Source organism: Bubalus kerabau, chromosome 3 (genome assembly GCF_029407905.1).
Source record: "Bubalus kerabau isolate K-KA32 ecotype Philippines breed swamp buffalo chromosome 3, PCC_UOA_SB_1v2, whole genome shotgun sequence".
NCBI classification, from domain to species: domain Eukaryota; kingdom Metazoa; phylum Chordata; class Mammalia; order Artiodactyla; family Bovidae; genus Bubalus; species Bubalus kerabau.
The window spans coordinates 70,597,176-71,156,503 of record NC_073626.1 but is presented as its reverse complement, the minus strand read 5'-3'; the positions used below and the strand labels follow the sequence as shown (position 1 = coordinate 71,156,503).

Here is a 559,328-nt window from a genome sequence, read left to right as displayed (position 1 = left end):
AAGTGGTTTATGTTAATCATATATAGAAACAAAATTGGATTAATAATGCTTCTATCGCAACCTCAAAGGAGAACTGGACCAAGTAATTAGCGATTTTCCATCAAAGAAGTAAAATTTCTACACAAATGCAGAATTTAATAAGGCACATGGACCTAGCTTTAATCAAACCCAATTAGGAATGTCTAGATTCCCACAAAGGAGACTGCAGAGTGATTGCTGACTTTACTGGCGAATACATGCTTGTATCTCTTTGTTCAACATGCTCAGTGAGTGCATTTAAAGTATAATTTGGTTTGCAAACAGCTTTCCCACAATTTAGCACATAAAATGAAGAACTGTAAGATGATACAAAAGCATCTATGAAATTTTCATCCACCCACTCTCGCCCATGCACACTGAAAAGCACAAGTTGAAACTAAAAGAATATTATCATCTGGTTCTTACTTCAAAACCATCAGTGGAACCCTTAAAGGCCTCTAGCTACCACCTTACAAAGATATTTCTCCAAGTGTCAGAGAAGCCATTGGTATCCATGAAGCAGAGTTGACCTTTCAACAGCATAGGGGTTAGAGGTGCAGACTCTCTGCCCACTCGAAAATCCAAGTGCAATTTATAGTCTGCCCTCCTTATCTGTGGGTTCGATCAACTGTGAATTATATAATTGTACCCACTAATGGTAAATGTAGTGCCTACTAATGGAAAAAAGAACCCTCATGTAAGTGGGCCCATGCCGTCCAAACTCGTGTCGTTCAAGGCTCAATTGTACACTGAATTTTCAAATTTATAAAATTTAAAAATGGTAGAAAACAACCCTTTTAGTCATTACTCTGGAGTCTGTCTTCTTGACCAGCCTTTCCTCTCTTCTGTACTCTGCTTCAGCCATTGTTTAACTCAAAAATCTCTTGAGCATGGTTTGAACTACAAACCAGGGGCTGAACTTCAAACCATGGATGGTTTATTTGCTCCCTTTACCTCTGGGAACTTAAGGTTTGCAGCAGCCTCTAGACACCACATGTGGGTGCTTGCTAAGAACTAGATGCTTTCTCAGTGGTGGCAAAATCTTGGCTCCTCTTTTATGATTTTACCATGAATTGTAAAGTGGAAACTCCTATACATATTAAGTGTGAGTATAAAGTGACTAGTTTGAATTTGGGCTGGGCTCCACATGTTCCTATGTGGTAAAGGAGCCATTAGGTGTGACTTGGTGGTTTTGGAGTCAAAAAATCTTGAGTTTAATTCTAGTGGAAAAATCTCAAACATCATAAATTTCCTTGCATGCTTCCAATTAGATATTTTGTATTTGCTTTGTTGAGTCTAATTGTTTCAATTCTCTTCGTTTCTGGCTTAGCTATGACTAGGATCATGCCAATAAAAAACTGATCTAGTCTCCAGTGGGATATTAATTTCCTTTCTAAAGGAAAGTTAGATTTAAAATTCCAGATTTCCATAGTTTTCCACAAAACACTTTATCGGACACTGAAGCTTACCTTTATTAAAGTCCTTACTGGCAAATAATTTTACAGATGTGCAATGTATCACAGGAAAATAAAGTAACTTTCCTAAAAGTTGTCAGGGAAACATAGGTTCCTTGAATTTGAATATTTTGCTTATTCCTTTGAGTTTTTCCCCATTTAGATTTTAAAAATCACTTTAAATTATTGTTAAGTTAAATAGATTTTCCTTAAGGCTGAGTCTAATCTCTCTGGACATTACAGAACATTTCAAAAACACTGCTATAAATAGTAGAAATTTTTTTCCTCTTTAAGTTTTATACTAAATTTTCATCTTTTACCTTAAAGGATATCCTCTTAAGTATAGTTTCCTCAATTGGAATTTGACTATTTTCCTCTTATCTTCTATTTAAAATGATATTTCAGATGGTTTTGGAAATGTTCACCATTACATCAACTATTCAACAGGAGTCACTTTTCATTTTTCAGATGAAGTCAATTATACAGCATGAGCTTCAGAAACAGACTTAAAAGTCAGTTCTTATACTCAAAGCTTAGATCACTGAACCATATAGTCCTGTAAAGAATATAGAAAATGATGTACATAGTAAAGTAGTTTCCTTAAATACTTCTGATATTTCTCTAATGCCTGTATAAAAGACAAAGTTCTCAATTTTTAATTCATAAATTAGCACTAGTATTAATATTCAAATATATCTCCAGATTCACAAAATGATTAGATATTAAGCCTCTTACTAGATCAAGGATAAGAGAATTTGATACACAGATACCTAACTTTACAAAACTTAGGGAAGAGAGGAAACTGTTATGTAGAACTAACCAAAGAAACATGGAGATGAGCAACATGACCTAAAATATTAGTGTTAATCTGAAGACTAAACCAGTGAAAGGCAGGCAAGAACTAGATTTGTGAGTCCTAACTGCAGTGTGTTTTTCTAAGTAGCAAACTGAACAGCAACCATTCTATTTCTTCTTTCCATCAAGAAATAAGGATTTCTTGGACATCTACCCTGAGCGAGGCACTGGAATTTCAGAGTCACATGTTGCCCTTCATGGGCTCATGACTAAACGAGAGCTCCTAATCTATAAGAACAAGGCATCTCCTACCATTTGTAATGAAATACTTCTTATTGCCCAATTCAAAGTTTCAAAAGATTTCTTAACCATATTAACAAAAACATATCAAGTGTTCATAGCAGTTGCTTTGGGTGTGGTATAAAATGACAACTTTCCAGTCTCAGTGGTTAAGGGTAAGATGCTTTACTGCATTCAGATGTGCCAGTTACTGCACCTAGGACTAGAAAACTGTTGAGATGTACTGAGGTAAATTCAAGGAGGAGAAATGTATGTCTTGCCTGACAATAAAAATATTGGCTATCATTTCTGGATCCATCACGGAAGCATTCTACTTGGGCTCTTGATGCTTCAGTTTCCTCTTCTATAAACAATATAATTGGACTAAATATTTAAAATCTCTAGAATTTAGTTCAAGAATTTTAAAATGGGAAGAAGTTGGTTTATTCACCTGCCTGATATGAACTGAATAACAACAAGTTCTAGGGTGAAAATAATCAAGGAACTATGATAAGCAGAAAGAAAGGAAATGGCATAGAGCATTTGCTGCCAAGAATTAGAAGCCAGACAGAAGGCATAAATAGCAATCCATAGCAACTTGGCTGCACTATGCTTGAGTTGAGTTTGTAGGACATGCATTTTAACCAAACCAAACCAAACCAAAAACTCTTGACTATACAATCCCTTCCTGCCTAATCTTTCATCTAGTCCTGCCCAGTTCTACCTCCAAAATATATCCCAAATTCATTGATGTCCCTTCATCTTCACTATGACCATACTTTTAATGTTCAAGCCACCTCATCTTTCACATGGGATAAGGAATAACCCAACTGGTTTCCCTGCTTCTATACTTATCAATCCAAGTAATTGTTTTTTCATTGAAAAGTTCAAATTTTTATTAGTTTCTTGAACTGTGGGTCATACTCAACATATTTTAATTCCTCCATGTCTTATTGCCAAGAAATAAGTTATTAATATGTCAACTTAAAAAATTTATTTTGAAATACTTTATTTACAGATGAGTTGCAAAAAGAGTAGACAGAGTTCCTCTACACTTCACTCAGCATTTCCTAATGTCAGCATCTTATACATAACCCTAATACATTTATCAAAACTGAGAAATCAACCTTGATGCAAGACTATTTTACTAAACTACAGACTTTACTCAGATTTCACCAGTTTCTATTCCAGGCTCCTATCCAGAGTATCACCCTGTATTTAGTCATCACATCACCTCAGTCTCCTCAAATCTTTTCTGACATATATCTGAGACATATTTTCACAGTCCTGTCTGACTTTTAATGACTTTGACACTTTTAAAGAATGTTAGTCAGGTGTTGGATCATTGGAAAAGTGAGAGAGTTCCAGAAAAACATCTATTTCTGCTTTACTGACTATGCCAAAGCCTTTGAGTGTGTGGATCACAACAAACTGTAGGAAATTCTAAAGAGACGGGAATACCAGAACATCTGACCTGCCTCTTGAGAAATCTGTATGCAGGTCAAGAAGCAACAGTTAGAACTGGATGTGGAACAACAGACTGGTTCCAAATAGGAAAAAGAGTACGTCAAGGCTGTATATTGTCACCTGATTATTTAAGTTATATGCAAATCACATCATGAGAAATGCTGGACTGGATGAAGCACAAGCTGGAATCAAGATTGCTGGGAGAAATATCAATAAACTCAGATATGCAGATGACCCCATCCTTATGACAGAAAGTGAAGAACCAAAGAGCCTCTTGATGAAAGTGAAAGTGGAGAGTGAAAAAGTTGGCTTAAAACTTAAGATTCAGAAAACTAAGATCACGGCATCTGGTCCCATCACTTCATGGCAAATAGATGGGGAAACAGTAGAAACAGTGACAGACTTTATTTTGGGGGGGTCCAAAATCACTGCAGATGGTGACTGCAGCCATGAAATTAAAAGGTGCTTGCTCCTTGGAAGAAAAGTTATGACCAACCTAGAAAGCATATTAACAAGCAGAAACATTGCTTTGTCAACAAAGTCCGTCTAGTCAAAGCTATGGTTTTTTCCAGTAGTCATATATGGATATGAGAGTTGGACCATAAAGAAAAGTGAATGCTGAAGAATTGATGCTCTTGAACTGTGGTGTTGGAGAAGACTCTTGAAAGTCCCTTGGACTGCAAGGAGATCCAACCAGTACATCCTAAAGGAAATCAGTCCTGAATATTCATTGGAAGGACTGATGCTGAAGCTGAAACTCCAATACTTTGGCCACCTGATGTGAAGAACTGACTCATTTGAAAAGACCCTAATGCTGGGAAAGATTGAAGGTGGGAGGAGAAGGGGACGACAGAGGATGAGATGGTTGGATGGCATCACCGACTCAATAGACATGCTGCTGCTACTGCTGCTAAGTCGCTTGTTGAGTCTGACTCTGTGCGACCCCATAGATGGCAGCCCACCAGGCTCTGCCATCCCTGGGATTCTCCAGGCAAGAACACTGGAGTGGGTTGCCATTTCCTTCTCCAATGCATGAAAGTGAAAAGTGAAAGTGAAGTCACTCTGTCGTGTCCGACTCTTTGCAACCCCATGGACTGCAGCCTACCAGGCTCCTCCATCCATGGGATTTTCCAGGCAAGACTACTACGTGAGTTTGAGTAAACTCTGGGAGTTAGTGAAGGACAGGGATGCCTGGTGTGTTGCAGTCCATGGGGTCACAAACAGTCAGACACGACTGGGCAAGTGAACTAAGTCAGCTGTTTGGTGAAATGTCCCATGGCCCTCAATTTGAGTGTTTCATATTTCTCATGATTAGACTGGAGTTCTATGAATTTGGAGGAAGGCTATCACGGGAGTGAAGCACACTTGGTCTTCTTATTCTCCAAATATACTAAGCTCAGTTCTACTCAGGGCTTACGTACTAGCTGCTTGTTCAGCCTAGAGTGTTTATTCCCTTAAGTATATGTATGGCTGACTCTGGCTTGTCATTGGTATAACTGCTCAAGTGTCATTGCCTGTATAGTTTATCCCTTATTTCTCTCAGATTACCTTCCATTCACCTTGCAGTTGACAAGAACAACAGGGGTTTAAATTGTGAGTTCTTACTTACACAGAATTTTTTTCAATAGTAAATAGAACAGTACCACACAATGCCTGGTTGGTTGAATCTGCAGATGCAGAGGAACCCAGGATACAAAGGAACTATGGATCCAGAGGGCCAACTATACATTATGCGCAGATTTTCAACTGTGAGGAGGGTCAGCACTTCTAACCCACAGGTTGTTCAAGGGTCAACTGTATTTTATTTTTCTTTTCCTTTCATCTTACCTGTTACTATTTTCAATTATATATATTTAACTTGTTTATTGTTGATTTCTCCTTCTAGAATGTAACTCAACAACTTGTTCCTTATTATAATCCATATCTTAAACAGTGTTTGGCACATATTGATAATTAATAGTTGTTAAGTAAATAAATGAATATCACAAAGACACATAGATCTCAGACTTTGGAGTTTTAAGAGACTTTAATCATTTCTACTTCTGCATATTATAGATGGGTTAAGTTCCGGAGAAGGCAATGGCACCCTACTCCAGTATTCTTGCCTGGAAAATCCCATGGACGGAGGAGCCTGGTAGGCTGCAGTCCATGGGGTCGCTAAGAGTTGGAACGACTGAGCGACTTCACTTTCACTTTTCACTTTCATGCATTGGAGAAGGAAATGGCAACCCACTCCAGTGTTCTTGCCTGGAGAATCCCAGGGATGGGGGAGCCTGGTGGGCTGCCGTCTATGGGGTCTCACAGAGTCAGACACGACTGAAGTGACTTACCTTACCTTACCTTAAGTTCCAGAAAGGTGAAGGGCAGGCAAGCTAGTCACTTAACCTAGTCAGTCACATAGCTAGTTAGTGGCAGAGTCAGTGATAGAATCCAGGTTACCTGATTTATAGTTTAAAGTATACTCCATACTTCTTTGATATTTTTGAATAGAATTTTAGTTTTGACTTTGGCTGTAACTGGTTTCCAATCCATTTTTTTAAAATTATTTTTTATTTGATTTGGCTGTGCTGGGTTTTTCTTGCTGCAGGAATAGGAGCTGCTCTTCAGTGCGGTGGATGGGCTTCTCTCACTGCCATGGTTTCTCTTGCTGCGGACCACGGGCTCTAGGGCACATGGGCTTCAGTAGTTGTAGTTCTGGGCTCTAGAGCACAGGCTCTGTAGTTACGGAGCATGGGCTTAGTTGCTCCGTGGCATGTGGGATCTTCCCAGACTAGGGATTGAACCTGTGTCTCCTACACTGGCAGGCAGATTCTTTACCACTGGGCCATCAGGGAAGCCCCTTCAATCCATTTTTTGAAGTCAGTGTGTTATAAGTAAGGATGAATTCATTCTGATCTTTGCCTGTTGTGTGCCCCCGAGCTGTTAGAGAAATTGGTGTAGCAACATAATTGGTGCCACTGCAATTTGTCTCTAGCCTTACCTGGGTTTCAAAGCTCTCTAAAATATTTCTGCTTATTCCTACTTGTCTCTTTTTTTCCATCTGCACTGCAGCTGTCCCAAGCTTTCATAATTCAGCCCAGATCAGATCAGATCAGTCGCTCAGTCATGTCCGACTCTTTGCGACCCCATGAATCGCAGCACGCCAGGCCTCCCTGTCCATCACCAACTCCTGGAGTTCACCCAGACTCACGACCATCGAGTCAGTGATGCCATCCAGCCATCTCATCCTCTGTCATCCCCTTCTCCTCCTGCCTCCAATCCCTCCCAGCATCAGAGTCTTTTCCAATGAGTCAACTCTTTGCATGAGGTGGCCAAAGTACTGGAGTTTCAGCTTTAGCATCATTCCTTCCAAAGAAATCCCAGGGCTGATCTCCTTCAGAATGGACTGGTTGGATCTCCTTGCAGTCCAAGGGACTCTCAAGAGTCTTCTCCAACGCCACAGTTCAAAAGCATCAATTCTTCGGTGCTCAGCCTTCTTCACAGTCCAGCTCTCACATCCATACATGACCACAGGGAAAACCATAGCCTTGACTAGATGAACCTTTGTTGGAAAAGTAATGCCTCTGCTTTTGAATATGCTATCTAGGTTGGTCATAACTTTCCTTCCAAGGAGTAAGCGTCTTTTAATTTCATGGCTGCAGTCACCATCTGTAATGATTTTGGAGCCCAGAAAAATAAAGTCTGACACTGTTTCCACTGTTTCCCCATCTATTTCCCACGAAGTGGTGGGACCAGATGCTTTAAGCCAACTTTTTCACTCTCCTCTTTCACTTTCATAAAGAGGCTTATGAGTTCCTCTTCACTTTCTGCCATAAGGGTGGTGTCATCTGCATATCTGAGGTTATTGATATTTCTCCTGCAATCTTGATTCCAGTTTGTGTTTCTTCCAGTCCAGCGTTTCTCATGATGTACTCTGCATATAAGTTAAATAAACAGGGTGACAATATACAGCCTTGACGTACTCCTTTTCCTATTTGGAACCAGTCTGTTGTTCCATGTCCAGTTCTAACTGTTGCTTCCTGACCTGCATACAAATTTCTCAAGAGGCAGATCAAGTGTTCTGGTATTCCCATCTCTTTCAGAATTTTCCACAGTTTATTGTGATCCACACAGTCAAAGGCTTTGGCATAGTCCATAAAGCAGAAATAGATGTTTTTCTGGAACTCTCTTGCTTTTTCCATGATCCAGCAGATGTTAGCAATTTGATCTCTGGTTCCTCTGCCTTTTCTAAAACCGGCTTGAACATCAGGAAGTTCACGGTTCACATACAGCTGAAGCCTGGCTTGGAGAATTTTGAGCATTACTTTACTAGTGTGTGAGATGAGTGCAATTGTGTGGTAGTTTGAGCATTCTTTGGCATTGCCTTTCTTTGGGACTGGAATGAAAACTGACCTTTTCCAGTCCTGTGGTCACTGCTGAGTTTTCCAAATTTGCTGGCATATTGAGTGCAGCACTTTCACAGCATCATCTTTCAGGATTTGGAATAGCTCAACTGGAATTCCATCACCTCCACTAGCTTTGTTCATAGTGATGCTTTCTAAGGCCCACTTGACTTCACATTCCAGGATGGCTGGCTCTAGGTCAGTGATCACACCATCGTGATTATCTGGGTCATGAAGATCTTTTTTGTACAGTTCTTCTGTGTATTCTTGCCATCTCTTCTTAATATCTTCTGCTTCTGTTAAGTCCATACCATTTCTATCCTTTGGACCACAGCCTTGTCTAACTCAATGAAACTAAGCCATGCTGTGGGGCAACCCAAGACGGGCGGGTCATGGTGGAGAGATTTGACAGAATGTGGTCCACTGGAGAAGGGAATTGCAAACCACTTCAGTATTCTTGCCTTGAGAACCCCATGAACAGTATGAAAAGGCAAAATGATAGGATAATGAAAGAGGAACTCCCCAGGTCAGTAGGTGCCCAATATGCTATTGGAGATCATTGGAGAAATAACTCCAGAAAGAATGAAGGGATGGAGCCAAAGCAAAATGAATACTCAGCTGTGGATGTGACTGGTGATAGAAGCAAGGTCTGATGCTGTAAAGAGCAATATTGCATAGGAACCTGGAATGTCAGGTCCATGAATCAAGGCAAATTGGAAGTGGTCAAACAGGAGATGGCAAGAGTGAATGTCGACATTCTAGGAATCAGCGAACTGAAATGGACTGGAATGGGTGAATTTAACTCAGATGACCATTATATCTACTACTGCGGGCAGGAATCCCTCAGAAGAAATGGAGTAGCCATCATGGTCAACAAAAGAGTCTGAGATGCAGTACTTGGATGCACCTCAAAAACAACAGAATGATCTCTGTTTGTTTCCAAGGCAAACCATTCAATATTACAGTAATCCAAGTCTATGCCCTAACCAGTAATGCTGAAGAAGCTGAAGTTGAATGGTTCTATGAAGACCTACAAGACCTTTTAGAACTAACACCCAAAAAAGATGTCCTTTTCATTATAGGGGACTGGAATGAAAAGTAGGAAGTCAAGAAACACCTGAAGTAACAGGCAAATTTGGCCTTGGAATATGGAATGAAGCAGGGCAAAGACTAATAGAATTTTGCCAAGAAAATGCACTGGTCATAACAAACACCCTCTTCCAACAACACAAGAGAAGACTCTGTACATGGACATCACCAGATGGTCAACACCGAAATCAGATTGATTATATTCTTTGCAGCCAAAGATGGACAAGCTCTGTACAGTCAGCAAAAATAAGACCAGGAGCTGACTGTGGCTCAGACCATGAACTCCTTATTGCCAAATTCAGACTTAAATTGAAGAAAGTAGGGAAAACCACTAGACCATTCAGGTATGACCTAAATCAAATCCCTTATGATTATACAGTGGACGTGAGAAATAGATTTAAGGGCCTAGATCTGATAGATAGAGTGCCTGATGAACTATGGAATGAGGTTCGTGACACTGTACAGGAGACAGGGATTAAGACCATTCCCATAGAAAAGAAATGCAAAAAGCAAAATGGCTGTCTGGGGAGGCCTTACAAATAGCTGTGAAAAGAAGAGAAGCGAAAAGCAAAGGAGAAAAGGAAAGATAAAAACGTCTGAATTCACCCCAAGAATATTTATTAAATGACTTTACCTTCAATTTCTCATGAAAATGGATGCATTGCAATAAATAATTTCTCAGCTTCCCACAATTCTAACTATAAGTGTCCCTATTTTCTTTGGTATTTCCTTTCTTTATAGTCTCAATTTGAGCCTGTTATACATTAAGTTTTCTATTAAAAAGATGTTTTCATAGGGTGAGTCCCTTTCTCCTTCTTGGAACTCTTTTTCCCTTGAGTTCCCTTTCTCCATTGCCTACAGCCTTTCTTCTTACCTCTCAGACCACGTCTCAGACTCTTTCTCTGAGCTAATCTACCGATGAAAACATTTCACTCTGAGATGACGATGTTGCCATTTCCCAATGTTTAACATACACACACTCTCTCTGTCTTCAATCTTACTCATTCTATATCTTAGCATAATACTTATAGGTGTGGTCCATATCTCCTGCAGGGATGTGAAGGTGATCAAGCTATACTTTCAGCTCTCATATTTCTATCTGAACTTCATATTTAGATTTCCAACCACATAGTTACAGGACAGGTCTGCTTATCACATGGTAATTGGCCACTCAAAGCACTATTTTGACCACATCTTACTGAGATTTTCCTGGATATACATCTTTTACTTAAATAAGCTACAGGATATATTATACAACACAAAGAATATAGCCAACATATAGTACATAAGTATACATGAAGTATAACCTTTAAAAATTGTGAATCACTATGTTGTACACTTGAAATTTATATAATATTGTAAATCAACCATACCCCAATAAAAATAAGAAGGAAAGGAAGGAAACAAGGAAGAAAGGAGGAAAGAAGGGAAGAAAAAACAAAGGGAGAAAAATCAAATCAATAAAATTAGAAATGAAAATGCGGAGATCACAACAGACAACACAGAAATACAAAGGATCATAATAGACTACTATCAACAATTATATGCCAATAAAATGGACAACGTGGAAGAAATGGACAAATTCTTAGAAAAGTACAACTTTCCAAAACTGCACCAGGAAGAAATAGAAAATCTTAACAGACCCATCACAAGCACGGAAATTGAAACTGTAATCAAAAATCTTCCAGCAAACAAAAGCCCAGGTCCAGACGGCTTCACAGCTGAATTCTACCAAAAATTTAGAGAAGAGCTAACACCTATCCTACTCAAACTCTTCCAGAAAATTGCAGAGGAAGGTAAACTTCCAAACTCATTCTATGAGGCCACCATCACCCTCATACCAAAACCTGACAAAGATGCCACAAAAAAAGAAAACTACAGGCCAATATCACTGATGAACATAGATGCAAAAATCCTTAACAAAATTCTAGCAATCAGAATCCAACAACACATTAAAAAAATCATACACCATGACCAAGTGGGCTTTATCCCAGGGATGCAAGGATTCTTCAATATCTGCAAATCAATCAATGTAATACACCACATTAACAAATTGAAAAATAAAAACCATATGATTATCTCAATAGATGCAGAGAAAGCCTTTGACAAAATTCAACATCCATATATGATAAAAACTCTCCAGAAAGCAGGAATAGAAGGAACATATCTCAACATAATAAAAGCTATATATGATAAACCCACAGCAAACATTATCCTCAATGGTGAAAAATTGAAAGCATTTCCTCTAAAGTCAGGAACAAGACAAGGGTGCCCACTTTCACCATTACTATTCAACATAGTTTTAGAAGTTTTGGCCACAGCAATCAGAGCAGAAAAAGAAATAAAAGGAATCCAAATTGGAAAAGAAGAAGTAAAACTCTCACTATTTGCAGATGACATGATCCTCTATGTAGAAAACCCTAAAGACGCCACCAGAAAATTACTAGAGCTAATCAATGAATATAGTAAAGTTGCAGGATATAAAATCAACACCCAGAAATCCCTTGCATTCCTATACACTAATAATGAGAAAACAGAAAGAGAAATTAAGGAAACAATTCCATTCCCATTGCAACGAAAAGAATAAAATACTTAGGAATATATATACCTAAAGAAACTAAAGACCTTTATATAGAAAACTATAAAACACTGGTGAAAGAAATCAAAGAGGACACTAATCAGATCAGATCAGATCAGTCACTCAGTCATGTCCGACTCTTTGCGACCCCATGAATTGCAGCACGCCAGGCCTCCCTGTCCATCACCAACTCCTGGAGTTCACCCAGACTCACCTCCATCAAGTCAGTGATGCCATCCAGCCATCTCATCCTCTGTCATCCCCTTCTCCTCTTGCCCCCAGTCCCTCCCAGCATCAGAGTCTTTTCCAATGTGTCAACTCTTTGCATGAGGTGGCCAAAGTACTGGAGTTTCAGCTTCAGCATCATTCCTTCCAAAGAAATCCCAGGGCTGATCTCCTTCAGAATGGACTGGTTGGATCTCCTTGCAGTCCAAGGGACTCTCAAGAGTCTTCTCCAACACCACAGTTCAAAAGCATCAATTCTCTGGTGCTCAGCTTTCTTCACAGTCCAACTCTCACATCCATACATGACCACAGGAAAAAGCATAGCCTTGACTAGATGAACCTTTGTTGGCAAAGTAACATCTCTGCTTTTGAATATGCTATCTAGGTTGGTCATAACTTTCCTTCCAAGGAGTAAGCGTCTTTTAATTCCATGGCTGCAGTCACCATCTGTAGCTGCAGTCACCATCTGTAATGATTTTGGAGCCCAGAAAAATAAAGTCTGACACTGTTTCCACTGTTTCCCCATCTATTTCCCAAATAGATGGAGAAATATACCATATTCATAGATTGGAAGAATCAATATAGTGAAAATGAATATACTACCCAAAGCAATTTATAGATTCAATGCAATCCCTATCAAGCTACAACGGTATTCTTCACAGAGCTAGAACAAATAATTTCACAATTTGTATGGAAATACAAAAAACCTCGAATAACCAAAGCTATCTTGAGAAAGAAGAAAGGAACTGGAGGAATCAACCTGCCTTACTTCAGGCTCTACTACAAAGCCACAGTCATCAAGACAGTATGGTACTGGCACAAAGACAGAAATATAGATCAATGGAACAAAATAGAAAGCCCAGAGATAAATCCACGCACCTATGGACACCTTATCTTTGACAAAGGAGGCAAGAATATACAATGGATTAAAGACAGTCTCTTTAACAAGTGGTGCTGGGAAAACTGGTCAACCACTTGTACAAGAATGAAACTAGAACACTTTCTAACACCATACACAAAAATAAACTCAAAATGGATTAAAGATCTCAACGTAAGACCAGAAACTATAAAACTCCTAGAGGAGAACATAGGCAAAACACTCTCTGACATACATCACAGCAGGATCCTCTATGACCCACCTCCCAGAATATTGGAAATAAAAGCAAAAATAAACAAATGGGACCCAATTAAACTTAAAAGCTTCTGCACAACAAAGGAAACTATAAGCAAGGTGAAAAGACAGCCTTCAGAATGGGAGAAAATAATAGCAAATGAAGCAACAAACAACTAATCTCAAAAATATACAAGCAACTCCTACAGCTCAATTCCAGAAAAATAAATGACCCAATCAAAAAATGGGCCAAAGAACTAAATAGACATTTCTCCAAAGAAGACATACAGATAGCTAACAAACACATGAAAAGATGCTCAACATCACTCATTATCAGAGAAATGCAAATCAAAACCACTATGAGGTACCATTTCACACCAGTCAGAATGGCTGCGATCCAAAAGTCTACAAGCAATAAATGCTGGAGAGGGTGTGGAGAAAAGGGAACCCTCTTACATTGTTGGTGGGAATGCAAACTAGTACAGCCACTATGGAGAACAGTGTGGAGATTCCTTTAAAAACTGGAAATAGAACTGCCTTATGATCCAGCAATCCCACTGCTGGGCATACACACTGAGGAAACGAGAAATGAAAGAGACATGTGTACCCCAATGTTCATCACAGCACTGTTTATAATAGCCAGGACATGGAAGCAACCTAGATGTCCATCAGCAGATGAATGGATAAGAAAGCTGTGGTACATATACACAATGGAGTATTACTCAGCCATTAAAAAGAATACATTTGAATCAGTTCTAATGAGGTGGATGAAACTGGAGCCTATTATACAGAGTGAAGTAAGCCAGAAAGAAAAACACCAATACAGTACACTAATGCATATATATGGAATTTAGAAAGATGGTAACAATAACCCTGTATACGAGACAGCCAAAGAGACACTGATGTATAGAACAGTCTTTTGGACTCTGTGGGAGAGGGAGAGGGTGGGATGATTTGGGAGAATGGCATTGAAACATGTATAATATCATATATAAAATGAGTCACCAATCCAGGTTCAATGCATGATACTGGATGCTTGGGGCTGGTGCACTGGGACGACCCAGAGGGATGGTATGGGGAGGGAGGAGGGAGGAGGGTTCAGGGCGGGGAACATGTGTATACCTGTGGCGGATTCATTTTGATATATGGCAAAACCAATACAATATTGTAAAGTTAAAAAATAAAATAAAATTTAAAAAATAAAAAAGAAGGGAAGAAAAGAATCAGCAACAATTCCAGTAGGATCTGCTGGACTTTGCCAAAATTAATAAAACTAGTTGGAACTTTGATAAAATTGATGTAGAGGAAAAGAACACATATAAAACTCCAAATTAAGTGCTGGAAATATTTGTCCTTTTCCCACCACAATTTGTTATGAGGGAAAATTTACATGGTTTGCATCATTGCTAAATGAACTCTGAAGAAGTTTCCATATATTCTGACCTGAGCAATGAGCACATTATAAGAACATCAGAGGGACAGTGATTCGATTGCTTTCAAAATGTTCTAAGAATGCATGAATCAGGTACATACAAAGGATAGAAAGATCTAAGACTGCATGTTTACCTTGTACTTCTCATTCCATGTTTTCACTTACAAAATTCTTAGATTAAACTTTTGCCCATTCCTTTCAAGGTGCAAAACAAACCACAAGACTAGAATTTCTATTGGAAATTCCATGAAGGAATCCTCTTTGTCCTAGTAAATGAATATTACTTTGTAATTCAGGAGAAAATATATTAAGGCAGGAGACATTTGATCAGGTAGAGAAGGAATACTAAAACAATTTAGTCAAGAAGACAGTACTTAGAAAAATTATAGAAATGGAAGGGGATAGATTAACGTCTAGTATAGATTGGCAAAAAGATTTATGCTGAGATTGCTTTAGTAGCAGATGCTGTTTTGTGGCATTGAATTCCAAGTTTAAAAACAGGCTGAACAGGAAGGATCAATGAGTGATGCTTGCTTTGGGTGTGGAGCTGAGGATTGATAGCACCCACCCATGTATTTACCAACCTGAGTTTAAGGGCATCATCATGCTGAAAGGCAGTCTGGTGCTTGGGATGTAAACATGATTCCTGAAAATGGAAGGAAAAAGACTTATTTTACAACCCCCACAAAATAGGTAAAACATTGATTAGATAAAAGACAATGTCTGCCATGGAAAGAGATAATTAATAGCCCTTGAAGGAAATGCTACATTTTAGTAATGGCTGGGATTTGTGAACATTGATATTGTTGAAATAGAATGATATAAGAGGTAAATTATCAAATAAGGAACAGAGAATCTAGGTATCAAAACAAGGAAAATGCACATTCCTATCATCCAGAGATGCATGACCTAAACATCACTGATTCGTTCCACTAAACCTAACATTCAAAACATAAGCCCAAAGTTTAAACAAATACTTGATGTTCAGGTTCTTCTTCTAGTTTGTCTTTATTTTAATGCTGATTCAAAGTAGAGCTTTTCTCCCAACTTGTCAATCAGGCTATCTCTCTACTTTTCTCTTTCAGTTTAATTAGGTTTATTTTATATACAACTCTGAGATGAAATGTAATAGAAAACAAAGAAAAGACAAAGGAAATTAAATGACTAGTCACCTACTTAAAGGCTTATCTCCTATCTCTTTCCTTCTAGTTGGCTGGCACCTTTGCAAAACAATAATGCCACAATTAAGCTATTCCGTTTATTTCACTGCTGGCTAAGTAGAAGCATCTAGGAAATAGATGTCTCCTACCACATTTTATGTGGCTTAATTTACGCATTTGAACTGGCTATTTTCTTAAAATGGGGAAAAGAAAATGTCTATTTTCTTAAAACTTTTTTTTTCTTAAAGGGTTTTAATGCGCCATTTTGATAAATAAAATTTCAAGTCTTTTCTAGAACTCAGACATAATCTATTCTTTTCATTCCATGAAACTTTCTAAAAAGTCAATTAACTAAAGAGTCAAGCTTAGTAAAATTAACTCTGTGCTCAACCTTTCTCTACATCATTGATTTGTGCCTTCTCTCTTCTTTAAGGAAGAAGGTAGAAATCCAACTTTTGAGAAGGCAGGTTTGTTTCAGAAAGGGCAGGGTCTTTGCCTCTTGAAGCAAATCCTCAAGGGACAAGTGAAAACACAGCTCTGAGATGATACTTCTTAGGGAAGATATGGAAAAGTCTCCCCAAATTACTTGATTAGTTCTCATAATACCAACATGCTGTGATTAACCATTTGGGGAAAAGAAGTATATTAACGAATGTGATTAAATAAATATTTATTGAATACCTACTTCAGTGTGCGCAAGATACTATAGAGAAATACCTGGATAAATAAAAGAAAGACTTTGTTATCAAAGAAATCATGGCTAGTGGGAGACTTAACCATTCACATAGATTTATCCATCTCTATCAAAACTTTGATAAGGATAAACAAAATATACCCAGAGGCATAAGGTCAGAGAATTATCTTCCTTAAGGTGATTTATTTGGCGCGTGGTAGAGGTGGGTGTTGACTCCAGATTTACTAATTGTAAAGGCACCTCTTCACAACTTAAAAAATACTCATTAGGCATGCATGTATTGGAAAGAACCCCATTAAATGGTAGCAGGGAGATGGGAGTGGAGGTGTGGGGGAGGGAAACAATGAAATTAGATGACACTGTTATGTGATTTACTTGGAACAATAATTAGGGGGGGAAAATCCCAGTTTGTAAGCAAGAGAATGGTAGTACATTATACACGTGTGTATATTTACTATGTGTGCTAAGTGGCTTCAGGAGTGTCTGACTCTTTGCTACCCTATGGACAGCAGCCAGCCAGGCTCCTCTGTCCAAGGGATTCTGCAGGCAAGAATACTGGAGTGGGTTGCCATGTCCTACTCCAGGGATATATACATGTGTGTGTATATATATGTATATATATATATGCATATATATATATATATATATATACACTCATATATATATTTGGCTTTCCTGGTGGCTCAGACAGTAAAGAATCTGCCTGCAATGTGGGAGACCTGGGTTCTTTCCCTGAGTTGGGAAGATCTCCTGGAAGAGGGCATGTCAATCCACTCCAGTTTTCTTGCCTGGAGAATCCCCATGGACAGAGGAGCCTGGCTGGCTCCAGTCCATGGGGTCTCAAAGAGTCAGACACAACTGAGCGTCTAAGTACACACATATGTGTAGTATTTTCTTGGTTCTAATCTGCATGTTTTTCCAGTTTAATATTTCTGAATTCAAGATTCATCTTCCAGTTATCATCTACACTTAAGCTGTTATTAAGTTGACGTTACTTCTCATAATCAATGACATCGTTGATGAAGAAACCTTGGTTCTGCTCCCACTAAGCATATGATCTGGGCTCCCTGAGTTTCATCTCAGCTTCCTCATCTACACAACAGGAGTGATTGTATCTCATCGAGTTTATGGAGATTTACCAGATAATGTATATCAGTCACTGAGCAGTGCCTGGCACACAATAGGCCCACAGCTGAAGTCACAGTTATTGCCATTTTTATTGTTGCTGATGTATATCAATTCACAGACTGAGCATCATTCATGGTGAAGCATCTACAAAATAACTTCACTTTCTGTCAGAATGGAATCACTGTACACAAAACATGACCATACTCTAGCCACAAACCTACTTATTGAAAGAAAGGGATTATGAGAGGGGTTGTAAAGAGGAGGCAGATTAGAGAGGGAGGGTTGCCAAGTGCTGAAAGCCTTCGTTTGGAGCGTGACCTCTAAGAGAGGAACTCTTTCTCTGAAAGCACACAGATGCATCATAAGAACATGTCAATTTTCTATTCTGTGGAAGGATGAGCAAATTGTGGCTTCTCATCACTGAATTCAATAGTGAGAATAACAGGATGACAGTTATCCGATGACAATGGCAGCCAGGAATGGGAAAAAAGTTTCAGAAGAAAAGCAATTATATTTTGACCACAAGAAGGAAGCGGGAAGAATGATGAAAGTAGAGGGCTACATACAAAATTGCCAAGGTTACCTAGCAACAGAGTAACATTGTTCTTGTTAGAAAATGGCAAAATAGAATAGCAAGAATAGGATGTGACACTGATCTCAGGAGGGCTAAAATGCATGACTGTTATCAATGAGTTTATAATTACATCAGTATAAAATGGTGCTTTATGGCACACCCTTCAGGGGATTGATTGCATGAACAGGTGTGTGTGAATGTGTGTTAAAATTTTACAGGCAAGTCTATAGGAAGCATTGAAAGTGAAACTTGCTCAGTCACGTCCGACTCTTTGCAACCCCATGGACTATACAGGCCATAGAATTCTCCAGGCCAGAATACTGGAGTGGGTTGCCATGCCCTCCTCCAGGGGATCTTCCCAACCCAGGGATTGAACCCAGATCTCCCATATTTCAGGGAGATTCTTTACCTGCTGTGCCACAAGGGAAGCCCATAGGAAGGAGGAACAACTCAAATATAAAGAATTCAGATAGAATGGGGGAAAAAAAATCTTAGGTACCACCCCCAGATGGAATGTGTAACACAACAAATGAAAACTCGAGACATTCTATATAAACCAGATGTGAGTTGGCTAAATATAAGAATTTTGCTAGTAATATTTGCATTTTAGAAGGCAACTCTTAGAAGTTGCCTTCATTTTCTTAAAAGAAAATTAATTCTTCTAAGCTGTGAGGTATGCTACTGCTAAGTCATTTCACTCATGTCCAATGTCCAACTCTGTGCGACCCCACAGACAGCAGCCCACCAGGCTCCCCCGTCCCTGGGATTCTCCAGGCAAGAACACTGGAGTGGGTTTCCATTTCCTTCTCCAATGCATGAAAGTGAAAAGTGAAAGTGAAGTCACTCAGTCGTGTCCGACTCTTAGAGACGCTATGGACTGCAGCCTACCAGGCTCCTCCGTCCATGGGATTTTCCAGGCAAGAGTACTGGAGTGGGGTGCCATTGCCTTCTCCAAAGCTGTGAGGAATATGGGTAGTGATTTTAGCACCTGCAAGGCAGGCATTTTTGAAGTAGAGAATCTCTGCAACAGCTGAGATGAATTTACAGCCCAGTCTATTCTTCTGTCAAAGGTCAGGGTGTCAGGTGAAAAACTGACTTCTTTCAGAAAAGGCTGCTGCTTCTGCTAAGTCGCTTCAGTTGTGTCCGACTCTGTGTGACCACATGGACAGCAGCGCACCAGGCTCCTCTGTCCACAGGATTTTCTAGGCAAGAATACTGGAGTGGGTTGCCATTTCCTTTTCTTTCAGAGAAGGCTAATACGGTTTAAAGCAGCAGCTACAGAATAGCATGTGCTGTCAATATGAACCAGCATGATGAAGATTATTCAAATCAATCAATTAAAAACAAACTCACATACATAATGCATTTGCCACCCAACTTTGTCCTGTTTTTCTGGCTGAGTTCATAATCAAGGGAGTTAACATTCTTTAAAATGCAAAAACTCATGTCTTTAATCTTTGGAGACCTTGCTAAATAGACAATAAATTTCTACCAGGTGTAGTTCACGGAAGACTTTAGAAGGAGAGCATTGGCCAGATTTCAGTGTAAGTCAAAAGGAGATCTTTCACAAAAGTGAAATATTCTCCATCTCCCCCTGCTTTCATGCATTGGAGGAGGAAATGGCGACCCACTCCAGAATTCTTGCCTGGAGAATCCCAGGGACGGGGGAGCCTGGTGGGCTGCCGTTTATGGGGTCGCACAGAGTTGGACATGACTGAAGCGACTTAGCAGCAGCAGCAGCAGCCCCCTGTTATCGAGTCCAGGGTCTCCTGAGTCTTAAAAACTTCACCTTTATTATTCTTTAGTTTTCTTCACTGTGCTAAAGCAAATACAAACCAAATCCTCTCACTCACGTCTAGAAGGGCTCCAGCCACATATGTATGCTCTTTAGTCAGCAGCAATAGACAGCTACTCTATAGTCCCCATGCAAATCTCTAAGCACACTGAATCTCTACATCTGGAAAATATTGCTTGCTGCTTGAAGCATCACTCCAGCTGTGCACTGCTGGGAGGCTTCCTGCTGCTCCGACTTTGCTATTTCATTGGGAAAGCCCCAGGTATGGGTGCAAGGATGCCCAGAGGGAGTCCTGGAGATTCCTTTGCAGCTCCCCAGCTGGGCTCCCTTTTCAGGCTGTACAGCTGGTATATGTGGGCAGTGTGCCTTAGCTTCTGTCTGTGGGGATGAGAAGCCAGCCCCCTGTGCTGTCCTAAGACTGTCAAACTCTTCAGCACCCACCTGCTGTCTTCATGAGAATTCTTGAGTTTACTGGTTCTCAAATGCTTTCAAATTGCTCATTAACACATAGTTCTAAGTATAGTAGATTTCACTAAAAAAAAATACTATAGCTTAAATTGGTATTATTTAACTCTGAGAAAATGGAATTGTTAAATTTAAGATGATTTTATTATATACCAGCTATGGAAAGAGAATTAAAACTAAACTTTCTTGACTAGTCACCGAAATTTGAGTGGACCTAAAATTCATTCCTGAAACTCTTCCAGAAGCCAAAGTTCAGGAAGCTTGTTAGATCTTATAAAGAATACCAAAGTTGTCTTCCAAACATCCTCCCTGGCTCCCTTAATACTATTCTGCCTCAGTAGGCTTGACTCCTGGGTTTCCCTGTTGGTTCAGATGGTAAAGAATCTGCCTACAATGCAAAAGACCAGGTTCAATCCCTGGGTCAGGAAGATCCCCTGGAAAAGGGGATGTCTACCCACTCCAGTATTCCTGCCTGGAGAATTCCATGGACGGAGGAATCTGGCGGGCTACCGTCCATGGGATTGCAAAGAGTCAGAAACAGTTGAGCGACTTTCACTTTTCTCTTTCAGGCTTGACTCCATTTCCAGGTACAGGGCTTAGACCTGATATAGCTAAACCAATTTGGAGAAGGCAATGGCACCCCACTCCAGTACTCTTGCCTGGAAAATCCATGGACAGAGGAGCCTGGTAGGTTGCAGTCCATGGGGTCGCTAAGAGTCGGAACGACTGAGCAACTTCACTTTCACTTTTCACTTTCATGCATTGGAGAAGGAAATGGCAACCCACTCCAGTGTTCTTGCCTGGAGAATCCCAGGGACGGGGGAGCCTGGTGGGCTGCCATCTATGGGGTCGCACAGAGTCGGACACGACTGAAGCGACTCAGCAGCAGCAGCAGCAGCAGCTAAACCAATTGGAGTAATCTTGTTCCCTTGACACCTTTATTAGTTCACGTAACTCAGGCCTAGGTGATCAGCACATGACCTTTGTCTTGTTAAGTGGCTGGGGAAGCCTGCCTCTTCCCTTACCTTGGGTGTGAACGAGGAGCAGCAGCTGAGGCTGGCAGCCAACCTGAAGGAAGGCAGGAACTTGAAGAACCATCTCGCGAAAGTTCCTGTACCCTGAATCTTGCCTCAACCCCCACACAATCTCTGGATGAAGATTTAGCCTTTTGAGCTCCAAATTCCCATTTACTGTTTAATTCAGTTTGGGTTGGGGTTTTTTGCTGTCTCCATCCAAAAGCATTTCAGCTGACACAATTTAGGGTGCAATCGGAGTGCACACAAACTTCTCCTACCTTCTGGAGGCATTCTTTCCTTTAATACATAATTCCCGCCCTCGTCCGGGAGGCTGCTAGAAGTGCCGAATGCTCTGAGGATGGCTAGGAAATGGTTCTCTGTGGGGTGCTCTCGTCACTGTCTCTCTCATGGTTGGGGCCCCTCTCATTATCTAAATTTTCTTTCCCTCTTTAGTTTCACGATGACAACTCTGTTTCTAGGACAACTACAACCCCAGCCAGGAAGTTCCAAATTAGTTACTATAACAATCTTTACATTTGTGGAAGACAGCCTTTTATTTAATTACAGAGAGAATTACTGTCTCTCCGTAATACCTCATTACCTGAATACACCCACGACCTCAAAAGTACCACATTAGCACCAAGTTTTGGGCCTTATCTTGCATAACCAGAGATCCATTAAAATATTTCTCTAAAGAAATGGACAATTTTCCCCAAAGAAGTTGCACTCACCCTCATTAATAGAGAATACACTTCAGTTTTTTACGCTATTACATACATTAAAATTATGCAAAAAATAGTGATTATGGCAGAACGTTTTCTAATGCCTAAAACTTCTCAGGCATTTTAATTTAAAATGAATAAAATTTGCAAAAACTAATAGAGGGTATGACCTATGTCTTGTTGACTAACTTACAGAACATTGCAATGAAATGCAGAAATTTAATAAATATTATTTAATGTTTAGATATAAAGAGCAAAACAACTTATTTTACTGTCATATTCTTTTGAATGTAATTTAGTAGGTACAATTCTTTTTGTACTTTCTATTACATTATTTTTTCATTAAGAAAGGCTTTTGTTAAATCTCCCTACTCACCTAAATGCCTTTATCCAATTTTATTTTTGCATTTCATCAGCTAAGTTCTAGACAAGTAAACATCATTGAGGAAGTATTTGAGTCTGGAAGATAGTCTTATGATTAATATTATGCTTTAATTAAGTTACATTGACATTCATAATAGATCTCTATCTGGCTAACAAAAACTAATATTTTCTTGGATAAAGAGCAATGCAAATTACAGATAGACAGTGATCAACTACTTGTGTTTGATTTTAGCACTTCAGATAAAATGGATCATATTCTATGGGGAAATTATAGAACTAATTATGAAGAGTAATGATGCTCTGAAAAAATACAGATTTTCAGCAGAAGCTAATTATAACAGTTACTGATAGGTCTCAAAAATTTAATATCCAAAACTTTTCATGGGTGGGTTGGAATTTTATATTGCAGTTTTCTCTTTAAGAGCCACCATGATTGAGCAGCTTCCAAAATAACTCAGTGTGCAAAGTAACAACATAAATTGATAGGATAAGACACCAGTGCGGCTCATGATGAAGACTATTCCAATAGGTCCACTTCTGAGCATCAACAAAATTCAAGTCAACCCAGGTCCAATAATGCAAAGCATCTTTATTTCCCTACAACCACTAATTAAGCACAGGAGTATGAACAAGTAGAATCACAGCAGAGCCTGGGCTTTCTGGGCTCATTACACTGTGCTATCAAGTATCTCCACATTCCCTATACCCTCCACTATACATAAATGTATCTGTTCATTGAACTTTCGTGAGTATATTTTTATACATACCACTCGACCTTAATCGATTTGATACAGACATAGTTTGATATTCTTTTTCTTCCTCAAACATGCTGAACAGGATCTTCTTGCCTTGGGAATTCTTTGTAGCTGATTTCTACTAGGAGACTCTTCCAGCAAGGCTTGCTCTGCTAACTCCCATTCCAGTCTTGGAGCAAATGTCACATTCTCAGAGTCTTTGCCTGTTGGTTCATTCTAAGTTTGCACATGTTCCACACATACAATCACATTACCCCGCTTTTCCTTCTTCTGTAACTAATAGAATTAATCTTTGTTCCTTTGGCTGTTGTCTCTCTCCTCTTTCGCATTCTAGATGTCAGTTTCCCCAGAGCAGAGACTTTGTCTTTTTTGTTCTATATCCCTAGCATTTAGCAGGTACTCAAAAATATTTGTTGAATGAATGAGTGGATGAATGCAAAAATGAAATGAAAGAAAAATCACAGGGTTGCAGCTTTAGAAAGGAGGAAGGGGTACCACATTGCTGTTGCTACTGCTGCTAAGTCGCTTCAGTTGTGTCCGACTATGTGCAACCCCATAGACGGCAGCCCACCAGGTTCCTCCATCCATGGGATTTTCCAGGCAAGAGTACTGGAGTGGGGTGCCATTGCCTTCTCCGGTACCACATTACTTAGGCTTTAATAGTAGGGACAGTTTTATGCACTGGTTTTATGGTTGGGGTTATGAAAACCTCCCTCTTGAGTTGCTGGCTAGTTACTCTGTAAAGTTTCAAGGATGGAGCTTGGGAGTTTCACCTCAGTCCAGGAATAACCCCATCAATTAGACTTCTCTTTCCTCTCAATATATTCTGGCACCAGAACTAATGGAGAAACCATTCAACTGTAAATTGATTTGTAGTGGGTGAATGATTGGAAAACACACAAAGCCTATAGAGGCAAGAGGCCTTATATTTTAGACTTTTTGAAGCATTCTACTGCTTTCTCAATATCCTGCACTTGTACCTATTAAAAGGGAAAATACTGAAAGTATTCTTTTAGTATTTTACTAAAAGCTCTACTCCCCAAAGTATACAAGTCATTTTTAATATTTTTCTGGAATAACCTATTGATTTTTAGGCAAGGAAACACAAGTGGGTTTTATTCTTTTACTTCAATTTCCCTAAGGCCTAGATGGTCTGAAACCTATAACATGATCAGAATGTGAACCCTTTCTTTCAAACTCTACTTGTCTCAAGCTGTACATGGCTTGCACACCCAGGGTCTTATATTAGCAGGAGCAGATATCAGAATATGGAGGAAAGCCCTGGGAAAGCTCATCCGAATGTGCCAGAAACCTTTGAACAGATATGTGTACATGTGGGAACATTTACTTCCTGTCTCATTACAAAAAGATATAAAGCAGTTGACACTAAAATACACAAATAAACCCTCATCTTCCATTAAACTGACAAAATAAAGGATGGCAGGAACACAGAAACACTGTTAGGAAATATGATTTCTCTGTGTCTGAATGGTTTATTCATTTATCCATCCATTTGTTGAGCATCTGTTCATTAAAGAAATGTTATAAGTATTGGAAATGCAGTTTTTCACCCAAATGCTACTGTGAGAGAAGGAACTGAGATTCAAACATAAATAATCTGACAACATCATAGTAGACTCCATAGCAAATGTACTTCTTCAAAATTATAGCCAGGTCAGCCCTGTTCCACAGCAGGAAGAGTAGCCAAAAGAGACCCAAAACTGAGCCAAAGTCAGTACTTTTCAAACTCTAATGTGCATAAAGAAGGCTGAGTGCCAAAGAATCCATGCTTTTAAATTGTGGTGTTGGAGAAGACTCTTGAGAGTCCCTTGCACTGCAAGGAAATCAAACAAGTCAATTCTAAAGGAAATTAACCCTGAATGTTCTTTGGAAGGACTGATGTCGAAGCTGAAGCTCCAATACTTTGGCCACTTGATGCGAAGAGCTGACTCATTGGAAAAGACCCTGAGGCAGGGAAAGATTGAAGCCAGAAGAGGGGGATGACAGGAAGAGATGGTTGGATGGCTTCACCAATTCGATGGGCATGAATGTGAACAAGCTCCAGGAGTTGGTGATGGACAGGGAAGTCTGGCGTGCTGCAGCCCATGGGGTTGCAGAGTTGGACACAACAGAGCAACTGAACTGAACTGAATGTGCATAAGAATTAAGTAGGAATCTCATTAGAATGCATAGCTGATTCAGTAGTCCAGGGATGAGGCCAGAGACACTACCTTTCCAATAAGCTCTCAGGTGATGTTTATGCTGCTGGTCTGTGGACCACACTTTGAGGAACAAGGGCTTGGGTAAGGAAGACATACTGACCAAACTGGCTTTATAGCCACTGATCCACTGCCCTCTTGTGGCTCCTGAAGTAATTACCCTCTGTGCTAGCAATTTCTTCAGTCTTGAATTTAAATTATTCTTGTAATCATTCCTAGTTACTGCAGGTAAATGCTTTTCAAGCTTTAGTCTTCTCAAAACACTTTCATATTTTTTCCTTATTCGTATACCACTACATATTGCCTCATAATTTTTAACATCCATGCATAATCCTTTCTCCAAACTAATTACTCTTTGGCTTGATTTTGTTTTCTTTAAATAGATTTGCTTTCAAAGGAAATTTCATATTATTTCCTAATTATCATTACCTAAAATGGAAAGACCAATTTTTAAAAAATCAATTAGTTCATTTTTGGCTGTGCTGGGTCTCCATTGCTGCACAGGCTTTTCTTTAGTTATTGAAAGCAGAGGTTACTCTCCAGTTTCAGTGAATGGGCTTCTCATTGCAGAGGCTTCTCTTGTTGCAGAGCACAGGCTTTAGGACTTCAGCGATTGTAGCACGTGGGCTCAGTAGTTGCGACTCCCAGACTCTAGAACACAAGTTCAGTAGTTGTGGCACATGAGTTTAGTTGCTTCATGGCATGTGGGATCTCGAACGAACCCCAGATCAGGAACGAACCCCTGTCTCCTGTATTGGCAGGTGGTTTCTTTACCACTGAGCCACCAGGGAAGCCCCAGGACCAATATTGTTTATCACAAATACAAAGTAACTGAAAAACTATTTGAAAGGAAGACAAAACAATGTTTAAAAGTCCAGGTGATGTCCTTCAAAGCTCTAAGCCTGTCTTTGTTAAAGGGAGATTTACTCCTGTTAGAAAGTGTTGAAGACTCAGAGCATTAAACTGGCTTTTGCTCTGATAGTATCAGAAGGATTCAGTCCTCTGTAACTCAATGTTATTTAAGGCGGTAAATGTGTACCACCTAAATCATCTTGTGGGGAACCAGCTATAGATAATGTGTTAAGGGTACTGTTTTTCGTCTGTGTCATCCGTCCTTGAGAAGTATATTTAGAGGTCTAAGTTAATCAGTATCACAACAGAATTGATCTAAAGCAAAAATGTGTTAAAGAGCTCATTCTTACCACTCCTTTCTGCATAACCAATGGCATGGAGGCATTTTGGGCTCTGAAATCAAATAGACTTAGTTTACTTCTGTGACAATTCACCATCTCTTTTCTGGATATTACTAGAGTTTCCACCTGTACTCATAAATAAGCTTGTTCTTTCACTCACTGAGATTTACAGTATAAAATTTGGGGAGGGGAGTGGACAAATTCTACTTCCCTTCAGGTGATAAATCAAATCAATCCTGAAAATTCACCTCCCTTTACCAGTGACTGGTTCAGCAAGGAAAGATTAGCTGATTGACGGCTGTAGAACCATAGTGAGATGGCCTTTCTTTCCTCTCAGATATAAATGAAATGTGATTACTTCTGGGTACTGTAGGCAACCATAGGCCTTTTCACCAGGGAGGGTAACAAGCCTTAGGGTGAAGCAGATTCTGTCCATCTTGGAGCAGAAAGATACCAGCTCTTTAATGACATTGTCAACTGTTGAATCAGCCAGCCCTCAAGGCTGCCCTGACCATCCACCTATGTGAGGTAATTGATTTCCTTCCTGTTTAACTCAGCATAAATTTAGTTTCCAGAACATGTAATCAATAGCATGCTGACACAAGGAGGTTATAAAGGAATATGAGCCATAGATTTTTTTTTTTTTGGGTGGGGGAACTAGAACACATATAAAGAATTTTATTTTTTTAAGAATTTTAATACTGGAGCATTTTAGTGTAAGTAAAGGATGATATGGCCATATTCTTATACTTATTAAGCAACTAGTATGAGCCAGATACTGGCTCATGTTTTAAATATATTATCTCATTTAATGGTTTTAACATTAGGTAGGCATTGTTATCCATATTTTAGACCTGAGGAAATTAAAGCCTGGACAGCTGTGTACCATCACCAGTTATACAGTGAATGATTAAGGAATACAGCTCCAAACTTTACACTTTTTCCATAGAATGAGTGCAAGTAGGAAGTTAGACAGAGATCAGTGTAGCAGATTAGCCAGCCAAACAGTGGAAATAGAGTGGCTTTGAGTTCAGCTAGGCCAGGCATCCATTTCTACTGTCTCGTAATTTTAGACAAATTACCTAACTTTTATGAGCCTCAGTTTTCCTATTGGAAATATGGGATAATTATACCTACCTCATATGGTTCTAACCAGGATGGGTAAGATAATATATTTATAATGAGACCATGTACTCAAATGGTAGCTGTGTGATGATTTGGATACGGGAAGGGTTTGAAACGGAGAAGGCAATGGCACCCCACTCCAGTACTCTCGCCTGGAAAATCCATGGACGGAGGAGCCTGGTAGGCTGCAGTCCATGAGGTCTCTAAGAGTCGGACAAGACTGAGCGACTTCACTTTCACTTTTCACTTTCATGCATTGGAGAAGGAAATGGCAACCCACTCCAGTGTTCTTGCCTGGAGAATCCCAGGGACAGGGGAGCCTGGTAGGAGGCCGTATCTAGGGTCGCACAGAATTGGACTCGACTGAAGCGACTTAGCAACAGCAGCAGCATCAAGGTTTGAAAAGGAGGCTGTGGAAATATCACACACATTACTGTATGGGAAGCCACCCTGAGTTTGGGTAGGGCTAATAATCATTTTTAAACTGTTTTTATTTTGTGATATTTTTGATTCACAAGAAATTGCCATCAGTCTCCATTTTAAAAGCTTTATAGTGTCAGAATTTTCCTGTATATCCTGCCCATTTCATTCTCAAACAGTTTAATTCAGTAGCCTTTGAGAAATACAAAATAAAAAGTTCAAATGTACCTAGACTGATTTTGAAGCAGTGGATATTTGAAGATCAACAGTCAAATCCAGGTGTCCCAAAACTCAGAACTCCCATACACTCAGTCTGTCGGTACCCTTCTCTTGCAGTAGGAGCAGAGGTCATCTTCCCATTGAACTGGTGAAAAACTGAAAGGCAGAGCCCAGGAAGGAAGGCTAAGAACTCAAGAGAACTCTCTGAAATCCCAGCCCAGGGCTGATGCACTACCCCGCTGCTGCAAAATAAAAGAATTTTCCACTCACACCTTTTTCATTTATGAAAGATGATCTTCCACAGACTATGTGAAAAGGACTTTGTACCTTTCACCCTGAACAGACTTCTTGCCCACTTTTCGAATTTGCTCACTCTTTAAGTCCTGGGAAATGATTGTTTTCTCAGTTGACTACTGCTGCCCACAGAATGTCTCTTCCTCCCTTCAGTGACTCAGCACTTTAGAGAGGAAAAATTGTTCTGGAGAGAATGTTAAGACAGGCCACACTGCTGTTTACAGGAAAGAAAGAGATCAAGTGCTGCCTCCAGGGGAAGGTGAAACACCTTACTTAAAGACTGAATGGAAAAAAACAACAGATGATGGAAATCCTGCGAGGACAAGGTAATGGGGAAAGCAACTGCAGAAGCTCTCTCACGTGTGAGCAGGTAAATTTATTGGTACCGGGAGCAAGAGTGCTCTGCTCAAGTGATCAGACTGTTGTTGTGGGGAAGGCAGAGCCTGCACGCCTTTGTTCTCATTTGGGGCTTTGTGTTCGCTTTTCTGAAGTTGAAAGTTTGTAAGTACAGGAGCTTGTGAAACAACTGGATGCAATGTAGAATTTGAGCTTGTAAAATTACAGAGGAACAAGTCATTCCTACCTGCCTTTCTGATTTGTCCACTTGAGATCAAAGCAGTTGGCCTGTTTCCTGAGAAAACAGTTCATGTTAGGGTGTTCCCAGTGTCACAGTGGATCTTGTCAGAGCAGTACATCAACCCGGGACTTGACCTCTGTCATTTTTCTTTAAAACAAATAGCAGTGGGGAAAATCTTCCATTTTCCATGTCATCATCATGTCACCAACTCTTGAATCTCTGTAAATTGTTCTAGGAAAACAGATGAAGGAATAAAACTCTCATGCTCATTGTGCTGATTTGAAATCATAGCCTTAAGTTTCCAACACAAATTTGCTTTAATTCATTTATCTATCCATTTATTTCTACTCTCCCCTTCCTCATATGGTTTGAAGGAGCACATAAAAATGAAAAAAAAAAAAAAAAAAGGAGAAAGTCAATGCCAGAAGAAAATCAGAGATCAGTTCAACAAACAAGCATCTGGACATTTGTTGGAGGAACACCATGTATCTGGCCCAGGACTTTACAGCAGCTAAGACAGAGGGTTATTTGTGATCTGTAATTTTTAAGTTGATGATACACATTATAGTGTCCATAAGATTAAAACAAATCTATTGCTTAGAAAGATCATGATGACTTTTGACTTGGGAAAAATTCCCTTTTATAGTGTAATGATATGGTGAACAACTGTTTCAACAGTTCTTCTACATTTAATGCAATAGGGCTCTTACTTATAAGATTCTTCACTGCAAGCTCATGGTTTTGGGGCTAAACTCAGCTCAGCAAACATAATTTTGTGAGGAGCTCGGCAAGGTGGTTGTAGGATACAGATGTAAGGATCAATGATAAAATGTTAAGTCCCAGAGAAATAGACAATATGGCCATCTGGGAGTTTTATCTGAATATATAATATATATTCAGATATAATAATACACATGAATATAATATATAAACATATATAAAGTAATCAAGCTCTCTGGGACAGCAGAGTTCAAGGTTATCCTCTGTGGAGAGATGCTCGAGTATAGATAATCTATGAGGACAATGAAGGACACATCTATCAGTGTCAGCTGAGCTGGTGGTAGAATTGACATTTTCTTATGAAAATTAAGGAGTCTAATCCAGTCAAAGGTCTGGATAAGAGGCCACATACGTCTGGGTACAGGTGGACATCACTGTCTCAGACAAAACAGAAACAGACTCCTTTTTCTTCAATGCTAGAAATTAGAAGAAGTGAATTTCAGACATTTTCATGCTTCACTATACCTTAATTTTTGGAATTTAAGGTAATATATGGCCACTTCCACGGGGTTGGGAAGATCCCCTGGAGAAGGAGTGGCTACCCACTCCAGTTTCTGGTCTGGAGAATTCCATGGACTGTATAGTCCATGGGGTTGCAAAGAGTCAGACATGACTGAACTCACTTTCCTGATGATGGCCACTTCCAAAAATTTAGAAGATACAGAGAAGCATAAAGAAAAAACTAAAATCACCTTTCATCCAATTTCTAGAGATAATCAACATTGGCGTTCTATTATCTATTTTTCTTAAGTACAAAATTGAGATTTTACTGTGCAGCACTTTTTCATTTAATGTTACATTTTAGCATTTTCTCATACCATTGCATATTCATAAAACTATTATTTTGTTTTATTATTACCTGATATTTCATTGCATGGGTAAACCATAATTTATTCAGTCATCCTACTACTTGGAGCATTTAATTTTTTCCCAGACATTCTGGTCAGGGGATTACACCTTACTTGACTTTTACAGAGATACAGTTTCTGCAGTTACACTGCTTGGGTTCAAGTCTCAGTTCAACCACTGTGTGACCTTGGGATAGTAACTTAATCTCTCTGATTCTGTTTAATCATCTGTATAGTGGGGCTAATGTCAGTGCCTGTCTCCCAGAATTTCTGTGACAAATGATGTCTGTAAAAGAGCTACCACATAGGAAGAGCTCACCGAATGCTAGTTATTATTATGATCATCTTCCAGAGGAGTCTACCAAGAGTTGCGACATCAAAAATCGAAGTTCAGGTTGCAATGTAACTAATGTAACTACAAATTAAATTGGCTGATCTATTCTGAAAATTGGAGAAGGAAATGGCAACCCACTCCAGTGTTCTTGCCTGGAGAATCCCAGGGACGGGGGAGCCTGGTGGGCTGCCGTCTATGGGGTCGCACAGAGTCGGACACAACTGAAGCGACTTAGCAGCAGCATTCTGAAAATAGATCATGTAAAGGATTCAAATGTTTCAGGAATATAAACAACTGAGGGTTGAGGGCCACAGAAGTCCAATGGATCCGCAATAACTGACAAATATCCTTGGGAGACTCAACTTTACTGAGTCTATTCTATTCGTAGTCATTCTTCTTAACTACCAAGTAATAGGGTCATGATTCAGGTTAAATCATCCACGGATTTACAGAACTGCAGAATCTAAAGGGGCGTTCATTAATTGTGGAAACAGCAAGCAAAGAACTACTGAAAATGCGCTCAGAGCTGAGTTCTCGCATCTTTGAAGATGGTTAGGCACTGATAGGAGTTAGGCACTCAGCCTCTAGTGTTCTTGCTTTAATTCCCAGTCTTAAAGCTCATGGACTCTGAAACAATGACAGACCTAAAAGCCGCTCCTGCGGATCAGATTCCTGACTTCACTTGCAGCAGTTGTCCACAGGCTAGTGTCTAGGATCTCCCTGGTCTGGGCAAGAATTCAGCTCGTTACAATAGTCACGGAAGCATTTCCCCTGAAACAGTGGCCAGCATTCTCCAGAAGCAGATTGAAAAACTGAAGTACTTGCAGAAAGCACAGGAAACTGGAAGCAGGACAGCACTTGAGAGCATGTTTGTCTCAGTGGCTTTTGGTGGGTTGTCAGATGTTGTGGAAATTTCCAGTTTGAGCAGTTTTAATGTTTTCTAGCCTCTTTGGTTGAAATATAGTTTCCTTCTTTTTTAAACATCAAAGGATGAGGTCACCAGCCTTCTAAGCCATTTAGGATCAAGGCTGAGAAGTAGGTTTTCGGAAATGTTTCACCCAGAGTTTGATAGACATGGATGGCAGCAAATTGTAGTTCTTCCTGAGAAATGTTTGCTTTTGTATTTGGCTTCCAAACTGCCATCAATTCTGATGTATGCAAACATGGAGGCTGTTGGAGAATCATATTGCTTCTAAAACAAACTTCTTCTTGGTTTAGTAATAAGCCAAATACACAGATACCATCTCTTAGCCTTTGAAATGATATTTATAAATACCTCATGATTTATCTCAAATGCAAAAAAAATTAGTAGATGGGCAATTTAAATTTCCTCACCAGAAGACTCAAATGCAGAGGGATCTACTCGAATTTTAGTTTCACGTCTGTGATAGAAACACACACAGAAGGCTATATAAACAAATGGGCATGAGTAATTCCATGCCATAAATATTTTATTCTCACATTTATATTTCTCTCTCCATCACATACACTTGTGGTATATGGCTGAAATATGTTCAGATGCATGGACACGACTTAGCAACTGAATAGCAACAAATGCATCTGAACAAACCCTTCTAGCAGGTGCTTGATCTGAGTAGTGAAAATGGCTTGCTGAGTTAGTTTAGTTTTTGTTAGTTTTTTTGGTAAGGTATCAAAAAAAAACTAATTAAAAAATTAGTTTGAACAAAAAAGGATTCAGACTTTGATTACTGAAAAACTGGTCACTGCATTCTTAATATATTTAAGAAAAATAAGTTAGCTATTGCCTCTTGCTTGAAAATCAACTTTACAATGTCTTTCCCCTAGTAATTTGTATCATCCTATGATGATGTATCAGAGAAGGCAATGGCACCCCACTCCAGTACTCTTGCCTGGAAAATCCCATGGACAGATGAGCCTGGTAGGCTGCAGTCCATGGGGTTGCTAAGAGTTGGACACGACCGAGCGACTTCACTTTGACTTTTCACTTTCATGCATTGGAGGAGGAAATGGCAACCCACTCCAGTGTTCTTGCCTGGAGAATCCCATGGACAGAGGAGCCTGGTGGGCTGCCATCTATGGGGTCGCACAGAGTCGGACACGACTGAAGCGACTTAGCAGCAGAAGCAGCAGCAGCAGCATGATGATGTATCATCCTAAATAGTATTTGCTAATAATATTAAGAAAGAACTGACCTACTTCCTCTTTTTAACCAAGAGATAAAAAGTAGCTGACTTTCCAATTACTGAGTACTGCTCTCGCTATCAGCTTGTCTTGTTTCATAAATACGTAGAAAGAATTTACATTCTAAATCTAGGGGGAAAAACAGGTAGAATTAAAATTCCCTGTATTTTCTTATCAGGATGAGCAGGAAAGTATGTCTACTACTATAACCGGCTCCTTGGCATTATAACTCCAGAGGAAATATGTGGATGTTTTCAATTAAAACCTAACAAAAAATAAATTGCAGCATGAATGACAGAGAAAATCAAATGCCAGTTTTATTAGAAGGATCCCATTAGGAAGATCCATCAAAACTAGGAACTTCTGGCAACTTATGGTTCTAGGGAGACAGGAAGTAGGTCTATTGTCACTTGGAAAATATTTCACAGCCATATAAAATTAATTCGACAAGCACAGATAATGCAATTAGACATCTCCGTTCTTTGGATTGCTAGTGAAACAAGCTGTACTGATCAGTTGTTTCACACTGGGGTTCATACCTTCGTTCTGTGCACTGTGAGCTCCCCAAGGGCAAGAGGTAGATTTCTGAAGTTCCAGAGGAAAGAAATATATCCTTTTTTTTGTGAAAATTCAAGAACAGGACAGAAAGCCTGGAAGTAAACCCACATACTCACCATCAATTAATCTATGACAAAGGAGGTGAGAATATACAATGGAAAAAAACAGTCTCTGGTTCAGATGGTAAAGAATGCCTGCAATGAACGAGGCCTGGGTTTGATACCTGGGTCAGGAAGACCTTTGGAGAAGGGCATGGCTACCCACTCCAGTATTCTTGCCTGGAGAATTCCATGGACAGAGGAGCCTGGCAGGCAATACACTCCATAGGGTCAAAAAGTCGGATGTGACTGAGTGACTAACACTGAGTAAGTGGTGCTGGAAAAACTGGATAACCACATGTAACAGAATGAAATCTGAGCATTCTCTGACACCATACACAAAAATAAACTCAAAATGCATTAAAGGCCTAAATGTAAGACTTGATACTATAAAGCCATTAGAGAAAAACATGGGCAGCTACTCTTTGACATTAATTGCAGCAATGTTTTTTGAATCCACCTCCTAGAGTAACGAAAATAAAAGCAAAAATAAACAAATGGGACCTAATTAAACTTAGAAGCTTTTACAGGGCAAAGGAAATCATAAACAAAACAAAAGCATAACCCACAGAATGGGAAAAAATATTTGCAAATGAGGCAATTGACAAGGGATTAATCTCTAATATACACAAACAGCTCATGCCACTCAATATCAAAAAAGCAAACAACTCAATCAACAAATGGATACAAGAGCTAAATAAACATTTCTCCAGAGAAGACATATTGATGGCCAAAAATCACATGAAAAGATGCCTAAGACCTTAATTAATGACTGAGTTGAAAGGTGAACCCTTAAAGTGATTGGCCAAGATGTGATACACAGAGAATAGGGAAGAACTGCTCTGTGTGAGACAAGAAGAGGAGTTCTTTTTTCATTTAAACATTGGCAGAGGGAAGAGTGGAGAAGAAATAATCAGGAGGAAATAAATGAGGGGGAGGAGAAAGGAGACTGTGAGAATGTACGAGGAGGAGTTAAGAGAATCCATGGTGCTGAGGTACCAAGAAGCACAGAGACCAGGGTCTCTCATGGGGGCTTCATGTCATTTGTATGCAGTGGTGATGCCACCTCTTCCATGACCCCCAGTGGTATAGTAAAGATTGTTAGATCCACAGAATGCTTGGTGTGAATCAGCTTTCCTTGTGAGAATAGGTCCTGGGGCTGAGTGTCAAAGCCATGTTGAGGCTAGGTAGAGGGAGTCCAATGGCAAGCCACTCCAGTACTCTTGCCTAGAAAATCCCATGGACAGAGGAGCCTGGTAGGCTGCAGTCCATGGAGTTGCAAAGAGTCGGACACGACTGAGCGACTTCACTTTCACTTTTCACTTTCATGCATTGGAGAAGGAAATGGCAACCCACTCCAGTGTTCTTGCCTGGAGAATCCCAGGGATGGGGGAGCCTGGTGGGCTGCCGTCTATGGGGTCACACAGAGTCGGACACGACTGAAGCGGCTTAGCAGCAGCAGCAGAGGGAATCCCCACTAGAGGGAGCCATGAGTTGTAAGTCCCTTCTTTCCTGCCTTATCCCCTTGAATTCACAGAACCTTTGGGACAGTTTTGAAATCTACCGGACTTGACATTGAAGCTGGGTGTTGAACCATCTTTAAAGGTCAGAAAGACCCAAGATAATATCTGGATTAAAATTATTCTAATCCAAACCCTGATGGTGGGACCTCTCCCCAAGTTTCTCAGTGATGAAGAAGAATCTCCTGCAAAGACTGTTTCTCATATGTTTCTAATGGTTTTCGGTACCTAACATCTTCTAAGGAACATGTCCCTGAGGTTCTTCCCTTCTGGTCCTCTCTTCCTGTTAAACTGCCCCTCTTTGCTCTGGAGATGAAACTCACCATCTTTACTCCACAGGACATGGGAGCTCTTTGGCAGTTACCACTGTCCACTAGCATGGACACAGCCTCTCCAATAATTTTTCTTCAGCCTGCTGACCTTATAGAAGGACAGGGACAAATGGAAGGGAAGTCCGATATGAAAAATAAATTGCTGCTACAGCTCGTGTCCAGCCTTCTTTGGGTCCTCTATGGGTTGAACCACCTTCCTAAGTGAAGTGAAGTGAAGTGAAGTTGCTCAGCTGTGTCTGACTCTTTGTGATCCCATGGACTGTAGCCTATCAGGCTTCTCTGTCTATGGGATTTTCCAGGCAAAAGTACTAGAGTGGGTTGCCATTTCCTTCTCCAGGGGATCTTCCTGACCCAGGGATCGAACCCAGGTCTCCCACATTGCAGGCAGATGCTTTACCCTCTGAGGCACCAGAGAAGACACCTTCCTAACTTGTCATCAAATTGTCTCCATATGATAGAGCAGAGGGCAGGGCTCCTAGTCTGGCAATTCTCAAGCCCAGAGAAAGGAGGAAAATCTTTTCCTTATCTCAGTCGAATTAATTCTTGCTCACTATGTCCCCATTTTCTGTCCCTGGATGAATCAATCTCTTCCTAGTATGATTGACAGCAGAGAATATTCATTGCTTACAGGAAACCCAACTCATAGGTACAAGAGTGCAATCTGACTCCATATTTCCAAGAAGACAATCACAAAGGTGATTTTTCTATCATATAGTTTAGATAGACTTACCCTTGGTTAACTGGATGTATCATTATTTTATAAAAGAAATATATAAAACAACTATAATGCAATTTCCACTTCTATTTCTTCATTTCACTTCACAATGCATTTTGTACATCATTCCAAGTAGCAACACTCTATGCAGTCAAAAATCCACATGTAACTTATATTTGGCCCTCATGAGTCTCAGTGAACTCCGGGAGTTGGTGATGGACAGGGAGGCCTGGCGTGCTGCGATTCATGGGGTCGCAAAGAGTCGGACACGACTGAGCCACTGATCTGATCTGATATTCAAGTTTCCTCCATATTGCCATTTCACATCCACAGATTTAACCAACCGCAGATCATGCAGTACTGCAGTATTTACTACTGAAAAAAAATTCATGTATAAATGGACCCTGCTACTGCTGCTAAGTCACTTCAGTCGTGTCCGACTCTGTGTGACCCCATAGACGGCAGCTACCAGGCTCCCCCGTCCCTGGGATTCTCCAGGCAAGAACACTGGAGTGGGTTGCCATTTCCTTCTCCAATGAAGGAAAGTGAAAAGTGAAAGTGAAGTCGCTCAGTCGTGTCCGACTCTTCGCGACCCCATGGACTGCAGCCTACCAGGCTCCTCTGTCCATGGGATTTTCCAGGCAAGAGTACTGGAGTGGGGTGCCATTGCCTTCTCTGATAAATGGACCCAGGCAATTCAAATCTGTGTTGTTCAGGGTCAAACTGTAATATATTTTATTTATCCATTCACAGATGGACACTTGGATTGTTTTTACCTTTGGCAGTTGAGAATAATGCTTGAACATGTGTGTACAAGCATCTGAGTCCCTGCTTTCATGTTTTTTTTGGGTATATGCCCAGAAGTGGAATTGCTAGATCATGTGAAATTACCATGTTATATTAAGTTACTATGTTTATTTATTTATCTTTAGGAGGGCATGCTATACTTTCTTCCACAGTGGTATTTGGGTCATTTTTTAATAATATAAAGACAGCTTTATACATATATCTCTGAATATTCATGTGAAGTATTTCTGTAGAATAAAGTCCTAAAATTGTAGAAGTGAAATAACTGAGTCAGAAACATTGTAATAAATATTGCCAACTTTACCCCCCAAAATATTATATTAATTTACATTCCTACCTACAGTGTCGAAATTCACTACGTTAAACATTCTGTATTACCAACTCTTTTCATCTTTTCCCAGTTGATCAGACGAGATTGTTAAGCTTATTTAGATTTCTGTTTCTGTATTCATTAGTGAGGTGGTGCAAGATTTTTCATTGATTTCTGTTCATTTATATTTGTTCATCTGTGGTTTTCTGATTTACATACTTTGCCAATTTTTCTATTGGGTTTTCTTTCTCTTAGTAACATAAGAGAGCTCTTTGTAAATTAGAAAATTAGCACTTTGTCTTCACAAACATTAATGTTTCTCCAGTTTTGGACTTCTGACTATAATTATGAAATATTTTAATGAATAAGTCCAACATTTAAATATATGCAGTAGTATATTTACAGATATTTTTCTTTATGGTCTCTGGGTTTCACATGCTTATAAATGCCTTCCTAACTCCAAGACTTACTAACATACTAATTCTTATTTATTTCTAGTATTTTGTCTTTCAAAATTTAACTCATAGATCTAACGGGAATATATTTTGATGTGAAGAGAAAAGAAGGAAGATTTTGTAGTTTTTCTCCAAATAGTTGTTTTAATCCTTCTTTGTTCACCGATTCAAAATGTCAGTATTAGCATTTACTAAAATATCACTGTTTGTTTTCCTATTCCACTGATACACGTCTCTTTTAGCAGGCTCATAACATGCTTTTTTTTATTACAGCTTCATATCGTATTCAAACACATTAAATCTAGTCCTTCCCTCTAGTATCTTTATTTTAATTTTGCTCTTCTTGGCTATTTTCATTTGCATATTCTTTCAGATAAACTTTAGAAACATACATAAATACTTTGGTCAAAATATACTTTGATCAAAGTATATTAACATTCTACTGGATTGTCAATTAATTTATGGATTAATCTAGGAAAATTGATATCTAAAAATACTGAGTCTTTTTTATCCAGAAACAAGACATTTTTATCTATTTATTAAAGTCATTTTAATTTATGGTTATCTCTTGATTACTCTCAGTTGCAGACAACTCTTAATTTCAAGTTTTTGTTGAGAACCACCTATTCGGCTTGTCTCCTTTATTTTTCTTAACTGTCTTTATTCTCATCATCTATATACAGACTGTAACTGATTAGGAATTTGAAAGCAAGAAGTTTAGAAGAAAATACCTAATTAAATTTTTACCTGAGAAGAATGTAGACAGAGACATAGCAACAATCTTGGCAGATGTTCTTTCAAAATGTGTATTTATCCTCAATTTAAAAAATGTTCCCTTGTCCGTCTTGGGGTGGAGAAGGCAGAGTGAAAAAGGAAGGAGTGACAAATTCCTAGTTCCTGTAGAATCAGAAGTTCCATGGGTGGCTTCCTTATTTTATTTCAAATGTTGTGAATTCTTAGAAAATGAGATGTACTCATGACTAAGTATGAGTAAAGAAGGACTCTAAACCAAAATATAATGACATTTTGGGATATGTAGAAGTCTATATATACTTCCTCCAGTGGTGTGAATAACTGCTTACTGACTATTCCAAATGGAAGAGAAGAATAAGACATATTTTTAAAATTGGAATAAAACTGCAGTATATGAAATGTGAGGAAAATGGATCAATCTATAAACCTATTTGTGATGTATTTATAAACACTAAATGTAATGCAAATGATTTACATTTTTTGTATCTTGACAGGGGAGCCTGGTGGGCTGCTGTCTATGGGGTCTCACAGAGTCAGATATGACTGAAGTGACTTAGCAGCAGCAGCATAGATTGATAAATTTCTTTTATACTGTACAATTTACAGTATAAAGTCAAAGAATCATATACATATATTTTAAAGTAAATGTATAGCAAGTTTATAGGAAAAGGCCAAAGAATGCAATAAAAATATTTTTAAGAATGTCACAATCACCACTAGAGGGTATAATAAGCAACCTTTCTTCCATATAGTGGAGCAGAAGCATATTACCAAGAAATAAAAGGCAATTTAGAATCTCAGTACTGGAAGCAACCTCCATAGGTCATTTGAAAGAGAAATGGCTTTTAGAAATGTTCATCAGATTTGACTTCTAACCAAGGGCAAAAGGTATCAAGTGATTTTCAAGGGCAGTGTTTATCTTAGGTAAAAGTGAAGTCAGTATATCAAGGCATACAGAACTATTTCTAAGGTAATTAAACAGGAAAAAAAAGCCCTTTTATATTTACATGTAACTGAGCATCCATCTCACTTGGCAAGCCTGTTGATTAAAGCTTCTTCTAGAATGATATTACCTTGAAAAAATACTCTATGAGGACTTAGAAAACAAAACAATTACACAGACTTTCAGAACCTCAGCAAGCTCCACGTTGTCAATAAAAAGAAAGGAGAGGCAGCATTTTCAAACTAGCTAGTGATGACTGGCATGAGCCAGATGCAGAGCATGAATTCCTTACTTCAAATAGTTCACTAGGCTAGTGGAGCCTATGTTGTGAAAGATAAACACATTTCTGCTTAGAATTCCAAGTGCAGTTTTTTAAGCTGGACCATCTCATCCAGTAAACCACCTAATCTGCTGTAATGGGTCTTTGAAAAAACAATCCCTTCTTTAATATAGGATTTCCCTATCTCCCATTGTAAACATGTCCCCAACCTTAAATTTTTTACAAATTTATTTTTCATTGGAGGATAATTATTTTACAATATTGTGTTGGCTTCTTCCATACAACAATGAGAATCAGCCATAATACATATATTTCCTCCCTCTTGAACCTCTCCTCACCTCTCACCGCAACCCACCCCATCAGGCTGTTGCAAACTTCCCACTAGCTATCTATTTTGTTGTTGTTGTGTAGTTGCTAATTCATGTGCAACTCTTTGCAACCCTGTGAACTGCAGCATGCCAGGCTTCTTTGCCCTTCAATATCTCCTGGGGTTTGCTCAAATTCATGTCCATTGAATCAGTGATGACATCCAACCATCTTATCCTCTGTTGTCCCCTTCTCCTCATGCCCTCAATCTTTCCCAGCAACAGGGTCTTTTCTAATGAGTCAGCTTTTCCCATCAGGTGGCCAAAGTTTTGGAGCTTCAGCATCAGTCATTCCAATAAGTATTCAGGACTGATTTCCTTTAGGATTGACTGTCTTGATTTCCTTGCAGTCCAAGGGACTCTCAACTCTTTTCCAGCACCACAGTTCAAAATCATCAATTCCTCAGTGCTTAGCCTTCTTTATGGTCCAACTCTCACATCTGTACATGACTACTGGAAAAATCATAGCTTTGACTACATGGACCTTTGTCAGTAAAGTGATGTCTTTGCTTTTCAATGCACTGTGTAGGTTTGTCATAGTTTTCTTTCCAAGGAGCAACCATCTTTTAATTTCATGGCTGCACTCACTGCAGGGGTGATTTTGGGAACCAAAATCTGTCTCTGTTTCTACTTTTTCCCCTTCTGCTTTTCCATGACATGATGGGACCAGATGCCATGATCTTAGGTTTTCAAATGTTGAGTTTTAAACCAGCATTTTCACTCTCCTCTTTCACCCTCATCAAGAGGCTCTTCAGTTCCTCTTTGCTTTCTGCCAGTGGACTGGTATCATCTGCATATCTGAGGTTGTTGGTATTTTTCCTGGCAATCTTGATTCCAGCTTGTAATTCATCCAGTCTGGCCTTTCATATGATGTACTCTGCATATAAGTTAAATCAACAGGGTGACGAGATACAGCCTTGTCTTACTCCTCTCCCAATTTTGAGCCAGTCCTCTGTTCTATGTCTGGTTCTGTTGCTTTTTGACCCGCATACAGGTTTCTCAGTTCAGTTCAGTTCAGTCACTCATTCGTGTCCTACTCTTTGTGACCCCATGGACTGCAGCATGCCGGACTTCCCTGTCCGCCACCAACTCCCGGAGCTTACTCAAACTCATGTCCATCGAGTCGGTGATGCCATCCAGCCATCTCATCCTCTATTGTCCCTTCTCCTACTGCCTTCAATCTTTCCCAGCATCAGGGTCTTTTCCAGTGAGTCAGTTCTTCACATCAGGTGGCCAAAGTATTGGAGTTTCAGCTTCAGCACCAGTCCTTCCAATGAATATTCAGAACTAATTTCCTTTAGGATGGACTGGTTGGATCTCCTTGCAGTCCAAGGGACAGTCAAGAGTCTTCTCCATCACCACAGTTCAAAAGCATCAATTCTTTGGCGCTCAGCTTTAGGAGACATGTAAGGTGGTGTGGTATTCCCATCACTTTAACAATGTTCCGCAGTTTGTTATGATCTGCACAGTCAAAAGCTGTTGCCTACTTTACATATGATAACGTATAAGCTTCAATGCTACTCTCCCAACTTTCAAATTTTGAATGCTATTCTGTGTTCCAGAATAATTGCCCTTCTTAAAAGAAATACACCAATAGGAGAAAGTAAGGCAAGTAAAGCTCATTATAAGGAAGAAAATGTAAGCCTTCTTTTAAACTATTTTTCTTTTTTTTTTTATAACATTGCTTAGCAGGTAGCACATCACAATGTAAAATGAACCTTAACAATAATCTTTTGACCTAAGCATGTAGATATTTTTATTCATGGCTTCTGATACAATGAAATGGAGACTTCGGATGATGAAAGCTTTACCCAAAGACTCTCAATAGAGGATAGAACTAGGAGAATAGAATCAGGACTGCTTCTTAATCCGGTCCTATGCCACTATACTCTGGCCCCCATGCATCTATAAGTATTCAGTGTCAGAAATCCCCTTAATGGCACATTTCAGTCTGAAGGATATTCAGACTTAATATGAGAAGGATATTCTATTTGGCTGAGAATGTTCCTGTGGTTTGTGTTCAGAGAGTTTGGTAACTAACCATTTTGATTTCTTGGTCATTTTAGTTTCCCAGATCCATTTCATCATTTGAGTATGACACACCAGGCATACCACTGAAGGATTATTATATTTCTTTAGAAGTTGAAGTCCCTTGACCTTCATTATAACATTAGTTAGTTAGTTAGTTCAGTCGCTCAGTCATGTCCAACTCTTTACGATCCCATGAATCGCAGTACGCCAGGCCTCCCTGTCCATCACCAACTCCCGGAGTTCACTCAGACTCATGTCCATTGAGTCAGTGATGCCATCCAGCCATCTCATCCTCTGTCGTCCCCTTCTCCTCCTGCCTCCAATCCCTCCCAGCATCAGAGTCTTTTCCAATGAGTCAACTCTTCGCATGAGGTGGCCAAAGTACTGGAGTTTCAGCTTTAGCATCATTCCTTCCAAAGAAATCCCAGGGCTGATCGCCTTCAGAATGGACTGGTTGGATCTTCTTGTAGTCCAAGGGACTCTCAAGAGTCTTCTCCAACACCACAGTTCAAAAGCATCAATTCTTTGGTGCTCAGCCTTCTTCACAGTCCAACTCTCACATCCATACATGACCACAGGAAAAAGCATAGCCTTGACTAGATGGACCTTTGTTGGCAAAGTGATGTCTCTGCTTTTGAATATGCTATCTAGGTTGGTCATAACTTTCCTTCCAAGGAGTAAGCGTCTTTTAATTTCATGGCTGCAATCACCATCTGTAGTGATTTTAGAGCCCCCAAAAATAAAGTCTGACACTGTTTCCACTGTTTCCCTGTCTATTTCCCATGAAGTGATGGGACCGGATGCCATGATCTTTGTTTTCTGAATGTTGAGCTTTAAGCCAACTTTTTCACTCTCCACTTTCACTTTCATCAAGAGGCTTTTGAGTTCCTCTTCACTTTCTGCCATAAGGGTGGTGTCATCTGCATATCTGAGGTTATTGATATTTCTCCCAGCAATCTTGATTCCAGCTTGTGTTTCTTCCAGTCCAGCGTTTCTCATGATGTACTCTGCATCTAAGTTAAATAAGCAGGGTGACAATATACAGCCTTGATGTACTCCTTTTCCTATTTGGAACCAGTCTGTTGTTCCCTGTCCAGTTCTAACTGTTGTTTCCTGATCTGCATACAGATTTCTCAAGAGGCAGGTCAGGTGGTCTGGTATTCCCATCTCTTTCAGAATTTTCCACAGTTTATTGTGATCCACACAGCCAAAGGCTTTGGCATAGGCAATAAAGCAGAAATAGATGTTTTTCTGGAACTCTCTTGCTTTTTCCATGATCCAGCGGATGTTAGCAATTTGATCTCTGGTTCCTTTGCCTTTTCTAAAACCAGCTTGAACATGAGGAAGTTCATGTATACGGTTCACGTATTGCTGAAGACTGGCTTGGAGAATTTTGAGCATTACTTTACTAGTGTGTGAGATGAGTGCAATTGTGTGGTAGTTTGAGCATTCTTTGGCATTGCCTTTCTTTGGGATTGGAATGAAAACTGACCTTTTCCAGTCCTGTGGCCACTGCTGAGTTTTCCAAATTTGCTGACATATTGAGTGCAGCACTTTCACAGCATCATCTTTCAGGATTTGAAATAGCTCAACTGGAATTCCATCACCTCCACTAGCTTTGTTTGTAGTGATGCTTTCTAAGGTCCACTTGACTTCACATTCCAGGATGTCTGGCTCTAGGTCAGTGATCACACCATCGTGATTATCTGGGACATGAAGATCTTTTTTGTACAGTTCTTCTGTGTATTCTTGCCACCTCTTCTTGACATCTTCTGCTTCTGTTAGGTCCACACCATTTCTGTCCTTTATCGAGCCCATCTTTGCATGAAATGTTCCCTCGGTATCTCTAATTTTCTTGAAGAGATCTCTAGTCTTTCCCATTCTGTTGTTTTCCTCTATTTCTTTGCATTGAATGCTGAGGAAGGCTTTCTTATCTCTTCTTGCTATTCTTTGGAACTCTGCATTCAGATGCTTGTATCTTTCCTTTTCTCCTTTGCTTTTCGCTTCTCTTCTTTTCACAGCTATTTGTAAGGCTGTCCCCAGACAGCCATTTTGCTTTTTTGCATTTCTTTTCCATGGGGATGGTCTTGATCTCTGTCTCCTGTACAATGTCACGAAGCTCCCTGTCTTATCATTTACCTGGAAACCCTTCTCAAAATGTTCAAAGTTGTTGAGTGTATGCTTAAGTGTTTTTAATATCTGCTAAAACTTTAGAACAGTTTATAATGTTTGCTTATATTATTACTCAAAAATTTTGATGCACATGTATTAGATGCAGAGAAATATTGTATTTTTATATTTTAATATCTTCAATAGCAATGACACTAATGAAATTTTGAAAAAAATGCAACAATGCTTTCTATACATGAACCATTTCAACATAATATGGAGACAGACTTCTTTCCTGACATATTTAGTTTACATCCAGATCTGAATTTAATATGGCCACTGGATCACTTTTGAATGGATTTTCAAGATGTTTATAATTTCACAGGAACTTGATATGAACTTGATGAAAGTTTGAAATTTCAATCATCTCTCTAAGATTTTTGTCATATCTACATGCCATCTGTACTATTATTTACTATATACATGTATATATATATATATTCACTAAGATCTGATTCTAATTATTTTTCTAATATATTAAAGTAACTGTGTAACTTTATAAAATATTTATTCATAATATATTTAAAATAATCTTGGATAGCATATATTTAATCAACGTACTGTATTTTGTGAGTCACTCATCTCGTTGAAAAAGTTTTGAACTAAGAAATAGAGACGTAGATTACAATGTAAACATTAACATTTTCTAACTTGGATCATTGAACAAGCCAATAGACCTCCCTGAGTCTGAACCTTACAAAGTCGTGAGGACTAAAGAACTAATGATGTAAAGATCTTTGCACATGCAATTGTACTTAATTGTTAGTTTCCATTCCTTAAAGGGAGTTCAACTGATTAAAGACAATATTTGCTCAAGTTAAAACAGTGTGATTTGAGTTCAAATACCTTCTTCTCTGTGTAATTCTTATCCACAAGAAAAGCAACAAAATGTGGATAAAAGGCCCAGGAGATAGGTCAGAGAGGCCAGGCTATTCATGAAGCAGAGTAAAGTGGCAGATTCCCATTGTAAATAGTTTGTAACACAATTATTCATCATATTCTGTAAGGGACCCTATTTTTCTTTTCCAGGTTGTAAGAACAGAGACCCAATAAATAGCTCACATCAAAGGAACAAAAGGGGAATGGGGCTACTCAGAGGTCTCATGGAATACAAGAACACCTACTGGCATTCAGCCGGGTCTCATGTCAACTAGCGCTAGAAAATCAACCTAAGTCTTTCAGAGACTTTGTGGTCTCTTCTCTGTCTCTATCTCATGTCTGCTCTCTTGGGGCTTTTTCTCATTGCAGTTTCTTCTGCTCACTCATTTTTCTCGTGACCCCAAATTGGCACTAAGTACAATCTGTTCGAGCTTATGTATATCCATGAAGCCAGAGATTTTTGGCTAACCAACGGATCAACACTTCCGGGAATCCACTTCAGTAACAATGAGTTTGGGAGGGAAGAGAAATCTACTTCATTTATTCAGTCATGAATATATAAATTCCTTTCACTATGCACCCCTGCTGCCCAAAGAATTAATAACATCTTGCCAGGAGTCATGGGGCATGATAAAAAGACCTATAGGGGAGCATGGCTTTTAAGATTGGTGTTTTTATATGATACCTCACATGTCTGGAAAAATATCCTGTCAGTATATCATACTTTACTCTTTTTAATGATGTTACCCCAGGTTGTTTTGGATCTCAAGTTAAATCAAGAATCCTTTCCTGGGTCAGGACACATTCCTACTTTAAAAGGAAAAAAAAAGTTTTCCAGAGGAACCATATTTGTGAATCAGATTTCTCTGTCTAGAGAAACACACCCCCACCAAACTCTTCTAAAGGGAACTGAAGAAATAGTATTAAAACCCACCATGATGGCTCCTGGCTTTGCCAAATGTTATAATGAAATATTTTATTTCTTAAGCAAAGAATCAGTAGTTGTTTCCCTCTGCCAAATGTTGATGTTCCATCGTGTAAACATAGCTAATAACACTCAGTATTGTTACCAAACCGAGGTCTGGCTGCTTGTTGCTTGAAAATCAATATCCTAGAGGCAAGTGCTAGTGAAAACAGAAACCACTGCTCTTAATCATAAAGCCAGCAGTTTGGAAAGAAGGTGTTCCAAAGAAGGAGGACTCCATGTTCCTCAAAATGAACTCCAGATAATCTGCTCAGTCATGAACGTTTTTAAAGAGAAAAGAGAAGTAATCTCAGTGAATCATTGCAATAAGGGGTCAAAGTCATCACCATCCTTTACTGTGTGCAAGCTTGTCAGTCTTTTATGATGTTTCTTTAGCTGCCATCTTGTCCACACAATTTGTGAGGTAACTGAAGGGGAAGCTAGGGAAGAGGTCTGATTATCTGTTAATTACTTATTCTTCATTTCTACTTCTTTGATCAATGAAAAGTCAGGCAAGGTATTGTATGATTGAAAGATTTGGAAGATGTGCGTGGGTTAGAGATGAGTGAAACATGGCGGTGCCTGTAACTAAGCTGAAGGTTAGTTACAATTCAGCTTTGCTAAAGTCACAAAACAAATGGTTCTCCTGCAGAGAACTCTTTCCCATAAAGAGCTCTTTCCTGCTAAATGTTGCTTTCAAGGGGCTTCCCAGGTGGCGCTAGTGGTGAAGAATCTGCAAGAGGCATAAGAGACATAGGAGACTCAGGTTTGATCCCTGGGTTGGGAAGATCCCCTGGAGTAGGAAATGGGAACCCACTCCTCCAGTATTCTTGCCTGGAAAATCCCATGGACAGAGGAGTCTGTTACAGTCCATGGGGTTGCAAACACAACTGAGCACGCACACGCACACTCCTTACAAATCCCCACTTGTCAGCACCATCCCATTACTATGGGGCTATGGACAAAGATTCATCTTCCATAATTTCTTCACGCTGACATATAGCGCCTTACTTTTAGACTGGAAGATGCTGTGATATGGGTCTGTAGCATCTCTTTGCTGGCAGTTTTAGTTGCCCGTTTACATATATAGGCAGAGCAACTTAGAGTTATTTTGATGCTCAAAAAAGACAGAAATTATTATGGGCAATAGTGTTAATCTCATTCTGTAAAACCCAGTTCTTGGAACTGTTCTAGCTGTAGATTCAGTACAGCTCAAGATGAGCAGCTGATGTCATGGCTGCAGTCTGGTCATCATGCAGTTATTTTTCTCCCTCTGGTGGCACTTATAATATCTGTAAAACAGCTCAGGAATGTGCATCAGGCAGAGACTGTGACTCTATTGTCCTAATTATTAATTGCTTGAGTCTACTCTTTTGGGACTCAGGAGGCCTGGGAGACTTCAGCTTTTCTACAAACAAGAGGCAGGGGACACAAAAGGCCTTCATATGAGGGTGGGGTGGGAGGGTGGGAGCGCTGTGCTGCGGGGTTCTAATACCATTAGTTAAAGAAGCAAATATTCATTTTTTCAGTATTATTTTATATATATTGAGTGAATTCAATGCAAAATAAGTAACTTTCTTATGCAACTTTTTTCTGGACTTTTGACATTAAGATATGGGTCTTAAACTTTAACATGCCTAAGAATCAACTTAAATATACCTATCCACTAGGTCTGAGACAGCACAAAAGAAACTTTTAATAAAGTCTTGCACCCAGATTTTATGAGTGCAAGTGGTCTGAGAACCAGACTTTGAGAAACATTTTTGAGGAATCTAGATGAACTCTTTGGAGCATGATCGGGTTTCTGCTTTCTGCAGAGATCATCACATCATGTACTTTGTATTTGGGACACTCAAGTACTAGTTTTATTTGCATAAGTCCCACTTACCTACTTTGAAATCATTATATAACAACTGATTTTTCAAAAACAGGGTTTCTTGGTGCCTAGGGAGAGATCCTGGATCCTACTAGTTAAGCATAACCAGGCCAACCTGGTTGCAGTGGGTTTCTGGTGTTGGTTCTGTGTTAGTCCACAACCCTTTATCATATACCACTTCAGGGATATTCCATGCTTTCAGAATATGCTGTGAAGAAAGAAGCTTTGTTCCACTTTGAAACAGGTGTTTTGCCAAGGGAAATGTGTCTTTTGAAATCAAGTACATTTTCTTGGGTGTTAGAATACATCACTGCAGCAAATGATTATAAAAATGTGATGATAGTCTTTGGGCCTATTTAAAAATGTCATACCATATGATTTTCGAATCATAAAAATGTACTAGTGATACCACTTCAAATTGAATATTGTATGACTAAAGTCCTTAAGATATTCTGAAGTCCACAGGGGGTTTTTTGTATCTCTAAAGGGAAAATGTGAGGAAATTGAAGGCATGTGATAGCATAAGAGGCTTTAGGTTGTTTATCATAAAGATCCCCTGGGTTCTAAGTGGAATTTTAAAAATGATTGTTCCAACCTGAAAAAGAATTTAACAACAACAAAGGCAAACTTATTTTCCAGAGTTAAACCTGTGCTTTTACATCTAATGCTTCCTACATGCTGGTTGCAATGCTCCTTTATTCTGTACCCTTACATTTAATGCTGGTTTGGGGTCCTTAAAAAGATTTAAAGCGTTTTAATGCAATGCTTTAAATCTCTTCTTAGCCATATCCTATATTGTTTTCATGCTTTTTATTTCTCTAGACCATGAAGAAAGTTCGATTCTGAACTTCTTTTCCTTGATTTTCTCCTTGGAGATATATATTATCAGCCATACTTTTTCCAAACAAAATTTCAGAAGCCTGTAATGACTTTAGATATGATTTAAGTCCTAATTGTTCCATATACTATTAAAAGAAATCACAATTTATTTTCCAAAACTAATTAGATTTGTACACCAACTATGCTTTTTCATGGTGTCCCTGCTATGAAGTCTGTTACTCTCCAGCATCCAGTCTAAAATATTTCTACTTAGCCATACAGTTTCATCCCGGAGCTCTTTTCTTTTAAATTCTCTCCTGTGACTGAATTTTAAATTCTTTGCTGACTTCAGTGTTCCTTGTCCTGTTTTCCAGTATCTAGTCCTACAATTATCCTATGGTAATGTGATTGTTGACCAGTCTATCTCCAAGTTAGATAGTAGCTCGGAGAAGGCAGTGAACTTACTTTGAAATCCCCAGTGCCTAGGACATTGCCTATTGCATATAAAATGCCAAATAAATACATGAAAAAAATATATCTTAATGAATCAGACTCAAACCCACCCGTTTCAATCGACATAAACATTTAAACTTTTGTTTTGTACAAGAAACATTTCTCTTCAAAGGTAAGAAGTTATATTTGCTTGAGAAATGTATTGCCAACCACTTTTTCAATGTAATCGCCTGTGGTATCTTAGAACACAATTCTTGAGCTCTGGGACTATTGACAATTTGGGCTTGAAAATTCTGTGTTACGGGGGACTGGTCCTGTGCATCTTAAGATGTTTAGTAGCATCCCTAGTCTCTACCCACTAGAAGCCAATAGCACCCCTAAGCCCAGTTGTGACAATAAACATATCTCTAGACATGGCCAAGTGTCCTCTGGAGGGCAAATAGCCCTTAGTTGAGATGTACCACCCTAGAATGATGAGTTTACCAACTTCAGAGACTTCAAATATTATTGGAAATGTAACCCTATAATCTTATTAACTTCGCAAAATATTCATTTTTAAGTTTTAATTGCCCCTTTAAACTTCCAACTCACAATGTAAACAATGGTTCCTTAGCTTATATGACTGGTGTATGGGCTGGTATGGAGAAGAAAATGGCAACCCACTCCAGTATTCTTGTCTGGACAATCCCATGGACAGAAGAGCCTGGCAAGCCCCAGTCCATGGGGTTGCAAAGAGTCAGACACAACTGAGCAACTAACACTTCATGGGCTGGTATGGCTGGAAGCGGGTGGATGGCTGGGCATCTGTCTCTACATGAGGCCAGTGTGTGCCTCCTTACAGCATGAGAATCTTGGAGTAGCCAGACGTTTTACATTTTCCCCAGAGCAGGTATTTCAAGAGACCTGAACAGAAGCTGTAACACTTATTATGACCTAGTCTTAGAAGTACTGGAATGTCATTTTTGCGGCACTTTTCTTTTTTATATTTGTTTTTTAAAACTTCTTATTTTGTATTGGGGTATAGCCAATTCACAATGTTGTAAAATTTCAAGTGAGTAGCAAAGGAACTCAGCCATACATGCACAATTATTTATTTATTTGGCTGTGTCAGGTCTTAGGTGAAGCATTTGGGATATAGTTCCCTGACCTGGGATTAAACTTTGTCCCCCTGCTTTGGGAGTCCAGAGTCTTAGCCATTGGAAACCAGGGAGGTCCCTGTTGCATTTTTCTATAAAAGAATTCAGTAAGTTCAGCTCAGACTCAAGGGGGAGGGTAGAAAAAGAGGAATAGACACCACTTCCCTTGCGAGCAGTGAAATAGGAGCAGTGAAATACGTATACAGGGAGGGAAGAAATTGATGGCAGCCCTCTTAGAAACAAGTTTACAAAATCTGCCTAGGTTAAAGCAAAATGCTCTCTTCTTTTCCATCCTTCCAGGATAGGTTTTTCTACTCTTCACAGGTTTGTGGCAATTCGATTTTGTGAAAAGACAAATGCTCCATTTGGATTCCTAGGATATTCCTTCACTCTGGACAATGGCTCTTTCTTTTCCCTCTGCCTTTTGATGACAAGTAAAATTTGGGGTCCTACTGTAGAGACATCTAATTTAGGGGAGGCATGCTAAATTCATTTATAAAGTTTTGGTTTAGTTCTTCTGAAGTATCTTTCAGGAAATAGTGTTTGTCATCCTGGGGAACATGGTAAACCGATATAAATTTTCCTCTGGAAGAATTCAATCATGACTTTTGGCTTGTCATAAACATTGACCATAATCAGGCATGGGTCTTGGGAGTGGTTTGATAGGCAGAAGGCATGGAAGGAGTCAGGTTTGGGTATAAATTCTAACTGTACCACTGTGGGGCCTAGTGTGAATTCCTTCGCTTCTTTGACCCTGACTTTAATTCTCTGGAAAGTGAATGAAATGTGCCTATCTTGAAGGTTTGTTTTTCAGTCAAGTACTGATTATTGGTCCACAGTCCACTATGGGTTCCACGTTGTTATACATCTTTGTACATCTGGGATAGTAAGACAATGTTTATCTCCTGGGTGAAGGTCAGACAGGTCCAGTGTCCATTATAAAGGATTCTGGTTTCCTAAGCTTGGAAGCACAGTCAATTACATTGCTGGAATGAGGTGGCCATTCCTGTCACACTGTGGGCATTCAGGCTTGAGGTGTTTATGCAAATACCGAAATTTTGGTTAATGCTATTGCTGTGATTAATAAGTCCTTTTCTTCTAATCTAGGGGTCTGTGAGGCAGGGAGGGTGTCAGGCTTGATGCTTCTCGCTCCCTCTTCTTCCTACTGTCTACAGTACTTCTGATCAGCCAGGTCTAGAATGGGTTTGTTTTCTCCATCTTCCTCTCCTTGTGTTGATGGCAACTCCATTATACAAAACACCATGACTAGGATTATCAATCTTGGCTTTCTAAAAGAGGAGATAAAGCAGTGTAGAGACTGTTTGCACTAAAAAATCTTGCTGAATTTTGGTGTCAAAAACTGAATAGTAACACTATTTTTTCCTCTTTCCATTTCTGTTTTAACAATTCTAAATCTCCCCTAGGCAAATTTTTGGCAGAATGGAAGCAAGATTAGGACAAGAAAATCAAAACAGAAAATCTCATGAATATTTTTTGTAAGTTCCCATTATTACTAGCTCTCAAGAATTGCAATGGAGTGAATCTCACTTCCTAGTAACACAGTCATTCAGTACATTGTGGTTAAATTTGGTAGCAGCCCCTGTACTTTTTTTTTTTTTTGGCAGTTGGCTATTTCAAATCTTACATTTCCACCCTTTAAAAAATCTCAGTGTCTTCCATGCCATATAAAGGAACTCAACTTGTAGAAACTTATTGAGCATTACAAAGGCATTCCACATAGGTGGTCTCTCCTGCTGTATCTGAGAGCTGGAAGAGAAATCTTACCTAAATTCTCAATGCCATGGTAAGTTTCCTTAAGCACAGCTTAGACTGGTTGAAAAGCAGTTGAAAGAGAAAGGAAACTCTCTGGCAAAGTGATAAAGTACATTTTATTTCTGGTTTCAGAAAGGCGTCACCTCAGATTTTCATCAGGATGAAGTTAGACTCATTCTCCCCATTTCATGTGTATCATTCAAACTAGAAGTCACATCACCTGGGACTGAAATTTTTTTTATGGGCTCCACACTGCATCCTTTCCCTAGACCTAAAGCAAATCAATGCATTTTTTCACAAGGTGAAAATAAGGGCGGTTCAGTCAGTATGTCTACCGACAACATTGAATCACTTTCTCCCTTCACTGAAAGTCATTTGAGTAGTTATTATTGTTCTCAATTTATCTCAGTTCAAAATATTGATCATTTACTAGCCAATTAGCATGGTCTGAGCATGGTGTAGAATATTAAATAAATACCTGGAGCTTATAACCTTGTTGCGTCAACTTGACACTTGAATGGAAAACAATACAAATTAACAATTGTAGTGAAACATATAGTAAACCAAAAGAAATGAAAAAAATATATATATATCTGGAGGAGGAAAATGGCAACTTACTGCAGTATTCTTGCCCAGATAATCCCATAGACAGAGGAGCCAGGAGGGCTATAGTTTATGGGGTCACAAAGAGTCACACATGACTGAGCACAAGCTCACATATATATGTATATACACACACAAATGCTTCTATACAAATATTCATAGCAGCTTGACTTGCAATAGCCCCAAGGCTGAAACAACTTATATTAGTTTCCTGTTGCTATGTAACAGAGTACCCATAATTTTAGTGACTTCAAACAACAAACATTTATTGTCTCACAGTTTATGTGGGTCAGGAATTTGGGAGCAGCTTCACCAGGTAGTTCTGGTTCTGGGTCACCTGTGAGGTTGCAGCCAAAGTGTCAAGGGGTTACAGTCATCTGAAGTCTGGGCTGAAATTGGATTAGCTTCCAACATGGCTTACTTATGGCTGTTGTCAGAAGACTACAGTTTCTTATTACATAGGTTTCTCTATAGGGCTGTTTGAGTTGCTTCACAGCATGGCAACTGGCTTCCCCCAGAGCAGGTGATCCAAGAGAGAGGAAGGTGGAAGTCCAAAATTCTTATAAAACCCAGTTTCCAAAGCTATAGGCCATTACTTCTGCTTTATTCTATTAAATAGAAATGAGTCACTAAATTCAGTTCACGTTGGAAAGGAAAGTGAAATTAGGCTCTATGTCTTGAAGACAACAGTGTCAAAGAATTTGTGGACATATTTTAAAACCATCACACAACCTAAGTGTCCATCAACAAGAGAATCTATAAATTGTGTGCATATCACACAATGAAATACTGCACAGCAATAAAAATAAGTGAAGTTTTGATACATGCAACATGGGTAAATGTCAAAGAAGTAAGACACAAAAGAGGACATACTGTAGGATTTTATTTACATAAAATTCTAAAAGCTGCACTGAATTCTAAAAGTTGCTCTATATAGAGAAAGTAAATCAGTGGTTGCCTGGGGACTGGGTTTGGGGGGATGGAGTGATGAAGTCGGGGAGGGAGGGATTTCAATGGAATCAAAGAAACTTTTGGAGGAGATGGGTATACTCATCTTATTTGTGGTGACAATTTTACAGATGTATAAATATCTCTAAACACATCAAATTGTAGATTTTAAATTTGTGCAATTTATTGTATGTCAATTATACCTTAATAAAGCTCAAAAAATCTATTGCGGTGGTGCTGCTGCTAAGTCACTTCAGTCATGTCCGACTCTGTGCGACCCCATAGACAGCAGCCCACCAGGCTCCCCTGTCCCTGGGATTCTCCAGGCAAGAACTCTGGAGTGGGTTGCCATTTCCTTCTTCAATGCATGAAAGTGAAAAGTGAAAGTGAAGTCACTCAGTCGTGTCCGACTCTTTGCAACCCCACGGATTGCAGCCCACCAGGCTCCTCCGCCCATGGGATTTTCCAGGCAAGAGTACTGGAGTGGGGTGCCATTGCCTTCTCCAATCTATTATAAAGATAAGAAAAATTTTTCATTCATAAGCCAGTTATATTTTCCATTACTTTTCAATTCTGATGCTTTAGTAACCAAATATAATAAATAAGTCTGGAACTTTTATCTACTGCAAGATAGTTCTCAGCAAGGAAGGAACTTATTAACTTCTTTTAACATATGGTAATACTTTTGGGACTCTGGGTTCTTATATGGCTAATCAACACACTTCAGGTTATTTTCATCTTTAAAATACTCCTTGAAGAATTTTTATAAAGCCAAGAGTAACTATTTTGCTTTGTGCATTTGTCCAAAATCAAACTAATTTCTTCCTCCAAAAATATGCTCCTTTAGCTGAGTTTATTAAGTCACCATTTACCCAACACCATGACCTAGAAGTATCTGCTTCTCCTTCATTGATATCCTCCCCAACCCATTTCTCACAATTTGTTTATTCACTCAACTAACATTCATTGAGGAACTACCACATGCCAGATATTGTACTAGTGTTAGGTGTACAGTGCTGGGTAGTTACACCCGACTCCTTGCCTTACGCATCCTCCATATTTTAGTGGAGGATACAGTCTCTGAGTCTGGTCGTTCTATGCTGGACATGTATCTTGTGTCCCTTATGTCTTCCATTCTCATTGCTACTGATTCAGTTTACGCAGTCATCATTTCTTGCTTCAACTGATGTTCTAATTGGTCGCTGTCCTTTTCTTTCCTCAGACTAGTTTGTTCTCCATATGGCTGCCAGAATCTCCCTTTTGAAACTCAGATCTGATTATGGTATTCTCTGACTCAAATAATTTTTGATGGATCCATAGTACCAGCTGCATAAAGTCCAGGCTTTTTCATGACTTGACTGCTGCCATCTGACAACCTCAATTTCACCCACTCAGTTCACTCTAGCATACTGCAGTGCTCAAAGTTCCCCATCATGCTGCGTGTGCCCACATCTGCCTGCACATTTTGCTTCTGCTTGGAAATGACCTCTGACCTCTCTTTTACCAAGTAAATTCCTGTGCATCCTTCAAGACCCTGTTCACATTAACCACTTTTCTCAAGAACATCCATTTGCAAGCAGAATTTATCAGTCTTTTAACTCCCACATCTGTATATTCTTCTCAAGTTTAGCACTTATCGAGGCATAGTGTAAGTTAGTAATGAGAAAGAAAAAAACCAGCCTTATCCCCCAGCAGGCCATGGTGTTTTCCTGCTGAACATAACTTTTGCACAGAACACCCGGATGGTTTGAGGTTACTTTGTGGCGAATCCACTTAATGGGTTGAAACAAAAACATGATCCCTCCATAAGCACATCTAAGCACAAACAAAAACAACACCACCATGTTAAACACAAAAATGGCCACATCTCTCTCTTTCCCAGCTACTGTGACTTGCTGCTGCTTCTTAACTAATTATAGGTTTAATCTCATTCCATTCCTCTCTGCTCCTAAAGAGTATGAAGATAACCAACCATAGAATTGCTCCCTTTTTTGGCAGCATGCAATCCAGAACAATCACCTGATTCCCTGAGTCTTCCCCTCAATGAACATGGCCAACATCCTATATCTAGTCTCCCTAACATCCTGTAAGACTCTCCTTTGTTACACATGGTGTGAGGTTGAGATCTCCCTTGCTGCGGTAAATAATACACTCCATTTTGTTTAAATGTAGGTATATTCCTGGTAGTGTTTTGCATGTAGAGTTGTGATTATGAAATGAAGTAGCATATAAAAATCTTTCTTGGCACATAAAATTTTAGCTCAAAAAGTATAGTTGTAAATGTAAAGATCATTTACATATTTGATCTTTATACTAGACTCTAAAGATTTAAAGATCTCAGACTTTTATCTATGTCTTTCTAGGCATCCTTGTACAAAGTATAGTACCTATCTAGATACTAAGTACATGTTTACAGGCTAAACAAATGAATGTGTATTTTATGGTTGAAGGCATACATTTTAACAAACAGTAGAAGCTGCTTTAATAAAACATACTATTTCTCATCAAAGTACACTGCTAGTCTGCTACTGACTGAGTTTGCTTTTACATGTGAAGGCGCTCCTGTGGCTTTGATGTTATTGCCTTTGGTTAGTTCCCACCATCAGCAGAGCTGATGTCTTCGTTTTGAAGCGATGATGGCTTGTGTTCTACCTCCAAAGTTCCTCATGATCCTTACTATTCCCAGCATGCACTGCTACACAGCCCACTAGGTGTGAGGATGCTGTTATTCCAACTGTACATTACCAGAAATAAGTCACAGTAGGAGAGCAGATTAGGATACTTTAAAGTATGGGGAAAGAGAAACTATGAAAAACTAGAAGGAAAATTGATTTCTAACTACAGTTAGCCCTCATACTTGTTTTGACTTCATGGATGATTCAAGGTACAGTATAGCTGTCCTCTCTCTCCAGGATTTATTTCTATCTATAGATTTCCAGAACTCTCTCAACCTTAATCTTACAGATCTTTCTATTTTGTGCTTTAGTAACATATTTTTCAAAATGGAATAAAAAGTACTAGTTCTGTTCAAGGTATTTACCTCATTTTTGTCCCATATAGCAGAGTGTTTAAGAACTCAGGTTTTTGCATCAGAAAGATACAGATTGGAATCCAGGGTCACCAGCTTCCTGAATATGTGACTTTCATGTCACTTAACCTTTCTCAACCTTAATTTTCTCATCTATAAAATAGAGATATCAATAGTAAGTAACATGCAGAGTTGTGATTATGAAATGAGATACCATATAAAAATCTTTCTGGGCACATAAAATTTTAGCTCAAAAAGTATAGCTGTAAGTATACAGCTTATGAGTAAGTAATAATGAGTAAGTAACTTATTATTCTTCGTTAGCAGAGTTTACATTTATAAATCCAAGGTAGATGTTGGATACTTAATACCATGCAAAGTTAAATTATGTAATACACTATTTTACATATTATTGATATGTTATATATTATGAATATTAAATAACAAACTAAAATAGAGCAGTTTGTATTTCAGGGTTTAGTCAAACTCATTATGTCAGTGAAAAAGAAAACAACTGCAAAACTGACTTGTGCATAGTGTATCTTGCCTGAAATAAACTTTTAAATTTAGAAAAATAAAATAAGCTCTTTATAATACCTATCACAATGGGAATTTTAGTGATTGAATTGGATGACTTTTAAGGTTCCCTGTTGTCAGAGAGAGAACAGTGAATTTGATAAACAGCAGGACAGACTAGACCAAGTAGGAAAAAAAGCAGAAACTAGACTGGCCTTTGGGAAGGATAAGCATTATTATCATATTTAGCTGCAAATGACAAAAGGAAGTTCAATCAAGCTGGAGGTGTTGGTGAGAATGATGATAGGTAATTGGTCTAAGTAGGCAGATAGTAGCTAAGAAATCAAGAGAGTTGGAACACAGCAAAACAACTGGGGGAAATATGTAAATAAGATATATTATGCTGTCAGAGAGGAAGAAATTTTCCTCTATCTTTCTAGGTTCTTATAGATGGATGAAGAATTAAATTGACCTGAGACAGATTAACAGGAAAAAAACAAGTTTAATAATATGTATACATGGGAAAGACCCAGGAAAACTGAGAAACTTGCCCTTGCCAACATGGCCAAAGCCCTCACCTTAAAGACCATCTTCAGCTAAAGACAAAAACGCTGGGGTAGTGGTTTAAGACTTTAAAGGTGAGGAAGGTAATTCACATGGAGATGGAAATGCAAATGTTTGGTAAACAAATGTTCACTATGCCATGTAGAGACAATGGGACACAGAGTGGACCTTGCCAAGTTTTTCTCCCAACCACATCTAGTCCATATCTTTCGTAGCTCTCTCTGATGATAACTCTATTCCTAGAAGGGACTCTTTAAATTCTTTTAGGCAGTTAAGGGGGAGGTAACAAGAAAAACTTTCTGAGTCTTCTGTTTTTTAAAAATAATCAGTCTAAATTAATCCTCATGCCAGAGCGAAACACTTTGAGGTGGCAAATTTTGCTCCCCTACACTATTATTAGTAGCTAATATTAATGAGTTATTTTTAGATGGGAAGGGTTGCTTTGAGTTACATTTATTAGCTCACTTAATTGTTAAAACACTCAATATAGTGGATACTACTAATGGGCACATTATGAGGAAATGGAGTTAATGTGGAGAATGGTGGAAACTGATTCCATATAAAGGTATTATTTGTCACATTACTTTGGGTTGCAATTTCTTTCAGGTATGTTTAATCTCTGATGCTGTATTGTTTATATCTAAAAGATCGGTTTGGCTCATTGTAATGTCTTTCATGTTTTTCCTTAACATATTTATGTTTTCTCTACATTTGTGACAGCATATTAAAAAGCAGAGACATTACTTTGCCAACAAAGGTCCGTCTAGTCAAGGCTATGGTTTTTCCAGCGGTCATGTATAGATGTGAGAGTTGGACTGTGAAGAAAGCTGAGTGCCGAAGAATTGATGCTTTTGAACTGTGGTGTTGGAGAAGACTCTTGAGAGTCCCTTGGACTGCAAGGAGATCCAACCACTCCATCCTAAAGGAGATGAGTCCTAGGTGTTCATTGGTAGGACTGATGTTGAAGCTGAAACTCCAATACTTTGGCCACCTAATGCGAAGAGCTGACTCATTTGAAAAGACCCTTATGCTGGGAAAGATTGAGGGCAGGAGGAGAAGGGGATGACAGAGGATGAGATGGTTAGACGGCATCACCAACTCAATGGACATGGGTTTGTGTGGACTCTGGGAGTTGGTGATGGACAGGGAGGCCTGGTGTACTACGGTTCATGGGGTTGCAAAGAGTCAGAGACAACTGAACGACTGAACTGAACTACATTTGTGAACAAATGGAATATAGCTGTGATGTGCTCTGCTTAGTCATCAGTTGTGTCTGACTCTTTGTGACCCTTTGGCCTATAGCCCACAAGCCTCCTCTGTTCGTGGGATTTTCCAGGCAAAAATACTGGCATGGAAATACTGGCCATTTCCTTCTCCAGGGTGTCTTCCCAACCCCGGGATTGAACCTGTGTCTCTTGTGTCTCCTGCATTGCAGGTGGATTCTTTACCCACTGAGCCACCAGGGAAGCTCATAGATGTGACAGTCATTTTCACGTTCATGTTTACTAATTCTATCATTTGTGACATTTCTGTTTCCATTTTGATTGATTTCTTGATTTTCTGTTTATTAAAGGTCCTATTCCTGCTTCTCTGAATGAAATTTTACTTTGCTGGCTGCTGAATATTCATATATATATAGTTAAAAATATTCTTGATTTTACTGGGTCAGGTTAATTTTTAATAGATGAACGTTGTAACACTGTCATCTTCAGAGGCTTGTTTTTAAACTCTATTAGGTAGAAACAGATTAGCATGTAATTCAGGGCTAAATTTTTCCCACTAGTGGGTCAGGGTTTTTTTGAGTATTATGTCTGATGCCCCATGCGTTTTGCCGTTTGTCTGCTCTGACTGGAGGAGACACCAGCTCTTCTTGGTGCAAGGTCCTATCACTGGGTCTACTTGCTCCCTTAAGGTTTTTTTTTTTTCTTTTTTCAGGACATTAGGGAATTTCCTCATATACATATAATGATCAGGACTCAGGTGAAGTTTTGGTATCAGGGGGGAGCTCTTTTTTAATTGCAGTTCTCCTTATCTCCAATGCTCTGCCAAAACTCGAGCTTCCTTGGCCTCTGAGAACCCCGTTTTGGGTTTCTAACTCAGGAGAATGCTGGGTTCTTCTCCCTCTCCACAGCGCATCCTGGAAACTCTCTCTAGGCAGTATACCACAGCAGCCTTACAATTTACTTCACTGAGTTTTTTTTTCTTTTGGAATTACTATCCTCTGTTGCCTGCTGTTCAAGGCATGAAACGTATTGTTTCTTTTCTTATTTTTCATTTATATGAGGCAAGAGGACAATTCCAGTGTACAGTATTTCATTGTGGCCAGAAGCAGAAGTCCCAGGTATCTTTTTTACAAAGGTCCCAGAAGCTACAGCCTGGGTAAGCACATGATTTATATCCCCAAACAAAACGCACACAAGTTTAATCAACTGTTTCATGACCACATATCATTGCACCTGGACTCAGTCAACTCCTCAATTTAAGGCCTATTGCCTGCCACATTCCATTTTCATGTACAAATTTATGTATTAGCCATGGCTGTTTCCGTGACAGTAAAAGAAATTCCACTCAAACCATAGAAGGGAAAAATTCTTTTAGGTTATTTAGCTAAAAGTCCATAGAACAAGAATAATTTTAGGCATGATAAGATAGGAAATTTCAATGATATTATAAAGGTTCTATATTTCTAGTTTTTGGAAATTTTCTCTCAAATGACTCTCAAAGGCAGGCAGAATGTCCGTCAGCATTAGAAAACTTATATCCTAGCTGTTAACTACTTCACAACACATATCTTATGAGTTTAAAACCTCTCAAAGAAAGACAATATCTTTTTTTTTTTTGGTAGCACTTTTATTAATAGAAAAGCTTTCATGTTGGGTTAGATTAACCAACCTTGGGTCACTTAATCATTTTTGATCCAAGCACTTTTTCCTGGGGCAAGAGTTTTTTTCATTGGCCAGGACAAGTCATGTGGCCTCCAGTTATCATATATAATGGGTTATCCATAGGAAAGTGGGTTCTATTTTCAGAAGAAATTGATGAGACCATGTGTAAGACAAGGATGCCCATGAGCTGGGGGATAAAGCAGCAGTTTCATTTTGGGAATGATGTAGAAACCCAATACTACATCTAGTACACAACATAGAGATTTGCCTCAAGGTGAATGTATCAATTGAACTATTGAATTAAAGCTTAAATCTCTTGGACTGAGAATAGATAGGTCAAAGAATCTTGGGTGTGGTGAAGTCTACTAATTGAAGTCAGGAAATCTCATCTATGAAAAGAGCAGGAATAGCATATTTTCACTTTTAATACTAAGACTCTATAATTCTGTTACAACAAAATATAGAAATACTACTTTCATTAGCAAACTAGGGCATATAAATTCTCATAGGTGAAATGTTATTACTGATTTTCAAATGAGAGAAAGACATCATTCTCGTCTTGCAATATGAGTTGATTTACATCAAATAAATTGGTTATTAAAAATAATTTTAAATATTAAAATGAGTTAGAAATCTCACCCTTAGGAATGGGGTTAATAATTGTATTCCTTATTATTCAACAGAACTTTCTGATCAAATATAGCTTTTCTTTAAAAACTCTAAGAAATTAGCAGTGAATGCCTGATGTATTGAGTAAAAGGATTCTGAGGTTGTGTTTGGACTATGCTGGAAAGAATGACTCTTCCACTGTGACGTTTTGTTGTAGTACTAGCTCTTGTGAGTATTAACATGACATGTTCTGAATTGAGTTTCTCCAGTAGCTCAGTGCTAAAGAATCTGCCTGCAATGCAGGAGACACAGGGAACACGGCTTTGATCACTGAGTCGGGAAGATCCTCTGGAGGAGGGCATGACAACTCATTCCAGTATTTTTGCCTGGAGAATCCCCGGGACAGAGGAGCCTGAGGGACTATGATCCATAGGGTCGCAAAGTGTTGGACACAATTGAAGCGACTGAGCACACGTGTACACATGTTCTGAATCAAGAAAGAGTAACTATATTTGGCCCTGGTTTCAGTTGGTTTTCTTGGCCTTGGGTAAATCATACAGTCACCTAACTTGCTATTTCTACGAAGGAAAATGGCTTATAATACTCCCATATCCCACAGAGATCGACTAAATATTAAATAATATGTTGTTTAGGGATATATATGTATATGATAAAGCTAGTTTTTTAATCAAGGGAAAAATTAAATTTGGGATAGTAATCATCAGTAGGGAGAGGGTAAGTCAGGATAATGACAGAGGGGGGATCTCAGTTATTATAGATGCAAAAATATTAATAACCATATAGTTCTTAAACTGGGTGGAGGACACATGAGTATTTATTTTCTTCATAAATTCTAACATATAAATAATACAATTACATATACCTTTTGATTGAATCAAGTATTGAATAAAAACAAAATAATAATGAAATAAATTTGGAAAAAACACTCCAGCACTTTAAATAAAGGACATTCATAAGAGAAACACGATTCAATTCAATTTCCAAACCCTATATATTTGAACTCTAAACAAGACTCTTTTTTAGTTTAATATCTACTAAAGAGGTTGCACAAGGTACCATTGGAGATGGCTGACACAAGCTGACTGACTTTCTTGTGGACACAATTTATTTAAAACACAAAATGCACATATGTCTGGATCCTCAAGTAGAGGGATATGAAAGCCAGAGCAAACAGGATTTCTATACTTACTGTTTCTGCTTTCTTACTATTCCATTCTAACTTCTTAGTCTGAATTCCCCACCACTCCACTGAGTAACTCATATCAAGATCACAATTTCCATCTTGCCAAGTTCAATGGTTGTTTCTCTGATTTCATGGTATTTGATCTCTCCGTGGCTCCTACCACAGATGAACATCACTTCTTTCTGGAAATACTTTGTTTTTGGAATTTTTTTTCCACCTTAATTGTTGCTATTTCTGAATGCCTTTAGCTGGCCCAGCTTCTTCTCCTCTTGATTTCTAAAAGTGGAGTGACTTAAGCCTTGTCCTCAGTTCTCTTCTTTTTATATAGTTTTTTCAGTAGGCAATCTCCAAATGTGCTAGTTACCCTAAATCTCTTTCTCTAACTGGGGCCTCTCTCATCAGCTCCAAACTTGCATATCCAACTACTAAACTGATATACTCATCTGGGCATTGGGCAACTTCTAAAAGGCTGCTCATCCACCAGATTTTCCCCACTCAGAAAATGCTACCTCCATCATGCCAGTATGTCAGGCCACAAACATTTCTGAATCCTGGTTTTCTTTCATGTCTCACAACCCATCCTTTATCAAGTACTATAAGCTCTATCTGTAAAATATATTCTAAACATGATCACTTCTCATCTATTCCAATGATACAATTGTGGTCTAGGCTTTCATCATATCTCACTTGGACCCTGCTGGTCTCACACAGCAGCCAGAGTTGATTTTTTAAAGCATAAATCTGATTATACCACAACTTTCTACTGGTTTCCTGTTGGAATGACTGTAATTTTCAAGTGCCTTGCCATGGCCAAAGAGGCCTCCTTGCTAGCTCTTAGACTCATCTCATACCACTCTTCCTCTCTTCCCCTGCCACCAATCACATTGGCCTTTGCTATACCCCACAAATGCACATGGCTCTATCCCCTCCTGGGGTTTCTGCATTTGCTCTTCCCTTTGTTTGGAATATCTCCCTTATCTCTAACCCATTCCACACTGTCACATGGTTTTTCCTTTGGTATTTCAAGTCTAAACTCAAATGCCAACTCTTCAGAGAGGACTTTCCTGAGGAGCCAGCCAAAGTAGAACTTCCTCTCATCCCTACCACCAGTCACTTTCTGTCTCACTGCACTGTTATATCTTCTTCATGGCACTTAACACTATCTGCAGTGATCTTAGGAGAAGGCAATGGCATCCCACTCCAGAACTCTTGCCTGGAAAATCCCATGGACGGAGGAGCCTGGAACACTGCAGTCCATGGGGTTGCTAAGAGTTGGACTCGACTGAGCGACTTCACTTTCATTTTTCACTTTCATGCATTGGAGAAAGAAATGGCAACCCACTCCAGTGTTCTTGCCTGAAGAATCCCAGGGACGGGGGAACCTGGTGGGCTGCCGTCTATGGGGTCGCACAGAGTCGGACACGACTGAAGCGACTTAGCAGCAGCAGCAGTGATCTTATTTATTTGTTTCCCTATGTGAGTATTTTCTGCATATCTCCTCATTATTATGTCAACTACGTGAACACAAAGAATCTGACAGCCTGTTTTATTTTGCCTTATTCCCAGGACCTTGAGTAGAGCCCAGCATAAGCTAGGTGATCAATAAATACTTATTGATTGAATTGTTGGTTGTTGAATGAATAAATGAGTAAATAGCTTCAAGTCACATAGGCCTTGTCTGTCACCCAGACTCAGATTATATTACGTATTATGTAATTTGATAAGATAAGTCTCAGAGTATGATTATTTTAAATAAACATTGACTGAAAGTGAAAGTTGCTCAGTTGTATCTGACTCTTTGTGACCCCATAGACTATACAGTCCATGGAATTTTCCAGGCCAGAATACTGGAGTGGGTAGCCTTTCCTTTCTCCAGGGGATCTTCCCAACCCAGGAATCGAACCCAGTTCTTCCGCACTGCGGGTGGATTCTTTACCAGCTGAGCCACCAGGGAAGCCCTGAGTACATGCATAATTTTTATTTCATGTAGAACAGGTAGGTTTCACCAGAAATCTACCAGTCTTGGTCCTTCACTTTTTCATGCTATTTAATCTCACTTTGATGAGATTTCCTACAAGATATTTAGTGAAGTGAAAGTCACTCAGTCATGTCCGATTCTTTGCTACTGCATGAACTGTAGCCTGCCAGGCTCCTCTGTCCATGGGGATTTTCCAGGCAAGAATACAGGAGTGGGTTGCCATGCCCTCTTCCAGGGGCTCTTCCCAACCCAGGGATTCAACCCAGGTCTCTCGCATTGCAGGTGGAATCTTTACCGTCTGAGCCACCAGGGAAGCTCAAGAATACTGGAGTGGGTAGCCTATCCCTTCCCCAGGGGATCTTCCTGACCCAGGGACCAAACCAGGGTCTTATTCTTTACAGGTGAATTCTTTACCAGCTGCGCTATCAGGAAAGCCTAAACCAAAAGAAGGAATTCTGCTTCCAGCCAGATTTATTCTCTGTTTGAAACAACTGAAAAAAAAAAAAAAAAAAAAAAAAAAAAGGGTGGGGTGGGGGGGGAGTAAAGAAGGAAGAAAGAACAAATCAAAGAAAAACAGACAAACAATTTATAAAAACCAGGTTTCAGTTTCCAAGATGTTAGAGATGAGGCACTGAAACTCAGTGATCCCTGAGACAGAAAATAAAAGTTGTCCAGCCCTTTGACCACCCAGCTTCTGCCCTGAGAATGCTAGGCTAGGGTGCAGAGAAGCAGAATCTGGCAGATTCCCTGAGAAATGCCAGATTACTCCTTAGAAATATTTTGGTTTATCTGTTTAACAACTGGGTTATGCTGAAGATTTAATGTGAATAATCTACTGTTAGATAAAGTGTGTTTGTTTTTTTTTTTTATAAGAAGATCCCTTTTTCTGACCTTGGGCAGAGAGGATGGGCACACAGAAGGGTGTGAATGATTTACCCATGAGGAATGTAAAGTATACCCCATCACCAAAGAGTTGAAGGTAAAAAGATAAAAAGTTTCAATCTCATAACCTTTTTGGCTAAATCTTTTTGGTCTGTTTTTTCTACCCAAGGCAACTGGATATTTCTGCAGAGGCTTTGGAGGAGCCTTGAAAGGGGCCAGGGTAATGGAAAGGAATCAGCAGTTTTGTGTTTTCCCAGAGATATAATGTATCATAGATGGACTTGCTCTCCCCAGGAGGGTAGCATCATGGCAGGAATTTGCCAAGCTAATATACTTTTGCCATGTAATCCTCAGATTTAAATACATCACCTCTCTTCAGACCCTCCAAAGAAACCTAAAAGATTTATAGCTTTTTCTGTCTGAGGGATTTGGAGTATTTTCTGACCTAAATTCCTGGTCTATGGGAGATTACTTTGACAATTTCTTACATTTAGGATTTGTGAGTCTAAAAACCCACAAGACTTCAAGGAGCTAACAAATTCTCAGGGCCTCATAACTGTGGGGTACCAAGTGCTTTGCTAACAGAGCCAGCAGCTGTACAAATCTTATATTACAATCCTGTCATAGACACTCAGTAAAGGACCAGAGGAAATTAAGTGAGACATAAATAGATTACGCTGATGGAATCAACAGAAGCATCTTGTCTTTAAATAGTATTTTGCTTGCTTAGCCATAAACCAAAGGAGTCCGACAACATGGCTTATCTCCAGAACACTAGTAAACAAATGAAGCTCAAGTTAGCAAGATAGGTATCAAAAGATCTGGGCATCATTTTGCTTTAAAACCTTGTTATTTTAAAAATATTTACTGAGAAAGTCAAAATCAATAATATATGCAGTTGGTTTAAAAATAAAAAAAGTACCATTAAACTTGAAAAGTAAGACCCTGGCCAACATTCATTATTTGCTACTCAAATATAATCTTTTGACTTTTTAAGCTGTTTCTTCTGTTCTTAAGTCCATATTTCTACATGACACACTTATGCTCCTGTTTCTTCAAGTCATTAATTTTAGGCATCCTGTTGTGACAGATGTTATACTACCTTCCTCCTACCCATCTTCTCTTACAAGCTACTATTTTAAATTAAATCAATATTTAGTGTAAAATCATTATAACCTTATAAATACCATTTACTGTAGAGCTAAAACATATGCTGTGATTCATTTCCCCATTTTGCAGCAGTTTTTTTTCCCTGTCAAATTTTTCACTTGTAGCACTTGCTACCTATGTATCTGCCCCAAACCAAAATGCTCCATAGCAAAAACTAAGCTATTGAATAGTTTTTTCCAGAAGACATTTGATTGCAGTCTCTATTCTCTCACGCCAGTATGTGCTGAAGGGTCAGTTACCTGGGAGTCCTCTTTGATGCTTTATTGATTGTTTCCATTTCCCTGCATAGCTCATATTTTCTTCTTTTTCATTTTGTCCCCCCAGCCCCCCTTTTTTTTTTTGGCTGGGTATCATTCTTCAGTGACTCATTTTTGAAAGAGAGCATGGAAGGTAAAATGCCTTGTCCTCTGTATATCCGAATTTGTCTTTATTCTTATTCTCATTTTTGAATGATAATTTGAGACTGAAAATTATTTTGCTTCATCACTGAAGGTGTTGCTCCATTGTCTTTTAATTTAGGATGCTATCTATTGAGAAGTCAATGCCACTCTTGGCCCCAGTCTTTTATATGTGACTCCAAGACTTTTCACTTTCATGCATTGGAGAAGGAAATGGCAACCCGCTCCAGTGTTTTTGCCTGGAGAATCCCAGGAATGGGGGAGCCTGGTGGGCTGCCGTCTATGGGGTCACACAGAGTCGGACACGACTGAAGTGACTTGGCAGCAAAGTTTGTACATTGAAAACTTTTACTATCTTCTCTATTCCTGGTGCATTGTTGTGAGTCATTTTCCATTTAATGTGCCATGTGTTTGGTGACCTCTTTAAAATGAAGACTCATATCCTTCCATTGCAGGAAATACTCTTATATTGTTTCTTAGAGTATTTCTTTCACAGTTTCCTCTGATCTCTCAGGAATTTATCTCTGTTGGATATAGACATTTCTAGCTTGAACTGCTGTATTTACTTCTTTTTAAAATGTTTTCAGTGTTTTTGCTTGTTTAAGGTTCTGAGAGTTTTCAATTACTTTATATTTCTCTTCCTCAAATTTTGATAATAATATTTATAATTTCCAGTATTTTTGTCTTTGTTTCTTTTTTCTTATGATTCTTTGTTGTTTTACGCGTGTCTTGATTTCTTATTTTTGGAAGATTCTAATTACAGTTGTTGTTTTTGTTGTCGTTGTTCTCTGCATACTGTTTTCTTTATACAATTAAAAAAATGTTTTATTTTAATTTAATTTTTTTTTGTTTTACTTTGGAGATGTCTTAACCATCTGGTTATCTTTTAGTTTACATTCCTATTTAAGAGTGAAACATTACAAAATCTGACTAAAAGATTCTAAAATTGTGGGCATTATCTTTTGGCAGGTTTTTATCAAACAATCCAATCAAAAATGGGCCAAACACCTAAATAGACATGGATCCAAAGAAAACATAGAAGACCAAAAGCACATGAAAAGATATTCAATGTTACTAATTACTAGAGAAATGCAAATCAAAACTACAATAATGGTTGCCTCACACCAGTGAGAATGGCCATCATCAAAAATTGTACAAGCAGTAAATGCTAGAGAGGGTGTGGAGAAAAGTGAACGCTCTTATGCTGTTGATGGTAATGTAAATTGGTACAATCATAGTAGAGAATATCATGCAGTTTCCTTACAAAACTAAAAATAGAACTACCCTATGATCCAGCAGTCCTACTCTTGGGCATATATTCAGAGAAAACTATGATTCAAAAATACACATGTACCCCAATGTTTATTGCAGCATTATTTACAATAGCCAAGACATGGATGCAACCTAAATGTCCATTGCCAGAGGAATGGGTAGGGAAGATGTGGCACATATATACAATGGAAAGAATGGGTAAGGAAGATGTGGTACATATATACAATGAGATATTACCCGGCCATAAAAGGAATGACATAATGCCATCTTCAGCAACATGCCTGGACCTAGAGATATCATACTAAGTGAAGTAAGTCATATGGAGGAAGACAAATATCATGTGATCGGTGGAATCTAAAGAGAATGATATGAATGAACTTATTTACAAAACAGAAAAAGACTGACAGGCTTAGGAAACAAATGTATGTTTACCAAAGGGGGAAAGTGAGGAGGAGGGATAATTTAGGAATTTGGGTTAACACAGACACACTACTATATATAAAATAGATAATTACCAAGGACCTACTGTATAGAATAGTGAACTCCATTCAGTACTCTGTATTGACCTACAAGGGAAAAGACTGAAAAAGAATGGGGGTGTGTGTATATATACATAACTGAATTACTTTGCTGTACACTTGAAACTAACACAGCATCGTGAATCAACTATGCATGTGTGACTGCTTAGTTGCTCAGTTGTGTCTAGCTCTTTGTGACCCCATGGACTGTAGTCCACCAGGCTTCTCTCTGTCCGTGGGATTCTCCAGGCAACAATACTGCAGTGGGTTATCATGCCTTCCTCCCAGGGATCTTCCCGACCCAGGGATCGAAACTACATCTCCTGTGGCTCCTGCATTGGCAGTTGGATTCTTTTTACCCCTGAGTCACCTTGGAAGCCCTATTCCAATACAAAATAAAAATTAAACAACAGCAAAAAAGAAAGTGTTGATAAAGTAGTAGAAAGAAGAAAGCAATGGCAAAAAGTAGAAATGCTGGGCCAATGGAACTTTCATGCTGAAGGAAAATGAATTTTGAGTAGAGAATAAAGATAGGTCATTCTTTCTTTGACTTGTGTCTAGGCCATATTTTGAATGTAGACAATGCTTTGATTAAGGTTAATTTCTTTTATAAGATGCTTCTCTTACCTGCCAAGAAATGAATAGTGAAGGGAATTTTTATTTGCTGGTCTATCCAAGGGGCATACACAAGAATGATGGCTACTTGGGGAATTGAGATCTAAACCACACTTTATTTGTAATAGAGAAAGGAAATATATTCTTTGAAAGAAAGGGGTGAATATTTTCAGTGCTCTGGAAATAGAGTTCTAATTAATTTACAGATTTAAAAGGCCACTCTGACTTAGCCTCATAATTTGAGCAATAAAACTCTTCTAACGGCTTTACAACAGATTTATAAAATAAAAGAGCAAATTTAATCAAGCCACAGTGCTTGGCCAGTACAAATGTTTCTTTTGTCAGCAATTTACTCTATCAATTGAGAGGTTTAGCCATGAATTTGGGTGGCTACATGCCTCATGTTCCATGAATACACTTGTTAGATCTTTATAAATGCATTCTCTATAGTAAGTTAAAAGGCATACACTTAGTAATCAGCTGAAGTTTAAAAAATTTTCTATAATATTAAATAATTTATTTGAAATTCCATATATATATATATATATATATATATATATAAAATTATTAAAAAAAAAAACCCTAAGGGGACTTCCCTGGTGGTCCAGTGGTTAAGACTCTACACTCCCAATGCAGAGGTTTGATCCCTGGTCATTATACATGCCACAGTGAAGATCCTGTATGCAGCAATGACGATCCCACATGCCACAACTAAGACCTGGGGCAGCAAAAAATTAAATTAATTAAAAAAGTAAAAAAAAAAAATCTCCAGAACATTATATTTAAAGGAGTTAATGTTTCACCATTTATAATCATGTCAGTTGACTAGAGGAAGCATATAGAAGTGTCCATTTATTAGATATTTTATGTATCTGTGGTTTTTACCAGAAAACTGACAAAGGCAGACAAGGTTATTAATTTATAATTTACATTTAAAATTATAGAGCAGAAATATGTTTCATTTATGTTCTATAGTTGTTTATGGCCGAAAGTGAAGAGGAACTAAAAAGCCTCTTGATGAAAGTGAAAGAGGAGAGTGAAAAAGTTGGCTTAAAGCTCAACATTCAGAAAACGAAGATCATGGCATTGGGTCCCATCACTTCATGGGAAATATATGGGGAAACAGTGGAAACAGTGTCAGACTTTATTTTTGGGGGCTCCAAAATCACTGCAGATGGTGACTGCAGCCATGAAATTAAAAGACGCTTACTCCTTGGAAGAAAGTTATGACCAACCTAGATAGCATATTCAAAAGCAGAGACATTACTTTGCCAAGAAAGGTCCATCTAGTCAAGGCTATGATTTTTCCAGTGGTCTTGTATGGATTAGAGAGTTGGACTGTGAAGAAGGCTGAGCACCGAAGAATTGATGCTTTTGAACTGTGGTGTTGGAGAAGACTCTTGAGTCCCTTGGTCTGCAAGGAGATCCAACCAGTCCATTCCGAAGGCAATCAGCCCTGGGATTTCTTTGGAAGGAATGATGCTAAAGCTGAAACTCCAGTACTTTGGCCACCTCATGTGAAGAGTTGACTCATTGGAAAAGACTCTGATGCTGGGAGGGATTGGGGGCAGGAGGAGAAGGGGATGACAGAGGATGAGATGGCTGGATGGCATCACTGACTTGATGGATGTGAGTCTGGGTGAACTCCAGGAGTTGGTGATGGACAGGGAGGCCTGGCGTGCTGCGATTCATGGGGTCACAAAGAGTTGCACACGACTGAGCGACTGATCTGATCTGATCTGAGACTGAACTGAATTTAAAGGAACAAAGAAAAGCATGTGAACAGCCAGCATAAATTCATGAAAGGGGTTTCCTCTGGGAGGGAGGAAGGATATTCCATCAGTGATAAGTGCACAGGTAGCTTCTGCTTTATTAGTAGTTTTTTCTTAAGATGAAGAGTGGGTACATTTTGGTTTGTTGTATCAGTCTTTGTTCCTTTATCTATTCATTACTTATTTTGTAAGGAAAATTAAAGATAAACTAGCAGCACCATAAGAATGAATGAGAATTAAAAAGGAAAAAAAGAAAAAAAATGGAATTCTTTGGTGATATTTTTAACAACTTTGTGGACTAAGTTAACATAGACAAGTCACCATAATATAACTCATAAAAAGGTACATTTTAAGAATTTGTGAGTATATAATCAAGCTCAACACAAAGAAAAGGAAGTCTTCAGGTGCCAGACATGAAGGGAAAAAAAATACAAGTTAAAGCAGTGAGCAAAGGCTGGAGTGAAACTGGAGCCTTCAGCTGGCTTCTACTGACCTGTTGGAACATGAGTGGCCTCAGTCCTGAGAACATACAGAAAATGCAACTGAGACTGCGGGGTAAAGTTTGGACCTTGGATAAACGGATCCATTTGTGAAAAGAAGATCAAACTGCTGCCCACTGATTGAGGTGAAATAGTAAAGGTGTTTCTAACTGTCCAGTACCTCAAGTGGAAAAGAAAAGGCATACATGAGAAATGATAATTCTAAGCTTGTACCACACCCAGACATGGAATATAAATTATAATACTTCATGGTTCAGGAACTCACAAATAGAAATGCCATAACATTGTATTTAGGATCTTTGAAACCCGTTGGATTTCAGGAGAACCAGATATAAAACTATTTTGTAAGATACTTTCATGACAAAAGAAACTCCAAAATAACAATAAAAATTTCTCTGGAAATTAATTCACAATAAGAAATGCACATCACACAGAAAATAAGCTGAGTAAACATCAACAAATGAGAATTGCAGACAACATAGAACAATCTAAAAAATTAAAATAGAATTATTCAAATTGTATAAAGAGATTTTAAAAAAAGGAATTGGAACTATCATGAATACGGGTATCATGAAAAAGAGAAGAGGTTGTAATTTAAAAAAAGAACCAATTTGGACATCTAGAAATTAAAAACATAGCCATATAAATGGAAAACTCAAAACATGGATTAAAATATCAGGTTAGACACAAGTGAAGTGATAATGGTAATCTGGAGATGAAACGTAAGGAAATTTTTCAAATAGAAGCAGAAAGGGAGAAAAGTATCAAATGGAAACTAAGGTAAATAGAGAATAGAATAAAGTACAACTATATTGAATTTTGGGCTTCCCTTGTGGCTCAGCTGGTAAAGAATCCGCCTGCAATGTGGGATACCTGGGTCCAATCCCTGGGTTGGGAAAATCCCCTGGAGAAGGGAAAGGCTACCCACTCCGGTATTCTGGCCTGGACAATTCCATGGACTGTAAAGTCCATGGGGTTGCAAAGAGTTGGACATGACTGAGCAACCTGCATTTTCACTTTCATATTGAATATTAAAAATTATTCTGAAGTGATAAAAAACATGATATCCCAAGATTAAATATACCCAGGTTGTGAGCAGAATAGAACAAATTCATTTAAACACATCTTGAAACTACAGAATACAAACAGAAAATTCAGCTGAGAGAAGACAGATTATTCATAAAGAGATAAAAAGTTGACAGCAGGTTCTCATCAGTAATAAAAAATGATAGAAGATGAAACAATACTTTCAAAGTTCTGAGGAGAACTGTCAGCCTAGAATTCCACACTCAGCTAAACTACCATTCAAGAGAAATAAATACATAGAAAATCTATTTCAAGAGAAAGAAATTAAACTCAAAAAGGAGTGGAATGAAGAAGCAATGGTTAGCAAATACAGTAGTAATTCTAAAACATCTTCAGCTAGAAATCAACAATGAAAAGAATAATTTAAATACTAGATAACAACAAAATGGAGGGGCAGTTATCAGTGTGACAGTATTTCTTTTCTTTGCAAGAAAGAAATTTTGAGAGAGAGAAGAAACAAACAAAAAGAAACCAAAAACTAAAAAACATGAGTAACAGAAAAAATAAGATGGCAGAAGTAAATTCAAATGTATCTGTTAATGCAAGAACTGTATAGCATAACTTTTAAGAAGCTGCTGCTGCTGCTAAGTTGCTTCAGTTGTGTCTGACTCTGTGCAACCCCATAGATGGCAGCCTACCAGGCTCCCCAGTCCCTGGGATTCTCCAGGCAAGAACACTGGAGTGGGTTGCCATTTCCTTCTCCAATGCATGAAAGCGAAAAGTGAAAGTGAAGTCGCTCAGTCGTGTCCGACTCCCAGCGACCCCATGGACTGCAGCCCACCAGGCTCCTCCATCCATGGGATTTTCCAGGCAAGAGTACTGGAGTGGGGTGCCATCGCCTTCTCCATTTAAGAAGCTAGAGCTCTTTATTTAGTTTTAAAATGTATTCTCTTATAAGAGACACATCTGAGGCAAAATAAAACAGGGAAGCTGAAAGTAAATAGATGGAAAAAAATACACCAAATAAATCCAGAAGGAAAGGACACTAGTGATATCAGCATCACACTCTGTTGTTGTCGTTCAGTTGCTAAATCATGGTGGACTCTTTGCCACCCCATGGACTGCAGCCCTGTCCTTCAGTGTCTCCTGGAGTTTACTCAAACTCATGTCCATTGAGTTGGTGATACCATCCAACCATCTCATCCTCTGTCACTCTCTTCTCCCACCTTCAATCTTCCCCAACATCAGGGTCTTTTCCAATGAGTCAGGTCTTTACATCAGGTGGCCAAAGGACTGGAGCTTCAGCATCAGTCCTTCCAGTGACTATTCAGGGTTGATTTTCTTTAGGATTGCCTGGTTCGATCTCCTTGCTGTCCAAAGGACTCTCAAAAGTCTTCTCCAGCACCACAGTTCAAAAGTATCAATTCTTCAGTGCTCAGCTTTCTTCATGGTCCAACTGTCACATCCGTACATGACTACTGGAAAAACCATAGCTTTGACTAGACAGACCTTTATTGGCAAAGTGATGTCTCTGCTTTTTGATTTGCTGTCTAGGTTTGTCATAGCTTTTCTTCCAAGGAGCAAGTGTCTTTTAATTCCATGTCTGCAGTCACTATCCACAGTGATTTTGGAGCCTAAGAAAATAAAATCTGCCACCGTTTCCACTTTTTTCCCATCTCTTTACTGTGAAGTAATGGGGTCACACTAAATAAACTAAGACCAAAATCTATTTTTAGGGCCAATAGGGTTATTAGTTAAAAAAAAATAATTTTATCTATGTGTTTGGTTGTACAATATGATTTTTAAAGGTATAAAATGTGATGATTTAATATGCATATACAATGTGAAATGATTACCACGAATTAGCACATTTATCACCTCACATAGTATCATTTTGTATGTGTTTAAGATTCATAAAAGAAGGTTACTATTTTATAATAAAAGGAAGATTTTCTCAAGAAGTTATAAGATACCTAAGAAGACTGTGTGGACCTAGGAATGCCACTCTACTTTGGTATACTTTTCACGTTGGAGAAGACTCTTGAGAGTCCCATGGACTGCAAGGAGATCCAACCAGTCCATTCTAAAGGAGATCAGTCCTGGGATTTCTTTGGAAGGACTGATGCTAAAGCTGAAACTCCAGTACTTTGGCCACCTCATGCGAAGAGTTGACTCATTGGAAAAGACTCTGATGCTGGGAGGGATTGGGGGCAGGAGGAAAAGGGGATGACAGAGGATGAGATGGCTGGATGGCATGACTGACTCGATGGATGTGAGTCTGAGTGAACTCTGGGAGTTGGTGATGGACAGGGAGGCCTGGCGTGCTGCGATTCATGGGGTCGCAAAGAGTCAGACACAACTGAGTGACTGAACTGAACTGAACTGAACTGATGCTTAATTACTTTTTATTTCCTAACTATTTACTTGAATGTAACATTGCATCTTGACTGCTTTTCCTTGGGATCCTTGATTTATTTGTACTACATTTTAAAAGCTCTCATCTGAGATTTTGGACTTAGGCTGCCCTTTGGATTAAAATCATTACTGAATCCCAAAGCAAGAATACAATTTCACTGTGTCTATCTTAATTACCTTTCACATTCAAGTCTTTAATTCATTTTAATGGATTTTTGTGTGCACTGAGAGGTAGAGATAAAATTTCTTTTATAGTGGATATCCAGTCATCCTAGTACCATTTACTGAATGGTTTATTCCTTCCCCAGTCATCTGCAGTTCTAACTCTGTCACATCACTTTCAAATATATGTTAGAGGTCTCTTTCTGGGCTCTTCTCTGTTACATTGTCAATTTGCCAATCATTCTTTGGCTTCCTGATAAATTTTGAAATGGCAAGTCTTCTACTGCCTCCCTTTCTCCTCCTTTCCTTAGAACATCTAGGTGATCCCTGGTTTGACTTATCCTTGGAATTTTAAGATTTGAAAACTTTCTAGAAAAATCTTTAGGGAAATTTGTAATGAATGGAATCTATACATTAGTTAGATACTGTTGGGACTTTAGGATTTGAGTTTTCCTATCTACTAAGGTATCCTCTTTACTTATTTAGATGTTCTTTAATGATTTGTAATAAAGTTTTATAATTTTCTCCATGAAAGTTTTAAACATACTTTATTAGATTAATTACTAGGTACTTAATTGCTTAAAGGTCTAATATGTTTGAAAGACTAATTGCTACAAAAATTAGTCTCTTCTAAAAATGCACACTTTCTAAAATTTTGGTTTTTGGTGGCATACAGAAAAACAATTGATTCTTTATCCATTCATTTTGCTATATTCTTATTAATTTGAATGATTTAAGAACTTCTTATATTTTAATATCATCTGTGAATAAATAGGTTTCTTCTTTTGCAGTCCTTATCTTTTAATTTTTTACCTTTACTTGCTGACTGGGATAAACAAAATACGTGTGGGCTAGGATGGGGTATGCCAATGTGCAAGAACAGAAGTACCACGTTGAATGTAAGTAGTTATAGTTGTCTTTTTCCCAATGCTGATTTTTCAAGGAAAATTTCTAAAATTTCTCCATTAAGAATGACATTGCTGTAGTTTTGGGTAGATACCCTGTATCAGATAAGGGAGAACAATTTTTTAAATAAGAATTTTCTAGTATCTGGTTTATTCTAGTGGTGTAGAGGGTGGGCTTTAGTCAAAACACTTGGATATTCATTTTTTTATTACCCAAACACCACCATCCAGTTCTTAAGGGAGTCATTCGTGTAAGGGTTAAGGAGGTCAGCGACTGAACTGCTCTTGTAATGTGAAGTCTCTGGCCAGTCTCACTGCTGAGGACAGGATCCTCTAGACCCTCAGTGGTTGCTGTTGTCCCCAGTAATTGCTGCTCAGAAATTTTTGCAAGTAGCTTGCCAGGGACTAGAGAGTTGGTCTTTCTGTGGGCAATAGAAACGTCAATAAAAAACATGGTGGTAGAAAACCCTGATGATTAAGATACATTGACAGATAAGTGAGAGTCTAAACTGCCCAATTTACAGCAAAATACTTTACTGCTCTAGAGAGAGTATATATGTTAGGGTGGTCATTTACTGAGATTCGTATATCAAATGAATATCCAAGCTCAGAGAATACCCGACCTAGGTGTTAGCAAGGAGAAACTGTTACATCGTCATCCACCAGGGGGCAATAGTGTGATATTTGGAGTTCTGAAGTTTCTGAATGCCTATGAGGAAAACTGGAACTGGGATCCAAACAACAGTGCACTCTGGAGCACAAATAAGGCTGGTTTTCCTTCCCTCCACTTGACATGACAGGGAAGCCTGGCGTGCTGCGTTGCATGGGGTCACAAAGAGTCGAGCATGACTGAGCGACTGAAAAACAGCAACACTTGACATGAGGCTCCCAGAAAATAGTGTCAGCCTCCATCAGGCTGACAGTGGGGCAAGATGGGTCACTGGGGATCGTAAATTTCCTCTCCACTCCTTACGAGGCATCTTTCAAACCCTCGTGAGGGTGGAACAGATTCATTAACCACTCAGGCTGCCCAGAACTTTGGAGATGGGAAAACAGTCCCACGCTGGTTTTAACTGTGAAGAGAAACATGACCTATAAGTGAAAGTGTTAGTCGCTCAGTCATGTCCTACTCTTTGTGACCCCATGACCTGTAGCCCGCCAGGCTCCTCTGTCCATGGGATTCTCCAGGCAAGAATACTGGACTGGGTAGCCATTCCCTTCTCTAGGGGATCTTCCTGACCCAGGGATTGAACCTGGGTCTGCCACATTGCAGGCAGATTCTCTACAGCCTGAGCCACCAGGGAAGCACAACAACTCTAAGGAAACAACCAAATAACTTTCTAGACAGGGCTTGTAGGGCACCAGGATTGCAGCTTCATGACTGCTTCCTGGGAAGTTCCTTTTCTCCCAGCTCCAAAGTTTGTGAGTTGGTGGGGTGTACTGGAGAAGAATCCTGAAAGAATTCAAGAAACCTGAGGAAGAAAAAAGAGAGGAACATAAACATATAGGTTGAACGTCCCTTTCTGAAAAGAACCACAATTTAACTGGGACACAGTATTTAATTCACCAGATGTTAGTTTTAGACTGAGAGTTCTGAAGGTTGTTTCTCTGTTAATCCCTGCACTAGGTGTGAAGCAGGACACACCTGTAGATGGGGTGGGATGGCACACCCCAAAGGGCAGAAACAGAAGCACCCCAAGTATTTTGTTTATCTTTCAAGTGTACTATGGGTACGAGATCAAAGGGTCTGTTCATATTCTTGTTAGAATAATCTTAAAATGTAAATGTGAAGGCATTTAACAAACTCATTCTTTAAAACATGTCAATTACTTTAGCATTTTGAAATTAATTTTGTGTTATAATGTCTACTCCAGTATTCTGGCCTGGAGAATTCCATGGACTCGCAAAGAGTGGGACACAACTGAGAGACTTTCATTTTCACTTGGTTATGAATATTCCTTCTGTCTTTTTCAGTTCATCAGTAACAAGTTGAAACTGGGTGATTGTAGAAGGATAAAGAACCCTGGATTAGTAAATAAATAAGGAAAAAAGGCTTAGTGCAACATGAAAATCTAGATCCTGTTGTTCATAAAGGAGGAAAAAAGTGTAAGAAAGTACTGATATAAAAGCTTTCCCTTTTAAAAAGTATTTTATTACTTATTTGACATAATAGGGATAATCATCATTCTAAGTAAAAAATAAAAATTTTTATTTATTAGCATGAATTTTATCATTAATCATTATATTGTACAGTGCCAATTTTTATGTTTTAAACTCATATGTGGAATCATATTTTATAGTTCATACTTAAATATGTATTTTGTTCTTTCATGAACAATTGAAATCACAAACTGCTTAATTCATTTCTTATTACCCACACATTATATCAATACTCACTGTCTTTCATTCACTAATTAGTAAGGAAGACTTGAAAGGAAAAGGGACTCTGGGTTGTCTTAGACTTTCTTTTCTTGTATGTTGTAGCTTCTAGTTAAGTGGCATGAATAAGAATGTAATAGGTCTTTTTAAAATATATATATATATATTTGTGTCTCCTAGAATCCCATTACTTTCTTTCTCTGAACCAAGTTCTGGTTCAAATGAAAAGCATGAACTCTTGGGGCTGTCAAAGTACCCACTTATTCAGTCTTGGATGTATGAAGATAAAACGAGCATGCAATTCTAGTGGACTTAGGATGCATGGGAGTTGAGTGAGAGCCAAAGTCAGTACATGTTAAATCTGTTGTGAAAGGTTAATAATAGTTACTAATACTATATGGAAATGGTTGGCAAAGTACTGTGGACCCACTTGTATCTATCTCCTCTGCTCCAGTGTCTCTTTGAACTTCACTTGCAAAGTACAAATTCAAAGATAAAATTGCTAAGAATTCAGAGCTTTTCAGCAAGTGCAGGGCACTTCTGAGCGTGGGGCTCTGTGTAACTGCATTTGTTGCATGTCTGAACTGGCCCTGGAAGCTACAGGTCCAGGCCCCATGTCGTCCTTTCCTTATCTGATGCCTATGGATTCCATCCTGGCTTTACTATGTATGCATGCTAAGTCGTTTCAGTTGAGTCTAACTATTTGTGACTCTATGGACTGTAACCCTCCAGGCTCCTCTATCCATGAAATTCTCCAGGCAAGAATACTGGAGTGGGTTGCCATTTCCTGCTTCAGGGCCTCTTCCCAGGTTTCAAACCCACGTCTCTTATGTCTCCTGCATTGGCAGGTGGGTTCTTTACCAGTTGCACCACCTGGGAAGTTCCTATGTATGTGGGCTACTAAAAGTTAAGCTGCTTTCAGACCTGGCTCTTGGCATTGGTGTCCTTAGGGCGAGCACAGATGAAGAAAGCCCGTAGACCAGATTCTTCCTGGAATTTGGGGGATGCTCCACTTAGGGGTGCCTTGCTTCTCTCAGCCCAGAAAAAGGTCTAAAACATGGAAGAGGTCTTATAGATAACCCATTGTCCCCTGTGCACAATTGATGTCCTCCATTTACCAGGAACTGCCTGCCAATGAGACAGAGCTGAACTTTTCTGGAATATCATACAAGTCTCACCGAAGATTTGGAACTTTTGTGACCTTGACTATCATTTTTATGATGACTTCTAATTCTGTATCTCAAGCCAAGGGACTTTCTGTTTGAACTTCAAACCCACAATTCTAACCACATATGTGACTCTCCATTGGAATGCTTCACTGACACCTCAGACTCAAAATATCCAACTCAGTTTATTGTGTGTGTGTGTGTTCAGTCACTAAGTCGTGTCCAACTCTTTGTGACCCCATGGACTGTAGCCTGCCAGGCTTCTCTGTCCATGGGATTTCCCAGGAAAGAACATTGGAGTGTTTGTCATTTCCTTCTCCTGAACCAGGAGGGCATCTTTCTGAACCAGGGATCCAATCCACATCTACTGCACTGGTAGTCAGATTCTTTACCACTGAGGCACTAGGGAAGTCCCAATTTATTGCACTATTCCCCAAATGTTCTCCGGCTCCTTCTTCAGAAATTCCCATTTTGGTAGCAGCTACACAATCCCATTCAATATCACAGTAATCCAAGTCTATGCCCCAACCAGTAACGCTGAAGAAGCTGAAGTTGAAAGGTTCTATGAAGACCTACAAGACCTTTTAGAACTAACACCCAAAAAAGATGTCCTTTTCATTATAGGGGACTGGAATGCAAAAGTAGGAAGTCAACAAACACCTGGAGTAACAGGCAAATTTGGCCTTGGAATATGGAATGAAGCAGGGCAAAGACTAATAGAGTTTTGCCAAGAAAATGCACTGGTCATAGGAAACACCCTCTTCCAACAACACAAGAGAAGACTCTATACATGGACATCACCAGATGGTCAACACCGAAATCAGATTGATTATATTCTTTGCAGCCAAAAATGGAGAAGCGCTATACAGTCAACCAAAACAAGACCAGGAGCTGACTGTGGCTCAGACCATGAACTCCTTATTGCCAAATTCAGACTTAAATTGAAGAAAGTAGGGAAAACCACTTGACCATTCAGGTATGACCTAAATCAAATCCCTTATGATTATACAGTGGACGTGAGAAATAGATTTAAGGGCCTAGATCTGATAGATAGAGTGCCTGATGAACTATGAATGGAGGTTCGTGACATTGTACAGGAGACAGGGATCAAGACCATCCCCATGGAAAAGAAATGCAAAAAAGCAAAATGGCTGTCTAGGGAGGCCTTACAAATAGCTGTGAAAAGAAGAGAAGTGAAGAGCAAAGGAGAAAAGGAAAGATATAAGCATCTGTATGCAGAGTTCCAAAGAATAGCAAGAAGAGATAAGAAAGCCTTCCTCAGCGATCAATGCAAAGAAATAGAGGAAAACAACAGAATGGGAAAGACTAGAGATCTCTTCAGGAGAATTAGAGACACCAAGGAAACATTTCATGCAAAGATGGGCTCGATAAAGAACAGAAATGGTATGGACCTAACAGAAGCAGAAGAGATTAAGAAGAGATGGCAAGAATACACAGAAGAACTGTACAAAAAAGATCTTCACGACCAAGATAATCACGATGGTGTGATCACTCACCTAGAGGCAGACATCCTGGAATGTAAAGTCAAGTGGGCCTTAGAAAGCATCACTACAAACAAAGCTAGTGGAGGTGATGGAATTCCAGTTGAGCTATTTCAAATCCTGAAAGATGATGCTGTGAAAGTGCTGCACTCAATATGCCAGCAAATTTGGAAAACTTTGCAGTGGCCACAGGACTGGAAAAGGTCAGTTTTCATTCCAATCCCAAAGAAAGGCAATGCCAAAGAATGCTCAAACTATCACACAATTGCACTCATCTCACACGCTAGTAAAGTAATACTCAAAATTCTCCAAGCCAGGCTTCAGCAATATGTGAACTGTGAACTTCCTGATGTTCAAGCTGGTTTTAGAAAAGGCAGAGGAACCAGAGATCAAATTGCTAACATCTACTGGATCATGGAAAAAGCAAGAGAGTTCCAGAAAAACATCTATTTCTGCTTTATTGACTATGCCAAAGTCTTTGACTGTGTGGATCACAATAAACTGTGGAAATTTCTGAAAGAGATGGGGATACCAGACCACCTGACCTGCCTCTTGAGAAACCTATATGCAGGTCAGGAAGCAACAGTTAGAACTGGGCATAGGACAACAGACTGGTTCCAAATAGGAAAAGGAGTATGTCAAGGCTGTATAATGTCACCCTGCTTATTTAACTTATATGCAGAGTACATCCTGAGAAATGCTGGACTGGAAGAAACACAAGCTGGAATCAAGATTGCCAGGAGAAATATCAATAACCTCAGATATGCAGATGCCACCACCCTTATGGCAGAAAGTGAAGAGGAACTAAAAAGCCTCTTGATGAAAGTGAAAGTGGAGAGTGAAAAAGTTGGCTTAAAGCTCAACATTCAGAAAACAAAGATAATGGCATCCGGTCCCATCACTTCATGGGAAATAGATAGGGAAACAGTGGAAACAGTGTCAGACTTCATTTTTTGGGACTCCAAAATCACTGCAGATGGTGATTGCAGCCATGTAATTAAAAAACGCTTACTCCTTGGAAGGAAAGTTATGACCAACCTAGATAGCATATTCAAAAGCAGAGACATCACTTTGCCAACAAAGGTCCATCTAGTCAAGGCTATGCTTTTTCCTGTGGTCATGTATGGATGTGAGAGTTGGACTGTGAAGAAGGCTGAGCACCGAAGAATTGATGCTTTTGAACTGTGGTGTTGGAGAAGACTCTTGAGAGTCCCTTGGACTGCAAGCAGATCCAACCAGTCCATTCTAAAGGAGATCAGCCCTAGGATTTCTTTGGAAGGAATGATGCTGAAGCTGAAACTCCAGTCCTTTGGCCACCTCATGTGAAGAGTTGACTCATTGGAAAAGACTCTGATGCTGGGAGGGACTGGGAGCAGGAGGAGAAGGGGACGACAGAGGATGAGATGGCTGGATGGCATCACTGACTGGATGGACACGAGTCTGAGTGAACTCCAGGAGTTGGTGATCGACAGGGAGTCTTGGTGTGCTGCGATTCATGGGGTCGCAAAGAGTCGGACATGACTGAGCAACTGAACTGAATGGACACAATCCCAAGCTATGGTGGAGGTAATGAAAATAATGGTGACCTCCCTCAAAAGATCCCATGCATGTAGTGCTATAGACTGTGCCCCCAACCCTGCAGCAGGTCACCACTGACCCACACATTCACCAGAGACTCCTGGACACCCGCAGGCAAGTCTCCTGTGGGGTCACTGTTCCTTCCTCCTTGGTCCTAGTGCACAAGGTTCTGTTGCGTCCTCCAAGAGTCTATTTCCCAGGCCTATGTAAGTTCTGGCAGCTCTATGGTGGGGTTAATGGTGGCCTCCTCCAAGAGGACTTATGCCATACCCACACCCAGAGCCCCTGTCCCTGCAGCAGACCACTGCTGACCCATACCAGATGGAGAAACAGTGTCAGACTTTATTTATTTATTTATTTTTGGCTCCAAAATCACTGCAGATGGTGATTGCAGCCATTAAATTAAAAGATGCTTACTCCTTGGAATAAAAGTTGTGACCAACCTAGACAGCATATTCAAAAGCAGAGACATTACTTTGCCAACAAAGGTCCGTGTAGTCAAGGCTATGGTTTTTCCAGTGGTCATGTATGGATGTGAGAGTTGGACTGTGAAGAAAGCTGAGTGCTGAAGAATTGATACTTTTGAACTGTGGTGTTGGAGAAGACTGTTGAGAGTCCCTTGGACTGCAAGGATATCCAACCAGTCTATCCTAAAGGAAATCAGTCCTAAATGTTCATTGGAAGGACTGATGATGAAGCTGAAACTCCAATATTTTGGCCACCTGATGCTAAGAGCTGACTTATTGGAAAAGACCATAATGCTGGTAAAGATTGAGGGCAGGAGGAGAAGAGGACGACAGAGGATGAGATGGTTGGATGACATCACCGACTGAATGGACATGAGTTTGAGTAAACTCTGGGAGTTGGTGAGGGACAGGGAAGCCTGGCATGCTGCAGTCCATGGGGTTGCAAAGAGTCAGACATGACTGAGCAACTGAACTGAACTGAACACAATCCCAGTATCCCCTCTGTCTTTACAGCACTCATATTCAGTTGGTCACCAAGTATATTGTAACCAGCTTAAAAAGTTTATTTTTATTGAAGGATAATTGCTTTACAAAATTTTGTTGTTTTTGTCAAACCTCAACATGAATCAACCATATATATATATATATATATATATATATATATATATATATATGTATATCCCCTCTTTTGAACCTCCCTCCCATCTCCCTCCCCATCCCACCCCTCTAGGTTGATACAGAGCCCCTGTTTGAGTTTCCGGAGCCATAGAACAAGTTCCTGTTGGCTATCTATTTTAAATATGGTAATATAAGTTTCCAGGTTACTCTTTCCATACATCTCATTCTCTCCTCCCCTCTCCCTGGGTCCATAAGTCTATTCTTTATGTCTGTTTCTCCATTGTTGCCTTGTAAATAAATTTTTTAGTACCATTTTTCTAAATTCCATATATATGCATTAGAATATGATATTTACCTTTCTCTTTCTGACTTACTTCACTCTGTCTAATAGGTTCTAGGTTCATCCACCTCATTAGAACCGACTTGAATGAGTTCCTTTTTATGGCTGAGCAATATTCCATTATGTATATGTACCACAAGTTCTTTATCCATTCATCTGTTGATGGTCATCTAGGTTGCTTCCACGTTCTAGCTATTGTAAATAGGGCTGCAATGAACAATTTTGGTGAAACCAGCTTTTAATCATCTCTTGCATCCAGGATCTGCTCTCCATTTTCAATGCCCCAGCATAATTCAGTTCTTCCTTAGCTTTCTCCCTGCCTCCAGACTCATCCCTTCCCAAATATCCCCTAGACTTCCAGAAGAATTTATCTTAGAAAAATATAAAATTTATGAATCGGTTTAAACATTGAAGAATTCTAAAGTAGTTTATAGTATAACCTATATACTTTCACTTTTCACTTTCATGCATCGGAGAAGGAAATGGCAACCCACTCCAGTGTTCTTGCCTGGAGAATCCCAGGGATGGGGGAGCCTGGTGGGCTGCCGTTTATGGGGTCACACAGAGTCGGACACGACTGAAGTGACTTAGCAGCAGCAGCATATACCCATCAAGCTTTGCTAAATCTTAACTTGTCAAATTTGCTATTTTTAAAAAAGAAATAAAGCTTTGCAAATATGGTAGTAGTCACTTTGTACTTCCTTCTACTCCAGTCCTGTCCATTCCACCTCCCCCCACCGCCAATGATCACTACATTTGGTGCTTATCCTTCCTGTTTTGGTTTTCATATGTTTATTGTAAATGGATTTTTTTCTGTAACACATTATGGTGGTTGTTCAGTTGCTCGGTCGTGTCCACAGTCCATGTGGCCCCATGGACTACAGCATGCCAGGCTTCCCTGACCTTCACTATCTCTTGGAGCTTGCTCACACTTAGGTCCGTGGAGTTGATGACCCTAGCCAACTGTCTCATCCTGTCACCTCCTTCTCCTGCTGCCCTCATTCTTTCCCGGAATCAAGGTCATTTCCAATGAGTTGATTCTTTGCATCAAGTGGCCATAACATATTAACATAAATTTAAAAAATTATACATAGATGTTATCGTACTGTACATATTCAACTTTCATATTTCATTGACTATTGTATTTTTTAATTTAATCATATCAAAGCTTCCCTTTCAGTCATTATTTCAGCATTTCAATTTCAATTTTTGTCACTTAGTATTTCATTATCTGAATGTACCAAAATTTGGTTATCCAGAATTTATGGTCATATTCAGGTTAGTTTTCACTTTTACTAGTGATATGACAGTTCTTGTATTCTGACCCATATTTTCTTGTGGAAATTTAAGAATTTTTCTAAAGTACAGTCCTAAAAATGGAACTAAATGTTTCACTTTACCCCATGTTGCCAAATTGCTCTTTAAAGTAATTGCACTCCAAAGTAATTGCACTGATACACATTTTTCTTTAGCACTTTTCACTCCTTTCCTCAACATTTCTGTTTATAAGTAGAACTGTCGAGTTACATTTCTTTTTGTCAAAGTGTATATTATTGACATTTTAATTATTTTCTCTGATTATTAAATATATACCTTCTTTTCTTATGCTTATGGATCATTCAAGTGTTATTTTCTCTAAACTACCTGTTTAGTGGCATTGCTTTTTTTAAACTTATTGGTTTGTAGAAATTTGTAAGGTTTTTTTTTTTAGGTGTATGCATTGCAAGTATCTTCTGTCTTTGTCTTTTCATTTTGTTTAAGGTTTTGAGTTATTCCACATCCTTGTCAATATTTGATATTGTCAGTCTTTTCAATTTTGGCCATTCTAAGGACTGTAATCAAGTGGGTTTTATATTTACTTTGTCTTATTCAGAACTTGCTGGGCTTTTTCAATCTGAAGACAAACCTTTCATCAATTGTGCAAATTTTGTCCTTAGCTCTTCAAATATTGTTTCTTTCCTACCTCCCACAGCTTTCCTTTGGGACCCTTAGATGTATGTTGACATTTTTTATCCTATTCCACAAGTATAAATGTTTTCTTCACATTTTCAAATTCTTTATATCTCTATACTATGTTCTAGGAAATGTCCTGAAATCTATCTTCTAGTTAACTAGTTTTTTATTCAACTGTATCTAATTTGTTATGTAACTTATCCATTCAGTTTTCTCTTATTTTGACTCCTTTTCTTCTGCTTTCTGTATTCAAAAAGTCTATCTTTCTGAGGGTGTCTATTTTTAAGTCTCTACCTATCCTTAAATTTGTTTGCTGAATCTCACTCAGGGTCTGTTGTTACTCTGTTTATAAGTTTGGATCGTGATCTATACCACAAAACCTTAACTGCAAGAATTCTATATAACTTGGTTTATTTACTTTTCCTTTTATAGAGGTTTTATAACTTTTAATGCCAGATTCCTCAGGATGTTACTGGGTAGGGACCACTTTTGTTTTCAAACTCCTTGTCTGGGTGTCTGAACATTACAGAGAATATGTGTTTAACCTCAAATTCATATTAGGGCTGGCCTGAAGTTAAAAACTCTTGGGAGAGATTTTATTCCTTGGAGATACTAGGAAGAGACAATAAACCCACTTTGCCATCCTCTTAGAGGATGGGTATCTTCCGGTCTATCCTGAGAGTGAAGCCCTTCAGGAATCACAGCTTTCTGTGGGATCTCACTTGCAACTCCCTACCTTGATGAAACTCAGACATTATCTCCTATGTTCATGTTGTTATCAGACCCAACAAGCTCCATGTTGCTGGGACTCATTATTCCTTTCCCCTATGGCACTAGAATCATTACAGTACTTTTCAGTACCTTCCTTATTTTTGGCCTCTAGGGTTTCAATACTTTGTAGAGAGCTCAGATCATTATTTAATAGATGTTTCTTATATATTACTATGTATTTCTAGGTATTTATAGTAATTAAGAGAGTTTTTAAAATGTTATTGTGGCACATAGCCTCCAAATACAGCAGGCTACAATTCCTCCCATTCTTGCATGCTCATGCTGCCTCTTACATCAATAAGCTGAGTTTATTTTCCCTCTCTTGAATCTTACCAGTAGGATGTTGTAGGAAGAATATTCTGGGACCTCTGAGCCAAGGTCTTAAGTGTTCTGGCAACTTTTACTTTCTTTTTCTTGGAGTCCGGCCACCATGTTACAAGGACATCTAGGCTAGACTAATGAATGACTAGTGACCACAGTCAGAGAAGCCCTGGGGAAGGAGAGCGCATCTCTGGATGTTCCAACTCTGGCCCAGTTCCCAGCTAAACGCAGGTACATTAGTAACCCTAACTGACATCATGTGAAGCAGAACAAAATAACTAAGCCATGCCAAATTCTTGACTCACAGGATCATGAAAAATAAATTCTTGCTTTAAGCCATTAAATTTTAAGGTCATTTGTTCCACAACAATGGATAATGAGACAGAGCTACTTACCAGAAAATATGAAGGATCATTCTAACATGCAAATCTAACATATTATGTTTTGATGCATTTCATACCCATAGTATAGTGGAAAAGACAGACATGAGCACATGTAATTTAAATATGAGTCAATAAATACTATAATAAAAGCACGCACAATACTACTATGAGGCTCATCCAAGCCAGCTCTGGCAGAGGGGAAAAGGGGGTCATTTATATATAGTTATTAACAATCTCATGTTAGACTAATTTTCCTGTTCTTTTTGGACAAATTACTATGTTGCATCATTTTTGAATGTCTACAGCCTATTATAGTTTTGGTCACATAGTTGGCATATAATTGGTGAGTGAACTAATGTGGTCTAATTTGGAAAAGCATGTAAATCACATTGTTCCTAATCTCAATTTACTAAGGGTATACAATTGATAGAGCATTAAAAGAAATTTTCCATGACTCAGAGCCTGACCAGCCATAACTGAATAGTGACATGGTGTGATGTCAAGTGCCTTATGAAATTAAACCCCTTGCACTCGTTCTCATCCTCTGGCTGGAGGCTCAGATTACAATGTAAGTATGCTATTCCTTTAGCTAAGTTCTTTCAGGCTAGCTGAAATCTACCCCTCTATTGCCAGGGGGAGAGTGTCACTCACATTAAACTATGATGAGTTATCTTCCCCCAGTATGAATGGGTTTTATATCTTTCCAGAGAGGTTACTTGAATGGAAAAAAGAGGCAGAGGAAATTTTAGGATCTAAAGGGAACTACTAAAAATGATCATTGCCCACTTACCATTAAGCTGAGAAAATGGTCTGCTCCTCTTTTTAAAAATAAAACAGAAAAATAATAGAAAGGCAATGTATATTGTCACACTGTATATACCCACACATTTGTCCAAACAAAGGACAGAATACTCATTTCTCCTAGGTGTTAAAATCTACTATTTTGTTAAAAAGTACTCCCTATACTCTTTCATAGTTCTTGGTAGGCTAATTTTTCAAAAAATTTTAAATGAATTAATGTTTTAAAGAAATTGTGATAAAACATACAACATAAAACTTACCATTTTAAGTGTACAGTTTGTTGGCATTAAGTACATTCACATTATTGTGCAACCATCAACACCGTTCATTTCCAGAACCTTTTTCATCTTGCAGAACCGAAACTCTGCACCCTTTATATAATGATTCCTGGTTTTCCCTCTCCTAGCCCCTTCCAACCACCATTCTAATTTCTGTCTCTGAATTTTACTACTCTAAATACCTTATGAGTAGCATCATACAGTATTTGTCCTTTTATGACAGGTTTGAAAAAACAGGAAGTCAAGAGATACCTGGAGTTAACAGGCCAAGTTTGGCCTTGGAGTAAAAAATAAAGCAGGGCAAAGGCTAAGAGAGTCGTGCCAAGAGAAACGCACTGGTCATAGCAAACATTCTTTTCCAACAACACAAGAGATGACTCTACACATGGACATCACCAGATGGTCAATACTGAAATCAGGTTGATTATATATTTTTTGCAGACAAAGATGGAGGAGCTCTATAGAGTCAGCAAAAACAAGACTGGGAGATGACTGGCTCAGATCATGAACTCCTTATTGCTAAATTCAGACTTAAATTGAAGAAAGTAGGTAAAGCCACTAGACAATTAGTTCAGTTCAGTTAGATGCATAGTCGTGTCCAACTCTTTGTCCCATGAACTGCAGCATGCCAGGCCTCCCTATACATCACCAACTCCCAGAGTTTACCCAAACTCATGTCCATTGAGTTGGTGATGCCATCCAACCATCTCATCCTCTGTCATCCCCTTCTCCATCTCATCCTCTGTTATCCCCTTCTCCTCCTGCCCTCAATCTTTCCCAGCATAAGGGTCTTTTCAAATGAGTCAGTTCTTTGCATCAGGTGGCCAAAGTATTGGAGTTTCAGCTTCAACATCAGTCCTTCCAATGAACACCCAGGACTGATCTCTAGGATGGACTGGTTGGATCTCCTTGCAGTCCAAGGGACTCTCAAGAGTCTTCTCCAACACCACAGTTCAAAAGCATCAATTCTTTAGCACTCAGCTTTCTTTTTTTTTTAATTTTTTAATTTTTTAAATTTTATTTTATTTTTAAACTTTACAATATTGTATTAGTTTTGCCAAATATCAAATGAATCTGCCACAGGTACACATGTGTTCCCCATCCTGAACCCTCCTCCCTCCTCCCTCCCCATTCCATCCCTCTGGGTCGTCCCAGTGCACCAGCCCCAAGCATCCAGCATTGTGCATCGAACCTGGACTGGCAACTTGTTTCATACATGATATTTTACATGTTTCAATGCCATTCTCCCAAATCTTCCCACCCTCTCCCTTTCCCACAGAGTCCATAAGACTGTTCTATACATCAGTGTCTCTTTTGCTGTCTCGTACACAGGGTTATTGTTACCATCTTTCTAAATTCCATATATATGCGTTAGTATACTGTATTGGTGTTTTTCTTTCTGGCTTACTTCACTCTGTATAATAGGCTCCAGTTTCATCCACCTCATTAGAACTGATTCAAATGTATTCTTTTTAATGGCTGAGTAATACTCCATTGTGTATACGTACCACAGCTTTCTTATCCATTCATCTGCTGATGGACATCTAGGTTGCTTCCATGTCCTGGCTATTATAAACAAGCACTCAGCTTTCTTTACAGTCCAATTGTCACATCCATACACGACCACTGGAAAAACCATAGCCTTGACTAGACGGACCTTTATTGGCAAAGTAATGTCTCCGCTTTTTAATATGCAGTGTAGGTTGGTCATAATTTTGCTTCCAAGGAGTAAGCATCTTATAATTTCATGGCTGCAGTCACCATTTGCAGTGATTTTGGAGCCCCCCAAAATAAAGTCAGCCACTGTTTCCCCATCTATTTGCCATGAAGTGATGGGACTGGATGCCATGATCTTAGTTTTCTGAATGTTGAGCTTTAAGCCAACTTTTTCACTCTCCTCTTTCACTTTCATCAAGAGGCTCTTTAGTTCTTCACTTTCTTCCGTAAGGGTGGTATCATCTGCATATCTGAGGTTATTGATATTTCTCCTGGCAATCTTGATTCCAGCTTGTGCTTCATCCAGCCCAGCATTTCTCATGATGTACTCTGCATAGAAGTTAAATAAGCAGGATGACAATATACAGCCTTGACATACTCCTTTTCCTATTTGGAACCAGTCTTGTTCCATGTCCAGTTCTAACTGTTGCTTCCTGATCTGCATATAGGTTTCTCAAGAGGCAGGTCAGGTGGTCTGGTATACCCATCTCTTTAAGAATTTTCCACAGTTTCTTGTGATCCACATAGTCAAACTCTTTGGCATAGTCAATAAAGCAGAAATAGATATTTTTCTGAAACTCTCTTGCCTTTTTGATGATCCATCAGATGTTGGCAATTTGATCTCTGGTTCCTCTGCCTTTCTAAAACCAGCTTGAACATCAGGAAGTTCACAGTTCACATATTGCTGAAGCCAGGCTTGGAGAATTTTGAGCATTATTTTACTAGTGTGTGAGATGAGTGCAATTGTGTGGTAGTTTGAGCATTCTTTGGCATTGCCCTTCTTTGGGATTGGAATGAAAACTGACCTTTTCCAGTCCTGTGGCCACTGCTGAGTTTTCCAAATTTGCTGGCATATTGAGTGCAGCACTTTCACAGCATCATCTTTTAGGATTTGGAATAGCTCAACTGGAATTCCATCACCTCCACTAGCTTTGTTTGTAGTGATGCTTCCTAAGGCCCACTTGACTTCAGGTATGAACCTATTCAGGTATGACCTAAATCAAATCCCTTACAATTATACAGTGGAAGTGACAAATAGATTCAAAGGATTAGATCTAATAGAGTGCCTGAAGAACTATGGATGGAGGTTCATGACATTATACAGGAGGCAGTGATCAAGACCATTCCCAAGATAAAGAAATGCAAAAATGGCAAAATGGTTGTCTGAGGAGGCTTTGCAAATAGCTGAGAAAAGAAGAGAAGCTAAAGGCAAAGGAGAAAAGAAAAGATGTATCCATCTGAATGCAGAATTCCAAAGAACAGCAAGGAGACTTAAGAAAGCCTTCCTCAGTGATCAATGCAAAGAAATAGAGAAAAACAATAGAATGGGCAAGACTAGAGATCCCTTCAAGAAATTTAGTAATACCAAGGGAACATTTCATGTAGAGATGGGCACAATAAATGACAGAAAACATATGGATCTAACAGAAGCAAAAGATACTAAGAAGAGGTGACAAGAATACACAGAAAAGAAGAAAGAAAGAAAGTTAAGTCACTCAGTCGTGTCCAACTCTTTGTGACCCCGTGGACTATAGCCTGCCAAGCTTCTCAGTCCATGGAATTTTCCAGGCAAGGATATTGGAGTGGGTTGCCATTTCTTTCTCCGGGGGATCTTCCCAACCCAGGGATTGAACCCAGGTCTCCCACACTGCAAGCTGGCTCTTTACCATCAGGGAATACACAGAAGAACTATACAAAAAAGACCTTCATGAGCCAGATAACCAAGGTGGTGTGATCACTCACCTAGAGCCAGACAACCTGGAATGTGAAGTCAAGTGGGCCTTAGGAAGCATCACTATGAACAAAGCTAGTGGAGGTGATGGAGTTCCAGTTGAGCTATTGCAAATCCTAAAAGATGATGCTGTGAATGTGCTGCATTCAATATGCCAACAAATTTGGAAAACTCAGCAGTGACCACAGGACTGGAAAAGGTCAGTTTTCATTCCAATCCCAAAGAAAGGCAATGCCAAAGAATGTTCAAACTACCACACAATGGCACTCATTTCACATGCTAGCAAGGTAATGCTCAAAATTCTCCAAGCCAGATTTCAACAGTCCGTGAACCAAGAACATCCAGATGTTCAAGCTGGATTTAGAAAAGGCAGAGATCAAATTTCCAACATCCATTGGATCATAGAAAAAGCAAGAGAATTCCAGAAAAACATCTACTTCTGCTTTATTAACTACAAACTGTTTATTAACTATTAACTGTTGGTCAAGGAACAACAGTTAGAACCGGACATGCTACAACAGACTGGTTCCAAATTGAGAAAGGAGTACAGTAAGGCTGTATAGTGTCAATCTGCTTCTTTAACTTATATGCAGAGTACATCATGCAAAATGCCCAGCTGGATGAAGCACAAGCTGGAATCAAGATTGCTGGGAGAAATATCAGTAGCCTCAGATACACAGATGACACCATCCTTATGGTAGAAAGTGAAGAAGAACTAAAGAGCCTCTTGATGAAAGTGAAAAAGGAGAATGAAAAAGCTGGCTTAAAATTCAACATTCAAAAAACTAAGATCATGGCATCTGGTCTCATCACTTCATGCCAAATAGATGGGCAAACAACAGAAACAGTGAGAGACTTTATTTTGTGGGGCTCCAAAATCACTGCAGATGGTGACTGCTGCCATGAAATTAAAAGACGCTTGATCCTTGGAAGAAAAGCTATGACCAACCTAGACAGCATATTAAAAAGCAGAGACATTACTTTGCCAACAAAGGTCCGTTAGTCAATTTGTGGTTTTTCCAGTAGTCGTGTATAGATGTGAGAGTTGGACTATAAAGAAAGCTGAGTGCTGAAGAATCGATGCTTTGAACTGTGGTTTTGGAGGAGACTCTTGAGAGACTCTTCCCTTGGACAGCAAGGAGATCCAACCAGTCAATCCTAAGGGACGTTAGTCCTGAATATTCATTGGAAGGACTGATGCTGAAGCTGAAACTCCAATACTTTGGTCACCTGATGCGAAGAACTGACTCATTGGAAAAGACCGTGATGCTGGGAAAGATTGAAGGCAGGAGGAGTAGGGGACGATAGAGGATGAGATGGCTGGATGGTATCACCGACTTTACGGACATGAATTTGAATAAGCTCCAGGATTTGGTGATGGACAGCGAAGCCTGGCATGCTGCAGTCCATGGGGCCACAAAGAGTCAGACACGACTGTGACTGAACTGAATGACTAGTTTATTTCACTTTGCATGTCTTCAAATTTCATCCATGCTGTGGCATGTGTCAGAATTGCCTATAGTTTTTGGGAGAGAACAAGATGGTGAAGGAGCAGGTGGACATGGAGTACATTGTTCTCCATGGATACATCAGGAATACAGCTTCAAACAAAGAAGTGCATGCAGAACACCAGCTGAGAGCAGACAGGAGTACCTGACCAATAGAAAAGAATATATAGCATCACTCAAAACTTGTAGGATGACGGAACTAGGGGGAAAAACAGGAGTGTTAGGACTGGGCCTGCCCTCTGTGGGTAGGGGAACTGAATGAGGGGGTATGATCCCCACATCAGGGCGGTTGTCTGAGTCAGAGGAGAAACATTTAAGGCTGAGAGTGAAACAGCTGATCTGTGGCAGCCTAAATGGAATGAGAATCAGATAGTTGCCGCAGCCATACATACCTGGGACAGGAATGCTGGTCCCCTGGAAGGCACAGTGTCTGGGAGCTGGGGTTTAGGGATAGTGGAACAATCCCAGAGCAAGGACTGCTGTTGACTGCAGAGAGAGGGACTGAGGGGATGTGGGGAGGAGATTCTGGGGGGAAATGCCTGTGGAGAACACCAGGCAGCCATGGAAGCAAGGCAATGCTGCTGAGTCATGCGTAGGGGGTGGATCCATCACCATAGCCTCTCTCCCCACATGCCAGCATAGGCAGCTGAACAATAGAGAGGCTGGCCCATCAAAAGTCTGACGCACTGAACTACAGAGTAGGACCCCACCCAGGGTTCTCCGTTAAGTGACTGACACACTGAACTACAGAGTAGGGTCCCACCCAGGGTGCTCCTTTAAAGGTCTGATGTGCCAATCTACACAGTAGGACCCCAGCCAGGGGGCCCCTCTGTGTGCCTGATACACCGAACAACAGAGAAGGACCCCAGGCAAGGGAACCCTCTAAGTGCCTGAATGGACAGAGCTAAAGAGAAAGACTGGCCCAAGAGGCCTTCTGATTGCCAGGTACAAGAAGCTGGAAAAAAGACTGATAGGGCCATAATTCCTGCAACAGAGGCAGTCCATGTCCCTGCACACTTGGTGCCACTAGGGTGCCCACATGCCAAGCAGCTGTGCCACCTTCATGCTCAACTGTCACTGGAGCAGAGCTGCCACAGGCAAACAATGTCTTGTGTCTATGTGTGCAGGGTCACTTTGGTCATGTCCAACTCTTTGTGACCCTGTAGGTTGTGGCCTTCCAGGCTTGTCTGTCAGGGAGGAGGGTTCTCCAAGCAAGAATACTGGAGCATATTGACCAATGCTGGTTGCCATACCCTCTAGAGCGCTATATTTCCTGCTGCCCTGGCCACCAACTCCCCTGAGTACCTGGTGCTGCCAGAACCCCTATGACCCAAGCAGCTGCACCACCTCCACACCTGCCTCACAGGGGCAAACCCAAGTCCTCCAGGGCAGCCCCAGGAGCAAACCCCAGTGGACGACCCATATTGTAGAGATGGAAATAAAACCACAATTGAAACCCAGGGGCAGTTTGGCTAAGGAAGAAGACCTCAAACCTTTCCACCAGCTGTATAAGTTGCAGATTAAATCCACAAGATCAACTAGGCAGACTCTGTGTCTGTGGAATATATAAAAGGTCATTGAGAGCGCCCACAAAAGAGAAAGCACTAGTCATGATAGCTGTGGACATTGGAGGCAAGAACACACAGGAGTAGGACCAGATTAGAATCTGAGCTGCCCCCACAGCAGGTCCTGAGATCAGCAGAGTGTTGGAGGGCATCCTAGGGAGGTGAGGTGGACTGTGACTCCCAGCGAGGGAAAGGACTCTGACAGCAGTGACTCAAGAAAAACATTTACTATTCCTATTTTTTGACTTGTCCTGTAGAATCTTTAGGATTTTTCTTTTCTTTTTTCCTTTTCCCCTCCTCTAGTTGTCGATTTTATTGGCACTATGAAATCCGATTAAGTTTTTCTTTTTTTTTTCCTCAGTCACATTTTTTATTTTTGTTAGAAACCTGTCTCTACAATGGGCTTTTGCAGTTATGTGGAGTTTTCCTCTTTTTTTTTTTTTCTCTTTAAGTTTTAAAACCTATTATTTTTTTCTACATTTATTCCTTTGTTTGCTTTTCATACTGTTCTTTCCCCTTGCAGTTAATCTTTAATGTATATAAATCTTCTGCATCTACCTCAAATATTTAACTTTGCATATCTATTTTTTTCTTTCTTTTCTTTCTCTCCTTTCCTCTCAACATATTTGTTAGTTTTATTTTCTTTGCTTTATTTCCCAATTGACACTTTGCTTTAGTTTTGTTTTCCAGTTTGTGCTTTAGTTAGTTTTGTTCTGGTAGATATTAATTTTTGGTTTCCTTTGTTTTCCAGGTCAATCCATTGTACTTTATTTTTGTTGGACTGTTTTGATTTGCTTATGGGTGTATATGTATATGTAAATATTCCATTATTTTAATTATTATTTGCCTGATTTTGTAACTGCCATTTTTCTGGGATTCATCTTTGGTTTCTCACTTTGGATATTTGTTTAAATCTCACTTAATGCCATAACAAACCACTTGTGGAATCTTTGTTCCTGACCAGAGATCAGGCCCCGAGGCTTTGGAGTGGGAGCACTGACTCCAAGACCCTAGACTACCAGAGAACTAACTCTAGGGAGTAGAGAGAACTCACACAAACAAAACCACCTGAATATAAGACCAAGCCACATCCAACTACCAGTAGCACCCTGGTGCAACCAAAAAACAAAAATACAAATCCAATCACCAGCAGACAGGTTTACCACCTCATTCAGCCTTGTACATCAGAGGAAAAACAAACAAACAAACAAAAACTCACCACAAATCTCACCCTATATGAAGCTTACACAGAACACTGGACCAACCTTAGGAGGACAGAAACCAGAAGGAAGAAATAGTTCAACCTTCTTCACAGGAAGAATTCAATCTTTCCTTGAAGGCTGGAAAAAGGAGAACTCAAACATAAGTTTAAAAAAATAATGAAAAGGCAGAGAAACACTACACAAATGAAGGAACAAACTAGAAATACAGAAGTCCAAATAAATGAAGAGGAAATACGCAAACTACCTGAAAAAGAGTTCAGAATAATGATAGTAAAGATGATAAAAAAAAAAAAAAAAACCTTGAAAACATAATGGAGAAAATGCAAGAATCAATTAAAAAACACCTAGAAGAATTAAAGAATAAACATACAGAGACAAACAACACAGTTACTGAAGTTAAAAATACTCTAGAAGGAATCAATAGCAGAATATCTGAAGCAGATGAACAAATTAGTGAGCTGGAAGACAAAATGGTGGAAATAACTTCTGAAGAACAGAATAAAGTAAAAAGAATGAAAAGAACTCAGGACAGTCTCAGAGACCTCTGGGACCATATCAAATGAACCAACATTCAACTTATAGGGGTCCCAGAAGAAGAAGAAAAAAGGCAAGGGTATGAAAAAAATTTTGAGGAGATTGTAGGTGAAAATTTCTCCAACATGGAAAAGGAAATAGTCAATCAAGTCCAAGAGGCACAAAGAGTCCCATACAAGATAAACCCAAGGAGAAACATGCAAGACACCTACTAATCAAACTGACAAAGACTAAACACAAAGAAAGAATATTAAAAGCAGCAAGGGAGAAGCAGCAAGTAACATACAAGGGAAACCCCATATGCTTAACAGCTGATCTTTCAGCAGAAGCTCTGCAGGCCAGAAGGGAATGGCAGGATATATTTAAAGTACTGAAAAGGAAAAATCTACAACCAAGATTACTGTACCTGGCAAGGATCTCATTCAAAATTTATAGAAAAATAAAAAGCTTTCCAAACAAGCAAAAGTTAAGAGAATTCAGTACCACCAAATAAGCTTTACAACAAATGTTAAAGGGACTTATATAGTCAAGAAATACAACAGAAAAAAAAGAAAAAGATCTACAAAATCAACCCCAAACAGTTACAAAAATGGCAGTAGGAACATATACATCAATAATTACTTTAAATGTAAATAGACTGAATGCTCCAACCAAAAGACAGAGAGTGGCTGAATGAATACAAAAACAAGACCCATATATATGCTGTCTACAAGAAACCCACTTCAGACCTCAAGACACATATAGACTGAAAGTGAGAGGATCGAAAAACATATTCCATGCAAATGGGAAGCAAAAGAAAGCTGGAGTAGCAATCCTCATGTCAGACAAAAGAGACCTTAAAATTTCATGTTGATGTATGGCAAAACCAATACAATATTGTAAAGTAATTAGCCTCTAATTAAAATAAATAAATTTAAATTTAAAAAAAAAGATTACAAGAGATAAGGAAGGACACTACATAATGATCAAGGGATCAATCCAAGAGGAAGATATAACAATTGTAAATATCTATGCACCCAACATAGGAGCACCTCAATACATAAGACAAACACTAACAGACATAAAAGAAGAAATTGACAGTCACACAATAATAGTAGGAAACTTTAACATCCCACTCACACCAATGGACAGATCATCAAAACAGAAAATTAATAAGGAAACACAAGTCTTAAATGATACATGAGATGAGATGGATCTTATTGATATCTTCAGGAAATTCCATCCAAATGCAGAAGAATACACCTTCTTCTCAAGTGCACATGGAACATTCTCCCAGATAGACCCAATTTTGGGTCACAAATCAAACCTCAGTAAATTTAAGAAAACTGAAATCGTATCAAGCATCTTCTTTGACCACAATGCTATGAGACTAGATATCAATTAAAAGGAAAAAACTGTAAGAAACACACACACATGGAGATTAAATAACACATTTCTAAATAACCAACGGGTTACTGAAGAAGTCAATAGGGAAATCAAAAAATTTCTAGAAACAAATGACAATCAAAACCTATGGGATGCAGAAAAAGCAGTTCTAAAAGGAAAGTTTATAGCAATACAATCCTACCTCACAAAACAAGAAAAACATTGAATAGACAACCTAACTTTACACCTAAAACAACTGGAAAAAGAAGAACAAAAAACCCCCAAAATTAGTAGAAGGAAAGAAATCATAATGATCCAAGCAGAAGTAAATGAAAAAGAAATGAAAGAAACAATAGTAAAGATTAATAAAACTAAAAGCTGGTTCTTTGAGAAGATAAACAAAATTGACAAGCCTTTAGCCAGACTCATCAAGAAAAAAAGAAAGAAGAATCAAATCAACAAAATTAGAAATGAAAAAGGAGATGTTACAACAGACATGCAGAAATACAAAGGATTATAAGAGACTATTATGAACAACTATATGGCAATAAAATAGATAACCTGGAAGAAATGGCAGATTCTTAGAAAAGTTCAATCTTCCAAAACTGAACCAGGAAGAAATAGAAATTATGACCAACCCAATTACAAGCACTGAATGTGAAGCTGTGATTAAAATCTCCCAAAAAACAAAAGCCTGGGACCAGATGGCTTCACAGGAGAATTCTATCAAACATTTAAGGAAGAGCTTAATGCTTATCCTTCTAAAACACTTTCAAAAAATTTCAGAGGGAGGAACAATCCAAACTCATTCTATGAGGCCACCATCATCCTGATACCAAAACCAGACAAAGACAACACACAAAAAGAAAAGTACAGGTCAATACCACTGATGAATATAGATGCAAAAGTCCTCAACAAAATTTTAGCAAACAGAATTCAGCAACACATCAAAAAGCTCATACACCATGATCAAGTTGGGTTTATTCCAGGGATGCAAGGATTCTTCAATATATGCAAATCAATCAATGTGATACTCCATATTAACAAACTGATAGATAAAAACCACATGATAATCTTATTAGATGCAGAAAAAGCCTTTGACAAAATTCAGCACCCATTTATGATTAAAACACTTTGAAAAATGGGCATATAAGGAATCTACCTCAACACAGTAAAGGCCAGGTATGATAAGCCTACAGCAAACATTATTCTCAATGGTGAAAAACTGAAAGCCTTCCCTCTAAGATCAGGAACAAGACAAGGGTGTCCATTTTCACCACTATTATGCAACATAGTTCTGGAAATCCTAGCTATCGCAATCAGAGAAGAAAAAGAAATAAAAGGAATCCAGATCAGAAAAGAAGTAAAGCGCTCACTGTTTGCAGACAACATGATACTGTACATATAAAACCCTATAAAACATATAAAATAGTCTCAAAAAATTACTAGAGCTAATCAGTGAATTTAGCAAAGTTGCAAGATACAAAATCAATGCACAGAAATCACTTGCATTTCTATATAGTAACAATGAAACATCAGAAAGAGAAATTCAGGAATCAATCCCATTCATCATTGCAACAAAAAGAATTAGATATCTAGGAATAAACCTACCTACGGAGACAAAAGAACTGTACACAGAAAACTATATGACACTAATGAAAGAAAGAATTGATGCTTTTGAACTGTGGTGTTGGAGAAGACCCTTGAGAGTCCCTTGAACTGCAAGGAGATCCAACTAGTCCATCCTAAACAAAATCAGTCCTGGGTGTTCTTTGGAAGGACTGATGTTGAAGCTGAAACTTCAATACGTTGGCCACCTGATGCAAAGAGCTGACTCATTTGAAAAGACCCTGATGCTGGGAAGGATTGAAGGCAGGAGGAGAAGGGGACAACAGAGGATGAGATGGTTGGATGGCATCACCGACTGAATGCACATGAGTTTGAGTAAACTCTGGGAGTTGGTGATGGACAGGGAGGCCCGGCGTGCTGTGGTTCATGGGGTCACAAAGAGTTGGACATGATTGAGCAACTGAACTGAACTGAATGAAAGAAATCAAAGACAGCATAAACAGATGGAGAGGTATTCCATATTCCTGGGTAGGAAGAATCAATATTGTAAAAATGACTGTACTACCAAAGGCAATCTACAGATTCAATGTGATCCCTATCAAATCACCAATGCCATTTTTCACAGACCTAGATAAAAAAAATTAACAATTCATATGGAAACACAAAAGACTCTGAATAGCTAAAGGAGTCTTGAGAAAGAAGAATGGAGCTGGAGGAATCAACCTTCCTGACTTCAGATTATACTACAAAGCTACAGTCATTAAGACAGTATGGTACTGGCACAAAAACAGAAACATAGATCAATGGAACAAGATAGAAAGCCCATAAATAAACTTTAAATAAACACATGCACCTATGGGTACCGTATTTTTGACAAAGGAGGTAAGAATATACAATGGGGCAAAGACAGCCTCTTCAATAAATGGTGCTGGGAAAGCTGGACAGTTATATGTAAAAGAATGAAACTATAACACTTCCTGACATTAAACACAAAGATAAACTCAAAATGGATTAAAGACCTAAATGTAAGACCAGAAACTATAAAACTTAGAGGAAAACATAGGCAGAACACTTGATGACATAAATCAAAGCAAGATCTACTATGACCCATCTCCTAGAGTAACAGAAATAAAAACAAAAGTAAACAAGTGGGACCGGATTAAACTTAAAAGCTTATGCACAGCAAAGGAATGGGAGAAAATAACAGCAAATGAAACAACTGACAAAGCATTAATTTCCAAAATATATAAGCAGCTCATACAACTCAATACCAGAGAAACAAACAACTTATTCAAAAAGTGGGAAAAAGACCTAAACAGATGTTTCTCCAAATAAGACATACAGATGGCTAACAAACACATGAAAATATGCTCAACATTGCTCATTATTAGACAAATGCAAATTAAAACTACAATGAGATATCACCTCACACTGGTCAGAACAGGCATCATTGAAAAGTCTACAAACAATAAATGCTGCAGAGGGTATGGAGAAAAGGGAACATTCTAGCACTGTTGGTGGGAATGTAAATTGATACAGTCACTATGGAAGAAGGTATGGAGATTCTTTGAAAAACTAGAAATAAAACCACATCATGACCCAAGAATCCCACCCCTAGGCATATACCCTGAGAATCAAACCAAAACTGAAAGACACATGTATCCCATTGTTCACCCTATTTACAATAGCTAGAACATGGAAGCAACCTAGATGACCAACAACGGATGAATGGATAAAGAACTTGTGGTACATATACATAATGGAATATTACTCAGCCATAAAAAGGAACTCATTCAATTCAGTTCTAATGAGGTGGATGAACCTAGAACTTATTATACAGAGTGAAGTAAGTCAGAAGATAAAGATAAATATTGTATTCTAATGCATTTGTATGGAATCTAGAAAAATGGTACTGAAGAATTTATTTACAAGGCAACAATGGAGAAACAGACATAGAGAATAGGCTTATGGAGACATGGGGTGAGGGGAGGAGAGGGTGAGATGTATGGAAAGAGTAACACGGAATCTTATATTACCATATGTAAAATAGATAGCCAACGAGAATTTGCTGCATGGCTCAGGAAACTCAAACAGGGGCTCTGTATCAAACTAGAGGGCTGGGATGGGGAGGGAGATGGGAGGGAGGTTCAAAAGGGAGGGGTTATATGTATACCTATGGCTGATTCATGTTGAGGTTTGACAGAAAACAACAAAATTCTGTAAAGCAATTATTATTCAATAAAAAATAAATAAATTAAAAAAAAGAATTGCCTATATTTTTAAGTTTGAATAATGTTCCATTATATTATATAACACATTTTATTTACTGATTTACTCATTGATGGACATTTAGGTTGTTTCAACCTTTTGGCTATTGTTAATAATGCTGCTATAGAGGCATGGGTGTGCAGATATTTGTTCAAGTTCCTGCTTTCAGTTCTTTGGGTATATACCCAGAAGTATAATTGCTGGATCACATGATAATGCTATATGCAGTTTTTTGAAGAAAAACCATTTTCCATAGTGGCTGTACCCTTTTACATTCTTACCAGCAATGCACTAGGGTTCCAATTTCTCCATATCCTTACCAACACTAGTTATTCTGTGTTTATTTATGTTTTTAAAATATAGTAGCCATCCTAAAGGGCTTCCCTGGTAGCTCAGCTGTAAAGAATCTGCCTGCAATGCAGGAGACCCCAGTTCAATTCTTGCGTCAGCAAGATCCCTGGAGAAGGGGTAGACTACCAAATCCAGAAATCTTCGGCTTTCCTGGTGGATCAGATGGCAAAGAATCTGCCTGCAATGTGGAAGACCTGGGTTAGATCCCTAGGTTGAGAGGATCCCCTGGAGGAGGGCATGGCAACCCACTCCCGTATTCCTGCCTGGATAATTTCATGGACAGAGGAGCATGGTTGGCTACAGTCCATAGAGTTGTGCAAGACTTGGACATGTCTGAGTGACTAAGTATGCATTCATGCCATCCTAAAAATCTGAAGTGTTAACTTGTGATTCTGATTTGCATTTCCCTGGTAGTTGGTTTTTATGACCTTCTTTCTAATATTTAACATTATTCTTTTAAAGGAGTCAGACATCTCAAGGCAGAGAAAGTTAATGAGCATAGAAAGATAATGCCTCTATATGAGAAAAGCAAAATGGATGTTGGTGTCTGATGGTGAACACTAGACATATATATATATATCTATCTAACACAAGTAAGAGCGAGGCTCTGAGTTTCTCTTTATAGCCCTTCAGAGATTAAAGATCCTTGCATGAAGAAGTATGCTACTGGCAGCCTCCAGAGAACACCAGAAGGCTGTGGGTTTGATTGTCTCAGGCCCTGGTCTGCCATCCTTGGCAGTGGGTTCAGGAATAGTAGGCTATCTGGGTTCTGCTTTTGGTCTCATTGATTCTCATTACTACATAAAACTCGAAGCTGGGGAATTTGAGTTAAAAAACAGTTTCAGAGAATCCTGTTAATTCTGCTAGGATGTTTGGGGGCAGCAACCAAAATTATAACTCTCTTATATTATGTGAACTCAGTTTAACCCTCAAGAAAATGACATGAAAAACTGAGGACTCTTGAATCACATCAAAGCTATCTGAGTTTTCACCACAGGGCCATAGGAGAAGAAATATTTAATAAGTGCTAGGCATTGGGCAGCCCTACTCCAGTACTCTTGCTTGGAAAATCCCATGGATGGAAGAGCCTGGAAGGCTGCAGTCCATGGGGTCGCTGAGGGTCATACATGACTGAGCAACTTCACTTTCACTTTTTACTTTCATGCATTGGAGAAGGAAATGGTAACCCACTCCAGTGTTCTTGCCTGGAGAAGCCCAGGGACAGGGGAGCCTGGTGGGCTGCCGTCTATGGGGTCACACAGAGTCGGACACGACTGAAGTGACTCAGCAGCAGCAGCAGGTATTGGGTGGAGAAGGCAATGGCACCCCACTCCAGTACTCCTGCCTGGAAAACCCCATGGACGGAGGAGCCTGGTAGGCTGCAGTCCATGGGGTCGCTGAGTCGGATACAACTGAGAGTCTTCACTTTCACTTTTCACTTTCATGCACTGGAGAAGGAAATGGCAACCCACTCCAGTGTTCTTGCCTGGAGAATCCCAGGGACAGGGGAGCCTGGTGGGCTGCCGTCTATGGGGTCGCGCAGAGTTGGACATGACTGAAGCGACTTAGCAGCAGCAGCAGCAGGCATTGGGTTAGATTCTTTTCACATAATATCTTATAAATTGTATATTACTATATTTTACAAGCAAACAAACAAAAACCCAAAAACAGGTTAGTGATTTGCTAAGGTCACATACTTAGTGCTAGAAACAGAACTAAAATCCAGGTGTAGTTCTAAACCAATCTACCTCTGGAAATACCTATTACACATTGGACATATTATGGTTATTTTTATATTTCCTTTAGTGACTAAAGTAGGTTATCTTTGCAATTCACAGATTAGGTTTGGTATCCTTGGAAGTATTATGGAATTTTGGAAAGTGAAAGTAAAAGTGTTAGTTGCTCAGTCGTGTCTGATTCTTTGAGACCCCATGGACTTTAGCCCACCAGGCTCATCTGTCCATGGGATTTTCTAGGCAAGAATACTAGAGTGACTAGCCACTCCTTTCTCTAAAGGACCGTCACAACCCAGGGACTGAACTCAGGTCTCCTGCATTGCAGGCAGTTTCTTTACTGTCTGAGCCACCAGGGAAGCCCACGGAATTCTGAAATACTCTAAAAATGGCTCAGTTGAGAAAAGATGCTGATTCTAGCTCGATGCTTATTAAAAAGTGAATAGCTGTGAATAGATATTCTATGATTTACTTACAAATGCTTGAGCTTATCCAAGTCACAGAAAAGATTTGGCATGGCCTTGTTTATCAGAGTCAGATTCCAGAAAATGTAAACCCAGAAAAATTAGGTTTTTTATCTTTCAAACTCTTTGGGCGGTGAATTGCATATAAAGAGGTAGCGCAAGCCAAGAGGTGATTATACCACTGTTTCTGAGTTTCTGTTCTAACACCACTTTGTTTACCTCACTCCTGTTGACCAAAAAACCATTTAAAATATATTAAAAATATAAAACCTGCCCTATAATAACACTCAATTGCCTGCCATGTGATAGCAATGCTCAGGGGCACCTTTTATCTAAGGACTTCACAGGGCTTTATAGACTCATCAACTCACAACCCATCTGTTTTACTTCATTTTATAGCAGAGAAACAGAGGCATCATGGAAATCACACAATATGTTGTACAGCAGCTTAATAGGGAATTCTTCAGATTCTGAGTCTTTGGCCTGTTCATTCCTGACTTAGTAAGAATTCCCCAGAGAGGGAGAGCAAGAAACATCATAGCTAGTATTATTGAGAGTTTATTAAGTTCTCAACTCTGTACTAAATGCTTTGTATGTATCAGTTTGAATGTATGTTTCACCTTACAAATTCTATGAGGTGGAAGCTGTTTTTATCAGGTAGAACAACTGAGGACCAGAGAGGTTGTTATTGCTGTCAATTTATAGTAAATGATGGAAACAGGATTCAAACCAGCCAGAGTCCATGTGCTAGGTCCTTGCATGACATTGCCTCTCAACATAACAGAAGGTCTTGTGTTTTAAACATATTAAAGCTTAGTGGTTTCAGAGAAAGCAGCCATTTTGCTCTGAAACATACAAAAGTGTGTATCAGTGTATTAATTGATATTCTGCAGAGAAATAGAACCAACAGGATGTGCATGACTATAAATCTATAAATATTAATAAAAAATTAAAAAAATATATAAAGAGATTGGTTTTAAGGAAACTGGCTTACATGATTGTGGAGGCTTTTGGTCTTTGGTAAGTCCCATATCTTTAATCTGGCAGGCTGGAGGCCAGGAAAAAGCTGCAATCTGAGTCCAAAGGCAGTGTTTTGGCAGAATTCCTTCTTGGTGAGGGAGGTCAGTCTTTGTTCTATTAAGGCCTTCAACTCACCAGATGAGGTTGACCTACTTTAGGGAGAGTAATCTGCTTTAACAAAATCTACCAATTTAAATGTTGCTGTTGTCCAAAAAACACATTCACTGAAACATCCAGAGGGTTTGATCAGGTGTCTGGGTACCGTGATCTAGCCAAGTCGACATGCAAGACTAATCATGACAGACAGTATCAGGGAAGTTTTTCTGATGATTAATAAGCTGTTATCTGATCCTCTAGTCAGAAGGGGACAGAGATTTCAGTTTCTGTATAAATCAGTACCTAGAACCTCCTTTTATAACCTTGTGGGCTGTGTGAGATACAGGGCAGGTGCCAGGACACACTGTCCGCTGTTGACTTTGCTATCTTGAGTGGACTGGAGATCTGACCCTGAAGTCAGGGTCCACCCTCCCTCGACTCTTCTTCTGTCATAGCTCTGGGTTACTGAAGACCTTCATTGTGGACTATCTTCGTCATCAGAATCATGTATTGATACCTTCCTTCATCTGAACTCCCCTCTGAAACTCACCTGTCTTTGGTTTCCTGATCTCCATAGTTGGTTCTCTGTACTTTTCAAAGTAACTAATGCAGCACATCCTGAAATTCTAAATGCAATTCCTAACTTCCAAGGAAGCAAAGCTAAATTGTTAGCTCTTTTAAATTTAGGTCTTCTATTTTAAGTCCCTCTGGAGATCATACTGGTTACTTATAGTTGCTCAGCAAATTGATGGCAAACTTTCTTAGCTTCTCTGTTTCCACCTTTGTAACATTGTGATAATACTACCATGTTCTATGTCGGGTTAGGGTGTGGGTTAGGGTGTGGGTTAGGGGTTAGGGTTAGGAGATACACATGAGAACATTTATATTAAAATGCCTTGAAAAGTAAACTTACACTGTGTGTGAGATATTTGTAACTTCTAGAAGTAGTTCTTCTCTTGTGGCTCCAAAGAGTGACTTATACCTTGTTCATCAAAACAGCCACGGTAGGTATTTCAGACCATGCAGAAGGAAACACTGACCCTGGCAAGAGGATGAGGTGGTTAGAGGTTATAGGTGGTTAGTTATTTTCAGGTAGGACTCTTAGTACCTCCTAAATGTTACTTTATAAGTGCTCAGCAATTTCATTTTCATGGAAGAGTGACTTTGTTCTATGTATATGCTGATCTATTGGCTGGATTCTATTTATGAGCAAAATAAACTACTTAAGATATTATGGACATTTGAGTGGTATAAATGGGACAAAAGAACAGTTGCAAATGATATCACAATAAGTATCAGCTTCAAATTATCTCTCAGCCCTTAGCTAAAGATGCAATTAAGCTGGCTATTACAAACTCAAATTTATTAGCCATATTAAATAATTACACAAGTGATAAAATAGAGCCCTCAAGAGAAGGATAATAAAACAGTAAAGGAAAGAAATAAAACTAAAAATTAAAAGGAGGCACTGACCCAGTTATGGATTAAATTTAAAAATAAATACAATTAACACTATATTCATTGAGCAGTTATGCTATACCAAACAAACATGGTTTTAAGCTTATTATATGTGACAAATCATTTAATCGTCATAGCAGTCATATGAAGAATTATCATTTCTATTTTACAGATGAAGAAAGATGCACAGAGAGGTTACTACTTTGCCCTAGGTCACACAGCTGGTAAAAGGTACAGCCAAAAGTTGAACCCAAGCAGGCAGTCTGATTCCAGAGCCTGTGTTCTTATTGATCAGGCTAGATTAAATGAGAGAAAGCAATTATCAAAGATCCATACAGTGTGACTATCAAAGATCCATATAAAATTCAAAGTATTATAGTCATGACTATGGTTAGAAGGTTCATTTAAGATAATCTATCAGAGCCCCTCCTCTTGCATCTGAGGGAACAGGCCTGGTTAACTACTCTGTTCAAGTTCACAGGTGAACTCAAGCAGAAGCTAAATTTGCTCTATTTTAGACATCAATACTGTCAGCACCCTGCATCACCCTTCCCCATTACTTTGAGAGTGTGGATTCTAATAATTGGGTTGCAATTCTGGCTTTGCCAATGCTATCTTAAGATAGTTCAGTGCATTGAAAGAAAAAAATGATGACAAACTGGAGTAGGGAGTTAAATAAATTAAAATAGTAGCAAAAAGACAATAACATCTCAATTACACTCTTTTAGGGGCAGATTTATTCCTAAGATTCAGTAAGTCCCCATGACTTTCTGACACTTGAATGAATGTCTGCATATTAAGTGACTGCCTCTCCAACTTTCACCACTTACACACCTATGTGTCCAATCCCACACAGAATTCTGGAGTTGAAAACATTCATCTATCTCACCACAGATCTCCTTCCTGAGAGTTGTGTTCAAAGATGTCTCCTTCAAAGATTGCCTTCAATACTTATTTTAATCATTTTGACAGTATTAAATATGCAAGCACTAAAAATAAATTAGTTCAATAAAGTGGGGTTTTGAAAGCTTCCCTTTACTCCAGAAATGTTCCTGTCTTTTAGACTCACATTTTCCAGGAACAAACCCCAAATAATAATTTAAGGAATGTAATTATTAGGTATAACTTGAAGGTTCCCAGCCTCACCAGCCTGTGGGAACAAATGAGATCACTGAAGTGTTTATACCCACTTTTCACTGGTGTGGTGCTTGAGTCCCAGTTCCTAAGGCTTTTGCCACCAGAAAAGCCTATTAACAATATTTAAGGAATAAAGATAAAGCCTAACCTTTTTTCCCTTTATGCTTAGCCTAGTTTCACTTGCTCCTAGGGTGCTGTGTGCAGAGGCCATGCACACAGCTCTCTTCAGACCAGAGTTCTTAGTGGGAAATGATTGTGCCTGACACTTCAGCTTAGTGGGCCGTGTGCAGAAGGGCTGCAGCAATTCAAGATGGCGGTGGCATAACTATGTGTAGACAGCTTAGGGGTTCCCTGGGGGTGGACGGGTTTCTCTGCATCTGGATCTGTAGCTGTGATCTAATAGTTAGGTCTCTATATGAAAAGTTGAAAGGAAAGATGATGATCCTTTTGAATAGAATTCAGAATGCAGAGGAGTCTTTTAAGAATTGAAAAAGCAATTACTTCAGGTCCCTGCCCTGGCATCCCCAGATTTAGCTAAACCCTTTGACCTTTATATTCAAGACAGAAGGGTATTAGCCTTGAGGTATATCGCCCTTGAGGTATTAGCTCAAAAACTGGGGCTGCTTACTTGAGTGGTGCTTATTTCTTTAAACACTTAGGTCAAACTGCTAAAGGATGGCCTCCTTGCCTATGGGAAGTAGCTGCTACTATAGCCCTGATAAAAGAGGCTGAAAAGTTAACATCTGGTTAGCCAGTCACTATATGGACTCCCCACCAGGTTCAGGCTTTAGTGAGTTCTAAGGGAGCAGGATGGCTATTTTCCATAATGTTGATTCAAGCTCAGGTTATGCTTTTAGACAACCTAGAGGCAACTATAAACACCTGTCACAAGATAAATCTTGCCACCCCTCTGCCCATAGAAATGGGGGTCCCAAGAGTATGATTGTATAGAAACCATCGACGTGATCTATTCCAATTGCCCCAGCCTAAGAAATGAGCCTCTCCGAAATACTGAATAGGAATGATTCACAGATGGAACCAGTTTTGTGAGAGCAAAAAAGGCTGGCAGGATATACAGTCACCTCCCAGGCCCAAGTCGTTGAAGCACGTGACCTAATCCCAGGGACTTCTGTTCAAAAGGCCAAGCTTACAGCCCTCACCCAAGCCTTGTAGCTGATTGCAGGGAAGATCTTAAATGCTTATAAAGACTCCTGGTATGCCATTCTACATATACATAGGGCTATTTGAAAGGACAGAGGTATGCTTACTGTGAAAATAAACAGGTGAAACATGGCTTGAGCACATTGAAGTTCTTAGAAGCAGCACAGCTTCCAAAAAAGGTGGCAGTGATTAATTGTAAGGATCACCAAAAGGGGGATGGCAGAGTTAATAAAGGGAAACAAAGCCCTAGAATGGCTAACCTGGCAACTATCCCTCATACCTTGAAGGCTAGACCATCCAGTTGTTCAAAGTCCCCAAACGGGGCTTCAGTAGAGATCTAGGAGGTCATGTGTGGCTAGTTAGTTAACATGAGCCATGCTTCTTTCCCCAAACTGTGTCTTATCAAGCCATCAGGAAAACTCATCAAGGAACTCACTAAGGGAGTGAAGCCTTACATAATTGGTTAGTTGATGTCATGGTAACTCCTGGCATTAAAAGTATCATCAGTCAGAGAGTTGACACAGTCCCCATCTACACAATGAATAACCCTAACACCAGGCCCCCAGAAGCCCCCAGACAAGGCCCAATCATACCAGAGGGACATATACCGGGGAAGATAGGCTGATTTCACTGTCATGCCTGGATCATCAGGCAGCTTCAGGTAGAAAGATGCTGCCCCTGCATATGTTTTCAGGTTGAGTAGAAACACTCCCCCTAGAACTGAAATTGCAGCCAAAGTGGCTAAGGCCATTACTAAAAGAGATCATATCCAACTGTGGGCTCCTAGGAGCTCTGCAAAGTGATAATGGCCCAGCATTGTGTCCCAACTGACCAAGGAGATAACAAGTGCCCTGGGCATAAAATGGACCTTGCACTTAGCCTAGTAGAGAGATATGATCAGACCTTAAAATGAACCTTAGCCAAGCTATACCAGGAGACTCAAGAAAACTGAATTAAGTTACCCGCAGTTTGCCCTACTCTGCATGTAGTTAGCTCGAAGAGATAAGTTAAAGTTAAGTGTGGTGGGATGAGCTAGGAGATGGAAGGGAGGCTCAAGAGAGAGGGGACATATGTATATCTATGGCTCATCCATGTTGACGTATGGAAGAAACCAACACGATATTGTAATTATCCTTCAATTAAAAATAAAGAAAGAAAAAACAATAAAAGCTAAAAGTGTAGGGGGTAACGCAGAGGCATTAGGCCCATATTTGAGCTTCTAAAAGTCACATAAAATACTGCCTTGCTCAATGTGGGAATGCAGGTAATAACTTGCATAAAGTTTTGATTCCTAAAAAAAAAATATCAAAAGTAAAGTGTATATGAACTTATGTATGGTAGATTCATGCCCCAAGCAGAAAACCAGTAAAAGTGTGACCAGGGATATTTAAGGATGGAACTTCACTGATTATTGGATCTATCACTTCCAACCTGAAACAGGAAAGGACCATCAGATGAACTGTATTTAAGACGAACCTCAAAAACTGAAAATAAAGCACTAAATACTACTCTCCTCCTAGCAGGCAATCCCAATATAAACCCAACCACAGCAGTGAGCCTCAGCATCAGGGCACACCTAGATACCTTCAATTTTAGGAAAAATTTGCAGGTCTTTAAAGCCACTCAATAATTGTTGCATACCCTGGTGTCAATCCTACCTGATAGGCAACGTTACCCTTACAACTGGACAGTACAACTTGCAACCTGCAATGGAAACCATGTCCAAGTTCCAAACTGTAAATAGACTGATGTCAAAAGTGGCCCCAGTTATGACACTTAGACAGTCCAAAAGAGAAAAACACAGCTAAGTAGGATATCTAGATGTCCCAGTAAGACCCCAGATATGTAGTTAGAATGCCAGAATACGAGTCCTTCAAGAACTCAAGTTAATGGCACAGGGTTGGTGGGTTTATAAGAAGGTTACATGTTCTTCGGAGAAGGCAATGGCAGCCCACTCCAGTACTCTTGCCTGGAAAATCCCATGGATGGAGGAGCCTGGAAGACTGCAGTCCATGAGGTCGCTGAGGGCCGGACATGACTGAGTGACTTCACTTTCACTTTTCACTTTCATGTATTGGAGAAGGAAATGGCAACCCACTCCAGTATTCTTGCCTGGAGAATCCCAGGGATGGGGGAGCCTGGTGGGCTGCCGTCTATGGGGTTGCGTAGAGTTGGACACCACTGAAGTGGCTTAGTAGTAGTACATGTTCTTAGGTAAGCACCCAAACTCAACAGGAGGCTGGGTATCCCAATGCTTGGACAATACCAAGGAAAGGGGCTATATCACCATTGGAACAGTGGGGCCAGATCCGAGGCTGACTGAAGTTTACAATCAGACCATTAACAAAAAGGGGAAGCCACAATGTTCCAAAAGAGCAGCAGTACTCCTTTCAGGAATCACTGTACTCATGGGCATGCTAGTGACCTTGGCCCAGGAAAACAAATATAACACGTGTCACCATAAAAAGGTAACAGCCCCCATGGAGACAATGGCCAATTAGTCTTGATTTCAATCCGTTATAAAAGTCTGTTGACTCACTGTTCAGGATTGTCATGGAAAACAAAATTGCCCTAGATCAGCTGACCAGATGAGGATCTATACATTAGCCAATACAAAGTGCTGTTTGTACTTCAATGAAACTGGCCCGTCTTGCTGTATCTCACTGTTGGCAGAACCCAGGATAGGCAAGGCGAGAGTGTGGAAGCTGGAAGAAGATGTGAGGAGACGTAGAAACTGCAGATATTCTTTATTCACAGCAGCAAGGCAGACATGCTTTACTCTCTATGGCTGACAGAGCAGAAACAACAATTAGGCAACCGGACTTAAGGCGACTCGCCTAAACTTGATTACAAGAGCTTTTCAGGTGGTGCTTATTTAGGTTATGCGCAGTGCTACAAATGATCTCAGCTGTTACATAATCATTATTTACAAAACGTGGGTCAAGAGCTGAGCGGATAGGGACCCAGAGAGCCTGACCACTGCCATATTGGCTAATTTGCTCTTTCCTTACATGGCCTAATTAAATAAAGTACCGACTACTGGAAGAAGCCACTTATCTAGCAGAAATCCGGCAGCCTAATCTGGCTGGATAAATCTGGAGCGGGGCAAAACAGGCCCTCCCTAGCGTCACTTTGTTTCTACTCTTCCTGGGCCCCTTAATGACCATTATTCTCTTGATAATATTTGGGCGATGCATGCTAAATGGTCTCCAAAAGCTTAGAATCCATAAAACTCCAAATGGTGGTTGCTCAGGGATGTGAACAGTTAGGGCTGAGGCCTGATGACAATCAAACACATCTAAAGGAAGCTGGGGAGAAGTTTTGCTCCTCTACCCGGGGACTATTATTACCCACAAATCAGCAAGGAGTAGTTACTGAAGAAGGACCTGTGCCACTCGGCGCCCCTCAAAAATCAGGAGCAGGACAAGATAACCAGTAAAGCAGCATTAACAATTCTCAGGGAATACAAATTGAATCTGGGTAATAAAATAAGAGTCTAACCTTTTTTCCCTTTGTGCTTAATTTAGTTTCAGTTGCTCACGAGGTGCTGCATGCAGAGGCCTTGCCCCAAGAACTTTGGGCTAAAGTTCCCAGTGTGAAAAAGACACCCACTATACCTCAATTCAAGATGTTGGTGACCTGCCCTCTGCTGAGACCTGGACCCAACTGCACAGCTGTGCCTGTCTCTCGAGAGCTCCGTCACCTCACGAGAACTCTGCTAGCCCTGCGAGAACTCTGCTGGCCCGGCGAGAACTCTGCTAGTACCGCGAGAACTCTCCCCACTGCCTGCCCAGATCAGATCAGATCAGTCACTCAGTCGTGTCCGACTCTTTGCGACCCCATGAATAGCAGCACGCCAGGCCTCCCTGTCTGTCCATCACCAACTCCCGGAGTTCACTCAGACTCACGTCCATCGAGTAGGTGATGCCATCCAGCCATCTCATCCTCTGTTGTCCCCTTCTCCTCTTTGCCCCCAAATACCTCCCAGCATCAGAGTCTTTCCAATGAGTCAACTCTTCGCATGAGCTGGCCAAAGTACTGGAGTTTCAGCTTTAGCATCATTCCTTCCAAAGAAATCCCAGGGCTGATCTCCTTCAGAATGGACTGGTTGGATCTCCTTGCAGTCCAAGGGACTCTCAAGAGTCTTCTCCAACACCACAGTTCAAAAGCATCAATTCTTCAGCGCTCAGCCTTCTTCACAGTCCAACTCTCACATCCATACATGAACACAGGAAAAACCATAGCCTTGACTAGACGAACCTTTGTTGGCAAAGTAATGTCTCTGCTTTTGAATATGCTATCTAGGTTGGTCATAACTTTCCTTCCAAGGAGTAAACGTCTTTTCATTTCATGGCTGCAGTCACCATCTGCAGTGATTTTGGAGCCCCCCAAAATAAAGTCTGACACTGTTTCCACTGTTTCCCCATCTATTTCCCATGAAGTGATGGGACCGGATACCATGATCTTCATTTTCTGAATGTTGAGCTTAAAGCCAACTTTTTCACTCTCCTCTTCCACTTTCATCAAGAGGCTTTTGAGTTCCTCTTCACTTTCTGCCATAAGGCTGGTGTCATCTGCATATCTGAGGTTACTGATATTTCTCTCGGCAATCTTGATTCCAGCTTGTGTTTCTTCCAGTCCAGCGTTTCTCATGATGTACTCTGCATATAAGTTAAATAAACAGGGTGACAATATACAGCCTTGACGTACTCCTTTTCCTATTTGGAACCAGTCTGTTGTTCCATGTCCAGTTCTAACTGTTGCTTCCTGATCTGCATATAGGTTTCTCAAGAGGCAGGTCAGGTGGTCTGGTATTCCCATCTCTTTCATAATTTTCCACAGTTTATTGTGATCCACACAGTCAAAGGCTTTGGCATAGTCAATAAAGCAGAAATAGATGTTTTTCTGGAACTCTCTTGCTTTTTCCATGATCCAGTGGATGTTGGCAATTTGATCTCTGGTTCCTCTGCCTTTTCTAAAATCAGCTTGAACATCAGGAAGTTCACGGTTCACATATTACTGAAGCCTGGCTTGGAGAATTTTGAGCATTACTTTACTAGCGTGTGAGATGAGTGCAATTGTGCGGTAATTTGAGCATTCTTTGGCATTGCCTTTCTTTGGGATTGGAATGAAAACTGACCTTTTCCAGTCCTGTGGCCACTGCTGAGTTTTCCAAATTTGCTGGCATATTGAGTGCAGCACTTTCACAGCATCATCTTTCAGGATTTGGAATAGCTCAACTGGAATTCTATCACCTCCACTAGCTTTGTTCGTAGTGATGCTTTCTAAGGCCCACTTGACTTCACATTCCAGGATGTCTGGCTCTAGGTCAGTGATCACACCATTGTGATTATCTGGGTCATGAAGATCTTTTTTGTACAGTTCTTCTGTGTATTCTTGCCATCTCTTCTTAATATCTTCTGCTTCTGTTAGATCCATACCATTTCTGTCCTTTATCGAGCCCATCTTTGCATGAAATGTTCCTTTGGTATCTCTGATTTTCTTGAAGAGATCTCTAGTCTTTCCCATTCTGTTGTTTTCCTCTATTTCTTTGCATTGATCACTGAAGAAGGCTTTCTTATCTCTTCTTGCTATTCTTTGGAACTCTGCATACAGATGCTTATATCTTTCCTTTTCTCCTTTGCTTTTCGCTTCTCTTCTTTTCACAGCTATTTGTAAGGCCTCCCCAGACAGCCATTTTGCTTTTTTGCATTTCTTTTCCATGGGGATGGTCTTGATCCCTGTCTCCTGTACAATGTCATGAACCTCATTCCATAGTTCATCAGGCACTCTATTTATCAGATCTAGGCCCTTAAATCTATTTCTCACTTCCACTGTATAACCATAAGGGATTTGATTTAGGTCATACCTGAATGGTCAAGTGGTTTTCCCTACTTTCTTCAATTTAAGTCTGAATTTGGCAATAAGGAGTTCATGGTCTGAGCCACAGTCAGCTCCTGGTCTTGTTTTTGCTGACTGTATAGAGCTTCTCCATTTTTGGCTGCAAAGAATATAATCAATCTGATTTCAGTGTTGGCCATCTGGCAATGTCCATGTATAGAGTCTTCTCTTGTGTTGTTGGAAGAGAGTGTTTCCTATGACCAGTGCATTTTCTTGGCAAAACTCTATTAGTCTTTCCCTGCTTCATTCCATATTCTAAGGCCAAATTTGCCTGTTACTCCAGGTGTTTGTTGACTTCCTACTTTTGCATTCCAGTCTCCTATAATGAAAAGGACATCTTTTTGGGGTGTTAGTTCTAAAAGGTCTTGTAGGTTTTCATAGAACCTTTCAACTTCAGCTTCTTCAGCATTACTGGTTGGGGCATAGACTTGGATTACTGTGATATTGAATGGTTTGCCTTGGAAACGAACAGAGATCATTCTGTCGTTTTTGAGATTGCATCCAAATACTGCATTTCGGACTCTTTTGTTGGCCATGATGGCTACTCCACTTCTTCTGAGGGATTCCTGCCGCAGTAGAAGATATAATGGTCATCTGAGTTAAATTCACCCATTCCAGATCCCTATAAAGCAGCCCTATCCATGTCCTGTCAGGAAAGCCTTTGCTCATACCTTTCTATTCTTTGATTAATGAGTAAATCTGTCCTGTGCTTCTGAACCAAACTGCATCTGGTTCTATTGATGCAAGTGACACTGAGGAGGAGGCCCCCTGTTAGGGCTGGACTTGGGAGGGCCAATAACACTTTGGTAGGCACTCTCATGGGTGGCACTTCCATAGCATCTCTGCTGGGCACAGAGTCCAGTGCTCGTGGCTGTCCTTCAAGTGCCTAGGGTGGAGTGGGTGAAACACTTTCCCCTTGGAATGAAATACAGACACAGGAAGTCAAAGCAGGGTCACTTGATGGCCAGCATGTTACAGAATTGAGGATGGTTAGCCTCCTCTGCTCAAGAGCAGGCCTACATCCAGTGCATAGGGTATTGGGTGCAGTGCCATTTTTGGTCAATTCTCAAGAAGCAGGAATTTTAAGGAATGCCTCCCCGAGTCCATGAAATCATAGATAGGTTTTCAGGACTCTGAGAATGCCTCTGGAATGGTGTAAGAAATTGAGTGTTGTAGGGGCAAATGGAATTTTTTCTATGGAGAGGGTCCAGTACTTTCAGCAGATCCTCAAAGGGGTCCAGAAGCTGAAAGACTAAGAACTATCTCCCTCGTCCAAACTTTGTTATAAGGTTATACTCCTTACCCCATTGCTCTGTCCTCTTTCCCAGAAGACTCTTTTTTTTTCCCTTTATTTTTTTAATTGAAGGATAATTGCTTTACATAATTTTGTGTGTTTTTTGCCATACATCAACAAGAATCAGCCATAGGTACACCCATGTCCCCTCCCTCCTGAAACTTCCTCCCATCTCCCTCCCCATCCCACCCTTCTAGAGTGTCATAGAGCCTCCCAGGGGACTCTTTAGGCCCCCTCCACTTGAGGCAGGCTGCAGGGAGAGAAGTCTGTTTGCTCTGCTCTGCAAATAGACTTTTCTCACGCCTCACCCCCTGCAAAACTCTCTAAACACGCTCAAATATGAGATATGACTATGTTCAAGACTATGGTTCTGAAAGACATCCTTGCTACATGAGTTTAATTAAATTTAGAAAAGGTAAGTTTGCACATCTTATTGCCAGTCCTCCTGCATTTGTAGTAGAGGTTGTATTACCATTTTAAAACAGCCTTGGGGGTGAAAAACCTCTTAGAGAGAGTGACAACTTATTCTGGGGAAATAGTAGGAGTGGTAATGGAGAGTGTTGATTTAATTAATTTTACTGCCTATCTGCATTGCTCAGGAAGAGGTAAAATAACCAAATAAAATGGCAACATTTCATTTTCATGATCCCTGCAGTTAAGTTCAGGGGGAACTTACTAAACTGCAGAAGCTGCAGTGGAAGGCATGGTTCAAAGAATACGAATGAGATGGGGAGGTCCCAGCATTCAGAGGCAACTTGGGTCTCCTAAAACTGAGCTCAAGTGGGATTGTGTGCACTGGCTTAAAGCAAGGGAATGGCCCTCACCTAGGAGAGGGTACCCTCAGGTTAAGCATGGTGGCGGGAGGGGACCAGGGTAGCCAGTAGGGCATTTGGGAGGAGGTTTTATCTCCAGGGGAACCTCATACTTCTTTAACATGTGTTGATTCACACTTTATTCCATACGTTTCCTTTTTTTTTTTTTTTCTTTTTGCTCCAAAGTGGTTCAATTAATTAACAAGTGGCCTGTATATCTTTCCTAGAACATTCCATTTTCTTCTAAGTGTCTTTGGGGATAGCTCCCACTTACTTGTGGGAGCAGCAAAACTGCAGACTTTCTTCTTCCTTTGCATCAGTTTGTTGTCATGGTTCCCCTCTGCTCCCCAGAGAAGGAAGTTAAAAACTGCGCTGCGCTGGGCACACGGTGGGTCAGTGTTTCCCACTGCGCTTTCGAATGGAGCCGAGCATGTCTGCAGTCACTCCAGACTGCTCCCGTTCTTGACAGAAGTGCCCTGAAAATGGGGCTGTGTGGACTGGGCAGGCTTCCCAGCCTTGGAGCCCTTGCAGCTGAAGCAGCATTTGCTCCTCAGACTTCACTTCTGGCCCCCCTAAATGCCAGATTGCTCCTGTCCTTAAGGGTTTTGACTCATTCTAAACTATCAAGTTTCCGCATTGCCTAAGAGCTTGGCTCCACTCGCTCTGTTTGCTTGTAACAAGCAGCATTTTACCTACTTTCTGAGATGCTGAGAAGGGGTAAGCAGGCCACGAGAATTGAACTCCAAGTGTGGAGGGCTGTGGGCCACTACTTCAGGCCTCAGAAGTCAGTCCCAGAGCTGCAGCTCTACCCAGCTGGTCACACCCACTGACCTTATTGTGCAAACCCGGTTCACCTCCTCCACACTCACAGATGGCAGGGCTTAGTTTCCAGGTGTGCAGCAATGAAAACATGTGCAGGAGGCCTTCCATTACCTGCTGGTTTCTCTCTTCAATGGCTAATTGAGGCAGAGCTACGCAATGGGAAATTTGGTGAACACGATTGCTTTTCTGCCTGTAATGGAAGTTTTCCAGCTTTGCTCTGGTAAGTGTTGTAAAAGATGCAGAAAAGGGAGCTATGCTTTTTTCTCTGAGATGTTCATGGTTGGAGCACATGCTAGTATTCATCAATGGCACCCCTAAATAAGAAAGCCACACCACTTGGCTAGCAAAGTGGGGCAAAATTCAAAAGGAGGAAAGAGAAATTAGAGAGAGCCTCTCTTCTTTTCTCTCTGTCATGGAAAATATGATTCTGGTTCTGTTGCCGTCTTCAGCTGTAGCAGGAGCACTTGACTCTGTGAGGATCCCCATCTGGCTCAGTTTACAGATTCTGATCATAATGACATATGAGATCTCAGAGGGGAAATTAGATGACATTAGCACACGGAAGAGCCTGGTGGGCTGCCCTCGATGGGTCGGACACGACTGAAGCCATTTAGCAGCAGCAGCAGCCAAAGATGAAGGCCGGCAAAATTCAAGCTTGTAGCAGATAAAGATCATTTATAACCTTCTAAACACTGTTCAACATATGCCATGGTTCTGAAGCATCCAAGACTTTTCAAGCATTCATGTCTCTAGCTATTATTTATTGTTATTATTTATTAAGTATGTGGGATCATCTTTCCCCACCCTCATTATCATCATGATATAGCCCAATATCCTACATGGATTTTTGGAGTCAGTCATACAGGAATTTGTGTAGATTGTGGGCAATTAAGTAATTAATATTATTTACTCTAGCATGAACGGTCTAACAGATTATTCTGTGTCTCTTAAGGAATTTCTAATGTAGATAAATAATTTTAGGAAGTTTACTTCCAGAGTTTAATTCTTTTCCATCAGAAGTTTGGCAGTAAATGATAACAGTTTTCTCCCCAAATCTCCATGAACATAGTGCCAGATGACAGCTCAAACGCTCCGTAGGTCCATACCTAAGTGGGTTAGATGATGGTTTGATTAAGGAAAAAAATACATCACTTAACCAAATATTCTTCCATCCCCCACTTAGAAAGCTGGTTTTTTTGTTTGTTGTTCCTCAGACGTACAAAATACATTTGCCTTCAGTAGTGATCAGGACACTAATTTCCTCTCACAGTCATAGGTGTGGTCCCTCTTTAGCTTTAAATAATTAGTAATCAATTAATGTATCTAATAATAACAAGTAATTAATAATAGTGTACCTACACCTGGCTTCTCATTCAGGTCACCTAGAGAGTTTGTTTTCCTGTCAATGCCCAGGGCTCATCACCTACATTCTGCTTCAGTTGATGTAAGGCTTTGCTATTTTTGAAAGCTCCTCAGGTGATCCTCCTTGCCTGGAGAATCCCAGGGACGGGTCATGATGTCATGGCTTTGCTATTTTTTGAATGCTCCTCAGGTGATCCTCCTTGCCTGGAAAATCCCAGGGACGGGGGAGCCTGGTGGGCTGCCGTCTATGGGGTCACATAGAGTCAGACACGACTGAAGCGACTTAGCATAGCATAGCATAGCAGGTGATCCTCAGCCTGATTCATTTCAGTATTATCAGAAACAAAATAAATCAAGTTAAAATAAATAGGCACATGTGAAAAGGAATCTACTACCCAATTTTTACTTTCCTTGAAGGGCTTAATAAGCTCCTTTAGGGCCTGGTGAGAGTCTCTTTATTTTAGTATTCTTAGCACTAGTATCTGGCACCTCATGGCTTGTAGAATGAAGATGATTATTTATTCCTATTGTGCAATAGTGGTTTATATGTTTCAGAAGTCATTTCTTGACAACCTCAACTTATAAGCACTATGGAACATCTGAAAGTAAAAAAAAAGAAAAATGAAAAAAAATGCTGCAGTTGAGCAGCTAAAACATATGTCAAAAAACTAAAAATGGTTCTAATACACTTTATTCCTGGGAGCATTCTTCAGGCTGCTCGGTGAGCTCTGTTCTTATTTTACACACAGTTCTACTGGTCTTGCTTCTCTGGTTCTTCATTCACAGAAACTTAGAGGAGTGACTAAGGAAAATGACACATCACAAAAGTAAACAATGGAATTCAGAGGATATGATAGTTGGGGGACTATTAGGATGAAGGCAAATAGCTTTACATATCCAGCAGCCCTGACCAGCCCTGACTTGGTGCCCCTCATTCATGTGTTTATTGGGATTCACTAGTACCAGGTACCATGCTGGATGTATGGGGATGACAAAGGTGAACCCTTTCATTGAGTAGGAGTGAGTATTTACCTTGGCTGCAGCTTCATTATTCTTGCTCTTGAGTTGCTTAAAACACAGGAGTGTCAAGCTGCCGCTGCTTAGTTTTCACATAGCATTTTTTGCTGTCCAGAGCATTTCATAATTTTTTATTACTGAGGCCCTAGTTCAGGTCATCCTGTGGCCGCATAACTGTCTCTCTGGTCTACATAGCCTTCTCTAACCCATACTTTATATTTCTACCAAAAAGATCTCTCTAAATGCAAATCTGATCATACGACTCCCAGTTAAAATCCTCGAATGATACCACAGGCCACACAACTTCACTGAGACTTCTGCATGAGGCTCTTCATGACTGATCCACAACTGTCTCCCAGCTATTACCCGGTTTTTAGTAATAGTAATAGTATTACTATTACCATGTTTCTCATGTTCAGGTTCTATGACCTGCTCACGATTCCCTCCATACACTGTATTTCCCACTTGTGTGCCTTTGCTCACACCATTCCTTCTTTTCGGAAAGCTTTTTCTTTTCCCCACTTTAGCTATCCTGTTCTCCAGAAAGTCTTCCTTGACATCTACTCACTCTGCATATGTGCCACTCCCACCCACTGGGCTCATTGTCTTCCATGTGCTTTTATTATACACTGAAATAATGTTCACGAGTGTTGTCTTCAAAACCAACTCCTCCCTCTACCGTCCCCCGGCTTCCCAGCATTTTAAGTAACCTGAAGTCAGGAACTGTTCTTATAATTTCACTGTCTTTCCAGAGTCTGACATCAGCAATAAATGACTGCTACAGGAGATTAAACTGAAAGATCTTTCCCATCCATTTCCCCATTTTTATTACTCGGATGTCATGTCTCAGCAGGAACTTCTGTAAGTAGTTCACAAGCCCTGTGTTGCTACATATGGTTCCCAGGATTTAGATGAGGAGTCTAAAGCTCTGAAAGTAGTGAGCAATCTTGGAGGCTGTCTGGGATGAATGTGTGAGTTACTTCATCTCTGGAGCTTTGTTTCCTCATCTGTTTCCTGGGTGTGTGCAGTGGTTATCATGTCAACAATATATTAGCTAAAAATTCATTGAGCATTTATTATTTATTGTTTTTATCAGGTCTTCACAATACATTTTGATATTTGCAGGGCAAGTAGTATCATCTTCATTTTATAGATGAGGTTATTGAGTCTCAAAGTTGCTTAAGATAAAGTGCCAGTAAGGGTAGGCTCTGGGGACTGGAATTTGGAGATTCTGATTTTTGTCCATTTTTCTTTCCATAACTATATGACATCTTCTGCATATGTGCCACAAATGATGGCTTTAATGATGCGCTTGAATCATCAAGGAAATATTACAGACAATATATCATGTTTAAGAAGGCAGGACAATAGATTATAACTTTTAGAAAAGGTTCTATCCAAAAGTTCAAACCTGTGGCAGATTCATTTTGATATTTGGCAAATCTAATACAGTTATGTTAAGATTAAAAATAAAATAAAATTAAAAAAAAAAAAAAAAGAAAATGTGGTTCTGAAGGGACTAAGATTTGCATATGTAAAAAATAAATTTATTTGGACATCTTATCCCCTGGTTTATAAGTCAAGCATTATATTAGCTAAATTTTAGTATCAAGGGATAGAGTTTCCTTGAGATGTATCCTAGAGTATTCCCCTATGTTTGCTTAAAGCCATGCTTTTCCTAGTCCACAACAATAATGGATAAATTTTAGAGATAGTTCTTTAAAAGCCACCTTAAAATATCCTCTTACTTTTCTAGAATTGCTACTGAAGATCTAGGAACAATCTTCCATAAACACCTAAAACCTCTTTTCTCTTATTTCTCTTCTTAAATCAGAAGTAACTTGGTTCCTTTATTTGTCTTGAATCGCTAGGTCCTCTTCCATATTACAAATGACTTCTGTTTTGTTTTGCTTTTTTGTTTGCAAGGAGAAAAACAAGTGAATTGACTCCTAGGGCATTTAAAATCTTTGTTTCATTAAAAGTATTTGATTGTTTGAAGATGGTCCTCTTGGAGTCTTAATCTGAAGTCTGGTCTGAAAAGAAGTGGAAGTGTTAGTCAGTCATGTTCAACTCTTTGTAACCCTATGGGCTGTAGCCCACCAGGCTCCTCTGGTCCATGGGATTCTCCAGGCAATACTGGAGTGGGTAGCCATTCCCTTCTCTAGGGTATCTACCCAACCTAGGGATCAAATCCAGGTCTCCTGTATTGCAGACAGATTCTTTACCGTCCAAGCCACCAGGGAAGCCACAGGTCTGGTCTACTCAGTGTAATCTTTGGAAATATTTATTGCTTTAATCTGGCTCAGATGGTAAAGAATCACCTGTGATGCAGGAGACCAAGGTTTGAACTCTGGGTTGGGAAGATCCCCTGGAGAAGGAAATAGCAACCCACTCCTGTATTCCTGCCTGGGAAATTCCATGGACAGAGGAGGCTGGAAGACTGAAGTCCAAAGAGTCACAAAGAGTTGGACAAGACCGAGTGATTAACACTTACTTTTCTGGACTTGATATGCAACACTGCCTAGATCCATGAGTCATATATGTATGCTGAGGCCAATAATGCTTTTCTCAGTGTTATGAACCTGTCTGTCTTCTATCTTCTCCATGTTACACTGGGGGTGAGGTGGGAGTGGGTACCTGTTAAGATGCAGATTACTGGGCATCACTCCTGCCCTCTGGAATAATAATCTCTAGAGGGAGGGGTGTGGTGCCCAGGAATATGCATTTTAACAAACTCTCCAGGTGATTCTTCTAACATTACTCTTTGAGGATCCATGATCCAGGTGGTCCTTTGTACCTCAGTGAAGGCTCAGCAGTCAGTTCAAATTTTTTTCCTACAGACAAAGCAAAGTGGCCATGAAATTAAAAGACACTTGCTTTTTGGAAGAAAAGTTTGATAAACCTAGACAGTGTATTAAAAAGCAGAGACATCACTTTGCCGGCAAAGGTCCATCTAGTCAAAGCTATGGTCTTTCCAGTAGTCATGTACAGATGTGAGAGTTGGACCATAAAGCTGAGTACCGAAGAATTGATGCTTTTGAACTGTGGTGTTGGCAAAGACTCTTGAGAGTCCCTTGGACTGCAAGGAGATCAAACAAGTTGATCCTAAAGGAAGTCAACCCTGAATATTCATTGGAAGAACTGATGCTGAAGCTCCAATACTTTGGCCACCTGATGCAAAGAGCTGACTCATTGGAAAAGACCCTAATGCTGGGAAAGATTGAAGGCAGGAGGAGAAGGGGATGACAAAAAATGAGATGGTTGGATGACATCACCGACTCAATGGACATGGGTGTGAGCAAACGCCAGGAGATGGTGATGGACAGGGAAGCCTGGCGTGCTGCAGTTCATGGGGTTGCAAAGGGTCGGACATGACTGAGTGACTGAACAACAACAAAAGAAAGCAACCACCCTATTACAAAAGCACTGCTTTCTGGCTTGAGACCAGTGCTACTTTTCTACTCTTGCTTGGTGTTCTGTATTCAAGCCAATTTCAGTGCTTAACTGCTCAATATATTGATTTAAAATGGCCTCAGCCATGTTGTGAATTGTGAGTGAGAATTAAAGCCAGCGTTTTGTTTTAAAGAAGGTGTGAACTTGACTCCGAGCTATCAGTAATGACAATGCACCTCAGGAGAGCCTTCTATTACCTGGAGCTACACAGAGAAGCCTACTGATCTTTATCTTAGAAAGACAGAAATCAAAGTGCAACGTGTTCCTTCACTACATGGTTTTCCTATTTATCATGCAAGCTTTGATTTTTAACGTTTAGTCCCATACGTGCCATGAGTTTATATGCAGTGGAAAGTGAAATGGTTTTGGCATCCAAATAATGAATTCTCTTAAGGGAAGTGCCTGCATGGGATTCCAACCGCCTGACAGGAAGGAGAGTTTGTGTTTTACATTATCCTTTTATCATTTAAAACTTCTGGGTTCTGTAGGTTAAATGCTGTCAGCTGCTCTTCAAGGAAATTTTACTAGCTCTTTGCTCTTAGTTCTTACGTAGTTTGCGCTTTTTATGCATTTGATTCTTCCCCTCTGCCTAAGTTATAGAAGATGAAACATCAGATGATATGCCTAAAACGGCTGTCATCTCAGAGAAGGAAAAAGGAGACTGCCTTTTTTCAGTTGGTGGCCTATTGACTAGATTATGTATTTTATAATAAAAATGCACTTCCAGTCAACAGTGAAAGGTGAATTCATTTTGATCTTATAATAATGTCATGGAGTTGTATGAATCTGCTGCTGCTGCTGCTGCTAAGTCGCTTCAGTCATGTCCGACTCTGCGCGACCCCATAGACGGCAGCCCACCAGGCTCCCCCATCTCTGGGATTCTCTAGGCAAGAACACTGGAGTGGGTTGCCATTTCCTTCTCCAATGCATGAAAGTGAAAAGTGAAAGTGAAGTCGTTCAGTCATGTCCAACTCTTAGCGACCCCATGGACTGCAGCCCACCAGGCTCCTCCATCCATGGGATTTTCCAGGCAAGAGTACTGGAGTGGGGTGCCATGAATCTAGGCATTGTTTATGCAATTGCCGTAGAATTGGTGTTTAGTAATAAAAGACAGAATTGGTTGAACAACAGAACTTAGAACATGAGATAGATGAGAAGAATCTATATGAGAGGCATTGAGAATCATAGATCTGAAGAGGCTATTTACATTATTTAAATTAACAAGCAACTAATCTCAAAAATATACAAGCAACTCCTACAGCTCAACTCCAGAAAAATAAATGACCCAATCAAAAAAATGGGCCAAAGAACTAAATAGACATTTCTCCAAAGAAGACATCCAGATGGCTAACAAACACATGAAAAGATGCTCAACATCACTCATTATCAGAGAAATGCAAATCAAAACCACTATGAGGTACCATTTCACGCCAGTCAGATTGGCTGCAATCCAAAGGTCTACAAGCAATAAATGCTGGAGAGGGTGTGGAGAAAAGGGAACCCTCTTACACTGTTGGTGGGAATCCAAACTAGTACAGCCACTATGGAGAACAGTGTGGAGATTCCTTAAAAAACTGGAAATAGAACTGCCTTATGATCCAGCAATCCCACTGCTGGGCATACACACTGAGGAAACCAGAAGGGAAAGAGACACATGTACCCCAATGTTCATCGCAGCACTGTTTATAATAGCCAGGACATGGAAGCAACCTAGATGCCCATCAGCAGATGAATGGATAAGAAAGCTGTGGTACATATACACAATGGAGTATTACTCAGCCATTAAAAAGAATACATTTGAATCAGTTCTAATGAGGTGGATGAAACTGGAGCCTATTATACAGAGTGAAGTAAGCCAGAAAGAAAAACACCAATACAGTATACTAACGCATATATATGGAATTTAGAAAGATGGTAACAATAACCCTGTGTACGAGACAGCAAAAGAGACACTGATGTATAGATCAGTCTTATGGACTCTGCGGGAGAGGGAGAAGGTGGGGAGATTTGGGAGAATGGCATTGAAACATGTATAATATCATATATGAAACGAGTTGCCAGTCCAGGTTCGATGCACGATACTGGATGCTTGGGGCTGGTGCACTGGGACGACCCAGGGGGAGGGTGTAGGGAGGGGGGAGGGAGGGGGGTTCAGGATGGGGGCACGGGTGTACCTATGGCGGATTCATTTTGATGTTTGGCAGAGCTAATACAATATTGTAAAGTTTAAAAATAAAATAAAATTAAAAAAATTATTGGGTGTTTCCTTTTTTAAAGTAATCTTATTACAGTTTCTCAATATGTCAGCAAAATAGTCTTTCTCAAGGCAGAAAAGAAATCTGAAGTAACGGTAAAACTCCTTTTTTGCTTTTTATCATTATTTTTATTTGACATTTATTATGCATTTATTCTCCAATTATAATTTCTTGGGGTCTTTTAAAATTGTCCCTCTGTCGTTATATAGTGGAGGTCTATTTTGGTTGTAACAGGGTAACTGATTATATTTACATGATCCTGAAATAGCAACATGTGTTCCTTGTAAAAAAAAGTGCAAAAATTTACCAAAACTTATGAATAAAATATAAATTCACATGAAAATCTACAACTCAGGGGTAATGTCTATCAGTCTGGATAACTCTTTTATCAGACATTTCTCCAAGTATATATACAAATGAACAGATAGTTTTAAAGTTTAATGCAAATGTGATAAACTCAACATGTTGTTCTAACCTTTTATTTCCCCCATTAGGACACATATCATCAACATCTTTTCATAAGTATAGAATTATGTCATTATGCGGTTTCCCACTCTGTAAGTTCTGTAATTTATTTACTCGTCTCTATAAATGAACTTTTTTCCGCTATTTTGAAACATACTTCCAGACTCATAGCACCACTCTCTATATATCAGGTAGCTGAAAAAAGAATTTCAATGCTATTTAAAGAACTCAGCATCAGATTAGCAAACCGAGTCTCAGAAAGGCTAAGTTACAAAAAAGGCACAGAGTAATGGAAATGCCTATACAAAAAAAAAAAAAGAACTCTGCATCAGATTTAGATGTAAGCCTTAACCAACAGTTACAGTAACATTAAGCACTATGACACATGCTATTTCTTCAGCTATTTTTAATAGTCTTCTATTTTCAGCCTTGATAAATAAGGTTGTAAATTTGTGTTGAACCAGACTTAAACTATCATTATCCCATTATTTTTCATCTGAGTGAAATTACTGAGGCAGATATTTTGAGGAGATGAAGAAGGCTGGTATCTTTCAGAGCGCAAAGTGTTTTTGAAATGTAAAGAATTTCCTTGAGTTGAGTTTCACTGAAGTTTGTAACTTACCCATGTTCCTGAACTATGAAACTATGAATATCTTTCTCTTGATAAACAAACAATTAAGAAACACTGTAGACACAAATCTTCTTAAATTTACAGGGTTAATGTCCTAAAATAAAGCCTTGGACATGGAATTCCTGGGCCCAAGATTATGGGTAATTGACATAATGATACATATAATTCCAGAAAAGTCAAAGCAATTTTTATTACTACAAACAGTGCATGAATGCATCTGTTTCCCCACTCTCACTGACATAAGGTTTAGAGAATTTATAATTTGTCAATATGCTAGATCAAAAAAATGTTGATGTAATTTTCATTTTTTAATGATGATAAACATCTCTTCATATTTAATAAGCATTGGTATATATTTTGCCTTTTCTGGGTTGCCTTATTGCCTGTTTTGCTATTGAACTTCTCATCTTTCTTCTCTGAAAGAGTTTCCTCACTTCATTTTATGATTTCTCTGTATAATAAAGATATGAAATTATATGTCACATTTATTATAAATATTTTAATTTGTCTTGCATGTTTAAATCCTCCTTATAGTGTCTTTTAATTTTCTATATCAGAAATAAGCTTATTTTTGTAACAGTAGTAATTTTTTAATAAATTTTCTACAACCTGAAATTCTGTTTTTGTTATACGGAATACAAGATTTATAAACTTCAAGCTCTGTGATATATAAACACTTTGCATTTATTTTGGCTCTATTATTTTAGTACTATTTCTATTTGCATTATACTCTTGTGAATAAAAGCATCAACTTACAATGAATGGATTTGCTATTCTCCATTACAGATGTATTTTCCTCTGAGTCTAGGTTAACACTAAAAACTCAAAAATTGGCTAATTTGAGAAAATCTTAATTAAAATTTAGAAATTTAAAGTGAAAAAATTAATTTCATTTATCTACTTACTATGAAACCTTGTTTAGCAAACTGTAATTTACAGAAACATTTTTACATGTTTAATTTTATTTGCTTCTCAGAATTACCCTGTGAGTTGGTTATCATTATGTCTGTTTTATATATGTGAAATACTGAGGTGTTGGGAAATTACTTAAGATAATTTTCTGACATAAGGTCATAGAACTAACGAGTGCATGAAATGACCAGAGCTTCAGTTCAGGTCTTTTGAGTGCAGAATATGTATTATTCTTTTTAATTCTCCTCTAGTCTAACTTTACTTTTCTACTATAATAAAAATGAAAAACAGGTGCTTAATGACAAGCTTGTCCAATCATCTGTAGATAAGTGACTTCTTTAAAATGAATAATGTGACATAAAGATATTTTCATTGCATCCACAGAAGGGATTGATCTGACAACCTGAGGTTTGATATAGTCTGAGCATTTAGTGAGGAGTAGAAGAACACATTATATTTTCATTCTGGCTTTAGAAATTTTAGCCAAAGAAACCGGGGCAGTTCCCGACAGTCCCTTTTCATAGTTGCTGAAAACCTGCATCATATCCCTGATGAATGCTCCTGGGGAGCTAATTACCTGGAGGAAGGAAGGAGGCAAAGATGAGCATCCCCTGTGGACTTTTCTCTTGCAATACTCATATTCTCCTCAACCCACCAAGGTACCAGAAACTGGCATTTTCTCAGAGAGGCCATGTCACCTGTAATATTAATTGAGAGCCAACAGATTAACAAAATAAATATCTGGTAGAAAGAAAACTATCAGCAGAGACCAGAATCCACACAGCAGACCTAGAGAGGTGAAATGAAATTCTTCTGCCTGTTACCTGAAGATGCTTGTGATTATCAAGGGGGTATATCTTTATGTGAGTTTCTTTGGTTGCTCTTTGTTTTGGGTGCCATGCCATGCGCCATGCAGGATCCTAGTTCCCCAACCAGGGATCGAATCCATGTCCCTGCTTTGGAAGCTCAGAAAGTGTCAACTACTGGACCACCAGGAAGTCCCAAACGTGTATGTCTTGATGCTGACTTATCTATTAAGAGTTCCTGCTCATCTTCCCTCTCTTGCCATGATCCCTTTCTCTGATGGCAGCTCAGGCAGTGGGCACCCATTCCTCAAAACACCCCCCCCCGGACTCATTCTCCTCAGTTAATCTATTTAGACTCCCAAAAGGAGACAGCACAACAGGATTTTTACCTGATGTTCTATCAGTTCTTTCTCCTTCCCCCCCCCCCCCCTCAATGGGAATCCCTTGGTTCTCTGTCTCAGCTACATTAACTGTAGTGTAATTTGCCTTAAAGCACTTTCTGAGAGAAATATTTACACCACCACAACCATTTCTGCTTCAGAAAATAAGAATTCTCTTAGGGCAGAGAAGGAACAACTCAAGGGTGATATGTTTTGTGCATAATATAAAAGGATTTTTTTGTTTGTTTTCATAATACTTTAATTTTGTTAAACAGGTATCAAAACAGCTTTAAGTTAGAGGCATCTGCAGCTACATATTCCCCTGTCCTGGACCTATCAATGTCAATATATCATTGACATTTACTTACCGCAAGTTCCTTCCTCTGTCTATTTGTGACTGTGTTTCACAGTGTGCCTTTAAGAATCTCACCATTTAGCTTTTAACACCCAGGAGGTCACTTCTCTCCTGAACAATTATGGTACTTGAGAAGAAGAGGAATACTCCTGAGACAAGTGTTGCCAGATTTAGCAAATAAAAATACAAGCTGTCCACTTAAATATGAGTTTCAGATAGACAACAAATATTGTTTGGTATACATATGTTCCAGATACTTATTTGTGGAACATACTAGTCTATGTGTAATGTCATAATAAAAATTATAAAAATTTATGCTAAAAATTATTCATTACCTATCTGAAAATTTAATGAGGTATTTTTATATTTTATCTGGCAATCCTATGTGAGACCAGTTTTTAGATTCTATAGAGACCAGAGGTGGACCATGTCAGAGTAAGCAGCACATTTTTTAACTTTCTGAATAAGTAGGGGGTAGAATAGTAGTCTTTTCCCACTAGAAATGGCATAGGAAGGGGTACTAGTTCAAATTAATATACCCCTCAGGATTGATCCATTCTGCCACCTCAGAATCAGGGTGGATGATAAGATATATCTGCTTGATAGTGTTTTATAAATCATTGCTTGAAGCTATCCTTGGCTTCTTTTGCATTTAAATTAATTATTATGCTTTCATACTTCCTGCCTGAGGTGATTTTTAAAAACTTAGACTCTATAATAATCAGTAAATTCCTAGGTCTATTTGTATGTAGATATTTAAAATTTTTTGAGGATTGGTAAGATTTAATGAGATTTAGAATGATACAAGAGAAATGAAATGTAATTGTCAATGGTGTCTATTAAAAAAAAAAGCTTCTCTAGACTTGAACTAAAACACAGTTCCTTCAAAATATGTCTGAGGGTCCAACAAAGGTTTAATGCAACTACCATGGTGAGAATTCGAAAAAGTCATATTGAAAATGGGCTTCCCTGTGGCTCAGCGGGTGAAGAATCTGCCTGCAATGCGGGAGACCTGGGTTTGATCCTTGGGTTGGATAGATCGCCTGGAGAAGGGAAAGGCTACCCACTCCAGTATTCTGGACTGGAGAATTCCAGGGACTGTATAGTCCATGTGATAGTAAAGAGTCTGACACGACTGAGCAACTTTCATTTTCACTTTCAAATTCTGAATGTAAAACTGGAATCTTAATAGACACTAACACTGACCTGATTTTAAGTCTAGAATATTGAGGTCAACAATTTTCAAACAGTGGAGTAACTCTTTGATAGAGGAAGTCTGTTGCCACATTTCAGAGCCGCACAGTCATCCACTGGCCTTAATATCTTAGAAATGAGAATTTAGCTCCTACTTCAACCCCTATTTTTCTCAACTTAAAAAACTGATACAGTCTGGACTTAAGATGGAGGAAAACAGAATCTATAATAGCCACAATGTGGCATTAGTGGTAAAGAATCCACCAATGCAGAAGGCACAAGAGATGCGGTTTCAATCCCTGGGTTGGGAAGATCCCTTGGTAGGAAGTGGCAACCCATTCCAGTATTCTTGCCTAGAAAATTTCATGGACAGAGGAGCCTGGCGGGCTACAGTCCATGGGGCCGCAGAGAGTCGGACATGACTGAGCACAATAGCTATAAAGCTACTACCAGTTCAGTTCAGTTCAGTCGCTCAGTTGTGTCCGACTCTTTGTGACCCCATGAACTGCAGCACTCCAGGCCTCCCTGTCCATCACCAACTCCCTGAGTTTACCCAAACTCATGTCCATTGAGTCGGTGATGCCATCTAACCATCGCATCCTCTGTCGTCCTCTTCTCCTCCTGCCTTCAATCTTTCCCAACATCAGGGTCTTTTCAAATGAGTCAGCTCTTCGCATCAGGTGGCCAAAGTATTGGAGTTTCAGCTTCAACATCAGTCCTTCCAATGAACAACCAGGACTGATTTCCTTTAGGATGGACTGGTTGGATCACCATGCTACTACCACTTCCCTCAAAATTCTATAACAGATTAGTAGATTAAAGATGGCCAAAAATTCTTTTCTCAAAGTGAATAATCTCCTTCCCTTTGAATCTAGATTGATCTCAGGGACTTGCTTGATCAATAGAATGCAGCATAAGTGACATGCTGGGAATTTTGAGACAATTTTATAAGAAGCCTTTTGACTTCCACCTAGAACTTCTTCAAATGCTCTCTCTGGGAGCCCTGAATTACTAGATAACTACCTGAGACCACTTAGCTGGGAAGATCACCCAAAGGCCCTTGAACTGTTCCAGTAGAGTCTAGCTTCCCAGTCCCTCCATCTAGGCAGACATACAAGCAAAGCTATTTTGGCCTCCATACCAGCCCATCTACCAGCCAAATACTACCCAGGGATCTTTTATTGAGGACTCAGGAACAGAACAGCCCAGCTGAGCCTTGATAGAATTACTGACCCCCGAGACTGTGATATGATAAAACGGTTTTATCTTAAGCCACTATGTATTAGAGTAGCTCATTAAGCAGATAGCCAGAAAAAACAAGGATGTATTGCTCTTTACACTTAAAAACAGAATGAAGTGGAAGAAAAGAAGGGTTGGCTGATTAGAGAAGGTCAAAGGGGAGACTGGAATCAGTTGCTCTAAAAGGAGATCATTATTGTGTTGGACTTGAATAAAAGATGAGTTTGGGATTTAGAAGACTCAGGGAATGTTTAAAAACTATGTCAAAATTTTTGGCAGGCTGCTACTGTGATTTTGGGTCACATTTACAACTCTGGTCCAACTTCTTAGAGATTCAGAGGGAAAACAGCAGTAAAGTCTCACTTCATGCAGATGCTGTGAACAGTAATGAATAAACATGACAAATAAATATGCTGAAAATAAGAAGTGAAAATGCTAAATACGTTAGAGGCAATCTTTACACCTACTGAAAATCCTTCATCAGATGAGTTCAAATTGGAGGTGTCTCAGGAGAAAATAACTTTGAAAATACAAACAGATTTTATTTTTTGTACTTTTATTGAAAAGGTACATTTAAAAAAATACACAGACATTTTACCATTTACAGATTGCAGATATAGATGCTCTAAAAGAGTTCATTTTATTTTGCTGTCTTATACCTCTTGCCCCTGATATCACAAACATTCCAGTCTTGTTGATATCAGCTTAGAAACGGGGGCATGGGAGCATAACCTGCAACAGATTCAGTGAACAGAAATACAGATTGTTCAATTATAAATTTTTTTTTATCGTCTGTACATTATTGCATTAGGGAGCCACAAAATTATGTAGCATCATTACAAATGAAAACAGGTTAAAAATGAAGATAATGACATAGAAATACATAGATTTATTGTCTTCTTGCAGAGTGCACGAGAGGTGCAAAAATGTGCAATTTAGGAAGCTCTTTTTCTGTTTGTATACATTTGCTTAGCAACTCAAAACTGGTGAGGAAGCTCCAAAATAAGTTAAACAAAAATAGCAGACAGGTAGTAATCAGAGCTATGTTATATGGCTTTCTATTTTGTTTAAATATCACGAAATAAAATGTAAAACAAAGAAAATACATTATCTTTTGTTCTCTCAAAGAGAAAATTCAAAGCTACTTTGCCTCCTAACATTTACACAGCAACTAAAAGTGTTAATTCAGACAAGAAATACAGATCTAGTACTACACAGGATACAACAGCACTTGGGTCTAAAACAGTACACGATCCCTGTCAACAAGAGTACACCAGAAGGAAAACGCGGTGATCCGTTGGTAAGATGGTATCCACAAGCAAGCACTTGTGTTCATCTATTTTTGTTCCACACTAGAATGTGCCCAGTTGGATTCCAGGATTATTTACAGACGTGTGAGGAAGACCCTAGTTTTTCAAGTCTGTCAGGAAAATATTCCATATTGTTTCTAAGCCAGATCACACCCATGGAAAAATTGTCAGAGAATGATATATATATGCACATATATATTTTTTTCTGACAAACACATTTGCAAGAAACTCAGTATTTCAGATACACAAATTGAATGGGTTAGGGCAGGGGGAGGAAAGAGGGAGACAAAGCTTGTGCTGCTCAGATTCCGAAATTACAGGAGCGCCCCCCAAAAAACAATTTTGAATCTCAGTGACTTTCTCTTTGGAGTCAGATGCTGCCTTTTGCAGCTGGGTGCGGCACTGCAACTCAAAATGCTCGAATTGCTGAATCCTTTTTTGGGTTTCCTGCTCTACTTCCCTACTGCCTCAACCGTCTGGGGGCTTGCGGAACATCAGGAACATCAGTATGGGGCGAAGAGGATGGAGGCGGGGGTCGCGCGGATGGGGCCGTGGCCCGGCCTCAGCAGAGCGGGAGGGATGGCTGCAGCCTGGAAGAGCGAGGCTGACGGCCGGGGCGGCAGAGACAGCGCAGAGGACACGGCCGCCGCCGCCGCCAGGGGCGAGGACAGGAAGGCCGGGGCCAGGGGCTTCATCATATCCTTCTGGAATGCAAGTTTTGCCTAGGAGAGGGAGAAAACCAGGAGTGGGGTGGGGAGAGAGTTTTGAATGATGGCAGCGCTGATATATTTTCGTAAGTAAAAACCAGCATTCAGAAGTCAAAATTTAAAAATCTTGACCTGTCTAGATTATTTTCACAAAGCTGGTTTCAAAGTCTCTTGGCATACCTTAACTATAATTTGTTTACATTTCAACTTTTGTCTGGTGGTCCTTGCCCCTGGGCACTAGGTTGGGGGGTGGTGGGAAGCCTCTATGAATAGATACTGAAGCTATTTTATGCTGCTGCTCACAAGGAAAAACCAAACATGCCCAGAAGGTTTCCTGTGTAGAGTGTGGAGGAGCTCCATTCAAAATTCTGGTTTGTCTTAACCCACAATGAGGCTTTTAAGAGAATGTGCCTTACCCTTCACCTCACATTAAAAAAGCTGCACTGGGTTTAGGTAACTGGAGTTCGGGACACTGGGGACCCATGAGGAGTCAAGAAGATACAGTCAGTTTATACCTCTCTGGCTACTTAAAAACTATTCCCTGAAAATCTGCCGCTAACTCAGAGTTGTCATTGGTAATGATTGTAAGTGGGCTAGAAACTCTATTTAAAAGGAATCCCAGGTGGACTCTTCTGTGAAGTAAGAAATCAATTCTTAATCTCTCTCTTTTGCAATCAGGAGGAGCTTTGCAAGCTGGATTTGCTTAATGCTCATAACACCTGCTTGCAGCATCCATGGAGCTTTGGAAAAGCTGGGGGTAATGTCAGTATCACCTCCAGCTGGCCAATCCCAGCTTTCAGCCTCAGACGGAACACCACATTGGGCTAAGTCCCAGGGAGACTAGGAAATCCTTCCATCTGGGTATTTATATGACATCTATTGGTGGAACCCATGGATATTTTTGCAAAGAAACTGAAAATAGCACATATTGAGAGCAGGTAAGACAGGCTGACTCTCAACATGCCTGCTAGACAGGGAAAGAGAGAGGAATATACACAACCCGTGTGCTTTCTGGAAAAAGAGAAAAACACCCCAGAAAGGAGGAGGATATTAAATAGATGCACTTCGTTTTTGGAAAGCAGTCCCTTTCCCCTAACATGCTCCAAGATTCCTCAGGCATCACTGCCCTTCTTCCCAAGACTTGACTTTTCTAAATATGCTAAAGGAGGGAATCTTCAGAAAAGGTCCCGTGAACAGTAAGGTACTGGCCCTTATACAGGTTCAGTTTCTTTCTTCTAAGCAATCTATCTTCAAGGTGTCCTACAGAAGGGACTGAGTTCCTTCTAAATTTCCTCTCTATGAGGGCTATTTAAAGTCAAAACGCTTTCAGGACCAATTAGTCCCTAGACCCTCCTTACCCAGCAAGGCTGCCCCACAAGACAGGTGAGCAGGCAAGGTGAACTTACTGCTAAAATGCTTGGGCTCCGCTGGAGTTTGTTGTAAGGGCTGTATTTCGGCTTTAATGGCTTCCCAGCAACTCGATCCTTATGCCTTCGGCTAGAAATGTGCTGAAAAAAGTTTGATGCATTAGCTGAATCGATGTGTGAATCTTATGCTATGTAAAATGTATTGCCTAGACAGAAAAATATGTCTGGTTCCTGGAAATAGGACATGCTGAGATCAGGTGAAGAGCTGGTTCCTCCATTCCCAGTTCCAGGTCCCTGGTTCTGTGGTGGTGTGGGTAAGATCACCACACTCTCTGAATTAAGATTTGCTCCCCATTATATTGCAACGCCTCTCTCCCTTTCCTTTCTCTGTGGCACTCCTTGAACTTTGCCTGGTATTACCACTGTGACTAGGGGTTTCCCAGGTGGCACTAGTGGTAAAGAATATGCCTGCCAATGTAGGTGATGTAAGAGACACAGGTTTGATCCCTGGGTTGGGAAGATCCCCTGGAGGAGGACATGGCAACCCACTCCAGTTTTCTTGCCTGGAGAATCCCATGGACAGAGGAGCCTGGCAGGCTACAGTCCATAGGGTTGCAAAGAGTTGGATGGGACTGAACAGGCATGCATGCACCACAGTGACTGATGAATCTGTCTCCCTAAGCAGATTTTGGGTCCTTGGAAGACAGACTGAACCTTTACTATCTTCGAAGTCCCTGTTCAGCTGTAAGCTCCAAGTGACCGCGGTGCTCCTTGGTCTCTAACACCAAGCCTGGAATCTGACATGTGGTAATAGTAAGTGAAAAGTAAAAGCGTTAGTTGCTCAGTTGTGTCCGACTCTTGGCGACCCCATGGACTGTAACCCACCAGGCTCCTCTGTCCACAGGATTCTTCTGGCAAGAATATTGGAATGGGTTCCCATGCCCTCCTCTAGGGGATCTTCCCAAGAGAGAGATCAAACTTGGGTCTCCCTCATTGCAGGAAGATTATTTACCATCTGAGCCACCGGGGAAGCCTGTAGTATTAGTAGGCACAGATATTTAGTACTAACTTTTTCTTCCACATAGCACTTGCATGTTGTATATCATAGGCATCCTATAAGGTCAGGAAATTTAACTGTGAGCACAGTGAGAACCATTAATATAGACTAGGGATACAGTCAAAAGGATACCCAAGCGACAGTGACTACTAATTCAGGGTACGTTACCTGTTTGAGTTGAATTTCTGAATTAACGTGAACATCACAGATTTCACAATGAAATGTCTTGTTCTGTAGTCCTGACCCCTTACTGCCATTCTGCATCTTTAATCTTGATCCAGGTCTTGGATAGGACTTAATTGGACCAGCCCCATTACGAGCTTCAACCATAGTCTTGTGTTTTGATCCTAAGACAGAAAGAAACATATAGTAAATAGCTATTTAAGAACTATATGAAGCTCTTGAAAAGTTTATCTTTAGGTTGCATTTCCCAAAACTTTTTGAAATGACCTTTTTAATGCTAATCTGGTGCTTCCCAGGTGGTGCTAGCGGTAAAGAAACTGCCTGCCAATGCAGGAGATGCAGGAGACTCAGGTTCCATCCCTGGGTTGGGAAGATCCCCTGGAGGAGGGCATGGCAACCCATTCCAGTATTCTTGCCTGGAGAATCCCATGGACAGAGGAGCCTCATGGGCTAGGTCCCTACGGTCGCAAAGAGTTGGACACGACTGAAGCGACTTAGCATGCACGTAGATTTAACATATTTTCATTGAAAAAAAAAAAAAGGAAACCATGAGTATATAATAAAGAGAATATGAAAATATAGAGAAGTATAAGAAAATAAACATTACCTCTATTTTCACCACCCAGAGATAACCACTGTTATAATTTTAGTGTATTTCTTTTCAGTTTCTTTTTTTAGTATACTAAAAAAAATATATTTTCAAAATTGGGATCATGCAAATTAAATATCCTGAAAACTTCACACATCAAATCATATTTTCTTGTAATTTTACTGTAATGGCTGAGTAATATATTCTATCATCCTGGGTTACTATAATTCGTTCAGCATTTCCCTGCTGAGGGACTTTTAGGTTGCTTCCATTTTTTTTTTTCCTCTTAGGAGTGTGTTGCAGTGAAGCTTGTGCATAGAGAGAGATTTGTCTTCATTTCTGTCATTTCATCATAATGAGTTTGGGGAAGTACTAGATGCTTTTGAGAAAGTAAAGAAGAGAACAGATTTTATCTCCAAGCTGCTTCTGCCTTGCTGTTTCTAAAGTTGTTATACCATACTTTCTTAAAATCACTCCTTGGAATCAAAAAAGTAGAGAAGACCGAACAAACCTAATGTCTGAACAACAAAGGGTAAGGTGTTCTGATGGGAACAGCTGGATCTTGTTATGAACATTATTTACATTCAAACAGTAGCTGCTAACCTGTGTTGTGTGCCTCTAGCTGTGACAGGGAGTTCACAGCCACTTTGCACAGTGAACAATAAAGCAGTTTTTTGGCTTTTTCTTCTTCTGATTCAGAAACAGTACCAGGCGCGCCATTCGTGCTCTTGGAGGGAGAAGTGGCTGCTGCAGGTGGCAGGGCTGCTGTGCCAGGCTTGGGAAGAAATGAGCCACTTTCAGAGCTTGATACTTGATTGGAAACGCTGCCTTTTAACTTCCCTTTTTCTTCTAAGAGAGACACACAGAGACAATGTTAAGGCCTCATATACCATAAGGACAGACAAATTGACATAAAGGAATTAAAAATAAAAATCTGATTTCTGCAAGTAGTTTTTGAAAAAATTTTATTTTATATTGGAGTATAGTTGATTTACAATGTTGTTTTCGTTTCAAGTATATAGCAAGTGGCACCCCACTCCAGTACTCTTGCCTGGAAAATCCCATGGATGGAGGAGCCTGGTGGGCCGCAGTCCATGGGGTCACTGAGGGTCAGACATGACTGAGCGACTTCACTTTCAGTTTTCACTTTCATGCACTGGAGAAGGAAATGGCAACCCACTCCAGTGTTCTTGCCTGGAGAATCCCAGGGACGGGGGAGCCTGGTGGGCTGCCGTCTGTGGGGTCGCACAGAGTCGGACACGACTGAAGTGACTTAGCAGCAGCAGCAGCAGCAGCATACAGCAAAGTGATTCAGTTATACATATACATATATCCATTCTTTTTCAGGTTCTTTTCCATATAGGTTATTACAGAATACTGAGTAGAGTTTCCTGTGCCATACAGTAGATCCTTGTTGTTTATCTCTTTTATCTATGGTAGTTTGTGTATATGTTAATCCCAAACTCCTAATTTATTCTTCCCTACCCCCCACCTTTCCCTTTGGCAGGCAGAAGTTTGTTTTCTATATGTAGTTTGTGTGTGTGTGTGGTGCAGATTTTCGTTGAGATTGATTGAAGAAAGAACTCCATGGCTTCAGTTCCCATATCAGATCACTGCAAGGTCATGATGACTCCTGAAACATGACTTTGTTCTCTCACTTGCAGCAGGTAACTTTCTGTCTGATACCCCTGAGTTATAAATTTTGTCCCTTTAATATATAGGGAAACCAGCTACCTTCCAATCTGATTAAATGATGTGATGGTAACATGAAATAAGACATGCAATAGCAGTTTCATTTGACTACTCATGTTTTAATTATGACATGGAGAACATAAAGTTAAAATTCAATTTTTATACCAAGTTAAAATTTTAACCTTAGGGAATAGGGCAGAGGGGAGGGAAGAAACATAGTTAATTTTGGTTATGATTGGTTAAGTTTTTGCTGCTCTTTGAATAGCAATGCAGTTTACCCAAAATAAAAGATTCAAAGATTCTACTCATTATACTTATTAACTACTGCCAGTCTGAATCATAAGTTTTAAATAATGACATTAACCACAAGCACAGTATGAGGATTAGCCAAATCATTTATAGATGTCTTGGAATTTTGATCATGTAGCTACTTAATGTTTATAATCCTCAAGGCCCACGTGCAGGCTATAAGAGGGGTCAAAGTGACTTTAACAGAGTCTGACACTTTGGGGTTCATTTGTTATTCAAGACAGACTCTGTTCAGTGGCTCCTTTGAGAAAGAAGGTGGAGCTTCTAAGGCAAATACAAAATTCATCACAAGTTTAATCCTAGTAGAGCCTTGCTCTTAGAAAATGTCTGTAGATATGCTGATAAACTCTTATTAAGAGAGAAAGGGAATTAAAACTGAAAATTTATGTAATTGCCCTAACCATGTACCACGGACTTGGATGACCAAGAAGGAAGGAAGGAAGGATGAAGGAATGATAAGGTTCTGGGTGTCTCTTCTGTATTTGGGGCAAACCAACACTTCCACACACATCAAAAATGAGGGGAGATGGTATTTCTGCTTAATTGATTTAGGGATCAGCAGTTGATTTCCATCCCTTTTCCCGAGTTGGATTCATCAAGGTCAAGACTAGACACAGCAGGGATACTGTAGATAAATTTCAACACCTGGGTGGTGTTTGGAATAAAGGAATGCTCAGATCCCTTTTAATCCTTCGTTTCCACAATCTCTAGTCCTTTTTAGAAAGTTTATTAAAACTTCAGGATACCATGAAGTATGATGGAAAAGATCTCAGGCTTTTACTAAACTGACCTCAAATAGTATGAGTGAAGGAAGTAAATCAGTCTTCCTAAATGGTAATAGTAAGTAAGTTAGATTGAAGATTACTTCAAGTCTGGTATTCTCTTGTCTATAAGGATCCCTCAGATTGAATTTGCAATTTTCTAGAACTCACAAAGCAGATATGCAGATAATAATGGCAGAAAGCAAAGAGGAACTAAAGAGCCTCTTGATGAATGTGAAAGAGAATGAAAAAACCTGGCTTAAAACGCAACATTCAAAAAACTAAGATCATAGCATCCAGTCCCATCACTTCATGGCAAATGGATGGGGAAACAGTGACAGACTTTATTTTCCTGGACTCCAAAATCAATGTGGATGGTTACTGAAGCCATGAAATTAAAAGATGCTTGCTCTTTGGAAGAAAAGCTATGACAAACCTTGGCCAGCATATGAATATGACCAGCATATGACATTACTTTGCCAACAAAGGTCCATCGAGTCAAAGCTATGCTTTTTCCAGTAGTCATGTATCAGTGTGAGAGTTGGGGCATAAAGAAGGCTGAGTGCCAAAGAATCAATGCTTTTGAACCGTGGTATTGGAGAAGATTCTTGAGAGTCCCTTGGACAGCAAGGAGATCAACCAGTCAATCCTAAAGGAAATCAGGACTAAATATTCACTGGAAGGACTGATGCTGAAGCTCCAATACTTTGGTCACCTGATGTGAAGAGCAGAGTCATTGGAAAAGACACTGATGCTGGGAAAGATTGAAGGCAGGAGGAGAAGGGGGCAACAAAGGATGAGATGGTCGGCTGGCTTCATCAACTCAATGGACATGAGCTGGAGCAAACTCCAGGAGATAGTGAAGGACGGGGAAGCCTGGTGTGCTGCAGTCCATGGGGCTGCATAGAGTCAGACATGACTTAGTGACTGAATGATACAAAGCAGTGAAATAATTCAGTAATCTTTTAAGATTTGTTCCTATGGTATTACTCAGTTTCTTGTGATGGGAGCTTAAGTTATTGCGTGTAGCAAAATCCTTCTTGGCTTCAAGCAATTCATAAAATATTTATATGAATTCCTAAAGAATCTGACGTGTTTTAGTCATTTAGTCGTCACTCATTCTGTCTTTTATTCATATTATTTTAATTTCCCTTATGTTGACTTCCCTCCTATATTCTTACATAGAACTTTATAATTTACTAAGTACAATCACTTACATTATCTTTTAATCTCTTACAACAAACTTGTGAAAAATGTAAGGCTAAAGATTATTTCTACCTTAAAAATGTGGCAATGGGGGCTCATTAATATTCAAAAATGCCCCACAGATTAGTAGGTAGCATCAATGAGCATGATCTTTTCTGTAACTATTCACCATGTAATGTATTAATCTTCCTGCACAGAGAGGACTTCACGTGGCATTAACATTATAAGAGGCATACATTAGTCACCTGGACATGTGAAAAAGCTGTTTCTTTGTTTTACAATTATAGGTTAGTTTTAAAGCATGTTTGCCTTAAAAATATTTATGGTATTCAACAATCATCTGATTCAAGGTACATTGAGAAGATGGACAAAACTATATCTTTTTCCTCTGTGTCCCTATTTCTTTAAGAAAAAAGTACACAGATTTCCTTTTTACATCTCCTTTTCAAAAGAGGTCATTTACTCATTAACAAGTGCATATTTATAATATGCTAACTGCTGACAATGTGCTAGTTACTGAAGAGCATAGTTCTGTAAATAAAGTAGGTACAGACTTTAAAAAGGGCTTCCCTGGTAGCTCAGCTGGTAAAGAATCTGCCTGCAATGCAGAAGACCCTGGTTTGATTCCTGGGTTGGGAAGATTCCCTGGAGGAGGTCATGGCAACCCACTCCAGTATTCTTGCCTGGAGAATCCCCCTGAACAGAGGAGCCTGGTGGGCTACAGTCCATGGAGTCAAAAAGAGTCAGACCTGACTGAGCAACTGAACTTCAAGCATAGCACAGACTTTAAAAAAGTAATAGCTTAGCAGAGGATATAAGAAATTCACTCAGAGATCTCTAATTTATGACAGAAACTGGCAAGAGGCATGAGAATCTAGAATTGAAAGTAATTATGTTTGGTTAATTGGAGAAGGAAATGGCAACCCACTCCAGCGTTCTTGCCTGAAGAATCCCAGGGACAGGGGAGCCTGGTGGGCTGCCGTCTATGGGGTCTCACAGAGTCGGACACGACTGAAGTGACTTAACAGCAGCAGCATGTTTGGTTAGGAATGAATTTTTCATTAAGGAAGTGGCATTCTGTCTAGGTTTTGAAGATGAGTTTTGAAGATCAGATTTAGATAAGCATGGAATGGAGTGGAAAGGAGCAGGGAGTGAATGGTTAGAAGTGGAATTGTGAGTGAATGTTTAGCTGTTGGAAAGCGTGGAGTTTCCTGGTGAGTACCTGGTAGGTCAGTACAGAAAAGGGCAACAGGTGTAATGGGAGATATAAGGATGGATTGAGTCAGAAGGCAGAGAATATTTTAAAACTATTAAAGTAGATACTGCTGCTAAGTCGCGTCAGTTGTCTCTGACTCTGTGCAACCCCATAGACGGCAGCCCACCAGACTCCCCAGTCCCTGGGATTCTCCAGGCAAGAACACTGGAGTGGGTTGCCATTTCCCTCTCCAATGCATGAAAGTGGAAAGTCAAGTCGCTCAGTCGGGTCCGACTCTTAGCGACCCCATGACTGCAGCCCACCAGGCTCCTCTGTCCATGGGATTCTCCAGGCAAGAGTACTGGAGTGGGGTGCCATCACCTTCTCCGAAAGTAGATACTATGGATAGCTGTTTCCCTTTTAAAAAGTTATGGAGTGTTTAAGATTTACACGGTTCACATTTAGATAATTTATGTTTTAGTTTGCATGCCCTAGATAGATCAGAGTCTTAAACTTTGAGAATATTAGGAACATATTGACTTTGGAAATGTGTAAATGGTGTCATCATATTCAGGGGATTCTGCGGCAGGAAAGTCTCTGATGCAATAGTTTAAATTCTGACTTTCTTTTTGGATATGTATACTTATAAGCATCAAAGCCTAATTTTATTATTCTCATTTTAATTGTTAGATATTTTTATCAAAGTGTGTTATTTCTCTTCCCTTACTGACATTTTTACAGCCTTCTTATTTTGTGTATTTGAAAGTTTAATTAATGAACTGTTTACTTCTGTTTCTTTTAATAAAGATGCATGTCATCTGGAACTTCTGGTTAATATGAATTCCAGTTTCAAGTATTCCCTCACCTAATGTTAATTAGCAGGTTTTCTGACTGTCTTAATTATTTCCTGATTACTCAAACTCCTTTCTTAAGGTTTTATCCTGCAGGATTTTGAAGTAAAATTTGCTGAGCTGCATCAGAATTGCCCTTTATAACAAATATCCATAATTTATGCATCCAAATGAATTTAGTTTTTCAAAGTAGCTTTATTGAAAGGTCCCACTCTGATTTACTTATTTTCCAAAGCTCAAAACATTTTGGAAATCTCTCTTTTTGGAATGTTTTAATTTCCAGTTGATAAACCAGGTGAAAGAAATCAGTTTTCAATATTTATGTATCACTATTTTTTTTACTCCAAAAATTTTACTCGAATTGACCCAGCTTAACACTATTTTACTTATATACAGCCTCAGAGCACAAATACTCTGACATGGAAGATGAAAAGAACATGTAAGAATTCTGAAATTAAAAAAAAAAAAGTTTTCAGAAACTAATACTGTTGAAGATATTAGAAGAGTCATGTCCATTTACAGGTCTTGATTTTAAAAACAAAATAATATTCTAACTATATTGTAGATCTTATTTTGAAGTAGAACTTTGGAAGCTATAATCAACTTTTGATTTCACACAAGGTTTACTCTTGAGTTTAATGTTATAAATAAAAGTTTTTTTCTAATCAGGTGTCAATGGCTTCAATAACAGATAGTAGATAGCAATAACAGGTACATGCAGTATTTTATATGATAAATGCTTGAAGAAAATAAAGAAGAAAAAAGGCTATAGAAAATAAAGTTAGACAAACATTTAAAAAAATTAAAATCGCCCATGATTCTATTATCTAAAATAAAAGTCAACAAACTTTTTTCTGTAAAGCACCGGATAATAAACATAGTGGGCTTTTAGGCCACACAGTCTCTGTTTCAACTTGTGCTAAACTTTGCTGTAATAGCAGGAAAGTAGCCACCTGAACATGTGATTATGGCAACCCACTCCAGTGTTCTTGCCTGGAGAATCCCAGGGACAGGGGAACCTGGTGGGCTGCCGTCTGTGGGGTCGCACAGAGTCGGATACGACTGATGTGACTTAGCAGCAGCAGCATGTGTGATTGAACAAACTCAGAAAAAGAGGCAGCAGGCTAGATTTAGCCTGCAGGTAGCAGTTTGCTGATCCTTGACTTGGATGGTTATACTTCGATATCTATTACTCCATATTATTGTATATAATAGTGTATATGAATAGACAGCAGAGAAGGCAATGGCACCTCACTCCAGTACTCTTGCCTGGAAAATCCCATGGACGGAGGAGCCTGGTAGGCTGCAGTCCATGGGGTCGCTAAGAGTCGGACACGACTGAGCGACTTCACTTTCACTTTTCACTTTCATGTGTTGGAGAAGGAAATGGCAACCCACTCCAGTGTTCTTGCCTGGAGAATCCCAGGGATGGGGGAGCCTGGTGAGATGCCGTCTATGGGGCCGCACAGAGTCGGACACGACTGAAGTGACGCAGCAGCAGCAGCAGCATGAATAGACAGAAACATAATGTTCTATTATTAACATTTGTTGCTTAGCAATGTATCAATAATATCTTTCCATTTCAATAAATATAGATAGAATTAGATTATGATTTATAACACCAAATGATGTATACTTACATGGATATACTATATTTAACAAATCTTTTGATATTTAGGTTATTTCTGGTTTGCACTTTTACTATTGTTAAAAAGATACTGAGTAGGAATTCTTTTACCTGGGAATGAAGCCCACAACCCCAAACTGAAAGCAATTGGTATCAAGTAATTCAGTACCTTAGAGAAAGTCCTCAAAGAACCCCCAGACACATACTGGTAGCATTTGAAAAAAAGATAGTAGACTTATCCTGTTACCAACACCCTATCACCTACCACTTGGACTCTATAAGGATTGGAGGACTTGCTGGCATTGTAAGTTTCTTGTCTGGTTGGAGGCTTCTGAATCCAGACAAATAAGTAGAGCTAGATATGCATGTAACAAGGGGACACTGGTATTTCATTCCCCCATCAAACGACTTTAGGCCTTGGTGATCTGTCCCTCATGCCAAGTGAGGTAGAGGAAAGGAAGGCTGGACAGAGATGAAGCTGAGAAAAGGTGGCCAGGCTTGAGCCTTGCTATTGGTACAGACACAAGAGGGCTGATCGTTAGGACCCTGGCAGTAAGAGCCTGAGGAGTGGACCGTTAGTGGTCAGGACTGAGGAAGAATTGAACCACATGGAGACCTTATTCATGGTCTTTAAGAAGCATCTGGATACCTACCATGCAGAAGGCATCAATATTTGTCCTTAAGTAACAGAGTATGCCCTCCCTTCCATTCCTTCTCCCATCCCTAAAGATTGGAAAGGGCAAGAATCAGAAATGATATGATGGGGAAGAAGGAAAGGGCAAGCTATGCCTCTTCCCATGGTCCAATCTGAGCCAGGTGAAGGCAGTGTTCAGTTGGATAAGAGCCTAAAGTTGCAGGTAAGACCAGACTTTCTTCTGATATCTGACAGTGCCTTTGAGGAATGAGAAAGGAAGAGTCAACAGAGTATATAGGCAATCATGTTTGTATGCCACTGAATTCGCATATACTCAATAAATAGCACTGTGTACAGACAGCTCTGTATACTAGTATTATAGTTTCCTCAGGACCTAAACTTTGAAGAGAAATTGTTGAGACAAAAAGCTTCTGATGCACATTGCCAAATTGCCCTCCAGATGGTTATACAAATTAATACTCTTAGAGCTTTGTAAGAAATTGCTGGCTTCCCTGTACCTTTACCAGCCTAAGCATCCATTGTTTTTTGCCAATATGACAGATGTAATACAGTACCTCATTGTCAATTTGATTTTCATTTCTTTTTATACTAAACAGGTTGAATATGTTTTCATAAAATTAATGATTTGCATTGCAAAGTAATTTTTTAAAAAATTCTTAATTCTAAAAGGGAACAAAACTCTTGAGCTAAATGCATTTTTAGGAGTTAAAATTTTTACACTAAATAAGTAAACTTTACCATAATAACAAGCCTCCTTTTATATACAACCAATATATATACATATCTGTGTGCTCAGTCGCTGATTCATGTCTAACTCTTTGCAACGCTATGGACTATAGCCTGCCAGGTCCCGCTGTCCTGGAATTTTCCAGGCAAGAATACTGAAGTGGGTTGTCATTTCCTACTCCAGGGGATCTTCCTGACCCAGGGATCGAACCCAGGTCTCCTAGGTCTCCTGCACTGGCAGGCAGATACTTTTACCTCTGGGTAGCATATATATATATATAGGCTATATATATATATTATATAATATATATATATATAATTTATATATATATATATATATATATATATATATATATATATATAGAAGCTTGTTGATTTACAAGGTTGTGTTAGTTTCAGGTGTATAGCAAAGTGATTTAGTTATACTTACATATATATCTATTCTTTTTCAGATTCTTTTCCCTTATAGGATGTTACAAAATATTGAGCATAGTTCCCTGTGTTAGACAGTAGGTCCTTGTTGGTTGTCTATTTTACATGTAGTAGTGTGTATGTGTTAATCTCAAACTCCTCATTTATCCCCCCACCTTTCTTTCCACTTTGGTAGCCATTAGTTTGTTTCCTATGTCTGTATACGTAACTAATATTGTTAAGTTGGTTGGAGCAGTGTTCTTAGAAGCTGAATTCAGAGGCTCAATCCTTATTTCAAGAAGTTTACTTTTATGTAAAACAAACAAAAAATGATCTAGTAGATGTTCCTGGCAGTTATAGCTTAGAGTGATAGCAAAAGCAGCCATAATAATCACAAATTAATAGCCAATACTAGTTGAATACTCTCTATAGACCAAGCAGTATGGTAAGAACTTATGTTCATTATCTCGTTTATTTTTCATATCCTCTAATGAGGTACTGGTAACTATCTGTACCTTTTTATTTCTTTTTTATTGAGGTATAACTTATACACTGTAAAGTACACAAAGTTTAATGAATTTATACCTATGTATAAATTTGTGTCCCCTTCATGGATCACAGCCTTGTCGTGGTGAAGGGGCTTGCATAACTCAATGAAGCTATGAGCCATGCTGTGCAGGGCCACCTAAGACGCATGGGTCGTGGTGGAGAGTTCTGACAAAACGTGGTCCACTGGGGGAGGGAATGGCAAACCACTCCGGTTTTCTTGCCGTGAGAACCCCATCAACTGTATAAAAAAGCAAAAAGATATGACACAGAAAGATGAGCCCCTGGGTTGGCAGGTGTCCAATATACTATGGGGGAAGAGCAGAGGAGAGTTACTAATAGCTCCAGAAAGAGTAAAAGAAGAGGGAGGCAGAGGATGAGATGGTTGGATAGCACCACCGACTCAATGGACATGAATCTGGGCAAACTTGGGGAGTCAGTACAGGGAGGCCTGGTGTGCTACAGTCCACGGGGTCACATAGTCAGATATGACTTAGTGACTGAACAACAAGAACAAATACATTTATGTTAACCTAAGATATACACAAGATATAAGATATTAATATATAAGATATAGAGATATAGGATGTTTCCACCACCGTGGAAAGGTCCATTGAATCCCCAATTAGTTGATACTCCCCTTGCCTTCAAAGATAACCACCATTCTCATCTCTATCAACTTAGATCTGTTTTGCCTGTTTTCGAACTTCATATAAATGGAATTGCCCAATACATATTATTTTATACTTGTCTTCTTTCATACAACATTATGTCTGAGATTCACCCATATTGTTGCACATATTATAGAAGTTTGTACTTTTTCTGATGGTTGGATAGTATTCATTGTATGACTATGCCATAGTTTATTTATCTATGTTAGTATTAATGAGCATTTGAAATGTTTCAATTTTTGGCTATTTTGAGTAATGCTACAATAAACATTCTTAGACATGTTTTTGGTAGCCAAAAATACTCATTTATGTTTTCTATCTATCTCTCTACATATATATTTATCTTTAGTAGATTCTTAAGAGTTTTCCAAAATGGCAGTACTGATTTATATTTCTACCAGCAATGTATGAGAATTCCAATTGTTCTACATTCTCTCTAAGAAATAGTATCACTGTTTTCAGTCCTTTTGACTTTAGCTGTACTGGTGGGTGACTAATAATGTGGAACATCTTTGCATATTATAGGCTAATTGTATATCTTCTTTTGTGAATTGCTTGGTCAAATATTTCCCTCATTAAAAAAAATAGATTGTAAGCTTTTTTCTTAATGATTTATAGGAACAGGAGTCCTTTTTCAGATACATATATTATAGATTATCTCCCCAGAGAGTGGTATGCTTCCCTGTCTCTAATGTTGTGTTATAATTACAATTGTTCATAAATAAAAAATAACCAAGTCTTAGACAGACTAAATAACTTCCCACATTCATCCAGTTACTAAAATGGTAGAGCATGGATTCAACTACAGGCTTCTGAATCCTAAGCCAGTGCTTCTTATTGCTCTTCTGTTTTGAGGGAGTAGAGATTAAGAATGTTCAGTCTCAGTAATACTTTTTTGAAGGCCTGACATTGTTGAATAAAGGTAAGTGAGTGGATGGAAATATCTTTGTATATCTTAGTTACATGATACCATATAAGCATAGCACATTATAGGCAAAATTTGCTGAGAACCAGACAAATAAGTCTGTTTTAATAAAGTTTCTTTAAGGTTGCAAATTTGCATGAAACCTAGGAAACCTTCTTAAAGGCATATCTTTTGCTCCTGTGTTTTCTTCTCTGAGTTCTACTTCTTGACTAATTTCCCAGAAGGGTTAATGGACTGCCACAAGAAGGTTCTGAGGCTCTATGTGAAGTAAAAATGTCCTTGCATTTTTGTTTTTGATAACACATGTGTTGGTTTATCAAGTTGCACAAATAACAACTAAAAATATTTTCTGCCACTGAGAAATGGCAAAGATTTAAAGATTATCGGAGAGGGAAAGATAAGATATAATACCTGCTTGACTGAAATGTGGAGCAGCAGAACCATTCTGAGACAGACGTGAAGTTCACACCACTCTACAAGTGAGTCCCACCTAAGAATACATCATAAGGAAATAACCATCTACCCATCCACCTAATTTAATAATTATTGACTACCTGTGACATTATCCTAGGCACTAAAGTTAGAGGTAAAAAGACCAGATCTTTGAATCAATAAAATTAATTATCTAGTGGTGGAGCCAGAAAAGTGTATGTGTATATATATATATATATATATATTTATACAAATACACATATACTTTTATTACATGTGTATATATTTATAAAATGTATGTTAAATACATATAAGCAGGTATACAGCGTGTTTATATTATATATATAAGCATATATAAAAATGTGTATAATATATACATATATATGCATATATATGTATAATGTGTGTGTGTGTGTGTGTATATATATATGTATATATATATATATATATATGAAAAATAAAGCATGGCATGGTAATAGAGTCATTTCAAGCCTGTCTAAAGAGGTAATATTGACAGACCCTTGAATAAAATAGCAGGAATTCTGGGAAGAAGAGCATTCCAGGAAGAAAGAATAGCAAGTACAAAAACCTTGAAATGAGCAAGATCAAGGTGAATGAGAAGAGTGAATGCAGGCTGTGAGGTGAAGGAGCTGATCAGAGGCCATATAGTCTGATAGAGCATGAGAGAAATTTGGATGTGATCTAAGTGTGATTTCTGAGTCTCCTGAGGGGTGATCCGAGCCATGTTTTCCTAGGCTCATTCTCACTGCTATGTGGAGAAGAATTTATGAAATGATAACACGGGGAGGTGAGTTAGGAGACTACTGGAGCTGTCCAAAAGGGAGCCGATGGTTGCTTGGACCAGGGTGGTAGTAGAGAATTGAGCAGTATGTTTAGGATATATTTATGGGTAGAAACAACCAGACTTACTGGCTGATTAGATGTAGGGTATCAGAGAAAGGAATCAAGGATTACTACCAAGATTTCAGCATGAACACTTGGTGAATGGTGGGTAGTATCATTCACTGAGATTAGAGATAATGGTATTTAGGAGGGTGACCAAACTTCCTGGTCTCTCAGCCAGGAAAACTTGGGTATTTTTAGTTCTGTTTACTGATGAATAAACCTAAAGCAAGTGACTTAAGTGATTGGTGCCTTAATCTGAACATGTGCAAAATACCATCATTTTCTCCTTGGGCTCTAAGAAACAATAAGATTGTAAAGGCAAGGCAAGGGCTTCAGGCGGAAGACACGATGAAGAGTTAATAGTTTTGGGGCCTATGCTCAAGTGATTCACAGTTAATGAGATCAAGGTCATGCTCTGTTTCACATTTAAGGGCTGTGGATATCTAAATCTGTGTCTTGTGTTGAGTACCGAAAAAATGAGTACTGAAAAAAAATGTGAACCAGTCTTTGGAAGTAAAGCACTGCAAGTGGACAATGCCAGCTCACACCCCAGACCCCAAAGCAATGAGTTTTTAGGAGCAATAGTATTCATTCAGTTACATAGTATTTTTATCATTATGGCTTCAAAAGACTTAAATTTTGGATAGAATTTTAATATATGAATTTTGCTTTCAGTGAAAATGCAACAGGTTCTCTGTTTATTGTGCAGTCATTTACCATTTGTCAGAGAGTTTTTGAAAAACTATGAGCCTTGCTCACTCACACCTACCAATGTCTTTCCAAGCCAAGCTTTCCAGAATAGCAAAGGAGTTCCAAATTCAGAAAAGTGCTCAGGAAAAGAAGACTACAATTTCAATAGAATCATACTTTGTGCTTTCTGAGGTCACTGAAGGATACTGCTTGTCAGTTTTTACAATAATTTCCCTTTTAACACTTGATTCTGCACAAAAAAGATTAGGCACCAGAAGCATGCAGTGAAAGGATGGCTGGTCATACTGTTTCCTGTTTTCACAAGTGCCTTGTCCAACATCTCATTTTTATTTCAAAAAACAAAAAACAAAATAAATGCCCGGATTATAGCTTAACACTCATGAAAGCAAATTAGTTCACTTTGAAACAGAATTCTGAAATCATTCTCTTCATTTTATCCATTTCTCAATGATGAGAAATGAATGGGTGTCAGTCAGAGGACCTACTTTCTTCTTGTGGTCTTGTGAGGAATGAAACTGAAAAGCCCATGGGACTCTGCACCAGACAAAGAAACATGGCGGACCGTATGTATGTCAACTCGTGTGCTGCAGAAGACTTCTTAAGCCTCTGCCCCACTTGTCCACTTCTTATCTATGCTCTGACACAGTACAGATGATAGAAACCACCAACTGATGACACGTTTTAAAGTTTAAGATAGAATTCCATTAAGACAGTTAATGGATGTGTGAGGGAGGGGAGGAAGCAGCAGCATATGAACTGCAAGATGAAGAAGCCAATTTGTTACCTTGGAGTTCTTTGCAAAACAAAATGTAATTAGAGATGTACAGATGCTGGAGCATCATCACTGTATCGGTAGATGCACAAAGAAATGAGGATTCATTTGTAGTCTAACAGGACTGCAGCTGTTAAAAGAGCAGGAAGAGAAGACCTACATTGTAGATAATGTTTGGATATAACAGTTTGCCTCTATTTATTAGATGTTTTCTTAGAAGGTGACGTGCAAAAAGATCTTGGAAAATCTAGTAATAATTTGAATGCACTATTTAAAAGATTTTTTTTTTTTAAGTAGAGCTCTTTTGGTAATGGAATAACCACACACACATTTTTAAATTCTGTAAACTTACAGATTGCTGCTGCTGCTGCTGCTGCTAAGTCGCTTCAGTTGTGTCTGATTCTGTGCAACCCCATAGACGGCAGCCCACCAGGCTCTGCCGTCCCTGGGATTCCCCAGGCAAGAACACTGGAGTGGGTTGCCGTTTCCTTCTCCAATGCATGAAAGTAAAACGTGAAAATGAAGTCACTCAGTCGTGTCCGACTAGTAGTGACCCCATGGACTGCAGCCTACCAAGCTCCTCCATCCATGAGATTTTCTAGGCAAGAGTACTGGAGTGGCTTGCCATTGCCTTCTCCGAACTTACAGATTAGATTTGCTTAACTAGAAACATATATAGTAGAAAAGTTATATACCTGGAGAACATGTCAATAAATCAGACAAGTGGGAAAACAAGTGATTCTACAAAGGAAATATACACAACCAGTCAGCTTGCCCAAGGCAGCTTTACCCTTTTTCTTAAGTCCTCTATCAATACTGCAAATCTCTCATGAGCAAATGTCTGGCCTTCCATTCCTGAGAAAAATGGCCCAGCTGGATGAATTTCCCACTGATGTTACAGTTTCTTCCCTCTGTACCTATTTTGTTTGCATCTCTGAGGAAAGGTAAGTGCTTTCCACCTGGACTATCTATCTTTTAAATCTCTTCTCTCTTTCCTATAGCTCTATTTTGTTTCTGTTAGGTTCTTTCTGTTTACAAAATGCTAACATTTTCATGTTCCAAAGCCATTCTCTGACTTGGTTCACTCATGGCGCTTTCCATTTATCTTTTCTTTGGCACTGAACTTGCAGTGGTCCTGTGCAGTTGCTCTTTCCCATTCCTTTCTCCCTGGCCATCCTTACCCACCTGCAAAAGCCAATGGTCTCTCTGTAGTATTCTCTTGCACTGGGCATACAAGTTCCTTCCTGAAATGCTCTACCCACTTGATGTCCACTACCCTGCCCTTGCCTGGTTCTCCTTCAGCCTCAACAAAAGCTCATTCCAGGGCTTGTTCATCAGTTCCTATTCTTCTGCCTGCCTCTAAGTGTTGGCATTATTCAAGGTCATTTATTGTCCTCTTTGTGCATTATGTAATCTAATTCACTCCAATGACTTCCTCTACCACACTGATAGAGATTCCTAAAACCACAGGTGAAAGTTCTACAGGTTCATGAACCGCCCCCCCTCCCTTTCCCTAATAGTCTGTGGACATATATTTCTGGGTATTTCCAACTCAACATGCCAGATACTGAATGAATGAGCTGCTCCACATAGGGACCCTTCCAAGAAGTGCCCACATCAACTGATGACCTTACAGTTGTATATTAGAATTGTCAGCAAAGACTCCTGAATTCTTCCCTCTTTTATCCTCTACATTTAATGAATGACCAAAATTTATTGATACTACCTCCTAAATACCTCTTCTGTCAGCCTTATTCACCTTTTCATCCCATAGACATTTATTCAGCATCTACCATCTGCCACTGTCTCATTTCAGGCCCCCATTTATCCTCCTTGGATCATCATAAAACTTCTTTAGAGATATTGTTACTTCCACTCTACTCTCCAAGTCTTTCCCTCTCAACCCCTGCTCTATGTTCTCATAATCCTCTTCATATAATTATATTTTGATCTCACACTAACTGCAATGTTTTACACTTAAATTCATTACCAGGATAGAGATATTCTTATGCTCTAGAACAATGTTTTAATTAATCTTTGTGTCCAATATTCAGAAAATCATAGGTGGACAATAAGTTTGTTGAGGTAAGGAATATTTAACTCATTGCAGTGTTTTCTAGCCTCACAAGTAAAAATACTAGAAAAATCCACAGTTAACAGCCAAATCATAACTAGTGAAATGAATATAGATAGAATGGATAAATACATTTTAGCCATTGATTATGTAAAGTACTTGAATAATTATTTCCAAAGGTTATATATATATGTTTATATATGCATATCAAATATCAATGCATATATATCTTTACAAATCCTACACAAACTTACATATAAATAATAAGCAGGTACCTTTGCCAGAAAATCTAAAGTACATGTGAAAACACAAATATCACAAAAATATAGCCAGACCTCTTTGCAACTTAACTGGTGTCTGGGTCTCAGGAAGGTTTCTCATGGGCTCTTTGTGTTTGGAAACTCATCAGAGGTTTGTAGCCCAACAACCCACCTGACCAATCAGTAACCGTAAGGAGTCAGTAACAAATTACATCATCTCACTATACTCATCTAACTCAATAGAGGAACTAAAAAGCCTCTTGATGAAAGTGAAAGTGGAGAGTGAAAAAGTTGTCTTAAAGCTCAACATTCAGAAAATGAAGATCATGGCATCCAGTCCCATCACTTCATGGGAAATAGATGGGGAAACAGTGGAAACAGTGTCAGATTTCATTTTTTGGGGCTCCAAAATCACTGCAGATGGTGACTGCAGCCATGAAATTAAAAAACGCTTACTCCTTGGAAGGAAAGTTATGACCAACCTAGACAGCATTCTAAAAAGCAGAGACATTACTTTGCCAACAAAGGTCCGTCTAGTCCAGGCTATGGTTTTTCCAGTGGTCATGTATGGATGTGAGAGCTGGACTGTGAAGAGAGCTGAGCACCAAAGAATTGATGCTTTTGAGCTGTGGTGTTGGAGAAGACTCTTAAGAGTCCCTTGGACTGCAAGGAGATCCAACCAGTCCATTCTAAAGGAATCAGTCCTGGGTGTTCATTGGAAAGGCTGATGTTGAAGGTGAAACTCCAATACTTTGGCCACCTTATGTGAAGAGCTGACCCATTTGAAAAGATCCTGATGCTGGGAAAGATTGAGGTCAGGAGGAGAAGGGGACGACAGAGGATGAGATGGCATCACTGACTCAATGGATATGAGTTTGGGTGGACTCCGGGAGTTGGTGATGGACAGGGAGGCCTGGCGTGCTGCGATTCATGGGGTCACAAAGAATCTGGCATGACTGAGTGACTGAACTGAACTGATACTCATCTGAGTTATCAACAATTAAATGATTGATAAACTTATGCAACAATGCTCTTTAAGAAATTCCAAGTACTATGTCTTGTGGTATTATTTAACTTTCCTCGCCCTTTTAGATATCAGATGTAGGTTTTGTATCCTAGTGAGGATACCACTCATGACCAACCCAAACCCCTAAGACACATCATCTTTAGCAGGTGGCCTGAGACTGACCCAGTATATTCTGAGTCCTATAGTCGCCCATTTGTGCCTCCTCCACCTAGGAGCCTCATTTGGACTTGATCTAATTCCAAATGTCCACAAGGGTTACCCATGTAGTATAGTATTGTCCAACTTATTTCACAACACCTGCCAGTTAGCTCACCTGCTTAGACAGTCACAAGACTTCTCGTTGGAAAATGTTGATCTCAGTGCTCCACTTGAGGGTGAATCGCTGGACCACTTTGAAAGTGGAAAGAATAAGCCATATAGAATTTTCCATATGGCTTATGATATGTAAAACGAAGTAAAGGACTTGCATGACAAGCTCAGAAACACCAAAAAGCTAAGTACCAACATGGAAATGAAAGCTAGTTTATGAAATTCTCATAGCACTAAAATATTATACAGTGGGTCAATATGATGCTTGTGGGCCCTTTCCACCTAATGCCATGTTACCATGGCTCTAGCTAAATTCCAGAAATCTTGTCTCTTCAAGCATGGTTTATCACTGTGATGCTTGCTAATTCCTAATTAACTGTGTTTATGTCTAATTTTCATATCTTGGCCTTTAGACTAATCCTGGAAGCACGGGAAATTAGCTATAAATAAAAGTGACTCTACTGAATTGGAATGTGCATGCACTTACGATTAAAAAACAAAAAAGCGTATTTAAGTAACTTAGGACCCATCAGTCAGGTGGCTAATTTTATAAGTTCAAAACAGGTCCTGTGATGTAATTTTCTGCCAGGCTCAATAGTGACTGAGGACATCCCTGCCCTTTCCATTTGAAAGCCTGTGTCAATCAGGTTCTGGCCAATGGGCTACACCCCCCTCAGTGATTTTGTGACCCAGTGAAATGATAGTCACTGCCCTCCTTGTCTGAGCACCATATGACACCTGCTCCATCGTCCCTTGTGCCACTTTGTTTGAGAGCAGAAGCTGCCAATCTCGCACTCAGATAAAACAGTGGCATCTCCAAATATCTCCATGTTGGAAGCTGGCAGCTTACACTCTGTATCAATGAGCTGGCACTGATATAGTGAACTTGTCACTTCTAAGTGAGCACAAAAGAGGGCTTATTTGCTAGACCTTGAATCTAATGAACAGCTTTCTCCTATTTTGTATAGTTTCCCAGTCATTTGACTTATACAAGAGAGAAATCATATTTCGACTTCTTCAGGTTGAAAAATTGCCCCTTTTCTGATTTGTCACCAAGAGATGTGACACAGTTATTTCTGAGGCAGCTTTATTATGGAAAACAGAATAAGTAACTCATGTCACTCAAATCAAATCCCTCGGGGAATAGGTCCAGTAGCGATTTAAAAGCCAGGAGTAAGATTAAAAACTAATTTTCTAGGTGGGATGAGGAACAGGTTCTTTTTCTTCTAAACTAATGGCCCTTCACAGAGGAAACATTCACAAGGTACAAAGGGGATATTTGAATTCTCCTCCCCCCATCTTCTTCCTTTCTAGATGCAGACTTTAGGCTTAGCTTTGAGGCTCCAGGCAGGGTGAGGAGCACGCTGATGATGGAAAGGTCAGCCTGAGAGGTACTGAGGAAACTGAGTCCTCACCTAAAATGTATATCTTTACCTAATAGAGAATGTATAAAACATTGTCAGCCAACAAGTTTATTGCCTTAGGCTGTTCCAAGAGATAGGTACAGGCTTTTACTCTTCATGGACTTAACTGGGTACTGCCTGCCCTAAGGAGACTGTGTAGACTTTCAGGGGCTGGACTGCCCAGGTATAAGAAAACTACCAACCCCTTAAAAATACATCGCTAAAAGGCAATCATACTTCTCCATTTCAAATCTAGCATTTGTACCTAAATTCAATCTGCTGCTTTATTGCAAAGTTGTCAAAACCAGCTTTATACTTCAGACATACAGGTTGCAGGAAAAAGTCTGTCGACCAAAGAAAGTCTCCTTTAAAAAGGTGAGATTGATTTAAGAAGCCTGATCTCTAAAGGGGTTTGTCTAGGGTGTCTCATCATGCTTAGGGGTACTGCAACATGGGGGCTTATGACTGTGACCATGATGAAATTGAGCAAGAGATATGACATTGTACTGCAGACTGTGAGCTTCCCAACTATAATACAAAACAAATGGCTAAGAGTTTCTTTCTTGCCCAGCTTTGCCCCAAGGTATATAAACCTCATTAAGTCATTGGTTGTGGTGGTGGTTTAGCTCTAAGTTGCATCCTACTCTTGCAACCCCATGGACTGTAGTCCACCAGGCTCCTCTGTCCATGGGATTTCCCAAGCAAGAATAGTGGAATAAGTTGCCATTTCCTTCCCCAGGGCATCTTCCCCATCCAGGGTTTGAACCAGCATCTTAAACCCGCGTCTCCTGCACTGCAGGCAGATTCTTTACTACTGAGCCACCAAGGACGCTGCATCAACTCATTAGAAGAAATTCTTTTGCAAGGAATATGGTATGTGAAGAACAGAGAGAGAGAGAGGAAAAAAAAAAAAAAACCCACAATCCTCTTAAACACTAAACAGGAGTTTTTAACCTGGAGTCTGTGGACTTCCAAGGGGTCCATGAGTTCTCAGGATCCATGAACTTGGATGACAAAAAGATATAGATATTTTCATTTATCTCTAACTGAAATTCACCATATCCTTCAATTATAAATGAAGGCAACAAACTACAGCAGTCTGGGTAATACATTTACCTTTGTCACCCACACATGTCAGGTATTTTTAAATGAGATATTACAGTTGTCATAGAAAGGTTAAATACTGTTTAGCAACACTTCAAAATTATGGCAGATATGAGACCAGCTGTTAGATCTTATTTAATGCATTATTGGTATACTACTGTATCATAACAAACATTGACAATGGTATTTTAATACAAGTGGTTTCCTTTGTAAAACTATCAATTTCATTTTATGGATTTAAAAACACCATTCAGAGAATAGGCTTCACTAGTCAGCCACAGGAATACAGTGGCTAAGACTCTGCACTCCCAATGCAGGGAGCCCGGGTTCAACCCCTGATAAGGGAACTAGATCCCACATGCTACAACTAAGAGTTTGCATACTGCAACTAAAGATCCTGCATGCCACACTAAGCCTGAAAGCAGCCAAATAAATAAGTTAATAATAAAATAAAAAATTAAAAGATTAGAAAAAGAACCATTGTGTCTAGGCCCATGACTTCATTATGCCCATACCACCTTCATTTCTGTCCCTAGCCATCATTGCAACTACTTTCTCACCAACATCCTGAATTCCTTCTCTTGTCCCCAAGTGTTCTTTCATTGTCTCAGATGTTTACATAGGGCAGTCTTTCACATCTTCCATTGTATGCAGTACTGGTCCTTTTTCTGAGAATCCTCTTCCCTCCACCCCTAACCAGAGCCTCTGTGTCTCTCCCAACAGACAGAGACAGCTTCTGCTGCTGCTGCTAAGTCGCTTCAGTCGTGTCCGACTCTGTGCGACCCCATGGACTGCAGCCCACCAGGCTCCTCTGTCCATGGGATCCTCCAGGCAAGAACAATAGGGTGGGTTGCCATTTCCTTCTCCAATGCATGAAAGTGAAAAGTCAAAGTGAAGTCGCTCAGTCCTGTCTGACTCTTAGTGACCACATGGACTGCAGCCTACCAGGCTCCTCCGTCCATGGGATTTTCCAGGCAAGAGTACTGGAGTGGGGTGCCATTGCCTTCTCCAAGAGACAGCTTCAGTCTCCTGCTTAAGCTCTTCCTTCATTCCTAGACTAGATCAGATCCCTTTCTTTCTATCAACCTTGTCATCATCTGTTCAGTATTACCCTTCCAGCTGATATGCTCTAATGAGGGCAAAGCCCACAGTGGCCTGGTTCACTATCATGTATCCAGTGTGTACTGTCAGGCTGGGTACCTATGGGAGCTCAATAAATATGTGTAAATACATGCCCCAGAAAACCATTCTGTAACTTATGCTTTAATATATTTTGTAACTTTTTGATTTAATGTATTGTACTCTTGTTTCATGTTGTTACTTTTATTTACTTTAAAGCGGCATAATGTTCTATGGGGTGTAAGTACTTTTTAAAAATTATTTCCCTAGCTGATCATCCTGTTTTCAATTTTTACTAATGCTGTGATGAATGTCTTCATGTGTATCATTTTATTTTTCTTGCTTTGTATGTAGGATTATTTCCTTAGTATAAATTACAGGAAGAGGAGTTAATTCACCTATTGGAATTAACATTTTTATGGTTCTTGATTTATTCTATGACATTGCTTTCCAAAAGGATTCTCTCAATTTAAAATGCCATAAATAACATAAATAGAACATCTGCTAATGATTTTTCAAAGTACTTAAAATAACATTTGCTAGATAGTCATCACTGGATTGGTTAATAATGGGGTAAAATTTTTGTTGAAAAGGATAACATAAAAAACTTTAACTCAAAATGTAGTACACTAATTTCCACATTGAGGAAAATATTTTATTTGTTAACAGAGAACTAAGGACAAAGATATTGTGCTAGGGAAGACAAATTGTTTTACCTTAGACATGGCCATTTTGTTAGTTAAATGGGCAAAATTCATTGAAGACTCTATCTGAAGTTCAAATATTTGAAAGCAAGGAATAAAATAATCTCTATTATGACAAGAATTATGTCATTTCATATTGAAAAGAAAAAGAACATAATTTCTAGAGGCTTAGTAATTAATATATTAACAGCTTACAAGAAACAAAAAATTAAATACTAAGAATATTATGCAAGCTGTTAGAAATAAAATGTATGGACTGACAAATTTCTCCTTATTTACGGACATACATGCCATCAGGGACTTGTCAGGCAGGGCCATGTTTCTCCTTCTGATTACATGTTCCCTCCTACTCCTGTCATCTCAGTAGCCAACCTGGGCTTCAGGCTGGGCTGCTGCTTCACGAGTAGTACCCAATTTCTCCCTCAATAAATGAAGTTGTTTTGGGTTGTCCCTTGTTTTAATACCCTAGCTACACACAGAACAGACTGTTGACTTAGGAGGTGGGGCATCCGTCTTATTGAATATGAAGAGAGAGAGCTAGCCAGTGTTTTGCTGCCCTGTTCATATTCTAGGGAGGGTACCAGAGCTTACCCCATTAAATTCTTCTTAATGATAGTAGTCTAATATATGCTGACTGTGTGACTGCTGTGTGCAGGATGCAATGCCAGCATCCGCAGGGAACATAATGGATGATACGTTAACCAGTGGGAGACAAGTAGGAAGACATTTCCTGCATTACACAAATATGCACAGAAGAGCAAGACGGGTCCTTCCACAGCTTTAAATGTCCCACTGGGAGAGTTCAGGTTCATCAGACCCTAATGTCCTGGAATGAAGACAAAAATGCAAATAATTGAACTGAGCTAATAAATCAAGTGCTTTGCTGTGGCTTAGTGGTAAAGAATCTGCCTGCAGTGAGACTCGGGTTTGATCCCTAGGTTGGGAAGATCCCCTGGAGAAGGAAATGGCAACCCACTCCAGTATTCTTGCTTGGGAAATCCCATGGACAGAGGAGCCTGGTGGGCTACAGTCCATGGGGTTGCAAAGAGTCAGACTAAACAATAACAACAATAAAAGAAGCACATGAACGGATGTAAGTGTAGGTCACTGTTGCATGGCGTGAAGTGGTCATAAACTCAAAAGGACAGTGTCTTCAGTGAGCCAGGCACATTTATTGACTCAGTATTCTGACAACAATCATGGGAGGTAGATATCAGCTCCCCCATTTTATAGATGGGGAAAGAGAAGGTCAATGAACATTACTTAGTCAGAGTAAAACATTCAGTGAGAGGTGGAAATAATCAAGCCTATGCTCTTTCTACTACATGCTAGGTAGGTAAAAGCACTCAAGAATCATACCTTGGTTAATATATCTTTATCCAAAGCTACTCAAAAATTGATTTTTAAAAAACAGTTGTAAAATAGAATGGGGAAAGAAATAATACACATTTCTGAGATGTCAGACCCAGTGAAAAAGAATTTCAAGCAGTCTTCAAAAAGCATGTACAGGAAAGTTCATGAACCTTCATCTAAAGGCAGTGTATCATGGTAGCGAATTTGAGGGATCACCTGGGTGAGACCTTGAAACTACTTTTCATCTGAATGACTCTGAGCCATTATTTCCCCTCTCTAGGCCTCATGTTCTAGTATCCCTCAAAGGATTTTTTATAATTAAATAAGATAATCTATATAAAATGTTTAGACATTGGTACTTTGTGCAGATCACAACAAACTGTGGAAAATTCTTTTCTTTTCTTTTTTTTTAGTTTTTTAAAAAATTTTATTGTATAGTTGATATATAATTTTTTTTTAAACTTTAAAAAGTTGTATTAGTTTTGCCAAATATCAAAATGAATCCGCCACAGGTATACATGTGTTCCTCATCCTGAACCCTCCTCCCTCCTCCCTCCCCATACCATCCCTCTGGGTCGTCCCAGTGCACCAGCCCCAAGCATCCAGTATTGTGCATTGAACCTGGACTGGCAACTCGTTTCATACATGATATTTTACATGTTTCAATGCCATTCTCCCAAATCTTCCCACCCTCTCCCTCTCCCACAGAGTCCATAAGACTGTTCTATACATCAGTGTCTCTTTTGCTGTCTCGTACACAGGGTTATTGTTACCATCTTTCTAAATTCCATATATATGTGTTAGTATACTGTATTGGTGTTTTTCTTTCTGGCTTACTTCACTCTGTATAATAGGCTCCAGTTTCATTCTTAAAGAGATGAAAAAGTTGGCTTAAAACTCAACATTCAGAAAACTAAGATCATGGCATCTGGTCCCATCACTTCATGGCAAATGATGGGGAAGCAATGGAAACAGTGAGAGACTATTTTTTTTGGCTCCAAAATTACTGCAGATGGTGACTGCAGCCATGAAATTAAAAGACGCTTGCTCCTTGGAAGAAAAACTATAACCAACCTAGACAGCATTTTAAAAAGCAGAGATACTACTTTGCCGACCAAGGCCCATCTAGTCAAAGCTACGGTTTTTCCAGTAGTCATGTATGGATGTGAGAGTTGGACTATAAAGAAAGCTGAGCATCAAAGAATTGATGCTTTTGAACTGTGGTGTTGGAGAAGACTCTTGAGAGGCCCTTGGACTGCAAGGAGATCCAAACAGTCCATCCTAAAGGAAGTTAGTCCTGAAGATTCATTGGAAAGACTGATGCTAAAGCTGAAACTCCAATATTTTGGCCACTGATGTGAAGAACTGACTCATTGGAAAAGACCCTGATGCTAGGAAAGATTGAAGGCAGGAGGAGAAGGAGATGACACAGGATGAGATTGTTGGATGGCATCACTGACTCAATGGACATGAGTTTAGCAGGCTCTGGGAGTTGGTGATGGACGGAGAAGCCTGGTGCTCTGTAGTCCATGGGGTCGCAAAGAGTCAGATACGACTGAGTGACTGAACTGAATTGAACCAGGCATATAATGATATACATTAATTATCAGTTGTACTGCTGTTAAAGTTATTTTTTGCATATAAGTCTAATAAGCTTGGATCTGTTTTATCTGTTTTCTAGAATATACTATATTAGGTGCAGCATATAAAAGATGATGAAAGCTGACTACCACAAGGGCCAGCTGTCACCTCATTGAAAGTAGCTGAAATAAGACCCCACAGGAGGACCAAAAACAAACGAACAACCCCTCCAAAACTGTAAGAACACCAATAATAGTTTTAATTATGCTTTACACTTTGCAAAGTCCTTTTGCAATCATTTCCTTTGATTCACACAACGCTACTGATTGTAGGGAGGGCATTACTCCCACTTTACCAATGAGAAAAAAGAGTCTCAGAGAATGGAATGCCTTCTCTAGAATCATAGCTAGTCAAAAGAGTAAAGAGTACCACAGTCTATAGATGTGCTGTGCAATATGGTAGCCATATGTGGCTACTTAAATAAAATTAAATATGCAGCTCCTCAGGAGCACAAACCACATTTCAAGAGCTGAATAGTTCATGGCACTCGTGTTGGACAACCCAGATTACAGATCATCTTCTTCACCATAGAAGGTTTTATTGAGTTATACTGGTCTATAGAAATGAGAGCACCAAACCATTACTGCATAATACTATGCCCAGTGTCCATGAGAGTGAACCTGATTCTCAGAGAAAGATGTCAGGGAAAAGGAAAATACTTTAGAAATGTTTTTATGAAAAACACTAAACTTTTAACTCTAGAGTTAAATTTGTGTGGCACTAGGCTATAAGCCGGAGAAGGCAATGGCACCCCACTCCAGTACTCTTGCCTGGAAAATCCCGTGGACGGAGGAGCCTGGTAGGCTGCAGTCCATGGGGTCGCAAAGAGTCTGACACGACTGAGTGACTTCACTTTCCCTTTTCACTTTCATGCATTGGAGAAGGAAACGGGAACCCACTCCAGTGTTCTTGCCTGGAGAATCCCAGGGATGGGAGAGCCTGGTGGGCTGCCGTCTATGGGGTCACACAGAGTCGGACACGACTGAAGTGACTTAGCAGCAGCAGCAGCAGCAGCAGCAGGCTATAAGCATCATCAGAACTGCCCAGAATCCGCCAAAGTACCTAGAACCAGTGCTCTGCACACAGAATCTACAAATAGTTATTTAGTAGTTCTATTTCATGATTGACTCATTTCAGGAAAATATGTCAGTGTAAGAGAATTCTTCCCGAAACAAATAAATTGAATGTCATAAAAATGTAATAATCTTTGTTAAAATCTCGAAGGAATTTATGTTTGTACATTTATAAAATTTAGTGTCCATACAAAGTTGTTTTATATTTCAATATCTATTTGATGCAGAAAAGTTGTAAATAAATGTAATCAAAAGAGATGATGCCAGTTAAAATAAATGTCTGAAGATGAGAAAAATTTTTAATAATGATATAAGCCTTAAAATAATGGTTTATAACATATCCCCAGTAAGTCATAAGTTAACAGATCCTCAGTAAATCATAAGTTGGTCTTAACTTTTGGTTCATTTTCTTAGAGCAACACTAGGAAATAACTTTCATAAGTGGAGAGCCTGACAATAAGTGCTCAGTATTGCTTCAAAGCAATATAAAATGCTCAGAAGTTTCAGAAGTTAGTTTCCAGAGGATGACTAATACTTGACTACACAAGAGTCATCAGCCTTGCCTGGCAGGATGGTGCTGTCAAATTCAAGGTGCGCAGACAAAGATGGAGGCAGTTTCATTTTTTAAATTGACTTTGAACGTCTTAATGATATATGTACATTTCATGGAAATATGAGCTTTAGTATAATGGTCTGTTCTCTTTAGACAGATGGGACTCAATTTATGTTCTACATGATTGTATCCCAGAATTTCAGCCTTAAGATGTTTGTCATAATATAGTTAATCTATTATTTTATGAGGGCTACTAAATCTTGGCCTCCTGAATTTGGGTAGATGCATGCCAAATTTATGATGGCGCTTGTCTAAAAATGACAGATGCTGCCAAAGCAGAAAACTATCATTTTCTTCTACTCAACAGCACAAGGTCTTGGTGCGAGAGACAGAAATGGGGGAAAGAGGCATTTACAAAGACCTTGCTGGCTAATCAATGGAGTCCTGCAGCAGTCAGTGGAAATGAGAAGCTGTCAGTTGGGAAACTTAGCCCCATTTGTAACAACACATAAAAATTGTGAAACACACAGGGGAACCCATAAAAATGACGAGGCGAGGGTCTCCATTTGTATCTTTGGCAGAAAAACTCTTCGGCAAAATTGAAAAATGCAGTTTCATAAGGTAATGGGATGACCATAAAAAGCTGAACTGTAGCCTTTCCAGGCAAATCGTACTGATGTACTAGTTGATAACTGCTCTGGGTTCACACCTGAGGAATTCCCACCATGCAAAAGCACATTATGCTGGAAACTAAAACAGGTTTTGAGATGTCCTCACTTCTTTCCTTCCTTCTTAGGTATTTTCTGGTACTGTCATCTCTATCTCCATGTTATGGTCATGGGTATAGGATAAACAGGGCTTCCCAGGTGGCGCTGGTGGTAAGGAATCGGCCTGCCAATGCAGGAGACATAAGAGACGTGGGTTCAGTCCCTGGGTTGGGAAGATCCCATGGAGGAGGGCATGGCAACCCACTCCACTATTCTTGCCTGGAGAACCCCATGGACAGAGGAGGCTGGTGGGCTATGGTCCATAGGATTGCAAAGAGTCAGACAGGACTGAAGTGACTTGCACACACGCATACACATAGGGGATAAACAAAACAGTGTTTCTGTGCCCAGTGGAAATCTTTTAGAGGGGTGATCCAAATGCTACTGAAATTGTGGACAACATTCAGGAAAATCCACTGGACCTCTGAGGAGGCAGCCAAGGCTCTGCCATATTGGTGATGCTCTTGCCCTCTGCTGACCTCTATCTCAAGGAGTGTGTCTGCCTCCAGTTACATAAAGTCAACATCTGTCAAGCAGGAGCTTTGAGAACAACTTGTCATTTACGTGAAATGAGTGTTTCCATTCAAACTTGTCCTTGAAAAAATCTCTAACTCCTAAAGCTTTGGTCTCTTGCAGTTAAATGAAACAGACAACATATTGCACAGAAACGAAGGATTATCAATAAAACAAAGCCTTAATGGCCCTTTCACTGCCACATCTCCTACTGAAAAATACCGCGAGATAGCAAACAATTTAAAAGTAATACATAATCCTACTCAATAGTCCTTAAAAAAATGGGTTAGTGGTTTCTGACATTGCCCACTGGGACACTTGTATTAATTTTTCCAAGTAAGGAAAGTTTAGAAGTAATGGGAACAGTGGAATCTGCATGGGACCAGAAGCCCCAAGTTCCTGCTCTGACTCTACTGGGATATGAGTGGTGCAAGCTCACAAAGCCATTTCATTTTTCTAAGACCCAGGTCCTTCAATGCTGCCATATTTTTGGGAGCAGCTTGAAGGTGGCTACTGTATGCTATTTTTCTCTGTAGTCCTAAGAGACAATACAGTAAAACGAACAAAACCCCACTACTTTGGAAGCTCCTTGGGAGCAAGAAAGTGTCTTTCTGTTCATTGCTGTACCCTAGAAATGGCAAATGTTATAGATGCACTACGCTAGTTAGCATAGATAATAAATACTTGCTGAGTGAATAAGCGGATATAGAGTTTATTGTGTGCATGTATGAAAGAGGGATACTAGTCTCAGCCTGACCAGTCACAGGGTTGTTGAGGGGGTCATACAAAAATAGTTATGTGACTGGATTTTACAAACTGAACAAACCCAAGGTATTCCTATTGTTACATTTTAAGCAGAACATGTTGGTTCCATCATCTTTTGCTCTTAATTGCATTTATAAATATATCTATAGCATTTTGAATCATTCTATCTGCTATCATCTTTTTAGACAGCAACTGATTAAAAGCTGTTTAGCTTTAAATAGCTTTATATACTTTGAGTTAGACGTGTATTTTCCCCATCTTGATACCTAATTAATTAAAAAAATCTTGTGCTAAAGACTAGACATATGGACCATTAGGTTGATCTATCACAATATTTTATCTCTAGGTTAATTATCAAAATATTTCATTATTTTCACGAAATAAGGTTTTCCAAAGGCTCTGTTTTTTGAGTCTGATTCGAGTGGTTAAATGCTGTCACAAAGAGCATTCAACATGATGTATGGGGCATATTATCACAGGGAAGGGTACTGTCATATGGCATTATGACACTTGAACTCCAGGGAGAAATTTGGGTAGAGTGTCTGGCCAATATGTTCTAGCCATCTTCCTGAAGCTGCCTAATGCTTGCTGTGTCTTGACCCCAATTTTCCCAAAGCACATTTATCCTCCCTCCTGCAAAGTTTTGAACTCCCACTGATACATCATGAAAAGTGGGGATAGATCCTAGACGACTAGAAAGCTATTTCTTTGGATTTTATGTTTAATTCTATTCTAACTTCTAAAACGTGAATAGGACAGCTATCCTTGCCTGAAATAAAACATATTTAGTTTTTTTCAATCATGTGGTCAGAGCTTCTTATAATAAATGAAATTCCTGTTACTGTAGTTTAAACTCATTTTCTTTACAGATTTGAAAGAAAAAAAGGAGAGAGAGAAAGCTTCCAATAATACCCTGAACTTTTTATATCTGATAGTTTCATTATAACAAATCTCAGATCCAGACACAACATGATCAAATTATGTCTCCAAATGCATCATAAAAAATGGTTGCCCCAGTTGTTAAAATAGCAGGTAAAAAGGCTTTTCTAGCTCTTAGAAGATTGTTAGGTCACTGCTTAGAATAAATAATCTGTGTTCTCAGGGAGTAAAGTGAGATCATCTGTCAGTCCCATACTTGTCAGATTCTTTGAAATGACATTTTTTTCTCGACTGATTTTCAGTGAATCCCCAGATGCTGTACTCCCAGAAGCTCCCTCCCTTAAAAGTTGGCTATTTCCTCTTCCTCAGGATTTGCCCTCATTGGACAATACTCTATTGCTAAGTTATTGATGCTAAAATATGAGAAAGGAAATTGAATTACTAAATCTTTTGGATGCTCTGAATGCCTGGATTTTGAAATGCTAGCTGAGATACCATGTTACTAGCATATTCCCTTTTTACTCAAATATCTCAGAATCACATAGACACTGCTTAAACTCACTTGATAGGAACTCTTCATTCAAAACAAAAAGATCAATGCTAGTGAATTTCAGTCTTGTAAGAATTATCAGTCAACCATGACTTCTCACTGTGACTGTTACTCTCCTTTTTGGCTGACTCCTTAGAGGCAGCGTTGTCTGAAATAAAACACTTCAGTTAATTAAGTACCACACTCCTTCCTATTCCCTCCCCCTTCCCTCTGTGACCCACTTAGACTGTTTATGAAGGTGTGGTCCCTGTGTCTCCTATTCTCCTAAAGTAAGTGGGGTTTTAAACAAAATCAAAACCAGTTACCAAAATGTCATGACCATCTCTCATAATAATGTTATGACAAAAGGAACTTTTTAAGGATTTAGAAATAGGTGGTCAACAATAGGTTTTGTATTACATTATTTAGACCAGATTTCCCATCTGGGCAAACTTTCTAATTTTCTAACTTGAAAATTGTACAAAACATATGTGTAAATTCTTGCTTAGAAGCCAACATTTAGTTGAAGGTGGAAAAAAAAAAACCATATATCTATTTAGCAAATATAACCTTTATTTTTAAATAGTGCCATTTTCCAACAGCTTTGGTATTGCTTTTATAGATATAATAGGACAAATTAAATGTTTCACTAGTATTAATATTTAAAACATGGAGAAACAAAAAAGTAATTTGAATGACCTAACCAATGACTTGCCTACTAATTTATGAAGATTTTGAGTACAAAGAACATGGAAAAGTGAGGTAACCCTCAAATACATATAGCTTCCATGATTTCTAATCCAAGTCTGGACAATGACATGGTGAGTGAGGTCAATACTGCTGGACCACAGGTATTTTGGGGGGTACATAGGGGAGTGGCAGAAGCAGCAGAGGATATAGGATTAAAGACAACCACATAGCTACTGGAGAAGAGACTCTGGGCTTGAGATTTGTTTTTCTCTCCCCACTGTCATCTCCTAGGGTTCTTCTAGATCCCAGTTCTCTTTCCTTGTTTGTACCACTACTGTACTTGATCTTGGTGTGTACCTATTACCTGCTAGGCAAACATGATTATTTGTAAAGTCTTAAATAAGCTGAAGGAATGGAGTGACAATAACCTCCACTGCTTTTTATCATTTTGCTTATAAGGACTTCTGTGCATATGTAGCACAAGTCAGGTAAGAAAACCTTTCTCAGAATATTATTTCATAGAGGCAACAATATCCTGTAGAAAATGAAACCAGGCAGGAAGTCAGAGATGACGGATCCTGGTCTTCCAAACACTGGGTAACATTGGGCAGATAGCGGATGCAATGTGGACCTCACTGTGGCTTGCTGTTTTATAAACGGGAGATAATATTTGACTCTAACAACTGATAAGTCTGGGTTAAAGATTAACTTGCTAAAAGCAGAAAAAGGTTTTGTTCTTTGGAAGGGGAGAAGTGTGATGTAGTAATTTAGTATTTATTATCTGTTCATCAGGTATCACGATTTAGTGATCCTATCAAACAGAGAACAAAAGTCTTTTATCACCAAGTTTGAATCAGCTCATTCATTCCAGGCTTCAGAGCTTTGGGCACCAGCAGCTATGGGACCTCACCAATAATGGTCACTTTTTACATAGTCTCTTTGTCCGACGAGGGTTTTCTGAATCCTCCTTTTACAAATGGATTTGTTTTTCTCCCAAGCCCCTGGGCAACCACAGGAAAGCATTCTTAAGTCTCCTCCTCAAATTCTATAATGATTTGGAGAGGAGAAGAAAATCAGAAGAGCAGTGTGTGTCTGTGTGCTTCCAACAACAGAGAGGTGCCTAAAGAGAGAGTCGAACATAGGAGAAAAGGACCTCTCTCTCAGCTTTCCTTCATAGACGGTCACTGCAACAAGGAGACTCCTCCATCTTGGGTGCTGACGGGTGGCTGTGAACGTGTGGAAGCCTATTCAACATCCCATTTCATGGCATACCCACTAGAAATACAATTTTTTTCTCCTCTTCCTGAGTCATTCAGTTTGAACCTACTCAGAAAAACTGCTGAGTCACTGGGACTATGAAATAGAGACTCTTCTTAAGAGGCCCTTCCATGAGTAGCCCATTTCCGATTATATAAAGTTCTTTTAGTCAGCTCATAACTGTAAAGAGTTCCTTTAAAATCTTTGAGTTCATTTATAACTCTGAGGGGAAGTCTGCAAAGACCTTAAAAAATCAATAGCTTTTATTATTGGACACATTTCTAGATTCACTTAATAGTGTTACTCTCTCAAAAAACTTTACTCTCTTGCCCTTCATCTCCTCTTCACTGGGGTAAGAAAATATAAAAATGTCTGTTAATAAACAAGTTTAAGAATTCCTTGACTGAAAGATCCATTGCAAAAACCAAACATAAAAAGAATAGAGGGGAATAATAAACTTAGTATTTTAGACCCATTTCTTGATTTTTGTATAAACACAATGTGATCAAGAAGCTTCCACTTATTTTCATGCATATATTATATATATATATATTTTTTATACACACACATATATACTTAAAGGTATATATTTAACAACATGGAATGGTAACATATCAAATGCTTAGATTCCGTGCAAACACATAACCTTTCCTGTGAAGGAAATATATTCATAATATAAAAACGAATCATGGAGAGTAACATGCAACAGTGGAGGGGAAGAGAACGAGGTAGGGACAGAGGACCAGGAGGAACACAAAGAATGTAAAGAACAAAAAGTGTCATTGACCTGATTTGTCAGAGTTGTTGCCTGGGATTGGAGTGATGGAGCAGCTGGGATTAGCCTTTGCGCTGTCCTTGGAAGAAACCATTTTGGGTTTATTTTTCGTTGCCTCTAGTGCTTTGACCTTCTTGGCATGTTTACTTCCTTTGTAGTGGGCCTCGGCCTGGCTCTACAAAGGAGAACAAATCAGGCTCATTGTTTTGCTACTTACAAACACCACAATGGATGATCATGCAGGAAAAAGTACATTCAGTCATAGGCACCACAGACATTTATAGCTCAGCACTCAACTACGTTTTTGGCATTTAATGAGTAGCAGACCAGTATCTAAGAGATTTCTGCATACTGAGACCTTTTTTTATACAACACAGAGGACCTGTGTTTTTCAAAACCAGACATTATACAAGTGGACAAAAGGGTTAGGGCAAAACTGGGATGAAGGTGAACTTTGTCATTAATGTCTTCCCACCACTGCCCATCGGGGTTACTTGTCGAATGTTTGGCCGGAAACAAGCACCTTGAGTGTCCTACCCGGGTAAGACCTTACACGACCACTTCATTTAGTTTCCTTTTAGCTACAAATCTGTCTTCCCTGCACCTATATTTCTCTTGGCTCTGCTCTGAGAGCAAGTGATGTGACAAAGCAACCAGCTAGAGAGTGGAAATGGCAATACATGGTGGAGTCATCTCTATGTGCTTAACGTGTCATTCTGATGACCCCAATTCTAAGAATAGACAATAGAAGCCACAAAGGAATTAGGGACAATGCTTGCTTCTGATCTCAGATGTGATTCTGAAGTCAAAGCAGTTAGTACTACATTCACGTATACTCAAAGCATAGGTGAAACTGTGACTTCAATACTAGATCAAAAAAAAAAAAAAAGAAGAAGAGTGATCAAGGCAAGTGATTATTAAAAATTTTCAAAAGACAAAAAACAAGTTATGGAAAAACAAGAAAACATTTAGTGAATTTGCTGATTTTTGGAAAATTTTCCTCTACCTAAAGAACAAGGATTTTATCTTTTTGGCTTCTAGTATAATGCACATGTTAACTGAAGAATTAAGTATATTTGCTCCAATTTCAGAGAAAGCAATGGCACCCCACTCCAGTACTCTTGCCTGGAAAATCCCATGGACGGAGGAGCCTGGTGGGCTGCAGTCCACGGGGTTGCTAGGAGTCAGACACGACTGAGCGACTTCACTTTCCCTTTTCACTTTCATGCATTGGAGAAGGAAATGGCAACCCACTCCAATGTTCTTGCCTGGAGAATCCCAGGGACAGCGGAGCCTGGTGGGCTGCCGTCTATGGGGTCGCACAGAGTTGGACATGACTGACGCGACTTAGCAGCAGCAGCTCTAATTTCATTTAAAACAGACCCCCAAAATATAAACAAACTAAAACATATATTATATGGTGTATTAGCTTGGTTAGAAAGGTAAAGATGCTGATAAGCCTGTTATATAAAATAAGAAGCGAAAGCAAAAGTTTCTGTTCGAAGATTCCTAAAATAATAACTTTTTTAACTTCAGTTTTCCTTATATACACTTGTGTGTGTTTGAAGATGGTAATACTCATGTTTTCATCCATTTTCCTCAGCAAGCAGAATATAGGTAGTGTGTGTGTGTGTGTGTGTGTGTGTATGTGTGTGTGTGTAGGTAGATGTGGCAATGGACAGGAGTCAGGTTTTACTTCTACATTTCAACTAAATACATGTGATTTTCCTAGCACATAACCTGGATCCCCCAAGGTCAACAGATTTGAATTGACTATACTTAGTCCCTAACTTTCTGAATATGTTTTCATAAATATTATTTTAGACTATCATTGACTTATCATTGTTCTTAGTTGGTTTGCTCAAGGACTTCTCATGCTGTTCTCTGTCAAGTTGAAAAAAATCCAATCCTAAGGGAGGAAAAAGTGTAATATTAAGTTTTATTAACATCTGAGAATGGTTAAATCCAGCAAATACTGTTGGGTGGGCATAAATTAAGAAAATACACAAATAAAACTAAAAATTGATAACATGAAGAAATAACAACAATGACCAATATTATTGAGCCTCTGCCAAGAACATTTCTAAATGTATTATGTGTGTTTGCTCATATAATTATCATAATACCCTGTAAGGTAGGTACAATTATTGATCAAGACTTTACAAATAGAACACTGGGCACAAGAAGTTAAATACTTTATCAAAAGTCACACAGGTTGGTACAGAAGGCACTTTGTGGATCTGAAATGCGTCCACATGTACCCCTATTTAACTATACATTATTGTTGTTGCTTCAGTCACTAAGTCTTGTCCAACTCTTTTGCCCACCAGGCTCCTCTGCCATGGCATTTGCCAGGCAAGAATACTGGAATGGGTTGCCATTTTCTTCTCCAGGGGATCTTCCTGACCCAGGGATCAAACCCACATCTCCTGGTTGGCAGGTAGATTCTTTAATGGTGAGCCACCAAAGGAGCCCAAATAACTATGTATCCTCATTTTAAACATACACATACACTAAATTAACAATATAATTTTATTAGAAGTAAAAAAATTACATACAAAGCCCACTGCTTTTAATGACTAAGTGAAGGATTATACTTTAGTAGAAGTTTCTATGAGTAGGGACTATCTTCTTAATTCATGGAAATAAATTTATTGGATTGAAAAAGTTCATTTGGACTTTTATGTATGATGCTATGGAAAAACTCAAACGAACTTTTTGGCCAAACCAACACTAACATAGTACGTTAGGCCTGAACCTTCTGTTGAGTAGCTAAGAAAGGCCTGCTTCTTTGGTATATAACAATTTCTACAAGACATCAGGAGACTGCCTAGTTAATTCATCTTTCCAAGTATACTAAATAGTGAGATGTTACTTTAGTGTCCTTTGGCTAAAGAAACATCAAGTTCTCTAAATAAAACCTCCTAGCACAAGATAAGTGGAGTGTCACTTCCTCATTATTATTTCCTGGCACCCTTGCAGAAAGCTAACAGCATCAATTAGCACTTGGGATTAAAGAGCCAGCTAAGTGACACCTCACTGGATGCCAAGATAGAAAGAGCTCTCTTGAGCCGTGATTCACCTTCCTTTTGAGTTCTGGGGCCTTGAGAAAAGCGAAACAAGCCTTCTTAGCCTCTGCTTGCTGCTGTTTGTGAAAGAACCTGAGTTAAGACAGTGGCAGACACCACTCACTCATGCTTGGCATCTTTCCAATTCCCTGTGATATTCTTGGTAGTAGCACTTTGCTGTCCTCAGTACTGTATCTGAGGTGTCAACAGCTTCTAAATCGTGGGCAAATCTTCAAGTGAAACTGAGACATTGTTAAATAGCAACATGATTAACCTGACTTCATTATCTGGGAATCGCCTTAATTGAGGAATGAAAGCAACAAGGACAAGAGCCAGAGAACCTATGAATGAGGCAAGACGATTAAGCCTGATCAGCGATGGTTCTTGTATCATTTCTGAGAGACTTGGCTAACCAAATGAACTTATTTTATACCTCAGCGAGTAATCAGCAACCTATTTGTCTAGCACTAATGGCTTGCTTTCCGATTCCCTTCCAAAAGTACTTCTATACACCCTAAACTGGCAGTAATCAAATAAACCCCTTGCCAAGAATTGTCAAAATCAGAGAGTTACTCAGAGCATCATACTGACTTTCACACAGGAATTCACTGATATCTAGGCTCTTACAGAGGTCACTCCAGTAGCTACCTGACCACCCAATGGTAGAGGAATAGCTTGGACAGGAGATGACATCCTGGGATGTTTTTTTCCTTCCATTCATCTCTGTCTTTATTACTAAGGCCCCTCACTTTCTGAAATCTCCACTTCTCTTAGGACCCTACTGGTCCAAAGAAAAAAGATAAATAATGAGATAATGCATTACTTTACAAATAAAAATGCTATAATGAGAAATTCGGTAATTCGCTGAGCTCCCATATCTGTTTTTTACCTTATTTCTAGTTTGGACTTCAGAGAGGTAGATAGGATCTTGAAAGAAGACACTGAACTATGTTTTATTTGGGCAGAACGAACAGCCCAAACACAAACTGGCAGGTGGCTGGAGCAGAGTAAAGTCACTGGAGGAAGTCCTCAACTATTTATTTACTAAGAGACCCAATTGTTTTGCATCTTAAAATGTAATTGGAACTGTTCCCTTAATTACAGAAAGTGTATCATTAAAACTGTTGGCATCTGATTTTTCTGAGACCTTAGATTTCAATGCATCAAGCAGTGTTAGCTGGGAAGTAGCAGAGGCCAGTTACTTTTCAGAAAAAAAATGTATATACTCTATATACGAAAATGCCAAATAAAACAGATGTCAAACAAACTACCATAAAACAGCCTAAACTAACAAGGGGAAAAAAAAAAACCCTGATTATTCCACAGGGAATTACACCTGCCATATGCTAGACATTGTGAAAGATTAAAAACAAAGGCCCCTTGCTCACAAGAATGGTAGTTGGAAGAAAAGACGGACGTATAAATAACTATAACCCAAACAGAGAGTGAAACCATAAAATGGAAGATAAACTGGAACAAAGAAGTCTGGGAACCAGAGGAGAGGTAAATCTCTTTGGACTGGAGGAGGACTGTGGAGGCTTCAAGGAGAAGGAATATCAGAGCTGTGCCCTACTTCTAGGGTGGAGCTCTGAAGAGGCAGTGTGGAGGCAGAGGCATTTCAGGTAGAGGGACCAGCATGTGCTGGGGAAGTGAAGTCCTGTGAATTGTGCAGCGTTTCCTGGGCATAGCTGCTTTTCAGTATCACTAGAACACAGACATATAAAAGGAACAACAGGGAAAGGCTGCCGCATCCAACATTATTATCCAGTGTAAAACAGAAAATGTAGCATAGTGTTCTACAAGTAAAAAACAATGTTCTACTTGTAGGCATCTTTTATATAGATGGCTATAAGAACGTTGTTGCTTTTACATCACAGATTTTATCCTCTGGGGCAAACTATAATCCTATACTCAAAGCACAACTAAATTATTTATATAGAAGATTTAATAATTTGAGATAAAAGCATGACACTTAAAATACCATAGTTAGATATATTAGAGTTTACTGAATAGTAGCTACATAATTCAGAGAAGGCAATAGCACCTCACTCCAGTACTCTTGCCTGGAAAATCCCATGGATGGAGGAGCCTGGTAGGCTGCAGCCCATGGGGTCGCTAAAAGTAGGACACGACTGAGCGACTTCACTTTCACTTTTCACTTTCACGCATTGGAGCAGGAAATGGCAACCCACTCCTGTTCTTGCCTGGAGAATCCCAGGGACAGGGGAGCCTTGTGGGCTTCCGTTGGTGGGGTTGCACAGAGTCGGACACGACTGAAGCGACTTAGCAGCAGTAGCAGCAGGAGCAGCTAGATAATTACCTGAATCTTTGCTTTAACATAATGCTACATTCAACTCTAAAAATGCTTTATTTTTTTGCACATTTGTTGCATTGATAAGATCACGTCCTCTCAGAGACAATGATACAACATAAGAAACATAAAATACACCCAAGAGAAAGGCTTACTTAATCCAAAGATAAGTCTTTCTGCTGATATTTGCAATTTTAAGGCCTGCAATATCAGTAATGATGTACTACTGGCTTTGATATTCACTTTGTTTAGTCCTCATCTACATTCTACTTTGTTGAAAACAAAGTCCAAACACAATTATAACCATTAGGAGATTTTCAGCTTAAAAAGATGCAATGACTTAGCTAATTCATAAGTTATAGCTAAGTGAAACACTCCAGGGGGCTATAGCCTGTCCAGGGTCGCCACGCTGTGCACTGTGTATGCTGGTGGGGTGAGGGGGGCTACCGTCACACAGACTTTAATGTGAATAGGGTCCTCTGGGTTCCTTCAAGGCCAGAACTCTGGCTATGGTGTTTCATATTTACTGGCTTTGTAGTATATATGTATAAAGGCCATCAACTCCAAATATTTCTATATTATTAAACAGAAAAGTGGTTACTCCAGGAAGAAAATAATGTACACTCTAGATTGCTGATTCCCTGTGGGCCTAATTCAGATTCTTTCAAAATATCACGAAACAGAAGTAGAGATGCTGGATTATAGCTGCTTTTAATGCCACTATGTGAATATATGAGCATTATACATGTATTTGTTTATGTTTTCCAAACTTTTCCATATAGGTAAATTAAGCCATTTCTTAAAAATGCTAAGATTTTTGGTGGGCTTCAAGGTAGTTTTTCAAATGCACTCTCTTAGCTAAGAGTACTGATGTTCAGGCTTCTGGTGCATAATTCACTGGTGGAATTACTTTACACATTGAAATATGGAGAAGCTATAAATGGACCTAACAGCCACAACAGAATTTACATGATGAATTAAAAAAAAAAGTTTGAGTTTAAAATTACCTAGAATATAGTGAAAAGTGGCTTTTTAAAGAAGGGGCTTTAATCTTTTAAATAAAATTGTTTATGTACAATTCCAAGTGAACAAAAATTGGCCTCATCTTTCCAGTGAGTTTTATATTTCAACTATGTGAAGGCAGATTATTACATTTAGATGATCCCCGCAATCCAAAGTTCTGCCCCTGATTATCCAACTATACTCTGTATTTCCAGTTTAGAGTTGAGTAGAATGGGGCATAAAAGAGACAGTTATTGGAGACTGACTATATCAATTGTGATCTGAGCTCCAAATCCTTTCATTTGCTGAATTCTGCTCTCTTCCTGTTATTTCCTTTCTTTCAAAGTAGGCCAAAATTAAAAATAATCTCCTTTTGAAAACAATTTAATCATATATATGGGTCAAGGTAAAGTTCATCCCAGAAAATTAATTTCTTAATTCTATCATGAATACTGTAAATTATAGAGACTATATTTTTTAAATTTATTTATTTTAATTGGAGGCTAATTACTTTATAGTAATTAGGAAAAGGAGTACATCAAGGCTGTATATTGTCACCCGGCTTATTTAACTTATATGCAGAGTACATCATGAAAAATGCTGGGCTGGAAGAAGCAGAAGCTGGAATCAAGATTGCCGGGAGAAATATCAATAACCTCAGATATGCAGATGACACCACCCAAATGGCAGAAAGTGAAGAGGAACTAAAAAGCTTTCTGTTGAAAGTGAAAGAAGAGAGTGAAAAAGTTGGCTTAAAGCTCAACACTCAGAAAACTAAGATCATGGCATCTGGTCCCATCACTTCATGGCAAATAGATGGGGAAACAGTGGAAACAGTGGCTGACTTTATTTTTGGGGGCTCCAAAATCACTGCAGATGGTGACTGCAGCCATGAAATTAAAAGATGCTTACTCCTTGGAAGGAAAGTCATGACCAACCTAGATAGCATATTCAAAAGCAGAGACATTACTTTGCCAACAAAGGTCTATCTAGTCGAGGTTATGGTTTTTCCAGTAGTCATGTATGGATGTGCGAGTTGGACTGTGAAGAAAGCTGAGCGCCAAAAAATTGATGCTTTTGAACTGTGGTGTTGGAGAAGACTCTTGAGAGTCCCTTGGACTGCAAGGAGATCCAACCAGTCCATTCTAAAGGAGATCAGCCCTGGGTGTTCATTGGAAGGACTGATGTTGAAGCTGAAACTCCAATACTTTGGCCGCCTGATGCAAAGAACTGACTCATTTGAAAAGACCCTGATGCTGGGAAAGATTGAAGGCAGGAGGAGAAGGGGACGACAGAGGATGAGATGGCTGGATGGCATCACCGACTCAATGGACATGGGTTTGGGTAGACTCCGGCAGTTGTTGATGGACAGGGAGGCCTGGCATGCTGCGGTTCACGGGGTCGCAAAGAATCGGACACGACTGAGCAACTGAACTGAACTGAACTGAATTACCTTATAATATTGTGGTGGTTTTTGCCATACATTCACACGAATCAGTCATGGGTGTACATGTGTTCCCCATCCTGAACCCCCCGCCTACCTCCCTCCCCATCCCATGCCTCTGGGTCATCCCAGTGCACCAGCCCTGAGCACCCTGTCTCATGCATCAAGTCTGGACTGGCAATCTATTTCACATATGATAATATACATGTTTCAATGCTATTCTCTCAAATCATCCCACCCCCGCCTTCTCCCACAGAGTCCAAAAGTCTGTTCTTTACATCTGTGTCTCTTTCGCTGTCTCGCATATAGGGTCATCATTACCATCTTTCTAAATTCCATATATATGTGTTAGTATACTGTATTGGTATATTTCTTTCTGACTTACTTAGCTCTGTAATAATAGGCTCCAGTTTCATCCACTTCATTAGAACTGATTCAAATGCATTCTTCTTAATAGCTGAGTAATATTTCTGCTTTATTGACTATGCCAAAGCCTTTGACTGTGTGGATCACAATAAACTGTGGAAAATTATGAAAGAGATGGGACTACCAGACCACCTGACCTGCCTCTTGAGAAACCTATATGCAGGTCAGGAAGCAACAGTTAGAACTGGACATGGAACAACGGACTGGTTCCAAATAGGAAAAGGAGTACGTCAAGGCTATATATTGTCACCCTACTTATTTAACTTAGATGCAGAGTACATCATGAGAAACGCTGGGCTGGAAGAAGCACAAGCTGGAATCAAGACTGCCGGGATAAATATCAATAACCTTAGATATGCAGATGACACCACCCTTATGGCAGAAAGTGAAGAGGAACTAAAAAGCCTCTTGATGAAAGTGAAAGAGGAGAGTGGAAAAGTTGGCTTAAAGCTCAACATTCAGAAAACGAAGATCATGGCATCTGGTCCCATCACTTCATGGCAAATAGATGGGGAAACAGTGTCAGACTTTTTTGGGGGGGGCTTCAAAATCACTGCAGATGGTGATTGCAGCCATGAAATTAAAAGCCGCTTACTCCTTGGAAGGAAAGTTATGACCAACCTAGATAGCATATTCAAAAGCAGAGACATTACTTTGCCAACAAAGGTCCATCTGGTCAAGGCTATGGTTTTTCCAGTTGTTGTGTATGGATGTGAAACTTGGACTATGAAGAAAGCTGAGCACTGAAGAATTGATGCTTTTGAACTGTGGTGTTGGAGAAGACTACTGAGAGTCCCTTGGACTGCAAGGAGATCCAACCAGTCCATCCTAAAGGAGATCAGTCCTGGGCCTTATTCTTTGGAAGGACTGATGCTAAAGCTGAAACTGTAATACTTTGGCCACCTCATGTGAAGAGTTGCCCCATTGGAAAAGACTCTGATGCTGGGAGGGATTGGGGGCAGGAGGAGAAGGGGACGACAGAGGATGAGATGGTTGGATGGCATCACCGATTCGATGGACTTGAGTTTGGGTGAACTCCGGGAGTTGGTGATGGACAGGGAGGCCTGGCATGTTGCAGTTCATGGGGTCGCAAAGAGTCGGACACAACTGAGCGACTGAACCGAACTGAACCAAATATTCCATTGTGTATATGTACCACAGCTTTCTTATCCATTTGTCTGCTGATGGACAGCTAGGTTGCTTCCTGTCCTGGCTACTGTAAACAGTGCTGCAGTGAACACTGGGGTACACTTGTAGAGACTGTATTTTGAAAAAGATTTTTTTCCCTCCATCAACCTAATGGAAATAGGTTTTAAGTGAAAATGAAAGTGTTAGTTGCTCAGTTGTGTCTCACTCTTTGTGACCCCAATGGACTGTAGTCTGCCAGGCTCCTCTGTCCATGGGATTCTCCAGGCAATAATACTAGACTGGGTTGCTGTTTCCTTCTCCTGGGATCTTCCCAACCCAGGGATTGAACCCAGGTCTCCTGCATTGCAGGTGGATTCTTTACTGTCTGAGACACCAGGAAGCCCTGGAAGTAGGTTTAGGTAATTTTTTTTTCAATATAGATAATGGATAATAAAATGAGTCTTATTTAATGTCACGATTTCTTTAACATCATCACAATTTAGTTAAGAATTAAGCAAAAAGTATCCGAGATGCTTACCCTAAGAAAATAAGGCTGCTTACCTCTCTGATTCATTTACATTACTATTTTGAAAGGTTTATTTACTTTGTATTTTGGGCTGGGGGTCAATATTTGAGTCAATTTAATGATAAGGTGTGTGCCAACTCCTAGTATGTACACTAGGGTTTAACTAAGGCAAGATGGAAGTAAATGAACACAGGCAAAATATGCCTTTAACCTCTCTTCCAAATTGTAAGGGGAGTAAATCATGAACTTCACACAGAATACTGATGAAGCATATTCTCTGAGTTATTATACTCAAATGAGAAAATTAGCTCTCTATATATGAACATAATCTTGAATATGTAATAACAGGAACATTTATAACTTATGAAAATACCTAATTGTCTCAAAGACTTTTGCATAGAGGACCTCATCTGTTAGAACTTCTAAATATTAGAATTTTTATGAAATACATGGATATCATCTTCTATCTTTATAATACAATATAAAACATTAAGGATTTACTAATAATTACTTAATATTCTTGAGTATCTTATTTTATGATTTACCCCAAAGCTCTCAAAATTATCCACTTCTCTCAAACTAATTTCAAATTCTATATTAAACTGGCACATTTTAGTTAATAATTTTCTACTACCTTGAAATATAAAGAAGAGTTTACAGTGATTTCAGAGTTACATCCCAAGTTCCTAAAGGGTTTGAGAGTGCTGCTATCTTTCACTGAGGAAATGGATTGCCACTGTGTGCTTTCTAAGAGTGATTTTTGTTACTCAATAATAAGTAATGCAATATAATTCAAGTCTCCACATTAAAGCTGTGACTCTACAGCTAACTAATTCAAGTCTTCTGATGGTCCTTTAAATTAGGCTCCCAGGCTTCCACACATTAATTTTTAATCAGTCTAGAAGGTATTACATTTACTTCCATTTACATATTAAATAAATTTACATAAATGATACAAAATAAATTTAAAATTAGGATTTGCAATGTGTCTCCTTATATTTGGTATATAATATCCTTAATGTAGACAAAAGTGGGAAAATAAGTTTGAAAGTGCTATGCTTGGAAAATTGGCTGAAGAATGGCTTTAGTGATGTTTTATAATATGTTTCATATATTATTTATTTAGCAAGCATTAGTCATTGAAAACCTCTTTTGCAAAATAGGTTTTTGTAAAACCCCTATCTCAAAGCACTAAACCAATTTTTAAAGCCCAGTAGACATTTTATAATTTAAAATTAAGTAAAATATGTAAATATTAAGATTAATACCATACCCTTTTCAAAACATACAAATACAAGTAAGAGAAAATAATAAAACTGTACATCTTTAGTAGTCACTTAGCTAACCTGAGTCATGTTAATGCTATTTTTACATTAAAGTATCAGATTGCGCTAGAAGTTGCTACTCCAGATTAAGCTGGTCAACCTTCCTCACATATAAGAAACTGGTTTGCCAGAGGAAAAACTAAAATAAAAATGCCCATACTTTTGATTCATTGATAAATACCAAAATATTTCAATATAATCAATGAATGCTAAGTGGCCTTTCATTTCTGATGCCATGCAATATTGTTTTAAAAGTTCTGCTCACCAATAAGAATCACAACAAAAGTCGTTCATATATGATAAGATCAACGTGAACCGTGTCTTACTCATCTTTGAATCTTCTGAAGCACCTATTACATGATATCAGTTCAGTTCAGTCGCTCAGTTGTGTCCAACTCTTTGCGACCCCATGAACCGCAGCACACCAGGCCTCCCTGTCCATCACCAACTCCCAGAATCCACCCAAACCCATGTCCATTGAATAGGTGATGCCATCCAACCATCTCATCCTCTGTCATTCCCTTCTCTTCCTGCCCTCAATCTTTCCCTGCATCAGGGTCTTTTCAAATGAGTCAGCTCTTTGCATCAGGTGGCCAAAGTATTGGAGTTTCAGCTTCAACATCAGTCCTTCCAGTGAACACCAAGGACTGATTTCCCTTAGGATGGACTGATTGGATCTTCTTGCAGTTCAAGGGACTCTCAAGAGTCTTCTCCAACACCACAGTTCAAAAGCATCAATTCTTCTGCTCTCAGCCCTCTTTATAGTCCAACTCTCACATCCATACATAACCACTGGAAAAACCATAGCCTTGACTAGATGGACCTTTGTTGACAAAGTAATGTCTCTGCTTTTGAATATGCTGTCTACATAGTATAGACTCAATAAAAAGTTCTGAATTGAATATTATATATATATATATATATATATATATATATATATATAGTATCAGAAAGGCTTTAAAAGGATGATTTTCTATTCTTTTCAATCCTTTGAACTTGAATCAGCCATGATTTCTACTGAATTTCATTTTTGTCCAATTAGCTATTACTTTATTTTTTTATATTTAAATTGTATCTATTTTTTATCCAAGTAATATAATCACACAGTTGAAAAGTATAAAACAAAAGAACCTACACAGTGAAAAGTCTACCTTTCAGACTTAGCAATTAATTGCTGTCACTTTGTGTATCCTGCCAGAGATAACTGACATGCCTATCAAGAAAATATATATGTATGTATTTTTCCTTTCTTCTATTTTTAGACAAATGCCTACACACCACATATGTTGTTTTGCATTTTGTTTTTTCTATTTAGCAATATATCTTAGAGATTTTTTAAAAAGTCATTAATTAGAAAGTTTTCTAATTTTTAAAATAAGTGTGTATATTTACCCCCTTATATGAATGAACCATAATATATCTCAACTGATATTTGGCCTTCCCTTTCTTTGGGATTGGGATGAAAACTGACCTTTTCCAGTCCTATGGCCACTGTTGAGTTTTCTAAATTTGCTGGTATATTGAGTGCAGCACTTTCACAGCATCATCTTTTAGGATTTGACATAGCTCAGCTGGAATTCCATCACCTCCACTAGCTTTGTTCGTAGTGATGCTTCCTAAGGCCCACTTGACTTCTCATTCCAGGATGTCTGTCTCTAAGGGAGTTATCACACCACTGTGGTTATTTGGGTCATGAAGATCTTTTTTGTATAGTTCTTCTGTTTATTCTTGCCACCTCTTCTTAATAACCCTGCTTCTGGTAGGTCCATACCATTTCTGTCCTTCATTGTGCCCAACTTTGCATGAAATGTTCCCTTGGAATCATTAATTTTCTTGAAGAGATCTCTAGTCTATCCCTTTCTATTGTTTTCCTCTATTTCTTTGCACTGATCACTGAGGAAGTCTTTCTTATCTCTCCTGGCTATTCTTTGGAACTCTGCATTCAGATGGGTATATCTTTCCTTTTTTCCTTTGCCTTTTGCTTCTCTTCTTTCCACAGCTATTTGTAAGGCCTCCTCAGACAACCATTTTGCCTTTTTGCATTTCTTTATCTTGGGGATGGTCTTGATCACTTCCTCTTGAGCAAAGTCAAGAACCTCTGTCCATAATTCTTCAGGCATTCTATCAGATCTAATCCCTTGAATCTACTTGTTACTTCCACTGTATAATCGTAGGGGATTTGATTTAGGTCATACAAGAATGGTCTTGTGGTTTTCCCCACTTTCTTCAATTTAAGTCTGAATTTGGCAATAAGGAGTTCATGATCTGAGCCACAGTCATCTCCAGGTCTTGTTTTTGCTGACTGTATAGAGCTTCTCCATCTGTGGCTGCAAAGAATATAATCAATCTGATTTCAGTGTTGACCATCTGGTGATGTCCATGTGTAGAGTCTTCTCTTGTGTTGTTGCAACAGGGTGTTTGCTATGGCATTCTCTTGGCAAAACTCTGTTAGGCTTTGCCATGCTTCATTTTGTACTCCAAGGCCAAATTTGCCTGTTACTCCAGGTATCTCTTGATTTCCTACTTTTGAATTCTGGTCCCCTATAATGAAAAGGATATCCTTTTTGGGTATTAGTTCTAGAAGGTCTGTAGGTCTTCAAGAATTGTTCAGCTTCAGCTTCTTCGGCATTAGTCGTTGGGGAATAGACTTGGATTAGGGGGTGACAGAGGATGAGATGGCTGGATGGCATCACCGACTCGATGGACATGAGTTTGAGTAAACTCCGGGAGTTGGTGACAGACAGGGAGGCCTGGCATGCTGTGATTCATAGGGTCACAAAGAGTTGGACACGACTGAGTGACTGAACGGAACTGAACTGAACTGTGATACTGAATGGCTTGCTTTGGAAATGAACAGAGATCATTCTGTTGTTTCTGTGACTGCACGCAAGTATTGCATTTTGGACTCTTTTGTTGACTATGAGGGCTACTCCATTTCTTCTAAGGGATTCCTGCCACAGTAGTAGATATAATGGTCATCTGAGTTAAATTCACCCATGCCAGTTCATTTTAGTTTACTAATTCCCAAAGAAAGGCAATGCCAAAGAATGTTCAAACTACTGCACAATTGCATTCATCTCACATGCTAGCAAAGTAATGCTCAAAATTCTCCAAGCCAGGCTTCAACAGTACATGAATCATGAACTTCCAGATGTTCAAGCTGGATTTAGAAAAGGCAGAGGAACCAGAGAGCAAATTGCCAACATTGGTTGGATCATCAAAAAAGCAAGAGAGTTCCAAAAAAATATCTACTTCTGCTTTATTGACTACACCAAGGCCTTTGACTGTGTAGATCACAACAAACTGTGGGAAGTGATAGGAATACCAGATCACCTTACCTGCCTCCTGAGAAATCTGTATGTGGGTCAAGAAGCAACAGTTAGAACTGGACATAGAACAACAGACTGGTTCCAAATCAGGAAAGGAGTATGTCAAGCCTGTATATTGTCACCCTACTTATTTAACTTATATGAAGAGTATATCATGTGAAATGTTGGGCTGGATGAAGCACAAGCTGGAATCAAGACTGCCAGGAGAAATATCAATAACCTCAGATATGCAGATGACCCCACCCTTATGACAGAAAGTGAAGAGGAACTAAAGAGCCTCTTGATGAAAGTGAAAGAAGAGAGTGAAAAAGCTGGCTAAAACTCAACATTCAGAAAACTAAAATCATGGCATCTGGTCCTGTCACTTTATGGCAAATATATGGGGACACAATGGAAACAGTGACAAACTTTATGTTTTGGGGTTCCAAAATCAATGCAGATGGTGACTGTAGCCATGAAATTAAAAGACACTTGCTCCTTGGAAGAAAAGTTATGATCAACCTAGACAGCATATTAAAAAGCAGAGACATTACTTTGCTGACAAAGGTCTGTCTAGTCAAGGCTATGGTTTTTCCTGTGGTCATGTATGGATGTGACAGTTGGACTATAAAGAAAGCTGAGCACTGAAGAATTGATGCTTTTGAACTGTGGTGTTGGACAAGACTCTTGAGAGTCCCTTGGACTGCAAGGAGATCCAGCCAGTCCATTCTAAAGGAAATCAGTCCTGAATATTCATTGGAAGGACTGATGCTGAAACTGAAACTCCAATACTTTGACCAGGTGATGCAAAGAACTGACTCACTGGAAAAGACCCCGATGCTCAGAAAGATTGAGGGCAGGAGGGGAAGGGGACGATAGAGGATGAGATGGCTAGATGGCATCACTGACTTGATGGATGAGTTTGAGCAAGCTTCATGAGTTGGTGATGGACAGGGAAGCCTGGGTTGCTGCAGTCCACAGGTCTCAAAGAGTCGGACACCACTGAGTGATTGAACTGAACTGATATCTCAACTGTACCTTATTTATAGATATATAGGTTGCTTTTCAAAGTTGTCCTGTCACTCATGATGCAAAAACAGGCATTAGATGCTTCAAAAGATTATTTTTCTTCTTTTTATAACTAGAAATGATTTTAAAATGCTTTAATTCAATCAAACCAGACATTTAAAAATTTCCTAATTATTTTCTATACCCTAATTTGTCATTATGGATATATTATAATTATCTGTTTTCCTAAACCTATTTCTGGGAATCAGGCAACAAAATGTGCACATACCTTTTCCTGGGGCTTAATAAAATGGTATTAAAGTTTGCAAAAAGAAAGAGTTTTGAGATGGGCCTTCAATAATGGAAAGAATTCCAAAGACAAGAGATATATACTACTAATAATAAAGCTATAAGGAAAGAAATATATGGAAAATCAATTTTTGTTTAGGGAAATGTGAATAATTCAGTTTGAGTGCAATGTGTGTGGAACAGGAATGGAAAATTATTAGAAAGACAAGTGCCTTATTATTTGGGTCTTAAATACTAGATAGTAGGAAGGTAGCTAACAAACACCATACTTAATTAGGTAGCTAATGAGAAGCCATTGAGGGCTTTTGTTCTAGCACAATCTGATCCAGCTAAGACCTAGGAAAAGAAAAAAAAACAAACACAGTAGAGTAACTAGAAGGTTCTTATCACAGCAAGTCAAAGACAAATGGGGTTCCTAAACACACAGATTTCAAATCTCAGGAGGTTCTATAAACCAACAGTCAGAGCTTTAACAGAGAAGGAGCTATTTCTCCTATCAAGGCAAGTCTCTGTCTAGATATTCTGTTTCCTTTTGCCTTCCTCAATGTCTATCACCCCTTCTCTTTTTTAATATTTATACTGTACTCCCCCTTCCCAAACCAAATCCTTATCATTGCCATCCATATTTTTAAACAAGGCCTGATCTCTCCAACCCAGAAGAGACTGTCCCTCAACTGACTTTCAACATGAGCTTTTCAAACTTTCAGCTTCCTTTCGCAGACAAATCTGTTCAATTAATTGTAGGTGCATCTCCAATTTCTCTTCTCTAATCTAGTCCACCTCAATCCACTGAAACAGACATCACGAAGACACCAGTGCCCTGAGTCCTAAACCAAGAACATTGTTTATTCCTCACCTGGCTTGATCAACCAGTGATCCATGACCCTCCTGATCTCTCACTTCTGGAAGGCACTTTTGACTTAGCTCTTTCTTTGTTTGGTGTTCCCTCATCTACATTTGGGAACAATTTGCAGGCTCATCTTCCCCTGTCCAGTCATTCAATTGTTATTATACCCCAAAGCTCAGTTTTAAGCCTTCTTGTCTTCTCATTCCAAACTTTACTGTCTAATTCCATTCAGTTTTACCCATACAACTTTCCCAGGCATCTAGATCTACACCAATAATTTCCTGGTTTCTACGTTTCTGGTCCAGATTGCTCTCCTGAGCTCTAGATTAATCATATCCACCATCATATCTCAAAGCACTTTAGACATAAGTTCAAAATCAAACTCCTTGTATCATTTGTTTCTGCTTTATTGCCAAAATCACCTACTCCTTCTAGCATTCCTTTTCTGCTAATGGCATCACTCTACATGTTTTGTAGGAGCCAAACCTAGGGATCATTCTCATTGTCACACTCTATCTCCACTCCACGTTTAATCACTAAGTCCTATAGATTTTACCTCCTTGATACTTGTCTAATCAAGACAATTCTTAATATCTCAAATACAATCACACCACAACTTGGTAGAAAAGCAATGACAAACCTATAAAGTGCATTAAAAACCAGAGACATTACTTTGCCTACAAAAGTCCGTATAATCAAAGCTATGGTTTTTCCAGTAGTCAAGTATGGATGTAAGAGTTGGACAATAACAAAGGCTGAGCACTGAAGAATTGATGCTTTTGAATTGTGGTGTTGGAGAAGACTCTTGAGAGTCCCTTGGACAGCAAGGAGATCCAACCAGTCCATTCTAAAGGACATCAGTCCTGAATATTCATTGGAAGGACTGATGCTGAAGCTGAAGTTCCAATACTTTGGCCACCTGATGCAAAGAGCAAACTCATAGAAAAAGACCCTGAAGCTGGGAAAGGCTGAAGGCAAGAGGAGAAGGGGGCAACAGAAGATGAGATGGTTGGATGGCATCACCTACCCAATGGACATGAGATTGAGCAAATTCCGAGAGATGTGAAGGACAGGGAAGCCTGGCATGCTGCAGTCCATGGGGTCGCAAAGAGTCGGGCATGACTGAGTGACTGAACAAGGACAACCACCTTGGTCCCAACTGCCATTATCTTTTACCTGGACTGCTGCAACAGCCTCTTTAGTGATCGCCCAAAGGCCCCTTCCTGCGCACTTACGATCTGTTCTCCACACGGCGGCCAAAGTGTTATTTTAAAAATGCAAATCTTAACATGTCATTCCTCTGTTTAAAATTCTTGACATCTTTTCACTGTTCTTGGTTGAAAATCTAAAATCATCATATTCAAGACCTATATGTCCTACTCCCTACCTACCTCTAGTTTCATTTGACAGCAGGCTCTTTGTTTTTCTCAGAGGAACTGAAAGAGTGTGTGGCTGGAGTAGAAGCATAGTATTGTCTTTTGCACATGCCTATAATCTTATCTCTTTTCCTAGTTAATCCCTATTTACCTTTCAGAACACAGCCCAAATACTATATTCTTAAGGAGCCTTCCATGATCCCCCAGATTAGGTCACATCTTAACTTTCTGGATGGTCTTCTCTATAGTACTGCTCATAATTTAAAAATTATTAAATTTTATAATAATTGTTTTCCACCACTAGACAACAACTTTCATTAAGATTAGGCCAAAAGGGAGGGCAAAGACGTAGCTTTGCAGCTTTAACAAAATAAAAGAAAGCCATTGTGGCTGAAGCCTGGCCAACAATGGGGTGAGTGATAAGAGCTGGACTAAAGATGTGAATACTGGTTAGAAACCTGAATTCTGAGGATGTTAAGTGACTAAGAGAGTAAAGATTTTTGGTATCAGGAGTGGTCATAATCAAATAAGTATCTCCTACTTACTTCAATTAAAACTGAACATTCAGAAAATTAAGATCATGGCATCTGGTCCCACCACTTCATGGCAAATAGATGAGGAAACAATGGAACCAGTGACAGACTTTATTTTTTTGAACTCCAAAATCACTGCAGATGGTGACTGCAGCCATGAAATTAAAAGATGCTTGCTCCTTGGAAGAAAAGCTATGACCAACCTAGATAGCATATTAAAAAGCAGAGACATTACTTTGCCATAAAAGGTCCGTCTAGTCAAGGCTATGGTTTTTCCAGTGGTCATGTATGGATGCGAGAGTTGGACTATAAAGAAAGCTGAACGCCGAAGAGTTGATGCTTTTGAACTGGTGTTGAAGAAGACTCTTGAGAGTCCCTTGGACTGCAAGGAGATCCAGCCAGTTCATCCTAAAGGAAATCAGTCCTGAATATTCATTGGAAGGACTGATGCTGAAGCTGAAACTACAATCCTTTGGCCACCTGATGTGAAGAACTGACTCATTGGTAAAGACCCTGATCCTGGGAAAGATTGAAGGCGGGAGGAGAAGAAAGATTGATGCTTTTGAACTGTGGTGTTGAAGAAGACTCTTGAGAGTCCCTTGGACTGCAAGGAGATCCAGCCAGTTCATCCTAAAGGAAATCAGTCCTGAATATTCATTGGAAGGACTGATGCTGAAGCTGAAACTACAATCCTTTGGCCACCTGATGTGAAGAACTGACTCATTGGTAAAGACCCTGATCCTGGGAAAGATTGAAGGCGAGATTGAAGAAGGAAGGAGAAGAGGATGAGATGGTTGGATGGCATCACCGAATCAATGGACATGAGTTTAGCAGGCTCTGGGAGTTGGTGTTAGACAGGGAGGCCTGGTGTGCTGCCGTCTATGGGGTCGCAAAGAGTTGGACACGACTGAGCGGCTGAACTGAACCGAACTTACTTCAAATTCCTGACTGACTTCTGCCTATGGTGAGAAACTGTGGACTGAAGCAGGGGTTACCAGTTGGTATGATTTTTGGGATCTGGCTGCTTGATGAACAGATTCCTAACAGAGTAATTCCACAATTATTGTAAAGACAATTCTTATATACAGTGGCTCACTTGCTTGTTTATCAAGATTGCCCCAGGTCAGAACATAAAATCAGTGACTTATGGATCATTCAGTCAATTTGATCAGTGCAGGTAACTAAACTGGATAAGTCATCCTTCAAAACAATGCTTGTTTGGTCTGAACTATAAAACCTAGATAGCATGTAAGTTCAAACACTTGACTCAAAAGAGTTCCTGGGAAAATACTAACCAAGTCATAGAACTATCATTTGCTTTTTAAAAAAGAGAATGGGATTAGGTATTACTAGATGATTATAATTTTGGAAAAACCTCAACAATGTGGAATAATCTGGGTAAGGGCATAATGAATGGTAAAAAAAAAATAGAAAAGTTGAACATTTTGGAAGAAATGCTGTTAGCTACCAGAGATTCTTAGGTGATGTGTTAAAGTATATAAGAATTATTTTAAATTATATCATTGTTTGCATTTTAATCAGTGCCCTTAAAGTGCTTACATAATCACGAAAGAATTGGTTCTATTGGTATTCTAAATCTCTATGCTTCATCCTTCTTTGTAATACTCAATTGCATTATCTTTGAAGAACAAATTTGGACCAAACAAAAGTACAATTTAGCCCATACCTGAATTATCACAAATCCCTAATTAGTGTTGTCCAAATTAATAAGAATTTACTGCATTTATAAAAATGGAAATTTATGCAAAAAAAATTATTCAATGTCTAGATCTTCAGAAAACTAGCTTGAAAAGAATGCCTTTCAGATATTCAAATTTTGTATTTTTTAATCTATATCTGCACATTCAGTAATTCTTTTTGACATTGTACAAATAGAGACATCCATCATTTCCTAAACATTTACAGATGTTAGTGAATACCCCTTTCTATGACCATCTGTATAAATTAGATCTTTAAAAGAGATTGTTGGTATTTTTAGTTTAAAAGTGCATATAGGTTATTTTTTTGGCGTACGCGATTTAATTTACAAAACTAATTAATAACCTAAGTCCCCTTTAATAAATCTAGTCTTTCCCATTCCTCTCAAATGGTATAAGAAAAAGCCAAAAATTCATGACATGAACAAATAAATCATCACAAAAAAAGGATTCCATACGTGTTTTTCAAATAATATAGAATGTTATTTCTTTCCAGAGCAAAAACCAGGTCGCCTCAAGTTCACAGGTCAGAGATTATGAAAGCTACATGTCAGAGAATATGCAGTGGGCACTGTTAAAGATAAAAAAGGAAACTATTTGGAGATTACAAGTATAAATCAGCACAACTTTATCTCCATGCTAAGTTTAACTAGAGTCTGTGCTTCCCAGGTGGCGCTAGCGGTAAAGAATCCGCCTGCCAATGCAGGAGACATAAAAGACACTGGTTTGATCCCTGCGTTGGGCATGGCAACCCACTCCATATTCTTGCCTGGACAATCCCATGGACAGAGGAGCCTGGTGGCTATGGTCCCTAGGGTGCAAAAAGTCAGACATGACTGAAGCAACTTAGCACACACGCCATACATGGTATATTGGAGGGGAGAGAGGAGATGTCCATTTCAGCACAGGAAATATGGAGTTGAACTGTGTGTAGAAAATTTGAAAACAGTAATAAAACTAACTGAAAACAGGTCTGCTTTTTATTATCATTACAGGTGGTAATTCTAAACAGTAATAAAATACTCTACCCTGAAAAGAAAAGTGTTGGTCTGTTTTAAACAATTGTTGTGATTATAGCTGAATTATAGTAATATGTATGTAAACTTAAAAGTAGCACATATTTTTACTTGTCTTTTAATTAACTACATGGAGTTAATATACAGAACTTGTAGTTATATTATCAAATACCCAATTCACAATGGCTCTGCTATACTTACTCATTTTGAAAGTAAATTCCTAATCCTTAAGAATTAAGTTTGCAAGCTCTGTGCCACTCATATTTTAGCATTTCAATAACTGATTTTGAAGTAAACAATGATAGCACAGTGATTACTAAAGATAAAGAAAACAGAACTTGAAATTCTTCAATTCTCTCATTTTCCATGACTGATTAGAATTTTTATTTGTGTTTGAACTTTAAGGATGAGACAGTGCTAACTATGACATGTACTACTGTTTGGTAAATAAAAATTTTTGCTTTTATGTGATGGATTTTACTGACTTTTGTTAATATCTTTGAAATAAAAATTCATGCTTCTTTTTAGGTTCTTCTGTGCTTTAAAACTAAGGAATGAAGAAGAAAATATCAGTGGTACAAGTCAGTGGGTACATAAATTGTACTTTTTATATAATTTTTATTTTATTAAAATTTACTTGTTACTATAATGTTATGATCATTTCTGTGATAGAATAATATATAGGCTTATGTTTCTCTCATTTAAAAACACATGAATATACTTAAAAAGGATCAATCCTTTACTTTTCTTCCCTTTTTATACTGTTATATTTGTGGTATAATAATGTATTGAAACTTTAATAAAAAGTCTCTGAGTTTCTTTCCTGGTTTTTCTTACTATTCATGTAATTTCACAATTATTTCTGAAAATGACTTTGTCCTATAGAGGAGATGTTAAAAATGATCTGCTCTTGGTGTCAGAAATATTAGGTATGCCACTGATAAGAGCTGAAATACATTATACCTGAAGGAAATACACATAAATAAAAGCTGAATCATATTCTCAGTCCCCCCAAATCAGAACCTAAACAGAATGAAGAATTCTTGGGAGTTCTTGTTCATGAGATCTATTTTCTGAGTAGTGAATACCACATTTGTTTCCCATGTACCCTAGAAGACAGAACGAAAGTGAGAGGGGAAAAAGACCATGGTTCTTTTTCTCTTTCTTTTTTTTTTTTTTTTTAAATAAAGATTTAGGTAAGACGAAATACTAAAAATGATTAAATACTAGAACATGTTGCCAAAGGAAGCTGTGGAACATTTCTCTCAGGAAATGGAAGATTCAATCACTTCAACATCTTTCTAAGTGATTACGGTTTCAGATACACAGACAGACAAAATTGTGCATAATTTTACACAGTTCATGGACCCCCTGCAGCCTATCCGTAGACCACATCCTCAAGAAGCCCTATTTGTTTCAGCTCTACTACTTAGTAATTCTTCAATTCTCTCCTTGTCAAATGCTGACCATCTCTCAAGCCTTTCAGTTTCATTTCCTCCTTGAACCTCACTCGGTACAAATACAGAAATAATATATGTGGAAAGAATCTGATATAGAGCCTGGTGGAAGAAGAGGCATCTGTCAAATGCTAGCTTTCTGCCCATGATACTTCTAGCCTATGTGCTGTCTGCTTTCCTAAATTTATATTAATATCACCTTACAGCAGTTAACACCACACAGTTCAATAAGGTTTCTAAGTATATTTGTTTTGTTTCCCTAGCTAATCAGGTCTATGAGAGAGGGAACCTGTCTTATATTTCTTGAATTTTCCTTTCTAGGCATGAACTATTTTGACCCTCTTCTTCTGTCTCTGGCTAATTTGACAGCTTCTTTACTCTCCTTGAAGAACTAAATTGAGTAGCAACACTATTTTTTCTCAACAAAAATTCCTAGCTTGAAATCTTAGACATTGGCTAGAGCAATACTTCTTCATATGCTATCTTCTCCCCAGCGACTAGCCATGCTTCATAAAGCTCCTTATAGCTGGTCAGGCACTCCTGCCTACCCTACCCCCGACACTCCAAAAAATTATCTTAATGCTGACCTATCATATCTAGAGGGCTTCCCTTGTGGCTTAGCTGGTAAAGAATCCGCCTGTGATGCAGAAGACCTGGGTTTGATCCTTGGTTGGGAAGATCCCCTGGAGAAGGGAAAGGCTACCCACTCCAGTATTCTGGCCTGGAGAATTCCATGGACTGTATATCTATGGGGTCCCAAAGAGTCGGACACGACTAAGCGACTTTCACTTTCACCATATCTAAAATTCTCTAGCCTCCAGGGCAAATGTTGTCACTTTATTTAAAAAGTTGCTTGAGAAGTAAAAGTGGCTAAAAGTTATCCCTTTCACACAATGTTTTGAATTGTATTAATTCATCCACTTGCTTGAAAGCAATAGAGTAGGCAAGATTATTTCTTGTTACATCCAGCTTTTCTGCTTCTGTCTTACATAAGTAATGCTTTTTTTCCTTGTTGTAAAGACTGTGAAAATTATAGCCAATTGCCCACTCAAGCATACAAATGATAAGCTATGGGAAATCAAACACATACTAAATAACACCTGAATATAAACTTTAAACCAGGAATTAAATCATTCAGGAACCCTACAGGTATTCAGCCAAGAAATTCTATCTGATTTCCAATTGTATGCTGCATATATTTTTTAGCTTAAGAATCTAAACAACAAAAATTGAGTGAAACATTATCTTATTGTTAAGGATTCCACACCCAATCTTAACTAAAGAAATCTGTACCAAAAAAAGAGAAAAATACACAAGCCTTCAAAGTTTTCCCCAACCCCAAAGTGGGAAGATGACAAAAATCAGCAATAAAATGCTTTGGAAATTGTTTCAGAAATCTTTTACTTTTGTCAAAATAGTTATTAACAAAGGAATTTTACACAGGGAAAAAAGAAGACCCATAATATTTTTTAAAAGGTGTTATTAATGTTTGATCAGCTAAGCAACATTTAATGAATCCCTTAGAGAAATGGAGTAGCCCTCAAAGTCAACAAAAGAGTCCAAAATGCAGCATTGGGTGCAATTTCTAAAATGGCAGAATGATCTCTGTTCGTTTCCAAGGCAAGCCATTTAGTATCACAGTAATACAAGTCTATGCCCTAACCACTAATGCCAAAGAAGGTAAAGTTGAACACTTCTATGAAGACCTACAGGATCTTCTAGAACTAATGCCAAAAAAAGATGTCCTTTTCATCATAGGAGACTGGAATGCAAAAGTAGGAAATCAAGAGATACCTGGAGTCCAGGAAAGTCTGGCCTTGGAGTACAAAATGAAGCAGGGCAAAGGCTCACAGAGTTTTGCCAAGAGAACGCACTGGTCATAGCAAACACCCTCTTCCAACAACGCAAGAGAAGACTCTACACATGGACATCACCAGATGGTCAATACCATCTGAAATCAGATTGATTATATTCTATGCAGCCAAAGATGGAGAAACTCCACATAGTCAGCAAAAACAAGACTGGGAGCTGACTGTGGCTTAGATCACAAACTTATTGCAAAGTTCAGACTTAAGTTGAAGAAAGTAGGGAAAATGACTAGGCCATTCAGGTATAACCTGAATTAAATCCCTTAAAATTATACAGTAGAAGTAATAAATAAATTCAAGGGATTAGATCTGATAGAGTGCTTGAAGAACTATAACAGAGGTTTGTAATATTGTACAGGAGGTGGTGATCAAAACCATCCCCAAGAAAAAAAATGCAAAAAGGCAAAATGGTTATCTGAGGAGGGCTAAGAACAGAAGTGAAAGGCAAAGGAGAAAAGGAAAGATATACACATCTGAATGCATATTTCCAAAGAATAGCAAAGAGCTAAGAAAGCCTTCCTAAGTGATCAATGCAAAGAAATAGAGGAAAACAATAAAATGGGAAAGACAAGAGATCTTTTCAATAAAATCAGAGATACCAAGGGAACATTTCATGCAAAGACAGGCACAATAAAGGATAGAAATGGTATAGACCTAACAGAAGCAGGGTTATTAAGAAGAGGTGGCAAGAATACACAGAAGAACTATACAAAAAAGATCTTCATGACCCAGATAACCATGATGGTGTGATCACTCACCTAGAGACAGACATCCTGGAATGCGAAGTCAAGTGGGCCTTAGGAAGCATCACTATGAACAAAGCTAGTGGAGGTGTGGAGGTGATGGAATTCCAGTTGAGCTATTTCAAATCCTAAAAGATGATGCTGTGAAAGTGCTGCACTCAATATGCCAGAAAATTTGGAAAACTCAGCAATGGCCACAGGACTGGAAATGGTCAGTCTTCATTCCAATCCCAAAGAAGGGAAATGCTAAAATATGTGCAAACTACTGTACAATTGCACTCATTTCACATGCTAGCAAAGTAATGCTCAAAATTCTCTAAGCTAGGCTTCAGTAGTATGTGAACCAAGAATTTGCAGATGTTCAAACTGGATTTAGAAAAGGCAGAGGAACCAGAGATCAAATTGCCAACATCCATTGGATCATAGAAAAAGAAAGAGAATTCCAGAAAAACTTCTACTTCTGCTTCATTGACTACATTAAAGCCTTTGGCTGTGTGGATCACAACAAACTGTGGAAAATTCTTAAAGAGGTGAGAATACTAGACCACTTTATCTGCCTCCTGAGAAACCCATATGCTGGTCAAGAAGCAACAGTTAGAACCGGACATGGAACAATGAACTGGTTCCAAATTGGGAAAGGAGTATGTCAAGGCTGTATATTGTCACTCTGCTCATTTAACTTATATGCAAAATACATCATGCAAAATGCCAGGCTGGATGAAGCACAAGCTGGAATCGAGATTGTTAGGAGAAATATTAATAACCTCAGATATGCAGATAATTAACTTATATGCAGAGTACATCATGAGAAACACTGGACTGGAAGAAACACAAACTGGAATCAAGATTGCCGGGAGAAATATCAATAACCTCAGATACGCAGATGACACCACCCTTATGGCATAAAGTGAAGAGGAACTAAAGAGCCTCTTGATGAAAGTGAAAGAGGAGAGTGAAAAAGTTGGCTTAAAACTCAACATTCAGAAAACGAAGATCATGGCATCCAGTCCAGTCACTTCATCGGAAATAGAGGGGAAACAGTGGAAACAGTGTCAGACTTTATTTTTTGGGGCTCCAAAATCACTGCAGATGGTGACTGCGGCCATGAAATTAAAAGACGCTTACTCCTTGGAAGGAAAGTTATGACCAACCTAGATAGCATATTCAAAAGCAGAGACAGTACTTTGCCAACAAAGGTCCGTCTAGTCAAGGCTATGGTTTTTCCTGTGGTCATGTATGGATGTGAGAGTTGGACTGTGAAGAAGGCTGAGTGCCGAAGAATTGATGCTTTTGAACTGTGGTGTTGGAGAAGACTCTTGAGAGTCCCTTGGACTGCAAGGAGATCCAACCAGTCCATTCTGAAGGAGATCAGCCCCGGGATTTCTTTGGAGGAAATGATGCTAAAGCTGAAACTCCAATACTTTGGCCACCTTATGTGAAGAGTTGACTCATTGGAAAAGACCCTGATGCTGGGAGGGATTGTGGGCAGGAGAAAAAGGGGATGACAGAGGATGAGATGGCTGGATGGCATCACTGACTCGATGGACGTGAGTCTCAGTGAACTCTGGGAGTTGGTGATGGACAGGGAGGCCTGGTGTGCTGCAATTCATGGGGTCACAAAGAGTTGGACATGACTGAGCGACTGATCTGATCTGATGGCAGAAAATGAAGAGGAACTAAAGAGCCTCTTGATGAAAGTGAAAGAGGAGAGTGAAAAAGCTGGCTTAAAATTCAGCATTCAGAAAACTAAGATCATGACATCTGGTCTCATCACTTCATGTCAAATAGACGGGGAAACAATGGAAACAGTGACAGATTTTACTTTCTTGTTTTCCAAAATCACTGCAGATGGTGACTGTAGCCATGAAATTAAAAGATGCTTGCTCCCTGGAAGAAAAGCTATGATAAACCTAGACAGTATTCAAAACATAGAGACACACTTTTCTGGCAAAGGTCCATACAGTCAAAACTGGTTTTTCCAGTAGTCATGTATGGATGTGAGAGTTGGACCATGAAAAAGGCTGAGTGCTGAAGAATTGAAGATTTTGAGCTTTGATGATGGAGAAGACTCTTGAGAGTCCCTTGGACAGCATGAGATTAAACTAGTCAATCCTAAAGGAAATCAACCCTGATTTTTCACTGGAAGGTATAATGCTGAAACTGAAGCTCCAATACTTTGGTCCATCTGATATGAAGAGCCGACTCATAGGAAAAGACCCTGATTCTGGGAAAGATTGAAGGCAGGATAAGGAGATGACAGAGGATGAGATGGTTGCATGGCATCACTGACTCAATGGACATGAGTTTGAGCAATCTCTGGGAGATGGTGAAGGTACAGGGAAGCCTGGCATGTTGCAGTTCATGAGGTTGCAAAGAGTTGGACTGAACAACAAGCAACAGAAGCTTAATGTTTTTCTGTTGAAAACTTTTTCTTATGTGGGACAGTGAGTTTTGGTACTTTCCTTGTCAAAACTTTCATATTTTCTGTTCTTCACATCATATTAAGTAGGTCATCAGAACTTTGAATATTATTAAACACATACAAATCTCTAAAGTAACATGTCATACAAGGCACCTATATGTTCTTAGAGCACCCCAAATGATTGAATTATTTGTTGTATAATTTCCCCATTAGTTAAATATATGTTTTGATGAGTCTTTGTAAGTCATAATGCTCACTTAATGGAGTATTACTCAGCCATTAAAAAGAATACATTTGAATCAGTTCTAATGAGGTGGATGAAACTGGAGCCTATTATACAGAGTGAAGTAAGCCAGAAAGAAAAACATCAATACAGTATACTAACACATACATATGGAATTTAGAAAGATGATAATGAAAACCCTGTATGCAAGATAGCAAAAGAGACACAGATGTATAGAACAGTCTTTTGGACTCTGTGGGAGAGGGCGAGGGTGGGATGATTTGGGAGAATGGCATTGAAACATGTATAATATCATATATGAAATGGATCACCAGTCCAGGTTCGATGCAGGATACAGGATGCTTGGGGCTGGTACACTGAGATGACCCAGAGGGATGGTACGGGGAGGGAGGTGGGAGGGGGGTTCAAGATGGGGAACACGTGTATACCCGTGGTGGATTCATGTTGATATATGGCAAAACCAATACAATACTGTAAAGTAATTAGCCTCCAATTAAAATAAATAAATTTATAATAATAAAAAAGAACCAGAAAAAAAAATAAAAGATTCTCTTTATCCTGATCTTCCTTTTATTTTCAGTGATGAATTTAAAATCAGTTCTAAATGATCAAATGCCCATTTATAATAAGGTAGTTCTGAGAAAGGCTATAACATTTTGGTAATGTTACAGTGCTAATTTAAGGCAATTAAAAAAAATGAATAAGTAACTACTATATGCCTCCAAAAGGCTGACTAAATTTCTTAAAGAGCTTTCTTAAGCAGCAGCTATTGAAGTAAACTTTTAGTTCACTATGTTCCTTCTCCCTGTAACCACACTATATTTCTGTCATGTTGAAGCAAAAAATGTTCATCATTTTGGCAGCTCTGCCTGCAAAGCGAGAATTACCTTCCCAAGCTCCTGAGATTTATGCTTTTAATTACCTACTATCTGCTTCACTACCCTCCACACCTTAGAATCAATAATAAATAGTCTTATTTATGGGAAAAATGTAAAATGTTTGACAAAAGCAGGCTATCATTTTCTAGACTTCTGTTTGATGCTATTGATTCTTTGCATCGTCAGTACCTTCTTTCTTGACAGAATCACTTGGTTTTTCAAACTTATACAATTATTCATTTATCTAATAATTTGTACTGTTTAGCAGCAGATGTAAACTTTACAACTAGCTTTCACTTTCCAACCCAGCAATGAGATTATCATTTCTTTATTTAATGACCAACTGCAGAGTTTAGTTTGAGTGTGACTTTCTCCAAATCCCTTCATCATAAACTCACTTTTTATGAGGACCACCTTCCATGGCTTATTTAATTTCTGAATGGAAGGCCACTATTAGCATAGGTGAAACTTAGCAGGCTAAGTTCCAGTATTCTTAAAACTCTGCTGCTCACATTTTATCAGCATCGATTCTTAAAAAACACAAGTTACACATATATACTTATACATAATTGTGTATACTCAGTTTATATGTGACTATATAAATATAGCCTAAATTAATAGACTAAAGGAGCTGTTGTCCATCTCAAGGGCTTCAAGAGAAATGGAGTAGGTGTGCATAGGGAGCAGGCAGTGACTGTATACGTATGTATGAGAGCGGGGAAGAGGTAAGTTGATCTGTGGACCTAACATATGTAGATATTTGTTGGACATATCTGATGGTGGTGATGTGTGCACTACTTGCTCAGTTGTGTCTGACTCTGTGACCTCATGGACTGGAGCCTGCCAGGCTACTCTGTCCATGAAATTCTCCAGGCAAGAATACTGGAGTGGGTAGTCATTCCCTTCTCCAGGGGATCTTTCCAACCCAGGGATTGAACCCAGGTATCCTGTACTGTAGGCAGATTCTTTACTGTCTGAGCTATCAAGGAAGTCCAGTGGTGATAAAGAGGGCCAAATATTAGAAAATGACTGTTCAAGGTTTTCCTTGACATATCAGTTATCAAAGGGCCTGAAAGTTCAGGAAATATAGGAAAAATTGTTTTAAACACTACACTGGATGGAATTTAAATACTATGTTCAACACACTTTAAACAAAACTATCTTCTAGGCAGAAATGAACACAATTCTGTAAAGCAATTATCCTTTAATTAAAAAATAAATTTAAAAAATACCTTTTAGGGGCTTTCCAAGTGAAAAGTGCCTCAGAATTTAAAGCAATGAATCCAGTTATTAAACTTGAAAAAGCTTAATAAAGACATTATGTCCAGGAGAGAAGGAAAGAATAGTGCATTTGTTGTACCTTTGTGCCAGAGAAGAGCTAGAGGAGAGGGAGAAAGGAATAGAAGAGAGAATACAGGAAGGAGGGACATGATGCCAAGAGAACATGTTTTGATGAGGAAAGACAAACACGAATGACTGCGGACAGAATTTCTAGAGTTAAAACCAGAGCTAGGCAGCCAAGAGCGAAATGCAAGTTCGCTAGAAGAGCATTTTTCAAACAAAAAGCTTGATCCTTCAGAAAATTTAAGCAGGTGCCCTTGCAGTTGGGTGCTTATTCCGCTGTTGCTTCAAGAAAGGTCTTCCAAGAAGGTGTGTAAGGGGTTCCTGTCTCCCTGCTGCTCTGACCTCCCAGGGAAGGAATCACAGCTGCTGTAGGGACTTGCTGCCTCCTGGCAGCTGGTGGAGAGATGCAGTAAGGCCTGGGGGCCAAAGGAAATGGAGGGTCAGCCAAGAGCACGTGGAAAGGGCATTTATATGGGACCCGAAATCGTTGTTTTCTCCCTCATCTCATGACTGCTGAGATCCCTGCTGGATGACAGGGAATGCCAGGGCCTCCAGCAGAAAATACACTAAAGCCTCTTGAGTGGCAGATGGTAGATGGGGGCAGTTTGTTTATACAAGACAGAGAATTTGTACTGTATTATATAAACTGCTAAAGAAATCAGGAAGTGGGCATAAGATTAAAATTTCAAAAAGAGATACAGGCAGAAAGGCCCAGGAGAGCATATTTAAATAACCTTGTCCAAATGAAAACTGCTAAATTGACAGAGATGCAAAATGCAGAGCAAAGAAGCATTGCAGATGTATCAATTACACATGAAGCGAGGGTGATTGTTGGATGATTGCACTTCCTGAAATCTCAGAGGTATTTATAGTAAAGAATAAGAGAGTCAGGTCACTTACAGGAATGTTCACACGAACGGTTGGTCACCTTGCCATTTTAACTTTTGAGCAAATCCTTAATTTTCTGTCCATTTGTACCCTATCAGTCTAATGTAAATTAATGAAATGGCATGAGGTCATCTATCTCCTTATGACTTAAGACATGAGGAAATAGAACACAGCAAGGGAAAAGAACAGTGGGCTAGAATGAGAGAGAGGAGATACTAGATAATCAAAATCCAAAACAAAGACAAAAACAACATAACAAAAGTAAAAACTTAGAGGAGCCACAGGTAAAATTTGTATAAAAATGAATGATAGATGATTTGATTTATAATTCTATTCAAAAAGTAATGCTGTAAATTAAAAAAGTCAAATGAGTTAGCTCCAAATGAGTGGGGTTAGCAGTTAGGGACCCTGCATCTCATGCTTAATCAATTGTGATATTAATGCTGAGTACCAAAATTTCAGGGTCAGTTCCTGAATTAGAGTATATAAAACTTGATTAAAAAGATCATTATGCTCTCATTTCGATTTGCCCATGAAGTATAAAGGGCTCAGTCACATGTTTAGGGTATTTATGATTAACTCTGCTCTGAAATAACAACAGTAAAAGAAGATCATCTCTATTTTTAAGCATTCAAGAGTATTAAGTTGCCTTGATTTTATGTAAAAATCTCTTTAAGGGTCAGTTTTCTTTATCCTTCTGCTACTATTCTCTAAGAAGTTAAAATTAATATGAAAATTAGAAATTATTTGGGATCTGCCAGCTTTCAACCTAGCCAAAAAAGAAATGTCGGCCTCAAAAATATTTTAAAAGATTTTGTTGAAAGTTCTAGTTTCTTGCTTTTCATATGAAAACCAAAAGTCCAATAATTTTGAGAGTCTTTTTAAAAACTGACTATGGAACATATGGAAGACCTATTTCCCTGGCAAGGCTTAACTCTAGAAACATATTTCCCAGCTAATGGGAATGATTCAGATTTAAGCTTATCAATTTATAGCCACACTAGAGTTGCAGTGTACTTGTTCACTGGAGAAGAAGGGGGCATTCAAGCCCAGGACAATTTCATTCAGTGCTCAGCCTAAACCATGTTACACAGGGAAAAGGTGGTCAAGAAGAAATAGGGATGTACACATTTGAGCAAATGTCTAGGACTCAGTTGGAAAGACATATTATTCCTGGACTGCAACACCTGCCCCTTGGCAAAGTTAATGGTGTCAATTTGCAAAGGTTCACTTGGGAAATGTTTGTGATTAATGCTTGTTCATTTGCATAATGCTGTATTGTGTAAATAAAGCTGTAGCATTTTGCTTTCCAACAGTGGAGTTCTACCGAGATGATAAAAGCTGAACAAAGGGGGTTACTGGACACTTAAACTAGGTCACATTGAATTTTTATGCATGAAGTCTGCCCTGGTACAGTTTATACGGGTAATGGAGAATGGCAGAATGCAGTCTGTTTAACTGTGCAAATCTGCCTTCCAGATTTTTCAATAAACATATTTTCTACACTGAAGAGGAAAGCCAATTCAGTCTTAGGCTGATTTAGAAATGTTATTAAAGAAAATAAGGATGAGCATCTTCTTAATTCTTACATTAAAATGTAAATAGGGTAATTATAAAATAATAAACTCTCCCCCAAATAAAGAACGCTCAGTTTCAGAGCTCAGTTATGCAGATTATAGCACCATTACTAAACACTGAGAACATGTATATGTCACACTTGTGAATTTGCCATCCAGACTTTGTGGCTTTCCTGCCCAGAGTCTAAGCATGACTCAGAAATTTACTTTCATTCTCCATTATCAACAGAGCTTTAGTGATGACAAGAAAGCCAGTGGTCACGTGCTCATGGGTACATCTGTCCATGTCTCTGTTAGCAAATACAAAGAAAATTACTGACATTGAATGAAGCTCATGTCAAAGACGAATCTGCTCCCAGAGCAATTCTAGGCTGTAGAAAGAAGACTGACATACCTCCCCTCACTCAACCCATGACACAAATAACAAATAAAGTGCATAGTCATTCTTTCTAGGTCTTAGCCATTCCACCTGTAAGATGGAAGTGTTTAAATCCCGTCCTTCTAAAGAAATACCATGAAATGATTTTTAATCATTGTGCTGGAATGATCCTCTCAAAGACCATGTAGTCCATTTTAGGTTATGCTACAGAGGAGGAAACTGAGGCACACAGTGGTGAAATGGTTTATCAAAGTTCAAAGTTAGGGGTTAAATCACATTCAAGGACTCTTACTTCCATGTTTTACACTGTGCAGCATTTCTATGTATAGAATAATGAACATATAGAGCTGAAAATTCAGAACATGTTCTGAGAGGATCCAATAAGGTTAATCCTTGAAAGCTTTCATGCACCCTGTTTACTAGTAAAAGTTGCTGTTGGATTCTGGAGTCTAGTATGTATGCTGTGCTGTGCTTAGTCACGTCTGACTCTTTGGACCCCACTGACTGTGGCCCACCAGGCTCCTCTGTCCATGGAATTCTCCAGGTAAGAATACTGGAGTGGATAGCCGTATCCTCCTCCAGGGATTCTTCCCAACCCAGGAGATCGAACCCAGGTCTCCCGCATTGCAGGCAATTCTTTACCATCTGAGTCACCAGGGAAGTCCAAGAATACTGGATGGGGTAGCCTATCCCTTATCCAGGGGATCTTCCCAACCCAGGAGTCAAACTGGGATCTCCTGAATCACAGCCGGATTCTTTACCAGCTGAGCTACCAGGGAAGCCCCTAGTATGTATAGTGCTTGGCATAAAATAAAACAGCACAGCAAGTGCTAAGAAAATGAGTTAATTTTTAGGGCAACATAAGATAATGGGAGAGTTGTGGACTTATAGGCAAGAGACCCAAATTTATGTACTAGCATGCTATGCAAAATCACTTCAGTCGTGTCCAACTCTTTGTGTCCCCATGGACAGTAGTCTGCCAGGCTCCTCTGTCCATGAGATTCTCCAGGCAAGAAAACTGGACTGTGTTGCCATTTTCTTCTTCAGGGTATCTTACTGACCCAGGGATTGAACCCACGTCTCTTTTGAAGATCTGCCATGTATTGGTTATGAAAATCTATGTTAACTCCAAAGATAAGAAAAAACCTAAGTGTCCACCAATAAGGGACTAGTTAAAGAAACCATGGAACATCTACACATAGACTACTGTATCAGTATTCTATCGCTGTTGTAGAAAATTACCACAAACTCAGTGACTTAAACAACACATATTTATTATCTTACAGTTCTTGAGGTTGGAAGTCCAACATGGGTTTCATTGGGCTGAAACCAAGGTGTCAGCAGGACTGCATTCTCTTTTGGAGGCTCTGAGTCAATTTCCTTGACTTTTCACTTCTAGAAACTTTCCACATTCCTTGGCATGTGGTCTCTTTTTTCACCTTCAAACAAACAATGGCCACTCAATTTGTTCTTACATCGTGTCACTCTAACCTTTTATTTTGCCTCCCTCTTCTACCTTTAAGGGCCTTTGGGCCTGAGGGATAATCCAGGACAGTTATTTTCAGGTCAGCTGATTAGTGCTCTTAATTCCATTTACTACCTTAATTCCCCTTTGCCTTACAAGGTAATATAGTAAGAGAGTCCAGAGACTAGGATGTGGACATCTTTGCCTATCACACCTATGAAAAAACAGTGAGGGGGCTTGCTAGGTTCTGATAGGGAAAATTCTCCAGGATATATTGTTATGTTAGAAAAATGCAAGGTAAAAGTAAAGCATAAATAGTATACTACCTTGTATGTAGAAAAGGAAGGAGATTGAGTATATATTCATACTTGGTTATATCTGCATAAACAAACCCAGGAAAGACAGGCAAGAAATATTAATGTAGTTATGATAGACAGAGAGAGAAAGGCATGGAGAGTGGGAGGATGGGAATACGATGAAACAATATTCTTCAATGATTCTTTTAAAATTACTTTTCTTTTTGGACCACATAAATAAATGTTTTCTTTTTTTTAATTCAAGGGATTCGTAATTGCAAAAATTTTTACTATTCACTTAATAGTTAAAACATTTTACTTTGAGCAGCCTATCATCAACCTTTTAATTTTTCTCTTGTTAAATTAATACTTCTAACAGGCAGATCCTCATTTGTCAGTGACTTTGTATTCAACAGTTCTCCAACATGACAATCATGAGTTCATGAAAATCTGCATCTTTTGCAAGATTTTTGCAATTTTACTTTACAATCTCTTTGCTTTGTATTATGAGATGCTTCAACATCTGGCATCACTGCAGTGGGAATGCTAGAATTAAATATGGAGCATGTCTTCACCTGGGCATTCATTTTGTCAGTGGCCAGTTGAGTAGTGAACATTTTCATTTTATATTAGTAAAGTTACAAAGATGTTAATTTCCCTACATGGCTACATAAATTTGGATAATAACTGGGCAAAAATGTTAAATATACTTGGATCTATTTTCAGTATTTCTTATTCTGTCTTTTCTTTACAAAATTCCTTTAATTATTACATCTTAAATCTAGTAGCAATATTGTAGTTTAATATATCTAGTAGGTATGTTTCTATAATTAGTCTTCAATTTACAAAATATTTCATGATTCCTATCACATTGATTTTGTTTTCCTAGTCAGGTTTACTGAGGTATACTTTACATACAGTAAAATTCTTTTTAGGTATTGAGTTCTATGAGTTTTGAAGAAAAAAACAAAACAAAACAAAACAGTTTTGTAACGCCCACAGCAACGAAGATTTAGAGTATTTCCATCACCCAAAAAAATTCTCTCATGCCCCTTGGTGATGAATTTCTCAACCCCAACTTCAGTCCCTATTAATTATGGGTCAGATTTCTGTCCCCACAGTTTTGTCTTTTGCAAAAGTTATATAAGTGTAACCATACAGTGTATCGTTTTTGTGTGTAACTTACTTTATTTAGCATACTGCCTTTGAAATTCATCCACACTGTGGGAGGCATTGGTATATCACTTCTTTCACTGCTGAGTCCATTGTAGGGCTATATTTTAGTTTATTTCATCATCAGTTGATAGACATTAGGATCAATTTCAGTTTTGGGCAATTATGAATAAAGCTCCTATGAAGTGAAGTCGCTTAGTCGTGTCCAACTCTTTGCGACCCCATGGACTGTAGCCTACCAGGCTCCATCCATGAGATTTTCCAGGCAAGAATACTGGAGTGAGTTGCCATTTCCTTCTCCAGAGGATCTTTCCGACCCAGGGATCGAACCCGGGTCTTCCACATTGCAGGCAGACTTACCATCTGAGCCACCTGTTTTCATTTCTCTTGGATAAATTCCTCGAAGTGGGATTGATGGGCTGTATGAGAAATGTATCTATCACTTTATAAAAATTCTTATAAATAGCCATCAAACTGTTTTCTAAAAGATCTGCACTCTCTTTTATTTCCAACAACAGTTAATGAGAGTTCCAGTTGGTCCTCATTTTTGCATTTGATAATATCAATTGGTTTAATTTTTATCATTTTAATTAGTATAGTGGTATCTGATTGTGGTTTGCTTCCCTAACAGCTAATGATGTTGAGAATTGTTTTGCATATTTATCTGTCATGGTAAAGTGCTTATTTAAATCTTTTGCCTATTTATTATTTATTGTTGAATTGTAAGTTATTTAAATATCTGCATACAAGGCATGTGTCTTACAAATATTGTCTCTCAGTCTGTAGTTTTTCTTTTCAATTTCTTAACAGTTTAATAGTGTCATTTGAAGAGGAGACATTTTTAATTTTGATGAAGTCCAATAATGAGCATTTTTATAATTCACATTTTTTATTTCATATTTTTTTAGACAAAAAATCTTTGTCTAACTCAAGGTCACATAAATTTTCTCATTTTTTTTCTAGAAGTTTTAGAGTTTTAAGTTTATAGTTATGCATATGATCTATTTGAATTAATTTTTGTATTTTGTGGGAAATAGCACACAAGGTTCTTTTAAAAAAATTTACACGTAGATATCCAATTGCACTATTTGTTGCAAAGACTGACCTTTCTCCATTGAACTATCTTTGCAACTTTGTTGAAGATCAACTGACTGGACAGGTACAGGTGTGGGTCTATTTTGTTCTATTGATCAATGTGTCTACTACTCTCTCACCAATCATATGGTCTTGATTACTATAGATTTTATGGTAAGTATTAAAATCAAAAAGTATAAGTACTCAAACTTTGCTCTTTCCTAAAAAACATTTTGACTATCATAGGCCTTTTCTGTTACATTTAACAAATGTATTCGTATTTTCTATGAAAAAAAGCCTTCTAGGATTTTTATCGAAGTTGTGTTAGGTGTATGGATCAATCGGGGAAGAAATGACATCTTAACAATACCGAGATTTTCTAGTGAATTGGTACTATATATCTCTCAATTTATTTGGGAACATTTTAATTCTTGAAAATGGAATTTGAGAAAGATTTTATCAGGTGCCAAAAAAATTCATTGGATTTTTGGTTGAAATTTCATTAAATATACTTTTATAAGTCATGATAGGCATATCTCCTCTTTTCCAATGACTATAATTTTCATTATGTTTCCTAAATAGAATTATGAAAATATCATTTACTGGTACATGCAAAGAAAGGTATTTACTATTTTAGTATTTCTGAAACTCATGAATCTAATAACATACTCTTTGCAAAATAACTTTGATGGTAAAATATCTTGGGAAAAACCACATATAATATATAGTTGCCAGATTCAGATTTGCATTGGTCATTGGCTTTACTTGATAATTGAATATTATAAACATTCTAATATTATTTATTGTGATATTGTTATTTTATTTGTACATTCTAAAATTGACTTTCAAAAAATATTAATGTGTATCTTTTTATTATCATTTTTTTAAAACAGGATGGTTATGCTTGCCAGATAAGATAATTTACAAAGCTCTCCCTGTATTTCTATCTTCCCAGAAAATATAAACTGTGCAATAAATTATTCTTTCCGGTGTTTAATATGATTTGGCACACACACTTAAATGTGATACTTGCTATCAAGAATAATAACAATGGTTTTCTTCAACATTCATTGCAGTTTTTCATATTTTCATTGCATTTTAAACTTTTAAAAAATATTTTCTGCTATTCAAGTATTTCTGAAAAGTAAATATAACTGGTAGAATTAAGTATAAAATGATACAGATGAGACTGATTGCATAGAGAAATTCTTGATTTTTGATATTAGCCACTCTGTGGTTCAAGTTTCTAATGTTGAATCTGAATCCCTTTAAAATTGAGCACACTGAAATAAATGGGCCACCGACAGCGCACAATAAATGTGCTTCTAGAGAATATGTAATATGAAGAGATGTACACGTTCAGAACAATCAGACTCCAAGCTGACAGGCTACAGAGAGCAATGAAAAGGTGATACTCACATCCGAGTTAAAGCGAAGCTGACAGACATTACAAGAAATAACTTGTTTCTTCTTTGGGGGAATGGACACTCCAAATGTGTGGTTAATGACTGCTTTTTGCACAGGATCCATCTGAGGAGCAAATGACAAAACAGTCAATTTATAGCTTCAAAGGACAGACAATAGTGTGTACAAGTAAAAGTAGCTGTATTATTCCTTGAGGTTTTTATCTTTTAGTTCCCAAACAAGGATCATAAAGAATCTCATTCATTAGTAATATGCTTATTTCCAAGAATTAAAAGCAAAAAAAATTTTTTTCAAATAAAAACACACATAAAACAATCACAGGAGAATCACATTTCAAGATATCTTATATTTATATAAGAAACCTTGAAAAACCTTAAAAGATTAATAGAACAAGAAAACTTAAGATCCAAATATCAGGGTTAAAATTAACTTGTTAATGTTTTCTCTACGTGAGGTAATAATACTTAAGATGGTCTGAAATGACCTCAGTGATGACTGTTACAGATATATTTAAATTTCTTAATTTTCTATCTGTGGTAAAGTCATAAATGATAGACTTATATTACAGACAGTTAGACAAATGTTGATCTTTATTTTAAAATAATTTATTATTGTTTATGGACTCTAGATATTCATTTTACTGGAAATGCATGCTACTCAAATGTCCATAACGGAATGGTTAAGGTGCAAAACTTGTTTAAATATTCAAGGAAAGTTTTGACTTATAGCTTGTGACTTTGCTCTCTTTGGTTTGCATGTACCATACATAGATAGAGAAATATGCAATGATAGTGTAGAAAAAGCATGGCACAAAGCCATGAAAACACTTGGAAAAAGAAAGAACACTATCTGCAGAGCCTATAAAAAGAAATGCAGCAGTGATTCTCCTGTGTACTCCAGATAATAATCCAGCATTAACGTCAGACAACTGGCAGTTCAAAAAACAATGCGGATGATGAACAAAGCATAACTTATCAACAGATGTAATGTGAACAAAGACAGATCTACTGATACCATCATCTAGGAAATCTCCAGAGGTTAGAGCTTAGGCCTGGATTAGTTGATGATATTCGGTAGAAAGGAAAAATGAATGCTATCCCTGATGAGGACTATAAATCAACCAAGTGTACAATTAGCAATTAGAAGAACTTAAATTCATTAGAAAGGAGAGTGGAATACAGATTTATTGAACAGTATAGCAAAGTAGGTTTTTTTTTTTTTTTTTGCTACAAGATTAGGATAATGTATTCCTACTATAAAGATAAGTTATATGGTTTGAAACACTTAGAAATTCAAAGAAGAGAGTAATAGAATTATTTTATACCTTGACTGAAGTGATGGTTACACAAACTTATACATGTATGGAAATTTACAGGACGTGGGCATTCTCCAAAAGTCAATTTTATTTATGATAACTTAAAAAGTAAAAGAGGAAAAAAAACTGTTAAGAGTATTACATTTAACTATTTAATGTAAAATATCATTACTGGAAAATCTGGGGATTTGTTTTGCTCAAGGTTGTAGCAAAACTGATTGTATTAAAATTCATTTAACAAAAATTAAAAAAAAACCCTCTATAGGCAAAAATCTTAAAATATCAGAAAATTAAACCCTAGTCCACTTCCTTAGTATACTCACAGTATAAATACTTAAGTCTCATCAATTTGCAAAACATGAACCTGTAACTTTCTGATTATTACTGCTGCTGCTGCTAAGTCGCTGCAGTCGTGTCTGACTCTGTGAGACTCCATAGAGGGCCTCCTACCAGGCTCCTCTGTCCCTGGGATTCTCCAGGCAAGAACACTGGACTGGGTTGCCATTTTCTTCTCCAATGCATTAAAGTGGAAAGTGAAAGGGAAGTCGCTCAGTCCTGTCGGACTTCTCGCAAGCACATGGACTGCAGCCTATCAGGCGCCTCCGTCCATGGGATTTTCCAGGCAAGAGTACTGAAGTGGGGTGCCATTGACTTTTCTGGGCAAAACAGTTTTAGACAGGCTTAAAAATAAAACAGCCAATCTGTATTGGCAGGATGGAAAACTTTGCACTATTTTGCAAAGCTAAGAAAATAAGATAATTTTATTGAGATATTTTCTGTTCTAAGGTTCTAAAAAAATACATCTAGTGACATGTAAACTATCTAGAATAAAACAATTTCATCATTTTTGTAATATGCGTATACTATTATATATATTATTATTCTAACATTTTTCTTTAAATCATATTAAAATAGACTTTTTAAGAATGCAGCAATGATACTTATGAAATCATAGTTTCACTTCAAAAAATATATTGAAAGTTAAAAATTAAAACTTCCATCATCTAAAAGAAATCTGCACATCCTAGTGGTTCTCATACTTCAATATAGAAACATAGACAAAAGATACATCTACAAAAACCTAGTTCCAAATTTTTAGTAAAACAAGATATCTGTTGAGATTTCCAATACAACCTTGGATATAAACATTCCCTTTGAATTTTTGAAACTGTTAGCTGCCTACATAATTTTTCAAGTGACTCCTAATACAAATGCATTCTACTCAAATCTCATATTTATACCCTATAACCTGAAAATACTGTTTATGTTCCCAAGGCTGAGTGCTCTCTTCCTGAAAGGTGAGTTGTGGCTAAGCACCCCCATATAAAGGCAGATGAGTTCCCACCCATCTGTTTCATGAGAAGCAAACTAAAGAGGTTCCTTCAAGAAATTAGCTAGAATCACTTCTCTAATTTATACATATAATCCTATTTATCCTCATAAAACAGTCCTTTTGCTCGATTCCTTTGCATCTGTCATTAACTCTGGCTTTCTTTTCATCCTTTGAATGGCTTAACTACTAATCACATGAAAATTTTATCTTTCATATTTCTCACTTGGAACAAATTTTCTCTATTTTCCACTTGATTCTCTATTTTGTTATAGGTATTTCAAGAAAAAGTCCACTTTTTTTTTTTCTGTATCTTGTTTCTTTTCCCCCGTTTATCATAGAATTCTATAATTATATTTCTTATTCATAGGTCACTTGGGAGGACATAATTTAGTTGAAAGAAGACTTTAAATGGTATAAGAAAGAAACTTGCCAGTTCATCCGATATTTTGAAACAGACACTGCTTATCTGATATTTTCAGTATTTGCCATCTGAAGGGCTATCGGTTGTGCTAGTAGTAAAGAATCTGTCTGCCAATGCAGGAGACGTAAGAGATTCAGGTTTGATCCCTGAGTAGAGAAGATCCCCTGGAGAAGGAAATGGCAACCCACTCCAGCATTCTTGCCTGTAAAATCCCACAGAGAGGAGTGTGGCGGGCTACAGTCCATGGGGTTGCAAAGAGTCAGACACAGCTGAAGTGACTTAGCACGCAGTAACTACAAATATCTGGGTCATTTCAGCAGGATCCAGATTTAGCAACAACATAGAAAACGCTTTTACATCTTTCTCTTTCTTTAAAGTATAGAGTAGTAAAATCCTGAATTTTTTCTTGTAGTATTCCTAAAATTATTTATTTATTTATTTTTAAAATTTTATTTTATTTTTAAACTTTACATAACTGTATTAGTTTTGCCAAATATCAAAATGAATCCACCACAGGTATACATTAGGTAAAAATAATAACTATAATGTTAATTTATATCAACTTAAATGTTTTCTTCCCCTAATGCAAATTCATTTCTCTCTAATCATAATGATTTGTCCTTAGTCCCAGTCATGTTCGACTCGTTGTGATCCCATGGACTGTAGCCCAACAGGCTCCTCTGTCCTTGGGGATTCTCCAGGCAAGAATACTGGAGTGGGTTGCCATGCCCTCCTCCAGGGGATCTTCCCAACCCAGGGATAGAACCCAGATCTCCTGCATTGCAGGTGGATTCTTAACTGTTCTTAGCCACCAGAGATATTTCATATTTCATAAAGAGATATGTATAACTAAATCAATGGCAAGTCTTTTATCCAATCACCAATTTTCAAGATGAATAAAACAATCAGGCTGAATAAAAACATTCTCATAAATCATAAAATATGATAAATGAAAATGATTCAATTTAGTATAGTCAATACTATATATCTATATCATAATCATTTCATATGTAGAGTACTCAGGAAAATTATTTAAGGTACTGAAATTATAAAACAAACTCTTATTTTTAAAGATTCAATTGGATTTCATTCACATTTGATTATTAAAAATGCACAAATATTTTCAAACACCTTTATTAAAATGTTTACATCACTTTTAAATGAACAAATGCCTTGTTAAATACTCATTAAATTAGCTCATGTTAGTTCACTTTGCACAAGAAACCGGTCTGTGAATTGAGAAGACTGATTCACTGGTAAACAGTACTAAAAAGAGCTTTTCTAGAGAAAAAAAAAAACAACAAACTACCACATAGCTCTAGCTACCAATATTCCTTACCTGGCAGAATTTATTGGTCCCAAATAAGCCTCTTCTTTTCTAAAAGAGTAAAAGTCAGAAGTAGTCATCTGGAATTTTGAGGCTAGCAAGCATATTCACATGAAATTAAAAAAAAAATCCATTTGCTTTGCTCATCTCTGATTAAAAAGTCTGAAATATGTACTAACTAAAAAGCAGCAAGAGTTAGCACTTGCCACTTTTTATAATGAAAGTCATGCAGAAATGAAAAGTAAAACCTATTAGTGCAATTAACTGGTAGGCAATAAAAATGAAAGATTGGGTTGTGGCTGTTGCCAGGAATTGAGGAGATAATTGGAGGGTATGTATGGACAAATTAACCATTTTATTACAGTACTTATAAAAGGAATTCATGAAGCTAGTCTTATCACACCATCTATTATATTTTCAATATCAAAATAAGAATAAACAGGCATCTTTGGGGGTATTCACAAAGTTTATGGAACTACAAATCTGTATTTGTATGAGTTTTTTTTTAAAAGATCATTACTTTCACTGATTATTCCAAAAAGTAATTTATATCCACACAGTGTAAGCAATCATATAAAAACACATGCAGTTGCAAATAAAACCTAGCCAAGGGGAAAAAAACACACCACAGCACTTCACTAAAGGCAGGATGAAGTCTAGGGGAGGGCAAAGAAGCCAGGGTAGGGAAGACATGAACAAATAACTTAGTACTAGATGACATTTACATTCGAGATAATTTTCCTGGGTGGAATTTTAGGCAAATAAAATAAAATTACAAACCTTTCACCTATCTCAATAATTTTCAAGGGGATGAAGTTCAAATTGTATGAACTTACAATGAGTCTTACAATGACTTCACCAGCCATCACATGGGGCTGGGTAGGGAAGCAAACCAAGCACTACTTAATTAAATAGCAAAAAAGACTGCTCAAGAATTATACCAGGGTTTCTCATATGTGGCTGGGTATCCATACTCTTCTTGAAGATGAGGACATTTCATCTTAAACGTAGCTAACTGCTTTAACCTATGTTCTATGAAGCATTTGGTAAACACTTATACAGTCTAGCAGGCAGTACTAGCTTTTCTACTAAACAGGAGCAGAAATCAGGTTTTTGACTTTAAAAAGTTAAAGATCAGTCATTCAACAAACATTCTGGAGGTCTAATATGTTCCAGATGTTGTCTCAAATTAGATGTGGTAGGATGAGCCAAACCCAAGAAAGGACATTGTAAAAGTGAAAAAGGGTGATGATTAAGCAAATCAGTGAGGCAAGAGAAGGCCCATGAAGGTCTGTCCCCTCTTGCCCCACCCTTACTTTGAACTTTTTCCCCCTTTTCTAATTTTCTCACACTTTAAGCATCCAGGATCCTCCCTTTAACAGTGACATCAATGTGTTTATACTCCTGCTCTATTTGCCTTTTAATTTTTTTTCTCTAAGCTGTTATCCTGGAGAACAGAATGGCAGCCCACTTCAATATTCTTGCCTGGAGAATCCCATGGATAGAGGAGCCTGGCGGGCTTCAGTCCATGAGGTCACAAAGAGTCAGACACGACTGCATGACTAATACTTTAAGCTGTAAGAATAATAATAAACATCATAATAAGAGCAGCTTAGATTTACAGAACTCTTAGCATGTGCCAGGAACTCTACTGAGGGATTCTCTCGTGCAGTCTCCACCGTCATGTGAGACAGATATCACTGTTACCCTCCTTTTACAAATGACGAATCTGAAGCTTTGAGAAGCTTAATAACTGGTCACCCTTGAGTTTGTAGGTTTGAAGTCAGGATTCAAACTCAGGCAGGAGTCTCTCCCCCTACTCTTCCCCGCTAACGGACCACCAAGCAGGGTTATGGACATCGTATGTAGCACTGCTAAGATTTGCGAAGAAAGGAGGACTGTTTCTAGAATTCCCTGCAGGCCAGTCAAGCTACACAGAAGGCCTGCTTGGTGTTTAAGTAAGTTTCCTGGAGAAGTGAGTCTCAGCTTTTTTCTTTCTGACCAATATATGCCTTTCTAAGGATAAGCCCATTTCTTCTTGGGCTACTTCAGGAAATCCATAAATAAAAATTGGGGCTGCCCTGTTCTCTTTCCCCATTGTAACTGTTGGGCTTGCATACAGAAAAAAAAATAAAGCTCCAGAAATACTTAGAGATCACACAGAGCAGGCGACGGCCATCCTTTGCACCTGTCTTTGATTTGCTACAAAGCAGACCTCAGCTACTAAACCCTTGTGACTTACGGCTTTCCACAAGTTTGGCAAAGGATCAGTGTTTTAATCGCAATATTGTCAAATTACAGGAGCACAAAAAGAATGACTATTTTTCATCCTTTCCTTTTCCATTATTGGATTTATGGAAAAGAATGAGACAATAGGGTCTCATTAGAACTTCAAATATTCAGGAACTGACGCTTCTAAAAGAAATAGCTTATGTCACTGAAGAGCAATTTATTTCTATGAAGTTACTACGAAAAAGGTTTTGCCTTTTATATTTAAATACTCTGACCATATGCCTTTATTATTACTGTTCTACTTGTTTCAAATCCTTAAAAACTTAATTAGAAACACAGCAGACACAACTACTGCAAGACAAATTCCTTTTCTCAAAGATCAGGAAATACAAACACATCATGGGCAGCCTTATTTCAACTACACAACTCAGTACTGCTTTGGATTTCAAATCAGAAGTCTCAGTAAAAATAAGCCCCATGGAACGTTACCCTGGCACAGCATGCTGTGAGACGTGCATTTTTTTTTTTTTGAGACCTGCAATTTTTTTTTTTTTGAGACCTGCATTTTTTTTTTTTTTTTTGAGACCTGCATTTTTGCATCTGGGATGTGTAACAGTTGAGACGTGCCGTCCTGTCGCTGCTTCTCCTGCCCTGAGCATCCTGACGGGTCCACCCGAATGCTATCCGTGTCACTGGAAGGAAGACAAATGGCACACCGCACTCTCCCCAGACTGTTGATTCAACCCAGAGCCATATTTAGTTCTTTGCTAAAACCACACACTGTGACTGGCAAACAAAATCAGCTGTGCTCTTGTACCACAGGGATACCATTACTCCACCAGAAAGTCAACCAGAATTGGTATAAAGGCTAAAATAACACACTTAAGAAAATAATAGGTCACACTGATCTAAGTCTCAGACCCACTAAAGCTATTACTACGACTACTAGTACTACTACTACTATTTTATCAAAATGTTGTAGACCTTTGCAGTTTTTGACACTGGTTGACAATTAGCAGTATTTTGATAGCTGCAGAAATTAAGGGCCCTTTCCAGAGCCTCCCTAGTGGTGGTCAACATTCCTTGTAGAAAATGTGGAGCCAGTCCAGAGACTGGAAGCAACCAGAGTATAGACCAGAATACATTTTTTTTTTCTTTCCTTTCCTTTTCCCCTTAAAATGAATTTAGACAGTCTGACATCTTTCACTTAAATTCCATATTGTTAGGCCCTCTTTGAAAAGCTCTGGAATTCATCAAATAAGAATTATCTATTCCATAACACAGTTTGCTTTTGAACTATGGTGCTGGAGAAGACTCTTGAGAGTGCCTTGGACCGCAAGGAGATCAAACCAGTCCATCCTAAAGGAAATCAGTCCTGAATATTCATTAGAAGGACTGATGCTGAAGCTGAAGCTCCAATACTTTGGCCACCTGATGCGAAGAGTTGACTCGTTAGAAAAGACTCTGATGCTGGGAAAGACTGAGGGCAAGAGGAGAAGGAGGCGCAGAAGATAAGGTGGTTGGATGGCATCACTGACTCAATGGACATGAGTTTGAGCAAACTCAGGGAGACAGTGACCCCCAGACAGTTCATGGGGTCACAAAGAGTCAGTCACGACTGAGTGACTGAACAACAACATTCCATGACGAAAAGGATGGCTAGAGTAAGGAAAAAACACCCTGGGATCTATTTTGAAAGTAAACTAAACTGCATTTTAAGAGTTTGTTTTTTTTGAGAAATTCCACCTTGGTTTCATTTCTAAAAGAACAAAAAAAGAAACATATATAGAATGTTAGAGATGTCTATTTCTGCCATAAAATAATGTCCTCTTTCTAGAGCACTCTGATAACAAAAAAAATGCAAACTTTTCAGAGATTAAGTGTTTCATATCAATGTAGACATTTCTGTCCTTGGGAATTTTTGCTCCTTTCCAACACATCACACTTTTATAAATGTATAATTTTTAGTTTGCACACACACACTGTATTTTCTTGAAAATTGATTCATTTAACAATAGTTTATTAAATAACCATCATGCACTGTTTTGGGAGCTGGACATACAGTAGAGAAAGCCTTCAAAAATACAACATTCTAGCTAGGGAGGCCTATACAGGTACTCCCTGCTTTTGAAAGTTTGCTTTGCACCACTTGGTTTTAAGAAAGACCTGTATTAGTACCTGTTTTCACTAACTGAAAGAAATCCCAACAGGATTTTTGCTTTTATGATAAAATCTGAAAATTGAAAATAGTGTTTAGCATTTCTTTTGAAATGCTTTTATAGAGAGAGGCAGTGGGCATCTCAAGCAGGGACAGTAGCCCCACTAAGCTCCTTCCCCAGGAACTACACTCAGCATCTCAGCGCTCAGCTGCCCGAGCTCTGACTTGTGTCTGGGCTTCTGTGCTTTATCTGGATTTATTCTGTGCATCCATTAACGAGATGTGTCCCTAAGGAAACTGCTTCTTCACTTTACATTTCAACTTAGGGAAGATTTTATAGTAATTCTCTACTTTCAGATAGGGGAACAAGTATTTCTAAAGTTATAATTATGGTACTTTCAGAGTGTTTTACTATGAAAAAAATAAAACAGGAGAATGGGGAAGAAACACAATTTTACCATGGATAATTCCTAAATACATTTTCACTGCCTTGATACAACTGTGATTCTGATAATTTCACATGTAAAATCATACCAAATATGTAAGGACAAGGATATTATCCCATGATTTAGGGAAGTTCATACAGAATTCAGAACCATACAACTGGTGAAAACGGCAAAGCACATGTTCTTTGGCTTTCACAGCCATCTGTGAGATCTCCACAGAGAATTTTCTTCCGCTCCCAAGTCCCAAGACAACAGCGGGATCTCAGAGCCATGACTGTAGTCGTACCCTCAAAGAGAAAGGGAAACTACAGTGATCTGCTTTCAGAAGTTCTCTAAGGACGAGAGCTAAGTGATGGATGCATCTCACCTGGAGACCTTCCTCGTGGGTTTCTGGTACAGTGTGGTTGGCCTGGTACTTCCTAGTGAATAACAAAATGACCACGAGTTACTCCTAATCACTGCAGATGGGGACTGCAGCCATGAAATTAAAAGATGCCTGCTCCTTGGAAGAAAAGCTATGTCAAACCTAGACAGCATATTGAAAAGCAGAGACGTTACTTTGCCAACAAAGGTCCATCGAGTCAAAGCTATGGTTTTTCCAGTAGTCATGTACAGATGTGAGAGATGGACCATAAAGAAAGTTGAATGCCAAAGAATTGATGCTTTCAAACTGTAGTGTTGGAGAAGACTCTTGAGAGTCCCTTACAATAAGGAGATCAAATCAGTCAGTCCTAAAGGAAATCAGTCCCGAATATTCATTAGAAGGACTGATGCTGAAGGTGAAGCTCCAATACTATGGCCACCTGATGGGTAGAAATGACTCCTTGGAAAAGACCCTGATGCTGGGAAAGATGGAAGGCAGGAGGAGAAGGGGACGAAAAACAGTGAGATGGTTGGATGGCATCACTGACTCAGTGGACATGAGTTTGAGCAATCTCTGGGAGATGAAGGACAGGGAAGCCTGATGTGCTACAGTTCATGGGGTTGCAGAGTCGGACACAACTGAGTGACTGAACAACAACACATATTTTGGCTAAACTCTAACAGTTTTTTTGTGAAGGTATTACAAGAAAATAATGTTTTACATTGTTAACACTTTTAGAACTTTGGAGTTTCCAAATGGTACAAGTGAAAAAGCTAAAAGGAAAGGAATGGGTGTTTTTACCATCTCCTTCTCTTTAGTGGTAAACCAGCTTAACACTCTGGTGGATAATTTTTAAATGGTTCTAGGTTGAAGGAATAAATTTTGAGTTCTTTTCCAGACAGTAGTTATTTTGTTAATGGGAGATGCCCTAAGGCATCTCTGCACCTTGCTGAAGCTGAATGTCTAACTCTGACAGTAGATCCTTGTCTGCAATCATATGGTCAGTGCAAATGTAAAATGTTCCATTTTCCTGGCTGGCTCCACATGCCTGGTGATTTTCCACACTGCCAGGGATCAAGAGAGTTGCAGCAAAGCTGTAGTTATGCCGCTGGGTAATTTAAGAAGCCTCTTCAAAGAGCATTTCAAAAGTTCAGTTTAACAAATAAGACTTTCAATTTACATCTGCAATGAGTATGAGATTTAATTGAAGGTTTACTCATACCTCATTGCATGGACACATACATGCCCAGCAATGCTTCAGGTGCTGACGTTTCTATTCAAACATTAGATGAGTAAACTTAAGAACTGAAATTCAATGGCGTATGTACCCATATTCAGATTAAAAATGCATTTTGGAAAGTCTAATTGGCTGATATGACATATTAAGGAAGCCTGGACCATGCTCAATTCCAACTCAGCTGCTCCTTTCAATGTAGGGAAATGGCATTTAGGTAATGATCTAAATTATGTCTTTTAAGGAAATCCAGTGTTTTTCTTTGTTTTCATTCTTGAACAAATGAATGGTTAGACATGACTGGAAACCATGAGAAGAGAGAGGTGTTTTTCCATCAAGACACAAAGAAAGTTCTTGAAAGGCTTTCATTTTATCCTTATTATCTCATGTTCCTATAACTAAAATAATTTTTGGCCAATGCATGCATACAGAGTTGAAAGTTCAGTAACAACTGTCAAAGACAAGGTAACAAAAAGTTTCCATGAAATTATTAGATGCACTGTTGAGAGAATTTATGAGAAAAGTTATAAAATATGTAAGAAAAAGGAAAAACTACCTTGTAGAGTATGAATAAGAATTTAGCTCTATTCTGAATTTTATAATAGCACAGAAGAAGAAATGAAATGATGACAAATGCCATTAATATTTTCTGTGGAAAAGTTACTACCTTCAAAGTATTATACTTTATATTTCTCAATAAGGTATACTCATATTTCAAACAACAACCACAAAGAGCCCAAGGTATACATTATACATAGTTGACAATGAACTATCTTATCCAAAGAAACACACCATTCAGAGTTATGGGAACAGCAACTGGATTCACCAAGAGAAACTAAAATAAATAAGTCACCTGTTAGCTATGTTTTATTTACTATTTTGTCTCCTCAGGGTGAAATACAACAAGAAATAAACCATTTCAGGAATCTGGGCTGAAGAATAGGTTTTCAATAGATGTTAAAGTACTAAACAAGATAGGGGTTCACTTGAGGATAGCTTATGAGAAGTGATTATTCTACAGGACATTGAAAGAAGCTACCCAGCTTTGTTTGGAAGAACAGGCTGGTATCCGAGATAGAAGATGGTCACCTGCCTTCCGGCCTTTCCTGCTTTTCTTTTTAAAATAGTGGCTTGAAAACACTCCAAACTTGGCTCTAGGATTAAGCTTCTATAACATAAAATTCCAGAGAAGGCAATGGCACCCCACTCCAGTACTCTTGCCTGGAAAATCCCATGGACGGAGGAGCCTGGTAGGCTGCAGTCCATGGGGTCGCTAAGAGTCGGACATGACTGAGCGACTTCACTTTCACTTTTCACTTTCATGCATTGGAGATGGAAATGGCAACCCACTCCAGTATTCTTGCCTGGAGAATCCCAGGGACAGGGGAGCCTGGTGGGCTGCCATCTCTAGGATCGCACAGAGTCGGACAGGACTGAAGCGACTTAGCAGCAGCAGCAGCAACATAAAATTCAGGGCCAAAAATAAGTCTGAGAAATATCTTTTTTTTTTAATAGAACTTAAAAAAAAAACAAAGCAGAACTTTTTATTCTTATTAAAAAAAGGCATACAAATAACCAAACAATACTTGCTCATGATTATAAATGCAATTAAAAAAAATTACTGGTGCTAAGTCTCTGAATGAAATAATAGTGATATATTTGCCTATTTTTCTGGTAAATGGCCTAAAAAAAATCACAAGGCCTTTCTCAATGACTAGTGATATAATGAGCTTTCTTGATTTAAAAACAAATATCCCTCCTCAACAGCCAAACGCACTGACTGACATCTTTTCAAAACCCTTCTGTCAAAGCTAAGCTTGAAAGGATGTTTAGTAACTATCAGATACCTCCTGACACGGAGGCAAAATAGGTCCATGACACAAATTAAAAAGGCTTAAGATGAAAAGAAAACCCCACCAGGCTGGAAGAATTGCAAAATCAGAAATCTGGACCTGTTTGAATGCATTCTTCATTCTGTAAAGCAAAGTGGAAATGAAGTGCTTTTTCCCCCAAATAGAGGCCAACACATTCCTTACTCTTGCACTCAGAAGGAGCCTGACAGGCGAGGACTGCAAGGCTCAATGCAAGGCAGCGTATCTGGAACGTTCCAATCCTAAGCATCACTGTGGGCTGTCCCATGTCACACTCTCACAGGAGAGCAGTAAAATGTCAGGGAGCATCTATACTTTCAAACTTTTAATTTGCTTTGAGTTTCAGAACCTTCCCCCCACTCTACCCCCAAACAGAATCCTAACTGGAAACACAGGATAATAAAACATGGAAAACAGGTCTGGTTAAAGCATGTAGATGAGGTCCCAGTCTCACCAGTATTATTTTACTCCAACTTTCTCACTTGAAAATGAGAAAAGATTTGGAGAATTTTAGTAACTTGCTTGAACCTCTACAGCTAAGACCAGAACCCAGATCTCCTGCTCTGGTTACCAAGCTTGAAATAAAAATCCTTTTTTTAAAAATATAAATGATGTGCCAAATATTACATAGGATATTCTTATATTAAAAATACTTCATTGTTTACCTGGAAATCAACTTTAACTGGGCATCTTGCATTTATCCGTTCCCTTCTCGCATTCCTTTCCAAGGATGTCATGGCTAAACCAATGTTGATTCTACTGGTCCTTCTTCATGCAGGCTTACCTGCCACACTTAACATTTTAGGACTTTAGTTAGGAAAGTGGTCCCTGAGTGGTTTTGTGGATGGGTGACATAAAAACTATTATATATTATACAGTCATCTTGCTAGTACCTTTTTGTATGGATGGATATGTATATACATATTTACTCTCCTCAGCAAAAAAAAATTTTTGATTCAACTCTGCATTTATATAATACAAAATACACCATACGTGCAAACTAAAATAAAGAATTTTAATAAAGTGCCTTCCTCTGCTTTCTGGGGTGATAATCGCTTTATTAAATAAGGCTTTATTAAATAAGTACAGCTTGACATTAATATTTATTCATTTGATTTATAGTTACTTTTATGAGATGCAAGGAGGCTACATTTAACACCAAAAGTAGTTTAAACTGAACTGCCTTCCTTTCTTTTGAATTTGTAAGGAAATGTAGTGTTTTGAATTTGTAATGAAGGAACATTTACTTCTACGTAAAACTATTTTATCCACCAAATTTATTTCACATATAAAGAAAGTTTTTTCTGTCCCCGTGTGTTCAGAGTAAGAGCATCATATGTAAGAGAAAAATGAATATGCAAATAAAATAAAATAATCAGTTAAAAACGTCCTTACATTTTCACCATGGACATGGCATCAATATTTCCTAATCAAGCAAAGGAGGAAGACCTATATGAATTACATAGCAAGTTGTCATGAATCACAAAATCCCTTCATAATGTTCATGAAGAATCTTAATATGAAGCAAAAATCACTGGTATTTTTAATCTATCTCTGAAGACTTTCACAAACATTTCTGAATTATTCTGTTTTCCATTCTGAAATTCGGTCTTTCAGGATGCTGGCTTCAAAATCTTCACAAGTCATTTGAAAATTTTTATTTACCCTTCTGTCTCCCTCAACTTCTAACACTTATTAAAATGGAAAAAAATAACGATATCCAATAGCACGAGAAGTTGATATGCCACTTTATTTAAAAGGATTCTTATAATTAGTCAGGAATCACTGAATCTCTGCCTCACATCAGAACCATATCATAGAAACAACTGTTGGCGGTTATCAAACCATTGCAGCCTGAGTGGCCTCCTGAAGCTGGAGTTAAAAGCTGGCCTCTGGAAATCAATTGTTCTCAGCAGAGAAGAATATTTCAGTGATATGGAAGCCGAAATGGAGACTATAATCTTTTGTGATTATCCTTGAGGCTGAAGCAAATACAAAAAGGAAAGTCTATGAATTGCTGATAATTTCCTGTGATGGCTGATTCCCAGGAAATTCTGATATTACTCATGCTTATAACCAAAATGATGGTTCCCCAGAATGTGTAGCTTCAAAGAACTCCACATCTGGCTATCACAATTCTTCTTCAGAGGCTACTCATCCATTAAAGGGGCCGGTCTTGTGAAGTGGCAGCTCTCTCAGAAGACAATGAAGGGTCTGATTGCACAAGGAGTGATGAGCTATGTGCCACAGGCTCTTTCTAGAAAGTTCTTTTATGAAGGAACTGATTTAAAATGTATCTGTTTTAATCCCTCCCTTCCTGCCCCAGAAGTCTACAGATTGATACATTTCTCTGCTATTCCTGACAGCTATGGAGATAGAATATCTTGGCTTGTATATTTTTAAAGTTTTATTTAGGCTACTGTTTATATTCTAAGAAAGAACAGTTTTCATACATATGTACATATCTTTAAGGGCTATATAATATTTGGGAATAGAGTATAAACCCACTGGTCGTTTTTGAGGAAGCTTTGAGTTTACAGGTAGATGTCACACTGAATTTACAATTAGGTATTACTGCACAGGTTGCATGGGTTCTTCTCGCATGACTGGCAAATTAAATTCAAATTAAATTGGCAAATTAAATAAAAAAAGAAGGCAGTATGGTGAAGAGAGTTCTGTAACGGTTAAAGATCCAAAGAATGTTTAGAATATACTTCCTTTATCAATACAAGAAGGATAAATGAACATGTGGACTATTTTGAGTTTAAAATATTTTTAATTTCCATTTTAACTAACATCAATTTGATGAATAAATAATGTGAGAATAAAGGTTCTATATTTGGAAGTCTAGAGCAGTGTGAAAATATAGCAGAAAACATCTTTGTGTCTTTGGTGTCAATGCCCATGTGTCACAGGTGCAAAGCTTTTGGGCTCAAAATATCTTTATACGTGGCCTTTAAAATCTAAATATTATTGAAGATAAATGGAGAAAAAAAGGAATCCAGCCAAACTAGTTGTGGCTATTCCCAACCTCCACTCAATATACCTTCTCCCCAGCACTGCTCAAAATCCATTATTCCTCTTCCTTGTTTTCAGGTCTGGTGATTCTGGTCTTTAGCTTGCACTACTTTTACATCATTTGAGCTAACGTAAATCGAGCACCTGCTTAGTGCCAGACATGACTTCTTCAAGCTGACTGTAAATTTAAAACTCAACAATGAGGTCTCAGCCATATTCTTAGCATCAACCTTAGTTAGGATCGCTCTAATGCACAATTCTAGCCCCAGGGATAAACATATCTTGATTTGTTTAAGGTAACTGGCTAAGAAGATGAGATCAAAGAGATAGAAATATTAATAAAAATATTTATATTACTTATAAGAATACAGTTTTTCTGTTTGGGAATCACCTCATAAACATCTCATTTGAAATTGATGGGTATTTTAAATTACTAAAAATAGGATGGTGGTATGTTATATTGCTTCCATTTTTTCACATTCACTAAATTCCAGAAATTTTCTAAATCGTCAGTCATATCCTCAATACTCCATAAATATAATAACTCAAATTTTCATGATGTCATGATATAGACTAGGAAGGTTATTAATCATCCCCTAGTTTTAGATTGAGGAAAAGTAGAACCAAGTTGCTTTTTTCAAGATCAAAGAAAACAAGTCCATTGTGGTGGTCTGACTCTTGTGAAGTGCTCCTTCCCTATGTAATGAAATAGACCGCTCTTCCTTTTTCTCCCCTCCACTCTGGTTCCTGCTCCCCAGGGTGGCACAAAGTAGAGTCCAAGGCCAGGCAGGACTGTTAGAAGACTCACTTTGGAACATGTCAAGAAGCCTTATTCCTCAGATCAGAGGGGATGTTGCAAGTGGTTTTGGGGAGGAAGTGGGATATCAATGCTGACTGACTGACTGACTAAATGAATGAATGCCACTGACTCCTTTAGAAGGTAAGTACTTCAAAGTTGAAACTTAAGTATGTATCATGTGATAATGGCTATTAGTAATCATTTTAGCATCTAATAGCTTCAGCTCATTTTGGAAATGGAAATTTTGTGGATTTGATTATCATGACAATTAACCCTTTTACATATTATGGAAACTTGATGTCTACATAAGGAAAACAAAGAAATTAGACCCAGATACAAGTTTTGAATTGTTGGAGACTTTCTGTATATATCTAATTATCTGTAAATCACAAGCCTGTGAAAGAGAACACATATATTTCCTGCTCTACCTCTCAGATCTTCACTTGGCTCTAGAAACTGTCCCTATGAGACTGACAAGACAAATTCATCTTCTGAATAGAATATCCTGCAAAGCCCGATGTTAGGAGCCATGAGGATTTATTGGATACTTTAAATAGTATGCCCCATATGAACAACCTGTGAGAAATACACACATTTAAATTCAGGATACCATAGGGTGGAGAACCAGCTCTTGCCTGTCTGATAGTTTTTACTTGCCCTCTTTTCATTGGCAGAACTGTCTATAGGAAGAAATAAGTAGACTAGATTATATTCTACAACCTTCTGCTCTGCAAAAAGGGTACCACAAAGACACATGTAGCCTATTTTAAACATAGGTGTGTTAAAAAAATTTCATTCAATATTGTAAAGTAAAAAAAAAAAAATTCATTGTAGAATGCCTTTAAAATACACTAAAGCCCTCTGATACTAGAATTCTATGAAAATAAGGTATCATTCACATAATTTATGTTCTTTCACGTTGTCTCAAGCATCAGAATATACAAAGGAAGGTAAGAAAACTTAAATTGACAGCTAAACCTGTGAAAAAAAAGTATTTTTCCAAGATCCCTACTGATCTCCGCAAAGATGTTGAAACTTCACAGATTGCTAAATAGCACTCCAATTCATCTGTAGCACCCTCAAAAGCCACTATAAAAAATATAGGGATTAGAATATTCTAAAACATGTTTTTCCCTTCCCCAAAGAGATTTGAGATCTAATTCTGAATATAAGAATCTAGAGAGAAGAAAAAAAAGTCTGTGCTATTGATGGGTTCCCAAGCTTTTGATAAAGGTTTCTCAAGGAACACCACCATCAATGATTGTTTATAGAGTAACTGATTTAGAAATACTGTTTCTGGGCTGGAAGCAATGTTTTGTACAATAATATTCTGCCACATTTTATATTTATTAAGCTCTCCTACTTTACCACAGGCATTAAAAAGGCTTGGTCACTGAAAGAACCTAGGAACAAGGTTGTTGTTGGTTTCTTCTTTGATTTAGCTGGAGATTAGTTAAGAATAAGACACATTTTTTAAAAAGAGGGCCTGACACAGACACTTTTGCCAAGTTGACTCTACTCTAAAAAATGCTGACCTGGGACAGCTCCAAGACTGAAGATCTGTCTTGCCAGAAAATCTGATGTGCCCTCCAAGTACACATAATCCTTGAAACTCTAGCACTGAAGATGAGGCTCCAGAGCCATGTGAGGTTGAGGCTAGGATAATGAAAGGGACACGAAAGAGGACACAGCATGGTGGAACTATGGGTCCCTCTTTTCACATGCTCCTGAAACCTTGTGATTCCTGACCCTGTAAAGGTCCATCAAGGTCTTAACCTGATGTTTCTTGGCAGCTTTTATCAACTGACTTCACTATTCATTATAAGCAGAATCCTCTGTTATCTGATGACAAATTAAACAAGAGGAAGAAGTAATATCTACCAGATAGTGAAAGCAGCTTCTGTCTTATTCACTATTACTTATTCACTATTACTTATACACTATTACTTAGCACAAAGACTGGCACATGTAGACATTCTACAAGTGGTTGTGAATGCATGTTTTTTCCTGGATGACTTGAACAAATAATTTCATTAAGGACAGAGCACATATATGGCCACATATTATGTAAGCATACATGCAAATATACATACCATATCAATAATATCTATATATTCTAAAAGGATTTCAAGAGTGAAAAGAGACATGGGATATTTGAACACAATCTAAGGACTTCATTAAATTGATATAGATTTTAAAGGCAGGTAAAAATGGAATGTTCTAGCTTACTTCAGGTTTCCTTACAGTAACATCTCATGAGAAGCATGGCATGAGTTCACAGCAAAGTGAATGTGAGTTTGATTCCTGATTTCTTTATTTTGGACCTCCTTGATAAATATATGATTATTTCTACTAAAAGAAAGAAAAATTTTAAATAGTCGTTGAAATCACAAACTATGAATGATCCAGAATCTCAAAGAATTTAGAACCATAAAATAAATGGTAAACATATTTCTCATTCTACAACTTGTTATGGATGGTTCAAAGAATCATATAGCAATTTGGGACTTTATACAATAGAAATAATCTTTCTTCTTCTCCACATGTTTGTTCATGAGTCAGGAAAAAAATAAATTCAAGGTAGGTAATAAAAATCCATTTTTTTTCCACAAAAATAAGATAATTGAGCCTCTTGCAATAAAGTATCAGTGACCCTCATTGCGCGTATCCTTTCCTGGAGGAGATGCAAAAACATGGCAGGACTCACAAAGACATTTGAAATAAACAGGCATGGAAAATACTGCCAGTCAGTAGGGAAACTGACAGACGACTGTGGTCTTACAGGGGCTCTCGATTATAGCTATAGCTCTGGAGCATCACACAAATATATCTGTGCATATATCTAATATGTGACTGTCAAAAAGAAACTTGAAAAATTGGACATGATTTAGCAAATAAATAATAACAAAAACAAAAACAATATATAGGCTGCATATGTGTCTTAGTCTGCTTGAGCTGCCATAACAAAATACCATGGACTGGGTGGCTGAAACAACAGAAATAAATTTCTCACAATCTTGGAGGCTAAAAGCCCAAGATCAAGGCCACCAGCACAGTCAGGTTATGGTAAGAGCTGTCTTTCTGCTTGCAGATGGCTTCCTTTTCACTATGTTCTCACATGGTAGATAAAGGAATAGCTTTCTGGTGTCTCTACCTAAAAGGGCACTAATCACATTATGAGGGCACCACCCTCAAGACCTCATCTAACTAATCATCTCTCAAAGGCCCAATTTCTAAGTATTATCAGGTGTTAGAGCTTCAATATGTGAATTTGGGGAGGAGGACATATTCAGTCAATAATAGCATGTATATAGGTATGCCTACAAAATGGACCTATTTTATCATATTAAGTTGACATGATCCATCATGGTAAGTATGCAACTTATTTAAAATTTGAAGATGTCTCTTATTAAAGATAACCATGTATTATCCAGGTATAGAATACCAAGTATTAAATACCAAGTATTATCCAGGTAAGAGGAAGATAAAAATGGAATCCACAATAAATGATTGGGAGATTCTGATTCTAATAGGAAGAAATAATTATATACATTTGGCAGCTAAAAAAAATCATGCACAAAAATTAAAGGATGGCCATGAAGTACTTTGCAAATTGAAGTAAAGTGAATAACAAAATAAAGAAAATAGTTCTATTGGGATGCAAAAATTCATTCTTTCTGGCCTTTCTTGAACACTATAAAGTTCAGTAAGTATTTTATCTATTTTTTGGGGGGTTATTATATTATCTTGGAAAAGGCAACGGCACCCCACTCCAGTACTCTTGCCTGGAAAATCCCATGGATGGAGGAGCCTGGTGGGTTACAGTCCATGGGGTCGCTAAGAGTCAGACGTGACTGAGTGACTTCACTTTCACTATTCACTTTCATGCATTGAGAAGGAAATGGCAACCCACTCCAGTGTTCTTGCCTGAAGAATCCCAGGGACGGGGGAGCCTTGTGGGCTGCCATCTCTGGGGTCGCACAGAGTCAGACACGACTGAAGTGACTTAGCAGCAGCAGCAGCAGCAGCAGCATTATATTATCTTGCCTCTTCTTACTTATTAATTCTATTTCCTATAAGTTTCTTGGGCACTATGGTACTCTTGTTTTAATTTTTTGTTTATCTCCTTCCCCAAACCCAGTACTCCTTAGTTCATATATTATGTTTTCATATGGAATGTTAATTCCATAACTAATGACCTTGATTTTAAACTAAATGCTCCTAAGACTAGGACCTAGGACAAAGAATGCAGTTGATATTTGTAGAGTTTCTATACCATCCACACAGAGAAAGCCAGAACTATAGCTAGAGAAAAGTTTATATCTAATTACTCCTTTTAAACTAAAAAAGGATGACAATTCTCAGGAAAATAAAAGTAAACACCTACTCTTATCACCTTGTCCTTAGGGCTCAGAAATGCTGACATTCCCTTTGCTAGGTGGGGTACCAGGGACACTGAAAACTGAGGAACTAGCACTCTTTCCTCTATCCTTCCTTCAAAAAAGTTTTATTGAGCAGCTGTGCCAGACACCAAGCATACAAAGATAAACAAAAATAGCCCCTGTTCTCAAGAATTTGACGATCCAGTGAAGACTGATGGTTAATCAGGGAGAATATGGTGCAATTGGGAGTTACTTTGGGACTACTGACTCAATGGACGTGAGTCTCAGTGAACTCCAGGAGTTGGTGATGGACAGGGAGGCCTGGCGTGCTGTGATTCATGGGGTCGCAAAGAGTCGGACACAACTGAGCGACTGATCTGATCTGATCTGATCTTGGGACTACAGAGGATGGGCACTTAAGTCAGACTGGAAGAGTCATAGAAAGTTTCCTGTGAAGGAGGTGCTATCTATGTTGGGCCCTGAATGACAAATAAACGGAGGTTGGGTAGCATGGCGGAAGTGAGCCTCGGTGACTTGCCTGGCGGGAAAGCCTAACAGGCCTTAGATGAAAAGGTCAAGACCTTTAAAAATTTACATTTTGGTTTGCTCAGTCTTTCACCCGTCAGAGCCTCAAACAGTCCCTCTGTGAAGTCCAACTCCTGAAGAGCAGAGTTAACGTCCTTATTCTCCAGACACGCACCCTTGACATACAGTCCACCACAAAACATCAGTGAGCCAAACCCCATTTTCCCTAGCATGTCTCCTCAGAACTCTCCTCCAAAAGTGTTCTTGAAGCTTTTGCTTATTCTCACCTATAAACACTGAGAGAGATTTTGTCAGTTGTAAGGGAAGATGGCCACTAAATGAATCCTGTGAAGCATGCATCTTCTTTGCACACAATTTAGCATAGAATAGCCACCTATTCTGCTTTCAGTATGACAGAATCCCATTTCATTCTTGCTGTGTTTATTGCGTAACAGTATCCTACTCCACTATAAAAACAGGAGGAAATCATTACTTCACATATGTATTTTAAATCCACTTAGAGAAAATAGCAAAACTTGGAACTTAAAAGCTTTCAGCTATGGTCTCAGAGTACAGTGTTCATTCTTCTGATAATAGTTATGGGTTAAAATATATTTCTTATATTTACTAATATTATTCTTGATTTTAAAATGAAGTGATTATGGTAGCATTCATGTTGGTTCTCAAAGAGCACATAGACTACTGAGTAGAATATACTTTTAAAATTTGCTAATAAGAAATTACAACTTTTTAAAATACATCCTGCTTCATAGATATTGTTTGCAGAGGTCTATTTTACACATTCAAAAAAATTCTTTCCTCTTTCTGCTTAATGATTCTGCTGAAAATTGTCTACCAAGCTGCCAAAAAGAGCACAGAAGATTTCTGATCGAGCATTGTTCACACTGAATGAGGTGGGAGGTGACATGGACCAAAAGAATCAAGGACACGGAAGAGCCAGAACATCAATTTTGAAGTTAGAAGATTCTAATTCAAGACTCAGTTCTTCCTTCACTAATGCCTTTGCCTCATGTAGACAATAGGAATAATAATCATGGTCGATTAAAATGTTCTGAGTCCTTCGAAGAATGTAAAACACCTCAAAATACAATAATCCAGTATAATTATTAGTAGTGATGTAAAACTATTTTCCTAGGAAAGTGTGGACAGTGACTTCTGTGAAATTGCCCTGGGAAGTTTGTTGGGTGAATTAGACATTGGAATGGAAGAGACCATAGAAAAAGGATCAGAGTAACTGAAACTTCAAATCAGTGAAAAATCATAGGTAACCCAATGATCCCATAAATTCAGTTTTTTTTGCAAGATGATAGCGGGTCTGACTTAAAAATTAAATGACTTAATTTTTAATACATTACCAGAAGAACTCTCTATCCAATAAATGCCTTGGATATAATATAGAGAGAATAAAATGATTATATCAGGCAGTTCTTTGCTATATTCTTCACTTTCATGAAAAAATACTTTCATTTGAAAGTTGGAGAAGGAAATGGTAACCCACTCCAGTGTGATTGCCTTGAGAATCCCAGAGACAGGGGAGCATGGTGGGCTGCCATCTATGGGGTTGCACAGAGTCGGACACGACTGAAGCGACTTAGCAGCAGTAGCAGCAGCAAGAAGAAAAAACAATGAGATTCTACTAGTAGAATTATTCCTTGGATTTTCTCAAATATTAACATGCTGCTGCTAAGTCACTTCAGTCGTGTCCGACTCTGTGCGACCCCATGGACTGCAGCTTACCAGGCTCCTTCGTCCATGGCATTTTGCAGGCAATAGTACTGGAGTGGGGTGCCACTGCCTCCTCCCAAATATTAATATATCATATGGTTAATTGCTGTGGTAGCTCAGATGGTAAAGAATCTGCCTGCAATGCAGGAGACCTGAATTCGATCCCTGGGTCCGGAAGATTCTCCTGGAGGAGGGCATGGCAATCCACTCAGTATTCTTGCCTGGAGAATCCCATGGACAGAGAAGCTTGGTGGGATCTATGGGGCTGCAAAGAGCTGGGCACGACTGTGACTAACATCAGTGCATCTGTAAGTCCTACACAACATTAACAAGCCACTATAAGGCTGCTGTTTTTTTTTTTAACTTATAAAATATTCTTTCCACTGTTGCTTTACAGCCATTAAAAACAGAGAAGTATATGTAAGGCATTTAGAAGTTCTCTAAAAGTGACTTAGAGAACAGCGCTAATTAGATAGTAGGTTCCTGTTATATATGTATATAACATACTTCTAGAAGGGGCTGGAAGAATGCATGCCAGCCACAGAGAGCACTTTTCTCTAGTAAAGGGAGTGTGTCTACAGCAATAAGGAATGGTGACTTTGACATTTTGCTTTGAACGTTAATGTTTTATTTGAATTTTTGAAATAAGTACTACTTGTGTTAAAAAAAAAAATACTGAGAGGTAAACCACCATAGGACACATTTATGCTTACTCACATTTTCAATTCTGCTTTCTGACAGTGACTGGACTTCTGCAGTGGTTATAAATGCTGTCTTTCAAAAGTACAGTAATCAAAACACGAATATCTAATAAATGTTTTCAGAAGTACAGCTTAATTCAATTATGCCTGGAATGCATCACCCATGTTTAGACAGAGGATAGAACAGGCATGCTTCAGTTCATTCTCTAAAATGGCACAACGTGTTGCTTTGGCATGGTCACTCCTGATGGATTAATGTGAGCAGGCCAGGGGTGATTTATCTTACTGAGCTGCTCCACTTCACCAGAAACAGTGTTCACCATTTTAGGCCTTTAAAAAAAATTGTGTGACTTGTATCTGAAAAACCCCAAGAAGATGAAAACATTCAACCATTTACTTGCTAAGTCAAGGCCGGTGCTCTTTAAAAAGCTGGCTGACCAATGACCCTTTAATTACGTTAGAAGGCCTAAGTTACGACAGAAGGCCTGTCAGCAGATTTTATTTACAATCCTTGAGGAAAAGTCCTGTTGCTGTTTTCACTTCATACAGAAGATAAATCTGCAGAAGGAAATATTTGGCAGTGCTTCAGATGTCCCCTGTCTGGTGATGCTGATAATGCAGTTCTTTTTCTTGATGATGGTAGCTTCTATTCTACAATGCTGGATCATTCATGTAGACCATCATGCCCCAACCGGCTATATTCATTGACTGAACAGACATAATTTATGCAGTTATCTGAACTGGTTAACCTTTTCTTTTACTGTAAGCTTAGAAGTTGGCTATGGGCAGATTTTGGGCGGAATTCTATTGTTGAAGGGTGTCATGCTCCACATGGCATATCTATAAAAACTGTCTTTCATTCAGATAAAAGATTAGCTGCCCTGAATAAAGAACATTGGCAATTACAGGTAATTCACTAATATTTATCATGTGGACAACTAACATGTAGATATAAAGTGAATTTTTTCTTTTTATTAACAGCCTCAGATTCACATAATCTACAATAGCGTCCAAATAAAATTTTTGTTTGTGTAAGAGTCTTTATCTAAAATAATCTTCCAAATAAAAATGTCCCCAGAGAGCTGAAACATACACTTTTTTTTTCCTTCTACTAGCAAGGAAAAAATCAATATGACTTGAGATCTCTAAATTGTGCTCCTGAGCATGGGAACAGCATCCCAGAAATAACATAGGTTCTGAAGTCCCTGAAAAGTCTATCAAAATTGCACAAAGCAACAGGTGAAAGTTGCCTGAATAAATATTTGTAAAGTAAATATGCTGGCTTTGTTTGGACTAATTCTCATGGGTGAAGCATTATCTTGCATAATACAGCTGAGTTGTATAACCAATATATGGTATAAAATTACACACTTGGGCACAGGTCACATCTACTGCTTATTCACAACTGTAATGAAAGAGATTGAGGAGGAGATTAATAAAATAAAAATGCATGTACTCACTGTGTTAAAATTTGGAAAGAGCCCAACAGCAGAATTACTGTCCACTGGAAATGACATAAACGGTTTGATATCCAGTGAAGGCTGCATCATCAGGGTAGGTGTGCGCACAAGAGCAGGAAGGGTAGTAGTATGGCATGTACTGCCTGCCAAGAACAAAACAAAAATGAATATAACCTCTTGCTCACATCCATCTCCCTCCCCAACTTAAAGCACAAAAAGAAGACCGCTGAGCTGCAACCTGCAAGCAAGAGTTATGCTAAGTCACTGGACATGACTTAGCAACTAAACCACCACAGAGTTATGCTGGCAGTCAGCAAATGGCACAGGAGGAGAAAATACTGTTAAAAAGGGTCTTCTTGCTCAATGTCTAAGACAGTGATACAGGATGCTTCCCTATGGTAAAGGCCAGGGCTGCTCAGACTCTGCTGAGACACACAGTACAGAGACCCTGCTGGCATGTGGGGCAGAATATCATCCTCTTGTTCAACTCTTGCCTCCAACTGGCCAAAAAATGTAGGCGAGAGGAGGGGAGGAGCCTCTTGAAGCCAGATGCTCTTTATTGTTCATAATTATTGACTGGCCAGTGGGAGCGTTTTATGCAAATCACAGATAGGCATAGGGTTTTCACCCAAGGAAGAAACCCTGGACTCATAGTTATGGTCTACTTCCAAGAAAGTTATCACTTGGACAATTTGTTCTCTAAAAAAACAATTAGAAGATTGTCCTTAGTCTAGACACTGGAGAGTTAGAGAATCCAAACAGGGTGATGATGTGGCAGGGTTTTGGAGGGACACACAGGAGTTGGAACCAAATTTTTTATTTCATCTTTTATTTCTAATAAGCCTTGTATTATTTTAGTAACTATCCCTTTAACAATTGTATTAGTTGTATTTATATAGCTGGTATAACCTGTCTGTAGGAGACTTAAAACACTCCTTTCCACCGTAACACGTTTTTCTTTAGTCTGTAGTCTCTACATACTGTAGATCAGTAACTGCTGGTGCAGGTGGCTCTCTGGGAGACAGGCTCTGATATGCCCTTTTTAAACAAAATATGACAGGCATATGAAGATAAAATTCACACACTTAGAGTGCACAATTTAATGATTTTCAGATATTCAGAGTCCTGTGCAACCAGGACCATAATCAATATTAGATTTTCATGATCCCTAAAAGAAACTCCATATCTATTTAGCAGTCACTCTCACTTTCTCCCAACGCCTCCAGCTCTTGGTAGCCACTGATCTACTTTCTGTCTCTACAGATTTGTCTTTTCTGGACATTTCACATAAATGAAATCACATGATATGAGGTCTTTTGTGACTATTTTCTTTTACTTGGCATGCTTTTAAGATGCATTCATGTTGTAGCATGTATCAGAATGTCATTCCTTTTTAATGATTAATAATATTCTATTGTAGATGTACCATTTTTTATTATTTAGTCATCAGTTGATGGATATTTGGGCTGTTTCCACTTTGGGGCCATTATGAATAATGCTGATATGAACATTTGCTTATAAATTTTTGTGTGACAATGTTTTTAGTTCACTTAGATATACATCTAAGAGTGGAACCGGGGATTGTTGGGTCATATGATAGTCAAATGGTTTAACCTTTTGAGAACTTTCAGGCTGTCTTGAAAAATGGCCAAACCATTTTATACTACCACTAGCAGTGTATGGGAGAAGGCAATGGCACCCCACTCCAGTACTCTTGCCTGGAAAATCCCATGGACGGAGGAGCCTGGTAGGCTGCAGTCCATGGGGTCACCAGGAGTCGGACACGACTGAGCGACTTCACTTTCAGTTTTCACTTTCATGCATTGGAGAAGGAAATGGCAATCCACTCCAGTGTTCTTGCCTGGAGAATCCCAGGGACGGGGGAGCCTGGTGGGCTGCCGTCTCTGGGGTCGCACAGAGTTGGACATGACTGAAGCAACTTAGCAGCAGCAGCAGCAGTGTATGAAGGTTCCAGTTTTCTCTGACATGCTGATAATGTGCTGTGCTTAGTCACTCAGTCAGACACGACTTTGGAACTCCATGGACTGTAGCCCACCAGGCTCCTCTGTCCATGGAGATTCTCCAGGCAAGAACACTGGGTGGGTTGCCATGCCCTCTTCCAGGGACTCTTCCCAACCCAGGGATTGAACCTAGGTATCCCGCATTGTGGGCAGATTCTTTACCATCTGAGCCACCAGGGAAGCCCAAGAATACTGGTCTGAATAGCCTATCCCTTCTCCAGGGCATATTCCCAACCCAGGAATTGAACCGGGGTCTCCTGCATTGCAGGCATATTCTTTATCAGCTGAGCTACCAGGGAAGTCCTGCTGCTGCTGCTGCTGCTGCTAAGTCGCTTCAGTCGTGTCTGACTCTGTGCGACCCCATAGACGGCAGCCCACCGGGCTCCCCCATCCCTGGGATTCTCCAGGCAAGAACACTGGAGTGGGTTGCCATTTCCTTCTCCAATGCATGAAAGTGAAAAGTGAAAGGGAAGTCGCTCAGTCGTGTCCGACTCTTAGAGACCCCATGGACTGTAGCCCACCAGACTTCCCCATCCATGGGATTTTCCAGGCAAGAGTACTGGAGTGGGGTGCCATTGCCTTCTCCGAGGGAAGTCCTATAGGACCACAAATAATTACATGCCTAAAATTGCCCGTTGACTTCAAGGAGAAATGAACAACATGGGAAAATCCTCTGACTATTAAAATTTCCATCAGTCTTTTTTCATAGTGTCTCAGAATAGCTAAAATTTTTATTTCAGTGATTTTTTTTTTTTGGTAATGAATTTCCTTAATAAACTCTGCATCATTTTTCAAATCATTGCAGAACATTATTGGCAATAGTGTTAAAAGACTGTCATACCTTATTTACATTGATCCTAAAAACAGGAAAAATGAGAAGGGCATCTAAAGCATTTATCCCTAATGGCAAGTCTTTAGGTCAATCCATGCATTAGGGAATATAGAGTAGGACTCAGCAAAAAGAGAATCAGCTAAAAGTATAGATCAAACAGAGATGTTCTTTTTTCCCCTAACGTCAAAGTACATACTCTCTATATTTTTTTCACTTAAAAAAAATTTCCTTCTTTATTTGATATATATTTGACTGTCTGTGATGTGCAAGGCCCTACAAAGTAAATACTTCGATCTCAACCGGGCATTCACATAACCACCTTGCATTTAATTACACATCATTCTTCTGATTAGGTAATGTTACATTCCTTGCTAACTTCAGAGCTTGTAGATCCAAGATGATGTATTATATCAATGTGTCAAATGCTACAGAAGCATTTACTAAAATATTTATCTTAAAAGCTTTGCTTCAAAATCTTAGCTAAGTTGAAAGACAGATATTTCTTATATTAGATCAATGGCCTTTTACAATTTATAGCTATTATAGTTGTCAAAAGCCTAAAGTATAAAAGTATACAGTATACTTATAGCTGCCTGTTAAAAAAGAAAAGACCTAAAATGGAGTCACTTGTGCTAGTACCTAACCTAACTGCAGTTACAACCTAGGAATGTAAACCTACCCAAGAATGTAATCCTAACCAGTTAAGGTGGGATCTTCTGGTGAGCACCAGTGAGGCAACTGGTCACATGGGCCCTCTCCATCAACCAAAGGCAGATGTGGTAATCTTTCACACAGACCCCTTCTGTCCCCCATAGATAGGTTATTTAGGTTTGAAATAATCCCTTTTGTTTATGCTTTTCTTGCCATGCCTTTAAAAACCATCAACTACAAATTGTCATTTGCCATTGGAACTTGCCATCCTCCTCTACAAGGATTAAATCAGGTGCTGGCTGTCGGTGCTAACTTGCAGCATCCCCCTGAAAGGAGCTCAGAGTAGAGAGTAGAAGTGACGTGCTCTGTGCTCTGAGAAAATCTGCCAGAACAGGTCTTCAGACAGATATTTTCAGGACCTGATTTTTTATAAGGCCAATTCTTGCATCTCCTCATAACTAGAAAAGCACTAAAATCCTTCATGGTGATGTTGATTCCTCATGACTAGTAGAAACCTTCTGCAAAAAATATTTATTTGACTGCATGCACTCCCCCTTCACCAAAAGGACATACACACCGACTTTCCCCCATACCTCTTTGAAGTAGTTTCTCAGAGCTATCCGAATCGCTGTCTCCGGGGCTATAGTCTTCATTTTGCCCCAAATAAAAGTTAACCCACAACTCTCACATTGTGTGTTATTTTTAGGTTGGCAAAATCTTCCCGTTCTTTTGCCTGTTCACTGTGGGGATGCTGTCTGATGCATGAATCGTTCAATAAAACCAATTAGATCTTCAACATTTACTCAGTCGACTTCTGTCTTTTAACATGCCCAATGAACAAATGTATAATTATTTTGCCACTGTGGGTCTCGCAAAGGGAAGCAAAATGCTTTCTCTAAGCCCACAATGGTGGCTCTGATAACAGAGTAATACATGGCCCCCGAGAGCCTGCAAGAGTCACTTTGTACTAACAAACTCAAATCAAATAGACTGCAGCATGGAACCTGACAAACAGATTGCTGCATCAACAAAGGTCAGAATGCACAATGATCCCCCTTATCCCATCAAATCTCTGTGCTGATAAAGACAGGGCTTGAGAACTACTTAGCTGCCACCATTCATTAGCATAAAAAACTTAGCAGTTGTTTACCATTTCATTAGCATTTTAATGACAGACCATTTGCCATGTTAAACAGATTGTTTTAAAGTACTGGTAGATCTTCTGAATAAATATTAACTATGCTTTCATCAATTCCCTCACCTCAACCTTGCTGTTTTCACTTTTAAAACCTGCTCTTGAATATCACTTTACCAAAACTGATTGCTTCAAAGGATGTTTCTGCAAATGGAAAATGAGTAGAATAAACTGCACATTTTACACAAGTTAGTTTGAGTTTTGACCCCTCTGTCATCTTATTCCAGATTTTGCTGCTGCTGCTGTTGCTGGGAAACATTTCTCCTCACCTCAGGATGCCCAAAAGTCAGTGGGAGACACAAGCAGCAATTGGGCCAAAATGCATTGCACCCTGCAAGAAAGTGCTTAATTTTTCTAAAACTCAAGGACTCACTGAGGAACAAAAAGATTGAAAATATAATGAGCAGGTATTTCAACACAAAGGGTGGTATAATGTTCCTATTATGATGCTATTCTCATGGGACAGAGCCAATACTGTCTTTTATACCAACAATTTGGCATTTATGTAAAATACTTCCTATGTGTATTTCTGTCTCAAAGTTTAGGATATAATCTTACATACATCATAATAAATCGAGTCATAATAGGGATCCACCTTATTTGAAAATAAGGCTTTTTATATCACACTATAAATATACATTTATTTATATCAAATTCCTTTGAACACCCCAAAGATCTAACAGTCACCACCCTCACTGTAGAAATTCCGCACATCCATATATTCTCCCATAAGAATGCAGTTAGCTCTCTCTCATAAATTTCATTTTGATGGTAAAAGCCAAGTTGTATTCATCGTACTGTGAAACCAATAATATGTGAAAATCAACTCACTACTGCCTCTGTAACATAATAGGCGCCTTATTATGTCAATGGATTATGCTTTAATCCAGCACAATAAAACCTCAGTTGAGGACCAGGTAATACTGGAAATGCTGCTTTAATCTTTGACCTTTAGAAACAAACCTCTGAAGGTCTTTTCAGGTTTTAGCTAGAGGTTCTTCTTTATATAACAAAATACAAACAAACAAAACACCTAATTTTTAGAGGGTATGCCAGAGACAAAGAAGATCTGCATGGAGAAACATATACAGAATGAAATCAAATCTACATCTGTAACCTGTAGCAGGAGTTCCCTCTGATGCCATTATTATCAATATGTATGTTTGCTTTAGTACTGAAATAAAAGAGTTCATGTACTATAAAAATCTATTAGGTAGAGACAATGTTGATTATAGAATTCACAAAGATTTCTTTAAAGAAATTAAAATGAGCAGCATTTCAGATTTTCCACTAAACTCAGATTTTTGTTTTCATCTCCTTTCTAGCTTTGTTGCCCCTTATGTTGAGTAATTTTCCCTTTTGCCAGGACAATCACCAATCAACAGCTCCTCCTCTCCTTTCCTCATCATTTCCATTGTTTTATCATTCTGCCATGTAAGAAAAACAAGAAACAAAGGGTGGAGGAGGGAACAATGTGAATAGTGTATGTGACTGATAAATGATTCTGCTTCTGAAAAGGCCACACAGCGTAGTAACAGAGATCACATTTTTACAGTGTATATACTAGGCACTATCCTTAGCACATTACATATGTGTTTTTACATATAAGTGTATACCATATCCATATATACTCATTTACATATAAAATTATGTATTTATATCATATCACATATCACTTATATATTAATATTAAATATATACTTAATGTATATTAAATGAATATATGCACAACTATGTTCACAAAGGAACTTACAATAATCCAGTGAACAAACTACTGTTACTAAGCCCTATTTTATAGATGGGAAACTGAGGTACAAAGAGGTTAAGACCAATCTCACATAGTTTGTACAAAAAGGAGCCAGGATTCAGATCCAGGAAAGTTGACTACTTAATTCTGTTTTTACTACTATGCTATGGTAACAGAATTGAATATCTGAGGATATCTCAGTTGTATAGACACATTCTCTAGTTGTAGATAGAAACATCTTATCAGCAAACTATGAGATTTAAAATCTAGGATTTCCTTTGCATCTAGGAATTATTTAAAACTTTTATTTGAGCTCAATGTAGTATTAATACTGAAATAACTAAAATATATAAGATTTTTTAATGTTCTATCAGTTCAGTTCAGTCACTCAATCGTGTCCAATTCTTTGCAACCCCATGGATTGCAGCATGCTAGGCTTCCCTGTCCATCACACATTTATCTAAAAATAACTTTCCCCAAATAACAGCATTATTTAATTCAGTAAATACTTATAGAAGATCAACTGTACAGGCATAATGTTGATAGGAAGTATAAATTGAGTCAGAATTTATTTTAATTGCTAAGAGATAATAAAAAAAATAACAACTACCTTTTAATGAGATTCTACTCTATGCTGGGTACTATTCTAGTGATTTGTGGTCCTTATTTTATGAAATTATAACACAACTCTATGAGGTTGGCATTATTATTTCCATTATACAGTTGAGAAAGGTAAGGCTTAGAGTGATTAAGATCATTAAATATGTGGTAGGGCCAGAGTCCAAACTCTTGTTTGTTTAACTCTAAAGCCCATGCCATTATTCCAAAAAGTAGGCTATTTATAAAGTTATGTGGAAAAGATTCTTGTCATCAAATACATAGAGAAGATGCTGGTTTCAACAAAATCTGAAATGGTTCTTTGCTAGAAAACATTTTGGAGTTTTTAATACACCAATAGGTACTATGAATGTCTAGGGAGACATAGCTTCTCCCCTCAATTTGAGAATGAATCAACTCTTTTTATTTTCACAGGGGTCTGGGATAACCATGATACTATGGCAAATCCTTTAGGCAACGCTGTTTTGTATACACTAAAGCATCTATTCAGGAGAGCACTGATGACTTTCAGGTCCACCATTTTCTTGCTATATGACCTTAGACAAGTGATTTTACTTCTGTAGACCCCTATACCTGCATTGAAGGACTGGTAGGAGAACTAATGGAGATCCTTCTATACAAGGGACTTAACCCTGTGCCTAACACCTATCAAGTGTTCATTAAGCTTCAGTTACTGTAGTTAGGAACCATTCCTATCCCTCTGACACTATGCCATATCTCTGGAGAGCATAAACAGTTAAATCCATCAATACTTATAAAAGGCGAGATATGTCAGTGGTCATATATTATTAACAAAATTTTAAGGAGGCTCCAGTGAGAAAGAAATTAGATCTGGTTAGGACCTGGGTTCATAAATATTTCCATAGATGAACTATCTCTTAAGATAAACCTGAGGAATGGTTAATATTTTGAGAGGTGGGTATGGGAGAATGGTGAAAGGGACCGCATAAACAAAAAGCATAGAAATATGTGTTAAAATTTAAAACTTGCTTAGGCACTCAGGAATTCTTACTGTTTCTGGATCAGAAGGTCAACAGTAAAGAGAAAAGCAGAACATCTTTGTGACCTTGGAGTAAGCAAAAGTTTCTTAAACAGTAAACAAAAAAGTGATAATTATGAATGAAAAACATGATAAGTATAGTTTATTAAGAATAAGAGTGTAAGGATAAGACACAATCAAGGGAATGGGAAGACCATTCAGAGAGTGTGAGATAATATTGACAATATACACATTTTGACAAAAGACTTGAATCTAGAATAAAGAACTCCTATAGATCAGTAAGAAAAAGAACACAGTTGGAAAGCTGGGCATAAGACTTGAATGGACATTTCACAAAAGTAGACACTAAAACAGCCTATAAACATACAAAAAGCACCTGACTTTATTTGTCATTCAGTTCAGTTCACTTCAGTCACTCAGTCGTGTCCAACTCTTTGCGACCCCATGAATCGCAGCATGCCAGGCCTCCCTGTCCGTCACCAACTCCTGGAGTTCATTCAGACTCACGTTCATTGAGTCAGTGATGCCATCCAGCCATCTCATCCTCTGTCGTCCCCTTCTCCTTCTGCCCCCAATCCCTCCCAGCATCAGAGTCTTTTCCAATGAGTCAACTCTTCGCATGAGGTGGCCAAAGTACTGGAGTTTCAGCTTTAGCATCATTCCTTCCAAAGAACACCCAGGGCTGATTCCTTTAGAATGGACTGGTTGGATCTCCTTGCAGTCCAAGGGACTCTCAAGAGTCTTCTCCAACACCACAGTTCAAAAGCATCAATTCTTCGGTGATCATCTTTCTTCACAGTCCAACTCTCATATCCATACATGACCACTGGAAAAACCATAACCTTGACTAGACGGACCTTTGTTGGCAAAGTAATGTCTCTGCTTTGAATATGCTATCTAGGGGTCCTAACTTTCCTTCCAAGGAGTAAGCATCTTTTAATTTCATGGCTGCAATCACCATCTGCAGTGATTTTGGAGCCCCCCAAAATAAAGTCTGACACTGTTTCCACTGTTTCCCCATCTATTTCCCATGAAGTGATGGGACCGGATGCCATGATCTTCGTTTTCTGAATGTTGAGCTTTAAGCCAACTTTTTCACTCTCCTCTTTCACTTTCATCAAGAGGCTTTTTAGTTCCTGTTCACTTTCTGCCATAAGGGTGGTGTCATCTGCATATCTGAGGTTATTGATATTTCTCCCGGCAATCTTGATTCCAGCTTGTGCTTCTTCCAGCCCAGCGTTTCTCATGATGTACTCTGCATATAAGTTAAATAAGCAGGGTGACAATATACAGCCTTGACGTCCTCCTTTTCCTATTTGGAACCAGTCTGTTGTTCCATGTTCAGTTCTAACTGTTGCTTCCTGACCTTAGGGATATTCATTAAACTATGAGATATTTATTCATACCTCATTGTAACCATTGTTTCAATGTTTGTTGTAACCATTGTTTCAATGGTTACAATTAAGAAAGAAGATTATCAAGTTCTGAGGAGGATATGGTACAACTAGAACTCTTATTTGATGTGTAAATTGTTATAATTATGCTGAAAAATGATTTAGCAATGTCTACTAAAACTGAATACACGCTTACGCTATGGCTCAGCAATTCTAAGTATATACCTAATAGAAATGATCTGTACAAGAATATTCATAGCAATACTGTATATAATAGTCCCAAACTGAAAATTCACCAATTAACCCATTAACAATAAAAAGAATGATTCTGGTATCTTCACATAACCTAACATTCACATAATGGAATATAGCAATAAGAAAAAATTAGAAAAAAATGGTACATGGTGATATGAAACAACAAATAAACCTTGTAAATGTCATACTGAGAAAAAGAAGTAAAATAAAGAAGCGTATGAACATGCTGTATGGTAGCATTTATTTAAAGTACACAATCAGGCAACACTAGTCTATGCTGTTTGTTCGAGTCCTGGCTACTCTTGTAGGAAGAGTAGGATGAGGTTAGGGTGTGGTGACTGGATAGGAGCATGAAAGGGACTTTGGGGATGCTGGAGATGTTCGGTTTGTAGTTCTGTTTCCCAGGTGTGCATGTCTGTATACATTCATTCAACTGCACATTTGCAGTATGTGCACTTTTGTATATGTTACATTTCAATAGAAATTTTTAAAAAGTAATGTGTTCAATGTTATTTTAGTAAACTACTTTGATACATACAGGAAAAATTCCTCAATAAGAACATCTTCAAATACTGTCAAGTCTGTATACTTTTAGGATAAATAAGTTTTTTTTAGTTATTTTTTTCTACCACCAGCTTGATTTTGCTCAAAATGGTTTGTGAGAAAATAAAAGTTCCCTTTAATATCGATGCTTCCTTGATGAATTTCATAAGTGGAGAGAGGAGACTGACATAGAATCCAGTGATGCCAAAGAGAAAAAATGTGTATCTTAGAACGCTGGGTCTTTAAAATCCTGACAGTTGGCAGTTTTCTGCCTGAATCTCCCTTGGGGCCGCTCAGGGTTCCCTCCAAAGTGCTTCAATAGTAGCAGCATCCTGGCAGAACGGTGAGTTTAAAAATAAATCCTTCTGAGTACCACCTTGAAGTTTACAAGCAATAATGAAGTGCTGCATCACAAAACAGCAGTGAAGCCACATCATGATAGATTTTAAGCCACAGCGTCCTCTGGGTTTAGCAGTAATACGCCAGCTTCTACACAAGATGATGAATCTAGTACTAAGATACAACGGATGGCTTTTTGGATGTGTAGCAAAACAAGACGTACAGCTCGGGGTGGTTCATTTATATCTGAGTATTTTGTCCATGCACTGAACATCTTATATTTAAACACTGAAAAAAAATCAGGAAGATTTATGTACTACAGAGTACAAAATATAATTTGATTAAACGCGTGACATACTTCATTAGCTGCAATCCTTTTTCAAAGCAGTATCAAAAAATCTGAGAACTACAGAATTTAAGTAAAGAAGACAACTAATTCACAAAAAACAGTCTTAAAAACCAATTGTCTTCTTAAGCTAACTTAAATAAGTTTTGCCCAGGTGATAGTGCTCTTCCATTGTAACCCACTATGATTAGCCTGACCACACAAAAAAGGAAACACAAAGGAAAACAGAGTTCTGACAGGTGCTTTGTCAAGTTTTTTGAAATAGTTTTTAATACACCTGACTTATCAAAAGGGAATGTCATATGCTTCATTCCTAAATTACTAAGTCTTTAGAGAAGCCAAAATTATCTCCAGACAGGGCTTTACTAAAATTGTCTGAGGTCGAGACTGGATTGGGAGGTCAGTAGCCTGACGAAATTTTCTGGCAAAAAAAGACGTAGAGAGATGGTCCTGAGCTCCATTTGCCCAGTGACTCCTGTCTATGGCGTCAAGATGCTTTCATGAGGTCTGATGCCTTTTTCGGTTACAGGATACCAAGGAACTCCTTGCTCTCCCTTTATGGCATGCTAGGGACCTACTGGCAATATGACTTATTTTAGAAACTTTCCTAAAAATACAAACTTTCCTAGGAAAGACAACTTATGTTTCTCGAACTGCTGAATATTTCTAGAGGAACTATATTCCATAAATTCTTAGCAGGAAACAATTTAGGAGTCTATCCTTCATCTTATATGAGGAAAATGGGATTAGGAGCAATTAATCCAGCATGGTAACTGTTTAATGGTAGAATTTAGAGCTCATTGCCCAGAGACACTGTTTTGAATATTTGTCTGTACAAAGATGTACAGGAATCATATACTGAAGTCTTTACATTTTTTACAAATTAGAATAGATTAGTATTCAGGCTGTTTTGTTTTTGTATATAGACTGAAATGTAGAAGCACTCATTTTTAAATGAGATTTTAATTTTAATGGCTTTATTAGTATGAATAATGGAAGAAATTAAGTGAAAGAGAAAAGCCAGTGTGGCCAAGAGCCAACATTTCTTCCTCTTTTAAAGAGCAGCAGAAGATTGGTTACAACACCTAATTTTAAATAATTATTTTAATATTCCCAATGAGTGGGAAAGAAGCGAACAACAAAACCCATTCAAACTATGCTTTAAATCATACTGCTTGGATCAATATAACTAATTAAAATAGCTTCATATAGGAGGTACACACATTTCTGCTGGTGGTTTTTATACTGCATTTCTAGCAGAATTGCTACAAAAATTCTGTCTGAAAAGACACATTTTTCCAGAGTGGCAACTAACCTTCTATTGGAACAGATCAAAGCAGCGGGGCCTTGCGGCCTCTGGCTCTATCTTTAGGCCTCTCCTCTGCAGCTCGCAGGATGGGCCCACCTGAAGGGGCTGCAAACAGCAACTCAGGAGGGTCCACACACCGAGCTGCTGCTACAAATTCTATAGCTCCAGGACACAAAACGTTTTGCCCTCCAGTTTCAGAGAATTTCAGTTCTTGCATTCAGTGTTTAGGCTATGGACATGTAAGAGCCAAAGAGGGGAAAAGAAAAGAATAATGATTTACTTAATTGCCCTTTTTAAAAGATATTTTTCTCCCAGAAGCTTGCTTGATTTAAAGAAACAGAGTTAATATTTGTTCTGCCGGTGTTCTCTACTTCCACCTTGGTAGGAAAAAAAAAAAAAGGTTTCCTTAGTTGCGACCATTTATTTGCCAAACATTTCAAAGCTATTCAAAACCCAGTGACCATATTAAAAAAAAAAAAAAAAAATTAACAGGCCCCTAGAAAACACAATTTGGGAATAAAGAGAACAGTAAAAACTGCACTAAAATCTTGTTCTCTTTTTGCATGCATGTCATGGCTGCCATAATTATAATACACTGAAGAGAATTCAGAAAAAAAATTCTAGTGGAGGATTATAATCATGGTGACCATCATGGACGAGGCCACTCTTGGTCCTCTATCAGCCAGAAGCCATTTTTATCCAGGTGCAGAAGAGATGGCTTCCACCTGGCGGTATAAGTATTCCACCTGTGTAAGCAGTTATGAAAGCCACCGTTCTATCCCTGTGGAAACCGGTATGGGGTGACTAAACCTGGCCGTGCAAGGGATAGGGTGAGCAGAAACAGGGCAATGTGGCAACAGTGAGGTTAGCATAGGGAAAAGGATGAGGGGGATTTGGACAGGGAAGGAAGAGTGGTAAGTCTGGCTGAATTTTGCCAAGTGGACTAGAATTGGCACCAATGCCATATTTGGAATTTCCCAACATCTCACTCCTAAAATGATTTACTTCTTTGTCATCTTCAATTATTTGGCAGAAATCTGTAAAGAATGAAGGAGATCAAGGCCAAAACTGAGTGAGCAGGAACAACCTACTTAAGCAGGGCATCTCAGTCCTTCAAACAAAGGAGCTGGGCAACTGGGAGACACCCTTATCCCGAGAAACACAGGGAATCCTCTGACCCAGGGGATGCTCGCTCTCCAAAGCATCTCTAGTACTGAACAGAATGGCAAACCCCTGGCCTGATTTCTTGGAACTGTGCCACTGTCTGGACATCCTAGAGATTGATGCTACTTGCTACAGTCATGCAGGCAGCTTTTGGGGCACAAGTGATATGCAAAACAGCATCAGATAAGGTCCTCTGGTGAGAGCCCAAGGAGTTTCTGCACTGGCAGTGATTCATCGTAAATGACTCTGACTGTCCCTGGGTATTATGTTTATCCTGTACCTTTATACTGCTTTCATTCTTTGGAATTTCTTTCTGGCTTCCAAAGCACTCCTTCTCACTCCCCCAGTGAACACCAAAAGTCAAAGACATAACGCTCTTTTAATAAGGAGCCACACGGAAAGGAGGGAATTTAATTACGGCACTCATCACTTTCCTTTTCAATGATTTGCTTTCTAAGGCAACAAAGGAATGGAAATATTTTCTTTTAGAAGAATATTTGTTTTGACTCTTGGTTGCTTCTGAACTTCAAACAGCCTTATAAAGCTCCCTTTGCTTTAAAGGACACAAATGGAAAGTAAACATTCCTAAAAATGGATCTGGTGCTCCATGCATTCAATACGACAAAGCATGTTGAAATTTTAGTTAAAGAAAAGACAAAAGAATCCAAAGTTCCCCAATTGCACAATCTCTATTTGCAAACCTTGGTTGACTTGAGTCTCTTTTTTTCTCTAACACCCACTTCCTCTGTTGTTCTCTTCTCTGACTTTGCTCTGTCACTCCAGCCACCCCCATCCCATCTGTTTATCTCTTCTGCCTCTCACATCATCTCTCTTAGCTCTCTAATGTCTCTGAAATTTTCTCTGTCTCTGTGTATGTATGTGCCTATCTCTCTCTCTCATATCTGTCTCTCTCTTTCACCGCAATACTGCCAGAAAACTAGAAAGAGCTCATAAAATTTGTCATTTGCCTTATTTTGCAGCTGAAGCACATTAATTTCATTTTCAATATTTGCTTCTATAAATCAAAAGATTAATAGCAAGATGTTGTCAATATCAGGATGAATTTGTCCCCATAACAAGACAAAACAATTAAGGCTGTATCTCCAACTATGTCAAAAGCCGTCGTGTCAGTTGCAACAACTGAGGATTTTTTTACATGTGCTCACACGATATTATCTGCCACCCACATGACAGAATGGCGCAAGTTGAGAACTTAAATCTAACGCAGAATTTAATGATACATTTTTATGGAAATTCACCATGTGCCTTGGGTTATACAAATACTATAACTTTTCATTGAGAGGGACAAAGTACTTTTAAGTATATCAAGTAGACTTATAAACTGTTACATGGATTACAATGATCCCATGTTTTCCTGATGAAAAAAATGATCCTCAGGGATAAATAATTCCATGACAAAGCAAATATACAAAACAAAGTCAATTATGGACCCAGAGCTAGAAAAAATTTTCTTCCCAAACCAGGTACTAACATAATAGCAAAAGGGACACTGAGCAATAGTATCTACTAAGAGTTCCTATAACACAGAGTCTCTAGGACCTTGGAAAGATTAATGCACGTTGGTCTTAATCCACTCATTTTTTAGCAAGAGTCTATGGAACCCTCAGTGTTTATACCCCTAATCTATCAGTGAGGTAGAATAAAAGAAGCTGATGGTCTTTTACTATTTCCCAAACCACTTGAAATCCCGCTGGGGACAATGAGATAAAAACACCTTCCTCCCACCAAGAGGTTCTAAGCTCTTTCCTAATAGTAGTATTAATTCATGTTGAAAACATGACGAAACTGAAAGAAAAAGGATTTTTTAGGTGAGGCAGACTGAAGTGGTAATATTAAAGCAAAAAGGAGAATTTCACAAATGTCTATTGTATCCATACAAAATACATTTATTCTCATGACAGACAACAGTGCCTCCTGAGGAGTTAAACTTACCTGGTTTCCAGAGAGATTTCTATGCTCAATGGTCTAAATAAGCATGAAGCCATTGAGTTTATATTTAAACGAGATGGAACATTAAAAGTTTGAAATGTGCCTATCATAAAAATGTTGTGACAACATACAAATCACCCACGTTACTCAATTTTATTACAGGCTACCAGACACTGTTCTATCAATCGCAATGTGAATTCTTGAGCATGTACAATCATCTGCTTAAATATACTTCTTGAAGATAATAGGAAAGAGAGAGAGAAAGGGTTCTAACATAATATGGATCATATTTTTACCTAGTAAAAATGTGAAACCAACATCAAAAGAAAAAGAAAGCATAGTTCATCAGCACAAAGGAAGTGTGGGAAGTCTGTCACGTCTTTATTTTACTTATCAATGTGACCCTGTACAACAATTTAAATAAAACAAGTTAGATATGCCAGGGTGATGTTGGTTGGGGGAGTCACAAAATTAGCACATTACTCTGATACATTTTTTCCTTTTCTAAAGTTGGTTTTATCTGTTTTACATTTTTTGGTCATATTTTTCATGAAAAAGTTCCCAAAGGTGTAAAGGCAGATCAGTCGGCAATGCTTACCTTGGTTTTTAAGATTACAATTCACTTTCACTTCTGCACTCGAGCACTGTAAGAGGTAGTAGACTGAGAGAGAAATAATTCCATCATTTCAACCTGTGCTCCCATGAAATATGGTGCTAGGAAACAGCCAACACACAGTGCGTCTGGACAAATCATACGTCCTGTAATTGCCGCTTAGCTCTAATTACTATTGAGGTTTGCAACTTGATTCCAGGGAGAGGGCAGACTATCTTCTGACGACACTGAACCAAATATATCCTAAAAGACTCACACTTACTTTCTTTCCTGTAATTTTTCTGAGTATCTCCCAGCTACTTAGTAACTACCACTCTGCTATGGTAAAAATTAAACCAAATAAGCTGACACCCACCTATCCTTTCCAACAAAGCAATTTAATTCTCTTAGAATATGTACTTATTGCAACAATTTGGAATTTTTAGTATCACTTTGACTTGAAAGGACTGTTTTTTGTTTTTTTTTCTTTTCTAGGTGGGCAACTAAATCTTTTTTTTGAAATTGCTTTTTATTTAAAAAAGGAAAATGTTCTCAAAATATGAACTTTATTTATATTCTGCCAGTCCTGAATAATTTATTTGCATACCATTAGATCTAGACAATTTGTTTTCTTTTCTGTGGAATTTTAGGTTTAAACTAAATATTCACAGTGTATAATTTAAAAAGACTAAAGCAGATAATTTGATGTGGATGCCATTAATAGGGATATTTATGCATTTCAACTCAAAAATCTAATTTCACTTATATGGGAGAATTATCATAATGAAACTAACAGTTGTGTAGGCTTGAAACTAAAATGATATATTTATTCATATATCTAACTAACTCTACTCTCCCTCTAGTGACCTCTGACCATACGATCAGAAGAATAAGGCTTCTGATATGTCCAGGCTACCCAGTGTGGCTATGACCAAATGGTTATTTTGCTTCGGCACCCCACTCCAGTACTCTCGTCTGGAAAATCCCATGGACAGAGGAGCCTGGTAGGCTGCAGTCCATGGGGTTGCTGGGAGTCGGACACGACTGAGCAACTTCACTTTCACTTTCATGCATTGGAGAAGGAAATGGCAACCCACTCCAGTATTCTTGCCTAGAGAATCCCAGGGATGGGGTCACACAGAGTCGGACACGACTGAAGTGACTTAGCAGCAGCAGCAAGGTGATGGTCATTGATAGTGTTTCCTTAGCTTAGTGAGCGTTTGGCTGAATGAAAGAAACTAAAAATGACTGATGTTTGCAAACGTCAGGAAGGATTTTGCACCTTTCATTGTGCAACTTGTAGCACATTTGCCAACCATGGCAAATACTTTAGTAATGATGTACAGGACAAATTACACCTACCCAAATTCAGAGATTTGGTGTATCTACTTGAGTCAGATGTGCACGGTAACGATCAGGGACAGGTAAACCCAAGGGAATAATTAGACGCGGCAATCAAGTTGGTAATTATCAAACCAGCTCTTGGAAATGGCACATATCTCTTGGCCTCAGTTGTTATGAATAACAACAACATAGGACTCTAAATGGAACACAGTATGCTAGCCCTATACTTACTTTCCCCTAAATAATAATTGTGGACTTCTTACTCAGATAATACTTAGTTCTTCAGGATTAAAATAAAATTATAGTCACTGCTGTGGTTTTCACTTTATTTTTTATTTTATGATATACCTCTCCAAAGAAAACTCTTTACTTGTAGCAATTATGTTGATGCTTCATTTAAATTATTTTTCTTTAATGAAGCTAAACAAAATATTTCATTCTTTTTCTGCCTAATCTTAAATCATGCCTGACAGTGTATTCAAAAGCAGAGACAATCGCTTTGCCAACAAAGGTCTCTATAGCCAAAGCTAGGGTTTTTCCAGTAGTCAGGTATGGATGTGAGAGTTGCACCATGAAGAAGGCTGAGCATTGAAGAATTGATCCTTTTCAACTGTGGTGCTGGAGAAGACTCTTGAGAGTCCCTTGGACTGCAAGGAGATCAAACCAGTCAATCCTAAAGGAAATCAACCCTGAATATTCATTGGAAGGACTGATGCTGAAGCTGAAGCTCCAATACTTTGGCCACCTGATGTGAAAAGCCGACTCACTGGAAAAGACTGATGCTGGGGAAGATTGAGGGCAGGAGGAGAAGGGGGTGACAGAGGATGAAATAGTTGAATAGTATTATTGACTTAATAGACACGAGTTTCAGCAAACTCCAGGAGATAGTGAAGAACAAGAAAGCCTGGCATGCTACAGTCCATGGGGTCACAAAGAGTTAGACACGACTGAGTGACTGAACAACAACAAATCATACCTGTAAGAGTATTTTTCTAGAACATTTCCAGATCTTGCACTCTAGTCCACTGTAAGGTTCCCCAAATTCTTCATTTGTACCTCTCACAGGTCCTTAATTTAGTTCAGTAGTAGTAATATAAAATGTGGTCCCTAGATCAGCAACATCAGTATCATCTGAGAATTTGTAAACAGAGCAAACCCTGACTTCATCCCAGACCTGCAGAGTCACAAACTCTTGGTGAGGGATCCAGCAATCTGTGTTCTAACCAGCCCTCCAAGTGATCTGGAAGCACTCTGATGTTTGAGATCCACTGATCCATACACATAGGTACCAAAAGCAACAGGAAAAAGAGATAAGGAACATCTAAGCCTCTGTAGGGAAAACTATAGGAGAGATTGTTGTTTAGTCACCAAGTAGTGTCCAACTCTTTTGTGACCCCTTGGACTGTAGCCTGCCAGGCTCCTCTGTCCATGGAAATTTCCCAGGTGAGAATACTTCGAGAGGCTGCCGTTTCCTTCTCCAGGGGATCGTCTCGGCCCAGGGATCAAACACATATCTCGTGCTTGGCAGGTGGATTCTTTACCACTGAGCCACCAGGAAAGCCCATGGGAGACATACAGACTTATTTATTAACACAGAGATAGTGTTTCAGTGGTGATCTAAAGGATTGGAAGGGTCTGGATGAATCTGAAGGAGGCACCAAGGATCCCTCATCTGCTAACCCATTGTTTGTGCCCTTGAGTTAATGCAGCTGCAGCAATTCCAAGGTCTTAGTTCATCAGTCACCATTTTTCTTTAGTCAATCCATTCTTTAGGAAAACAAAGACATTCCTCATTCTTGTTAGCTGCTTAGTCTACCAACTACTCTCTTTCCCCTTAATTTTTAACTTCTTTTAGAGCAGCCTACACTTCCATTTTCACTTTTTCTTTTTCTTACTATTCCTTCACTTCACAAATCCCTATTACCTCCCCAAGAGATTTCTCTCCTTTGGTGGTCTTTATTTCACTGCCTGGCACCATGAGTCTTCCAGGTACCACAGATGCTAAAACTTGAGGCTCTATTTGACTTTTTCCTCTTCACTGCTTCTGAATTAAGTAGTTATCTTTATGAGCTCTCTCACTTCCTTCCCCTTTTTATACCCATTACTTAATACCTCCATTTAGGTTCTCATAAGCTGTTCACTAGTACAATCTAATCATTGTGGTCCCACTAAGTCAACTGAATTCTTAAGAAGGGTAGTTCAAATCAATCATTTTTCTATTCAAATATCTTCCATGACTCAATTCAGTGAGTTATGGGCTTTGAAATCCAATACACCTGTTCAAATCCCTACTCTGCTACTTACCAGCTGGCAACATTAAAGGAATTAACTGGCTAAGCCCCAGTTTTCTCAGCTGACAAGTAGGAATAAAAGAGTAATCATATCTCATGAGGAGACCAGAAGGAATAATGCATGTAAATTCTTAAAGTGCAAAGAACCCTGAAGGACTTAGTGAATAATAAGCATTATTATCAACATCCCCAAAGCCATTGCTGCAGAATACAATCCCAGCACCTCAGTTCAGCATTCAGTGGCATCCTCAAGCTTAACTGAAAACCAATTCCTTACTCACACTTTTAATGTTAAACTGAATTATTCTTTAAGGACAAACACTAAGTCCCAGTTTTCTATCTCTGGCTCCTCAGGCAGTGTCTTATACCTGGTAATCGCCCTAGAAGTGTCCACTGCATGAAGCACTGGCCTTGTACAAACACACTTTCTTAGTTCCATTGCTTTGTTTATGCTGCCATGCTTCCCCGGATGCCCTTTCTTCACTGTCCCCTTTCAAATCCTCTCCATTTTCAAGTGGCGTTTTAAATACTCTCTTTCAGGAAGTCTTCCCACTTCCATACGAGGAAAATATCTTGCTCTCCTCTGAACCTGCAATATGTTTCATCTACACTTTCCTAATGATATTTAAGACATTCTACATTCTACATTTAAGACGCATTGTACATGCATCTTCTTCCCCAAGGAGCTATAAGCTCTTCTTGGTTAGAGAGCAGGCTTCACTCACTGCTGTTTGCCTATAGTTCCTTGTCCACAGAAGCACTCAATAAATGTGTTAAATGAATGAATGAGGTAAAAGGAATACCTACATTCTCATTATAAGAACTGTGCTACGGTATACCACCTGATTAAAAGTTTTCTTTCTCATTGATAATTATTATGGTCGCCAAAGAGTAAATGGATTATGAAAATTACAGAAATAGAGGACTCCTAATAACTGGGGTGTGTTCCTGACCTTGTGTTTCAAGTTAGTATTCCAGAACTCAGAAGCATTTTTCATAGAAACAAAGTGATAGATGGTCACTGGATTCCTGGGATAGTTCTCAAAAGGCTGATTAACCCACAAAGGTGTTAGAATATTACACCAGCAGTAGCGACTCAATGCCATCAATATTATAAGGAGTCTTGAAAAACAGTCACTATCCTGTGTTTATGAAAATGCTCATTATTCCATGCAAAATAGAAAACCATGAATTTTGTTTCATTCTTATACTCAGAAAGCTGTAACCAAAAGCCTGTTTTCTTGTGTATTCAAATGATTAGCCTTCATTGCTAGAATGAATGTGATCTGGTTCGAGACAAATTTTAACTGTCAATTATAAACTGTAAATTTAGAAAATGGAAGTCCTCTCTATAAATCTGTCTATACGCTTGAATTTTTAGAAATCAGAACTTATTTTCTTTTTTACTTACAGCTCTAAATTTCAGCTCGTCTTCATTTCACATAACTTAAAATTGACTGTGGCCCCTGATACTCTAGCTTCAGTTCCTTTACCACATCTCCTAACAAATACATAATGACCTGTTAACAAACTTTTAATTACATTCATTAGGGGAGTCAGTTATTTTAAATTAACTCTTGAGTGAGTAAATAATTCCTTTTTAATGGAAAAATGATTGCTTTTCCAATTATCTGAATGGTAATTTTGGATTCCCACAAATTTATTTAAAGTAGGCAGCTTATAAACAAGAAGTTGCCTATGAAAAAAGACATTTTCACTCTTCCTTTTTGCTGCCTCCAGCACTGAGCTAGACATTCTTGGGGTCCCTGGTCCTTAAGAAGTTGACCATCTATTTGGAAAGCAAAAATAATGTATCTTAAATAATTAGACTAATGCAAAGACACAAAACATTTAGTGTTAATTACAAGCGCTGATAGAGAAGTACAGAAGAGATACAGGGCACGGGTCTTTGTTCTGTTTACAAGGAGATCAAACTGGTCAATCCTAAAAGAAGTCAACCGTGAATATTCATTGGAACGACTGATGGTGAAGGTGAAGTTCCAATATTTTGGTCACCTGATGTGAAAAGCTGACTCATTGGGAAGGACAATGATGCTGGGAAAGACTGAAGGTAAAAGGAGAAGGGGCGGCAGAAGAAGAAATGGTTAGATAGCATCACTGACTCAATAGACAGGAGTTTGAGCAAACTCCAGGAGATGGTGAAGGACAGGGAAGATGGGTGTGCTGCGTGCGGTCCATGGGATCGCAAAGAGTTGGACAGGACTTAGTGACTGAACAACAATGTATCCTAGGCACCTGGAGCTGATTATGAGCTCAAAAAAACAACTGTGATACAGAAAGGAGAGACAAATAGGGGTTAGAATGGCTGCAGACAGTTTCATTGTGAAGACAGGACATTAGCAAGACCTTAAAATATAGCTGTCTCTTGGTACCTGCTCTGCTTGATACCAAAATCCATGGGTACTCTTTATAATGCTGTACTATTTTCATATAACCTGCATGTACACCCTCCTGTAAACTTTGAATTATCTCTGCTGCTGCTCCTGCTAAGTTGCTTTAGTCGTGTGCGACTCTGTGTGACCCCATGGACAGCAGCCCACCAGGCTCCCCTGTCCCTGGGATTCTCCAGGCAAGAACACTGGAGTGGGTTGCCATTTCCTTCTCCAATGCATGAAAGTGAAAAGTGAAAGTGAAGTCACTCAGTCGTGTCCAACTCTTAGTGACCCCATGGACTGCAGTCTACTAGACTCCTCCATCCAAGGGATTTTCCAGGCAAGAGTACTGGAGTGGGGTGCCATTGCCTTCTCCGTTGAATCATCTCTAGATTACTTATAAAATCTAAAACAATGTAAATGCTATGTAAATAGTTGACAGCCCACAACAAATTCAAATTCTGCTTTTGGAACTTTCTGTAATTTTTTTTTTTTAAGAATATTTCTGACCAGTGGTTGGTTGAATCCACAGATGTGGAACCCAGGGATATGGAGGGCTGACTGCATTTGATTTCTTGGTTCTTCCTTTCACTCACTAACTACATCCAAACTATTAACAAGTTTTGTTACTCCTACCTCCAGCATGTACTGCAAATCTTTCTACATGTTGCTGCCTCATTCTAGTCCAAGTCATCAACATTTATCTGGACTACAACTAAGGGCTCTTAACAGATCTTTCTGAGACAACTTAGGTATGCCTATACTTGGTTCTCTACACAACAGCCAAACAAATATTTAAAACTTCAAATTGTGTTACCTAGTGTATAATGGTTCCTCACTGCACTATGAATAAAATAAACACCTTACCATGGCCGGCAGTTACTGTACGATTAAGCCCCTATTTATTTCTAAAACCAACCTGTATCACCTCTCTTTACCACCCCTCTCCCCCATCTCTAAACTTCCGTTCTCTTTCCCAGACATGGCAAACTCATTCTTATCTCAAAGCTTCTACCTCTTCTGTTCTCTCAGTGTGGAGCTCTCTTCTTCCAACTCAGTTATGTCTCAGTGCAGCAGAGACATGACTGAGGACTTCAGCAAGGCCTTCCCTCAGTTACGCTGTTCTGTTCTATTTACTCCATTCACTTACGTCTCTAAGATGATCTCATCCTATTTGGGTTCTGGTTCAGTGTCTCCTTTCACTAGAATATAGTCGCCGTGAGAGCAACAACTGTATTCTAGGGGCTCTATTCCCAGCTTCTAGAGCAGTGCCAGGCCTGTGGTAGGCATCTAATACATATCTTAAATGAATGAATGGCTATATTTCTCCAGCCTTTTCAAGTATGATCACACTTTTCAAGAACCAAATGGTTTGAAGAACTCCTCACATATTATTACCACATTTTCCCCTTAGTATTCATTGATTATATTCAGTACTATCATGAAGTCAGTAACATTTAAATAAAGGCACAGACGTTCTTCAGAGATACAGCAGGTTGAGCTCCTGCTGCTATTGCTGCTAAGTCGCTTCAGTCGTGTCTGACTCTGTGCGACCCCAGAGACGGCAGCCCACCAGGCTCCCCCGTCCCTGGGATTCTCCAGGCAAAAACACTGGAGTGGCTTGCCATTTCCTTCTCCAAAGCATGCAAGTGAAAAGTGAAAGTGAAGTCACTCAGGTTGTCTACTTGAAAGTTACACAGTCGTGTCCGACTCCTAGCGACCCCATGGACTGCAGCCTACGAGGCTCCTCCGTCCATGGGATTTTCCAGGCAAGAGTACTGGAGTGGGGTGCCATTGCCTTCTCCGAGGTTGTGCTCCAGGCTACCACAATAAAGCAAATTTCTCAATAAAGTGAGTCACATGATATTTTTGGTTCCCCAATGCATATACAAGTTATGTTCACACAATATTTAGTCTATTAAGTGTGAAAGTCTTATGTCTAAAGAAACAATGTATATACCTTAATTAAAAATACTTTGTTTCTAGCCGCATGAAAGCTTTTAAGTTACAAATGGTTGCTCAAACTCCTGCTACTGCTGTAGCTTCCTCCAGCTACTATTTGGGGCCCCTGGATCAGATATCCTCAATATAAGGATTAGGAGAATATGTTGCCTCACCAATTTAGGGACAATGCCCCTTGTCAGCTCGGAAGTAGTTATGGAATGAGAACGACGCCCCTTTTCCCTAGGCAACATAATTCTCCTAAAAGAAAAGGGGGGAATGAGAGTCAGTTCCTAGGCAAGTTGATAGGGAGTCTAGAGGTCCCCAAGGAAAGAGGGGTCTGGAATTCTCAAGGAGGAAGAAAGGACAAGCTTTTTTTCTTTCTCCACATTCCTTAGGATTATTTAACAATAATGTATCCTGCCTAAGGACAGTCTTTGGATTCAACCTTTTGTTATCTTAAAATGTTAATTATGGGAGTAGACCTGGTCTTTACAAGGATGTATCTTGCCTGAGGACAGTGTTACCTTAAGATGTAAATTATGGGAGTGGGTCTGATGAGGTCTTTGCAACCTCCAGACATTCTTTGGATTATATAACCTCATTGTTAACACTAGCAAGCGGGTACTCTTTCTGCCCCCTTCTGATGCCTATGTCAGAAGCTTTCTCTATCTCCTTTATACTTTAATAAAACTTTATTACACACACACACACAAAAAATAAATAAAAATAAAAATACTTTATTCCTAAAAAATGCAAACCATCACCTGGGCCTTCAGTGAGTCAGAGTGGTGACATCAAAGATCACTGATCACAGGTCATCATAATAAATCGTAATAATAATTTAAGAAGATTGAAATATTGTGAGAAGTACCAAAATGTGGCACAGAGACACCAAGTAAGCAAATGCTATTGGGAAAATGGCATGGACAGACTTGCTTGACACAGGGTTGCCACAAACCTTCAATTTGTGAAAACAATATTATGTTTGAAGCACAATAAAGCCAAGTGCAATAAAACAAGGTCTGCCCGTATTTCATGATCACCACAGGGCTGATATATATTTGGCAAGAATATGTTGGATATGCATGAGACATGGCATTTATTTAATCTACCAAATACTTGGTACACATTCCATTTATTGGGACACAAGGATCTTCAGTCCACAAATATTAGGGGACCCACTGATTGATATGGAGACGATGTTAAGAGAGAAGAATGGTAGCCATCCTAGTTCAAGTGTCTCACTTAAGGTCACAAAGCAGGTGAGCAGCATAGCTGGGACTCAGACCCTCTGAGTCTGGTTCCAGAGTTGCTATTTTAACCTCTAAGCTATGCTGCTTCACTGATGTAAAGAGGAGGTACCTTCTTTACACTAGTAGAAAACCTCTTGTACCATACATGCCAAGTCAGAAAAATAACATATTAGATGAAGCTACTTCTAACTATGCCCATTTCACTCCCAAACATTTTATAGTTTTTTTTTTCTCATTACTGCCAAATAAAGTTCTGAAATGCTTAGCAGCAAGTGATTTCATGAAGCAATTCCATATCATGTGGAAAATCATAAGGAAAATCTAAATCAAATACCAAATCTCATTGTGCTTCTAGTATCACTGTGAAAACAGCATGATTTTCTAGGACATACTGTGAAGTCAGAGGTGATAAGACAGCCTATCTTAAAATGACTTGAAACCAAAAATGGATTTGCCAGTGTGCTTTTCACCTTACCAAGAATGTTCTATTTTGACAGGTTAGAAATGAGGATACAGATCTCACCCTGATACATAAAGATTTTAAGTGTACAAATCTCAGTGATTTCTGTACAGTGTAGGGTCAGGCTGTTTATGAAGAAAGTTCAACACCAGGTTATAGAACCAAGGCAGGATTCCAATAAGCCTCAGGTTGTTTTGGCATTCATACAAGGCCTTTCATTTATTCTGCCATCTAGTCCCTCTGCTTTTAAGAGATTAATTAGCTATCTTGTGAAATGTGAATGAATCAAGGAGGAGTTGAGTCTCCTGAGCACAGCACATGTTTTGCAACATGACCCTTATGTAATAAATCTCTTGGAAAGCAGCTCTTCTTTTCCAAATGGGGCCTGTCTTCACTTTTCTCATGTGAGACTTGGCAAGTGGGACATTTTGAGCCTGACAGGCCACTTCTCTGCTCTTGGGCTGACAACTCTTTTACAGGATGTCAGCTGAAACCTTTGCTGGGGCACGTAGGGGATCAGAACTTTTGAGTCACATCCAGTCAAGAGAATGCTCAGCTCTTCACAGGCCCCACCCCTTCTCAATAGCAGCGCAGCACTCCTGCCAGTCAGCCCAGCTCCAGTGAGCCAGCACAGAAGCATGGGAGAGGGAAGAATTGGCTGTCAACATGGAGCTGTTTTAGGGAGTTCCCTTCTAACAAGTTCACCAAGGAAGACAAATCTCTGCATTTTTGTGATCTTCTCTTTCACAAAGATTTAGGAGCTTGGGGAGAGATGTGACGGAATTTAGGGCCTTTATCACGGTGCTGGGCTTCCCTGATAGCTAAGTGGGTCAAGAATCCACGTGCAATGCACTGACACAGGAAACACAGGTTTGATCTCTGGGTTGGGAAGATCCCCTGGAGGACAGCATAGCAACCCACTCCAGTATTCTTGTCAGGAAAATCCTATGGACAGTGGAGCCTGGCAGGCTACAGTCCATGGAGTTGCAAAGAGTCAGACACGACTGAAGCAAATGAGCATGCACAGTAGCTTTAGAGTCAGACTCCAGTTTAGATTTTGCTTCTGCTACTTACTAGCAATGTGACTTTGGAGAATTGCATACTATCTGAACCTCAATTTTCTCATCAGAAATAATACCTATCTTTTTTACATTTGGAAAGGGAAGAACAACACAACACACATAAAATGCTTAGCACAGTGTCTGTCATGGAGGATGCCTTCAATAAATGTTAGTCCTCTCTTGCTCTCATCCTGGAAAGGGCCAGGTGTCTTTAGGTCCAATTTCAAAAATGCCTCCAATGTCCTTAGCACATTCCACTTTGTTCTTATTTTGGCTTTATGCCAGAGATTCTTAAATTAGGATCCATGGACCCTCTCTCCAAAAATTATATGCAAATATTTGCAACCATGCTCCTTTTTGGGAGAATGGAATCAGAGCTAATCAATTCTCAAAGGCTTCTGTGATTCAAAGAGATTTAAAATATCTGCATATGTTCCTGAAAAGTTGCAGGCAAACTCAATGTCTTTTGTAAATCAAATGTGATTTTTAACGTACTAGAAGAGCCAGTGAATAAAGGAAGGCTACAATGAATCACAAGTACTTGTTTCATAAACTGTACACTGAATCCAGGGTTTTGCAGATTTTACAAAAGATTCACATTTTCAATATCAGACTATTTAAAATAGCTTATATCGTGATATTATATGCAGAGTAGATAGCATCTGTTAACAATTTACAATGTAGCCTGGAAGTCAAGTTCAGGTTTAATGTAAACTGAAGAAGAAAGAACTCCAAAAAGTCCCTTGTCTTAACTAGACAGAACGTTAGGTATCCTCCGCTCCAAAGACCTCATTTTATGTATGAAGAAATTGAGGTTCTGAGGTTACATGACTTGCCCAAGGTCATCTCAATAGTTATACACTGTAAGAAATAACAGCTGTAAAAATAACGACAGTGATTACGACGATGATGAGAACACTGTGATCTATTGAGCACTTACTTGATCTAAGCCTTTTAAAGATTTTAACCTCATGTACTTTCACCACGATCCTAGAGGAAGATTTTATTACCTCTACTCAGCAGATGAAGCATTCTGCCCAGGGCTCCACACCAGGAAAGGGACAACACAGGATTCAAACTAACGCACAACTCAGAGCCTTGTTTTAGCTTGAAAGACTATGCTCTTAGGCACTAAACTGCTTCCCAGAATATAACAGAACAGAGAGTCACGTGGTCTTGTATAGACAATTAAAAGGTTATGTAGGAAATATATATCTATGACCTTGAAAGTATGTTTATATACTTGAACGGAGTTTTAAGAATACAGTATTAGATAGTCCTTGCCAATGCTACCCCCTCACAGATGTATACAGCAGGAGTATATGTACTGGATACATCCAGGTCATCCCCTGCTTACGTCAGCCTCAGACACAACCTCTCCGGCCATGCTTCTCCCAAGTCTGTGGGGCAAGGAGATGAGCCCAGATGGAGCCTACGCTCTCCCACTGCCTCTTCTAGGCCACACGCTGGGCACCTGGGATTCCTTATATCCACGCTCTGGCCTTGGAGCAACTTCCCACCGTGTCTCTCTCTGTCATGGACAACAATATGCGGGCCCCACGAGGTGGCCTCTGGATGGCTGCTTTAAGGACATGTAGATTCATTTTCAGGAAATGTAGATGGAGCTTGGCCATGGGGACTGTGGCGTGAACACTCCAGAGCCACTTCATACTCCCATGTTCTGGTACAGAACTTTGACACGTCGGGAATTCTAAAATAATACCTGGTCTTCTCAGGTTTTTATGCATATACATTTGTGAAGGTAGGAGGACAGAATATACTTCATTTAGCAGCACAATGGCCTGATCTTTAACTTTATGATAGATATAGGTGGGCCTCAATCTATATTCTTGTCCGAGGCCTCACGAATGGGAGGCCAGGGCAGGCTTGCCTGATCCCCTCGTTGCCGCTGCTGCTCTCTCTCAGCTTTCCTGGTCCTTCTTTCCCCTTTGTGTGATTCCATACCTGCTTTCCTTCCTATTTTCCCTTGCCTGTCTTTACTGGTGATCTGGTATGACCTATCAGAACATCGTCTGGTATCCAATTATGGCATGAAAAAGGAGATTATTGAATGAGGCTCTCATTTATATTCCCTCTGTCAAAGGTAATAATTTGTTTAAAATAGTCAGCCATCATAAAAGTGCCCAGGACAACTCAGTAAACGGCAATGTGTCTGAATTTCTATAATTATATTTGATTTGGGGTTGTCTCAAATGTTTCGGCAAGGATTTAGATTTAGTCAATATTTCAAGGTTTTGCCCTCAAACATTGATGTTAACCCAGTAAGTGTTGATCCTTTATAGACAAAGAAAATGAGACAATGACTAATTCATATCCTTTCCTAATATATCTTCTCAGACTTTACACATGCAACTTATAGTATATCTACACCAGAAATTAATCCTTATCACTATATTTGAGTTAAAGTCTTTTCTCAATCTTCAAGTTTATAATGGGCTATCAATACCAGAAATAAACATTTTAAGCAATAGCACTCAGATAAAAAATATAATTTTTATTTTTTGCAAGGATAAATGTCAAGTTGATATGCCAACCTTTGCCGAGGTAGCAGCTATCAGGAGAAATATAAACAAAACCAAACAACCTCTAAATGATGGGTTCAGTTCTTGAAAAAAAAAAAAGAAAACTTAAAAGTAAATTATATCAGTTTTCTCAGTACTAATGGATATTACTCTTCATTACTCATTAGCTATATCATAGGCCATATAGCTGGGTCATTTTTAAAAATCTAAATTTTAGGTTTAAAGCCAAATTTAAGAAAGCTAATTTTGAACTTTTTAACAACTGTGCTGTGTGAATTTTTGAAGTTACAAAAATAGAACTCAATACTATGTAAGGAAAAAAAGAAAAACAAATGAGAAAGCTTTCAAGGGCTCCATCAATATTTTAAATAAGCTTGGAGGAAAACCAAGCTGTGTCAGCAGTACCAAGGTCACTCAGAGCTAACGTCTATATGACTTTGGATAAAATATTTAATTTCTTTACGTTTCAGTTTCTTCAGACAGAAAAGAAACAATCAAAACAAACTCACCAAATGCCATAGAAAAGAAAGTTTATAGTGAAATCTAACATTCACTTGATAAAAAGTATAGCATTCTTATCAGATCCATCTTACTTACTTTTTACTCCTGTGTCCTTGTAAACCTAAAGGAATGATTTTAAAAATCACTTCTTTACTTTAATGATCTTTAAGATTGATCACAAAGCCTTTTCCCAGGATATATGTGCAAATTTGTTGTTTAGCTGCTCAGTCGTCTCTGACTCTTTTGTGACCTCAAGGACTGAGCCCACCAGGCTCCTCTGTCCATGGGATTCTCCCTTCAAGAATACTGAAGTGGGTTGCCATTTTCTTCTCCAGGGGATCTTCCTGACCCAGGGATTGAACCTGCCTCTCCTGCACTGGTAGGGCTTCCCTGGTGGCTCAGATGGTAAAGCGTCTGTCTGCAATGCAGGACACCCGGGTTTGAACCCTGGGTTGGGAAGGTCCGCTGGAGAAGGAAATGGCAGCCCACTCCAGTATTCTTGCCTGGAAAATCCCATGGATGGAGGAGCTTGGTTGGCTACTGTCCATGGGGTCGCAAAGAGTCGGACACGACTGAGCGACTTCACTACCACTATCTCTATCTCCTGCACTGGCAGGCAGATTCTTTACCACTGTGCCACCGGGGAAGCCCCAAAGGCACAAATACAGATGAATAAAACGAAGGTCCTTCATAGAAATACTACCCTTGCCTAGGTTAAGGGGTTTTAATCCTACATACAAACTGTATCAGGCAGTGGATGGAACATAGCTACACCACAATCCACTCCGGGAAAAACCACTGCACCTTTTTGTGGATAAAATAAAGACCAAAACTGATGCAAATTGGACACGCAACATTGTCCTTGTTCAGAATGCGGTACAATAAAATGAACTTCTCTGTTTACCCTTCTCAAATTGTTAGGAGTTCTCTTAGTGCAAACAACAAAGCCAAAAGTTCATAGAAGCAGAATCTAAACTGTTTCTATTTGGCTCTGAGCAATGTATTTATCTGTTTCGTCCTGCACAAGGAGCAGAGTGGACTGAAAAATATCCCTTAGTAAACAATGGTAAAATCTGCTGGATAACCACAAAAATAAGAACCATTGCAACACTCGCATTAGAGTTAAATTAATTATATAGCTACTTACAGGAGAATACCATTAAAAGCCACAAAACCTATAAACAAAATAGATGGAAGTGATACTAAAAGGAGCTAATATAGAGTTATACTTGCACATAGTGGAAAATTTCTTTTCACATGGCAGAAATCATTAACACATATGCACAGCAACAAAGAACCATCATCTTCTTTTATGGTGCAAAAGAGCTGGGTAAGAATGGAGGATGGTGCAGGAAGCAGGTTAAGGAGGCAGGTTGATAAGAGAGAGAAATGCGTTTTGCCCAGAGCTCTTTCCTTCTCTTGCTCTCTCTTTCCTTCTTTAACTTCTCTTTAGCTCTGCTTTCTGGGACATGACTCTCCTGGCCTCCTCTGGTCTCTCTGTTCAAGTTGCCCTTTCTCTGAGGCTTCCTCTTCCTCTTCTGATTCTGTGGATGTGGATGTTTGTGTTCTACCATTGGTTTTCTGCTGGTGGCCCTCTACACCCTCTCACCGGGTCATCCTCGCCTCGCAGGGCACTGTCTCTGCCAATAACTGCTACTCAGAGCCCCTCTGCCCAAGCCTCAGCTCTTTATATCCAGATATCCACTGGCTATTGCCAACTGGATGCCCCTTAGCCATGTCTAGAACCAAACTTATTTGGGCTGAGAGAGATTACTCTGAAATGGGAGAGGATGAAGTTACTCATCCTAAAGGAATGTGCACGTGTATGCTCAGTCCGGCCCGACTCTTGGTGACCCCACGGACTGCAGCTCACCAGGCTCCTCTGTCCATGGGATTTTCCAGGCAAGAATACTGGAGTGGATTGCCATTTCCTCCTCCAGGGGATCTTCCCGATCCAAGGATTGAACCCACGTCTCTTATGTCTTCTGCATTTGTAGGCAGGTTCTTTAACACTAGCGCCACCTGGGAAGCCCCCTGAAGGAATATCCTGAGATAATAAAAGACCTGTTTAGAAGAGGAAGAGAGCTAGTGCCAAAGTGTAAGAAAAAAAAAAAATTAAATGTTTCTTACAAACCTTCACTGAACAAGAATTATATATTTTAACAATACCTTTAACCATCTGAGTACAAGTTAAACTTAACGTTATTTGAACTTTAAGTTCAAATGAAGGATGATTCTTTGTTCTGGTGAGTTTGTTTCACTCCTCATCAAATGTTAAAATCCGATTGAGAAACAGAAATAGAAATGGTGTTCATTTGGAATTTTCCCTGGCCTCCAAGCATTGTTCCTTTTCTATGCAATGTGGAGAAGTTTTCAAAGGCCACTTGTCTGGGAATGAGGCTCCAAGGTGGCAGCTGATTCCGCCCCCATCTTCTACGGGGTCAACCCAGGGGAATAATGCCAAACAAACAAACAACAGAAAAAAGAGGACAGAATTAACATATTTCTCTACCAGAATTTCTGTGTGAAAAATAAGTAGCAATTAGTTTTATCAAAGTGCTTTGGTGTCATTAAAATAAAAAAGAAATTTTTAAAGGTGAAGTGTTCATGTTTTCAGATTATGTTCTCCATCTAATGCTAATGTAATGCCCATAGGATATTTAAAAATGTTTAAGAGCTACCATATTTTCATTGAAAACATGTAAGAATTTCATCCTGGGTTCATTTTTAAAGTAAAAGTTGAAACAACTGAATTATGATAGGTTTTCAGAAAAACTTGAACTTGATTCTTCCCCTAGACAACTCCTCTCCTTATATTCTTCAAGTTAAATGATGGCCTCTCTATGGTAACACTTACCTCTTATCTCTTCTTTTCTTCTCACAGCCACACAACCACCAGCTCCTAGATGTTCAGCCCTCCAATACGAATCCACCAAATTCATCTCTGACTCTAGTTCAGACTCTCACCTCTTCCCATCATTACTAGTCACCTTCATTCCACTTTTATTCTTCTTAGATCCATCTCCCAGGCTGCTGCCAGAACAATATAAATTGAAACACACAACTCTTCTGCTTAAAATCTTTATAAGTTCATCTATTTAAGAAATACTTGCTGAGGACCAGGACCTGTGTGTCAGAACAATGGACAATGTTGGGACTGTGGCATGAACAATACCAACGGGTCTCTATGCCCACAGACCTTTGCCTTCGCATGTGATTTACACTAATAGGGCTTAAATGGTCCTCCATGGTGAGACTTCTATCATCTGAGTTTCATTTTGTACCATGCCTGTCTCAAACATTACATCAGCAACACACGTCTGTTTCTCATCCTTTGTATCCATCATGCTAAATATTTCTCACCTGTGTGATTGTCTCCCGCTGACCCTTTGCTCTCTTCGCTTTAATCTGCGTATTTCTATCCATTTTTAGAAAGGAAATCCCTCTTTGAACAAGAAAGGCTGGGTGAAGTATCCTTCCACTGTGTTCCTGTAACACTTCATTCCACATCACCGTACCTACCTCTATCTATCTGTCCTCTAACATGCCTCTATCTATCTGTCCATCCACAATCGTGGTAGGTACAACATAGCTCTGTACAAATATTTAACAACCACCAAACTCAAATATAATGATTTCAGAGACAATCAATGACAAAGAAATGTTAGTAATAGAGAGTTATAACTTGGAGAAGAGGACAGGAGGCAGAAGGTGTTTGGATCTCAGTTCCAATCCCATATCCATGATGGGTTAAAAAACTCTGGCAGTTCAACAAATACAGATTAAATCCAACTGACTGGATCCAGTAATCTCTGCTATACTAGCATGTTTGCCTTCCTGATGGAGGTATTAAGACAAGCTTGTGGTAATAAAGACTTGTCCTTTTGCCAGAGAAAAAGAAATCGAGGAAGAACTCTTTAACAGATGACTTCAAGCATACTTCATATGAGATATAAGAAGTCCATATGAAAATATATTGAGGCAGTAGAAACTAATCATTACCTATAAATGCACAAATGTGACATGAAGAAGTCTTATACCATTGGGCTACTAAAATAAAATTAAGACTTTGAGGCCTTCAGAACACTCCATGAGACAATGAGCAGGCTATTCACTCCCCGTTGGACCAAAGGGATCCTGTTTTTTAAGGTCAGGATTAGTAAGCCAAAGCTCTCTCCTCAGATGAGATATTAGAATATTTTTTTTCCATTTAAGCTACTTCTAGTTCTAATTTTAGTAGATAATATAAAGTTAATTCTATATAAGACACATAATTTCACAGTGAAACATAGAGTTTCTCTAATAATATACCACAAAGTATACATGAATGTAGCTCTTTTTCCATCTGTAAGACCTACAACTGTGAATGTCTAATTACACAGAGCTGGTGTCTACTTTAAATAGTCTCTCTGCCCATGCTATATCAGTATATTTCTAGTATAAAATGTGGCAACTAGACCTGTATTCATTTATAATACTAATCTTGAGGAGTGGGAATCAGGCTAATTTAAGAGTTTATTAAATCCTTATAAGTTTTATAACTTCATATCAGAGAAAAGCCATAATTGATTTTTAACAAATGTGTGGATAATTAGATTTCAGTATTTCTCATAAATTACTAAAATGAATAGTATTTCTGACCACAGTAACGGAAACAATAAACAAAATAATTGCTTTGCGGTTTGAACTAAGTCTGTCTTTCTTCCAAAAACACCCCCAAAACTTGTGTCATGAATAAATATGTCAGTGGGCTTGAATTTCTGTCAACTTTCTTGGGATGATATATTTAACACTCATAATGTTTTTCAACTGACATATGTCTATTGTTATCACATTAAGAAACTAGCAAGTTCAAATTTTTTTCCTGCTTCATTATTTAATTACATATTGATAGGTTGTAATTGCTAGCTAAACACCTTAGATATTAATTGCTTAACTAGTGACAATTCTTGGACTATGGTATAAGTTTGTGCATGTATACACATCCATACACACTGATATATTCTTTATTTTATGTTTTTATTTATGTATGTTGCAAATTTAAGGACCATAACTTCCATTCACAAGCTCAAAGCCATTTATACATTCACTCAAACACTCTTTAAGCATCTACTATGAACCAGGCTGCGTGTTCATCCTGAGTAAGACATGGTCTCTGCTCTCAAGAAGCTAGTAGGGAAAGTACAATGAGCATATGTTACAAGGGCAATGAGTGAGTTACATACATCCTTTCTGGGTACATACCACAGATTAAACCATATCTTAAAACTGTAACAATTGAACACACAAACAAGCTGATGTCATAGGTTTATCTATCTTGCTTTCTCAAATCAAAACCATGGGGGGATGTGTGGCTGTCTGTGTGTGTACAGTCACTCTGAGGTCATCTATGAGGCAAAGAAAGAAAATAATTTCATGCTCTCATCCACCTTACTCATCCATGTATTCATAGTTGCCCTGACCAGAACTGAGACCCATTTAGGAACAACTCAAGCATCAGTATTATTAATTCTCAATCAAGATGATTCAGAACTGACTAACCTTTGTACCCAAGGCAAAGCAGTTGTTTTACATTTCGAAGTCATTTATTCTGTTCCTGAAGCCTGAAAGTCACACTGGCCCTTCACTGTTTGTTCAGCTGATCACAAATCAGAGGTAATGACATTTACATTGCTAATTGACTTTGCTCCAACTGTTAACTGTGTTAACTCCTGGTTTGGTGTACTTTCTTCTACTTGAGAAAAGCTTATTTGACCTTCTGCATGAAACTTTAACTAGAACTAATTATCTGAACAAGAACATTCCCATACTCATACAACCACAAACATGCATACATATTAAATAGAGAAATGTATGAAATTCTCTAATTACCTATTCTGTATTCCTAGTCCATGAGAAACAGAACTAATGGGCAAAACAAATTAAAGTTTGTGTTATTAATTTACCCATATATACACATTAAATTACTTGAAAAATCGGGGCATATTAGAGGAGTACCTTTCAGGCAATATGGTTGACCTAAGTCGATGTGATTATGACTTCTTACCTTAGGCTTGTAGAATCAAGACAAATAGAAAAAAGTATACATTTCAATGGATGAAATCCTGGACAATGTGGAGAATAATCACAAATAATCTGACTTTCCTGTACAGCAAATTTCAAGCAACTAAATCTTTGCTTCTTGAATGTTTCTCTGATCACAGTTATTAGACTATATTGACTATTACTGGTGTGAAATGAAAAATGAGAATTCCAAACTCAGTTTCCTTTATTAATGAGCACCAAATGACCTGAAACCAAAGTCAGATAACTAAAAACATCCCACTGGTTTGCTTAAAGTATAACTGGTAGAGTTTAAAATATCTGCTAATTGTTAACTGTTTTAATATGTTGGTTGACCAATCAAGAATAAGTATCAGTTCAGGTCAGTTGCTCAGTCGTGTCCAACTCTTTGTGACCCCATGGACTGCAGCATTACAGGTTTCCCTGTCCATCACCAGCTCCTGGAGCTTGCTTAAACTCATGTCCATCCAGTCGGTGATGCCACCCACCCATCTCATCCTCTGTTGTCCCCTTACACACAGATATTGAGGTCACAATTCAGATGCTCACCCCTCAATAAAATCCTTATTATGAATTTTAACACTTATAAGTTTGTAAAGTGTTTCGAGATTAGTCAATAGCCTACATAATTTGAATAACATTTTATTCTAAAGTCTAGTAAAATGTATAAATTGGGTTTGAGTTAAATTCAATGCGACAGGATTTAATGTGTGCTTAAAAATAATAATCAACAATTTAGAACAATTTTCTATGCAGCAGGTGCTATGCTAAGTGATTTCTGGGCATTACATAATTTAATTTTCATTAGAACCCTATGAGGTGGACTCTCTTATTTCCATGTCACAGAGAAGATTGAGGTATTCTAGTGAGTTAAGTAACTTGCCAACTTACTGTTATTAAGTGACAAATTTTGGATTGAAGCCAAATCTAAGTGACTCTAGAGCCAAATTCAAACTTTTATTTGGCCTACTGTGGACTATAAATGAGAAGGCCTGGAATAAAGTCTCAGTGTCAATTAATTATTAGCTCTGAGACCTTAGGAAAATCACTGAACTTCCCCAAACTTCTATTTTCTAGTACATAAGACAGAGTCAATAAAATGTTCCAACCATTCTCACAGAGTTACTATGACGATTCAAGAACTAATGTAAGCAAGAAATTTGTGCCTTGTAGAGTGCTTTGTAAATATTTTATTACATTGCAATATCTTAACATTTTATAACTCCTAAAGCATTTTGTGGTGCCAATCCGATATTAAACTGGTTATCTCATTAGAGAGAGAGACTTAAGGAAGCCACTGGAACAATCTTTATTCTGCTATAGGAAATTTTAGGTAGATAACCTAGGATGACACAAGACAAGTATTTGAAAAAACATTCACCCTTTGCATGTGTCATGATAAATGAAAGAGAGATCAGTGTTATGGACTGATACTTGTATTCTCCCAAAATTCATACGTTGAAGCTTTATTTCCCAGTGTGACTATAGTTGGACACAGGGCCTATGGAGAGGTGATAGTTAAATGAGGGCATACAGGTGGGGCCATAATCCAATAGGCCTGATGCCCTTATGCGTGCTGTGCTAAGTTGCTTCAGTTCTGTCCGACTCTTTGTGACCCCATGGACTGTAGCCCACCAGGCTCCTCTGTCCATGGGGATTCTCTAGGCAAGAATACTGGAGTGGGTTGCCACACCCTCCTCCAGGGGATCCTCCCGAGCAGGGATTGAACCCAAGTGTCTCTGTGTCTCCTGCACTGGCAGGCAGGTTCTTTCCCACTAGTGCCATAGGAAGCCCTGATCCCCTTCTAACAAAGGGTAAACACCAGAGGACTATCTATCTGCCTTGGAAGAAGGCAACTACTCACAAGCCAGGAAGAGAGTTCTCACCAGAAACAGAATCTGTGGGAACCTTGACCTTGGACTTTCTAGTCTGCAGAACTGTGGGAAATAAATGGCTGTTGTTTTTAAGTGGCTATAGCATTTTCTCATAGCAACCCAAGCTCAAACCCATCAGTATCATGTTCATCCTTCATACTGCTGATGTCAACTCAAGGGCAGGGCCAACCAAGCCGTGTCCAGGTACCAACTGGAGAGCAGTGTGGTCTGAGAGATCACATGAGAGTCTGACAACATACACTTTGAACCCATGAATGTAAGAATGTCCTAGGTAAGCTTAGCATGAATGGGGCTCTGTATAAACTGCATTGCCTGGAACCAAACTGTCCAAGTTTAGCATGTTAAAATAAATATCCTTAGGAAACCAATCAAACTAAATTAATAGAAAAATGGAAAAAAAGTTCCTAAAGATGCAGTCCCACATCTGTAAGTATAAATTGTTAAAAGTTTAAAAGTGAACCCATGCTAAAAGTAGAATGTAGAATTCCAATTAACAAAATTACAACTGAACAAATAAAATAATTTCTATATAAAAATAAGTAACATAATTCTACTTTGTATCTTTCTTTTTCCACCAGGACACTGTTCCTAAATTAATCTATCAGTTTCCTGAGCTAGAGGAAAAGCTAGCTGAGACCATTACATATAAAACAAGTACACTTTGAAATAATTCTGCCTCTTATTTTCCTTAGGATGAATATAAATAATTTCTTGGGAGCTGTGTCTTAATTTGAAGAAGATAAACAAGTTTTCAAATGCAAACATAGCTTCCCAGAAAGGTCCATCCTAAATTCTGACTAATGGCAAAAGTCATAGTTGATAAAATGTTGCCACCTATCTTATCTTTTTACTCTCCTCCTCTTTCAGATGAGTTAAAGAGAATGTCATTTGGAGAGCATTCACTCCATGTAAGGAACTACTCCAAGTGCTTATGGCAGGCCCTGCTGATTTTCTTGTCAGTCTTCACAATAACAAAATACTAGTTTGGCCAAATTGCTTCCCAGCTAAAAGAAAACATTTCCCAGCTTCCATTGCAGTTAGCTGGGGCCACATGACTAGGTTCTGCCCAATGAGATGTAAGAGGAAGTGATAACTTCCGGGTCACAACCTTGGAAGGAAAGATATGTTTCGTTCAGTTTCTCCTTCCTGTGACCTGGAATGTGGAAGTGAGGGCGAGTTGAACATGTGCAGAGAAAAAAAATGGAATGCAGATCAGAGGTGGCTAAGCAACAAAGATGGGGTAGCCTGAGTTTCCGAAAAGCTGTTATTCCATTCATGGGTTGTTAGGTAAGAAGAAACAAGCCTCTGGTTTGTGAGAGTCACTGTATTCTTGAGCATTTGTTATAGTAATCTATCTTGTATTTTCATTAGTAAAGGATTGTACATATACTTTGTGAGGTACACTACCTCACTTTTACTAGAGATTGAGGGTTAGAGAGATTTTAAAACTTTCTTATAATCACATATGTAGGAAGTGGTGAGGCCAGGATTTTAATCACGTGCCTTACTCATTAGACTTTTTTTTTATAGTAATAGAGATAAAATGATTAATCTATAGAAAATTAGTACTGGCCACTTTCTAATACCTGATCTATTAATCTCATAGGATTATAAAAAGGCTTCAGTTTCCTTGAATTAGAATCTGTGGCACAAACCTCTATTTTTCTAATAAAGAACCTGACAGTTACCAATCCCTCCAGGATCTTTCTCTCTTGTTTTCCTAATGGAACAAACTATTCCTGGACTGTGCAGTGGAGGGCTAATCAGCATGCCCTAATAATTTACAAAATAATACATTGGGAAATCACAATGACTCAGAAACAGATAAGAGGGATTTTTGATGTGCATTTTCTTCCCTAGTGTTATCCTTAGGTTAACACATAAATTTGTTCTCAGAAGGTAATATGCTTGTATTCATTCAACACTTAACAAGCATTTATTGAGTGCCTACTCCATGTCAGGTATTTTAGAAAACAAACTAGACAAAGGCTATGCAAGCTTGGAAAATATACTCAATCAAATATACTGGGAACAATGTCCTATACATGTGAGTATGACAGCCTTTCAATATGTGTCAGAAATTTGTATTTTTAAAATAAACTATATTTTGGAATAAATTTGACTTTATAGAAAAATTATGAAGTTAATACAGAGGGTTCCTGTATATTCCTCACCCAACTTCTTCTAATATGAACACCTTATTACATGGTACATTTGTCAAAACTGAGAAATAAATATTAGTATATTTCTATTAACAGAAGTCCAGACTTCATTTATATTGCACTAATATTCTTTCCTCATCCAGAATACAATCCCCAAATACCACATTACCTTTACTTATCAAGCTTCCTTAGTCTCCTCTAGTCCCTGACAGTTTTCTTCTTTCTTTCTTTTTTTTTTTTTATCTTGAACTTGAAAAGTTTGAGAAGTACTGGTATTTTGTACATTTCCCTCAATTTGGGTTTGTTTACATGTTTTTTTCATGGTTGATCTGGAGTTATGAGTTTCTTGAAAGAATACCACAGAGGTAAAGTGTCCTTTTCATCACTTCATATCAAGGAATAGATGATAGTGATGACTTATTCCTGGTGATGTTAACGCTGATCTCCAAGGACGCCTACTTCTGTTTCCTAGAGAAGGTATTTAGAAATTCAGCTCTGGACACCAGGTGTGCTCAGTGCTACTGAGGCATCACTGTTTCTACCCTTTTCTTAGTAAATAATATGATTGTAAAAAATTAAATACGTTTGGAATGTCAGAACTAATGATCTCCATTTCTAAATGTCTGCATCAAAACTAGTAAACTTATTTGGGAATACATTCATATGTATGTACACATACTAATTTGGAGGTGGTAAAATAATGTTATAGAATGATAAATTAACTCTTTAAATGCTACATTTCTGTCCTTTAAATTCTAAGATACTAGGTCTTAAGGAATTTACACAAGAACACTGTTACTGTTAGCAGAAATGTGTTTTGGAAGGCTCCTTAAAAGAAAGAGGGCATGACTTTCTTCACCCTACCCTCTAGACTGCTGCCTGGAGAACAGAAGTGGTGAGTGGAGCTCTAGCAGACATTCTAAGTACCAGGGCCATATTTAGGACTGGCAAAATGTTGAGCTAAAAGAGCCTGGTTTCCTTAATGAATTTTTGGAGGCATAATACAAATGTTGGATTGTAGACCTCCAGACTTCTTTTGTGTGGGAGAAAAATAAACTACCTTCATAAGCCATTACTATCAGAGTCAAGTGCAATTCCTAACTAATACAGGTAGTTTTTAGAAGAGGCAGAAGGAAATGTTTTCCATAACAAGGACTTTAGTCCAAGAGATTATCAAAACAACACTATGCTTATAACTGAGAAAATGACACTATTACACTTGCTTAGGTATATAAAACTCAGTATTGAAACTAAGCCAGAATTTAAACCAAGCCCTATTCTCCCACCACAACATTCTAAAACATCTTGCTTACAGTAGGTACCTAGAACTATGTCAGTTGCTAGTAATGGGTACAAACATATACATTTTTATATCTCACTCAACAAGTAGTATAGCACAATATTTAAATAAGTAAAATCAAATCTATTTAAATATGCAACAAGACAGAAACATGAATGCATAGTCTGAGCCCTCCTACTGCTCTCCATGATCAGACTTCAAACAGCAGAAGTGGCATCAAGGCTATTTTAGAAGTATAACCTCAGAACCTATTGCCCTCTGTCCACATATGTAGTTTTTCTCTCTGGGTCTGAATGTGACACCATTCAAACCATCCATCAATCTTTCCCACCTGCTTATGCACTTACGTTTACTGAGCATTTACCATCTGCCAAGAAGCTTTTACCTCCTGTATATAGCTATTAGCTATTGTATGTACAATGTCAGATAAGACACAATTCCTCTTCTCCAAACCTTATAGTTTAGTGAGAGAAATAGAAAAAGAAATAGTATGCAAGTACAATACAATGGGTTTTCTCATCCTCAGCACTACTGACATTTAGGACTGAATGATTCTTTGTTGTAGGGGCTTTACATCGTAGGCTATTTAGCAGCATCCTGGCTTCTACTCACCAGGTGCTGGGAGCACCCCAGTGCTTGATTACACCCAAGTATCTCTGCTACTGCTAAGTCACTTCAGTCGTGTCCGACTCTGTGCGACCCCATAGACGGCAGCCCACCAGGCTCCCCTGTCCCTGGGATTCTCCAGGCAAGAACACTGGAGTGGGTTGCCATCTCCTTCTCCAATGCATCAAAGTGAAAAGTGAAAGTGAAGTTGCTCAGTCGTGTCCGACCCTCAGCGACCCCATGGACTGCAGCCTTCCAGGCTCCTCCGTCCATGGGATGTTCCAGGCAAGAGTACTGGAGTGGGGTGCCATTGCCTCTAGACATTGTCAAATGTTCCCTAAGGACAAAAATTACCCTCCTACCTCCCACTCCCACCCTTCTCCCTCCCACCCTAATTGAGAACTGCTATAATAGAGTATAATCCACCATAAAACTACGAAAGATGGGTATTTAATAATGGAGGCCTGAGGTCAAAAATTTTTCTGGAGGAAGTCAGTCTTGCACAGAGGTTTGAATGTTCAGTAAAAGACAGGTAAAGTAAATGACTGAATGCATATATTTATTGTTCTGTGTAACAAGGTCTTCTAAGCATGTGCAAAGACTCAGAATTTATAGAGTACAATATATCTGTGAGAAAAATGAGGTTTAACCTGCTTAGCATGGCAAGCAGGTTAAACGCGAGCAGATGAATGCAGAGATGTAGTCATGACAAGATGAGAGATTGTAATCAGAAAAAGCAAACATTTGAGGAAGAAGGTGTTCACATTGGGATGTGTTAAATTTGAGTTGCCTGAGGGACAAACAGGTGAAGATGTTTAGTATAAAGTTAGATTTTTGTTTCTGGAACATAAGGACATGACCAGAAGAGACACTAGCTACACACAGAAGTTGTATATGTGGATGAATGGCCCAGGGAGAGTCGAGTTCCAGGAAGGAGGAGCCCATGACCCGACAGTGGCAAAGTGGACAGAGGTGAGTGACAGCAAGGGTGATCATGATGTCACAGAGGGAAAATGAGAGCATTTCATAATCACGACATAAAGATCAAGTAGGCTGAGGAGGGAGACACTCGCCTGGAGCTGGCAATGGAGAAGACACAGTAGCCTTTGTGAGAACCAAGGTGTGTTCTTACCGTGGGCTGGAGTGAATGGGGTGGGATCAGGGAGAGATACCCTCAAGAAATTTGCTAAGTGACAAACAGTGAAAAAACAAAAGCAAATGGAAGGTGGGTGGGGATGGGTAGGAGGAATTTTCAGCATGAATTCTGACTTCAGGTCAGCTGTGGCTGCTGCTTACAGGCTCTGCTCTTGTTTCTGGCTTTCTGAGTCTCCTGGGTATTCATATTAAGCTATCTCATAGAATTTCTGAATGTGAGCACTTAACTGGACTGTTTTTGCCTTTTCACAATATGCTACATGATTCAGGGTGACTTAACAGTGCCCATTTACTTGTCTATGGTATGTCTTCTGAATAAAGAATCAATTTTTTAAACCCTACTCATTCGGCACCAATATTATTAAGTTCCCTTCAAAAACACAATGATTCTAATAGTTTAAAAGCAAGACAATAAGCCATTTTATCAAGCTCTAAAATATATTTACATTAAGTATGTTTATGAAAATCTTCTTTTGAATCAAGAGGTCTTGACCTAGCAGTCTTGAATAACTGACTCATAGGAGGCAAAAGCGAACAGGATTATAGAGACCTTCATCTTCTTTCTTCATCCTTCATCCATTCAGTGATTTTAGACAAACCCCTTTCCTCATGTCTTAGTTTTTTCCCTTCCACTCCATAGCCACTACTCTCATCACCTCTCCCTGTGCCTCTGTCATAACCTTCTAAGTGGATTTCTTGCATCTAATCTTCTTCATATTTGAATAGAGTGGTCTTCCTAGAACACATTTATGAACAGCTGACAAACTCTACTTGAAACTGTCATGGCTTCTCATAAAAATCCAAACTTTTGTGTCAAGTAAAGCCTTTCCCACTTGTTCTAGCTATTTCTTGCATGTTTTATCTCATGCTTGCATTCTACCCACACAGGCTCTCTGTAGGTCTTGAGGCTTTATGCTGATTTAGTCCTATAGTCCTGTGCTCTTATACCTTCTATATCTTGTTCATCTGGTGTTTAACATCCAAATTCAGTTCAAATTTATATTATTTATTATTTAGGTCAAATAATATTCAAGTTCAGTTCTGTTCTTCTCTGTAGAGTCTTTGTCAATCTCCTTTCTTTCCCCTAAACCCAGACAGAACTAACTATTCTTCTTTTGGTAACCCACCCCAAGACCAAAAACTTGTACCTTACATAAATATCTGTTATTACTATCAAAACCACTTTACTGCAAGATACAGAAAAAGTATTTGGTAAAATTCAACATCCATTCATGATAAAAGTTCTTACCAAAGTAGGCATAGTGGGAACATATTTCAACTTTATGACAAACCTATAGCCTACATAATACTCAATGATAAAAAGCTGTAAGCCTCCCCACTAAAATCTGGAATAAGACAAGGATATTCACTCTCACCATGTCTATCAATATAGTATTGGAAATCCTAGCCACGGTAGTCAGACAAGAAACAGAAATAAAGGGTATTCAAATTGGAAGAGAAGAGGTGGAACTTCTACCATATAGAGATGACATGATACTACATAGAGAAAACCTTAAAGACTTCAACAAAAGCTGCTAAAACTGATAAACTAATTCAGCAAGTTAGCAGGATACAAGATTAATGTGCAGAAATCTGTTGCATTTCTTTACTTTAAAAGTGAAATATAAAGAAGGAAAGTAAAAAAAAAGAAATCCCTTAAAAATTACATAAAAATACTTAGGAATAAATTTGACCAAGGAGGTGAAAGACTTCTATGCTGAGAACTATGAAACACTAATAAAGGAAATTGAAAATGGTCAAAGATATGGAAAGATATCCCATGCTCTTGGATCGGAAGAATCAATGTTATTAAAATGGCCATACTAAGCAAAGCACTTCCAGATGTACAAGCTGGATTTAGAAAAGGCATAGGAGCCAGAGATCAAATTGCCAACATCCTCTGGATCATAGAAAAAGCAATAGAATTCCAGAAAAACATTTACTTCTTCATTGACTATGCTAAAGCCTTTGACTGTGTGGATCAGAGCAAACTGTGGAAAATTCTTAAAGAGATAGGAATTCCATACCATCTTACCTGCCTCCTGAGAAATCTGTATGCAGGTCAAGAAGCAAGTTAGAACAGGACATGGAACAACAGACTGGTTCCAAATTGGGAAAGGGGTAAGTCAAGGCTGTATATTGTCACTCTGCTTATTTAACCTATATGCAGAGTACATCATGCAAAATGCCAGGCTGGATGAAGCACAAGCTGAAATAAAGACTGCCAGGAGAAATATCAATAACTTCAGCTATGCAGATTATGCCACCCTTATGGTAGAAAGCAAAGAAGAATTAAAGAGCCTCTTGATGAAGGTGAAAGAGGAGAGTGAAAAAGTTGGCCTAAAACCCAACATTCAAAAAATGAAGATCACGGCATCTGGTCCCATCACTTCATGGCAAATAGATGGGGAAGCAATGGAAAGAGCATCAGACTTCCTTTGGCTCCAAAATCACTGTGGACAGTGACTGCAGCCATGAATTTAAAAGACACTCACCCCTTGGAAGAAAAGCAATGTCAAACCTTGACAGCATATTAAAAAGCAGAGATATTACTTTGCCAACAAAGCTCCATCTAGTCAAAGCTATGGTTTTTCCAGTAGTCATGTATGGATGTGAGAGCTGGACAATAAAAAAGGCTGAGCACCAAATAATTGATGCCTTCAAGCTCTGGTGCTGGAGAAGACACTTGCGAGTTCCTTGGACAGCAAGGAGATCAAACCAGTCAATCATAAAGGAAATCAACCCTGAATATTCACTGGAAGGACTGATGCTGAGGCTGAAACGCCAATACTTTGGCCACCTCATGTGAAGAGTTGACTCATTGGAAAAGACCCTGATGCTGGGAGGGATTGGGGGCCGGTGGAGAAGGGGATGACAGAGGATGAGTTGGCTGGATGGCATCACCGACTCAATGCACATGAGTTTGGGTGAACTCAGGGAGTTGGTGATGGACAGGGAGGCCTGACGTTCTGCGATTCATGGGGTCGCAAAGTGTCAGACACGACTGAGCGACTGAACTGAACTGAAGCTAGAGCTCTCGGCATTATACTGGGACACCATCTCATCTGTTTAAAAAGTAGGTACCCAGGGCCCAACTTTATAGGTTTCTACCTTTATTGAACCATGTTTTAATACCAAATATTTGAGTAATTATTTGATGAGAAAATGGTACTCCTTTCAGATTGAGAGAGGAAAGTGAGACAATTTTAAAGTGATGTATTCTTTCTCATTTTCTTTCCTACTGTCTGCCCCGTCTACCTGGTTGATCAGTTAACATCATTTACATATTTTTAAAGTGTTCAGAATCCCTAAGTACATACCAGCTGAAGAAAAATTAAGGATTACCCTCATTCTTCTTGTTGACAGAAGAAAAATTTGTCTTAGATTAAGAATTTTCTGTAAGTACTTCATACTAAAATAATCAAGAGTAGTTTGAAATTGTTTTTGTTTGTATTTACTAAATAAATTCTAGACTTCCTTGGAATTATATGATTACATTGCCTTATATGAGGAAACTAAGTTTGTATTAGATGACAACTTTTTTCTAAATGGCCATGGAAATAACTAGCTTGCCCTTTTCATTCATGATCACAAACAAAACAGAACATTTAACTGGTGAATATGTTTTATTTGGAATGCTTTAATAGTTTCTTAGTATGTAACATTAATATGTAAAGGCCCTAAAGAGCCCATTAAAACTCTGCACAACAAGCTGCATTTTAATAATGCAGAGATGATGTGAGATGAAAGCCAATTTCTGCCATTTAGGTAACATTAGCAAAAAACAATTTCCTGAAAGAGCTGAAGCTTATAAGTAAGACACTTAAAATGAACATGTTCTACAGATGGCAGAACTTAACATTGGCCCCAAAAGCACAGGAAAAAGAGAAGATTAAAAAAGATTCCTTCCAAACCCAGCTTTTCTTTCAAGTCTTCTGCTCAAAAGAGGATCAAGGGTACTAATGAATATTCAACGTCTAGTTTCTTCTAATAATAAATTCCATTTCTAAATCTATTAATATGAAGTAAAACAAACTTGCCCTATATTTACTTTCTCTCAAAAGATAAAGTGGTCTTGCATATCCCTTTGGGAGCTGGTAGGGCTTGAACACGTAAGACTTGACTTTCTGGTGTTGGTGGTGTAGTTGCTAAGTCATGTCCAACTCTTGCTACCCCATGGACAGTAGCCTGCCAGGCTCCTCTCTCCATGGGATTCTCCAGGCAAGAATACTGGAGTAGGTTGCCATTTCCTTCTCTAGGGGATCTTCCTGACCCAAGAATTGAACCTGGGTCTCCTGCATTGCAGGCAGATTCTTCACCAACCGAGCTGTGAGGGAAGCCCTGACTTTCTGGGGTGAGGTCAAAAGCTGGGTGCCATTTTCTCAATGCCCATCTCTAACCACCATTGGAAAGGTGAGCACTTTGCAGCCCCTTTTCTTTGGATCCACAATGCTTCTGATTTAAATCAGAAATCTTGTTCTGTTTGAGCAAATTTTCATTTCAAAGAGGCAGAATGAATAAGGAAGATGGTTTTTCTCATCTCTGTATTGAACATCCCACAAGTTGAGACCCAGTCCTGCCATCATTCCTTATGCATGTAGAGATAAGAGGTGGGATCTGAGTTCTGTCAGACTTCCCCACCATGATTCCTAAAATCATCTTCCAATTTAGTCTCTCTCTCTTGGGAAGGAGCCTGAGGGCATGAAAACCACTCATTCATCACCTGCCACACCAGTGATTCTTTGAGCAGACATCCTGGGCTGGCATAATTTGCTTGACAGCTCTGAGTTCAGCATGCCTAGTAACTGAAGCCTCTTTTCTTTTCCATATAAATGTTATAGGGCACTGTCCTTTCTGCACATGGATGATGTTCCTGACCCACCATCAATGGTGGTGAATCTGAACAGTGAAATGTGATGATACAGTAGGGCTGAGCTTGAGGGGTAGACAAAGAAGGAAAGCGTCACAAAATGACAGAAACTCTTGAAAAACCCTACCTAGCATCTCAGAGAAAGCTCTGCGTTAGTCTGCACTTCAGGATTTTAGAACTCCCCACTTTCAGCCACTCTGGTATATTTTTCGTATTTTGGTCTTAGCTTTCAGGCTAACTTCTATTATCTAAAACGATTTCATATGTTGACTGGTACACCCTATATTTAAGGGACAAAGTAGCATTAAATAATAATCATACTCACACTTTGGGGAAAATTAAGGAAGACATGTCAGCTCTAATTTTGAATTTTCTTGTTACTTGTTAGTTTGCTCTTCAGTCTTAATGCCAGGAGGAAATAAAACACTATCATTACTCTCGAATTGCTCAATGGCTTACACGAAGTGAACAGTGGGCTTGAGTCTGCTCTAACTGTGTTAATTTCTGCTTGTATTAGCAGATAGCCCAGCACTGAATGACCCAGCTTCCAGTTCATTCTTCCATCAAATCCAAAGAAGTCAGAGCTGCGCAAATACACACATTCCACAGGGAAAAGAGACCAGTAAAGAAGAGAAGATTAAAGAAAGAGAGAGCATGTGTACATTTCTAAAGTGGGCTAAATGGGAGGTGGTATTGGCACTTCTTTAATCCATAGCAATTTCCAGCACTCCAGAAAAGGGGAGAGAAATAGCAGTTCTCTTCCACCCCAATTAAAGTCCAGATTACATGTCTATTTCCTATTTGTTTATTTCCACTGAAACTGAATCTGATACATAAAGAATGTTTTCTATGGGGTCCAAGAATTTAGAAATAATCAACCAAGCCTTACTCTACCTTACTAGCTCCATGAACAAACAGGAAAATGTCACTGAGACATCATCTGTTTAATCACTGGAATGCAAGCAAGTTTAGAATTGTGAGACTGTCCTGTGTCAGTGATAGGAACTGATTCCTATGGAAACCTATGTAACAGGCCAATTTGGAAAAAAACACCAAAAAACAGATGTTACTGTGATATAAATATTTATTGCTAGTGTTGATCTGCTGATTTTTCTTTTGGGAGGCAGATAAAATATAGTCAGATATCTAATTCAAGATTCATTAAACTTTCACCATAAGGACAAAAGTTCTAAAAGGGGGAAATGTAGACTAGTATAGCAGAAAGCACACATTTAAAAAGGGCTGGGTTAACTTCCTTGCGGTAGAATCTGTGTGTGACCCTAGAGAAGTCACCTAAACTTCCTCTAAACAGGGAAACTAATATCTACATCAGTAGCTGATGCCATATTCCAGGGTTGTCAGAACTGAGTGAGAGAGGGAACAGACTCTGAGGACAGACAGCTGGGGTTTGAACACAAGCTTCACAGCCTCAGGAGAGTCTGGCAAATGAATGAATCTGTGTTTCAGGTCTCTCATTTGTAAGATGGGGATTATGTTAGGATTTATTAATATTTCATGATATAATATGAGACAATGTATCCGTGGGTGTTTAGCACAAAGCCTGGCATCTGAGACTTCTACCTGCATCCATTTACTTGTTTTATCTGTGACTGCTGTTGCTATTATTATCTCAATTATTTTTCCATCCAGAATGTGGTAGTGCTCAATAAATAGTAGCTTTATTTCTCCTTTTAAAATCCTCTTTCTGTCCCCTTTGAAGAATTTTACATGGTTACCACTACATAAATATCATTTGATGGTTTCAGCTTTCACTTTAGATACATGCTTTACCGGACACACACACTTGTGATGACTGATGGTAACCACAAACCTAGAAGGTAAAGGTTTACTGAGACTTTGGAGAGTTTCTAATTATCCAGCTACTTATTGCAAAGATAAAACATCTCAGTCCCAAAGTGGCTCATTCCTCACAAGAAACAATATATGAACATATACTTTATATATTTAATATTTTAATATAAATTATACCTATATATACAGACACATATATATCTATATATATTCAAGCTCTTAGAAACTCTTTTTGTAATCATATGAATTTTTATGCTAGTATTTTTTTATTCTTTTCACTGTATATTTCCTATTTGTTCCATATAATAAAAAACGCTCACTCAGTCCTTTCTGTATTATCTGTATACTGTAGCTCTAAAATGAAATTTCTTCAGCTTCCCTGTGGTTCTTGGATTAAGGAAAAATGAGAACATTTCTATTAGAAGATGTTTTACTTTGAGTAGAACATACTTTTGTTGTCTAGGAAAATACAGACTGCAATTAAAGTGCTTAGAGGGACATGACTCTCAAGCAAGCAGATGGAACCCGGTGGGATACAGGGGATTGGGCTGGCTAATGCTTTTCCTACAAACCTTCTTAAAAGACTTTGTATAATGATCATCCCTAGAAAATTGCTCCCCTAGTGAACCTTTAACTTAATCCCTTCTAAGCTGGGTTAATTTCTTAGAAGCACCTCAAGACTGTTCTACCCAATGGTGACCTCAGCACCTGCTATGGCTTCAGAGTAGAGATTAAAAGCAACTGGCCCTTCTCCTTCTGCTGTGACTTGTCCGTTGTTCTGTATACTTTACACTAGGAATGTGTTCTCCTTGGGGTTAACATAGATTCTCTCTCTTGTACTCGTAAATTGGACATGATGGAATGCGTTGATTATCCTTAATAGATAAACTGAGGCACAGGCAAAGCCTTTCAGTGATTTATCAAGCATCAGAGCTGTTAGGCTGAAGCTGAGGGTCTCCCTCCAAGTCTATTCCATAAGGCCATAGGGACCCCAAGGTCCCTTCCGCTCCAGCGACTCTAAGTGTCATGCAGCTTCTTTTCTTTATCCTCAGTGGAAAACAAGTCCAAGAGCCTATCTCATGCTTCATAATGAGAAAATGTAGTCATGTTAGCAGTAGTGTGGCTAGTTATTTTGAGATTAAAAATTATGTAGGAACAGAATCTTTTCAAAAATTAAATCACTGAAATCTGAGCACACTCCATTTATGAAGAATAAACAGTTATGAATGCTCTCAAAAATGAGGCAAATCTGAGGCTGGCAGATCTCTCTTTCTTTACCTGCTCTTCCTCCCTTTTTCTTTTTTTTTTTTTCTGGAAAACACGTAGACCTTCCAGCAGTGATGTAGTTAAGAACGCTCTACATTCTCTAGTTGTTCACACAGGCAAACATAATGTCTACGTAGGAAAAAAAAAAAAAAAAAAAAAAACCACCAAAAAACCTGTTTCCTTAAATAACTGCCATTTTATTAACTCATAAGTATAGTACTGGCCACTGTAATTTAATAGTCTCAGTAAGTTGGACGGCTAAAACACACAATTCAATCATAACAATCATTACACCATCTCCACATTTTTATAGAACGCTTTACTTTGGCAATAAGTATACCTCATTAAAAAACTGAGAATGGAAGTATGACATTGCGATTAACTCCCTGTTAAGCTTACAGCAGCAGAACCCATAGCAAGTTTCATCCTGGAAAAGTGCTACTATTTGGTAACTGGGGAAAAAAATACTGAATGAAAGTACACTGTAAGATTGTTGGATAATTTTTTCACATACAAAATATAAAATTCTTTGGAATTATGTCTTATTATTTCATGGTCCAGATGGGGTTGTTGCATTACATTAATTATTAACATGGTAACAAAATGTTAAACTCAAAGTATGTTGGCCCTAACTGAAAGCTGTATGTCTAAACTGCTTATGGAAGGGTTTTGGCAGTCTAATCACCAGATATTTTACTCCGCTATGTCTTTATTTTTGTTGGTAGCAGACTCTAATGCCCTCTCAAAACTCCCTAAAACCTTACACTAAGTATATTTTAAGTAACCATTGTGAATCTTCAAACGGGAATACTGTCTGTCGCAACCTACATGGGGATCCTAAAATCAATTATTTGCAGTAAGCTTTATTTATTCAACTCACCATAAATAGTTATCATTAGATGGAGAGACAAAGGACATAACTTGTCTGGGTTCAATTAAATTTCTCCAAAATGTTACTATAAATTATGATAAAAAATAAGTTATTTGCTATTAGTAGGAATGAAAGCCCTGTCTGGGATAAGAAACATTTTCTTTAAAGTATAATAAACACTGAAACATAACAAAAATAGCCTTCAAATATTATATATGACAAAGAATATTAAACTATCTGAAAAAGACACCACTCTATTAATTTTATTCTGTTTGCTGTAGCATTTTAAATATTTTGCATTTAAACACTTTTTCTTCACTCCAAATTATCAGCAACGATAGTGTCCTCTAAATTTTTTTCAAATCCATGATTTCATTTTATTAAAATTCCATTTATATTTCTAAAATATAATTTCAATAAGAATTTTTGTTAGGAATATTTTTTAAAATTATTGAATGGAAAAATATCCTCTCATTTATTATAATTCTATAAGAACCTGGGTAGTTCAATTTTCTTGCATATAAACAAGAAAAAAGTGCTTAAATACTTGAAAACACTCCTAAAAGATGACAAAGTTCTGTAGAGTACACAGAGACCCCAGTGCCAAGGAAGGCAGCTCTGTCCTTGCTATTATTAATAACTTGGTTCTACCAAAATTTCAACTATTAAGTTCATACATTTTTATATACCATCATTTAGCCCAGCTTAGTTACAGCTAGGTGACTATGTAATTTACCATTTAAACCAGGAGAGTTTTGAGAATGAAAGGAGAGGCTATTAATAGGCATAGACTGGGACTGTCCTAAGTGAACTGGGATAAATGGTCACCTTAGTTATAGCAATCTGCCTTCAAAATCTTTCTAATATCATTAAGTTAAAGAGCACATGTGTAGTTGTCATTTCTCCAAATATAATTTCCACTACCAGGTCATATAAGTGATGACGGAAAAGGGAGGGTGGAAGTAAAACAACCAGATGTATTTCAACTTTGAAAAGAAAAAGCTGGCAAAAAAGGACAAAAAGACCACAGAAAATAAGACCATTTACTAGAAGAAAGTAAAGGTTAAAAAAAAGTCACTTTGCTGCTTGAGTGACTTACTTCTTATTTACTTTTGAGCCCATTGCCTACTAGTATAGGTTAGTAGTCTATTTATTATTGTTATTAAGCAATTCTAATTTCAACTTCATTTGGCAGTAGCACAAATAAATCTGAATAACTATTAGAATAAGAGGTGGTTAATTGTCAGGTTTCATTAATGAACAGAGCTCAAAGCTATTGTAAAGGGTCCACCGCTCTCCAAAGGCAGCTCTGCTCACTTAGTCATTGTCATCTCATCAACATACACTTTATCATACCTACTTTTTTGTGTATGGTACAGCAGGGGAGAGACTGTTCGCCACCACTGGCTTCTAGTCTTCTTTGTGACTGCCCACATCTAAGCCCCAGTGTTCTGAGTGTAAGTCACAGAAGATAATATCCTAAAATATGACTTGAGCCAGCTACTGGCACTTGGCCTACGGTTGATTCAGTTACTAAAACTGCCATCATTGCTGCAAGGCCATTGTAAGCTGATGTTATTTTTGACATTAGTATTTTTTGATGTTATTTTTGACATTACTATTTTTGACATTATTTTGAGCTAGTTCAGATAAAGAGGAGGTGCAATGCCAAAACATGCTTGTTAAGTAGCACTCTCATCTCAGGACAACAATATCTTACTTAAACCGTGATACAAAGCCCTTGTCTGAAGTGATAAAGGTGAACTCTTACTATAAGTTAGAAATGACTCACAGACTGCAGATTTATGATCTCACAATAAAACACATTTTATACAAGCATAACATAAATGTCAATGAAAAATAATAACCTGATTTTTACCTTCATTTAGCGTTAATCACTAAACAGAGAACTTATATTGTAAAAGTGAAAACTATCATTTAAAAAAATTTAAATCTGAAATTAGGACAGTTCAAAGGAAAAATCATCCTTTAACTATCTGATCATTGTTACTACTTTCAAAACAAAGAATTTGGCTTTTTTAAGTAAAAAAGCTTTCCTCGGCCTTTTTAGTTTAAATAGTTAGGCCTCTGTGTGGGAAACTGTGGGCTGTTTAACAGCTGTGTAAATTTCCTTTATTCCGTCCTAGAAAGCTTAAAAACTGCATTTCTATAGAAACCATATAGATAGTATAGCATTTAAAAGACATTTCCAGAGCAAATCTTTTGTAAATAGTTTAGGAGTATACATAAAATCTCTAGGAACCATTTTTCCTCTCTTTTGAACTATATGAGCTAAACTCTTTAGAATCTTTTAGAGAATCTAGTGATTAATATCTGTATTAGGTTTCTATTGCTACATACCAAATTATCAACAAACTTATGGGCTTAGAACAACATTTATTATCTCATGGTTCCACAGGTAAGAAGTTTGCATGAGCTTGACTGGATTCTGTGCTTGGGATCTGACAAGGCCAGAATCAAGATGTAGTTTCTTATCTAGAGGCTCTCAGTTCTGGTGCCTGGATTACTGGTTTTGCCCTCTGAGTCATCCTCCCTTTTTCATGAACAGTAGCATATGTGTGCAACTGCACTCTTATCAACCTACTTCCTATAGGTATAATTTTGGAGTCCAATAGCCTCTTTGCATTTTGTACTCTCTTGTTTCTTTCCATGCAAATTGGTAGTGTCTCTGCTGATATAATTTTCTTAAGAACGTTGTGGATTTCTTGTGGATGGCACAGCAATTCTCTCCATTAGAAAGAAGCTACATCCACAACATTTTTTTGAGATAATCCTTTCTCTATCTTTGGCTCTTGTTGAGATGACCGAGGACCAAACAGATTTCTAGAAGATCTCTGATGTATAACGTTAATCTCTTATGACTGAACACTCTGATCTTTTAATCTTTCAAAGGTTACAGTAAAGATGGTTGTATATGGTGGTATAGCCATACCTTTGGCCTTTTTTTAAAATATGCCATGCTTTCAGAGGTAATCCCTTAATTTTAGCATCTTTTTTTATCTGAATAGGATGAGAATATCCCAAATCATCATGCCCTGGTTCCTTTTTGTTTAAGTTCTTCTTTTAACTTATATTTCTCTTCTTGCATTTTGCTTTAATCAGCAAGAAACATGGCACATCTTCAACATTTTGCTCGGAATTCTCCTTAATAAGATGTACCTACTCACCTTTTACAAGTTTTTAATGTAACTGAGGGCACAATTCCATTGAGCTTTGCCATTATATAACAAAGATCTCCTGTCTTCTAGTTCCCAATAATATGTTCTCACTTCCTACTGTACCCCCACTAGCAACATCTTCAAAGTCCGTATTTCTAAGAGTCTGTTCAAGGCAATCTAAGATTTTTCTACCATGTTCCTCAAAATTCTTCCAACCTCCAGCCACTTTCTTATTCCAATTCCATTTCTACATTTTCATTTAATTGTAATGGCAGTACCCCATTTCCAGGCATCTAATCTATCCCTTTGTACTAAGTCACTTCAGTCGTGTCTGACTCTTTGCAACCCTATGGACTGTAGCCTGCCAGGTTCCTCTGTCCATGGGATTCTCCAGGCAAGAATACTGGAGTGGATTTTTATGCCCTCTTCCAGGGGATATTCCTGACCCAGGAATTGAACTCACATCTCTTAGGTCTCCTGCATTGGCAGGCAGGTTCTTTATCCCTAGAGCCACCCAGGAAACCCTAATCTATCCTTTCAGAAAGATCCTATTTCCCTTGGGTTTTGTTCTTGACTTTTCTTGGTTCTTGTGTTTTTAACCACATCTGGTGCTTAGTATTTTTATTGTGGGTTCAGGGCATCATCTTATCTTAAACGGCGCAGCAACACTAACATGGTTCAGTAGTAGTAGCTATAAAGCATGTACTACTATGTTTGTATTTTACAGATAAAATGTATACATTAGCACCTATGCTGGATATGGGCATGGCTTAATATGATGCTGATGACAGAAAATGCAACGTCAATCTGTATCCTTCACAGTTATCTTGCAAAAGTCAGTACTACACTCTTGAAAATAAGCTTCTATTAGCCTTTCATGTTTCCTCCATTACTTTTCCTGTGGCCACTTCATCTCAGCTTATCACACAACTAGTATAAAGCTATTTTTGTGCCAGTCTTTCATGGGTCTTCTTGATAAAAACTAAATCCCAACAGCTTGGGCACACTGAAATTTTTCATTAAAAAAACATGTTTGTGTTTTTTTTTTTTTTAATAATTTTTTAAAAATATTATGTTTGTGTCTTACAGTTAGGGGAAAAACTAGATAACATTATTGCTTCATAAGCCTTTTAAAAAATATTTATGTATTTATTTGGCGTGCTAGGTGTTAGTTGCGGCACTAAGGATCTTCATTGCAGCCTGCGGGAGCTGCAGTTGTGGCATGCGAACCCCAAGCTGCAGCATGCACGACCCAGTTCCCGGACCAGGGATCGAACCTGGGCCTCCTGCATTGGGAGCCTGGAATCTTGGCCACTAGACTATCAGGGAAGTCCCCCATGCGCCTTTGTTTCTTGATTTGACCAGCAAGTTCTAAATTTAAGTATCCTGATACAAAGAATTCAACAAGTACAAAACCCTTTGAAAAAATTAATTCAACTTTTCACAGTGTGAAAAGGTAAAAATCATCTTCACTAGAGCTCAAGCACTGAAAATGTCAGTACGAAGAGAGAATCTTAAAAAAAGATCCAAGTTAGTAAAAGAAAGAGTTATAATGTAGTTGCCATGGTAACTGCAGTATTACCCTGTTGCAAACTAGTATGTGGTTAGTAAAGTGCTTCTGTTTAGACTGTATTAGATTCTTTGGGATGGAAGGTATTCTATAAATCTAAATTATAAGAACTCAAAATAATATCAGTAAATCTTAAAATGTTTTCAAGAAGATGTCTTAAAAATACAACAAAATCTAAAATCCATTACCATGAGCTTGTTTTCTTGACATGCCTACAACTAACTCAACTGTCTCCTCTGCCATGACTGACTCACCTGTTCCTGGTGATGCCACCTTGGGTGCAGTACTGGCTGATTTTTTTCATGAGAGATGACAATAGTTGTTATACTATGGAGCTCTTGATATTACACATTACCATAGTTTTGAATTTGGTTTGTAAAAATAGCTTCAAGTTGTAATAAATGCCATAATGAATTCCATGTACTTAAGGCTCTGTCTGCATAATAACTGGTATCTTCTAATATTGAGCTGTTTGGCACTTTGAAAAACTAGGCTTAGAATTAGTGTTCATCCTTCTAAAAATAGTTTATTAATTCTTATGGCTCACAATCTTTATTTTGGAAAAAAAACATATAGATATAAGCAGGGCTTCCCTGATGGCTTAGCAATAAAGAATCTGTTGGCAATGCAGGAGATATAAGATACATGGGTTTGATCCCTGGGTAGTGATGATCCCCTGGAGGAGGAAATGGCAACTCCTTCGATAGTCTTGCCTGGAAAATTCCATGGATAGAGAAACTGGCAGGGCTATAGTCCAAAGGGTTGCAAAGAGTCAGACAAGAATGAGTGAGTGAGTACACATTGCTATAAGAAATAGATTTTTATGTTAAATGCCTTTAGTATTTAGAGTGTAAAGAAGGAAATGATTCCTGAGAATACTGTTGTGAAGAATTCTAAAAGATACGAGGAATCATTGTTTATCTGGATTATGGGGAAGCACATTATTTGACAAAAGGTAGAAAGTAAATGAGTAAAAGAATGTTTTAATAATTGTATTAGCAACTACTGTGCATGTGTGTGTTGACAGATAACAAAACACCTCCATAGGAATGAACAGGTATTTAGACCTTTTGAGTAACAGATGGTATTTGACTTTTCCAACCAACCGCTTTGCTATTACATGTCTATCTTCTATAGAATCTCTTGAGTGATCTAATTACTGGTAAACTGGTTTGTGGTCCAAAAATACCCACTTTATAAATTGAGAAACTGAGCTCCAGGAAGGTTAAGGGACTTGCTCAAAACTATGCTATTTCAAAGCTGAGACTAAACTCAGATTTTCTGATTTTAAAAAACCTAAGGTATTCACTCCTTTATATATCTTAGTGCCAAGTACATGTGGATGGAAAGTATTTAAAATAACAAAAATTAATAGCAATGAAATGAGAATTCCTCATAAGATTATATTACATGCTGTCTTATCAAAGACAGAACATCCAGATGTTTGAGTTCAACTAATAGCTAAAATTTCTTAGTCACAGCTAAACTAATGGGCAGAACTCAAAGCAATTCTTTTTAAACTTCTCTACCTAGTATTTTCCCAAAATAATTAAAAAATAGGAATACTTTTTATAGTTTTGCATGGAACTGTTTTCTACCTAAACTTTCTTTTCTGTTAAAATACCTCCACTAAAGGAGATTCTATATTATTTAAATATTATGGCATTACATGTCAGTATAGTATTTTCTCCAAACTGGGTATCCAATAACTACTTTGGATGACAAAATCAACTCAGTTATTAAACCACAAACAACTATCCAGGTAGTGATTTAAATCAACCACAGAATTCAGCAAAGTGGCTTCTTTGGAAATTTAAATACCATTCTGAAGACTGACGGCAGCTGTTTGATGACTCAGTAAAAAAAAAGAGTAAATGATGGTGATTCAGGAAGAAATTCCTGCTATCATGACAGATAAACATCCTTCTCCTAGCCTCACAACCTATGAGAGAAGTTCTGACCTGGTCTGTCTAAACAGATTCCTCATGGTGTGTGGACTGCCCTGACCTCTTTGGATAAGGGGAAGCATCAGAAAATGTCTCCACTGACCTGTATCTCAGTCTCACGTTTGTTGTGCTGTTTGCTGGTTCATTAGAAACCTTAAGTGAAAACAATTCTAAACAGAATCTGTCTTCATTTGTTCCAATCTTCCAGCCTAGAGCAGATTTATTGCAAGACCCAGCCAGTGTCACTAATGAATGCCTTCCAACCTAAGGGTCAAGGAATAACAGATCCAATCTGAACTCTAATATTGATCTCAAGAAAGAAACTAACTCCACATATCAGAAACCAAAAACAGCACTTGAAAACTCTGTGGCATTTCTTTAACATACTATTTTAATATGAAATTAAAGAAAAGTCAACCAGAGGACATTTTAAAATGTTCTAATCAAAGAAGTATTGCAAAGTTTCCTTAGGTAGCTACTCTGAATCAGAAAAATATTTATCTGAATATGGGAGTTTGGTGAATTATGTATCTATTTCTGTATCTTTTAAATCAAACATTTTCTCTCTCAAATCTTTGCCCAGGAATACTCCTTTAAATTGAAAGCATCAGTAACATAATTTTTTATGTTGGTTCTATAAAGGGGCTGCTGCTGCTAAGTTGCTTCAGTCGTGTCCGACTCTGTGCGACCCCATAGACGGCAGCCCACCAGGCTCCCCCGTCCCTGGGATTCTCCAGGCAAGAACACTGGAGTGGGTTGCCATTTCCTTCTCCAATGCATGAAAGTGAAAAGTGAAAGTGAAGTCGCTCTGTCTAGTCCGACTCTTTGCGACCCCATGGACTGCGGCCCACCAGGCTCCTCCGTCCATGGGATTTTCCACACAAGAGTGCTGGAGTGGGGTGCCATCGCCTTCTCCTACAAAGGGGCAGAGCCATTTAAATTGCTTAACTAAAGTGACTATCGTGCATTTCTTGTTTTGTAGGATGCTGCTTGTTTTTATAGCAATCTTGATGACTATACCAGGAGATACTTTAAGGCAAGAACCAATCTTGTATTATTTCTTTTTCTTCCTCCATCACTGAAACCAGCATGTGGAGAATGCCCGACAAAAGTGTTCAGAATTATACCACTCTCATAGAAAAGACCCACATTCCATTTAGGGAAAATGTTTCCAACTTTCACTGTCCCTACATAATAACAGCAGTTAAACTCCCATTGGAGAAGGAAATGGTGAAGTGCAGCTAGGTCTCTCAAAAGATTCAGGACTGTATGTGGATAGAAAGAAAAAAAATAAATGACAAGGTGAAGGTAAATTATAAACACAGTCATTCTTGGATGAACGAAGGCATATAACCCACTTGGGTATTCCAGTCAGCACCATTTTCTTTGAATACACAAGATAAAACAGCACAGTGTTACGGTCCTCTGAGAGCATTAGAGATTCTGGGCATAATCCTTTGGCAACATTTAGAAACTACATTTAGGTTTGGGGATGCTGCCAACTCATTTGATAACTTTGTGGTGAGGAAGGGTTAGGTTTCAGTCTAGATAAAGCAAGAAAAAGATTTTGAAGTTCACTAAGTAAGTTCTGAAACTATCCCAAAGCAATAATAAAATATTCATTTCATGTATAAAATTTTTGGTTATTATCTAGGATGGCCATTTTTAAGCCTTTATGAAACTAGATAACAGGTATGGAATAAACAATTTTCTGACTTCTAACGTAAGTTGTACATAAAGTTTCTAAATCTATGTATGATAACAGTTTTATATTGCTTATTCTGTTTTTTTAAAAGCTCTGGCATTATGTAAAAAAAAAGAATCTGATGTAGAAATGTAATTTTGCCTTGTATCTAAGTGATTTGAAGAATCTTCAAACTCGCATTCACCACTTGAATTTATGACACAGTTATGACAGATGTGCATAATTCTGAGTTACTTGACATGTTGTATTAATTGAAATACATCCATTACAAATGTTTCTTGGGATCAATTGCTACAAGGTCCCTTAGAATCAACAGAGCCATCAATATTGTTATACTAAAATGTCATAATCAAAAGAAAAAAGTTTTTAAACATCTTTTCTCTCAAATATGCTATTGGGACAATTTGCTTTTTCATTATCTATTTCTCCATTTAAAGCTATGAACTGCTATATCTGTTATGATGACAAGGTCCAAGGAGTCAATAAGAAACAGATTGATGGGCAGGATCAAAATGATTCCCATTTTTACCACTTTTTTTTTTACCTACAATTCTCATCACATTGATGAGAGGTATACATAAGTCTATAGCAACAAATAAAACTGTCTCTTTACAGTAAGTTCTAAAACAAAGAAGAAATATAATACAAGTATTGTATATAAGGATTTATAGGATTACTTCCACTGACATACTGCCTAGGCTCACTTTAGTAGTAGTAATTTTATTTTGTAAACTGTCTGAGACTTCATTAGGAAACATCCTGAGAAGATATTTATGCGATACTTAAAAGTGTCCACTAATAAATTGAGCAATTAGGATCACGGCATTTTTATGTGCTTATTTTTAAGACATTGGACAATTATGTATTCAGTCTCGTTAGCCAAAATAAAACATGCAAGCTTTTTAATATTTTTTAAAAGTGTTACAATAATTATAAATATTCTACTTAGCAAATCACCTGGCTACCAACTTGGGCTTGCAATTTTAAATGTTAGAATACATTTCTCTTTTAGACCACCTAGTTGTAAATTGAAATTTTTGCCTTCTCTATAATGATAACTACTCTGCACTTTTTCAAGAGAAAATATCAAGCATATTGCCAATATATGAGAGTCTGGAAAACCAGAATGATTTTTCAATTGGCGTATTATTATTTTCTTAATGGAAGTTATCATAATTCAAATGTTACATTAGAGAACAAAATCCTGATATTATGACATAAATTACATATTTGGAAAATTCATGTATTGCTAACAGGCATGCCTTAAGCAATAACTCATTAAATAAGTTTATTTTGCTATTTAATTTTCCTCATTATTATTTTTAAAACTCTTTATTTTAAAGATGCCAAAATTTCCCTTAACTACCTCTAAAGATCCATGTGATTCCTTAGGTATCTTCAAATTAATTTGATATTAAATAATATAATTCTTACTATTTAATTTACTTCCTCATGGATTTGGATTGCTAGAAAATTGATTGGGCTTTAGCTAATAGAATTACCAGGCCAAAAAAGAACAAATGAGCATTGGCTCAGGAGTAAAACAATTGTGGAGTCAGGTTTGGTTCTGCACCTTTTGATCTGTATAGCCTTAAACACATTGGTCTATCTAAGCTACAATTTCCTCACCTACATATTGAATTCAATAATACTGCCCACCTTTATTGGGCTGTATTGAGGATTAAATGAGACAATGTGCCCTACGCTGTCAACCCAGGGCTTAAGAGAGTGCACATACTCTGTATGGGTTAGCTGATGTTAGTACAATCTTCCAAAGCAACTTCCTAAAACAATCTGGGTATGCTGCAGTCTAGTTCAAAGTTTGTTGTTGTTTAGTAGCTAAGTCGGAGAAGGCAATGGCAACCCACTCCAGTATTCTTGCCTGGAGAATCCCATGGACAGAGGAGCCTGGTGGGCTGCTGTCCATGGGGTCACACAGAGTCAGACATGACTGAAGCGACTTAGCACGCATGCGTGCATGCATTGGAGAAGGAAATGGCAACCCACTCCAGTATTCTTGCTTGGAGAATCCTAGGGACAGAGGAGCCTGGCGGGCTGCTGTCTATGGGGTTGCACAGAGTTGGACACGACTAAAATGATGCAGCAGCAGCAGCAGTAGCTAAGTCGTGTCCAACTCTTTTGCAACCCCATGGACTACAGCTCACCAGGCTCCTCTGTCTGCGGGATTTCCCAGGCAAGAATACTGGAGTGGGTTGCCTTTTCCTTCTTCAAGGGATCTTTCTGACCCAAGGATCAAACCTGTGTCTCCTACACTGGCAGGTGAATTCTTTACCACTGAGCCACCAGGGAAGCCCACCGATCAAAGTATAAGCATTGGTAAATCCAGATCTTTTATTTAAAAATTTTTTTTCTAGGGTCTCAATTTTTCTAAAGAAAAAAATTTTTCCATTCCAACATAATGCAATGGCCAAGGACCTTAGAATGACAATATTATTTTATAATGTTCAGTGTGCCATGGTAAGACATAGTGTAATAATTCTGCCTATTTTTATGGTACTTTTTAGTACTCAACGTGATCTCATACATTATCTCATGTGACTGTAAGCAACAATCCCATGAAGGAGGCCAAGTAAAGGTGGGGTAACAGCAGTTGGTTACTTGGGAAAGCTCACAGGACTATTTTCTGATGGAGCCTACTGGAGTTCAGTTCTTCTTAGTCCGGTACTTCTTCCTTACTCCCTCCCTACCTGAACTACAACAACTCTCTTTTTAAAAAATTCTACAATATACACCAATATTTATCAGAGGTTAAATGCAAGTCTTTCTTCAGAAAATGATTTGTGACCCATTTTAAAGATGAGTCCATTCAGAACTCTTTTATTGAAAGCTTTCTCTAAGGATTGGCACTGTGGGAGATATCAATGTGAACTCACAGAGACTTCTAAGTTTAAAAATTAAAAAAATCCTAAAGGTGTAGGGCAGATTATAAAAATGTAAATGAAAAAAGTGGATTTCTAAGAAGGGGTTAATTATGAGTAGGAAAAAGATGTAATCTAAATAAATGGTAGAACTGAAAGAAATAATAAAAGTAATTCTATCCCAATAAAAGAACTGTCCTATTAGCTAGAAATTTTGAATCAATTGACAAGAAATAACTAGTTAGAATCCACTTCCATCAACTCTTCCTATAACTAAAAAGTATTTATGTTGGTAATAATTTTTGAATTCTGTTCATCATATAAATTCAAATGCAAATAATAAACCAGTTGTTGTTGTTCAGTCACTCAGTTGTGTCCACCTCTTTGTGACCCCAGGGACGGCAGTACACCAGGCTTCCTTGTCCTTCACTATCTCCCAGAGTTTGCTCAAACTCATGTCCATTGAGTCAGTGATGACATCCAACCATCTAATCCTCTGTTGCCTGCTTCTCCTACAGTAAGTCATGGCATCCAGAGAGTTTTTACAAAGTAAACATTATTATATGTGGTAAAAATTTATTACTACAACTATTCTATATATGAAAAATATATAACTATACTATCGGGTTTATTCTATACATATTTTAATTTGTTGCAAAGTAAAACAGCAAGGGAGAAGGCAATGGCACCCCCACTCCAGTACTCTTGCCTGGAAAATCCCATGAATGGAGGAGCCTGGTAGGCTGCAGTCCATGGGGTCGCTAAGAGTCGGACACAACTGAGTGACTTCACTTTCACTTTTCACTTTCATGCATTGGAGAAGGAAATGGCAACCCACTCTAGTGTTCTTGCCTGGAGACTCCCATGGATGGAGGAGCCTGGTAGGCTACAGTCCATGGGGTAGCACGGAGTCGGACACGACTGACGCGACTTAGCAGCAGCAAAACAGCAAGATTGTTTTTGAGGAAACTTTTCTTGTCTGCTCTCCTTGTCAAAGTGGTTACTGGAGGGAATGTCTCAAAATTTCCAAAGAGTATTCTAACATTTTTGATATTTGGCAAAACTAATACAGTTATGTAAAGTTTAAAAATAAAATAAAATTAAAAAATAAATAAATAAATAAAAAACAACAACAAAAAAATAAAATTGTAAAATGTAAAATGAGCCTGCACCCATTTTAAAACTCAATTCAAAGCAGTTTATATTCTGCAGCAAAAGGGAAATAATATTTTCTTCTTGGATAAGGTACATAATTGTGAAGTGATTTGTTTTCTACATTGCATATTTTAAGAAGTAATCATATTCTGTTTCCAACTCCATGTCTGTTGAAAGTGTTCTTTATATCTTTTATGTAACAAAGCCCCTTCCCCATGGCAAGTGCCTGACAGAAGTATGTTTAAAGCACACAGTATTAATTTTTTAAAAATACAATCTATTTTGACATGTTCAGTTCAGTTTGACATGTTAGACATAGTTATTTCAAATATGTAAATCTTTTAATTCCAGCACATACTATTTTACTTACCACTCTTAGGCAGGCTAGAAATACTTTATGATTCTTAATTTTTCAGTGTCCACTTTCCTTTTATTTTTCCTTTTAATTCTGATTAAAATAGGACATCAAGACAGACTCTTCCTGTGCTTTTTCATCTGTCATAGTGCTTTGGTTTATAAAACAACTTAAGTTAACTACCTATTGAAGAGATATTTTCTAAACATGAAACAACTTAAAATGTCATTAGAACCACCAATTGTTAGTGCTGTGCAGTTGCTAAGTAGTGTCTGACTCTTTATGACCTCATGGACTGCAGTGTACCAGGCTTCCCTGTCCTTCAGCATCTCCTAGAGCTTGCTCAAACTCATGCCCACTGAGTCAGTGATGCCAACCAACCATCTCATCTTCTGTCATCCCCTTCTCCTGCCTTCAATCTTTCCCAGTATCAGGGTCTTTTCCAATGAGTCGGTTCTTTGCATCAACTGGCAAAAGTATTGGAGCTTCAGCTTCAGCATCAGTCCTTCCAATGAATATTCAGGGTTGATTTCCTTTAGGATTAACTGGTCTGATCTCCTTGCATTTCAAGGGACTCTCAAGAGTCTTCTCCAGCACAACAGTTCAAAAGAATCAGTTCTTTGGCTCTCAACCATCTTTATGATCCAACTTTCACATCCATACATGACTATTGGAAAAACCATAGCACTAACTAGATGGACCTCAGTTGGCAAAAAATGTCTCTGCTTTTTAATATGCTGTCTAGGTTTGACATTCCTTTTCTTCCAGGGAGCAAGCATCTTTTAATTTCATGGCTGCAGTCACCAACTGCAGTGATTTTGGAGCCCAAGAAAATAAAATCTGTCACTGTTTCCATTGTTTCCCCATCTATTTGCCATGAAGTGATGGGACTGGATGCCATGATCTAAGTTTTCTGAATGTTGAGTTTTAAGCCAACTTTTTCACTCTCCTCTTTCACCTTCATCAAGAGGCTCTTTAGCTTTTTAGTTCCTCTTCACTTTCTGCCATTAGGGTGGTATCATCTGCATATCTGAAGTTACTGATATTTCTCCCAGCACTCTTTATTCCAGCTTGAGCTTCATCCAGCCTGGCATTTCATATGATGTAGTCTGCATATAAGTTAAATAAGTAGGGTGACAATATACAGCCTTGATGTACTCCTTTACCAATTTGGAACCAGTCTATTGTTCTATGTCTGGTTCTAACTATTGCTTCTTGACCTGCATACAGATTTCTCAGGAGGCAGGTCAGGTGGTCTGGTATTCTCATCTCTCAGAATTTTCCACAGTTTGTTGTGATCCACACAGTCAAAGGCTTTTGCATAGTCAATGAAGCAGATGTTTTTCTGGAATTCTATTGCTTTTTCTTTTTTTAAAAAATTTTATTTTTAAACTTTACAACATTGTATTAGTTTTGCCAAATATCAAAATGAATCCGCCACAGGTATACATGTGTTCCCCATCCTGAACCCTCCTCCCTCCTCCCTCCTCATACCATCCCTCTGGGTCGTCCCAGTGCACTAGCCCCAAGCATCCAGTATCGTGCATCGAATCTGGACTGGCAACTCGTTTCTATTGCTTTTTCTATGATCCAGAGGATGTTGGCAATTTGATCTCTGGTTCCTCTGACTTTTCTAAGTCCAGCTTGTACATTGGAAGTTCTTGGTTCATGTATTGTTAAAGCCTACCTTGAAGAATTTTGAGCATTTCCTTGCTAGTATGTGAAATGAGTGCAATCGCTTGGTAGTTTGAATATTCTTTGGCATTGCCTTTCTTTGGAATTGGAATGAAAACTGACCTTTTCCAGTCCTGTGACCAGTGCTGAGTTTTCCAAATGTGTTGGCATATTGAGTGCAGCACTTTCACAGCATCATCTTTCAGGATTTGAAATAGCTCAGCTAGAATCCCATCTTCTCCACTAGCCTGGTTTGTAGTGATCCTTCTTAAGGCCCACTTGACTTCAGTTTCCAGAATGTCTGGCACCAGGTAAGTGATCACACCATTGTGGTTATCCAGGTCATTAAGATCTTTTTTGCATAGTTCTTCTGTGTATTCTTGCTCCCTCTTCTTAATCTCTTCTTCTTCTGTTAGGTCCCTACCATTTCTGTCCTTTATTGAGCCCATCTTTGCATGAAATGTCCCCTTCATGCCTCTAATTTTCTTGAAGAGATCTCTAGTCCTTCCCATTCTATTGTTTTCCTGTTTCTTTGCATTGTTCACTTAGGAAGATCTCTCCTTGCTATTCTTTGGAACTCTGCATTCAGATGAGTATATCCCTCCTTTTCTCCTTTGTCTTCACTTCTCAGCTATTTATAGGGCCTCCTCAATCAATTGTTACTAAGTAGCTTCTTTCCCCCCCCCCCCAAATGGAAGAGACCAAGAAATGGTCTTGGATTTGAAGTGTATTTATGGGCAGTCAGGCATGAAGGTGGGATATCATACTCCATTTTTTAACCAGGGTGACAGCTGGTCCCAATGCTTAAAAAATGTGTGCACTGGCAAGTACCTATATAAATACTTATCAAGTGATTTGGTTCAATGTGAAAAATCAGGAATCTACTCCTTATCCCTTAAGATGCATTTATTTTCATACATTATTAAATAAGCTTAATTATTACAGGGAGTACAAATGGCCATTACAAATTTATGTCCTTAAGCATAGTATTCTCAAGAGGAATAACTGTTTATACCTAGTAAACATCAACAGTATTAGAGGCCCGAAGCCTCTAGTGTCCCAGGAAACAAGGGCAGCAAAACAGTGAGAAAGCCAACTTTTCCTTCTTCACAGGAATTTCAGCTCAAGATCTGTGAAATCTTCTAAAGAGAACATTGATATTTGGGTCAGGAGGCTTTTTAGTACCAATGAATTTTGAACTGATTTGTAAATCCCCTTTACAAAATAAGGATCTATTATTTTGTTAAGTCTGAGTAGAGACGATAGTTTTTTTGTAATAGCATAAGAAGTATAAGTAGTAGCTGGGAGTCAATAAATTCTTAGAAATAAACTAATATATCTGTTAAGGGCTTTGCTGATGACATAGTTGGTAAAGAATCTGCCTGCATTGTGGGAGACATGGGTTTGATCCTCAGGTTGGGAAGAGCCCCTGGCGAAGGAAATTGCAACTCACTCCAGTAGACTTGCCTGGAAAATCCCATGGACAGAGGAGCCTGGTGGACTGCAGTCCATGGGGTTGCAAAGAGTTGGATACAACTGAGTAATTAAGCACAATCATATTTGTTTACATGTATACAAAATTACTTCTGATGTGCTGAACAAAACTGACCAAATGTTCAACTAGTAGAAAGCATATTTCAGCTAATTGTGGAGCCTATAAGTTGAAGTTAGAGTGTGAAGCAGAAATTTGATAAGGACTCTTCTTGCTCAAACAAACAAACAAACAAACAAAACACAACAGAACAAATAAAACGGTTAAGAGTATCCTGGGACACTGGGCACCTCCTTAAGAGGTGTTTGGACTTTAGTGCTGACCACCATCACACCCTGACTTTTTTTTAAGGCTCTTCTTACTGTAGGACTGGGCAGTATTTTCACCAGTACATGAGAGTCACAGACATTTAAGAAATGCTTCATTAGTTCAGTATTGCCTTCAGAAAGGACAATTTCTGCTCTCTGAGTCTTCATCTATTTCTTCTTTTTTGTGGTGAGAAAAAGATATTCCTCCTTTGGATTCTGAGAGCTGTGGAATCTAGATTGCTTTAAACTCTAGACTGGAGTTTAGGACATTTACTGAATGGCTATAAAATATTCAAATAATTTAAAATTTAATGGCTGCTGTGTCATTCTGGTTTTTCGTTAATCTGTTCTTAAAAGAGTTGCCTTGACAAAACAGATTAATTTATAAAAATAATTGAAGAGTTTCTTTCTTATTATAACAGCAATACAACTTTAGCAGAGAAATTTTGAAAAGCATAAGGAATGATAAAAATGAAAACTTATATTTCCATTATTTGGGGATAACTACCTATGGCATTTAGGTACTGGCCATGTTTTTACAGTTTCCATAGGTTTCAGATGGAGTAGAATTTGGTTCCCATACTGGGAGCACTCATGGAGGGCACACACCTACCAGAGCATGTACACCAGGCACCGGGTGTCTCATAGGTCTTGGGTCTGTCTTACTCTGGGGTCTGTGGTTTCTCCTTTGATACCTATTCTAGATTTACTGGCCCAGATTATTTGGTTCTATTTAGACTTGGTTTATAGCTTGTTCAAGGATTAGGATATGGGCACAATGATATCAAACAGACATATATGTGGTGTGGGCCAATATGCTGGATGAGAAGCAATAGACCTGAACATTTGAGGCCCAGAAGGTATTGATAAACAAACCACAAGGATCAATAAAAGTGGAGAAGAGTGACCAAAAATCCAGGGAGAGGAAGGAACTAATAAAATAATAGGTACGTGGAGATCCTGAGTGCTGCCAGAGCAATAGAAGGTCATAAAACATGGAAGCAGAGAGTGACTAGTAAACATTAAAAAAGACTTCAGTAACTGTTACTCATGATGACAAAATCTGACATTCAAACTTCCAACATTCAAGTTTCTGTGTTTCTCCTGACTGACAATGTCACTTCTATTCTCTTCTATTACTGAATTTTCTAAATGCATTGTCTTAAGACACCAACTTCATGTCTTATTAAAACTCAACCGCTCCTTTCTTTTTTCTCTTTCTTGGTCTGCTTCCATGCCTCCACTTTCAGGCTTCTACACTGTAATCAAGAAGTACAGGCATGGCACCTGCCAGGGGTGCATGCATGCTAAATCACTTCAGTCGTGTCTGACTCTTTGGGACTCTATGGACCATAGCCCACCAGGCTCCTCTGTCCATGGGATTCTCCAGGCAAGAATACTGGAGTGGGTTGTGATGCCCTCCTCTAGGGGATCTTCCTGTTGCAGGAAGGTGGGTCCTTTACCACTAGCACCACCTGGGAAGCCCAGTAGCATGAACCTCAATCAGAAGTACGCAAGAGTCAGGAGGGATCCTCGTGTGAATCTTTCTGGAGAAGAAATTCCACGTGCACATGCCAAGTAAGCCTATAATACCTGCTGACTGGGCTGATGTGCCCCTTCCAGACTCAGCAGCCAGCCCAGCACCCCATGGCTTTGCAGCCACCCTTGCCTGTCTTCCCTTTCCCCTTACTTGTGCTCCCCTGGGCTTGAACTCTCAAATAAAATCAGAACTTTAATCCTTGCCTCAGGCTCTGTTTTCTAAAGCAGTGATTCTCAAATTTTAACGTGGATACAAATCACCTGGGGATCTTGTAAAATAAAATACAGATTCCGTGTTGGGAGATTTGGGGTGTAGACTGGGAAGCAGCGTTTCTCAGCACTTCTCAAGTGCCACCTGCATTGCTGGTCCTTGACACAGCAAGGTTCTAGAAGACATGCTGCTGCCGCTGCTGCTAAGTCGCTTCAGTCTCGTCCGACTCTGTGCGACCCCATAGACGGCAGCCCACCAGGCTCCCCCGTCCCTGGGGTTCTCCAGGCAAGAACACTGGAGTGGGTTGCTATTTCCTTCTCCCATGCATGAAAGTGAAAAGTGAAAGGGAAGTCGCTCAGTCGTGTCTGACTCCTAGCAACCCCATGGACTGCAGCCTACCACGCTCCTCCATCCATGGGATTTTCCAGGCAAGAGTACTGGAGTGGGGTGCCATCGCCTTCTCCGCTAGAAGACATAGAGTAAGACAAAACTCATCACAACTGTAAAGGACACTCCTTGATGGTCAAAGCTGTGTCTCTCTGTCTCTCTCTTTTCATTGTTTTATCCCCTGAACCTATGACAATGCCTGGGATATCAGAAGTGCTCGATAGGTATCTATTGACTGAGTAATAAATGAATGAATTCTCCCAGGTGACTTTAGTAATTCCCAGTTATGGTAAAAATTTCTAATTTTAACATGCAAAATTCTAGGGTAGATTACATTGTTTGGTAGTGGTTTTCTGTATTTCTTTTTACTGACAAATGAATTTTATATACCCTGGAATGCAGGTAATAGTGTTAGGAGATGGGGCCTTTGGGAGGTGAATAGGTCATGAGGGTAAAGCCCTCATGAATGGAATTAGTACCCTTATCAAAGGGACCCCAGGGACATTCCTAGCTCCTTCAACCATGTGAGATTATAGCAAAAAGACAGCCATTTAGGACATGGCTCTTACCAGACACCAAATCTTCAAGCACCTTGACCCTGAACTTCCTGGCTTCTAGAACTGTGAGAAATAAATTTGTCTTACTGCTAAAAGTTACATGGTGTTCTGTGGTATTTTAACAGCTCAAATGGACCAAGACAATATTGAATGCCAAATACAGATATACACTTATACTGCCCCAGCATCAAGGGGTTAAAGCTAAAAGCCATGAGATCTACGAGGTACGTGTCAGAAACTGGTTGCTGATTTGGAAGCCTGGATGGACAGTGCTGAGGTATCCAGTTCAGGAAAGCTGCTATTGGGTTCCCAGAGGCCAGCCTTCCTTTTAAAGCCTGATTGTCTTCTGTTAGGTGCTAGAGAGCAAAGAGAAGTGTGCTTCAGATCCATTATATTGGTTGCTTCTCATGGTTACTCACCCAGCACTTCACTTTTCATACAATGCCTTCTATTAGAGAGGGTAAATGGCAGTTTTCCACCGAATTTCAAAATGGTGCATCATGTATAATTCATAAAAACTGCCAGTAGCATCAACATCCTCCTCTGGTATTTGTCCTACTTAAGAAATGTCAGACATTAGCCTTCAGTGATAGGTGTGATGCCTATTATTGGATGTAACTGTCCTTGTCCGACTGTTCCTTCTGTGGCTACCAATGGTCATTTAGACATTTAAGATTTTTTAGCTGACAACCTCAGCAATTATTATTCTCATGTTACAGTTTTACTGTTGTCATAGAGGCACAGAAACAGCTAAATAGTTTTCATATATGGAATTCCTGATGGGGTGATACTAAGCAGGCTACTATATGTCACTGAATTTGTTTCTAAACAGGCAAGGTTAGATGCTTGCCCTTGAATTTTAAGGAATTTCCAGAGACCACGACAGTTTTTTTTTAAACCAGGAACTCTTGTTTGGAAGTACTCTCTATTACAGTAGTTCTCAAAGTGTGGTCCTGAACCAGTGGCATTTGCATCACGCTTGAATTTGTTAGAAAATTTTGGAGCCCTGTAATGTTTCACCAGCCCAGTCAGCTGGCAAAACATTATTTTGAGGTGTATCTGTGAGCGTGTTTCTGCAAGAGATTAGCATTTGAATCAGCAGACTGAGTAAAGAAAATCTGCCTTCACCAATATGGGCAGGCATCATCCAATCTGTTGAGAGCCTGCACAGAACAAAAGCTGGAGGGAGGGAGCATTCTCTCTCTCTTCCTGAGCTGGGACATTCATCCTGTCCTACCCTCGGACACTAGAGCTCCTGGTTCTCAGGTTCTCAGACTTGGACTGAATTATATCACCAGCTGTCCTGGTTTTCCAGCTTGAAGATGGCAGATAGTGGGACTTCTTAGTCTCCATACCTCTGTGAGCCGATTCCTATAATAAATCTCCTCAAATAGATCCATATATATCCTATTGGTTCTATTTTTTGGAGAGAACCCTGACTAATAGAAGCCCCATCCCAGTCCCATTACATCAGAAACTCTGTGTTTTAACAAATACTTCAGGTGTTTACAATGCATGCTGAGGTTGGAGAACCATTTCTCTACTAGCTATCTTCCTGTCTCTAAAAGATAGTTTTGATGAGAAATATAAAAGCACTCAATAATTCAGAGGCAAACAGAATAAATGATGTTCTACTTAGGGGTATTTTAAAATCGAAGGTATAGAATAGTATTTTTAGAAGTGAGATTATACTATACTATAGTATACTATACAATACCATGGGAGAGGATTTCTTAAAAATAGGCAAGTCTTAACCCTACCCAGATCTAGTGAATCAGAGTGTCTGGGTCAGAGCTCACTGCCTTTTACAGGCCCCTCCAGCTAGTTCTTTGGCTTCAGGTATGATAAACACAAGAATCAAGAGTAGCTTATGCTAACGTCAGTAATCTCTAGGTGATGGGACCAACACTAATATATATTTTCAAATACTTTTTAAAGTTTTTGAGTTGGATGCAATGATTATATTTTACTTTTATAATCATAAAATTGCAAGACAATTATTTAAAAAGGATGGATGCAAACAGGCTAGCACTGCGTCATCTTGAAGACCCAAGAACTTGGGGAATGTATGCATTTTCCTTGTATTACACACTTCAGAGTAGTGAAGAGCTCAGATTCTGAATTAGAACTCTCCGAGTTCAAATCCTAGAGGCTTAGTTATTAGCCGTGCAACTTGGCCCAAAGCCTTAGCTTCCTCACCTCTTGTGATGAGATAGTAAGAGCAGTGTCTCTTTCCTAGGATTGTGGTGAAAATCAAATGAGAATACTTAGTACAGTGCTTAGCACATAATGAAAGCTCCAACCGTTAGCTATTAGTAATGCAAGGATGTCTATGTTTCATAGTTATTCTTAGCTCTATTTTCTCTTTTTTTTTTGATATTTTATTATTTTTTTCTTTTTTATTATTATTTTTTTTACTTTACAATATTGGATTGGTTTTGCTCTAAGAGTCACATGTTAATCAATCAATTAATTAATCCATTTTATTATAATGCTTAAATTAAAAAACTGACCATGACTTCAAGTGGAAGATATCCCTTTTCATGGATAGTAACTCTTCTGCCTCACCCTGGACTCCCCCTCCTCTCATCTGACTCTTGTCCACTGCCATGACTCTCATCTCTCACGTTCCATCCTCTTGACAAAAAGCTGTATCTTAGCTCTTCTCCCATCCAGTGCCAAACATCTTCATGTTTCTATTTTTCCCTTTTCAGCACGGTGTCTGTTACCTTTACCGTCAAATTTATTTGACCCCTAAAGGTTGTAATTGCCAGTTATCTCCATGCATTTAATAAATGTTTACTAAATTTTATTAAAGTTCTGCATCACTAGTTTTGTTTTTTTTTTTTCATTCTGTACATAACGATTTGGGTGTCTGAAACTCTGTCAAATAGAACATTTCTGAGCCTTGGATTAAGAATTGATTTTTAAAAAATCATTCCTGAGTTTGTATGTCCAGGGCAGGGGCTGATGTGGTGCCGATGCGGCCCAGCTGGGTGCTCCTGCGGCTGCTGTTCTGTAAGGTCAAAGCCACACTTCTCTTTTTCAAACAGAGATCTGTATGTGTCAAAGGCATAGCACCTGTTGGGACAGTTTCTCCCAGAGCTCATCAGAGAATTGTAAATCATTGAGAAAGGGGGTTTAGGAGAGAAATCCACCAACCTTCTCCTTTCTGGAGTTCTTTTCATATTCAAAACAAATACTTTAAGCCAGTAGTTTCCAAACTTTGGAGAATCACCTGCTGCTACTGCTGCTGCTAAGTCGCTTCAGTTGTGTCTGACTCTGTGCGACCCCATAGATGGCAGCCCACCAGGCTCCGCCATCCCTGGGATTCTCCAGGCAAGAACACTGGAGTGGGTTGCCATTTCCTTCTCCAATGCATGAAAGTGAAAAGTGAAAGCGAAGTCGCTCAGTCGTGCCCGACCCTCAGCAACCCCATAGACTGCAGCCTTCCAGGCTCCTCCATCCATGGGATTTTCCAGGCAAGAGTACTGGAGTGGGGTGCCATTGCCTTCTCCGGGAGAATCACCTGGAGGGTTGCTATATATGAGATGGTGTGTCCTCCCTTTCCCCAAATTCATATTTTGAAATCTTAGCCTCTAAGGTGAGGGTGTAAGGAGGTAGGGCCTTTGGGCAGTTAGGTCATGAAGACAGAGCCCTCCTGACTGGGATCAGTACCCTTATAAGAGAGACCCCCACTCCTGAAGCTCCCCAGTCCTTTCTGCCTTGTGAGGCTCCAGTCTGTGAGGAAGTGAACCCTCCCCAGCCACTGAGTCCACCAGGGATCCTGGACTTCTCAGCCTCCAGAATTATGAGAAATAAATTCCTCTTGTTTAAAAGCCACCTAACTAATGGTGCTTTTGTTATAGTGGACCTAATGGACTGAGACAAGGACTTAATAAAACATTTTTCTCTTTCTCTTTTTCTTTTCTTCCTCCCGTTGTGTGTGTCAGCCACTCAGCCATGTCCAACTGTTTGTGACCCCATGGACTGTAGCCCGCCAGGTTCCTCTGTCCATGGGATTCTCCAGGCAAGAATACTGGAGTGGGTTGCCATTCCCTTCTCCAGGGGATCTTCCTGACCCAAGGATCAAACCCAGGTCTCCTGCATTGCAGGCAGATTCTTTATTGTCTGAGCCACCAGGAATAGCCACCGTATTTCTTCCTCTTGCTTACTGAATATTCCTCAGATTTAGCCACTCCAACCTGCAAAAGTGAGCAGTCCTATTGATACTCAGTAAATTCCAGAGAACCTTATCAAAGAAAAATCATAGAAATTTTTAACCTTTGCCTTAGAAAGCTGATACCAGTTTCAGTAAGTGTAAATGTTAGTCGCTCAGTCAAGTCCAACTCTTTGCCACACCATGCACTGTAGCCTCTGTGCATGGAATTCTCCAGGTAAGGATACTGGAGTGGGTAGCCATTTCTGTCTCCAGGGGATCTTTCTGACCCAGGGATCAAACCCAGTTCTGCTGCATTGAAGTCAGATTCTTTATTGTCTGAGCCACCAGGGAAGCAAAGTGACTTTTTATTTCAGGTGTGTGTGTGCTTACTTATGTCTGACTTTTTTGTGATCCTTTGGACTGTAACCCACCAAGCTCCTCTGTCTGTGGGATTTTTCAGGCAAGAATACCAGAGTGGGTTGCTCTTTTCCTCCTCCAGAGGATCTTCCCAACCCAGGGATCAAACCTGAATCTCCTGTGTGTCCTGCATCACACGTAAATTCTTTACCCTCTGAGCCATCTGGGAAGCCTGATACCAGCTTACCAATGATTATAATTTTAATAGCAAAATTTAAAATTTAGCTCTCCTGATGCCAACGTCTATACTTTTGCCTACATATTTATCATCTGAGCATACCTTTCTATAGTCTGTGGTTCATTCCTACCTTAAGCTTTTGTACATGGTTCATTATCTGTGGTTCATTCCTACCTTAAGCTTTTGTACATGGAGCTTCCACTGACCTGAGTGTCACATCATTTCCTGTCTCTCCATGTCCACAACTTCTTTTAAACCAGTTCCCTAAGATTCAATGCCGCCAAAATACCTTTTTTAGAAATTTTGACTCATGCAAATAATTCACTTGCTTTCCAGGGGATAAATACAGTTCATAGCTCCTATATGTATTTTCTATTATTTTCCAGTATCTTCTGGCCAATTTGTCTCCTTATTTTTTATTTTGCTATCTTCCTCTGACCATGGCACTCTTCCCCTAAACCCAGGAGATGACAGGGAATCAAAACTAATGATAGAATCTCCTTTCATTGCCTGAGCTGCTCTACGAACGGCTCAGGAGGCAGGGGACGGCCAGGTTATGCTGGAACGGGAGAGGGGTGGGTGGGCACAGGAAAGCCTGGACTTGGGTTTCTTGCCTCTAAGTCACAAAGTCCACACTCCCACTGCCAGCCATGACAAGGCCCCTAAATATGTTGGCTTCATTGGTCCCCAGACCCTAAAAGTAACCTGCTCATTCTTCGCTTCCACTGAGAGCGGTCACAATAACCATGCTCACGAAGGCCGGGCAGCCAGAAGGGCAGTGGCTTTTGTTTTATGCTTAATTTGTACTTTGCTGTTCAGAGAATATATCATGCAGCTACTGTGAAACAGCACCTGGTCTGTTTATCAACAAGATATTATGAAAGTACAACATCATTTAAAAAAGAAAAAAAAGAAGAACTGAATGGCTGGGCCCCAGGACAAAACTCAACCACAAATTATCACATCACACTCATAATTACTGCAATGATCTGAGCGTGGAATAGATGCCAAATGATTCAGGCCGGCTAGGTTAGATTCCCCTGCTGCGCCAGCAACGTTCCAGGTGCATCTTAACAGTGCATTGCTGTGAGTCTGAAAAGCACAGTGAGGGGCCCAGGAAGCCGGCAACAGCCAGTAAACTCAAGAGATCCATAGGTTTCCAGGAACAGCATATATTTAGCGTTTGTTTTAGAGAAGCAATTTATTCTATTAGGTCAGTTGGTTTTCACATTTTAACTATGTTTTTTAGTGACCTTTACTTTGATGTTCAATGTGTGTAACCCAAAGGGAACTCTGGCAGAAGCTGGGTAACCAAGCTTTACCTCATTTCTGTCCTGACCATCAATTCAGCCAAGAACTCTGTGAGGCTCTTGAAGCACCTCCTTCAAACTGTTATGGCCCCACAAAGCAGAAGTGAATAAACAACAGTGATAACCTCATTGATTCACAGCAAGTGAAAGTGTCAGTCACTCAGTCATGTCTGACTCTTTGAGACCCCATGGACTATAGTCCACCAGGCTCCTCTGTCCATGGGATTTTCCAGGCAAGAATCCTTGAGTAGGTTGCCATTCCCTTCTCCAGGGGATCTTTCCAACCCAGGGATCAAAACTGGGTCTCCTGCACTGCAGGCAGATTTTTTACCATCTGAGCCACCAGATATAATCTCAAATTTTTCTCTACTCATTCACTTGAAAGGTAGATTTATTTATAGGGAAGAAGGCACACTCTTATTATGAATCACTTTGAACAGATTTTTATCAATTCTAAACATTTAGACCTGGTTCTTTGAAGGCTATTCTCTACAGATTCTAAATAGTACAAATGAAAATATAGAAAAAAGTGAAAGTTCCATTAACCTTAGAAATTACTATTAAAGCATTTATTGAGCACAATGTGTATTGCAGCATAATAAAAGGAAAGTCAAAAGAAAGCTATGGAATGAAGTTCTGGTTCTTTATTTACCAGATATGTAGCCTTGGCAAGTCACTCAATCTTTCTGAATGTCAGTTTTGATTTTTAACAATAACCCTGTGTACGAGACAGCAAAAGAGACACTGATGTATAGAACAGTCTTATGGACTCTGTGGGAGAGGGAGAGGGTGGGAGGATTTGGGAGAATGGCATTGAAACATGTATAATATCATGTATGAAACGAGTTGCCAGTCCAGGTTCGATGCACGATACTGCACGATACTGGATGCCTGGAGCTGGTGCACTGGGACGACCCAGAGGGAGGGTATGGGGAGGGAGGAGGGAGGAGGGTTCAGGATGGGGAACACAGGTATTCCTGTGGCGGATTCATTTCGATATTTGGCAAAACTAATACAATTTTGTTAAGTTTAAAAATAGGAGCCTATTATACAGAGTGAAGTAAGCCAGAAAGAAAAACACCAATACAGTATACTAACGCATATATATGGAATTTAGAAAGATGGTAACAATAACCCTGTGTACGAGACAGCAAAAGAGACACTGATGTATAGATCAGTCTTATGGACTCTGTGGGAGATGGAGAGGGTGGGGAGATTTGAGAGAATGGCATTGAAACATGTATAATATCATGTATGAAACGAGTCGCCAGTCCAGGTTCGATGCACGATACTGGATGCTTGGGGCTGGTGCACTGGGACGACCCAGAGGGAGGGTATGGGGAGGGAGGAGAGAGGAGGTTTCAGGATGGGGAACACAGGTATACCTGTGGCGGATTCATTTCAATATTTGGCAAAACTAATACAATATTGTAAAGTTTAAAAAAAAAATAAAAAATAAAAAAAAAAAAATTTAAAAAATAAAAAGAATTTAAAAAATGCTGATAATAGTGTATTTCAGAGTAGTAAACTATGAGGTTTTGGCTAGTCAATTTCTTGTTCTACACTTATGAATGATTAGCTAAGATTAGAGTTGCTTTCCCCTAGACTCTGGCTAGACACAGAGAAAAACATTTTCTATTCCTCTAAGATTCTGATATTTTCCCTGGCTGCAGACCCCGATGGTCTCTCCCCCCATCTCTAACTCGTCTGTTCCTTCCTATAAAGACTAAGTGAAAACCCCTCTGCAGAGACATATTCTGATCTGGAGTCCTCTCCCTACTGCAGTAGCCTGAATAAAATCAGTTTTCTTACTTTTCTGGTTTTTGTCTTTGATGATATCATACATGTTAAGTGCCAGACATGTAACTGGTCCTCAGTAATTGGCAGTTTTTATTAAGGGCCTTCTATAAACAGTGCTCTGCATATAACCTATGGACGGCACACAGATAACCAGAATGCATCTTCTGCATTGGCATCTGCTAAATCTAGTAACAATTCCATACATCTATGTCATTAAAATCTTATTTTTAAGTTTTCCTGACTCCCATGACAGTAAGCTAATTTTGGCAGATTGGTAAACAACATGAACTAACTTACAAATTACTTTGGTGTGAATGTTATAGTCATCTGCTCATAAAAGCTATAAATAGAGCTGAGCTTTAAAATGCATATCAGTTCTTTAAGACATGGTTAAAAAAGTCTCTGTCTCCATGAAGCCTTCTCTAATTTCTGCAGTCAGAAATAATCTCTAGTCTCTGTGGTCTGGCTTGCATTTTTCTTTGCCTTTTCTAATATCATCTTTAACATTATTCTTTACATTAGTCTAAACTGTATACACACACACACACACACACACACATATATCTGATTTTCTCCCTAGATTTTATATGTTTGAATCTAGGTACTGTGCCTTATTTTCTCTGACAATGTCTAAGACATCTGTGATGTCTTAGGCAAAGGAGATATTCAATTAGTGATTGCTAATTGAGTCTATAATACTCTTTGCTTGGATCATACTAACTAGGCACTGTGCATCTGAATACTTCATTACATTTCTATGCTGAGAAGACTAATCAAGGCAGGATAATAGAAAACAGAGTAAAAAAAGATGAGTAGGTGTGAAGAGATAACTTACAATGCATTGAGAAATTCAACGAGGTAAAAACATAGGAAACAGATCCATCCTAACTAATTTTAAATGGAACACTTTATTCCAGTCCTACGTATCTCTAGTGCACAAAGGTCTGGGTAAGACAGACTATAGTCAAGGTTGTTAGAAATAGCAGGTACACAGACAAGTCAGAATCAGGAAGTGATCATAATCGTAAGGTTGAGATGAATAATGTTCCCTTCAACAGCAGGTCACCAGAGGAAAGCTAGCAAATGTTAACAAGCTATTCTTGGGGGAGACGGAGCCCTGATTGGCAGCATTGCCAGTTTCTCTGATTTAAATATCTCCACCATGGCTGATTTTAAGCTATCAACATATTACTGGAATGTAAGTGTGGGAAGAGATGCACACAATTGGCTCTTCCAAGCGAGTGAGAGCCGACGCCATCACACCACTGCCAGCTCCCTTTCTCTTCCCCTTCCTTCTTTTACTTCCTTCTAATGATGAGGAAAAGAAGTTACAACAGATGTAGTGCGAAGGACAGCCAAGGAACAGAGCTCCACATGGAGTTTTGCTCCTTGGTTTCCTCTTTGGGATTCTGTTTTGTATCACCTCCAATTCATACCCTCCATCTCACTTTTGAGTGGAACCTAGAATTCCAAGAATCTCTTCAGAAATAAAATGAAAACCTACCATCTTATTTTAGGCCATAGATGAAAATGTTAGAAAGACTTGCTTCATGACAAATGTTACTCTCAATTTGACAATATGTGATTTAGTTTCTCTGTCTCTTACAGAAGCTATAAAATTATACATGAAAAAGATTTAAATCACTGAATTATCCGTTTTTTGCTTCTCCACTTACACTAAGCTGTAACTTTCTAGCTACAAGCTACAGCTCATCAGTTGAGCCAACATTTGCTTATCAAAAATCTATGTGCTTGTTTTCTCTTAACACACACACACACACACGAAATGCTGAAATAAAATTAGCATGGTTCTGAGCACATATGCAAATAAGTAGAAGCTCAAAGACCCACAGATAGGAATGAATCAGATCTCAAGATGTGCAACTACTAATGAAAGTAATATTAAAAAAAAAAAAAAGAAAATGTAATATAAAAACCCTTCGTGGAACTTATTCAGGGTCATCACTATCAGACGTATCATCACCCGGACATCTTTCAGCCTAGCTTGGGCTGATTGAAACAATAAGCCCACAGAGTTTCCTGGATTTATCTTCAAGGACATGCAGAGGAAATCCAGCTTTTTGCAGCATATACTTTGTGGCATTAATGATGCTGAAACATCCCTTAAAAAAAAAAATCCTGGAATAACTGAGAGGCACTAAAATCAAATATAAGTCTTGCTTTCTAAATTTAGGCTAGAAAGACTTGGGAGGGCATGCTCCTAAGGAGGAATAAAGAAGTTATTTTGGCCCCAACCCCATATTATAGAATTTTACAGGAGTTATTTATGTTCTTATTCTGCATTTTCAGAACCTTGTATCATTTTAAACTACATACACAGGAATAAGAATTTTTGAAAACAACTGGTAGGATAATCTTTCCACGTCCTTGCTTGTGTAACTGTCACACCAGAGTGTGGCCTGGCATGATTGTCTGTAACTAGCATGTCAACTAACAGGATGCAGAAGGAAGACTGGTCTAGAAGAGCAGCAGTACAAAGGACTGGGTGGCTGGCAGAGCACCCATGAAGAGCCATCTGCCTATGTAGTTGGCGCCTGCAAGGGCCATTTTACACGCTAGCATCACTGTCAAGGGCTTCCCTGGGAGTCCACAGACGGGCATACACATGGGAAACCCCCAAACATCTAGATTTATTTTCAACTATTCCATTTAAAATACAGTCACCAGCAACAGAAGGAATTTGATGTCAAAATGTAAAACATTGGCACTCAACACCAAGAAGTTGTGATGCATGAGGCTTAACTAGATCCTCAAATTGGCAACATTCTGGGAAGGTCTGAATCTCATCTTTTAAATTGGACCACAAAATCAAGACTCATTGGGTTGCCTTTTCTAGAGTGACCTGAAGAATTTAGCTGTAAAAACCATTCCAGAACTCAAGAATATATGAGGGTTTGAAAGATTTAGTACAGTTGTCTTCTCTAGGGGGATAAGGGAGCCCAGAATCTAAACCTTATGTCTCTTTGAGGAGTTCACACCTTACTAGTGTTGGCTGGAGGCAAAGTTTGCTCTTCCCTATAAGCACTTGCTATGGATTGAATGTTTATGTCACTCCAAAAGTCATATGTTGAAACTGTACCATTTAATGCAATGGTATCAATAGGTATCATATCGTCAAATGTCCGTATAGTCAAAGTTATAGTTTTTCTAGTAGTCACGTATGGATGTGAGAGCTGGACCATAAAGAAAGCTGAGCACTAAAGAATTGATGCTTTTGAACTGTGGTGTTGGAGAAGACTTTTGAGAGTCCCTTGGACTGCGAGATCAAACCAGTCGATCCTAAAGGAAATCAGTCCTGAATATTCATTGGAAGGACTGATGCTAAAGTGGAAGCTTCAATACTTTGGCCACCTGATGCAAGGAACTGACTCATTGGAAAAGACCCTGATGCTGGGAAAGATTGAAGGCAGGAGGAGAAGGGAACGATAGAGGAGAGATGGTTGGATGCATCACCAACTTGATGAACATGAGTTTGAGCAAGCTCTAAGAACTGCTGATGGACTTGGAAGCCTAGTGTGCTGCAGTCCATGGGGTCGCAAAGAGTCAGACATGACTGAGCAAGTGAACTGAACTGAACTGATCAGTAGGTAAGATCTTTGGGAAGTAATTAGGATTAGATGAAGTCATGGCAGTAGAGTCCTCATGAACAGGTCTGGAGGTTTTATAAGGGTCACAGGAGAGCTTGCTTCCTCTCTCTGGTCTCTGCCATGTGAAGATACAAGGAGAAATCTGCAGTCTGCAGCCCAGAAGAGGTCTCTCACCAGAGTCTTACTATGTTTGCACTCTGATCTCAGACTTCCAGCCTCTAGAACTATGAGAAAGGAGTGTCTGAAGTGTTTCTGCTATAGTAGCCCAAATGGACTAACAGCCCAAAAGGCCCGATTTTCATTTTCTTAGCCTTCTTTGAGGCTAAGACCATGTAGATTCCATGGCATGAAACTAAGCTCTGTTTCTAGCTTCTTCCATTTGTCCTGAACATGGTTCTGCAGACTTTGTGGCAAGCCTGTGAGCTCCATGATGCTTTTCCAATAGGTTTCTTTTCTGCTGTAAACAGTCAGTTTCATGACTAGCAACTAAGCCCCCTGATTATTATAAAACAAATTAGAGTCAAAAACTTAATTTTTCAAAACAGTTGTCTGTTAGACTTCTCCTCCCCCATACACAATTAAACAACTTTTATTTCCTTCCAAATGATTCACATGCACCCATATTTAAAAAATAAAATGGCAGTCTGGTAGCTGTTTCATGTTTTCCTGAAAATGACCTTTCCTTAGGTTCAGTAGAACCAGCCCAAAGATATTCTATTTCATCATCTCTTCCTTACTCTTCCACCTCTCATTTTTAAGAGCCTACTTTCCCTCCAAGTAAATGAGGAGTAACATTTCCCTGATCATTCCTAGACATATTTTTTCATTCCTATTGCCATTCTTTTGCTTCCCCAAACTGCTCGGAAGCCCCAGTCTAACTCCCTCTATTCCATCCCCTGTGTTTAATCACAGGTTTCATATGAGTCCTCCCAGAGCTGCCTGAACTCTTCCTTGTTACTCCCATGTTTGCAGCCCACCTCTACTTGAGATAATGTTTATTATGGACTTTAAGTTGTAGAAATGATTCTTCTACCACTGTATGAAGTAGATGATTCATAAATATCTGAACATTCTAACAATCCTATTTGGTGCCCCCAAACACTAGGTCCTTGGTGTTTCAAATTCACTTCCAGATTTCTTGTCCACTTTAGTATGAAAACTAACAGGACTCTGTGACATACACAAAGCCTAACAAAATAATATTACTGCTAGATTGAACAAAAGCTGGTGATTAGCAGTGCCATAAAGAAAAAACAAGCAAAGCGTAGACAAAAACTATTCCCACATATTTTGAAACTACTTTGGAATGATACTGTGGATTTCAGCCTTGAAAACATTGCACAGAACAGCCCATTATTGTGTGGAGATGAAGTGCCTGACTCGAGATAAGAACCTTGGTAAAGTTACCAATTTCCATCAGAGAATATTGATTTGATCTCTTAATCATAACTTTTTCTAAAGCAGATGGATTTTTTTCAGCCAACAACCCTAATTGCCTATGAGCTCCATGTTTGCCAGAAAATGTAATTGTACACTCTCTACAATCCCATCTAGTTAAAAGAATCTGTCTGGGGTAAATGCTACTCAGGGAGACTGCTTAAATAATCTTCTTATAAATAAATATTCTAAATATCTTTAGAACAGAAAAAAGATTAACTTATTGGACCACACTTTCCCATCTTTTTACAGATTTAACTTTTGCTGGGTTTTATCACTGAGCCCTCCATCTTTATGGTGGAGCAGAAGTAACAGAAATAAAATCTATTACCACAGTTTCTTTAGGAGTGGTGGTGTGGATATTTTCTAGCCTACACATATTGTCTCCTATGTGAAACTTCATGTGAGAAATGCCTTTTAGTTATGTTCTTGTGTATACAAAGAAACCTTTGTCTCCTCTGAGGGTGTCTCTTTTTCTTTAACAATAAAATTAAGTAACTGACATGGTGCTTCCCGGGTTGCAGAGGTAAAGAATCTGTCTGACAATGCAGGTTTGATACCTGGGTTGAGAAGATGCCCTGGAGGGGGAAATGGCAACCTACTCCAGTATTCTCACCTGGAGAACCCATGGACAGAGGAGCCTGGCAGGCTACAGTCCATGGGGTCCCAGAGTCAGACATGACTGAGCATGCATGCAAATGACATACATTCTTTTTCACTTCACCAACCGGGTAGTTCAGATGCAAGAATGAAGTTCAAAGAGAGAATTATGAAGGAACCCAGAGAGTCTGATTATTTACATTTTTCTTCTGACTTTACTTTCATTTATGATAATAAGAATGCATATGTATGTGTGTGTATAAATATGTATTTACAAATGTGTCTATGGTATATGATTTTTAATTTATAATTCAGCCACTATTTTTCTGTTCATGCCATAAATTGCAGTACATTTTGTGGAAGATACAATATGAATAAATATATAAACATATAAATAAATATGGTCAAATACCATGTTAGGATGAACTTTAGCCATTTCCACTATTAACAGTTATTACTTAGGAAGCATCTGCTACTGTGTGTGCAAGACACATGCTGGGTGAGAAGATAAAGAAAGCTTAAGACAAAACTCCTGACCTCATAAGTCTTGAAATCTAATTGAGATAATAGGTCTGGTGCACAAGACTATAATATAATAAATGCTGTCTACTATAGTAAATTACATATACATATATACATGTATGTGTGTGTATATATGGACAGGCCAAGTAATAGTATCCTTCCTGCTTAAGAGAGAAAGAAATGAAAGCGGACAGAAGGTTCATCTCCATAAGCACTCCCCCACAAGAGTGCAATTCCCCTCTCCTTACTGACCTGTGTTGTTCCCAGTGAGACCCAGGCAGGGTCACAACTGCCCCAGACCCCACTAAGTCCAGGGTTTCTCTATTTAAAGCAACAGCAACATTCCAAGAAGATCTGTTAATCTAGATAAATTTTGATATGTACTATAAGAGGAATTATTTGATTTTCAGGATTTTTTTATTGTACATTTTATGGTAGCATTTTTTTTTTAATTTTATTTTATTTTTAAACTTTACATAACTGTATTAGTTTTGCCAAATATCAAAATGAATCCGCCACAGGTATACATGTGTTCCCCATCCTGAACCCTCCTCCCTCCTCCCTCCCCTATTGTACATTTTAAAACATTTAAAAATGTTCTCTTTTTTACCACAGCACACTGAAAAAGAAATTTTACTTCATGACTTAGAATTTAGGCACACACACATATACAATGGAGTCCTCAGTTTCAGAGAACACTATTCACACACTATTTTCTACTCTATTTTGTTCCATTTTATTTCTAAAAGCATTCTTATTATGATCTATTAAATTAAATTTAGTATAAATAGCATTATTTTAAACAAAGAGGAGGTTCAAATTTCCAAGGGGCAAAGGTTTTAATTTACTAGAAGAAAACTATTCTTTTAAAGATCAAAGGAGACTGAGTCCATTTCAGATGGATAATACAACATACTGCTTCTTATCTCATAAGTATTTGCTCAGAAATCTGAAAAATGTAAAGTTATGATTCATGCAACTCTCCTTCAGAGGGAAAAACATACCCCCAAGTTGTATTCCCATTAGAAACACATCACCCTACCCACATAAATCTCATTTCAAATGCCTTTGGTATTCTTGTCTCCACATTCTAAATATGGGCTTGATTCATAATTCAGTTTCTCTCTAGCCTTTGTTATAATGAACTCAAAAAAGATTTTTATATATGCATATAATTCACTAGTTCTGAAAACTGCATCATTACTGTCTAATCAGTGATGACCTTAACCTTAGGTCTCTACACACAAAAAATTAGGATTTTAGGAAACAATGGAAAAATTCCTCTTTCAGTAACTGATACCATGGTTAATCACCAATTTAAATGAAGATTTTGGAAAGTAAAATGCTACTATTATTAATAACAAACAGTCATCAAAATTGTGAATGGAAACATTTCCAATTTGCCAACATAACCCTTACGCTTATTCATGCCAAAGCATCTCAGGATGTCTTAACATTCCCTAAGAGATTAAGCAGGTTATAGACTTTTTACCATGCCAGTTCTAAGATAATACTTAATTCTTCCCATGGATCTGCAGTGCCAGATTACAGTGGACAGAACTACCTATAACGGATAGTTCTATTCTAGTCACGATTGTGTCACATCAACTTGCCAGCCTACCTAATAATATTCAGCCAAATTAGAGCTTGGTGAACTTCTGGCAGGTTTGTGACACTGCACCTGAAATCTGCAGTTTTAACTAATTATAGAAATTCTGGGCAGGAAGCCCTCTGAAAAGATGATCCGCTTCATTCCTTTCTTTGGAAACTGTGAAACTACCCCAAGTCAGGAGTCCTCTGTTCTATTTTAGCTTGAAGAGAAGAAAGGATAATAACACGAAGGATCTCTCACTGTGTAACTGGAACCGCACCAGGTCCATTACATGTGTGATCTCTTTTCTGAATGCAGCAGGAATTACCATCTTCATTTAACAAAGGGGAAACCCAGGCTCCGATAGACTAGTAAGATAACCACAGACAGTGCATGTCCGTGTTGGCATCTGACCGAGAGTCTGACTCCAGAAACTAATGCTTTTCTGGCATCTATCCTAGTAGTGGGAGGCATGCAGCTGGCCATAGAGACAACTTAACTCTTTCAAAGTCCACATTCAGTGATGTTACACAATAGCTTGAAATCAGCCACGATGGGCAGATTTACACTGTGCAAACTGGCCAACACTACAAATCAGGGTTTTCTTCTTTAGAAGAAAGCCATTTACCAGCACACCACTATCTGTATGTAACACATTTAATATTTCACAAATGTCATTCTATTGGTCAGTTTTTTCATTTTCTGAAACAGTCAATAAGAGTATAGGTATAATATCTTCCAGTATATATTTCCCACATTTATTTCCTGTGTACATTTTCCTACCATTAAGGAAAAACTTCAGGGAAAGGTTTAAAAAATCTCCACATCCAGATTTAACAACAATCAACATATACCAACTTTATATCATTTATACTCTCCACTTTTTCATCCCCAGCTATATTATTTTTAAATAAATCTCAGATATTATATACTTTTAAAAATTTATTTTTTTTAATTGAAGGCTAATTGGTTTACAATATTGTAGTGGTTTTTGCCATACATTGACATGAATCAGACATGGGTGTACATGTGTTCTGCATCCTGAACCTCCCTCCCACCTCCCTCCCCATCCCATGCCTCTGGGTCATCCCAGTGCACCAGCCCTGAGCACCCAGTCTCATGCATCAAGTCTGGACTGGTGATCTATTTCACATATGATAATATACATGTTTCAATGTTATTCTCTCAAATCATCCCACTCTCACTTTCTCCTAGAGTCTAAAAGTCTGTTCTTTACATCTGTGTCTCTTTTGCTGTCTCATACATAGGGTCATCGTTACCATTTTTATAAATTCCATATATATGCGTTAATATACTGTATTGGTGTTTTTCTTTCTGACTTATTTCACTCTGTATAATAGGCTTCAGGGTCATCCACCTCATTAGAACTGATTTAAATGCATTCTTTTTAATAGCTGGGAAATATTCCATTATGTATATGTACCACAGCTTTCTTATCCAATCATCTGCCGATGGGCATCTAGGTTGCTTCTATGTCCTGGCTATTGTAAACAGTGCTGCGATGAACATTGGGGTACATGTGTCTCTTTCAATTCTGGTTTCCTTGGTGTATATGTATATGCCCAGCAATGGGATTGCTGGGCCATATATTTATAAACACATCATTTGTATCTCTGTGAAACAAGTTCATTTTAATAATACCATGATCATACATTAAAATTGTCCATAATTCCTTAATATTATCTAATACTCTTGTCTACATTCAAGTTTCTCCAATTGCCACAAAGCTGTATTTTAAAAAGTTGCTTTGTTCAAATCAAGAGCTGAAGTTGACATATTACATATGGATGAAATGTCTCCCAAATATTAATTCATCACCATATGCTAAATAATTTAATTTTTATAGTTTTACCTGCCTTTTTTCTCTTGATGTTTGTTTATAATAAAAATTGAGTCATTTGTTCTACAGAATATCTTACATTTTGGAATTTGCTCATTGATTCCATGGTTTAATATAACATGTTCCTCTTCTATATTTCTTAAAAATTGGTAGTTAGGTTTAAAGGCTTGAACAGATTCATTTTCTACACTTTGGCAAGTATATTTCATGGGTAGGATGGTGCACTTCCTATGTACCATTAGAAGGTACATAATATCTACTATCTCTATTTTTATTATCAGTGGGTTTTGGTGTTCCCAGTCTAATCCATCTCTTAGGTAGATCCTCTATCAACCCTTCACCAAATGTTTTAGGCAGTTTTGATGATCATTCCCTAGATTCATTATTTCAGTAGGGGTTGCAAAACAGTAATGGTTTAGTTCTTTATTTCCTTCTGCATTTATTGACTGAAATGCATCTAAAAAGCAGACATTTTTCTCATAACTATTCAGTTCAGCTCAGTTCAGTCAGTTGTGTACAACTCTTTGCAACCCCGTGAACTGCAGCACGCCGGGCCTCCCTGTCCATCACCAATTCCCGGAGTCCACCCAAACCCATGTCCATTGAGTTGGTGATGCCATCCAACCATCTCATCCTCTGTCATCACCTTCTCCTCCTGCCCTCAGTCTTTCCAAGCATCAGGGTCTTTTCAAATGAGTCAGCTCTTCGCATCAGGTGGCCAAAGTATTGCAGTTTCAGCTTCAGCATCAGTCCTTCCAATGAACACCCAGGACTGATCTCCTTCAGGATGGACTGGTTGGATCTCCTTGCAGTCCAAGGGACTCTCAAGAGTCTTCTCCAACACCACAGTTCAAAAACATCAATTCTTAAGTACTCAGCTTTCTTTATATTCCAACTCTCACATCCATACGTGACCACTGGAAAAACCATAGCCTTGACTAGATGGACCTTTGTTGGCAAAGTAATGTCTCTGCTTTTGAATATGCTATCTAGGTTGGTCATAATTTTCCTTCCAAGGAGTAAGCGTCTTTTAATTTCATGGCTGCAATCACCATCTGCAGTGATTTTGGAGCCCAGAAAAATAAAGTCAGCCACTGTTTCCACTCTTTACCCATCTATTTGCCATGAAGTGATGTGACCGGATGCCATGATCTTAGTTTTCTGAATGTTGAGCTTTAAGCCTACTTTTTCACTCTCCTCTTTCACTTTCATCAAGAGGCTCTTTAGTCCTTCTTCACTTTCTGCTGTAAGGGTGGTGTCATCTGCATATCTGAGGTTATTGATATTTCTCCCAGCAATCTTGATTCCAGTTTGTGCTTCCTCCAGCCCAGCGTTTCTCATGATGTACTCTGCATATAAGTTAAACAAGCAGGGTGACAACATATAGCCTTGACGTTTTCCTTTTCCTATTTGGAACCAGTCTGTTGTTCCATGTCCAGTTCTAACTGCTGCTTCCTGACCTGCATATAGGTTTTTCAAGAGGCAGGTCAGGTGGTCTGGTATTCCCATCTCTTTCAGAATTTTCCACAGTTTGTGATGATCCACACAGTCAAAGACTTTGGCATAGTCAATAAAGTAGAAATAGATGTTTTTCTGGAACTCTCTTGCTTTTTCGATGATTCAGCAGATGTTGGCAATTTGATCTCTGGTTCCTCTGCCTTTTCTAAAACCAGCTTGAACATCTGGAAGTTCACGGGTCACGTATTGCTAAAGCCTGGCTTGGAGCATTTTGAGTGTTACTTTACTAGCGTGTGAGATGAGTGCAATTGTGCAGTAGTTTGAGCATTCTTTGGCATTGCCTTTCTTTGGGATTGGAATGAAAACTGACCTTTTCCAGTCCTGTGGCCACTGCTGAGTTTTCCAAATTTGCTGGCATATTGAGTGCAGCACTTTCACAGCATTATCTTTCAGGATTTGCAATAGCTCAACTGGAAATCCATCACTATGGATTTCCTAAGTTTGCTAGCTTTGTTCATAGAGATGCTAGTCTGAATTACAGTTTGTCAGGAAAGGCAGGATAGGTTGTTCCTTTCTCTTTATCAACTAATGTTTAGAATGAGTTTATGCCCTCATACCCTTAAAAAGTGATCAAGCTTTTTGGATTTTACTTTTTCCTATCATTAATGTACTCATGGATTTTAATACATTTTATGTGTTATAATAATTTCATTCAACTTAAAAAAATCCATCCAAATTAGCTATTACATCTTTTTTTAAATATAACCCCATAGATTTTTGATTGCTTCCTTGCTTTCTGGTATATTCCAGGCTCTTGTACATTTCCTGCACCAGTTGTAGAAACAGACATTTTTCTGAGGGGCTTGATTATTTATTGTGGGAAATGGTTCTGCCTGCCATATAAACTGATTCTGTCTCATTCAAGAGAAATTCTCAATCAGAACACTCTGAGCACTCATGGGATACAGAAGAAGTACAAAAAACTGGCAGACAGCATAAAAAATTTTACTTCTTAGAGAAAAAGTTGCCACGTTATTATAGGATCTATTAGGTTAAATGTATACAATTTTATCTTTACCATAACCTAATCATTGATTGAATAATGAGTTAAGAATGTGAATGAGAATATTTATAAGATTACATTTTATTTAGGGCGGTCCCATCACTTCATGGGAAATAGATGGGGAAACAGGGGAAACAGTGTCAGACTTTATTTTTTTGGCTTCCAAAATCACTGCAGATGGTGACTGCAGCCATGAAATTAAAAGACGCTTACTCCTTGGAAGGAAAGTTATGACCAACCTAGATAGCATATTCAAAAGCAGAGACGTTACTTTGCTAACAAAGGTCCGTCTAGTCAAGGCTATGGTTTATCCTGTGGTCATGTATGGATGTGAGAGTTGGACTGTGAAGAAGGCTGAGCACCGAAGAATGGATGCTTTTGAACTGTGGTGTTGTAGAAGACTCTTGAGAGTCCCTTGGACTGCAAGGAGATCCAACCAGTCCATTCTGAAGGAGATCAGCCCTGGGTGTTCTTTGGAAGAAATGATGCTGAAGCTGAAACTCCAGTCCTTTGGCCACCTCATGTGAAGAGTTGACTCATTGGAAAAGACTGTGATGCTGGGAGGGATTGGGGGCAGGAGGAGAAGGAGATGACAGAGGATGAGATGGCTGGATGGCATCACTGACTCGATGGACGTGAGTCTGAGTGAACTCCGGGAGTTGGTGATGGACAGGGAGGCCTGGCGTGCTGTGATTCATGGGGTCACAAAGAGTCAGACACGACTGAGTGACTGAACTGAACTGAACTGAGGGCTTTCCTGGTGGCTCAGTCCGTAAAGAATCTGCTTGCAATGCAGGAGACCCGAGTTCAATTCCTGGGTTGGGAAGATCTCTTGGAGAAGGGAATGGCAACCGACTCTAGTATTCTTGCCTGGAGAATTTCATGGACAGAGGAGCCTGGCGGGCTACAGTCCATGGAATCACAAGAGTCAGACATCACTTAGTAACTAAATCACCACCATCACACTATATATTAGTAGAGAAATGGGCAGATCAGCTTTTGTAGAACCTGAAGTCTAAACAATCAGGAGGGATCTCTCTTTTAGAAAATGAGTATGAAATTACAGAAACAAAATTAGATGAGAACGTGAACACTTATCATTTTTCTCTTATCCAAACTCTTCACTGGTGGAATCAGTAGTTTATACAAATCTTTAGTTTATAAGAAGCTGTTTGCAGATTAAAAATACAGGTCGTTTACAGAAATATATCTAGCCACTGTTGGCAGTAACCAAGAGTACTACAAGTAAAACATAAGAAGTCGTAACAAATGATTTCTAGTTATTATTTTGGTTCCTACTACAGTGTACCTACTAGCAAGAGTAGAAACAATGCACTTGCTTTAGTTACAGTATGCAGTACTTCTCAAGCCAGGGAGTTGCCTGCAGGCATTTCATAAAAATTTCCAGAGCTATTATTAGATATAACACTGAAGACTTTCCTCCCAGTTTTCAGCCCTGAGTCCTCTGGCAGATGCCTTGGTGATGATAGTGACAGTAAAGCTTGGCATCCCGACAGACATTCCGCCCCAGGACTAGCAGCAGCAACTGACCGGGGTTTTGCAGGAGGAATCTTTATTTTTATTTTTCAGATACTTCAAAACAAGGACAAGGTCATTCCCAATGCCAAAACTTCTAGCTAAGTCATAACTTTTCCTTGTGTGTCAAAACTACTGAGAGAAAGGAATAAAATACCAAAAAAAAAAAAAAGAAAGAAAACCCATTACCAAGAACATAAGCCTTTAAATTTAGTATTAGGAACTCTGGATATCCAGAATACACTGTTTCAAACTGAACACCAGCATCACCATCAGCACCAGAAAAATCATAGGTAATATTCATTTTTGCACTGTTCATCAGACTCTGAGCTAAGTGCCTTGTATTACACTTGGCAAAATCCTGATTTTATACAAGACAGGGAAAGAACCTGGTTGTAAGTGTGGGGTGGGGACCAGGATTTGTCCCCAGACAATCTAATTCCGGATACAATTTCTTAATCCTGCTCAATACCGCCTTGCAGTTTCCTCTACTTGAAAAAAACTTCTCTTGATCCTGAACTTTTAGACGTAATAAAAATTTAAATCTTATTATTACAAAAAAGAAGAATATTAATGCTTTTCCTCTTTTAGTTTCTAAACTGATCTTATATATGATGACCAAATTTTGCATATCGTTAGTAACATTTGAATTTAGTGTTTAAAACACTAGCTTCTGTATATTCAAAAATGTATTAACAACACTGGAAAATAAATTCTTAAATCTATTATATTAACAAAAAGAAGTAAACCTAAACTTCTATTGACTTTTAAAAGTTTTATCAATTTTTATCAAGTTGATAAGAGAAGAAAAAATAAAACTAATTTACATAAAAGCTGATTTGTAAAAATATTCTGACTAAATAGACATATATTATAAGGACAAAAAGAGCTGTAGGGAATTTTGAACATGCCACAGGAAGTTTGTTGTTGGTTAGAGGTACTGATGCAGCAGATCTGAAACAATTTTGGGCATTGTGGGGCTGAAGAAAAAAGTACATAAATACATTGGTATTGTGGGGTGTGAGGATTCTCACTTGGGAAAAGAGAAACAGAAATATACAATGGGGGAAGGAGAGGAAGAACCCAATGAGGTTGGAATGAAATTAATGGTAGTCGTAGTAGTATAGCAGCATTACACTGCATAGCTATGGCAGTACCATATACATATAAGGGTGTGTGTGTGTGTGTGTGTGTGTGTGTGTGTGCACGTGCGCGCGCGCTCATGAGCATGGATGTGAAAGTTGGTAAACATTCTAGCATCTACTGAAAAGGCCTAGAAGTAAGGCTACTCCTGTGCTGATGAGAAAACCTCATGTCCAGATCTAGCGTTTCGAACTAGATCTAGTTCTAAAAAGAAATAAGACTCTCAGAACAGGAAAATACAAGCCTGAAGCGTCTGGATGTGCCACTGAGAATGAGTTCATAGTGATGAGGACACATCAAAAAGAAACAGCACCCAACTCTGAAGAGCTCCCATTACTCAAATTTGGAACAATCTGAGTATCAAAGGAATGGTAAGAAGAATAGATAATAATAATACTGAACTGAAAGAATATGTTCATAAGTACATAGTGATGCCTAAAATTTTTTTAATCCAAAGGAGGAGAAGAAAAAGAAAATCAACTTATAAATGTAAAAGTATTGACAGAAATGGAAAACCAGAATTTCACAACCATATAGCAATAATGAATTCAGGTAACAATCATCAGTGGATACGAAAACCACTAGGTTCACAAGTCAGTAGTGAACTATTCATGCAATCTCAAAGTATCCCCGTGCAGACTGTATTTGGATTAAAAAGGGGAAAAGTTGCTTTATAATAGAAAAATCGTGCAGACACTACCTTTACCTTAACATAGGCAGTAATAGAGTACACTGAGATCCTAGTTCTCCTGAGGACACTGGGAAGAACACCTAGGAAGATAAGTCTTCCAAAATTCTTAATCTGAATCTAATCACAAGGAAACAATCAAATCCAAAATGAAGGGCATTCTGTAAAACATCTAGACTAACTGAACTTTCCTAAAACATCAACATGATGTAGAACAGCAAACGCCACCAAAGAAAGCTGGATATCTGTTTTGTTTAAAGAAGAATAAGGAGATAGGAACACTAACACAGTGTATAATCCTGGATTGGATCTTAGATTGAAAAACAAAGAAAATGACTATAAATGATATTAGCAGGACAACTGAGGAAATGTGAATGGACTGTGTGTGATATAATACTGCTCTGCTAGCCCTGCCAGGTATTTTGCAGGGAATGTTCCAGTTCTTTGCAGTTGGTGAGCCAAATGAAGGTCAAGACTTTCATCCCAGGAGCCACAAGTAGAATGGATAGTGATCAGAGGCCACCCTTCCCTTAGATGTTTTTAACATAGGTGAGAAAAGGCATAACTGTCAATGACTATTGGCCTCCATTCATCCTGGGCATGCGCATGAGCAACATCTGGCTCCCTTAGCAGCACTGACAATCTTAAAGAATTTGATTCGATTCTAACCTGCAAGTTACTAAGAACAGCATCTTGCAAAAAGCTCTCTAAGAAACCACACAAAACTGAAGACTGATTTAGAATGAAATTGAGTTTTCAGAGGTATGAAAAACTTTAGTCTGAAAAAAGCTACACATTCTTTGGGACCACAAAATCATAACATTTAATTTGGAGGAACATCAAGAAATCATTTGATCTGGCCATCCACCTTCAGATATGTGAAATCAGAGAAGTTGTAAGAGAGAAAATAGGATTCTGTTTTGAAGATCTCTAGGGCATGAGACCCATTATCCTCCCTTCCAAAGGTCAGTAAGTTTCTTCCCTTTCACCCGTGTCTTTTTGTGCCTAAGCCAATCCTATCCCTCTTTTTTTCTCCTCACAGAAACTGTATTCCATAATGACCTCAGTTATTCTTCTTTGAACCAATAGGAAGTATAATTTAACTGGCAACTCTCTAAGCATGGTCTATAGACACTATGGGTCCCAAAATACATTTGGGGGTCTGTAAGGTCAGAACTGTTTTCATAATAACATTAAGACTTTTTTTTTCCTGCCTTTTTCACTTCACTGACATTTGTACTGCTGGTACTTCAGCAAATAGTGTGTAAATTTGCCGATGAGTAAAGACAGTGATACCAAACTCTACCAGGGGTTCTTATCTTCATGAGCATACATTCAAAGTTTAAAAAATGAAAGAAATAAAAAGAAAAAAATTATCTTGAGAATGTCTTTGATAAAGCAGTAAAAATTGGTTAATTTTATTAGATCTCAACCCTTTGGTTAAGATTTTGAATAGCTTGTGTGACAAAATGAAAAATATGCATAGAATCACCTCTGGGTGATTGAGTTGCAAGCTGAACTGGCCACTTTTTTCAGACAATATCATTTCATTTGAAAGAGTGACTGGCAGATAAACTATAGTTATTCACACTTGGCCATCTAGCAGACATTTTCTTAATAACAAATGAAATGAACTTATTACTTCAAGGAAAATTGATAGAATTTTTTTGCCAATTATAAAATTCACGATTTCAAGTAAAAAAGTAAGATTTTTTTGAAAACTAGTATTTACTAGTGTGAGCTTGACAGCTTTCTAATACTTAGACTTCTGATGGAATTTATAATGATATTAACAAATGTGATTTTTTAAGTATTATATAAAGACATGTATCTACATTTGAAGGATCTACACATCTCAGGAAACCAATATTCTTCAAACGACTAATGCAGATGTTACCAAAACCATTCATAGTTAAAAGACCCACTGAAATTACAGTCAAATCAATGTATTTCTCACAATAGCATGAAAATCAAAACAACAATGGTACAGTTTATTAGAGAAATGCAAATCAAAAATACAATGATGTGGTTTTGATTTGCATTTCTCTAATAATTGGCAATGATGAGCTTCTTTTCATGTGCCTATTGACCTTCTGTATGTCTTCTTGGGAAAATTATCTATGGAGGTCTTCTGCCCATTTTTTGATTGGGTTGTTTGGAATTTTTATTACTGAGTTGTATGAGCTGTTTGCATATTTTGGAAATTAAATCCATGTTAGTCTCATCATTTGCATATTTTCTCCCAGTCTTTGTTTTGTTTATGGTTTCCTCTACTGTACAGAAACTTGTAGGCTGATAATTAGGGAGTCTGGGATGGACAAGTACACGCTGCTATGTTTAAAACGGATAACCAACAAGGAACTACTGTGTAGTGCAGGGAACGCTGCTTGGTGTTACGTGACAGCCTGGAGGGGGTGCAGAATGGAGAGATATATATGTATGGCTAAGCCCCTTTGCTGGTCACCTGAAACTGTCATATCATTGTTAATTGGCTATACCCCAATACAAAATAAAAAGTGAAAAAAAAAAAAAACTACAATGAGGAATGACCTCACACTTGTCAGAATGGCCATCATTAAACAGTCTATAAATAATGTTGGAGAGGGTATGGAGAAAAGGGAACCCTCTTACACTGTTGATGGGAATGTAAATTGGTGCAGCCATTATGAAAAAGAGTATGGAGTGTCTTCAAAATCTAAAAATAGAGTTGCCATATGATCTATCAATCCTACTCTTGGGCATATATAACAAACTATAATTTGAAAACATACACGCACCCCTATGTTCAGCGCAGCACTATTTACATGAGCCAAGACATGGAAACAACCTAAATGTCCTTGACAGGTGAACAGATAAAGATGTGGTTTGGAATCACAATGGAATATTAGCCATAAAAAGATAAAATAATTCCATTTGCAGCAACATGGATGGGCCTAGAGGTTATCATACTAAACGAAGGAAGTCAGAAAGAGAAAGACAAATACCGTATGATATCACTTATACATGGAATCTAAACTACAACACAAATAGACATATCTAAAAAATAGAAACAGATTCACAGACATAGAGAACATTCCTGTGACTGCCAAGGGGAAAAGGGGATGGAAAAAGAAAGAATCAGGAGTTTGGATTAACATATCCAAATCAGTATACATAGGATGAATAAACAATATCCTACTGTATAGCACAGGGGACTATATTCAATATTATATGATAAGCCATAGTGGAAAAGAATATGAAAAATAACATATATATGTATAACAATGTTGCTTTTCTATATAGCAGAAATTAAACACAACATTGTAAATCAACTCTACCTAAATAAACAAAAATAAAACAGTGCAATACTCAAAAAAATGAAAGAAAAAATCTTACAGCACAAGCAATGTTAGTTCACAGAAGACAATAAATGTTAGCCTTATATATTTATAAAACTCAAAATCCCGAAACCACTTGCAATCTGCTTATATAATTTGATTCTTTGAAAAGATTCTACACCCCCAAATATTTCTCCTGACGATACCCATGCTCTTATGAAAATAATATGAAAGCCAAAATCCTGGAGCTTGCTCCCAGTTCTCCTTCTAATTATAGATCTTCCTTGACTTATAATGAAGTTATGTCCCAATAAACCCTTTATAAGTTGAATTTATTGTATGTTGAAATGCATTTAATTCACTTCACCTACTGAATATCATAGCTTGGCCTAGCCTAACTTAAACGTGTTCAGAACACTTCTACTAGCCCAAGGTTGGGCAAAATCATCTAACACAAAGCCTGTTTTATAATAAAGAATTGAATAGCTCATGTAATTTGTGGACTGATGAACTGAAAGTGAAGAACAGAATGGTTGTATGCGTACAGAGTGGCGGTAAGTGAATTGCTAGTGTACCCTTGGGATTGTGTAGCTGACGGGGAGCTGGGGCTTGCTGCTGCTGCCTTGCATCACAAGAGAACACTGTGTCACATATCACTGGCCTGGGAAAAGATCAAAATTCAAAGTACAGTTTCTACTGAATGTCTACTGCTTTTGCACCCTCATAAAGTCAAAATCATAAATTGAACCATAGTAAGTCAGGGACCATCTGTATAGGAAAGGAGACATAATCCATTCTTTTACCACTGCCCTAGATACTATGAAGATCTATTTGCTAGTGTTGCCAACATTGGATGAAGGTAACAATAACTGTTAACTTTTATTGAGTGATTGCTATCTTCAGGACCTGTGTAGAGATTTATACTCAGTTCTCACTTAAATCTCAGAACAGTCTTACTAGTTAGGCGGTATCGTTGCATGATCATGGAGCTCACAGTCAGATCACAAAATGCAGACATAGCTGCTGTGCAGAGGAACCTCTACATCTAAGTTATCAACGCCCAATATTTACCAAATAGGCATGTAACAGGAAAGCTGCCATTTTTCCTATATCCTAAAAGCCATAAATGTTTCAAAACTTAAGAGAGATTTCTATTTCAAATAATTTCTGGAGAAAGATTTACTTCCATTATGAAAATTCAAATCCAGATGCCAAATTATCCAAAGAAATTTTGGCAACTTTGTATTCCTATCATTTCCTGGATTATGGTGATAGGGTTGGAACACTGGACTAAAATAAAACATGAAGAAAGCCCAAGCCCATCATCTGATCAAACAAATTCACTCATTACTAATGGATTCCACCATCCTCTACATTTCTTGTCTTATTTTCCTAAAAGTTATCCCTTTTGGCATCTTTCTCATAATATGTTTGAAATGGTAATTTAGAACCTCACTATCTACACTTCCTGACTTAAAGTCTCAATTTGTATATACTTTCGCAGCTTATATAGACCACAGATTTTTTAATGCAATTTTAAAAAAATGTAATAAATATAGTATGATTTCCCATCAGTATTTACTGTCAAGAGAATGGTTTCATCTGAAACAGTGTCATCTTTCTGTATAACTACTATCAGAGAATAAGATGTCATAATTTTAATGGCTGAGAAGTTTGTGAAAAATTTTACAACACTATGGGCTACATTCCACATTATTACTTTATTAAATCTACAAAAAGCAAATGAGAAAAGGAAAGATATATGCATTTGAATGCAGAGTTCCAAAGAATAGCAAGGAGAGATAAGAAAGCTCTCCTCAGTGATCAAAGCAAAGAAATAGAGGAAAACAATAGAATGGGAAAGACTAGAGATCTTGTCAAGAAAATGAGAGATACCAAAGGAACATTTCATGTAAAGATGGGTTCAATAAAGGACAGAAATGGTATGGACCTAACAGAAGCAGAAGATATTAAGAAGAGGTGGCAAGAATACACAGAAGAGCTATACAAAAACGATCTTCACAAGCCAGATTATCACGACGGTATGATCACCCACCTAGAGCCAAACATCCTGGAATGTGAAGTCAAGGGGCCTTATAAGTATCACTATGAACAAAGTTAGTAGAGGTGATGGAATTCCAGTTGAGCTATTTCAAATCCTGAAAGATGATGCTGTGAAAGTGCTGTACTCAATATGCCAGCAGATTTGGAAAACTCAGCACTGGCCACGGGACTGGAAAAGGTCAGTTTTCATTCCAACCCCAAAGACAATGCCAAAGAATGTTCAACCTACAGCACAATTGCACTCATCTCACACGCTAGTAAAGTAATGCTCAAAATTCTCCAAGCCGGGTTTCAGCAATACGTGAACTGTGAACTTCCATATATTCAAGCTGGTTTTAGAAAATACAGAGGAATCTTTGTCAGGTTTTGGTATTAGGGTGATGGTGGCCTCATAGAATGAGTTTGGAAGTTTACCATCCTCTGCAATTTTCTGGAAGAGTTTGAGCAGGATAGGTGTTAGCTCTTCTCTAAATTTTTGGTAGAATTCAGCTGTGAAGCCGTCTGGACCTGGGCTTTTGTTTGCTGGAAGATTTTTGATTACAATTTCAATTTCCATGCTTGTGATGGGTATGTTAAGATTTTCTATTTCTTCCTGGTCCAGTTTTGGAAAGTTGTACTTTTCTAAGAATTTGTCCATTTCTTCCACGTTGTCCATTTTATTGGCATATAATTGTTGATAGTAGTCTCTTATGATCTTTTGTATTTCTGTGTTGTCTGTTGTGATCTCTCCATTTTCATTTCTAATTTTATTGATTTGATTTTTCTCCCTTTGTTTCTTGATGAGTCTGGCTAATGGTTTGTCAATTTTATTTATCCTTTCAAAGAACCAGATTTTGGCTTTGTTGATTTTTGCGATGGTTTCTTTTGCATTTATTTCTGCTCTAATTTTTAAGATTTCTTTCCTTCTACTAACCCTGAGGTTCTTCATTTCTTCCTTTTCTAGTTGCTTTAGGTGTAGAGTTAGGTTATTTATTTGACTTTTTTCTTGTTTCTTGAGGTATGCCTGTATTGCTATGAACTTTCCCCTTAGGACTGCTTTTATCACTGATGAACATAGATGCAAAAATCCTTAACAAAATTCTAGCAATCAGAATCCAACAACACATTAAAAAGATCATACACCATGACCAAGTGGGCTTTATCCCAGGGATGCAAGGATTCTTCAATATCTGCAAATCAATCAATGTAATACACCACATTAACAAATTGAAAAATAAAAACTATATGATTATCTCCATAGATGCAGAGAAAGCCTTTGACAAAATTCAACATCCATTTATGATCAAAACTCTCCAGAAAGCAGGAATAGAAGGAACATACCTCAACATAATAAAAGCTATATATGACAAACCCACAGCAAACATTATCCTCAATGGTGAAAAATTGAAAGCATTTCCTCTAAAGTCAGGAACAAGACAAGGGTGCCCACTTTCACCATTACTATTCAACATAGTTTTGGAAGTTTTGGCCACAGCAATCAGAACAGAAAAAGAAATAAAAGGAATCCAAATTGGAAAAGAAGAAGTAAAGCTCTCACTATTTGCAGATGACATGATCCTCTACATAGAAAACCCTAAAGACTCCACCAGAAAACTACTAGAACTAATCAATGACTATAGTAAAGTTGCAGGATATAAAATCAACACACAGAAATCCCTTGCATTCCTATACACTAACAATGAGAAAACAGAAAGAGAAATTAAGGAAACAATTCCATTCACCATTGCAACGGAAAGAATAAAATACTTAGGAATATATCTACCTAAAGAAACTAAAGACCTATATATAGAAAACTAAAACACTGGTGAAAGAAATCAAAGAGGACACTAATAGATGGAGAAATATACCATGTTCGTGGATCGGAAGAATCAATATAGTGAAAATGAGTATACTACCCAAAGCAATCTATAGATTCAATGCAATCCCTATCAAGCTACCAACGATATTCTTCACAGAGCTAGAACAAATAATTTCACAATTTGTATGGAAATACAAAAAACCTCGAATAGCCAAAGCAATCTTGAGAAAGAAGAATGGAACTGGAGGAATCAACCTACCAGACTTTAGGCTCTACTACAAAGCCACAGTTATCAAGACAGTATGGTACTGGCACAAAGACAGAAATATAGATCAATGGAACAAAACAGAAAGCCCAGAGATAAATCCACGCACATATGGACACCTTATCTTTGACAAAGGAGGCAAGAATATACAATGGATTAAAGACAATCTCTTTAACAAGTGGTGCTGGGAACTCTGGTCAACCACTTGTAAAAGAATGAAACTAGAACACTTTCTAACACCGTACACAAAAATAGACTCAAAATGGATTAAAGATCTCAACGTAAGACCAGAAACTATAAAACTTCTAGAGGAGAACATAGGCAAAACACTCTCTGACATACATCACAGCAGGATCCTCTATGACCCACCTCCCAGAATATTGGAAATAAAAGCAAAAATAAACAAATGGGACCTAATTAACCTTAAAAGCTTCTGCACATCAAAGGAAACTATTAGCAAGGTGAAAAGGCAGCCTTCAGAATGGGAGAAGATAATAGCAAATGAAGCAACTGACAAACAACTAATCTCGAGAATATACAAGCAACTCCTCCAGCTCAACTCCAGAAAAATAAATGACCCAATCAAAAAATGGGCCAAAGAACTAAATAGACATTTCTCCAAAGAAGACATACAGATGGCTAACAAACATATGAAAAGACGCTCAACATCACTCATTATCAGAGAAATGCAAATCAAAACCACTATGAGGTACCATTTCACACCAGTCAGAATGGCTGCGATCCAAAAGTCTACAAGTAATAAATGCTGGAGAGGGTGTGGAGAAAAGGGAACCCTCTTACACTGTTGGTGGGAATGCAAACTAGTACAGCCACTATGGAGAACAGTGTGCAGATTCCTTAAAAAACTGGAAATAAAACTACCTTATGATCCAGCAATCCCACTGTTGGGCATACACACTGAGGAAACCAGAAGGGAAAGAGACACGTGTACCCCAATGTTCATCGCAGCACTGTTTATAATAGCCAGGACATGGAAGCAACCTAGATGCCCATCAGCAGATGAATGGATAAGAAAGCAGTGGTACATATACACAATGGAGTATTACTCAGCCATTAAAAAGAATACATTTGAATCAGTTCTAATGAGGTGGATGAAACTGGAGCCTACTATACAGAGTGAAGTAAGCCAGAAAGAAAAACACCAATACAGTATACTAATGCATATATATGGAATTTAGAAAGATGGTAACAATAACCCTGTGTACGAGACAGCAAAAGAGACACTGATGTATAGATCAGTCTTATGGACTCTGTGGGAGAGGGAGAGGGTGGGAGGATTTGGGAGAATGGCATTTAAACATGTAAAGTATCATGTATGAAACGAGTTGCCAGTCCAGGTTCGATGCACGATACTGGATGCTTGGGGCTGGTGCACTGGGACGACCCAGAGGGATGGTATGGGGAGGGAGGAGGGTTCAGTATGGGGAACACATGTATACCTGTGGCGGATTTATTTTGATATTTGGCAAAACTAATACAATTTTGTAAAGTTTAAAAATAAAATAAAATTTAAAAAAAAATAAAAAGCAAAAAAAAAAAAGAAAGAAAAGAAAATACAGAGGAACCAGAGATCAAATTGCCAACATCTGTTGGATCATCGAAAAAGCAAGAGAGTTCCAGAAAAACATCTACTTCTGCTTTATTGACTATGCCAAAGCCTTTGACTCTGTGTATCACCACAAACTGTGGAAAATTCTGAAAGAGATGGGAATACCAGACCACCTGACCTGCCTCCTGAGAAATCTGTATACAGGTCAGGAAGCAACAGTTAGAACTGGACATGGTATAACATATTGGTTTCAATTCAGGAAAAGACGTCAAGGCTGTATATTGTCACCCTGCTTATTTAACTTACATGCAGAGTACATTGTAAGAAACACTGGGCTGGATGAAGCACAAGCTGGAATCAATAAAGTCAGATATGCAGATGACCTCACCCTATGGCAGAAAGTGAAAAAGAACTAAAGAGCCTCTTGATGAAAGTGAAAGGAGTGTTTAAAAGTTGGCTTAAAGCTCAACATTCAGGAAAGTAAGATCATGGCATCTGCTCCCATCACTTCATGGCAAATAGATGGATAAACAGTGGAAACTGTGGCTGACTTTATTTTTCGGGGCTCCATAATCAGTACAGATGGTGATTTCAGACATGAAATTAAAAGATGCTTACTTCTTGGAGGAAAAGTTATGACCAAACTAGACAGCATATTCAAAAGCAGAGACATTGCTTTGCCAACAAAGATCCATCTAGTCAAAGCTATGGTTTTTCCAGTAGTCATGTATGGATATGAGAGTTAGACTATAAAGAAAGCTAAGTGCCAAAGAATTGATTCTTTCAAACTGTGGTGTTGGAGAAGACTCTTGAGAGTCCCTTGAACTGCAAGGAGATCCAATCAGCCTATCCTAAAGGAAATCATTCCTGAATATTCATTGAAACGACTGATGCTGAAGCCAAAACTCCAATATTTTGAACACCTGATGCAAAGAACTGGCTCATTTGAAAAGACCCTGATGCTGGGAAAGATTGAAGGTGGGAGAAGGGGAAGACAGAGAATAAGATGGTTGAATGGCATCACCAACTCAATGGGCATGAATCTGAGTAAACTCCCGGAGTTGGTGATGGACAGGGAGGCCTGGCGTGCTGCAGTCCATGGGGTCGCAAAGAATCGGACACGACTGTGTGACTGAACTGAACTGAACTAAAATCTACAAAATAAATGGGAGGATTCTCCAATTTTAATGTGGCTCAGCATGGCAGCTCTAATGACTTCTGCTCCCTCTAGGAGATGTTTACTGTGACATCTAATCTTTCTATGGAAAAACTGACAGTGTGAGAAATGCTACTTTTTAAAGGTGGCTCTTAAACAGATTTTAGTTCTAAATCTTACACTGGTAATACCGGTGAGCTATCCTACCAAATGACCCTCTAACAATCTGGGGGAACCTTAACACATCTCATTGTCTTTTATGTATTTTGTTGTACTTAATAATAGTTAACAACTTATATTGACTGAGGTCTATGTATCAAACAGGCAAAATGCTAAGGGTTTCATAAGCACCATCTGTTGAGTATTTGTTTACTGTGATTTCAAATCCACTTCTTTTTTTCATTTTGACCTAAGAATGAGACTGGTTTGTTCAAAGAGTGAAGTTGTTTACCTTGAGGAAGCTGTGTCAGGATGTTGTTATTAGCATCTATTGTTGTAGACAAGCAATCAGAGGCTCAAGAGAGAGGGGATAGATAAATAAATAAATAAATAAATATATATACACACACATATATATATATACATATATATGTATATATATATAAAATTATGGTTGATCTGAGTTGCTGTACAGCAGAAACCAACACAACATTGTAAAGCAATTGCTCTCCAATTAAAAATAAATTTAAAAAAAAGCTCAGCTATTGGCAAGTACTGCTGGGGGCTTATCGATAAGAATGGGTGGTGGAAGGACCCTCCTCAGGGGTCAGAGGACTTTTAAGCTTTCAACACCAAGAGGTTTGACCTGCACCTCAAGAGTGTTTGGTCCGGGCAAGGTGGCTCTTAGCCCAGCAGTTGTAGAAACCATAGTAGCTCCAAGAAGGGAATATTTTGCCTGCCAGTGTCTTTGTTCCCCAGTAATGTGCTCTAGCAACCAGAGACTTTCATTTTCTTGCTAGGCTGCTGGACATTAGCTCAGGGTTAGCTAAGCCCACTCTTCTGAAAACAAACTTGTAGAAATATCTACTTCCAGTAAATCTGGATTTTATTCTGTTAAAGAGAAAAACCACAGGTCCAAAATGGTGTCACTTGTGCTAAAAAAGCCCATGACACCAAACCTAGATTTAATACCTAACCTACTTGCAGTTTCAACCTTCACCAGAAATGCAATCTTAATCAACCAGTCTGAAATTTTCTGGTCAGCACCAATGAGGGTCCTCTCCATCCCCCAGGAAGAAGAGGCCGTCTGCATGATAAAACACTTGCTGCACCCAGTCCTCCCAAGAGAAAATGTCCTGACCTAAAAGTAATCCTTTCTTTTCTTGGATAATAGTTCATTCGCCCAGTTCTTCTTCCTACAAAACCCTCCCATCTTGTACAACCCCTCAAAGCATCCTTCTAGTTGCTAGATGGATATGGCCCAATTCATGAATCAGCTGGTAGAGGGAATTAGATCTTTACATTTACTTGACTGAATTTTGTTTTTCTCACTATTCCTTTCATCTTCCCCTTGCCTGGAACAATAGTGTGATTAATCTCTTACTGTTTTGGAGTATGTTAATTCTTTATTGGTTTCTTAAGAGACATTATCCTGCATGTTATTGGCTTGTGAAATTACAATTCCCACAGTGAACCTGTGCTAAATAAATTATTGGCAAAGACAATCTGAGTCTCTGAGCATAATTTGCCCCCAAACAGAACATCATGACATAAGAGGAAGAGTTTTAAGATAGCTCCTGAGTACTAGTCACTTTTGAGACTCAAGTCTTAATAGTTCTCCAAACACAGTTCATGAAGACCCATTAAGTGCTAAAAGCCTGGAGACTGTTTATGCCATCTATTTATTCCCCACCCTCACCTGTTGAAACTCCCTCTTCCTTTCAGATCATAACAAATCACAATATAATGTGACTATATTGATCATTCAGATGGCCAAAATATATTTCTCACATATTAGGTTGGCCAAAAAGTTTGATCAATTTTTTCCATAACATTCTACAAACTTTTTGGCAAACCCAATATTTGGTCTTCATCCACTGTTTGTGATTCACAGCTCTCAAATTGCACGGAATTTCCTGAGCTATGAGAACAAGAGGAACATCTTTGCATAACAATGATTTGGGAGAATGGCATTGAAACATGTATATTATCATATGTGAAATGAATTGCCAGTCCAGGTTCAATGCATGAGACAGGATGCTCAGGGCTGGTGCACTGGGATGAACCTGAGGGATGGGATGGGGAGGGAGGTGGGAGGGGGGTTCAGGATGGGGAACACATGTATACCCGTGGCAGATCCATATCAATGTATGGCTCGATTGCATGCAGTACCAACGGCATTATATGTCCACTTATCTACTAGGAAGAGCAAACCTGTATCGGACATCATGCATGAATTGATACCATCAAATTAATAAAGCTCCGTAAATTAAAAAAAAAAATTGCTCTCTTGTCCTTTGAAAATACTTCAGAGCCCATAAAGGTGAAATGGGTGTCTGTGATTAATTCCTAATAAGCTTGTTTCCAGTGCAACTGGGTTGCTGTAAAGAAGGTGGTCTTTGATAAGCACCAATAGGTGGGGGCCAGGTGCCAGGGGAATCAATCACGTAGTTCAGTTCAGTTGCTCAGTCATGTCCGACTCTTTGTGACCCCATGGACTGCAGCACACCAGGCCTCCCTGTACATCACCAACTCCCAGAGTTTACTCAAACTCATTAAGTCAGTGATGCCATCCAATCATCTCATCCTCAGGCATCCCCTTCTCCTCCCACCTTCAATCTTTCCCAGCATCAGTTCAGGTCAGTTCAGTTGAGTCACTCAGTCGTGTCCAACTCTTTGCGACTCCATGAATCGCAGCACGCCAGGCCTCCCTGTCCATCACCAACTCCCGGAGTTCACTCAAACTCACGTCCATTGAGTCGGTGATGCCATCCAGCCATCTCATGCTCTGTCGTCCCCTTCTCCTCCTGCCCCCAATCCCTCCCAGCATCAGAGTCTTTTCCAATGAGTCAATTCTTCACATGAGGTGGCCAAAGTACTGGAGTTTCAGCTTCAGCATCATTCCCTCCAAAGAAATCCCGGGGCTGATCTCCTTCAGAATGGACTGGTTGGATCTCCTTGCAGTCCAGGGGACTCTCAAGAGTCTTCTCCAACACCACAGTTCAAAAGCATCCATTCTTCGGCGCTCAGCCTTCTTCACAGTCCAACTCTCACAACCATACATGACCGCTGGAAAAACCATAGCCTTGACTAGACGGACCTTTGTTGGCAAAGTAATGTCTCTGCTTTTGAATATGCTATCTAGGTTGGTCATAATGTTCCTTCCAAGGAGTAAGCGTCTTTTCATTTCATGGCTGCAGTCACCATCTGTAGTGATTTTGGAGCCCAGAAAAATAAAGTCTGACACTGTTCCCACTGTTTCCCTATCTATTTCCCATGAAGTGATGGGACCAGATGCCATGATCTTCGTTTTCTGAATGTTGAGCTTTAAGCCAACTTTTTCACTCTCCACTTTCACTTTCATCAAGAGGCTTTTTAGTTCCTCTTCACTTTCTGCCATAAGGGCGGTGTCATCTGCATATCTGAGGTTATTGATATTTCTCCCGGCAATCTTGATTCCAGCTTGTGTTTCTTCCAGTCCAGCAGTTCTCATGATGTTTTTCAAATGAGTCAGTTCTTCACATCACGTGGCCAAAATATTGGAGTTTCAGCTTCAGCATCAGTCATTCCAACAAATATTCAGGACTGATTTCCTTTAGGATTGATTGGTTTGATCTCCTTGCAGTCCAAGGGACTCTCAAGATCTTCTCCAACACCACAATTCAAAAGAATCAATTCTTTGGTGCTCAGCTTTCTTTATAGTCCAACTCTCACATCCATACATAACTAATGGAAAAACCATAGCCTAGACTAGATGGACTGTTGGGGGCCAGAGTGAGGCACTCCGCCCGTGGCAAAGGTCATGAGGAAGAAGGCTCGACATACGCAAAGGCGGGATCAAGCCTCAGGAGTCCCCCTGGAAATCCTCGAGCATCTACCCCCATAACCAGAGCCTGCCTACTTTACTACTTTGTGCTCTCACCTTCACCTCTGACTTTACTGGGGGCTGTCCCCCACCACCTCTTTCGGAGGAGGAGTTAACCTAGAGCTCCAGTTAATAAAAAGTCCTGGGCATGACAAGAGTGTTTTAACCTACAAACTCCTCTGAAGGTTCTCTAGCCTGCCTGACAGGTTTGTCCGGCCACATGTGATTGCTCACAGCCTCCCAACCGTGAGAGGCACGAGATGCTTTAAACCTTCTAAAAACAGGTTCCTTAGAAAAGTTAGAAAACTATTAGTATAAGTATAATGGGCTGATTAGAAATTGTATTGGTGAAGGGTTTTTCATTTGTTGAGCCAATGCTTGTTGCTAAGTCTCCATATCCCCTGCCCTTACACACATTAATGAATATATAGAAGAAATAAGTATTAACCTTTGATATTAATCATGCTAGACCTTAGGCTAAGTAAATTCTTTCCTTAACTAAAACCCACTACACCCTCACCCTATAGGAATGTAACTTTATTTGAGTGGAATCTGTTTTAAGAATAATCACCCCTGGAGAAATAAGTGTCCTGGTTGACTGACCGCTGTCACAAGGAGAGGGTCATAAATTGTCAGCAGGCCAAGACCTTTGTATACATTTGTATGAAGCACCTGACTTTGATAAAAGTCAGGACTGCTGACCCCGCATGACTTTTGCATAACATCTCAGTGTATAAAAGTAGACCATGGAAAATAAAGAATTGGGATCAGTTTCTCGAAATACTGGTCTCCCCATGTTGCCCTCTCTCTCACCCTGGCTGAGTCTCCATCTGGAGCGCGGAACCTGCCATGCTTACTAATTATGCCTGGGCTTCTAAGATCCGACCGGGGAGGCCTCAGTGTCTCCTCTCCTTTGGGAGAACGGAAGCACGCCTGCGGCCTCCGTAAGTGGTGAAAACTTCTTGTCTTGAAGTTTTATTGGTCTCCCGCGTAAACCAAGCTACTCAGCCTCTTTTCTCCACTGAATTTTCCTACTGAGCTATCCTTATTCTATTACTCTTTATATCTTTAATTAATATCTAATTGAAGCTATTGTATCCTGATCCTCGCCGACACCGTCCCTGCTTTGAATACCCTGGATCAGCCGGGGCTGGACCCCGGCAATGGACCTTTGTTTTCAAAGCAATGTCTCTGCTTTTTAATGTGCCATCTAAGTTGGTCATAACTTTTCTTCCAAGGAGCAAGTGTCTTTTAATTTCATAGCTACAGTCACTATCTGCAGTGATTTTGGAGCCCCCCAAATAAATTCTGTCACCGTTTTCATTTTTTCCCCATCTATTTGCCATGAACTGATAGGACCAGATGCCATGATCTTAGTTTTCTGAATGTTGAGTTTTAAGCCAACTTTTTCACTCTCCTCTTTCACTTTCATCCAGATCCTCTTTAGTTCTTCTTTGCTTTCTGCCATAAGGGTGGTATCAGTGGAATATCTGGTTATTGATATTTCTCCCGGCAACCTTGATTTCAGCTTGTGCTTCATCCAGCCCAGTGTTTCTCATGATGTACTCTGCATATAAGTTAAATAAGCAGGGTGACAATATACAGCTTTGATGTCCTCCTTTCCTGATTTGGAATCAGTCTGTTGTTCCATGTCCAGTTCTAACTGTTGCTTCCTGGCCTGCATACAGATTTCTCAAGAGGTAAGTCAGGTTGTCTGGTATTCCCATTTTTTTAAGAATTTTCCACAGTTTGTGGTGATACCCAGAGTCAAAGGCTTTGGCATAGTCAGTTAAGCAGAAGTAGATGCTTTTTTGGAACTCTCTTGCTTTTTTGATGATCCAATGGATGTTGGCAATTTGATCTCTGGTTCCTCTGTATTTTCTAAAACCAGCTTGAACATATGGAAGTTCACAGTTCACATACTGTTAAAGCCTGGCCTGGAGAATTTTGAGCATTACTTTACTAGCGTGTGAGATGAGTGCAACTGTGTGGTAGTTTGACCATTCTTTGGCATTGCTTTTCTTTGGGATTAGAATGAAAAATGCCTTTTTCCAGTCCTGTGGCCACTGCTGAGTTTTCCAAATTTGCTGGCATATTGAGTGTAGCACTTTCACAGGATCATCTTTCAGGATTTGAAATAGCTCAACTGGAATTCCATCACCTCCACTAGCTTTGTTTGTAGTGATGCTTCCTAAGGCCCACTTGACTTCACATTCCAGGATGTCTGGCTCTAGGTGAGTGATCATACCATTGTGATTATCTGGGTCATGAAGATCTTTTTTGGATAGCTCTTCTGTGTATTCTTGCCACCTCTTAATATCTTCTGCTTCTGCTAGGTCCCTACCATTTCTGTCCTTTATTGAGCCTATCTTTGCATGAACTGTTCCCTTGATATCTCTAATTTTTTCCTGAAGAGATCTCTAGTTTTTCCCATTCTATTTTTTCCTCTATTTCTTTACACTGATCACTGAGGAAAGCTGTCTTATCTCTCCTTGGTATTCTTTGGAACTCTGCATTCAGATGCTTATATCTTTCCTTTTCTCCTTTGCTTTCTGCTTCTCTTCTTTTCACAGCTATTTGTAAGTCCTCCTCAGCCAGCCATTTTGCTTTTTTGCATTTCTTTTTCTCGGGGATGGTCTTGATCCCTGTCTCCTGTACAAGGTCATGAACCTCTGTCCATAGTTCTTCAGGCACTCTGTCTATCAGATCTAATCCCTCAAATCTATTTCTGACTTCCACTTTATAATCTTATGGGTTTGACTTAGGCCATACCTGAATTGTCTAGTGGTTTTCCCTACTTTCTTCAATCATGTGGTTAGCGGTTTGGAACTTTCAGTCCCACCCCTTGATTTTTGGAGAAGGGAAAGTCTCTAGAGTTTGAATCTATCACCAGTGGCCAATGAGTTAATCTTGCCTGTGTTATGAAACCTCCATGAAAATCCAAAAGGAGGAGCTTCTAGGTTGGGGAACCAGAATGCTTCCACATGCCAAACTCCACAAGCTCCTTGAGCATGCAACCACTTTGTTTGGGACCTTGTCCTATATCTCAGTCTGTGGGTCTGGGTCCTGGTGCGTACAAGTTTTGTTTGAGCCCGCTAAGCCTCTTTGGAGGGTATTGGGTTTGATTCTAAATCAATTTCACCTGTCCTACTGTCTTGCTGGGGCTTCTCCTTTGCCCTTGGACGTGGGATATCTCCTCAAAGTCGCCCCAGCACAGCACAGCCGCTGCTCCAGCAAATTTGGAAAACTCAGCAGTGGCCACAGGACTGTAAAAGGTTAGTTTTCATTCCAATACCAAAGAAAGGCAATGTCAAAGAATGCTCAAACTACTGCACAATTGATCAAAATTCTCCAAGCCAGGCTTCAACAGTATGTGAACTGTGAACTTCCATATGTTCAAGCTGGTTTTAGAAAAGGCAGAGGAACCAGAGATCAAATTGCCAACATCCACTGGATCATCAAAAAAGCAAGATTGCCAGAAAAGCATCTACTTCTGCTTAACTAACTATGCCAAAGCCTTTGACTTTGGGTATCACCACAAACTGTGGAAAATTCTTAAAAAGATTCTTTTTAAGACTTACAAAGAACATCAGACAACCTGACCTACCTCTTGAGAAATCTGTATGCAGGCCAGGAAGCAACAGTTAGAACTGGACATGGAACAACAGACTGGTTCCAAATCAGGAAAGGAGGACTTGAAGGCTGCATATTGTCATCATGCTTATTTAACTTATATGCAGAGTACATCACGAGAAACACTGAGCTGGATGAAGCACAAGCTGGAATCAAGATTCCTGGGAGAAATATCAATAACCAGATATACTGATGACACCATCCTTATGGCAGAAAGCAAAGAAGAACTAAAGACGCTCTGGATGAAAGTGAAAGAGGAGAATGAAAAAGTTGGCTTAAAACTCAACATTCAGAAAACTAAGATCATGGCATCTGGACTCATCTATTTGTCAGTTCATGGCAAACAGATGGGGAAAAAGTGAAAACGGTGACAGAATTTATTTTGGGGGACTCCAAAGTCATTGCAGATGGTGACTGTAGTCATGAAATTAAAAGACACTTGCTCCTTGGAAGAAAAGTTGTGACCAACCTCGACAGCATATTGAAAAGCAGCGATGTTACTTTGTCAACAAATGTCTGTCTAGTCAAAGCTATGGTTTTCCAGTTGTCATGTATAGATGTGAGCATTGGAATATAGAGAAAGCTGAGTGCCAAAGAATTGATTCTTCCGAACTGTGGCATTGGAGAAGACTTTGAGGTTCTCTTGGACTGCAAGGAGATCAAACCAGTCCATCCTAAAGGAAATCAGTCCTGAATATTCATTGGAAGGACTGATGCTGAAGCTGAAACTCTGATACTTTGGCCAACTGACGTGAAGAACTGACTCATTTGAAAAGACCCTGATCCTGGGAAAGATTGAAGGTGGGAGGAGAAGGGGATGACAGAGGATGAGATGGATGGATGGATGGCATCACAGACATGAGTTTGAATCAGCTCTGGGAGTTGGTGAGGGCTAGGGAGGCCTGGCAATCTGCAGTCCATGGGGTTGCAAAGAGTCAGTCACCACTGAGCGACTGAACTGAACAGAACTGAACTTGTCCTATGTATCTCTTCACCTGGATTTTGATTTACATCCTTTAATATTTTTTTGTAATACATTGGTAATCCAGTGAATAAACGAGTTTTCTGAGTTATGTCAGCCATTCTACCATATTAATCGTACCCAAAGAGGGGACTGTGGGAACCTCCAGTTTATAGCGAGCTGGTCAGAAGTACAGGTAACAACCTAGGTTGGTGATTAGTATCTGAAGTGGAGGGTGGTCTTGTGGGACTGAGCTGTTAACCAGTGGGATCTGATGCTATCTCTGGGTAGACAGTGTCAGAATAAGGTGTCCTGAATTAAGTTACAGGACATTCTGCTGGTGTCTCTGAATTGTTTGTGAGGGACGCCTCCATGCACACACTTTGGAATTGGGTTCAGGAGCCCAAATTGGGTTCAGCCCCTTGCTGAAGATCCTTAGAGCAGGAGTGCTGCACAAGTATCTCCTGAGAACTCTAAGGCCCCAGGCCTGCAGCCCGCCTTCCTGAAGACCACGTGACAGACCTTGTGAAACTGTTTGTATTCATGCCCACGTACATTCCTCTCTCTGTGAAGAAGAGCAAAGGTTTTCATTTCATGATAAAGGGATCCCAGTTCTGAGACGTTTAAGAACTACACTGGGTCTCATCCCTCCCTCTTTCCACCCCACTGCCTCCACCCCATGTCAGCACCTGCCCACTGATTACTGTGGTTTTCTCTGGTCTGCTTTCCTGCCTTTTTCTTCCTGTCCTGTATTCCATCTCCCACAAAGCTGCCAGCAATCTTAAAACATTAACCTGATGTCATATTCAACTTTGTATCTGTTGGGGAAACACACTGACTGAAACTGCCTGCTCTGGCTAGGCACCATAGTAACTATTTGCAGGACTAATTTTACAACAGGAGGTCATAGTAAGGAACATAGAACTAACAAGCCACCAACAACCAGAAGAATTTGGGAAAGGTCAAAAAGAGATACTATGTGTCCTAGTACCTCCCAGAATCCTTCTCGCTGGCGTCCATCTTGGCTGAGCAATGCATGAGCCACCAGGAAGGACTCTGAGTCAGAATGATTGGCCAAAGACAGCCTGGACTCCCATCACCATAAAATCTGAGACTGCGAGCCATGTGGCAGAACAGTTCTCCTGGGTTCCCTTACCCTACTGCTCTCCGCCCGGGTGCCCCTTCCCAGTAAAGGCTCTTGCTTTGTCAGCTCATGCGTCTCCTCACACAATTCATTTCCAAGTGTTAAGACAAAAGCCCAGACCCTGGAAAAGGGGTTCCACTTCCTGTAACATATCCTTTTTTTTTTTTTTTTTATTTTATTTTTAAACTTTACATAATTGTATTAGTTTTGCCAAATATCAAAATGAATCCGCCACAGGTATACATGTGTTCCCCATCCTGAACCCTCCTCCCTCCTCCCTCCCCATTCCAAAAACACTTAACAGTAGGTTGAATACAGGAGGTGTTCAATAAATATCCATTGAATAAATGCATTGATAAATGAGCTCCTGCTGACAGCCCACATACTCATCCTAGGACCCCAAAATAAACCCCGACTTGCTTCATGCAACACCCTAGGACCTTTGAGCCTAAGGGTCTGGCACTGTATTAGGTATAATAAAACATACTCTAACATGCAAAATTAAAATCACAATCTCCAATTTGTGAAATGAGTACATTATAAAAACATGCTCTTAATTCACAGTCAGGTGAGTAGATATGTGTATGTGTATGAGCTCTAAATCAACAAGAGGTGATCAAAGAGGACTATAATCTACTTTAGTGGCTGTGGTACTGAAGTGAGGTTTCCTTCAATATACCGGAGACAAGAAAGAACATGTGATTGAGGAGATGCCAGGGATGGAGGAAACCAGAAGAAGATATTTAGGTATATGAATGTTTGTATAAAGCTTGTAAGTTAAGGACTACCTACATTAAAGAGACAAAATATGGGATAAGAGCATCAGTAATCACAGATGTGGTGGGGAGGAGCAAGGATAGACTCGGAGAAGAGAGGTGACATAGTCTATAATATTAACTAAAATATTTAGTGATCACATTTTTTATTCTTCCTTTATAGTTATTTAAGTTTAAATATTGGCAGATAATTTTTTTAAAATTTACTCTTCCACCTTCTTGAATAATTTTTTTTTGAACTTTATTAGATGGGGCAGGGCAAGGTAGAGTCTGCATCAAAGTGGGACTGGGGGAAATTTGCAACTCAGAACAGGGTGTCAGAACAGAACAGGTGAGCAAGGCTCCTGTGGCCGGGGATTATCCGGTATGGGAAGTCAAGCCCCAGTAGGGTAATGAAGGTTCCCCCATGGCAGCATCCCAGCACCTAGTGTGGTAGCCTGAGTGGGCGAGGATGGTATCTACACTGGTGCATGAACCCCAGCCTGCTGGGGGGAGGAGGCGGGTCACGGGGAGTGACTGGGGTGAGGAGGACTTTCACATGGGCAGGAAGAGTAGGGGTGGGATGATTGGCAGCCCCCTGTGGTAGGTCAGAGCCCAGGTGGGTTGAGGAAGGCATCTGCATGAGGGACAGGTGGGCGCAGAACGAGAGAGGGATTACACACAGAGGAAGTGATCAGATATGTAAATACAGCAAGAACGATGAGAGCCAATTTCTCACTGGACACGTGAGCTACAAATAGGGAAGGGGAGATATAAACATAAGTGGAAATGTATGTGTGTGTGTGTGTGTGTACATTTATATGGTCCTTAGAACTGTCCACTGAGAGGGCTTGAGAGCAGAAACATCCCCAAAGGCAGTGCTCATTTAGTACCCAGATCTGGGTTTCTAATACCAATCTCCACTGGAAAGGAACAGAACTCCTTGAGAAAAGACTAACATAAGGGATAGAGTAAGGAATATAAGATGAGCCCAAAATATTTTACTATACCAGGCAGCAAGGAGGTGTTAAAAACATGACAAATCTCCTAAGTCAAAAGGACACAGGAGTCAGCTTGAAAGAGCACCTCTGGCCTGATTTGGGATAATCTGAGAATCAAAATAAATGATTGTAAGGGCTGTAACTCACTAGATAAACTAGGAAACCATGACCTATATGGATACCTAAGAGTACATGGAGAATCGGATAAGAAATGAACTTTTTATGGTTTTTAAGCACCTCCCCACAAAAGGCTTGTTAGTTGGAAAGGGTAAAAGAGTACTTTATGGTGGGAAAGACTGCCTGGACAGTACTTATTAAGAACATCATCACTGATGCAAGAAATTAAAATTATCTGAGACTCGACGGGACACAATTAGAGGAAGATAGCATTGATATCATGATAATCCTGTACAAGACCTAGAACCTGAAGTTAATCAAGAGGAAGCATCAGAAAATCCAAAGTGGCCAGTAATCTTCAAAAGAATCAGATCTTGAAAATTAAAAAAAAAACCACAAAAACACAGAGCAACTATTTCAGAAAGTGAAAGTGAGGTCGCTCAGTCGTGCTCGACTCTTTGCAACCTCGTGGACTATAGCCCACTAGGCTCCTCTGTCCATGGGATTCTCCAGGCAAGAATACTGGAGTGGGTTGCCATTTCCTTCTCCAGAGGATCTTCCCGACCCAGGATTGAACCCAGGTCTCCCACATTGCAGGCAGACACTTTAACCTCTGAGCCACCAGGGAAGCCCTCTAACTATTTCAGACAGGAGACCAAATCTACATGGCAACTAAATCAAGTGAAAAAGGTTGAAATAAAGCACAATATTAGGACAACTGCCAAAACCTTAATGGTATATGAGGAGGAGACACAGGAGTACATCTATTTGAGTTTCCCAGTCACTCAGTCATGCCTATTTGTGACCCTATGAACTGTATGTGGCTTGCCAAGCTTCTCTGTCCATGGAATTCTCTAGGCAAGAATACTGGAGTTGGTAGTCATTCCCTTCTCCAGGGGATCTTCCAGAACCAGCGATTGAACCTGGGTCTCCTGCACTGCAGGTGGATTCTTTACCATCTGAGCCCCCAGAGAAGCCAATATAGGAGTAGTATTTTACAGTAAATAAACAGTAAGATATTCTAGGGAAATCAGTTAAAAAAATGTTCTTCGTACTATATTGTAAATTTTTGTAAATTTGATTTTGTTTAAAAATTTAAAAACTGTCTTTAAAGAAAGAAAGAGGTAAATATATAAATTCTTCTATGGAAAATCCACAAGACATACACTAGATATAACACTAAGTAAAAGTATTAAGGTATAGAATGTATCATATGATACTATTTGTGTTCATGCAGACATATATGCATACATACATAAACGTATATATGTTTGTGTGTGTGCATGTTTTATTTTAGTTTTTTGCTTTGTTTTACTCTGAAACAAAGCACAAAATCCCTTAGCAAACTTTGTTTGAAGGAATAGGATTAGAGGTTTGGGGAATTTTTTTTTTTTTTTTTTTTTTACTTTTTATTGCATACTTTTCTATATTCTTGTTTTGCCATGTAATGTTTTACTTTAAAAAATCTCAGTGTTCAGCTTAATTAAGTAAAATCAGTACCAAATAAATTTAAAAACATAATTCTAATCATAATACCTGTTTGCATTTCCAGATACCAGTATCCTTTCTTTCCATTTTGCAAGGCTAAGAGAAAAGAAATGGCACCACTGGAGACTTAGTATGTAGCACAAATCCTGGTCCATAGCAGACAATTATTAGCATGTGTGTGTGTCAGTCACTCGGTCATGTCTGACTCTGTGACCCCATGAACTGTAGCCCACCAGGCTCCTCTGTCCAAGGGATTCTCCTTGGACAAGAGTACTAGAGTCAAGAGTAACTGGAGTGGGTTGCCATTTCATTCTCCAAATTATTAGCATATTGCTGAATAAATGCATGAGGCAGAAACTCAAATACATAGGCATTTCACCTATAATAGATGATTTCATCATTTTTTGAGGTATAGAAGGTCTGCGTTTACTGTTATGTCTGTAATATGTAGACTACGCTTAGAGTAACAAAGTTCCTCTTTATGAAGACTCAGAAAACTAAAGAAGCCGCAGAGAAATCTTACTCAGAGAGATTACGTGTATGTAATATGTTTTGGAAAAAAGGAGTGTGTTTTAAGTATTAGAAAAGAAATAAATTCTGATTCACATTTTGCTCTATTAATCCAAAGCTCCAAGTTCAGGACACTTGTCTTTAGAGAAGTTTTGCTTTACAAAGAGCAAAACATACTCAGGGGCACTCACAAAGAATAACATATATGAGAGAAGGTGACATACGTTATTCAAAATAAGGGATGCTTGAAGACGAGTGAAAGCCCAACTACTAGATACTGCTAAATGCTAAAAGCATAACATGCTATCCTTCCTGCTTGAGCTTGGTGCAAAGGCTTTGGGGTTTTGTTGTTGAAAGAGGAATCCTGTAACAAGCTGTCATTTTGAGAGTGACATTGTGCTTCTTTCAGTCTTTTGGCTCTATCAGTAACTCACATTTATTCCACACAGGGTAGCTATTTCATTGCCTTTATCAGAAGTAGAAGAAAAACAAATCAATAAAGTAGAGAGGTGAGAAATCAAGACACAAAAAAACTCTGTGGTTATCTATTTAACATTCCGAATTTTCTTTGACTTGATGTATCATCACAGCACAAGACTTGCCTGACTGACAGTTAAACCTTTCCCTGTCCTACTAGAGAGTTAAGAGGCATTAAATCCACTGGACAACTGATAAAGTCATACGTATAAACAAGAATTGATTAAAGCAAAATAGCAGCATAACAGTGATTTCAGCATCAAAATGGCAAACATTTGGAAACAATGCCTACTGATTACCCTTTGCCACTGACATTACTCAAGGATGAAAACACAAATATACACACAGTGATTTAGCTGCATAATATACAACAAAGACATAGACTTGCTTAAATTATTTTGACTTTAATATCTTCAGAGTACATGTTTTATCCTAAGATTTTTTTTTACCATTTCAGGAAAATCTGGCAAAAGGGTCAAATTATACAGGTTTTCTGCAAAGTTAGGTAACTAACACAGGATAAAATTATTAACTATTATTATCAATTTTATTGCAATATAATTGACATATATCATCATTTTAGTTTTCAGTATACAACATAATGATTTAATATTTTTAAGTATCAACTTTTTAAAAAATATTATGTAAGTTATATTTTGAAACACTATGTTCATTAATGTGTTTTTTGGTGAAGGACCTCCATCCATTAATAAATGTAAAGCAATGCAATGGTTAATCTTTAAAAAATAAAAAAAGCTACTCAACAAACACACTAACAAAAGTCCAAAAAAGTTTATAAACATAGAGAAAATAAAATATTTGTACTTTTTTAGATGAATAATTGGGCATATTGCCTTCCATTATAGGTACATTGCCTTAAATGTGGCTGAAGAGAAGTGCACCGAGTGTAATATTTTTAAATGTAGCTAATGTATACTATAAAATTAAGTTTATACTCTTTCCTAAACTCATGGACACACTATATTATACAGTCCACATAAACCACTCAACCCCTTTCGTCACACATGAGTACAAAAACAAAACTAAAATCCCAATAAGACAGCCCCTGAGACTGCTCTTTATAAGAACTTCAAATATGATCTTTAAATCTATAGGCTAATAAAGGAAGATGTGACTGCTGCTCTGTAGGGGCCTCCAAGGTCTTCAAGTGCAAAAGCATCAGCAGGGTACCACACAGACTGGTGGTAGAGTAGGAACTGAGACATGAACCCACCCCGTGAATACTGTGGGGAACCTGAAGACTGTCCTCCTCGTGGGAAGTCGCTAACACTGGTTTCTCTTCTCTTTATCAGGGACTTTTTAAAAAAATGTGGGAAAAGAGAGTTAGGAAGCAACAAAAATCGTTTCATAGGAGTGTTTCAATCATTTAGAAAAAAAGGAAGAGCCTCATTGGGCATGCCAAAACTGTACTGCCAGGAAAAAGTTTCAGTCTTAGATTAAAACTAGAATTCTGAGCTTCTTTTTTTCAGCATGTTAGAGGATCAGCTAACCTTGGCTTAGACCGAGCATTTTAAGGTATAGATTTGGAAACGTGACAAAGGCTAGCTATGACCAATATTGCTAGAGAGTCCAAGGTTAAACTGGTAAAATAGAAAAATTAAGCCAACCATTATTAGGGCATTTAAAAAAAATTATGTGGTTTCATTTTTCAATTTCAATGAGTATTTTTCCAGAGTACAGGTATAAGCTATTCATATAAAATACATGTTCAGTGATCTCTAAAACTGCACTTTCTACCGAGCCTCCTAATTCTGAGTCACGTGGTTTATCCTGAAACAGTGTTAACACTGTGCCTGGACCTGTTTCATGTGTGTTTCAAAGAGTTGAACAGTTTGTGCCCATGGATTCTGGGAAATGCTGCTTTTACAAGTCAGTGCTATGGGACTTCTATAAATAAAAGCACAAGTTACTAACAGAGAGGCTTTAAAAGACTTGCCTGAGCAGCCAGGAAACTAGACGTTATGGTTATTATGGCAACTCTCATAGATACTCTCATCCAAAACTGTGGAATTGTTTGCTAGGCCCACAGCCCTTGACACGGTGCTATTTGCAGGTATTTGCATATTTGCTTCCCACTAGATGAGCAGTACTCTGGACACTGAGATATTTTCTTAATTTCTCAATTGCTACATATACTAGCATATAGTAGATACGCAGAAATTATTCTTTAAATGTATGAACACCACCACTAAATAGTGTACCATAAACACCTCACTTATTTACTTGGTAAACTCAACAGTTCAGAGTGCAGCAAAGCACCAGAAACTGTCTCCCATCACCACCTCCAAAAGCATCAGAAGATTAACAATTCTTAAGAGAATTCCTAAGGTCTCAAATAGTTAGTTTAGAAAAATAACGGAGGCATACACTCCTTAAGGGAAGGAACCTTTTATCCTTTGCTTACCCTGATATCCTCAGGGCCTTTAAGGAGCATAATAAATGCTCAATAAAAATGTATTGGGTGAATGGCTACAGTAATGGTTATCTCTTTCCTAAATGCACAGAAGAATGAAAATAATAGAATTCAGAACAAGGATCTGGAGCTGCTATGAACATGCACTGCTGTGATACATGCCTCCTGACACTACAGAATACCAGGAGGCCATAAAAAAGCATGGTCAGGAATGCAAAAGCACGACAAGTCGGCATGATTTCTTTTTAGGGGCAAACAGATCTCAGTCCCTCACTAGCCCCATGCACCACGGCTGCACAGCACAATAGTTTACATGTGCATTAAGGATCCCAAGTTAACATAAAAATTTAAAAACCAATCAATGTCTAGAACATTATAGAAAGCACAGAGGAATATGATACAGTAAAGGAAAATTCCCATAAATTGCTGTTTAAATTAAATACTGGGTGGGGAAGATGTTCTGAAATGAGTTCAGAAGACCATGTGTACCGCTTGTTCTGTGCTTGCAGATCTTTTCTCTATTTGTTGCCCATTCTGTGTGGGAAAAAGAGAGTCAGACATTGGAGACACTGGAGTATTCCTTCCTTGCGTGCTTTCTAGCAGAGGCTTCCTTCTATGCTAACCACTCTCACTGAGCAGTCTCCCTTTCTATCTCCAACTTAGCCCACCAAATTTAGACACCTCCATTACCTCCCCTTCCTCTTCAAGAACGCAGACACTTACATTTGGTCAGCAGGAACCCTGACATCTACTGTTGACTCCTTAAACCTTTACCACTCCTGTGCAAACAGGTCCCTTGCTCAATTCTTTTTGAAAATACCAATTGATTACACTTTCAGTGTTCAATCAGAATTTATTGATTGATACACTATGGTCCATCTTCCTTTGCATGAGACTTAGATCAAATATATTAGGCACAAGTCAATTATCAAAGCAAATTGTCCCTATTTCCACCTACCACATGAAAATACCCCAAGAGGCTCAAAATACAGCATGTGATCAGCAAGGCAAGCATTATCTAATTTCAACAATATCCCTGCTAGTGAACAAATCCAGACTGGCCTGTGTGACTTCTCCACATTGGCCAAGGCCACTTTAACCTTCCTGAAGGGATGGAAAATAATTGATGATGATTCTCCAAGTTATTTTGAAATATTTCCATAGAAATAAACAGAGAAATTAACATGAGTAAGAGGAAACAAGGACAGTTTTAACAGAGAAATATAATGGATCTGGTTCAGCTAAAGTTCAAGCAGATTACAGAAGAAGACCTTGGATTTGGTGATGTAAGGGATGAAGTAAGGGGCATTTCATGACCTCTCACCATAGGTGGACTGAAGCCTTGGGTGAGGGCTCTTACCTGCCCTACCTGGAACATAGTTAATAGTAAGCATAGAAAGTGGATGGGAAGAAGAACTGGATTGAGCTCTAATTGCAACATTCCTGGATGAAACATCTTGGTTAAGTCACTTTGGCTCTCTTATCTGAAACAGAGATCATGAAAAAGCCTTATTAATTCCTCATGATGCAGTGGTTCCAAATATGTGAAGATTATTCTAACTTCTTGGGAATGTCACTTTTAGAAGTCTAGGTTTGGGGAAATTTCACTAGTCACTCCTCAAAAGAGCTATATTAAGATCTCACCATTTCTGCCAAAATATTTGCCTCCTACTGTCTTGATAACTCTCAGACTTTTCCATTGGAATGGCAGTAAGTAGACTTAAGATAATTCTACATGGATTAGAGAATATCTGTTGGGCACCAGAACTTCCATGCTATTACATATATATTCTTAAATCAACTTTGAAGCCTAATGGCTTTTTAAAATCAAAGCTTCTTCCAAAATTCTCTTGGGAATATGATTTTTAAAGCATATAGATACGGAATCTGACCCAATATATTTTAAATCAGGCTCTTTGATTTGTCATATGCTTTTGAAATATGGTGTTTGCCTACCTGTTCTCTCTAGCTCCCTGGAAAGCTAGGAAGACTTTTAAATAATTGTATCTTCAATATTCTCTGAATTCCACTGCTAGTGGAAACATGATGTCCACCTAAAGCACTCTCGGATCCTCACATTTGTGTTTTCTGCTGTCAAAGCCAAGAATTACAAAGCCAGTCTCAGGAATGGAAAACATTGCTACATGACTGTTCTGTATTAGAGGACTTCTCTCACAGAAAAGAGGAAACATGGGTGACAAGATCAATTACCTTAAAAGAAAGTGAAAGTTGCTCAGTCATGTCCAACTCTTTGTGACCCCATGGGCTATACATGAATCCTCCAGGCCAGAATACTGGAGTGGGTAGCCTTTCCCCTCTCCAGGGGATCTTCCCAACCCAGGGATCGAACCCAGGTCTCCCACACTGCAGGCAGATTCTTTACCAACTGGGCCATAAGGGAAGCCCAAGAATACTGGAGTGTGTAGCATATCCCTTCTCCAGGGGATCTTTGACCCAGCCCCAACTTAAAAGAAGTTAACCTGAAAGGCAAGGGGGACTGTACATGCATTTCCAAATTGTTCATATAGCCTATCTCACCACATCACAATGATAGCCTTCTTTCTTCTCCATTGGCTGTCCATCTGTAGAGGTGAGTATTAGTCTTGCAACATAAAAGCAAGGTAACCTGGGAATAAGGTCAGCAGGTAAAAATTTTAACAGGTCACAAAAGCAGGACAACTCTACTTTGGAAAGAGAGAACAGAGAGAAGAGAGAAAGGAGAGAGAATGGATTGTAGATCCTCCTTTAAAGGAAACAAAAATCTTCCACTGAGTTATATCAATGCAGAAATTCACCCAACACTGCATGAATTCTCAAGTTTGATTCTCACTGGCTGATTCTATATCCTTTCAACTAACTTCTCTATCCTATAATTCCATACATGTTAATGAATACTTAAAAGCAAATACCACACAGAGAAAGGGAATGATGATATTCCACGTAAAAATGAAATCACAAACAGACCTGAATTTCAAATATACTGAGTTCTACAGGTATTAGTGGAAATAAAACAATGAATTTACATCTGAGAAAGTCCAATGTAGTATTTAAAAAGAAAACATATTTCAACAGAACTGACAGAGAAGTGAATCACTCTACATTTCATAGACTATATTAGTATCTAGAGATGTTAATGTTTAGTTTAGCAAAGGACTGCCTCTGAGTAAAACAGAAAAACAGTTTAATTTAGATTTTATTTTGTTTGGATTTATGTCAATGGGTGTGGTCACTGGTTTAAAGGAAAACCAGAAGTTTAGCTTTTTTTATAGATAGTATTAACATTTGTCCCAGAAAGACAAGTGTTAAAAGACAAATGATAAAAATATCATTTTATGGATGATGATACTTCTATCTCCTAAATTTAAAAAAATGCTTTCTATAATAATTTAAAAAGACAGTGATTGACATAAAAAGGCACAACACATAAAGTTATAGCTACTAATTGGCATGCATTTATTCCCTAGGCAATGTGCTGAAGGTTTTATGTACATTAATTCGATTAATCCTTATGATACTGGAATTCCACAAGGTGGGCATTGTACTTCAAGTTAGCTAAAGACAAAGGAAGTGAGAGTGTCAGTCACTCAGTTATGTCTGACTCTTTGTGACCCCATGGACTGGAGCCCACCAGGCTCCTCTGTCCATGGGATTCTCCAGGCAAGAGTACTAGAGTGGGTAGCCATTCCCTTCTCCAGGGGATCTTCCTAACCCAGGGATCTTCCCAATCCAGGGATTGAACCCAGGTCTCCCGCATTGCAGGCAGGTTCTTTCCAGTTTGAGCCACCAGGGAAGCTCAAAGACAAGGAAACTGAGGCTTAAAGAGGGTATGCAATTTGCCAAGGGTCATAGAACAAAGAAGAGATGGAGCTGGAATTCAAATCCAAGCACATTTTGTTCTTTTCTTTTCCTCTTCATTTTTTTTTTCATAATTAAAAAGAATAAAAGCTACAACAAATAACCATATTTGACTTCAGTTCAGTTCAGTTGCTCAGTCATGTCTGACTCTTTGTGACCCCATGAATCGCAGCACGCCAGGCCTCCCTGTCCATCACCAACTCCCGGAGTTCACTCAGACTCATGTCCATCGAGTCAGTGATGCCATCCAGCCATCTCATCCTCTGTCGTCCCCTTCTCCTTCTGCTCCCAATCGCTCCCAGCATCAGAGTCTTTTCCAATGAGTCAACTCTTCTCATGAGGTGGCCAAAGTACTGGAGTTTCAGCTTTAGCATCATTCCTTCCAAAGCAATCCCAGGGCTGATCTCCTTCAGAATGGACTGGTTGGATCTCCTTGCAGTCCAAGGGACTCTCAAGAGTCTTCTCCAATACCACAGTTCAAAAGCATCAATTCTTTGGCACTCAGCCTTCTTCACAGTCCAACTCTCACATCCATACATGATCGCTGGAAAAATCATAGCCTTGACTAGATGGACCTTTGTTGGCAAAGTAATGTCTCTGCTTTTCAATATGCTATCTAGGTTGGTCATACTTTCCTTCCAAGGAATAAGCGTCTTTTCATTTCATGGCTGCAGTCACCATCTGCAGTGATTTTGGAGCCCCCAAAAATAAAGTCTGCCACTGTTTCCGCTGTTTCCCCACCTATTTCCAATGAAGTGATGGGACCAGATGCCATGATCTTCGTTTTCTGAATGTTGAGTTTTAAGCCAACTTTTTCACTCTCCTCTTTCACTTTTATCAAGAGGCTCTTTAGCTCCTCTTCACTTTCTGCCATAAGGGTGGTGTCATCTGCATATCTGAGGTTATTGATATTTCTCCCGGCACTCTTGATTCCAGCTTGTGCTTCTTCCAGCCCAGGGTTTCTCATGATGTACTCTGCATATAAGCTAAATAAGCAGGGTGACAATATACAGCCTTGATGTATTCTTTTTCCTATTTGGAACCAGTCTGTTGTTCCAATTCCAGTTCTAACTGTTGCTTCCTGACCTGCATACAGGTTTCTCAAGAGGCAGGTCAGGTGGTCTGGTATTTCCATCTCTTTCAGAATTTTCCACAGTTTATTGTGATCCACACAGTCAAAGGCTTTGGCATAGTCAAGAAAGCAGAAATAGATGTTTTTCTGGAACTCTCGTATTTGACTTACTAGAACATAAATACTAGTTTCAAATATAAGTACTAAGCCAGACTTTGCTGACAAAGGTCTGTATAGTCAAAGCTATGATTTTTCTACTAGTCATGTATGGATGTGAGAGCTGGACCATAAAGAAAGCTGGTCATTGAAGAATTGATGCTTTTGAACTGTGGTGTTGGAAAAGACTCTTGAGAGTCCCTTGAACTGCAAGGAGATCCAACCCGTTAATCCTAAAGAAAATCAATCCTGAATATTCATTGGAAGGCCTGATGCTGAAGCTGAAGTTCCAATACTTTGACCACTTGACACAAAGAGCTGAGTCATTAGAAAAGACTCTGATGCTGGAAAAGATTGAAGGTGGGAAGAGAAGGGGACGACAGAGGATGAGATGACTGGAAGGCATCACTGATTCCATGGGCATGAGTTTGAGCAAGCTCTGAGAGTTGGTGTTGGACAGGGAAGCCTGGAGTGCTGTAGTCCATGGGGTTGCAAAGAGTGGAATACGACTGAGCAACTAAACTGAACTAAGCCAGACATAAGTTACATTATACTAAAAAAAAAAAAGAAAAAAGAATACAATAAAATTCATACTCTACAGGCTTATGGAGTCCTTTGAGATCTTCACCTAGAGCACTGTTTCTCAAGACTTTTTTTTTTCATTTTCCCCCTGTTTAATGAGTTTTATTTACAATGTTGTCTTTAATGGGGTGCTTCATGAAATTTTAATGCCACAGATATACTGCATGTCTGTTTATGTACTATATTAATACTTCATGAAAGTAGTACAATTTTTTTTTTTTTTTACTTTTTTGCTTCTGAGAATGAATTTTTGCCCCTTGGCAAGCAGTGAGAATGGCTAATCTAGAGGTTATATCTGTTTATCCCAAATCTTTCAACCCACTAGCTATTACTTAGCATTGCATGGGGTTAGGGTTTTAAAGTTTTAGCTTGAAGTTTTTCAGTGAGTTAAAATGCAAACTCATAGACTATGTTGAGCCATTTATACCTTAATGTGAATAGAAGAACAGAAAGCCAAAATATACAATGGAGAAAAGACAATCCCTTTAAAAAGTGTTGCTGGGAAAACTGGTCAACCACCTGGAAATGAATGAAACTAGAAAACTTTCTAACACCAAACACAAAAACAAACTCAAAATGGATTAAAGGTCTAAATGTTAAGACCAGAGTAGAAACTATAAAACTTAGAGGAAAACATAGGCAGAACACTCTCTGATATAAATAACAGCAAGATTCTCTATGACCCACCTCCCAGAATAATGTTGAACTAAACACAAAAATAAACAAACGGGACCTAATTAAACTTAAAACCTTTTGCACACTGCAGGAAGGTGTAAAGCAAGGTGAAAAGGCAGCCTTCAGAATGGGAGAAAATAATAGCAAATGAAACAACTGACAAAGAATTAATCTCCAAAATATACAAGCAGCAGCTCAATACAAGAAAAATAAATGACCCAATCAAAGAATGGGCCAAAGAACTAAACAGACATTTCTCCAAAGAAGACATTCAGATGGCCAACAAACATGAAAAGATGCTCAACATCACTCATTAAAAAAGAAATGCAAATCAAAACCATAATGAGGTACCATCTCACGCAGGTCAGAATGGCCACCATCAAAAAGTCTACAAACAATAAATGTTGGAGAGGATGTGGAGAAAAGGGAACCCTCCTACAATGCTGGTGGGAATGCAAACTGGTACAGCCACTATGGAGAACAGTGTGGAGATTCCTTAAAAAACTTGAAATAGACTGCCATACAACCCAGTAATTCCACTGCTGGGCATACACACTGAGGAAGCCAGAATTGAAAGAGACACGTGTACCCCAATGTTCATCGCAGCACGGTTTACAATAGCTAGAACATGGAAGCAACCTAGATGTCCACCAGCAGATGAATGGATAAGGAAGTTGTGGTAAATATACACAATGGAATATTACTCAGCTATAAAAAAGAACACATTTGAGTCAGTTCTAATGAGGTGGATGAAACTGAAGCCTATTATACAGAGTGAAGTAAGCCAGAAAGAGAAACAGCAATGCAGTATATCAACACATATATATGGAATCTAGAAAGACAGTAATGATGACCCTACATGCAAGACAGCAAAAGAGACACAGATGTAAAGAAGAGACTTTTGGACTATGTGGGAAAAGGCAAGGGTGGGACGATATGAGAGAATAGCATTGAAACATGTATATTACTGTATGTAAAATGGATGACCAGTGCAAGTTCGAGTCATGAAGCAGGGCACTCAAAGCTGATGGCTCTGGGACAAACCAAAGGGATGGGGTAGGGAGGGTTGTGGGTGGGGAGTTCAGGATGGGGGACACCTGTACACCCGTGGCTGATTCATGTCAATGCATGGTGAAAACCACCACCATATTGTAAAGTAATTAGCCTCCAAGTAAAAAAAAAAATTAAAAAAAAAAAAAAAGAAAAGCAGAAAGCCAGTCTGATAGGTGAATGTAAGGGTCGTCCCTTACTGGAGCAGGGGGCGGGGGTGGGGAGTCGGGGAGAGGAGGGGAGACAGAGCGCCTCTGGTGCCAGAATGCCTGTGTCACCACTGAGCTTCAGCGCAGTCCTGTTGAACATGTTGATGTGAAGTAAGGACTGTAAGGAGAGATGCGAGCTTCCATTCATGATGAACAAGAAATCTTAGTCATAGCCACCTTAGTGACCGTCACCTTATTGATTAATGTGTAAACATTAGGTTTCCTGCCTGACAAGAATTTTCTCTTTGGTCCCATTCAGGCCTGTTTGCATATTCCCAACTGCTACGTGGCCAGGAACAAGAGAGTTTGTGTAACGTTCCAAAGAAACCTCTTGACACCATGGCTCATTTTAACCCAGGTATGAATAGCAGACAGAGATGAATTCACAAATACTTCTTTCACATGCACTGTCAAATATAACTTTTCACTCCCAGAGGCCAAAATGGTCTTAACCATTGAAGTAATTATAGCTCACAACTATAATTTAGAGTGAGTTCTGGTTGACTCTACATTCACACAGGAAAATAATTCACTCGTCTTGTTGGAACACTGCAGTAAATAACCATATAAAACCTATATAGTTTCAGCAACTCTAGACAGTATGGTGAATCTAAATAGAAATCAATGGTTGATAATTTAATAAGACAACAATAATAATTATCTACCATTTATTGGTTGCCAACTTAAATGCTAAAATGCTATACTCGATCCTTTATAAATACTACCAATTTAATTCCTCCAGCAATCCTATGAGATAAACATTTGTATTGTCATTTTCAGAGGAAATGAGTTCAGAAAGGATGGATGATTTTCCTTGAACCACTTACCAAGTGAGGGAAGAAGTCAAACTTCTGCCATCTGAAGCTCATGCTTTGCTACTTTAGCCACAGTGAAATTATCTCAGTGAAATGACAGAAAGATTCATGTCTGCAAACTTAATATCCAATCAAATGGAGGAATCTTGGGCAAGTGAAGAGGTAATAAATATGCTGTATAGTATGTTTTGAGATTTTGCATGTGAGAAGCCACTCGTGCAGATGATTTCAAATGAAGTATCATTTTTTAAAAAATAAATGTCTTTAAGACAGGTATTGGTTAGAATTTTCTGACTTTGAGGGTTGTAAAACATATACTTGTGTATATGTTTACTCTTGTAAATGACAAACAAAACAGTGGCTATTTCACAGGAGCACAGGTACACTTCCCAGAGGCTGGGACTATTGTCCTAAATTGTCTGTATCACGCATTCCCTATTCATGGCATTGGACCTTATGATTTGAAAGGACTGGCCATGTGAAAGGATGGTCCTTGTTTAAAATTTTCAGCATACTTTACATTTTGTATTAGAGTCTCTGACAAGATAGGCTAATGAAAACTAGGAAGGCAGAAGTAGAATTGCAAAAAAATAGTCAGGCTCTAAGAAATCATTTTATGGAGGAGGATACACAGTGGTTAGGAGCCATGTTAATGAGCCAGAACTCAAACTTAGGTCTCCTAATTCCTAGACCAGTAATTTTTCATAACAGTACACCGTTACCAAGTAGGATAATAAATAGGCTTGAAATTATAGCAAAAATTGACCTAAATATACATCATCAATTATAAGCTTCTCCATGCAGACTGACCTAATTAAATATCTTAAACACATGACAACAAAGGAGAAATATAATTTATCTTTTAAACTACTAACATGATTATGCTTACTATGCACCAAATGGATAATCAAACATCCCTATATAGTGATAGTATGAGTAGCTCCAAAATAAAGGCTGAAATTGTTCTCACATGTGAAGTAATGTGTGCAACTGGTCAAAGTATAACCACTGCAATAAAAGATGTTTTCACTTAATTTCCTGGAGATTTCAGATGTTTGTTTAGCCTTTATTAACTGGAAAATTCCTCTACTCATTGTACACTTACTGACATATTCTATTAGGAAAATGTTTGTTTTCCAAAGAAATAATCCAAGCCACAAAATTCAGCCAGTATTTCACAATATTAACTTGACAATAAAGTATTTTATCAATAAAACATTTTTTAAATGTTTATGTAGCCACCAATGAAATTCTTACTAATTTAGAGTTTAGAAATTCTTACTAACTTAATTATGCTCCTCTGAGAAAGCTTCCTATATCAGATCTTTGAAAGATTTTACTAGATTTCCCTTAAGACTAATGCATGCAAATGCTATATTTTAAAATATACTGTATAAGATATAATTATGAACATTACTAAATAGATGCAGCATACAAACTTTACCTTTTCAATGTTCAATTACTTAAAACTAATTTTATAGCTGAGAATCTAGGCATTTTCTATATATTTTAAACATTAATAAAACAATCATGTAGAATCATCCCTTTCTAGAAGACTCATCATAGCATTTTAACAACACATGGAAGTCCAGTATGTTTTTAAACCAGAAGTCATGTTAGCACTTAGTTCATGAAGACTCTGTTGTCTATAACAACTACTGATTAAACCCCCAAATGTTGTGCTTATCTTAATAGAAGGAAAAACATACAGTTACATGAGTCATGAGTGCCTCCTTAACTTAGACACACATTTACAACACTATTCTAAATTGCCAAACCTCATCATCCCAAATCCTAGGATGACAGATAATACTAATCATGGCATTGCTCAGCACTGTATGAAATCTGTACCAATCTGGAAAATTACAGCTAAAACCAAGTATACTTCCATATGTATTGCCTATCACTTTCAAACAAAAACACCATTTGTAAGTCTTGTTACTTACCTAGAAGCATGTTTCTCAGCAGTAGTCAATTCAGCCAGTCTGCAAACTCTGTATAATAAAGGTATCAGGAGCTGAGAAGTATGCTAATCTGCCACAGGTTTTATTACAGTGAGAGTGGGAGCCCTCACAAACTCTTCCTTGTATCCTAAGCCTGCTGGAGTACTGGACTGACTCCACTCACTCGCTGTGGACCTTGGTGGAAACTAACAAACAATGCAGAGACTGTCAGTAGATGCTGCGTCCTCAGCCCACAGAGCCAAAAAAAATTATGGAAAAGTAGGTTATTTCACTGGGTTGGAGATATAAATTTTGAATTGATCATGCTATTTCTTTAAAATTCCGAGGAGCATTTTCTACTAAATTAACAAATAAAACAAGTGAAACTCATGCAAACAAGCTTATAAAATCATATTTAAAAAATCAAACTACCCAATTTTCCCCCAATGCTTTTTTTTTTTAATTTAAAATACATTTAACTCTAAACTAAAAAGAAATTCTGCGGCAAAATAAGCTCTGTATAATATACATGTTTTTAGGGAAGACTGTATATTAAAATTATATCACTCATCAAGAATCAGAGAATGCAAATATTTTTATTATTTGGTGTTATGAGCTTGAGCCTCCAATGAGATTTCAGTTTCACAAAAGATTGTTTGTTTGATTCCAATACAAAGGTAATTATTTCTGAAATAGGTTTCTCTTGAGAGAACAAACCTTACAGTTTTAAAGCAATAAGGATATTGCAGTGCATATTTAACAAAGGAATATCTCATTTCTTTGTATGTTTCTACTGGCTGTGAATTAACAATTTAAAAGCAGAAAAATCTATCTGACCTCAAAAGAAGAATACATTGCACTCCAGCTAACACTAAAGCCAGTAAGTTGAATGTGATTTCTGAGACTATGTTTTTTGAAGTAGAAAATAAAATGATACATCCAAATATTACACATTTTAGCAATTATTTTTAAATTATCCTGCAGCAGATATTTCTTTTTACATATTATAATGACAGTGGACAGAAATTAAACTATGTATACCTTCCTGGGATCCAGATCCTTGAGCAGTAAAGTTTTCCTGGTATTCATTCATGTTTCTGTATTTCCCTATTAAAGATAATTTTGGGATTCAACTTTTACATGATCAGCTACTTTTATTTTGATTAAAATAGGCTGAAAAGTTTAAGAAAAATGAGCATCTGAGAAAGAGGTAAATGGGAAACAAATCTAGGAACAAAGAGAACAAAAGGAGAGGTGGTCAAGGATGATGATGATACAACAGACCAACATCTGGGGTTCTTCGGTCATTGTAGAATGTAGGCCTTGCATATATCAAATATATATATTTGGATGTAGTGACCTGAAGGATTATGCATATTAATTCCCATATGGGGTAAACCAAGTTTCAAGAGGGACAGGTGTACGCATGTGTATATGTTTATACTAATAAACGTTTTTCTATAAATGTGGAAGGAAGACTCTCTCCCTGCCCTTGAGACCCCATTCACTTTTACCGAGTGGCTGTCACGCTTGAGCGACACCAGAATCCCCTGAAGGGCTTGTTAAAACAGACTGCTGGGCCCAAGCCCTAGAGTTTCTGATTCAGTCTGTCTAGGGTGGGGCCTGAGAATTTATATTATAGCACATTCTCAGGCGAGGCTGAAGTTTCTGGTCCTGGGACCACACTTTGAGAACCATTGCTTTAGCTCATTATGTTATCCTATAATCTAGCATGAAGACATTTCCAGTGTGAATTGCTTATTACTATATTACATAGATTCCAAGGGCTTCTTCACCCGCACATTTTCACAGCTCTGAATCAGGATGTGTCTATAATTAATCACAACTTACAGAAGCTATGCAGAGGGCAGCGCCCACAACACTCAGTGTCAGTGTCTGCATGGACTTGGTCACAGCTGTTCATATTGTCTCTTCAGTTGAGTGATATCATTTTTGAATGATATCAAATGTTGAGTTTGCCATTTAAAAATAATTTTTTTAAACCAATGCTTTAAAAAGCACACTATAATTTTAAAAATAAGTCACTGCATACAAAGATGAAATACAAACAGGTGTGGTGTGTGTATTTGTTGTTGGTGAAGCAGATGTTAATTACTGGAGAAATGACAGCAACTTCAGACTTTCTTGGAAAGTAGCATTTATTCCATTAGAGGATATAAGAATGGTAATCACTAGTGGAAGAAACTATGGTACATGTGAAGTTTTGCCTATCACAGGCCCAGAAATGCAGCTGAAGCTAGACGGAATCACCAAATCCCTCTGAACAGAAATTTAAATGTGATTTGCTAGTGTGAATAATTCACAGGTACAGAGGGAATCTCTTTAAAACTCTGCATCATAGTTTATTTACAGTTGCTGTTGCTGGGGGCTCCCGTGGGACCAAGCTATGGAAGCTGATCCTCTCAGATGAGCTGAAGCCCGCTCACCAAAAGAGGGAGCGGCCCTCCTTGAGCCCAGTCTCTGACACAGGGCTGTCTCCCTCTAAAAGGACCCGCCAGTGCTCTAAGTCAGATGCCACCGCCAGCATAAATCTCAGCAGCAACCTGAAACGAACAGCCAGCCACCCTAAAGTGGAGAATGAGGATAAGGAGCTCTCCTCCAGCATCGAGAGTATTGATAATTCATTCAGTTCCCCCATCAGACTGGCTCCTGAGCGAGAATTCATCAAGTCCCTGATGGTGACTGGCAAGTGGAGGGCCACGCTCCCCACCAAGGAGCAGAAGACACAGCGGAGGATCTCAGAGCTCTCCCTGCTCAACCACAAGCTCCCTGCTGGAGTCTGGCTGCCCACTGCTGGCTTTGACCACCACATGGTCTGCATGCCCCACACCCAGGCTGTCGTCCTCAACTCTAAGGACAAGGCTCCCCACCTGATCTATGTGGAGGTCCTCGAATGTGAAAACTTCGACACCACAGATCTAGGGTCCCCGCCCAGATCCCTGAGAACCGAATTCGGAGCACCCAATCTGTAGAGAACCTGCCCAAATGCGGCATCACCCACGAGCAGCGGGCAGGCAGCTTCAGCATTGTGCCCAACTATGACAGCGATGATGAGGCCTGGCCGGTGGATGACATAGGTGAGCTGCAGGTGGAGCTCCCTGAAGTGCACACCAACAGCTCTGACAACATCTCCCAGTTCTCCATGGACAGCATCACCAGCCAGGAAAGCAAGGAGTCTGTGTTCATTGCAGCAGGTAACATCCGACGGCGCCTTTGGGAGCAGTTGGCTCACACCCCCACAGCCTTCAAACGAGACCCAGAAGACCCTTCTGCAGTTGCTCTCAAAGAGCCCTGGCAGGAGAAAGCGTGGTGCCTTACAGAGGGTTCCCCCTATGGCCTTCTCCCCAGCTGGGGGCTCCTGTCAGTCATTGTCAAGTGTGGGGATGACCTTCGGCAGGAGCTGTTGGCCTTCCAGGTGTTAAAAGCAACCGCAGTCCATTTGGGAACAGGAGCGAGTAGCCCTGTGGATCAAGCCATATAAGACTCTCGTGATTTTGGCCGACAGCAGCATGATTGAACCAGTGGTCAACAACGCTGTATCCATACACCAGGTGAAGAAGCAGTCACAGCTCTCCCTGCTCGATTACTTCCTCCAGGAGCATGGCAGTTACACCACAGAGGCATTCCTCAGATCCCAGCGCAATTCTGTGCAGAGTTGGACTGGCTACTGCTTGGTCTGCTACCTGCTGCAGGTCAAGGACAGACACAATGGAACATCCTGTTGGATGCAGAAGGCCACATCATCCACGTCGACTTTGGCTTCATCCTATCCAGGCTCACTCTGAAACCTGGGCTTTGAGACATTGGCCTTTAAGCTGACCACAGAGTTTGTGGATGTGATGGGCGGCCTGGATGGCAACATGTTCAACTATTACAAGATGCTGATGCTGCAGGGGCTGATCAAAGCTCGGAAATAAAGGGCTAAGGTGGTGCAGGTAGTAGAGATCATGCAGCAAGGTTCTCAGCTTCCTTGCTTCCATGGCTCCAGCACCATCTGCAACCTCAAGGAGAGGTTCCACGTGAGCATGACGGAGGAGCAGCTCCAGCTGCTGGTGGAGCAGATGCTGGACGGCGGCATGCGGTCTATTACCACCAAACTCTATGAAGGCTTCCAGTGCCTCACCAACGGCATCATGTGACACCCTCCTCCTCAGGCTCCAGCGCAAATAGGGGTGGGGGTTCAGGGGACCCTCCCTGGGAAGGCCCTTGGAGAAACCCTAAGCCAGGAAGGCCCACCCACCCGGCCATCCACAAAGGGAAACGGAAGGCAAAACATACAAAGGCTCATGTGGTAACCCTAGAGCTTGCCAGGGCGGGTGGGGAGAGCCAGCTATGGGGTCCAGACTGACTGGGGCTTCCTTGCCGCCACCCCAGCTGTGTCAGTATTACCACCTGATGGACTCCAGGACTCACTGCCCTAGAGGGGACAGAAGTGATAAATGTGGGGGACGCTGGGGCCTCGCTTCTCCCCACCAGGGTCCGAGAGGATCTTTCCACAGGCCATCTCTGCATGTAATCTGGGTCCCAGGAAGGAGAAGAGCGTAGGTTCTTGGTACTTAGGACTTGATCCTGTGGCTGGCCTTTGGCCATGCTGCTGCCTGACTGTCCCCTCCCAGGGACTGAGCCCTAGTCCGAGTTCCCCTGGGTAGGTGGGTTTTGGCATAGGGTCCTGCACTTGCTGAGGTCCCCCATCCCAGAAGTGAGGAAGGGAATGATCATGGCCCCTCTAGTCTGAGGGTACTGGCCTAGCCTCGGGGAATTCCTTGTCCTGATCCCTTCCCCACACCCAGGGAGATAGCTCTCAATTTTTTATTTTTAATTCTTGTTTGAAATAAAGTCCTTAGTTATTAAAAAAAATTTTTTTTTCTTTCCTAGTGATACGTAAAGTAATGATGTGAATGGACAATCTAGACTTCTGTGGTGGTCCAGTAGGTAAGACTCCATGCTTCCACTGCAGGAGACACAGGTTCCATTTGCAGTTGGGGGAAATTCCACATGCCAAGGAGTACAGTCAAAAAAAAATTAAGAAAATCTGAGGTTTGATAACATGTGATATTATTTGGAAATAAAACAATTACTCTTGGGAGAAGCTATTTACAAATTAATGAATAATAAGTTGATTTAAAGCAGGTTTTTGTTGTTGTTATTCAAAATGTGGTGTGGAAAAACCTAAAGAACCACCCAGGATGTCTGCTAAAAACACATATATCTGGGACTACCAGAGATCCACTGACTCAAATATCTTTGGTCTGAAGACTGACCATTTCACCTCTAAGTAAATAGCAATTTAATAAGAATAGCAATACTGGAGGACTCTTAAATGTTTGTGGTAATAATGTATTTCTGAAAAGCAAGCAAGCTACCTTTGATTCCAAATCAATTACAATAAACCTTGGGTATTGCCTAAATGAGTAAAGCTACGTATGGATGCCTCTGTGACAGTTTATCCCCACAGGAACTTTTAAAAACTGAAATACCAAACTGCATATGTATCTCAATGGCCCTTTGTGAAGGCAGAAGAGAAAAAGCCAGAAACAAAGGTGCATGCTCATCTGACCAGACACAAAGCAAGTAATGCTTGATAGGAGGGCATGATACTAAGAAGGATAAATACACAGCAGCACCACATCTCCAATAAGACTCCAACCTCTGGCCCAGTACTGAGTGGGGTCTTTATATAAGCCTCCAGTGGTGTGAAGCATTTGAAAGAAATGATAAAATAACCAGGATGAAACTGACCAGCTGTTATGTTGGCAGTTTTAAAGCTGGTCACTAGTTGTAAAACTAGTCACTGTAAAGTGACCAGTTGTAAAGGTAGTGGAGGTGATGGAATCCCAGTTGAGCTATATCAAATTCTAATGCTGTGAAAGTGCTGCACTCAATATGCCAGCAAATTTGGAAAACTCAGCAGTGGTCTCAGGACTGGAAAAGGTCAGTTTTCATTCTAATCTCAAAAAAAGGCAATGCCAAAGAATGTTCAAACTACTGTACAATTGCACTAATCTCACATGCTAATAAAGTAAAGCTCAAAATTCTCCAAGTCAGGCTTCAGTAGTTCATGAACAGAGAACTCCAGATGTTTAAGCTGGATTAAGAGAAGGCAGAGGAGCCAGAGATCAATTTGCCAACATCCGATAGATCATTGAAAAAGCAAGAGAGTTCAGAAAAATGTCTATTTCTGATTTATTGATTAGGCCAAAGCCTTTGTGTGGATCACAAAAAACTGGAAAATTCTTAAAGAGATGGGAATACCAGACCACCTTACCTGCCTCCTAAGAAATCTGTATGCAGGTCAAGAAGCAACAGTTAGAGCCTGACATGGAACAATAGACTGGTTCCAAATTGGGAAGGATACATCAAGGATGTATGTTGTCACCCTGCTTATTTAACTTATATGCAGAGTACATCATGTGAAATGCCAGGCTGGATGAAGCACAAGCTGGAATCAAGATTGCTGGGAGAAATATTAATAACCTCAGATATGCAGATGATACCACCTTTACAGCAGAAAGCAAAGAGGAACTAAAGAGCCTCTTGATGGTGAAACATGAGAGTGAAAAAGTTGGCTTAAAACTCAACATTCAGAAAACTAAGGTCATGGCACCTGGTCCCATCACTTCATGGCAAATAGATGGGGAAACAATGGAAATGGTGAGAGACTTTATTTTGGGGGGCTCCAAAATCACTGCAGACGGTGACTATAGCCATGAAATTAAAAGACGCTTGCTCCTTGGAAGAAAAGTTAGGACCAACCTAGACAGCATATTAAAAAGCAGAGACATTACTTTGCCGACAAAGGTCCGTCTAGTCAAAGCTGTGGTTTTTCCGGTAGTTATGTATGGATGTGAGAGTTTGACTATAAAGAAAGCTGAGCACTGAAGAAAAGATGTTTTTGAACTGTGTTGTTGGAGAAGACTCTTGAGAGGCCCTTGGACTGCAAGAAGATCCAACCAGTCCATCCTAAAGGAAATCAGTCCTGAACAGTCATTGGAAGGACTGATGCTGAGGCTGAAAGTCCAATATTTTGGCCACCTTATACAAAGAACTGACTCATTGCAGAAGACCCTGATGCTGGGAAAGGTTTAAGACAGGAGGAGAAGGGGACCACAGAGGATGAGATGGTTGGATGGCATCACCAACTTGATGGACATGAGTTTGCGCAAGCTCCAGGAGTTGGTGATGGACAGGGAGGCCTGTCATGCTGCCGTCCATGCAGTCACAATGAGTTGGACACGACTGAGCAACTGAACTGAACTGAACTGAAAGTTGCCCAATATCAGTGAGTCTGTTTCCTTAATAAAAGAATAAAGGTATGGTTAGAATAGATTTCTATGGTCCATCCTAGCTCTAAAATTACATAACATTCAAAAGCATTTAAAAGGGTGTGGCTCTTTCATAGTTTTATTAGGAAAAAACCTTATAAAAGTGAATGACTGATGAACCCAAGATAAAAGACATTTGTGATGGTTTGAATTATGTCTCTTCCCAGTCCTCCATTCATATTTGAAGATACTAATGCCCAGTTTCTCAAAATGTGATCTTATTTGGAGGAAGATTCTTTCCAGAGGTAATCAAGTTAAGATGAGGTTGCTAGGGTGGGCGTTCATCCAATATGTCAGGTGTATTTATAAAAACCGAGAAATTTGGATGCAGACTGGTACGGAGAGAGACTTTGTAGAGACACAGGGGACAGACAGCCGTCTGCCAGCCAAGGAGAGGCGCCTGAAACAGATACTTTCCTCTGAGCTCTCAGAAGGGAACCCACCCTTCTGACACCTTGAATTCAGAATTCTAGCCTCAAAGACTGTGACAGGATAAATTTTTGTTGTTTAAGCCATCTAGTCTGTAGTACTTTATTACAGCAGGTTTAGCAAAACAAATTGGCAGTGTTACTAGGTCCTTGTTACTAGGTACTCAGCATGTTACCTGTTACTAGGTACTTAGCATGCTAAGTACATGCTAACTTTTCAGAAGTCTGAGTAGTAGTTGGGGTGCTATTTTTGAAAGTTAGAACTCAGATGTTTTATATTTGTTCTTGTTTAATGTTTCTTTAATCAGGTTGGTTGTGCATTTGTCTATTTAAGTAGATTTTAAGTAGCTGTTTCATCTTTTTTTATATATACTTGCTTTACTCTATTCCACTAATATTTGCTTCTGTTTTTATTAATGTCTGCTTCCTAACATCTTTTGACTAATTTTGATACATGTTTTCTAGGTTTTAAGATGTATACATGCCTCATTTATTTTCAATTTTGGTTTTTTAATATGAAGTCCCATTTAGGAGTATGATTTTTAATATTTTCCCTTCCATTAACTTTTAGATAATCTGTCACTTTTAGTTTAGATTTTTCTCTTCTCTCTTTACTTGATGGTTAACAGGACCGAGAGATAGAAATAACATGTTATCTTTTATTCTAGCTTCATTATTAATTAATTTAGCTTGGCCTTGGGCCAGTCACTCACCTCCCATGGGCTTCTGTGATATTGCCTGTGTGAGAATCAAACCAACTAAATATGATAATATTTGAGACCATAAATTGCTATACAAATTTAAGTCATTTAAGTCAATGTTTTAATTATTTTTGACCAACTCACTATTCACAAAGAAATTAGGATAACCCTGGGGATATCAGAATTGCTTAACTTTATAGTTTTAACTTCATTTCTGCTTGTGGTATTAGTAATCATCTCTCAAATTGCCTGTAAGTTTATAATTTTATGGTAAAATAGCAAGAATTCACCTACTAGCTCAGTTTTATTTATTTTTTTATATATTAGTTGATGAAGTTATTTGAAGGAGAGAAACCATTTTAAAAACTCACCTCTTGAAATAATCTGTCATTATCATTTAAGAGTGGGAACAAAACGAACTAGCATTATCTAAATTCAGTTATGTGTCAAGCACTTTTTTAGGTGTTTTGCATTCAATTCTTTTAACAACCATTGCACAGATGAGGATACTAGGAAAGCATAAGCAACTGCCCAAAGTTATAAACCTTCTGATCCAGCCCTTCCCGGCTCCCTCCCTATAAAATGAGTCTATAAAGATAGCAGGGTTAAAGTTTTTCTCTAACAATTTTCAGAGAATGTAAATTAGTTCTTTTTTAAAATTGAAAATATAAATCATGATTAAATAAAAGTAAATGTGGTTTTAAAAGGCAGTGGTCCTTTTGTTTCTCTTTGAATCTTTTTTTCTTCAGAAGAGACTTTTATTTTTCCTTTTTGTTTCCTTTAGGGGAGAATGAAAGTATCTGAAAGCAATCATTTACTTTGAACTACACCATTACTTCAGAATTTTCTATCAGGCTAAATATTAAGTTCATCTTATGTATTAATTCAAGAGTTCTTATATGTAGTATCTAAAATACATGTAGAATTCTTCAGTAGCATTCATTTGTAATATTTAGTTTTTTGCTTAAAACTACCTAAAGGCATTAACTACTATTATTTCTGATGAAATTATACTTAACTGAGGAAAAATTGTAGCCTAATCAGCTTTGCAATTTTCTACAAGTACAGTTCTCTGTAGATGAAAGATCATTACTACAAACTAGACTGGCACTGCTTTGAAAAGAGTGAACATTTACAGAATTATATGAGTTCTGAGTATCAGAATCCAGAATGTTCCCAGAAAAGAGAAATAGAGAATAAGAAGAAATGATTAAAATTGCTGTATTAATGAAGATGTTCATTACATTATATATAATCACAAACATATAGAAACAGTCTTAAAGCTCAATAGCAGAGGAATGGTTATGTTGATAGTGTGAAATATTACAAAATATATTCAGTGACATAGGAAAATGTTCACTATATAACAAGTGGGAGAAAATATGTAGAACTGGATGTACAGTAGATGTCACACATGTAAATAAAAAAGCATATTGCACATGCATATGAATGTTTATGTGCATATCTATAGAAACACATCTAGAAGAAAATACCCCAAAATATGTTAAATACTGCAGGTTTATTGAAAATTTTACTTTTTTTTTTTTCTGTATTGTTACATTTTTGTACTAAACTGAAAGAAGAAAAAAAAAACCTTCATCTTAAACATTACAGTGGGAGGGATTTCACTACAAAAGAGAAAATGTATATAATTTCTAAAAATAGGGAGGCAGAGCTAGCTAATTTAGATAATCTCTCTTTAAAAATTTATAGTAAGTTAATGTCAAGAACTAGTTATGTTCTCAAGTTTCTTATGGGTCTTAATGATCCTCTGATTCAACTGGAGTAAGGGCAAGCACAGGACTAAACACACGCAGGAGGCTCTCCTTGATCACTGTAACAGTGCAAATGCATAGTAATTGGAGTGAAATAAGCAAGAGAAAAGGGAATGAGGGTAATGGTAATACAATATTTATAAGAGGCTTGAGCCATCAATTCCCAGAACTCCCCAGTGATTCAACGTCTTGGTCTGTAGTATCTGCATCCATACAGATGAGTGTCAAGAGCCTGCAGAGAGGTGATGGCAGGAATCCAGCCCACGGATAGTATGTAAGAATCACTTACATACATGATTTCTTCCAAGGCATTAAATCTTTTTAACTACTATAGTAGCATTGCTATTTTTACTCCAGTGTTTAACTTATATGAAGGGAATGATTTATATGCCCTTAGATAACATGGCTCTCATTAAACTATTTATTCTCTATCAATGTCAACAGAAGACTTCCATGACAATATAGTGACATATAATAATTAACATGGTTCAGACATATCAGATCTCTGCACAACTGGAAACATCAAAAGAATTATGATATCATCAGTGATGCTACCAGACAGAGCACCTGCTCCCCTCTCACATTAGACAGCAGATGTTTAAATAATACCACATAGATTTTCTTAAGCTGTATCCTGAGATCTGTCAAGGTTTTCACCATGGTTAAATCAGAAATGTCACAACTTTTTCTTTTCCTTAAAAAAAATTCTCTACCTACCTAATAGGTGCCCACCCTACATAGCTTATTTTTATGTAAAGGCAGCTTGTCCTCTTAGAGGTGGGGTTTGCCTGCTGCTGCTGCTGCTAAGTCGCTTCAGTTGTGTCCTACTCTATGTGACCCCATAGATGGCAGCCCACCAGGCTCTGCCATCTCTGGGGTTCTCCAGGCAAGAACACTGGAGTGGGTTGCCATTTCCTTCTCCAATGCATGAAAGTGAAAAGTGAAAGTGAAGTCGCTCAGTTGTATCCAACTCTTCGCGACCCCATGGACTTCGGCCTACCAAGCTCCTCCATCCATGGGGTTTGCCTAGGGCAACAAAATGCTCTGTGACTGTTGAGCCCATGTGAGTGATCACCAGCTGGGAACAATGCACTTTTTCTAGTGTACCTACAGCATATATTTGGAAAGAGATGGACAAGACCATAAAACTTTGGACAAGTTGGACAATTTTGAAATGAGATGATTGTTCAGCAAACAAAAAGTGTTTGGGTACATCTAACTTCAGGAGATGAAACCCAAAGGGATTTTAAGGTCTGTTCTCCATAAACATAGAATATAAATAAATAAATATCACCAATGTGCTTTGCTCTCTTTCAAGAGTTGCTTACAGTTAGTGTTTGGAAGAAAGTGAAGTCGCTCAGTGAAAGAAAGTGAAGTCGCTCAGTTGTGTCTGACTCTTTGTGACCTCATGGACTGTAGCCTACCAGGCTCCTCAGTCCATGGAATTTTCCAGGCAAGAGTAGTGGAGTGGGTTGCCATTTCCTTCTCCAGGGGATCTTCCCAACCCAGGGATCGAACCCCAGTCTCCCGTGTTGCAGGCAGACGTAAATTACTGTCTGAGCCTCCAGGGAAGCCCTTGGAAACAAGATTGAAAACCACTTAGAACATTCTATAAAAGGTGAATTCACTGAAATCAAAATGGCTAAAATATAGTTTTAGAGACAAATGAGTATGGCTTCCCCACATCTGATCTGTTATTAAATTAGCTGTAGAAATATTTTTATCAGTAATATACTTTTCCAATATAATTTACATATATAAACTCTAAACCATTTTAATGAGGAAAAGATAAAGGATTCTGCTTTGTCCAGGGGCTGAGTCCACTTGCTTTAAAATAGAAAACAGTATGGAGGCTCCTCAGATCAATTACCATATGATCCAGTAATCTCATTCCTGAGCATACACCCAGACAAAACTATAATTCAAAAACATACATGCACCTCTGTGTTCAAAGCAGCACTAGGTCACAATAGCCAAGACATGGAGACAACCTAAATGTCCATCAGCAGATGAACTGATAAAGAAGAGGTGGTGCATACATACACTGGAATACTACTCAGCAATGAAAAGGAATGAGATACTGCCATTTGCAGCAACATGGATGAAACTAGATATTATCATCCTTAATGAATTAAGTCAAAAAGAGAAAGACAAATATTACATCATATCTCTTACATGTGGAATCTGAAATATGACACAAACGAATCTATCTATGAGGCAAAAACAGACTCAAAGACACAGAAAAGAGGCTTGTGGTTGTCAAAGGGGAAGGAGGATGAGAGAGGGAATGGACTGGGAATTTGGGGTTAGTAGATGCAAACTATTACATATAGAATGGATGGACAATAAGGTCCTATTGCATAGCACAGGGAATTATATTCAGTGTCCTGGGATAAACCATAATGGAAAAGAATATAAAAAAGAATGTATACATGTGTATAACCGAGTCACTTTGCTATACAATAGAAATCAACACAACATTGTAAATCAACTATACTTCAATTTTGAAAAGTAAAAAAATATAAAAGCAGTTTTAGAAGGAAAAATAAAATGCAGTTTTTTTTTATTTTATTTTTAAACTTTACATAATTGTATTAGTTTTGCCAAATATCAAAATGAATCTGCCACAGGTATACATGTGTTCCCCATCCTAGGAAAGATTTAACAAATGTCTAGAAATTTTGAATACAGGTCAGATAGCTTGTGGAGAGAAAAATCATAAGAATATTTATTCATCCTCCAAACCTTTGTTGAGTACCTTTCTGCCCAAAGCACTGTTCTGAGTGCAGAGGCTATAGGAGCCCTGCTCTCAGGGAACTTACGTTAGACTAATGTTCCTGATCCTGATCTCAAAGCTCTTTTTCATTTGATCACATATTTCTCTCACCAAACAGGCTAATCTATACAATTTACAAAGAGACTCCCATGTCTGATAAAAATGCCTGGTTTTTTTCCTCCACCTAGATTCATCTATCATATATAATCTTTCTTAAAGATTTATCCATATTAAACCTTTATTCATATTACAAAGAAAACCAGCAGATCTTTTTGTGTCTTTCAGTGGGCAACTTGCATAATAAGATTTGTTTTATGTTTTTTTATTGTATAAATATAACATATTTGAGATATAATTGCATAATATAACTGGCAGTATTTCAATTTTTTTCCTTGGGTCTTCCAGAAAGAGAAAAATTCTGAGATTCAGAGATGATACGCTATTTCTTTTTCAATTTAATTTTAGGCATTTCTATTAACATTCAGCATTTATCATATTATGATTCAAGTGAATGATTTAGAAAAATACCTATATAATTTCGAACAATCTTGTATTAGTCTACAACTACAGGGTAAATCAGGAAGAATTCTAACTTCTCATTTTATCCAGTAGGAGTCTGCAGAAATCATGTTCTGCACATGTACTGCAACCTTTAGCAGGAAAAGCCTTAGGTAACCCATTTCGTAATTAAGGCCGAATACAAAACATGTTTCCATGTTTCCAAAGCATGCTTGCTGGAGTCCAGCCTCTTCTGCCTAATACGAACCCCCTTAGTGTCACATGACTGTATCCTATTCCAGCCACAGCTGGATAAACCAGGACCAGATAACTGATTTAGGGGCAGCTAATCATCAAAGACATTTTTGGAGGTCTGGTTCAAAACATGACAAGCCATTGTCAGGAGTTGGGAAGATGAGAAACTGGTGACATAAGTGTGGGAGACCAGGTTCGCTGGGGTCATACTCAAGCCTAAGTTTGTGATGAAGGACAGAGAACTAAAGAGAAAAAAAAGACAGCATAAAGGGCTGAAAAGGCAGAAGCCAGTGGGAGGTAGAGATTGCCTCTGAGAGAAAAGATGGTTCCCCATCTTTTCCAGTTGACACCAGTTTCCATGAGCTCCAGTTTGTTCCAATGATTGGCTTTGTGTTTCCTGAGACTGGCAGTTGTACCCTCACAACAAATCTCCTCTTTCTTAAGTTAGCCTGAGTCTCGCTTGCAACCAAATACATCCTGGCCGAGAGAAATAGCCTTTCATGGATCTGCACTGAGTTTTTACCACAACAGGAAAAGAGCAAAAGTCAGTCACAGGTGACAGACTCAATTCCGCTTAGATCTCTGAAGGATCATCTAACTGTAAGTCAATTTGGGGCACTGATTCCTATGTCATTAATTTTTAATGACGTGGTGGTATTTAATAATTTCTACAACCTTCTAAATATAAAATCATATGAGGGTTAACATAGTACTGAACTGATCTTTTCCAATTTTCAACTTCCAAATAGTTTTTTTTTTTTTATTTTATTTTATTTTTAAACTTTACATGACTGTATTAGTTTTGCCAAATATCAAAATGAATCCGCCACAGGTATACATGTGTTCCCCATCCTGAACCCTCCTCCCTCCTCCCTCCCCATTCCATCCCTCTGGGTCGTCCCAGTGCACCAGCCCCAAGCATCCAGTATCGTGCATCGAACCTGGACTGGCAACTCATTTCATACATGATATTTTACATGTTTCAATGCCATTCTCCCAAATCTTCCCACCCTCTCCCTCTCCCACAGAGTCCATAAGACTGTTCTATACAGTCCAAATAGTTTTTGATGATGCTCATAGTATCTACTTTCGCCACCTCTTCCCTGTTCTCTATCAAAGACATTGGAAAAAAGAACCCAAGGAAACCCAGTGAGAGTAGTCTGGTTTGCCATGGTTCTGATACTCTTCTGTATCAAAATGTTGCTTGCTGGCTGTTTTTCCTAGTGCATTTTGCTCCTAAAGTAGCATATTCAGGAGGACTTTTTCCTTTATTCTCCATCTAATTAGTCATTGATTCTCCTTAAACTGAATGGATGAGAAAACATATTTTGTCCTGTGTTTTACTTTTAAAGATTTGATCGAAGTATTTTTCACTACTTGTTCATCTTTATCACACAGTTCCTATAGCAAATACAAGTCTTTTCTTCTTCTGTATTTGTTCTGTTCTTGTTGGGAATGGGGTCTATAAAAATTATTGTTACCACCTCAAAGCTTTATTCTTTATAATGTAAAGAAAACATCATTTTCAGCCAACACAAATGCTTTAATTCAAAAGATTTATTAAAACGACAAAGCAGCTATTGTTCAGCTATGGCTTTGAGCCATCTAAAGGACTTTACTTTGTCTGGGATTTGCCAATTTCAGGAAAAATGAAAAATTTTGGACAGTTAGAAGGGGAAATATTAATATGATTAAAAGCTAGAGAAGAATATTAAAGATAAAAAGTATAGAAGAAAGAAAATCAAAATATAGCCTTCAAGTATTGGGTTGGTCAATAAGTTCATTTGGGTTTTTCCATAGACTGTAACTTCCCAGGTGGCTCAGAATGCAACCTTCCCAGTGGGTAAAGAATCCACTTGCAATGCAGGAGACATAGGTGATATGGGTTTAATCCCTGGGTCAGGAAGACTGGAGGAGGAAATGGCAATCCACTCCAGTATTCTTGCCTGGAGAATCCCATGGACAGAGGAGCTTGCCCGGCTAGGGCCTGCTGCTGCTAAGTCACTTCAGTCGTGTCCGACTCTGTGCGACCCCATAGATGGCAGCCCACCAGCTTCCCCGTCCCTGGGATTCTCCAGGCAAGAGCACTGGAGTGGGTTGCCATTTCCTTCTCCAATGCATGAAAGTGAAAAGTGAAAGTGAAGTCACTCAGTCGTGTCCTACTCTAGCGACCCCATGGACTGCAGCCTGCCAGGCTCCTCCATCCGGGCCAATGGGGTCACAAAGAGTTGGACACAGCTGAAGCAACTGAGCAAGTATGCGTGTTGTAATGGAAAAACCCAAATAAGCTTTTTGGTCAACCCAATATATAAATGGCTATACATTACCAAGCATGGAAATGACAAATAGAACTACTAAGAAAGTGTTCTTTGTAGGAACAATACCAGCCACAAACATTTCAGTGCCACATCCTTTTCTAAATGTTTACCTGTATTTACTAATATAATATTACTCTAATTTTATACAAGATGGAATTGAGGCATGGAGACAGAAAGTCACGTATCTGAGGTTACACAGCTGGGACAGTGAAGAGAGGGAATTTGAAAGGGCTCTGGCCCTGCAGCCAGAACCCATGATCACAGGCAGTTTGCCCTCTCTGTAAATATTCTGACCAGGTTTTAAATCCGTTGTATGTTACAACCATCTCAAGGGCATCTCAAAGCATAGCAACACCTAGGCTCTACCCCTGGAGATTCTCACAGGATAGTTCTGTGTGGTAGACATTTTTAAAATGTATTTAAAGTGCCTAGGTGATTTCAGATGCAGAGAGGCAAGACCACTAAGCCCCGGTCACCTTTTTAGTGGTTGAGACAGGAGTGGAATCCAAGTGTCTTGACTTTTTCCTGTATGTTACAGTAGCTCCTATCTACAGCAAATTGAGGGAGAAAATAGGTTTTTACTCTGGAGTGACAAATTTGAATTTGATAAACCAAAAACCATTGGTTCAGTGGAGATCATGAAACACAAGGACGGTATTTTTTTTAGTGGTTATTAAAATGAAGATGGATTCTCAAATTTCTGAAATAACAAATATGTTAATGAGAAACTGATGAACATTTTCAAAGTCCCTTTATTAGGTATTGCAGCACTAACATAATTTAGACACCAGAGATCTTTGCTATACAATTTAAACTCTCAATATAATACAGAGTTTTCCTTAAAATCAACTCAAGGCAAAAATGTTGTTAAAGAAACGATAAAGGGGATGGTGTAGTAAATGCTAAATAACTAGATCTCTGGGGAAGAAAGCCTTATTTGTAGTGTTTACCAAATCATGATGCCAAGAACCCACCATTGCTACTTTCAAGCTGCCAATGTGATGGGCATTACTGAATGTAGAACTGGGAAGACTACTCAGCAGCACACCATTATATAGCACTTCCTTCATATACACACACAGATGTAAACACCCTCAAGAGCACAGGTAATAGGAAAATGTAGTTTAAAAATTATATAGTAGTGTGAATTTTGAGTATTTATAACCTTTGTCTTAAATAGAATTCATTTGGTGTATGTTTCTATGATTTAAATGTTAACGATGCTGTATTTAATAACTGGCTTGCCAAATTCCTGAAAATGTAATAACCACCTCTTGCAAGCATATCACCGAAAAGGCATCCATTCAATCACACATTTTTCTTGGAGAAAGGCAATATTTAATTTGATAAATTGAATAAAGGGAAGAAAACAAACATTCTTAATTTATTCAGCTTTCTCAGGAATGAAAACTTCTGATCACTCCTCCAGCATAAATCCGACCTTCATTTTGAACAACAGAACACAGGGGTTAAGAATGTGGGCCCTCCTGGAGAAGGGAATGGCAACCTACGCCAGTATTCTCACCTGGGAAATCCCAAGGAGAGAAGGAGTCAGTCCATGGGGACTGTAATTAGTTGCTATACTCACTGAAAAATTCAAAGTTTAGGAAAAGAATAGCCTTGGTGTCTGCTGTTAGTTGAATATTGTTTGTATAATGAAGGAAGCTACGTGACTATAAAGACTCTTTTTCTTCTAAGAGTAGATGTGGAATTTTATTTAAATTATCAATTATCTTATATAGACAAGTGGAATGATGAAGGAAGAAATGAAGAAAGAAAGGGACAGAGGGAGTGCAGAAGAGAAAAGGAAAAAAGAAAAGGAGAGAGGGCTGGGAAATTCTTTTCTTTTTTTGAGGAACCATATCTTTAAATATAGAATTATAATTGACATTGGTCTTAGCTCTGTTTTTGTGGATGTGCCCCAAAGGCAAGGGAAACAAAAGGGAAATTAAACAAATGAACGTATACCAAACTAATACAACAAAGGAAAACATCATCAAAAGAAAAAAGCAACCTGCTGAATGAGAGATCATATTTGCAAATCGTATATCCAATAAGGGGTTAATATCCAAAAAGTACAAAGCACTCATACAAATCAACAACAACAAAAACTACCCAATTAGAAAATAAGCAGAGGACTGTCTAGCAGTGAAGGAGATGAAGAGCAGTGCTCCTCAGCTGGGCATGATTTTACTCCTCAGCGGCTATTTAGCAATGTCTAGACATTTTTAGATGTTCAAACTGGTTTTAGAAAAGGCAGAGGAACCAGAGATCAAATTGCCAACATCAGCTAGATCATCAAAAAAGCAAGAGAGTTCCAGAAAAACATCTATTTCTGCTTTACTGACTATGCCAAAGCCTTTGACTGTGTGGATCACAATAAACTGGAAAATTCTTCGAGATGGGAATACCAGACTACCTAACCTGCCTCTTAAGAAACCTATATGCAGGTCAGGAAGCAACAGTTAGAACTGGACATGGAACAACAGACTGGCTCCAAATAGGAAAAGGAGTACGTCAAGGCTGTATATTGTCACCCTGCTTATTTAACTTAGATGCAGAGTACATCATGAGAAACACTGGGCTGGAAGAAGCACAAGCTGGAATCAAGATTGCTGGGAGAAATCTCAATAACCTCAGATATGCAGATGACACCACCCTTATGGCAGAAAGTGAAGAGGAACTAAAAAACCTCTTGATGAAAGGGGAAGAGGAACTAAAAATCCTCTTAATGAAAGGGAAAGAGGAGAGTGAAAAAGTTGGCTTAAAGTTCAACATTCAGAAAACCAAGATCATGGCATCTGGTCCCATCACTTCATGGGAAATAGATGGGGAAACAGTGGAAACAGTGTCAGACTTTATTTTGGGGGGCTCCAAAATCACTGCAGATGGTGATTGCAGTCATGAAATGAAAAGACGCTTACTCATTGGAAGCAAAGTTATGACCAACCTAGATAGCATATTCAAAAGCAGAGACATTACTTTGCCAACAAAGGTCCATCTAGTCAAGGCTATGGTTTTTCCAGTGGTCATGTATGGATGCAAGAGTTGGACTGTGAAGAAAGCTGAGTGCCGAAGAATTGATGCTTTTGAACTGCGGTGTTGGAGAAGACTCTTGAGAGTCCCTTGGACTGCAAGGAGATCCAACCAGTCCATCCCAAAGGAGATCAGTCCTGGGTGTTCTTTGGAAGGAATGATGCTAAAGCTGAAACTCCAATACTCTGGCCACCTCATGCAAAGAGTTGACTCATTGGAAAAGTCTCTGATGCTGGGAGGGATTGGGGGCAGGAGGAGAAGGGGACGACAGAGGATGAGATGGCTGGATGGCATCATCGACTCGATGGACGTGAGTTTGGGTGAATTCTGGGAGTTGGTGATGGACAGGGAGGCCTGGCGTGCTGCAGTTCATGGGGTCACAAAGAGTCAAACACGAATGAGCGACTGAACTGAACTGAGACATTTTTAGTTGTCACAGCTGGGATGGAGGAAAGAACTACCAGCATGTAATGTGTACAGGTCAGAGATGCTGCTGAACACCCTAGGATGTACAGGATAGCCCCCCATAAGAGAATTATCTGACTCAAAATGCCAATGGTGCCCAGGCTGAGAAACTATAGACTACAGAAATATTTAGGGAGCAACATGGACTTCACTTTAGATATTAACTTTAAGTTCAATGCCAGATTTATTCAAATAAAATGACATGACCACCAGAAAGACAACATAACTGCTTTAGAGATCACAAAATTGAAATAAACAGGTGCAAATCAAAGCAGTCATTAAATATTTATGTATATTTACTAAAGTGTTTAGAAGGGATGAGAGCTGTAAACTACATTCCCAGCTTGACAGAAATACACGGTGACTAAATCTAGCATTGTCTGCAAAAGAGGTATGCACTTCACTCCGGTAATAGTCAGCAGGATCTAAATTTAGGTTATACTCTTAGTGTATTAAAATAGCATCAAGAAGCTCAGGAAGTCTAAAACCATCACACTCCAAGTTTCTGTCTATACGGTTAATAGCTACTTGCCAGAGATCCCTGTTGCCTGTTTGATTACAGTCTATTAAAAACATATTCTTTGCAAACTTCTCCCATAAACCAGGAAATGGAGTTAAAGGACTGATTCTACATAAAATAATTGGAACACAAATATCATGATGTAAAGCATTCATAGAGAATATACTTTAACTTTCAAAGTTTTGTGAGAAACTTTATGAGGCTTTTTTACTGGTTACCATGAAAGTAAAAATGCTTTCTTTCAGAGTTCCAGCGTCACAATGGTAAATGAGTGAAGCAAACGAACATTTTTAGTCGAACAGAAGACCTATAATATTAACTGCCTATAATCTGACTTGGATACAAGTTGAACGGGGGAAAGGCTGAGACAAGCCTACTACTGAAAATGGGAAGTGATCAAGATTGTGTCTTGGTACCTTAATTTATCTGTTTACTCTCTCTTCTATTGAAACAAACAAAAACCAGATGGACTAACTCAAAGATATTTCTTTTTTTTTCATTCCACTTTAGAGGAGCTTCTAAAATGTAGTTTGCTATTTTTAAAAAATTGCTTCATTTTCTGAAATTGTAGCTCAAAATATATTCCTTGTAGTAAAGCACTCTCAACTGTTGCAATCTAGACTCACCTAAGCAGATGCATACCACGAGAAGAACAAACCTAGAAAGTGTTCAGAATTAATGTCCTACAGCAAGGATGATGAAGGCTTTTTTTCTTCTAAGGGGCTATGACTCAGAAATCAGCTGTTTCACAAAGTAAAATTAAATAATGCTAGATTTCTCTGTTAAGCAACGTATATATAATGCCCCCTCTTGTGGCAGGTTCTTTTCCTGTGTTAGATACATGAGATACAAAACGTATCTGCTTGAATCACTCTCCTCACACTTACGCTACCCTCTTCATGCTTACGCACTCATCCCTATGACTATATAAACTTTTTAAGCTAAGTTCATGGCTACCTGGAAAAAAGTCTACCTTCCCTAGCCTCTCTTGCAGCTAGGTGTGGCCATGGGACAAAAAGCCAGATCAAGTGAGAGTTCTGGGTATTTCCATAATGGGAGAGGAAGTCACTCTGCTTCTCTCTTCCCGTTGTCTGGGATATAGATATATTGACGGATGCCCCAGTGGCCACAGAGGACATCAAGGTGAAAGCTGTGTGTTGGGATGTCAGCATAAAAGAAAGGAGGAGCCTGGTTCCTTGACACCATGGATACTGTACCAGACACGGATGACCTACAAGCTATGTTTAAGTTAACAAGAAATATATTTTTATTTTTCTTTAACCACTGCTATTTTGTCTAAAACATGATTTTAATTCAAACTAATACAGTATTTTCAAAACCTTTCTTTTCTGGCCAGCTGTAGTCTCTCTCTTAAAGTAGTTTACGGTATGTGTTTTTAAGGAACACTTCCAATTGCACATTCTTATAGAAACTACACTCTACATCGGGAGAAGGCAATGGCACCCCACTCTAGTACTGTTGCCTGGAAAATCCCATGGATGGAGGAGCCTGGTGGGCTGCAGTCCATGGGGTTGCTAAGAGTCAGACACGACTGAGTAACTTCACTTTCACTTTCCACTTTCATGCATTGGAGAAGGAAATGGCAACCCACTCCAGTGTTCTTGCCTGGAGAATCCCATGGACGGAGAAGCCTGGTAGGCTGCAGTCCATGGGGTCGCACGGAATCGGACACAACTGAAGCGACTTGGCAGCAGTCTCTACATCAAAATAAGGCTTGTCCACACATTTCCATGTGATCTTGAGCTTTAATAATCTTGTATATAAAAAGTTACTAATTTGAATATACTCTACACCCCCACAACTATATGATAAATTATTTAAGTTTAGAAATTGTTCTCTTTTTATTCTCAATACTTTGAAAGATTTAATAGATGCTAACATATCGATCTTCTGTAGTTAAATATATAGAACGTGGAAGAAATGGAACAAAAATGAACAAGAAAGGAAGCAGACAGAAAAGGAGAAAGGGAGAGAGAGGACCAAAAACAGAGAAGGTATTTTCTTTCACCAAAACCATACGAAACTAGAAATCAATCACAGAAAGAAAAACAGGAAAAGAACAAATACATGCAGACCAAGCAACAATCTACTGAAAACCCAATAGGTAACAATGAAATCAAATAAAGATATCAGAGAATAACTTGAGACAAATTAAAATGAAAAGACAACCTTTCAAAATCCATGGTATGCAGCAAAAGTGATTCTAAAAGGGAAATTCACAGTGATAAAGTCCTTCTACAAGAAACCAGAAAATCTCACAGAATCTAAACTACCATCTAAAAGAATTAGAAAAAAGAAGAAGGATGGAATCAATAAAGACCAGAGAGGAGATAATTAAAATAGAGATAGAAAACAATAGAAATGATCAATAAAACCAAGAGCTGCTTTTTTGAAAAGATAAACAAAACTGGGCCAAGCCTCACCAAGAAATTTAGAGAAGGGCCCAAATAAACAAAATAAGAAATGAAAGAGGAGAAATAACCACTGATATCACAGAAATACAAAAAATTACAAGAGAATACTATGAACAGATATACGCCAACAAACTGGACAACCTAGAAGATATGGACAAGTTTCTAGAAACATTCAGGCTGCCAAAACTGAATCAGGAAGAAACAGAACATTTGAACAGACTGATTACTGGAAGTGAAATAGAATCTGTAAAAAACCTCCCTGCAAACAAAAGTTCATGACTGACTGACTAACAGCTTCACTGGTGAATTCTTTCAAACATGCAAGTAACTTATATTTATTCCAAAAACCTGAAGAGGAGGGAACACTCTCAAATTCATTCTATGAAGCTACCATCACCTTGATACCGAAATCAGAGCCACTACCAAAATAAATTATAGGTCAAGATCTTTGGTAAATGTAGATGCAAAAATCCTCAACAAAACCTTAGCGAACTGAATCCAGCAATACATAAAAAGGATCATATACCATGATCAAGTTGGGAGTCATTCCAGGGTCACACAAGGATGGTTCAACATATGTACATCAATCATTGTGATACATCACATTAACAAAAGGAAAGACAAAACCACATGAACATCTCAGGAGATGCAGAAAAATACATTTGACAAAATTCAATGTCCATTCATGATAAAAACTCTCATCAAAGTGGATATAGAGGGAACATATCTCAACATAATAAAAGTCATGTACAATAAATCTATAGCCAATATAATATTCATATAAGCATTTGAAAAAATAAAACATCCATTCTTGACAAGAAATCTTAGTAAACTATAGATAGATGAAAGTTCCTTAACTTGAAAAAAGATTATAATTAAAACAGTATGGTACTAGCATAAAAAGACACACACAGACCAATGAACCAGGGTAGAAAGACCAGAAATAAAACCACACATATAAAGGTAAAGAATCTATGACAAAGGCACCAAGAATACACAATGGGAAAAGAATAGTCTCTTTAATAAACAGTACTGAGAAAACGAAATATCCACATGTGCAAAAAACGAAGTTGGACCTTTACACTGTATATAAAAATCAACTCAAAAAGAATTAAAGATTTAAACATAAGACTTGAAACCACAAAACTCCAAGAAGAAAACGAAGTTACTTGATATAGGCCTTGACAATGATTTTTCTGGATGACATCAAAAGCATAGGCACCAAAAGTTAAAATAAGTAAGTGGCACTATATCAAAATGAAAAGCTACTTACTGCACAGCAAAGAAAATAATCAACAAAATAGAAAAGGTAACCTACAGAATGGAAGAAAATATTTGCAAACCATATATCCAATAAGAGGTTAATATTAAAAATATTTAGGGAACTTCTATGACTCAATAGCAAAGAAACAAATAACCTGAATTAAACATAAGTAAAGAGTTGAATAGATATTAAAAAAAACATACAAATGGCCAACAGGTACATGAAAAGGAGCTCAACAGCATCAACCATCAGGGAAATGCAAATTAAAACCACAATGATATTAGCTAATATCTGTTAGAATAGTTATTTTCAAAAAGATAAGAAGTAAATATTGGTGAGGATGTGGAGAAACGGGAACCCTTGTACACTGGTGGTGGGAAGGTGAACTGGTATAACCATTATGGAAATTAACATAGAGATTTCTCAAGAAGTTAAAACACGATTCAGCAGTCCCATTTCTGGGTATATAACCAAAGGAAATTAAACCAGTAAAGTGAGTATCTTAAAGAGACATTTGCCCTCCCATTTTATTTCAGCATTATTCACAAAAGCCAAGATATAGAAACTACTTAAGTGTCCATCAATGGCTGGATGGATAAATAAAAGTATGTGTGTGTGCTAAGTCGCTTCAGTCGTGTCTGACTCTTTGCGACCTGATGGACTGTAGCCTACCAGGCTCCCTTGTCCATGGGATTCTCCAGGCAAGAATACTGGAGTGGGTTGCCATGCCCTCCTCCAGGGGATCTTCCTGACCCAGGGATCGAACCCACATTTCTTAAGTCTCCTGCATTAGCAGGTGGCTTCTTTACCACTAGTACCACCTAGGAAACCCCATATGTGTGTATATATATATATATACATATACCCAATGGAAAATCACTCAACAAAAAAAAGAAGGAAATCCTGCTCTTTATGACAACATGGATGAATCTGGAGGACATGTTGCTAAGTGAAATCAACAGAGAATGCAAATACTGCATGATTTCATTTATACATGCAATCTAAAAAAGTCTATCTCATAGAACCAGAGAATAGAATCATGATTATCAAGGGCTGGGGAGTGGGAAAAATAGGGATACATTGGTCAAAATATATAAACTTTCAGTAATAAGATGAATAAATTCTGGCAATCTAATATATAATGTGGTGACCAGCATGCTATATAAAAGTCTAGCAGTACCAAATGTTGGTAAGGGTGTAGAAAAACTAGGATTCTCAAACACTAAATTGTTTGATTTGGAAAAACTTGTGAGGAAATCTTGTATTGCTGAACACATGCATACCTTTTGATCAAGTAATTCTACTCTGAGGGTACGTGCATGTATTAAGATATTAGTCTGTGTGTACATATGCATGGGTATATATCAGTCTAATAGAGACTCTTTTTCTTTATAGTAGTATTATTTGTAATAGTTTCAAACTGGAAACAACTCAAACATTTCTCAATAGATAAATTTTGGTATATATGGAATGTGGAATACTCTTTCAGAAACAAAGATGACTCAATTATAACTACACACAACATCTCAAAAAAGTCTGATATTAAAAATATGATTCTATTTATAAAATTAAAAAACAGGCATCACTGAACTATATTATTAGAAGTCAGATGGCAGTTATCTTTGGGAAGGAGGGGGTGGTTATTGTTTCAAGATGAGCACAAGGAGGCCTTCTGGGTGCTGATAACGTTCTATTTCTTGGTCTGGGGAGCAGTTACATAAGTGTATTAACTGTTGTAATTCATTAAGATAAACACTTTCTGAACTCTTCTGAGCTATGTGATACCTCAATAATTTTTCTTGAAATATTCATCTTTTGTTAATATTCTTCCTTTGTTTCCCTTCATCTATCCTGCTTTTTACTTTAGAGTGTTAAAACGTTAGGTCTTGAGGTCCTGAGAGAAGACAAACTGCTATAATTATTAAAAGTAGTAAGTAATGTTACAAGTATGTAGCAATACACACATTTTCATATCTAGTATCTGAACAATCATCACAACCCTATGAGAGATAGGCAATAAATGCTTTTTTAAAATTGATGGATAAACTGTGACTCAGAGGTGGTTAAATTTTGTTCCCTAGTTCATATATTTAGAAGGTGGCAGAGTTCAGTCTAAGACTTTGGTTCTTAATCACAAGATTGTTGCTCTTTCTACTCCACATGTAGTCATTTAAAATAATATATAACATGATAAATAATATATGATTCAAATAACTGTATTTTTTATTTGAATCTCACTAGACTCATTTTAAGTCTTCAAAACTACCATTGCTATTCTCTCCCATACCTCTTTGTTTTTTTTTTAATGCATTTTTGAGGTCAATAACAGAAGGATAACATCTTCTACTTATTCATATTTTTCCACATCAATTAATGTACATGAAATATGTCATACCTTCTTAAATATAGAAATTTCAAATGCGGATAGGATTGTTTTAGAAACTCTTTTAAAACTAACCTGTAGTAATATGCCTGATCTGTTTAGGGGCTCCATGTTCTAAAGTTCTCTACTTGATTTTTCTAGTCTTCAGGAAAGGAAGAACTACTAGCCTCCTATCTAGTGGTTATACAATTAGAAGAATGAAAGACAAAGAAATATTTTAGATATGGTTAGAGAAGTAGATTAGAATATTTTGCTAATACAACAATGAGTATGATCACTCTGTATAGTTTAAATATTCTTTGATCACCACATAATACTGCTCTAACTTCTAGCAGGTATTTTAAAATTGCATACCTTTGATCAAAATGAGAATCAGGGAAACAAGTTCATATGACTTCATATGACATATGATAATTGAATTCATATACACTATTGGAAAATACATAATCAGGAGGTTTATAAAACTGATGATGTATTAAGAGTCTCACCCTTGAATGTGGGAGATAGTTGCAGTTCCATTTTTGTTGGTAGTGTACATTGCTACAAACTTTATGGAAGAAAGTTTGGCAAGTGGTATTAACAGCCTAACATGGACATTCCCTAAGGCCTTAACTCAATTTACAGCAGTTATACAAGCAAAGTAACTAGTGACACTCAAAGCTTTACCTATGAGGACATTTGCTGTGGCATAATTTATAATGGTGAAAAATGTGCTGTAACATAAATGTCAAATAATAAAAGAATACTAAATCACTCATAGTATATTAACAAAATGGCACACTCTGGAGCCATTAAAAATAACACTGTAAATGAAGAATTGTTGTGAAATGATACTTGGCTGGGCAAATCAGTAATATTCAAATGCCGACCTCAACCAGTCACCTTTTACCTGTGATGCTATCAAAGGACATAGATGCATACAGGACAAGGTCAAGCAAGGGCATCATGGTGAAGTTCCTGGAACTGTTAGTACTTCAATGACAGCAGAAGAGGCTGACATATTTTTCCTGCACTAGCAGAAGCTGACTTGACCCCCCTCTTCCCTCTTGTGACCCCACTCCCTATAAGCAGATTCAGAACAGAATTTCTCAATGTCTGCCCCACTTTATTGGATGATTTTTTCCCTCTATTTCCACGTACAAGGCTAATATGATTTGTTAGATCTTTGTGTCCTTCTCCTGGTTTCTTTCTATTTCCTACTATTCTTGTAACTACAAAGAAAACATCCTTTATTTATTAAAAACGGATCTCTTTTATCCTTTACTTCTGAATCCTTGTGTTCTGATTCCAAATCCAAGCAATAGTTTTCATGTTCCTTTACCACATTCCGAAGCATTCCTGCTTTCTCACTGTGGTTTAACTCTATGTCTGAACAAGCCTATTTATTAGAACTTAGATGGATTACAGAACAGATCTGTACAGTCTCTTTTTTAGCCCTTAAGATTTGTGATAATTTCACTGAGTTTTTATTGTCCTCAACTCAAGAAAATATACCCCCATTTGGAAGAGGTCCCCAGTCCTATTACCTATTTTTTTCATATCATTAACTCTACTGCCCCCATGAGGTTGAATCAATGCTTTGGGTCTCTGAAGTTCATAGCCAAGGTCAGAGCTCATGTGCTGGAGGCTATGGGCCCGTGATCAGGAAGCAAAGTCCTCCCTACAGTGGTAGAGAGCAACCAGGTGCTGGAGAAGCAGGCTTCAGTGCAGAATCTCAGCTGCCTTCTCTCTCATTCTCTCTTTTTGAATGTCTTTCAATGACTTAAAATGTAAAACAAAAAATGACAAATAATTGAGACTAAAAGTACCTTCCAAATAGTAAGTACAAAAATATCCCATTTTCATATTAAAAAAAAATGTCACCCACAGCCACACACAGAATGAGATGGGAAGCACCAGAGGCTAATGGCAGCCACCTGTGAGTGGTAGAAGCCGCATGGCTGGAGTAGTTGCTTCAGTTTAATTTTCTTATCTTTTCATTTCTCTATTTCTCACATGATTTGTAAAAAAACAAACAAACAAAAAAAACCCCCACAAATATTTATTACTTTACCATTAAAGAATAGTAATGTTCATTTCTTTTTTTAATGTGGCTACCTTATCCTGAATGCCCTGAATAAACCATGTTAAGGCTATAAGTGCTTTATCGATTTCCGGTTTTCCCAGGTTCCCCAACTTCTTCATCTTCTACTACCATTCTCATATGACATTTCTTATTTTTAACTTAAAAACAAGAAATGTTATAGATTTTAGAGTAGCATTGATATATATATATATATATATATACACACACACACACACACATATATATATATATGTATATGAGTGAGTGAGTGAGTGAAGTCGCTCAGTCATGTCCGACTCCTTGCTACCCCATGGACTGTAGCCTAACCAGGTTCCTCCGTCCATGGGATTTTCTAGGCAAGAATACTGGAGTAGGTTGCCATTTCCTTCTTCAGGAGATCTTCCCGCCCAGGGATTGAACCCAGGTCTCCCGAACTGTAGGCAGACACTTTACCATCTGAGCCACCAGGGAAGATCATATATATATATATATACACACACACATACATACACACACACATATATACATACTACTGTGTGTGAAATAGCTAGCTAGCAGAAGCTGCTGTATAGCACAGGGAACTCATGTCGGGGCTCTGTGGTGACCTAGAAGGGTGGGATGGGGGGTTGGGGGGGAGGCTCAAGAGGGAGGGGATATATGTATACTTATAGCTGAGTCACATTGTTGTACAGCAGAAACCAACACAATATTGTAAAGCAGTTATCCACCAATTACAAATAAAAATAAATAAATGTTCAAGATTTTAAAAAGAATAGTTTTCATGTTTCATGAGGCACGACCTTATGACCGTCTAATAATAATGATAAGGCACGTACACTCTGGTTTTCAAGCCATTCACTTTCACTGTCTGCTAACAGGAGTCCCCATTAGGGTCGGGAGCTGCGTTAGGCATTACTGACAAAATGGAGGCACGGCGCCTGCCTCCTCCCCTCATTTCGCAGGCACGGACCCGGGATGAAGGAGTTAGGCCTTGTAATTCTGACTTGTCTTTTCCTCTCCTCGGCTGAGTTGACTGAAAAGGAATATTAAGGTGCTTATTGTTCTTGAGAGGAGCACGAGAAGGCACAAAGCCTTCTGCAGCTGTGCTCAGAAAATAATTCATAAAGTATATCACTGACATTTGTTCAAGGACTTTTACAAAAGAGTGTTCCAGGATGAGCACATAGGCCGTAGCTTGAGGCCATGGGAGGGATTGCTATCTGAAGCCTATTTGTGAGGAGAATGTTTATGGCAAAGGAGTTTATGGAATTTAGGGCTTAGAAATAATTAAAACAGAAGTTAAAGATGTAAGGAATGTTGTAAAGTTAGCATATTTTACTATAGCTTAAAGAAGTTAGGAATTCTTAGAGACACTATAGCTAGCAGCCTTTTTAAGAGATAGTGAGCGTGGGTGGCTGTGACGGTGCCCAGAGCACGACCGAGAAGAGCTACCCCACGTCCAAGGTCAGGGGTGGCAGCCTAGAGTGCCAGGCTGCAACAGCGCAGGAACGACCAAGAGGAGCTACTCCCACCCGAGGCCAGGGGCGGAGGCCGGGAACAGCAACCCCACATCCAAGAAGCTGTGGCTGCATGGGTGCAGGAGGGCCTAGAGGAGCTATTCCATGTTCAAGGTCAGGAGGGGCGGTGGTGAGGAGATACCCCTCATCCAAGGTAAGGAGCAGTGGCTGCGCTTTGCTGGAGCAGCCGTGAAGAGATAGCCCACGTCCAAGGTAAGAGAAACCCAAGTAAGATGGTAGGTGTTGCAAGAGGGCATCAGAGGGCAGACACACTGAAACCATAATCACAGAAAACTAGTCAATCTAATCACACGGACCACAGCCTTATCTAACTCAATGAAACTAAGCCATGCCATGTGGGGCAACCCAAGACGGGCAGGTCATGACAGATGGGAGAGGTCTGACAGAATGTGGTCCACTGGAGAAGGGAATGGCAAACCACTTCAGTATGCTTGCCTTGAGAACCCCATGAACAGTATGAAAAGGCAAAATGAGAGGATACTGAAAGAGGATCTCCCCAGGTCAGTAGGTGCCCAATATGCTACTGGAGATCAGTGGAGAAATAACTCCAGAAAGAATGAAGGGATGGAGCCAAAGCAAAAACTATACCCAGTTGTGGATGTGACTGGTGATAGGAGCAAGGTCTGATGCTGTAAAGAGCAATATTGCATAGGAACCTGGAATGTCAGGTCCATGAATCAAGGCAAATTGGAAGTGGTCAAACAGGACATGGCAAGAGTGAATGTCGACATTCTAGGAATCAGCAAACTGAAATGGACTGCAATGTGTGAATTTAACTCAGATGACCATTATATCTACTACTGCGGGCAGGAATCCCTTAGAAGAAATGGAGTAGCCCATCATGGTCAACAAAAGAGTCCGAAATGCAGTACTTGGATGCAATCTCAAAAACGACAGAATGATCTCTGTTCGTTTCCAAGGCAAACCATTCAATATCACAGTAATCCAAGTCTATGCCCCAACCAGTAACGCTGAAGAAGCTGAAGTTGAACGGTTCTATGAAGACCTACAAGACCTTTTAGAACTAACACCCAAAAAAGATGTCCTTTTCATTATAGGGGACTGGAATGCAAAAGTAGGAAGTCAACAAACACCTGGAGTAACAGGCAAATTTGGCCTTGGAACACGGAATGAAGCAGGGCAAAGACTAATAGAGTTTTGCCAAGAAAATGCACTGGTCATAGCAAACACCCTCTTCCAACAACACAAGAGGAGACTCTACACATGGACATCACCAGATGGTCAACACCGAAATCAGATTGATTATATTCTTTGCAGCCAAAGATGGAGAAGCTCTAAACAGTCAACAAAAACAAGACCGGGAGCTGACTGTGGCTCAGATCATGAACTTCTTATTGCCAAATTCAGACTGAAATTGAAGAAAGTAGGGAAAACCACTAGACCATTCAGGTATGACCTAAATCAAATCCCTTATGATTATACAGTGGAAGTGAGAAATAGATTTACGGGACTAGATCTGATAGACAGAGTGCCTGATGAACTATGGAATGAGGTTCTGACACTGTTCAGGAGACAGGGATCAAGACCATCCCCAAGATAAAGAAATGCAAAAAAGCAAAATGGCTGTCTGAGCAGGCCTTACAAATAGCTGTAAAAGAAGAGAAGCAAAAGCAAAGGAGAAAAGGAAGGATATAAGTATCTGAATGCAGAGTTCCAAAGAATAGCAAGGAGAGGTAAGAAAGCCTTCCTCAGCAATCAATGCAAAGAAATAGAGGAAAACAACAGAATGGGAAAGACTAGAGATCTCTTCAAAAAAATTAGAGATACCAAGGGAACACTTCATGCAAAGATGGGCTCGATAAAGGACAGAAATGTTATGGACCTAACAGAAGCAGAAGATATTAAGAAGAGGTGGCAAGAATACACAGAAGAACTGTACAAAAAAGATCTTCATGACCAAGATAATCACGATGGTGTGATCACTCACCTAGAGCCAGACATCCTGGAATGTGAAGTCAAGTGGTCCTTAGAAAGCATCACTACGAACAAAGCTAGAGGAGGTGATGGAATTCCAGTTGAGCTATTTCAAATCCTGAAAGATGATGCTGTGAAAGTGCTGCACTCAATATGCCAGCACATTTGGAAAACTCAGCAGTGGCCACAGGACTGGAAAAGGTCCGTTTTCATTCCAATCCCAAAGAAAGGCAATGCCAAAGAATGCTCAAACTACCACACAATTGCACTCATCTCACACGCTAGTAAAGTAATGCTCAAAATTCTCCAAGCCAGGCTTCAGCAATACGTGAATCGTGAACTTCCAGATGTTCAAGCTGGTTTTAGAAAAGGCAGAGGAACCAGAGATCAAATTGCCAACATCCGCTGGATCATTGAAATAGCAAGAGAGTTCCAGAAAAACATCTATTTCTGCTTTACTGACTATGCCAAAGCCTTTGACTGTGTGGATCACAATAAACTGTGGAAAATTCTGAAAGAGATGGGAATACCAGACCACCTGACCTGCCTCTTGAGAAACCTTTATGCAGGTCAGGAAGCAACATTAGAACCAGACATGGAACAACAGACTGGCTCCAAATAGGAAAAGGAGTACGTCAAGACTGTATATTGTCACTCTGCTTATTTAACTTAGATGCAGAGTACCTCATGAGAAATGCTGGGCTGGAAGAAGCACAAGCTGGAATCAAGATTGCTGGGAGAAATATCAATAACCTCAGATATGCAGATGACACCACACTTATGGCAGAAAGTGAAGAGGAACGAAAAAGCCTCTTGACGAAAGTGAAAGTGGAGAGTGAAAAAGTTGGCTTAAAGCTCAACATTCAGAAAACAAAGATCATGGCATCTGGTCCCATCACTTCATGGGAAATAGATGGGGAAACAGTGGAAACAGTGTCAGACTTTATTTTGGGGGGCTCCTAGTTCACTGCAGATGGTGACTACAGCCATGAAATTAAAAGACGCTTACTCCTTGGAAGGAACATTATGACCAACCTAGATGGCATATTCAAAAGCAGAGACATTACTTTGCCAACAAAGGTCCGTCTAGTCAAGGCTATGGTTTTTCCAGTGGTCCTGTATGGATGTGAGAGTTGGACCATGAAGAAAGCTGTGCACCGAAGAATTGATGCTTTTGAACTGTGGTGTTGGAGAAGACTCTTGAGAGTCCCTTGGACTGCAAGGAGGTCCAACCAGTCCATTCTGAAGGAGATCAGCCCTAGGATTTCTTTGGAAGGAATGATGCTAAAGCTGAAACTCCAGTACTTTGGCCACCTCATGCAAAAAGTTGACTCATTGGAAAAGTCTCTGATGCTGGGAGGGATTGGGGCAGGAGGAGAAGGGGACGACAGGGGATGAGATGGCTGGATGGCATCACTGGCTCGATGGATGTGAGTCTGAGTGAACTCCGGGAGTTGGTGATGGACAGGGAGGCCTGGCGTGCTGCAATTCATGGGGTCGCAAAGAGTCAGACATGACTGAGCGACTGAACTGAACTGAACTGAGCTCAGGATGTTAGAGGCAAACAGGATTTAGGAAGATAAGTAGTAAACTGAGGAATGTAGCATGAGTTACAATGTCATCACAAGTTAACTATAGGACACATTAGAGAAGGTAGATGATAGATGATAAGTCTGATTCAGAGAGAATCACTGAAGCAGGAACTCTGTTTGAAGAGCAACAATGATTTGTGGAGACAATAAATCTGGGAGAGGGGGAACTGAAAATGTCAAACCTCTGGACTAATGTTTTTGTAAAAGTATAAAAGAGAATATAAACTTGAAATAAACAGGCAGTCCAAGAAAACTGAGACGCTGTCTCATTGGCCAACACCGTTCACCTCTTCAGGTTGAATCCCTGGCTGCTGGAGCTGGACTCTGGCACATTAGCAGATTTAAACCATACACAGGGCCAGGGACTATTTCTAAGCATCCCAACTGCTCTGTATCACCTTTGTGCTCAGACTTGAAATAAGTCCTGGACAGATACATACTCAGAGTTCAGCAAGTTGGTGGACCATGGTTGTAGAGCTGCTTCCATTTACCCTGCTGAGGTAAACAGTTACATCTTCACTCTCTGCTTAGCAGAAAATCACAAGAAACACTATGCCACAAACAAATGGGAGTCTGAGGTCACTTCGATTCACCTTCTAAGCTTCTCCCACTTTAAAATGGTAAAATAAAATATTCATGTGTTACCATTATGAGGTTGAACAAAGAAGGAGGCATTTCCTCTTACTTAAATTAATCCATGACTGCCTACAGGCTATACCAAGTCAATCGTTTATACCTATATCTACCCCATATATGAATGAGGAAGGCAGAAAAAAACAACGGCCATGCAAACAATCCTTGTCAAATCACATTAGAATTGACAAGTGAGACAACTAATCGATCTTCCTAACAGCATGGACAAATAGACTGAATCACATTTCAAAGATTCAATGTCAATTTGAACAAAAAACACACTACCTACTTCAACACAGAATGACCTATTTTTCCAAAGGATGTCCAAGGATACCCAGGGCAACCTATCCTATCCTCCCTGAGAATTTAGAAAACATAAATGAATACTGGATGTAAGTTTATTTTCTGAATTAAAATTTCAAGCACTGTAAATGGAATGGTAATACTGAAAGTAATTTAACATCTTTTAAGACAATTCAAAGTGCTTAACCCATTTAATATGATTATCTCTTAACATTGTGATACAGTCTCTATTTTCCCAGTGCTCTTTAGAAAGGATAAAATACCCTTCCTTTTACCATAATTTCCTCCTTGTCTATATCTAATTGAAGAGCTTTCTATCAGAAAACTTGAAAAATGGATAATTACTGCTCTGGGGCCTCTCATCAACTATGAACTTGGGAATTAGAGTTTTTGGCCTTGCTTAATGAAAAGTGGCTGAATTAAATTTTCCTCATCTAACAAGTATCTTTCTTTTTCCTTTTGGTAAAAAGTTTCCCAGAGAATCTCTCTTAATAGCTACTGGCCAAGCCCATAATTCTACAATTGAAACAATGAGATCTATTTTCCAGATCATCAATCTTCATTCTCCAGACAGATACAATTGTTTGAAGAGTTGCAATTACATTATCCCTTGGTGCTTCTTCAGCCTCCACATTTGACTGATTCCACAGTTAACAATTAAAAGGCCAAAGGAATTCAGGATTAATTTTTATCTCTAATAATAAAAAGTTCATTGCATTGAATTTCTTGGTATCAGCATCATTGCCTTCCTAATTAAAAGTGCAATGGTTATATAATCCTGCAAAAGGAGAAAAGGAAGTCAATACCCATTCATTGACGATATACTTCAAGTGAAGTAACTGCAATCATCCTGACTGTGTGGACAGCACAATCTTTCACTACCTACAAATGAGTCAATTTAAAGCGCTAGGCTTAGCCTATATTGCTTAAATTTCGTCTGTCCTCTGATGTTAAACATAACACGTTTTTGAATAGCAGTCTGTATTTATCAAGAAATAGATCTGGTAGATAACAAACCAAATGTAGATAACCAGTATGACCTGCACACAGCATCATCGTGTGTATTGCTAAGCTATTTGTCATCAGAGGTCAACAGGATGCAGCGCCTAGTTGCCTTCTAGTAATTGAAAAGGGAGCAGAGAATTCTTCCTCCTCACATTCCCTTCTCCTCCTCTTCAGCACTACTGTTTCCACCTCTCACTGTGTTACCATCGGTTCTGTTCATGTTGGCGTTTCCTTCAGTGGCTCCAGCGAGAGACGCCTCTCCTCCCCTGCCAGCCTCAGAGGTTTCTGATCCCACAGGCCCCCTCTGGGACCAAGGAAGCTGAACTTTTCACCCGTAGCCAGAGCACCAATAAGGTATGGTCTTAGGGCGAAACACTGCCTCACACTGTGAGCTTCTAGGGTACTTCATGGTCTCTGAGCGGTCGGCATGGATCCTCAGATGTGATAAAAATTCATGATAACACTGAAGAAATGTTAGCCTGGAAAAAGCAGGGTTTATATTAGAAACTAACTTGGGGAAAGGAAGGCTCAAGATTTGGTTCCTGTTAAATTCCCTTTTACACACTTCTATCCCTGAGTCTCAACTTTTTCACCTGTAGAGTCTGGCTGTAGAAGAGGCGGTTGGTACGCAGGACAATATTTTGAATGTATAATGTAGGACAACTTTCTTTGATCTCAAAAGCACAATCTCCTCAACTTGCCCTCCCCTAAAGACAGGAAAGAAAAAAATACTCCACTAAATCATATCAGAATTCACCCAACAGATAGAACATTTATATTTTAACATTAAAACTCATCTTAATTTGCTAAAGACTGGATGGCTTTCACCCAACACAACTGATATTTTATTTGAAAACATACAACACAAAAAATTACCTGAAGCCTGTAGAACAGTTAATCTGTGGGCTTCTGAGAATTACTTCACAACTATTTATTGCTGATTTTCATGAGACAACTAGTCATGCCCAAATTTGTATAATTTTATCAAAACATCTCCACATTTTTATTCATTTCAGATGAATCAACACAAAAACTATCAAAGCCCTATTTTAAAGTAGTTCCAGTACACTTCCTTCATTTCCCATTCCAATATAATTTGGCATAATTAAGAGCTATCAAGACTATCCATTATTGCTTGAGTCCTACATTAAGTGGGAACCAATCACAAAGGAAACAATCCAATCCATTGGGACTCCCTTCAGGAAAGATGATTATTACAGGATTACCTTTTAAGGGCTAACTAATAAACATCAATTTAAGACATCTGAGTACTGTAATCTGTCCCTTGGTTCCTGTTTCATAGGATCAGTCGCTATTTGTATTCTCCAGACTCACCTCATGAACTCCAGATTTCTCTATTTCAAGCTGACTGGCACGCAATGCACTGTTCCACCCCAGCATTCAGTGACTGCCCTGCACTGCTTCAGGCCATATCCCAGCAGGTCCTGCCAAGTTGATTCTTTCTCGCTTCTTAGAAATATCACCCCTCTTTCCACCTAACTCTCCAGAAATTTGCTAAGAAGCTATTATATTAATATAGAAGATGTTCCTGTCATACAATGTTATAAAATGGGCGTCACGGGACTATAGACCAATGATAAAAAGAACACATCTGGAGTCTGATGCACCTGGATTCAAATCGTGACTCTGATGAATACTAGCTGTGACGACAATAGGGTGCCTTAGCCTCTCTGACCCTCATTCATTGCTTTTGTTTAGTCACTAAGTTGTGTCTGACTCTTTCGTGACTCCACAGACTGTAGCCTGCTGGGCTCCTCTGTCCATGGGATTTCCCAGGTGAGAATACTGGAGCAGGTTGCCATTTCCTTCTCCAGGGGATCTTCCCAACACAGGGATCAAACCCATGTCTCCGGCATTGCAGGTGGATTCTTCACCACTGAGCTAGCGGGGAAGCCCGTCCTCAACCATAGAGCGGTGCAAACAACACTACTACTCACCAGGTGTATGTGAAGATTGAAAACGCTGCGTGTATCATAGTACAGGACTGGTGGAAGCAGCTGTCCAACTGCTGGGTGCTTAGTACAATTGTTAATGAAAAGGATACATGCTTTAGAGGCATCATTAGTTCAGATCATGGCTCTGCATTTCAGCTTCATTTGTAAAGTGGGGCTGAGACCGACTCGCATACAGATTTGGTATGAACATTACAGATAAATATATTAAAATCCTTGGTAAAATGCCTGGTGAAGAGCAAGTGCTCCATGGATGGCAGCCACTGCAAAAATTACACGTAGAAAGTGACTTTGGTTGTGAGACATATGCCGCAAGTATCAAGTTGTTAAAAGTTTAAAAGACTTTTGACACCTTTCAGTGCCGCTGTTCTCACTCCAACACGATCTGAGAGCTGCGGAGGAGAATTTAGTCAAGAGTGCATGCAGCCTCTCTCATCCTCTATCTTCTAACAAGGCTCTGCCTCTATCAGCTCAGTTCTCTTTCCTTCTCTGTCTCAGAGCAGGGTTCTGTTGCCAGGCAAGGTCTCAGGGAATTTTGTAGTCTCGAAATGAAAGAAAGAAGGAAGATGCATGAGTTAGAGTTGGGGGAGGGGTGTGGGGAAGACTTTAGAGAAAACATACTCGAGGAGCTGAAGGATGGTGGGGAAGGAGATGAAGTGGGGAGAGAATTTCCTGAAATAATGTTTTATGTATCATCTTCTGAATACTCAAGGAAAGTAACCACCTCAATTAAAAAAGAAGAACGGGAAGAATAAGAAGGAGAAAAGAAGACTCTCCCATTGTTGGATCATGCCCTTTGAGTGCCAGTGCTCTGAGGCTGGGCCAAATGAGTTGTGGCTTCTGTGTGCATGCAGGCTAGGCCCCTTCAGTCATGTCTAACTCTTTGTGTCCCCCTGGACTGTAGTCCACCAGGCTCCTCTATCCATGGGATTCTCCAGGCAAGAATGCTGGCGTGGGCTGCCTTGCTCTCCTCCATGGGATCTTCCAGACCCAGGGATGGAACCCGTGTCTCCTGTGGCTCCTGCACGGCAGCCGAATTCTTTACTGCTGAGTCATGGGCTTCTACTGGGCAATAAATACTAGGGACTGAAAACTTCCCCTGCTCCTAAGGGCAGAAATGCCAGAGGAAATCAAGCTCAGCATAGAGACAGGGGCTACTTGATCTCCTAAGTGGGTGGCCATTTGAGGAAAATAACTTTAGAACTCAACACTCTGGAGCAACCAGAGGCAGACAACTAGTTTGCCAATGGGTGTGACAAGGAAGAAAGGCCTCACAAGTAAAATCAGAAAACCAAAGAATCAGGTAACCAGGAAGGGACCTTTTAGTGGGTTGGGCCTCAGAATACATGTCCCTTGGTGCACCTGGAGACTGACTTGGGAGCACCAGGAGCTTCATGGCTACTGGACCGAGTGCCAGGATAACGTGAGCTGAGCACTAGTCGCCCCAGTGCAGAGCAGTGGACGGAGCCGGTGACTGCAGGAGACAGAACTTGGGAGAGCAAAGGAAGCAACGTGGAAAACAAGAGTGCAGGAGAAGGGAAGTTAGCTTACTGAGCTGTGTCACCAAGGCAGGAAAGGGCTATGCAATGGGTATTTTCCATCTGCCCTTCCAGAGCCAACATGCTCCATTCTCCACCCTGCTCTGTGTCCTGGGAGTCTGTGGGCTAAATCAGTGGCTCTCTTGTCCTCAGGCTTCTGGTTGAGTTGAGTTAATGCTGGCAACCAGCAAAAGCTTGGGCTGCAAGAAGAGAGGGAGAGCGGCGGTTTGCTCCTTTGTCTAGTCTGACCTTAGACTATGTTTGGTTTTGCTCCCCTCTGGTGGCAACAGGTTGGCTGTGTCCTTCCTGGAAGACAGCAGCACCTTATTACCTGTTGGCTGTCCCCTTCCTGCAGCTGCTTCTGGTACCCGCTGCCTTCCCTGCTGCTTCAGGGCCCAGGGACAGAAAGTGACTCCAATTGTTGCTGTTTCCTGGTCCTGCTCTCCTGTTGGTTTTCTTAAGCCTGCCCATACGTTTGAAGATACACCCTTAATTAATCCCTCTTCAATTACTTGGCTAGAGTATACCATCTGCTCCCTTCCCAGACTCCATCTGACAGATGCAGGTAAGATAATAACTGCACAGTGAGAAAATGCAGAAGGAGTGTATCAACCTCCTGCAGAAGGCAGAGCAGGAGAGAAAAATATGAAAGCAGAAGTGAAACACTGGACCAATGACCTTGGGTTAGAGGGTGTTTATTAACTTCATGTTAATACAGTAAGATTCATGATAATATGATCTATTTGTAATTATTGTCAGTGATGAATTTTTCTTTTGTAAAATAAGCCAGTATTATAGTTCACAGGAATCTTCATTCTTCGAATGAGTTGATATGCATGATCACACCAAAGAGGGAGACTTAGGTTCAAACCCCTTTTCACCACTTATTATGCTAAGTTACTTTACTTTTCTATGCCTCAGTTTTCACATCTGAAAAATGGGGGTCATAATAGCTTCTTCACAGTAAATTATTTTTATTTTTAGATTAATTAATTAATTTTAATTGGAGAAAAATTACAATACTTTGATGGTTTTGCCATATCAACATGAATTGACCGCAGGTATACATGTGCCCCCCCATCCTGAACCCTAACACCCTCCCCACCCTCTCCCTCTGGGTTGTCACAGAGCACCAGCTTTGGGTCCCCTGTGTCATGCATTGAACTTGCACTGGTCATATTTTAGATATGGTAATGTACATGTTTCAGGGGTGTTCTCTCAAATCATCCCACCCTCTCCATCTCCTGCTGAGTCCAAAGTCTGTTCTTTACATCTGTGTCTCCTTTGCTGCCCCGCATGTAGGATGACCACTAGCATCTTTCTAAATTCTATATATATGTGTTAATATATAGTATCTGTCTGTCTGACTTCACTCTGTATAATAGGTTCCAACAAATGACAGTTGTTCTTCTTATTCTTATACTTCATTTCCTTTTCTACTTCAAGTCTCAGTTGAAGAAATCTAACAAGATTGTGGTTTGATCAAAGGTGCTTAAATCTGGGCAAAACTGATCAGTCCCTTCCGCCCTGATTTAGACCTAGATGAAGATGATTCTGCTCAACTGCACCTGCATCCACACTGCTGGCACAGATGCTGTGGCCGAGATCCAGCAATCAATACCTCTGTCACACTTCTCTTTGGAGAAAAATGCGCTTCAAAGTATTTATTTTTTTCAGAAATACATTCCAAATCAGATCCATTTATGTCACACCCCACACTTTAAATTTTTAAATTAATCAAAGTCCTGGGAATTACTCTTGAAAATTCTAATAAACTAGTGATACAGAACTTTCATACCCTAATATGACTCAAAAGTTGTTTCACAATCTTATCTTTCTTTCATACCATGTTTTCCATAGCAAACATTCTTGAGACATTTGCTCAAGATCTGCTCTGCTGGAAAAGTGAAACGTTGGCCACAGAGAATGTCTTAATCTGAGTTATGTTCTTTTGTGAAGCATCCTACAAGCCACAATATTTGGAACATTCCCATACTTTTATTCACTCATTCAATAAATACTTGCTGAGTGCTATGCACTGACCTAGTCTCTGGGGAATCTCCAGGAAATAAAACACACTGAAACTCACACTCTGATGAAGTGTATACTCTAAACACAAGACTGATATATTTTCCTCATCTTTCCTATATCTCTGTTTACCAAAATGTACTGAATTTTCAATGAATCTTGTGTTTCCAGATAAAATATAGGATATCCACTTAACTTTGGATATCAGATCAACAACAATTATTTTTTTTAAGAATGTCACAAATATTACACCTGACCTAAGGTACTCTTTGGACATATTTATACGAAAAAGTATTTTTGTTGATCTGAAATCTAAATTTAGCTAAGTCTGGCAGCCCCCAAAGGGCCTCTGCTCTGCTTACTAAGTGACTTTTGTGCACTTCTGTTTCTAGACCTAGGTTTGCTCGTATATTAAATGAAGGAGCTGATCCAAGGGACATTTAAGGTCCCTTTCAACTCCCTGACTCCAGTTATTCTCTAAGCAAGAGATATTGTTATCACATACAACCACCCCCTCTCCTCCCTTCATCCACTTTAAAATTGGCTGTCCATTCTCTGACCCTACCACAACAATCTCTTCTTTCCTCAGTATCCCTTGAAATCCCCAGCTCCATGCCGGTTGACTCAACTAAGAATTAATGCCAAATGCCCTAACATTTTACATTGCACAAAGTATTTTCACACATAGTACTGTATTTTTGATAAACCAATTTCTCTCCTACATGCCATCCAAAAAGTTTTGCTGAAGTCGTCTTTCATGCTGCTGTATAATCTTTCTTATCCACCTCTGCAGGCATTAGCAACCTTCTGAGGGACTTCCTCTCAAATAAGTCTGCTTCACCTTTGAAGATCTTTCCAGGGCTCCTGGCTGTATCAGTGCTGTATGCTCAGTGCCTCTCCCTCAGCGGTCACTGGAGCTTCCTCTGTAGCTCTTTCTGTTCACAGGAGGGACTTCTTGCCTCCTCCCATGACAGGCCCTGTTCTTTCTCCTTCAACTCCAGTCCCCTGAGGGGCCACTGTAAGCCTGGACCACCAAGGCCCTGGCCACTCAGAGGGGTTCCTGCATCAGCAGCATCCCACTTCCCGTGAGCTTGTTAGCAAACACACCCTTGGACCCTGCCTGAGAGTACTGAAGCGGAATTTGCCTTTTTAGGTTTGAGAAGCACTGGATCAGAACACCTCTAGTCAGGTGTGATCTTTCCATATCTTCCCGGGATATCTGAAGAAGATAATTTGGTTTCTATTTATTAGACTGAACCAAGAGCAATGGTTCCTAACTTTGTTTCTGCCAAGGTATATCCACAGAATGACACAAACTGCCGGAAAGAAGAGAGGCTCACCTCTGCAGTGATTCTCATCCTGCCCACCCCACACATGTCTTTTGCAAGTCACGCTTTAGCATCAGCTACTATGTACACAGAATGACTGCTGTGGGGTGGCAGGAAGAAACAACCCCTCCAGTCTCAGTAACTATACCACTGTCGCCTATGTACATGCGCAATAGGAACAGATGAATTATGATCTTCCATCCTTTACAGGCTGCTGATATGACCAAATAAATTGACTCATTTTGAAAATGGGGAGAGTAATGCAGTAATGAATTATTTCTGATACAGAGATGCTTAATGAATAATTTAAAAGCACTTTACAACTTCAGAGTCCCCAGAGCTTAATAACTAATAAAAATGATCCAGAGTTCCAATGGCTTTTTTTTTACATTCGTGTTCTGCTCTGCAGAGCTATTCTTGGAACTGATAAACATATAATGTCATTCCAAATAATTCTTATGAAATAATCACAAGGTACAGAAAGATAGACAGGACCAACAAAGCAGTAACTGCCCGTCTTGGTAAACAGACATTTGGTCATTATAGCTTCTTCTACTACAAGGAACAAAGCCAGACAAATGTAGAGAAACCAGGTTTTTATCTGACTATAGTATTAGTCTTGGAGTAATAAGATACTAAAAGGCAGAAAAAGAATTCTTCCATATGCTGAATTCTCAAATAACTCAGTTTTATGGAATCAGAAGTTAAAATACATTACAGTTTTTCCCTATAAGAGCAATGTCAAGAAAATAAATATCAGTGGCCCAAGTATATTTGGGGGCTAAAAAATCAAGATAATGATTAATAGACACATTTACATTAAAATATAGAAGTTTAGTGTTACACTCAAGGATTGAAACTCAAAGAAATAGCCAATTGTTAAGAGAGATACAAGAGAAAATAATTTCTTAAGGTTCAAATTCAGTATTATTATTATTAAATTTTACACAAGAGTTTACTATGAATCTTTGTGAACTCATAGCCATGCAGATCTTTTATCAGGTTTAAACCGCATTATGCTCAGGATGATTAAAGTGGTATCCTTAAAATGACAAACCTATGAAAAACCTAGACAGCATATTAAAAAGCAAAGACATCACTTTGCTAACAGAGGTGCATATAGTCAAAGCTATGGCCTTTCCAGTAGTCATGTATGGATGTGACAGTTGAACCATAAAGAAGGCAGAGCACTGAAGAATGGATGCTTTCAAGCTGTAGTGCTGGAGAAGACTCTTGAGAGTCCCTTGGACAGCAAGGAGATCAAATCAGTTCATCCTAAAGGAAATCAACCCTGAATACTCAATGGAAGGAGTGATGCTGAAGATGAAGCACCAATAGTTTGGCCACCTGATGCTAAGAGCCAGCTGACTGAAAAAGACCCTGATGCTGGGCAAGATTGAAGGTAAAAGAAGAGGGAGAAAGAGCATGAGATGGTTGGATGGTATCACCAATTCAATGAACATAAACTTGGGCAGATTCCAGGAGATAGTGAGGGACAGGGAGGCCTGGCATGCTGCAGTCCTTGGGGTTGCAAAGAGTCAGACACGACTTAGCGACTGAACAACAACAAACTGGTAAAGGGATGACAGATTCATTGCTGGACTATAAAGAAAGTGGAACAGCCTCAGCTTAGTTTCAGTAACGCTTTTTTTAAAACCCTGGATTTATATCACTGAAGTGGCTGTGCAAATACTAGTCACCAATTCCAGTAAGTTATAAAATTCACTTGTAAAATATGTATTTAATTTAAGAGAAAATACAAAATTGCCCATGAATTGATATTTTAAAGTTAAGAGAAATCCTACTGAGCATGTTGGCATATAGCCACAGTGTTTCCACAGCAGGAATTGAATAAAATATTTTAGGAATGGAAAAGAAATTGGAGTTCAGAGTTTTTAAAGTACAGTAGTTATAGACTTTTGAAAGAAGACATTTGTGAGCTTTAGCTTATCTTCTTACCCCATGACTCATTCTATCTTTTTAAAAAAATTGCTTTTTTCTGTATTTTTTGAAGGCCATATGATTCTTGCTTTTGTATGTGGACGATCTGGGTTGGCTGACTGTGCTAGGGAATGATGAGATCACAGCTAGAGTGACAATATTCTCATAGGACAGGGAGCTTTACTCTGTTTCATTGACTGCACCTCTGACTAGGGTGATCATATAATTTACCATCCAACTAGGGACATTTTGGCGTGCTGCGATTCATGGGGTCGCAAAGAGTCGGACACGACTGAGCGACTGATCTGATCTGATCTGAGGGACATTTTGAGAGTGGAAGGAAGTGCAATTAATAGTTGAATAAGCAAAACTTTTTAAAAAAAAAACTATTAAAAGAAAACATAGGAGTAAGTCTTCATGATTTTGAGTTAGGTCACCTACCTCTCATCTTACCAGCTTATCTGACCAACTCACTTTCCAGCAAAGGACTGGTAAAATAATTTGATCAGTTTCACTGACACTGTTTGAAAACACAAGTCAATATAATTATCCTAATAATAAAGTGGTTGCTGCTGCTACTCCTAAGTAGCTTCAGTCATGTCCGACTCTGTGCGACCCCATAGATGGCAGCCCAGTAGGCTCCTCTGTCCCTGGGATCCTCCAGGCAAGAACACTGGAGTGGGTTGCCATTTCCCTCTCCAGTGCATGAAAGCGAAAAGTGAAAGTGAAGTCGCTCAGTCGTGCCCGACTCTTAGCGACCCCATGGACTGCAGCCCACCAGGCTCCTCCATCCATGGGATTTTCCAGGCAAGAGTACTGGAGTGGGCTGCCATTGCTTCTACCCATTTCCCTTGTTCCTTACAGAACTGGTCTAATTGTAGAACAGTATTATACTTAAGAGACCCTCCAACTGGCCACCGTTCGCCATCCTCCAATGGATACTGTGGCCATGCAGCATCACATAGGAAGACCAGGTGTGTCTCCTTTAAGCCCCGGGGATCAAATCTATCCCAGTTTTTCAGGATACAGTTCAAAGGAGTGAGGCTGGAATTGTTAGCTCCCATCTATAAGAGAGAAAAAAAGCGACCAGTGCCATTTTTCTACCGGAGGCGTCCCTCCCTGCTCTAGATGGGGGTATAGACAGACTTTACACCAAAAGATTTTCCTTCCCAGTCAGACTTAGCATGTCCCTTACCGACACAGGCACCGTCTGCGTCCCTCCAGGTTCTACCACCGAGATGGGGTGGGGATGTACCAGGAGTAGACTTGATAGCACCCCTACTTGACGTCCAGCTCTTCACCCTTAACCTTGCTTGCCTCTGAAGCCACCCGGGATGCAATCAGAGTAACCTTCTGAAATGCCTTCCAAGCTAAGACCACTGGGGAAAACATTTGTCACCTGAGTGCCTGTAAACCCATTGCAGTCCCAATCTGAGTAACCTTTAACCTCAGAGATGTTCTTGGAGCTAGAGCTCCATCTAGCTTCTGAACTTTCGATTCCTACTGAGGCTAGGCGCTTTCTTGACTACCAATCCAAGTTTGGGACCTAAACCACAGTACACAGTAACAGTATAGATCACAAGTCCCTTGAAAGTCTATGAAGTGGTTAGGAAAGAATTTCCAGATAATTAGAAAAAAATTGACTCATTTAGAAATATTATGCACAATGGTTTCTGTACTTTTCAATAAGCCTGGATCATCAGTACTGTGTTTTATAGTAGGGTAAGCATATGCTTAGGGCACACACAAATCCAGGGCCCTCCCTTTAAATAAGTTCAGCTATAGTGAAACTTTCAAAAACTTTCAATTTAGAAAATATAGAAAGAAGCTGTTTTCATTACAACATACAAACTATGCATATAAAGCCTGAAATCCAATGGAATTCAAAATCCACATACAGGCTTTGAAAGTTCAGTGTGACTTTTATTAGGAATGATAATATTCTCAGTGCTGAAACTATCTACAGGTCCTAATATAACCTCAGAGAGACGAAACTGTGGCCAGCAATAGTCAAAGAACAATGTAAAGTTCCATTGATCTACATACAGATAACCAAGAGGCACATGAAAAGATGCTCATCATTAATTATTAAGTTCAGTTCAGTCCCTCAGTCATGTCCGACTCTTTGTGACCCCATGAATTGCAGCACGCCAGGCCTCCCTGTCCATCACCAACTCCTGGAGTTCACCCAAACTCATGTCCATCAAGTCGGTGATGCCATCCAGCCATCTCATGCTCTATCGTCCCCTTCTCCTCCTGCCCCTAATCCCTCCCAGCAATAGAGTCTTTTCCAATGAGTCAACTCTTCGCATGAGGTGGCCAAAGTATTGGAGTTTCAGCTTTAGCATCAGTCTTTCCAAAGAACACCCAGGACTGATCTCCTTTGGGATGGACTGGTTGGATCTCCTTGCAGTCCAAGGGACTCTCAAGAGTCTTCTCCAACACCACAGTTCAAAAGCATCCATTCTTCGGCACTCAGCTTTCTTCACAGTCCAACTCTCACATCCATACATGACCACTGGAAAAACCATAGCCTTGACTAGACGGACCTTTGTTGGCAAAGTAATGTCTCTGCTTTTGAATATGCTATCTAGGTTGGTCATAACTTTCCTTCCAAGGAGTAAGCGTCTTTTAATTTCATGGCTGCAGTCACCATCTGCAGTGATTTTGGAGCCCAAAAAAATAAAGTCTGACACTGTTTCCACTGTTTCCCCATCTATTTCCCATGAACTGATGGGACTAGATGCCATGATCTTGGTTTTCTGAATGTTGAGCTTTAAGCCAACTTTTTCACTCTCCTCTTTCACTTTCATCAAGAGGCTTTTTCATTCCTCTTCACTTTCTGCCATAAGGGTGGTGTCATCTGCATATATGAGGTTATTGATATTTCTCCCGGCACTCTTGATTCCAGCTTGTGCTTCTTCCAGCCCAGTGTTTCTCATGATGTACTCTGCATCTAAGGTAAATAAGCAGGGTGACAATATACAGCCTTGACATACTCCTTTTCCTATTTGGAACCAGTCTGTTGTTCCATGTCCAGTTCTAACTGTTGCTTCCTGACCTGCATATAGATTTCTCAAGAGGCAGGTCAGGTGGTCTGGTATTCCCATCTCTTTCAGAATTTTCCAACTATTAAATAATAGTTTAATGTAAAACTCTTAGGACAGCTCCTAGCATATTATAAACTTTAGTTTATTTTTTTCTCTTAATTTTATTTTATTTAACTTTACACTATTGTATTGGTTTTGCCATATATCAAAATGAATCTGCCACAGGTATACATGTGTTCCCCATCCTGAGCCCTCCTCCCTCCTCCCTCCTCCCTCCCCATACCAACCCTCTGGATCGTCCCAGTGCACCAGTCCCAAGCATCCAGTATCATGCATTGAACCTGGATTGGCGACTCATTTCATATATGATATTATACATATTTCAGTGCCATAAACTTTAAAAAAAATGTTAACTGTTATTATTTCTAAGCATGTAATGGAACTCTTGAGTTTACATATAAATTGCATATGAAGAGATGAAAAAAATAATTCCAGGGGAATCTTTACTCTGGCTCTTATTCAGTTCAGTTCAGTTCAGTCGCTCAGTCGTGTCCGACTCTTTGCGACCCCATGAATCGCAGCACGCCAGGCCTCCCTGTCCATCACCATCTCCCGGAGTTCACTCAAACTCACGTCCATCGAGTCGGTGATGCCATCCAGCCATCTCATCCTCTGTCATCCCCTTCTCCTCCTGCCCTCAATCCCTCCCAGCATCAGGGTCTTTTCCAATGAGTCAACTCTTCGCATGAGGTGGCCAAAGTACTGGAGTTTCAGCTTTAGCATCATTCCTTCCAGGGCTGATCTCCTTCAGAATGGACTGGTTGGATCTCCTTGCAGTCCAAGGGACTCTCAAGAGTCTTCTCCAACACAACAGTACTGTTATTTTCATCAATGAGTGAGTAAAATCCTGTCAGAAGTCGAATGGGGAGAATTTCTAAACTGCATGTGAGATTTTCAAAGGGTTTGAGCCATGCAATCTTGTCAGTATTAGTAACATATTCAAAAGGGAAGAAAGTGGCCAGTGTTGCAGTTCTTTTCAGTTACCATAAATGAGATAAACATGACACACTATCAGACGATGCCAAGAGAAACGATTCATGATGACCATGAAGATCCACCCAGGCCACACTGTCTGCTTTCCCAGCCCCATCTTCCTTCAAACTGAATTTATTCAGCATCCCATGAAAATTGATTGCTATTTACCATTATCACTGAGGGTTTCTAAATTTTGTAGGCACAGTTATATAAATATAACCTGAAGGTCAAGAGCTCACACTAGAAAAGAGCAGAATTTGCATGGGGACAGGGAGTTTGTGGCCTGCAGCATATTGATGTGGCAGTTTGAATTTGAAAGTAAAGATGAAAAAGCCAGGGTGAATGAGTACAGTAACCTCAGGCACAGAAAAGTTTTGGTGGAAAGGGATCTGTAACATGCCAGCAGTGGAATGTGGATTGGGTGGAACAAATACAGCCTGTAAGGATGCAGTCAGCAAGTATCTGTTTATTATACAAAGCTACACTTTATAGTCATGGGCTGTAGAACTTGAAGAGTAAATGAAAACAGAGAAGGGTTGCTTACAGCAGACAGTTATATGCTTCCTTCCAGTTTGGTCAGGTCATCAGAATCAGGGGCCTTTTCAAAGTTTCTTTGCCTAAAATGGTAACTTTTTGTGTGTGTGAGATCTAGTTTATTTTCTACTCATTGACTTTTTTTCTTTCATTTTTAAAAATTAAATTTATTTATTTTTAATTGAAACATAATTGCTTTACAGAATTTTGTTGTTTTCTGTCAAACCTCAACATGAATCAGCTATATGAAGTGAAGTGAAGTCGCTCAGTCGTATCCGACTCTTTGCAACCCCATGGACTGTAGTCTACCACACTCCTCCGTCCATGGGATTTTCCAGGCAAGGGTACTGGAATGCGTTGCCATTTCCTTTTCGAGAGGATCTTCCTGACCCAGGGATCGAACCCATGTTCGAACCTCAACATGAATCAGCTACAGGTATACATATATCCCCTCCCTTCTGAACCTCCCTCCCATCTCCCTCCCCATGCCATCCCTCTAGGTTGATTCAGAGCCCCTGTTTGGGTTTCCTAGACATACAGCAAATTCTCATTGGCTGTCTATTCCCATTGGCTATCTATTTTACATATGGTAATGTAAGTTTCCATGTTGCTTTCTCCATACATCTCACCCTCTCCTTCCCTCTCCCCATGTCCATAAGTCTGTTGTCTATGTCTGTTTCTCCACTGCTGCCCTGAAAATAAATTCTTCACTACCATTTTTCTAGATTCTGTATACATGCATTAGAATACAATATTTCTCTTTCTCTTTCTGACTTACTTCACTCTGTATAATAGGCTCTAGGTTCATCCATCTCATCAGAACTGACTCAAATGCATTCCTTTTTATGGCTGAGTAATATTCCATTGTGTATATGTACCACAGTTCTTTATCCATTCATCTGTCAATGGACATCTAGGTTGCTTCCATGTTCTGCTGCTGCTGCTAAGTCACTTCAGTCATGTCCGACTCTGTGTGACCCCATAGATGGCAGCCCACCAGGCTCGCCCGTCCCTGGGATTCTCCAGGCAAGAACACTGGAGTGGGTTGCCATTTCCTTCTCCAATGCATGAAAGTGAAAAGTGAAAGTGAAGTTGCTTAGTCGTGTCGGACCCTCAGCGACCCCATGGACTGCAGCCCTCCAGGCTCCTCCGTCCATGGGATTTTCCAGGCAAGAGTACTGGAGTGGGGTGCCATTGCCTTCTCTGGCTTCCATGTTCTGGATATTGGAAATAGTGCTGCAATAAACAATGGGATACATGTGTCTTTTTCAATTTTGGTTTCCTCAGGGTATCGGAGAAGGCAATGGCACCCCACTCCAGTACTTCTGCCTGGAAAATCCCATGGACAGAGGAGCCTGGAAGGCTGTAGTCCGTGGGGTTGCTGAGGGTGGGACACGACTGAACGAATTCACTTTCACTTTTCACTTTCATGCACTGGAGAAGGAAATGGCAACCCACTCCAGTGTTCTTGCCTGGAGAATCCCAGGGATGGGGGAGCCTGGTGGGCTGCCGTCTATGGGGTCACACAGAGTCAGACACAACTGAAGCGACTTAATAGCAGCAGCGGCAGCACTGACTTTTAAAAGCAATTCTTTCTACCTCATTTATTTTTAAGTTAATTTCAATGCTAATTCTAGAATTTCCCAACTTACACACCATTTTATGTATCTCGCTGTTCACAAATGTGTGTCATCACCTGCGCATAGAGTATATAGTATATGAAAGCACAGAAGGATCCTTATAAATCCATAGCCATCCTTAGGACAATTACACAAAACACTTCCCTGTTAAGTAGATCAGGGTTATCATGTGGGTATATAAATGCAACATGCTGTTTGATATTCGTGTTTCCCATATGTATTCTGAATCTTTTGTTAAAAGCAGGAATTATTCAATCATGTAAGAACTTACTATTCTATAATATTTGTAGTCTTTCCACTGATGTTTTAAAATAATTGCATAGCCCAAGTCCAAAATATATGTCGCTTATATAACATCAACCAATGTGTCTGTAATAGCATAGGTACTAATGCCAGCCATATTCCAACAGATGACAGTGTTCAGTTGCTTCTGAAGAGTGGGACATAATCTCAGTCAGTTCAGTTCAGTTCAGTCTCTCAGTCGTGTCCGACTCTTTGCGACCCCATGAATCGCAGCACACCAGGCCTCCCTGTCCATCACCAACTCCCGGAGATCACTCAGACTCACGTCCATCGAGTCAGTGATGCCATCCAGCCATCTCATCCTCTGTCGTCCCCTTCTCCTCATGCCCCCAATCCCTCCCAACATCAGAGTCTTTTCCAATGAGTCAACTCTTCTCCAAATTTGCTGGCATATTGAGTGCAGCACTTTCACAGCATCATCTTTCAGGATTTGAAATAGCTCAACTGGAATTCCATCACCTCCACTAGTGTTGTTTGTAGTGATGCTTTCTAAGGCCCACTTGACTTCACATTCCAGGATGTCTGGCTCTAGGTGAGTGAACACACCATCATTATTATCTTGGTCATGAAGATATTTTTTGTACAGTTCTTCTGTGTATTCTTGCCACCTCTTCTTAATATCTTCTGCTTCTGTTAGGTCCATACCATTTCTGTCCTTTATCATGCCCATCTTTGCATGAAATGTTTCCTTGGTAGCTCTAATTTTCTTGAAGAGATCTCTAGTCTTTCCCATTCTATTGTTTTCCTCTATTTCTTTGCATTGATCGCTGAAGGCGGCTTTCTTATCTCTTCTTGCTATTCTTTGGAACTCTGCATTCAGATGCTTGACATAATCTAGAGCTTTTTAATTGAAGTCTCTGCTTAAGAGTGTAAGTCCAACTTGCAAATGTATGTTTTTGAAAAACATATTATTTAAAATTGTTTGCTCCATAGACGGGTAAGGGAAATAGAAGTTTAATGGATATTGAGTTTCAGTTTGGGAAGATAAACAAGTTCTAAAGACTGATGATTGTACAACAGTGTGAATGTACTCAATGCCACTGAACTATACATTTTAAAATGGTAACTTTTATGTATACTTACCACATTAAAAGTTTTTAAAGGTGTCTTTTCCAAAACTAAAGGCCTTCCCAGCATATTTATAATGTTGCTTGATAACATTATTTTCCTTAAAATAACTCTAAAATGAATATGAACATGCAAGTAAAAATGCATGAACATGAGACATTTATCAACTTCAATATGGTAAAATTATTTAAATAAACTGGTTTTGGGGTGGAGAAGAAGCACATTAAAGCATTAGCTTGCAGACAGCATAAGGATGATCTTGATTTTATTCTAATCTTTATGACCTTGTAGTTTAGTGGAATGGTTTCTAGCTTCAATGAAAAGTTTAAAGATGACTTTTTATTGACTTTAGTCAAAGGAAAAGAAAATTATTCGGTGAAGACCATAAACATTAAACTTCTGGTATTTGGAAATTGTAGTAGATTGAATTTCAGGTATTATGTGCAGAATAAAGTGTGTTTATTATGATCGCTCCTCTTTTCAACTCTCTCTATTTCCAGTTTAATGGCATAATAATAGTATGACTGGGATTTACCAGCTAGAGTTATAAATATGTAACATTCATTTCTAGATAATATATGACACTATTATTTTATGAAGAGGTAGTTGCCCTTGATGTAAAAATGGATATTTGATTTGAATAAATGATCCTGGAATTTATGTGTTACTCTAAGTTACCCTGTCCTCTCAGATGGGGAATTGCTTTTCTGCAATGCCAAAGTTGGATAAATAATAATTGCCTTCAAGAATTTTTAATATATATTATGGTTATTTTAATATCCAGTTTAAAATCTTTGTGACATAAATAATTTTTACCATATCTATTGCCATAGCCATGATTTATTAAAAGATATCTATGTCTCCTAATAACTATGTTTCCTTATTAAAATATTAACAGAAAGCTCTCTTCACATATATAAATTGTTTTTAGTTAGCAAGTTCTTTTTAGTGATTTAATTTCTTACAGAATTCAGCTGTACAAGTCACACGCAAATATTGTTTCAATTTACTGAAAAAGGAAAAGAGCACATAAATTTTTGTGACTAGCATCATCTTAAAACCTTAGCACTGGTAGAGATCTTGCATTGTAATCACCAGCTGGACTGCAGAGAAGCCAAAGGCTTAACTCACAGTTGTTAATGGACACAGGTAGTGAGGTGAACATGACTTTTACCCTACAAAATCAGTTGTGCAAAAAAAAAAAAAAAAAAAAAGTGGCATATATGTTTATTTTTGTAAGCAAAATTAAATCTCATTCCAAGATAGTGGCACATTTAATCTCAGTTAATTGGGCACCCCCCACCCCAAGGGTCATCTCACAATACGAAGTTCTTTCATGACCAGAACGGTGAGGGATGGGGGTGCTGCTTTGGTCTTTGGTTTCCACTGGTCCTTGCTGTAGCTCTCCTGTCTGTGGCTATGTTAAGCTTGGATGTTGTTCTTAAAAAAAATTTTTTTTTATATTGGAGCATAGTTGATTAACAATGTTACATTAGTTTCAAGTGGATAGCGAAGTGATTCAGTTATACATGTCTATTCTTTTTCCAAATTCTTTTCCCATTTAGGTTATTACAGAATATGAGCAGAGGCCCCTGCAGTATACAGTAGGTCCTTGTTGGTTATCTATTTTAAATATAGCAGTGTATGCATGTCAACCCCAAACTCCCTCTGTATCCTTCCCTCTCCCTCTTTCCCTCTGGTAACTTTATGGTTGATTCTCTAAGACTATGAGTCTTTTTCTTGTTTGTAAATAAGTTCATCTGTTTCATTTCTTTTAGATTCCCCATATAAGCAATATCATATGATATCTGTCTCTCTCTGCCTGACTTACTTCACTTATTATGATAATATCCAGGTCCATCCATGGTGCTACAAATGGCATTATTTCATTCTTTTTAATGGCTGAGTCATAGTCCATTATACATGTACCACATTTTCTTTATCCATTCATCTGTTGATGGACATTTAGGTTGATCCATGTCTTAGCTATTGTAAATACTGCTGTAATGAGCAATGGGATGTATGTATCCTTTTGAACTAAGTTTTCTCCAGATACATGCCCAAGTGTGGAATTGCTGGATCATATGGTAACTCTGTTTTTAGTTTTTTAATTAACCTTTATATTGTTCTCCATAGTGGTTTTACCAATTTGCATTCCCAGGTTCCCTTTTCTCTACACCTTCTCCAGCATCTATTGTAGACTTTTTAATGATGGCAGTTCTGATTGGTGTCTGGTGATGTCCCATTGTAGTTTTGATTTGCATTTCTCTAAAAAAAAAAATCTGAAAGAGATGGGAATACCAGACCACCTGACCTGCCTCTTGAGAAATCTATATGCAGGTCAGGAAGCAACAGTTAGAACTGGACATGGAACAATAGACTGGTTCCAAATAGGAAAAAGGGGACATCAAGGCTGTATATCATCACCCTGCTTATTTAACTTATATGCAGAGTACATCATGAGAAACGCTGGGCTGGAAGAAGCACAAGCTGGAATCAAGACTGCCGGGAGAAATATCAATAACCTCATATATGCAGATGACACCACCCTTATGGCAGAAAGTGAAGAAGAACTAAAAAGCCTTTTGATGAAAGTGAAAGAGGAGAGTGAAAACGTTGCTTAAAGCTCAATATTGAGAAAACTAAGATCATGGCCTCCAGTCCCATCACTTCATGGGAAATAGATAGGGAAACAGTGGAAACAGTGTCAGACTTTACCTTTTGGGGCTCCAAAATCACTGCAGATGGTGACTGCAGCCATGAAATTAAAAGATGCTTACTCCTTGGAAGGAAAGTTATGACCAACCTAGATAGCATATTCAAAAGCAGAGACATTACTTTGCCAACAAAGGTCCGTCTAGTCAAGGCTATGGTTTTTCCTGTGGTCATGTATGGATGTGAGAGTTGGACTGTGAAGAAGGCTGAGCGCTGAAGAATTGATGCTTTTGAGCTGTGGTGTTGGAGAAGACTCTTGAAAGTCCCTTGGACTGCAAGGAGATCCAACCAGTCCATCCCAAAGGAGATCAGTCCTGGATGTTCTTTGGAAGGAATGATGCTGAAGCTGAAACTCCAATACTTTGGCCACCTGATGCGAAGAGTTGACTCATTGGAAAAGTCTCTGATGCTGGGAGGGATTGCGGCAGGAGGAAAAGGGGACGACAGAGGATGGGATGGCTGGATGGCATCACCGACTCGACGTGGGTTTGGGTGAACTCTGGGAGTTGGTGATGGACAGGGAGGCCTGGCGTGCTGCGATTCATGGGGTCACAAGGAGTCAGACACGACTGAGAGACTGAACTGAATTGAACTGATTCATTTAATCCTCATAGCAATTGTATCAGGTAGCAACAAATTATTATCCCCATTTGATACACTGTGCAAAGAAAGTAAAACAGTGATTAAGAAATTTGGCCAAAGTCACTCCGATCTCATGCAAGGTCACTGGAGATGCCAGATCATACTTAACCATGGGTTTTAGATGCCAATATTGTTTTTCCACATGTAACTTATCTTCATTTTCTAGTTTTATCTATTCATAAAAAGATTTTAGAGGTAAAAGGCAGTACACATTGCTTCTCTCCAAGCTCTGGCATTTGTTAGACACGTCTGAGATTTCTGCAATCTTAGGCCAATGGCCTCTGCTGGGCACTGTGGACATTTCCATTGAGTAACTAGCAACTTAATAATTTTTTAGCATACATTTTTATAAGAAATTCACTGTTGAATTTCATATAAGGGTTTCTTAACTTGTATAGTTGCTAAGTCACAGTCCTACCTAAATGACTTCTCAAGGTTGAAAGCCAAAACTGAGAAAAACCTGGAAAAATACAAGGTAGATATTCTATCACCTAGAAAATGGGTGTATGTTTTACTCCTCCATGTATTGTTATAAAAGTATCCCACGGAAAGGAACAGGCACTGCTCCAAATAAAAACAGATTCTTTCGACAACTAGTTGTTGTACATCCTCTGACAGGAGGATGCCAGAACCTACCAAAAAAAGGTACCCCATGTCCAAAGACAAAGAACAAGCTACAGCAAGACAGTAGGAGGCACATAATCATGATAAAATCAAATCCCATACTCACTGGGTGGGTGACCCACAGGCTGGAGAATAATACCAAAGAAGTCTCGCACTGTTGCGAAGGCTCTGAATCCCTCATCAGGCTTCCCAGACTGGGGATCTGACAAAGGGACTAGGAATCCCCAGGGAATCTGACCTTGCAGGCCAGTGGGACTTGATGATAAGACTTCCACAAGACTGGGGGAAACAGAGACTCCAGTCTTGGAGGGCACAAACAAAACTTTGCATGCACCAAGACTCAGAGGAAAGGTGCAGTGACTCCACAGGAAACTGAACCAAAACTACCTGCTAGGGTTGGAGGGCTTCCTGTAGAGGCGTGGGTCAGCAGGGGCTGACCACAGGGACAGGAGGACTGGCAGTAGCTGTCTGGGAAGGTCCCCTTCAGGTAAACCCTCTTGGAGGTCGCCCTTAACCAGACCATAGAGCCCATAGACCCCAGGGCTGGGTCGCCTCAGGCCAAACAACTACCAGGGAGTGCAACCCCACCCATAAGCAGTTAATTCAAGTTTTACTGAGCAAGGCCCTGCCCACCATAGTAAGACCCAGGTTTTTCCCATTGCAGGTCCCTCCCATCAGGAAGCTTATACAAGCCTCTTAGCTTCCTCCATCAGAGGGCAGACAGAAGAAGCAAGAAGAACCACAACCCCAAAGCAAGTAAAACAAAACTTTCATTACAGAAAGTTAATAGGCATGAAAAAGCAAAAAGTTACATCCCAGATGAAGGGATAAGATAAAACCCCAGGAAAACAACTAAATGAAGTGGAGATAGGCAATCTCCAGAAAAAGAATTCAGGATAATGATAGTGAATATGATTCAGGAAAAAGAATGGAGACAAGGATAGAGAAGATGCAGGAAATGTTTATGAAGATCTACAAGGACTAAAGAACAAACAAACAGAGATGAATAATACACTAGAAGGAATCCAGAGCAGAATAACTGAAGCAGAAGCATGGATAAATGACCTGGAGGACAGAATGGTGGAAATGACTGCCACAGAACAGAATATAGAAAAAAAGAAAATATATATGAAATATATAATATTTAATGAATATATAAATATAAATATATAATGAATATAGAAAAATAAATATATATGAAAAGAAATGACAGCCTAAGAGTCCTCTGTGACAACATTAAATGCATGAACATTCACATTATAGGGGTCCCAGAAGGAGAAGAGAGAGAGAAAGGACCTGAGAAAATATTTGAAGAGATAATAAATGAAAACTTCCCTAACATGGGAAAGGAAATAATCAACCAAGTCCAGGAAGCACATAGTCCCAGGCAGGATAAATTCAAAGAGGAACACACTCAGACACATAGTAATCAAACAGACAAAAATTAAAGACGTAAAATATTAAAAGCAACAAAGGAAAAATGACAAATGACATACAAGGGAACTCCCATCAGGCTATCAGCTGATTTCTCAAGAGAACCTCTACAAGCCAGAAGGGAATGGCATGATATATTTAAAGTGATGAAAGGGAAGAACCCATAATGAAGAATACTCTACCCAGCAAGACTCTCCTTCAGATTTGATGGAGAAAGCAAAAGTTTTCCAGACAAGCAAAAGTTAAGAGAATTCAGCACCGCCAAATCAGCCTTACAACAAATGCTAAAGGAACTTCTCAAGGCAAGAACACAAAGGAAAAGAACTACACAAAGTAAACTCAAAACAATTAAGAAAACAGTAATAGTATCATGTGCTGTGTTTAGTCAGTTGTGTCCGACTCTTTGCGACCCCATAGGCTGCAGCCAGCAAGGCTCCTCAATCCATGGGGATTCTCCAGGCAAGAATACTGGAGTGGGTTGCCATGCCCTTCTCTAGGGGATCTTCCCAACCCAGAAATTAAGCTCAGGTCTCTGCATTGCAGGCGGATTCTTTACCATCTGAGCCACCAAGAAAGCCCAATAGGATCATCAGTTCAGTTTAGTTGCTCAGTCGTGTCCAACTCTTTGCAACCCCATGAATCGCAGCATGCCAGGCCTCCCTGTCCATCACCAACTCCCAGAGTTCACCCGAATTCATGTCCATTGAGTCGGTGATGCCATCCAGCCATCTCATCCTCTGTTGTCCCCTTCTCCTCCTGCCCCCAATCCCCCCCAGCATCAGAGTCTTTTCCAATGAGTCAACTCTTCACATGAGGTGGCCCAAGTATTGGAGTTTCAGCTTTAGCATCAGTCCTTCCAAAGAACACCCAGGACCAATCTCCTTTAGAATGGACTGGTTGGATCTCCTTGTAGTCCAAGGGACTCTCAAGAGTCTTCTCCAACACCACAGTTCAAAAGCATCAATGCTTCGGCGCTCAGCTTTCTTTATAGTCCAACTCTCACATCCATACATGACCACAGGAAAAACCATAGCCTTGACTAGACGGATCTTTGTTGGCAAAGTGATGTCGCTGCTTCTGAATATGCTATCTAGGTTGGTCATAACTTTCTTTCCAAGGAGTAAGCGTCTTTTAATTTCATGGCTGCAATCACCATCTGCAATGATTTTGGAGCCCCAGAAAATAAAGTCTGACACTGTTTCCACTGTTTCCCCATCTATTTTCCATGAACTGATGGGACCAGATGCCATGATCTTCATTTTCTGAATGTTGAGCTTTAAGCCAACTTTTTCACTCTCCTCTTTCACTTTCATCAAGTGAAAGTTCCTTTTCACTTTCTGCCATAAGGGTGGTGTCATCTGCATATCTGAGGTTATTGATATTTCTCCCGGCAATCTTGATTCCAGCTTGTGCTTCTTCCAGCCCAGCGTTTCTCATGATGTACTCTGCATCTAAGTTAAATAAGCAGGGTGACAATATACAGCCTTGACGTACTCCTTTTCCTATTTGGAACCAGTCTGTTGTTCCATGTCCAGTTCTAACTGTTGCTTCCTAACCTCCATTAGGTTTCTCAAGAGGCAGGACAGGTGGTCTGGTATTTCCATCTCTTTCATAATTTCCCATAGTGTATTGTGATCCACACAGTCAAAGGCTTTGGCATAGTCAATAAAGCAGAAATAAATGTTTTTCTGGAACTCTCTTGCTTTTTCGATGATCCAGCGGATGTTGGCAATTTGATCTCTGGTTCCTTTTCGAAAACCGGCTTGAACATCTGGAAGTTCACAGTTCACGTATTGCTGAAGCCTGGCTTAGAGAATTTTGAGCATTACTTGACTAGCGTGTGAGATGAGTGCAATTATGAGGTAGTTTGAGCATTCTTTTGCATTGCCTTTCTTTGGGATTGGAATGAAAACCGACCTTTTCCAGTCCTGTGGCCACTGCTGAGTTTTCCAAATTTGCTGGCATATTGAGTGCAGCACTTTCACAGCATCATCTTCCAGGATTTGAAATAGTGCAGCAGAAGCGCGCCTGCTGTGACGGACAGCGCGGCAGCAGCATGGCCGAGAGGAGCTACCCCTCACCCGAGGTCAGGGGCGGCGGCCGGGAGGAGCTACCCTACGTCTGAGGTCAGGGGCGGTGGCTGGGAGGAGCTACCCCATGCCAGAGGTCAGGGGCAGTGGCCGAGAGGAGCAACCCCACATCCAAGGAGCAGTGGCTGCGTGGGCACAGGAGGGCCGAGAGGAGCTACTCCATGTTCAAGGTCAGGAGGGGCAGTGGTGAGGAGATACAAGGAGATACCCCTCGTCCAAGGTAAGGAGCAGCGGCTGCGCTTTGCTGGAGCAGCCATAAAGAGCTACCCCACGTCCAGGGTAAAAGAAACCCAGGTAAGAGGGCAGGTGTTGCGAGAGGCATCAGAGGGAAGAAACACAAACCATAATCACAGAAAACTAATCAATCTGATCACACCAACCACAGCCTTGTCTAACTCAATGAAACTAAGCCATGCTGTGTGGGGTTACCCAAGACGGGCAGGTCATGGTGGAGAGGTCTGGCAGAATGTGGTCCACTGGAGAAGGGAATGGCAAACCACTTCAGTATGCTTGCCTTGAGAACCCCATGAACAGTATGAAAAGGCAAAATGATAGGATACTGAAAGAGGGACTCCCCAGGTCAGTAGGTGCCCAATATGCTACTGGAGTTCAGTGGAGAAATAACTCCAGAAAGAATGAAGGGATAGAGCCAAAGCAAAAACCAGAGGGTCATACATACTGATAATTACCATAAATGCAATGGATTAAATGCACCAACCCAAAGACAACTGGCTGAGCAGATGAAAGCATGTGCCTGTATACACTTCCACTTACCACATCAGTCTTCTTGACCCCCCAAATTGTATGTAATTATTTTAAATTCTTAGGTTAATCATATTCCCATTATTGCTTGTAATTGGAATTATCATTTTCTGTGGTCTGGCTATTGACTGTGAACAGTGATCAACATCTTTCACTACTGTGATGATGTAATTATTACTCAATACCATTGTATAATGATTGGTCAACAGAAAAATTATAGAATTCTGTATCACAAAAACTACCATTTAATAGAAACATCTGTAATCACTTTTTAAAATCCATTAAGCAGATGAATGGATAAGAAAGCTGTGGTACATATACACAATGGAGTATTACTCAGCCATTCAAAAGAATACATTTGAATCAGTTCTAATGAGGTGGATGAAACTGGAGCCTATTATACAGAGTGAAGTAAGACAGAAAGAAAATCACCAATATAGTATACTAACGCATGTATATGGAATTTAGAAAGATGGTAACAATAACCCTGTGTACGAGACAGCAAAAGAGACACTGGTGTATAGAACAGTCTTATGGACTCTGTAGGAGAGGGAGAGGGTGGGAAGATTTGGGAGAATGGCATTGAAACATGTATAATATCATGTATGAAACGAGTTGCCAGTCCAGGTTCAATGTATGATACTGGATGCTTGGGGCTGGTGCTCTGGGATGACCCAGAGGGATGGTATGGGGAGGGAGGAGGGAGGAGGGTTCAGGATGGGGAACACATGTATATGTGTGGTGGATTCATTTTGATATTTGGCAAAACTAATACAATTTTGTAAAGTTTAAAAATAAAATAAAATTAAAAAAATAAAATCCATTAAGCATATCAAAATTATCTTGGAATTTTTTAAAAATACAAATGTCCTGGTATTGCTTTTTTTTTTTTTGCCAGAGCTCCAGATATATTTCTTGGAGAAGGAAATGGCAACCCACTCCAGTATTCTTGTCTGGAGAATCCCATGGACAGAGGAGCCTGTCAGGCTGCAATACAGGGGGTTGCAAAAGAGTCGGACATGACTGAGCGACTAACACACACACCAGATATATTTCTAATGAGCAGCTATGTTTAAAAACAACTGGACTATATGAGGATCTTTTACTATTATCTAGTTTGTTTCACTTTTTCTATTTCATATTCAGTGCTCCCATCTCGTTTAATGTATGCTTTCCAATTTCTCCATCTCTTCTTTTTTTTCTATTTGATGTTCTTTCTCAAGCCTTTATTAAGCATAGAAAAGCTTTTGTATACACATATATACATAATATATATATTTTAGAAAACCTATGAATTTTTGCCTAACTAAAAAATTCATGACAGTTTGATTCCACTTGTTTGACTTAGTATGAATAGAATGCTAGATTTCTAATTTAAAAAATAGATATGCAACAAACAACAAAGGTTTACTGTATAGCACAGGGAATGATAGTCAATATCTTATAATAACCTATAATGGAAAATAATTTTAAAAATAATATATGTATTTGTATAAATCAATCACACATACAAAAAAGAATTCTACTTTTTGAAATTTAGTAATGTTTATCTTTTTGTCAGTTTTTCTAAATGTACTATGGACATCTACTAACAATGTATGGATACAAAATTTTAAAAATATCTGTGTAGGATATGATTAATGAATTAAATATAAAAGCTATTATAAATTATTAATGACATCATTCAAGATGCTCCTATCCTTATTTTTTCTGCACTTGATAAAATATTCTCAGAGAAATATTAACATGTCTCACTGTGATTATATATTTTTTCTTTTCCCTTTTATTTCTTCTGATTTTTGCTTTATTAATCTTTGCTTCTTTGTTGTTAATGTGTCTAATGGTTTATGATGTTTATCTTCTTTTTGAAATTGTACCTTTTATCATTAAAAATATTCATCTTTGTTTCATTTAAAATAAATAAATAAAAAGAAGTTAGGCAGATTAATAAAAAAATAGATTCTTTCATCAGCCTCCTAGAGATGCATTCTTAGTTTATTTTATTTTTTTTTGTTGTTGGACTTAAAGATTATTATTTTTTTTTAATTTTATTTTATTTTTAAACTTTACATAATTGTATTAGTTTTGCCAAATAACGAGAGCTGCTGCTGCTGCTAAGTCACTTCAGTCATGTCCGACTCTGTGCGACCCCATAGATGGAAGCCCACCAGGCTCCCCCGTCCCTAGGATTCTCCAGGCAAGAACACTGGAGCGGGTTGCCATTTCCTTCTCTGGTGCATGAAAGTGAAAAGTGAAAGTGAAGTCGCTCAGTCCTGTCCGACTCTTAGCCACCCTGTGGACTACAGCCTACCAGGGTCCCTCATCCATGGGATTTTCCAGGCAAGAGTACTGGAGTGGGGTGCCATTATAAACGAGAGCAGAAAGGATCAAATTCCAGGTGTATCTAACAGTCTAAAAGAGACCAGTCTTCTGTTTCAAGAGACTTTTTACATTTTTTACATTTTTATGAAAAAGTGATGCTCCCTGAATTAATAGACTTTTGTCATTATTTTGTACATATATCATATTCAAATATTTAAAAATTCATGCTAGTGCAAATCAACTGATAATAATATATTAAGATTTGTAACTCTGTGACTGCTTTGAATAATTAAATCAAAATAGAAAACAATTGATTTATTGTAAGTACTTTACTGCCATTTATAACTACTAACAAGGTCACTAGAAAATCTGTGAGTAAAAGGCAGGATTGCTTTATTTGTTAATTCATTTAGAGTCATCTGGACTCATTTACTGAAGAGTGATCCAGGTGCTAAGAAAATGCATTTGCAAAATTCAGGGAAATTTTATTACTAGAGCACCATGCTCCAAGAAATTTTATGATCAATATTACAACTGGATTTGGGTATTGTATGTGATGTGCTTATTAAATTATGAGACTGGTTCCTGTAAGGCACACATATACAAATGAGTCTCCTTAATTTATAGTGACACCATGTAAATAAACACAAAAATGTTCACATACACAGAACTCTCTGAGACAATTTCAGTTAAACATAGCTAGGATGAGTTAAGTGTGAGTCTGAAATTAGGCCAATGGGACAAAATCAAATTTGCTGGGTCAATAGAATAGAATTTTTATTGGTTTCATGTTTTGAGAGATTGAAAATCTTGGTGTTATCTGTGATTGTGCTCTTTCTCTCACATTCCATATCTTGTCCATGAGCAAACCACATTCAAAAGAAATCCACAATTTAATCACTTACTGTTAAACGCTCACTGTCACCATTCTGTCTAAACAACAATTTGTCTGAATTATTGCAGTAGCCACCTAATGTTCCCCTTCAGCCTGTTTTCAACACAGGAGGCAGAAAGCAAAACAAATCATATTACAAAGCCCTCCCACTCCCCCCACCCCATGGCTGCTTCTCTTTTCATTCAGGGCAAATTCCGAAGTTCAAACAATGCCATGACCATCTGCTTTGCTATTCCCACTCTTACCTCATCTATTTTCCTCTAGTTCTTCCTGACAGAATCAGTGGCCTCCTTGCTCCTCCTCAAATATGTCTGGTGTGTTCTTGCCTCAGGGCCTTTGCACTTGCTCCTTCCTTAGCTTAAAAGGCTCCTTCCCCCAGAAACAGTGTGACTAGCTCCTTCCCTTTTTAAGGAGACAGGTTCTCCCTCCCATCTAACCAATATCAATACTCATCCTCACCACCCACAACATCCACATACTTCAAAAACCCCTCCCCTAGGTTATTTTCTCTTCTTAGCACTTACCACTCTAACACAGCATAGAATTGACTTATTTACCCTATTTTGTGTGTGTTTCCTCATTGTAATGTAAATTCCAGGAGGTTTTGTTTACTACTTCCCATCACCTGTAAGAGTAACTGGCATACAGCAGGCATTCAGTCAGCTTTTGTGAAATGGAATGGATGAATCAATGATTTTCAAGATCAATAGAAATATAAACTTTGACAAAGAAAAGAGAATACTCATGAAAATACTTACAGTGAAGAGGAATGAAAAGGAAGAAAGGAAATACACAAGCATGCTAGTCATTTAGTCTTTCAGGCAAACAAACAAGTATTGACTGCATACATTAACTTTACCCAGAGGGCAAAGCACACAGTGCCTCATGGAGTTTACACAACTGGGAAGATGAACAAGTCAATAACACACTAATAATACACTGTGATGGAGATATTTTGTGGGCACCCAGGCAGAGCTGTATTGAAAAATCAGGATGGACGGCAAGTTGGCTTAAACCAGATTAAAAATGACCCTCTTCTGTCATGCTAAACATTTGGATTTAATCCTAAAGGTCATAGGATGGAGAACTTCCAGCACAAAATTATGACATGATCAGATTTTTGTTTTATGAAAGCCACTTATGTAAGGATGTCCATTACATTGTTATACATAGTAACAAACAAATAGAAACCCTATCCAACAATATGGAATTGGATAATAAATCAGAGAAAATCCATATAACAGAATACTAAGTCTGCACTAAAATATGACTTAGATAAGTTGATAGAAAAGTTCCAAGATATATTGTTAGAAAGTAATATATTTTAAGAGAACACATATTACATGGCCTCACTAAATTAAAAGTTATCTGTGTAAAGTCTGTGAAGACATATAGTAATATGTTAATAGTAGTAATCTTTTAGGTTGTAGATTTAAGATAATTTTACATTCTTTATTATGCCTTCTACATTATCTGAATTAATGTTACAATGAGAACGTATGGCTTTTTTATGAGAAAAAAAGAAAAAACTTTAAAACATTTTGAAGGAATGAAAAAGGAGACAACTCTGGGGGACCAGATTGAAGGAGAGAGCCTACCAGACTAGATGGCAGACATCCAGGGGAATGCAAGAAAGGAATGGAGAGAAGTACAGAAGATAGAATGCAGATGACCTCCAGCTTCTAGCTCCTTGAGCATCCAAGAAGCCTTGACTTGGTAGAGTCATTGACTAATAAGCAGATGCCAGGGTCCAAAGGTACTCTGAGGAAGCCTGAAATCTCTTATCCACCGGGGCCTGTAGTCAATTTGTAACACTTGGTTGGAATACTGGGCATTAACTAACACCATGGCCTGTGAGCTCATCTGGCTGGAATTTCAACATGGGGCCATCATTCCAGGTATTATTGAATACGGTATTTTCAGAGGAGCATTCTGTTCCTTTCTATCTACCAGATGACACTTGGTGCCAATTATTTAAAATACTGATGGCCACCTAACCCCTGTTCACTCTACAAAGGAAACGCCTCCTGCCACCTGTTCTTTCCTTCACTCTCATTCCTGTACTACTGCTTTCCCCTTTTCTCTGACCTAAATCTATAGAGTTTATTTGCCTTGCTCTTCAATCATTCTATTATTCTATTTTTCATTCCAGAATTTCCATTCCATAGTTAGGAAGGGGGAGAGAGAGAGAGAGAGAGAGAGAGAGAAAAGAAGGAAGTTTGCTGACCCCTGAAATGGATCATCATTCTCTTGTCTTTCTCATTTCCTTTTCTTCCTCTTTTTGCTGGTGCCTAATCGAGAAGACTCTTGCGAGTCCCTTGGACTGCAAGGAGATCCAACCAGTCCATTCTGAAGGAGATCAGCCCTGGGATTTCTTTGGAAGGAATGATGCTAAAGCTGAAACTCCAGTACTTTGGCCACCTCATGCGAAGAGTTGACTCATTGGAGGGGACTCTGATGCTGGGAGGGATTGGGGGCAGGAGGAGAAGGGGACGACAGAGGATGAGATGGCTGGATGGCATCACTGACTCGATGGACGTGAGTCTGAGTGAACTCCGAAAGTTGGTGATGGACAGGGAGGCCTGGCGTGCTGCGATTCATGGGGTCGCAAAGAGTCAGACATGACTGAGCGGCTGATCTGATCTGATCTGAATCCTCCTTTTAGTTCCTAATTTCACCATTCTTTCATTGGGGCTTCCCTGATAGCTCAGTTGGTAAAGAATATGCCTGCAATGCAGGAGACCCTAGTTTGATTCCTGGGTCGGGAAGATCTGCTGGAGAAGGGATAGGCTACCCACTCCAGTATTCTTGGCTTCCCTTGTGGCTCAGCTGGTCAAGAATCCTCCCACAATGTGGGAGACCTGGGTTCAATCCCTGGGTTGAGATGATCCCCTGGAGAAGGGAAACGCTACCCACTTCAATATTCTGGCCTGGAGAATTCCATGGACTCTATAGTCCATTGGGTCGCAAAGCGTTGAACACTACCAAGTGACCTTAACTTCACTTGATTAACATTGACACTTCCACTAATATACTGTTTCAGTTGTCTTTGCCAGAAAAACTCTAATCTTAAATTAATTCAACTATCTGCATTCCCTACTCCTGGGTTGCTAAATGATTACAGAGAAAATCATTCTTCCTCCCGCTGATAATTAAAACCATAATTCTAAGTCTTCAATCCCCAACTTTCACACTTCCTAGTAAACTTTTACATTTGCTTAATAAGTTTTCTCTTTTATTCTCTCCATTAGCAACTTTAAGACTATTTTACTCTTCTCAAGAAATCTACCCCACTAGCATCCTAGTTTCCAGCATATATCATTTATTTTACTTCATAAAGAAAAGAGAACATGTCAAAAGAAAACTTAGACATTTCCCTCTCTCACCTGCAAATGTTCAGTTCAGTTGAGTTGCTCGGTCATGTCCGACTCTTTGCAACACTATGGTCTGCAGGATGCAAGGCTTCCCTGTCCATCACCAACTCCTGGAGCTTGCTCAAACTCATGTCCATCAAGCTGGTGATGTCATCCAACAACCTCGTCTGCTGCCATCCTCTTTGCCTCCTGCCTTCAATCTTGCCAAGCATCAGGGTCTGTTCCAATGAGTCAGTTCTTCACATCAGGTGGCCAGAGTATTGGAGTTTCAACATCAGTCTTCCCAATTAATATTCAGGGTTGATTTCCTTTAGGATTGACTGCTTTGATCTCCTTACAGTCCTAGGGATTTGCAAGAGTCTTCTCCAACACCACAGTTCAAGCATCAATTCTTCAGTGCTCAACTTTCTTTATGGCCTAACTCTCACATTCATACATGACTACTGAAAAAACCATAGCTCTGACTAGAAAGACTTTTCTTGGCAAAGTAATGTCTCTGCTTTTTAATATGCTGTCTAGGTTGGTCATAGCTTTTCTTCCAAGGAGCAAGCATCTTTTAATTTCATGGCTACAGTCACCATCTGCAGTGATTTTGGAGCCCAAAAAATAAAGTCTGTTACTGTTTCCATTATTTCCCTATCTATTTGCCATGAAGTGATGGGACCAGATACCAGTGATCTTAGTTTTCTGAATGTTGAGTTTTAAGGCAGGTTTTTCATTTTCCTCTTTCACTTTTATCAAGAGGCTCTTCAGTTCCTCTTCACTTTCTGCTGTAAGGGTGGTATCATCTGCACATCTGAGGTTATTGATATTTCTCCCAGCAATCTTGATTCCAACTTGTGCTTCATCCAGCCCAGCATTTTGCATGGTGTAATCTGCATATAAGTAAAATAAGCAACGTGACAATATACAGCCTTGACGCACTCCTTTTCCAATTTGGACCCAGTCTGTTGTTCCATGTCCAGTTTTAACTGTTGTATGCTTCTTGACCTGCATACAGGTTTCTCAGCAGGCAGGTAAGGTGTCTGGTATTCCCATCTCTTTAAGAATTTTCCACAGATTGTTGTGATTCACACATTCAAAGGCTTTAGCCTAGTCAATGAAGCAGAACTAGATGTTTTTCTGGAACTCTCTTGCTTCTTTCTATGATCCAATGGATGTTGGCAATTTGATCTCTGGCTCCTCTGCCTTTTCTAAGTCCAGCTTGAACATCTGTAAGTTCACAGTTCACATACTGTTGAAGCCTGGCTTGGAGAATTTTGAGCATTTCTTTGCTACTGTATGAGATGAGCAATTGTGCAGTAGTTTGAACATTCTTTGGCACTGCCTTTCTTTGGGATTGGAATGAAAACTGACCTTTTCCAGTCCTGAGGCCACTGCTGAGTTTTCCAAATTTTCTGGCATTTTCACAGCATCATCTTTTAGGATTTGAAATAGCTCAGCTGGAATTCTATCACCTCCACTAGCTTTGCTCGTAGTGATGCTTCCTAAGGCCCACTTGACTTCACATTCCAGGATGTCTGGCTCAAGGTGAGTGATCACACCATTGTGGTTATCTGGGTCATTAAGATATTTTTGTACAGTTCTTCTGTGTATTCTTGCCACCTCTTCTTAATATCTTTTGTTTCTGTTAGCTCCATATCATTTCTGTCCTTTATCATGCCATCTTTGCATGAAATATTCTCTTGGTATCTCTAATTTTATTGAAGAGGTCTCTAGTCTTTCCCATTTTATTGTCTTCTCTATGTCTTTGCATTTATCACTGAGGAAGGCTTTCTTATCTCTCCTGCTATTTTTTTGAACTCTGCATTCCAATGGGTATATCTTTCCTTTTCCCCTTTGCCTTTAGCCTCTTTTCTTTTCTCAGCTATTTGTAAGTCCTCCTCAGACAAACATTTTCTCTTTTTACATTTCTTTTCCTTGGGGATGGTCTTGATCACTGTCTCCTGTACAAGGTCATGAACCTCTGTCCATAGTTCTTCAGGCACTCTTATCAGATCTCATCCCTTGAATTTATTTGTCACTTCCACTGTATAATTGTAAGGGATTTGACTTAGGTCATACCTTTATGGTCTAGTGGTTTTCCCTACTGTCTTCAATTTAAGTACAAATGTACTGTCATCCAAACCTATATTTCCTTCCTTCCTGTCTTACTGGAAGATATTTGTTTCCTTCTACTTCCACCCCCAGCTCCCTCCTATGCATCTGCTTTCTTCTTTGTCTGTTGTGGCTGTTTCCACCAGCATTTTAATGCTTAATGTTAATCAGATTTCTCAGAAAAGAAAAGATCTTGATAGGTGGGTGAACCAAAATTTCATGAAACGGTATTATATCACATTAATACATGTATTATACTTAATATCACCTATTCTATAATATTTCATTTTTTCCTATATGTTGGCCAAGACTCTCTCTATTGATTTCACAATTAATGCATCTACCTGAAAAAACAAAGTTCATATGGGCAAAAGGAGACACGCATAAGAATTCATATTGCCAGGTTCGCTGCAGTAGCAAAAAGGAGAATAATTTAAATTGTCATCAACACAAGAATGGATATATAAATTATTGTATGCACCTCATATGAAATACTATGCTAAGTCACTTCAGTCGTGTCCGACTCTGTGCGACACCATAGACGGCAGCCCACCAGGCTCCCCCGTCCCTGGGATTCTCCAGGCAAGAACACTGGAGTGGGTTGCCATTTCCTTCTCCAATGCATGAAAGTGAAAAGTGAAAGTGAAGTCGCTTAGTCGTATCCGACTCCCAGCGACCCCACGGACTGCAGCCCACCAGACTCCTCCATCCATGGGATTCTCCAGGCAAGAGCACTAAAGTGGGGTGCCATTGCCTTCTCCTATGAAATACTACATAGCAAATAATAACTGCTGTTACCTGTACAAGCATAATTACACCTCAAAGACAAAATATTGGTTGATTAAAAAAAATTACAGAAGTAAAACTATAATATTGTGTTAATACCTCCCAAAGGTCCTACTTCCAAATACCATCACATTAGGAGTTAAGGGCTTCAGTATATGAATTTTGAGGGTACACATTCAATCTATAATATTTTTCCCTGGTCTCTTTCAGATACATGTCCTTCTTGCATGTGAAATACAGTCATTCCACCCCAATAGAACCAAGAGTTTTAACTAGTTTCAACATCAATGCTGAAGCCTAAGTCCAAAGTCTCATCTAAATACCACTGAAATCAGATGTGGGTGAGACTGAGGGATGATTCACCCCCTTGAAAATTTCCTCTCCAGCTCTGAACCTGTGAAACTAGACAAGTTAAGTGTTTCCTAAATACAGTGATGGGACAGGCCTATAATAGGCATTCACATTCCAAGTGTGAGAAACAGGAAAGAAAGAAGCGGTGATGGACCACAAGTAAGCCTAAAAGTGCTCAAGGTAAATGCCATCAGATCTTAATGCTCAAGAATAATCCTCTTTGGTTTGATGCTCTGCCTTTTAGACTTAATGGGGCAGCAGCTCTGCCTTCAGGACCCACTACAGTGGGAGCTGCACTGCACTCATGGCTCCCGCTGGTGGGGACTGTGCTCCCTGGGGGCGTGGCCAAGTGGCCCCTGCCTGGCCTGTTGGAACCAAGGTGACCGCTTCCATTTTGAAACTGAAGAGGGAGCTCTGATGATCTCTAAATTTCCTTTGGCATCATTTTCCCCTTGTTTTGAAGACTAGTGAATGTTCACAACCAAGAGTTCCGTGATTTGGTCCTATAGGATCTAAATTGACAGGCTTCCTTATGTTCATCCTGCTTTCCCCTCCCCTTTTAGTTCAAAGTGGCAGTGTCTTTGCTGATAATTTATTTTCTATTCCTGGTCATGGTGGAAATGACTGATTAGGCCATGTTTCACACCCATGCTAATATCCTTATAAAAGGGTCACTCAGCCACAGCCTTGGTGTTCTCTTCCAAACACACGTTCTCATTTTTTGCAATATGGGCAGGGTGAGAATTTTCCAGATCTTTAAATTCTGATTCCTTTTTGCTTAGCAATGTCTTCTTCCGTACATTTCTCTCTTCCCCCAGCAGCTAGGAGGAATCAAGCTGCTCCTTCAATACTTTTCTCAGGAATCTTCTCAGCTAAATAACCAATTTCATCACTTGCCTGTTCTCTGTACACAAACGTGTGTACACCTGCGTGTTCTCTGTAGAACTAACACGATTCACACAAGTTCTTTGCCAGTTTATAGCAAGTGTCGCCTTTCCTCCACTGTCCAATAACATGTTCCTGGTTTCCACCTGAGACTTCAACAGAAGAAGTCAGGCTTCATCACTGAATTTTCTAACAACATTCTGTTCATGGGTATGTAGGTATTTTCTAAGAAGATGTCTTCAGTTCTTTCTTTCTGAACTCTTATTCTGAGCTCTTACCAGAATTGCCTTTTGCAGTCCCTTCATGGCAACTTCTGTTTTTCCTAGCATGCACCTGAAAAGTCTTCCAGCCTCTATCCATTACCCAGTTTCAAAGCTGTTTCCACATTTTTTGGAATTTGTTGCAGCAGCACCTCAAGTGTCTTAGACAGCTCAGGCTGACTGTACATAACACCATAGAGTGGGAGGCTTAAGCAACATTTATTTCTCACAGTTCTGGAGGCAAGGAAGACCAAGATCAAGGTGCTACAGGTTGAATTCTTGATGACTGTCCCATTCCTGGCTTGTAGCTGGCTGCCATCTTGCTGTGTGCGTGCCCTCTTCTTTGCATTCTCTCAGTCTTCTTTTAAGGATACTAATTCCATTATAGCCGCTCTACCCTCATGATCTCATCTAAAAATAAATGCCTTCCCCAAAGCCCCACCTCCTGTTACTATCACCTTAGGGGTTAGAGCTTCAACATAAATTTGGGGTGGGGGGCATACAAATATTCAATCCATGATGAATAACATTTATAAAATTTGACAACATGCAAAGCAATGCTATATATTTCATGGTTGCATGGACAGATGGAGATACATGCATATCTCAAGTATAAAAATATACATAAAAGTAACAAATAACAAATTCAAAATAGTGTCTGCCTCCAGGGTGAGGTCTACCAGTGGTGTCTTATTCTTGAATATATGAATAAATATGGTGAATATTAATATACAAAAAATCTGTGTGGTAGGTACATGGTGTTATTACATTATTCTATGTTATTTTAAACATTTAAACCATTTCATGAAGAATATGCTAATGGTGTAGAAGATAAACATATTAAACTACTTAGTAAATGTTCATGCTCTTAAAAGCTCACATCCATGGCTCCTAATTTTTTTTCACTCTATATCCCCTTCCTAGGAGATCTTCATACAAGGTTTAATTTGTCGTCTATGTGTTGGTGACTCAAGTTTGTATTTCCAGTCCAGATCTCTTCACTGAGCTATAGAATCACTTCTAGGTGACTTTTCCATGTGGAACTTTCTAAAGCACTCCAGCTTCAAAGTGCCAAAGCAAAACTCCAACTTGATACTCCTCCAAGGTCTTTGTAGTTATTAACTAAATGGCTACCCACTCCAGTACTCCAGTATTCCTGCCTGGAGAATCCCATGGACATAGGAGCCTGGCAAGCTACAGTCCATGAGGTCACAAAGAGTTGGACACAACTGAAGCAACTTAGCATGCAGGCATATGTGTATGTGTGTGTGTGTGTGTGTGTGTGTGTGTGTGTATGTGTATATATATATGCAGTGATTAGCAATATATGTACATACATATATATATATATATATGCATGCATGCTGCTAAGTCACTTCAGTTGTGTCCAACTCTGTGCGACCCCATAGACAGCAGCCCACCAGGCTCCCCGTCCCTGGGATTCTCCAGGCAAGAACACTGGAGTGGGTTGCCATTTCTTTCTCCAATGCATGAAAGGGAAAAGTGAAAGTGAAGACGTTCAGTCGGTCCGACTCTTAGCGACCCCATGGACTGCAGCCTACCAGGCTCCTCTGTCCATGGGATTTGCCAGGCAAGAGTACTGGAGTGGACTCCAAGTGATGCTGGTGCTTCTTGTTCAGAAATCTTTGAGTAGTAAGGACCTAGATTAAAATACACACACACACACACACACACACGTATATATTTTTTATCTAGTCCTTACTATTCAAAGATTTCTGAACAAGAAGCACCAGCATCACTGGAGTTTATTAGAAACACATTCTCAACCCCAACCGGAAATAATTCATCAGATTGCATTTTAACAAGACCTCTCCAGGGGTTTACATGAACGTTAACATTTGGGAAACATTGTATTCCTAATGATCTCCCTATAAACTCTTATTGCCCTCCTAATCCATTATATTTTCAGAAGTGGGAAACAGAATGACAGGGTTGGAAGAAAGAGAAGTAGTTCTTCAACTATATCTACCTCTTCAACATGCTTTCTAATTCCTGTGACACCTCCTCTTGGCTCTAGCATCAGTGGGCTTCTTTTAGCTCTTCAAATGCATCATTACACTCTCTGCCTTTGTTTAAAATGCTCATTTCCTTCTTTAACCAGTTAACTCCTATTTAATTTTTCATCTCAGCCAGCTTCTTCTCTGATCACCATAACTGCTCCCCCACCCCCAATTAGAACCATCCTTCCTGCCATTTACTCTTATTTTTCCTTAAGCATCTCCTCCACAGTGAAAAAGTAAATGTTACTATTTAATTAATACTGATCTTACCCATTTCACTGTAAGCTCTATGAGGACAGAGTTCAAATTTGCTTATCAGGTAATTCAGTGCCTAACACAGAGAGCTTGACACAGAATAGGTGCTTGATAAATATTAATTACTGTCTAACCGAATAAATAAATATTATAAAAGGAACGCCCCCATTTGGGTGAGGGATGGGACTAGATGAGCTCTGCTGCTGCTGCTGCTTAGTTGCTTCAGTCGTGTCCAACTCTGTGTGGCTCTGTGGACTGCAGCCCACCAGGCTCCTCTGTCCTTGGGATTCTCTAGGCAAGAATACTGGAGAGGGTTGCCATGCCCTCTCTAAGGGTTACTAAAATCCTGAGCTGTGGGGCTCTGTTTCTTATTTGATTCATAAATGTTCACGTTGGCCCACTCAACGTATAAGAATCTTTTAAAATTCTAGTCGTTCCTACCTACGTTAGGTAAGATTAAAACGTATTCATTTTCTTGACAATCTAGCCTCCAGAATAGACATTATAAAGACAACACACTTTGATAAATATTTGTAATGTCAGGAAAGGTTCCAAGTCATAGGAACAGAGTGATAAATACATTGGTTGGTTGGTTGGTTGGGTTTAGTCGCTAAGTCGTGTCTGACTCTTGCAACCCCCTGGACTGTTTCTGCCAAGCTCCTCTGTCCATGGGATTCTCCAGACAAGAATACTGAAGTGCATTGCCATTTTCTTCTCCAGGGGATCTTCCCAACCTAGGAATTGAACCTGGGTCTCCTGCATTGCAGGCAGATGATTTACTGAATGAGCTAAACATGGAAAATCAAGTGAAATGGCAAGTCAGTTTACTCTGGCCTCCATGGAGCCATGGCTAGTCAAGCAAACCTGATGAGGATTAAACTTAGAAAGAATAAGGCAAAGGAGAGGCTGGAGGCATCAGGGAAGAAGTGAGTGGCTAAAGTAACAATAATAACAGTGATCATAATTAACATTTATTAAGCACATGTGCCAATGCGTGTTACTTTAGTAACAGTATCTCAGCTGATTCCATGACAAGGTCATAAAGTAAAGACTATTTTACATTTTCCATATTAGCTACATATAAAAAGTGTTCCAACTTTATGTATAAGGAAACTGAAGCAAAGACCTTTTATGTCACTTACTCAAGGATGTCCAATAAGTAGATGATGGATCAGGGCTTTGAACACAGCAATCTATTTTATTCTCAACCATGCAATAATGCCTCTTTAACAAGGAGGTAAAGTGTTTGCAGGGGGACTGTAGATGGCTCTAAACAGAGGGAACTTCTAAGAACACATTAGGACCAAAATCACATTTATAGCTGGTTCCTTGAGTTAAGAATGAAAACTAATGTATTCCTGGCACCTAGAACTCTCTGAAATAATTTAGTTCAGAGTCTTTCACAGTTGCACATCATAAAAGCTAGAACACAGAAACAAAATTTCTCTGTTCTGCATGATAATGCACTAAATTGATGTTGATATATGCAAAATCTCCTTTTAGTTTATGATGGGTAAATAATGAGTTAATTATTACTGTTCCGCTTTTGTCTTGCCTTCACTAAAAATGTTGCAGTGGTGTGCACATTTAAATAATTTATGCCCATATTTTGTCTGGGTTTCCCAGGTGGTGCTAGTGGTAAAGACCCCATCTGCCAATGCAGGTAGATATAAGAGTCTTAGGTTAGATCCCTAGGTGGGGAAGATCCCCTGGAGGAGGGCACGACAACCCACTCCGGTATTCTTGCCTGGAGAATCCCATGGACAGAGAAGCCTGGCAGGCTGCAGTCCATACTGTTGCACAGAGTCAACACAACTGAGCGACTGGCACACACACATTATGTCTGCTTTTCAATATTGTTGAATTCTGTGCCCTACACTTTATGATGCAATGCAAGGCCTAAGAATCAACTCAGATACTTTGACACACTGCTCCATCAATCCTAATTACCCATGATTTTGCTAAGTTCAGTGGGTAATGTTTGTGATGTATAGTTTAGTTCAGTTCAGTTGCTCAGGTGTATCCAACTGTTTGTGACCCCATGGACTGCAGTACGCCAGGCTTTCCTGTCCATCACCAACTCCCAGAGCTTACTCAAACTCATGTCCATTGAGTTGGTGATGCCATCCAACCATTTCATCCTCTGTCATCCCCTTCTCCTTCCGTCTTCAATCTTTCCCAGCATCAGGGTCTTTTCCAGTGAGTCAGTTCTTCACATCAGGTGGCCAAAGTATTGGAGTTTCAGCTTCAGCACCAGTCCTTCCAATGAATATTTAGGACTGATTTCCTTTAGGATGGACTGGTTGAATCTCCCTGCAGTTCAAGGGACTCTCAAGAGTCTTCTCCAACACCACAGTTCAAAAGCATCAATTCTTTGATGCTCAGCTTTCTTTATAGTCATTTGGGGAGAACAGTCATAATTTTATCTCTACAGAATTAATATAAAGAACTGCCCAGTCAGTGTTCCAGTGACAACATACAAATAGGGAAGGTTTAGGTTTGGGGACAGGCATTCTGAAAGTATCATTTGGGCTTGAATAATGGTCTTAATAATTAAATAGGTCATATTTTTCCATTTGTAAAATCTCAGTTATGAAGAAATATGTCTTCAATAAATCTCACATGCTTATAAAGCTACATGTAATCCTTGATTGTTTTTCCATTTTATGTCATAATATAGTTCTATTGCAAGGTCATCTGGACAGTCTCCATATTTTGTTGAGAAAATGGGAGCATTAAAAATCCTTGAGTTAGACTATGCTTAAAATACTGCCTACAAATTATATATCTGATTTATATAAAAATGCATAGCAAATCACGTATTCCAAAGATGTCTTTACTTCCATATGCTCTTCTAGGAACTTCCCATCCCCCCATCAAAAGCTAGAGCCTAATTCCCTTCCTTATGATTCTGGGTGAGTTTGTGACTTGCTTTTAACCAATAGAACACAACAAGTGACAATGAATGCCTAGGTCATAAAAGGTGATACAGATGAGATAAAAACTAAAACACTTAGACTTGGCCCCCTAAACCACAGCATAAACAATGAGATTCCCCTAAGGCTGCCATGCAGTGAGGAAGCCCAAACTAGTCCTCCTGAAGAGACCACGCCGAGAATCCTTGAGACTACACTGATGGACGCATAAAGATGCTCGGCCCATGTCCATTTGCTCCAGTTCCAGTTACTGCCTAATTGCAACCACATGAGAGTCTATGAGGCCAAACTGCCCAGCCAAGCTTTTCCCAAATTACTGAACCATAAAAATTCTGCGAAGTGAAAGTTGCTCAGTCGTGTTCAACTCTTTGCGACCCCATGGACTATACAGCCAGAATACTGGAGTGGGTAGGCTTTCCCTTCTCCAGGGGATCTTCCCAACCCAGGGATCGAACTGACATTTCCCACATTGCAGGCGGATTGTTTACCACCTGAGCCACAAGGGAAGCCCAAGAACACTGGAGTGGGTAGCCTGCCCCTTCTCCAGCAGATTTTCCCGACCCAGGAATCGAAATGGGGTCTCCTGAGTTGCAGGCAGACTCTTTACCAACTGAGCTATAAGGGAAGCCCTTAAAAACTCTGAGACAGAACTAAAATGACTACTGTATATTAAGCTACTAAGTTTTGGGGTGATTTGTTATGCAGCACAGTAATAGGTACAAACTGTTAAAAATTTTTAGGCTCTCAATATTAAAAAAAATAGACTAAAAGCATTAATATTTATATACAATTAGAAAAGATTACTTCCAAGTGATCTTTCACCTATTTCCTCAAAGCAAAGAAGTTCCCATTTTTGTCTCCATGAAAGTGAATGGAGTTAAAGAAATATTTACAAAATTTAAAACTTTTGAGGGGAAAATTACCAATTTTCTTTAGATTTTCCTTAAATATTATCCTTTGCCTAAGAACATCACTTTTATCTTATTCTGCCAAGACAAAGAAATAGATGGATTAGATGATGGGAAGGGGTGGGTATTGAGAGAGGTGGGGAGAATAGGTAGGAAAATGACATAACTGATACAAATTTGAAAGGAATTGCATTATCTACCATGTCATGAAAAGGTTGTCTGCTTCACTTTTACTGAATCATTTCCTAATTCTCATTATGCTTACAAAAATAATTTTGAGAGTAGGAAAGAGACGAGCACGGGACATTATGTATCTGTTGTGTTTTTTAATGCTTTATAATTTCAAATCATACCCTCTATGGTGGAGTGCTGTAGCTATGATTACAATCTAAGTTTTATGGAGAAAGAAACTTACACAAAGTTGGAGATTCTCTTTAAGAAAAGGAATATAAAATTAACTATGGAAATAAGTATTAGACTGAGAAGAGAAATTACAACAAAAACCAAATTTTGAAAAGCTAACAAATTCTACCGTCACCAATATTCACAAAAAAAGTATTTATATTAATTAACCACCTGACATATATCTGTAATACTTCTAAACTATATTTGGGGGCTGTATTTATTCACTGATTACTTCAAATGACAATGATTACATTTTACAAATTAAAAAAAAAAGTCATTCCTCTAGCATGATTTGTTGAAATGAATATTTTAATTATCAATAGCTTATAAGTTGTATGATACAGTTAAAATCATATAGGCTGCATTATTGAATATATACATATATGTTATGTGTATGTATGTATGTATACACTAAGAACCAAATTCTCCATTTGAAAGCTGCACTTCAGATGACTAAAGATTGTTCTACCAACCAGCTTCTACCTTTATACATTTAAAACTTAACCTTCTATTTTACATATAATGTGTTGCTTTAAGAGATATTCATAGTGTAATATTGCTCCACCAAACAATTTGGCCCAGTATGCAATATGAGTATTTTTAGAAGTCATTGCTATACCACAATAGCTAATTTATTTTAATCAATAATTTAGTTATGCAAGGAGGTGACTAAGAAACACATAAATATATCCCCCTAAACTATAATGTATCCCCAACTCAACTTCTCCTTACCTAGATCCCAAACATGCTGTATGGCCACTCCTGGGCCACCTATCATAAGGGAAGATGGAAGGGAAGTTAAGAGATGAAGAAAACAGTGTTCTTAACTGACTGTGGTTAAAATATCCATAAAATATATGCTCATGTGACCATACTGAAAGGCTGTCCCAGAGTTTTGGAAGGAGTCCATGCACATAAAAGGCTTTAAAGCTGAGGCTTCACTGGGTTCATAGCAAATCTACCTTACCTATGAGTCTATATATTTTTCTACCCCCACTGGAGTATCTTAAGGTCACTTGGGGGATTTCCCCATTCTAGGCCAAGTCACAGGGGCTGTCATTCATGCCTGGCTATCCCTAAGAGAAGATCTAATCAATGTTACTACTCAGAGTTACTGATGCTCCGATCTTATGTAACCCATGAAAGGCCAATGGAACACAGAAAAGATCACATAATTCAAGAGAGGCCAATGAGAATTTCCTAGGATTTATATATGGCTGTTAAGGGAAAGAAATCTTCTTTCTACTGGGGCTGCTAAACAGAAAAGGAGTTTGAGGCTGCTGCGATCAGCTTTTTCCTACATGAAAAGACTTTGTTTGAGAATCAAACAAGCATTTAAAAACATTCCTGGGAGATAGAGGCTAAAAACATTATTTGATCTTCTTGAGCCAGCTGTGCACCCTGCCTAACTCCTCCCTGTTGTTAGATAATAAATTCCCTTCTTACTTACTGAATTGAATCTGAGCATTTAGGGACCCAAACAGACTTGAGTGATACATTCTTTCTTTTGCTACATTAGAGTGCTTGCTTCAGATTTTATGTAGCAACTATACAAAATGTAAATTTTAATAACAATGAATTCATAAACATCTCTATCATTTTGACAATTTCTCAGATCTGATAACATAATCAATATGAAAATACCATGCACTCAGGAGAGGGGGAAAAACACACACACACAAAACTAGTAATTGTGTTAAACTAATACATTTTAAATAAGACAAAATACAAAGAATAATTCATACTAAAATAGGCCTGGCAGAATAAAATACAAATCTTATTAACTGCAAATCATTTCTATAGGGTATCTATATTCTCTAATCCAACAAAAAATATCATAATTTTTGTGATATATGAAATTATGTGAAATATCATATGTGACTATATGTGAATTATGTGAAAATATCATAATTTTCAAATGCATAATACCAGCTATCAGACAAAATATCAAAGAAAAATAGTTGGAAGTCCCCCAAATAGAATCAAAAATATAAAATTATATGGTAGAGGAAGTATTTAAGATCAATGAGAAAAGCAAAGATTACTTGAACAATTGTGCTGAAAAGAGAAACCAAACTCATAGCCAAAGTAAAATTAATTCCTTGTGATTTAAAGCTTTACATGTAAAAAATAATGACTAGAAGAAAATATAGAGATATTTATGTGGTCATTGAGTGGTAAAATATAACACCAGATATAGAATTTCATAAATGAAAAAATAGAATTCAATTTCATATATCTTATATGAAATTTAAATATCAAAGCATAAATTTAAAATAAAATATATTAGACAGAAATATAAAATCAGAATGCAAATGACAAGCTGAAAGGTTATATTTTATATATGCTTGACAGAGTAAAGATAATATATAAAGAACTCTTGCAAATCAATAAGGAAAAAAAGTCAGTCCTCAAGTACAGATGTAGATAAAAGGTTTGAGATCCCTGCTCCAATACTAGAGAAGACACATGACATGCATCAGCATGTTGACAACAGCTAGATCTGAACAGTAGAATTACAAGAAATTTTTATTTACTATTTTGTGTTTTTCAAGATGGAGCATGTGTTCCTTCTGTAATTAGAAAAAGTAAGCAATGGCTATGTAACCTAAAACATTAAACTTTAGAGGAAAAATAATCTATAGAAAATTTACTGCAGAGGATAAGGCCCAATTCTAACCAGGATGTCACTTTCCATGAAACCATTTGTTTCTGGCTCACGTTGTGCTTTAGAAACAAAACTGAATGGATAAGAAAGCTGTGGTACATATACACAATGGAGTATTACTCAGCCATTCAAAAGAATACATTTGAAACTGTTCTAATGAGGTGGATGAAACTGGAGCCTATTATACAGAGTGAAGTAAGCCAGAAAGAAAAACACCAATACAGTATACTAACACATATATATGGAATTTAGAAAGATGGTAACAATAACCCTGTGTACGAGACAGCAAAAGAGACACTGATGTATAGAACAGTCTTTTGGACTCTGTGGGAGAGGGAGAGGGTGGGATGATTTGGGAGAATGGCATTGAAACATGTATAATATCATATATGAAACGAGTCGCCAGTCCAGGTTCGATGAATGATACTGGATGCTTGGGGCTGGTGCACTGGGACGACCCAGAGGGATGGTATGAGGAGGGAGGAGGGAGGAGGGTTCAGGATGGGGAACACGTGTATACCTGTGGTGGATGCATGTTGATATATGGCAAAACCAATACAATATTGTAAAGTTAAAAAATAAAATATTAAAAAAAAGAAACAAAACTAATCAATCATAAAACCCTTTATAATCTAAGTATTTTATTACATGCACCTAAGTCCTTTATCTGTGGTGTCACGGACTCCAGTCTGGACCATCATCTTAGCACTCCACATTGGATTCAGATTATCAGTGTTGCCAACTATAATTTCCCCCTATGAAGGTCGGTTGGTGCCTCAAAAGGGCATATTTTATCTCTATAGGCCCAGGCCCTAGATTGGGGCCCAATCACAGAAGTGCTCAATAGTTTATTAGTCCAACAGAATTAAACTATGCTGCTCTGACTGTGAACCCTGATCCAGCAAGAGATGGTAAATCAGAGTCAATTAGTCACTGTGTGGCCCTTTACATGGTTAAGTATTTCATGAAAGTTCATTTATTAATTTACTTTGAGTCACTTATGTTTCCCCATTAATTTTCATTTGGTTCACATACCCAAAAAAGAAACAAGCGAACTGTGAGATTTTAGTCATTTAATGGATGACTGCAGCCCACCAGGCTCCTCTGTCCACGGGATTCTCCAGGCAAGAATACTGGAGTGGGTTGCCATTTCCTACTCCAGGGGATCTTCCTGATCTAGGGATCAAACCCTCATTTCTTACATCTCCTGCACTGGCAGGCTGGTTCTTTACCACTAGTGCCACCTGGGAAGCCCAATGTATGGAAACATATGATGTTTATGAAAAAAATTAGAAATTTTCTCAGATAGTTAATATAAAACCATGGTCAAGACTAATTTGTGCATGCTAAGTCGCTTTAGTCATGTCCGACTCTGCAATCCCATGGACTGTAGCCCTCTAGGCTCCTCTGTCCATGGATTTCTCCAGGCAACAATACTAGGGTGGGTTGCCATTTCCATGACTGATTCAGACTAAAGGAATGTCCAAGTGAAACCAGTACTATCAAGAGAAGTTTGCATGCAGGCTCAGTCATGTCCAACTCATTGCAGCTCCATAGACTGTAGCCCACCAGGCTCCTCTGTCCATGGGACTCTCCAAGCAAGAACATTGGAGTAGGTTGCCATTTCCTACTCCAGAGGATCTTCCTGACCCAGGAATCGAACCCATGTCTTTTGTGTCTCCTGCATTGGCAGGCAGATTCTTTTTCACTGAGCCTGGGAAGCAGTACTACCAAATCTTTGATTATATTAAATTAGAAATTTTCACAACTATTCAGAACTTCCAGTTAAAGCACTGCTCCTAAAAGGACATTAACTGAATATGCTTTTAAATGTCTAATTTATCATGAGTTATTTGCATACATGTATCAAAATCCTTGAAAGCAACTTTTCATCACACAGATTAATACTGTCATCTGAAGACTTATTTTTGCTATTAAATTACTTGGCAAATAGGTTTCTTGATAGGTAGCCTAATGTTTATGCTATGCTAAGCCAGTGACATTCATAATGTCTTAATTAGTAAAGGCTGAATTAATGAGACTTCATTATTATAGCAATATTTTAAGTATAATATGATAAGAAGTGCAAGCATTTCTAAAGAACAATCTTTACTAACACAAAAGGTATTGTTTTTTAATGCAGAATGCATATATCTAAATTTTTATTTATCCACAGCATGTTAACTCTGAAATAATAAGACTTTTAGCTTCACTTGTTTTGAACAGTAGATTTTAAAAGTGTGTCCCTGACTTTATGATCAAAAAATATATATTTCTTGTTATAGAACAATTCCAACATCTGTACTTTGAGTTATACTTAAGTGTACTTTTACATTTCATTACACACTAAATCATCAAAATAAACACTGAGGATTATGAATTTCTAACTCTTAAATAACTGTTTTGGTATATTGTTTCTTTATAAATCACTGTTTTCATTTTAAAGATAATCAATCATAGAATCATACAGTAACAGAACCAGGAGATGATTCTATTACAAATTTAGGAAGGTTACAAATTTACTTACACTTTGCAACTCAATGTGTTTTAAAAACTGTACCTTTTTAAAAACTGGTCTAATATTCTTCAGGCATCTTCTTCTCTGAGCAGCTTACCATGAACTTCCAGGAACTCCTGGCTGCGTGGCTCTCACACGTAACCACACCGTCCATCACTTCCACTTTCTTGGGCTTCTACATGTTGCCTACATACAGTGTAGTCCAGTGGGTCTCCTCTTCCTGTTTCCATCCATGATCTGACCCCATGTTTCAAAGGAAATCAAAGATAAAAGACCCTTGTTTTGACTTTTCCATTTACATATTTGAACACTATGACTCTGATTCCATGAGTCAACCAAAATGAGAAGGAGGCAACCATTATGTTCACAAACCTCTGACCTCCTCTAACTCTGCCTGTCTCTTCCAGTCCTTGTGTGCATGTGCTACTCTATGGATTGTAGCTCGCCAGGCTCTTCAGTTCATGGGATTCTCCAGGCAAGAATACTGGAGTGGGTTACCATGCCATTCTCCAGGGGATCTTCCCAATCCAGGAACTGAACCCATGTCTCTGTCTTCTGTATTGCAGGCAGATTCTTTACCCACTGAGCCATCAGGGAAGCCTCTGGCCAACCCTTACTGTACCCAAATAAAAGAGGCAGGCTTTCCTCCTCCTTTTTCATTATATATCCATTATAAATATTTCACATCCTTTTCCTTAAGGTGGCATGTTGTACTGTCTTTTCTCCAGAGGTCATAATGGCAGATGAAGTACAATGTTATCTTACTGCCATCTGAGCATCAAGAAGAAGGGATGAGCCAAGCTACTGATAAATGGGTTGCAATGCCAACTCTACATGATCAGCTTGGGTTTAGACTGATGTTCACACTTACAGGACATAAAAGTCTTTAATACCACCAGGTTTACTTAGAAAGATACAGCAGAGGAAATACAGCATGTCCGCATGATAGCATCAAATACATCTCCAGCAGAAGTTCTTAAAGCTGTCCAGGCACTCCCTCCCAGATCCCATTAAGATTATGCTTAACAGTTGTACAGAAGGCCAAATGGCCAAGACAGATATAATTCCTGAAGAAGAAAAGTAAGGAGGGATTTTTGGCAGCTGTAAATACATTTTAGAAGTCTGTAGATTTTAAGATAGTGCAGGGTAGGGGTAAGGACAGACAAACTAACTTGATTTTTAACACAATCGATATTAAAAACTAGCGAGGAAAAGAAAATATTCACTGAGAACTCTGGAACAATTGGTCATCTATATAGAAGAAAGAAAACTGCATGAAGTTGATTGTGTAAAAGCAATTCCAGGTAGATAAAAGATTTAAAGCTAAATGTACATTTGCAGAAGATTAATATGTTTACAACCTATATGACCTTGGGGTAGGGAAAAATTTTAAAAGCACAAATCATAAAGGCAAAGAAACATATGATTATATTAAAGTTAAGGATTTTTTCAAGAGATAAAACCAGTGAAAACTCAAGCTATAAACTGAAACTATATCTGCAACATATAAAACTGAAAAGGAATTAGTATCTGTGTGTGTATGTTAGTCGCTCAGTTGTGTCCGACTCTTTGTGACGCCACAGACTGTAGCCCACCAGCCTTCTCTGTCCATGGAATTCTCCAGGCAAGAATACTTGAGTGGATTGCCATTCCCTTCTCCAGAAGAACTTCCCAACCCAGGGATTGAACCCTGGTCTCCTGCATCGCAGGCAGATTCTTTACCGTTGAGCTACAGGGAGTCCTAGTATCTATATCACATGAATAACTATAACAAATAAGTATTTAAATAACTCAAATGGTCATTGAATATTAATAGGTATTTCACAAAAGAGTAAACATAAATGGTCAATAAACATGAATAGATGTTCAACCTCATTAGTTATGAGGGATATGCAAATTAAATCCCCAATGAGAGAGCATTTCATAACCACCAGATTGTAAACAATTTTAAAAAGTCAGTCTCAAGTGTTGCCAAGGATGTGATGCAATAGAATGCTCATTTTCTCTTGACTGGAGTATAAATTGATATCTCATCTTAGGGAATTACTTTGGCATTCATTCATTCATTTAATGTATGGTAATTGACTACTATGCACGTGGTACTATTCTTGTGCTTCAGCATGAAAAAAAAAAAAAACATAGAAATGATCATTTTAAGTTGAGCATGCAAACCTCATATAACCTAAATTCCACTTCCTGGAGAGAACATACCCTACAGAAGATAAATATATAACCTAGACAAATCTGTATATTTGTATATATGTAAATGTTCAAAACAGTACTGCTTCTAAGTAAACTGAGAAAGATGGTAACCAAACGTGCATCGTCAGTTGAATGGATAAACAAATTGGAGTGTTGAATATAAAAGAAGACAAAAAAAAGCACTGAAGGTGAATTAACTATGGATACATATCAAAACAATATGAAATTCAGAAACTATGTTAGTGGAAGATTACGTAACAGATAAAAAAAATAAGCATCTTCTGAAGTCATATACATATTTAGTAGTAAATTATAAAGAAAAGCAAGGTAATAGTTAATACACAGTTCCAGAGAAGAATTACCTCTGGGAAGTAAGAAAAAAGTAGGGGGCTTCTGAGGTAGGGTTTTATTTCTGAAATAGGTGATAGGTATATGGGAGTATTTTTTTAAAACTACATCTATGTTTTACATATATTTTGAAGATATTTTATATTTATAAATACTCTATGTCCTTAATTTATTAATTAAGCTAAGTTTCTTTGCTTGGTTATCAATTTAGACCAAAACAATAAAGTAGTAAAATCAAGGACTCACAAATGTCACTGCTTATACATTATGTGAAAAATTAGTATACTCTATGACCATATACTCTATGACCATTAGTTGGAGAAGGAAATGGCAACCCACTCCAGTGTTCTTGCCTGGAGAATTCCAGGGAGAATTCCAGGGACGGGGGAGCCTGGTGGGCTGCAGTGTATGGGGTCGCACAGAGTCGGACACGACTGAAGCGACTTAGCAGCAGCAGCAGCAGCATGACCATTAGTTGGAGAAGGCAATGCCACCCCACTCCAGTACTCTTGCCTGGAAAATTCCATGGACAGAGGAGCCTTTTAGGCTCTAGCCCATAGGGTCGCTAAGAGTCGAGAACGACTCAGTGACTTCACTTTCACTTTTCACTTCTCACTTCTATGCATTGGAGAAGGAAATGGCAACCCACTCCAGTATTCTTGCCTGGAGAATCCCAGGGACAGAGGAACCTAGTGGGCTGCCGTCTATGGGGTCGCACAGAGTTGGACACGACTGAAGCGACTTAGCAGCAGCATGACCATTAATATAATCTTGTCTCAGTGAAAATTAAAAATGCAACTTTAAGTCATGAGAAAACTGAACAAATATATATATTAATTTAGTTATCATGAGATAAATTATATAATATTATAAAGTTTTTTGAAGGCTCAATTGAATTAGCACTCAAAAATATTTATATATCTAGATTACTTCATAGAAATACCTACCACAGTAGAATCACTCTATAATTTTCTCTATTAAGTAATAAGCCTTGAAAATAGTTAACAAATATAGAAAATAATGTTTAAGACTTTATAAAATAGAAACGCATTCATATAAATTGATTCATCATAATATTTATAATATTAGAGATCATACTTAATGAACATTATTCAAACATATTTCAGCTTAAGACTAGCAGATGAGGCTAAGGCAATGCTTTTCCAAACAGAAATATCAAAGTGAAGGCTGTTTCTTAAAGGCCAATAATTATTTTGACCCTTTAAGCCAAATTCTAATAAATAACTCTTCTTAGACATAACTGGGATGTTAAGGGAGGAAGGGACGGTTTCTATTGTCCTTAACACACAGAACAGTGCTTGTGCATAAAAATGTATTATTTTTACAGAAAATTCTTAACCTGAGATTTTTGTACTCTAAATCATTAAAAAATTTAATATCTTTAACAGTCAACATATATCTTAAAAATGAATTCAAAATTTATGTCACTATTTGTAGGCATATATACATATATAATTTGAGGAAATTTTCACAATATATGTAAGCAAATGAATATTACAATGAATTAATATTGTTTTTAATAATGTTAAATTTTAATAATTAATTTAATGATATTAATGTTAATTAATGAATTCATATCACTACTGTATACAGTAAACTATGCAACATTAATCAAACTTAAAGAATGAGTATTTAATTTTACCTATCATCACAAACTATACAAACATATTTTTCAAAATTTTGGTATGGTAAGGAAAAAAGGTTTCTGTGACTAAAGGTTCAGTGCATAATGTTCAATCAAATAATCTAATTTCTAAACACCTAAGTATTTAGAAATGTCAAATGAAATTACTCTAGAGTTGTCAATTTTCAGTGAAAAGGTTACTCATAAATGAAAGACTGCTTTAAATACATTTTCCTAGGACATACTTCAGGTAGTCCATATCAAAAGATTCAGTTACCTTAAAATTCCCTACCATATATGTGAATGTCTGTGTGTATGTGTGTTTATGTATATGTGTACATATATGTATGTAAGCATATACACGTTTCCATTTTCCTTTGAGATACACATACATAAGAAGATGATTTTAAACATTTTTCCTCCCCTGGTTGCTATAAATTAGGGTGTTGGCTTTTTACACAATGTATTTTTGGTATGTAGTCATAATGTCCTCCATTTCTTTAGCTCTGTCAGTTTCACACTGCTCTACAGTGTGAAATTGACAAGAAATGGTGCAAAACAGACAACTGGGAGCACAGAAATTTAACACGAAATTACTGTGAACATTCTTTGAAAAAGGCTAAAACAAAATTTGATAGCAAGAACTATAATATGTTTCAATTTAACCAGATGTTTCAGATAAAGAACTCTAGATTTTTCTAAATGTATAAGTTTTTATCTATGTACAAATGTTTGAAAATGAAAGAATAATCTAGACAATAGCATACTACCTATAGGCAAAGATGTATTGTGTTCTTAAAATGAAATCTTATAGTCATAATGCCTGCTTGTCTCCCTAGAATTAAATTGTAATTCCCACTTTTGTATTCTTGTGGATAAGGCTATGGTCATTTCAAACTCTCTCTCCACAGCAATCTTTTCAACATTTTTTACAACAAGCATGAAATAAGTTAAAGAAATGGTATTGAAAGTCAGCTTAAAATAATATTCTATATCTTTCCTTTATTAAAATATTTTGTCGGTTCATTGCCCCAATGTTAGTTACCATCATTTGGGTTCTAAGGGGTAGAATACTATCTCTCTTCACCTTCTTAAAACATGCATTACACTCCTGCATATCAGAAAATTATGGGCTATATTTCTATTTAATAATTGACTTGCAATTATGATTAGAAGGAAGAACAAATAATATTAGTAAAATATTGTTTTGTGCTTTATAAATATCTTTCACAGACATCATTTTATGTAATAAACATAGCATCTCTGGAAGCTTTGTAAAGCAGATATCATTTTTATCACTTTAAGGGTGAAAAATTAAACCACAGAGAGGTTGAATAAGTCAACTGAACATTGAACACTGAGACAGTCAATACAAAATAAAGACTAGAACATGCCCGTGTACCCCACAATGTGTGACTTAAACAAGCATGCCATTCTACTTTGAAATATTAATCTTCTGGTGGCCATAAAGTTTCATGTGTATGTTTCATGGAACACTCAGGCTATAGTGATCAGTGCAAATGAAATGAACAAATGTTCAACATTAAAAATAGATCACAGCTGTTAAGATGGTGAGTATAGAACAAAAGAAATTTTTCAGGTAATCCTTCAATTTCTATGACTTTACTTTTATAAATTCAAAATATATTAAACTCTAACTTGAATTATCCTACTTAATATATTCATCCCTATTATCCTTCCAAAATTAACATTCCAAACAATGTAAAACACAAATGATTTATTTTCTGGTCCACAGAACTTTCAAGGAAAGTTGTGTTAGCTAAGCAATATTAGGATCCTACAGAATGAACCATTTTATAATAAAACTCTTGGGAAAGGTCCTATATAATTGGGAAAATAATATCTGAAAATATATGACTGCTACAGTTTTAAATAATTACTTCTGGCCTTTTAAGGATTAATCATTTGTTGTTCAGTCACTCAGTTGGTTCCAACTCTTTGCAGCCCCATGGACTGCAGCATGCCAGGCTTCCACGTCCTTTACCATCTCCCGGAGCTTGCTCAAATTCATGTCCACTGAGTGATGTCATCCAACCATCTCATCCTCTGCCATACCCTTCTGCTCCTGCCTTCAATCTTCCCCAACATCAGGGTCTATTCTAATGAGTCAGCTTTTCGCATCAGGTGGCCAAAGGATTGGAGTTTCAGCTTCAGCATCAGTCCTTCCAATGAATATTCAGGACTGATCTCCTTTAGGATGGACTGCTTGGATCTCCTTGCAGTCCAAGGGACTCTCAAGAGCCTTCTCCAACACCACAATTCAAAAGCATCAATTCTTCAATGCTCAGCTTTCTTTATAGTCCAATTCTCACATCCATTCATGACTACTGGAAAAACCATAGCTTTGACTAGATGGACGTTTGTCAGCAGAGTAATGCTAACTAATGATCTCAGTTTGTTTCCAAGGCAAACCAATCAATATCACAGTAATCCAAGTCTAAGCCCCAATACTAAGGCTGAAGAAGCTGAAGTTGAATGATTCTATGATGACCTACAAGACCTTCTAGAACTAACACCAAAAATAGATGTCCTTTTCATCATAGGGGACTGAAATGCAAAAACAGGAAGTCAAGAGATATCTGAAGTAACAGGCAAGTTTGGCCTTACAGTACAAAATGAAGCAGGGCAAAGGCTAACAAAGTTTTGCCAAGAGAACACACTGGTCATAGCAAGCACCCTCTTCCAACAACACAAGAGATGACTCTACACAAGGACATTACCAAATGGTCAATAACGAAATTAGACTGATTATATTCTTTGTAGATGAAGATGGAGAAGCTCTATACAGTCAACAAAAACAAGACTGAGAGCTGACTGTGGCTCAGATCAAGAACTTTTTATTGCAAAATTCAGATTTAAATTAAAGAAAGTAGGGAAAACCACTTGGCCATTCAGGTATGACCCAAATCAAATCACTTACGATTTTACAGTGGAAGTGACAGATAGATTCAAGGGATTAGATCTGATAGACAGAGTGCCTGAAGAACTATGGACGGAGGTTCATAACATTGTACAGGAGGTGGTGGTCAAAACCATCCCCAAGAGAAAGAAATGGGAAAAGGGAAAATGGTTGTCTGAGGAGGCCTTACAAATAGCTGAGAAAAGAAGAAAAGCAAGAGGTCAAGGAGAAAAGGAAAGATATACTCGTCTGAAAGCGGAGTTCCAAAGAATAACAAGGAGAGATAAGAAAGTCTTTATAAGGGAACAATACAAAGAAATAAAGGAAAACAATAGAATGGGGAAGACTAGAGATCTCTTCAAGAAAATTAGTGATACCAAGGGAACATTTCATGCAAAGATGGGCACAATAAAGGACAGAAACAATATGGACCTAACAGAGGCAGAAGGATTAATCATACTCACCACTCAAAAATATTTATACTCTACCTAAGTAGGGGGGTCGCAAAGAGTCGGACACAACTGAGCAACTGATCTGATCTGAAGTAGACTATCATCATGTAGTCTTTCTACATAGATATATTGTTTACATAAATTTATAATTACATGCAGAACAAGGATAAATTGGGAATTATATGATTAAAAATGTAACCAATGAACACATCTAAATAAAAATTTATTTGAATAACCATCATGGAAAAACATCATGTCACACCTAAATGAACGTATTTAAGCCATATGGAACATATCAGAGCTACCATAAAGTGACTAAAAAGATTTATTTTGAACACTGAGGAAATCTTACTTGTGAGCAGATGCTTAGTCTAGCTTAGAGGCAGCAGGTTTTCACTGGGTGACTGATCACAGCACTGGGGCATTTTTTATGAAGTCTAGAATAGGATATTTAGTAGTAAGATGCCTGCATATTGATGACAACATACAATACAGGCACTTCAAGATATTTCTGAAGGACATCGCAATCACAATAAATGCTCTAGATCTTAAAACAAAGACTGTTTATCCCCATTTCTCAGAGAGCAAATGTTCTTTTGTCATGCTTAACTCTTTCAGAAAAAAATTAGTGAGATATTTGCCTGAACAAAATGCACATGATTAAACTCTTGCAACTTAGCTCCCTGACTAATAATCTTTCACTTAATTATTCATATTTTTAGAGCAGCTAGACATATTGTGCGGAGAAGGCAATGGCAACCCACTCCAGTACTCTTGCCTGGAAAATCCCATGGACAGAGGAGCCTGGGGGGCTGCAGTCCATGGGGTCGCGCAGAGTCGGACATGACTGAGTGACTTCACTTTCACTTTTCACTTTCATGCATTGAAGGAAGTGGCAACCCACTCCAGTGTTCTTGTCTGGAGAATCCCAGGGACAGTGGAGCCTAGTGGGCTGCCATCTATGGGGTCGCACAAAATTGGACACAACTGATGCAACTTAGCAGCAGCAGACATATTGTGTATATGTGTGTGAGTCATTCAGTCATGTCAGACTCTTTGTGATCCCACAGACTATAGCTCGCCAGACTCCTCTGTCAATGGAATTCTCCAGGCCAGAATACTGGAGTGGGTCGTCATTTCCTTCTCCAGGGAATCTTCCCAACAAAGGGACTGAATCCCGGTCTCCTGCATTGCAGGTGGATGCTTTACCATCTGAGCTATTAGGGCAGCCCATTAGAGAAACTGAAAACACATTACACATTTTCTTCTCTTTTTTAAAACTACAAATGCAGTAAATCTTTAGAAATCTATGTGAAGCGTAAAAAAATTGGCAATGAAATGTTACATGAAACATATCCTTAGGCTTTTCCAGCTTAAGTTCTTGTGTGTGTGTGTGTGCTCCATCACGTCTGACTCTTTGACAACCCCATGGATTATAGCACACCAGGCTCCCCTGTCCATGGAATTTTCCAGGCAAGAATACTGGAGTGGGTTGTCATTTCCTCCTGCAGGGGATCTTATCAAACCAGGGATCAAACCCACATCTCCTCTATCTCCCGAGTTGGCAGGAGGATTCTTTATCACTGAGCCAAAGGATATTAAAAATGTAGCCTGAACTTCTCATTGTTGAGAGAAGAACTTAGGAGCCCAGAGAGTTATACGACTTACCCAAGGTCTCACAGACAAGTGGTAGCAGCCTCATGATAAGGTTCCAAAAAACTCAACACTCATCTGTTTTTTTCTCACCACATGATGATCTCTTTCATACAGAAGGGAGCAGTCAGTGTGAAAGAGCCACATTTATAAATTTTTCTTAAGACTAAAAATTTATCTTTATTATAGTCAATCATTTTTTTGCCCAAAACAAAATAGCATTATTGTATGTATAAATACTTTTTAAAATAATTTTGTTTTAAGTCTACTGTTACCTGGTCTCAAAATGTCATACTTTCTTCTCCCAAAACTGATGTCATCAGAAATCCTTATTACTGGTTAGCAAATTGCAAAAGACAACATCTGTAAACTCAATTGGAAAGACTTTGGGGCAACAACAACAAAAAGATCAACGATAATTTATTGCAAGACTGAAAGAAATCAATTGATATATATACTCTTCAAAAATGGGCTTCCCCCATGGCTCAGCAAGTAAAGAATTCACCTCCAATGCAGAAGACACAGGAGATGTGGGTTGGAGCCCTGAGTCAGGAAGATGCTCTGGAGAAGGAAATGGCAACCCACTCTAGTATTCTTGCCTGGTAAATCCCATGGACAAAGGAGCCTGGTAGTCTACAGTCCATGGGGTCGCAAAGAGTCAGACACACTGAGTGACTAAACATGCATGCTTCAAAAACAGTCATATCATTTTATGTATTTATATCTTTAAAACCCACTTACAAATTCCTGATAAAAGATCAAGTTAGAAAATTATTGAAGATCATTAAAACAAGGGTAGCACAAATAGTTTTCAAATTTTTCTTAAATCTAACCCTCAATGTCTTCTGAAAAGATTCAGGTAGTTAACACTTTCAAGTATCAGACAGAGAATAGACTAAATCCTAAAAAACACAGTGGAGTTAAAACATGTCTTCAAAAAGTGTAGTTCATTTAAATATATATACTGGGGTCAAAATTAGATTCAAGAAAACTAATGAGAATATTCTTCTCTACTAAAAAAAAAGGAAAACAACCTTCTTTTCAGTTCAAATTCACTGAAAATCCCAAAGGAAACATTTAATTTTCTAGGACATGCTGAAAGACATAGGTAAAAAGGCAACACAGCTAGAACTGAATTAATCAAGCAAACATCATTGACAATCAATAGAACTTTCCTGGTGATTAAACTCAGTTTGAGATAGCTGGAGGTAGACCAAATCTAGTTGGAAATTCCATGGGAAAAGCATCTTAAAAGTGAAAAATGGTCTTAAAAAATGAAATATGTCAACAGTTGTAAACCTTTCAGCATTTTTCAAGACTATAGGGACAACATCTGAATAAAAACCAAGAGGATAAGCCTTGTGTTTTCAAGTTAAGAGATATTAACCAGTACATTTCCTTACCCAACTTCATTCTTATTTTTCAAGTTACATTGTGTTTATATGAAAACTTGTCTTCTCTAATCTCCCAAATTAATCTCCTAAAGGGTCACATAACTATTAGCAATCAGGAAGGCAGGAGATTGAATACTGAAGTGTTCCAAGGTTAAGACTGCTTAAATTGTTAATTCTAAATTGTTAAATCTAACTACATCTGGATTCTTGTTTCATCTATTTAAAATTGTACTGGGAAAATTCTAAGTTTGGCCACACTCTTATGAGAATGACCACACATCCCAGTATGAGGCAACCCAAGTTTATGCCTGGGTTCTGGCTTAATCATTAATAACTCTTAAAAGGGTTCCGTTTTGATGATATATCATATAAATATCACCTATAAAGAATTTTAAACAGCTTCTTGTCTTAGTTTCCTAGGCTCCAAGAGGACTTTCTTCCATGCAAACTCAAGGTTAGAAAAGCAGTTAAATACTGATCTTGCTATAACAGAAACCTTAAAGTATACGCCTTGACTTTTGGGACCCTACCTTCTGTCCCTCTTCCTTACTACTTTCTATTACTAGTTTAAATTTCACTTCTTCCTATGCACATCATGTGTTATTCTTCTGATAATCTCCTCTCCCCTCTTACCCACTTAGTGCTTAGCTGACTTGCAAGCACAGACCTAATTTGAAATATTAAATCTAATAAAAAATACTTGAAAGCTACTAATTAACTTACAAATCAATTATTGCAACCCAGTTCATTTGTCAGTTGGATACACCCCTTATGCTGATAAAAGAATTTAGGTCAAAATTTATGCTTAAAAAATACTATTGAATAAACACTTGAATGAGTAAATGAATGTTTAGGAAATTCATTTATAGACAAGATGTTTGGTATGAAGTAATAGAAACAATTTTATGCTACAAAAAGAAAGAGGATGATAACAAGATAAAAGGGAAGCAAATAAATTCAAATGTGTAATTATGTTTGAAAGAATCCCGCCACCCCATGGTTTCCCACAACAATCAGCATGTCCTAAGGCACCAATATTTATAACTCAGTCTACTGGATCATTTCTCTTCTTTTTACTGTAAAAATGTAACTTGGACTTTAGGATGGAAATCATTACTATTTAAAATAAATTTTTAGAAATACATTTAGGAAACCAAAATACATCCATTTCTTCAAGAAAACATGCATCCATTTGCTTTCAACCTGTAATGTTCAGACCTGGCTAATGCTGTTCCCATTTTGTACAAAAGAGTCAAGAGTAAAAACTTAGAAGGGTGTACCCCTGCTTTTATTTGTTTCACAATTACCACGTTTTCAAGCATTGTGCCAGGCTCTGAAGCATTAGTGACTTCATTTGACCATTAACTCCTGCCCGATGAGGTACACTTTACAGATACAAAAACTGACTTTATACAGGTTATAGAACATTCCCACATAACTAATGAGAGTCAAGAGTCAAGGTTTGAACCTGTGACAGCCTGATGCCAAATCACAAACTCTAAATATTCCCTTCACATTTAACTCATTCGTGGTCGTTGTTTAAAGACTGCATTACCTGCACAGTCGAGCACAAACCCCATTAACGACTGATTCTCACAGCTTTAGAAAAACAAACTGAAGAGCTTTTAAAAACACCCCCATGCCAGTGATTCTGATTTAATCAAGGCAGAGCCTGGGGATTGGTACTATTTAAAAGCTCCCCAACTGATTCTTAGGGATGCATGGAGACCTGGACACCTGGCCCTCTGCAAATAGCTTGCTTGATTTCCAAAATGCTATTTCCTGAAAGTTATTCCAGCCACCCTAACCTCCAGACACCACAAGCAGGCCACCATTAGGCACTAATATTTACATAAGGAGATAACCCCTATTGAGGAATGAAACTTACTTATTTGGATTAAGATCTCTCTTTCCTCTTAAAAATGCTCAGCTTTTGTGGTTTGAGTATTCTCATCCCCATGCTGATTCTTGGATATGTTTTTAAATTTCTTAAAACTGTCTAATGTGGAGTTTGGAACTCATCTTTCCCTTCTCTGTATCTGCTGTAATTTTTATGAGACAGAGAAAGATGAAAATTCATAGAATATTAGCATAGGTCAACTAGGATTGTGTCTAGCTATTTCAGCCAATTAGAGCATGGACTAATGAGACTAATATCATGGCCTTCCTGTTGTCTAATTGGCTCTAATATAGATTCACAAACACAAACTTTACCCTTAATCTTGGGTAGGCAATGCATAAATGCCAGTCATTATCTGTGGATCATTATATATATATATATATGATCAACATATTACAGCTCTGTGAAAATCCAGTAGTATCATCTTCAAATGAAAACAAGAGTATATTTTATTTTTTTTAAGAGTATATTTTAGCAAGTAGCAGTACAGCCAAATTTAGGCCAACTAGAAGACAGAAGGAAAAATGTCTAATCAATAGTCGGCTGATCACAATATTAATCAAGTCATGCCACATTTCTGCAAGCTGATAGTGAATATAAGATAAAATCACTCCCACTTTAGCTCAGCTGGGATTTTGAAAATGTGTTAAATTAACATTCAAATTCAGCATTAAACCCCTAGAAGCAAGGGAATTCATAATAAACTGCCTATCATTTTATCATGACTTTGTATTCAATGCCAAAGGTAAGATCACCCAGAGTTGTGAGTTTCTCAGAGAACAAAACGTATGACATTTAAAAACCAACCCATTACAAAACAGGGTTAGCTCAGTGCAGCACTGAATACTGTTATTTGGGGATTTAAGGCATGCCTTACTAATATTTTAAAGTGGTCTTTCTCTCTCTTCCATTCCTTTTAATATGGTTGTGTGACTTGCATTGGGATATTTTTGAAGTTTTTATTTCACAAAGCTGAAATCCCATAAGGCCCTGGTGTTGTAAATGAACACTCAGGAGTAAGATGTGTGGAAGGATCTTATAAGAGGGACACTCAAGTGATTTGTGTTCAAAGCATGAATCCTTGAGAAGTGTATTCTAGCAAGTTCTGGAAGGAAAAACAAACCGTCAGTCAGGCACTAGGAATAATCATAGAGAGTCAATGCAATACCTGCTCAGAACTTGACCAAACACCAATTTTTCACCTTGACTGGGGGTTAAGGGGAAGGGCAACATACTGGATCATCATCCAATTACTTGGTGAAATGGCTCCTGCTTTACATCTTTTCCCACACAATAACTGTAGCTAGAAACCGTGAAGTCATCATCTGGCAGCCCTGTAAGCTTTTACTGTGATAATTTCTGATCATATCATATCTCTTCCATTTCCCCTTCACTTCTACCATCTTTTATTTTTATATGAATAGATCTCTTATTCTCAAAAGTAAACTATATATATGTTAAACAGTTCAAATGTACAAAAGGGTATAATAAAGTCTACTTCAAACCATACAAAAGGGACTATTGTTAAAAGTAATTCCACTTTGAATTCAGTCTGCAGTCTCTCTATGCAATCATTTATCTCATGAAATCATTTATCTCATCTTTCTTTTCGCTCTTCCTTTTTCCTCCTTTCCTCCTCCTTGCTCTATCCTCCCACCCTCTGTAAGTATATGTATGTATGTGTGTGCTCAGTCATTCAGTCATGCCTGACTCTTTGTGATCCCATGAACAATAGCCCACCAGACTCCTCTCTCCATGGAATTTTCCAGGCAAGGATACTGGAGTGGGTCTGCCATTTCATTCTTCTCTTCCTGACTCAGGGATCAGACTGGTGCCTTTTGCATCTCCTTCCCTGGCAGGCACATTCTTTCCCACCAATGTCATCTGGGAAGCACACACATATCTTTCACACATATTGCTTGTTTTACTTATATTTGTACACTATTCCATATCAATAATTATTTTACTATGTACTTTGTTCTATTCATTTAATTTTTAAAAATTGAAGTATAGTTGATTGACAATGTTGTGCTAATTTCTGCTGTATAGCAAAGTGACTCTGTTATGCACACATATACATTCCTTTCCATTATCTTTTATCCCAGGAGATTAGATATAGTTCCGTATGCTATACAGTAGGTAGAGGTGCCTTATTTTAAATTACTACATAATATCTGCTAAGCTTTGAATGTTTGTGTGATTCCAAAATTCATATGCTGAAATCCTAACACCTAGTGTGATGGTATTCAAAGGTGAAACCTTTGGGAGGTGCTTAGGTCATGAGGGTAGAGTCCTCATGAATGGGATTCATGTTCTTATAAAAGAAACGGGGATCTCACCTTTTTGCCATGTGAAGACACAATGAGAAATCTGGGATCTGGAAGAGGGCCCTCACTCAATCTTGTTGGCACCCTCTTCTCAGACTTTGGGACTCTAAAACTGTGAGAAATAAATTTCTGTTCTTCATAAGCTAGCCAGTCTATATGGTACCCAGGCTAAGACAATATCAAACAACATGAATGAACCATAATTATCATCACCTACCACTAGGTTTTTTTTTTCTGTATTATCTTATTATAAATAATGTTACAATAAAATCTTGTATTTGTATACAGATACATGCAAACAATGTATTGCTCTGTGTATCTTTGTATGCATATGCAAGCATACATGCTGAACAGATCTGGGGTAGTAGAACTGATAGGCCAAAGATATGTATATTTTAAGTTTCGGCAGTTATGGCCACGTGGCCCTGCAAATACAGGAGCCAACTTACACCTCAATCACCAGTGCATGAGAATGCTCCCATGCCCTCATACTTGCTAATTCACTGTGATATTATAAGGTTTGATTTTGCCCATCTGAGAGGTAAGAAAAATAGTATCTCACTGTAATTTTAATTCAAGAATGAATATTTTTATGAGCAGCAATATCAAGTAATTTATAGAGTTCGCCACAAGAATTCACAGATTCCGTATTCAATTATCCTATCCTTTAATCAGTGTTGAAAGGATATTATTTACTATGTGCCAAGTGTTGCTCTGAGAGTCACTACTTAAATTAGGACATAGTTCCTATCCCCAAGGCAGTCCAGCAGAAAAGGAAGACATTAAAATAATAATTAATATACACTGTAGTAAGTACAACAATAGAACATGTATACTGTTTGTATTAAAATAATAATATACATTGTGGTAGGTACAACAATAGAACATGTTTACTGTTTGGATTAAAATAATAATTAATACACATTGTGGTAAGTACATTAATAGAACATGTATACTGTTTAGATATAGAAATACTTAACTCTGGGTAAAGAGCTTATTTCTGAAATGTACCTTAACTATTTTTGCATTTTATAAACATATTCAATTGTGATAAGAATAATAAACATAACACCTTAGTCAGCAAGAAGCATAACTGTGGCAATTACAGCTAATAATTAAAGGTTCTGATTAGTTGAAAAATTATTTTAACTGGCACATCTATGCTTATAATCTACATACTGAAATAAGAGTATGCAGAATAGTTTATAAAATTTTGTCTTGCTTGATACAACAATGTTTTGGGGACTTACAACATTGTCTAAAAAATAAGTCAGCATATTTTCTCTCTGTCCATTTTGCAGATATTGTTTAGCTCTTTTGAAATCAAAGCACAAACTTTAGTCTGCTACCTTTTCTCCTCTCTCGACTCACTGAACTATTAAACATTTAATACATGGTGATTTCTATTAACTGTTGAATTTGTTATACCATGCTAAAGATGCTCACCTTTTAGTATGAGGTGTGTTAAGGATAGTTAATTATATTACACAGAAAGTCCTTTAAGTATTCAGATCCCATAAAATGTGATAATAATGTTAACATCATTGACTGGTAAAGCTACGACTTGATTTTTTAATTATCATTCTAACCTTTAGAAGCTGTCTTCCAATCAACAGGAAAGCTTAAAACTTTATCTCTGGACTAAATTCAACTCACTGATCACATTCCCTTAATTTCCAAACCTCAACACATTGGTTATAGTCAACTGGTAAGTTCTCAGTGAAATGCAAACGTTCAGGCTGGGCCCACACAGAACTAGACAGAAGGAGTTGGTGTGGTGCACAGAAGCTGTGGAGTGAAGGTCTATGTCTGGCTTTCAGTTCTGTTCTCTTTAGCAAGCTGCTTATCCTTTTGTTGATTCTGATGTATTATTAGTACGATGAGCAAATACTACTTCTACTATCTACTTCCCAGAGTTACGGTAATGACCAAATGAAACAATGGATGGAAATAGATGAGGAGTCATAAACAATAAGGTTCTCTGATTCCCTTTAAAAATAACCCTTTCTTTCACACTCAATCCCAATTCTTCATGTAGCACCTACCTACCCAAAATCTTCTATGCTGTGCTACTCCATCTGGGTCTCTCTACTCTCATCACTGTCTCCCACCAATATTCACCTTCTTTAGGTTTTATCTCTCAGACCCTAATTTTTACTAGAAGACAGCTATACCACAGGAAAGAATAATTGGTAAATAATAATGGACTACATTTATTAAAGCACTTGCCACATGCCAATCATAAAGTCATCACTAGGCAACCTTTCAGCTTTTCCTACAATAACTTCTGATTATCTCATATTTCTCCTATTTTCCTTCAACTTGTCATGCAAAGGCCTCTATATACAGTATTCTCACTCAATCTGTACTACAAATCCATGTAGTAGAGTTTATCATTATTCTTGTTTTAAAGATCAGGAAACCGAGGCTTGGAAAGTGAAGTAATTTACCCACACTCATGCAGCTAAGCTGTGGTGAAACTGGGCTTTGAACCTCACAGGAATTCCTTCCATTATCACTGTGCTCTGCTGCTCTTCTTAGATGCAGAACTAATGCAATCAACCAATGGTCACTCATATATATTAATTTAAACATGGGCATTGAACTATACAGCCTGAATTTGGAAGCTCATCTAAATTAACCATCCATCCAATCCTTATCCTCATTTATCACACACCTGAGTCACATTCTGTGTTTTTTGCTTCAATATCACCAATGAGGAATGTATTCTATATACCCAAAAGGAATCCCTTCATATTCAGACAGCTCTATTGTAAAGTCCTTTATATCAAGTGAAAATCTTCCTTCCTGAAAAGTCCATTTGTGAAAATCTTCCTTCCTGAAAAGTCCATTTCACTGATCTTAATTTTACCTGAAAGCTTCATTTAAAAACTATAATTCATATGTTTTAATACAGTAAATCCTCTAATGATCTCTTCTCCCTGATAAAGTATTCAGTGCACCTTGGCCATGGTGGTCCCTCTCAAATGAAAGCACCTAAACTCTTCATTTCTCTCAAACTCCAGGCATGCTCTGGCCAGTTGAGCAAACTTCATTGTTATAGATACTCTAGTTCTTCTAGTCCTACCCAAGACACCATTAAGATTGGGGTGGGGGTAATCCTATCATGGTTTTGACTTTTGTATGAGTTTACATCTCCTACATCTTTTTTCACTCCCTTTTCCATGTACTGTAGTTGAAACTGATCATGTTGAAGTTGGTTCATCTTTTTAAAACAACGGTTCTAAGTAGGTCTGCACATTATTATAGAGTCACCTTGGGAGCTTTAAAAATACTGATTTCTGGGTTGCGGTCAGAGATTCTAATGTATATGGTATGGGACATGGCCTCGATATCAAGATTTATATTAACTGTATTTTCCTATGTTTTTATTACTATCAGTTTTATATCATCCATAAATTTAAAGACATGGTAACCAATGTTCTCACCAAGTCACTGCAGAGTCCTGGAGCTTTACTTTAAGTTAATATTGGCCAGGTTCACAGACAGAGGTGCCTGACAGGCTACAGTCCATAGGGTCTCAAAGAGTCAGACATGACTGAGCGACTAAGCACAGCACACTTGGGTACAGGCATTCAAGCAGTTATAAATCCACTAAAGTACACTATTATTCAGACAACAGCTTTCTATTTTATTCACAAAATGACATCAAGAAAGATTTTGTTAAATATCTTATAGAAAAGCTAGTCTAGGACATGGTTAAAAGCATGGATTCTAGAGTCCAGCTTCCTGGGTTCAAATTCCAGCTGAGTTATTTGCATGACTTTGGGCAGGTAACCTAACCTCTCCATACTTCAGTTTCTGTAGTTGTAAATAGGTATAATAGTACTTACTTAGAGGGTTGCTATACAGATTAAAAGAGTATAAACATGTAAAGGTTCTGAAGCAAGAAATAGGTGTTAGAGATAATTTCCAAGCCATTCATGTTTCTCCTTACCCCAATTAAAGCATGATTCACAACCCAGTACAAGGTTTCTAACTATTGGGTACACATGACATCCACTGCTTGTTCTCCTTATTTGCATAAAGATGATTGTGTACCTCTTACTAGTTCAGTTCAGTCACTCAGTCGTGTCCCACTCTTTGCAACCCCATGAATCGCAGCACGCCAGGCCTCACTGTCCATCACCAACTCCCGGAGTTCACTGAGACTCACGTCCATTGAGTCAGTGATGCCATCCAGCCATCTCATCCTCTGTCGTCCCCTTCTCCTCCTACCCTCAACCCTCCCATCATCACAGTCTTTTCCAATGAGTCAACTCTTCGCATGAGGTGGCCAAAGTACTGGAGTTTCAGCTTTAGCATCATTCTTTCCAACCTCATACCAAGGAAATAATTTTAATGAGCCCTGACTCTCCCATCTTCCCATACATAGAAAAGCACTAAATTCCTTGAGATGCTTCCTCCTAGGTTTGAGGTCCAATATTTCTAAGTCTACAGATGTAAAGTAGACACTTTCCAAATAGGAACAAAGGAAAATAAATCTCAACATTTGGAACACTGCCACCAACAGAAGGCACTCCCAGAAAGAGTCATCGATGAAGCAGTTAGAGGAACCAGCTGTCACCACAAGATTGTGACTTAGACACTGACAGCGGGGAATTGTTGCATCATTGTTGCGCATGCGTGCGCTGTCCTGTGTGACTCTTTTGTACTCCATGGGCTTCTCCAGAGGATCTTCCTGACCCTGACTGAACTTGGGTCTACTGAATTGCCGGTGAGCTCTTTACAGACTGAGCCACCAGGGAAGCCCAAGTGAAAAACATTAGCTTGCAAATATCTCCTGGAATGACCAACCTCAGGGAGGGAATGTGTTAATCTCTTCAGGCAGAGGGGCAAGGTTCCCTGAGGCAGGTCACCATGCATCACTATAATAACAAAAGTGAAGTGAAGTGTCTCAGTCGTATCCGACTCTTTGCGACCCCATGGACTGTAGCCTCTGTCCATGGGATTTTCCAGGCGAGAATTCTGGAGTGGGTTGACATTTCCTTCTCCAGGGGAAAACAAAGGTTAAAGTCAAAGAAACAGATCTATGAGTCAGAATTGGCTCATTCCTGCAACAATGCCCCAACTGTGGCGCCGGTGGCCCAATGGTAAAGAATCTGCCTGCTGATGCAGGAGACACAGAGGTGCACTTTGTATCCCTGTGTGGGGAGGATCCCCTGCAATAGGAAATGGCACCTCACTCTAGTATTCTTGCCTAGATAATTTCATGGACAACGGAGCCTGGTGGGCTACAGCCAATAGGGTCACAAGAGTCAGACACCAGACACGATACTTCCTCAACTCTTCTCCTTCTCTATAAAAGAACCTGACATCCTGACCCCAATAAGATGGGGGTTTTTTGACATATTAGTCTTCCATCTTCTTGGCCAATTGGCTTTCTGAATAAAGTAATATTCCTTGCCTCAAAAAAAAAAAGTGTACCTCAAGTGTACAAAATCCAAAAGCTCCAGTTAAGCAAGAGTTAACTAATTTATTATGGATGCAGTATTATCCATTGTACAATAATAGAAGTACATAAAATGCACACAGATATCAGAAACAGAAGCCCCTGTGGATTCATTTCTGAATTTGCTACCTCCTGAATATTTTGAAATTACTCAAAACTCAGGCGCCCTTTCCCAGTATCTCCCCCACCAAAAAAAAAAAAAACTTGAGTGAAGAAACACCACTTTAACTTACTGAAATAAACACAACATTTCTAGATATAAAGCCATTTCCTCTATCATCTTGTAAAAAATCAACACTACCAAAGAATGAATCAGAGAAAAAAATAGAACTAGAATTACCATAGATCTCCAAGTGAAATTCACACGCCAGTTCTGAAATGTCAGCAAAATGATGTTCAGCTAAATGCCCCAGTGGTATTGCAGACTCCCTGGATGAAATAAGACAGAAGTCTCCTCACTCTGACAGAATAGGCATTCCCTGTGGGAGGCATGAATTTATTATTCAACTGCCATGTGCCAAGAAAATACAGCTATTGAATAATATCATCTTTTAGGAAATTAATAGATATGGAGTCTGCCAAACTACTGGCAACTTTTACTTAACCACCAGTGCCTTTTCTAATAATTTGAGAACAATTTCATAGGAAAAAAAAAGTTTTTTGATGGTATTTAGTGATAGAAATTTAGATTACTGATTCACATTGGCATTTGGTCAACAAAAGTACCACACGGCCAAATAGGACTGACGTAAGTAGGAGGACATTGGAGCTGATATGGAGCCAAGAATAGAATGATATTTAAGGTAAGGAGGAATCAGAATCTTTTCCCAAATGGTACAGTTTAGATGCCAGAAAAGGCCACCAATATTATTCTAAACAATTAGAAGTAATGTGTAACATTACAGTAACATTTGTGACTAGGCAAAAGTAGAAAAGAGACTGATGATGGGAGGCCAAAAATACTATCTTCTGATATCCAAAATAACAAAATTGAAATAGTCATATACCATTAATAGGCATGAAAAATTGGAAGTCAAATATAATTTGTCCTAGGACAATAGACATTGAGAAATTAACTAGATCATGGAGGTGAGGGGGTTACCATTGAACTGAAAGAAGATATGATTTACTGAGCAGTTCCTTATTGGGCTGGTAGTGTTAATCCATTTCTAAACCTGTGTTAATTGCTCTCAGACTCAGCTGATCCATCTGGGCTCAAAACAGGCTTCCTGGTCTGACATGTCACATGACTACAGAACTGGGGTGGCATCTTAGACTGGGTATAAAAAGTGTAGCTTGAAGAAATTATTCTGAACATTTGCCTCTACATTACTGACTAAGCAACAAGATATTCTAACACAACATTCTGTTACAGTATATAGGATTCAGTTCTCCATATATTTTCTCTCATTTTGAGAATCAAATTAGATACTGATGTCTAGTCACTCCTGTTGGGGATATTTACAAAAATAGTGGTAGGGGAAGGGAGATATTAAGAAGTGAAAAGAGAGAAGAAAAGTAATGGAAAAGGCTAAGCGAACAGAGAGAATTTTGCAATACAGTCTTAGGTGAGATCTAGCAAGATGAGCCTTTATTCTCCTCTAGGGAGGTTGCCCAGCTATGTAAGAGTGACATTCAGAGCTGAGATAGAATAACTCTAGGCTGGGAGTAGGATTTTTGATAAATAATTCAGCATCTGTACAATGGATAGTGCACTAATATAAAGTTGTAATAAGAATTCAATAAAACCTGCCTATAAATATTTTGATATTGTATAAGGCATATAGTAGGTACACAATAAATATTATGTTTATTCTATTTTACTCAGCTTTGGTACATTGAATAATCCAAGGATCCTTCTAAGTCAAGTTTTCAAGATACACTGCTTCCCTGAGAAACCTAGGAAATAGCAGTCCAAAATATGAGCCTTAAAATCAAAAGGACAATTAATACAGAATAAAATTCAGATGGAGGGTGGAAGGGCCTTGAAGGGGGGACCTCTCATTATGCAACAAAATAAAATTAATTTATAAGTATCTCAAACCTGTTGAGTGAGAAAATCCTGAAAATGTCCTGGTTGGCAAAGGATTTCAACAATCAGAAATTAATTGTACAATTCTCGTTATTTATTTAAAATCTTACTGACAGCTATTATTCAATGTGCTATCTTTATTATTTTATCTCAGTAATGACAAGCTTTCATAGCCTTACTCATGATTTCTGCTCCAACAATCCTATTTTTTATACCATTTGAAGTTTCTCAAACAGAAACTTTATTATAGGAGTTTCCTGGCATAAACTCTAACTGTAGAAACTGATTGCTTTTACAGAAAAGAGAAACCTCCACTTGAGCTTTAGAGCTTCAGACCCAGTTTTCCAGGTAATAATTAGAAACTCAACTTCTTATATAGAACCAGGTAGGGTTCCCATATTAAATACAGGGCTGCTGCTGCTGCTGCTAAGTCGCTTCAGTCGCGTCCGACTCCGTGCAACCCCATAGACGGCAGCCTGCCAGGCTCCTCTGTCCCTGGGATTCTCCAGGCAAGAATACTGGAGTGGGTTGCCATTTCCTTCTCCAATGAATGCATGCATGCAATGTTGCTTCAGTCGTGTCCGACTCTGTGTGACCCTAAGGACAGCAGCCCACCAGGATCCTCCGTCCACAGGATTCTCTAGACAAGAATACTGGAGTGGGCTGCCATTTCCTTCTCCAATAAATACAGGGCAGTAACTCAAATTTGCATTTCAGCTAAACAACAAATAATTTGTAGCACATGTATGTCCTAAATATTTTATGGGACATACTTATATTAAAAATTATTCATCACCACAGCAACATACCTCAAAATAAACAACAGAGTATATAGATTTGTTGTTTAGTTGCTAAGTCATGTCTAACTCTTTTGTGACCCCATGGACTGTGGCCCACCAGGCTCCTCCTCCATCTATGGGATTTCCCAAAGAAGAATACTGGGGAAGGTTGCCATTTCCTCCCCAGGGGCTCTTCCCTGACCCAGGGATTGAACCCACATCTCCTGCATTGGCAGGTGGATTCTTTACCACTGAGCCACCAGGGAAATCAGAGTATATAGATAGTCCAAACTAATTACTGAATGTATACAACAGGAAAACTCAATGAACTTGAAGAGTACTTGAAGGCTGACTTCATCTGCTGTATTTCATAACTAATCATTTTTAAAATCTGCTAAAGGAAATTCCAGATTGCTATCTCTTGATAGAAAAGTGAAAAGATGCAGGTACATCACTGAGATTCATCATAACTCATCATAACTTTCTAAATCCTTCTTGTGAAGAGAAATTGCTACTAAGACTCCAGGCAGATATGCTAAATTATCCTTCACTTCCTCTAATGAATTTTCCATGATCTGTGTAATATGACAAATTTCACTATTCTAAGAGAATTCTGACGTTCTAAAACATCTTTAAAGGTTTCGTGTACTAAACACATTACATCATCAGGAATTTCAGAGAAAAAAATCTCAATGCCCTTTTAACCTTCTAATTCTCAACTCACAAACCCAATTTGTTTCATGGGCTTTGGGGAAGTGAGAAATATAAGACTTATTTGTAAGTCAAAATCTAAAATGAAATACCCTTGACTATCTGATGATGACTTGTGACATGACATTCCCAAAAGGACAGAAGAAAAACAGTTTAAAATTAGGCTTCATCTAAAAACAGAAAATCTAATTGTAATGGCACATAATATGTCCCTGCATTTCAATAAATAACACTTTATCTTGAATCCTTAATCATGTGAGATCACTTAACCTAGGCAATGATCCAAGGATTAACAAGAAAAGAAAATCAGGAAGTGCAAGATATTAAAAGCATTTGCAGTTCCATGGTCAAAATCAAATGAAAGAAAAAGTATAATAGCTCCATTTCAATGTATCCAAATTTACCTGTTTAGCTTTATTTCTACCATGCAAAGAATAAACCCAAGAATAAACATTTTATTAAATGTCTTAGTAGTTAATTTTGATCACCTCTGTTTCTAAATGCATTATTACCAGCAAAACTTTCAACAAGGGTTATTTTCTGATGGAAAGAAAATGCTAAGGAAATCATTCTCACAATATTTGCTTATACATTTCATCTTTTATCACTCTGTGAGAACAAAAACTATTTTTAATATTTCTATAATTTTAGCATCTGAGAACTTTTGCTGTTTAAGATGAGGCAGTTGTATGAAAGAAGATATTTTTTTTAACATTTTAATGTATCTTCAGACAATGTAATTTTGTTCCTTAACTAAACCTCTTCATAGCACATATATGTATAATGAAGTATGGGTAGTTTATATCAACTATAAAATATATAAAAGCCTTACGCTCTCCCACAGTGCTCTAGAATGTGTTAACAAAGAAGCAGATAAGCCTAATGATGAATGACACGATATAGTCAGCACTAATAGAGTGGTTTTCTACAAATGCATTGAGAAAAGATGAACAAATACTTTACATTTCGGAACATGGCCATTTTGATGTCACATGTCAAGTAAGGTACAAAGTGGTAAATGTTAGCAACTTTAAATCCGTAGGTCCTGGATCAAACAGCATAAAGGAACTTTGGAGGAATGACAATGCATTCTAGAAGGTAGACTGGGTTGAAGGTAAGAGTCTCTTCTTGAGAGTCTAATGAGGTCTTCCCCTCCCTCTGCTTCACAAAAATTTATCTCCTAGAGACACCTTAGCAGAAGCTATCAGCTTTGACAGAACACCGAAATCCTGGCAGTGAACCATAAATTGACCATTACCATAAAAAGAGCTGCTAAATGAGAAACCATGTGCTCAGTATAAAACTAATTTCATGCTTTCAAAAGCACACAGTGGCTTCAAGCAAGATAGTGGCCCTGGGACTTGCTGAGACAGATTGGCGAACACAAATGGTTTGCTCCTGATGTGTGTGCTTAGCCAAGCTTTACATGTACTGGCAGTAAACGGGGTTCTCGAATCTTCCGTCAAACAAATACACACTTATCTATAACTTTAGAGCTGAAAGCTATAAAACAGCTGCCTTGAATAAATTTAGCAGGAACACACACACACACATATATGCATACCCCATGGGCCATGCTAGCTTCCAATCAAATAAAAATAGATTTCTCTGCAGACCTAACATACTAAACAGGCACTTAATAAGCATACTGCTATTGAATACATCATAACTGTCACAGTCCTTTCTTCTTTAGAAACAGCTTCTCATCACGTAGGAATTAGAGTTTAGAAGAGCCTAAGCAAGAGGACTCCATCTACTTGGAAGCTAACTTTGAGTTTGCCCTTATCAGGCTGGTGTTCAAATACTCTATACTGATAAAGCCACATCAGACCTGTCTCGGCGTGATTATCTACTCATTTAACTCCTCACATGAGTGTCAGCCCTTTATTTACATTTAAATGATAAAATCTGCTACATTTAAAATGTCACATCTAATTAAAACATGCTTTATGAAGAAATGCTGCTAATTTTCTCCTCCTCTCATTGAATATAACATCTCTGAAAATCAATTACTTTAGATTGTCCAGTGCATGACAGGTCATAACTTTTAATTATTAATAATGTCAAGCTTAACAAGGTGTCAACTCCAGCATGCAATCTATTTCACTTACTTTCTTAGTTATCTCATAAATATCCGATGTTTCCTGCTATACATTTTTCACATCAAAGATTCTACAAAGTACATTTAGTTCATAGCCTTATTATCTACAACTGAAGTATATAATAACACTGCTAATTGCCTACTTTTAGTAATGACAGCAAATAACATAATATCACTGACTTGTTCCGAATGTTTAAAATGCAAAGGAAGTCACCTACGGGTAAGATGTCCTCGGCAAACAGCTAGCACAGAATAAAAAGAACACTGTTACATCCATTTAAGGAGTTACTTCCCCCCAAATTATAGAATCATATATATGGCTCTTCACTGCTACCCCTTCAGATCTGTCAGCACGACATGATAAACAACTGACAACTCCACAGGATTCAACACAGCATTCAAAAGAATCTGCTGACACCCCAGAGCCCAACGTCCAAGTTTTAGAATAAAAATGCTCACCTCTGCTAGGAAGTCCACTCCACATCTTGGCAGGGCTTTCACCAGCTTCAAGAACCACCAAGCTGGATAAACAAAACTTCCAGGATGTGACCCGTGTAACATGGAGCTACGGAGACTCGGCTCCAGCCCCGATGATCTGTGCGACAGCACCACGCTCTATCAGTGCGGCTCCAAACCTTCCCAGATGCCGGCTTATTGCACTGCTCATTGAAAATCCTTTACACGCTGGCAACGTTTTAGGGAAGGACAAGCACACTCTGAGTCATTTGTAAAGAAAACAGAGCAATTTCAATTCTATATCTCCATGCATGCTGCAACCAGAAGCACTGTCAACCTGCAAGTCTGAGGTGGGTTTATGCCGAGAAACAGGCAACCTAAGCCTTCATTATCAATGCATGAAATCAGCCACTGTGATCAAATTCAAGCAAACCACGAAAAGGATATGATTATGAAAGGCTCCACAGATTTAGCACCAAACCTTGTGGAATGAAGAAATCGTCTATTGCAATTGTGTAAATGTTAAAAATAGCTCTGGCTTTTCAACAATGAGCAAAATACAGAGAAGAAATCAGTAGTCTATATTATAAGGACCTATCATAAAAGCTACAAAAAAACAAAATAGCTGTAGATCCCTGGGACTTTTCTACAGACAAATGAAATCACTAGAGGCTATTACAACTGTAACAAAAAAATTTTTTTAATATATTTGACACAGATGTCGTTAAAAAGCAAGTTAAATATCCATTAACCCCCGAGTGCCTGTCCCTAAATTAAAATAATAGTAAAAATGTGCAGGGTTATGCCAGGGCAAAATACTATCAATTTTACTCCAAGATGAATTTTTAAACAATAAACATTTAAATATATTTAGTCTGTGTAATGAGAAAATATATGTACAAGGTAGAGAATATTTTTAACCCCATAGTCTGTCATTGCTTATTACGTTTTTTAAATCTACAGCTCATTAAATCCATACATCCCTAACCCAGCCACCCTCAAATTTATACCTTTACCTTTCACCAGCCTTCCTCTTTTATTAGTAAAATATAAGATGCAAGAGCCAGTTGACATAGTTTTAAAAAGGCACAAGGTGGCTAAATCCCAGAAAATAGCAGCAATGATTTGAGATAACAAAATACAGAGCTTTGACATGTGCATGCAAAGTGCAAAGTAAAAGGGACATAAAACATCTATCAAAAAAATAATTAAAATGACTGGGAGAAATTCCTAGTAGGCAGCATTGACAAAGCACATATTTAAGGTTCTATTCAAATTTTTAAAAATGAGTTTTAGGTTCTCATTGAGACTCTAAGGCAGAGCAAATCAGGATCTAGTAAGTGCAATTCCTGATTTGCAGATCTTCTACAGATAACTGCATTCAATTGTTATAATACTCACAGCTCTTAGGTGTAGATATATTTAGTAGTATCTAATCTAAAACATCTGTATAAAAATAAAAACTACGCCACAGCACATATTTACAGAACACAGCTGCTGGAGCAACATTAAACATTAAACTCCCATGACTAGTCTCATGTCCCTAGTGTGGAATTGACTCCTGACAGGACACCAGCTGCATGTTCTTCCTTGAAAATAGTGACAGACATATATGAATGGAGATGCACGTGTGTGTTGAAGGGGGAGAAAATGTACTAAATCTTTATGATCACTTTTGCCACCTGAATTCCATTCATTTAGTGTCTCATGAATCCCCTAGGACAACAACTGAATGGACTATGAGAAATGGCATTGGGTATCACTGATTCAGAAATGATTTCATGTCATCTCTCTCTGGTATTCTGTACTTTTCTTGTCTTAGAAGATAGTCTATGAGATATTGTGTCCCTAGAACTCATATTATTATTATAATACATGCAACTCCCTGGTAGTAAGAAAATAGCTTAAAATAAAAACCAAAATATTTAATTATAGGTCCTCAGTCCCTTATCTAAAACCCCTAGTGCCAGATGCATTTCAGAATTCAAATGCTTTCAGATTTTATAAAGATAACACTCTGCTTTACTGTGAATTATATAATACTCCAGTAGAGTAGAGGGCAACAGTCTATAATCAGACATAATAACAATTCTGCAGCACAATATGTGCATATTAATACTAGACAGGATAAATAAAGACTACTGTTAACCTCACATCAGTTCAGGTCAGGATTTGCCATCAGTATAAATTACAAAACCTTCTAATTTTCAGAGTTTCTTAGTTTTGGGGAACTGCAGGTAAGAGATTATGGATGTGTACAAATGTTCACCTAAACTACTAGAAGGTTATGGGTTGGAAAGTGGTACCTCAGCAGTATTTTCTGGCTCAGGCAAGAGATTTGGAGATGAGTACTGCTTTAACAGGATAAGGAAAAAATACGAGAAGGTGCTATTAAGACTGAGACACAAAGGGGAGCAGAGATGTCGCTATAATGCAAGACAACAAAACTAGAACGTGGGAACAGAAGGCAAGAAGAAGCCATTCAGAATTACTGTGCCAAGAAATTATGAAATAAAACGATGATAACCAACCACTCATTGATCACCTACTCTATACTCAGTAATGTGAAAGGAACTTGACATAATACTTTATAATTTTCAAAAGGAAATTTTAAAAGGAAAATGTGTTTTCAGAATGAGGCATAAGATGTTGGTTTATCTCACCCTTTTCTCATTGTACCCCAAAACAAAACATCCACAGTATTAAACATCACATGTGAGAATGTCAGAAAAAACAACAAACAAAAAAAATAAGCTTTATCTTCTGAAGTAAAGGTCCATATTTTATTTTATACACTATTTGGGATAGGAGTTCCTTAAAGTCACTTACAGAAAAAAAGTAACACTCTACAATCTATATTCAAACTGCATAACATTAAAGCCCATTTAAAAAATATATTCTTAAGACACATGAATATTATGTTGTGTTTACTTGGAGTTTTCCTATGAGTCTATTTCTCAAATAGAGACTTTTTTATACTAAGTAAACTGAAGAGTATTAACACAGCAAAGCATTGACACTGGACTTAAGACTTTAGACCTACAGAATATTCATCATCTTCTATGAGATCTCTTCAAAAAATAAAAAGTTTCAGTTATAACACATAGGAAGGACAAGTCTAGAGTTCTAATGTACAGCATGATGATGGAAATAATACTGTATTGAACACAACTGATCCTTGAACATTGCCAGGGAGAGGAGTCTGACCCTCCTCACAGTGGAAAACCCAAATATAATTTATATAGTCGGTCTTCCTTATCTGAAGCTCCTCCATATTCGAGGCTCCTCATATTCAGTTTCTCTGTATCCACAGACTCAACTAATTGCAGATTGTCTAGTACTGTAGGGTTTACTAGCAAAAAGATCCTGCATATAAGTGGACTGCAAGGAGATCAAACCAGTCAATCCTAAAGGAAATCAATCCTGAATATTCATTGGAAGGCCTAATGCTGAAGCTGAAGCTCCAATAATTTGGCCACCTGATGCGAAGAGCTGACTCACTGGAAAAGACCCTGATGCTAAGATCAAAAGCAGGAGGAGAAGGGGACGACAGAGGATGAGATGGATGGATGGCATCACCGACTCAATGGTCATGAGTTTGAGGAAGCTCTAGGAGTTGGTGATGGACAGGGAAGCCTGGCGTACTGCAGTCCATGGGGTCACAAAGTCAGACACGACTGAGCAACTGAACAACATCAGTGGGCCTATGCAGTTCAGACCTATAGTGTTCAAGGGTCAAATGAACTGGAAATTTGCTGAAAGCTAGATTTCAGGTGCTCCCATTACACACAAAAGAAGCGATATATGAAGAGACAAATATATTTAATTAGCTTGACCGTAGTAATCACTTCACTATGTGTTTATCCAATCATTATGTTGAACACCTTAAATATATACAACTTTTATTTTTAAAAAAATTAACAACTATAGGTGTGTGCTACTAAGTCGCTTCAGTCGTGTCTTGACTCTTTGTGACCATTTGGACTGTAGCCCTCCAGGCTCCTCTGTTCTTAGGAGTCTCAAGGCAAGAATAATGGAGTGGGTCACCAAACCCTCCTCCAGGGGATCTTCCTGACCCAGGGATCAAACCCGTGTCTCTTATGTCTCCTGCATTGGTAGGCAGGTTTTTTACCACTAGCACCACCTGGGAAGTCCTCCAAAACTATAGTTACCCCCTCAAATAAAAGCCTTTCCTGAGTGCCTTTTTGGGAACCAGACTTGCAGTGGGGAGGAATCCTAAGGGTGTTTGGGAGAAAAATGGTCTTCCTATTCACTATACAAAGTATAATGGAATATGTGGCTCTAATGTTAGTATCTAGAATACGATCCCAAGTCATGTGCCTGTGAAAAAAGGCAATAGCATTTATTCATTTCTGACAGTACCACATAATTTGGCCAAATCCTTCTTTAGCAACCAAAATAGTGCCCTGGTGGTATGATGAAATCCTTGCAATTTCTAAAAGTAACTGATTATTTGGAGCCAGTAACTGCCCAGGAATAAAGTCAACATCTCTTTACATCATGTCCACATAAGAAAAGAAAAACTTTTAAGAATCTGTGGGCCAACATCTCTGAGCTTGCAGGACAGGCTCACCAGAGACAATCTCTTGAAATGAAGGGGGCCAACGTGATGGAAAATGCCATCATATGCAGCCCCTAAAAAATACTATACCCAGACCACCCAGTTCCTCCAGACTCCTCATGCGATCAGGAGAAGTGCAAACATGTTTCTCAACTCGCCTTAAGAACCGGATCTAGAAAACCTGTGATGACCGAGGAGGAACAGCACCCCCGTGGTCAGTGGTACCATTGTACAAGGTTGTCTAGCCTGGAACAATGTCCAACAGCCTCCTTGGCTCTGATGCCAACAAGCTATGAAAGGAGAACATCTGTGTGAAGAAAGGCCGTCAGTCAGGGTGACCATACGCTCATCCCCCAGTGAGAATCTGAACTCAATAACTTTAGTTCCTATTGAGCCAGCTACTGAAAACCTTTCTCCTTCGATAAGCTAAAATAGATCATAAATGTATTCTATTGTGAGACACCCATATTTAGGGTGCCTTTGATGATTCAGATCACTCAGCCACCCAGACTTAGCATGACAGTCTTTAAATTTCAAAATCTAAAAATTTTAAATCTTAATTACTTAAGGACTGAAACCCAAGATGATGTAAAACAAGTTGTCTGTTAATAAATATGATGTAATAAATACATGTAAAAGTTCATAGTTCAAAGTATTCTTAAAGCAAAAGACTGTCCTTCACTAAAATAGGGCCAATCACTCCTATTTATTCTTTTTTTTAAAAAAGTTCCAAACTCCTTTACATATCAATTCCTTAGGGCTCTGTACTTATATAATCGACATCCTTCTTTAACATTTCTTATACCACATGTACAGAATATAGAACTGTTTTATAAGGACTTTTAAAGGTAACCTGAGGTATAGTTCTAGATTTCTGACACAATCTGTAATGGCTAGGCTCTATCTCAAAACATTTTGGAGGTCTGGAATTATACCTTGAGCCTTCATCCTATTCCAAATTGCTGTACTCTCACTCATAAGCAATTTCTACCTCAATAAGTCCTGCAATATAAAACTCAATTGAATTTACCTGGGGAGTACAGATATGGGCCACTAACTCTATTCTTGTTTGGAAGAATTACAATTTTGCAAAATTCTTAGAAACTTATACTGATCAATACTGGATAAGACAAAGAGTCAGAAAAATAGATAAATATTCTCTCTACTGCGTCATCATTGGGTCTGAATTATTCCAAGAGATAATTCCTGTACTCTCTCATAAGAATCTGGGATTTATACCAAAGAAATCATATGCTCTATTTTCAATGATCTCATTTGTGATAGTTTGACCAAGACTTTTTCCCCTTCCAAGTCTGTCCCTTCCTGCAAAACTATAGAAATTACATGGGCTCTATCTAATAAATGAGTTACACAGTAATTCCTCCATGAAAAGATTTTATGGACTTATAACTAAAAGGTCTAAGGAAATAGGTGCATTGAAAATAATTAACCCACCTACCTACACACCAAAATGCTTTATCTACCTAGTGCATTTATCGACAGAAACTCACTGATACTCATGGACACACTGATAATTTGATATACATTCACTACGGCACTTACATTTTGCAAAAGATTTCATAGTTAAGTTATAAATGGCACACTGATTCATCAAAAATGAAGAAAAGGAATGTATTCAAAACCATATATTTCTACTGCAAAAGTAAAAGATATTATCATATTGATGAATCTAATCCTATCTCTGCATCTATCACACAACACTTTATGTTTGTAGTTAATATCTTTTAAAATAGATTGCAATTTTTTACAGACAAAGAGATTAAGATACTTAAGTAGTCTGTTTAATTTCTGAAAATTGGATAAAAATCTCCCCTACCCCTTCCTCCATTTCTCTCTCTCTCACACACACACACCCTGATTCCTCCTACAGATTCTACCTAAAGCACAGAAGATGCTCAAAAAAAAAAAATGTCTGTCCAATGAGCATGTCCCGACCCACGTACATCCTCATCTCTTTGTACTTCGCTTTCCATATTCATTGATAAGTTCCAGCAAATGTGCTGGGATGAGGAATAAGGCAAATATCTTATTTTCAGTATACTTGTGGCACCATCTTGTGGTAATTCTAGAGTGTTACAGATTTGAGTTTAATTTCCAAAGTTCAACAACGTCTGAGAAAATGCTTTTGAGGATAAATTTTACATTTTAAGTATGTATGCGCTTCAGTGTAAGAAATGTGACTTATGTACTTTAAAAGCCCACACACACATAGTAATAGTCATGATACCTATCCCAGTGCGCTGACCCTAGAAGCTGTTTCTTGAATGTAGACAGCAATGAGAGTAAGGGATCATCAATAACAAGCGCACAGGGCCTACATTTTACACATTCTTTGTTTAGTCTTTCTTATATTTTATGGCTAAAATAACTTCCTCTCAGATTAAAAATAAATTCTCTTTGGAAAAAAAGAAGGAAAGGAAAAAAAAAAAAAAACAATCGAAGCTCCTGGAAGCATCAAAGAGAAGCACAGAATATGGCAGCAAAGAAAAGAACACAGTACAAAATGCTCCAGCTGGCAACCCATTTTCAGACCTTGCCCTCCATTTCCACCTCCAAACCATTACCTCCACGTCCTGTTATAAAATCCATCCTGACTCTCTCCCCTCGGCCCCCAGAGCATCCTCAACTTAAAATCTACTCAGTTCAGCCAGACGAAAGATGCCACCTCTCAGACCAAGAGGCAGAGTCTCCTTTCTACCAGTTGAATCTGCTGTGGCCTTGTGACTGGTTTTGACCAAAAGAACCCTGTGGTTGCAGCTTCCACTCTAGCTATCCGGCAGTGTGACTCTGAGACCTACGTGTGATAAAGCCTAGCCTAACCTCCAAGAGAAGGGTCTGCTGACGAGAGGGACCCAGCCTGCAGCCAGCATCAACTGCTGGACATGTGCTGAGGCCATCTGAGGCCACCAAACCCAGGTGGTGTGTCAGCTCCTGCAGCCTCCAGTGAGTCCCAGGTGAGAACCACCGAGCCAAACCAGCCCCGGCCTCTGGCCCCCAGAATCATGATTAAAGTTTTTAAATGTAAAATAATAATAATAATAATAATGATAAAGTCTTCTTGCAATCTTCCCCAAACCTCTGACCTTTCTTTCTAATCCTAACACTCAATTTCAGGCACATCTCAGCTTTTCACACATGTCAAGCTTTTTCTCAATTTATGATTCTAAACATTCTCTTTACTCCCTTTGAATCACTTCTCCACACTCTCTTTGCTTGACTAACTCCTGTCTAGTCTTAAAAGCTTAACCTTAAATGAGAGTAGAAATTCTTTGGGACTTAATTGAAGGTGGGAGAGAAAATGGGCATTTTAGTTAGTAAACAACAGGGGGGAAGTAAACACTGATGATAAGAAAATAGTGCTGAATTCTTTTCATTTTTAGTTTGTGAAAAATTTGCTGTAAAAAAATGACAAGAGGTAATGTAGAAAGAGAGACGGATCTTACAGTTTGAATCTTTTTGTGTGGCCTTAGGAAAAGGCTCCAGATCTCTCTCCCTCTGGATTTACTTATCTGTAACATGAGGATGTGGTCTGACAGAATGTGGTCCACTGGAGAAGGAAATGGCCTCTTCAGTATTCTTGCCTTGAGAACCCCATGAACAGTATGAAAAGGCAAAATGATAGGATACTGAAAGAGGAACTCCCCAGGTCAGTAGGGGCCCAATATGCTACTGGAGATCAGTGGAGAAATAACTCCAGAAAGAATGAAGGGATGGAGCCAAAGCAAAAACAATACCCAGTTGTGGATGTGACTGGTGATAGAAGCAAGGTCCGATGCTGTAAAGAGCAATATTGCATAGGAACCTGGAATGTCAGGTCCATGAATCAAGGCAAATTAGAAGTTCTCAAACATGAGATGGCAAGAGTGAATATCAACATTCTAGGAATCAGTGAACTAAAATGGACTGGAATGGATGAATTTAACACAGATGACCATTATATCTACTACTGTGGGCGGGAATCCCTCAGAAGAAATGGAGAAGCCATCATGCTCAACAAAAGAGTCCAAAATGCAGTACTTGGATGCAATCTCAAAAACGGCAGAATGATCTCTGTTAGTTTCCAAGGCAAACCATTCTATATCACAGTAATCCAAGCCTTTGCCCCAACCAGTAATGCTGAAGAAGCTGAAATTGAATGGTTCTATGAACTTAGAAGACCTTTTAGAACTAACATCAAAACAGATGTCTTTTTTATTACTGGGGACTGGAATGCAAAAGTAGAAGTCAAGAAAAACCTGGAGTAACAGGCAAATTTGGCCGTGGAGTACAGAATGAAGCGGGGCAAAGGCTAATAGAGTTTTGCCAAGAGAATGCACTGGTCATAGCAAACACCCTTTTCCAATAACACAAGAGAAGACTCTACACATGGACATCACCAGATGGTCAACACTGAAATCAGATTGATTATATTCTTTGCAGCCAAAGATGGAAAAGCTCTATACAATCAGCAAAAACAAGACTGGGAGCTGACTGTGTCTCAGATCATGAACTCCTTATTGCCAAATTCAGACTTAAATTGAAGAAAGTAGGGAAAACCAGTAGACCATTCAGGTAAGACTTAAATCAAATCCCTTATGATTATACAGTAGAAGCGAGAACTAGATTTAAGGGACTAGATCTGATAGACAGACTGCAAGATGAACTATGGACGGAGGTTAGTGACATTGTACAGGAGACAGGGATCAAGACCATTCCCATGGAAAAGAAATGCAAAAAAGCAAAATGGCTGTCTGAGCAGGCCTTACAAATAGCTGTGAAAAGAAGGGAAGTAAAAAGCAAAGGAGAAAAGGAAAGATAAAAGCATCTGAATGCAGAGTTCCAAAGAATAGCAAGGAGAGGTAAGAAAGCCTTCCTCAGCAATCAATGCAAAGAAATAGAGGAAAACAACAGAATGGGAAAGACTAGAGATCTCTTCAAGAAAATTAGAGATACCAAGGGAACATTTCATGCAACGATGGGCTCGATGAAGGATAGAAATGCTATGGTCCTAACAGAAGCAGAAGATATTAAGAAGAGGTGGTAAGAATACACAGAAGAACTGTACAAAAAAGATCTTCACGACCCAGATAATCACGATGGTGTGATCACTCACCTAGAGCCAGATATCCTGGAATGTGAAGTCAAGTGGGCCTTGGAAATCATCACTACGAACAAAGCCAGTGGAGGTGATGGAATTCCAGCTGAGCTATTTCAGATCCTGAAAGATGATGCTGTGAAAGTGTTGCACTTAATGTGCCCGCAAGTTTGGGAAACTCAGCAGTGGCCACAGGACTGGAAAAGGTCCGTTTTCATTCCAATCCCAAAGAAAGGCAATGCCAAAGAATGCTCAAACTACCACACAATTGCACTCATCTCACACACTAGTAAAGTAATGCTTAAAATTCTCCAAGCCAGGCTTCAGTGATACGTGAACTGTGAACTTCCAGATGTTCAAGCTGGTTTTAGAAAAGGCAGAGGAACCAGAGATCAAATTGCCAACACCCGCTGGATCACCAAAAAAGCAAGAGAGTTCCAGAAAACCATCTATTTCTGCTTTATTTACTATGCCAAAAGCCTTTGACTGTGTGGATCACAATAAACTGTGGAAAATTCTGAAAGAGATGGGAATACCAGACCACCTGACCTGCCTCTTGAGAAACCTATATGCAGGTCAGGCAGCAACAGTTAGAACTGGACATGGAACAACAGACTGGCTCCAAATAGGAAAAGGAGTACATCAAGGCTGTATATTGTCATCCTGCTTATTTCACTTATATGCAGAGTACATCATGAGAAATGTTGGGCTGGAAGAAGCACAAGCTGGAATCAAGATTTCCAGGAGAAATATCAATAATCTCATATATGCAGATGGCACCACCCTTATGGCAGAAAATGAAGAGGAACTAAAATGTCTCTTGATAATAGTGAAAGAGGAGAATAAAAAAATTGGCTTAAAGCTCAACATTCAGAAAATGAAATCATGGCATCTGGTCCCATCACTTCATGGGAAATAGATGGGGAAACAGTGGCTGACTTTATTTTTGGGGGCTCCAAAATCACTGCCAATGGTGATTGCAGCCATGAAATTAAAAGACACTTGCTTCTTGTAAGGAAAGTTATGACCAACCTAGATAGCATATTAAAAAGCAGAGACATTACTTTGCCAACAAAGGTCCATCTAGTCAAGGCTATGGTTTTTCCAGTGGTCATATGGATGCAAGAGTTGGACTATAAAGAAAGCTGAGCACTGAAGAATTGATGCTCTTGAACTGTGGTGTTGGAGAAGACTCTTGCGAGTCCCATGGACTGCAAGGAGATCCAACCAGTCCATCCTAAAGGAGATCAGTCCTGGGTGTTCATTGGAAGGACTGATGCTGAAGCTGAAACTCCAATACTTTGGCCACCTCATGCGAAGAGCAGACTCATTTGAAAAGACCCTGATGCTGGGAGGGATTGGGGTAGGAGGAGAAGGGGATGACAGAAGATGAGATGGTTGGATGGCATCACCAACTTGATAGACATGAGTTTGGGTAAACTCTGGGAGTTGGTGATGTACTGGGAGGCGTGGCGTGCTGCGATTCATGGGGTCGCAAAGAGTCAGACACGACTGAGTGACTGAACTGACAGAACATGAAGATGTTCATATTTGTCTTGTTGGTTGTGAGGCCTAAAGCCATTATTTCAATCTTTTCTTGATAACTCTATCTCCAGTGCACCTCAGATCAAGTACTGGTGTGTCTCTCTACCCACAATTCAGCAGAACCTCCGTGTTTTGGTCTGATCTCACAGGTACCATCCATTGTCAAAGGTAGGATCACAGGTCACCCCCTAAGAGAGAATCCCTTGCCATTCTGAGGAAATATGGATCCTTAAAGCACCAGAATGAAATCAATCCTCCCCAACATAATCTTTGGGGCAACTGGATTCTCCATGACAGACACATACCCTCCCCACGGACACAAGGAGAATAGAATGTGAAGTTAACGTTTATTAGTCTATCTGGTGATTTACTCACTTCTAATTTGCAAATGGAGATGAGATTATTGGATGATATCACCAACTCAGTGGACATGAATTTGCGGAAACTCCAGGAGATGGTGAAGGAAAGCCTAGCATACTGCAGTCCATGAGGTCGCCATGAGTCGGACGCAACTTAGTGACCAAACAACAACTGGAAAGGGGAGAGTGTCAGAGTCTCATGTATCAGTGAATGAGAAGGAGGGAAGTCCTCTGAACAGTGAAACCCAGCCTTACCACACAGACAGGATGCAGCCAGAGAGAACATAGGGCCCCTATTTTCTGACTGAACTTGCACATCAGGTAAATTCTCTGAGCAGGAGTAACCTATGAGCACATGCTAGGCTAATTCTGCCCAGTTCAGCTGGAGAAGGCAATGGCACCCCACTCCAGTACTCTTGCCTGGAAAATTCCATGGATGGAGGAGCCTGGTGGGCTGCAGTCCATGGGGTCGCTAAGAGTCGGACACAACTGAGCAACTTCACTTTCACTTTTCACTTTCATGCATTGGAGAAGGAAATGGCAACCCACTCCAGTGTTCTTGCCTGGAGAATCCCAGGGACAGCGGAGCCTGGTGGGCTGCCGTCTATGGGGTCGCACAGAGTCGGACACGACTGAAGCGACTTAGCAGCAGCAGCAGCAGCTGATCTCCATAGATGAGAGGCAGTAACACCATGGTGAAGAATCAGGCTGTCTTGTTCCAAGTTCCAGCCTTGCCTCTTTTGGCTACTACCCAACCTCTTTATTCCTGGTTTGCATTGTCCATTATAATAAGCGTCTTCCTTGAAAATCTGTTGAGAGGCTTCAACTGACATAACCTCCTTAGCACAGTATCTGGCATAAGTATCTGACATAGCTGCATTCGCCCACCTAACTGCAGTCTTTTAGGCTGCCGTCACTGTTTTTATGATACTGGAGGAGGCACAGAGTTACTCAGACAACTCCCAGTGAGGGGTGGAGATTGGTTGAGGGGTTGGTGGGGTACATCACTCTATTTCTATGACATCATCCCTCTTTTTCCCATGGGTGAGTGGATGCCCCAGAGAAAGACAAGGAACGAAGAGGCCACCTTTCTCTTTTCTGACCATTTCCCAATTACAAATTTATTTAAAGTAAGAAGCTGCGTTTCTGGGTGTAAATCCTCCTTGTTGGGTTAGTGTTCTGAGAGTGTGATTTTGGACAAGTAGCTTCCGTATCATCTGGGAACTTGTTAGAAATGCAAGTTCTCAGGCTCCATCCCCAGCCTACTGAATCAGGAACTCTACAGATGGAGCCCAGCATCCCGCATTAGAACACACTGTCCAGGTAATTCTGATGCATGCTAAAATTCGAGAATCACTGGGTTAAACGATCAGTTATCAATGCATCAACATACTTATATTTCTTAAGTTCAGATTCACCTCAGAGGATGAGAATGGTGACTGGAATAGAGATGGTAGAGGAAATATTACAGCGATGGGCACTCAGGATGAAGAACAGGTCTCAGTCTTTGACAGCAGAGGGCAGGATGAGGGTCACTAGCCACTCTGGACAGGAAATAAAGGTGGTCAATTTTGTCTGACATTGGGAAGGTGTCTGTGCATTCAGCAGGTCCTGGGGAAATGACACCTAAGCTAGGATATCTGAACTTGTTGGGAAAGCTTCTGGTTGATGTAAACCAGAGTGGGATAAAAAGAGAACTCAGAAAAGCTCTGAATTCCACCAGTTGTCCCTGATTTCTTTACATGTGTGTTTGGGCAACTATGTTTTTCCTATGCCTCTGACCCCACACGACAAGGATGACTCTTCTCCCTGTTTCAACTATTTTATACTTTGCCAGATGGGTGTTCCTTCCTTCCCCCTACACATACTTCATTCCAATAATAAAAAACTATTTATAGCTCACCCAATATGCACTCACATTGCTGCCCTCTCTACCTGGAATGCTGTTTTTCCTTGAATAACCTGAAACTCATTTTATAAAATTTACTGCAAATATCACATCCTCTAGGAAGCCTTCTCTGATTGTTACAAAGTTGACCATTCCTTTCTCTGTGCCACATTTACATTATCTGTAGATCGTCATTGTTCTCAGCATATCACATTGTCATTCCCTTATCTGACCTCTCTTGACACTTAAGGGATTGTATTTTATTAATCTCTGTAGCTACTTGATAATTTTTAAAAATAAACCCCCCAAAATCTGTGTTCATTATTATGTCTGATGATACTACTAGAATTGTAATATCTTTATTACAATTTTTAACTGAAATTTTTATTGAGATAATTAAAGATTCATATGCTGTTATATGAAATAATACAGGGAGTTCCTTTGAGCATTTTGTCTCACTACCACTGAATGTAAAATTTTATAAAACTATAGAATAACATCACAATCAGGATGCTGACATGGATACAATCTACCAATCCTATGCAGATTTCCCCAGTTTTACTTCAAGTAAAAATAGTTCAAAATTTGGAAAGGAGTACATCAAGGCTGTATATTGTCACTCTGCTTATTTAACTTACATGCAGAGTACATCATGTGAAAGGCCAAGCTGGATGAAGCACAAGCTAGAATCAAGATTGCTGGGAGAAATATCAATAACTTCAGATATGCAGAAGACACCACCCTCACGGCAGAAAGCAAAGAGGAACTAAATAGCCTCTTGATGAAAGTGAAAGAGGAGAATGAAAAAGCCAGCTTAAAACTCAACATTCAAAAAATGAAGATCATGGCATCCAGTCCCATCACTTCATGGCAAATAGATGGAGAAACAATGGAAAGAGTGAGAAACTTTATTTTGGGGGGCTCCAGAATCACTGCACATGGTGACTGCAGCCATGAAATTAAAAGACGCTTGCTCCTTGGAAGAAAAGCTATGACCAACCTAGACAGAATATTAAAAAGAAGAGACATGACTTTGCCAACAAAGGTCTGTCTAATCAAAGCTATTATTTTTCCAGTAGTCATGTATGGATATGAGAATTGGACCATTAAGAAGGCTGAGTGCTGAAGAATTAATGCTTTCAAACTGTGGTGTTGGAGAAGACTCTTGAGAGTCCCTGGACTGCAAGGAGATCCAACCACTCCATTCTAAAGGAGATCAGTCCTGGGTGTTCATTGCAAGGACTGATGCTAAAGCTGAAACTCCAATACTTTGACCACCTGATGCAAAGATTGACTCATTGGAAAAGACCCTGATGCTGAGAAAGATGGAAGGCAGGAGAAGGGGACAACAGAAGATGAGATAGTTGGGTGGCATCACCGATTCAATGGACATGAGTGTGAGCAAGCTCCAGAAGATGGTAAAGGACAAGGAAGCCAGGCATGCTGCAGTCCTTGGTGTCTCAAAGAGTCAGACATGACTGAGGGACTGAGCAACAACAATTTGTATTCATGTGTATGTGTGTATGTATATGTGTGTGTTTATCACCTGTGTAGATTCCTGAATCCACCACCACAGGATCCCTCACGTTGACCTTTTATAATCATATCCATTTCCCTCCATCAGGGAAGGGAAGCCATAACACTCAGGAAGCACTAATTATCCTTTAAACTTTTGTCATGCCAAGAATGTTATACAAATAAATGCATTCATAGTATGTACTGATAAATTTGTGCGATTGATTTTTTTCACTAGCGTAATTCCCTCGAGATTCATCCAAGTTGTTGCAAGTATCAATAGTTTATTATTCATCTAGTAGTTTTATTTTCACACTTCCGTTGATGACTAATGCTGTTGAACAGCTTTTCATGCACTTATTTCTATCTGTTAATCTTCAGTGAACTTTGTCTTCCTATCTTTTGCCCATTTTCTTATTGGATTGCCTTCCCCCCCCGCCCCCCCCAACTGTTGTGTTTTGAGAGTTCTTCATGTGACTAGATCCTTTGTTGGATGTGCAGTTTGCGAATATTTTCTACCATCTGTAGCTTATATTTTCACTATCTTCCCATGGTATTTTACCAAGCAGAAGTTCTTAATTCTGAATGAAGTCTAATTAATCAATTTCCCTTTTTTGGATCATGCTTTTGGTATCAAGTCACAACTCTTTGACTAACCCTAGGTCCCAGAGAACTTCTTCCATTTTTTCTGTAAAAGTTTTGATATTTTTATGCTTTACTTTAAATCTATGATCCATTTTGGTTAATTTTTATATATGGTGTAAATGTTTGTCTTAGGAGTTGTTTTTGTTTTGCTTATAGATGTGCTATTGCTCCAGCATCATTTGTTGAAAAGACTATTTTTCCTTCATTGAATTGATTTTGAATTGTCAAGAGTCAATCGAGCATATCTGTGTTGATCTACAGTTCTGGGTTCTGTACTTTTGTTTTTTCCATTGATCTACGTGTCTATAACTCCACAGTATATGTATGTGTTAGTCGCTCCATCATGTCCGACTCTCTGCACCCCCCTGGACTGTAGCCCACCAGGCTCCTCTGTCCTGGGAATTCTCCAGGCAAGTATACTGGAGTGCTCTGTCATTTACTTCTCCAGGGGAACTTCCTGACCCAGGGATCGAACCTGGGTCTCCTGCATCATAGGCATATTCTTTACCATTTGAGCCACCAGGAAAGACCCTATTCCTCCACAAAACAAAGTAAACAACCAAAAAAACCCCACCACTCTTTTGATTACTTCAGCTATACAGTAAGCCTTGATATTGGACAGAGGTTTTTTCCTACTTTCTTTCTTTGTCAAGATTGTTTTAGCTGTACAGCTGTGCTTTGCTATATTATTTTAGGTTAAGCTCTCCTGTGTCTACAATAAATCCTGCTGGGTTCTGATAGAAAGTGCATGAAACATATAGATCAACTTAGGGAGAACTGCCACTTTAACTATGGTGAGTTTTCCAATCCATGAACATGGTATATTTCTCTACTCATTTAGGTCTTTGATTTCTTTTTCCTAATATTTTGTGATTTTCAGCACATGGATTCTGTACATTTTTTTTTAAGTATATATCTAAGTACTGGTATTTTATTTGGGGGGTGATTATAAATGATACTGTACTTTTAAGTTTTTATATGTTCATTTTTAGTGATATACAAAGACATGCAACTGGTTTTTATTAGTTGTCTATCATGTAAACTTTCATAGATTCTTTGGCATTTATATATAGACCATCATGTCATCTGCAAAGAGAGAAAATTTTATTTCTTCCTTTCCAATCTGTATGTCTTTTATTTTTTTCTTGCCTTACTATGGTGCCCAGAATTTCAGGTACTAAGGTGAATAAAAGAAGGGTAAGTGGACATCATTACCTTGCTCTTGATCTCAGGAAAAAAACCATCTTTCACCATAAAAATGATGTTAGCTGTGACTTTTTGTAAATGTTTTTTATTAAATTGAGGCAATTCCCCTCTGTTCTTAACTTGCTGAGAGTTTTTATCAAAAATGAGTTGGGTTTTCTCAAATGCTTTTACTGCAACAATCAATATAACCACATGATTTTCTTATTTAGCTGTTGATATGGTATTTCATATTTGTTGAGTTTCGAATGTTGAACCAGTCATGCACATGTAGAATAAATCTCACTTGGTCATGGTAAACAATTATATTTATGCATTGATGGATTCAGTTTGTTTATATTTTGTTGAGAATTTTTCAGTCTAAGTTCATCAGAGATACTAGTCTGTAGTTTTCTTTTTCTATATTTTATTTGTCTGGTTTTGATATCAGGGTAATTCTGCTCATAAAATAAATTGGGAAGTGTTTATTCCTCTTCTATTTTCTGAAAGAAACTGTGCATAATTGGTGTTCTTTTATTTAAAGGTAGGATTTTAGTATGATTTTCCAGTAAATCCATGTGGATCTAGAACTTTCCTTTGGGGAGCTTTGTAACTATGAATCCTACAGCTGCAGATTCTGTAGTAATATCATCTATTCTGTGTTTTCTTTCATTTTCATCTTTGTCAGCCTTATTGCTGCTGCTGCTAAGTCGCTTCAGTCGTGTCCAACTCTGTGAGACCCCATAGACGGTAGCCCATCAGTCTCCCCTGTCCCTGGGATTCTCCAGGCAAGAATCCTGGAGTGGGTTGCCATTTCCTTCTCCAATGCATGAAAGTGAAAAGTGAAAGTGAAGTCGCTCAGTCACATATGACTCTTCGCGACCCCATGGACTGCAGGCCACCAGGCTCCTCCGTCCGTGGGATTTTCCAGGCAAGAGCGCTGGAGTGGGGTGCCATCGCCTTCTTCCGTCAGTCTTATTAGAGGCTTGTAAACTTCATTGACCTTTTTCAAAGAGCCAATTTTTTGTTTTATTGATTTTTCTCTGACGCTCTCTTATTTTCACTTCAGAGGTTTCTGCTCTTGATTTTTATCATTTCTTTCTACTTGCTTTGGGATATATTTTCTCTTCTTTTCTAGGTCCTTACAATAGAGGCTTACTTATTGGAGCCCTTCTCTCATTTTCTAAAATAAGCATTGAGCACTATAAATTTCCCTCTCAATGCTACTTTATTAACATCCTAATATTTTTTATATTTAAAAATGTTTTTAATTTTCAAAAATTTTTATTAAATATTTTTAAATTATTTTAAATAATTTTATTTCCTTTGGGTCTTATTCTTTCACTCATGAATTACTTAAGAAATATGTTGTTTAATTTTCCTGTTGGTTTTCTATTATAGATTTCCAGTTTAATTTCATTATGGACAGGGAACATACTGTGCATGATTACAGTTCTTTTCAATATGTTAAGGTTTGTCTTATGGCCCAGAATATGGTGTCTATTGGTGAATAATCCATGGGAATTTGAGGTTTAAAAAATGTATTCTATTATTGTTGGGAACTGAACTGAGAGTGCTATATAAATTAATTAGATGCTGTTGGTTAGTCGAGTTGTTCAGATCTTATATACCCTTGATGATTTTCTTTCTAGTAATTCTATCAGTTGTTGTGAGAGAGGTGTTGAAGTCTTCAGTTGAGGATTTATGCATTTCTTCTTTCAGCTCTATAAGTTTTTGTTTCAAGTATTTTTATAACTTTTGTTTGGTATATGAACATTTAGAATCATTATATCTTCCTACCAGATTGAATCTTTTATCACAAAGTAATATCTACCTTTGTGGCTAGTACTTTTCTTTGCTCTGAAGTCTACCTTATCACATATTAATATAGGTAATTCTGCCTTTTTAAAATTACTGTTTGCATGGCATATTCTTTTCCATTATTTTACTTTCAGCCTACTTACATCATTGGCTGTAAAGTGAGTTTCTTGTAGCAGCATATAGCTGGGTTTAAAGTAATTATTCATGTTGATGTATGGTAAAACCAATACAATATTGTAAAGTAATTAGCCTCTAATTAAAATAAATAAATTAAAAAAAATAATAAAGTAATTATTCATATGTTAGTGTGAAGTCTGACATCTTATTATTTGTTTTCTATTCATGTCCTCTGGTTCTCATTTATGTTTCTTGGTTTTTTTTTTTTTTTTTTTGGTCATCCTGTGGGTTATTTGAACATTTTTTAGGACTCCACCTTAATTTATTTATATTCTCTCTGACTGTATTGCTTTCTAAAATTTTCATACTGGTTGATTATATTACAACCCATCATAAGTATGGGTATTTTAATACCTGTAATTATGACAACCTATCAATATCACCATTTAACTACTTCAAATGAAAGTATAGAAACTTTACTTCCATTAGGCTCCTTTAATTTACCCACTTTTAATTATTAATTTATTGAGCATCATCAGTTTTGTTTCAGTCATCAAACATGATTTAAGAAGCTTATGAGGAAAACAATAATGTGAGGATTAATTTTATGTGACTGGGTCACAGTATGCCCAGATATTTGGTCAAACGTTATTTCTGTGAGTTTGTCTTTGGATGAATTTCGCATTGTGTTAGGTAAGATGTAGATTTTATTCTGAAAGCAATGAAGAACACTGAAGCATTTTGAACAAGAATTATATGAAGGGACTTGCATAACAGATTGTATTTCCTTGCATTGTGCAGTTAGTGTTTACCACGATGACAGAGGAATCACAGAGTAATAAAGAAGGCTCATGAAATATGTTGGAAAAAGCTAACAAATAAGAAATTTTCATTATAGGAATGTCTTTAGTTAGGATGAACATATATACACTCATATGTGTATGCATATGTAACTGCATAAATTCTTATTGATTTGTTATATAAATGATTTAATAATACTATATCTACCCAATTCCATCATGATTTCAAACCTTCAGTAAAATATACTACCCACAAATCTGTTGATTGATGAATTTTGAAGGATTATTAAACAAGTCCACATTTGCATTAATTTTAAGCAGAGAAAAGAGAACATAGGGAGTAGCTTAGAAAAAAATAATTCCCCAAATTAAAAACAAAACAAAACATGGAATTAGACTGAGATTTATCCAATGGATTCCCTTTGGGAACTTATGGAAAGACCTAGAATTATGAAAAAAATGTGAAAGTAGTTCTCCATGACTTCTTTTTGTCTAAAAAAGTTAACGTTATCTCAAAATGTTGGAGAAATAAACACAAGAAACTTGAGGCTAGCCATATTTTTTAAAAGAATCAGTTATTTTAAAATTAAGGCTGTACTGAATATAATTTTTTAAATTTTTTATTAAAGTATAGCTGATTACAATATCATGTAAATTTCAGGTATCGTGTAACAGCACAATCACCTGAAACTTTTAGTTTGCCTCCATGTCTTGGCTGCCATAAACAATGCTGCAATGAACGCTGAGGTGCATGTATCTTTTCAAATTATGGTTTTCTCCAGATATATGTCCATGAATGAGACTGCAGTATCATATGGTAGCTTTATTTTTAGTTTTTTAAGGAACCTCCATAATGTTCTCCATCATGGTTGTACTAATACACATTTCTACCAACAGTATAGGAGGGTTCCTTTCTCTCCATGTCTTCTCTGATATTTATTATTTGCAAACTTTTTGATGATGGCCATCCTGACTGGTGTGAGGTAGCTTTGATTTACATTTCTCTAATAATCAGTGAGGTTTAGCATCTCTTCATATGTCTTTTTGTCATCTGTATGTTTTCTTTAAGAAATGTCTATTTAGGTCTTCTGCCCATGTTTTGATTGGGTTATTTGTTTTGTTTTGTTTTTTAACTGAGCTGTATGAGCTATTTTGGAAATTAATCCCTTATCAATCACATCATTTGCAACCCATTCTGTAGGTTGTCTTTTCATTTTATTTATGGTTTCCTTTGCTATGCAAAAGCTTTTAAGTTTAATTAGGTCCCATTTGTTTATTTTTGTTTTTATTTCCATTACTCTAGGAGATAGATCTAAAATGATATTACTACAATTCATGTTGAATTTCACATTTGAATCTATAGACTGAGTAAAACAAATTCCTCCTTCTTTATGGATGGGTCTCATCCAGTCAGTTGCAGGCCTGAATAGGACAAAAGGCTGACCCTCCCCTGAGTAAGAGGGAATTCCTCATGCCTGACTGCCTTCAACCTGGGCTATCAATTTTTTCTTGCCTTCCAACTTAAACTGAAACAGCAGTTTTTCCTGATCTCAAGCCTGCCAGTTTTTGGACTGGAACTACACCATCAGACCTATTGGGTCTCTCGCTTTTTGATTGTGCATCTTGGGACTTGTCAGCCTCCATGATCACTTGAGCCAATTCCTTTAATAAATATTCTTATATATGTATGTGTGCACACATACACATACATACACACACACACACACACACACACACACACCCCCTATTGATTCTGCTTCTATGGAGAACCCTTACTGATACAGTTATTGTATGTGCCTATATTTTTGCTTTTTGTTTGTTTAATTTTTATTGACGTATAATTGCTTTACAATGTTTATTTCTGCTTTTTCAGTCATTTCTTCCTTCCTGAAGCTCTAAGGTTTATTCTTTTATCATGTCCTTTCTATTTGAAAAACTTCCTTTGGTCAACCTTTAAATGTAAACCAGCTAATGATAAATTGCCTGGTGGCTCAGATGGTAAAGCGTCTGCCTACAATGCAGGAGACCCAGGTTCGATCCCTGGGTTGGGAAGATTTGGAGAAGGAAATGGCAACCCACTCCAGTACTCTTGCCTGGAAACTCCCATGGATGGAGGAGCCTGGTAGGCTACAGTCCATGGGGTTTTCACTTTCTTACAAAACTTATCACATGTGGTAACAGAAACTGACTCTCAGGCAGTATCGGGTACCTCTTTCCCGGAAGTCCCATCTGGATTTGGAGTCGGGAACAGAGGGTGCTTAGAGGATTACATAGTGCGAAGGCTCAGATAGGAGAGGTTATGGCCTAGTTGTCACTTCTGCACACAGGCATCTGCTGAGAGATTTTGCTTTCTGTCTGGTATTTATCTTCTGGCCCTGTGAGGGTGTTCCCTTGTTAACAACTATGAGGGGCCTTCAGGTAGGCCTGCACTTTGCTCATGGCACGTGGAAAACATTCCACTGCCACTACTCCAATCTCAGACGCTGGAAAAGCTGCTTCCTTGCTCCTCTCAGGAGCTCCTCTGTGGTTCCCAGGCTCATCCAGCAGCCTCTGGGCTCACTAAACTCACAGGCAGTCAGAAGACTGCTTCAGGTCCATCTGCTCACCTTGCTAGGGACCAGGAACACCAGTCTTTGTGGACCATTGGAGGGACAGAAGCCTGAAACTATTTTGTCCAAAACCAAGAGTTATCTGTGGTTCTCTCTTATTTCCACCTCTCCTTGGTTCTGGAAGGGAAAAGGCGTAGGGATCCTTCTCACACAAAGTTATTTAAGCTCTTTTGCTTCCCCTCTAATTCTTCCTTCTGTAGCCCAGAGTGTTCTAAAATAGTTTTAGGTACACTTTAAGCATCTTCCTATTCTTCCAAAAGGAACACACTAAATTCTAAATTTAGTGAAAGAACGGCCAGTGGTTGAGGGTCAGTCACCTCTTATTCAGAAAAATGGCTCAGGTCCCAGCTAGCCACCCTGTGCACCCCACACCTAACTTGCCAACCCCAAAACCATAACAAGAGCAACAGAGGGAAGAGGAAGCTTCCTTTGAAGTTAACAGTTGTTGGAAGGCTATGTGTACAACTCTCCTCTGGGGAAGAGACATGCTTCTGTTTTCCTCCCTGTGTTAATCTGCTTGGGCTGTTTTAACAAAGTACCACAGACTGGGTGGCTCAACAATACAGATTTATCATCTCACAGTTCTGGAGGCCAGGAATCTAAAATGAAGGTACTGCAGGATGGGTTCTTGTTGACGGAAGGGCCGGTTCCAGGCCCCTCAGTGTGAAGAAGATTCCCTTCTCCCTGTGTTTTCACATCATCTTCCCTATGTATGCACCTGTCTCTCAACCCAGATTTCCCCTTTTTATAAGGACACCAGTCATACTGGATTAGAGTCAACACTAATGAACTTGTTTTAATTTAATTTCCTTTGTAAAGATTTCTATCTCCAAATAAGGTCACATCCTGAAGTACTAGGGATTAGGACTCCAGTGTATCTTTTCTTTTTGAGGGATAAGTGTAAGTCCCTAAAGCCAAGAGACGAGCACAAAGGGGAGCTTGGCATTTTGTTCCCTGATGAAGTACCTGATTTGGCAGTGGACTTGCCAGCTTCCCCTGTGCTACCTGAAAAGGTAAGAGAAATGTGGAGGGAAGCCCCCCACCTCTAGCTACTCCACCTCTACCTGCCTGGGCCCCAGTAGCTCTAGGTTTTGAAGAAGAATGTTAGTTGTCAGGTGGATTCTGCCCACGACCTCAAGTCCCAAGAACTGGCACACAGATGACAGAGGAGGATACAACCTTGCCAGGGATAACTCAGTGTGAGAGAAAGAGCCACACACAGTGGGGGAATAGTCTTTTGCTACCAACTTAAGGTAAGATAGAAGATACAGCTAAATCTCAGGGACTCCCCATGTCTATGGGACCGAAGGGAGCTCTTCACCCACAGGTTCTGCGAGGAGCATCTGTGACCCACGACCAGAATAGCAATTACCTAGATGAGTAGCCTGGAGGGCGGCAGTCCATGTGGTCACAAAGAGTCGGACACGACTGAGCAACTACACATGCACGCACGCGTGCACCAAGAATAGCCCACAACTTTGTCAAGGCTGTAGGGCAAGGCCACCTCCCCCACACCTCCATAATTCCAGTGGGAAACAGATAGTCAATTGGTCAAAGCTGAGGAAAGGGCCTGGAAATAAACCATGCCAGGCTTGCTCTTCATTGAGTTGAGACTCTAAACAATAATGTGCACACACAGCAGCACTAAGGTATATGCCACTCTACAGCCTGTTGTTTCACTTGGCATGAGACCATGGGCAGTTTCCCCTTTCACTGGGTTACATTAAATATGACTTTTAATGACTATGGCTTCTACCAATCATCTTATAATGTAATAATATGTATTTAACCTTTTTTCTATTAGACATTCAGGATACAGTTTGTATTTTTGAATTATAGAGCATCATAATCATCTTTGTACATACATCTATGTCCAATTTCTATTTCAAAGAGGAGACATTATTATCCTCACTTTTTTTCAGATGGAAGGATTAATGCTAACCAATTTCAGATGTTAAGTGACTTGCCTTCATCACATGCTAAACCCAAGTCTTCTGAATCACTGACTATATTATCAGTAAATGAAAACACTCCTTTCTGCCTATGTAAAACTTGAAAAGCTATCTCATTTTCTCACCCACTTTACTATATATTAATATACTGTGTTATACTAGATAATGAGCTATGTTTTATTTATAGAATATTATCCATAATCTGTACACGTCTTAACTAAATGTATTTTATATCAGCTGGATAATTTCATTAGCATGAGAGAAAGATGGAAAAATTCATGAATTGGAGCTTTAAATATCTGTTTTCAAAACCCATTAGAGAGGTAGTTTACCATGATAGTAACCATTTGTGACCACAAATATATTACAGCACATGGGTCTGAATTTAATTTGAGTTTATCACGTGGTAGAAGACAGCAGCAAAGTAGTGATGAAGAATTATGGCCTCACTATTCCTTAAATATGGTTGGAACTCTGATCTTCCATTTCCATGCTGTAAAAACCTGAATAAATTTTATCTCTGCACCTCTGTTCCTATTCTATAAATTAGGAATAATCTTAGTACCTACCTCAGGGTTCATGAGAAGATTAAATGAGAAAATTCCTATAAGGTTCTTATCTTAGGGACAAAATATACTCCACAGAAAATGTTCCATGAATGTTATCTACTAATATTACGTCTTTTAGAAACCACAGGTTAACTCTCATTTAAACATAGATATTGGATTCAGGGTTATTTACCCTCTGATTTAGATACAAGAGAGTCATCAGTTTTTACCCTCAGTTCAGTTCAGTTCAGTCACTCAGTCATGTCCAACTCTTTGCCCCATGAACCGCAGCACGCCAGGCCTCCCTGTCCATCACCAACTCCTGGAGTTTACTCAAACTCATGTCCTTTGAGTCGGTGATGCCATCTAACCTTCTCATCCTTTGTTGTCCCCTTCTCCTCCTGCCCTCAATCTTTCCCAGCATCAGGGTCTTTTCCAATGAGTCAGCTCTTCACTTCAGGTGGCCAAAGTATTGGAGTTTCAGCTTCAACAATACCAACTATATTTTTAATAAGTAAGTACAGATACATTAATGCATCTGCAAATACTTATAAAAATTATCATCATAATAAGTAAATAGAAAACAGAAAAGTAATCTTTCCCAATTATAATAAGGGGCTTTCCTGGTGGCTCAAATGGTAAAGGTTCCACCTGCAGTATGGGAGACCTGGATTTGATCCCTGGGTTGGGAAGATCCCCTGGAGGAGGGCATGGCAACCCACTCTAATATTCTTGCCTGGAGAATCCCTATGGACAGAGGAGCCTGGTGGGCTACAGTTCATGGGGGTCACAAAGAGTCAGACACGACTGAGCAACTAAGCACAGCACATTATAATAAATGTGTAATCCTGTACGTTCCTATAAGTTCTTTCACAATATGATAAATATTGACTGAGGAAAATAATGAAATTAAATCGTATACTGGGTAAATAGCAGTTAGGTTTAGCTCCAAATACAAAACGGATTACTTTACAGCAAACACACACACAAGCCATTTTTGCTGGAGCTCAATGTGGATCATGATATAACTTCATGAAATCAAACACTATGTAACAGCACCAGGTGAAATTCCAACAAAGGGCGGTACCCCAGCACCTCTCTTCAAGTTGAAGCCTCATTACCAAAGCAAACACTCGCTAGAGAGGAATTTGGAGCTTTCTCCCACTTTTAGGAGGAGGATTATTCTGGCCTCCCAGGTAATCCTGTGGAGGGTACCTACTTTCTGTAGAAATCTTCACCATGGAAAACAGTACACTTCACATTTTCTTTAGCTGTGTCACACATGAGGCTACCCAAAGACCAGCAATGGGGAGGAGGCAGCCTTGCCTGAGGACAAAGGATTTGTAAGACTGTGAAGAAATCTGGGCAGATTCAGGAATGAGAAAATCCTTAAGCCTCCACCTCTGCCCAGCCCACAGGAAAGGGTGAGAGGCAAGAGGAGGGAAAGAGCTTGCCATGGCACTGGACCTCAGAGGTAAGCCTTGCTGGTTTTGGCAATGCCTGTTCCCATTGTTAGAACACGGCCAGCATGCTTCTGCCAACTCCCAAAAAGAATATAAGGCTTGTAGCACACAAGATGATGTTCCTTTCCTGCATCGCAGGCTGTTATAAATAAAGCTGCAGCTTTTTATATACAATCTAATAGTATGCTACTCAATGGAAAGCAGAGGAAGGAGACGAAAGAAAGCCTCATTTTGCAGAGAGGAGAAAAAATGGACATCACCATCCATTTGAAACACATTTCAAAATATGTCAAGGAAATTTTTCATACTATGGAGATATAAAATGAAGCCTACAATCCAACATACAAATTGAGTGTGTGTGTATATATATATTTGTGTGTATGTGTGTGTATATATATATATATTATATATTTGTGCCTAGTATAATATAGATTAATAGCAATTTTAAAATGTATTCTGAGAAGTAACAAACAGCTCTTGGATTTTACCTGTAGGAAGAAGAATATGCATTGTGGCGGTAGTTTTAAGGTGAAAGATAAGCCATGCTCTAAATCCTTCATTTTCTAGAGTGGAAGCATTTCTCCCAGCAGGAAATGGGGCCCCAAGCCCCTACCTACCTGTGCTGGTGTGGGTACTGGGGCTGGCTGGGGGTGGCGGCCCGGAGCCCTGGGCTGGGGATGAGGGCTGTCCATCACTCAGCTGCTTGACTCGCTTGCGGTGAGATTTGCCATTGTAATGGACCTGGGCCTGGGCTGCAGAGTTTAGCTGGATGTTGCACACCTCACAGAAGGAGAAGAGAATTTTCTTTTTCTCTTTACTCAGCTGGTCCTCAGGCCTGTCGTTCTTTATCCCTTTTTCTTCAAAGCCCCTTAGAAAATTTGCCATATTCATAATTCCATCTTCAGAGTAGTTGTCAGGGCTTAAGGAATACTTCATACCTTAAAAAAAAAGTACAAATGCTTGTAAAATAGATGCCTTCTTATTTTCTAGCATGATTATGATTAGTTTTCATGGTATGGTTTAAGCTAAAGTATCCCAGCTACTCATTAGTCATGCTTGGGAAAAATCACCCAAAGTAGTTAACTGAGCAGACATGATCTTTGCACATGTGCTCCCTCTGTCTGGAGCATTTTCCTCTCCATCCTTGTCTCCTTCTCCCATCACCTCTCAACTCTTTTGCCCTTTTAACTCCTGCCTACCCAGAAACCTTAGCTGGTGCATTACTCTCTCCGGGAAAGTTATCTGACCCTGGAAATAAGCAGATTCCTGTCTACATGTGCTATGTGACCCCCCTGCAGAACACCTCTCACCCTGTGCACTTCATATGTATGTGTGCACTTATTTGGTTTAAGTTTGTTTCCCCAACAGAGTGTGAACTCTGGGGGTGGCGGGGCATAAACCTCATTTCTGGATATCCCTTGGGCCTAGAACTGCACCTTTCACATAACAGACATTCAAATACCTGTTTAAGGAAAGGATAAAGGATGCTATGAATCCATACTGTCAGAAAGGATATGTGTAGACACAGAGGCATATATAGTACACACACACCCCTCCACACCTGCCAACAAATACATGCTCTAACTTGGGGAGGAGGTGAACAACAAAGGCTAACACACATTCTGTCTGAAACTTACATTGGGTTGTATTCCAAAAGCCCCTTTATAAGTCAGCCAGTGAGAATTTGAACATATTTTCTTATAGATGAAGTGAAACAAATTGTTTTTAGGTGTCCAGATTAGCCCATAAACATCAATTTAGTCTTTGATGAGGCTGAAATGCAGAACATCTGAAATACAAAATAATAGAAATATGATATATGGTAATCCAATAATTGAAAAATAGAAAAAAGTAAAACAGACTAAGATAAAATTTGGTTTAAGTGCTGATTTTCATTTATCTAGATAAGGATAAAATGATAAATTATAATCTAAGTAAAGATTTTAAAGGAGCCTTTCCCGTACCTAAAGAACCTTGGGTAATGAAGATAGCCTTGGCTTTTTATTTTGTTCAGTTCCACTTTAACATATGCAATTTTTTCCTTTTAGTTAATACCAATATTACCCGTGTTTTGTACATATCAGTGTGACTATTACAATGTTTTCGGTTCTCAACTAAAATAAAGAAAAAGATACTCTCATAGAGGAAAGAGAAGAACAATATTCAAGAATATTTGGGCAAAAACTAAGGGAAAGGGGTATCCATGAAAAAGAAATGGCTGAGGTGGACCTTAGCGTGCTATGAGGGATGAAGTGTTCAGACAAAGGGAGGATCGTAGCTTGTGAGGGAGTCTGCCTGTGGGAAAAACTCCCAAGATACTGGTCTAAGCAGCTGATGGATCCAATCTGGCTTGCAGCTCTAGGGGGAAGCAACTAAAAACTAGTCCATGTTTGGAGCATTCACCAGTTAAATGTTTAAAATTCAGAAAATAAATTATAGTTCAAGGTATGACCACAGAGATATTGATTCCATGTAAACAGTATGCCAAGAACTTCTTTACACTCACACACCTTTCAGATACGACTGAGAGACTTCACTTTCCCACTCCAGTGTTATTGCCTTGAGAATCCCAGGGACAGGGGAGCCTGGTGGGCTGCCGTCTATGGGGTCGCACAGAGTCGGACACGACTGAAGTGACTTAGCAGCATATGCATTATACCATATGCCAAACCATAACCTTCAGAGAACTGTTAAAATGTTACTAATTTTGATGTGTCAAACCTCTTTGGTTCATAAATACTTTACCCTGATGCCACCAATTTAAGGAACTCTATTTCACAAAACTTTCCAAATGAATCTATTCCTTTCAGCTCTCCAAATAGACCATTTTCTTCCTTAAAATCTATTCAGACTACACAAAAATCAGGTTTAAGCAATTCCTATAACTGAGTTACAAAAAATAATTCCGTTATAACTGAAATGTGATTTGAATTGCCCATATATCAATATTTTTTGCTTTAGTCCTTAAATCAAAAATGCTATGGTGTCACAAAGCCGTTTTCCACATAAAACTTTAGAAAATATTAGTGCCATATAAAAGTTATGTTCAAACATATTACTTTGTACCCTGTCCTAAAATATCAAAATTTATCATAAGAATTACTGAACTAAATGATAAAAAAAAATAATTTTGAAAATAAACTTGTCATTAAAATATTATGCCTTGCTTAGAAAACTAATCTATTGTAAAACATAAGGAAAACCAATAACTTTTTAACTCTGCCAAGTGAGGTCAGGCATCATTTCATTGAATCATTGAAATCTAAGTGTTAAATTTCACCTCAAGCAATGAATATCTTTGACTCAGCTGGGGAATGATGACACTTCCATCTGAAAGTTTAACTTATCTGGAGGTCGGTGGACTTGCCCATGTTCCTAATTAACGCATGGTATTTCACAGAAACAGGACATACATCATATGCTCCCTTTTAAATCTGAAATCTAAAAAATGACTTCTTTGTATTATAAAAGATACCAATGCTTTCTGATTGTCATTTGTCCAAGAAATAAGTTGTGCTTTAGATTTATTTACATATGTTTTAAGTGGCAAGAAAGGTACCTTTAAAATGAAATAAATGGCTGTTCTAGAATTCCCTTGTAACCTCTGCATAATGCCAGAACACTGCATAACTTTGATCCCTACTTTACTTTCTCATTTACAGACCATCTCCCAAGCCTCCAACACCATGTCTGTGGACCGCTCTAGGGAGGACACAATGCCTGGGGGTAGAGTGTGCATTCTGTCCATCAAGTCCCAGTTGATTAGTCCTGTGCTGGCTTCACCACACTTCTTCCCTCTTAGGAGAAAAATAAGTTCAGCCCCTGTTAACAGCCACTTGCAACCAGAATATATTTAATTCCAGAGGTTTGGGAAAAAGGACCTAGAGGGAGTATTGAAGCAAGATATCAGAGTCTCAGCATCTACTTTTGGTCTGAGATGATATAATTTCTGAGCTACGTGTGGTGAAAACATTTATAATGTCATCTTTTGGGCTAAGGGGAAGGTAATAGTTTAAGTAAAAGAAAAGAAAAAAAATCCCACTTTCTATTTTAAAGTGTTTTTATCAGACTATCTTAAATTACATGCTTCACTTGCATAGGGGAGAAGGACCTTGAGAGCTATCCAATTTTAAACAGCTGTGGGCAGTGCTCTGTTCTGGATAGTTTAGCAGGCTTGCACGGAAGGTGAGAGAGGCCAAGACAATCAGACCAAGTATTCTATGTCTTTTTTGTACTATTTTATCAGGTTAGCTGTCCAAGCATTTAACATCCATGACAGAGTAAGATATTTTGGTACAGGACAAGGAATAAGAAAGTTGTTCCTTGAGTTACTGCTTTGGGGGAAAAGACAGGATGGGATAGTCGCGTGTGCATGATCAGTCGCTTTGGTCGTGTCCGACTCTTTGCAACTTTATGGACTGTAGCCCACCAGGCTCCTCTGTCCATGGAATTTCCAAGCAAGAATACTGGAGTGGGTTGTCATTTCTTCCTCCAGGGGATCTTCTCAACCCAGGGATCAAACCCATGCCGCATCCTGCGTCTCCTGCACTGCAGGCAGATTCTTTGCTGCTGAGCCATCGTGGAAGCCTTGATGGGATAGTCAGTGACTATCTAAAAGTGAAGTGAAGTCACTCAGTAGTGTCTGACTCTCTGCGAGCCCATGGACTGTAGCCTACCAGGCTCCTCCGTCCATGGGATTTTCCAGGCAAGAATACTGGAGTGGGTTGCAATTAAAAAGTGATTTTTAAATAACCAAGATGCAGCATGTCAGGAAATTTTATACTTAACAACTTTCTCTAAAACTGGCCCTAACCTGTGTAGCTATCCAATTGTCTTTTGTAATACATTTAAACACAAAGCAGCTGATTCAGAGGTAAAGACTGGAGGCCACAGGAAGAATGTAAATACATCTTACCTTAGAAACAAGAATGGCCTGAGATTGCTGAATTTCAAATTGTACTATACTGTTGCACTATACCGAACTGGGGATCATCTCAGGTTCATAAGCTCATCTTTAGGGAAAGTACTGCTTACTGCTCTTGTCATGAATATTTTATGGAGAGACCACACTTCTTTGAAGGGTAGGATTACCACAAAAGGAAAATATTGTTCCACTGTGAGTCTTACTACAAGATTGATGGGAGCAGGAAGTAGATACAGCCTGTGACTGTCTCTGGGCCTGGGGAACAGGGGACCTGTACGCAGGTATGAGAAACTTGTTTCAGATGTTCCATTTGTGGGGAGGTAAACTGATTCCTGAGACAGAGACAAGCCCGAGACTAGGCAGAGAAGGCTGAACAAGAGAGAATGCCTATGGAGGGCTTTGGTCTGTGAACTCAGAGAATTTTAATATCCAGGAACAACTGTCAAATTCTCTATCTGTGTTGCATTTAAAAAAAAAAAATCTGAAGTCATCAGTGAAATCATGCAAACATCACAGCTGATGAGGAAATTGTGTGAGAGTCTGGAATGACACCTGAGGTTAAAGACATCCATGGGAGAACAGCAGCAAGGGGCTTAAGGATGTCAGTGACTGGTAAAAGAATGATGCATGGTCTAGAACCAGACAGCTAGTTAAGATGTCAATTAACCACTAGCTTGGGATATCTCAGGAATTCAAAAAAAAATCATGCAAGAAGGGCAAGCTGGTAAAATACTGGAATTCTTACCCCAAGTAGAGTAGAGATTTGAACTATTTTGGATAAGCTAATGTGAAGGGTAAATAGACTGGGGCATTTGAGTTACCTAAAGTTAAGTAAAACAAGGTTAGTTTATGCTCATTCATTATTGCTGTATCTTAAACCAGCTAGAAGCCTAGCACTTAGAAGATGCTCCATAAACCTTTAGTAAAATGAAAGAGTTGCTATGATTAATTCAGCTGAAGTACAGCTTCAAACAAGACCTGCTACTTAAACTGGTCTTGGCTTTTAGAAGACCCAATAGTTGTATGTCTATGTAGATCAATATCTTTGCTGACATCACTAATCTTCTGAGATGTTCAAGTTACCATTATGCACAAATAGTATCACAATGTCAATAATGAGAACAAGGATTGTATTTTACTCTTAGTGCCAGAAGATCAATTCCAAATATATATATTTGCATTTCAAATGAAACTAGAATTGAAAATATCCTTATATGCTTAATACACTGAGATTCTATCAGAAGTAAAAAATGCATGTTTCTTATTGCAAGAATAAAAAGTTACAATAATTAGTGTTAATAATGAAACTGTTAATTTTATACAAAAATAATTACTGAAATATTTCAATCAGTTAAATAGAGAAATTGACAACTAAATCCAGCACTAGTTCTATAAAAATATAGAATATGTACAATAAGAATATGAACAACAAGAACAATATGAACAATAAGAATACGTACTTATTTGGAGGTATAAATATTTATTATCTGATAAATCAAATAATGATAGAAATTAGATTATATCATGATTCTAAACTTTGTAGATATGTGCTGTATTTGCTTTCATGATGTAAAACTAATCATCTTTAAGCACAATATTTAGCTTTTATTTATTTAATTCCATTAGGGAATGAATCATTTTGGGAAAAAAATCCTACTTTGGATTCTTCTCACTTTCTGAGAATAAAGCAAAAGGCCAGCATTGTTACCTCAAAACTATTACCTCAAGGAGATAATAATTAAATAATATTTAAATTTATTATATGATGGGCTTCCCTGATAGCTCAGCTGGGAAAGAATTTACCCACAATGCAGAAGAATCTGGTTCAACTCCTAGGTTGGGAAGATCTGCTGGAGAAGGGATAGGCTACCCACTCCAGTATTCTTGGGCTTTCCTTGTGGCTCAGCTGGCAAAGACCTGCCTGCAATGCAGGAGACTTGAGTTCAAACTCTAGGTTGGAGAGATCAAAATTATTACCTCAAAGAGATAGTAGTTCACTAATACTTAAAGTCATTAAGTGATACAATTTTCTGCTTCCATATCTCAAAAGTCATTTTGAATGAGGGTATTGGGCTTTAACCTTAGGGAAAGACTGATTTTAACATTTGGTTTTTGGTGATGCACCAACACAAGAGGAGACTCTACACATGGACATCACCAGATGGCCAACACTAAAATCAGATTGATTATGTTCTTTGCAGCCAAAGATGGAGAAGCTCTATACAGTCAGCAAAAACAAGACCGGGAGCTGACTATGGCTCAGATCATGAACTCCTTATTGCCAAATTCAGACTTAAATTGAAGAAAGTAGGGAAAACCACTAGACCATTCAGGAATGACCTAAATCAAATCCCTTATGATTATACAGTGGAAGTGAGAAATAGATTTAAGGGACTAGATCTGACAGATAGAGTGCCTGATGAACTATGGATGGAGGTTCATGACACTGTACGGGAGAAAGGGATCAAGAACATCCCCAAGAAAAAGAAATGAAAAAAGGCAAAATGGCCATCTGAGGAGGCCTTACAAATACCTGTGAAAAGAAGAGAAGCGAAAAGCAAAGGAGAAAAGGAAAGATATAAGCATCTGAATGCAGAGTTCCAAAGAATAGCAAGGAGAGATTAAAAAGCCTTCCTCAGCGATCAATGCAAAGAAATAGAGGAAAACAATAGAATGAGAAAGACTAGAGATCTCTTCAAGAAAATTAGACATACCAAGGGAATATTTCATGCAAAGATGGGCTCGATAAAGGACAGAAATGGTAGGGACCTAACAGAAGCAGAAGATATTAAGAAGAGGTGGCAAGAATACACAGAAGAACTGTATAAAAAAGATCTTCACAACCAAGATAATCAGGGTGGTGTGATCACTGACCTAGAGCCAGACATCCTGGAATGTGAAGTCAAGTGGGCCTTAGAAGGCATCACTACGAACAAAGCTAGTGGAGGTGATGGAATTCCAGTTGAGCTATTTCAAATCCTGAAAGATGATGCTATGAAAGTGCTGCACTCAATATGTCAGCAAAATTAGAAAACTCAGCAGGGGCCAGAGGATTGGAAAAGGTCAGTTTTCACTCCAATCCCAAAGAAAGGCAATGCCAAAGAATGCTCAAACTACCACACAATTGCACTGGTCTCAGACACTAGTAAAGTAATGCTCAAAATTCTCCAAGCCAGGCTTCAGCAATACGTGAACCATGAACTTCCAGATGTTCAAACCAGTTTTAGAAAAGGCAGAGGAACCAGAGATCAAATTGTCAAAATCCACTGGATCGTCGAAAAAGCAGAAGAGTTCCAGAAAAACATCTATTTCTGCTTTATGGACTATGCCAATGCCTTTGACTGTGTGGATCACAATAAACTGTGGAAAATTCTGAAAGAGATGGGAATACCAGACCACCTGACATGCCTCTTGAGAAATCTGTATGCAGCTCAAGAAGCAACAGTTAGAACTAGACATGGAACAACAGACTGTTCCAAATAGGGAAAGCAGTTCGTCAAGGCTGTATGTTGTCACCCTGCTTATTTAACTTATTTGCAGAGTACATCATGAGAAACACTGGCCTGGAGGAAGCACAAGATGCAATCAAGATTGCCAGAAGAAATATCAATAATCTCAGATATGCAGATGACACCACCCTTATGGCACAAAGCAAAGAACTAAAGAGGCTCTGGATGAAAGTGAAAGAGGATAGTGAGAAAGTTGGCTTAAAGCTCAAGAAAACTAAGTTTAAAGTTCAGAAAACTAAGATCATGGCATCTGGTCCCATCACTTCATGGCAAATAGATGGGAAACAGTGGCTGACTTTATTTTCCTGGGCTCCAAAATCACTGGAGATGGTGATTGCAGCCATTAAATTAAAAGATGCTTACTCCTTGGAAGGAAAGTTATGACCAACCTAGACAGTATATTAAAAAGAAGAGACATTGCTTTGCCAACAAAGGTCCATCTAGTCAAGGCTATGGTTTTTCCAGTAGTCATGTATGGATGTGAGAGCTGGACTATAAAGAAAGCTGAGCACCAAAGAAATGATGCTTTTGAACTGTGGTTTTGGAGAAGACTCTTGAGAGTCCCTTGGACTGCAAGGAGATCCAACTAGTCCATCCTAAAGGAGATCAGTCCTGGGTGTTCATTGGAAGGACTGATGTTGAAGCTGAAACTCCAATACTTTGGCCACCTGACACAAAGAGCTGACTCATTTGAAAAGACCCTGATGCTGGGAAAGATTGAGGGCAGGAGGAGAAGGGCACAACAGAGGATGAGATGGTTGGATGGCATCACCGACTCAATGGACATGGGTTTGGGTGAACTCCAGTAGTTGGTGATGGACAGGGAGGCCTAGAGTGCTGCGGTTCACGGGGTCGCAAGAGTTGGACCCGACTGAGTGACTGAACTGAACTGAACTGATGCACGAAAAGGTATACATTTCAAGCTCTAGAGAGAGAAGTACTTATTGACTTGGCTACACAGTCTTTATAGTGAGAAAGCCTGGATTCCATTCTCCTTCTGTCTGGCCTGAGACAGCAACAGAACTCAGGAGAGGGAACTTCAAATCACAATGACCTGGGCAAAGGCAGACATTGCAGCCCCATTCCTCCCCTGGCATTGCCAGGGCAGGAATGCTACCTTAAACATTTTCCTGAGCAGTCCTTGGAATCATTCCAGCAGCTCAACATCTGAGTCTGTGCATGAAGCTGGAAGCAGCTCTCCTGGCTCCTCGAGATTCTTGCCAAGACACCATCCAGAAATGGAAGGGAATGCAAGCAATTCAAGAGATGACCCAACATGAGTCAGACCTGCCCATCACGAAAGAAATATCTCCATTCATTGAACTCTCAGGTCATCTTAAAAAGCTTACAAGCTAGAATGGTATTCTCTGGCTTTTGCCACATGGGAGGGTGTAGAGTAAAATTAAAGGGACCACATAACACACGGCAGTTCCTTTCCAGTCATAATCTCTATACGTACTATCTAGACAGTTTTAAATTTATTGCACTTTTCACCCATTAAAAGTAAGTTACATCAATTCTAAAAATTTTGGAAAAAACAAAGATCAGAAAAGACTGGGAGAAAATCTTCCACATTCTTATCATTCAAGGTGAACTACCTTTGTTGTTTATTTCCAGCCTTTTAAAATGCATATATTGGTTTCAAAGAGCTATGGTTGGATAACAGACACTTATTCAAATATGTAAATATGTTAAAAGCTGAGCTCTTAGATTGACTATATTTACATACATATTGATTAACAAAGAGTTAAATTTCCCCCCTCTGGTACAGAGAAGAGAAACAGTGCAGTTAACATCTTTAATAGGGAACTGCCCTGGTCCATGCAGTCTCAGAGGAGGTAATGTCTGAGGTAAGAACTAAAAGACGAACAGGAATAAATGGAAGAACATTCCAGATAAAGGAGATCGCAAGTGCAAAGGTCCAGAAGAAGGAGGAAATATGGCAGGTGTGACAAACTGAAGCAGCCCAGTCCATCTAGAGCAGAAAGAGCGAGGGGGGGGATGAAATGAGCTAAGCTGGGGCCAGGTAAAGAGAATCCTTGCACAGCAAACAGAGGTGCTGGTCTAGGGAAGGGGCAGAGCATTTTAAACTAGAGGACTGGGATGAACAGATTTGCCTTGTGAAAAGATCACTTGGCCTTCAGAGTGGATACAAGATGTGGTGCAAAGTAAGGAGGTGGTCACATGAATATGGATACATTGAGAAATCATTCAAGAGAAAATGGTTGGTGGATACTGATGGTGACCCCAGAGGGGATAAGTGGATAGATTCAAAAACCTTGAGGAAAAAAATCAAGAGGACCTGGTGATTGCTTGAATGCGACTGGGGAACAAGAGAGTGATTGGTGCCAAGGATAACTCCATGGTTCTAAACCCTGATCTGTATTAAAAATATCTGGTTCAAAATCGCCTTCAGTTTAGTTCAGTCACTCAGTTGTGTCCAACTCTTTGAGACCCCATGGATTACAACACACTGGCTTCCCTGTCCATCACCAACTCCCAGAGCTTGCTCAGACTCATGTCCATCAAGTCAGTGATGCCATCCAAACATCTCATCCTCTGTTGTCCCCTACTCCTCCTGCCTTCAATCTTTCCCGGCATCAGGGTCTTTTCCAATGAGTCAGTACTTTGCATCAGGAGGCCAAAGTATTAGTTTCAGCTTGAAGCATCAGTACTTCTAATGAATATTCAAGACTTATTTCCTTTAGAATTGACTGGTTGGATGTCCAAGGGACTCTCAAGAGTCTTCTCCAATACCACAGTTCAAAAGCATCAATTCTTCAGCGCTCAGCTTTCTTTATAGTCCAACTCTCACATCCATACATGACTACTGGAAAGACCATAGCTTCGACTAGATGGACCTTTGTTGGCAAAGTAATGTCTCTGCTTTTTAATATGCTGTGTAGGTTGGTCATAACTTTTCTTCCAAGGAGCAAGTGTCTTTTAATTTCAGGGCTGAAGTCACCATCTGCAGTGATTTTGGAGCCCTAGGAAATAAAGTTTCTCACTGTTTCTGTTATTTCCCCATCTATTTGTCATGAAATGATGGGACCAGATGCCATTATGTTAGTTTTCTGAATGTTGAATTTTAAGCCAACATTTTTCACTCTCCTCTTTCACTTTCACCAAGAGGATCTTCAGTTCTTCTTAACTTTCTGCCATACAGGTGGTGTCATCTGCATATCTGAAGTTATTGATATTTCTCCTGGCAATGTTGATTCCAACTTGTGCTTCATCCAGCCCATCATTCTGCATGATGTACTCTGCATATAAGTTAAACAAGCTGGCTGACAATATACAGCCTTGATGAACTCCTTTCCCTATTTGGAACCAGTCCATTGTTCCATGTCCAGTTCTAACTGTTGCTTCTTGACCTGCATACAGGTTTCTCAGGAGGCAGGTCAGGTGGTCTGGTATTCACATCTCTTTCAGAATTTTCCACAGTTTATTGTGATCCACACAGTCAAAGGCTTTGGCATAGTGAATGAAGCAGAAGTAGATTTTTTTTGGAACACTCTTGCCTTTTCTATGATCCAACAGATGTTGACAATTTGATATCTGGTTCCTCTGCCTTTTCTAAATACAGCTTGACCATCTGGAAGTTCACGGTTCATGTACTGTTGAAGCCTGGCTTGGAGAATTTTGAGCATTACTTTGCTATTGCTAGCATGTGAGACGAGTGCAATTGTGCAGTAGTCTGAACATTCTTTGGCATTGCCTTTCTTTGGGATTGGAATGAAAATTGACCTTTTCTAGTCCTGTGGCCACTGCTGAGTCTTCCAACTTTGCTGGCATATTGAGTGCAGCACTTAATAACATCATCTTTTAGGAAGATCCTTAACTTACTTCTCCTATGGACAAACTGAATCTATAGCTACATACGGGACAATTCTCTCTGAAAATAATCTTATCAGCAGAGCAACCCCTTCACATTGGGCAAACAAGATGAAAAGGACAACAAATCGAGTAGAAATGGTAGAGATTCAATCTCGTCACAGGCAGGTACAGCAACGTACAATGAAGAGTGAACTCAAAACACAGAGCTCGGAGTTAAAGATTCATACCCCATATCAGGCACTCCAACTTTTAGGATCAGCATTTGGTAGACAAGCCTCCAAAACATCTGGCTTTGAAGACCAATGGGGCTCACACCCAAGAGACCTGAGGAGCTATGGCAAACTGAGGAACTTCTCCTAAAGGGCTCCCACACAGGCTAGTACAACTACTTTGGAAAACTGCTAGTATCTACTAAAGCTGGGCATAAGCATAGTCTGCTGCTGCTGCTGCTGCTAAGTCGCTTCAGTCGTGTCCGACTCTGTGCGACCCCATAGATGGCAGCCCACCAGGCTCCCCCGTCCCTGGGATTCTCCAGGCAAGAACACTGGAGAGGGTTGCCATTTCCTTCTCCAATGCATGAAAGTGAAAAGTGAAAGTGAAGTTGCTCAGTCGTGTCTGACTCTTAGCGACCCCTAAGATCCAGCAATTCTACTTGTAGGTATATATCCAACAGAAATATACAGATACGTTCACCAAATGTACAATATTCATTAAAATGTTCCTTCCTAGAAGCACTATTTATAATAGGCCCAAACTTAAAAAGTATACAAATGCTCATCAAGAGTATAATGAGCAAATACATTGTATTACATTAATTCCCACGAAGGAATGTGCTGTGCTTGGTTGCTCAGTCATGTCTGACTCTTTGCAACCCCATGGACTGTAGCCCACCAGCCTCCTCCACTCATGGGGGTTCTCCAGGCAAGAATACTGGAGTGGGTTTCCATGCCCTCCTCCTTCAAGAGATCTTCCCAACCCAGGGATGGGACCCATGTCTCCCTCATTGCAGGTGGATTCTTTATCATCTGAGCCACCAGGGAAGCTTGGAGAATATATTAATTCCCACAAAGGAATAACATATGGCAATGAGAATTAATGATTTACAATTACATGCAACAAGAAGGATGTATCTCAATATGATAATGAGCAAAGGAAGCCAGATCAAAAGTCTAACTAGTATGATTTCATCTCTCTATATGAAGTACAAAACCACGTAGAACTAATCCATGCTGTTAGAAGTCAAGGTAGTCATCACTTTGGAGGTGTTAGTGGTGGTGAGGAAAGAGGTGAAGGCCTTAAAGTGAATACAAAATGGACCAATGGTGTTCTATGTCTTTAGCTCAGTACTGGTTACACAGGTGTGTAACCAGCTGTATATATAAATTCATCAAGCTATACATTTATAATATGTTCTGAGTTGTATATCTATTTCAGTTAATGTTTTTAAAGGTAATATGATCAACACAGAATTTTTGAGAAATATCATAAGAAGAAGGAAAATTAAAGTTCCCTCACACCCACCACCAGAGATTTGCATTTTAGAGTACACTACCCTAGATTTTTAAAAATCTATCTAAATATTTAGAAAAACATGATTACTGTACACGATTTATAACTTGCTTCTCCATTTAATAGATCATAAACATTTTTCTCTGCATTAAACATTTTTATTTAATATCAGTCCTAATGACAGCAAAATATTCCCCCTACAGAGATAATTTAGCCAAACTGGAGTCTCATTCCTGAGATATAAGGACAAGAGTATGACCAGGGAATCTAAAGTACCCCTAAGGCCTTTGTAGCCATTTCTTGCAAACACTTTCAAATTCTAGGGAATTAAGAATCACTGGAACCATTTCATTTCCCCTGGAACCTATGGATGGTGGTATGACAGTTTTTTTCACTTTTTTTTTAAACTATGTTAAACATGCCTTTTTAAAATCTGTGTCTTTATGCATATCCATGGTTATTTCCTTAGGAAGCAGAGTTCCCAAGTCCATTTTTGATTCAGTTCAGTTCAGTTCAGTCGCTCAGTTGTGTCCGACTCTTTGCGACCCCATGAATTACAGCACACCAGGCCTCCCTATTCATTACCAACAACCAGAGTTCACTCAAACTCATGTCCACTGAGTCGGAGATGCCATCCAGCCATCTCATCCTCTGTCGTCCCCTTCTCCTCCTGCCCCCAATCCCTCCCAACATCAGGGTCTTTTCCAATGAGTCAACTCTTCACATCAGTTGGCCAAAGTATTGAAGTTTCAGCTTTAGCATCAGTCCTTCCAAAGAACACCCAGGACTGATCTCCTTTAGGATGGACTGGTTGGATCTCCTCATGATTCAAGGGACTCTCAAGAGTCTTCTCCAACACCACAGTTCAAAAGCATCAATTCTTCAGCACTCAGCTTTCTTCACAGTCCAACTCTCACATCCATACATGACCACAGGAAAAACCATAGCCTTGACTAGACGGACCTTTGTTGGCAAAGTAATGTCTCTTCTTTTTAATATACTGTCTAGGTTGGTCATAACTTTCCTTCAAAGGAGTAAGCATCTTTTAATTTCATTGCTGCAATCACCATCTGCAGTGATTTTGGAGCCCCCCAAAATAGTCTGCCACCGTTTCCCCATCTATTTCCCATGAAATGATGGGACTAGATCCCATGATCTTAGTTTTCTGAATGTTGAGCTTTAAGCCAACGTTTTCACTCTCCTCTTTCACTTTCAACAAGAGGCTTTTTAGTTCCTCTTCACTTTCTGCCATAAGGGTGGTGTCATCTGCATATCTGAGGTTACTGATATTTCTCCCGGCAATCGTGATTCCAGCTTGTGATTCTCCCAGGCCAGCGTTTCTCATGATGTACTCTGCATATAAGTTAAATAAGCAGGGTGACAATATACATCCTTGACATACTCCTTTTCCTATTTGGAACCAGTCTGTTGTTCCATGTCCAGTTCTAACTGTTGCTTCCTGACCTGCATATAGGTTTCTCAAGAGGCAGGTCAGGTGGTCTGGTATTCCCCTCTCTTTCAGAATTTTCCACAGTTTATTGTGATCCACACAGTCAAAGGCTTTGGCATAGTCAATAAAGCAGAAATAGATGACTTTCTGGAACTTTCTTGCTTTTTGGAGGATCCAACAGATGTTAGCAATTTGATCTCTGGTTCCTCTGCCTTTTCTAAAACCAGCTTGAACATCTGGAAGTTCATGGTTCATGTATTCCTGAAGCCTGGCTTGAAGAATTTTGAGCATTACTGTACTACCGTGTGAGATGAGCGCAATTGTGCGGTAGTTTGAGCATTCTTTGGCATTGCCTTTCTTTGGGATTGGAATGAAACTGACCTTTTCCAGTCCTGTGGCCACTGCTGAGTTTTCCAAATTTGCTGGAATATTGAGTGCAGCACTTTCACAGCATCATCTTTCAGGATTTGGAATAGCTTAACTGGAATTCCATCACCCCCACTAGCTTTGTTTGTGGTGATGCTTTCTAGGGCCCACTTGCCTTCACATTCTAGGATATCTGGCTCAAGGTGAGCGACACCATCGTGACTATCTTGGTCATGAAGATCTTTTTTGTACAGTTCTTCTGTGTATTCTTGCCACCTCTTCTTAATATCTTCTGCTTCTGTTAGGTCCATACCATTTCTGTCCTTTATTGAGCCCATCATGGCATGAAATGTTCCCTTGGTATCTCTAGTTTTCTTGAAGAGATCTCTAGTCTTTCCTATTCTGTTGTTTTCCTCTATATCTTTGAATTGATCTCTGATGAAGGCTTTCTTATCTCTTCTTGCTATTCTTTGGAACTCTGCATTCAGATGGTTATATCTTTCCTTTTCTCCTTTGCTTTTTGCTTCTCTTCTTTTCACAGCTATTTGTAAGGCCTCCCCAGACAGCCATTTTGCTCTTTTGCATTTCTTTTCCATGGGGATGGTCTTGATCCCTGTCTCCTGTACAATGTCATGAACCTCAGTCCATAGATCATCAGGCACTCTATCAGATCTAGTCCCTTAAATCTATTTCTCATTTCCACTGTATAATCATAAGGAATTTGATTTAGGTCATTCCTGAATGGTCTAGTGGTTTTCCCTACTTCCTTCAATTTAAGTCTGAATTTGGCAATAAGGAGTTCATGATCTGAGACACAGTCAGCTCCCGGTCTTGTTTTTGTTGACTGTATAGAGCCTCTCCATCTTTGGCTGCAAGGAACATAATCAATCTGATTTTAGTGTTGACCATCTGGTGATGTCCATGAGTAGAATCTTCTCTTGTGTTGTTGGAAGAGGGTGTTTGCTATGACCAGTGCGTTCTCTTGGCAAAACTCTATTAGCCTTTGCCCTGCTTCATTCCATATTCCAAGGCCAAATTTGCTTGTTACCCCAGATGTTTCTTGATTTCCTACTTTTGCATTCCAGTCCCCTATAATGAAAAGGACATCTTTTGGGGGTGTTAGTTCTAAAAGGTCTTGTAGGTCTTCATAGAACTGTTCAACTTCAGCTTCTTCAGCATTACTGGTTGGGGTATAGACTTGGATTACTGTGTTATTGAATGATTTTCCTTGGAAAGGAACAGAGATCATTTTGTCATTTATGAGATTGCATCCAAGTACTGCATTTCAGATTCTTTTGTTGACCATGATGGTTATTCCATTTCTTCTGAGGGATTCCTGCCCGCAGTAGTAGATATAATGGTCAACTGAGTTAAATTCACTCATTCCAGTCCATTTTAGTTTGCTGATTCCTAGAATGTCGACGTTCACTCTTGCCATCTCCTGTTTGATCACTTCCAATTTGTCTTGATTTAGGGACCTAACATTCCAGGTTCCTATGCAATATTGCTCTTTACAGCATCGGACCTTATTTCTATCACCAGTCACATCCACAACTGGGTATTGTTTTTGTTTTGGCTCCATCCTTTCATTCTTTCTGGAGTTATTTCTCCACTGATCTCCAGTAGCATATTGGGCACCTACTGACCTGGGGAGTTCCTCTTTCAGTATCCTATCATTTTGCCTTTTCATACTGTTCATGGTGTTCTCAAGGGAAGAATACTGAAGTGGTTTGCCATTTCCTTCTCCAGTGGACCACATTCTGTCAGATCTCTCCACCATGACTCACCCATCTTGGGTGGCCCCACAGGGCATTGCTTAGTTTCATTGAGTTAGACAAGGCTGTGGTCCTAGTGTGATTAGATTGACTAGTTTTCTGTGATTATGGTTTCAGTGTGTCTTCCCTCTGATGCCCTCTTGCAACACCTACTGTCTTACTTGGGTTTCTCTTACCTTGGACATGGGGTATCTCTTCATGGCTGCTCCAGCAAAGCACAGCCACTGCTCCTTACCTTGGACGAGGGGGTATCTCCTCGCTGGCCGCCCCTCCTGACCTCGAAAGTGGAGTAGCTCTTCTCGGCCCTCCTGCACCCACGCAGCCACTGCTCCTTGGACATGGGGCTGCTTCTCTTGGCTGCTGCCCCTGACCTCGGACACGGGGTAGCTTCTCTCAGCAGCTCCTGCACCGTCACAGCCTGGCACTTTCGGCCACCGCCCCTGACCTTGGACGTGGGGTAACTCCTCCCGGCCACCGCCTCTGACTTTGGACGCCCTAGGGGTAGCTCCTCTCGGCCATGCTTCTGCGCAGTCCATCGCAGCTGGTGCGCTTCTATGTATTGCCAATTTGACTTCTAAATAAGCTTTACCAATTCAAATTTCTCTCAATAGTGCATGACAATGTCTATTTCCCTGCACCCTCAACAGCACCTAGAAAGCTGTTTAAACAACTCTTAGTCCATTTGATAAGCACAGCATGTTCTCAAATGCACTTATGTGATTACTAGCATAATTGGGCAGTATTTCATACACATATTAACCATGTATTATAGCTTTTATTTGTAAATTTCCTATTCATGACCTTTCCTTTTTTCTTTTTCAATGGAAGTTCACTGGTTTTAAAAGATATTCTTGTATATTAAACAAACTAACTGAAAGGTTGTTGTTGAATCACACGAAAACACCGGGATTCTTGGCCCCCAGAGGAGAAGAATTCAATCCGGGGCCAGAGATGAGGCTTGATCGCTCAGAGCTTTTGTGTAATAAAGTTTTAATTAAAGTATAAAGGAGATAGAGAAAGCTTCTGACATAGGCATCAGAAGGGGGCAGAAAGAGTACCCACTTGCTAGCGTTAACAATGAAGTTATATACTCTCCAATGAATCCAAAGAATGTCTGGAGGTTGTAAAGACCTCACCAGACCTACTCCCATAATTTACATTTTAAGACAACAGAATTAGCTAGAAGGTTTAATCCAGAGACTGTCCTCAGGCAGGATACATTATTGTTATATAATCCTAAGGAATGTAGAGGAAAAAAAAGTTTGTCCTTTCTTCCTCCTTGAGAATTCCAGACCCCTCTCTCCTTAGGGAACCCTAGACTCCTTATCAACCTGCCTAGGAAATGACTCTCTCATAACTCTCTCTCTCATATATTGCAAATACTTTTCCATTTAACTTATCTTTTCATTTGGTCTATGATGATTTTCAAATGTGCTTAAGTTTTTATTTTTCATGTCATCAAATCTACTCATCTTTTCATTTATGATCATTGTCTTTTGCTTAGAAAAATCCTTCCCAGGCCAACATTACAGAAGTTCTTAATTTTTAAAAATGATTTTGTAGGTGTCATCATTTTAAGCAGGATACATAAAAGAAGAAAGAACAAAAGAAGCCTAAAAACCAGTACGATTTCTCTTAATATAGGTAAGGGCATACGTGACAATTGTGTCAATGGCTGTGGCCGCTACTAGGTGGTTACATTGAAAGTCAAGGAAGAGGAGGAGGTAAAGCAAGAAAGGTTCTTGCTAAACATCAGTAAAACATTTGTTCCTAAAGACCTTGGTGATGAACCATCCTTCTCTTCAACTTGTTGAGAGGGACTGGGCTCTGTTTTGGAGGCCACTCCAGTGTAATCTTGCCAGAGACAGGAGGGCAGAGCTGCTCAGCTTCCCTTTCTTTCTCTAGAGAAGTAGAACACACATCCAGTAAACAACCTCCATTGAGCTTTACCAAACAATTCTCTTTTCAACTACAAAATTTGGATACTAGAGATGTGTTCCAATGACTGTTCTGAAAGCCAAAAGATGAACTGCTGTGAAACCCTGAACAACTGTCAGATAAAGGAATGCTGCTATAATTAATGCACTGAGCAAAGCTTAGGTATCATTTTTAATTTCAAAAAGTCAAAGAAGTTGCATTAATTGTGTAGCAGATGCAGCTTTCACATCTGTGAGTACTCAAAATTAGAGAGAATATAAACTTTAAGATTCCGACCCTGATGATTGCTTTTGAACATCAGAAAGTATAACTTTTGACAATAATGTGATTTTAATTTTTATCTTCTGATATATTTTAAAATTTAGTCTGGAATATTTGAAAATTCAATTCTCTATGTGTGTATACACACACACACACACACATGCATAAGTAATAATTAATATGGAGACACTGGTGAGTTTGAAGCTAGTACTTTCCCTGAGTAATTGTATCTGGTCTTTTGACAGGTTCTTATCTTGCCCTTGTAGCTAACCTACAAGCTACCGCCACTAATAGGGAACAAAGATAGATTTAGACAAGGGATTGTGTTGTATTGGGACAAAGCACACAGCGAACATAACAGACTTAAGAGTAACATGAAAAGAAAATAGCAATCCCAAAGCTCCATTAAGAACTTAGAACACCAGATCAAGATCCAAAGCTGATAGCTTCGGTGGGTGTGATATGGCTGCCAGGAAATGACCTTGCAAGCCCTGCTGGAGAAATTAATCCCAAAGGTACCATAGGAAGAAGATGACCCAATTACTGAGAAGAAAGTCAGGTTTATAAAAGACCATGATGAGAAGAACAGACCACAAAGACTCAAATATCAGAGCAATCAAGATTGTCAGATTTTGATTGTGAGAGTCAAAGCCAGAAACTACTCATAAGTGAAAAGGAAAAAATGTCCTGTTGAAAAATCAGTGTCCTGATGTTGCTGGGAGCAAGACCAACTCTTCAGGTTTTAAATGGAGTAGGAATGTCCAGGTTCATAATGTTATCACCCCATTACTAGTTGGAATTGATATAAAACAGAGAAGGCAGGTAAAGATGACCTAGAAAAGAAATGTGCAGAATAACATTCTGATGGCAAGAAAGTTGATTTTGCTTGAACTTTTAATCTATTGTTACTTCTGACTACCTGTTCTTTCCATATTGATTTTCTTTTAAATGGTCTTTTGCCCTTTTAAAATTGATTTTTTACAGTGTTTCTTTGCCAAATATCTCCACTGCTTCTTATGTTACATTTGATGACATTTAAAATCTTTATATTCTCCCTTTCCCCCTGAAAGAAAGGGTAGCTTTGACTTAATTCTATTCTAAGGAAAAACTAGAAAAATAGTGAAAACCAAATTTATTAGTTGCCCCCAAGCGTAATTGCTAATTTTACTCTATAAAATTTTCATGCAGTACATTCCCCAAACTATTTTTAGATGGAGTTTTTAAATTGAAGGGTAATTGCTTTACAATATTGTGTTGGTTTCCACCATACATCAACATGAACCAGGCAAAGGTATACACATGCCCCTCCTCTTGAACCTCCCTCCCATCTCCCACCCCATTCCACCCCTCTAGGTTGTTACAGAGTACTGGTTTCAGCTTCCTAAGTCATATAACAAATTCCCACTGAGTACCTATTTTACATATGGTAGTGTGTATGTTTCCATGCTACTCTCTCCATTCACCCCACTGTCTTCTTCCCCTTTTCGTGTCCACAAGCCTGTTCTCTATGTCTGTGTCTCCATTGCTGCTGTTGCTGCTGCTAAGTCGCTCCAGTCGTGTCTGACTTTGTGCGACCCCAGAGACAGCAGCCCACCAGGCTCCCCCGTCCCTGGAATTCTCCAGGCAAGAACACTGGAGTGGGGTGCCATTTCCTTCTCCAATGTGTGAAAGGGAAAAGTGAAAGTGAAGTCGCTCAGTTGTGTCCGACTCCCAGCGACCCCATGGACTGCAGCCCACCAGGCTCCTCCACCCATGGGATGCTCCAGGCGAGAGTACTGAAGTAGGTTGCCATTGCTTTCTCCATGTGTCTCCATGGCTATCCTCCAAATAGGCTCATTAGTACCATCTTTCTAGATTACGTACGTATGTTTCAAATATAATGCTTGTTTTTCTTTTTCTGACTTACTTCACTCTGTATAATAGGTTCTAGGTTCATCCACGTCATCAAGTGCATTGCTTTTTACGGTTGAGTAATATTCCATTGTATACATGTACCAAAGCTTCATTTTCCATTCATCTGTCAATGGACATCTAGGTGGCTTCCATGTCCTAGCTATTGTAAATAGTACTGCAGTGGACAGTGGGGTACATGTGTCTTTTTCAATTAGTTTCCCTCAGGGTATATGCCCAATAGTGGGAATGTGGGGTCACATGGTAGATTTATTCCTAGTTTTTAAGGAATCTCCATACAGTTCTCCATAGTGGCTGTATCAATTTACATTCCCACCAACAGTGCAAGAGGGTTCCCTTTTCTCCACACCCTCTCCAGCATTTATTGTTTGTAGATTTTGGATGATGGTCATCCTGACTGGTGTGAGGTGGTATCTCACTGTAGTTTGGATTTGCATTTCTCTAATAATGAGCGATGTTAAATCATCTTTTCATGTGTTTATTAGCCATCTGTATGTCTTCTTTGGAGAAATGTCTGTTTAGGTCCTCTGCCCACTTTTTGATTGGATTATTTGTTTTTCTGGTATTGAGTTGCATGAGCTGCTTACGTATTTTGGAAATTATTCCTTTGTCAGTTGTTCCATTTGATATTATTTTTTCTCATTCTAAGGATTGTCTTTTCACCTTGTTTATAGTTTCCTTTGCTGTGCAAAACTTTTAAGTTTAATTAGGTCCCACTTGTTTATTTTTGTTTTCATCTCCATTACTCTAGAAGGTGGGTCATAAAGGATCTTCCTGTGATTTATGTCATGAAGTGTTCTGTTTATGTTTTCCTCTAAGAGTTCTATAGTTCTGGTCTTACATTTAGGTCTTTAATCCATTTTGAGTTTATCTTTGTGTATGGTGTTAAGAAGTGTTCTAATTTTATTCTTTTACATGTAGCTGTCTAGTTTTCCCAGCACCCCTTATTTAAGAGAATATCTTTTCTTTATTGTATATTCTTGCCTCCTTTGTCAAAGATACGATGCCCATAGGTGCGTAGATTTATCTCTGGGCTTTATGTCTTGTTTCATTGATCTATAGTTTTGTTTCTGTGCCAGTATGACACTGTCTTGATGATTGTAGCAGGATGGATTCTTAATTTCAAAGTTACGAAGTTGTTAAAATCACTCTGATTGACAACCATGAAAGACTCAAAAAAGAACAGCCAGCATACAGTTTGTATAGCCACTCAAATACACTTTTATTTACTGGTGACTACATCAGGATGTAGACCAACTTCATGTTTTCAAACTACATACATGAGTACTAGGTATTTTTGATTCATAAGTATCTGGCAATCTGGGGCAATGCAGGGTAGGAACCAACCACCTAGGCTAGATGAGAACTGCTCATGTGAATTCTTGGAGCACTATGTTCACATCAACAAGTGAAACTCATATGGTATTACACACAGAAGTAATATTAAAGGAGGGTATAAATATTTTGAAAGGCAGCATCCAATAATCCTCATATATGTCTGTCTGTTGAAAGATGTATTGGAGCATCTAATAAGCTCTTCTTTCTTTCTTTCTTCTCTCACCTCAATGACCCAGTTGAGGAATGTAAGATATACTAAAACAGAAAGCTATATATTCATAGTATGGTGGAACAGTTTTAAAAGGACTCAGGCCAAACACAGAAGAATGTATGCCTTTTTGGTGACAGGAAGAGGGGAAATGGAAACAAAAGAAATAAATACAATAAAGGAACCTCTCAGGATCCAGGAATAAATATTATATGCTGTGACTTGAGGGTGATTAATTCAACTCTCTACATCTGAGTTTGGAATAAAGATAAAAACTAATTTTTTTTTCTTGAAACCACTCCATGATGATAAATAAAGTAGTATTATGCTTCATGACAATAAAATCATATAAATAAGATTCTCAAGTAGCTCGAAGTGGGGCATTCAGAAGCTTAGTCTGATTATGAACAGAGAAAGAAAATTCCTTGTAGGACTGCTAATAATGGATCTAAGCTCCTCCCATTCTTACACTGACTGAACAAAACTGAAAAGTCAGTATTTGCTTTTGAAGAATTCCCCTGTTTTGCCTTTTATAAACTGTTTTCTAGGACTCTTATGCTTCATTTTGCATCCTCATTCAAGCCTTCCCTTGAATTAATTCTAAGTTGCTATTGGATGATAAAGATATATTTGTCAAAAAGAAATGAATCTCTAATACCACTATGTTTAATGCAGCCTAACATCAAAAACACCTGGGGAGTGTGTTTCCAAATCCCTGTGTCCAAGCTCTATCCCTGTAGACTCTAATTCAATAAATTTGGCATTTGTATAATTGGAAGAATGGGGAAGAAAGAAATAAAGTATTTCTTGGAATACTAAGAAACTTACATGTTCAGCTGGTCCTGAGCATTTATACAAGGATGTCTCCCCCACTTCAGAGTCCCATGACATCAGGTGTAAAGCCTTGTTTTTTACAACTGTCTTTTATTTTGGTGGGGGGTTGGCTTTTTTCTTTTTCTAATTTATTTATTTTTTTTTAGATTTTTTAAAATTTTAATTGGAGGCTAATATTGTATTGCAATAAATACAACTTTACAATACTGTATTGGTTTTGCCATACATCAACATGAATCTGCCTCGGGTGTATACGTGTTCCCAGTCCTGAACCCCCCTCCTACCTCCCTCCCCATACCATCCTTCTGGGTCATCCCAGTGCACCAGCCCCAAGCATTCTGTATCCTGCATTGAACCTGGACTGGAAATTCATTTCTTATATGATATTATACATGTTTCAATGCCATTCTCCCAAATCACCCCCCCCCCACCCCCCGCCACAGAGTCCAAAAGACTGTTCTATATATCTGTGTCTCTTTTGCTGTCTCGCATACAGGGTTATTGTTACCATCTTTCTAAATTCCATATATATGCATTAGTATACTGTACTGGTGTTTTTCTTTCTGGATTACTTAATTGGAGTATAACTGCTTTACAAGGTTGTGTTAATTTCTGCTGTACAGTAATGTGAATCAGCTATCAGTTCAGTTCAGTCACTCAGTCGTGTCCAACTATTTGCGACCCCATGAATTGCAACACGCCAGGCCTCCCTGTCCATCACCAACTCCTGCAGTTTACCCAAACTCATGTCCATCGAGTCAGTGATGCCATCCAACCATCTCATTCTCTGTCGTCCCCTTCTCCTCCTGCCCCCAATCCCTCCCAGCATCAGGGTCTTTTCCAATGAGTCAACTCTTCGCATGAGGTAGCCAAAGTACTGGAGTTTCAGCTTCAGCATCAGTCCTTCCAAAGAACACCCAGGACTGATCTCCTTTAGGATGGACTGGTTGGATCTCCTTGCAGTCCAAGGGACTCTCAAGAGTCTTCTCCAACACCACAGTTCAAAAGCATCATTTCTTTGGTGCTCAGCTTTCTTCACAGTCCAATTCTCACATCCATACATGACCACTGGAAAAACCATAGCCTTGACTAGACGGACCTTTGTTGGCAAAGTAATGTCTCTGCTTTTTAATATGCTATCTAGGTTGGTCATAACTTTCCTTCCAAGGAGTAAGCGTCTTAATTTCACAGCTGCAATCACCATCGGCAGTGACTTTGGAGCCCAAAAAAATAAAGTCTGACACTGTTTCCACTGTTTCCCCATCTGTTTCCCATGAAGTGATGGGACCAGATGCCATAATCTTAGTGTTCTGAATGTTGAGCTTTAAGCCAACTTTTTCACTCTCCTCTTTCACTTTCATCAAGAGGCTTTTTCGTTCCTCTTCACTTTCTGCCATAAGGGTGGTGTCATCTGCATATCTGAGGTTGTTGATATTTCTCCCAGCAATCTTGATTCCAGCTTGTGCTTCATCCAGCCCAGCGTTTCTCATGATGTACTCTGCATACAAGTTAAATTAGCAGGGTGACAGTATACAGCCTTGACGTACTCCTTTTCCTATTTGGAACCAGTCTGTTGTTCCACGTCCAGTTCTAACTGTTGCTTCCTGACCTGCTATAAGTATACATATATCCCCTCCCTCTTGAGCCTTGCTCCCACTCCACCCCACATCCTACCCCTGTAGGTCATCACAGAACACGGAGTTGAACTCCCTGTGTGACAGCAGCTTCCCACTAGCTATCTGTTTTGCACATGGTAGTGCTACTCTGTTAATTCGTCGCACTCTCTCCTTCCACTCTTCCCCCAACGATTTCTAAGCCACTAATGTACAAGAAACAGGAGACCAGTACCACTCTCTGTTGCACCATTCCCCTGTTTCTCAGCCTAACAATTGCTCCCAGCATCGTGTGGAAGAAAGTGACAGCTCCATCAGTCACTTGATAGTTGAGTAACCTTGAGAAGCCACTCATTTGCCTGGGCATCAGATTCCTCTTCTGTAAAGGGAGGAGAATGAACTAGATGACCTCTAAAATTTCTCCATCTTCTAAAATCCAGAACTTTACACAACTTCATCTTGGCTACTGCTATTTATTCTTCTTAAAATGGGAAATTATAATGTCCAACTGAATTTACTGGCAATACTGTACTGCCTTGGGAAAAATGATGTGCTCTGACCCTTCCAACCTGCAGCTCACCCTTCATAGAGAAGCCAAGTGCGGCTCTCAGTTCTGGGTTTCACAGACTATTCCTGCTCTTCTCACTTGGTGATTGAGTGGGAGGCAGCCGGCAATATTTCAAAATGCAAACTGACATTTAATTATACAAAAATCCCCTTTCACAATCCCTTGTTTTGCCAGGCCAATTCTGATGTATTTGAACGTTTTTCCTTTTTTGTTGACTCCTAGTTTTCTAGTGTTCATGTGAAGAACAAATGAGCCTCAAACACTAGATTTATAGTCTTGTTAATTCTTCTTTTACCTCTTAGAATCTTTAGGTGACGCTGTTATTTACAAAATGAAGTTTCTTTCTGAGACTTATCTGAATCCCTGACATCTATAATGACATTTTCAAAATCTGGACATTTCCCAATATTTGTATCAACAATAGAGTATTTGTAAAAATGTCATTTAAAAGTTTAAATGGAGATTTTTGCAGAAAGTAGATAAAAATGGACTTTTCTGTTTTAATTAATTAAACATTGAAACGGCTCAGCTTAGAGATAAGCCAGGGCCAGGACCACAGTGAGGTGGAATGAGGCACTTGCCTCAGATGTTGAATTTAAGGAGGCATAAAAAAACTGAATAATCAACATAAACAATGTTTTAATGCAATATTTTAGGTCAGTAACATTGCCATGGCAAGCCATATAGACCCAAATGCAAAAGGAAATATCATGATACTGATCTTTATTTAAAATTTGGTATTTTGTTAACTGTGTATTTTTTTAATTAACTTTGATTTTTTTGAAATGTTGAAATAAAATATTTATCTTGATTGCTGAACTTCTGGGTCCCCTTAAAACTTAAAGTCTGCATCCAAGGCAAGTGTCTTCACTTTACCTTAGTCCTGCCCTAGAATAACTTACCTTCTGTTATAAGCCATACACCAACATTACTGCATCTTGTTCTTAATAAAGAGGGAGTTCTGCAACTCTAATTATTTCTATCATAGTTACTATTTGTGTGTCTGTCTTTACCAAGTGGTTAATGCCATTTTGATAATTTATTCTAAGCAGTGAATGGAGAAGTAGGCAACTTTCTTTTTACATAAGAGAAAAATAAAACCCTGAAAGGTGCAAATAACCTGACAAGGGATATAATGCAATTAATAGCTGAAAAATTTTACACCATATGCACACTGTCTTGTTAAATGAGATGGGGGGGGGGGGGGTAAAAAAATAAAAGAGGAAGAAATATAGGAAAGAAGATAGGAAGATGAAAACATGTCCCAGAAAGTTTCAAATTTCAGTTTCTGTAAGACTCATCTGGCATATTTGCTTAAAATGTAGATTCTCCGGCTGATTCTCATTGACATAAATGAAATAAGGCCTGGGGCATGTCCCAGAATCTGCATTTTTAAGTGATTCTGATGCAGGTGTTCTAAGGACCACATGTTGAGAAACACTGATTGGGAGCTCCCATTTTAGCAGAAACTAGGTTTGTATCCAGAGAAGGCAATGGCACCCCACTCCAGTACTCTTGCCTGGAAAATCCCATGGACGGAGGAGCCTGGTAGGCTGCAGTCCATGGGGTCGCTGAGAGTCAGACACGACTGAGCGACTTCCCTTTCACTTTTCACTTTCATGCATTGGAGAAGGAAATGGCAACCCACTCCAGGATTCTTGCCTGGAGAATCCCAGGGACGGGGGAGACTGGTGGGCTGCCGTCTGTTGGGTCGCACAGAGGCGGACACGACTGAAGCAACTTAGCAGCAGCAGCAGGCTATGTATCTGGAACACATTTTCTCAACTCCAACCCTCCTCCTCCACCAATACTGAACAGCCCAGGGACACTGAACTGTACCAAGGAATCCAGCTACAGCATAAGAGTTGGTGGTCAATAGCCACAATGGCAGGTAACTGGGGTGGATGATAAGGTGAAAAGAAAGGGTGGTGGAAATGTTGGGGGTGGGGAGTGAGGGAGAACAATTCAGAAAATAGGAAGAAAGTAGTGTTTTGCACATGTGATGATTTTACTTTCCATTTTAAAACTCAAAATGAGAAGTGTAACCATTATGCCAATGCTAGCTATCATACAAGCAAATCACATAATATATTTATAGATACAACAATAACTTAGTTTGATGAGGGAAGAACCAAATCTTGGATTGAACCTGTTTCCTAGTTTAAACCTGCATCTCTGGATTTATCTCCACTCTGCCTTTCTGCGCCTTCTGTCTCTGATCCTGAACTCAAGCTGTTCTTACTGGGCCAGTCTTCAGTTTGTATAATTGTAAGTCAGAAGAAACTTGAAATCGTCTCCCCAGAGAAATCAGTCTGGTTAACTCAATTATTGTTGTCAGTCGCTCAGTCGTGTCTGACTCTTTGTCACCCCATGGACAGCAGCAAGCCAGGCTTCCCTGATCTTCATCATTTTCTGGAGCTTGCTCAACTCAATACCATCCTGTAAGTGACATCTCACCATCATGCCCACCCAATCTTCACTTGTGTTTATACAGTTAACTAGATGATACTTGCTATTTATGCATCCATGCCTGTGTTGTTTAGGTCTAAAAATGTATCTAGGCCATGGCTCAATTTGTAAACAGATTTTCAATTTCTGGAGGTGTCTAAAATTTATAAAACCTTATTACAAAAACTGTATTACCTAATAAAATGCTGTATACCATGAAAAGGGTCAATGAGCATATAATGAAGAGAATGCTAATAAAATAGTTGCATATTCGTAGGTCAATAGCTCTGAAATGCTGTCATTCACCTGCCACTGAAGTGAGTTTTTCTCCCCCAAAGAATACACCTCTAATATTTAATAACTATTAGACTCTCAGTATTTCTCTAGATCTGTTGGGAATAGGGGTGGAGGAGAGAAGTATAAGCCATAGTCTTAAGAAATTTAAAATTGTATGGAGGGGAAAAACCCAACACACTTTGTCTATAATTTTAGGCCAAGATATTAATATTTTGAATCTGAAACCGGAATAGAGGAAAGAAGGATCAAGCTGACTTCAAGTTTTCTTGGATGACATGGAAATGCTACTAGTCAGGATCTGATCAGATGTAAAGGAGAAAAAAATGACATAAAACACAGAGAGAAGTGAAGGGTAAAGATACAGCCAAGATAAGAGTCATGAAAGCATGTAATGGAAAGATTACATGTGGAGAGGGCTTTTAAAAAGAAAATGAATGAGAGAATAAAGAATAAGAGGGAATAGTTATAGAGCTCACATCAAAAGATTCTAAGAGAGGAGGAGGCCATTGGGGGCAATTGAATCTGTTTTGTAGAAAGAAGAAACTTGAATGACTTTTAAGATAGAATACAAAGAACCTATAGTTTAAAAAGAGAAAGGTAACTATGGCAGTGAGTTCCTAGGAGGAGGAGGTAGAGATGGGATGTAGAATACAGTGGATGAGAAAGGTACGCTTGCCTGCTCAGTTGCTCAGTCATGTCTGACTCTTTGCAACCCCATGGACTATAGGTTGCCAAGCTCCTCTGTCCATGGGATTCTCAGGCAAGAGTACTGGAGTGGATTGCCATGCCTTCTTCAGAGAAAGCTATAGAGGGAAGAAAAGCCCTTTGAAGGAAGATGTGGATACAGAGAACTGCTGGAAAATGTCAGAGGCACAGGAGGGACTTCACCCCAGATGGTTTCCATCATTTTTCAATGTATGGACGGTAAGATCCAGTTCCTACAGGCAAAAATGGAGTGGGGGTAGATAAGAACGTTGTGATTAACTGTGGTGGTGAGTTTTATAAGCTGTTGGTGTATTTTCACTATGTATGGTTGCATTATGGTGTGTGTGCTAAACCTTATGTAGAGTATTCATATATAGGGAAAAATATAAATCTTGTATAAAGCTACAGCTTCTCTCTCAAGATTATAAAGTGCAACTAATTTTAAAAGTTTAGATATGTTTAAATATCTAGAAGAAAATTTCAGTTTTCCTTCTTTTATCATTTTTTATATCCTATGAGTCAACCAATTTCAATTTGTTTCTAATTTGGATTGTTATTACATAATGTTTTGAAATGAAAGAGCAGTGGTGATAGCAACTTGGATTGACAGAGTAAGTTCCTAATTTAACTGAAAATATCTATGACCTTCCATATACGAGGAAGCTATTCAACAACTATATAGTAAAGTCAGAAGTGTCTCCAGGCATAAAGGTAAATTTTAGATTTGAATCAAATAACAGACTACTATACACCATGCTGACTTATTTCCCTGTTTTCCCCATGAAACTGAAGCTATGAAGGGTCTAACTTAGCTATCCTTCCTGGTGGTATAAGGTAATCCACTCACAAAAAAGGGGGGGAAAACTAATTTTAAGTTTTGAAGGGCATGTACTCTTATACCAATCTTGAGGTAATTTGTAGTAAATTTCTAAATATTTATTGGTCAACTAGGAATCGAACTTCCTAGTATCTCTTTTACCATCCTTAAAGGATTGCTTTACTACGTATTTCATATGTATTATGAGTTTCAGGAATAACGTCTAAGCTGCCTCCATTTCAGTGAAGTGAGAGATAAAAGATGTCTTATTCATTGTATCTGGAATTAGTCATTGATCTGCTTGAAGCATAAAAACTTATTTTGTCATTGTGCTGGGCTGCTACTTTACCAATAAAGCTTCAATGATCACAAATTTTATAATTGCTCCAAGTAATGGAGAGGATTTTACTTACTTGAGGTTTTTAATTTACTCATCAACAGATGGCTTATGCAAAACCTTCTGACAATCTAGAGATGACCTGAGCATTCACCTTTTAAAAAGATTTTAAAAGCTCCCCTGGATCCTAGATGAGGGAGCCATTGCCCTGGTGAAATCAGAGTTTTATCCAGGGGCTATTTTCATTTCTTAGTACTGAAAATGCCACGTCTTCTCTGCCACTGGTCCCCTCTCCTTTGCATACATGCATGATAATGAGGTCTCACCTCTGGACGCACTGTACCATCCTTCCCTAACAGCAGCATACCGTTCATACCCCCACACCAGGGAAAACTGCCTTGGAGCAACTGACTAAGAATATTAAGCCAAAATTGTGCTTGTTCCCATCTTGGGGGGAAGGGGAACAGCTTGCCTCAATAATTGAATTAATTGAAGATTCATTTATTAATTAAAGATCCAAATTGTGGCTAGGATTGCCTTTGAGCAGGCTGACTAGCTTTTGAGCCTCTTATTTAGCTAAAATGCAAAAGATTTGAAATTGGGTTTAAAAAAAAAAAATGCTGATCTAGAAAATGGAAAAAAAGATAACAGCAGACACTGTCATTCAAAATCTCCATTCCTGTTATCTGCTCAGACTGAACAGAGTAGGGGGAGCATGCTGATATAGAAAGCCAAAAGGGATGCATTGCAAGCCTGGCTCTTTCCTCTACTAGCTGTGTCTTGGTTTAAAATATTTGATCTCTTAGCATGATCTGAAAAATGAAGACAGCAGAATTTCCTCATAAAATTCTGGTAAATATGGAGCAAAAAAAAAAAAAATACATGCAAACTGACTGGAACAGCTGTCTGTCACATAACTTGGTATTAAGGTTAACGGGGTCGCAGAGTCAGACACAACTGAAGCAACTTAGCACAGCACCACGTGAGTACATCCTATCATGTGAATGTATGTGCATTTTGGAGAATGGGGTAAAAAAAATATCCCTAACCTGAGGCCCTTCTTACTAATCATTTCACAGGAATGAGCCCTTATTATGACAATATGATCTCTGAGATTGATCTTAAGTGACATTCCTTTTTTATCTTATTGTTAAAAAATTTTAAGCATACACAAAAGTAGAGAGAATGTTATAGTTCACCCTCAATTTTGAAAATTATCATCTTGCATTTCATCTGTACTCCCTGCCATTTCTCCCCCTCCAAGATTATTTTGAAGCAAATCTCTAAAATAATATCATTTCATCCATAAATATTTTAGTACGTCTCTAAAAAATGTGGATTAAAAAATATAACAATACTGTTATCACACTTTTAAAATTAATAATTCTGTAATATCATCGAATATCCAGCCAACATTCAGAGTTCCCCAATTGCCATATGCATGTTTTTTTTTCCCCAACAGGTTTTTGCGGTTGTCGTTGAATCTGTATCTGAATAAAGTCCATACACTGCAACTGATTCTGAATTAAATTTCCCCATTCCAGTCCATTTTAGTTCAGTGAGTCTAGTTCACTGATTCCTAAAATGTCGATATTCACTCTCTCCATCTCCTGTTTGACCACTTCCAATTTACCTTGAATCATGGACCTAACACTCCTGGTTCCTATGAAATAGTGTTCTTTACAGCACCAAACTTTAATTCCATCACCACTCATATCCACAACTGGTAATTGTTTTTGCTTTGGCTCTGTCTCTTCATTCTTTCTGGAGTTATTTCTCTACTCTCCTCCAGTAGCATATTGGGAACCTACCAAACTGGGCAGTTCATCTTTCAGTGTCATATCTTTTTGCCTTTTGATAATGTTCACGAGGTTCTCAAGGCAAGAATGCTGAAGTGCTTTGCCATTTCCTTCTCCAGTGGACCACTTTCTGTCAGAACTCTCCACCATGACCTGTCCATCTTAGGTGGCACTATGCGGCATGGCTCATAGTTTCATTGAGTTAGACAAGGCTGTGGTCCATGTGATTAGTTTGATTCATTTTTTGTGATTGTGGTTTTCATTCTGTCTGCCCTCTGCTGAATAAGGATAAGAGGCTTATGGAAGCTTCCAGATAGAAGACATTGACTGTGGGGCAAACTGGGTCTTGTTCTGATGGGCAGGGCTGTGCTCAGTAAATCTTTAACCCAATTTTCTGTTGATGGGAAGGGCTGTGCTCCCTCCCTATTGTTTGACCTGAGACCAAACTATGGTGGAGCTAATGAAGATAATGGCAACCTCCTTCAAAAGGGCCCGTGTACTCACTGCATCACTCAGTGCCCCTGACCCTGCAGCAGGCCACCGCCGATCCATATCTCTGCAGGAGAATCCTGAACACTCACAGGCAAGTCTGGGCCAGTCTCTCATGGGTCACTGCCCCTTTCTCCTGGTTCCTTGTATGCACAAACTTTTGTTTGTGCCCTCCAAGAGTCTGTTTCACCATTCCTGTGTAAGTTCTATAATCAAAACCCACTGGCCTCCAAAGGTAAATTCCCTTGGGGTTCTCAGTCCCTTTGCCAGACCTCCAGGTTGGTTTGGGTCCTAGAACTTTCCTAACAGTGCAAGAATTTATTTATTATAATTGTTACACAGTTTGTGGGTCATCTGTTCAGTGGATCTATGGTAGGGTTAATGGTGACCTCCTCCAAGAGGGCTTATGCCACATGCTGTGTAACCCAGGTCTGCTGAACGCAGAGTCCCTGCCCCTGTGGAAGGCCACTGCTGACCAGCAGCTCCACAGGAGACACTCAAACACTCAAAGGCAAGTATGGCTCAGTCTCTGTGGGGTCTCTGGGTCCTGGTGAGCACAACTTTTGTTTGAGGGCTCTGAGCATCTCTGGCAGGCATAGGGTTTGATTCTACATGTGATTTCGCCCCCTTCTAAATCAGAAAAACATCTATTTCTGCTTTATTGACTATGCCAAAGCCTTTGGCTGTGTGGATCACAAGAAACTGGAAAATTCTGAAAGAGATGGGAATACCAGACCACCTGACCTGCCTCTTGAGAAATCTATATGCAGGTCAGGAAGCAACAGTTAGAACTGGACATGGAACAACAGACTGGTTCCAAATAGGAAAAGGAGTACATCAAGGCTGTATATTGTCACACTGCTTATTTAACTTATATGCAGAGTACATCATGAGAAACGCTGGGCTGGAAGAAGCACAAGCTGGAATCAAGATTGCCAGGAGAAATATTAATAACCTCAGATATGCAGATGACACCACCCTTATGGCAGAAAGTGAAGAGGAATTAAAGAGCCTCTTGATGAAAATGAAAGAGGAGAGTGAAAAAGTTGGCCTAAAGCTCAACATTCAGAAAACTAAGATTATGGCATCTGGTCCCATCACTTCATGGGAAACAAATGGGGAAACAGTAGAAACAGTGTCAGACTTTATGTTTTGGGGCTCCAAAATCACTGCCGATGGTGACTGAAGCCATGAAATTAAAAGACGCTTACTCCTTGGAAGGAAAGTTATGACCAACATAGATAGCATACTAAAAAGCAGAGACATTACTTTGCCAACAAAGGTCCGTCTAGTCAAGGCTATGTTTTCCAGTCATGTATGGATGTGAGAGTTGGACTGTGAAGAAAGCTGAGCGCCAAAGAATTGATGCTTTTGAACTGTGGTGTTGGAGAAGACTCTTGAGAGTCCCTTGGACTTCAAGGAGAACCAATCAGTCCATTCTAAAAGAGATCAGTCCTGGGTGTTCATTGGAGGGACTGATGCTGAAGCCGAAACTCCAGTACTTTGGCCACCTCATGCGAAGAGTTGACTTATTGGAAAAGACCCTGATGCTGGAGGGGATTGGGGGCAGGAGGAGAAGGGGACAACAGAGATGGCTGGATGGCATCACCGACTCAATGGACATGAATTTAAGTAAACTCCAGGAGATAGTGATGGACAGGGAGGCCTGGCGTGCTCCGGTTCATGGGGATCACAAAGAGTCAGACATGACTGAGCAACTGAACTGACCTGAACTGAAATCAGTAAACTAAAATGGACTGGAATAGGCTAATTTAATTAAGATGATCATTATATATACTACTGTGGGCAAGAATCCCTTAGAGGTAATGGAGTAGCCTTCATAGTCAACAAAAGAGTCTGAAATGCAGTACTTGGGTGCAATCTCAAAAATGACAAAGTGATCTCTGTTCGTTTCCAAGGCAAACCATTCAGTTTCACAGTAATCCAAGTCAATTCCCCAGCCACTAATGCTGAAGAAGCTGAAATTGAATGGTTCTATGAAGACCTACAAGACCTTCTAGAACTAACACCAAAAAAAAGATGTCTTTTTCATCATAGGGGACTGGAATGCAAAAATCGGAATTCAAGAGATACCTGGAGTAATAGGCAAATTTGGCCTTGGAGTACAAAATGAAGCAGGGCAAAAGCTAACAGAGTTTTGCCAAGAGAATGCACTGGTCATAGCAAATACCCTCTTCCAACAACACAAGAGAAGACTCTACACATGGACATCACCAGATGGTCAATACCAAAATCAGATTGATTATATACTTTGCAGCTAAAGATGGAGAAGCTCTACACAGTCAGCAAAAACAAGACTGGGAGTCTACTGTGGCTCAGATCATGAACTCCTGATTGCCAAATTCAGACTTAAATTGAATAAAGTAGAGAGATCCACTAGACCATTCAGGTATGACCTAAAGCAAATCCCTTACAATTATACAGTGGACGTGACAAATATATTCAAGGGATTAGATCTGATAGACAGTGCCTGAAGAACTATGGATGGAGGTTTATGACACTGTACAGGAAGCAGGGATCAAGAACATCCCCAGGAAAAAGAAATGCAAAAAGGCAAAATAGTTGGCAAGGAGGCCTTACAAATATCTGAGAAAAGAAGAGAAGCAAAAGGCAAAGGAGAAAAGGAAAGATGTACCATTAGAATGCAAGTTCCAATGTAGAGCATGAAGAGATAAGAAAGCCTTCCTCAGTAATCAATGCAAAGAAATAGAGGAAAACAGTAGAATGTGAAAGACTAGAGATCTCATCAAAAAAATTAGGCATACCAAGGGAACATTTCATGCAAAGATGGGCACAATAAAGGACAGAAACGGTATGGATTTAACAGAAGTAGAAGATATTAAGAAGAGCTGGCAAAAATACACAGAAGAACTATACAAAAAAGATCATCATGACCCAGATAACCATGATGGTGTGATCACTCACCTAGAACCAGACATCCTGGAATGCGAAGTCAAGTGGGCCTTAGGAAGCATCACTACAAATAAAGATAGTGGAGGTAATGGAATTCCAGTTGAGCTATTTCAAATCCTAAAAGACGATGCTATTAAAGTGCTGTACCCAATAAGCCAGCAATTTTGGAAAACTCAGCAGTGGCCACAGGACTGGAAGAGGTCAGTTTTCATTCCAATCCCAAAGAAAGGCAATGCCAAAGAATGCTCAAATTACCACACAATTGCACTCATCTCATACACTAGCAAACTAATGCTCAAAATTCTCCCAGCCAGGCTTCAACAGTATGTGAGCTATAAACTTCCAGATGTTCAAGCTGGATTTAGAAAAGGCAGAGGAACCAGAGATCAAATTGCCAACATCTGCTGGATCATTGAAAAAGCAAGAGCATTCCAGAAAAACATCTGCTTCTGCTTTATTGACTATGCCAAAGCCTTTGACTGTGTGCATCACAACAAACTGTGGAAAATTCTGAAAGAGATGTGAATACCAGACCACCTGACCTGCCTCCTGAGAAATCTGTATGCAGGTCAAGAAGCAACAGTTAGAACTGGACATGGAACAACAGATTGGTTCCAAATTGGGAAAGGAGTATGTCAAGGGTGTATACTGTCACCCTGCTTATTTAACTTATATGCAGAGTACATTATGCGAAATGTTGGGGTGGATGAAGCACAAGATGGAATTAAGATTGCCGAGAGAAAGATCAATAACCTCAGATATGCAGATGACACCATCCTTATGGCAGAAAGCAAAGAAGAACTGAAGGTCCTCTTGATGAAAGTGAAAGAGAGTAAAAAAGTTGGCTTAAAACTCAACATACAGAAAAGTAAAATCATGGCATTTGTTCCCATCACTTCATAGTATATAGATAGGGAAACAATGGAAACAATGAGATACATTTTTGACCTCCAAAATCACTGCAAATGGTGACTGCAGCCATGAAATTAAAAGATGCTTCCTCCTTGGAAGAAAAGCTATGACCAACCTAGACAGCATGTTAAAAAGCAGAGACATCACTTTGCCAATAAAGGTCCACCTGGTCAAAGCTATGGTTTTTCCAGTGGTCATGTATGGATATGAGTTTTGGACTATAAAGAAAGCTGAGCACAGAAGAACTGATGCTTTTGAACTGTGGTTGTTGGAGAAGACTCTTGAGAGTCCCTTGGACTGCAAGGAGATCTAACCAGTCCATCCTAAAGGAGATCAGTCCTGGGTGTTCATTGGAAGGACTGATGTTGAAGCTGAAATTCCAATAGTTTGGCCACCTGATGTGAAGAACTGACTTATTTGAAAAGACCCTGATGGAAAAAGATTGAGGCAGGAGGAAAAGGGGACAACAGAGGATGATAAGGTTGGATGGCATCACTGACTTGATGAACATGAGTTTGATCAGGCTTTAGGAGTTGGCAATGAACAGGGAAGCCTGGCATGCTGCAGTTCATGGACTTGCAAAGAGTTGGACCCAACTGAGCAATTGAACTGAACTGAGCAATATATTCACAATAAATAATTTCTGCATGTATTTTGTTATTAAAATATGTATCTATAGGTATATATAGTAAAATTACTGTGGTTTAAAGTTGTAGGAAGTTCTTCTATGTGGCTATGCCACAAATTTGTTACAATTAGGGTATTTCACTTTGCTTTTGACTTCTAGGGATTATTTCTTATATTTAATTGTGTTTTATAATTATTGAAAATACTTATATTGTTCCAAGATCATATCCATAAAAAATGTATATTCAGGAAATTTTAACCTATATACTTGTCCCCTTCTTCCTTTACAGTAATATTTTATATTTAATAATGTCTCCATTCTATTTTTAATATAAGCAAATATTGTGTGTTAGTCATACCGTAGTGTCCGACTCTCTGCGACCCCATGGACTGCAAACCACCAGGCTCTCCTGTCCACGGAATTCTCCAGGCAAAAATACTGGAGTGGGTTGTCATTTCCTTCTCCAATAAGCAAATATACCTCTCTCTTAGAAGAATGATAATGGTGCTATACTCTGTGTGCGTGTGTGTTTTTGTGTGTGTACTCCGTCGTGTCCAACTCTTTGTGACCCCCATGGACTGCAGCCCATCAGACTCCTCTCTCCATGAAATTTTCCAGGCAAGAATACTGGAGTGGGTTGTCATTTCCTACTCCAGATACTGTGTATACATCTACCATCTTTATTTCACTCAACAGCTCCTACTACTACTACTACTAAGTCACGTCAGTCGTGTTCAACTCTGTTGACCCCATAGATGGCAGCCCATCAGGCTCCCCCATCTCTGGGATTCTCCAGGCAAGAACACTGGAGTGGGTTGCCATTTCCTTCTCCAATGCATGAAAGTGAAAAGTGAAAGTGAAGTCACTCAGTCTGTCCGACTCTTAGCGACCCCATGGACTGCAGCCTACCAGGCTCCTCTGTCCATGGGATTTTCCAGGCAAGAGTACTGGAGTGGGGTGCCATTGCCTTCTCCGACAGCTCCTGAACTTATTATTTTCCTAACTTATAAGATTTAAACAACTGCATATGCTGCCTAAAAATAATGTAATGATTACGTTACTGTCACACACAAGATTCAGCATGGTAGTCTAGTGAAAAGGCATCCTGTTTCATGTTTAAAAGTAAGATCAGTCTTACAAGCATACCTTATACCCTCACTTAAGGTGTCAATATTAAAAAGGAATAATTATAAAGCTATTTCTCTTAAAAGCTGGCTGTTTCTGTTTGAGCCAGTGTTGTATTTCTTCGTATAAAAATCTGCTGAAAATTAGTACATGAATTCGCTTCAGTCCTCTTGGCATTTGTAAGAAGACATATCCCATTAATAAAATATTGAAATATTTATAAGGAGCTCTATAATCCATGTAAGTTATTTTTTTAACCAGATTCTTGTTTGTAGACATTTAGAACAGGAATTTTATAATGGAAAAATTTGGAACCAGAAAAAAATGCATAGAAGTTTTATTTAAGCTGCTAACTACCTGGATGACTTAGGACAAGTCACTTCACCACTTAGAATTTCAATAGTAGGTTCGATGCACGATACTGGACGCTTGGGGCTGGTGCACTGGGACGACCCAGAGGGATGGAATGGGGAGGGAGGAGGGTTCAGGATGGGGAACACATGTATACCTGTGGTGGATTCATTTTGATATTTGGCAAAACTAATACAATTATGTAAAGTTTAAAAATAAAATTAAATTAAAAAAAAAAGAAAGTGAAAAAAAAAAAAAAAAGAATTTCAATAGTATTATCAGTCAAGCAGAAATAGTAGCGCCAGTGTGGTAATGTTGTGAGAAAGAAATAATTATTTCAATGCAATATATAAACCACCCAGCACTCTGCAAATGTAAAAGCATAATAAAACAGGAAATTAAATGCCTGGTTTACTAAAATTCAATCTTAAAGCTTTAATTTGTTTGTTTAAAATGATCACAACATCCAATTGTGAATAAGAGCTTTATAAGCATCCATGTTGCAGCCTGAAAACTGACTTTTTGCCTGAACAGAATGCTGTTATAAATATCTGTCTTTGGATTTGACATTCAATTCTGAGAGGAATCAAACATGATTCAGAATTTTAATCTGACACCCAAGAGCTGAAACTCTGAAAGCAGATAAAATATTTTTTAAAAAGGCAATCTGTTAATCTCAAGTGACTGTTAATTCCAACTCTGATTATTCAATATAGGAAATACATCTTCAGATAGAAATTTATTTCTGAAAATTCATCTTCAAAGCTCTTACATTATCTAAGTTGGAAAGGAAATATATGTACATTTTGTGTTAAGGGAAAATAAAACACTAAAATGAATCAGTTTTTCTCTTAAACTTGTAAAACTTTTCTCATTAAATAGAGAAAATTATATGGTTTAACCTTTTGAATGTTATTCAGCAAATGATAAAGCAACAGGAATAAATAGGAGATTGTGATACTGTATTAAAAATCAACTATGTTTGTAGTTGCTTTTTTTGGTCATTACAAATCCTACTCACTGAAATCATTCATTCCTGTCAATGAACTCTGAGGATGGTTCCTATTTATAATTGAAGTGAGAGAAATCTGCCTCTCTCCTTTCAAACAGCAATCTACCTTATGCGGTGCTCAAGAAGGGTTATGCCTAAGTTAATATGTTAACATTTTTAAAAACAATATTGTATATAATTTTTTTTAGCTCTAAACTTCCAGGTTAGATGTTATTTTCCTCTTTTCACTTAAATCCTGCATGCTGCCAATCATGTCTAAACAATGAAGAGCTGACTGGGGGAAAGAGGACAGTGGAATTAGTTATGAAATTTCCAAACATACACAAAAGCAGTGGTAATAGGTCAATGAGCCTCCACATTTCCATCAACCAGATTTAACAACATCAAGAACCTGCTATATTTATCGACTTCCCTGGTAGCTCAGATGGTTAAAGCATCTACCTACAACGCGGGAGACTCGGGTTCAATCCCTGGGTAGGGAAGATCCTCTGGAGAAGGAAATGGCAACCCACTCCAGTACTCTTGCCTGGAAAATCCCATGGATGGAGGAGCCTGGTAGGCTACAGTCCATGGGTCCCTATATTTATAGCACTCCCCCTTCAGTTCTTTGTGGAATCTATTTAAAGCAAATCTCACTTCAGCATACATCTCTAAAAAGGATGGACATCTCACATAACCACAGTAGCACTTTCACCCCAGCAAAACTGCCAGTAAGCATTTTGATTTTATATGCTACCTGGTTCTTAATCAACATTTTCCCTATTGCTTCATAATATTATCTTAGAGTTGCTATGTTTAAATTAGGATCAAGTAAAATCTACAGATTACATCTGGTTGTTACATCTCCAAAGCCTGTATTAATTGAAAAATGTGCTCCCTCTACTTTTCCCCCATACCACTGACAATGGGTTTCTCTTGTTGAAGAAACTCATTGAATGTACATTTCTTAAGTGCCTAGTTTTGCTAGATGCTTTTGCATTTATCACCTATTTTAATCTCAAAATATCTTCGGGAAGTAAAGCGACAGACACAGGTACTAGTCTCCCCAAATTTGGACTTTCTCCCGCATGGTTAATACCTAGGAAGCAGCCGCCAACAGAGGAGTGGTCACTTATCAAAGGAGTGGCCATTTGATCCCTGCAGATCAGGGCTGGTCTGTCAATTTCCCAGTGACACATGCCCCAGTAACTTCCCCTCAAGATTCTCCCTGCAACGTGCCTTACAGGTATATCTGTTGATAGACACATCTTCCCAAGGCAGAGCTCTTAACTCCTTCCTCTGTGTCAAGTTTCTGTTACGTCACTTCTTGAATTTTAATTGGAGTTATGTCTGTCTTCAACTTCCTACACAGTAAATCCCAACAGGATAGAAATTATGCCTCATTCAACTTTGAACCTCCAGGATTCATACATAACAATTTGTGGAATAAAAAAAAAAATGAGCATCGGTTACACATCCCACTTTCAGAAGGTATTTAGGAGGCAGGTATATCATTTATGCGAGAGGAAGCCATCTAATGCAATCACAACAAAATCACAGCACTGTATAGAAACTAAGGCATGGAAATGGTGATACACAAAATTATAGAGCATGTGAAAAATACAAAAGGTAAGAGTGGTGGGGGAAAAGAGTCCGAGAGAAGATTGCATGCTTGAAGCAAGAAACTTCTCTGAAACGCTAAAACACAAAGCAAACAAAATTTCAGCTAATAATAAGTCCTGGATCCACACTTTGTCTTTGCAAGGGAACATCTCTGCATGATTAGCAGTTAAGCCATTTTTCAGTATTACCAGCGTTGAGATAATACAATTCAGATCAACGTTTAACAATCGTTAGAAAACGTTGTTTAGAAAGTCAAACCAAAATCCCTTACATTTCAGCTGAAGCACATTTCTTCTTTCCTTTCATGAGAGGTGAGCAGCTGGCTGCCATGCTAAGCAGATCTCTTTATATACTCCAAGACCCTCCAAATATGTACTGCTTATTCCAGTCTCTAAAATATGCAGCTCTCTTCACACCCTTCCTTATGCATCCTGTTGGGAATGTTTCTTTATGTAATTCATCCTTTTAAATCATCCATTTTTTCTTTCATGCTACATTCCGTAACTTCACCTCTCCCTAAGCCCTTCTGTTAATGTCTCTAGTTCAATTTACTACATTAATTCCTTCCCCTCTCAAATTGGCATTCTGCTTTCTACATCTTAACAGAAGGACTTATTTTCGTTTATTTACCTTACATTTCTCTCCTCCTTTTGAAGTGGCCAATGATAAAATTAAAACAGTCCCAATCAGAATCATGAAACCAATCTTAAAACAGTCTCCATATGTCTTGGGAGGATTTGCCTTCCTGGAGATGTGTTGATGAATTTTTAGCACAAATTAAACCTCACAAAATCAGTCCTCAAGTATTTCCACAAGTCTTCCCTAGCGTGTTTTGCCATCATGTCACCTCTGACACTTTGGAAAGTAGAGCCGTTGTGAAGCTGAATCATATGGATTCAAACTACCCTGCTTACAACTTGCAAATCTGACAAATGACTGGTCCCAGGCAAAGAGGCCAGAAATAGTGTTCTCTACTATACAACACTGCTTATTAGGAGGTTTGTGATTCTGCTTTTATTACCGCCATCCAAAAGTTCTGACAGATCAACCTACTGTAAAAGAGAGCTAAAATGAAAAAGCCTTTTTTAGCCTTAAAAACTAAGAGTGAATAACAAAACAACAACACAGTATCTAAGTCTTATGATCATGTGCTGGTACTGATATAAGTACCTCACATGTATTAACTTATTCAATTTTTGGAATATTCTTGTGAGGGAGATACTTTTATCATCCTCATTTTAAGATGAAGAAACTGTGATCACAAGAGTTTAAGTGACTTTCCCAAAGCCATACATGATTTTCCTAGGATTTAAATTCAAGGTATCTGGACCCAGAGTTTGTGTTGTTAATCAGGATCTATGATGTTCAGAATATCCATTTTTGTGACACAGGACATTTGTCTGCTAAGGTAATACACAGTTAGTAAGAATGAACATTTTTGAAATAATATTTTATCTTACTTAACAAAAAATAGAAAAAAAAATCAACATGCTGTTAATGAACTTACAAAGTGGCTAGTCTTTCCACCTACAGTGGTGATAGGCCGTCGAGAACATTCTACCAGTACATGAATGTGTCTGCCTGATACTTAAAGATCTCCCTAAATATAAAAAAAGATAAAACATCAGCTGTTTGTTTGAAATTATTTTTAAAACTCAAATTGTGTTTAGACAAATGCTTTGTTCTAATGAATGGAGCAGTGCAGAGAGGGAAGCATAAATCTCACAAGTTTTATAAACTGTATATGATAATTTAGAGATCATCATGACCCCATGAACAACAAACATATTCAAAATCCCAATGGACAGAAAAAAGGATCAAGTATCAACTTTTTAGCATTTAATGAGTGCAAAGCTTTGGTCTAGATACTGTATAAAGGACAGTCCTGATGTAAATACAGTCAGTCTCGATCCTCAAAAAAATAACCAGTAACAGAGCATCTGATAAAAACTAAATATCCATGTTCAGATCAGATCAGTCGCTCAGTCATGTCCGACTCTTTGCGACCCCATGAATCGCAGCACACCAGGCCTCCCTGTCCATCACCAACTCTCGGAGTTCACTCAGACTCACATCCATCAAGTCAGTGATGCCATCCAGCCATCTCATCCTCTGTCATCCCCTTCTCCTCCTGCCCCCAATCCCTCCCAGCATCAGAGTCTTTTCCAATGAGTCAACTCTTCGCATGAGGTGGCCAAAGTACTGGAGTTTCAGCTTTAGCATCATTCCCTCCAAAGAAATCCCAGGGCTGATCTCCTTCAGAATGGACTGGTTGGACCTCCTTGCAGTCCAAGGGACTCTCAAGAGTCTTCTCCAACACCACAGTTCAAAAGCATCAATTCTTCAGTGCTCAGCCTTCTTCACAGTCCAACTCTCACATCCATACATGACCACAGGGAAAACCATATCCTTGACTAGACGAATCTTTGTTGGCAAAGTAATATCTCTGCTTTTGAATATGCTATCTAGGTTGGTCATAACTTTTCCTCCAAGGAGTAAGCGTCTTTTAATTTCATGGCTGCAGTCACCATCTGTAGTGATTTTGGAGCCCAGAAAAATAAAGTCTGACACTGTTTCCACTGTTTCCCCATCTATTTCCCATGAAGTGATGGGACCGGATGCCATGGTCTTCGTTTTCTGAATGTTGAGCTTTAAGCCAACTTTTTCACTCTCCACTTTCACTTTCACTTTCATCAAGAGGCTTTTTAGTTCCTCTTCACTTTCTGCCATAAGGGTGGTGTCATCTGCATATCTGAGGTTATTCATATTTCTCCCAGAAATCTTGATTCCAGCTTGTGTTTCTTCCAGTCCAGCGTTTCTCATGATGTACTCTGCATATAAGTTAAATAAACAGGGTGACAATATACAGCCTTGACATACTCCTTTTCCTATTTGGAACCAGTCTGTTGTTCCATGTCCAGTTCTAACTGTTGCTGCCTGACCTGCATACAAATTTGATCAGGTGGTCTGGTATTCCCATCTCTTTCAGAATTTTCCACAGTTTATTGTGATCCACACAGTCAAAGGCTTTGGCATAGTCAATAAAGCAGAAATAGATGTTTTTCTGGAACTCTTCTGCTTTTTCCATGATCCAGCAGATGTTGGCAATTTGATCTCTGGTTCCTCTGCCTTTTCTAAAACCAGCTTGAACATCAGGAAGTTCACGGTTCACATATTGCTGAAGCCTGGCTTGGAGAATTTTGAGCATTAGTTTGCTAGCGTGTGAGATGAGTGCAATTGTGCGGTAGTTTGAGCATTCTTTGGCATTGCCTTTCGTTGGGATTGGAATGAAAACTGACCTTTTCCAGTCCTGTGGCCACTGCAAAGTTTTCCAAATTTGCTGGCATATTGAGTGCAGCACTTTCACAGCATCATCTTTCAGGATTTGAAATAGCTCAACTGGAATTCTATCACCTCCACTAGCTTTGTTCATAGTGATGCTTTCTAAGGCCCACTTGACTTCACATTCCAGGATGTCTAGCTCTAGGTCAGTGATCACACCATCGTGATTATCTGGGTCGTGAAGATCTTTTTTGTACAGTTCTTCTGTGTATTCTTGCCACCTCTTCTTAATATCTTCTGCTTCTGTTAGGTCCATACAATTTCTGTCCTTTATCGAGCCCATCTTTGCATGAAATGTTCCTTTGGTATCTCTGATTTTCTTGAAGAGATCTCTAGTCTTTCCCATTCTGTTGTTTTCCTCTATTTCTTTGCATTGATCGCTGAAGAAGGCTTTCTTATCTCTTCTTGCTATTCTTTGGAACTCTGCATTCAGATGTTTATATCTTTCCTTTTCTCCTTTGCCTTTCGCTTCTCTTCTTTTCACAGCTATTTGTAAGGCCTCCCCAGACAGCCATTCTGCTTTTTTGCATTTCTTTTCTATGGGGATGGCCTTAATCCCTGTCTCCTGTACAATGTCACGAACCTCATTCCATTGTTCATCAGGCACTCAATCTATCAGATCTAGGCCCTTAAATCTATTTCTCACTTCCACTGTATAATCATAAGGGATTTGATTTAGGTCATACCTGAATGGTCTAGTGGTGTTAGTTGGGCTCTTTTGATTATAAGAATAGAGGTTCACTTGGGTTATGTCACGTAATAGGGATTGACTATAAGCTGTATTCAGAAATTAGGAAGATAGGTGTTTTCCCACCATTCAGTTGAATGGTACAGAAACCTAGGAACCATTCAGCTCAAGTTTCATTTCAGTTTAGTCGCTCAGTCGTGTTCAACTCTTTGTGACCCTCATGGACTACAGCACACCAGGCCTCCCTGTCCATCACCAATTCCCGGAGCCTGCCCAAACTCATGTCCATTGAGTCAGTGATGCCATCCAGCCGTTACACCCTCTGTCATCCCCTTCTCCTCCTGCCTTCAATCTTTCCCAGCATCAGGGTCTTTTCCAATGAGTCAGTTCTTCATGTCAGGTGGTCAAAGTATTGGAGTTTCACTTCAGCATCAGTCCTTCCAATGAATATTCAGGAATGATGTCCAAGCTCAAGCTTTGAGGGACAAAAATTAGTTCAAACCTGGAAAGTCATTTGGGATTCAAAAGAGCAATGAAAACAAGATAATCACCCTGAGTCTGCTAATCCTTACTCCACTTATTGCCGTCTCTGTTTCTCTCTGCCATTGGGTCTCTTTCTGTTTCCACTTCTTCCTTCTCTCTGTGAATTTCATTCAAAGACTTCAAGGCTCTGACCATTGAGTGTGTGACCACTGCTTTGCTGGGCTCAGCTTTCCCACCAAGACCACCTTTGGTATTACCAAAAGATACACCTAAGATGAGAGAAGGCCTCTCTGCTTGACCTAGACCTCCTGAAACCATGGAGCCACTATCAACATCTGAGGGACTCCTAGACTCAACTGCTTCTGAGACATCTGGACCAGTGTTAGAAATACAGCAATTTAAATACCAATGGGATCACACTCTGGTTTCTCACTTATAACCCAATTCTCTTAATATGATATATACAATCTATGGGAGACAACATATAATATGTCACACACATTTTTAAAAATAATTTACAGGTATGGTGGTTGAGAGGGTAATCTCTAATGACGCCACCTGTGTTTAAATTTAGCTCTAATGTTTACAGGATATATGACAACGTGCAAGCTATCTTAAAATTAAGGTAGTAGTACTCCTGACTTCATAGGGTTGTCATGAGGATAAATAAGTCATTCAAAGATCCTTGAGATGTGCCTGGCGTACCATAACCTCTTCATGAATTTTAGTTATTATTTTCTTATTTCTAACACACCTTACCAATTTTATCCCTTATAACTCCACAGCACAAAAATTCTATCCATACATACTCTTTCATGTCTCTATTCTTACCTTCTGTGGATTTTCTTCCTCTAATTCTCCCTGATAAAGGCTCCCTCCTCCCTAAAAATTCAGCATAAATTTCCTTTTCTGAGCAAGGCCTCTCTGGTTGATAGTCTCCAGAGGGGGCCTCCGACAATTCCTCTAGCTTTGTATGCTTATGCAACTTCTCACATTAAGGGTGGCTGATTCAATGCCCTACTTTTGAGTCTGCGTTTACACTAGGACTGGCTTGGAATCTAGAATATGGTAGAAGAACATACCGGAGCTCTCAAACCCAGGCCTTTTCCTCCTGCTCTGGGAACGCTGCCACCATGCTATAAGAAGCCCATGCCACAAGGAGATGTTGCAGAGGGGGACCAAGGCACGCTGTTTAGTATCCCAGCTTAGCTCCCAGCTGATGCCAGGTGAACCCTCAGCCATGTGAATGAGCCATGTTAGGTGGTCCAGCCCAATCAAGCCCCAGAAAACTGAAGGCCTAGGCCTCACTATGTTCCCAGCTGAGCTTAGTAAGCCCAGTGAAACATAAGAAATCATAAAATAACAAATTGTAGTGGCTTGAAATGATAATAAAGTGGTTTCAAGCCACTGTGTTTTTGTTGTTTTATTATATCAATAATACAGGTTGTTTATTACAGAAACATCAAAACATCATTCATTAAACTCCTAAACAGCTATTTCTTGGGTTAAGCTCTCGTAATTCTATTCTGTAATTTAACAAATTGTCAATTTGTATTGTAATCATTTATTTTTATATTGGTTTCCTCTATTGAGAGTCTCAAGACTAGTAACTATGGCCTTAAGGAAAAATCTTTTTTTTTTTTTTTTCCCAGAATAAATTCCAAGAAAAGTAACAATTTACAATCGCTAAAACAAAGGTGTAAATTCAAAAGTCAACCCCAGCCTGTCATCTTGGCCATCTCTAACCCTTTGTGATTTGAAGTAAGTTATAGAAAGGTAGCATTATAATTTTGGTACCCTCAAAATAATGATCAGATGATTTACTATTATAATTTCTACCTAGAACCCTGTGTATATACCATATTCTTCTGATAATTGAAAGAAAAAGAAAATAAAAACAAAGGAAACAGAGAAAGTGGCCAAAGTCAGCCAAGACTTCCCCTGTTTATTTTTTAAGAACAAGGAGGAGAGGGAACTTGTTTTATCAGCCAACATGGTGTTTTGGAAGCTGGGCAAGAAGGTGGTTATAAATATGGAGTCAGAAGCAGGTGGCCTGTGTTTTGATTTCAGCTTCAGTGGGTTTGAATTCCACCTACACATTTTTGTGGCAAGTCACTTAACTTGTCTGTGACTCAGTTTCCTTAAAGATAAAATGGAGATCACGAGAATCACTCACTGCATGGGGCTCTGTTAAGGATTAAATGAGTCAATACATGCAAAGCACAGAGAATGGTAAGACTGGTTAACTGAGCCCACTGTTCCTCCTGCTCTTCTTCCTGCTCCTCCTCCTCTTATTTCCACTATTATAAATACATAGTAACCAAGAGACTATCATTTTAGGTCATGGCCAGACAAAGAGACCACTGAAACTAGACATAAGCAGTGATTGACGATTAGCTTTCCAACTTTTACTAGACACAAAAATAAATTCCAGAGAGAATTTTGTTATGAAGGACAAAACCTTCATAACAGAATAAAATACAGGAGAATGTCCTTAGCAATTGTTTATGGAGGGAAAAACCTCAAACTAGCTATAAAAGTGAAAGTGAAGTCGCTCAGTCGTGTCCAACTCTTTGCGACACCATGGACTGTAGCCTATCAGGCTCCTCCGTCCATGGGATTTTCCAGGCAAGAGTGCTGGAGTGGATTGCCATTTCCTTCTCCAGAGGATCTTCCAGACCCAGGAATCGAACCCAGGTCTCCCACATTGTAGGCAGAGACTTTACCGTCTGAGAAAAATATAAATCATTATGGAAATAATTGCTCCACTTAATCACACCGAATCTTTAAAAATCTGTGTAAACAAATAAAAAATATATCATAAAGTTGACAGACAAATCAGAGATTGGGAAAAGAAATTTGTCAGAATTAGTGTTCAAAATATAGAGAACTGCTAATTAATCAGAAAAAGCAAATAACCCAATACAACATGGGAAAGATAATAAAGCAGCTTGCATAAGGGAAACACAAATGGTCAACTACATAATCCAATAAAACTCCAAGATAACACATCCATCACTTTTTTAAAAAATTGGATGTTACATGCTTGGTGATTGGCTCCTCATCCTCCATCTGGACTCTGAGCTAAAGTTATCTCCTGAAGAGGAAGAGGATAGTGTGAGTGAATCAAGAAGATGAAGAGAAGGGGATGTCCCCCAAGCTCCAGAATTTTTCCATTCCAATCTTTCCATAATCAGGCTGATTAGAGCCATTAACCTTTCAATTATGCAACCTGACAGTTAATGTAATCAAATTCTTTGAACTACACTTATCACGTCTCCATGCTGTTTTATTTCAACATCATCATCCTTATTTAGGCTGGACACAGCTGTGAGAGATTCTCACGTATCAATTCAGAACAACCCCATGATGTGGGTATGATTATTATCCCAATTGTACCAATAAGACACAAAATGGTAATGAGCCCAAGGTCACCCAGAAGAGTTAGGACCCAAATCCAGTCATCTGGACCTAACTTTCAGGTCTTAACCATGTTATTATTGCCCCTAAATATATGACATATGAAAAGGTGCTCAATCCATCTTGCTAGTCATCAGGGCCATACAAACTTGCAACATACCATTTCACACTATATACAGAATAGCAACTATTTAAAAGTCTGACAACAATAAGCACTATGAGGATATGGAGCAGTAGTGACTTAATCTTCTAGAGGGCTTATAAATTCGTGCAAACACTTTCGGGGCATTTGCCAATATCTATTAAAATGGAAGATGTGTATTTTCTATGATATAGCAGTTTCACTTCTAGATATGTATGGTAGAGAAAATATTTGCCAAGGAAATAAGTAGAGAAATGTCCATTTCAATCATGTTTATAATAGCAAATATATACACAGATAGATTTATCTCCAACCATAAAATTTGGGATAGTCATAAAATGGAATACTGTTCAGCAGTTGAGAGGAAAAAATTAGAAGTACTAGCTTCATAAGAGAAAATCTGAAGATAATATTAAATTTAAAATGAAGCTGAAGAATGATGTGGTGAACTGCTTTCATATAAATCATGGTGGAGAGTTCTGACAAAACGTGGTCCACTGTAGAAGGGCAAGGCAAACCAGTTCAGTATTCTTGCCTTGAGAACCTGGCAAGAATATATTTAGTTGCCATAGAGAATCCCATGAACTATATGAAAAAGCAAAAAGATAGGACACTGAAAGATGAACTCCCCAGGTCAGTAGGTGCCCAATATGCTACTGGAGAAGAGTGGAGAAACAGCTCCAGAAAGTATGAGGAGGCTAAGCCAAAGTGAAAACAACATCCAATTGTGGATGTGACTGGTGACAAAAGTAAAGCTCGATAAAGAGCAATATTGCCTAGGAACCTGGAATGATAGGTCCATGAATAAAGGTAAAATCAAAGTGGTCAAATAGGAGATGGCAAGAGTGAACATCGACATTCTAGGAATCAGCAAACTAAAATGGACTGGAATGGGTGAATTTAACTCAGATGACCATTATATCTACTACTGTGGGCAAGAATCCCTTACAAGAAATGGAGTAGCCCCCATAGTCAACAAAAGAGTCCGATATGTAGTACTTGGGTGCAATCCCCAAAATGACAGAATGATCTCTGTTCGTTTCCAAGGCAAACCATTCAATATCACAGTAATCCAAGTCATTGCCCCAACCACTAATGCTGATGAAGCTTAAGTTGAATGGTTCTATGAAGACCTACAAACCTTCTAAAGCTAACACCAAAAAAGATAACCTTTTCATCATAGGGAACTGAAATGCAAAAGTAGGTAGTCAAGAGATACCTGGAGTATCAAGCAAGTTTGACCCTGGAGTACAAAATGAAGCAGGGCAAAGGCTTAACAGAGTTTTCCCAGAATGCACTGGTCATAGCAAACATCCTCTTCCACAACACAAGAGATGACTCTACACATGGACATGACCAGATGATCAATAGTGAAATCAGATTGATTATATGGTTTGCAGCTGAAGATGGAGAAGTTCTATATGGTCAACAAAAACAAGACCAGGAGCTGACTATGACTCAAATCATGAACTACTTATTGCATAATTCAGACTTAAATTGAAGAAAGTAGGGAAAACCATTAGACCAGTCAGGTATGACCTAAATCAAATTGGAAAATTCAGCAGTGGCCACAGGACTGGAAGAGGTCAGTTTTCACTCCAATCCCAAAGAAAGGCAATGCCAAAGAATGCTCAAACTACCACACAATTGCATTCATCTCACATGCTAGCAAAGTAATGCTCAAAATTCTCCCAGCTATGATTCAACAGTATGTGAACCAAGAACTTCCAGATGTTCAGGCTGGATTTAGAAAAGGCAGAAGAACCAGAGAACAAATTGCAAACATCCACTGGATCATAGAAAAAGCAAAGGAATTCCAGAAAAACATCTGCTTCACTGACTACACTAAAGCCTTTGACCGTGTGGATCACAACAAACTGTGGAAAATTCTTCAAGAGATGGGAATACTAGACCACCTTACCTGCCTCCTGAGAAACCTGAATGCAGATCAAGAAGCAACAGTTAAAATACCAGATGTGGAACAACAGACTTGTTCCAAATTGGGAAAGGAGTGCATCAAGGCTGTATATTGTCACCCTGCTTATTTAACTTATATGCAGAGTACATCATGAGAAATGCTAGACTGGATGAAGCAGAAGGTGGAATCAAGATTGCTGGGAGAAACATCAATAACCTTAGATACGCATATGACACCACCCTTATGGCAGAAAGCAAAGAGGAACTAAAGAGCCTCTTGATGAAAGCCTCTTGAGAGGAAAGTGAAAAAGTTGGTTTAAAACTCAACATTCAGAAAACTAAGATCATGGCATCCGGTCCCATCACTTCATGGCAAATAGATGGGGAAACAATGGAAACAGTGGCAGACTTGATCTTCTTGGGCTCCAAAATCACTGCATATGGTGACTGCAGCCATGAAATTAAAAGACGCTTGCTTCTTGAAGAAAAGCTATGACAAATCTAGACAGCGTATTAAAAAGCAGAGACATTACTTTGCCAACAAAGGTCCGTCTAGTCAAAGCTATGGTTTTTCCAGTAGTCATGTGTGGATGTGAAACTTGGACCATAAAGAAAGCTGAGCACTGAAGAATTGATGCTTTTGAACTGTGGTGTTGGAGAAGACTCTTGAGAGGCCCTTGGACTGCAAGGAGATCCAAGCAGTCAATCCTAAAGGAAATCAATCCTGAATATTCATTGGAAGGACTGATGCTAAAGCTGAAGCTCCAATACTTTTGGCTACCTTGTGGGAAGAACTGACTCATTGGAAAAGACCCTGATGCTGGGAAAGATTGAAGGCAGGTGGAGAAGGTGTTGACCGTGGATGAGATGGTTGAATGGCATCACTGACTCAATGCACATGAGTTTGAGCAAGTTCTAGGAGTTGGTGATGAACAGGAAATCCTGGCATTGTACAGTCCATGGGGTCACAAGGAGTCAGACACAACCAAGAGACTGAACTGAACTGAACATGAAGAATATCATATATGTTCTTGAATGAGGTATGAGTATTTAGTAAAGTACACAATGATGAATGGAGATGACCAATGCTAAATTCCAAGGCATGGTTACCTCTGGGGAGAAAGAGATGAGTCAAGGGCACACAGTAATTTCAACTATATCTGTAATGTAATGCTGGCTTTAAAAAAACTAAGGCAAATGTGTTTAGATTTAATAAAATTGGTGGCAGGTGCAGGGTGGTAAACTAGTTTGTATACTTGTTTCTACATTTAAAGTATCACATAATAAAAATACACAGACAAATGAAATGTGGCATAACAGAGACCATTCCAAAAGTAAATAGCAAAACAGGTGATTCACATATATTTCATCAAAGTCCTTTTTTGAGAAATGCATTGCTTTATAGGAGCAACTATGGCTCTGAGTCTAGGTCCTTAAACATTCCTGGATCCTGCCTCCCTTTAGACATTTAACAAAATAAAGTGTTTCTACTATAGAAATAACATAGTTTTACACAAAACAACAAAGTAAGATATGTATTATAATTAACAAGAAAATAAAATGAGTGGCAAAATGTTTATGAAAATATCAGCAATGTCTTTGTCCTCACCTGGCAAAATACGACAGGACAGATAATAGCAGGTGAAATATTTACAAGAATAAAATATGTTTCACCATCTTTTTATGGTGTTGGTAGTTTTTCTTCCACACAGAAGAGAAAACATTTAGGGTTAATAATTTGAATCAAATAGATCAACTGTCAAACTATGTATTAAGGCCTCTGGAACACCAAAAGCTAAAGAGCTCGGGGATTTAAAAAAAAAAAAAGGTGCTTGTGTTTAGCTATGAGTTTACTGGCCTATTACTCTGCACATTTCGTTCCTATCATCTAAATTCTAGAATACACAGTGATCTAGTTACAAATTCTGAGATCAACAGATTTTAAAATATGACACACAAGCAGATTTGTCTCAGGAAGATAACTCAAGATTTCAGAAAAACTCTTTTCTATCTTTGTATTTCTTGTCACTGAGGTATCCCCATGCAAACACTGTAACACCACGCTTACCAGCCATTAAAATAGCAATTTAAATCGCATGAAAACATGGTCAAGGAAGGAAACATACATTAAAAAGTCCAAGAGTAAGAAAATACAAAGCAAAGAAGTCATTTAGTCTTATTATACTCAAGAGTGCTAAAAAAATTAATCATATGAAATCCCAGACTGCTACAGATGGGAGCTGTTTAAAAAGGCATAGATATAACATCTGGAAGTTTTATTAAAATGTGGGGGGAAAATACAAATTTGTCATAGAAATTTTAGAAAAACTAATAATCAAGAGCTACTTACAACATGAGCAAAGAATCAATCATGAAGGCTACAGTATTTATGATGATTCAGAATCATGGCTTTGAATTTTCAAGAAAAAGAAGTCATTTATTAAGTATACATTTGATTAAAAAGCATGTGGGAATGAATTTTAAGCTCCTAGTATGTAGAGAATAAGCTTATAATTACTAAGGGAGGGAGTGGAACATGGCATGCATGGGGTGGGAGATTGGGATTGATATAAATATACTATTGATAAAATAGATAACTAATGAGAATCTACTGTAGAGCACAGGGAACTCTACTCAGTGCTCTGTGGTGACCTAAATGGGAAGGAAACCTAAAAAAGAGTGGATTGATGTATATTTATAACTGATTCACTTTGCTGTACAGCAGAAAACTAACAACATTGGAAAGCAACTATACTTCAATAAAAAATTTTTTTAAGATATAAAATACTAAGGGAAAAGAAAACAAAATAAAATAATCTGGTAAAACACGTATGTAAGAATGTTCCAGAAAAAAGTAGCAAGATGTGTCCTATCTGTATTAAGACACAGTGAATGTAACAAAATAATAATTAAGAGAGTGAGATAATATCACAAGAACAGACAGCCAGATTAATGGATCAGAACTATCTCCAAATACATAACATGGAATAGAAGTTAGTGATCTTTGATTAGGGGAGCATCAGTAAAATCAATAATTACCTAATACACAGTACTAAAACAGTTACTCAGCTATTTAGAATACTGGCTACTTAGAAGGATTTATAGTGTCACTCCAATATATTAAATAAATTTCAGACAGCAAAAGTTAAAAAAAAATACTTCAAAGAAAGGTCACTATTTATTTAAATTAAAAACAAAGTATAGAGAAAAATGACTAAAAACAGAAGGGCAGATTTTTTCCAAAATATAAATATCTTTATTTTATAATCATAAAAGTAATATGTGGGAAATTCAGAAATACAAAAATACATGAAAAAGATAAACAAGAAAGCTTGTTGATTCTCCTCACCATCCAGGGAAAATGCTGCTACATTTTAGAGAATGTTTTTTATATTTTTAGTGAGATTCTATATTTTTATGTGAGACTTTCTTTTTTACTACTGTACAAGTGGGATCACAGCTATTTTGTAATTTAAAGTTTTTCATTTTTGTACTGAACAGAACTTTCTGTGACAATATTGATGCTTATTGTCATCCATTTGAAATGGTTTTAATATATCTCATTCCATTAAAAGGAAACTTTTTGGAATTAAAAACAAACAAAATTTTCCTCTTTCAACTATCTGGCTTCAAACACATGTATACCTGTGGCGGATTCATTTTGATATATGGCAAAAGCAATACAATATTGTAAAGTTAAAAAATAAAATAAAAAAAAAGAAAACTAACAAAAAAAAGCCAACTTTGGAAATCTTTTTTTCTTCTACTGTTTTTAATGATGTAAAAATTCTTTTAATTAATAGATGACTCTGGCTCAGAGGGTAACTCATATTCTGAAAGTACTAGAAAGCAAACTAAATTTATATATTTTCAAATATTATATCTATGCATTTATTTTACTTTCCTTGAAAATTAGTGAACTTGAATTTTTTTTTAATGTATCAGTCATGGTTTATCAGTATTTCTTCTTTTCTAAGTTATCCCTTTATGTTCTTTGATCAAGGTCCTACCTGGAATCTTTCTATTGATTTGTTAACAGAGTACTCCAAAAATATTTTAAAAATTAATAGTTTCAATATAGTTATATATAACTTTGCCTGTTTGTCATTTGTATTTTATCTTTGTTAATTTTTTTTGCCAAGTGCCAGGTTTCAAATTAGTCACATTTTAAAATATTTACCTGGCTGGTTTCTACCTTTATTGTCATGCTTACATGGATCATCACTACTTCATGATTATATAAATTTCAACTTTCACATGATCCTATGTTTTTTGTGTGTGTTTTTAATTTTTGAATCTGTAGGTTACATGAAATTTATGAAGTATGAGAAAAATTCCAACAATGTTTACCACCAAATTTAGATATTTATTCCCTATGAATTAAATACCTTGAACATAAACCAAATTCTTAAATCTACTTGGGTCTGTTTGGCTCTTATCTTCTGACATTTATTTAACTAAATTAATTATTTAATTTAATTAAATGATTTAATTATACATTTATTTTGCATTAAATCATAAATTATGATTTAATTTATGCACTTGAATAAAAGCATACAAGTAAAAGGCAAAAAATTAGAAAAAAATACTGCAGCAAATATGACAGGTAATTTATAGCATCAGTATGATAAGTCATATGAATCAACAAAAAACTACCAAAATTCCAAGGTTGGGAATGGAAATTAAGCAAAGAATATGAAAGAAAATGTCATAGAAGAAAAAAAATCACTAATGTAAACATTAAAAAGTGATTTTCACCTCACTAGTATTCAAAGTTTAAGAAATGAGGTAACATTTATTAAGCTACTCAATTAGCAAAGACTGTTTCACAAATAAGTTGTTCAAATGTCCTGAAAGTTGAAAAGAATCTGAGGACACAGGCACTTAAACTTCCCAGTAGACATATAAATGGACAGAATCATTTTTTAAAAACAATTTGGCAATATCTAACAAGAGTCATAAAACAGAGTATATCCTTTGATGCCCCAGTTTCTTTTACACTCTAGCCTTGAAGGTAATTTGAAATGCAGTACAAAATTTATGTACAAAGATATTCACCTTTATTTTATTTATATCAAAAATAGAAACTAGGTAAAAAAATCCAAGAAAATAATGAATATATAAATCACAACATAACCATAGTATTGAATACTCTAGCTACTTAAAGTAGTTATCTCTCAAACTGGTTTAATGGCATGTAGAAAGTCTTAAAATACATCATTGGGCAAATAAAAAGGAAGATTTTATATATTTTTTGGATTCTAATCAGCAAAAACACATATAGAAAAACAGAATGTAAACACACATGATGATCTCCTCTGAGAAGTCAGATTACCAGTGATTATTATTTTCTTCATTTCCTTATTTCCAAAATACTTTATAATACATCTCCTGTTTTTATCAAGCTAGGTGAAACCATAAACTTGACAATGCCCGGTATTTTTGAGATGGAAAAACTATGAACAAAGATTTATGAGCTGTAAGAAGTGGTAGAGAGAAGGAGAGAATGAAGGTCTAAAAGAAGGGGATGGATGCTATAAGGATCCATATAGGGAGGGACCTATCCCTGGGTTGGAAGATCCCCTGGAGAAGGAAATGGCAACCCACTCCAGTATTCTTGCCTGGAGAATCCCATGGACAGAGGAGCCTGGCGGGCTACAGCCCACGGGGTCGCTAAAAGTTGGACACAACTGAGCGACTTCACTATAGGTGAAGAGAATTACCTAAGAGAAGCATCTTTGTACTGATGCTTGTCAGGAAGAATTACCCGACTGGAGCAAAGACAAATGGACTTACAAGCAGGGAACAGGGAAAGAACATTCAGGGACTGTGACCACCTAAGTGAAGCACAAGGCAAGCTCATAAACTGAAACTGAAATGGATGGAAGGTGGTTAGGGAACTTGAGATGAATGATGCATGCATGCGTGCATGCTAAGTCACTTCAGTCATGTC

General features: G+C 38.8%; 1 protein-coding gene, 1 long non-coding RNA gene and 1 pseudogene across 19 annotated transcripts; 1 reads left to right on the top strand and 2 right to left on the bottom strand.

Moving 5' to 3' along the window:
* Positions 1-28,593: 28,593 nt before the first annotated feature.
* LOC129646204 (uncharacterized) lies at positions 28,594-115,068 on the bottom strand. Of its 14 annotated transcripts, none has more exons than XR_008711761.1 (5): positions 113,860-113,997; positions 107,516-107,643; positions 106,481-106,658; positions 28,972-29,801; positions 28,594-28,855 (listed from the first exon to the last, which is right to left on the bottom strand). It is a non-coding gene; the product is annotated as an uncharacterized LOC129646204 (long non-coding RNA). The 14 variants fall into 14 exon arrangements; XR_008711759.1 differs by having other exon boundaries at positions 29,577-29,801; XR_008711767.1 differs by lacking the exons at positions 28,594-28,855; positions 28,972-29,801 and adding exons at positions 94,343-94,559; positions 112,898-113,146 and having other exon boundaries at positions 113,976-115,068.
* A 19,072-nt stretch (positions 115,069-134,140) lies between these two features.
* ZNF385B (zinc finger protein 385B) lies at positions 134,141-503,660 on the bottom strand. Of its 5 annotated transcripts, XM_055572052.1 has the most exons (10): positions 503,524-503,660; positions 502,504-502,824; positions 235,571-235,713; positions 214,647-214,685; positions 210,233-210,343; positions 171,673-171,835; positions 139,073-139,318; positions 137,866-138,044; positions 136,680-136,781; positions 134,141-135,288 (listed from the first exon to the last, which is right to left on the bottom strand). In XM_055572052.1, exons 2-10 carry the CDS (start codon positions 502,820-502,822, stop codon positions 135,070-135,072), a joined length of 1,521 nt encoding a protein of 506 aa, XP_055428027.1. In that variant the 5' UTR covers positions 502,823-502,824; positions 503,524-503,660; the 3' UTR covers positions 134,141-135,069. The 5 variants fall into 5 exon arrangements, with proteins under 5 accessions (XP_055428027.1, XP_055428028.1, XP_055428032.1 ...); XM_055572053.1 differs by lacking the exon at positions 214,647-214,685; XM_055572057.1 differs by lacking the exons at positions 502,504-502,824; positions 503,524-503,660 and adding an exon at positions 288,677-288,737.
* LOC129647985 (phosphatidylinositol 4-kinase beta-like) lies at positions 357,588-370,878 on the top strand (annotated as a pseudogene).
* Positions 503,661-559,328: the final 55,668 nt, after the last annotated feature.

Excerpts from the sequence above, each read along its gene's own strand:
- ZNF385B (XM_055572052.1), bottom strand. The coding sequence starts at position 502,822 with ATGAAGTATTCCTTAAGCCCTGACAACTACTCTGAAGATGGAATTATG. Across the intron at positions 210,344-214,646 it reads GGACCAATAAATTCTGCCAG|ATGGATCCTGTGCAAAAAGC; the intron begins GTAAGGAATATT and ends TTTGCTCCTCAG. Across the intron at positions 139,319-171,672 it reads CAACAACTCTGACAAATCAG|AAGAAAAAGGGAAGTTAAAA; the intron begins GTCAATGACACT and ends TGTCTCTCTTAG.